Here is a 576716-nt window from a genome sequence, read left to right as displayed (position 1 = left end):
TGGGTCCCCAGTCACTTTTTAAGGCCTTTAAAGTGTGCCTGTAAAGTAGCACATCTGTGTGATGCGTTTTATAGTCCCGCTTTAAAATTACATTTCTAAAGGAAAAAAATCGAATTTGAAACTTGCTCGCAGCTGTAATGTATTGCTGGCTCCCGGTAATATAGATAAAAATCAAGGAATCCCTCCCCCCCCCCAGTTCATACCAGGCCCTTTGGGTCTGGTAGGGATTTTAAGGGGAACTCCATGACAAAATGTAAAAAAAAAAAATTGGCGTGGGGGGGATCCATACCAGACCCTTATCCGAGCATGCAGCCTGGGGGGGGGGAGAGAGAGAGCACCCCCCCAAACCATACCAGGCCCCATGCCCCTTAAAATCCATGGGGACAAGGGCCTCATCCCACAACCCTTGTGGTTGTGGAGGTTTGCAGGTGGGGGGCTTATCAGAATCATCCCCTCCCCCCATGTGAATGGGTATCGGGTACATTGTACCCCTACCCATTCACCAAAAAAAGTGTCAAAAAGTAAAAAACCCAAAAGATAGTTTTTGACAAATCCTTCTTCAATCACGGCGCCGGCGGACCAAAAAAGTAGAAAGAAAAAAAAGCTCTGCCTCGATAGGAGGCGTCCCACCGACTGCTGTCTTTTCATGGTGACCCCACCCACTCTGATGGCATATGCCGTCAGAAGAGGCAGGGTCACTGCGCCTTGATTGAAGAAGGATGGACATTGTGGGACACTTTTTTTTTCTTTTTTAAGAAGTTCCAACTTACCAACCAGCCAGCGACCAACAGAATTGACTTGTCCAACAATATGCAATATGCGTTAAGAACATGTAGTTGCACATATTTGCAAATACATGTGTAAACTGCAGGCCCTGCCAAGGCACCCTGTTTCCTGCATTTCCTAACTACTGAAAGTGTCCACCTTGGAAGCACATGCATTTATAATGGATAGATAGGGGACAGGTGAGCCTGGAAGGAGCCACCCTCATTAAAGCTACAGGGTCACACTGAACACCCAGCACATAGCACTATGGCAGCAAGGGCGTCAGTGCATTTCCTGTCCAATATATATACAACAATATAGGTTGCTTTCTTGGATAAGGGTCTGGTATGGATTTTGGGGGGATCCCCCCACGAAATTTTTTAATAATTCTGGCGCGGAGTTCTCCTTAAAATCTATACTAGACCTGAAGGGTCAATCTATCTCCGTTCACACACTATACATTGCCACTGTGTAAGCAGCTTTATATAGTGTGGGGCGTGGACTTAGTCCCCCTGAGCCATGATTGGCCACAGCCAAAGCACGCCGTGATTGGCCAGAGCATGCAGGTCAGGTGCATGCTTTGGCCAATCATTAGACCTCAATGCACTGCAATCTCACAGTGCATTATAGGGTGTTCCGCGGCGCACAAATTTCCTGTGAATGCCCCATATGTTCGGTTAGGTTGCAAGCAAACGAACACCCAAACTTACGTTTGACACAAACCACAGGCTCATCCCTACTCCTGGCACTGCACTGTTTATCCTCCCCTTGCCTTGTTCACATGATGCCTTCTTCTCAGAAAAAACATTCACAAAATCCAGACTTCTGTGAATAGGCAAGTGGAGAGAGGGGCTAACCAACAACGCTGGCTTTCCTATATGAGAGCTGTAAATCTAATAGCCTTTTTTGCTATACTTCTGGCCTCAATGAAGGTGTAAACAGGGCTCAAGTCCTGCGGGAACGCATGGGAACGGAGTTCCTGTACTTTTTCCACAACAGGAACTCAGTTCCCATTAGCAGCCTCATCCTGCAAGACTTTGAAGTATGCGAGCTGTGTGGCAGGTGCAACACCAGCAACTGCTGACACAGCTCGCAATAGTAAGTGCCGCACACCTGACCATTCAGGCATTGCCAGTGGGGGGCCCCATGACAGCTTTCGCTTCAATCAACCTGTCAATCACAGCTAGCTGATGGGTAGATCAGCTATTCTGCTCACAGGACATGCAGGGAGAGAGGTGAGCTGAGGGAGGAACATCAGTTTGGGATGGTAAGCTGAGCACAATACCCGGCAAAGTTTAATGCCAGGAGGGAAGTTTATGTGGAAATATGTGAAGGGTTGGAATAGCAGCGAGTGTGTGTTGGAGCCCTGCAGAGTTTGCAGCCCCCCAAGCTAACATACATCTCCTAAGCAGGAACACATTACTATCTCCCCAAGCATTCTGTACAGATAATATGCAGTTAATTTATGACCTTTCCGTTTAACCCTGTGTTATCCAAACTCTGTTCAATGAAAAGTGTAAACTCACCACATAAACACTCTATATACAAAATAACATTCCCCAGTAAAGATCAGAACATGATGTTCACATTTGCATGGAAGCACAACTGAATGAATGCTGATTATTCAGAGAATTACCGTATTTATGTTTATTGAGGATTGTTTTTTTTATGTACTAACAGTTAAGCTTCATACACACAATACGAAAATTGGATGAAAAATACCACTTTTGAAGCGTTCGTGCATATGAGCGTATCATTTTTATTTTTTTTAGTGGGGGAGTGGATCTTGGGTAGGAGTTCCCACACTTTTTTCACCGGGACTTGACCCCTGGGTGTAAATATTACAGACATGACAAGCATACCTCAAGAGGCATACACCCCCTAAGGTTTGTATTTACAAAATTAAAGGAGAAGTATGGCCTAAGATATTTTGGCTATATTTATCCTGTAAGTCACAGGAGTGTGGTTCACTCTGCACTCCTGTGACCCATTTTCAGCAGACAGTGGGCTTTAGCTGGTCCAGGCTCAGGAAAGAACACAACTTTACAGTCAGGATCCACCCCGATGCTGGATTGAATAAAGATTGGATCGATGCTGCATCCACCTAGGTGAGGATAAATTAATTTTTTCTGAAACCTGAACTTCTCTTTTTACATAGTTACATAGTTAGTCTGGTTGAAAAAAAGACACAAGTCCATCTAGATCAACCAATAAAAGGGAATAAATTGTTTTACAATCCTATATACATAATCTTAAACCCACAGTTGATCCAGAGGAAGGCAAAAAAAAAAAAAAACAGCAAAGTATGAATCAATTTGCTCCAGCAGGGGAATGAATCCTTCCTGATCCCCAAGAAGCAATTGAATATTCCTTGGATCAACTTTACCTATATATATTAGTATCCATTAATATTATGTACCTTTAGGAAAGGTTCCAGGTCTTTTTTAAAGCAATCTACTGAGCTGGATAGAACCAGCTCTTGAGGGAGTCTATACCACATACCACACAGCTCTTACTGTGAATAAGCCTTTCTGTATTTGGAGATTAAATCTCTTTTCCTCCAGGCATAAAAACGTGCCCCCTTGTCCTCTGTGATGGCCTTAAGGTGAATAAATCAACATCAAGTTCACTATATGGACCACATATGTATTTGTACAAGTTGATCATATCCCCCCTTAATCTCCTCTTCTCAAGAGAGAACACATTTAGTTCCTCTAACCTTTCCTCATAGCTGAGCTCCTCCATGCCTCTTATCAGTTTGGTTGCCCTTCTCTGCACTTTCTCCAGTTCCCCGATATCCTTTTTGAGAACTGGTGCCCAAACTGAACTGCATATTCGATATGAGTTCTTAATAATGATTTGAATAGGGGCAAAATGATATCTCTCTCTCTGGAGTCCATACCTCTCTTAATACAAGAAAGGACTTTGCTCGCTTTGGAAACCGCAGCTTGGCATTGCATGCAATTATTAAGCTTATGATCTACCAGAACACAGATCCTCCCCACCATTGATTCCCCCAGTTGTACTCCCCCCTAGTACAGTGCCCTGAAAAAATATTCATACCCCTTGAAATGTTTCTAATTTTGTCATGTTACAACCAAAAATGTAAATGTATTTTATTGGGATTTTATGTGATAGACCACAACACAAAGTGGCACATAATTGTGAAGTAGAAGGAAAATGATAAACGGTTTTCAACATTTTTTACAAATAAATATCTGAAAAGTGTGGCGTACATTTGTATTCCGCCCTCTTTATTCTGATACCCCTAACTAAAATCTAGTGGCACCAATTGCCTTGAAAAGTCCACCTGTGTGTGGTTTAAGCTCAGTATACAGTGGGCATAAAAAGTCCACACACCCCTCTTAAAATGTCAGGTTTCTGTGATGTAAAAAAATGAGACAAACAAAATATATTTCAGGACTTTTTCCACCTTTAATGTGACCTATAAACTGTACAAAGCAATCACATTCAAGTGTTAAAGCGGTTCTCCACCCTAAAGGGGAAGTTCCGCTAATCAGATCCCTCCCCCCCTCCGGTTCCACAATCGGCACCTTTCAGGGGGGAGGGGGGTGCAGTTACCTGGATAATCCAGGTATCTGCACCCACTTCCAGGACAGACCGCCGCAGACCCCCGCAGATGCCCCCCCCCCCCCCATTGTGTTCTGGGAAACACACAGTTCCCGGGACACAGCTGGGACCAGAAGAGACGCGCAGCGCGACTCGCGCATGCGCAGTAGGTAACCGGGCAGTGAAGCCGCAACGCTTCACTTCCCGATTCCCTGACAGAGGATGGCAGCGGGGGCAGCAGAGAGACGAGCGATCGCTCGTCATCTGCCACCGACATCGCTGGACCCTGGGACAGGTAAGTGTCCATTTATTAAAAGTCAGCAGTTGCAATATTAGTAGCTGCTGGCTTTTAATATATTTTTTTTAGGTGCAGAACCGCTTTAAATAAGAGTCAGTACACACCTGCCATCATTTAAAGTGCCTCTGATTAACCCCAAATAAAGTTCAACTGTTCTAGTAGGTATTTTCTGACATTTTCTTAGTCACATCCTACAGTAAAAGATCTACAGAGAGCTTCCAAAGCATCAGAGGGATCTCACTGTTAAAAGGTATCAGTCAGGAGAAGGGTACAAAAGAATTTCCAAGGCATTATCTATACACTGAAACACAGTGAAGCCATCAGCAACATTAAAGAAGCTGCAGGAATATCTGGCAAGTACTGGCTGTGTGGTACATGTGGCAACATCTATTCTTCATATGTCTGGGCTGTGGGGTAGAGTGGCAAGTCAGAAGCCTTTTCTTATGAAGAAAAACATCCAAGCCCTGCTACATTTTGCAAAAACACATCTCAAGTCTCCCAAAAGCATGTGGGAAAATGTATTATGGTCTGATGAAACCAAGGTTGAACTTTTTGGCCATATTTCTAAAAGATATGTTTGGCGCAAAAACAACACCTGCACATCACCCAAAGAACACCACACCCACAGTGAAGCATGGTGGTGGCAGCATCATGCTTTGGAGCTGTTTTTCATTAGCTGGAACAGGGGCCTTAGTCAATGTGGAGGAAAGTATGAACAGTTTCAAATACCAGTCAATATCGGCACAAAACCTTCAGGCTTCTGCTAGAAAGCTGAACATGAAGAGGAACTTCATCTTTCAGCATGACAACAACCAAAAGCATACATCCAAAGCAACAAAGCAATGGCTTCACCAGAAGAAGAATAATGTTTTGGAATGGCCCAGCTAGAGCCCAGACTGTGATTTCTGTGAAGCCCTCAGAGGTTTGTTAGAGAACCTTAGTGAACAAACAGCATTATGAAGGCCAAGAAACACACCAGACAGGTCAGGAATAAAGTTGTGGAGAAGTTTAAAGCAGGGTTAGGTTATAAAAAAATATCCCAAGCCTTGAAGCCACGGAGCACTGCTCGATCCTTCAATTCATCATCCGAAAATGAAAAGAGTATGGCACAACCAGTGGCGTCACTAGGTTTGGTGTCACCTGGTGCGGAAAACCATGACGGCCCAGCTACTATACATATATATATTATAGCTGTGTCCAGCAGCACTCCCCCCTTATCAGACCAGCTCAGGGGGGGGGGCAGCTCAGCTACTATGTACAGTATATATATATATATATATATATATATATATATATATATATATATGTGTGTGTGTGTGTGTGTGTATTTATATATATATATATATATATATATATATATATATATATATATATATATATATAAATATAGCTGTGTCCAACAGCAACCCCCAGATTAGCAGATTAGCTCAGGGTGGGCAGCTCAACTACTATATAAATATAAAATATAGTTGTGTTTAGTTGCGATCACCTACCCCCCCCCCCCCCCGATCACCCACCCCCACTTATCACAGCAGCTCACCTCAAGTTTGGGCAGCAGAGGACACCCCCATTGCAATCCATCACCCCCCTGCCCGTTACACCAGTTCATGGCCAGGTGTAACAGGTGGAGAATAGATGTGTGACAGTCTCAGGCTCAGCAGTGCAGTACCGAGGAATGCACAGAAGGCTAGGTACAGTGGCGGCGCCAAAGGGGGGTTCCAGCTAGAAAAAAAAACTGCCACAGGAAGCCAGGGCCACCCTTGTTATGGTATCCCCGCTCTGGCGGTTGTCACCCGGGTACGAACCGCACCCCCTGCACCCCCCTAGCAACGCCACTGGGCACAACTGCAAACCTAACAAGACACGGCCGTCCACCTAAACTGAAAGACTTGGCAAGGAGAGCATTCATCAAGCAGCCAAGAGGCCCATGGTAACTCTGGAGGAGCTGCAGAGATCCACAGCTTAGGTAGGAGAATTTGTCCACAGGACAACTGTTAGTTGTGCACTCCACAAATCTGGCCTTTATGGAAGAGTGGTAAGGAGAAAGCCATTGTTGAAAGAAAGCCATAAGAAGTCTCGTTTGCAGTTTGCGAGAAGCCATGTGGGGGACACAGCAAACATTTGGAAGAAGAGGCTCTGGTCAGATGACTAAACTTTTTGGCCTAAAAGTAAAATGCTATTTGAGGCGGAAAACCAACACTGCACATCACCCCGAACACACCATCCCCACCATGAAACGTGGTGGTGGCAGCATCATTATGTGGAAATGCTCTTCTTCAGCAGGGAAAGGGAAGCTGGTCAGAGTTGATGGGAAGATGGATGGAGCCAAATACAGGGCAATCTTAGAAGAAAACCTATTAGAGTCTGTGAAAGACTTGAGACTGGGGTGGAGGTTCACGTTCAAGCAGGACAATGACCCCAGAAATACAGCAAGAGCTACAATTGAATGGTTTCAATCAAAGCATATTCATGTGTTAGAATGGCATAGTCAAAGTCCAGACCTAAATCCAATTGAGAACCTGTGGCAAGACTTGGAAATTGCTGTTCACAGACACTCTCCATCCAATCTGACAGAGCTTGAGCTATTTTGCAAAGAAGAATGGGCAAAAATGTCATTATCTAGATGTGCAAAGCTGGTAGAAACATCCCCAAAAAGACTTGCAGCTGTAATTGCAGTGAAAGGTGGTTCTATACAAACATTTACTGTACAAAGTAAGGTCCATTGGCATGGACCATAGAGTGAGTACATGGATTGAAAAGTGGCTACAGGGATGAGTTCAGAGAGTGGTGATAAATGGGGAGTACTTGGAATGGTCCGGGTGCATTCTGTCCTATGACCAATCCTTTTTAATTTATTCATAAACAACCTGGAAGATGGGATAAACAGCTCAATCTCTATATTTGTGGACGATACTAAGCTAAGCAGGGCAATAACTTCCCCGCAGGATGTGGACACCTGGCAAGAAGGTTTGAACAAATTATTTGTCAGGAAAGTTTGGGCAACTTCATGAAAAATGAGGTTCAATGTAGAAAAATGTAAAATAATGCATTTGGGTGGCAAAAATATGAATGCAATCAACTCACTAGGGGAGAAACCTCTGGCGGAATCTAAGATGGAAAATTACCTGGGGGTCCTAGTAGATGATAGGCTCAGCAATAGCATGCAATGCCAAGCTGCTGCAAGCAAAGCAAACAGAATATTGGCATGCATTAAAAAGGGTATTAAGATAGAGATCAAATGATAATTCTCCCACTCTACAAGACTCTGGTCCGGCCGCACCTGGAGTAGGCTGTCCAGTTCTGGGCACCAGTCCTCAGGAAGAATGTGCTGGAACTGGAGAAAGTCCAGAGAAGGGCAACAAAACTAATAAAGGGACTGAAGGACCTTAATTATGATGAAAGGTTAAGAACACTGAACTTCTAGAGAACCTCTAGAGAGAGGAGATTCTTGAGAGGGGATATTATTTCAATGTACAAATACCGTACTGGTGACCCCACAATAGGGATAAAACTTTTCCGCGAAAGGGAGTTTAACAAGACTGGTGGCCACTCATTAAAATTACAAGAAAAGATGTTTAACCTTGAACTGTGTAGGGTTCTTTACTGTCAGAGTGGTTAGAATATTTAATTCTCTTCCACAGGTAGTGGTTTCATCGGGGAGCATCAATAATTTCAAACAACTATTAGATAAGCACCTGAACGACCACAACATACAGGGATATACAATGTAATACTGACATATAATCACACACACAGGTTGGACTTGACAGACTTCTGTCTTTTTTCAACCTCGTCTACTATGTAACTACAAAGTATTGACTCAGGGGGGCTGAATACAAATGCATGCCACACTTTTCACATATTTATTTGTAAAAAAATGTGAAAACAATTTATCATTTTCCTTCCACTTCCAATTATGTGCCACTTTGTGTTGGTCTATCCAGGGCCGTCTTTAGTGCAGGGCAAATGGGGCACCTGCCCTGGGCCCAATGTTTGTAGGGGGGCCCACACTGCTACCCGCGAATTGGAGCCCCAATGAAGGTTTTGCAGAGTGCACAGAGGACACGGCAGGCTGTATTCCCGTGCTAGCCAGCTGAGAGGGGGCGGGGGCGGGAGCTCCACTGACGCTCTGACCCCGCCCACCTGCAGCCTGTTTTCTCGGAACAGAGCGGCTGTAGTGAGAGCCAGTGATCGGAGTGGGAGCATCAGTGGAGCTCCCGGCCCCACCCCCGGACCTCTGTATTCCCCAGCCAGTATAGAGGGGGCGGGGCCGGGAGCTCCAATGACGCTCCCACTCCGATCACTGGCTCTCACTACAGCCGCTCTCTTCTGAGCATACAGGCTGCACAGGGCGGGGTCAGAGCGTCAGTGGAGCTCCCGGTGCCGCCCCCTCTCAGCTGGCTAGTGCGGGAATACAGCCTCCCGTGTCCTCTGTGCACTCTGCAAAACTTTCATCGGGGCCCCAATTCACGGGTAACGGGGCCCCCCTACAAAGCATCAGTGGAGCTCCCGGCTGTTGTAGTGAGATCAGAGAATGGAAGCCCCGCCCACATACCTCTAAATGTATGTAGTGAGTTTGGCTGCCCAGGAATGTCCTTGCACCCATAAAATGCCTGACTGCTTAAACCCTGAGCTGTGTTATTCAACTGTCAAGCTGTGCGTTGCTGAAAGTTCTCTGACCATCACCTGTAGCATGTCCGCAGACTGATTGTCTCCTGCAGTATGTCCGCAGTCTCTGATTGTCTCCTGCAGTATGTCCGCAGTCTCTTATTGTCTCCTGCAGTATGTCCGCAGTCTCTGATTGGCTCCTGCAGTATGTCCGCAGTCTTTGATTGTCTCCTGCAGTATGTCTGCAGTCTCTGGTTGTCTCCTGCACTATGTCTGCAGTCTCTGATTGTCTCCTGCAGTATGTCTGCAGTCTCTGATTGTCTCCTGCAGTATGTCCGCAGTCTCTGATTGTCTCCTGCAGTATGTCCGCAGTCTCTGATTGTCTCCTGCAGTATGTCCGCAGTCTCTGATTGTCTCCTGCAGTATGTCCGCAGTCTCTGATTGTCTCCTGCAGTATGCTCGCAGTCTCTGATTGTATCCTGCAGTATGTTCGCAGTCTCTGATTGTCTCCTGCAGTATGTCCCCAGTCTTTGGTAATCTCCTGCAGTATGTCCGCAGTCTCTGCTTGTCTCCTGTAGTATGTCCCCAGTCTCTGATTGTCTCCTGCAGTATGTCCCCAGTCTTTGGTAATCTCCTGCAGTATGTCCGCAGTCTCTGATTGTCTCCTGCAGTATGTCCCCAGTCTCTGATTGTCTCCTGCAGTATGTCCGCTGTCTCTGATTGTCTCCTGTAGTATGTCTGCAGTCTCTGAACCTCTCCTGTAGTATGTCTGCACTCTCTGCCACTCTCCTGTAGTATGTGTATTAATGTGCCCCTTTACTTGCTCAATTATTTAGGATTGCTCCACTGCTCAGTGAGAGGTAATGATGTGCATTAACCTGTAGCAACCATTCAGCGAACAGTAGTGATCTGCTTTAATCTCTAGCAGCCAATCAGTAAGTGGTAATGATGTGCATTAACCTCTAGCAACCAATCGGCAAGCAGAAATTATGTGTTGTAACCTCTAGCAACCAGCGTGCAGTAAGGATAGGCTGTAACCTCTGGCAAACAATTGCAATCACTGCGTCATCTGCTGCAGTAAACTGATTTTGTATGTCTCAGAATGGAGGGGGGGGGGGAGAAAATGTTTGCCCAGGGCCCAATCAAAATTAAAGATGGCCATGGGTCTATCACATAAAATCCCAATAAAATACATTTACATTTTTGGATGTAACATGGCAAAAAGTGGAAAATTCCAAGGTGTATGAATACCTTTTCAAGGCACTGTATGTATATATATATATATATATATATATATATATATATATATATATATATATATATATATATGTGTGTGTGTATATATGTAATGCCTGCATATTCTTTACATTTATCAACATTAAACCTCATTTGCCACACGGTTGCCCAATTAAACAGTGCATTTAGGTTGGCTTGTAAATTGGAGCCAGGACGTTATTCCACTGCATAGCTTGGAGTCATCTGCAAAGACCGAAATGGTACTTTTAATCCAAAACTCTATATCATTTATAAAGATATTAAAAAGTAAGGGTCTCAACACTGAACTACACTTCGACCATTCAGCATATGAATAATTTTCCACTACCAGTGGTGTATTTAGGTTTTGTGCTGTCCTAGGCCTGACTAAACTTGTGCACCCCCTAATTTAAATGTGACCCACCCCTTCCTCTTAAGGCAAACCCCTTCCTGTTTAAGACCCACCCTGTCATCTTTGTGGGATGTCCCCCCTCCCAGTTATTGTGTCCACCTCCACTGTAAACAATACACAGACCTCAGAACAGCAGAGCGACTCTTGCAGTTCACTCATGTCCCTCCTCTGTGGCTCCTCCTCCTCATGGCTGTGTACACAAGAACATTGGAGCTGAGGAAAGGAGTCCTTAGTGAGCTGTGCGTGCCTGTTAGTGGGAAGAGAGGTGTCAGCTGCCACAGAAAGGTGATCACTGTGTGTGGGACCCCGGGCCACAGATGTCCCACGTGGCCACGCTAGCACGCCCCTGGTTAGGCCAGTTCCCAGAGCTCAGTGCCAGAACTTGTTGTGGCTCTGGGCTCCGAGATTCAGCCCGAGTACCCTAATAGCTGGTGCGGCCCCGGTTGGGACCCGAGCCCCCTGCATGGCGCCGAGACTTGGGGGGGAGGGGGCTTTTTTGCTGCCCCCCCATAAAGTACCACCCTAGGCCTGGGCCTTATCTGCCTAGGCTAGGATACAGCGCTGACCACTACTCTCTGAATACGGCCTTTTAGCCACTTTTTTTATCCATTCACAAGAGGATTTTTCTAAGCCTGTAGATTTTACCTTACATATTAGCCGTGTGTGGGGAACTGTGTCAAACACTTTTGCAAAATCCAAGTACACCACGTCCACAGGCACTCCTTTGTCTAAGGTTTTACTTACCTCCTCATAAAAAGAAATCAGATTTGTCGTTTAAAAAAAAAATGGCATTAAATGGTATGTAGTACTTAATTATTATCTGTAGATGGCTCCATAGCCTTTAAAGCGGTAGTAAACCCGCATTTTTTTTTTTTTTTTTTTTTAAACCTGCAAAGCAAAAGGCATAATGAGCTAGTATGCACCGCATACTAGCTCATTATGAAATACTTACCTTAGAACGAGGCCCCGACATCTCGCCCGATCCACGCCGAGGAAGCCGACATGCTCCCTCGGCGTCTCTTCCGGGTATCGCGGCTCCGGCGCTGTGAGTGGCCGGAGCCGCGATATCGTCACTCCCGCGCATGCGCGCGGGAGATTTAAATCCGGCCGGACGAGCACTGCCGGATTTTCGCGGAGAGAACCCCCTTGTGCGCATGCGCCGCTGCAGTCAGCGGCGCATACCGAGGGGAATATCTCCTAAACCGTACAGGTTTAGGAGATATTTTTTTTACCTACAGGTAAGCCTTATTATAGGCTTTCCTGTAGGTAAAAGTTAAAAAAGTGGGTTTACTTCCACTTTAACTACAGCAAGTCCTGAGACCAAGAGATAATTAAAACAGCAGCACAAATATGAGACTGTTTGGAATTTGCTTACAAAGGACCAATATAACGGTCTGTCTAATAAATTGCAGATTATACCAGATTATACCATATTATTTTTGAACAGTCAAAGTACAAGCGGTAACATTTTGCAGTGGATTTGCTGAGTAATGATGATATAAAAATATGATTCTTACCAGTTAGGCATGTAAGATGTTCTAAAAGAATAAAATTTACAATCAAAAGCACTTCCATTGATGAACAACTGGTATGTAAGTTTTCATAATAACCAGGATTACTTGTGTCAGTAGCAGTTGGAGGTAAGACTATGACTGTAACAATAGGTGATAATATGAAACTGAATAGAGTAAGGAAAGGGTTATTTCCTTACTCTTTTGTGTCATCTGTGTCCCATTTGGAAATCCTATCCCAAAGCCACAACAGAAAGTGAACATGAATCCCTCAAAAGTGAGAAAAATTCTTGGTTGTCACCAGAAACAGTGGTTCTATTCAAAGATTTCCCTTCTATTACTATGCTGGTAACCACTCAAAATGTGGGATTTGCTTTAACTTTCAGTGATAATGGTAAACAGGACAAATGGAGAGGGTGTCCCTAACAGGAGAACCTGTTTATTGTAATGGAGTTTATATACAGCTCATGTTAATTTAGTTAACCCTGACGATTCTGCTCTGGAATTCAATAGCAAGGCTCACTAATTATAGTAACTATAGCATAGGCTAGAGCTAGGTGAGGCATCCGATGGACACCTCTGGTAGTTAAAGATCCAGTTGCAAGTAAGGTTAGAAACTACTAGGGACCAGGGCTTTTTTTTCTCAGAAAAATAGGTGCAGGAACTCAACCACGACCCCCCCCCCCCCCTCCACAACAACCAACCTTCCCCCCACACATGCCCCAAACCGCATCAAATAGTAGGTGTGGTCAAATTTCACTAATAGTGGAAGGGTATTAAAGGGGCATAAAAAATACTAGGAGTGCATTACGTACAGAGTGCAGAGTTTGGGGGGAGGGGGATGTTACACACAGAGTTCCACATTCCAGGGTGTGCTACATACAGAGTGCAGAGTTCAGGGGTGCACTACACACAGTGCAAAGTTCAGAGGTGCACTACACACAGAGTGCAGAGTTCCAGGGTGTGCTGCATTCAGAGTTTGCAGTTGCGCTATGTACACAGTGCAGGGTTCAGGAGTGTGCTGAATACAGTGTGCAAAGTTAAGGGGTGCACAACACAGAGTCACCCCTCTTCATCTCTGACCTCTGCATGCAACCCCCCTTCCACTGCCCCATCTTCTCCCTCCTTAAAAGCTCCACCATTTTCCACATAACTTACTTGTGTTTCTGTATTAAACTGAAACACCCTGTTGGCTCTAGTATCTCCCCACACACTGTAGGTGGCTCCTTTCTCACTTGTAGGGAGATGATCCAGTGGGGGAGTTGGGATCTGCTCTGCACTTGCATCCTTCTTGTCCACTTAGGAGATCAGATCTTTGGGAGCCATTGAGAGTCAAGCTGTCCCTTGTAAACACAGAAGCCCTACTCCAGGCATGTCCAAAGTCCGGCCCGCGGGCCAATCGCGGCCCGCAGTCCGGTTTTGAACGGCCCGCCTGGTGTGCTGCGGGATCAGGGCTGTCAAATGAGCCGATCCCCGGCACTGTGTGAAGCTCCGTCGGCTTCAAAAGTGAAAGTAAAGTGCAGAGGAGTGTGCTGTGCTCTCTGCTTCCCCCTACAGTGCAGTACCCGGCTGAATGAGGAAATGGAATGGAAAGGTACTGTACTACAAGCTAGATTCGTTTTAAAAAGGCTTTATTTATGTGTATGTGTGTATGTGTGTCTGTATGTATGTATGTGTGTGCATGTGTGTCTGTATGTGTGCATGTGTGTCTGTATGTATATGTGTGCATGTCTGTCTGTATGTATGTGCATGTCTGTCTGTATGTATGTGCATGTGTGTCTGTATGTATGTGCATGTGTGTCTGTATGTGTGTGTGTGCATGTCTGTATGTATGTATGTGTGTGCATGTCTGTCTGTATGCATGTGTGTGCATGTGTGTCTGTATGTATGTATGTATGTATGTGTGCATGTGTGTATGTGTGTGTGTGCATGTGTGTCTGTATGTATGTGTGTCTGTATGTATGTGTGTCTGTATGTATGTGTGTCTGTGCATGTGTGTGCATGTCTGTATGTATGTGTGTGCATGTGTGTCTATATGTGTGTGTGTGTGCATGTATGTATGTATGTGTGTGTGTGTGTGTGTATGTGTGTCTGTATGTGCATGTGTGTATGTGTGTCTGTATGTGCATGTGTGTCTGTGTGTGTGTGTGTGTGTGTGTCTGTGCATGTATGATTGCATGTGTGTGTGTGTCCATGTATGTCTGTATGTATGCGTATGTGCATGTGTGTCTGTATGTATGTGCGTGTATGTCTGTCTGTATGTGTGTGCATGTATGTGTGTTTGTATGTGTGTGCAGCATGTGTGTCTGTATGTATCTGTGTGCATGTATGTGTGTGTGTGTGTGTGTGTGTGTGTGTATGTATGTCTGTATGTATGTGCGTGTATGTATGTGCGTGTATGTCTGTATGTATGTATGTGTGTGCATGTGTCTGTATGTGTGTGTGTGCATGTGTCTGTATGTATGTAAGTATATGCATGTGTCTGTATGTGTATGCATGTGTCTGTATGTGTGTATGTCTGTGTGTATGTGTATGCATGTGTGTTACTTTTAATCCAGACCCCCCCCCCCATTCTTGTACCATCAGAACTGCTTTTGTGGTGCTTGTGTGTGTGATAGCAGCCAGGACTGCTGCTCCTCTGAAAAGCAATCCATATACAGATCGCTTTTCAGAGGTATTTGAAAGGTGGTAAAGAGGCATTATGTTGCCTCCTCACCACCTGTTTTAAGCCCGTAAATGTAGCATCACTATACCGCAACTGTGCAGTCTACACAGTTGCGGGGTAGTTGCAGTGCAGGCCCATTCACCCTGAGCATACCTCCAGCTGCAGCCACAGCATGTGTACACCCCCAGCTGCTCCCTCTGCAGCTAAAGGGGGAGAAGTTGGGGGTGGTAAAAACAGCTTAACCATGTAGTTTTACTGCCCCTCCAATAAGCCCTTGGTTCACATCTGCATGGCTGCATGCTGTGTGTAGGGCAGCCCATGCATTTCAATGGGCTTCCATACCCACAAAAATGCAGGGAAAGAAGTCCCAGAGCTTTTTTTTTTTTTTTAATTGCGCTGCACCAAAAGCACCCCATGTTTCCAATGTGTGGGGTACCATTAAGACTTAACGGTACCCCTAAAGAACAGAGCATTCGTCTGTGTGTCAGGCAAACGAGCGCGACAAAGGCACGAGAATTTTTGTTGGGCCAGGTATGAGTGCTCGAATGACCGAATTTTAATGGTTCAAAGAATGTCGGGCAAAATGGTCGGCCCTCACACATGTTCACTTCATCGAATCTGGCCCTCTTTGAAAAAAGTTTGGACACCCCTGCCCTACTCCAATGTTTACAAGTAATAGTGGCAAGCAGGGAGCAGAGGGCCTGAGCCAAAGGTAGTGAAACTGAGTTCCACCAAGTTCCAGCTGAAAAAAAGCCCTGCTATATGTGAGAAGCTGTGTTTCAAGCTGGTTGGGCAACAGAATGAGGAGATCTGCTCATCAAAGCTGATCTTCACTTCAGGTCTCCAACACAAACATGGACACTGCATCCTGAGAATTCTCAGGGGCTCCTGCAACTGAACTTTTTTGCAACATTCATTTAGAGGTACTTACTGTACATAGGTGGGGCATTGTCACAGATGCAGTGTAGTAGTGGCTGGGGACCGTCTCACTGGGCAGCAGATACAATCAGGGTTTGTTGGAATTTTCAGTGTCTTCAAAGACCCTGGTTAGGAGCAATGACTGTTCTGTTAGTACATTGAATGTATTGTATGCATTGACTGCATCATTCTCTTATATTGTATGCCATTCTGTTTTGTTAAAGGCTACTATTGTCATTTTATTCTCCAAAACTGAGATTTTGTTGATTGGTTATGTTTTTATGAGGGATTATGAGGTCAGGGGTAATAGAGCCTCGGTATACTGCCTCAGTCATGTGTCTACTTATTTTGCCTTGGAGTCTCACCACACCATTTTGTGCAATGTGGCTCTAGAGAGAATGACGCTTTTTAGAACTGGCTACTTTGGTAGATAAATTGTAAGTAAAACAGAGATAACATTCCCCTTTTCCAATCGACAGTGTCTGTGCCTTGCAAATTGGCCACTCAGGTGCCAAGCACTGCATCATGGGAATAAGGTCACATACTTCCTCATACCCTAGAATATACAGGATTTCAAAGGACTCAAGCAAGCAGAACAGCAGGCAGCATGGGGAAGGTAGGTAGCAACAGGAGAGGATATCTAGTTAAAATGCACCTGGACCCCAAACATGAAGATTGACTATGTTATAGGGAAATTTAGAAGTGTTAATTGTGTGTAAAAAAAAATTTGCAGTGCACTTCTATTCCTGGTACAGAAGTGTGGCTGGCCACTCTTGTGCCTACAACCCCATGGCTGTATATCTGCAGAGTTCAATAATACACTGTTGCCACTAATCTGAGGAGATTATTGTGAGATTTTGTGATGTTACTACAGTACTGTCTCACTCTCTACCATTATGGCCATCTCCACATAGAGACCCAATGCAGGACAAGACATTGTAAATCAGCAACGGCAGGGAGAAAACTGCTGATGAGTCCTTTGCCCTTTGCCTGTCTTTTTTTGAGGTATAGCTTCCAGAGTTTAGCTTCTCTTTAAGAATGGGCAAGTGACGGTTTTCCTTTGTTACTTCTATTACTACTATGACATTTTTCTCCCAGAACTACAGTGGCTGTTTCTCCTTAAAGTGGTGTTGCCATTATACTGTAGCTGCTGACTTTTAATAATCGGACACTTACCTGTCCCAGGGTCCAGCGATGCGGAGGATCAAAGCCCCACTCCTCTCCCCCTCCGTTCGGCGGCGCCAGCATTGTAACTATGGCTTCACAGCCAGGCACCCACTGCGCAATCATCTGGGATCTGTCACGTGTCCCAGATGATTGACAAGAGGGAGGGGGCAGAGCTGCGCCCTTCCTGCGCTGAGGGGAAGTGATGTCACAAGCCCAGGCACCGAAGGAGGCAGACTACGAGGGACCCCCTAGCAACAGCCATTTAGAGGTGAGTAAAAAAATATAAAAAATTCAAACTTTTTATTTTTTTATTTATTTTGAGGAACATTCATGAATTATTATTTTTTTGGGTGAAACTCCACTTTAACAAATCAAGTTTAACTCTCTTGAGAAAACAAACATGCCAATACTCTTGCGTAATAGATAGTTCATGTGTTAGTTGTTTTGAAATGTTGAAATGAGTTACACAAGTATTTGGTATAAAGAAATAAAATCAGTTAACAGCAGGCAATCAACAGTATTAAGCTGTACATTGTTGTCTACAGTTGCTAGCTGTGTCCACCATTGATTCAGGGAAGTGGGGTCTCAGGAAAATAGCTGGGATTTTCTATGGGCTGAAAGCTTAGTTGGTACTTTTGTTTTTTTTGTTTTTTTTTGGAGGCTGTGTTTGGAAAAATAAAAATTATTACTGAATTATGTGAGTTCCTACATGTTTTATTCTGGAGTTCTTTACATGTTCTTTAAAAAGAGATTCTATATCTCTATATGCCCACATTCTAAAATATTATCCACAAAACAACATCTAGAATAGCACAGGATTTTCAAGGGCATATAGGAAATGTCACCACAAGAACAATATCGTAAAACCTATAATGTTTATTGTACAAAAAATATTTTTATTAACATATGTAACGCCATATCCAATATGATTAATATAAGGTTCTAAATATTTTCCACATGATTGCATAGCATGAAATAACATTTCACATGTCCGCTGAAGGTGTTTTGAAAAATCCCAATCATGTTAAAAACATGGAATATACACATGTATTGAAGAGTGGTTAAAAAAAGGCCTTTATTTACAGGAGGGGATCATGGAGAAACAGCAGAAGACTGTAGGAAACTCCATTATTATACAAGGGACACCCAAAGGAGCCACCAAGCCCATCCAACAGTCATTACAGTCTCAGAAAAGAAGGTAGTTCTTAAACCAGAATGGATTCACAGGGGAAGACTGTAAAAGGTCACAGGGTGTCATCAATCTGTAACTTCACATGATGTTCCAGCCTGCATGTCCAGTGATCTCCACTTGGAAATCCCTCCTTTGGACATCCCTTCTGTAATAATGGAGTTTCCTCCGATCATCTGCTGTTTCTATATGTTCCCTTCCTTGTAATGAAGTCTTATTTTAACCACTCTACAATGTTTACATTCCATGTTTTTAACATGATTGTGTTCAACTGCACGGATCTCATCCACCCATGCTCCTGATGAAGATGTAGGATTATTCGAAACACGTTCAGCTAACATGTGTATCATGTTATGTAATCATGTGGAAAATCTTGAGAATCCTATATTAATTATATTGGATATGCCATTACATGTTTTTTAAAGCATTTTTTGTACAATAAACTTTATAGGTTTTACAATTTTGTTGTTGTGGTGCCATTTCCTATATGCCTTTGAAAGTCCTGTGCTACTCTATACGTTGCTTTGTGGATAATTCTGACTATACCTGGCCATGTTTTAGGGCAATACAAGAAGTTTGTATAAACAATAATCAGCTACACAATAGAAAAGTGGGGACTGTTTTTTTTTTTTTTTTTGCTGTAGTCTCTCTGAGAAGGAGGGAGCAGCTTGCATGATCCAGAGTGGTCACTAGGGGGCACGCAGCTATAATGTTTAGCCCACTCTATAAATAGTAGGACAGAGGGGGATTTTTTTGTGGAGAATCCCCTCAACAGTTGCATGTGTAATGGGAAGTCATGCACTATTTAAAATAGGAGGAGTGCTGGTCTCAGTGCTGGTATGTACTAATAAAGGATAAGTTCGCCTTTGTAACATATTACATGTTGCACCTATATTTTGTGACAGCGAGCAGGGGATCCTCTCCCCGCACCTGCTGTTCCAAGTTAAAAACAGCATGGCTGTGTGAGGCTCTGCCCACGCGGCTGCATCATTTATTCGTAGAGTTCTGTGATTGAATGAACTACAAGTACTGTTAGCCGCAGCAGCAGATGGCTTGGAGTTCTCCATGAACTACAAGGGCACTGGTAAGCAGATATGGGCAGATGGCTAACTGAGAGTCTGCAGGAGCCTGGCATTGCAAGAGCCCGGCATTGCTCCCATGATCTGATGATTGCGGGTACAATGCTTTACAGGCTGCAGTGTAAAAAAAAAAAATGCAAATGTTTTTTACCTGCAAAAAAATGTGCAAATCGTTTTTATGTAACCTATCCTTTAAAGTCATACTAAATCCTAAAAGCTTTTTCCCTTAACCACTTGCTTACTGGGCACTTAAACCCCCCTCCTATCAAGAAGAATTTTCAGCTTTTTTGTTAACAAAATGTAAAAAGACAGAATTTTTATTTTGTTATAAAATTTTAAAACGGGTAATTTTTGCCCGTCATTGATGACGGGCTGATGAGGCGGCACTGATGGACACTGATCGGTTACACTGATAGGCAGCACTTCTAGGTGGCACTGATTGGCACCACTGGTGGGCATTGATAGGTGGCACTTGTGGGCACTGTCAGATGGCATAAATGAGGCATAATTGCTTCTTCCTCTTCGGGAATGATGTCCCTTTTAGATGAGCCGGTGATCGGCTTTTTTTTTCTCCTCCACTGTCAGCCTGAGATTCCCTCAATGAACTGTAGCTCCTCAGTGCTGGCAGCACTCATGCAGCCCCAGACCATGATACTCCCACCACCATGCTTGACTGTAGGAAAGACACACTTGTTTTTGTACTAATCACCTGGTGGCTGCCACACACGCTTCACACCATCTGAACCAAAAAAGTTTATCTTGGTCTCATCAGACCACAGGACATGGTTCCAGTAATCCATGTCCTTAGTATGCTTGTCTTCAGCAAACTGTTTGAGGACTTTTTTGTGCATCTTCTTTAGAAGAGGCTTCCTTCTGGGATGACAGCCATACAGATCAATTCAATGCAGTGTGCAACATATGGTCTGGGCACTGACAGGCTGAACCCCCACCCCTTCAACCTCTGCAGCAATGCTGGCAGCACTCAGGGCCGTCTTTAATATTGATTGGACCCTGGGCAAATCTTTTCTTGGGGGCCCCCCATGCAGTTTCGCTCTCCACCTGCTCTGAGACATACAATAAATAGCAGTTAGACTCAAAATCAGTTTATTGAATCAGATCAGGCAGCTATTGCGATTGGTTGCCAGAGGTTTCAGTGTATCATTACCACTCACTGACTGGTTGCTAGAGGTTACAGAACACATTACAGCTCACTGGTTAGTTGCTAGAGGTTACAGCACATGATTTCTGCTTGTTGATTGGTTGCTAGAGATTACTGTGGATATGACCACAGGGGGGCATGATATACATATCAATGCCGCCGGCCACCTCTATTTACATATGAATGCTGGTAATTTACATGTAAACACAGGGTCTCCAGGTGAGTCATCTGGGACACAGCACAGGACTAAAACCTCAAGGGGCGAGCAAATTTAAACCAGGATAGTTGGCAAGTATGAAGCAGCTGCTTTGGGCCCCACAACAATGACAAGGCCCAGGGCAGCTGCCCCTTTTGCCCTGCCTTAAAAATGGCCCTGGCAGCACTCATACATCTATTTCCCAAAGACAACCTCTAGATATGATGCTGAGCATGTGCACTCAACTTCGTTGGTCGACCATGGCCTGCTCTGAATGGAACCTGTACTGTTAAACTGCTGTATGGTCTTGGCCACAATTCTCTAGCTCATTTTCAGGGTCTTGGCAATCTTTTTATAGCCTAGGCCAGGGATATGCAATTAGTGGACCTCCAGCTGTTGCAAAACTACAAGGCCAATCATGCCTCTGCCTCTGGGTGCAATGCTTGTGGCTGTCAGAATCTTGCTATCCCGATGGGACTTGTAGTTCTGCAAAAGCTGGTGGTCCGCTAATTGCATATCCCTGGCTTAGGCCATCTTTATGTAGAGCAACAATTCTTTTTTTTTCAGATCCTCAGAGAGTTCTTTGCCATGATGCACTGTGTTGAACTTTCAGCGACCAGTATGAGAGAGTGAGAGCAATAACACCAAATTTAACACACCCGCTCCCCATTCACACCCGAGACCTTGTAACACTAATGAGCCACATGACACCGGGGAGGGAAAATGGCTAATTGGGCCCAACTTTCACATTTTCACTTAGGGGTGTACTCACTTTTGTTGCCAATGGTTTAGACATTAATGGCTGTGTGTTAAGCTTTGAGGGGACAGCAGATTTACACTGTTATACAAGCTGTACACTCACTACTTTACATTGTAGCAAAGTGTCATTTCTTCAGTGTTGTCACATGAAAATATATAACAAAATATTTACAAAAATGTGAGGGGTGTACTCACTTTTGTTAGATATGATATAGATATATATATATATATATATATATATATTGTGGCAGCATGCAGGTAAAGTCACCTGGTTGTATCCAGGATGGGAAATATGTGTGCCCTAGATTCAGGCTTTATGCAGACCTTTACAATTAAAGGGGAAGGGTTAATGAGCCCAGCTGAAGTAAGTGGGCTCATTAAGACCTCTACAAAAAAAAACAGCATGCTTAGGGAGATGCTCCATCCTGGAACCAGTTTTGTGTTGTATAGACTGGGGAGTGTGATATCTGTTCTGTGTGGTGAGTTAACGCCTGTGTGGCAAACCTCTACAACATAGACAGGGACTGGTGCAGCACAAGGCTGCACTCAGTTGTTAGACAGGGAATCTAAGTGTGTAGTTAGAGGTCAAGCTGACCAGGATTTATTTTCATGTTTTATTTTTTGTTTGGCTGTTATATGTATCACTGCATGTAGCATAAATAAACGGCATCTTTTGTTTTTTGCACCTACAACGCTGTCTGCTGTGCCTGATTTTGTGTTGTGAACCCATCCAGGGGGTCACACACACCCGCTGCCGAGCTAACCCCTCACAATATATATATATATATATATATATATATATATATATATATATATATATATATATATATATTACAACAATTTTAATATCACTTTAAGGACACTTGCATGCGTGTATCAAAATTTACTGATGTGTGTAAAAACCTGAGTAATGTTGAGTATACATGTGCAAAGATGCATAAGCGTATAGAGTAAAATTTCTTCTTCATTGCTAGTGTTGTAACATACTCATTTATACTCACTTAAACATACTTAGTGCCCTTTCTCACTGGGGCAGTTTTCAGGAGCTTTAGCGCTAAAAATAGCCTCTGCTAAGCGCCTGAAAACTGCCTCTCATTCATTCCAGTGGGCCTTTTCACACTGGGGTGGTACGCTTACAGGACGGGAGAAAAGTCCTGCAAGCAGCATCTTTGGGGCAAGTTGGAAGCGATGTATACAGTGCATTCCATTGGAATGAATGGGCAGCGCTTTCAAATCGCCTTAAAAGCACTTTGAAAGCGCAGGAAAACTGGAGTTTTTAACCCCTTTTTTGGGATTAAAAAGTGTCCCTTCACAGCCCCAGTATGAAAGGGGTCTTATAGATGCGTAAACTGCTGCACTCAAATGTAACATTTACCATTTTTGTTTTACAGCACTTGTTTGCATTGTTCCATAGAAAATAATGCATCTAATCTCAAATTGGTAAAAAAAATGTTTTTAGTCCCATGTGCAAGAGGCCATAGGGCATATAGAATGGCATAGGGGGACTTTGGAAAAATCTTCCTGAAGATGAACTTACACTTTAAAGAAAATGCACGTCATACAATAAGACACAAGTTTAAATTTTTGCTTATTAGAAGTATATACTGGAGTACTTAAGGACTCCCAAGACATAGTTTAAGGCCATAGATGTAACGTGTTTACTAATCTAATGTAATGGTATGTACACAGAATGGTGATAATTTACTAACAGATTCATATTCACTCTTAAAGTTTAAGCTAAATTATCCAGTGAGTGCAGTGAGCACAGGTCAGGGTGAAAATGAACCTTTTAGTAAAATCTGAGGAGCATTCTGTTTTTTTTTTCTAATAAGGACCATGTAAGATATATACATTGATGTGGTCCTAAATGCCAACTGCTCTACAGATCCTTTGTTGAATAATTAGATTAGTTAAGTTCAAAAAAGTCCAGCTAGTTCAACAAGTAGAAAAAAAAAAATAGAAAACCTCCATATACAGAACCCCATGTCAGTGTTTCTCAGCTGGGGTGCCGTTTGGGTTCCCTCAGAGTGTCACACTGGACCTAGTTTAAGATTAGTGAGTTGCCATGGAGTGAGCAGACCAGTCACCAGCACCATAACAAACAATGATGTTCTACTGCCAGGAAGCATTGTGTGATTTGCTGCTATGGCCAGCCTGCCCACACCATGGCAATACATGATGCTGACCCAGGGAAGGTGACATGCATGACCTCCCCCAACATTTAAGAGAAGATGTAAGTCTGCCTCCTTCAAACCTGCTCCACCTTCCGCCCTCTGCCATGCTGAAAGGTGTCATGTATAGGGGGGGCTCTAATGTAAAGGGGGACTGTGACGTGAAGGGGGGACCTCTGGCAAGATGGAGGGCCTCTGTTGTGAAGGGAGAATTCTATTGTGAAGGGGGACTCTGATGTGGGGGGGGGGGGTCTTCTGATGTCAAGTTAATTGCATCAAAGCAGTTGTGTGCATCACAGTTGTGTTGCCATTGAAGTAACATTTATGTTTTTTTACATTTAAAGTTATTGTAAATGATCACCTTGTAAAACAAGCCATTCAGTTTAAAATAGAAATAAAAGGAAAAACATTTTTGTATAGATAGAAAAAAAGGTATTTATATATATTTTTTCTAAGTGATCACATTCCATCTGTTCTCAGCTGCATAAGTGCGGGGTGGAGGTGAAGCAGCAGCACAATGAGCTTGCCAGTGAATGTCTGTGCAGCAGGGTCATGTCAGGACAAATCTTATCATTGAAGGAGAATAGGTTGTGTTCCCAGCATAGCTAGAGAACTGGCCACACTGCATTCTCCTGCTTAGTGTGGTCAGTTTTTAATAGGAAAGCAGAGGGACTGACAGATTCACCAGGGATTTCACACAAAGGAAGCAATACAAAGAGAACAGGATACTTTCTCATACCAGTACATGGTACAGCAGGCACCTATCAGGAATATGAAGTGTTGGGGTAACAAACACTTTAGGGTTCAGGTGCCTAATTTTTCAAGGGTGACGGTACTGAAAAAGGTCAAGAAACCTTTCCCTTTACCCACAGTTAATCCAGAGGAAAGTAAAAAAACCCTAGCTTGATCCAATTTGTTTCAGTGGGGGAAAATTAAACTCATCCTGATCCCTCAGGAGGCAACCAGATATTCCCTGGAACAACTACCTCTGGTGTTACTACCTATAAATGTCAGAATGCAGTTATATTTTGTGCATTAAGGAATGCATCAAGCTCTTTTTTTTAAATCTAGTGAGCTGGTTAGAGCTAGTTTTTAAAGGAAGTCTCTTCGAAATCTTGATAAAACACAAAGGCAATGTGTTTTGAGGGCAGTGCGGGAAACATGCATGGAGCAAGTCTGTCCCACAATGTGTTATGTGTGAACCAGCCCTAAAGCAAGACAGAATAGTAATTGTGGCATGTACAGTTTTGGACACTTGGTTCGCAAGGTCTCTTTTTCCTTTAAAAGCGATTTTATTTTTTTATTTAGTAATTCTTTAAAAAATAAAATAAAATACCGATCCTGATATAATCTGACGCTACAAACTTTGGACTGTTACTCAACAACCAAGAGCAACTAGGAAAGGATGCTAATTGATATTTATTAAGTAGATAAAAACTATAAAATGCTTCAAGTTTGCAATTTACGCTGTCATTTTATTGGAAAATGTGAAACTCAGAATGAGATCTATTTTAGAAACAATGGTTTCCAACCACTGGACCCCATCCTGGAGCTCGGCCTCAGTGTCCGTCCTGCCACACTGCAGCTGTCTGTATGTTCTGGCAGGTTCTGCTGTCATACCACATATGGAATGGAAAAGCACAACAGCTATAATAGTCTGTGGCTCATATAACAGAGAAATGCTTGTATGCTGGCTATAAAGGCAAACCTTCAATGGCGGTGAAGGACCTGCAAAAAGGTTCGTCTGACACAGGAGTAGTCTTGCATCATTCCATGGTGCAGCATTGCTTGTATCTGTATTTGCAACCTCATAACAAACCTCAACATCGGAGGTAGCTGCAGCATCTAGACAAGCCAGAGACTTTTTGCAAACAAGTGTTGTGCAATAATTAAGTAAAATTGAACACTTTGTCCACAATCACCAAAGATTTGTTTGGAGAAAAATTGGATAGGCATTTAATTAAAAAACACCTTGCCAACTGTTAAACATGAGGGAGGGATCCATTATGCTGTGTTTGTGTGGCAGCCAGTGGTGTGAGCAAAAAATTCCACCAAATGTTAAATTCCGGTTTCGAAATTTGAAACAGCTATGAAGCTGAAGCTAAAAAAGGGAAAAGCTATAGACAGGTTTATAGATGGGTTTTTAAGCTTGATGTAAATGTACAATGGGTAAAGCTCTCCATATATTAGTCAACACTATATGAAATACCTATAATAATATATTTATAATGGGCTTAGATATAATTTAAACATGCTGCACATGTCACACAACCCAAGAACATCTCAGAATTATTAGGGATCTGCAAAGAAGAGTAGTCAAGAATCCCTTCAAAAACACCTGAAGGACACTTTGCGGAGTACAAAACGTATGTACAAGCTGTGATCAGTCCACAATGGGATGTTATTGATTACTAGGGTTACATAGGTTGAAAAAAAGTCCATCTAGTTCAACCAATGGGAAAAAACAAGAAAAAAAAAATTGAAAACCACCATATACAGAACCCTTTTTGAAAGTTTGTAAAATAAAAATCTACCGTGCATTATCATTTAAACCCCATGGTGTCTTTTTTCCTTTTTTGCAATTTTGTTATATTTTGTTGATTTTGGTTTTTGATTTTTCGGAAGTTTTCTTGTATACTCTTGTGAAAACTTAATAATCATATCTTTAAAAAAAAAAGTAAAAATACATTATTTTGTACTGCACAAGTTGTGTGGTTGTTGTTTACTACTACTTTTGACTTACAAAATTAACTAAATACGTAATTTGGCCAGGGGTGCCTAAGCTTACATACATACAGCTGTGTGTGCATATATTTATGTATATATACAGAAGAATATATAAATAAGTAATGCACAGTTTAAAAAATGACATTTTGTAAATATATATATTACAAGATAAATGCTCAGTATCTTGATATCTTGAGTATGCCCCATTATGTGCACAGCAAGCAAGGACTATAGGAAACCTAAGATACTATAGATATTATTAGCCACCCAGTAAGTGGTATGCTTACTACAAGACAACATGCATGAAAGGAAAATATAGAAGCAGACACTAATATTGTGTAATATAAATTAAGTGATTTACCTTGTTGCTAAGAAATTCCATCTCCTTATTGGAAGCCTGTAGCAATTGCAACAGGTTGTGTACTTACTTCTCTGATGCTTCTGCCTAAAGAAGAACAAGGCACCTCATTATATAGATGGTGTTGTCTGTCTTTGTGCTTTAAGGACAGTGGTGCTTGATCTGTGTTTTTTTTTTTTTTCTATTTTGCTGTTCTGTCTAGAGGAGGTATAAAAAAAGGATACCATTTACAGAGCTCCTAAGAATAGATGGTGGACAATGGGAAGGGTTGCCTATAATTACATGGATATAATTTGGCCACAGATCATCTCCAGGATACTTGAAGAACATCTTATAGGACAAGGTGCACTTTTATTGTGAGGGTCTCTTATTAGACATTTTCTCAGTGTAACCAGGATTTAACAAGGATTTGATGGCATATGGAATGCAGAAGGTTTTAAGACACTCATTTGGGTGGATATAAAGTCCTAATGATTACACGAGATTTTTTCACCTATTTTGTGAGGTTTTTTTTTATTTTTTTTATTAAAAGTCTCTTTTGTCATATTATTGACCACACTAGTGGATGTACGGATATGACAACCTATTACACTAATGAGTATCGTTCCTGCAATATTGATTACAAGAGAAAGCTGCCCTGGGCAACAGTTGAATTGTCCTAACCAAATACCAACAGACCCAATCTTAATCAGATCATCCGTCATACTCGTCTTAGATGACGTTGGAATGCTTCTGTAGCCATTATATGAGACTATACAATGGTAACTGTGAGGAAATGTTAGTTTACCTTTCTATTCTTTTCTGCAGAAAGAAGGCTTGTACCTTTAAACTTAGCCTAGAATAATTGCAGGAACAATATGGTTGTTAGGTGCAACAGAAATCAGTATTGTGTCCTGACTTTTCAATGCACATGCCAATGTTTCCTATGGCCACTAACCAGAATCTCCATCATTTTCCATTTTCAGTACTGATCATCCACATTGGCCCTACAAGCTGGAATAGCTTTGGCCTTTTCAAATAAGTTTTTTCATTCCAGTTAGCTGCTAGCGACTGCTTTCCAATTTCTACAACTTATTTGTGGTGTGTCTTCTTGAATTCCTCATCTCCATCACCATTTAGGTTTCTCTTTGGGATATAGGCCCAATTAATAGAATGCTCTTGGTAGGATGTGATTTTTTTTCATTCAATTTTTAATGCTGTTGTGAATTTATATAACAGCGATGTTACCAAACAACTAAGCCCTTGTACACACGGTTGGAAATTCCGTGTTTTTGGATAATCCGACCGTGTGTGGGCTCCATCGGACTTTTTCCATTGGAATGTCCGACCAACAAAGTTTGAGAGCTGGATATAAAATTTTCCGACAAAATGATCCGATGCGCGTCAATTCCGAACGTGTTTAGCCTAGTCCGACGGACAAAGTACCATGCATGCTCAGAATAAATTCTGAGATGGAAGCGCTCGGTCAGGTAAAGCCGTTCGTAATCGATATTGCACATTCGTCATGCTGCAATGTTAAAAGTGGTTTAATGCAGTGCATTCTCTTTTTCTTTATAATGCTACAAGAATGAAGTTGTTTTGCTGCTCATATTCACACACACTTCTCCTAACCTTATTTCTTTATTCTTTTTCCTGATTTCATTAATACAATATTTAAATTCGTCAGATCTCCCCAATCATTTTAGATTTTTTTTTCTGTAAATTTTGTGGTTGGTTTTTTAATCAAGATTTGACATTTTGCTCATCTTCGTAATTTTTTTGGTGTTGGGTTTTGTGTGTCAACTTATTACCTATTTATTTTATTGTTTTCTTTTTTAATCTCCAGGTGTTATTAATTTGACTTTATATTTTTGAAATGTACTACTCACAAACAAACTGTCCTTTTTGAAGTAAAACACATAGGCAAGTATTTCTTGAACCAAAAAAAAACCTTTATTTAGGTGTCATAAACAAATAAAGAGGGAGGCAGCGCAGGAGAAACTGGGGAAATTAGCGAAGCCTTTGACCCCCAGGGCACATATCAACTATTTAAATGCAAAAATTGGTGGCCTGAGGAGTACATATCTGAGGGAGAACAGTCTGGTCCAAAAGTTCAAGAAACCCGGAACAGCAGCAGATGACAGGCTGTGGTCATACAAGAGCCTGCATCTTCTGTCAGATCAGACTGAACCCAGGTCATCACTCTCTGGTCTTCTTTCCACGCTGTGGCTGTGGTGCTGGAGGTGTGGAGGAGGAGGAGGAGCATGGTCCAAGTCACACAAGTGTGTTGTTTGTGTCATTTGGCCCTTCAACCCCTTATTCAGAGTTTGTATAATTAGCTCCTCACACATGAGGCATTATCCCTCCTCCATTTGCTGCAGTTTTCACGCAGCCAAGGCGGCAAAGGCCTCTTGATATGTGGGGGTGGCTTTGAGGGCTGCAGAAGCCTCCCCAATTAGCTTGAGCGCTGACTCCTCCACATTCCCCCCCTTTCTGGCCCTTTTGGGTGGAAGGTGGATGGGAGGGACTTGTGATTGTGTCAGGCTCCTAGGCCTGCCCACCTCTTGGCTGCCACTTACCCCTGCCTCCTCCTGGCTGCCACATTCCACAGCCACCTCCTGGCTGCCACATTCCACACCCTCCTCCTGGCTGAGGTCTTCCTGTGTATGAAAAAGGGACATAGTTTTAGTTTTTGGTTCATCAAACACACACAATTTTCAGCTCTTGACTGTTGCAAATTGTTAACAAATAGAAAAGACTCATTCTGAGCCCAGCATTTTTCATTCTTGGCCCAAATATTTTGGCCACTACTGTCTATTGATATGTGAAACCCTTTCTAAAATCAGCAATTAGTGAGCAAAAATCAAGTTAACATCATTAATTTTTACTCCAAAAATATGTACAACAATACTATACCTGGCTCAAATTGGGCTCCTCCACACCTTCCTGACTGGAAGGCCCAGGTTGGGCGTCAGAAGCTTCAGCAGGGGTGGAATGAAGCGTAGAAAGAAGCGTGGAAGGAAGAGTAGAGAAGGATTCCCTGACCTCAGCCTGGTCTGACAGAAAATGTATCCTCTCATGGTACCACAGCCTAGGGACATAAACTTCATCTGTTGCTGCTCCAGTTTTCATGGACTCCAGCACCTTCTTGCACTCCCTCAGAAATGTACTCCTCAGGCCACCAATTTTCATTCTTAAATAGGTGATGTCTGCCCTGGGGACCACTGGCTTAACAAACTCCAGCAGTTTCTCCATCACTGCCTGCCTCTTTAATTTGTTGCTGTAGTGGGGATGTTTAGCTTGCCACAGACAGGGCAGCTCCCTGTACTTGTCGATGAACTGGGGGAGAAAGCTGTGGTCGTTAAACCTATCCATATTATTATCTGCAAGACACAACACAAGACAAACACTAACGTCAGGCTAAACTCTCCTAATCTTGTCCCAATATAGGCCTCAATCTAGAAGCAGTATAGGCTAGTGATGTACCAAGTTTGTTTGAACGATTGGCGTGTCAGCTCCTCCCTCTGCTCACAGATATGTGTTGTGCATTATATATAGTGCGCATGCGTGAAACTCTGCCTGCTCCTGACGTTCTTTCTAGTCTATTCCCCGCCCCTTCTCTTTCGGTGCAGTGGGGAGAGAACATGGCGGAGACACAGCAGGTGCGCACAAAGCATACTAGTAACGAGGAGCAGGAGGACGAGGAAAGCCTGGAGCCAGAAACGTCCCGATCCCGGAGGAGGAGATTTAAGGCCTCAAATATGTCTTTTGGAGAGATGTTGGAGATGGTGGACATATTTAAGAGGAACGACTATGATGGGAAGTATGGACCTTACCCAAACCCAAATGTCAGAAAGGCCAAGATCATGACTAAAGTTGTGAAGAGTCTTCAGAAGAATTTTGGGGTACGACGATCCATGGATCAACTGAGAAAACGCTGGTCAGACCTGAAACTGAGGGAGCACGATCAGTACAGAAGGATCAAGAGAGTTCTTCAAAAAAAGTAAGTAGTTGTTGTGTTCATATTATTATTGTTTGCATACTGCTCCATGTGCTTTGATTTAATGTTGTGCAGTTTAAAATGGCCATTTTCATGTTCATGGGTTCAGTCCTTCGTAATAAACATTGTTCGTTAGCCCACTCCAAAGACAATGTTTTGGCAAGTTGCACTTGACTACATTTGTTCACACAACAGGTAAGTATTCCAGTTTTAGAAAGTGTCAAAAATAATGTTTTCAGCTTTAAACTCTGCCAAAAAACACAATTGTTCGACACTTCCAAGCAATGTTTCATATTCCTATTTCTGCCCTCAAATATCTGTGTGCTAAGTATTCCTTTTTTTACATTCTCATAGGGGAGAGAAGACTCGGGACGTCTGAGGACACCAGGGACCCCACACCTCCAAAAGAAGGGGAAATACCAACACCAGAAGCAGAGGAGGAAGGTGAGATTGTAGAGATTGGCGAAATTGGCACCACAACAGGTGAGTGTCTGAGACCACAGCTTCAGGTAAGCTAATCAATGTATGCCTGCATATTTGTAATACACAGTGGTTTTTTTTGGTTTATTTTTAGGTGATGTGGATGTTGTGGAAGAAGAATCACATTTCACCAGTGAAAGTGCCCAGATCCTCATCGGGGAGATAATGGGGTGCAATCGCGATTTAGATAATATCAAGAAAAACATCAATGATGTTCAACAAAAAATGAAGAACATCATTGATATTGTAGGGAGAATCTGAAACACCCAAAACTAGCTAGCATCCATTTTCATTTTTAAAAAACACTTTTATATTTTTAGAAAAGCCAAATTTGGAAGATGCACACAGTGTGTCAACATGTGCTATCTCCCATCATGGAGGATCAATGTACCTGTTTTGTGGATGCAACCCCTTCCTTGCTACTAAAGTGGCTGAGATGAAGGGGTTGCACCCCCTAAACACGTACATTGATATCCCATGATGGGCCACATGTTGGCATTAGGCATGGGATCAGGAGGAAAATGGCCACTTTTTGATTCACAATTTGTGTGTATCTTCCAAATTTGGCTTTTACAGGGGTGACACCCCATGTGATGAAGGCAATATCAATACAGTTTGTACATACTCATGTCTGATATTGTCTTCACTTTTCAAAGTTGAACTTTGTAAGTTCCTGTGTTCTGTATGTTATGCTTTGATACATGCCTGTTTACACAAAAACGCCAAGTTATATAAATGTTACCATAAATAATGTTTAATATACACCAAATGTTGGTTTGTTGTAAAACCCTTTTATAAACGCACATGTGAATGTGCTTTGAGTAAAAAGTTTAATTATCAACAATGTGTGGCTCCTTTTTCAATGCGCAAAAGCAGTATTTGTAGTAAAGTTGTTGTTTTCTGTGACAATGGGTGTTATTTACTAAAGGCAACTTCACTTTGCACTCCAAGTGCAGTTTCAGGTGCACTTTTGCAGTGCACTTGTAGTGCATAGTGGAGTTGCCTTTAGTAAATAACACCCACAGTGCTTTTTAAATTACTCCAATCATGCCATTTTCATGACCCCACACATTTCTGCCATGGTGCTGAAAAATTAGCAATATTTTTGTCAGTAATGCACTACATACATTAACAACAAAAATATGGTGTGTGTGTAGCAGACCCACAACATAATAATATTATCTGAAGAAGAGACTGTCACCTCATCTCACATAGAAATTCGGTTTGCACTGTTGTAGAAAAAGGCCCAAAAAAACACAAAAAACTTGGGAGACACCAAAAACAAACCCAAGTAGTAAATGAAAACAAAGATTATTGCAGTTTGGAAGAAAAATGTATTTAAAAAATGCCTCTCGGACATTGTCTGGCATATCAATGGCCCCCCTACCCACAAAGTACTCCATATATCTTGTTCTGACCTTGCGGGCGCTTTGGGGGGGGGGGAGCCAGTACATGCTAGCTTCAACGGCCGTCAGGTTGGCATGTTCAGGCAAGTCTGCATCAGGCCCAACTGAGGCCACATAGTTTGCTGAGTGTCTCTTAAAACAAATTGTGCAGAATGCAGCACGAAAGCACAATATGATTGAGTTTATATTCCGCCATGTGGATTGGAGTCAAAAATAGGCGGAACCGGCTGTCCATTATATCGAAAGTGTTCTCCACTACTCTTCTGGCTCTGGCCAGCCGGAAATAAAAAATCCTCTGGTCCGGCGTGAGGGTCCTCATCGGGAAAGGCCGCATCAGATGGTTTGCCAGAGCAAATGCCTCATCCGTGACAAAAACAAAGGGGAGTCCTTCCACATTCTCCTCTGGAGGTGGCAAGCCCAGACTGCCACTCTGGAGATGCCAGCAGAACTCCATCTGCTTGAACACTCCACCATCCGACATCCGGCCATTTTTCCACACGTCCACATACAGGAAGTCATATGTTGCTGACACCACCGCCAACATCACAATACTATTATACCCCTTGTAATTAAAATAGTAGGACCCAGAGTTGAGGGGTGGGACAATGCGGACATGTTTCCCATCAATTGCACCTCCACAATTGGGAAAGTCCCAAAGGGTGGCAAAGTGGGAGGCCACAGTCCGCCATTCCTGTGGCGCTGAAGGAAACTGTGGAGTCAAACAAGAAAAAAAATTAGTAATTTTGCACATCAAAATTGCAAGCAGATTAGACACAAACATTTCTGCCCAGGATCAGTATAACATTTTTGGAAATTAGTATTTAAAGCCAAAAGTATAAGGTCCCCTTATCAGATTCCTCAACCCCCCCCCCCCCCATTCGATGGCCCATTGCAAAAAATTAGAGGGGGGATGTTTTGGACAGGTAACCCTCTCCACTTTCTTGAGAGCTGAATGCCTAAATAATTGTGATACTTTGGCCAGCCCCTCCTTACTTACACTATCGGCAGCCCACTGGACAAGTAAGAAGTGTCATTGTCAGGTCACCTTGAGGTGAGGTGACAGATGCACACCGTAGGGATCAAGAGTGCACCGCAAGGTTTTGGACCCTAAGGCTGACTGCTGCGGACGGGAGACAGATCCCACCGAGGTTAGAGCGTAAGATTCCCTGGGGCGCGGAGTCTAAGAGCCAGCAGGTGTTCACCAGAGCCTCTAGTGGTGAGGATGGACTTGGCTGAAACTGGCTCCAGGTCGCGACCCCCAGGGTCCCCCAGCTCGCACCCACAGTAGGCAACAGGAGGATAGGGATAGTGAGGGATAAAGCCAAGGTCGGGGCCACAAGCAGACAGGAATAGTCAGGGACACGCCAATAGGTCAGGATCACAGGCAAACAGGGATAGTCAAGGACATGCCAAAGTCGATAACGGAATAACAGAAGAGCACACGGCAGGTAACAGGAAGCTAAACACACAAAGGAATACACAATGGTTGATCAGCAGGGTTGGCCTGCAGTGCACAGGTTAATATAGAGTTCTCTGATAGGAGCTAGGGTGGAGTCATGCCAGAGGATGGATTACAAAAGCAGTCAGGTGAGGGTCGGCTGGTCTCTAGAGATGAACACATGGAAACAGGTAAGCAGACAAACTCTATTGCATAACCATGACAGTACCCTCCCTCTTAATAGGCCTCCCCCTCCCCCGCCTGGGTCCAGGCTTAAAAGGAAACTCCAGATGGAACCTCCTCAGCAGACTAAGAGCAAAGACCTCAGATGCAGTGATCCAAGACCTCTCCTCAGGGCCAAACCCTTTCCAATGTACAAGGTACTGAAGAATGCCTTTACGGAGCCAGGAATCCAAAACTTGACTAACCTCGTATTTTAGATTATCCTCAGAGACTGGAACCGAGGTAGGGAGAGGACGAGAGGACTTGAGGACTAAAGGCTTTTTAGGAATGGGTAAGGGCATGAGAAGATCAGGAGCCTGAGCAGGGTCCCCCAGACCCTTAAAGATGAGCTGGGCATCCAGAACAGGACCACCAGAGTGGGCAGAGGTCAGTTGATCCCTGAGGTCAGGTTGGTTAGAAGGTGACATGTCACAAGAGTCAAGCTGGATAGCTGAAACACAAACAGAATGCAGAGAGCCCTGAGAAAAAGATTGAAAACCCCACCTGGCCGAATGAGGCAGTCTATCCAAAGGATGGATTGAGCCTCTTAAACGGGTTTGAACTGACATAGTAGAAGTAGTGTGAGGCCAGGTCACAGAAGGTCCTGAACAAGAAGCAGGAAGCTCATTGGACATGGGCTGGACTGGCATAACTGGTGCAGAGGCCGACTGAATAGTATTGTCAGGTGTAGCGACCATCTCAATTGCATCACAGGGCATAGCGACTGTGGAACTTGCAGACAAGTTAGCCTGGCTGTGCGTCCAAGGGAGATTAAGGACAGGCAAAGGTAAATGGTTATGCAAACTGGAGTGAATGATCAACTCAGGTTCATAGGTGGGCCCCTCATCCAGAGTACCACATGGCCTAGAGAGAGCAACAGTCCGACTATTGCAGGACACATCCCAGAGATCGCTATATACAGCGGGAAGAGCAGAAGATACTGGGATGGTGGTAACAGGAAGTTTCTCTTTTGGGGTACCCTTGAGTAGGCAGGAAGAGGAACAGGAGGAACCCCAAGCCAGGATCTGTCCAGCAGACCAGTCAACGTGTGGAGAATGGAGCCGTAACCAAGGAAGACCTAATATGATAGGAGATGACGCCTTAGGTAAGACAAGGAAGGATATCCACTCCTGGTGGAGTGTCCCTACTGACATCTTAACAGGAAGGGTCTGGAAGCGGATAGGGCCCCCTGGGAGAACAGTGCCATAAATCGCCAAGACCACCAATGGCGTTGTAAGGGGCAAAAAGGTAAGTCTTATGGAGGATGCAGTTTCCCAATCCATGAAATTGGCAGCAGCTCCGGAAGCCAGATGTGCTGAGACCGAACGAGAGGAAGCACCGACATGAAGCAACACAGAAAGGAGAAGACGAGAAGGTGAAGGTGATATTTCAGGGTCTAATACTCCACCTTCCAGATGTACAGTATTAGCCCTGAGCATTTTTCCGGACGAAGAGAACAAGTGTCACGGAAATGACCTTTGGCCCCACAATAGAGGCATAGGCCCAGAGTTCTGCGCCTAGTGCGTTCTTCGGGAGATAACTTTGTCCGGCCCAACTGCATAGGTTCCTCAGCAGGCAGGGGGTGCTCCTCGGATTGAAGAGAAGGTATTGGGAGCTCAGGCTGTCTAAAGAACAGGGAGTGCTGGCGTCTTTTTTTCAGGACCCTCTCCTGAAAGCGAATATCGATCTGGTTACACAAAGTGATGACACTGTCCAGATCAGCAGGAAGGGATCTTCCTGCTAATTCATCCTTCACTCTATCAGAGAGGCCATGTAAAAAGGTTGCAACTAGGGCCTCATTATTCCAGCTCAATTCAGCTGTAAGCATACGGAACTGAAGAGCATACTGTCCCACAGAAGCGGACTCTTGACGGAGACGTAAAAGAGCGCTAGCCGCTGAGGAGACACGACCCAGCTCCTCGAAGATATTCCGAAAAAGTTTCAAGAAATTAGACAGGCTAGAAACCACTGGATCATTCAGTTCCCACAGAGGGGCAGCGCAAGCTAGCGCCTCGCCGGACAGGAGGGATATAATATATGCTACTTTCGCCTGATCAGACAGGAAGTTTTGGGGCTGAAGTTCAAAATTAATTGTGCACTGGCTAAGGAACCCCCTGCAAGCCTTGGAGTCCCCAGAGAAATGAGCCGGAGCTGGTAGTTGTAATGAATGTGTGGCTGCGACTGATGTGACAGGTGCAGCGGCAGATAGCGGTTGAGGTTGTCGAACCGAGGATCCTAATGAGGCCTGAACCTGTTCAACATGGGATGCCAAATCCTGAAGGAATCGCATCACCTGGGTCTGATGCGATTCTTGGGCCTCAAGTCTGCAAACTAAGCCCTGCAATGGGTCATCTGCGAATAGAAGCACATCAGCTGGGTCCATGGCTGATCAAACTGTCAGGTCACCTTGAGGCGAGGTGACAGATGCACACCGTAGGGATCAGGAGTGCACTGCAAGGTTGTGGACCCTAAACCCGCGTACACACGGGCAGATTGTATGGCCTACTTAGTCCGTCATACAATCCGACGGACAGTCCGTCATACTTTCGAATGAACGGACTTGACCACACACGGATGCACAAACAGTCCGTCGAAAGCTTGCGCGATGACGTGTACAGCACGTACGACGGGACTAGAAATAGGAAGTCCAATACACAGCAATGCAACCTTTCGCCGTGTAAATCCTTTCTGAGCATGCGCCATTCTTAGTCTGTCGAACTAGCCTACTGACGAGCGGATTGTCCGCTGAAACCAAAGTATGACGGACAGTATTACGGAAATTCCGAAATACTTAGTACGCCAGACTGCACGCTGAAAAAGTCCGCTGAAGCCCACACACGAGCGGACTGTCCGCTGAAATGTGTTTCGACGGGCTAAGTTGGCCATACAGTCCGTCCCTGTGTACGCGGCTTTAGGCTGACTGCTGCAGACGGGAGACAGATCCCACCGAGATTAGAGCGTAAGATTCCCTGGGGCGCGGAGTCTAAGAGCCAGCAGGTGTTCACCAGAGCCTCTAGTGGTGAGGATGGACTTGGCTGCAACTGGCTCCAGGTCGCGACCCCCAGGGTTCCCCAGCTCACACCCACAGTAGGCAACAGGAGGATAGGGCTAGTGAGGGATAAAGCCAAGGTCGGGGCCACAAGCAGACAGGAATAGTCAGCGACACGCCAATAGGTCAGGATCACAGACAAATAGGGATAGTCAAGGACATGCCAAAGTCGGTAATGGAACAACAGAAGAGCACACGGCAGGTTACAGGACGCTAAACACACAATGGTTGATCAGCAGGGTTGGCCTGCAGTGCACAGGTTAATATAGAGTTCTCTGATAGGAGCTAGGGTGGAGTCATGCCAGAGGATGGATTACAAAAGCAGTCAGGTGAGGGTCGGCTGGTCTCTAGAGATGAACACATGGAAACAGGTAAGCAGACAAACTCTATTGCATAACCATGACAGTCATAATACAAAAAATTAAATAAAAAAATTAGCAAATCGAAGCACATTTTTACATTCTGCTATTACCTATCAAGATAATACGAGGAGAAAAAAAACTTTAAACAGTAGCATTTGAGTATTGAGGCAGGCCCTTGCACTACATGTTTTGGTGAATTCATCCATAAATATGACCACAAAAGAGGTAGGTATAGTGTGTAAAGGCAATGTCAGCAGATAGAGGATTGCTATCAGCTGAGCTAGCAGTTGGGGGGGGGGGGGGGGTTCCTAATGAGTTTGGCCCACCAAAAAAAATACCTCTGGCACTCCGCATGAATTTAAGCACACACATAACATTTGTACACATTTTAGGGGGTGTTTAGGGGAAAGCATTACTATGGAGCTGACAAAATACATTGCTAAGTGACTAGGCTATAGGTTTATGGGTCCAGAGGAGCATGCTGGGGAAGTTAGTGAAGGCAAATATGCATGAAGGACAAAAAAGGAACTTTAAAAGCTTCCAGCATGCATGAGGACAAAGGGGCACAGCATATCAATTACAGCATATTGCAATCATGGTAATTAGGGAATGAGGAAAGAAATACAATACATTAGCAAACATTAAATACATAGAATGTGATGTTAAAGGAGAAAACTTACCTTAATATAGTCCTTCTGCAGGACCTGTATGATGACAGAACAGGTCTCTGGAATAATGATTCCCAGAGCCTGGGGGGAGATGCCTGTCGAGAACTTGAGGTCCTGAAGACTTCTCCCTGTCGCCAAGTACCGCAAAGTGGCGATGAGCCTCTGCTCCAGAGTGATGGCTTGTCGCATTCAAGTATCCTGCCTGCTGATATAAGGGGACAGCAAAGCCAGCAGATGGTGAAAAACAGGGTCCGCCATCCGGAGATAATTCCTGAAATCATCAGGATTATTCTCCCGGATCTCACGAAACAAAGGCATGTGCGAGAACTGGTCACGCTGGAGCAACCAATTCTTGCTCCATGAACTCCTCCACACCCTGTTCATGGACTGGGTTTGTGTCAAAGCTAAAAGCCCAACACCAAGTCCCTGCACAGCAAAAACTCTACGACGATGGCTTTAAAGCGGTCGGCTGGTCAGAACGGACAACAGACAGCACAGATAAACAGCAAGGCCTGAAAGAATGAACTGAAAACCAGAAACGAGCGGACAATAAGCACTGAAAGTCAAAGTGTACTATACCAAGATATAGTCCGTAATGACCAACAAATGCGAACTGACTACACACACTGATAAGCAAATACGCACCCACAAGCACAAACTGAAGAGCAGTAACAATCTGAAGCACAAATCTGAAAAGCGTGAATCGTCTCTAACCAAACTTCTACTAACACGCGATAAACACGAGATCAGCGTAAGGAGCACAAAGGGTGCCACACGTAGTGCTGAACTTCCCTTTCCTAATCCCGTCGTATGCGGTTTACGCCACCGCATTCTTGTCGACCGGAAATTCTGACAACTTTGTCCGACCGTGTGTATGCAACACCAGTTCTGGACTAAATTCGTTGGAGATGTGTGTACAAGGGCTAACAGATCTCCTAGTTGGTTCTGAAACTCCCAGTTTTCTGCTTTAGATTCTGTACAAAACATTTTCAAGACTTTCTTCTTGAAGCAATTATGACATACTTCATCATGCTATGAGAGCACCCAGGTTTCAGTTTCATATGTTAGCACTGGCCAGATCAGAGTCTTCTAGCAAAGAACCTTGGTTTTTCTTTGTCGATACCTATGTGGGTAAAGGGATGTTGTAACCTTCCCTTCCAACAAGAATCAAAGCAAATGGATTTCATACCGGGCCCTTCAGCAAAATTCCGCCAAAATTCCCCAAAAAATTTACGTGGGGTCCCCCCCAAAATCCATTGCAGACCCTTATCCGAGCAAGCAGCCTGGAGGTCAGGAAAGGGGGGAGGAGCGAGTGCCCCCTTCCTGAACTATACCAGGCCACATGCCCTCAACATGAGGAGGGTGCTTTGGGGTCCAAAATAAAAATGAAAGGCATAGAAATTATGCTCCAGCATTTCACAATATAGTTAGAAGGGCCCTGCTCAAAAGAGCTTACATACATGTAGTTACATACATAGTAGAGGAGGTTGAAAAAAGACACAAGTCCATCAAGTCCAACCTATGTGTGTGATTATATGTCAGTATTACCCAGTATATCCCTGTATGTTGTGGTAGTTCAGGTGCTTATCTAATAGTGTTTTGAAACTATCGATGCCTCCCGCTGAGACCAGCGCCTGTGGAAGGGAATTCCACATCATTGCTGCTCTTACAGTAAAGAACCCTCTACGTAGTTTACGGTTAAACCTCTTTTCTTCTCATTTTAATGAGTGGCTATGTGTCTTACAATCTACAAGGGTAGGACACTAAAAATTAGACACATTAAACAAATCACATTATAAAAGCAGGGACCAATGGCGAAATGCTGCATCCCCTTATTCTGGAAGCAGACACAGCCACCGTCGTTAGCCATCTGGTTAAAGAAAGTAGCGGAAATTAATGCAATGGAGGACTTGGTGGTCTAAGTGAGAAATTTGGTTTTATTGGTACAAATTTGCCTACTCCAAGGAGTTTAGGAAGCTGGTAGCTTAGCTACGACTCTGGAGGCTCCCCAGAAGGAATTGGGGTGACTGGTTGGGGGTATTTTCTCTTACCCTCCCCCTTTTTTTTATTTTTTCCTCTCTTTCTCTTCTTCCTCCATCTTCTTCCCTCTGCTATTCCTCCAATGCATTTCTGAGATTGCTAGTTTGGTTTTGTCTTTACTTCTATTTACAAAAACGGTGATTGCTGTGAAATGTTTTTTTTTTTTAAAAGAATTAAAAAAAAAAACAGGGTCACAAATCAAGCTAATAACCATGACAAACCTTTGTGGTGATCAGAAGTCCTTGCCCAAAACCCCTAAAAAGGTAAATAGCAGGATTATCATAAGCAAAAACAGACAAAATGAATACAAAAGCCAAAAAGGAGCACACAAACTACATCGACACACACAGCAGGAATGAATTAGCAGGAACCTTCCTTTCCATCTAAACCATTACATAGCATTTCTAATGCCACGTACACACGACCAGACTTTCCATCAGAATAAACTCTGGCGGTTTTTCAGACCGAACGGACTTGCCTACACACGATCATACCAACGTCCATTCATTTTGAATGCAATGACATATGACTGGACTAGAAAAGGAAGTTCAATAGCCAGTAGCCAATAGCTGCCCTTGCATTGTATTTGGTCCGTCGGACTAGCATACAGACGAACGATTTTCCCGATAGGAATTAATTCTGTCGGAAAGATTTAACACATGTTCTATTTCGAGGTCCGTCAGAATTTTTGAAGAAAAAAGTCAGATGGAGCCCACACATGATCGGAATATCCGATTAATTTATTCCATCTGACCTTTTCTTCTGAAAAGTCCGGTCGTGTGTATGCGGCATAAGTCTAAGCCCTTGTTCCGATGGAAAATGTCCGATCGGACCGTGTTGTCAGATAATCCGACCGTGTGTGGGCTCCATCTGACTTTTTCCGTCGGAATGTCCGACCAACAAAGTTTGAGAGCTGGATATAAAATTTTCCGACAACATGATCCGATCAGACTTTGTCCGATCGTTTGTAGAGAATTCCGATTGGACAAAGTGCCATGCATTCTCAGAACAAATTATGAGACCAAAGCTATTGGCTACTAGCATGAACGTAGTCCCGTCGTAATGAACAAACGTCATCACCTTCCGAACGATCGGATTTTCCGACAACTTTGTCCGACCGTGTGTATGCAACACCAGTTTCGGACAAAATCCGTCTGAAAAAATCCAACGGATTTTGTAGTCAGAATGTCCGACGTGTGTACAAGGGCTTACATGTGAGATTTAGAAGCAATCATCAAACAACAGCCTTAGTGGGGTGTGGGTCAGGAACTATGCACAACCCCCCAAAAAACACAAACAAAATAAACATATCTATTTGTAACCCAATATACACACTGCAAAGAAAGATTCAGGCCAGTTCTTAGGCCAAACAAATGCAGACCTACTTGCCCACCAGACCAATTCTGACAGTTCTCTCTTACATGTAAAAATCATATTTTTTTTGCTAGAAAATTACACAGAACCCCCAAACATTATATATTTTTTTTAGCCGAAACCCTAGAGAATAAAATGTCGTCATTGCAACTTTTTATCTCACATGCTATTTGCACAGCAATTTTTCAAACGTGTTCTTTTTGGGGAAAAAAAAAACAGTTTCATGCATTAAAAAAAAAAAGAAAACAGTAAAGTTAGCCCAATTTTTTTGCATAATGTGAAAGATGATGTTACACAGAGTAAATAGATACCTAACAGGCAGATCACTGGGCAGACAAGCCTGGTGATCAACTTGTGGACCTAGAATCATCACAGAGGGGGAGTTAGACCTTCTGTCCAAAGATCTTTCATTTTGTCCTACAGCAAAATTTGATTGTTTTAAGTTTGAAATAGAATTGTTCAAGTTTGAAAGGGCACTAAAGATAAAACAAATTTTCCGTACGCAAGCAAAAACTGTAACTGGGTCTAAGGGCAAGCATTTAAGATGAAAAGTAAATACATGCCTCCTGGCCAATATCAATCTATAGAAAGTTATATTCGCACTCTGAAACATGATGTTTGCTCGAGTGCCTCCACTATGAAAAAATACACCAACTTGAGTCCAGCGAAATATAAGGCTTTGAAATCATTGAGGGACAATAAAAGTCTCATCCTTAAACCTGCCGACAAAGGCGGGGCCATTGCCGCAATGAATTACACAGACTATAGGGATGGCATGCTGCTGATGCTAGCAGATACACAAAGCAAAATCAATGCCCTGTCATCCCTTATTAATATTGGTCTCTCAAACGATTGGATCTCTAAAGAGACAGCTGAATTCCTGATGGATGAGCATCCTAGACTGCCCATTATATATGGGCTACCAAAGGTTCACAAGGGAACAACACCCTTGAAGTTTAGGCCGATAGTTTCAGGAACAGGATCGATTATGCAGCACTTGGCCCGGTTGATTGACTTTTATTTTCAGCCCCTGATAAAAAATTTGTCATCATACATCAGGGACACAAGTGATTTTTTTGGAGAAATTTAGAAGTTTCTTTACCTTTGATGCCAATTGGAAATTGGCAACCATAGGAATTTTGTCCTTGTACACAAGCATACCAAACAAAGCTAGCTTGATGGCAGTGAGATATTACTTATCCAAACTGATAGACCATAATCCCCTAGATGAATTTCTTATCGAAGGTTTACAGTTTGTTCTGGAGAGTAATTTTTTCTCGTTCAAAGGAACAAAGTTTGCCCAAATCCATGGTACGGCCATGGGCAGTTCAGCAGCCCCTTCATTTGCAAACTTGCTTATTGAATACATGGAGGAACATCACGTTTATCCTATGGCTCTTTTTTCTCAGCATGTCAAGTGTTGGTTAAGATACATTGATGATTTTTTTTTAATCTGGGATGGTGAAGTTTGCATTTTTCATGAGTTTTTGGGGCATTTGCATAGGATATGCCTGGGCATAATATTTAATCCAGAAATTTCCCAGGATAGTATTACCTATCTGGACATCAGAATTACCAATTAGTAGGGTACAGACATCACACCCAAAACAACAGCATGATAGCCTACCCATTTCTCAGTTTAAAAGGGTAATGCGTATCTGCTCTAATGAAAGTGAGAGGGATATACTATTAGAGGCCATGTATGGGAAATTCATTGAGCGAGGGTATCCCATTACGACACTTGACAAGCTCTTAGCAGAGCCACTTCAAATTTGGTTAAAACAAACAAAACAGCTGATAGAACTTTGTTCATACAGGGTTCTAACCAGGAATCAGATCGTATTAAGCAGACAACCACACGCAACATTAACATTTTGAGAGCTGATGGTACATTCACAGCCAATAGGCCTTTGTTTATACATGATTCTAACCAGGAATCAGATTGTATTAAGCAGGCGACCACACGCCACATTAACATTTTGAGAGCTGCCGGTACATTGACCGCAAGTATCAATAATCAACCATTACTAGTCCACAAACAAAGCAGGTCCTTGCATGACATATTGGTACAGGCAGACCCAAGATCTAAATATGTTAAGCCAAAGGTTAGAATCTCACAAAAAAGTGGTTATTACCAATGTTATAATTGTAGCGTTTGCAACTCTATGATTTGTGGTGAACATTTCACCCACCCACATAATGGCAGACAATATCGCATACAAGGATATATGAACTGTAACACAGAGTTTTGTGTCTACATTTTGAAATGTCCCTGCTCATTGGTGTATGTAGGGAAAACAGTTGGTCCTTTTAAAAGACAATTCCAGAAACATAGGAGTGATAAAAGAATAGTGCTGTAGAGGACCCTGAAAGGTGAAGCCCCCGATTTAAACAAACCTGTAGCAATACACTTTGTCGCTAAGAAGCATCAAGTACACAAATTAAGGGGCATGGTCATTGAACAAATATCACAAGCAGTGAGAGGAGGGAGACCGTGATTGTCTCCTCCTTCACCGGGAGGCATACTGGACATATTCCTTGGGCACAGTCCAGCCAGGGGGCCTTAATACCGCTCTATCCTATCTGTGTTTTCTTGAAGACAGATAATTTGGATTGTGATGTTGCTTTTGGTTGTAATGTATCAACAATTTTAATCTTTTATTCTATACTTTATCTGCGTGTAGCACTGACCCCCAAAGGAGCTGCTGGTTTGAATTGGACCTGTACTCTACCTAGAAACCCCACCAACTTGACTCAATCCCCTTGGCACAGCTGTGGTACAATACAACAAAGTACAATATAAAGCAATGCAAAGTAACTGTATGTACCCTCAGCATCCACTGGCTCCACCTGGTGGGGAAAAACAATACGCCACACAACTAGATACTTAACCAGAAATATTGTTTACTAGAAAATATTAAGACAGGTGGTTAGAGTAATTGTGCTGTCATCCCAACATAGGATGACAGCACAATATATTTCAATATAACAAAATATAAAATATGTATGTATTTATTTATTTATATAAACCTGGGAGCTCCCCTTGCTTTAAAGGCTAAACGCGAGGCCTTAAAGTACTTTAATCCAGGGTCTTCTTTTCTTCGCCAGCTAAATCACTCCTTTGTATTTCTAATCCAAAGTTCATGGAGGATTAAGCTGAAATGCTCCTGATGTAACTCCAGTAACTTATTTACAAATGCTTGAGGCGCCAAGGTAGATAGGCCTCAAGCCTGCTCAGTGTCAGTTGGTCTGCTGTGCCTCTGTGGAACTACAGGTTCCAGTGAGGCCTGTATATGAGTCTAACTGCTTGCAAAAGTTAACAAACGATGGGCTGCAACCCGCTCACCAACTGGATTAGGGTTCCGCGTGATCACTTTGGTCTGGTGACCGTAGCTTGCCTTTCCACCAGCTTGGCCAGATGCTCTGTATCGCTCCGCTGAATCGATCAAGTTCTCTGATTCTCTGCTGAGTGTCTTTGGACCTTCTCAATCCGGCTACCGTCTTTCAGGCTCCATCAGGTCACCTCCAAAAACAAACAGGCTCGTGATCTGCAATAGCTGTCAGCCGCTGTCTCTCGGGAAGCCTCTTCACAAATCCACACAGGCAGGCAGCGTGGTCCCAAGAAACCTAAAAATGGCCGCTCCAGTGCCTTTTATTCCCTACCCAGCATGCACTGTGTAAGAGAGTGTTCATGGGTAGGTCAAACGGACTCCTGGGTAACCAGGTCAACCTTCAGAATCCAACAAAACAATCACTTCCTGCCCAAGTCTTTAGATTGTTCTGAGGTAGTAATAAACAGGTGCGTTACCCATATTTGGTCACTAGATGGCTCTGGTATGAAACCACTAGGGATGGCCGAACGGTTCGCCCGGCGGTCGTTTCGCAGCGAATTTCGGCTGTTCGCGGTCCGCCCAATCGGCGGACTATTGCCGCCATTCGCCCGGCGGACTTCCGTGTTTACTGTGTAAAAGAACTTTGACCTATGATGACACATCCATCATGGGTAACAGGACAGCCAATTGAGACATTACAGCACATGGACACTTGGACATCCCCCCTAACTTATAAATAGACCCAATCCGGCGGCCATTTTACATTCTTTCGTATGTCACTATAGGGAGAGGTTGCTGTGTGGAGCAGGGAGAGACTGCAGTGACCCAAATCGCTAGCTATTAGGTCCACAAAAGTTATTTTCAGGACTGGTATGGTATAGGTGTTAGGTGTAGTTCAGGATATAGGTTTGAGGCACTGCTGTGCTAGTGATTGTTGCAGCAGCCTGTCTTTTGTCAGTGTAGAGAGAGGGACAGGACGCTGTGTGCAGCAGGGACAGTCAGTTTAATCATTAGCTGTTACTATTAGGTCCACAAAAGTCCTTTTCAGGACTGGTATGGTAAAGTAGTACAGGATATAGTTTTGAGTGCTATTCAAGTTATTGTTCCAGCAGCCTGTGTTTTGTCAGTTTAAATAGGGACAGGCAGGAAGCTGTGTGTGGCAGTGAGGGACAGTCAGTTTAATCAGTAGCTGTTACTATTAGGTCCACAAAGGTTCTTTTCAGGACTGGTATGGTAATAGGCTTGTACACGTATAATATTCTTTCTTCCAAATATGGAAAGAATATTATACTTGACTGCTGCCCTTCTGCTGCAGTAGTCCTTTATGAGTATAGGGACTGAGGTACAGTCTGCTAATCATTCACAACCTACTAGTTCCACAAAGGTCCTTATAAGGACTGGTAAGGTATAGGGTACTACAGTACATAGGGTTGAGTGAGGTACAGTCTGCTATTCCTTAAGGACTGGTATAGGTCCACAATATATAGGTTTGAGGTGCACCACTGCTGACTGCTGCCCTTCTGCTGCAGTAGTCCTTTATCAGTATAGGGACTGAGGTACAGTCCGCTAATCATTCACAACCTACTAGTTCCACAAAGGTCCTTATAAGGACTGGTAAGGTATAGGGTACTACAGTACATAGGGTTGAGTGAGGTACAGTCTGCTATTCCTTAAGGACTGGTATAGGTCCACAATATATAGGGTTGAGGTGCACTACTGCTGACTGTTGCCCTTCTGCTGCAGTAGTCCTTTATCAGTATAGGGACTGAGGTACAGTCTGCTAATCATTCACAACCTACTAGTTCCACAAAGGTCCTTATAAGGACTGGTAAGGTATAGGGTACTACATTACATAGGGTTGAGTGAGGTACAGTCTGCTATTCCTTAAGGACTGGTATAAGTCCACAATATATAGGGTTGAGGTGCACTACTGCTGACTGCTGCCCTATTCTGCAGCAGTCCTTTATCAGTATAGGGACTGAGAGTTTTGTCACAGGGTCATTTAAAAAATGACAGGCAGAGGAAGAGTCAGGCCCTTCCGCAGGGGTGGTAGGGGTAGGGCAGGAGCAACAGGCTTGAGCCAAAGTGGGAAGTTGCAGAAGGTGCGTTCAATTACTTTAAAGGATGCACCAGACTTGGTTGAGTGGCTCACTCAGCCTTACTCTTCTGCACCCTCCTCATCCTCTCGATCTGCACCCTCTTCTTCGCTCTCTGCTATGTGCACCCCCAAAGACACTACCACCAACAACAACACCACCACCACCACCACATACCTTCCGCTTGAGTCACAGGAATTATTTTCCGATCCATATCAAGACATTTCTGATGCACAGCCACTCTTGGCATTGGATCAGGAAGAGGAGGTAGCAACAACCGCCACTCAGCAGTCTGACGACAGTACCCAGATCAGCCAAAGGAGGAGGTTCGTCCCCGGTGTTGCTGCCTACTCCGAGATCTCTACTTATAGCGGTGGGGAAGGTGACGTCGATGATGACGTGTCTAGTGATGTCACGTGGGTGCCCACAAGAGAGGAAGAGGAGGGGAGTTTAGAGGGAGATATGGACCAGCAGATAGGGAGGAGAAGCAGGAAGAACTTACATTGCACAGGAGGGACAAAGCAGACTGCTAATGTATCAGGAGCGAGTCATCGACCATGTACGGTCACATCTGGCGCTCCCAGGACGCCGGCACATGGCTCCGCAGTGTGGGCTTTTTTTAACGTGTCCGCTGCCGACAATAGCGTTGCCATCTGCAATCTTTGCAGTCAATGCATTAGTTGCGGTAAGCCCAACACTCACCTAGGGGCGACCGCCTTAAGAAGGCACATGAGCAGCCATCACCAAACCCAGTGGGAGCAACGGAACACACAAAGCCACACTCCAGGCTCTCACCATCCAGCCTCATCTTCTACTTCTCTTCTCTCCTCACAATTGTCCTCCACTCCACCTTCCATCAAGCCAAGCTCACGTTTTTCTGCAAAAAGGCAGGCTTCCGTGGGCCTAATGGTCGAGCGTAAAAAAATGATGACGCCGGATAACCCTCTTGCCCAACGGTTGACAGCTGGCTTGTCAGAACTGGTAGCCCGCCAACTACTGCCATATAAACTGGTGGACTCGGAGGCCTTTCGAAAATTTGTGGCCATTGGAACACCACAATGGAAGGTCCCAGGAAGGAAGTATTTCGCAGAGAAGGGCATCCCAGAGCTATATGGCCATGTTCAGCGGCAAGTGAATGTATCTCTGGCACACAGTGTCGGTGCCAAGATACATCTGACCACAGACACGTGGTCTAGCAAACACGGGCATGGAAGGTATATCACTTTTACTGCCCACTGGGTGAACCTTCTGACGGCCGTCAAGCATGTAACCCGTGGCACCCGTGTAGATTTGGTTTTACCGCCACGGATTGCATGCAGGCCTGGCTCTTCTTCTCCTCCTCCTCCTACTCCATCCTCCTCCCTCTCCTCCTCGGCTGACTCCTCCTTTTCCGCTGCTAGCGTCTCTTCTGCTGCGCCGCCCAAGCTCCCCAGAACCTATTCGACATGCCAGGTGAGACGTTGCCATGCCGTGCTGCGTCTGTTGTGCCTGGAAGCCAAGAGCCACACTGGCCCGGCACTCCTTTCAGCTTTGCGTTCACAGGCAGATCAGTGGCTAACACCGCTCAATTTGACAGTTGGTAAAGTGGTGTGTGACAACGGTGCCAATCTGCTTAGCCCATTGAAACAGGGCAAAATGATGCACGTGCCATGCATGGCACACGTCTTAAACTTGGTCGTGCAGCGATTCGTTGTCAAATACCCTGGGGTCCAGGACATCTTGCGGCAGGCAAGGAAAATCTCGGCGCATTTCAGAAGATCTTACAAGGCCATGACTCGCCTTGCTGACATTCAGCGCCGACACAAGCTGCGGGTCAGACGTCTTATTTGCGATTGCCCGACGCGATGGAACTCAACCTTCTATATGCTTGATAGGCTGCTCCAGCAGAAACGGGCAGTTAACGTCTACCTGTATGAACTCTGCGGCAGAACAGGTTCTGGGGAGCTGGGTTTTTTTTCACCACGCCAGTGGCTGCTCATGCGTGACGCATGCAGACTTCTGCGCCCATTTGAGCAGATCACCAAACTGGTCAGTCGCAGCCATGGCGCCATCAGTGACATGGTACCTTATGCCTTCTTTATGGAGCGTGCATTGAGTCATGTCATTGATCAAGCTGTGGAGGAGCAGGAGCGGGACGATGAGGAAGTCGCAATGCTGGATGAATTCCCAGGGGGGGCTACTCTATCTGAGACAAGTGAACAACAGGAGTCTGAAGAGGAGTCAGAGGAGGATGGTGCCGGGGCGGATGAGGAGGAGCAAGAAGAGCTGCTTTAAACCTTTCTGGGATCCCTGTTGTGCGTGGATGGGGAGAGGAGAATGAAGAGGACGACATTATCCTGGATGATGAGCAGGAGCCAGGCCACCACACCGCTTCCAGTTGCAAATGGGGGCCTTCATGCTCCAGTGTTTTAATAGAGACCCCCGTATAAAAAGCATAAGGGCCAAGGACCAGTACTGGGTGGCAACGTACTTAGACCCCCGGCACAAACACAAAATGGCGGAAATGTTACCGCCGTCACAGAGGGCTGTCAGAAAGGGAGCACTTCCAGGCCTTGGTTCGAGAAATGCTGCATTCTGCTTTTGCGTGCGCTGGCAGAGGAGCAATTCCCACTCCCAGAGAAGGAGTTGCGGGTACCAATCCAACAGCGCCTGCATGAAGAGGCCGGTTTGAAGATGTGTTGGTGACTTCAGATATGAGGTCATTCTTTCAGCCAACCCATCGACAGGTGTCATCCGGATCCAGCATCAGGGAACGCCTAGACCGCCAGGTGTCCGACTACATCAGGTTAACGGCCGATGTGGACGCTCTGAGGAGTGATGAACCCCTGGACTACTGGGTGGGCAGGCTTGACCTCTGGCCAGAGCTTGCCCAATTTGCAATCGAACTATTGGCTTGCCCCTCGACCAGTGTCCTGTCCGAAAGGACGTTCAGCGCAGCGGGGGGGATCGTGACCGATAAGCGCACTCGCCTAGCTCACGACAGTGTTAACTACCTCACATTTCTAAAAATGAATGAGGCATGGATCTCGGAGGAATTCAACACATGTGACCAGTAGACCATGTATATGTCTATAAACAATTTTTTTAATCAAGCACACAGACCTTCTTTCTTCATTTGGCTCACTTCCTTGTCCAAAAAAAGCACACCGTACTATATGCCCGTACCCTCCTGTTTAAAGAGGTTGAGCGGTGTCATATTTCTACTGGTGCTGCTTATTATGAGGGGCTCCCACCATCCCTGTGCTGTGCTGACTTCCTCCTGGGGCTGCTTATTATGAGGGGCTCCCACCATCCCTGTGCTGTGCTGACTTCCTCCTGGGGCTGTATCTCTGCTGTGCATATTATGAGGGGCTCCCACCATCCCTGTGCTATGCTCATTATGAGGGGCTCCAACCATCCCTGTGCTGTGCTGACTTCCTCCTGGGACTGCTTATTATGAGGGGCTCCCACCATCCCTGTGCTGTGCTGACTTCCTCCTGGGGCTGTACCTCTGCTGTGCATACTATGAGGGGCTCCCACCATCCCTGTGCTATGCTCATTATGAGGGGTTCCTACCATCCCTGTGCTGTGCTGGGGCTGCTTATTATGAGGGGCTCCCACCATCCCTGTGCTATGCTGACATCCTCTTGGGGCTTCTTATTATGAGGGGCTCCCACCATCCCTGTGCTATGCTGACATCCTCCTGGGGCTGCTTATTATGAGGGGCTCCCACCATCCCTGTGCTGTGCTGACTTCCTCCTGGGGCTGTACCTCTGCTGTGCATATTATGAGGGGCTCCCACCATCCCTGTGCTATGCTCATTATGAGGGGCTCCCACCATCCCTGTGCTGTGCTGACTTCCTCCTGGGGCTGCTTATTATGAGGGGCTCCCACCATCCCTGTGCTATGCTGACATCCTCCTGGGGATGCTTATTATGGGGGGCTCCCACCATCCCTGTGCTGTGCTGACTTCCTCCTGGGGCTGTACCTCTGCTGTGCATTTTATGAGGGGCTCCCACCATCCCTGTGCTATGCTTATTATGAGGGGCTCCCACCATCCCTGTGCTATGCTGACTTCCTCCTGGGGCTGCTTACGGTGCAGGTGTCAGTGCTGTATATCACGGTGCTGGTGTCAGTGCTGTATATCACGGTGCTGGTGTCAGTGCTGTATATCACGCTGCTGATGTCAGTGCTCTCTATCACGGTGCTGGTGTCAGATCACTCTATCACGGTGCAGGTGTCATTGCTGTATGTCACGCTGCTGATGTCAGTGCTCTCTATCACGGTGCAGTTGATCATCTCCTGCACCCTCTTCTTTGCCTACCCTGACCTTCCCTCTCCTCCATTGCCTTCATGTGCTCCACAGTCCTGAATTGTCACAATTTCACATATAAAAAAAGAATGCTTGTAGTTGTCGATCCCAGATTCACCTCATACAAGTGTTATGTCATTGGCCATGTGGTGGGACTATGTTTGCACAGCTAGTAATTATTTTGTGGCTGCAAATTTGACCTGTAGGTTTGCAAAGTGCGCCTACCATTGAAGTCAATGGGGCCCGCCGCGAACGTTACGGTTCGCGAACTATCGGCCGCGTTTGCGGTCCACGTTCGCGAAACGTCTCGTCGGAAGTTCTTCCATCACTAGAAACCACATTAATGTCCATATATCTTACATTAAAGCATGCACAATCACATCAATATGCAAGGATGTCAGCTCTACATGAGCATCTATTTTGCAGCTATCCTGCTTCTTTGTCTATCATGGCAGCTGGCACAGGGAATTATTTTCTTTTTTTATATTTCTCATTTCTCATCTTTTATTATATTCTATTTCATTTTATTTTATTTTATTTCTTCTATATTTATTTTTATTTACATTTTTGATTTTTGTTTTTGTTTCCTTCTTATAACTTGTATATATATATTTTTTCTTATTTTTTTCTTTCTCTTTTCCATTATTTTCATATTTTATTTAAATTTTTGCCTTTTGTTCACTTTCCATATCTTCAAGGTGCAGCGGCCATGATTCTCTCTTAGCTCCAATGTGCTCCCTCTCTAATTGCAGACCGCCGCCATCTGCATTGATCCCCTAGGGCACATGTGCATAGCGTGTCACCAGATTGGAGTAGAAAGGAAAGCCCCTAATGGTCACCTAGAAATGGTAGGCACAATTAAGGAAAGGAACAGACACTATGATGAGGCTGCAATTACTGGTTAGTTCTCTGTTCAAATAGGATTCATTTTAGTATGAACAGAATACTAGTACACTGATCCACTCTGGCCAAAGTGGTTATGACAGCCTGATGGCTGTTTTATGTAAATAGGAAGCACACACACAGGTTTAAGGATGGGATATGATGTCATTAGATGACAGGGGCAGGCTGGGCATTATTTCCTCTTTGCACTGATTGGTGAATGGTTGTTTAACCAGTTCCCGACCGGCACACGCCGTTGTACGTCGGCAGAATGGCACGGGCAGGCATATTGATGTACAGGTACGTCCATTTTTATACGCTGCCCTGCCATCGTTCGGGGCGGCTGAACGGGGAGATGCCATTGTAAACAGCATCTCCTCGTTCTGCCTAGCAACAAGTGACACTAATCTCTGCTCCTTGTGATTGGAGCAGAGATCAGTGTTCACTAAAACAATGCCCAGCCCCCCACAGTTAGTAACACGCCCCTAGGAACACTTAACCCCTACACTGCCACCCCCTGGTTAACCCCTTCACTGCCAGTGTTATTTACACAGGAATCACTGCATTTGTATAGCTCTGATTGTGCCCCTGTTCTGGCTCTTCTGTCCGCAACCACGTGTGGCTGGGAGTCATCGGGTCCCCCACCATGCATGTTATGGCTGTTTAAAGGGCCAACGTACAGCTACGGCAATTTGCGGGAGAGAACCGACCTGCCTCAGTATAATGACGGCATCTGGTCGGCTAGTGGTTACATTTAAAAAAAATGTGTTGTTAATTTTAGTTTTATTTTTCTAGTTTAATGCTCTTTTTTTTAAATTCAATCTTATTTTATTGAGATAGAAAAAGCAAGATAGAAAAAATTACAAAATAAACATACACGTCTTACATTAATACGTAAATAGAAAAATCCAACTCTGCTACAGTGGTGTCATACTGTCACGTGGTTAAAATGATTTTTGAGCTTCAGTTGGTTTAGTATGGTATAAGAGCCTGTATACCTATAGTGTCTAGTCCAAGTTAATGTGGGTGTGTGCGCACCACTATCCACTCAACGATTGATGCCCACTCATTACAGGTAGGCTAGGGCTATTGTTCCTATTCTGGCCATGCTCTCTGAGAGGGAAGCTCTGTGTGTGCCACCATTCCAGTCTGATGAGACTAGAGGTTATGAATTAAATAATCGGGTAGTACTGCAACATGTAAAAAGAGGGTCAGGACAGTAAAGAGCTTAGGGATCAAGAGGTAGACATTCCACCCTGATTACACAGGTGCATCGGTAGAGTCCTCTGTGGCCCATGGGAGAAATTCTGAGGAATATCGAAACATAGACCACGAGGTCCAGGTGTTGAAGAATTGTTCCTCTTTACCCGTTTCTTGTGACAACATTCGTTCCAAACTATTAATTCGGTCCACTTAAGTTGCCCAATCCCCCAGGGAAGGCATGCTCATCGACTTCCAATGTCTGGGCAACACCGTTCTAGCAGCCACCAAAAAGTGACGCAGAACATCTTTCTTGACTGACTTAAGTGGTCCCAAGGGCAGAGATAACAGAACTACCTCAGGAGAGGGTGTGATTGAGGGCGCCATGAGTCTGCAGTACAAGTCGAGGATCTTTTACCAGAACTTCCTCACAGGGGGGCATTCCCACCAAATGTGAAGTAAGGTTCCCTTAGATGACAAGCAACGCCAGCAGGTATCCGGAAGCAACAAGTTTATCCGGTGCAAAGTCGAAGGACATCTGTATCAACGGGTAAACAGCTTGAACCCCTTTTCTTGAGCATTGGAGGCTAAGGACATTTGTGAGTCAGTATAAAGCACTTTTGCCAGTCTACATGCGAGATGACGTGGCCCAGGTCTTCCTTCCATGCCTGTGTGTATGGGGGAAGGTCAGGATTATAAGCCATATGTAAGAGAGAATATAATTGAGAGACTACATGTGTAGGGGGGGGGGGGGGTGGCCTGGAGTAGCATGCTCTCCAAGTCTGTTAAGTCAGTGAGTACATCAGGTAACAATGGGAAGGTGCGAATTAAGGAAATCACCTGTTGCCTCTGCAGCCAATGCGTCGAGGCGTGAGAAGATGGGTCGGAGGGAACGTCATGAGTCAGAGAGGAGTCTGAACGTAGGACTTGGGCAAGTCGTCTGTGGTCCTCCTTACACCAAGGTCCAAAACTCGCACACTGTAGGGCTGGTGGAAAAGCCGGAGTCCCAAACAATGGAGTCATGGGTCCCTTCAGGGGAGATAGGGTCTTGGAGGAATTCATTCGGGTCCAGATTTGTATGGTTTGTCGAGTGAGGTCGCTCAGGGGTATCTCTCCTTTCAGGAATTCAGTAGAACGGTAAAGCACAGAGATCTATTGGGTTAATAGGGCTCTCTATTTGTACCCACTATTTGGAAGAGGAATGATGGAACCAGTTAAGTATATGCGTGAGCACAGCTGCTCTATAGTATATGGTGGCATCTGGAGCTCCAGCTCCGACATGTATCTTAGGGAGCGATAGAGTCTCATAGCTTATCCGGGGACGAGCCCCTCCCCAAATAAAGGAGGAGAATAATTGGCGGAGCTTCTTAAAAAACCAAGAGGGTATGGAAATGGCAATTGTTTGGAACAGAGAAACCGAGGGAGGACGTCCATTTTTAGGGCATTCACTCTGCCTAGCCATGATAGGCATTTCTTTGTGTAGTTTGAGAGATCCGTCTTGGTTCTAAGCAGAAGGGGTGCATAGTTCAAAGAGAATAATTGGGATCTTTCCATGGGTATTTGGATTCTGAGGTAACAGATGGAGGTAGAGCCTGTTTTAAACGGGTACCTAGCAGAGACCTGGCAGAGGACCTCCTGGGACAGTGAGATGTTCAGGATTTCTGATTTAGTATGGTTTACTATGAAATTGCTCAGCATGCCAAACCTTGTGAATTCCTGCATTATATGCAGTAAAAATAGATGGGGTTGGTTTACAAACAATAGCAGGTCATCCACGAAGAGCGCCAGCTTAGAATGAGTGGGGCCTATCGATACACCTGAGATGTTGGGGTTATTGCGTAAGGCTATTGCCAGGTGTTCCATGGCAAGGACATAGAGAAGGGGAGATAGAGGACAGCCCTGTTGTGTCCCATTATGAATGGTAAATGTAGATGACAGTGAACCATTTACCCAAATTCTGAAGGTGAGGAGTAAAGGGACATAATTCAGGATAGCATTTTGGGACCCAGGCCTATCTGCTGCAGAGACATCCGAAGGAATTGCCAGTTGACCCAGTCGAATGCTTTTTCCGTATCGACCGTCAAAAGGCATAGAGGGATTTCATGGGTACGGGCATAGTCGGTAAGAAGCAGGATTTTCAGGGTGTTATCCCTTGCCTCACGGCCACTTACAAAACCCACCTGGTCCAGATGTATAAGACAGGGGAGCAGCGGTTGCATTCTAGTAGCTAATATTTTGGCATATATTTTCAGTTCCACTCCAATTAACAATATGGGCCTATAATTTGCGCACAAAGTAGGGTCCTTATCTGGTTTTGGGATAATGGTAATGTGGGCTTCGAGTGTTTGTGGAGGAAACGCTGAGCCTTTCAATAGGAATTTAAACACCTTAGCCAAAAAGGGGTCAGTAGGAGCAAATGTTTGTAGAATTTAGGGGTAAAAACGTTGGGTCCTGGGCTTTTACCGGATGGGATGGTCGCTATTGCTCCTACTACCTCATCCACTGTGATTACTTGCTCTAGCACTTCTACAGTATCGCCATCTAGTATAGGGAGCTCAGTTTCCTCAATATAGGACTGTCTGTCGGGCTCAGGAGTGTGGGATGGGCTAGAAGTGACGCCGGTCGGTAGGTTGTACAGTGTTTGGTAGAAATCTCAGAATGTTTGTGATATCTTGGAGGGCTCGCTAAGCATTTCTCCAGAAGGGGCCCGAATATGAGGTATAAATGTGGAAGACTTGTTTGGGTGAAGGGTGCGAGCCAACGGTCTACCGCATTTATCTCAGAATCGGTACTGATGTAAAGCAAGTCTGTCCGCATAAGTACGAGCTGAGGCCTTGTACAGGTCCTTGAGTTGGGATCGAGCCAATGAGACCTCTGCCAGAGTCACCAGCGTAGGGGCTCGTTTATGCTGGGTCTCAAGTCTCTAAGCTTTTGAGTTGCTGAGGTTATTGCAGCTCAACGAGTCTTTTTCAAGCGGGTCCCCACCTGAATAAAGATTCCTCACAGGACAGCTTTAAGCGCCTCCCATTGTAAGGGTAGCGAGGTGGTGTCCGAGGTATGATCTATTAAGAAATTAGAGATGGTTTCTGAAACCTTGTGAGAACATTCAGGGTTCGCGAGAAGGGAATCATTCAGCCTCCATGTCCTTTCCCTCACCGGTGTGGAAGGGATCGATAGTGTCCAATAAATAGGCGAGTGGTCAGACCAGACCATTAAGTCTATTTCACATTCAGGTGACCAATCTAAGCAGCTATGGTCAAGAAGTAAGTAGTCGCTACGACTATAAGAGTGATGGACCTGTGAGAAGTGGGTATAATTGCAATTTCTTGGAAACAGAACCCGCCAGCTATCAATTAAACGGAGGTCGTATATAGTCCGCTTAAAAGCCCTCAGCTTAGTAAAGGAGATGGATGAGCGAGAGGTTGACGAGTCCAAGAGTTGGTTTAGGAGGGCGTTAAAATCCCCGCCTATGATTAGTTTACCTTCTGCAAATTCTGACAAGATCTTCATGTATCGCAGAGCACTCAAGATTTGGTTAGTGTTTGGTAGGTAGAGGTTGGCTGTAGAGAATTTGGTGCCCCATAGGGAGAACTTTACGAACACATACCTTCCCTGGGGGTCAGCGAGCTGGTCTATCAGGTCAATTGGGAGCGTTCTGTGGAAAGCAATAGAAACGCCTTTAGTTTTCTGAGAGGGGTTTGTACTGTGGAACCATCTGTTAAAGTACCTGTTGGAGCAGGAAGGGGTGGAGTTTGTGTGGAAATGAGTTTCCTGTAACAGTAACATGTTGACCTGTTGTTTATGCATTTGGTAGAGGATTTGTCCTCTCTTGGATGCAATATTGAGGCCATTTACATTGTAAGAGCAATACTTCAGGTGAGGACAAGATAGTACTGCATGGGCCATAGTTAAGAAAATCAGATTATAGACAGTGGGTGGTGGGGGAGGGGGAACTTATAAGGTAGCAAAAAGTATACCAGGACAAAACTAAGGAAGGAGGACACCTAGGTAAGGAGCCTAGCAAATCTAAGGGTTCCACGAGAACGGGACACCACGTGAAAATTCACGTAAATAGGCACTATTCGTGCCTGGCCTATTGAGGGTGGAGGGTCGAAGTGGAGAACCTGAGCCGTGAGCCCAGTAGCATGACAGGCATGTATAACTTTACTGAGGCACATCAGTGTAACAAGACATTTAAACAGAGCACACATCAGATCCTCCATGAAGGAGGGCGGCGGTCCGCATGGGCAAATAGCTCCATATTAGCCCGGTCTCTCTCCTACACAGAGGAGATATCAGTCCGCGAGATACCTCACGGGAATGGAGAAAGCACATGTTATCTACATACCCCAACAGGGGGCCCCGAAAACAAATCCGTGTAATAATACTGAGAGCATGTTAGGGTGAAACTATCTGGCGTATAAGAAACCATGAGTAGACAACTATGGGAGCCCACGTGGATAGTGGTAAAAGACCATGGACCCAGTCGGTCCATCTGTCGCACCTCCACCGGTATCCAGGTGGGCCATTACTGCTAAAGACCTAGAGAGTAGACCTGTACAGTAAAGCATATTAGAAACTCAACATTTGCATAACTAAATCAAACAATAGCAACCTGCTGTTCCATTGCCTCTCCCGAACCCCAGCCAGGTACAGTACACTAGCAAAGGGCAGGGAGAAGGCCCGCCATTTTGGTGCACCAGGTGTCTTGAGGCATTGGGTATGTAGCCAACCACTCCATCTCCCATCGTGGCATATCCGGCAGAATATATGGAGGAACAAGTAAGATGAGAGGAGGGGAGAAACAACAAAAAATAAAAACTTCCCCAAGAAAGAAAAAATGCGGCCTGTCCAGGAGACAAGGCATAGGCATTATACTGAGAGGGTGCTAGTCATACGGTGAGCGTTGAGATAAGTCCAAAAAGTTGCTTGTATCTACTTTAATCTTCCGGACAGGTAGCGTGACGTGGTCCAGGATCAACAGAGTGTGATCCGTACCTCGGATGTCTGCGGCATTGTGGGAGAGGGTCACGTGTTTGTAGCCTAGCATGGTCGTCTGGCTGGTCCAGCCAGTTAGGTACATCAGTTGGATTTTGCTCCAAAAAGCTGAAAAAGGCTGGAAGTTTATCTGGATCAGAGAGGACAAATTTATGCTCGGCCCTGGTCACCTTGATGCTGAAGGGGTGCCCCCAAGTGTAGGTTGCTGCGGCTTGACGTATCAGGTCTAGCAGTGGGCGGACCATTCAGCGCATGTGGAGAGTGTCGTGAGAAAGGTCTGGGTATAGGTGGATAGCAGAACCGTCAAATTCCACAGGACCCAAACGCCATGCCTTGCGCATCATTTCTTCTTTAAGGGTGAAATAATGAATCCTGCATAGGCGTCACGTGGGCGGTCACTATGATCCCTCCTGGGCCCCCCCAATCTGTGCACCCAGTCTATCTCAATAGGGGACAAAGTCTCTCTTCCCAGGATTAGGTTGAGGATGGCAGAGACAGATGGTTTCAAGTCCGTACCCGCCGTGGCCTCCGGTGTGCCTTGTATATTATTCCTGTGGTTCCTATTCTCCCCGTCTTCTATGCGTAGTTGATGTTAACGAATACGATGCAGGTGTTCCTTGGAGGCCCGCTCAAGGGATATGTAATATGGGCTGCATGGTCAGATTGAGTGTCAGTTAGGGCAGAGATTGCGGTCTGATTAATGCAGACCTGCTGTTGGATGGCCCGGACGTCTTTGTGGAGTGAGGTCTCCATTTTGACCGCCCAGGACTCAAACTCCGCTCGGAAGGCCGCCAGAAAAGTCGAGGCTTCTGATCTAGGTAATTCTCCTGAGGTTTGAGGGGCCACAACTCCAGGGCCTGCGTCTGGAGGCGGGACAATAGAGGTGCCAGAGCTGGACGCTACATTTGGAAGGTCCGAGTGCTGGGTCGGGGGTTATCTGATTCCTCATCGCTATCTGTTGCCGGCTGAGTAGGGGGAGGAGGCTTGCTCTTCCCTGGGTTACGCATGCCATCTTGTCTTTGGGAGTGTGGGGATCGGGCTGAGATGTGCAAAGCAGGTATCGGTGGATTGTACCCTGTTGTAGATCCGCTGACTCAGTAGATCGAGAGCTGTGCGTGGACATGCTTTTCAGGGATGTGCAATGAATGAAGTATAGCCTGTCTGCTATGGGCGGTCATGGGACTGCTGGACTGATTTTGTGGCTGTGTAGGTAGAGATCCAGGCTCACAGGGATGAGGGAGCTCAGGAGTGTGTGTGCATAAAGCAGCTTGGGTGAAGATGGCCGCCTTTGCTGGTTTCTGGGACCGTATCAGCAGCCCACGTATTAATGGGGGGTAGATGCTTGAGGGTATCCCCATCGATGTCCACAGACCGCCAGGACAGGATTTCCCAGGGGGTTAGTGAGACTAGGATGGGGCTTAGAGGAGATGGAGGTGTAGCAAGATGGCCGCCACTCTAGGTCTCCGTAGCCAGCGCCCTGGCTGTAAATACAACCAGATAAAAGTGTATGCCCCCTTAATAACCCCTTTGGGGGTCTCTGCTGATCAGGCTAGCGTGCTCCTGGGGGTGAATGGGGGTGGATTGAGCCCAGGGAAGATAGAGAGGCCGCTGGGTGTACCAAAATGGCTGCCGTCACTTACCAGGACCCTTCTGGCTGATCCCAGGGTGACACAGGGAGGAATCCAGGCCCCAGGTGGCAAGCTGGCCATCCCCCGGAAATCGACAGGGAAAGAAAAACTGTCCCTGGGCTGTGTATTCTGCCGGAGCTCGGCCTCCAGGTGGAACAAGATAGCCACCGCTATCTGTCCCGCCGGGGGGGGGCGGAGCTCCTCAAACAGTGCGCCCGCTCTGAATGTGTGCCCCAGCGTCCTGTGTAATGCCCAGGGCCTCCAGTGGGGTTTGGTCCACTCTGGTGGACGAGAAGGCTCTGGGTGTGTGCTCTATTAGCCGGAACTCACCCCAGGCACGTCCACTTGGGTCTTCCGCTTGGCCACACCCCTAATGCTCTTTTTTTTTATGACTTTTATTCCTATTACAAGGAATGTAAACATCCCCTGTAATAGGAATAGTGAGTGACAGGTCCTCTTTACAGTGACATCTTGATGCATAGTAGTCCATTATGTTTTGCCTTTGCAGGGAATGAAAGAGGAAGTAAACCCATCAGGGTTTACTTTCTCTTTAATGGCATTGGGAAGCTTACACGCCTAATAAATGGTTGCTAGAGGTAGTACCAAAGGCTACTAAAAGAGTTGAACCTTTGTCCTCAATCTAATTTCTTTGATTCACATCTTCCCCTGCTTCAGCATCATAGAACTGTTTTCTTTTTTTGTTCCTTTTCCAGTTAGAGCAAACTCCACTAGAGCAGTACATCTTGGGCTTTTTGTCATCTGGCTCCTGTGTCTCAGATCTGTGCGACTGCAGCCTAGTCTTTTGTACATTCAGTATGTCTTATATAGGGATGAGCTTTGTGTTCGAGTCGAACATACGGTCGACTCGAACATCGGCTGTTCGCACGTTCGGTGAATACCGAACGTTATGGGCCGTTCGCGCCTAATTCGTGTGGCGCTCACGGCCCACAATGCACTGCGCCATCGCCTGTACCTTCAACACAGTATACACCGTTCGTTATTGGCCGATTTTGCGTTCTTGCTCTTCTGTAATTGAGCTTTTAGCAATCTGCAGGAGTTTGTGGGTGTTTTCTGCGTGCCCTGACCACAGTATACACCATTATATCCACCTATATAACTAGATATATTGCTCTTCTGTAATAGAGCTTGCAGTTAGTTGTAGGAGATTGTGCGTGTTGTCTGCGTGCCCTGACCGCTGTATACACCATTATATCCACCTATATAGCTAGCTATATTGCTCTTCTGTAATAGAGCTTGCAGTCAGTTGTAGGAGATTGTGCGTGTTGTCTGCGTGTCCTGACCGCAGTATACACCATTATATCCACCTATATAGCTAGCTATATTGCTCTTCTGTAATAGAGCTTGCAGTCAGTTGTAGGAGATTGTGCGTGTTGTCTGCGTGCCCTGACCGCAGTATACACCATTATATCCACCTATATAGCTAGCTATATTGCTCTTCTGTAATAGAGCTTGCAGTCAGTTGTAGGAGATTGTGCGTGTTGTCTGCGTGCCCTGACCGCAGTATACACCATTATATCTGTAATTGAGCTTTTAGCAATCTGCAGGAGTTTGTGGGTGTTTTCTGCGTGCCCTGACCACAGTATACACCATTATATCCACCTATATAACTAGATATATTGCTCTTCTGTAATAGAGCTTGCAGTTAGTTGTAGGAGATTGTGCGTGTTGTCTGCGTGCCCTGACCGCTGTATACACCATTATATCCACCTATATAGCTAGCTATATTGCTCTTCTGTAATAGAGCTTGCAGTCAGTTGTAGGAGATTGTGCGTGTTGTCTGCGTGCCCTGACCGCAGTATACACCATTATATCCACCTATATAGCTAGCTATATTGCTCTTCTGTAATAGAGCTTGCAGTCAGTTGTAGGAGATTGTGCGTGTTGTCTGCGTGCCCTGACCGCAGTATACACCATTATATCCACCTATATAGCTAGCTATATTGCTCTTCTGTAATAGAGCTTGCAGTCAGTTGTAGGAGATTGTGCGTGTTGTCTGCGTGCCCTGACCGCTGTATACACCATTATATCCACCTATATAGCTAGCTATATTGCTCTTCTGTAATAGAGCTTGCAGTCAGTTGTAGGAGATTGTGCGTGTTGTCTGCGTGCCCTGACCGCACTATACACCATTATATCCACCTATATAGCTAGCTATATTGCTCTTCTGTAATAGAGCTTGCAGTCAGTTGTAGGAGATTGTGCGTGTTGTCTGCGTGCCCTGACCGCACTATACACCATTATATCCACCTATATAGCTCTTCTCTAATTGAGCCATCTGCCATCTGCAGGAGTTAGTGGGTGTTGTGTGCGTCCAGCACAATATACACTACCCAATTGCTGGTTTTCCCATCTACCTTCAGGCCATTACCATGTCTGGAAGGCCAACAAGGAGAGGCAGACAGGCACGAGCTGATAAAAGAGAGCAAGCAGGCTCTGCATCTAGAGACAACAGTGCTGGTCGTGGACGCGGTGCATCGTCATCATCAGCACGTGGCCATGGGACACATTTGTCCTTGTTTTCGGCAGCTGGACGTGTTAAGCCGCATCATGCCGAAGACTTGGTAGAGTGGATGACCAAGCCCTCTTCATCCTCCTCATCCTCTCTCACCCAGGCTCAGGGTACTATCAAAGCAGCTGCCAACGCATCGTCTTCCCTCATCTCAATGTCATCATCAGTGACTCCTTCCCTAGACCCACCACGTCCTCCTGAGGGAGTTCCCTGAACTCTTTGAGCACAGTGTTGGGTACATGCTCCAGGAGGATGCCCAGTGTTTTGTAGGCTCTGATGATAATACTCAGCTAGAGGAAGGCAGTAGCGTGAGCGCAGAGAGAGGGGATGCTCAAGAAGGACAGCAATCTGGCAGTCATGTTCCACAAGCTGCAGCATACTGCCAGGTTTGCTCCAGCGATGAAGAGGGAGGGGATGATGAGGGCACTGATTCCACATGGGTGCCTGGTAGGAGAGAGGAGGAGGAGGAGGAGGCACATGTCCAACGAGGCAGGATGCCCTCCAGGGGCCAGCTTAGGGGCAGCACACTGACTGAATCCCAACGCAGAGCTCCGCCTGTGCAGGGCGTGTTATTCTAAAAGTTCTTTGGTGTGGGCCTTTTTTAAGACGAGTGCATCAGATCACACCGCTGCTATTTGCAACATATGTCTCAAGCGTATCTCGTGTGGCCAAAACATCAGCCGCTTGGGCACCACATGCTTGACCAGACATATGTTGACCTGCCATGCAGCTCGTTGGCAAGCGTACCTCAAAGACCCACACCAAAGAACAAAGCGGATCTCTCCTTGCTCCTGATCAGCTGGGATCTCCAACCACACTAGACCTTCAGTCCTCTCTGAAACCTGCTCTGAGAATGAAGGTGTAGAATTAGGTGTGTCACAGCCAAGTGCTTCCGGGCAATCTGCTAGCAGTACACCCACGTCCGATTATAGCAGGCAAATTTCCCTGCCCCAGCTGCTGGACCATCGAAAGAAGTTCACTCCCAGTCATCCACATGCCCAGCGGTTGAATGCTAGCTTGGCTAAATTGCTAGCACTTCAACTGCTGCCTTTTTAGTTGGTAGACTAAAACCCTTCCGTGAGTTTGTACAATGTGCGGTTCCTCAGTGGCAGGTCCCCAAACGCCACTTTTTCTCACAGAAGGCGATTCCGGCTCTCAACCGGCATGTGGAAGGCAATGTCCTTGCCTCGCTGGACAGGGCGGTCAGCGGTAAGGTGCATATTACCGCTGACTCATGGTCCAGCAGGCATGGACAGGGACGTTACCTGTCTTTCACGGCCCATTGGGTCACACTTCTGGCAGCTGGGAAGGATGCAGGAAAAGGGGCAGTAGTGTTGGAGGTTGTTCCGCCACCATGCCTCCAAAATGCTACTACTGGTTGTGACACACCTCTCTCCTCCACCCCCTTCTCTTCTTCTTCCTCCATGGCCTCTTCCAGTGCTCTGTCCTCAGAACCAACGGTGCTCCGTAGGTGTTCAAGGGGCTACGCAGGCAAAACTATGCCATGCCGTGCTTGCGCTGGTTTGTTTGGGGGACAGGAGCCACACTGGGGCAGATATTTTATCAGCTCTGCAGGGGCAGGCCGAGAGATGGTTGACGCCACGCCAGCTTAAGCCAGGAATGGTGGTTTGCGACAATGGCACCAACCTCCTCTCCGCCCTCCGACAGGGACAACTGACCCATGTGCCCTGTGTGGCTCACGTCCTTTTTTTTTTTAACTTCTTTATTTATTTATTTTTTTTCCCCTTTGTACAAAATATCATAACAAACAGCTTATATACACATCAATTAAGCTTATCCACTATATGTATTCACACTTCCTTTGGTGTCAATTTATCCCGCATTCTGTTACCCCCCCCCCCCTCTTTTCCTCCCATCCCACCTCCCCTACCCCATCCTCCCCCTCACCCTCCCTCTCCCAATGTCCCTCTTATCTGGATCTATCTTGTTATCTCTGTACTTATTTTTAAGCCTGTATTTCGTGGTTTTCAAGCTACTTTGTACCTCATTTACCCTTATCCTTCTTCTTTTCCTTCCTTCCTTTTCTTCCTTCCTTCTTTTCCTTCTACCACTATTGTTGGTTAGGTGGGTACCCTATTTCATTCAGCCACGGCCTCCAGATTTTCTCAAACCCTATGAGGTTTCCTCTACGTATATATACAGTTTTCTCCTTCCAAATTAAGTCATTGATAACTCGGGACCACTCACTCACAAGAGGTGCGCTCTCGGACTGCCATTTCTGTGCTATCAGTTTCCGTGCTTGATATAAGCAGCGTATAACTGCAAGCGTAGTGCTTTTCTGTTCGCCCGGTGCTTTCCTATGTCCTAGTATACAGGTTTTAGAATCGAGATCCAGATTAATCCCGAATGTTTTATTTATAGTTTCTGCTATTCCTTCCCAGTATCGAAACAGCTTTGGGCACTTCCACATCATATGTAGAAGGTCCCCGCAGCCTCGGCATCTAGGACAATTGGCGTCCGTCCTCCTTCCGAACAGAAACAATCTCTTGGGAGTATAGTAGGCCCTGTATAGCAGCATCAAGTGTGACACTTTCTGTGACGGAGAAACTGATAATAGAGGCCCCAGTTCTAATATTCTCTTCCACTGTTCCTCCGTGATCTCTCCTATGTCCTCTTCCCACTTCTTTTTTTGCTTGGCTAAGCCAGGTTCTATTTTTAGTCCCCTACCTAGTAGCCCGTAGAGGGTGGATATAACTCCCCTAGATTTATCTACCTTAATTATCTCCTGGGATAGGGATATCTTATCCCACTCAGGGATCTGTGGTCCAAACTGCGCTTTCAGAGCATGCCGGAGCTGTAGATATTGAAAGAATGTTTGTTGCGGTAAATCATATTCCTTTTTTAAATCCGTAAATGTTTTCAGTATTCTACCCTCATAAATTTGACCCAACCTGACTATTCCTTTCTTCTCCCATATATTAATTCTCCCCATTAACAATATTTCCTGCAAGTTCTTATTATCCCACAGGGGCGTATGTTCTGACCAGCCTGTACATCCCAGCATCTTTTTTACTGTTCTCCATACTTTACTTAGCATATTTATTATGGGATCCTTACGCTGAATGGAACTTGCTTCCAGTGCATCTACCAGTTTTTCATGTGGAGCTCCAATCAGCATTGCTCTGCCATTTGGGTTACCCTCCCCCTCCTGATTACATCCCACCAGATGTTGCAATTGCGCTGCTAAGTAATAATTCCTAGGGTTAGGCACGGCTAGTCCCCCCTTATCCATTGGCTGCTGTAACGCCTGGAGTCGAATTCTCGCTTGTCCCTTTTTCCAAATTAACTCCCGAAAGAGAGTTTCAAATTTTTTAAACCACTTTTTTCCTATCCACACCGGGGCGTTGTGCAGAACATACAACAATTGTGGCAGCCATATCATTTTTATCAAGCTGCAGCGACCCGCCACCGACAAGGGAAGTCGACTCCAGACGTCACAGCTTCGCTTGAATTTTCCCAATAGCGGAAGCATATTTTTATCAACGTATTGCTCTAAGTTTACTGTTAAGTATATACCTAGGTATTTCATTGAGTCTACCATTTTCAGTTGCGGTATCCCAGTCGCAATCACTGCGGCTGGGGTATCCACTTGGAGCAGTTCTGACTTCCCCCAGTTTATTGTCAAACCTGTGAAGCCTCCAAAGTCCTCAACAAGTTTAATTGCCTTTGCCAGAGAATGACCAGTGTCTCCTAGAAAGAGAAGAACATCATCTGCATAAAGTGCAATCCTCTCCTCTCTATCCTCTTCCCTTTGAAAACCAGATATCTCAGGGTCTGACCTAATAGCAATCGCCAACGGCTCCATTGCAATAGCGAAGAGCAGAGGGGAGAGAGGGCACCCCTGCCTTGTCCCCCTGCTCATCTCTATTCTTTCAGATTGTTCTTTATTTATTCTTACTTTTGCACTGGGGTCACTGTACATCATTTTAATCCATCCGATGAACGCGGGGCCGACCCCACACCCCTCCAGGACTCACCACAAGTATCCCCATTCTAGACTATCAAAAGCCTTTGTCATGTCCAGAGATAGGATGGCCCTCGAGCCCGCGTTCATCGGAGGGGTCTGAATGTTTAAAAATGCCCTTCTTATATTCATACTGGTTGATCGTCCGGCAATAAAACCTGTCTGATCTATGTGTATCAGTCTATTAATGACTTTATTTAGCCTATTTGATAATACCTTCGCCAAAATTTTAGCATCAGAACATAAAAGTGATATCGGCCTATATGAGGCTACCTCTTGAGGGTCTTTCCCTTCTTTAGGTATTACAATAATGGTCGCCTCCAGCATGGATACTGGCAGCTTCCCCTCTACCTTAGCCCCTTTCAAAGTCCTAAGTAGTTCTGGAAGTAAAATTTCACTGTATTTCTTGTATAGTTCCACCGGTAGGCCATCTGGCCCAGGGGACTTTTGGTTAGCCATACCAGTCACTGCCTGCTGTATCTCGCTAAGGGTTATAGGGGCTTCCAGATCATCCCTCTCCTCTTGAGTGAGGGTTGGAAATTTCACTTTTTCCAAAAATGCGCCCATGCCTTCTTCGTTCCTCTGGCCTCGAGTTCTATATAGTTCCTCATAGAAGACCCTAAAGGCCTCTACTATCTCCTTTTCACTTGTAAGAACTGTCCCGTTCATGGATTTAATCGCTGGGATTGTAGCTGAGGGGGAATTAGTTTTTACTAGCTGGGCTAATGTTCTCCCGACGCTCTCTCCCTCCCCAAAATAGCGTTGCTTCTGAAATAATCGCTTATTTTCTTCCCTTTTTATAATTGCCGACCTATACCCGTGCTGTTTGTTTAACCATATTCTTTGTTTTTCATAGGTGGGATCCTGGACATAGTTCTCCTCTGCCTCTATTACTTCCTTCCTAATTTTTTCCTCCCAGCTCCTAGATTTTTGTTTAATTTTAGTCACCTGGTGAATCAGAATACCTCTAGTGTATGCTTTTAATGTATCCCATATTGTGTTAGTTGGGGCAGTGTCTATATTGAATACTAAAAACTCTTTTAATCTTTTTGGAATTTCTTCTACATCTTTCATTAATTCAAGCCAGAACGGGCTTATTCTCCAATCCCCCGGTGTTTTTCTTTTTTCCCCTGTTCTCAGTACTATTTTCAAAAATGAGTGGTCAGATATTCCCCTAGGTAGATACTCTATATTTCTTACGTCTTGCAGCGCTTCCTCATTACCCAGGGCTAGGTCTATTCTGGATAGTGTTGAGTGAGAACTTGAAAAGCAGGAATATTGCCTTACATTCATATTCCTCGCCCTCCACATATCCAGTAGTCCTACTTCCTTCAGGAAGTGACTTAATCTTGTTAACCCCGTTTCTCCTGATTGAAGTTTACTGGGGAGCCTGTCAGCCCCTCTATCAAGCACTTCATTGAAGTCCCCCAGAACTATTACCGGTACCTCCTCTTTATCTGCCAAAAAGTCCATTAGTCTATACACCACCTCCATCTTAAACGGGGGTGGCACATAGACACACGCCAGAACACATGGCCTGTCCTCCAAAACACAATACAAGAAAATATAACGGCCCAGTTCATCTAAACTGGCCTGTCTGCAGATGAATCTAACCCCTGTTCCTATCATCACGCACACTCCCCTCGAGTAGGATGTGTGGGTGGAGTGGTATTGATTTTGATACCTCCTATTTTTAAATTGGGGAATAGTTAATTTTGTTAAATGTGTCTCCTGCAGACAGGCCAGGCCGATCGCATGTCTATCCAGCATCGAAAACACTGCTGCTCGTTTAATCGGGCTCCCCAAGCCTCTTACGTTCCAAGAGGCAACATTAAGTACCTTATCCAACATTATTCAACATATACCGGAACAAAATTAAAATAAATAAGCAAAAAGGGGGTGGAACTTCAAACTTTGTGAAAAATATCCTATAGTATCTCATTCTACCCATATTCCCCCCATATCCACCTAATTTACAAAATCCATACCAGTGTATCATCTTTATAATGGTAGCTTCCAATTGGGCCACTATTTGTGTGCAAAATATACAATATATAGCTTTCAACCTTCTGTGATCTTCTGTGTTCAAAATTTTTTTTTTTTGATCCCTTCTACCCTTTCTCCTTTTGCAGTCCCTCCCAGCTCCCCCCCCTCCCACCCCATCCCTCCAGCCCGCCCCCTCCCTCCCCATCCCCCCAACCCACCACCACCTATCTAGGTACTCCCTTACGGGGGTATACATGGCCCTTACACACTCCTCCCTTCCATCCTTCCCTCCCTTTGCATCCCCACACTTATTACACTCTACTTCCACCCTAGGGGAGACAGACACCACAAAAGTAAAACAGATAAGAAAAAAAAGAAATGAAACCTTAATCCCTATCTCCCCTATTATCATTGTTTCATACCTCATTTAAGTCTCCCGCAACTCTCTCCCTGTACTCCTAAAAAAGAATTATTCAAAAAGAAGAGACCCCTATTCCCCTCCCCCACCCCCTTAATGCGTCTGTAATGACTCCTTGTTAGCCTCGAGCCATAAGGTTACATCTCCCGGGGCGTCAAACACCCGTGTTCCCCCCAGTGTCGCTATTCGCAAGCGTGCTGGGTATAAGAGGGCATATGTAATCTTATGGGTTCTTAAGATACGTTTAACCTCTAAGAAATCGGCCCTTCGCCTCTGCAGTTCTGGTGAATAATCTGAATAGAAAGAAATCTTTACACCATCATACATAACACTCCCCATGTCTCTAGCCTTACGCATCAATGTCACTTTGTCATTGTAATTAAAAAATTTCAAAATCATTGGTCTAGGACGGCCTCCAGGAGGCGGGGCTTTAAAAGGGACCCGATGGGCCCTTTCTATTGAAAAGAAAGGTGAAAATTTTTCTCTGCCAAATAGTTCTATGAACCATGTCTCTAAAAATTTTATAGGGTCAGAGCCTTCGCATCTCTCAGGCAATCCTAGCACCCTAATGTTGTCTCTTCGAAGTCTATTTTCTACTTCATCCATTCTGGCAGTTTGGCTGGTTAATTGTTTTCTCAAACTGTTAACCTCCTGATGTAATGGGTGTAAAACATCTTCCATTTGGCTTATCCTTATTTCTAATGCTGCCGTTCTTTCCGCTGCGTTATGTATGTCCTGTCTAATCAATAGTAGCTCTTCCTTCATATTTTTAAATTGGCCGCATAGATCTCCCAGCGAGTTTTTGCATGCATTAACAGCTTGAAGGACCTCTCTTAATGTTGGTTCCTCTTCAATAGGGGGGTTACTTTTGGTACCTAATTCGGTCTCATTGTAGGTTATTCCTTGATGTTTGCTTGCATTCTTTGAGCTGGGTGCTGCTACAATTTTTGAGCCTGAAGGACCTTGGCTTTTTCTATCCACTGATCCCCCTTGTTGAATTTTTACTTGAATAGGCTGGGCTTGTTGTTCCGTTTGCTCCCCCTTCATTGGAGATTGACCCGATGTACGGGTATATCGCTCTAGTTTTGCTGCAGCTGATCGTGCAACCTGGGCGTTTTTTTCCTTTGAGGAGCGGAGGTGTTGTGCCCCTTCGTTCTCCTCCAGTGCCTGATCCTCTCCTCTTCTCCTTGACATCTTTAATATTCAGGTGTAATGCAAAGAATCTAGGCCTACCCCCAGAAAAAAGGCAAAAAAATAAAATAAAATAAAATAATAAATGGGGGGTAGTAATAGTAGTAGAGCAATAGCTCAAAGCAGCTCAAAACAGCTAAAAAATATAACAAGAGGGGGGGGGGGGGAGGGGTGAGTCCCTGTACTGAGTCAGCCAAATGTATATAGACCAGTCAGTTTTTCCCTTCAGCGAGAGCGTGCGTCAAGTATCTTGTTTATAGGACCGCACCTGCGGAGGGCTTATACCATTTGACCTTTAAGCAGCTGTCCTTTCAGAGTTCTTTTTGCCCAGGTATCAAAGCGCTGATTCACACAGTCATTATACCTCCCAGTCAGAATTACAAAGATATTAACCAGCCTGGGATATCCTTTAAGAGTCTCCTCAGATAGACAGCTTATTTCCACAAGTAAAAACAAAAGTTTTCCTACCAGGAGGGAGAGTGAGTGCTTACTCCAGTCCTGGTCCCAGCTGCTCAGCGCTTCTGCATTCCGTCAGGCCTCCCCCACCTCCACTTCACATACCTCGGGAGCCTTCTAGTTTCCTCCGGGCTCAGCTGCTGGGGCGTCTCTCAGAATGATATTCGACTGTGCCGCTTCTCGCTGTGTTCTCGCGGTCTTTGCGCTGCTCTCCGACAGTCCTCGGCTTCTCTCGGCGACCTTCGGCGTGCCTCGGCGATCTCCGGCTGCTTTCCGGATGCATGCAGGTACCTTCGGAAATCTCCGACCTCAGTAAATTCTCCGGAACTCCTCAAGCGTTCGTATATACGGCCGCCTCGCCGCTCTGCCTTCCCAGCCAGGGTGCACTAGACGTCGGAGCACAGAGAGAGAGCCCGTCGGCACGCCATTCACCTCACATCACCTCGCCGTCTCCACACCTCCCACACCTTCCACATCCGGCCACTCCCCCCCCGGGCTCACGTCCTTAACCTGGTGGTGCAGAGGTCCTTGGGCAGGTACCCAGGCTTACAGGATGTCCTGAAGCAGGCCAGGAAAGTCTGTGTGCATTTCCGCCGATCATTTAATGCCTGTGCTTGGCTGGCTGAGCTCCAAAAGGATTTGAACCTGCCCAAGAACCGCCTTATATGCGACATGCCCACCAGGTGGAACTCAACGTTGGCCATGCTGCAGCGGCTGCACACGCAGCAGAGGGCCATCAATGAGTACCTGTGTGACTACGGCACCAGGACAGGGTCAGGGGAGCTCGGTTTTTTCTCACCACGCCAGTGGGGCATGATCAGGGATGCACGCACTGTCCTGTCACCATTTGAGGAGGCCACAAGGATGGTGAGCAGCGACAGTGCATGCATCAGTGACACTGTACCTCTTGTCCACCTGTTGGAGCATACGCTGCGTGGAATAATGGACAGGGCACTTGAGGCAGAACAGAGGCAGGAAGAGGAGGACTTCCTTGCCTCTCAAGGCCCCCTTTATCCAGACAGTGTTCCTGCCGCCCCACCCATCACACAGGAAGAAGACGAGGAGGAGTAGGAGGAGGATGATTGTGTCAGCATGGAGGTGTAGGCTGGCACTCAGCATCAGCAGCAGCAGTCTTGTAGGGATGATTTACAGTCCCAAGAAACCCGTGGACTTGTACGTGGCTGGGAGGAGGTAGCTGCGGATCATGTTGTCCTTAGTGACCCAGAGGACTCCGGACCGAATGCCTCAGCTAACCTACGCTGAATTGCCTCCCTGATTCTGCAAAGCCTGCGGAAGGATCCTCGTATTCTTCGGAGGGACCATTACTGGCTGGCCACTCTCCTTGATCCACGGTACAAGGGTAAGGTTGCCGACCTTATCTTGCTGTTGCAGAGGGAGCAGAGGATGAAACATCTCCGGGAGGCCTTGCAGAAAGGTCTGTGCAACGCGTTCCCAGAGACTGGGAGGTTACAAACGAGGAGGAGCGGTGGAGAAGTTGGCCATCTGATCGATGCGTTCAGACAATTTTTTAGTCCGCAGCCCCAAGGTATGATCGGTTCCAGCAACCATCGCCAGCGTCTGATTTACATGGTGCAGGAATACCTAGGGGCAAGGTCAGACTTGGACACCTTTCTCACCGAAAATCCTCTGGCTTACTGGGTCTTGAGGATGGATCACTGGCCAGAGCTTGCACAGTATGCAATTGAGCTACTGGCCTGTCCTGCATCCAGCGCTCTTTCGGAACGCACCTTCAGTGCTGCTGGTGGCTTTGTTACCAATCACAGGGTGCGCCTGTCCACCGACTCGGTTGATCGACTGACCTTCATAAAGATGAATCAGTCGTGGATCACCCACAGCTACCAAGCACCTGAAGCTGATGTAACCGAATAATTTTTTTTTAAATATCACATCCCTTCAAGACTGCCTATGCTGATGCTGAGTGACTGTCCTGTTATGTTGATTGTCTATCCTCTTCCTCCTCCACTGATATGTTGGAAGAACATTTTTTGTTCTGGGTGATGCCACCAGCCCAATTTTTCAGTCCCTGTTTAACAGGGACGTTTAATTACAATTTTTGATGCAATGCTTTGCAGCAGGGCTCATCCCCGCACCACCACTAGAGTATATGGGAGAGGTTGCAGTGTCGTGGCACCAGCACCAGTGCCTAAGGCCCAATTTTTCAGCCCCTGTTTAACAGGGGCATTTAATTGCAATTTTTGATGCAATGCTTTGCAGCAGGGCTCATTCCTGCACCACAACTACAGTATATGGGAGAGGTTGCAGTGTCGTAGCACCAGTGCCAGCAGCCCAATTTTTCAGCCCCTGTTTAACAGGGGCGTTTAATTACAATTTTTGATGCAATGCTTTGCAGCAGGGCTCATTCCTGCACTACAACTAGAGTATATGTGTCAGAGAATCAACAGCAGGAGAAGGACTTTAGGACCCAGCATCTCTGGCAGGAGAAGGACTTTAGGACCCAGCATCTCTGGCAGGAGAAGGATTTTAGGACCCAGCATCTCTACCAGCAGGTCACATGGGTCTATATAAGGAAGTCTGCTAGAGTCTGCAGTTGCTGGTTTGTCTTCAGCTCACCCTGTGTTCCTGTGCCCTGTATTATCTGCTGATCTGATCTCCTGTGTACCGACCTGGCTTGTTTTGACCTGTTCTTCCCGATCCTCTGGCTTGACCCTTTGGCTTGCACCTGACTACTTCCTGCCTGCTCCCAGCATCTGATCCCGGCCTGGCTATTGGACTCTGCTTATCCTGCTCCCTGTACTAAGACGCCGCTGACCTTAGGTCATTCTGATCCTGGACTGTCTCTCTGTGAATGACCCCTGATCTGGCTCCCGGCTTCGCTATTCAGTTATTCCACTGGACTTTGTCTCCTGGACCTTCCAAGCACGCCTGTCCCCAGCATCCCAGCACCTGTGCTTCTGTGGGCACCACACCTGCTGTTCCACCTTCAGTGGTGTGCTGCGCTCAGCCGCAAGGGGAGCCCTCCCAGCATCTCGGCCTCCTACCAAGTTATTGACAGTACAAACCAGCCATGTCAGAGGCCGACAGAGGTGTCTCCCCGCTGGAAACCGCATGTCTACAGATCACGGCCCTCACTCAGGTCATCCAAAAACTTCAGGAAGGATACCTTCTGTTAGAGGACGACTTGCAGCACCTGTATGCAACACCTACCGCCACAGATCGAGGGTTGTCTGCAGCCAACCCTCTGGTAGTTACACCTACTGTGGTGATGCCCCCTCCGGAACCACAAGTACCAACACCAGAACGCTTCTCTGGTGATCGGAGGAAATTCCGATCCTTTAAGAACGCCTGTTACTTATACTTGGCCCTGCAACCACTGACTTTTTCCACTGAAACAGTGAAGGTGGGATTCATTATTTCTTTGTTGACTGATGAACCCCAAGTGTGGGCTCATGGCTTATTGGAGCAGGAGAGTCCTCTCATTAACTCTGTGGACCAGTTATTTGAAACCATGGCCCAATTATACGATGTCCCCCTGCGGGTGGCCACTGCTGAAGCTGCTCTGCATACGCTACGGCAGGGTCAGCGACCTGCGGAAGACTACATGGTGGAATTCCGTACCTGGTCCTCAGACACAGGTTGGTTGGAACGAGGCAGCGTTAAGTTATCAGTATCGGCTGGGGCTGTCCGAATCCCTCAAGGATGAACTGTCCAGAATCGAGACCCCCTCAACACTAGAAGGTCTCATCCTACTGACCATTCAACTCGATAGACGCTTACGGGAACGCCAGTCTGAGCGTATCCAAACCTTTCGGCAGCCCGAAGTCCCGCCTACATCCAACCCCATGAAGCTTGGCCGGGCCCCTACCAAACTAGACCTACGTGGAGCTTACAATCTTGTCCGTATCCGAGAGGGTGATGAGTGGAAAACCGCATTCAGAACCAGATTCGGGCACTTTGAATACTTAGTAATGCCGTTTGGACTATGCAACGTCCCGGCCACATTCCAACATTTCATAAATGATATTTTTCGGCAACACTTAGACCACTTCGTTATCGTCTACCTCGACGATATTCTCATATTTTCAGCTACTCTGGAGCTTCACAGAACGCATGTAAAAAATGTACTGGGCATCCTCAGAACACATGGATTGTATGTAAAAGTCGAGAAATGCGACTTTGAGAAGACGAGAATCCAATTCCTCGGACTCATCATTACCACTAATGGGGTAGCTATGGATCCTCAAAAGGTGAAGGCTATCCTTGAGTGGTTGACTCCATCTGATAAGAAGGGTGTTCAGAGGTTCATCGGCTTCGCAAATTTTTACAGGAGATTCATAAAAAACGTCTCTAGCATTGTAGTGCCTATCACCCAGATAACCCGCCAACATACCAGATTCCAGTGGTCCGTAGCAGCACAAACTGCCTTCGATCAACTGAAGCTCCTCTTTACCTACACACCTATCTTACAGCATCCTGATCCTACCTTACCCAATGTCCTGGAAGTTGATGCCTCCGAAGTAGCCATGGGGGCAGTTCTTTCCCAGCATCAGGGGCCCAAAGCCCTACTTCATCCTGTGGCCTTCTCTTCACGGAAGATGAGTCAGCCGGAGAAGAACTATGACGTGGGGGATCGGGAGCTCTTGGCGATTAAGACTGCACTGGAGGAATGGACATATCTCCTAGAGGGTGCCACCTACCCTATATTAATCCTTACAGACCAAAAGAACCTAGAATATCTCCGCACGGCCAAGCGACTGAGACCCCGGCAGGCTCGATGGGCTCTATTCTTTTCTAGGTTTAACTTCCATATCGCCCAGGGTCTAAGAATGGAAAAGCCGACGCCTTGTCCCGAATGTTCCCTGATACCCCAGAAGAGGTCACACCCAGTTCAATTCTGTCCCCTCAAAATGTCCTCTTGATCCAGCCTGATTTAAGGATTTCAATTGAACAGGCATCCACCCAGTGCACGGAGGCAGAAATCTCCTCTCTAAGAAGCCAGGGGAGGCTCCTTTGGCATCAAAACAAGATTTTTGTCCCACAGCAAGCCAGGCTTCAGGAACTTTTCATGACCACTAATTTGCTGCCCACTTTGGGGTCTGAAAAACAACAGAACTGGTCCAACGGTCTTTATGGTGGCCCACTCTGAGATCTGATTGTAAGGAGTATGTAAATTCTTGCACAACATGCCAGCGGAACAAGGGGTCCAACGCTAAATCCTGGGGCCTGTTAAGGCCTCTGCCAGTTCCGGAACAGCCTTGGAAGAACATTTCATTAGACTTTATAGTGGATTTACCCCCTTCAGAAGAATTCACAATTATCTTGGTAGTAGTAGACCGGCTATCCAAGATGGCACACTTTTTGCCAATGATGGGCACACCTTCCGCCATAGATACAGCAAACACTTTCATCAAAGAAATAGTCAGATTGCATGGTGTACCAGACAACATTGTGTCAGATAGAGGTGTTCAATTCACCTCTAGGTTCTGGAGGAACCTTTGCAAATTGCTGTCAATTGAAACATGTTTTCTCACAGCCTACCATCCCCAGAGCAATGGTCAAACGGAAAGGACTAACCAAACGCTAGAACAGTATCTAAGATGTTTTTGTTCCTTTTCTCAAGACGATTGGATTTCATTTTTGCCCTGTGCGGAATTCGCATACAATAACTCTGTGCACGCTGCTACCAACCAGTCGCCCTTCTGGGCGAATTATGGCTACCACCCCTAATTTCTACCCAATATCATCCCCGAATCTTCCACTGTCAGGGAATCAACAGCAGGAGAAGGACTTTAGGACTCAGCATCTCTGGCAGGAGAAGGACTTTAGGACCCAGCATCTCTGGCAGGAGAAGGGCTTTAGGACCCAGTATCTCTACCAGCAGGTCACATGGGCCTATATAAGGAAGTCTGCTAGAGTCTGCAGTTGCTGGTTTGTCTTCAGTTAACCCTGTGTTCCTGTGCCCTGTATTATCTGCTGATCTGATCTCCTGTGTACCGACCTGGCTTGTTTTGACCTGTTCTTCCCGATCCTCTGGCTTGACCCTTTGGCTTGCACCTGACTACTTCCTGCCTGCTCCTAGCATATGATCCCGGCCTGGCTATTGGACACTGCTTATCCTGCTCCCTGTACTAAGACGCAGCTGACCTTAGGTCATTCTGATCCTGGACTGTCTCTCTGTGAATGACCCCTGATCTGGCTCCCGGCTTCGCTATTCAGTTATTCCACTGGACTTTGTCTCCTAGACCTTCCAGGCACGCCTGTCTCCAGCATCCCGGAACCCGTGCTTCTGTGGGCACCACACCTTCTGTTCCACCTTCAGTGGTGTGCTGCGCTCAGCCGCAAGGGGAGCCCTCCCAGCATCTCAGCCTCCTACCAAGTTATTGACAATATGGGAGAGGTTGCAGTGTCGTAGCACCAGTGCCACCAGCCCAATTTTTCAGCCCCTGTTAACAGGGGCATTTGATTAAAATTTTTGATGCAATGCTTTGCAGCCGGGCTCATTCCTGCACTACAGCTAGAGTATATGGGAGAGGTTGCAGTGTCGTGGCACCAGCACCAGTGTCTAAGGCCCAATTTTTCAGCCCCTGTTTAACAGGGGCATGTAATTACAATTCTTGATTTAATATTTCACAGCAGGGCCCGTTCCTGTGCCCACCCAGAGTAACTGTGAGGACTTATAGTGTTGTGGCACCAGCACCAGCACCACAACCACCAAGGGCCCAATTTTTCTACCACTGTTCAACAATGGCATGTAATTACAATTCTTGATATAATCGTTCACAGCAGGGTGTTCCAGCGCCCACCAAGAGTCACTTTGAGGGCTTACAATGTTGTGGCAGCACCAACACCTTGTTCCGCCATTTCTGTAGAGCATATAGGGCAGGCCCCTACTTTCAAACATCCAACTTACAAACGTCTCCTACTTGCAAACGGAAGGAGACAACAGGAAGTGAGATGAAAAAAGACGTACGGCAAAAAAAATTATACAGGGGTGATAACCCTTCCCTATGTTTTCCAAAAAGCTTAAAAATAGATTTTTTGACTGGAGCTACACTTTAAAAATGTACCAGTTCAAAATTACAAACAGATTCTACTTAACACAACAAATCTACACAGTCCCTGTCTTGTTTGCACTGCCTGTATACTGCTGTTCTGAGTATATAGGGCCTGGGGGCTCCACGTCTTTCCTTTTTTTAATATGGGTACGGGGTTCCCCTTAATATCCGTACAAGACCCAAAGGGGCTGGTAATGGGCAGGGGGGCATTTTTCTTAATGATTTTCATCCATATTGCCGGAACCAGATATTACATTAAAAATGCAAGCAGTTTGAAATTAGTTTTTTTCCGTTAAATGTCATTTTGTGCAGGGACTGTTCTAAACACGGGAAACACGTGGCACTTCACAGGCATACTATAGACACCCCCCAGGCACGATATTTAAAGGAATATTTCACTTTTTTTCCACTTTAATCGTCATTAAAATCAGTGCTCCCGCCAAAACGGCCATTTTTAAAAACATTTTAGGCATTGACCCATGTCCCCTGGGGCAGGAGCCAGGTCCCCAAACCCTTTTTAGGACAGTATCTTGCATATTAGCCATTAAAATTAGCACTTTTTCACCTCTCTTCCTCCTGGAATTTGGAAGGGCTGCATTAGTTCTTCCCCTTTATTCTTTTTTTTTAGCTGCTTTCTCTCTCCCTCTCCTCATTATAACCTAATAAGTGAGTTAATATGTCGAGGCGACGAGGAGAGGAACCACCGCAGGACACTGTGGGGTCACAACAACTGCGCTCCTCTAAAGAAAAAAACACCCAGTCTGCAGCTGCTGCTGCGGCAAAGCTAGAGCGGTATGCTCATACACCCGGTCAAACTCCAACAAAGGCAGGACAGACAGTGCAATTAAAAAATTCACAGGGGGTCCCAGCTGATAGAAAAAGCCAAGGCCAGCCATCAACAATGGCTGTGGTAGCTGGTGGACCCAAGAGTAAAAGTAATAAAATTCAGGGGGACACCCAAAGCGATTCAGAACTTACACTTAGTACTAGTATATCCGCGGAGGAATCCCCAACACTGAAGGACGTTTTACAAGCAGTTAATGCATGTAAATCTGCACTAGGTGAAATGGCCGCTCAATTAACTAGAATGAAGGAGGAATTGGCAATGGTCCGCCAAGACATTCAAAAAGTAGTGGAGAGAACTACTGTTTTGGAAACAAGGATAAGCCAGCTGGAGGACGACGTTTACCCAATACAGTTAGAGATTAAGAGTATGGGAAAGCAACTGGGCAGTTATGCTCTCAAAATGGATGAAATAGAAAATAGATCCCAAAGAGATAATATTAGGATGATGGGGTTACCTGAGAAAAGCAAAGGCCCTGATCCAATAAAATTCTTGGAGGACTGGTTTATTGAACTCTTTGGTAGGGAAAGCTTCTCATCCTTTTTTTCGCTAGAACGGGCCCATCGGGTTCCCTTTAGAGCCCCGCCCCCAGGTGGCCGTCCTAGACCTATGCTGCTGAAGTTCTTCAACTATAAAGATAAGGTGACATTGATGTGTAAAGTGAGAGAGATGGGGGACATCTTCTAAAAAGGCATGAAGATCTCACTTTATCCAGATTACTCCCTTGAATTGCAGAGACGCAGGGCGGAATTTCGTGGAATTAAATCTACATTACAGATATATAGAGTACCATATGCACTTTTATATCCAGCGAGACTGCGGGTGACGATGCCGAATGGGACTCAGATATTTGATTCCCCAACTGGGGCATCACTATGGTTGGAAGCTAACAAGGAGACCCTGCAGAGAAATCATGGGGAAGGGGAGGGAAACCAGCGGGAGGAGGTAGGAAGGGGGGAGCGGGAGGGGAGAGGAGAGAGGGAGTAGGAGAAGAGGGGCAAAGATGGGTATAAGAAAAATAGGGAGGGGAACAGCGGCTTGATAAAGGAAATAATGGAATAAGGGAAAAAAAAGGAAAAAAAGAAAGAAGAAAAAAAGTGATAACGAAAAGTGGGAGGTAAATTTGAGAAATGTTGGTAGGTAGACAGCGGGGGCGGCACATGGGATTGGGAGGGAGAAGAGAGAAAACAAGAGAAGGTGTATGGAGGGTAAGGTCACGTATAATCCCCCTAGGGAGCACCTAGGTAGGTGGTGGAAGGGGAGGGTGGTAGGGTTGGGAGGGAATGGGGGGAGGTAGAGGTGGGGGGGGGGAATGGGGGGAGGGAGAGGTGGGGGGGAGGAGGGAGGGGTAAAATGTTTGTAAAAAATGAATATTACACGATAGATGATCAAAAAAATGAAATTAACACTAGTTCGCACATTGATAAAGATACACACCCAAGGGTTAAAGTTAATCTACAAGTAAATAGTGCACTGAAATGTCAGAAGGAGGAGAAAAGTATACGGGTGCACAGGGTTTTTTTTTCTTTTTCTTTTTTCTCCTTTCTTTCTCTTTTTATATATACTTGCCCTGCTTACCTGCTCCGCTACCTTCTCCTTGGGCCAGCCTTCTCCCTTTCGCTTTTTTTTTCTACTCTCTCCTTTACCTGATAGATGATACAGTTTAAAACACTTAATATCGGGTCATGGAATGTGAGGGGCCTGGGTAGTGTGATTAAGAAAGCGACTGTTTTTTCCATGTTAGAGAGGTTCAATGTTGGACTGGTCTGCCTGCAGGAGACACACTTGACAAAGTTGTCTATATCACAAATAAAAAACAGGAAATTTCAACAGCAGTATCATTCTGTATATACCTCTTATTCAAGAGGAGTGAGTGTGCTAATAAGAGACGGAGTGAGTTTCTCCTGCAGACAGGCCAGTATCGATGAAATGGGCCGGTATATTTTCCTATACTGCCTACTGGAGGGTAGATGTTGTATCTTGGCAAATATCTATATCCCTCCACCGTTTAAAATGGAGGTCATGTACAGATTAATGGAATTTATCGGGGACAAGGAAGATACCCCAATTATAGTGTTGGGTGACTTTAACGAGGTCCTTGATGAAGAGATAGACAGGTTTCCCCCCAGGATGAGATCTAGGAATACGGGAGTAACCAGGTTGAGTGGTTTTTTGAAGGAAATGGGACTAATGGATGTATGGAGAGAGAGAAACCAGAGAATTAAACAATACTCTTGTTTTTCAGGATCGTATCATACCCTCTCTAGAATAGACCTGGCCTTAGGAAACGCAGAATTAGTACAAAATATAAGGAACATAGCATATATGCCCAGAGGAGTCTCTGACCATTCATTGATGGTGGTGACCTTAAACACCGGGGAAAATACTACACAAGGAGGATGGAAAATCAGCCCATTCTGGCTTGAAATAATAAAAGATGTTGAGGAGATCTCGTTAAAAATGCAAGAGTTCATAGGGTTTAATACGGGTACTGCTCCAATTAGTGTAACATGGGATGCCCTAAAGGCCTTTCTTAGGGGCACCCTGATCCAGCAGGTAGCAAGAACCAAGCGAAAAGCAAGGGTCTGGGAGGAATGTATTAGGAAAGAATTGATAGAGGCCGAAAATAACGTATATGTAATAGACCCAACCCCAGAAAATCAAAAAATATGGTTAACCAAACAACAAGGGTATAAAATAGCAGTTACAAAAAAGGAAGAGAGTAAGCGTATATGTCAGAGGCAGCGTTATTTTGGGGAGGGGGAGGGGGTGGGTAGAATGTTGGCCAAGCTGGTGAAAACAAACTCACCGCCGTCAGTTGTCACCAGAATTAGAACTCGGATGGGGGTGTTGTCCCTAAGTGGTGAAGATATAGTGGAAACCTTTAGAGCCTACTATCAAGAATTGTATCAATCACAAGGGATGCGGGAGAAAAGGGAAATGGATAGCTTTTTGGAGGGAGTGGAACTGGTGACCCTTACCCAAGAGGAGAGGGAAGTCTTAGACGCCCCGATAACCCTTAGTGAATTACAACAAGCAGTGTCCGGGATGGCTAACCAAAAGGCCCCGGGACCTGACGGGCTACCGGGGTAGATTTATAGATACTATGGAGAAACGCTGCTCCCAGAATTGCATAGGACATTAAGGGGTGCCGCGGAGAAGGGTAAATTGCCTTCCTCGATGACAGAAGCTATCATTATTGTGATTCCTAAACCAGAAAAGGACCCATTAGAGGTAGCCTCTTATCGGCCGCTATCGTTATTGAATTCGGATGTCAAAATATTAGCTAAGGTTTTATCAAATAGACTGAATCAATTTATTATTAAACTGGTTCATTCAGGGAAGAACTACTGGTATGAATATTAGAAGGGCTTTTTTGAATATGCAGACTCCGTCAGAGAATATGGGGGCAAGAGCTATAATGTCATTGGATGTAACTAAGGCATTCGACAGCATAGAGTGGGAGTACTTATGGCGTGTATTGGAGAAAATAGGATTCGGGCCCTCCTTTATAGGATGGATCAAAATGATGTATTATGCCCCTAGTGCAAGAGTAAGGGTTAACAACAAGCTTTCCGAAAAGATTGAAATGAGCAGGGGGACAAGGCAAGGTTGTCCATTGTCCCCTCTGCTCTTTGCGCTTGCTATGGAGCCACTGGCAATAGCTGTTAGAGCAGATCCGGGGATAACAGGGTTCCAAATAAAGGGAGAGAGACAGGAAAAGATCGCTTTATATGCGGATGATGTCCTCCTCTTTTTGGGGGATACCAATCAATCCCTGGGCCAAGCAGTTAAATTAGTAGAAGGCTTCGGAAGGTTTACGGGGCTTGCTATAAACTGGGAGAAATCAGAACTGCTCCGAGTCGATCCCCTAGAAGATGTGATTGCGCCAGGGGCTCCCCAGGTGAAGGTGGTGGAAGCTATGAAATACCTAGGTATATACCTGACAGTAAATCCCGATCAGTATCTTAATAAAAATTTAATGCCGTTATTAAATAAATTCAAACAAAAGTGTGACGTCTGGAGCCGGCTTCCTTTATCGGTGGTGGGCCGGTGTAGCCTGATTAAAATTATATGGCTGCCTCAACTGCTGTACATTTTGCACAATGCTCCAGTATGGATATGTAAAAAATGGTTTAAGAAACTGGAAACCCTCTTTCGGGAACTTATCTGGAAGAAGGGCACAGCTAGGATCCGGCTTCAGACGTTACAGCTCCCAATAGATAGAGGGGGCTTAGCAGTGCCGCAGCCTAGGAACTATTATCTGGCAGCGCAGCTGCAGCATTTGGCAGGCTGCGACTTGGAAACTGGTAGCAACTTAGTAAGAGGGATTATGATGATAGGCGCCCCTCATAATACAGTGGCTGAGGTATTAGAGGCTGACTCCTTTCGACATAAAAATTCTGTAACTCTTATGATGGGTAAAGTGTGGAAAACTGTAAAAATATTAATGGGGTATATGGGTTTGTCAGAATCTACACCACTGTGGGATAATAAAAATCTCCCGCAATTAATTTCAATAGGAAAGATTAAAAATTGGGAAAGACAGGGTATAACGAGGCTGATCCAACTTTATGACGGTAATACCCTAAGGTCATTTACGGACCTAAGGGACGAATATAACTTACCACAACAATCCTTCTTTAGATACCTTCAGATGAGACACGCGCTGGCAGCCCAGTTTGGGGTACGTATGCCAGTATGGGATAAGATACCTATGCTTCAGGAGTTACCTACAATGGACAAGGCCAGCGGGTGTATATCGGCAATATATAAACAATTATGCTGAAACGTCAACCAGGAAGGGGACCACTTAAAACAGAAGAGAAGATGGGAAGAGGACCTGGGGGAAATATCAGATGAGCAGTGGAGGAGAATAATGGAATTAGGGCCAATGACATCAGTCTCCCCCTCACAAAAAATCTCGCATCTGATGTTGGTGCACAGGGCTTACTATACCCCTAAGAGATTATACCAATTCGGTAGGAGAGATGATGATAGATGCCCCAGATGCCAAAGACAGGGAGATCTCATGCACATGGTGTGGCGTTGCCCGAAGTTGTTTCGATATTGGCGGGGAGTGGTGGAAACTATAAATAAAATCTTTGAGGTAAAACTGGAAATGGACCCGATAATCTGCGTGCTTGGATATAGGGAGGCGCGGGGAGAACAGAAATGCACTACGGTGGCAGTTGTGCGCTGCCTATTCCAAACACGTAGAATAATAGCACAAAGGTGGCAAGCGCAGAGGCCTCCATTGGTGAGTGAATGGATCCAAGATATCTGTGAATTAATTTGGAAGGAGAAGACAATATATGTAAAAAGGGGGAACCTGAGAGAGTTTGAAAAAATATGGAGACCATGGGCTGATGAGATGGGATACCCCTTGGATTAGAAATGAGTCGGAGAATCAAGATCAAAATTAAGAAAGGGGAAGTAGACCTTAATTTATGTTATGAGTAAACCGCCTAAAAAGTAATATAAAGACGAGGTAATGGTGAGGGTAGTAGGAAGTTGGGAAGGGAGGGAAAGAGGGGAGGTGGGGGGATGGTGAGTTGGAGAGGAGGGGGAGGAGAGGAGGGGAAGAGGAGGGAAAAAGAAAGAGAAGACTGCAGTAGCCTAGTAATGTTAAAGGGAAAGGGAGAGGAGGGATAGGTTAATGATTAAAAGGATGCTAATTTACTTATAGAAGATAAGGATAACAGTAGACTATGTGAAATTAATCTTGTAATAGTGATATATTATTGTTTTTTTTTTAAAGTGCTTACGTACACTAAGAGAAGATAAGGGAGAAAAAAAAAAAAAATTAATAAAGATCATTAAATGTAAAAATTAAAAATAATGCTACAATGATGTGAAGACGAGGAAGATGCAAATGAACGTAAAGTTGATTGGGGCCTCGTGGAAAAAAATCGCTGACGTAGCAAAAAAAATTAAAATAAATAAAAAAAAAAAAAAAAAAAATTAGCACTTTTTATTTCGAACGTTCGAGTCCCATAGACTTCAATGGGGTTCTAAAGTTCGTACGAATTTTCGGTCCGTTCGAAAATTCTGGTGCGAACCGAACCAGGGGGTGTTCGGCTCATCCCTAGTCTTATATGGTCAATGTATCTGCTTCAACAGATGATGGTTTAGGTCAAAATGTTCTGCAGGTGGCTGTTTAATGCTCTTGGTTTCCTCTTGTTTATCTGTGTTTGGTGCGCTCTCCCCTCCCTTTGGACTGTTTTGGACATCCCTACATTGCTTAATTATCATCAAGCTGTGTCCCTCATTGGCTCTGAGCAAAGGATTTTACAATTTTAATTACAGCTACAAAAATATTGCCCATAGCCTACCAATTAAAGCTGAATTATATGTAAGGGTTTGCATAATTACACTGGTACAGCCTGTAAGTATGCATATGCAATACCTGTGGGATCCCTGTGCAAGATTACGTTAGTAGCCACGGCTACTACAGAGATCACTGCTGTCTTCCCGGGATCAATGCTGAGCAGCTAATAAAAGCAAAAGTGATCTCGCGTAATGTAAGAACAATCACCTAAAAATATGAAATATAATTCTCTGATGCATAAAACATGGTGAATAAAATAATAGTGCAGCAATAACTAGTGCAATGATATTGAAGTGAATAAAGTGTCCGAATGCAGATAATGGATGAAGTACCAGTAAATTAAGTGACAATGCAAACAATGATATAAAAATATATCATAAAAGTGTCTCCATCAAAAAGTGGAGAAAAATAAATTAAAAGTAAATATTGAAGAAAAAACAACAATAAAAAATCAAGTGCTCAAATAGTCCAAATATTTAAACGTGATGGGTTAATAGTCTATAAAAAGTGTATAAAAAAGTCCTCCAAATCAAAGTAATAAATTTGAAGGGAATTCCAAATATGTGACTTGGTGTTATTGTTAGAATTGGTGAATAGTATTGTCCATATAGAATTCCATAAATTCTCTCCTAGACTGTGGTCTCACAGAACTCTCACCTTATAATTATGTAGTGTCTCGCATCAACAAATATGTATTATCCACATTCTTCTATCAGGGTCCTATTAAGTTGATATATACTGCAGGTAGTGCCATAGCTATTTCTCCCTTTCAAAATCCTCCACAAATATATCCGGGATCACATGATCTGCTAAATCTAGGGTGGGCCAATGAGCGGCTGCCCTGCTACATGGTAACCACAGGGGTCATTCAGCATGGGCACAATTCACAGAATGTTTTGCATTTTTCTCAAAGAATACAAGGCGTTCTCTGATTGGACAATGTGGAGATTATGGCATCCCGCCCCTCTCCTCCACCACAGAGAATGTTTTGCTTTCATTCAGAAAAATTTCCAAGTGGTTATTTCCTCTGTGGTTACTACGAAGCAGGGCAGTCGCTTGGCATGGAACTGAAAGACAGTGGTGCTCACTGTAGTAGCAGCGACTACTACAGTGAATTCCAGCTTCCACAGGTATCACACAGGTATTTCATGTGCATAGGTCAACGCTAGACCAATGTAACTATACTATAAAATACATAACAGCGATTCATCTTTAAGCCTCCTAAGCTGTCGTGATAAATCGGTAGCTGAAATCAAGTTGACTACAAGTTTTAAAATGTAACTTTTCCCTATTTTTTTACAATATCAGCATTTTGACTGCCATGTCGCTACTCATTTCGAGTTGTCAGTAAACACGTTTTCATAAAAACTACAGTAGACAGCAAAGAGTTGTGTTATGTGCTTGTTAAACTGAGATGTGATTGTGCAGATATATCTGTAAAAGCTGAATAGACTAGGAAGGTGTGAAAGCATACAGAAGTGAAAATAATATGAAGGTGTGAGCAATGAATTGGTGTGGCTAACATCAGAAGCCTCAAACTAGAAGACACAAACCAAGAGCGGCTGCAATTCTAGAATAAATCTGAAAAAAGCTGTATTGCAGGGAACATGTAACTAACTAAAATAAGGACATTTTACCCCAAGATTGTTTTTTGAATTTTATATTTTCCATCTATGCAATTTTTAAAAACGTATATCCTGTTTAGCTGATAAAGTACCGGTACTTCATTATTTGCAACTCGTCCCTTCATTCCTAATTACCAAATGTACATTCATGTGAAAAGGTAGGTACACTCCATGGAAATTGTTGACTTTTTCAGTGCTTACACATAAAGGTTATATAAGAAAAAAATGCCTTTTCAATCAGTTAATCAATAACAATATCAATAGATGATAATGGTGTACTGTGGAAATCGCAAGTACACCCTTGGTATCAAAAACTGGTATTGTCCCCTGTAGCAGTCAATAATGACTTCTTATAGACATTTTGTATAACTGCCCCACCAGTCGCTGACACTGAATATTTAAACAAATCTCCATGCAAAATTCCTTCAGCTGCAAAATGTTGTGGGCTTTCTGCCTGTTTTCAAAATCCCTCTACAAAATTTAAATGAGAATCAAATTAGGATCTTGGTTAGGACAGCCCATTTGGTTAGGACAGACCCAAACCCTCATTTTCGAGCCATTCTTTCATGGATTTGCTAGTGCACCTCGGCTTGGTATCACATTGAAAGACTTATTTCCATTTCAGCTTCAACATTGGCCTCACATTTTCGTCTATCACATTTTGGTATGATGCAGAATTCGTAGCTGACATAATAACTACAAACTATCCAAACCTAAACCAGAACATTTCCGCCACCATGTCTCACAGTTATACAATTTTTTCCCCCCCCTGTTACTGTGACCAAAAAAAACTAATCTTTTATTGATAAGTATTTAGTATATCCTAAAGGCCTGGTCTTTGCCTATATATTCAATAGCAAGCTGTAATCTTGTTATAAAGGTTTTTGAACCACAAAGACTTTTTCTTAACCACCTCAATACAGTGCACTTATACACCCTTCCTGCCCAGATCAATTTTCAGCTTTCAGTGCTCTCACAGTTTGAATGAATATTACTCAGTCATGCACAACTGTACCCATATGAAACTTGCGTAATTTTTTCACACAAATAGAGCTTTCTTTTGGTGGTATTTAATCACTAGTGGGTTTTTTATTTTTTGTGTTGTAAATAAAAAAAGACCGTAAATTTTGTGAAAAAAAATGCTTTTTTCTTTGTTTCTGTCATAAAATTTTGCTAATTAGTATTTTTTTTTTTCATAAATTTTGGCCAAAATTTATACTGCTACATATCTTTGGTAAAAATAACTCAAATTAGTGTATATTATTTTGTCTTTGTGAAAGTTATAGAGTCTACAAAACTATGGTGCCAATCACTGAAAATGAATCACATCTAATCAGGCTTTCAGTACATCAGGTGTATCTCATTTCTTGAGACACTAACAAGTCAGTAAAGTACAAATACCCCCCAAATTACCCTTTTTTTAGAAAGTAGACATTCCAAGGTATTAAGTAAGTAGCATGGTGAGTTTTTTTAAGTTGTACTTTTTTCCAACAATCCTTTGCAAAATGAAGATTTCTTTTTTATTATTATTATTATTTTTTTTTTACAAAATTATCAAATTATCAGGTTATTTCTCACACACAGCATATGCATACAACAAATTACACCCCAAAATACATTCTGTTACTCTTCCCGAGTATGGCAATACCACATGTGTGAGACTTTTACACAGCCTGGCTACATACAAAAGCCCAACATTGAAGTGGCACCTTCAGGCGTTCTACGAGCATAAATGACACATCTCATTTCACAGCCACCTATTACATTTTTGAAGGCCCTGGAGTACCAGGACAATGGAATTGCCCACAAAATGACCCCATTTTGGAAAGCAAATATCCCAACGTATAATCTATGGGGCATAATGAGTCTTTTGAACAGTTCATTTTTTCCAGAAGTTTTTGGAAAATGTGGAAAAAAAATGAAAACACATTTTCTTGATCATACATCACGGGACACAGGAGCTCATTACATAGTGGGTTATATAGGCACCTCTGGTGATTGGACACTGGTTAACCCCAATTAAGGAGAATTCCTCCCCTATATAACCCCTCCCATATGGGAGGCACCTCAGTTTTTTCGCCAGTGTCTATGGTGGTTGGCCACGTAAAACATGTGCTATGAAGAAAGCTCTGTGCAGGTCCCTGCGGGGGCCTAAGGGCTACAACAAACCGGATCCATATCTCGGGCCGATATTTGACTCCCAAGATGGTATGGTACCCGGGCCTCGTCATCCGAAGAAACGAGGTTTGGCCTGTAAGTCCTCTCCTATTGGAAGACTGGGCTCTGGGAAAACCAGACTTGGTGTACTATTTACATAGTGGCACGAAAGTTTCTGGCAGAGTCTTTTACAAGGTCCAGGTAGGAGGTTCTTCTGAGAAAGAACCCCAAAAAAACCTGAAGGTTGGCACAACTCTGCCCGCCGTGATGGATGAAGGCTGGAATCTGTCTGTTTTCAGCAATTCCTGCGGCGAGGATAGGTAAGGGAAGTTAATCCTATATATAATTATATTATGGATTTCTTCATTTGAGTAGTATGTCTTACCTGGTTTCCACCACTAGAGGGAGTAAGAGCAGCCTGATGCATACTTACATGCCTTTCAGTACACACGCTCAGTGAAGCCTGGTTCTCCAGAGGTCTCACGTCTCCACTGCAATCCCTGCCACAATAAAGGTAATACAGGGGTCCCACATAGTCTGGGGGTCCCACGCAGCTCTGATGGAGATTCCCTTTCCCCCCTGGATTCCGGCGGTCCTCGTGCACGCGCACGCGCACGCTCCCGGGCTAATGGAGGAGGAGGGAGTGTGGTTGTGAGCCGTGCACGTTGGTGTGCACGGCGCTGTACTGCGCAGGCGCCAGGCGGCAGTTTTTAAAAGCCCAGAGCGTCAGGGGGCTGTAAGTGTGAGACACAGGAGCTGTAGGCAGTAAGCATCCCAAGGGATTGGATCCAGGCAAACCTTAGACACCTACTCAGAATCAGGTTGTGCAGTTTTAAGCATATATATTTATTGTGAGACTTTAACCACTTTCAGACCGGACCATTTTGCTGGTCAATGACCAGAGGTCTTTTTACAATTTGGCACTGCGCTGCTTTAACTGGTAATTGCGCGGTCATGCAATGTTGTACTCAAACAAAATTTGCGTCCTTTTCTTCCCACAAATAGAGCTTTCTTTTGATGGTATTTGATTGCCTCTGCGATTTTTATTTTTTGCGATATAAACGTAAAAAGACCGCAAATTTTGAAAAAAAATGATATTTTCTACTTTTTGTTATTAGAAAAATCCAATAAACTCAATTTTAGTCATACATTTAGGCCAAAATGTATTCAGCTACATGTCTTTGGTAAAAAAAAAGTCAATAACTGTATATTTATTGGTTTGCGCAAAAGTTGTCACATCTACAAACTAAGGTACGTTTTCTGGAATTTACGCAGCTTTTAGTTTACGACTGCCTATCTCATTTCTTGAGGTGCTAAAATGGCAGGGCAGTACAAAACCCCCCCAAATGACCCCATTTTGGAAAGTAGACCCCCTAAGGAAATTGATAAGTGGCATGTTGAGCCCATTGAATATTTTATTTTTTTGCCTCAAGCGATTGAATAATGACAAAAAAAAATTTTTTTTTTTTTTTTTTTTACACAAAGTTGTCACTAAATGATATATTGCTCACACATGCTATGGGCATATGTGAAATGACACCCCAAAATAAATTCTGCTGCTTCTCCTGAGTACGGGGATACCACATATGTGGGACTTTTTGGGAGCCTAGCCGCGTACGGGGCCCCGAAAACCAAGCACCGCCTTCAGGCTTTCTAAGGGCGTAAATTTTTGATTTCACTTCTCACTACCTATTACAGTTTTGAAGGCCATAAAATGCCAAGATGGCACAAAACCCCCACAAATTACCCCATTTTAGAAAGTAGACACCCCAAGCTATTTGCTGAGAGGCATGTTGAGTCCATGGAATATTTTATATTTTGCCACAAGTTGCGGGAAAATTACAAACTTTTTTATTTTATTTTATTTTTTCACAAAGTTGTCACTAAATGATATATTGCTCACGCATGCCATGGGCATATGCGAAATGACACCCCAAAATAAATTCTGCTGCTTCTCCTGAGTACGGGGATACCACATATGTGGGACTTTTTGGGAGCCTAGCCGCGTACGGGGCCCGAAATCCAAGCACCGCCTTCAGGCTTTCTAAGGGCGTTACAGTTTTGAAGGCCATAAAATGCCAAGATGGCACAAACCCCCCCAAATGACCCCATTTTGGAAAGTAGACACCCCTAAATTTAGGGGTACACTAGTGAGACTAGGTAATAAATGGCGGGTGCCCTGAAACTATAAAAAAATAACTAACCAACCAGCGTCACCTGTAACAGTTATATGGTGATCACTGGTGAAAGGGTTAACTAGGGGGCAATCAGGGGGCTTTATGCGGTAGTATATGGGGGTCCCTGGCGCTATAAAAAGCTGCGGCGAACCTAAATACCTACCTGCCTAACTAGCGTCACCTGTGACACTAATACAGCGATCAGAAAAACGATCGCTTACTAGGCTGGGTTCACACTGGAGCGATGCAGGAACGCCACAAATCCGCGGCGGGTTCCCGCATCGCATGCCTCCTGGCGGCAGTTCACACTGCCCTATGCGAACTGCTGGGAGTGTCAGTGAAATGTTAATGACACCCCCAGATCAGTTCGCATATCGCAGTGCGATCTGCAAACTCGGATCGCATGGTGTGAACACCCATGCGATCCGATTCTGCTGCGGACCAAAAAAAGGGTCCCGTGCGAGTTTGCGGCGGGTGCGGCGGGTGCGACACGAATTCAGCCATACTATCTGTATGGCTGAACTCGAATCGCACAGAGATCGGATGTGATTTGCACTGCAGTGCGGTGTGAATCACATCCGTTCTCATAAACCGCTGCAATGTGAACCCAGCCTTAGTGACACTGGCGACGGGGGGTGATCACGGGGTTAAACCTTTATTGGGGGGGTTAGGGGGGTACCTTAGAACTAAAGGGGGCTAACCCTAACTGCCCTAACAGTTATTACAGTCACAAATGATACCAATGCAAAAAAAAAAATGCAATTGGTGTCACTGTGACTGGGGGGGCAGGGGTAATTGGGGGGGTGATCGGGGGTGAAGGGGGGGTGTGAGTGTACCTGGCATGTTCTACTGTGTAGTGTCGTGTTGGTGCAACTCACCGATCCTCTCTCCTCGGTGCCGGAACGAAAAATACCGACATGGAGGAGAGATTACATCACTTCCTCTCCTGTGTTTACATTACAGGAGAGGAAGTGATGTCACGGAGCATTTCCATTCGTCGGGAGCGATCGTGAGGGGGTGGCCATGAATGAATGGCCGCCCCCTCATCCCGGATCGCTCCCGAACGAATACCGACCGCCGCAGGCACTGGGGGGGGGCCCGATCGGGCCCCCCACCCGCGGGAAGGCAGGGACATATATATACGCCCATATGCCTGCCCGTGCCATTCTGTCGACGTATATCGTCGTGCGGCGGTCGGCAAGTGGTTAAGCACAACAGTGATTGCACTTTGTTCTAGTACCTCTGCTTTGTAGCTTAGGACTATGTCTCCTCGTAAGAGGGTCTCAGGGGGAGGTAACAAGGGCACTGGTAAATCACCACCTAGGTCCAGGGGTTCTAAAAATGCCTGTAAGCTACTATCCCCCCCTGCAAGACTGGAGCCAGCCTCACAGGATAAGTCAGTGCCCCTGTCAGGTTTTGCAGCCTCTCCTAATGTCTCAGCCCCGGTATACGTCACTGAGGACTCCCGTAGGGCTACATTGGAGGGTTTTGAAGGGAGAATCATGAATTTTATTTCTGCTTCCCTGAAAGATAGCAGGAAAAGGGGTAGATCCCCTCCCTCTGCTGAGATTCCTCTTTCAGGCGATTCTTCTGACAATGAGGAGAGATCCCTATCTTGGGACAGGGAACTTGAGCAGTCGGAGGAATCAGAGGAAGAGGAGAGAGTCCCCTCCTTCCAGGCGCTCAGAAAACAGGTGCAGTATTATACTGAATTGGTGCGTACCACATTCAGAATGCCTGCTGCTGAAGTCGCGACGTCCTCTGTTTCTTCCCTGGGAGTCAGGAAAGTCCCACAGACTGCTTTTTCCTTTCCGATTCATCCCTTAATGGATAAATTGATGTATGAGGATTGGGGACATCCCGATAAACTGTGTGCTCCTCCTAAAAGGTTTTCTATGCATTATCCTCTGGAGGAAAGTTTCACCAAGAAATGGGGGGTCCCATCTGTTAATGCGGCTGTTTCTTGCGTGAATAAAAACCCGACCTGTCCGTTGGATAATGCTCAGGTATTTAAAGATCCAACTGATAAGAAGTTGGAAACATTATTAAAAGCCTCCTTTTCCATGACTGGCGCTGTAGTGCAACCTACAGTCGCAGCCGTGGGGTTGTGTCAGTTCCTCAAGGAACAGGTTAAGCAGATGCTTGGCCTCCTTCCCAGTGAGGAAGTGGAGAATTATGCAGAAATACCTCAAATTCTGTGTTTCATGATTGATGCGATTTTGGATTCTGTCCAACAAGCATCTCGTTTGTCTCTCCTTTCGGTACACATGCGAAGGGCCCTATAGCTAAAGAATTGGGCAGCTGAGCTATCATGCAACAAGCATTTGATTGGGTTCCCGTTTAAAGGGGAACGTTTGTTTGGAGAAGAATTATGCCGCGTACACACGACAGGACTTAAGTCCGGCAGACTTTCGACGGAGTTCTGACAGAGTTCTGACAGACTTTCCGAATGAACGGACTTGGCCACACACAATCACACCAAAGTCCGACGGATTCGAACGTGATGACGTATGACTGGACTAGAATAAGGAAGTTCATAGCCAGTAGCCAATAGCTGCCCTAGCATCGGTTTTAGTCCGTCAGACTAGCACACACACGAGCGGATTTCTGGGTCCGGCAGAGTTCTGTCGGAAAAATTTGAAACATGTTCCATTTCTAAAGTCTGTCAGACTTTTGCAAATCAAAAGTCCGCTGCAGCCCACACACGTTCGAATAGTCTGCCGGAATCATTCCGTCAGACTTTTGATGTTAAAAAGTCTGGTCGTGTGTACGGGGCATTAGACAAATTCGTCCAAAAAATTTCAGGGGGTAAATCTACTCTCCTTCCAGTCAAAAGGAGCAAACGTTCATCATTTAGGCGTTCTTTCTCTCCCGGAGCATCAAGCTCTAAGCAGTGGCGACGGCCTTCTCAACTCTCCTCTACAGGAAAGGCTCAGGGCCGGGCCCAGGGGCAGAAAAAGACTTGGGGGCAAAAGCCTGCCAAGCAGAGCCCAAAAGCTTCCTTGTGAAGGGGCGCCCCCGCTCGGCCGAGTGGGGGGAAGGCTTCTGCAGAAGCCTGGCGGGAAGAGATCCGGGACAAGTGGGTGATCTCTTCGGTATCTCTGGGCTACAAGCTAGAGTTTCAGGAGATTCCACCTTCTCGCTTTCTAAGGTCAAGGATCCCCAGGGGCCCAGTAAAGCAAAAAACGCTATTTCTGGCCTTAGATCACTTACTATCCCAGGGTGTGATAGTAGAAGTGGACCCAAAAGAACAGGGTTCAGGGTTTTACTCAAATCTCTTCACCGTTCCGAAGCCAAATGGAAGTGTCAGACCTATCCTGGATCTGAAGGATCTGAACCGGTTTTTACGCATCCGGTCCTTCCAAATGCAGTCAATTCGCACTGTGGTCTCCTCCCTGCAAGGGGGAGAGTTTATGGCATCAATAGATATCAAGGATGCATATCTCCATATGACAATTTTTCCCGCACACCAAAAGTATCTAAGGTTTGCGGTAGAGCGGCGCCATTTTCAATTTGTGGCCTTGCCGTTTGGGCTCACTACGGCCCCTCGAGTCTTCACAAAGATTCTGGACCCTCTCTTGGCAAACCTAAGAGCTCAGGGTATTGCCGTCATGGCTTATCTAGACGACTTGCTTCTCATGGAGAAAACAGTAGCGTTCCTGAACCACAGTGTTTCCAGAACGCCTAGGTTGGATTATAAACCTAAAAAAGTCGTCCCTACAGCCTGCTACCAGGTTGGAATACCTGGGTATGTTTATTAACACCGCTCAGGGCAAGATGTTTCTTCCAAGGCCAAAAGCCTTGGCCATCAGGGATCTGGTGCGCCTAATTCTGGGCAGGAGATCTTCCCCCATTCGGTTGTGCATGAGACTGTTAGGGAAAATGGTCGCCTCCTTCGAGGCCGTTCCATTCGCCCAGTTCCACTCAAGGCCTCTGCAAAGATGCATCCTTGCGGCTTGGAACAGGCAGCCCCAATCCTTGGATCTTCCTATGCATCTATCCCCAGGGACACGCAAGAGTCTCGTCTGGTGGTTACAAACTGAGAATTTGCTGAAAGGCAAAACTTTTCTTCCTCTTCCATGGAAGGTTATTACGACAGATGCCAGCCTGACAGGCTGGGGAGCAGTGTTAGAGGAGACATGCTCGCAGGGGAAATGGTCTGCGATTGAGAAGCTATTGCCCATAAATGTCTTGGAGATCCAGGCAGTTTATATGGCTCTCATAAAGTGGTCTTCCAGACTACGGGGTCTCCCTGTTCGGGTTCAGTCCGACAATACCATAGCAGTGGCCTATATCAATCATAAGGGCGGTACCAGGAGTCTGGTTGCGCAAAAAGAGGTGAATCGCATACTTGTCTGGGCAGAAAAGCATGTTCCATGCCTTTCTGCAGTCTTCATTCCAGGAGTGGAAAATTGGCAGGCGGATTTTCTGTGCCGCCAGCAGTTGTGCCCAGGAGAATGGGCTCTGCCCCCCGACGTGTTTTTGGACATATGTCGCAGGTGGTGTACTCCAGACGTAGATCTGTTTGCGTCCAGGTTCAACAGAAAACTGGACAAATTTGTGTCAAGAACAAGAGATACACTTGCTCAGGGGTCAGATGCTCTGACAGTTCCCTGGGATCAGTACAATCTGATTTATGCCTTCCCCCCGTGCCCGCTTCTGTCGCGGTTCCTGGGAAGAGTCAAGAGGGAGACAAAATCGGTTCTTTTGGTAGCCCCGGCTTGGCCCAGGCGACCAGGGTACGTAGAGATCATGAAGTTGGCAGTAGGCAGGCCATGGATCCTCCCTCTCCAGCCAGATCTGCTCTCACAGGGTCCAATTTACCATCCTGCTTTACACAGTCTGAATTTGACGGTTTGGCTGCTGAGACCCACATTCTGAGAGACCGTGGGCTTTCGGGGCCAGTCATTTCTACTCTGGTTAATGCCAGAAAGCCGGCCTCCAGGCTTATTTACTACAAAATCTGGAGGGCATATGTTTCCTGGTGTGAACTCAGGGAATAGCATCCTAGAAAGTATGTCATTAGCAGGATCTTGGCCTTCCTCCAGTCAGGCCTAGAAATGAATTTGGCCGTAAGCACTATCAAGGTGCAGATTTCAGCCTTGTCAGTGTTTTTTCAGAAGCCACTTGCATCGCATTCCCTGGTGCGGGCTTTCATCCAGGGGGCTATGTGGATAAGGCTGCCAGTCAAACCTCCGGTATGCCCATGGGATCTGAATTTGGTTTTCTCGGCTTTGCAGGGGCAACCTTTTGAACCTTTGCATCTGGCTTCATTAGTTCTTTTGACCAAAAAATTGGTTCTCTTGGTAGCCATATCCACGGCTAGAAGAGTGTCAGAACTAGCAGCTCTCTCCAGCAAAGAGCCGTATCTAACAGGTCCTTTCTACCTAAGGTGGTTTCGGGATTCCATTTGAATCAAGATGTAATCCTACCATCCTTTTTTCCGGACCCACAGTCCGCAGAAGAAGAATCTTTGCACACTTTGGATGTGGTTAGGGCAATCAGTATCTATCTTCAAGCAACTGCTCAGATAAGGAAAACTGATTGCTTATTTATTTTGCCGGAAGGCCCTAGGAAGGGCCAGGCGGCATCAAAATACACTCTCTCAAGGTGGATTAGACAGATTATTTCTCAGGCCTATAGTGTTAAAGGGAAAATCCCTCCTTTTCAAGTGAAAGCGCACTCTACTAGGGCTGTAAGTGATTCTTGGGCAGTGCATCACCAGGCCTCCCTGGCTCAGATCTGTAAGGCTACAACTTGGTCATCAGTCCACACATTCACCAGATTCTATCAGGTGAATGTCAGAGGGCAGGCTGCAGTTTAGGTCCTCCGGTCCATGGCGGTCTATAATTATGATCTGTGTCTCCCTCCCCTCAATCTGAGCATTGCTTTGGGACATCCCACTATGTAATGAGATCCTGTGTCCCATGATGAATGATCAAGAAAATAGGATTTTTATATACAGCTTACCTGTAAAATCCCTTTCTTGAGAGTACATCACGGGACACAGGGCTCCCGCCCCTCGTGGGTTTTACGTGGTTTCCTATTGCTTTGCTCCAAAACTGAGGTGCCTCCCATATGGGAGGGGTTATATAGGGGAGGAATTCTCCTTAATTGGGGTTAACCAGTGTCCAATCACCAGAGGTGCCTATATAACCCACTATGTAATGAGCTCCTGTGTCCCGTGATGTACTTTCAAGAAAAGGATTTTACAGGTAAGCTGTATATAAAAATCCTATTTTTTTTTTTTTTTTTACACAAAGTTGTCACTTTATAAGATAGTTCTAACACATAGCATGTATATAGCAAAAATGACACCCCAAAATACATTCTGCTACTCTTTCCGGGTATGACGATACCACATGTGAGACTTTTACACAGCCTGGCCATATACAGAGGTCCAACATTGAAGTAGTACCTTCAGGCGTTCTAGGAGCATAAATTACACCTCATTTCATTCCTACCTATCACACTTTTGAAGGTCCTTGACCCAGGACAGTTGAATTACCCACAAAATGACCCCACTTTGTAAAGCAAACACCCCAATGTATATTCTATGAGGCATGGGCTGCAGATAGGTACTCGGGTACTCTGATGGGCTGAAGACAGGTACTCAGGTAACTTGATGAGCTGCAGACAGGTACACGGGTAACTTGATAAGCTGCACACAGGTACTCGGGTAACTTGATGAGCTGCACACAGGTACTCAGGTACTCTGATGGGCTGGTGACAGGTACTCAGTTACTCTGATGGGCTGGTGACAGGTACTCAGTTACTCTGATGGGCTGGTGACAGGTACTTGGGTACTCTGATGGGCTGGTGACAGGTACTCTGATGGGCGGATGACAGTAACTCAGGTACTCTGATGGCCTGGTGAAGGGTACTCGGGCACTCTGATGGCCTGGTGAAGGGTACTCGGGTACTCTGATGGGCTGGTGACTAGTATTCGGGTACTATGAAGGGCGGAGATAGGCACTCAGGTACATGGTACTCAGATGAACTGTGACAGGTACTCAGGTACTCAAATGGACTGTGACAGGTACTCGGGTACTCACATGGACTGTGACAGGTACTCGGGTACTCACATGGACTGTGACAGGTACTCGGGTACTCACATGGACTGTGACAGGTACTCGGGTACTCACATGGACTGTGACAGGTACATGGGTACTCACATGGACTGTGGCAGGTACTCGGGTACTCACATGGACTGTGACAGGTACTCGGGTACTCACATGGACTGTGACAGGTACTTGGGTACTCTGATGGACTGTGACAGTACCCGGGTACTCTGATGGACTGTGAAAGGTACTCGGGTACTCTGATGGACTGTGACTAGTACTCAGGTACTCAGATGGACTGTGACAGGTACTTAGATGGACTGTGACAGGTACTCGGGTACTCTGATGGACTATGACAAGTACTCGGGTACTCAGATGGAGTGTGACAAGTACTCAGATGGACTGCGACAGGTACTCAGGTACTCACATGGACTGTGACGGGTACTCGAGTACTCTAATGGACTGTGACAGGTACTCGGGTACTCTAATGGACTGTGACTGGTACTCGGGTACTCTGATGGACTGTGACGGTACCCGGGTACTCTGATGGACTGTGACGGTACCCGGGTACTCTGATGGACTGTGGCGGTACCCGGGTACTCTGATGGACTGTGACGGTACCCGGGTACTTTGTTGGACTGTGACGGTACCCGGGTACTCTGATGGACTGTGACGGTACCCGGGTACTCTGATGGACTGTGACGGTACCCGGGTACTCAGATGGACTGTGACAGGTACTCGGGTACTCAGATGGACTGTGACAGGTACTCGGGTACTTAGATGGACTGTGACAAGTACTCGGGTACTCAGATGGACTGTGACAAGTACTTGGGTACTCAGATGGACTGTGACAGGTACTTGGGTACTCTGATGGACTGCGACAGGTACTCGGGTACTCAGATGGACTGTGACAGGTACTCGGGTACTCTGGTGGACTGTGACAGGTACTCGGGTACTCTGGTGGACTGTGACAGGTACTCGGGTACTCTGGTGGACTGTGACAGGTACCCGGGTACTCTGGTGGACTGTGACAGGTACCCGGGTACTCTGGTGGACTGTGACAGGTACCCGGGTACTAAGATGGACTGTGACAGGTACCTGGGTACTAAGATGGACTGTGACAGGTACCCGGGTACTAAGATGGACTGTGACAGGTACTCGGGTACTCAGATGGACAGTGACAGGTACTCTGATGGACTGTGACAGGTACTCGGGTGCTCAGATGGACTGCTACAGGTACTCGGGTGGACTGTGACAGATACTCAGATGAACTGTGACAGGTACTTTGATGGGTGGTGGCAGGTCCTCTTTATTGAGGGGGGTAAAATTAGTGTGATTGGTGTACACTGCAGGCAGTAACAAGATGTTACTGCAATCTCCTCCTCACTCACGATCGGTGTGTGAGGAGGAGAACCCGGTAACATCTCCGCGGTTTGTTGACATTTAGTGATCGGCTGTGAAAGGATCACAGCCGAGCACGTGGTAAACAGCCCCCAGCCAATGGCTGTTTACCAGCGTCTGTGACGAGCAGTGTTTCTGGGAACACGCCACCACTGACGTGCACGCACAGCGTGCTCCCATTCGCCCATGCACTGTGCATAGTGGGGCAGTACCACCTGTGATCGGCCGTGACTTCATCATGGCCGATCACGTGGCAAACAGCCATGCCCAATGGCTGTTCACCCCCCTCAGTGGCGAGCGGTCTCTCTCCATGACACACCGCCATCGAAGGAACAGGGATGCACGTGCACGTTCACGCACATTCCCTGCTTAAATGGAGGGACATCATATGACACCCTCCCAGAATGAGAGCTGCACCGTCTGCCGTCATATGACAGCTGGTGGGCGGCTAGCGGTTAAAGTGATACTAAACACACACTGTTTAATTTACACTGTCCATTCTATTTATGTATATGGATGATGGCACTGTAATTATTTTATTTAAAGAAAAAATTTAGTTTTTCCTAATAACATAGTGTGGGTGGATTTCTTCTGTGCCATGCCTCTCCAGCCTGCATCTTACAGGGAGGTGAAGCCTTGAAGCCTTCATCAATCTACATGTAACATCCCGCCACTATTGTGTTATGCTGGTTAGTGGGCATGGAGGAGGGGGGAGGGAGTTGACTGTCATTTACCACTGTGTATACGCCCACATGTGTGACTCTATAGTCACATGGGCTACTCAGATGTGATAGGGAGGAAATTCTAAGCATATGAATTCACTGAAAATCTGAGTATGTGTAGAGCTGCCAACACTGCTCTGCAAAATCCCTAGCTGCACTGGGAACTTGGACGGGGGGGGGGCAGAGAAAAGCAGGATGAACCAGAGTACAGAAAATGAATCTCATAGTGCCTGAGTGAGTATGAACAGCATGTAACACAGCATTTATTGATATTTTGTTTATGATGTGGGTTTAATGACACTCGACGCTTCTCTAATGTGTGTTGATTTGGTGCTTTTGTTTATTATAGATGCATGCATTGACACTAACTGCTGCAATAGTTGAACACCCCACAATGACAATTTGGGGTTCTTCAAGAATTCTTTTAGCATAAAACTGACATCATTTGGGGTGAATTTGCTGGGCTGGCTATTCCTGGACAAACTAGCAGTTTTTTTTTAAATGTATGATACTGTATGTATGAAACGTATAATTGCAGATTATTTTCCTTACATCCCTTGCCAGACTCCTAGACATCCACAACTTTCTTTCTCATTGCCTTAAGCCGGCCAAAGATTGATCAAACCTTGGCCGGTCCCTGCTGAACTGTCCATCTATGGGCAGGCTGGTTGTACCCAAGTTGATCCATTGATCAACTTGGGTACAACCAGCCTGTTGTATTTTTATACATATGATTATTACCAGCAACTTTAGCTGCTAGCAATAATCCTGTTCTGCTGGCTGGGTAGGCTCCCCACACCTTCCCTTCCCCACTGGCAGAACACAATAGTGCTGATTCCCCCATCAACACTCCAAAGACATGCTGTTAGGTTAATTGGATCCTGTCTAAATTGTCCCTAGTATATATGAATGTGAGTTAGGGACCTTAGATTGTAAGCTCCTTGAGGGTAGGGACTGATGTGAATGTACAATGTATATGTAAAGCACTGCGTAAATTGATGGCGCTATATAATGCAGGCCATACACGGTCGAATTTCGAACGAATTTTCTTTTCAAAATCAGAAAATTCGTTTTTTTTGTGATCCGATGATGCCACCATTGATTTTCGAAATTCGGCCGACCAAGCCTTCAATTTCACCTCATGTTGCTACAGAAAAGAATTTTCTTGGCTGGGAATCTTCTTTTCTCTCCGTACATTTTCTTTTATCTCCGTACATTTTCTTTTATCTCCGTACATTTTCTTACGTTTCTCGCACGATTCTCCCATCATTGATCAGAAAATCGTTCGTTTTTCTAAAAATTTCCAACATGTCCGATTCCTCAAATTTTATTTCCGCACGAAAATCGGCTGTTGCTGCAGCCCACTAATGGTGCGAAATTCATACGAAAATTCTTAGATACGATTTTCGAAAGAAAATTCTTTCGAAATTCGAACCGTGTATGGCCGGCATTAGTAACTGAAATAAAATCAACACTGACAGTGTTGATGGGGGAGTTAAGTGATTTTCTTTTTTTCCAGCTGTGGTGGAAGGAAATAAAATTGCATCATCTATGGCCTGGTTTACAGAGCTTAGTTGATCTTGACATGATGACACCACATGTCTGGCAAAGAAAACACCAGAACCTAGATTGTCCGAGGTTCAAATGCAGTTCCATCTGCATACTCCCTAAGGAGGATTTAATCATAAACACTCAAGCTGGAATACCCAGTTCTAATTTCATAGTTTTAAAGTGGTAGTATATATAGGGGTATAGGTAATACCAAGTCCAAAAAAAATCATAGAAAAGACAACAGAGGTAATAATCAAGAACAGAATAACAGAACTCATGGAGGTGTAGGAAACAAACCATGTTAGTAAACTAGCTAGTGTGCCCAAGTTAGGGAAGAGTCAATGCTAGTGTCTGCAGTCCCTGCTTTTTTCAGGCTCTGCCTCTCTCTCTGTGCTGTTATAAAAGGGAGGAAGGCTTTGTTCACACAGGTTTTGCATGGGAAGAACACCAAGACAAGTCATAAAAATGTCATCTCCAGCTACTTTACAGAGAGGGCTCTATTCTAGTTCCAGCTACATTAGAACCAAAGCCATATGTCAGAAACCATGAATCAGACTGAGACAGAAAATGCAGTAAAAATCACACCTTTTAATATAATGGTAAAAATAGTACAGAACAATAAACGTAGTCAGGGTTCGAAAGGTAAAGCGGATAGTCAGACAAGCCAGTAAATCAGGAAACCAGAGATAAGCATAGTTAGTAGCAGCAGAACAGATTAAGGAATCAGAAGGGAAGTCAGCTAGGCAAAGTCTTCAACAGGAACACAGCAGATAATCTCCAGATATGTTGACCAAGGAGAAGGCAGGGGAGGAAGGCTGTAGGTGGGACTGAGGAGCAGGTAATGATAACCAGGTGAGCAACTGGAGGATCAATGATTGCTGACAATTCTCCGACAGCTGAGCAGCCTGAGTATTGAAAAGGGAGCTGCCAAAAGCCCACCCCTGACACCAGAGTCTCAATGAAGATGTAACTCTTTACAGTCAGCAGCCACCCAGGAGCTCCCTGGGGCTCCCCTGCCCCAGTATGGATTTGTACCAAGTAATGGACTTTCACCTTTGCAAGTTATGCCTGGGCATTCACGCTCTAGAGCAGCAAGTTAGGGATGGATGCATCAAATTGTGTGCACTTTACCTGTTATGCTGCAGAAATTTCAGTAAAGTTTGTTAACTGTTTCCTGTGCCTGGTCTAAATTCACTAAAGGAGTGCAGGAGTGTCCAATGACAGATACACACTACACTACTTGGGGTCAGTAAAAAACATATGGTGTATGAAGCAAGTCAGTTGTAAGGGGTTAACTCTTGGGTACAACCAGCCTGTATTTTTATACATACGATTACTGCCAGCTTCTTTATCTGCTAGCAATAATACTGTTCTGCTGGCTGAGTAGGCTCCCTGCACCCCCCTCCCCACTATGTACCAGCTACGTGCATGGCGGGACTCCATTCTGTTATTGGTAATGAGCTAATAGAGGTATGCTGGGCTGGTGGAGTGGGTGCAGGCTCAGCACATCCCTCCTAAATGCAAGCATACAAGTTAGAGTGTGTAGTGACATAAGACAAGTCACATTTCAGATTGCTGCACACAAACTCCGCTCCCCATTGAAGCCCAAACTATGGGTGTTCCTGTGGTAGGGAACAGAGCCCCACCCCCTCTCTAAGCTGAGTGTTCTGTCGCTAATATTAATGACCGATCAGTGCTGCTTCTTAATTAATAATGAGTAAAAGATCATTCAGAGCTATGCTCTGTGTAAAGTATCTGCCCTGTTTGTGTACAGTACAAGCAGCTGCAGATACATTACACAGAGCCGCACCTCCAAACGATCTTTTACTATTATGAATGAAGAAGCACCTCTGATTGCTCATCCGAAATAGTGACAGATCACCCCATTTGTGTCATCAGTGGCTTCTTTTCCTCACCTTTGCTCTGCCAGTGGATCACAGAGCACTGCAGCACTGTGTGTGAGCTTTTAACATTTATGAATGAGCAATCATCGTGCGTAACACAGCCCAATATTGCTGATCACGCATTCATAAAACTGAAAGCTCACAGTCACGTACCTGGTGATGGAGCCTGATATCCAGAGGACGGCCTCTCTTACAACTCTGACTTGGAGCCCCTGATAGAGCTGACAGGAAGCACTGAGATGTAGAGTCGCACGAGTACCTGGCGGGATCGCTGAACCTGGAGCTGGATCAGAGCACTCGGCCGGGCTGTAGAGGTGTCTGTAGGAATCCCAGAGCAGTGGCAGGCAGGTAGCTGGAACAAGTAGACAACCGGTCCCCACAGGCAGGAGTGCAGATGCAGCAGAAGGGATGGTGGCACCCTCAAGGCTGAAGAGAAGGCAGGTACAGGCAGGACGGGTCATACACAACGGGCGCGTCAGGAACAGGGGCTGAAGCAGAAGCGGAATCAGATTACAGGCCGGGTTGTCAACAGGCTGGCAGCAGAGTGGCAGAAGCAGCAGGCAGGTGTGGAGTGGGGGACAAGCCGGGGTCGGATGCAGGCAGGAAACAGGAACGTCAGGAAGCAAGCCGGGTCACAACAGGAACAGAAGGCCGGTAAGTAATTGCAGGTTACACAGGGAACGCTGTAGAGCAGACAGCACTGAGTCTGGAAACTGGCTGAGTTTAAATAGCCTTTTTGGGCAGCAAAAGCTGTCACATGGTGCGTGTGCACCAATGGCATCCTGACAGGGGCAGAGGTAACAAGTCATCTTCTTCTGCAGCCATCTTGGGTGCTGGCATGCCCTTCCTGACATGAAGAGGTAACAGGTTGTCTTCTTTGGTAGCCATCTTGGGTGCTGGTATGCCCTTCCTGACACTCACACAGCGCTGCAGCACTGTTCATCCATTGGCTGGGCTATTAAAGTGTTACTAAACCCAGGACCCTGCCTTCACTATATCTGGTCTTCCACAGTACACAGAATATGGGAATGCAATTATTTTAGTAAATATAAACTGCTAAATACCTTTTCTCATCAGCAGTGTATAGCAGTCTTGTGACTTCAATCAGTTCCTGGTTAAAGCTTGTAGGAAGAATTTTCATACTGCACTGATCTGTCCTATTAGGATTCCTCTGACCCTCTGTCTGGACAGTGCTGATCACATGCACCCTCCCAAGAAAAAAATTCTCTAGCAATACACACCAAACTGAACATGTGCAGCCTGACTCCAGTGTCTTATCTGGACCTGTTTTGGAGTCAGTGAAAAAGAGGAGGATCTGTGCATACAGGATCAAACAGCCTTTTTACACAATGCTGAGGATTAATCCCTTAGGTTCCACGGTGAGTATAACAAGCATACTTTACTGCATATACACACTGATTTTACTATTGTGGGTTTAGTAACACTTTAAGCAGCCCTGATAGACATGTAGCTTTGTAATCATTTTTTGTAATTGGCAGAACCGGTCTGTGGAGCGGCCCTTGCTGCCAGAGATGAGAGTTGTCCAACACAAATCTGTCTTCCTTTCTAGCAGTGTTGTTAAATGAGGGGGGTGGTGGGACGTGTCTGACCATGCTGCTTAGAAAGTAAGGCACAGATTTGAACAAGAACTGCATGCTGTATGTACCTGGTCCCCTAAAGAGTTAAAAACAACAATAAAACATTTGTCACAACAGAGCTTCTCTAAAGTTTAAAGTGGGGTTCCACCCTAAAGTGGAACTTCCGCTCATCGGAACCCCCCCCCCCCCCTCCAATGCCACAGTTGGCACCTTTCAGGGGGGTGAAGGGAGCAGATACCTGTCTAAGACAGGTATTTGCATCCACTTCCATGGGAGTCTATGCCTCTTCCTGTCCCGGAGTGCTGTCTGCTGGGACACACACGGGTCCCAGAGACAGCGCAGACCATTCCTTTTGCACTGCGTGACTTACGCATGAGCAGTGGGGAATGGGGAAGTGAAGACGCAATGCTTCACTTCCTGATTCCCTCACCTAGAATGGCGGCGGCAGCAGCCGAGAGCCGAGCGATCGATCGGCCTCGGCTGCCGACATTGCTGGATCCTGGAACAGGTGAGTGTCCATTTATTAAAAGTCAGCAGCTGCAGTATTTGTAGCTGCTAGCTTTTAATATTTTTTTTTTTTTTTACAGTGAAATCCCTCTTTAAATACAGGCAAAGGTTTTTTTCAGTTTTTTTGGATAGAGTGGAGAGGGATTAGAACAACTGACAGTTTTTATTGCTTTCTGTGCCCCAATTAGGGAGATTTCAACCTCTCTTTTCAGTTTACTATTATCACGGAAACTGAAAGTGAAAGAAAATCCCACATTTTTGGTTTGATACCAGAACAGCGGATATCTTCCAATGGGGACACTAGTTTGGTGACACCAAGGGATTCCTTTTGAAGGAATTTCTTTTCACTTCCTGTTTTGGCTATGAGACAGAAATAGTCCCTTGTGTTCCATAGGGAAGATTATCTCCCACTCTTAAGTGGGGTACACACTATAAGAAAATCGGGCAAATGTTCGTCTGATTTTTTTCCATGTTTCACATCAAAAACTAAAATTTGTACGCAAATTCTCACGAAAATTCTCATATGACAAAGGCTATTTTTTGTTTATTGTTTTTGATCATGCGCAGTTTTTCTTTTCTGAATTTTTCTGAAAATCGTACAAAAACGATACATATTAAATGAAAATCGTTCGTTCTGTTCCCGTATGAGGAAAATTTTGGAGTTTGTCCCTTCGGGTATTTTCAGATGAAAATTTGTAATCGGCTGTTGAAAAGTTGTGTACACACAATACGAAAATCATACGAAAATTCTTTGGACGAAAATGTTTGCTCGATTTTTCTTATAGTGTGTACAAGCCTTTACTCTATCCAAAGTGAAAAAAAAAAAGTTTATCCATTAGTTTTACTTTAAGGCTCTCACTGAAAAGAGAAATGTGACTGGTGGATAAGGGTGGGGCATTTGTGATTTTAGATAAAGGCAACTATGTCACCTTCAGGTCTCGTATGGATTTTAAGAAACCCCCATGCAAAGAAGGAAACCTTGGGGTCTCCCTTAACCCCTGAAATCTATACCAGACCCTTAGCCGAGCATGTAGCCTGGCTGTCCAGGCAAGAGCAACAAGCATGCGGCTTCCCCCTCCTGACCCATACAAGGCCACAAGCCCACATCATGGGGGATACATTGCCATGGGGAACCCTGGTCTGCGAGCATTTTGGAACCCCCGTTAAAAATATTGGATCCCCACACACTGTAAATGAGTAAAAGATACATAGTACAAATACAGTACTCATCCACAAAATTGTCAATAGCAAATAAACACACATACACAGTTTGTTACAAGTCCTTTAATAATAATAGAATTTTCCAAAAAAAGTCCTAGGATGTATATCTACCATTGATCCCATCATCTAGCGATGCAGATCCAGGTCAACCATAATGCCCAATGGCTCCTGTCCTGCTAAAAGAAAAAAAAATGTCCACAGCCATCACTTTACTCCCCTTGAATGATACATCTCATGGTCCAGCCACCAATGTAAGCAAAAGGGTGGGGGCTCCCAGATGACATCATTGACCCTATATAGACATGGTTTTTGGTCAATGCCGTCACTTGGATCCCTGTGACATTGTTGTGACGTTGAAGCCTGCTAAAGTAAACATCATGTTACATGTTATACCCTAAACAAGGGTGTAACATGAAAAATGCAGTGAAAGGTGGACTTAACCACTTAAGACCCGGACCATTTTGCTGGTCAAAGACCAGACCACTTTTTGCGATTCGGCACTGCGTCGCTTTAACTGAGAATTGCGCGGTCATGCGACGTGGCTCCCAAACAAAATTGACATCCTTTTTTTCCCACAAATAGAGCTTTCTTTTGGTGGTATTTGATCACCCCTGCGGTTTTTATTTTTTGCGCTATAAACAAACATAGAGCGACAATTTTGAAAAAAAACGCATTATTTTTTACTTTTTGTTATAATAAATATCCCCCAAAAATATATATAAAAAAACATTTTTTTCCCTCAGTTTAGGCCGATACGTATTCTTCTACATATTTTTGCTAAAAAAATCGCAATAAGCGATTATTGATTGGTTTGCGCAAAAGTTATAGCGTTTACAAAATAGGGGATAGTTTTATGGCATTTTTATTAATAATTTTTTCTTTACTAGTAATGGCGGCGATCAGCGATTTTTATTGTGACTGCGACATTATGACGGACACATCGGACATTTTTGACACATTTTTGGGACCATTGTCATTTATACAGCAATCACTGCTATATAAATGCAGTGATTCCTGTGTAAATGACACTGGCAATGAAGGGGTTAACCAGTGGGTGGCAGTGTAGGGGTTAAGAGCTCCTAGGGGTTTGTTACTAACTGTGGGGGGCCGGGCTTTCATTTAGTGAACACTGATCTCTGCTCCAATCACATGGAGCAGAGATCAGCGTGACTAGTTGCTAGGCAGAATGGGGAAATGCTGTTTACAAAGTCATTTCTCCATTCAGCCGCCCCGTGAGACGATCGCGGGTATCCCCGCAGCGATCGAGTCCACGGGACCCGCGACCAGACTCACGGGGTCCTGACCGGCGCGCCCGTGATGGCAGGGCGGCAAATTTAAAGGGACGTACAGGTATGCCCATTTGCCTGCCCGTGCCATTCTGCCGACGTACATCAGCGTGCGCGGGTCGGGAACCAGTTAAAGAGGAAGTAAAGTGAAAGGATAATGGGCTAGTATACATCGCTTTTTATTTTTTGCGCTATAAACAGAAAAAGGCCAACAATTTTGAAAAAACAATATTTTTGTACTTTCTGCTATAACACATATCCAATAAAAAAAGTAAAAAAAAAACAGATTTCTTCAAAAATTTAGGCCAATATGTATTCTGCTACATGTTTATGGTAAACGAAAAAAATCCCAATAAGTGTATATTGATTGGTTTGTGCAAAAGTTATAGCTTCTACAAACTATGGGATATATACTGGATTTTTTTTTTTCTTAGGCCGCGTACACACGGGCGGACTGTTGGCTCAACTTTGTCCGCTGAACAGTGTTTCAGCAGACAGTCCGCTCGTGTGTGGGGCTTCAGCGGACAGTTTCAGCGGACAGTTTGACGAACAAAGTTTTTCGGAAATTCCGAAAAACTGTCCGCTGAAACTTGGTTTGAGCGAACAGTCCGCCCGTGTGTAGGCCACTTTCGAAATGAGCAAACTGTTCCCGCTCGGAGGGAAGTCTGCTCATTTCGAGCGCGTGTGCAGGTAGGCGGGGGCCCGCGACGGAGACGTCGCGGGCTCCGCCGCCTGGAATGGACTTAAAGGGGAACCCCAACGCCGAAAAAAATCGGCGTGGGGGTCCCCCCAAAGTCCACAACAGACCCTTGTCCGAGCACGCTACCCGGCCGGCCAGGAAAGGGGGGCGAGCGAGTGCGCCCCCCCTCCTGAGCCGTACCAGGCCGCGTGCCCTCAACATGGGGGGTGCCTTGGGGAAGGGGGGGCCGCGCGGCCCCCCCACCCCAAAGCACCTTGTCCCCATGTTGATGAGGACAAGGGCCTCTTCCCGACAACCCTGGCCGTTGGTTGTCGGGGTCTGCGGGCGGGGGGCTTATCGGAATCCGGGAGCCCCCTTTAATAAGGGGGCCCCTGGATACCGGCCCCCCACCCTATGTGAATGAGTATGGGGTACAATGTACCCCTACCCATTCACCTGTAAAATAAAAGTACCCAAAAAAAAACACAACACACGAGATAAAATATTTTATTGCACAGCTCCGGGGGTCTTCCGTCTTCGGGGGTCTTCTCGCCGGACTCCTCCGCTATCTTCTTGTAGCTCTTTTGCTAGCGGAGGAGTCCGGCTTTCTTCCTCCCCGCCGCCGGCTTCTTCTCCCGACTTCGGGGGTCTTGTCCCCCTCTTCGGTTCTTCTGCCGGGCCACCGCGCCTTCTTATAGCTCTTTTGCAGGCGGTGGCCCGGTCTTCTGTCGCCGCCTTCCGTTCTTCTGTCGCCGCCTTCCGTTCTTCTGCCGGGCCACCGCGCCTTCTTATAGCTCCCTTACGATGTCATAGTCCCCATGTGACATCAACCCATGTGACCAACCCATGTGACATATACCATGTGACACCGCCCCATTGTCACTATATAAGTGGCCGCACAGCGCGGCTCTGGCATTCCGGCCGGAGAGAGCGACGTGTCAACATCTCCTGGAGAAGGACAAGAAGAACAAGAAGAAGAACAAGAACGGAAGGCGGCGGCGACAGCGGCGACAGAAGACCGGGCCACCGCCTGCAAAAGAGCTATAAGAAGGCGCGGTGGCCCGGCAGAAGAACCGAAGAGGGGGACAAGACCCCCGAAGTCGGGAGAAGAGGCCGGCGGTGGGGAGGAAGAAAGCCGGACTCCTCCGCTAGCAAAAGAGCTACAAGAAGATAGCGGAGGAGTCCGGCGAGAAGACCCCCGAAGACGGAAGACCCCCGGAGCTGTGCAATAAAATATTTTATCTCGTGTGTTGTGTTTTTTTTTGGGTACTTTTATTTTACAGGTGAATGGGTAGGGGTACATTGTACCCCATACTCATTCACATAGGGTGGGGGGCCGGTATCCGGGGGCCCCCTTATTAAAGGGGGCTCCCGGATTCCGATAAGCCCCCCGCCCGCAGACCCCGACAACCAACGGCCAGGGTTGTCGGGAAGAGGCCCTTGTCCTCATCAACATGGGGACAAGGTGCTTTGGGGTGGGGGGGCCGCGCGGCCCCCCCCTTCCCCAAGGCACCCCCCATGTTGAGGGCACGCGGCCTGGTACGGCTCAGGAGGGGGGGCGCGCTCGCTCGCCCCCCTTTCCTGGCCGGCCGGGTAGCGTGCTCGGACAAGGGTCTGTTGTGGACTTTGGGAGGACCCCCACGCCGATTTTTTTTGGCGTTGGGGTTCCCCTTTAAGTCCATTCCAGGCGGCGGAGCCCGCGACGTCTCTGTCGCGGGCCCCGCCTACCTGCACACGCGCTCAAAATGAGCGGACTGTTGCCTCGTGTGTGGGCGAGTCCGCTCATTTCAAAAGTTGCGCGGACTTAGTACGACGAACAAAGTTTGCCGTATTTGTCCGCTCAAAAAGTGCCGTGTGTGGGCGTGTTCGTTCATTCAAAAGTTTGAGCGGACTGTTTGACGAACTTAGTTTCGGCAGACAGTCCCCGCGTGTGTACGCCGCCTTACTAGTAATGGCAGTGATCAGCTACTTACAGCTAGACTGCAATATTGCGGCGGACTTTCGGACACTGACACTTTTTGGGAATCAGTGACACTAATACAGTGATCAGTGCAAAAAATATGCACTGATATGCGCTTGTACCTACCCTGTTTCCCCGAAAATAAGACCTAGCGTGATTGTCGGTGATGGCTGCAATATAAGCCCTACCCTCCACATAAGTCCTGCCCTGTTTCCCCTAAAATAAGCCCTACCCTGAAAATAAGACCTACAAGGACTTTAACTAGGGCTTATTTGGGGGGTAGGACTTATATTGCAGCCATCACCGACAATCACGCTAGGTCTTATTTTCGGGGAAACAGGGTAGTACATGATCTGGCACAGGAGAGCTGCCTTGCTGCCGTATATATATGTTGGCAAGTGGTTAACTTTTAAGCAGTGATGTCAGCCCTGCACAGTTCTCCCCTTCCATATTACAAAACTCCTCCCCCCTCTCCTCATCCCTACAATATATGGGGTAAGGGTTCTGTTAAAAATAGTTGGGGACTGCTTAGCAGCCAGCAGCTATTGAGACCATAAATACTTTGGTAAAGAGTATGTAATGTACAACATAGTGTATAGAGTACAGTGGTCAGGAGTATTTAACATACAACACATAGAGTACAGACCTGTCAAGTTACCTGATATTTAGGGGTCTCCCAGGGAAGTTTAATCTTCCCAAGTCTCTTGCCCTCTGCATTTCACCCAGCACTTTCACCGCCTCCCAATTATCTTGCTGAATTCAGCTGAATTCAGCTGTTATTTATATAAGCCTTCTATCCTCACTGCTTCTGTTTCTGAACATCATGTCACATAAGGCAGACAGAAATCTGGGCATAGATTGTGTAGTGTAAGTAATGCCCATTATAGGGTAGTATAACTCATCATTCTAAGCAGGACCTTTTTGTTAGAGAATAGATGCAAATACTCACACTTGGGTCCCTGGAGGAGACTAATAAAGCAGAGAGTGCTGGGCTCTGGCCCAAATGGTGGGTATGGCCAAATTGCAGTACCAGTGGGAGGCAGTGCCGGATTAAACTCTGTGGAGGCACCTAGACAGTTGAAACCCCTTGCAGGTTTTTAGAGGTTTCTTGTGCATGCGTTCTAGTGGGCTAACATTGGACTAAGTAGTGTGCATGTCAGCCGCTAGATGGACATGACCATCACTACTCTACATTACATGTACATAGATTGCACCAAGAAGATGAGCTTTTAACGCGGGAGTCCGCCGGGACTCCGCGTTTTTTTTTTTTTTTTAAAAGCCAGCAGCTACAAATACTGCAGCTGCTGACTTTTAAAATAGTGACACTTACCTGTCCAGCGCGCCCGCGATGTCGGCACCCGAAGCCGATCTCTCGATCGTCTCTCGGGTGCTGCCGCCGCCATCTTGGGTATGGGAATCAGGAAGTGGAGCCTTTCGGCTTCATTTCCCGGTTCCCTACTGCGCATGCGCAAGTCACGCTGCGCAATAAGGATGGACCCGCTGCCTCTGGGATCTGTGTGTTTCCCAGCAGGCAGCGGGGGACTTTCAGAAAGGGGCGTAATCTACGCCCCTTTCCGCAGAGAGCTATCCCGGAAGTGGGTGCAGATACCTGTACTGTACAGGTACCTGCACCCCCCTCCCCCCTGAAAGGTGCCAATTGTGGCGCCGGAGGGGGGGGGGGGGTTCCGATGAGCGTTTAGGGTGGACCTCCGCTTTAAGAAACAAAATGTGTACCTGAGTTATGTACCTTAAGTTAGTATTTAGGACATTACACTAATTCAGTATTTTCTCTTTAACGTCTTTAATTTAAACTTTAATTTCTTTAAGTTGATTAATTTGTAAACTATTTAAGAAAACTTCATTGTAATTTTCAGGATCAAATCAATATTATTTTGTTCCGTTGTCACGGTGGCTCTTTAACGGTGTGAGGCCCATAGGCCGGTGCCTACTCTACCTATTTGGTAAGGCGGCACTGGTAGGAGGGACATAAAGGGGCAGGTTGAACAAATGAATGGCGGGGTCTCACTAAGGAGGTGTAGCTCAGGATGCTGGAGTTATTTATTTATTAAAATGCTTGACCTATGTAATGTTACCCGAAGGCCTCAATGTGCAAAAAACAGAAGGACATTGACATTAACTAGTAGCTGACCGCCGGCCGTCAAATGACGGCCAGGCGGCGCACCTATTGTGGCGGGAGGCCGTCATATGACGGCCTCCTGTTTAAACAGGGATGCGCGCGATCGTGCGCGCACATCCCTGTTTCTTCGGTGGCGGCGTGTCACGGAGACACCACTCGCCACCGAAGGGGGTGAACAGCCATTCGTTATGGCTGTTTACCACGTGATCGGCGGTGATGAAGTCACGGCCGATCACAGATGGTCACACCCCGAACGTGCACGGCGCATGCGCGCGATCGCGAGCGCGCTGCGCGTGCACGTCGGTGGCGGCGTGTTCCCCGGGAACACTGCTCGTCACCGACGCTGGTAAACAGCCATTGGCCGGCTGTTTACCCACGTGATCGGCTGTGATCCATTCACAGCCGATCACTAAAATGTAAACAAACCGCGGTAACGGGATGTTACCGGGTTCTCCTCCTCACACACCGATCGCATGTGAGGAGGAGATTGCGGTAACATCTCGTTACCGCATACAGTGTACACCAAACATACTGATTGCCCCCCCCCCAATAAAGAGGACCTGTCACCACCCCTCATAGTACCTGTCAATCACAGTCCATCAGAGTACCTGTCACAGTCCATCAGAGTATTTGAGTACCTGTCACAGCCCATCAGAGTACCCGAGTACCTGTCCCAGCCCATCAGAGTACCCGAGTACCTGTCCCAGCCCATCAGAGTACCCGAGTACCTGTCCCAGCCCATCAGAGTACCCGAGTACCTGTCACAGTTCATCTGAGTACCCGAGTACCTGTCCCAGCCCATCAGAGTACCCGAGTACCTGTCCCGGCCCATCAGAGTACCCGAGTACCTGTCACGGCACATCAGAGTACCCGAGTACCTGTCACGACACATCAGAGTACCTGTCACGGCACATCAGAGTACCCGAGTACCTGTCACGGCACATCAGGGTACCCTAGTACCTGTCACGGCCCATCAGGGTACCCGAGTACCTGTCACGGCCCATCAGGGTACCCGAGTACCTGTCACGGCCCATCAGGGTACCCGAGTACCTGTCACAGTCCATCAGGGTACCCGAGTACCTGTCACAGTCCATTAGAGTACCGAGTACCTGTCACAGTCCATTAGAGTACCGAGTACCTGTCACAGTCCATTAGAGTACCGAGTACCTGTCACAGCCCATCTGAGTACCTGTCACAGTCCATCTGAGTACCCGAGTACCTGTCACAGTTCATCTGAGTACCCGAGTACCTGTCACAGTCCATATGAGTACCTGTCACCGCCCTTCAGAGTACCCAAATACCAGTCACCAAACCATCAGAGTACCTGTCACCAGGCCATCAGAGTACCCGAGTACCTGTCACCAGGCCATCAGAGTACCCGAGTACCTGTCACCAGGCCATCAGAGTACCCGAGTACCTGTCACCAGGCCATCAGAGTACCCGAGTACCTGTCACCAGTCCATCAGAGTACCCGAGTACCTGTCACCAGGCCATCAGAGTACTCGAGTACCTGTCACCAGGCCATCAGAGTACCCGAGTACCTGTCACCAGGCCATCAGAGTACCTGAGTACTTGTCACCAGGCCATCAGAGTACCTGAGTACTTGTCACCAGGCCATCAGAGTACCTGAGTACTTGTCACCAGGCCATCAGAGTACCTGAGTACCTGTCACCAGGCCATCAGAGTAACCGAGTACCTGTCACCAGGCCATCAGAGTACCCGAGTACCTGTCACCAGGCCATCAGAGTACCCGAGTACCTATCTCCAGCCCATCAGAGTACCCGAGTACCTATCTCCAGCCCATCAGAGTACCCGAGTACCTATCTCCAGCCCATCAGAGTACCCGAGTACCTATTTGCAGCCCATGTCTCATAGAATATACGTTAGGGTGTTTACTTTCCAAAATGGGGTCATTTTGTGGGTAATTGCACTGTCCTGGTGCTCCAGGACCTTCAAAAGTGTGATGGGTAGGAATGAAATGAGATGTGTGATTTATGCTCCTAGAACGCCTGAACATACTACTTCAATGTTTGGCCTCTCTATGTGGCCAGGCTGTGTAAAAGTCCTACACATGTGGTATCGCCATACTCGGGAGGAGTAGCAGAATGTATTTTGGGGTGTAATTTTTGCTATATACATGTTATGTGTTAGAAATATCTTATAAATTGACAATTTTGTGTAAAAAAAAAATGCGTTTTAATTTTTTTCCACATATTCCAAAAACTTCTGGAAAAAAATGAACCGTTCAAAAGACTCATTATGCCTCACAGATTATACGTTGGGGTGTTTGCTTTCCAAAATGGGGTAATTTTATGGGAAATTCCATTGTGCTGGTACTCCAGGGCCTTCAAAAGTGTAATAGGTGGTTGAGAAATGAGATGCGTCATTTTTGCTCATAGAACGTCTGAAGGTATTACATCAATGTTAGTGCTCTGTATGTGGCCAGGCTGTGTAAAAGTCTCACACATGTGGTATCGCCGTACTCGGGAAGAGTAGCAGAATGTATTTTTGGGTGTAAATTTTGCTATATACATGCTATGTGTTAGAAATATCTTATAAATTGACAATTTTGTGTAAAAAAAAATGCGTTTTAATTTTTTTCCACATATTTCAAAAACTTCTGGAAAAAAATTAACCATTCAAAAGACTCATTATGCCTCACAGATTATACGTTGGGGTGTTTGCTTTCCAAAATGGGGTCATTTTATGGGAAATTCCATTGTCCTGGTACTCCAGGGCCTTCAAAAGTGTAATAGGTGGTTGAGAAATGAGATGCGTCATTTTTGCTCGTAGAACGTCTGAAGGTACTACATCAATGTTGGTGCTCTGTATGTGGCCAGGCTGTGTAAAAGTCTCACACATGTGGTATCACCGTACTCGGGAAGAGTAGCAGAATGTATTTTGGGGTGTAATTTGTTGTATGAATATGCTGTGTGTGAGAAATAACCTGATAATATGACAATTTAGTAAAAAAAAATAAAAAATCTTCATTTTGCAAAGAATTGTGGGAAAAAATGACAACTTAAAAAAACTCACCATGCTACTTACTTAATACCTTGGGATGTCTACTTTGTAAAAATGGGTCATTTGGGGGGTATTTGTACTTTCCTGACTAGTTAGAGTCTCAAGAAATGAGGTACACCTGATGTACTGAAGGCCTGATCAGAAGTGATTAATTTTCAGTGATTGGCACCATAGATTGTAGACTCTATAACTTTCACAAAGACCAAATAATATATACTAATGTGGGTTATTTTTACCAAAGATATGTAGCAGTATAAATTTTGGGCAAAATTTATGAAGAAAAATTACTAATTAGCAAAAATTTATGACAGAAACGAAGAAAAAGGATTTTTTTTCACAAAATTTACGTTTTATTTTATTTATAGCACAAAAAATAAAAAACCCACTAGTGATTAAATACCACTAAAAGAAAGCTCTATTTGTGTGAAAAAAAGGACGCACGTTTCATATGGATACAGTGTTGGATGACTGAGTAATTGTCATTCAAAGTGTGAGAGCGCTGAAAGCTGAAAATTGGTCTGGTCAGGAAGGGGGTGTAACTGCACTGTATTGAGGTGGTTAAAAAACCTTAAGAGAACAAACAAACCAGCATAGCAAGATACAGAATAAAAGCCAGGAAGTCTGTGCATCACACCTCAATTAAAAATTAGGTGACTTCAAACGCTTGTACAAAAACTACACTTTTCAATTTCTTTTGAAATTTCAAAAAGTCGTTCTCAAATGCCAATGCAGGGCCCTAAGGGATGAAGTGATGTGGTCACGGCGACCAACACCTGTCAGTAACCTTGCTGCGGCATTCTGAATAAACTGGAGCTTGTGGATGGTACAAGCAGGCAAACCCAAATACAGGGCATTACAGTAGTCCAATCGACTGCTGATAATGGTATTGACCATGGCGATCTTATCAGAGTCTGCGATATAGCGAAAAGTTGACCTCAGGAGTCTCAGGTAGAAGTGGCATGAACTCACCACCTGATTTACCAGAGGGTGCAGGTTCAACCTAGAGTCAAAGATGACACCCAGGTCCCTGACCTGAGTGGCCGGAATCGGTTGATAAATGACCATAGGATATTAGTAGTTCTGCATTCAGGACCAGTGCCAGTTGAAGGTGGTAGTACCAGTGTCAGAGTTACTGGTACTGAGTACTGGTGCGTTTTGGCTGAAAAAAAGTTGTGAATGTAAGTATTATAGAGGGAACCTATGGGATTCCTTGTCACAATACAACCTCATGTTACTAACAGGACATTCGTTTTATGTACTCATAAATAGGTTATTCTGATTGGCTATAAATGAGCACTTTTTGAACCAGGTTCCTACAGATCAGCACATCTAAGTGAATGAATTTAAATGACATAACGCTCCTGCTTAATTGTTATCCCTAGTGATGATTTTAGAAGGATAGAGAAAAGTGTTATACAGCAGCTGGTTTCCTTTTTCCACTGTCTGATGTTGAATTTTAACAGTTTCCTGAAAAACAAGAACCTTTCAGGAGTGATAAGAGAGGCCACTTATGGCTAGAAGTGCTGGGTGTCATGCTGACCCTCTGGTTTTATTACCTTTCAGTCACTAATCGGTGAAAAGCATGCAGATAATGACTTCTGATTTTTGCCAATTTTTCTGATGTGCATTCTTGTTACAGCTCACAGAATCAGAAAGCATTAAAGCTAGTGAGTTAGAAAAATCAGCCACGAAACTAATACTCATATTAGTATCATTATAATATTGTCAGAAGACAATCAGCACGCAGTGTACAGGGACCCTGTACACCGAAGAACTGAATCAATCATTGCTGCTAGGGTTGCTGCCTTTTCATGAAGCCAAATCCAAACTCTTTAGCAGCACAGGGACAATTTATTCCGTAGTATAAATTATACTTGGATTATAAAATAACTTTGTGTGCTGCAGTGAACAGTGGGTGTGGCCAAACTGCTTTTGACATCATCGCCCTGCCCCCAGTGATGTCAAACTGGCAACATATTGGAGTGCAACTATCTCAGTTACTTGGGGAGCCACAGCCCAGTCTGAATAATGTGTCCGGGTTTCAGGCAGACTGAAACCCAAACTGTCTGGGTAAATCCTGGACAGGTGGCAACCCTAATTCCTGCAGAGGCAGTGAATTCCTCTCTCAGGAAGATATTATGTGGATATATTTTGGATAAGTCAGTGTGTGAATGAAACCTAATGAAAAGATGAGGGGATGTTGCTTAGACATATACGCAAAACAAAAGAAATGTTTAGTTTAGTTTTAGATAGATTCGTTAGGTTACTGATTTTGTGTTGTTGATTTGTTTTAGAATTTGTTTGGTTTCCTCTGGTTTATTCATTTTCTAAAGAATTACACATTTTCAGAACAGTTTTTTTGTGATGGTCTGGGGAGGCATATCTATAGAGGAACACACAGACCTCCACAGGCTAGACAGTGGCACCCTGACTTCCATTAGGTATGTGGATGAAATCCTTGGATCCATTGTCAGACCCTATGCAAGTGCAGTGGGTCCTGGGTTCCTCCTGGTGCAAGACAATGCCCGGCCTCATGTGGCAAGAGTATGCAGCCAGTTCCTGGAGGATGAAGGAATTGATAACATTGAATGGCCCCCACTCTCGCCTGATCTAAATCCAATAGAACACCTCTGGGACATTATGTTTCAGTCCATCCGATGCCACCAGGTTGCACCTCAGTCTGTTCAGGAGTTCAGTGATGCCCTGGTCTAGATCTGAGAGGAAAGTCCTTTAGGACACCATCCATCATCTCATTAGGAGCATGCCCTGACGTGAGGCATGCATACAAGCCTGTGGGGACCATAAAATGTACCATTCTGAGTTGCTGCAATGAATTTTCAGCAAAATGGACTAGCCTAATGCATGATTTTTTCACTTAGATTTTTGGGATGTCTTTGAATTCAGCCCTCTCTGTAGGTAGATAATTTTCATTTCCATCAAACAATGTGGCATCCTTTCATTTCTAACACTTTACCCAGTCCATATCAGTATAGATATCCAGCCTGAGCTTTTTCCCCATTGGGATCTGATGTTTTCAACGTGTTCCTTTAATTTTTTTGAGCAGTGTATATAATATTTGGGGGGTATAAGCAATTTTCTAGCAGAAAATTGTGATTTTAACCATTTGCCGACCGCTTCACGATGATATACTTCGGCAGAAGGGCTCGCACAGGCAGAATCGCATACCTGTACGTTGCCCTTCAAGAGGAGGCCAGCGGGCACGCGTGCCTGTGACAAGCTCCGTGAGTCGGGTCACGGGTCCCGCAGACTCGATTGCCGCGGGGATACCCACGATCGCCTCACGGGGAGGAAGAACGGGCAGATGCTAATGTAAACAAGCATCTCCCTGTTCTGCCTAGTGACAGTGTCACTGATCTCTGCTCCCTGTGATCTCAGCAGAGATCAGTGACATGTCACACACAGCCACGCCCCCTAATGTTAGAAACACGCCCCTAGGACACACTTAACCCCCACACTGCCACCTAGTGATTAACCCCTTCACTTGCAGTGTCATATACACAGGAATCAGTGCATTTGTATAGCACTGATTGCGGTATAAATGACAATGGTCCCAAAAATGCGTCAAAAATGTCCGATGTGTCCGCCAAAATGTCACAGTCATGATAAAAACCAATGATCGCCGCCATTTAAAAAAAAAAAAATATATATATATATATATGTTAATAAAAATGCCATAAAACTATCCCCTATTTTGTAAACGCTATAACTTTTGCACAAACCAATCAATAATCGCTTATTGAATACGTATCGGCCTAAACTGAGGAAAAATTTGTTTTTTTATATATTTTTTGAGGGATATTTATTATAGCAAAATGTAAAAAAAAAATGTGTTTTTTTCAAAATCGTTGCTCTTTTATGTTTATAGCGCAAAAAATAAAAACTGCAGGGGTGATCAAATACCACCAAAAGAAAGCTCTATTTGTGGGAAAAAAAGGACGTCAACTTTGTTTGGGAGCCATGTCGCACGACCACCCAATTGTCACTTAAAGCGTCGCAGTGGCGAATCGCAAAAAGTGCTCTGGTCAGGAAGGGGGTAAATGCTTCCAGGGCTGAAGTGGTTAATGTGTTTGAAAAATACAGAAACTGACCCGGGCGCGAAGTGGTTAAAGTGAAAGGAAAACTGGTCTTCAGCTTTGAGCACGAAGTGTACTAACCAGAGGGGAGTGCTGTTTACAATTTGTGACAGTAGGAGATGCTGTCAAGGTAAAATTGATCGTTTGGGGGGCACAGGGTATGCACATTTGCTTGGTGCAAGGCTACAGAGCATAAATGTGGACTGGAGAAAACTGCTTTTGCAGCTTTCTTCAGGTTTTGGTATTCAGTCATGGGGCTCTGTAGTTTGGAGATTCCATAATGTGCTGGGTGGGATGGGATCTCCAACCTTGTGTTCAGACTTTGTAGATTACCAGAAGGGTGTGTGCTCAGGTGAGCACAGCACTTATAATGAGGGTATGGGAATGCCTCAGGGCTCCCAATTGGAGACTGCTCCACACCCAGAGAGACAGGAGGTCTCCAGGAGTCAGAGGGGCTGCAGGAGGCAGCCAGAACATGTGACTGCAAGAGGCAGTGCAGCGACCTGAGGACTAAGGCCAGAGCGGAGATGTGGGCAGAGGTACTGCTAAAGAGAGTTAGGTGGGCTAGCATTTTCTGTTGTGTTTATTTGCTGGAGAAGAACCCCTGTGTGGGAAACCTTTATGTTACAGGCTTTTATTTGCCTTTTTAATAAAAATGGGCTACCACGCTCTTAAATATAGTTCCTGACTGGCTTGAATCACTGACAAACGCATCTGCCACGAGAGCTAATGGTCCCCGATATTACAACTTGCTAACTGTCCCCAGATTGGGGAATTTGGGACTCTTATGATAATTGGGGATCTCGCTGGCCAATTCTAGGGAACACACAATAGACATGTACTAATCAGCGATACCTCAAATAGAAAGTGATTAGAAATAAAAAATATTTTGCTTAAAGCAGTTGTATACCCTTTTTTTTTAATTTTTACCTACAGGTTATCCTATAATAAAGCTTAACTATAGGTAAATATATATTTCCTAAACTTGTACGGTTTAGGAGATATGCACTTTGCATGCAGCTGCTGACGCCAGCGGCGCATGCGCTGTGAAGGCCTGACTGAAAATCTGGCAGATGCTGCCGGACTTTGCTCGGAAGAAGACTTCCGCGCACATGCGCAGGATCGATGCTCTGGCCACTCACAGAGCTGGAGCCACGAACCCGGAAAAAACGCTGAGGGCAAAACATTCCCACAAATGTGTATGCAGTGCATACTAGCTCATTATGCCTTTGCCTTACAGGGTCTTTTTTTTTTTTTTTTTTCATGTGGGGGTATACAATCGCTTTAAGTTGCATAGAAACAGAATTTTGGGGGAAATCGTGCAATGCAGACAACTGTTCTGTTGGCAAAAAAATTGATCCTGGGAGTGGGAATATTAATGGTGCCTAAACTCATAAATCAGGGGAGGTGTATCCAACAAAATATACTAGAATTACACACCACAAAGGATATAACACCTACAATAGGCTACCAAAACAATGTATTAACAATATTAGAGATCATCATATATCTTCGAGTGAAAATGCCAAAACCCCCAGGGTGTAAATCCTCCCCTCTCACCCCACTCCCTCAGCCCAAATGCCCACCCAAAACCTACTCCACCCACTAAAAACCCCTGCACCCCCTCAGATGTTGAAGCTCCAACAGTCCCAATTGACCCACTATGGTGAATGACCACCATCAATTAATCACAATGTGTAAGAGGAAGTCTCTTTTTTTTTTGGACAAAGAGCAAGATGATGGACGCCCCCTTAAAGCTCAGAGTCCTTCTGGAGTCCTGCGCAGGTATGACCAGCTGGCCATGATATAGTACAACACACTGCTGCGGCTGGATGCACTGGTGCCTATTGCCTAGCCACCACTGACAACACTCACAGGGATTTTCGAAAGGAGGACTTTAGCTACAGCAAGATGTGGTGAGATACTGTGTATATATAATACAAGGGGGTTACAACACAGAAAGTGTTATACCTAAAGGGTTTCACATGTACTGCCACTTTAAGGCTGGCTCCACCCAGGAGTGATGCCAAGGGTCAAGGGGTATAGTAGCCATCTTGGACACATGTAAGCAGCCTAATAAGATGTACTGTCCTGAGATGCATGTTGCAGTGTACAGTGAGTACTGGAAATAAACTTCCATTGTTCCAGACCAGAGTCTTGTGTCTCTCACAACACAGAGGATATAACAGTGGCGACGAGGATGGGATTTACAAAGTGTCTATCAGTCTGAGAGAGAGACAAAGACATTGTGGATTGTTACCTGGATAAAAGCAATCACAGATCCCAGCAGGAAAATGTCATTGATCGGGACATTAAGTGAATTTGATGGAGAACCGACATCCTGGAGTTCCTGGGTGGAGAGACCGGAACAGTATTTCAGTGCAAATGCCATCCCAGGTGAAAGGCAAGTAGCAGTATTTCTGACAGTGGTCGGTGCTCAGACATATGACACTCTCAGGGATCTCCTTTCCCCTGTAAAACCAGCAACTAAGACATTGGCAGAGCTCCTGACACTGTTAGAGGGTCACTTCCAGCCTAAACCACTAGAGATTGCAGAAAGATTTCGTTTTTATCAGAGGCAGCAGCAGCCAGGTGAAGAAATTAAAGCTTATGTGCTCGCCCTTCGCAGACTAGCCTCTACCTGTTCTTTTGGGGAGTACCTACCTACTGCACTGAGAGATAAGTTTGTCATGGGACTGAATTGTGACTCTAGCCAAAAGAGACTGTTAACAGAGAAAGACCTTACCCTTGCAAAGGCAATTGATATAGCTTCAATGATGGAAATGGCTGTGAAAGATACAGAGGAATTGAACTCTCAGGGCAGAAGAGAAGAGGTGAAACAGGAAGTTTTCAGAACAGCAGTCAAGCCCACAGTCACAAACTGGAAATACAGACCTCCACCAAGCCGGGGGTCAGCTTGCTACCGTTGTGGGAATACAGACCATGATCACAAAGTCTGCAGGTTTAAGGATCAGACCTGTCATAATTGTGGTAAAACATCACATCTGAAACGAGTTTGCCGGAGCAAGAAGGTGCGAGATAAACAACCTCTGAACCCCAAGACAAAGACATATATGGTGGGAAGATATACATCATCATCTGAGTCAGAGGATGAGGAAGTGCTCCACAGTTTAGACATACATCATATGCATTCAGCACCCTCTGCAATGACTGTAGAGGTAACCATTGAGGGAAAGAAGCTAAAGATGGATGTAGACACAGGAGCAGCAGTTTCAGTTATCACTCAGAAACAATGGAGACAACTTCAGACCCGAACAACTGTCCGCCCAACGCCAATCAAACTGCAGACATACTCAAAGCAGATACTCCACCCACTGGGTTATGCAAAAGTGCAGGTATTGTACAAGGGTCAGACAAAGAGACTGCCATTATATATACTAGAGAATGGGGGACCCCCTCTCTTTGGGAGAGACTGGATTGCTCACTTTGGTATGCCAGACATCGCCATAAATCAATGTAACACTGTGACAATTCCATTAGGAGATAATGAGGGATGGGTGGTGTCCCTGAAGCAGCGGTTCCCAAAGATCTTTGATGACCAGTTGGGAAAAATAAAGCATGACTGTGTGAGACTTAAGCTGAAACCCAACGCCCAGCCTAAGTTCTTCAAAGCTCGCACAGTACCTTTCGCACTCCGAGCAGGAGTGGAAGCAGAACTGAGTCGGCTGGAGGAACAAGGTGTCATCTCAAAGGTAGAGCACAGCGAGTGGGCATCACCTGTTGTACCAGTGAAGAAAGTGAATGGGGACTTGTGCATTTGTGGCGATTTCCGCATGGCACTGAACTCCCAACTGGAAATAGACCAGTATCCTCTACCCAGAGTAGATGACATTTTTGCCTCTCTTGCAGGGGGTCAAAAGTTCACCAAGCTTGATCTCAAACAAGCATATTTACAGTTTGAGGTCCATCCTTCTTCCCGCAAGTTTCTGACCATCAACACCCACAAGGGACGGTATGAGTACAATCGGATGGTGTTTGGTGTAGCCTCTGCCCCAGCCATTTGGCAACGGAAGATGGATGAGATTTTGGCGGACATTCCTTTCACTCAGTGCCTGTTAGATGACATGCTCATCACGGGACGGACAGACCAGGAACACAAGCAAAACGTGGAGCTTGTGTTGGAAAGACTCCAAGAGCAGGGTCTGAAAGTGAACTTAGCAAAATGCCAATTCATGGTGCCGAAATTGGAGTTTTGTGGCCACCTTGTGGATGCAGACGGTATACACACCACAGAAGCCAAGGTTAATGCCTTAGTCAAAGCTCCTGCCCCAACCAATGTCCAGCAGCTGCGATCATACCTTGGCTTGCTGAACTATTACCACAAATTTCTGCCAGATCTGGCACACACCTTGTTTCCGTTGAACAAGCTTTTGGAGAAACACTCCAGATGGGACTGGTCGGCTGCATGCCAACGCGCTTTTGAAGTCTCTAAGCGGAAGCTGTTGGCGTCACGCATGCTTGTTCACTATGACCTCCAGAAGCCTCTGACCTTGGCTTGTGATGCCTCACCCTATGGTCTGGGGGCTGTACTGTCTCACATCTTACCTGATGGGTCAGAAAAACCAGTGGCATTTGCCTCCAGGTCTTTGACAAAAGCAGAAAGCAATTACTCTCACATTGACAAAGAGGCTCTTGCGCTGATATGGGCTATTAAGAAGTTTCATCTTTACCTGTATGGTAGGGAATTCGCCATACTGACAGACCATAAACCACTCCTTCAGATCTTTAGCCCTGACAAAGGCATCTCTCAGACTACTGCGGCCCGCCTCCAACGCTATGCCCTGTTCTTGGGAGCGTACAGATATAAAATCCAGTATCGCGGTCATGATGCCAATGCTAATGCGGACGCAATGTCCCGACTGACAGGGAGGTCAATGGACTCCTCTCCACCGGTCAAGAGTTGTCGTTACACCAGCCTGTCCTTCTTGTCTTCTGGGGAGATAGCAGCCCATACAGCCAAGGATACCTTTCTGAAAACAATACTCTCCTGGGTACGGTCCGGTTGGCCTGCAACCGTCACACAGGATTATGAACCTTATTTCCGTAGGCGTATGGAATTAACTGTGGCTGGTAACTGTGTTTTATGGGGAGACCGAGTGATCATTCCACAGACCCTCCGGAGACACATTCTGGACTTGCTACATACTGGTCATCCCGGGGGCACACGTATGAAACAAAAGGCCCGAGGCTATGTGTGGTGGCCAAACTTAGACTCGGATATCACAACATATGTGAATGCTTGTGCTGGATGTGCACAAACTGCAAGAGACCCTCCTCAAGGGTGTGTCCAGCCCTGGACTTGGCCCACGGTTCCTTGGTTTCGACTACACTTGTACTTTGCAGGTCCGATCAGAGGACACACCTTCTTGATCATAGTGGACGCCCATTCAAAGTGGCCTGAGGTCATTCCTGTTACTCAGCCAACAACTAAGGCAACAGTTTCCATACTGTTACATCTCGCTGCTACATTTGGATACCCCAGAGAAATCATCACAGACAACGGTGCACAATTCTCCAGTCAGGAGTTTCAGCGTTTCTTGACTGCCCACAACATCAAGCACAAGTTGACCGCACCTTACCACCCAGCTACAAATGGTCAAGCAGAGCGGTTTGTGCAGACTTTTAAACGCTATTTCAAAGCTACAGTGGCTACAAGTAAACAGCAGTCCCTGTCACCCCAGCAGCTGGACTCCTTCCTTTCTGCTTACAGAAACACACCACATGCAACCACCGGGAAAACTCCAGCAGAACTCCTTCTGGGTCGGCAGCCATGGACTGTTTTGGACATGCTCCGCCCACAAACAGTCCAGGAACATGTACTGCAGTCCCAAGACAAGATGGTCAAACACCATGAGATCCCCCGATTCACAGCCCAACAAAAGGTATGGGCCCGATCTTATGGGGCTTCCAACACCCGTTGGCTTCCTGCTGTCATTGCAGAGACTTTGGGACCCAAGATGTATAGGGTCTGCCTGGAAGATGGTTCCATTTGCAGAAGGCATGCGGACCAACTGCGCCCTCGTTTTCAACTGCATGAATCCCTGACGCCGGCTGAACCACCAGTGTTGCAAGGAACTGCTCCCAGCGGATCAGGATGCATGGGAACTGATGATTGGGGGGACTCTGATCTTTTGAACTCAGCTCCAACAGAGCCCTCCAGCCCTGGTCCGGAGGTTGGTTCACCCACTGAGCTGGGGGCAGAGGCGTAACTAGAAACCTCAGGGCCCCGATGCAAGAAATCAGGAAGGGCCCCCCCCCCCCGAAAAGCATGATTTTGATACTATATTTTTTTCCACTGTAGAACAAAGTAAAACATTTCTGTGCAGCCTGTGTCCCAAGTGAAACCTGTGTCACCAGTGCAGTGGTGGTACTGGAGGGGGGTGGCGGTGGTACTGGAGGGGGATGGTGGTCCTGGAGAGGGGTGGTGGTCCTGGAGGTGGGTGGCGGTGGTGGTACTGGAGGGGGATGGTGGTCCTGGAGAGGGGTGGCAGTGGTACTGGAGGTGGTGGTACTGGAGGTGGGTGGTGGTGGTGGTACTGGAGGGGGGCTGGTGGTGGCACTGGAGGTGGGTGGCGGTGGTGGTACTGGAGGGGGATAGTGGTCCTGGAGAGGGGTGGCGGTGGTACTGGAGGGGGATGGTGGTCCTGGAGAGGGGTGGCGGTGGTACTGGAGGTGGGTGGCGGTGGTGGTACTGAAGGGGGGTGGCGGTCCTGGAGAGGGGTGGCGGTGGTACCGGAGGTACTGGAGGGTGGGTGGTGGTACTGGAGGAGGGTGGCGATGGTACTGGAGAGGCATGGTGGTCCTGGAGAGGGGTGGCGGTGGTACTGGAGGTGGGTGACATGGTGGTGGTACTGGAAAGGGGGTGGCGGTGGTACTGGAGGGGGGGTGGCAGTGGTCCTGGAGGTGGGTGGTGGTGGCACAGTCTGGAGGGGGGGATGGTGGCATTGGAGGGAGGGGTGGTGGCAGTCTGGAGGGAGGGTGGTGGGCTGGTGGCACTGGAGGGGGGATGGTGGCATTGGAGGGAGGGGTGGCACTGGAGGGCGGTGGTGGAACAGTCTGGAGGGGGGGTGGTGGAACAGTCTGGAGGGGGGGTGGTGGTGGCACAGTCTGGAGGAGTGGTGGTGGTGGCACAGTCTGGAGGAGTGGTGGTGGTGGCACAGTCTGGAGGGGGGGTGGTGGTGGCACAGTCTGGAGGGGGGGTGGTGGTGGCACAGTCTGGAGGGGGGTGGTGGTGGCACAGTCTGGAGGGGGGGGGTGGTGGCATTGGAGGGAGGGGTGGCGGCAGTCTGGAGGGGTGGTGGCACAGTCTGGAGGGGTGGTGGTGGTGGCAGTCTGGAGGGGTGGTGGTGGTGGCGGCACAGTCTGGAGGGGTCTGGAGGGGTGGTGGCACAGTCTGGAGGGGTGGTGGTGGCACTCGAGGGGTGGTGGTGGCACTAGAGGGGGCTGGTGGCACAGTCTGGAGGGGGGATGGTGGCATTGGAGGGAGGGGTGGCACTGGAGGGCAGTGGTGGCAGTCTGGAGGGGTGGTGGCACAGGCTGGAGGGGTGATGGTGATGGCACAGTCTGGAGGGGTGGTGGTGGTGGCACAGTCTGGAGGGGGGGGTGGCACTGGAGGGGGGGGTGGAGGGCTGGTGGCACTGGAGGGCGGGTGGTGGCACTGGAGGGGTGGTGGCACAGTCTGAAGGGGTGGTGGTGGCACTGGAGGGGGGGTGGTGGGCTAGTGGCACTCGAGGGGTGGTGGTGGCACTAGAGGGGGCTGGTGGCACAGTCTGGAGGGGTGGTGAAGGCACTAGGGGGGGGTGGTGGTGGCACTGGCACAGTCCGGGGGGGTGGTGGCAGTCTGGAGGGGGGGCGGTGGGCTGGTGGTACTGGAGGGGGGGTGGTGGCACTGGAGAGGGGATGGTGGCATTGGAGGGAGGGGTGGCACTGGAGGGCGGTGGTGGCAGTCTGGAGGGGGAATGGTGGTGGCACAGTCTGGAGGGGGGGTGGTGGCACTGGAGGGGGGATGGTGGCATTGGAGGGAGGGGTGGCACTGGAGGGTGGGTGGTGGCAGTCTGGAGGGGTGGTGGTGGTGGCACAGTCTGGAGGGGTGGTGGTGGCACTGGAGGGGGGGTGGTACGCTAGTGGCACTCGAGGGGTGGTGGTGGCACTAGAGGGGGCTGGTGGCACAGTCTGGAGGGGTGGTGAGGCACTAGAGGGGGGGTGGTGGTGGCACTGGAGGGGTGATGGCACAGTCCGGGGGGTGGTGGCACAGTCTGGAGGGGTGGTGGTGGGCTGGTGGTACTGGAGGGGGGGTGGTGGCACTGGAGGGGGGATGGTGGCATTGGAGGGAGGTGGTGGCAGTCTGGAGGGGTGGTGGTGGCACAGTCTGGAGGGGTGGTGGTGGCACAGTCTGGAGGGGTGGTGGTGGGCTGGTGGCACTGGAGGGCGGGTGGTGGCATTGGAAGGGTGGTGGCACTGGAGGGGGGTGGCGGTGGCACTGGAGGGGGGTGGTGGGCTAGTAGCACTCGAGGGGTGGTGGTGGCACAGTCTGGAGGGGGGGTGGTGGCACTGGAGGGAGGTGGGGGTAGCGGCACTGGAGGGGGATGGTGGTGGCACTGGAGGGGGATGGTGGTGGCACTGGAGGGGGGGTGGTGGGGGCACTGGAGGGGGGGGTGGCACAGTCTGGAGGGGTGGGCTGGTGGCACTATGGTGGCACTGGAGGGGTGGTGGTGGCATTGGAGGGAGGGGTGGCACTGGAGGGGCGGTGGTGGCAGTCTGGAGGGGAAGTGGTGGAACAGTCCGGAGGGGGGTGGTGGAACAGTCTGGAGGGGTGGTGGTGGCACTGGAGGGGGTGGTGGGCTGGTGGCACTGGAGGGGTGGTGGTGGCACTGGAGGGAGGTGGTGGCACAGTCTGGAGGGGGATGGGGTGGAACAGTCTGGAGGGGGATGGGGGTGGAACAGTCTGGGGAGGGGGGGATGGGGTGGAACAGTCTGGGGGGGTGGGGTGGAACAGCCTGGGGGGGGATGGGGTGGAACAGCCTGGGGGGGGATGGGGTGGAACAGTCTGGGGGGGGGATGGGGTGGAACAGTCTGGGGGGGGGATGGGGTGGAACAGTCTGGGGGGGGATGGGGTGGAACAGTCTGGGGGGGGGGATGGGGTGGAACAGTCTGGGGGGGGGGATGGGGTGGAACAGTCTGGGGGGGGATGGGGTGGAACAGTCTGGGGGGGGATGGGGTGGAACAGTCTGGGGGGGGGGATGGGGTGGAACAGTCTGGGGGGGTGGTGGGCTGCTGGCACTGGAGGGGTGGTGGTGGCACTGGAGGGCAGGTGGTGCCGTGGTGGCACTGGAGGGGGGTGGCGGGCTGGCACAATCTGGAGGGGGGATGGCGACTTACCGCCAATCAATCGATGATGATCGATTCCCCCTCCTCAGAATCCTGCAGAGTGACACAAAGTTCCTCCACGAAGCGTGCCTCCGCTCCTCCAGGAAAGCCTTGCTTCAGAGAGCTCCTCCCCCGCCTTCACTAAATTGGCTGTTTTTTTTGTGTTCGCCCCGCCTCCCTTACAGTCGCTCTGGATAGGCGGGGGCGGAGCCAACGGAGCACTTCTCTCACGCTGGTGAAGGAAGCCCCCCCCCCCCCTCTCACCACGGCATGACAAGCGACAATGAGTAACACCACACACGCACACCCCCGGCCGGACAGTCAGGTGGGCCCCTCGGGCGGCGGGCGGGCTGCCGGTGGGCCCCCTGAAGTGGCAGAGAATTACAGGGCCCAGTCGCACTTGCGACTGTTGCGACCCTGATAATTCCGCCACTGGCTGGGGGATCCCTTCTTGGCACCGCCAGTGCCCATTCCAGTCGACCCTGTTTCCTCCGATCCCGAGTCGATGGGTGCCCGCCCTCAACGACACTGTCGCCCTCCTGACCGGTTTCAGCTTCAAGACCGGTTACGAGACTTTCGACGGGGCCACCGAAAGTGATCCAATGACATTGTATCCCCGCAACTGTCCCTGGAATCTTGCTCTCACATCTGGATGCAGGAAAAGTCCTGTGCATCTCCTGTGTTTGGAGGACTGTTATTGGACAGTTATTAGTTAATGTTTTGTGCCTTTTCTCGTTTTGTTTTTTTTTTTTTTTTTTTTTTTAGGGATGGATGGAAGGTGTTATACCTAAAGGGTTTCACATGTACTGCCACTTTAAGGCTGGCTCCAACCAGGAGTGATGCCAAGGGTCAAGGGGTATAGTAGCCATCTTGGACACATGTAAGCAGCCTAATAAGATGTACTGTCCTGAGATGCATGTTGCAGTGTACAGTGAGTACTGGAAATAAACTTCCATTGTTCCAGACCAGAGTCTTGTGTCTCTCACAACACAGAGGATATAACAGAAAGCATAGCTTATATCTGCATCAAACTGCACAGTGCAGGTCAGTAATTAAAAGGGCAGGGATGTCTAAAGTTGTTGTATTTCTAACCATGTATTGCAATATATAAAAACTAAGAATCCCCTTCTTTTTTTTTTTTTTTTATAAGTGTAGTGCCGGTACTCCTGGAGAGTATGCGCTATGTCTGTAAATTTAGCTTTTTGCCAAGACTATAGTTGAGTCTTGGGGTTAATTGTTCTAAATTGTGGTTTTGGCATCAGTTTGGCTGGGCTGTACTAATTTTCTGCCTGGTCATAGGTGTAGTTAGCACCTTTTACAGGCATTGAAACGCAGTCTGGTTGGACGCATTGGGTACCAATCTCTCTCTCTCTGAGCCAATCAGTGGGTGCGTTGTCTCTCTGTGAATTCTGGGAGAGGGTACTTAAAGTGCTGAAGTCACATGGTTCTGGGTTTTGGTCCAGAAGTATGTTTTGACTCCATGGTCCTGGTCCTCCTGACCAGCCCCCAGAGGCCCTCATGGCCTGGGGTGCGGATTTCTGAGTCTCGGAACTGGCTAGTCCGAGGCACAGTAACTGGAAGGATTCTTTTTTTTTTTTTATATTAATCTTTATTAAATTTTCACAGTATACAGACCACATCTTAAGATAACATTACCTAAATTTCAATACATATTCCTTCCTTTCAGAGGCCTGAGTTTTAAAGTTCTAGGAAGGGGGGGAGATGAAAAAAAACATCCATACATCACATCTACTTAGCAAAATTAAAACAATATCTAGTCAATACCATAATCCCCTTTATCCTTCCTCGAGTATTTTTGCAGTTCCTACATTTTTCCTAGTGATATACCTCGCCCCCCTCCCTCCCACCCTTTCTATCAATACAAACCCCCCCCCCCTCCCCTCCAGTATATATCTTTTGTGCTTTTATCCTACCATGTGTCGTGAATATGTTATAATGCTTCCCATACCTTTAATGTCCTCTACCCAGCTCCCTCCCACTACCCATCCCCCCACCCTGCTCTCTCCCAGTACCCATCCCCCCTCCCCCTCTCTTCTTCCTTTTCCTATCGTGATTTAAACTGGGGTGTGCATCTCTTCTATCCAATCTCTCCAATTTCTATTGAACTCTTAAGTTATTTCGTTTTGCGTATACTGCTCTCTCCTTATATAAATATTCATTTACAGCACTCATCCAATCCTCTACTGTGGGGGCTAGATTTGATTGCCATCTCCTAGCAATCATTCTTCTGGCTTGGAATAGACATCTTAAAATTACCGTTGTTACTCCCTTTCTCTCTACTTCCTCATTTCTATATCCTAAAATACACACTATGGGGTTTAATTCTATCACAGTCCCAAAGGCCCTACTTATTGTCTCTGCCACTCCTTCCCAGTATCTGAATAATTTAGGACATTTCCAGAGCATATGTATTAAATTCCCTGACCCCCCACACCTGGGGCAACGGTCATCCGTTCTCTTGCCAAATCTAAATAATTTCTGGGGAGTATAATATGCTCTGTTAATTACCATCAGATGGGAAATCCTCTGGGGAGGAGAAACCGAGACCTTTGGGCATGCTGATAGGATATTTTTCCACTGTGCCCTTGTTATATTGCCTAGATCATGCTCCCATTTCCCCTTCTCAACCCTCCCTTTCCTCTCGCTGTTAGTCTGTTCACTCAGCTGGGCATAGAGTTTAGATATTAATCCTTTAGTGGGTCCTACTTGTGCTACTGGATATAGCAAGGGCAGTTCTTCCCATGTTAATGATACATTTCCAAACTGGGTCTTTAAGGCATGCCTCACTTGTATATAAGCATAGAATGAATTTTGTGATATCTTAAATTCTTTTTGCAGTTGATCAAAAGATTTGATACCCCTGCCGCCATATAAATGGCTAAGCCTTACAATACCACATTTTTCCCATTCTAAAATTTTTCCAACCCGCCATATTTCCTGTAGCTTCTTATTGTTCCAAAGAGGTGTATACTTTGTTATTTTACTATATCCCATTTTTTTTTAAACTATATCCCATAGCTTTAACATCATTTTTACTGTGGGACATCTACACTGGAATGAGTCCGCTTCCAGGGTCTCAATCAGCTTGCTATGTGGGGAGCCTGTTAATACTAATCTCCCATTTGGGGTTCCTCCGTTCATCTCATCAATCCCCCCTAGCTGTTGTAATTGGGACGCCCAGAAGTAGCACTCCGGATAGGGGACTGCGAATCCTCCTTCCTCTCCCGGTAGCTGGAGCATCGGCAACCTCAATCTAGCCTGTCCTCCCTTCCATATTAACTCCCTAAACAACATCTCGATTTTATTAAACCAACTTCTATTGATCCATGTTGGGGCATTATGCAATATATATAAAAGTTGGGGCATCCATATCATTTTTATCAGGTTACATCTACCAGCCACCGAGAGAGGCATTCGCTTCCATATAGCAATTTTTTGTTTGAACTTAACCAATAATGGAACTAAATTATAACTTATAAATTGCTTAGGATCCCTTGTCAAGGTTACTCCCAGGTATTTCAACTTGTCCACTATTGGCATTTGGGGGGTTCCCAGGGCCGTTTGCTGATCAGTTGGGTCCAGAGGGAGACATTCCGACTTTTCCCAACTAATCTCCAGCCCTGAGAAGCCTCCAAACCTTTGCACTAATCCCATTGCCCTTGGTAATGAGTACCTCATATCCCCCAGAAACAATAGGATATCATCTGCATAAAGTGAGATTTTTTCCTCTCCAGTTTTCCTTACAAAACCGACTATCTCCCGGTTTGCTCTAATTGCACATGCCAAGGGCTCTATAGCCAACGCAAAGAGCAGGGGCGATAATGGACACCCCTGCCTAGTCCCTCTCCCCAGCTCTATTTTCCCGGATAACTCATTGTTAATTTTTAGTCTCGCACTAGGTTTATCATATAACATCCTAATCCAACCTATGAAGGAAGGACCCATGCCAAATTTCTCCAAGACTTTCCATATGTATCCCCATTCTACGCTATCAAATGCTTTCCTTACATCTAATGCCACTACTGCACCCGGAGTATCATTATCCATTGGGATCTGCAGATTCAAAAAAGCTCTTCTAATATTTATACTCGTTGACCTGTTAGCTATGAACCCTGTTTGGTCCATATGGACTAATCTTGCTATAACTCGACTAAGCCTATTCGCTAATACCTTAGCCAGTATCTTTGTATCGGTACACAAGAGAGAGATTGGTCTATACGCTGCAACATCTAGGGCGTCCTTTCCTTCTTTATACAACAGGATTATAACCGCCTCCATCATTGATGGTGGCAATTTACCCTCCCCACATGCTCCTCTTAACATCTCAAGGAGTTCAGGAAGCAGTATCTCGCCAAAATTTTTATAAACTTCAATCGGTAGCCCATCCGGCCCTGGCGACTTCTGGTTTGGCATACTCGCAACTGCTTCCTGAAGTTCTTTTAAAGTTATTGGGGCTTCCAGTTCTTCTCTTTCTTCTTGTTTCAAACATGGTACCTCTAATTGACCTAGAAATGTTTCCATTTGCTCCTCCATCCCCACTTTCTGTGCAGTATATGATTTTTTATAATATTCTTCAAATACTTGGCATATACTCTCTGTTTCCGTTGTAACCTCACCCTCAGGAATCCTAATCGCCGATATTGAGGAGGAACCCGTGTTATTCTTCACCAGTTGTGCTAGCATTTTCCCCACGCTTTCCCCCTCAGCAAAGGAGGCTTGCCGTTGGAACATATGTTGTATCTCTGCTTTCTTCAGGGTTATTAGCCTAAGTTCTTCTTGTTTATCTACCCAGATTTTTTCTTTGCCCTGGATGGGGTCACTAATAAAATCTCTTTCAGCCTCTAACACTTCTCTCCCTTTTTGTACCTCCTGCTCCCTAGACTTTCTATTTATTTTTGCTATTGATTGGATCAGGAGACCCCTCACAAAAGCTTTCAGGGTATCCCATAGGATCCCTGACGTTACTGTGCCCCGGTTATATTTTAGAAATTCTTTTAGTTCCCAATGAATTCTCTCAGGGCGTTCTTCTGTCTCTTTTTTTATCAGTTCCAACCAGAGCGGGTTCACTTTCCACATCCTTTGAACCTTTCGTTCTCTCATTTTTAATACTGCTGTTACTGGGGAATGATCTGAGATCCCCCTGGGCTGGTATTCAATCTTTTCCACCATTTGTAAGGCCAGGTCATTCCCCAGTATCATATCAATCCTGGATAGTGTAGCATGCGTGACCGAGTGACAACTATACTGCCGGGCTCCCGGGTTCCCAGTTCTCCATAAATCCAGTAATCCTACTTCTTCCAGGTACTGACCCATCCTCCCCTGCCCAGCTGGTTCTGCCAGTATTTTTTCTGGGAATCTATCAATTTTAATATCCAGGACCGTGTTGAAGTCCCCTACTATTATTATAGGAACCCCATCTATCCCCACTAAGAATTCCTGTAACTTAAAGAGCACTTCCATTTTAAATGGTGGAGGGATGTAGATATTTGCCAACATACATTCTCTATTTTCTATTAGGCAATGTAAGAAAATATATCTGCCCTTTTCATCCAGGCTGACCCGTTTACATACAAAATTCACCCCCGTTTTTACCAAGACACTCACCCCTCTACTATATGTCGAATAAACAGAGTGGTATTGAAATTGATATTTTCTACACTGCAACCGGTATATTGTATCTCTATTTAAGTGGGTCTCCTGCAGGCAGAACAACTCTACTCCATATCCCTCCAACATAGATAACACAGCTTTTTGTTTCACCTGCGTCCCCAGGCCCCTCACGTTCCAGGAACCTATCTTAATTTTTCCATCCTGCATAACCATAAACAAATAAAGACAAACAATAGAGCAGGTAAAAAAGAGAGCAGGATAACCAATCTGCTGAGGATACTATTGAGATCCACTTGTCTCCCAGTGCCCCCCACCTCCCCCTTACCTTCTTTTATTAACTTCTCGTATATTATGTGTCTCTTAGTGTAAATTATTCTATATAACTGTTTAATACCATTTACCCCCTTGTACTTAATAAGTTTTCCTTGTTTTTTACCACCCCAAGTTTTACCACCCCATATTTTGTGTCCTTTCTTAATTTGAGTTATTTCCTGCACCCCATTCATTAGTGCGAACATATTTTTTTTCCCCTTCAACCTCCCCCATATTTTCCCCCCCTCCCCCCCCCCGTTCCACCTCCCTCCCACCCCTCCCCCACCTTCCTAGGTGTTACCCTAGGGGCTATTAGTGACCTTATACCACTCTCTTCACGACCTATTCGACACCCACACCTGTTACACGCGCCGTGTATTACCTCCCTCCCGCCCCCCTCCCATACTACACACACACAAAAAAAAAAAAAAAAAAAAAAAAAAAAAAAAAACACACATACTTCATCCCCCCAACTCATTCTAACCTCCTGACCCTCTTACTACCGAGAACCCCAACGTCTAAAATTTTTCTTTATTTTCTTCTATCCATTTTTCCACTTCCATTGGGGAACCAAAAACCTGGGTATACCCCAATGCATTAATCCGTAACTTTGCAGGATAAAGAAGAGCGTACGTCAATCTAAGTTTCTGTAGCCTACGCTTCACCTCAAAAAACTCCGCCCTTTTTCTCTGAAGTTCTGGGGAAAAATCGGCATATAGTGAGATTCTAACCCCCTTATACAACATATTCCCCATTTCCCTTGCTTTCCGTAACAACACCACTTTATCTTTATAATTTAATAATTTCATCAATAATGGCCTAGGGCGACTTCCCTCAGGTGGAGCTCTAAAAGGCACTCTGTGCGCCCTTTCTATAGAGAACATTGTTGAGAATGTGTCCCTTCCAAACATATCAATTAGTAAGTGTTCCATGAACTCAGCAGGATTTACACCCTCGCTTTTTTCAGGGAGACCCACTACACGCACATTGTCCCTCCGAAGTCTGTTTTCCATATCGTCCATTTTTATTGTGTATCCTGTAAACTGCTCCTTCATAGTTTCTAGCTCTTTAGTTAGGAAGGTTGTATCATCTTCTAACCTACTGGTCCTTGTTTCAAGTTCTACCGTCCTCTCCACCACTTTCTGTAAATCTTGCCTTACCACCAGCAGGTCATCCTTCACTCCCTTCATTTGAGTACACAATTCTTTTAGTGAGATGTTGCATGCATTTACGGCAATTAACACATCCTTAATAGTAGGCTCTTTTTCCAACGGAAGGGGGTCACCTGTTATAGTCTCTAAATTTTCTAAATTCATTTCCCCTGCACCCGGATTCTTATTAACTGAACATTTTGCCACTACACCTGCCTGCGTGCTAACATTGGTATTAACATGTCCCGTGCTTTTCCTTTCAGGCAGTATCCCTTGTTGTCCCTTAGTCTGCCCCTTTTTTGGAGGGGTCTGAGATGATTGTGCAGGGTTATGAGTGAATTGTTCCAATTTAGCTGCCGTGGCAGACTGTTGCATGTTTTTTTCCCCCCTCTCCTTGGCCGAGCGCAGGTGTTGCATCTTTCTTTCTTTCCTTTTCCCCCTTCTCGCCACTTTCCTCCCCCCTCTCTTTGGGTATTCCTTCTCTATTTATCTTATTCCCATCCGATCTTCAAATCAGTCCTGAATATTGCTTTTAACACTTTCTTAACCTTGTGACACAGCCGTCCTCCACCATCACTCATTCAGAGGTTTAATACAGTGTTAGCGATATCTTATACCCAGCTCTCCAGCGTACACTTCATGAATCACATTTAAATCCCTGCTTTTTTACTTCACAGCTGGTGTTGTGTTTTTTTTTTGTTTTTTTTTTCACATGCACTAATTCAGAAAATCAGTTAGTTTTTCAGGACTGCCACCATCCCTTAATAAATCACTTAGTGCACCCGCGGTCTTGCCTTATAGCCATTCCATAGTTATTCAACTCCAGCGTCACAGTTTTCCTGGCTTCACTAGCCACCAACTCTTGCCTTTACAGCAGGTAATTAATTGCATACACCTCTTGATTACCATTCGTTCAACTTGGTAGGCAATACGTCCTGGTGAGCAATACAGGGTGATACAAAGCAATGTACTCCAGAGAGGGGAGGGGAGAGGAAAAAAAAAAGAAAAACGCTCAGGGACCTCCTCACCCCCAGCCAGCACTTCTCCTGTTAACTTTTGCCTGGTTTCAGACACCACAATGTCTACTATGTCCGCAGCGTTGTTTTGCCACACCTCATTCCTCTATCTTCTTCTCCCCCCCGCACACCACCGCTTACCTCCCTCCTTCTGTCTCGGCTTACGGGCGGGCGGGGAGAGCCACTTGTTGTCAACTGTATGTAGCGTTGTTCAGCGAGAGTCAGCAAGGTTCGGTGGCTCTGATGCGGTCGGCGCTGGGGGGTGCTCGTGTGTCCTCGTGTGTCCTCGGTCGTTTCCGTCAGGGACTCGGGACCCGGAAGTGAACGCTGCTCCCCGAGGGCTCGGCTTAGCTCGGCTCCGTAATGCGGACGTATGTCATCATCTCTCCTCCCGTCCGGCTTCAACAGGTAACTCCGACCCTCCTCACCGTGCGTCCAGCCACAGCATCAAACACGCCACACTCTCCTCATGGGGCTCGGGAGGAGGTAACACACGGCGTCTCACATCCCTCACTCCACCTTACACCTTACACATCCTGTCACGCCCCACTGCAGCCGGAAGGATTCTAAAGTGGTCCGGTGCCGTCTCGGTTTTGGAGAGGCCCAGCAACTTGTCATGCAACCAGGGGAGGACTTTTTGGAAGAGGGCCACGCGCGAGGCTGGCTGCTCGGTAAGAGCCTGGATGTTGAGCTGTATGGACACTAATTGAATCCAAATTTCTTACGGTATCGCCGGACCGGCTGCAAGATACTGGTACCGCAAGAAGGTTCCTATTTCTATCCTTCTGTTACAACTAATTTCCTGTGAGAGACTTTCTGTGTTCATCTAAAAGTTTGCAACCAAGTCTGTGGCAGAGACTTCGCTAAGTTTGATTCATGTGTCGGCTGCTCCCATCCCGTGGTGGTGGAAAGAGCCAGGCTAACGGGCTTAGAGCTTACCTCCTACCTCAGAGTGTGTGGATCCTGGGAGCACAATTAAAAGAACCCCGGTCCAGGAGGGAAGGAAGTTTAGCTCCCCTGATCAGAGGGGGAGACCGGGGAGGGTTGGATGTGATTCCCCCCCCCCCCCCCCCCGGTACAGGGCCAAGGAGTGACAGGCTTTGGAAAGGGTATTGCAGCACATGGAAATGGGCAAATACCTCTGAGCCCAAAGCAGAGCTGTACAACCCTGGAAAGGGATCTCCCAGGAGAAGGGAGAGACACCTCGGTTTATGCCGGTGCAATGGAGGGTCCGGAGGGGAAGTGTATTGGAGGGGACCGAGTCTTCAGGAGGTGGAAGGTATCCTAGGATGGATGGTTGAACCCCCGGAAGTTGAAAGTCGTTTTACTACAAAACCCAACAGTGAATCAGCAAAAATCAGTATGTTAACCCTTTGTATGGTGATCTTAATAATGAACTAATTGCATCTCAGTCAGAGTTAATAGAGGATTGGGATTTAAGAGAACATTTGAGAGTACTTTCTACAAAGAAAGACATTCAGTTATTTATAACTGCTGTTGAATCATCCTGCAAACAGGCTGTGGAGGGGTCAAGAGAGGAATAAGGGCACTGGGACTGTCAGGAAAGGCTGGCTGGGGACAGTGGTCCGTCACCTGTCTGTGTGCGCCTGCGGGTGCCTGTGTTCGCGGTCGCGCGGGTGCGTGCGCACGTTCGCGTGCGGGCGCACGGTTACCGGCGCCAGGCGGGCTATTTGAACCCAGTTCTCCCTTCTGATTTTGCTGCTTGATCTACAGCGTTCCTGAGACTATTACCTGAATCTGATCTGTTTGTGTATTGACCCGGCCTGACCTGTGACCTTCCCTGCCTTCTGCCTGCCTCTGACCTCCGGCTTGTCTACGACTCTACACCTGTCTCATCCTCTGGTCCATCCGTGCTCATCCATTACCGACCCGGCCTGTTCCACGTTCCTGCTTCTGCCTGCTGCATCTGTTCCTGTACTGACTGTCTGGTTTGACCCGGCTTGCCTGACTCTTCTGCGTGCCTGCCCCTGAGTTATCCACCTGTTCCTGTTGGTCTCCTGCTGTCTACTGGTTCCTGTCTGCTGCCACTGGGGCCTGCTTGTCCAGCTACAGTTCCTGAAGTCAGCCTGATCCATCCACCGGCTGTTGATCCTGCCAGGCACTCATGCTACCTTTGACTCCCGTGCCTTCTGTCACCATCATCAGGGGCCATGAGTCGGGGACGCAAGAGAGGTCTCCTTCTGCATTCCGGGCTTACCACTAGGTACGTGACAGTATCAAGCAGCCATGACTGAGCCCGGGCAGGGAGCCTCTCCTTTGGATGAACTGTGTTTGCATTTGGCGGGTTTGACCCAGGCAGTTAAAGGTCTTCAAGAAAGCTATTCCCGTTTGGAGGAACGTGTTCAAGCCCTCTCTCCGCCAGCTACTACCCAGGGGTCACCATCTGCCTCTGCCTGCATACCTGCTCCACCAGCAGTGGTGATGTTACCCCCTGAACATCGAGTGCCCACGCCTGAAAGATTTTCTGGTGAACGCAGCAAATTCAGGGCCTTTTGCAACTTCTCCGAGCTATATTTTGTTCTTCAGTCACTGACATTTTCTTTGGAAGCCACCAAAGTGGGCTTTGTGATCTCCTCCTTGCTCCAGAACGAACCCCAGATATGGGCACATCGCCTTCTTGAACAAAAGGCTGATGAACTTTCCAACCTGACCACCTTTTTTGACGCGATGGCCCGAAACTATGAGGACCCTCAGCTCTCAGCAACAGCTGAAGCCGCTCTCCATGCATTACAGCAGGGTCGCAGGGCCGCAGAGGACTACGTTGCAGAGTTCAAGCGTTGGAGTGCAGACACCAACTGGAACGATGCTGCTCTCCGCTACCAGTTCCGGTTGGGTCTGTCTGATCCCCTTAAAGATGAACTTGCCCGTGTAGGGGTTCCTCAGACTCTGGATGAATTAATCAATCTATCCATACAGATTGACAGGCGGGTACGTGAACGCAGGTTGGAGAGAGCCGCAGGTCCATCAAGGCCCACCTAGATGTTGCCGAAAGTGCCCAGTTACTCAAGTACTATGCCACCAGCTCAGTCTACTCCTACTACTGATGTGCCGGAGCCTATGCAGCTGGGTTTTCTACGACCAACGCTCACACCTGAAGAACGTCAGCGTCGCCGCATGAATGATCTGTGCATGTATTGTGGGGAGCCTGGGCACTACGTGAGGTCCTGCCCAACCAAGATCTGTAAGTGGTTTCCTCCTTCTGCTGATCAAGTCCTTGCAATCACCAATGCTTCCCCTCATCTTGCTCTTTCCGTTTTGTTGCAGCTCCCCGGAAAGAACATCCAGGTTCCCGCTATCGTTGACTCGGGAGCATGCAACTGCTTTATGGCCTCTGCTTTTGCAGCGAAACACCACATACCACTACGCTCCAAGACCCAAGGACTACTGATACATCTTGCCGATGGATCTGCCATCCGGTCTGGTCCTGTCACCCAGGAAACCATCCCCATCTCTGCCAGCATATCCAATCTTCACCATGAACTTTTATGTCTTGACATCATCACTTCACCCTTGTTTCCTGTTATCCTGGGAATGCCCTGGCTCCAGGCCCACAACCCTTGCATTGACTGGACTACCAGAGATGTTACCTTTCCTTCACCTTATTGCTTCCAACATTGTCTACCAAGGACTTCCAACCAGCCCACAGCTCTGATGTGCCTGGATACGGAAGCTCGCCAATTAGTTCCAGAGGCATACCATGACTTCATGGATGTCTTCAGCAAGAAAGGTGCAGAGACTCTTCCCCCTCACCGGGTCTATGACTGTCCTATCGAGCTCCTCCCTGGGGCCGAAGTACCATTTGGAAGAATTTTTCCTTTAACTGAACTGGAACTGGCAGCACTTAAGGACTATATTGACGAAAATCTTAAAGGATTCATCCGCTCTTCCACATCCCCTGCAGGAGCTGGCATTTTCTTTGTGGAAAAGAAGGACCATACCCTTCGGCCATGTGTCAATTACTGGGAACTAAATAAGGTGACTAGGGATGAGCTTCGTGTTCGAGTCGAACGTCCGAACATTTTGGTCAGTTCGCGTCAAATTCGTGTGGCGCTCACGGCCCACAATGCACTGCGATGGCGCAGTGCATTGCTGGCTCATGATTGGCCAAGCATGCACTGTGACCCCGCATGCTTGGCCAATCGCAGCGCCAGCAGCGAGGAGAGCCATGATTGGCCACAGGCAGGATGCCTGTGGCCAATCATAGCTCAGGCTGTGTAGTGCACGCCCCACACTATATAAGGCCGCCAGCGCGGCGGCCTCGTGTAGTGTGTTGGCGTCTGAAGCAGTGTGTGTTCTGTGTACCTTCAACACAGTACACACCGATCGTTTTCGGACGATTTTCGATCTTGCTGTTGTGTAGTGGTTATTGTCTGCGTGCCCTGACCGCAGTATACACCGCTATATTCACCTCACCTAGACCTAGTGATCTATCTTTTATAATAGAGCTTGCAGTCAGTAGTGTTAGGAGCTAGTGCGTGCTGTCTGCGTGCTCTGTACCCAGTAGTGTTAGGAGATAGTGCGTGCTCTGTACCCAGTACATACCGCTATATCCACCTACATAGCTGTTCTCTATTTGAGACCACTTGCCATCTGCAGGAGTTATTGGAAGTTGTGTGTGCCTCCAGCACAGCACAGTATACATCTGTATATACCCCTTTATCTCTGGTGTTCTATAATAAAGGCATCTGCAGGAGTTAGTGGGTGTTGTGTGCCTCTAGCACAATATACACTACCCAACTGCTTTTTTACCCAACTCCCTTCAGGCCATTACCATGTCTGGAAGGCCAGCAAGGAGAGGCAGACAGGCGCGAGCCGATAAAAGAGGGCAAGCAGGCTCTGTGTCTAGAGACAACAGTGCTGGTCGTGGACGCGGTGCATTGTCATCAGCACGTGGCCATGGGACACGCTTGTCCTTTTCGGCAGCTGGACATGTTGAACCGCAACATGCCAACGACTTGGTAGAGTGGATGACCAAGCCCTCTTCATCCTCCTCATCCTCTCTCACCCAGTCTCAGGGTAGTAGCAAAGCAGCTGCCAACGCATCGTCTTCCCTCCTCTCAATGTCATCATCAGTGACTCCTTCCCTAGACCCACCACGTCCTCCTGAGGAGTCTCCTGAACTCTTTGAGCACAGTGTTGGGTACATGCTCCAGGAGGATGCCCAGTGTTTTGTGGGCTCTGATGATGACACTCAGCTAGAGGAAGGCAGTAGCGTGAGCGCAGAGAGAGGGGATGCTCAAGAAGGACAGCAATCTGGCAGTCATGTTCCACAAGCTGCAGCATACTGCCAGGTTTGCTACAGCGATGAAGAGGGAGGGGATGATGAGGGCACTGACTCCACGTGGGTGCCTGGAGGGAGGAGGAGGAGGAGGCACATGTCCAACGAGGCAGGATGCCCTCCGGGGGCCAGCTTAGGGGCAGCACACCGACTGAATCACACCGCAGAGCTCCGCCTGTGCAGAGCGCTGCCTCTGTGCGTTATTCTAAAAGTTCTTTGGTGTGGGCCTTTTTTGAGACGAGTGCATCAGATTGCACCGCTGCTATTTGCAACATATGTCTCAAGCGTATCTCGCGTGGCCAAAACATCAGCCGCTTGGGCACCACATGCTTGACCAGACATATGTTGACCTGCCATGCAGCTCGTTGGCAAGTGTACCTCAAAGACCCACACCAAAGAACAAAGCGGACCTCTCCTTGCTCATCAGCTGGCATCTCCAACCCCACTAGACCTTCAGTCCTCTCTGAAACCTGCTCTGAGAGGAATGAAGGTGTAGAATTGGGTGTGTCACAGCCAAGTGCTTCCGGGAACTCTGCTAGCGGTACACCCACGTCCGATTATAGCAGGCAAATGTCCCTGCCCCAGCTGCTGGACCGGCGGAAGAAGTTCACTCCCAACCATCCACATGCCCAGCGGTTGAATGCTAGCTTGGCTAAATTGCTAGCACTTCAACTGCTGCCTTTTCAGTTGGTAGACTCGGCCCCCTTCCGTGAGTTTGTACAATGTGCGGTTCCTCAGTGGCAGGTCCCCAAACGCCACTTTTTCTCACGGAAGGCGATTCCGGCTCTCTACCGGCATGTGAAAGGCAATGTCCTTGCCTCGCTGGACAGGGCGGTCAGCGGTAAGGTGCATATTACCGCTGACTCATGGTCCAGCAGGCATGGACAGGGACGTTACCTGTCTTTCACGGCCCATTGGGTCACTCTTCTGGCAGCTGGGAAGGATGCAGGACAAGGTGCAGTAGTGTTGGAGGTTGTTCCGCCACCACGCCTCCAAAATGCTACTATTGGTTGTGACACACCTCTCTCCTCCACCCCCTCCTCTTCTTCTTCCTCCATGGCCTCTTCCAGTGCTCTGTCCTCAGAACCAGCGGTGCTCCGTAGGCGTTCCAGGGGCTACGCAAGTACGCAGGCAAAACTATGCCATGCCGTGCTTGCGCTGGTTTGTTTGGGGGACAGGAGCCACACTGGGGCGGATGTTTTGTCAGCTCTGCAGGGGCAGGCCGAGAGGTGGTTGACGCCACGCCAGCTTAAGCCAGGAATGGTGGTTTGCGACAATGGCACCAACCTCCTCTCCGCCCTCCGACAGGGACAACTGACCCATGTGCCCTGTGTAGCTCACGTCCTTAACCTGGTGGTGCAGCGGTTCTTGGGCAGGTACCCCGGCTTACAGGATGTCCTGAAGCAGGCCAGGAAAGTCTGTGTGCATTTCCGCCGATCATTTAATGCCTGTGCTCGGCTGGCTGAGCTCCAAAAGGAGTTGAACCTGCCCAAGAACCGCCTTATATGTGACATGCCCACCAGATGGAACTCAACATTGGCCATGCTGCAGCGGCTGCACACGCAGCAGAGGGCCATCAATGAGTACCTGTGCGACTACGGCACCAGGACAGGGTCAGGGGAGCTCGGTTTTTTCTCACCACGCCAGTGGGGCATGATCAGGGATGCATGCACTGTCCTGTCACCGTTTGAGGAGGCCACAAGGATGGTGACAGTGCATGCATCAGTGACACTGTACCTCTTGTCCACCTCTTGGAGCATACGCTGCGTGGAATAATGGACAGGGCACTTGAGGCAGAACAGAGGCAGGAAGAGGAGGACTTCCTTGCCTCTCAAGGCCCCCTTTATTCAGACAGTGTTCCTGCTCTGCCACCCATCACACAGGAAGAGGATGAGGAGGAGGAGGATGATTGTGTCAGCATGGAGGTGGAGGCTGGCACTCAGCATCAGCAGCAGCAGCAGCAGTCTTGTAGGGATGATTTACAGTCCCAAGAAACACGTGGACTTGTACGTGGCTGGGAGGAGGTAGCTGCGGATCATGTTGTCCTTAGTGACCCAGAGGACTCCGGACCGAATGCCTCAGCTAACCTACGCTGCATGGCCTCCCTGATCCTGCAAAGCCTGCGGAAGGATCCTCGTATTCTTCGGATCAAGGAGAGGGACCATTACTGGCTGGCCACTCTCCTTGATCCACGGTACAAGGGTAAGGTTGCCGACCTTATCTTGCTATCGCAGAGGGAGCAGAGAATGAGACATCTCCGGGAGGCCTTGCAGAAAGGTCTGTGCAATGCGTTCCCAGAGACTGGGAGGTTACAAACTCCTGGTCCTGGACAACGTGTTGCTGAGGCATCGGTCAGAAGGAGCGGTGGAGAAGGTGGCCGTCTGACTGATGCTTTCAGACAATTTTTTAGTCCGCAGCCCCAAGGTATGATCGGTTCCAGCACCCATCGCCAGCGTCTGATTTACATGGTGCAGGAATACCTAGGGGCAAGGTCAGACTTGGATACCTTTCCCACCGAAAATCCTCTGGCTTACTGGGTCTTGAGGATGGATCACTGGCCAGAGCTTGCACAGTATGCAATTGAGCTACTGGCCTGTCCTGCATCCAGCGTTCTTTCGGAACGCACCTTCAGTGCTGCTGGTGGCTTTGTTACCGATCACAGGGTGCGCCTGTCCACCGAATCAGTTGATCGACTGACCTTCATCAAGATGAATCAGTCTTGGATCACCCACAGCTACCAAGCACCTGAAGCTGATGCAACAGAATATTTTTTTTTTGAAATATCACATCCCTTCAAGACTGCCTATGCTGATGCTGAGTGACTGTCCTGTTATGTTGATTGTCTATCCTCTTCCTCCTCCGCTGATATGTTGGAAGAACATTTCTGGTTCTGGTTGATGCCATCAGCCCAATTTTTCTGCCCCTGTTTAACAGGGGCGTTTAATTACAATTTTTTATGCAATGCTTTGCAGCAGGGCTAATTCCTGCAATCAAACAAGAGTATATGGGAGAGGTTGCAGTGTGGTGGCACCAGCAGCAGTGCCTAAGGCCCAATTTTTCTGCCCCTGTTTAACAGGGACATGTAATTACAATTCTTGATATAATATTTCACAGGAGGGCCCCTTCCTGTGCCCACCCAGAGTAACGGTGAGGACTTATAGTGTTGTGGCACCAGCACCACAACCACCAAAGGTCAATTTTTCTACCACTGTTCAACAATGGCATGTAATTACAATTCTTGATATAATCGTTCACAGCAGGGCGCTCCAGCGCCCACCAAGAGTCACTTTGAGGGCTTACAATGTTGTGGCAAAACCAACACCTTGTTCCGCCATTTCTGCAGAGCATATAGGGCAGGCCCCTACTTTCAAACATCCAACTTACAAACATCTCCTACTTGCAAATGGAAGGAGACAACAGCAAGTGAGATGAAAAAAGATGGACGACAAAACAAATTATACAGGGGTGATAACCCTTCCCTATGTTTTCCAAAAAGCTTAAAAATAGTTTTTTTGACTGGAGCTACACTTTAAAAATGTACCAGTTGAAAATTACAAACAGATTCAACTTAACACAACAAACCTACACAGTCCCTGTCTTGTTTGCACCGCCTGTATACTGCTGTTCTGAGTATATAGGGCCTGGGGGCCACACGCATTTCCTTTTTTTTAATATGGGTACGGGGTTCCCCTAATATGCGTACAAGACCTAAAGGGGCTGGTAATGGGCAGGGAGGGCTACCCATGCCATTTTTCTCAATGATTTTCAACCATATTGCAGGAACCAGATATAACATTAAAACCGCAAGCAGTTTTAAATGGTGTCATTTCCGTTTAATGTCATTTTGTGTGGGGACTGTTCTAAACACGGGAAACACGTGGCACTTCACAGGCATACTGCAGACACCCCCCAGGCACCATATTTAAAGGAATATTTCACTTTTTTTTTCACTTTAATTGTCATTAAAATCAGTGCTCCTGCCAAAACGGCCATTTTTAAAAACATTTTAGGCATTGACCCATGTCCCCTGGGGCAGGAGCCAGGTCCCCAAACCCTTTTTAGGACAGTATCTTGCATATTAGCACTTTTCATTTCGAACGTTCGAGTCCCATAGACTTCAATGGGGTTCTAACGTTCGTACGAATTTGGGGTCCGTTCGAAAGTTCTGGTGCGAACCGAACCGGGGGGTGTTCGGCTCATCCCTAAAGGTGACCATTAAAAACCGATATCCTCTCCCTTTGGTGCCGGAACTTTTCCAGAGACTGGGGGCAGCAGTAATTTTTTACTAAATTAGACCTACGGGGGGCCTATAATCTGGTCCGCATAAGGGAGGGTGACGAATGGAAGACAGCTTTTCGCACCCGATTCGGACATTTCGAATATCTAGTTATGCCTTTTGGGCTCTGCAACGCCCCTGCCACCTTCCAGCATTTTATAAATGACATCTTCAGAGACTTCCTGAACCTATTCGTCATCATCTACCTGGATGACATTTTGATCTTTTCTGCCTCCATCAGTAGCCATCGTCAACATGTCAAGTGTGTGTTAGAGCGACTCCATCAGCATGGCCTTTATGCAAAACCTGAGAAATGTGAATTTGAACAACAGAGCATACAGTTTCTGGGACTAATCATTTCTGTTGAGGGCATTAAAATGGACCCTAAAAAAATTTCCGCTATCCTTGAGTGGCCTGCTCCTGTGGATAAAAAGGGTGTTCAGTGGTTTGTGGGCTTTTCGAACTTTTATCGGAAATTTATTAAAGGATTCTCAGCCATCATCTCACCTATTACCCAGCTGACCAAGCAGGGAGTTCGATTTCATTGGACTCCCGAAGCCCAAACTGCTTTTGACACCCTTAAGAGACTTTTTACCTCCGCTTCTGTACTGAAACACCCTGACCCGGCTCTCCCGTTTGTTCTGGAGGTTGATGCATCCGAAGTCGCCGTTGGGGCAGTACTCTCACAACGACAAGGCCCCAAGTCTCTTCTGTTCTGTTGGCTTCTTTTCACGCAAGCTTTCTGCTCCTGAAAGAAACTATGATGTGGGAGACAGAGAACTATTAGCAATAAAAGCGGCTTTGGAGGAGTGGCGGTACCTTCTGGAAGGAGCAGCTCACCCGATCCTGATCTATACGGATCACAAAAACCTGGGGGAACCTGAAATCTGCTAGAAGGTTGAAGCCGCGTCAAGCCAGGTGGGCGCTGTTCTTTTCCAGGTTTGCCTTCCATGTCACCTACAGACCGGGTTAAAAAAATACCAAACCGGACGCATTGTCCCGCATGTTCAATGATCCCAAAGTACCTACCTCTCCGGATACTATTCTGTCGGCGGAAAACGTTCTCCTTATTCAGGAAGATCTTTTAAGTCGAATTAAGCAAGCTTCCAGTGAAGACCCCCCTCCTGCAGAAGCAAGGCTGCTTGCGAAAGACGGTCTGTTCTGGCTTGAGGACAAAATCTTCATTCCAGAAAATCTTTGGGCCACCATTCTCGGGCTCTGCCACGACCATGTACTAGCCGGCCACTTTGGTGTCTCCAAGACATCTGACCTCGTGCAACGCACGTTCTGGTGGCCGCAAGTTGCAAAGGACTGCAAAAGATACGTGGAGTCTTCTACCATCTGTAATCGCAACAAGGGTAATAAGGCCAAGGCTTGGGGCCTGCTCAAACCTCTACCTGCTCCAGAGAGCAGGTAGAGGTGGAGCTGGAAATTAAGCTGGAAATTAATCTCCATGGACTTTATTGTTGAACTCCCCCCTTCAGAAGGCCATACGGCCATCTTTGTGGTAGTGGATCGGCTGTCCAAGATGGCACACTTCATCCCCTTGAAAGGAATACCATCGGCACCGGAAACTGCACAAGTTTTTATCAGGGAAGTCATCAGACTTCATGGAGTTCCAGCCAACATCATATCAGATAGGGGGGTGCAGTTTACCTCTCGTTTCTGGAAAGCACTATGCAGTTCCCTTGGCATCGAGCTATCTTTTTCTTCTGCATACCACCCTCAGACAAATGGGCAGACAGAGAGAACTAACCAGACTTTTGAGCAGTATCTTCGCTGCTTTTTTCTCCTTTTCTCAGGACGACTGGTTCTCTCTGTTGCCACTGGCCGAGTTTGCTTATAATGATTCCATCCATTCTACCATCAAGCAGACCCCGTTTTTTGCCAATTATGGTTACAACCCATCATTTCTACCTAACTCTGTTCCTGAATGTTTTGTGCCAGCCGTTCTCAAGACTGTGGATTTTTTCAGTACCAACAATAAACTGTTGCAGGAAACCATGACCAGAGCACAAGCGCTAAACAAAGAGACTTTTGATAAAAACAGACGGGGGGAACTGATTCTGAAACCTGGAGACCAGGTTTGGCTGTCTACAGTTAATCTCCGACTCTCTTGCCCTTCAAAGAAATTGGGCCCTAAGTTTCTGGGTCCCTTCACAGTCAAGAGGAGAATCAATGAGGTGGCCTACGAACTGGAACTGCCAGAATCACTTCGGGTACACCCCGTTTTTCATGTTTCTCTCCTGAAACCCGCCATCTCTAATCCTTTCCCAGGACGAGCCACAGATCCCCTTGCTCCTATTTTGATCAATGGTGAAGAGGAGTTCGAAGTGGAGGCAATAATGGATTGCAGGAAGAGAAATAACTGTGTCCAATTTCTCATTAAATGGAAGGGGTAAGTTTCTGAGGAAAACTCATGGGAGCCTGAAAGCAACATACATGCCAAGCATCTGATACAAGCCTTCAAGAGATCCCATCCTGAGAAAATGGCCGGTTGGGCATCCAGAGGCTGCCCCTTGGGAGGGGGCAATGTCAGGAAAGGCTGGCTGGGGACAGTGGTCCGTCACCTGTCTGTGCGCGCCTGCGGGTGCCTGGTGCGCGTGTTTGCGCGCGATCGTGGGTGTGCGTGTGTGCGGGCGGGTGCGCCCGTTCGCGCGCACGGTTACCGGCGCCAGGCGGGCTATTTGAACCCAGTTCTCCCTTCTGATCTTGCTGCTTGATCTACAGTGTTCCTGAGACTATTACCTGAATCTGATCTGTTTGTGTATCGACCCGGCCTGACCTGTGACCTTCCCTGCCTTCTGTCTGCCTCTGACCTCCGGCTTGTCTACGACTCTGCACCTGTCTCATCCTCTGGTCCATCCGTGCTCATCCGTTACCGACCCGGCCTGTTCCACGTTCCTGCTTCTGCCTGCTGCATCTGTTCCTGTACTGACTGTCTGGTTTGACCCGGCTTGCCTGACTCTTCTGCGTGCCTGCCCCTGAGTTATCCACCTGTTCCTGTTGGTCTCCTGCTGTCTACTGGTTCCTGTCTGTTGCCTCTGGGGCCTGCTTGTCCAGCTACAGTTCCTGAAGTCAGCCTGATCCATCCACCGGCTGTTGATCCTGCCAGGCACTCGTGCTACCTTTGACTCCCGTGCCTCCTGTCACCATCATCAGGGGCCGTGAGTCGGGGATGCAAGAGAGGTCTCCTTCTGCATTCCGGGCTCACCACTAGGTACGTGACAGGGACACAGAGTAGAGGAAATGGAGATGGGCCAGGATGATATTAGGCAAGGAGTGTCTGATATCCAAGATATGACAAAACATCGTGAGGAAGTGTTGAATTCTCTGTTAGATCAAATGGATAATCAAGAAAATAGAGATAGTAGGCAAAATATATGTATAAGGGGCCTGCCTGAAATAAAACAACATTTTGAATTGCTTCCAAAGGTGATCAGTCTGTTCCAGGTAATTCTGGGGCCATCATGCAGGAAAACCAAGAGATTACATTTGTAAACTACATAGATATCCAGTGAAAGAAGCCATCATGAAAGCAGCCCGTCATGAATCCATGGTTGAATTTGAAGGTGCACAAATAGCCTTATTTCCAGATTTATCACATAGAACTCTTTTATGCAAGGCAGAATGATTAAACCCTTGCTGGAAGTTCTACAAGCAGCTGATGTTAAATATCATTGGGGATACCCCTTTAAGGTTGTAGTAACCTGGAATGGGAAAACAGCAATACAAAAGAGGATTTGCAACACTTCACAGAGGTGCTGGAGCTCCCCCTGGTGGACTTTCCGGATTGGAGCTTGAATAACTACAAACCATCACTACAACAACCAGTATGATGGCAACAAGTGCCAGTTAACCACTTAAGGACCGGGCCTCTTTTTCAGACTCGGTGTTTACAAGTTCAAAACTTTTTTTTTTGCTAGAAAATGACTTAGAACTCCCAAACATTTTTTTCTAACACCCTAGAGAATAAAATGGAGGTTGTTGCAATACTTTCTGCCACACCGTATTTGTGCAGCGGTCTTACAATCGCACTTTAAAAAAAAAAAAAAAAACTTTTTTGAATTAAAAAATAAAACAACAGTAAAGTAAGCCCACTTTTTTTATATTGTGAAAGATACTTTTATGCCAAGTAATTGATACCCAACATGTCATGCTTCAAAACTGTGCCCACTTGTGGAATGTCGACAAACGTTTATCCTTAAAAATCTCCATAGGCGACATTGAAAAAATTCTACCGGTTGCATGTCTAGGGCTAGAATTATTGCGCTCGCTCTACCGATCGCGGCTATACCTCACATGTGTGGTTTGAACACCGTTTTCATATGTGGGCGCCACTCACACATGCTTTCGTTTCTGAACACGAGCTCGGCGGGACGGAGTACTTTTAAAAAAATAAATAATTCTTATTTTACCTTTTTATTTTTACATTGTTTTAAAAAAAAATTGTGTCCCTTTTATTCCTATTACAAGGAATGTAAAAATCCCTTGTAATAGAAAAAAGCATGGCATGACCTCTTAAATATGAGATCTGGGGTCAAAAAGACCTCAGATCTCATATTTGGACTTAAATGCCCAAAAAATAAAAAAGTTTTTGGCATTTTGAACAAATGACATAAAAAAAATGGGCCTTTAAGAAGAATGGGCGGAAGTGACGTTTTGACTTCGCTTCCGCCCTGCTATGGTATGGAGATGGGTGAGGGACATCTTCCCCTCACTCGCCTTCATACCTAGCCACGACAAGGACGCGATCGCCTCCGCCGCCGGCTCCGGTAAGCGCCACTGATAAAAGTGATCTTGCGGCGAATCCATCACAGAGACCACTTTTATCCTGTAGCCGTCCGCCGGCTGAACACGGGGATACCGGGTTTATGGCAGCTAGCTGCTGCCATAACGATATCTGTCCCCAAAGTAGGGACGTACATCGGCGTGCGGCAGTCGGCGAGTGGTTAAAGGTCAACAGACAATTGATGTGGATAAGACAGGACTATAATCCGGTCATAGAAAGATATGCCTGAATAATGGTGTAAAGTGAAAAAGGCTAATGTCGCGTACACACAAACGGAATTTCGGCCAGCAAAAGACTGATGAGAGCTTTTCATCGGAAAATGCTCTATGCGTGTATGCTCCATCACAATTTAGCTGGCTGAATTCCCGCCAGCAAAAATTTGAGAGCATGTTCTCAATTTTTCCCACGATCAGAAATTACTATCGTGTGTATGCAATTCCGACGCACAAAAACACAAAACCCACAGGACATCTCGGCGGCGCCATTTTTAAAAATAAAAGCTGACAACGATTCACAAGGCTGCAATGATGGACAGGCTGCAATGACGGACAGGCTGCATGACAAGGCTGCAATGACGGACAGGCTGCATGACAAGGCTGCAATGACGGACAGGCTGCATGACTAGGCTGCAATGATGGACAGGCTGCTTGACAAGGCTGCAAATGACACTGACGAGGCTTCAGATGGACACTGATAAGGCTGCATTGATGGGCATTTAAATGTAAGGTTTTTTTTTTTCCTTAAAATTCCCTCCTAAACTTGGTGCGTGTTATATGCCGATAAATACGGTACATAAACTTAAAATTAAACATAAGGCCCATTTAAAACCTGGGGACATGCAGAGACTGGAGGAACTGTGGGCAGACTTAAAGTGATATCAAAAACTGATGGTTATCAAGTTCAATCCGCCCACACTTGAAGTTCCATCACCGCGCCTCATAAATAAAAAAAATGTTTTCAAATTAGTAGAGCTGCCACTTTTAATAATATATAATGTGAATGGTATTTTACCCCTTATCAACTTTGAAGTGAGAAAAATAGTTGTTCTTAAATCACAACAATATAATTCATACATAAATGCTCAATACAGCAAAAATGAATATGAAAAAATGAGATATATATATATATATATATATATATATATATATATATATATATATATAAAAAATCAAATTAATTGTTTTAGTGTAGTATCTTCCTAATCATCCACCACACCAGTGTTCAAGTGATTCAGCTCCCTTCAGAAAACGCACTCACCGAACGAATATGCCTTACACTCTCCTGTTTGGCTCAAATGCTTTAAACCACACAGAAAAGGATAAGAAAATATCCAATATCCAGCCATGTTATATAAGGGATCTCTCCACATGTAAGTAATAAAAGGTGCTCCAATAGTGTAATAACATAAAACCAGTTTAATAAAACACTCAAAACATCTTCAACCTTTACACTGACATTAAATCAATTCAAAGGAAGCAGAAATACCACACTGGGGGTTAGTTATGAAAGGAAAATCCACTTTGTACTGAACGTGCACTTGGAAGTGCAGTCGCTCTAAATCTAAGGGATAAATCTGAAATGAGTGGAAGCTCTGCTGATGTTATCATCCAATCATGTGCAAGCTAAAATGCTATTTTTTATTTTCCTTGCATACCCCCCTCAGATCTACAATGACTACTTCCAAATGCACTTTCAAGTGCACTTGCAGTGCAAAGTGGATTTTCCTTTAGTAAATAACCACCAGTAAGTCCCGAGGACCGGACCCGAGGTGTGCAGGTGTACTCACTCTCACCCACTCCACAGATTCGGACCTCCACTTCCTGGTTCGGCATATCGCGTCAAACGTTAGTGATAATGGTTGCCATACAGCCACGCCCCAACATGTTTCATCATACAGACTTAATCATGGGATTGGCTGTAGGGCGTGGCAACCCTCCCTCTTATACCCTCACGTCAATCATGGACGGAAATGTGCAAACTGTGCCTGCGAACACCTCTTGTCCCTGTGCCCGCAATGCCCCGACTGCTACATCGATTCAAGGCGGTTAAGGGGATAGCATACAATAATGCATCATATGCGTAAACTGATTTCTCATGCTTTATACATTCCTTAACTAGTTGAGCATATCGGTAGCTGAGGATCACACTATATAAGTGTCCTTAAGGTGCACATCTCCATATACCTGTCAAAAATGTCAGACAATCTAAAAATCAAATGTCATAAAATACAATAAACAAATATTTTGGAGAAGTGGCTGAAATTCTACACATGCATCAATGTAATTGTCTACACGTAATTCCCAATTTTCAGGGGGACAAAAAATGTAATATAATGAGAAGATCATACTATATAAAGCCAAGGTGAGGTGGCTAATAGAGATGGCCGAACTGTTCGCCCGGCGGTCGGTTCGCGGCAAATTTTGCGTGTTCGCGATTCGCCCAATTGGCGGACTATTGCCGCTGCTCGCCCGGCGGACATATGTGTTTATAGTGTGAAAGAACTTTGACCCATGATGACACATCCATCATGGGGTACAGGACAGCCAATTGAGACATTTCAGCACATGGACAATTGGACATTCCCCCTACCTTATAAATAGACCTGATCTGGTGGTCATTTTACATTCTGTCTTATGTCAGTGTAGGGACAGGACGCTGTGTGGAGCAGGGAGAGACTGTAGTGACACACATCGTTAGCTATTAGGTCCACAAAAGTCCTTTTAAGGACTGGTATAGGTGTAGTACAGTATATAGGGTTCAGTGCACTGCTGTGCTGGTGATTGCAGCTGTCTTTTGTCAGTGTAGGGACAGGACGCTGTGTGGAGCAGGGACAGTCAGTTTAATCACTAGCTAGTGTCATGTATCAGATAAGACCAGAACTGTGTGGACTGCAACAGAGGAAACCCAAACGTGTATAAGTGAAATATAATGATTTATTAAGGAAAGTGAATAATATAAATACAACCACACAGTGCAATAAATCAACCAACAGAGACCCCCAAATAACAGACAGATATGTACAATAAATGGGAAATACCAAGATCATAAACGATAGGCAGGCCAGGGTCCTGCACAGAGGATAAGTAGATAAACACAGGGCAGTCTAGAATCAGAGACACAAGCCAGGCCAAGGTCATACATGGGGAGATGAGCAGATGGGGTAAGGAACACAGGACAGGGAGAGGATGGACGGATCAGACTGCAGGGCAGGGATTATGGTAACAGGTGGGACAGGGTAGGGACCAGGACAGGGAAACAGGATCAGAAACACGGGTCACAGGTTCAGGGCACAGGAACAGGTTCAGAATCAGGCTCAGGATCACAAGCAGCAGGTCAGGGCACAAGGACAATACCAAGGCAAACATATTTTCACATTTTCTAATTGCAGCTACAACTGCATGGGGCTGTTACCCCCATTAGGACACAAGGTTTTACAGTTTGCCCCAGTTCAGAGGGCCAGTTAATAGGTGCCCTGTTGGCATGAGTCTCCTGAAAGACTCTCGGCGCGAGGCTGGGAGGGTGGATTCCACGCCAGCCTTGCGCGGGTTTGTTGCTTGTTCCTGGCAGTCCAGTTCAAATCAAGTTTTGTTGCCCACAGTGACCTCATTGCCACGTTTTGCCCCCAACCCAACGTCCGCCTGTTGTCGTCAAAGACAGACATTGCTACAACTTTCTGGCCGCATCCACAGCCGGGCAATTAGCTTCCTAGCACTGAATAACGTTTCTTGAATGAAAACAGCACTCGAGGGGTCCGCCGGGACGTCCAGCTCCAGGCCTACTAAACAAGTTTTGGGGTCCACCTGAAGGGGGGAGCCCATATGATCGTGGAGAAATTGAACCACCTGCAGCCAGAAGGCCTGGACGTCCGGACAAGACCACACCAAATGATAAAAGGAGCACGGGAGACTCCCACAATGTGGACACCCCGGTTCCAGGGAGGGTTTGTATTTGCAAATTCTGGCCGGGGTAAGATAGGATTTATGTAGGATGTACAGTTGAGTCAGTCTGTCGGTTATCCTAGGGGAAGCTAGCTTAACCTTATCTAAGATCTCCTCCCATTCCTCACTCTCAATCGGGCCCACATCCTCCTCCCACCTATATCTTGCTACCTCTGCAAGTCTGGCTACAGCACGTCTCCTAAGGGAGTCATATAGAGTAGAAATTTGTTTCGTGGGCTCCTCACCAACTATAACACCCACTACTGACAGTTCTTGAGGATCAGGGAATCCCCCCTCTAATTGAGCCCGAAGGGCATGGGATAACTGCGCAAAACGAAAGACCATATGCGGGGGGATCTCAAACTCTCTCTGCAGCGCCTGGAAGCTGCGTACCCCCAGTGGGGTGACGACCTGATACAGGTACATCACCCCTCTGGAGGCCCAGAGACTCGCACCCGGCAGCCCTCGAAGCTCCCTCAGCTGGGAATTGTACCACAGGGGTGTATGGGAGTGCACCCAATCCGCCCCCAACATCTTTTGTGCGATTCCCCATACCCGCCTATGTTGAATCAGCAATGGGGCATGACTCTTCACATTCCTGTTGGGCTCCCTCCCCCTAAACAGAACCTGAAGGGGGGAGTGGGCATGGCTATTAGGCATTCCGCATAGCAGTGCTTGGTACCTGGAAGCGTCTGCTTTGTGTAGGTGAAAGAAGTGGGAGAGCTGGGCAGCAATGTAATAGGCGTGGAAGTCTGGGAGTGCAGCTCCCCCCATATTGGTAGGATTCTTAAGTGTATTCCAAGCCAACTTGTGTCTGCCAGAGCCCATGATAAAGGAATTAAGGATAGTATCTATGGTTTTAAAACATTTAAGGGGGATAAGAGTAGACGCTTGCCAGAATTTGTATAGGAACTTGGGCAGGAGAATCATTTTGATTAACCACTTGCCGCCCGCCCTATAGGCAATTGACGGTGGCAAAGTGGTTTCATAATCCTGACTGGACATCATATGACGTGATCAGGATTATGAGCCACTGCGCGCCCCCGGGGGCGCGCATCGCGGCGATCGTTGTTGCGGGGTGTCTGTCTGACACCCGGCAACTACGATCTCGGTAAAGAGTCTCCGACGGAGACTCTTTACCATGTGATCAGCTGTGTCCAATCACGGCTGATCACAGTGTAAATGGGAAGAGCCGGTGATCGGCTTTCCCTCACTCGCGTCTGTCAGACGCGAGTAGAGGAGAGCCAATCGGCTGCTCCTCTGACAGGGGGGGTCTGTGTTGATCGATTATCAGCACAGCCCCCCCCCCCCGAGGATGCCCACACTGGACCACCAGGGACGCCACCAGACCACCAGGGAAAAGGTAATAAAGGTCATAATCCTCCCTAGACCACCAGGGATGCCAGTCAGCACAATGGATGCCAATCAGTGCCCATAATGGATGCCAATCAGTGCCCACAATGGGCATCACTGATTGGCATGCATTATTGTTTGGCACTGATTGGCATCCATTACTATAGTATAACACCTGTGCCGCCTATGAGTGCCCACCTGTGACGCCTATCCATGCCCACCTGTGCCGCCTATCCATGCCCATCCGTGCCGCCCATCCGTGCCAGCTATCAGTGCCAATTTGTGCCACCTATCAGTGTCCGTCCGTGTCGCCCATCAATGCCGCCCATCAGTGCCACTTCATTGGTGCCCATCAGTGCCGCCTTATCAGTGCCCATCAGTGTAGCCCCATCAGTGCCCATCAGTGAAGGAGAAAACGTACTTGTTTACAAAGTTTTGAAACTGAAACAAAAAAAAACATTTTTTTTTTTTCAAAATTTTCGGTATTTTTTTATTTGTAGCGCAAAAAATAAAAACCGTAGAGGTGATCAAATACCACCAAAAGAAAGCTCTATTTGTGGGAAAAAAATGATAAAAATTTCATTTGGGTACAGTGTAGCATGACTGCGCAATTGTCATTCAAAGTGCGACAGCGCTGAAAGCTCAAAATTGGTCTGGGCAGGAAGGTGTTTAAGTGCCCTGTATTGAAGTGGTTAAGTTTATCCTTCCCATTACACCGAGGGGGAGTCTAGCCCAGGATTGAGTTTTATTTTTCAAATACGAAATCAGAGGTTCAATATTATGAACTATGTAATCAGAGGGTTCCCTAGTAATCTGGACTCCCAAATACTGAATGGAAGACACCCTGCACAATGGGAGGGAGGCCGCGTCACGCTCCGGCGGAGATAGGTCAATGGGGAGAATTAGCGACTTTGCCCAGTTAATAGTAAGGCCCGGGTGTTTACCAAAGTCTTCGATGGTACTAAGAGCAGCTCTCAATCCTCAAGATATAGGAGCATATCATCTGCGTACATGCTCACCGTCTCCGTTATGGACCCCGCTCTAAGGCCCTTAATAAGGGTGTTGGACCTGAGGGATATAGCCACCGGTCCCACCGCCAGGGCGTATAAAAGCGGGAATAGTGGGCACCCCTGTCTGGTCCCCCGTCCCAAGGGAAGAGGACCAGACAGGCAACCGTTTACCGCCACACGCGCCTCCGGAGAAAAGTATAGGATTTTGACCCATTTTAAAAAATTAGGCCCAAACCCAAATCGTCTAAGGCATTCCCACAGATACCCCCATTCCACTGAATCAAATGCCTTAGCCGCGTCCAATGCCACCACGGCCCTAGTACCCCCATTGTCGTGGGAAGCTTGCAAGTTCATGTGGAGTCTGCGGATGTTCATCGCCGTGTTTTTACCGGGCATGAAACCTGTCTGATCTGGGTGGATAAGGGACAAGATATGGGGGCACAACCGGGATGCTAATATTTTGGCTAAAATTTTTATGTCCACCTGCAACAGTGAAATCGGGCGATACGAATCGGGGCGGTGCGGATCTTTACCTGGTTTTGGAATGACTATAATTGTCGCTTGTCGTAAGGTGTCTGGTAGGGAGTCGGATTCAAAAAGGTAAGTATACAGATTTAGTAGCTCGGGGGCCAATACCTCAGAATATGCAGCATAGAAATCTAACGGTAGACCATCATGCCCTGGGGCCTTGGACACTGCCAAGGACGAGAGTGCCAGCTCAATTTCCTCAAGTGTAATCGGAGCCTCCAGGTCTGTGATCTGGGCTACCGAAAGTTGAGGAAATAAAACATCCTGTAGAAAGTCCCGGGTCTCCTGTGGCGTGACCTCCACACGAGAGGTGTAGAGGTCAGCGTAGTAAGATCGGAACATCTCAGCAACGCTCCCCGGGTCAGAGACAAGAGCTCCACGCTCATCTACTAGAGACACCACTACCGGCGGCCTCGCATCCTGGTGAGCGAGGTACGCCAACAGTTTACCCGCTCTCTCACCCTGCTCAAATATCCGCTGTCGCGTAAAAAAATGTTTTCGCCTGGCCTGTTCGAATTGCAATTTGGTCTAAAACACGTGTTTGGAGCTTGAGAGCCGAGACGTTCACCGCACTGGGGTGCATTACGAACTCCCGGGTGACAACCTCCAACTGCTCCTCCGCCTGACTGATTAGCAGTTTAGAGGAACTTTTCAATCTGTTGATTCGCCTTATCAGAGTGGATCGTGCATGAATCTTGAATGCTTCCCAGACACTACCACCCGTTGTTGTCCCCCTATTAACTGCAAAAAAGCGACTCCACTCCTCAGACAGGTCATCCCGCTCCCCCAGCGCCTTCAGCCAAAAGGGATTGAGGTGCCAGACCCGAGGTCCAGTCTGCTGTGCCAGCATAAAGGTAGCCCAGCAGGGAGCGTGATCTGATAAGGATCTCGCATAGAACCCCGCATCCTCCAACTGGGGGAGGAGGACGTTTGACGCCAAAATATAATCAATGCGGGACATAGTAGAGTGTGTGGCTGAGAAGCATGAAAATGCCTGGGTCGTGGGGTACCTGTGTCTCCATACATCAGTCAGCGAAAACTCCCTAAGGGTGCGGCATAGTCTAGATCCTATCTGGGCCGTAGGAGCGGAACCACTCTGCAGCCTATCCATGTTTGGGTTGAGGGCAATGTGTAAAGACAAACCGGCCCTGGGGATCTGTCCGCAAGTTAAGCAGATGAAATTGTAATGTTTTAGCTATTAACAAGGATACGCCCCGAGAATAGGGGGTGTGGGTTGCGTGGTACGCCCAGCCAACCCACGGCCTCCTAAGTGCCAACTGGAGCCGGCCCGTAACATGAGTTTCTACAAGTACTATAACATCTGCTCTGTAAGATTTAAGGCAAGTGAAAATGGCCGTACTTTTGAGCTTATCCCTGATACCCCGGACGTTCCACGTCAGAAATTTAACCGGAGCCATATGACAGTAGTGTTCAGTCTATGCATCTGGCTGGGCGGACCGATCCCCAGTGCGGGATCCATCCCACTCCCCCCCATCCACCAACCACCAGCCCATCCGTGAATATAGGAGCACATTGCTTTGTACCATAAACTCAGAAATTAACCAAAAAAACAAATACAAACCCATACCCCAATCTCAACCACCCTCCCCCCACCCAGCTCTCAGCCCCCCCAACTGGGCCGGAGCATACATCCCCAACTTGCCAAACTTTCGCCCGCACCCCCTGCATCGAAGGCGTCCAGCGTAGCCTCCTCCCACCGCCTGGATTATTCGATTCCACAAGGGGACAGACTAGGCATTTAACTATACACGGGGCGGTCACTCGCTGCATAAGGCTCAGAGAATAGCCCACCGGGCTAAGCCGTAAAACAAGGGTCGCGGCCTCCGCCCCCGGTATCAATGAAAGAAACATTCCAAGCAAAGTACGGTTAACAGCTATGACAATAATAAGGTTAAGAAGAGGAAGAGATGAGAGAAAGAAAAAGGGAACAAAAGAATTAAGAGAAGAGAAGGAGAGCATATGCCTGAATAAAGTGTACTCATAATGCAAGATCAGTCAGCCATGGGGAGGCAAGGAGACACAGCACAGGAACTACTAGACCCACGCAGACAGTCACAGAGGAAAGATAGTGGTCAGGCTTTAGATCATCAAACCGCGCTGGGACAGTCTCAGTTTATATGGTGAGGCCTGGCACACATGGTGAGGTTGCAGGTAGAGATGCATAAAGCCAAAAGTGCCAGCAGACATCAGCAGGCCAGTGCGTGGTAGTAAGTAAAATAGCCCAACCAATAGTCGGTAAAATCCTACCCCCGGCGGTGAGTACACAGTGATGGGAAGGGATCCCCAGGAGCAGTGGCATAGAGCAGAACATCTTACCAGCACGAGGCGGAAGGGCAATCCATCCGTTAGGCCCGACGATTCCTGTCAGCCTCCCTCCTCTCCAGCCATTCCACTGCCTGCGCCGGGTCATCGAAGAAGTGTGCTCGGTCTTCTCCCAGGACACGGAGTCTCGCCGGGTACATCATGGCATATTTGATGTGGTTGATTCGCAGCCGTCTCTTGACCTCGGCGAAGCGAGCCCGTTGCTTCTGAACTTCTGCGGAGAAATCCGGGAAGGCCATGATGTGACCTGCCTGATAGGGGACGTTGCCCTTTTCTCTGCTCAGGCGCAAAACGGTGTCTCTGTCCCGGTAATTGAGCAACTTGGCAATGAATGTGCGGGGCGGTGCGCCTTCGGGCGGGCGCCTCGCAGGCATACGGTGCGCCCGCTTCACTATAAAGGTGGTGGAGAATGCTTCCCTTCCGTAGGTTTTTACCAGAAGATTCTCAAGAAAGGTAGGTGGATCGGAGCCCTCTGCACCCTCCGGCAGGCCTATAAAACGAAGGTTCGACCTGCGTGATCTATTTTCAAGATCGTCCTGTTTTTGGGCAAGGAGATGAAGCTGGCGCCTCACCTCCTCGTGGGAGTGCTGGAGCGGATGTAGCACATCTTCCGCCCGGCCGATCCTATCCTCCGTCTCCTTTACCCGGTCTTTAAGTTTAGACATGTCCTGTCTGATGAGGGATATGTCGACTCTGATCTCCTCAATTTTGGTAGTAAGGGAGGACTGGCAGGTGGATATAGCCTCCAGCACTTTATCAGTATCATTCGCCGCTGGTTGAGCTGTTGAGGGCGAGGAGGCGCCATCTTGAGCCGACTCCCTATCTTGCCTGCGGTACTTATCCAGGGAGGCCACTGCCGCGCCATGCTTTTTCGTAGGAGACATCTCGGGATAAGTGGCAGGGTCTCAATCCACCGATTCCCTTCAGTTTTTGGCTGTTACCGAAGCACAGGATAGCTGTTCAGGATAAACCGGGAGCGGAGCACAACTCACTTGCGACCTACTCCATCGCCGTCCAGGCCACGCCCCATAGTGACCGAGTTTAAATATTTGGGAGTCCATATTTCCCCTAGGCTGACAGACTTGTGCAAAATAAATGTATATCCCATGCTGACTCGCTTTAGAGACAAAATAAATGTGTGGACCTAGCTTAAAATGTCTCTGGAGGGAAAATCAAACCTTATTAAGATGATATTGATGCCGCAGTTCCTGTACCTACTGCATAATACACCAGTGGTCATACCACTGAAGATATTCAGAGTGGTGAATTCACTCTTTAGACTGTTGATATGGCATACTAAACCCCTAGAATCAAACTCGAGCAGTTGCAATACCCAAAAGAGAGGGGGGAATCAAACTCGAGCAGTTGCAATACCCAAAATAGAGGGGGGGACTTGCCCTACCTAACCCCTGGATATACTATTTGGCAGCGCAGCTACAGCACTTGATAGGAGCTATGGCTTCCTCGCCGGGGGGCTCATCCAGTAGACAAATGCAAATTGGTTCGGGGGCGGGGTCCATACCTGAGGGCCTAGAAGCACAAAAATTTCAAAAACCCAACAACCCCATGCCAACCTACGCACTCCTTCAGAAGGTGTGGAATAAAGTCAGGCAGCTACAAAATGTAATGGGGTTTACAGCGTTTAGCCCAATATAGGGAAACAAAACATATGTAGAACTAGCCAAAATCCAACAAGGATCTAGATGGATTCCCCTGGGTGTAACCCATTTGTGGCAGATTTTTCATAACGGGGCTTTGCTCCCTTTTAAAAACCTACAATCCAAATATGGCTTAGCACACAACATGCTCTTTTATTATGCACAACTTCAACACGCAGTTAGGGCTCATGGGGAGGCCATGGAATGGACCCTGTCGCCCACTCTGATCTTCCACATGCTACAAGACGCAGTAGAATCTAAGGGCATGATCTCCCAATGTTATAACATGCTCCTGTCATCATTCCTAGAGGGGCACCCCATGAAGGCAGCAACGCAATGGGAGGTGGATTTAGGGCCTATTGAAGGGGAATTATGGGAGGAGGCCCTGCAGGTGGTTAACAAGTGCTTGCTGAATGTAGCGCAGAAGGTATCCCAATTATATATCCTGCTAAGAGCTCATTACACTCCAGTGAAACTACATAGAATGGGCAGGAGGCCCGACCCACTGTGTGACAGGTGCGGGACAGCGCCTGGGGATATGATTCACCTCCTCTGGCGCTGTCCAAAACTTCATAGATACTGGGCGGGGGTCTTGGTCATTAGGGATGAGCCGCACACCCCGCGGTTTGGTTCGCACCAGAACTTTCGAACGGACCCCAAATTTGTACGAACGTTAGAACCCCATTGAAGTCTATGGGACTCGAACGTTCGAAATTAAAAGTGCTAATTTTAACGGCTAATATGCAAGATACTGTCCTAAAAAGGGTTTGGGGACCTGGCTCCTGCCCCAGGGGACATGGGTCAATGCCTAAAATGTTTTTAAAAATGGCCGTTTTGGCGGGAGCACTGATTTTAATGACGATTAAAGTGAAAAAGTGAAATATTCCTTTAAATATCATGCCTGGGGGGTGTCTATAGTATGCCTGTGAAGTGCCACATGTTTCCCGTGTTTAGAACAGTCCCTGCACAAAATGACATTTAACGGAAATAACGTCATTTAAAACTGCTTGCGGTTTTAATGTTATATCTGGTTCCTGCAATATGATTGAAAATCATTGAGAAAAATGGCATGGGTAGCCCTCCCTGCCCATTACCAGCCCCTTTGGGTCTTGTACGAATATTAAGGGGAACCCCGTACCCATATTAAAAAAAGGAAATACGTGTGGCCCCCAGGCCCTATATACTCAGAACAGCAGTATACAGGCGGTGCAAACAAGACAGGGACTGTGTAGATTTGTTGTGTTAAGTTGAATCTGTTTGTAATTTTCAACTGGTACATTTTTAACGTATAGCTCCAGTCAAAAAATCTATTTTTAAGCTTTTTGGAAAACATAGGGAAGGGTTATCACCCCTGTATAATTTGTTTTGCCATCCGTCTTTTTTCATCTCACTTGCTGTTGTCTCCTTCCGTTTGCAAGTAGGAGATGTTTGTAAGTTGGATGTTTGAAAGTAGGGGCCTGCCCTATATGCTCTGCAGAAATGGCGGAACAAGGTGTTGGTTTTGCCACAACATTGTAAGCCCTCAAAGTGACTCTTGGTGGGCGCTGGAGCGCCCTGCTGTGAACGATTATATCAAGAATTGTAATTACATGCCATTGTTGAACAGTGGTAGAAAAATTGACCTTTGGTGGTTGTGGTGCTAGTGCCACAACACTATAAGTCCTCACAGTTACTCTGGGTGGGCACAGGAACGGGCCCTCCTGTGAAATATTATATCAAGAATTGTAATTACATGCCCCTGTTAAACAGGGGCTGAAAAATTGGGCTGCTGGCACTGATGCCACGACACTGCAACCTCTCCCATATACTCTAGTTGTAGTGCAGGAATGAGCCCTGCTGCAAAGCATTGCATCAAAAATTGTAATTAAACGCCCCTGTTAAACAGGGGCAGAAAAATTGGGCCTTAGGCACTGGTGCTGGTGCCACGACACTGCAACCTCTCCCATATACTCTAGTTGTAGTGCAGGAATGAGCCCTGCTGCAAAGCATTGCATCAAAAATTGTAATTAAACGCCCCTGTTAAACAGGGGTAGAAAAATTGGGCTGGTGGCATCACCCAGAACCAAAAATGTTGCTCCAACATATCAGCGGAGGAGGAAGAGGATAGACAATCAACATAACAGGACAGTCACTCAGCATCAGCATAGGCAGTCTTGAAGGGATGTGATATTTAAAAAAAAATTATTCGGTTACATCAGCTTCAGGTGCTTGGTAGCTGTGGGTGATCCAAGACCGATTCATCTTGATTAAGGTCAGTCGATCAACTGAGTCGGTGGACAGGCACACCCTGTGATTGGTAACAAAGCCAACAGCAGCACTGAAGGTGCGTTCCGAAAGAACGCTGGATGCAGGACAGGCCAGTAGCTCAATTGCATACTGTGCAAGCTCTGGCCAGTGATCCATCCTCAAGACCCAGTAAGCCAGAGGATTTTCGGTGGGAAAGGTGTCCAAGTCTGACCTTGCCCCTAGGTATTCCTGCACCATGTAAATCAGACGCTGGCGATGGTTGCTGGAACCGATCATACTTTGGGGCTGCGGACTAAAAAATTGTCTGAAAGCATCGGTCAGATGGCCACCTTCTTTACCGCTCCTTCTGACCGATGCCTCAGCAACACGTTGTCCAGGACAAGGAGTTTGTAACCTCCCAGTCTCTGGGAACGCGTTGCACAGACCTTTCTGCAAGGCCTCCCGGAGATGTCTCATCCTCTGCTCCCTCTGCGATGGCAAGATAAGGTTGGCAACCTTACCCTTGTACCGTGGATCAAGGAGAGTGGCCAGCCAGTAATGGTCCCTCTCCTTGATCTGAAGAATACGAGGATCCTTCCGCAGGCTTTGCAGGATCAGGGAGGCTATGCAGCGTAGGTTAGCTGAGGCATTCGGTCCGGAGTCCTCTGGGTCACTAAGGACAACATGATCCGCAGCTACCTCCTCCCAGCCATGTACAAGTCCACCGGTTTCTTGGGACTGTAAGGCCTCTTTCACACTGATGTCCCGTTCAGGCCCGCCTGTCAGTTTTTCAGGCGGACCTGAACGGGTGCTCCATAGAGGTCTATGGAGCGTCGGATGTCAGCGGTGACATGTCCGCTGACATCCGACCCGCTCCGATCCGAAAAAGTGTAACGGAGGAAAAAGCTATTTTTCCATCCGTCTGCGGATCGGATCGGATGACGACGGGCACTGCGGTCCGTCGTCATCCGATCTCCCATAGGGGAGAGCGGCGCTGTGACAGGTCCGTCCCTGCGCAGTGTGCAGAGACGGAGCTGTCATCTCCCTGCTCAGCGGGGATCGGCGGAGTGATCCCCGCTGAGCAAACGGATATCCACGGGGCGGATCAGAACTGATCCGCCCCGTGTGAAAGGACCCTAAATCATCCCTACAAGACTGCTGCTGCTGCTGATGCTGAATGCCAGCCTCCACCTCCATTCTGACACAATCATCATCATCCTCCTCCTCCTCCTCCTCCTCCTCCTCTTCCTGTGTGATGGGTGGCACAGCAGGAACACTGTCTGAATAAAGGGGGCCTTGAGAGGCAAGGAAGTCCTCCTCTTCCTGCCTCTGTTCTACCTCAAGTGCCCTGTCCATTATTCCAAGCAGCGTATGCTCCAAAGAGGTGGACAAGAGGTACAGTGTCACTGATGCATGCACTGTCACTGCTCACCATCCTTGTGGCCTCCTCAAACGGTGACAGGACAGTGCATGCATCCCTGATCATGCCCCACTGGCGTGGTGAGAAAAAACCGAGCTCCCCTGACCCTGTCCTGGTGCCGTAGTCACACAGGTACTCATTGATGGCCCTCTGCTGCGTGTGCAGCCGCTGCAGCATGGCCAACGTTGAGTTCCACCTGGTGGGCATGTCACATATAAGGCGGTTCTTGGGCAGGTTCAACTCCTTTTGGAGCTCAGCCAGCCGAGCACAGGCATTAAATGATCGGCGGAAATGCACACAGACTTTCCTGGCCTGCTTCAGGACATCCTGTAAGCCCGGGTACCTGCCCAAGAACCGCTGCACCACCAGGTTAAGGACGTGAGCCACACAAGTCACATGGGTCAGTTGTCCCTGTCGGAGGGCGGAGAAGAGGTTGGTGCCATTGTCGCAAACCACCATTCCTGGCTTAAGCTGGCGTGGCGTCAACCACCTCTCGACCTGCCCCTGCAGAGCTGACAAAACATCCGCCCCAGTGTGGCTCCTGTCCCCCAAACAAACCAGCGCAAGCACGGCATGGCATCGCTTTGCCTGCGTACTTGCGTAGCCCCTAGAACGCCTACGGAGCACCGCTGGTTCTGAGGACAGAGCACTGGAAGAGGCTATGGAGGAAGAAGTGGAGGGGGTGGAGGAGAGAGCTGTGTCACAACCAATAGTAGCATTTTGGAGGCGTGGTGGTGGAACAACCTCCAACACTACTGCACCTTGTCCTGCATCCTTCCCAGCTGCCAGAAGAGTGACCCAATGGGTCGTGAAAGACGGGTAACATCCCTGTCCATGCCTGCTGGACCATGAGTCAGCGGTAATATGCACCTTACCACTGACCGCCCTGTCCAGCGAGGCAAGGACATTGCCTTCCACATGCCGGTAGAGAGCCGGAATCACCTTTCGTGAGAAAAAGTAGCGTTTGGGGAACTGCCACTGAGGAATTGCACATTGTACAAACTCACGGAAGGGGGCCGAGTCTACCAACTGAACAGGCAGCAGTTGAAGTGCTAGCAATTTTGCCAAGCTAGCATTCAACCGCTGGGCATGTGGATGGCTGGGAGTGAACTTCTTTCGCCGGTCCAGCAGCTGGGGCAGGGACATTTGCCTGCTATAATCGGACGTGGGTGTACTGCTAGCAGAGTGCCCGGAAGCACTTGGCTGTGACACACCTAATTCTACACCTTCATTCCTCTCAGAGCAGGTTTCAGAGAGGACTGAAGGTCTAGTGGGGTTGGAGATCCCAGCTGATGAGGAGCAAGGAGAGGTCCGCTTTGTTCTTTGGTGTGGGTCTTTGAGGTACGCTTGCCAACGAGCTGCATGGCAGGTCAACATATGTCTGGTCATGCATGTGGTGCCCAAGCGGCTGATGTTTTGGCCACGCGAGATACGCTTGAGACATATGTTGCAAATAGCAGCGGTGCGATCTGATGCACTTGTCTCAAAAAAGGCCCACACCAAATAACTTTTAGAATAACGCGCAGAGGCAGCGCCCTGCACAGGTGGAGCTCTGTGGTGTGATTCAGTCGGTGTGCTGCCCCTAAGCTGGCCCCCAGAGGGCATCCTGCCTCATTGGACATGTGCCTCCTCCTCCTCTCTCCTACCAGGCACCCACGTGGAGTCAGTGCCCTCATCATCCCCTCCCTCTTCATCGCTGGAGCAAACCTGGCAGTATGCTGCAGCTTGTGGAACATGACTGCCAGATTGCTGTCCTTCTTGAGCATCCACTCTCTCTGCATTCACGCTACTGCCTTCCTCTAGCTGAGTATCATCATCAGAGCCTACAAAACACTGGGCATCCTCCTGGAGCATGTACCCAACACTGTGCTCAAAGAGTTCAGGAGACTCCTCAGGAGGACGTGGTGGGTCTAGGGAAGGAGTCACTGATGATGACATTGAGAGGAGGGAAGACGATGCGTTGACAGCTGCTTTGCTAGTACCCAGAGCCTAGGTGAGAGAGGATGAGGAGGATGAAGAGGGCTTGGTCATCCACTCTACCAGGTCGTTGGCATGTTGCGGCTCAACATGTCCAGCTGCCGAAAAGAAGGACAAGCGTGTCCCATGGCCACGTGACGATGCACCGCTTCCACGACCAGCACTGTTGTCTCTAGACACAGAGCCTGCTTGCCCTCTTTTATCGGCTCGCGCCTGTCTGCCTCTCCTTGCTGGCCTTCCAGACATGGTAATGGCCTGAAGGAAGTTGGGAAAACCAGCAATTGGGTAGTGTATATTGTGCTGGAGGCACACACAACATCCAATAACTCCTGCAGATGGCAGATGGCTCAATTAGAGAAGAGCTATGTAGGTGGATATAACGGTGTATACTGGGTTCAGAGCACGCAGACAGCACACACAATCTCCTACAACTGACTGCAAGCTCTATTTAAAAAGAGCAAGATAGTTAGCTATATAGGTGGATATAGCGGTGTATACTGGGTTCAGAGCACGCAGACAGCACGCACAATCTCCTACAACTGACTGCAAGCTCTATTTAAAACGAGCAAGATAGCTAGCTATATAGATGGATATAGCGGTGTATACTGGGTTCAGAGCATGCAGACAGCACGCACAATCTCCTACAACTGACTGCAAGCTCTATTTAAAACGAGCAAGATAGCTAGCTATATAGATGTATATAGCGGTGTATACTGGGTTCAGAGCACGCAGACAGTGCGCACAATCTCCTACAACTGACTGCAAGCTGTATTTAAAGAGCAAGATAACTCGCGTATTGATCATGTGTTTCTCGCCTCGGGACTATTGCCTAAATTGACTGCAGCCAAAATTGTATCTACACCTTGGTCGGACCATGACCCAGTAGTATTACTGTTTTCGGATCTAACGTTTAAATTAGCGAAGTCCCACTGGAGGCTAAATGAATCTGTCCTCTGCAATGAATCTCACTGTATAGAGATTATAGCCCACCTAAAAGCATATTTTGCGGTTAACAGAGCAGAGGACACCAACCCTGCTAATAATTGGGCGGCGCATAAAGCCTCCATACGGGGTTCCCTGATTCAATTGGCATCCAGACTTAATAAAGCTAACAACACACTGATCTTGACCAAAACTAAGGAATATGAAACCCTAGCTGCCCAACATAAACGACTCCCTCATCCGGACTTATTACTTAAACTTGAACAGGCCTGCACCGAACTTAATATATGCCTTACTACGAGGGCCGAAAAATGTCTTTGTTGGGCCAACCATAGGTTCTTTACATGGCGCGATCGTCCGGGTTCGTTATTAGTGCGCAAACTTACCCCTAAACACACGCATACGGCTCTTCCTAAAATTAGAATTTCAGGGGGTAACCTTTCTCAAAATCCTCAAAGTGTCCATAACGAATTCCAGAATTTTTATACTACACTATATGCTCCAACTGATGACAGTACGTCTGTTTCTATCAATAATTTTTTGAGCACTTTATCGCTACCGTCCCTTACGGAATCTCATAGAGAAATTATGGACCAACCTATCACTTGTGAAGAGATGAGCCAAACCATTAAATTATTGTCTCTGCATAAATCGCCTGGCCCTGATGGCCTCCCTAATAGTTATTATAAAAAAAATTCTGAATATCTGGTCCCTCATATGGCTCTCTATTTTAATTCCTTACGGGACGGCGGCGAAGTACCTCTAGACGAAAACAGGGCCCACATTAGTGTTATACCTAAACCAAACAAAGATACTACAGATATTCTTAATTATCGCCCTATATCATTGATTAATTGTGATCTCAAAATCCTTACGAAATTATTAGCGTTACGATTAGGCGCTTTTTTACCGCAATATATACATAAAGACCAATCCGGCTTTATAAACCAACGCCAAACTTTAGACCAAATTCGCCGATCTATAGCGTTGATCTCTGCAGTTCGCTCTCAATGGGATGCTCCTGGATCTCGGGAACTGCTACTGCTGTCATTGGACCTCCATAAGGCCTTTGATAGCCTTAATTGGGACTATTTATTTACTACTCTCTGGGCCTTTGGTTTCGGTCCTGTTTTTATTTCACTATTACAAAAACTTTATAGCAAACCGTCGGCCCAGGTCGCTATCCGGGGTTATAGATCATCCTCATTTCCCATTAGACGTGGCACAAGGCAGGGCTGTCCACTTTCCCCATTACTTTTTGCGCTAGCAATTGAGCCTTTAGCTGTCGCGATTCGATCCCATCCCCGAATCCATGGAATATGCTGTGGGCAGCAGGAACATAAATGTTCCCTGTTTGCCGATGACGTTCTTATGTATGTTACCAACCCTACAGTTACCCTACCTACTTTGTTGTCCCTATTTCATCAGTTTTCCCAGCTTTCAGGACTCACTTTAAACACTCAAAAAACGATGGCCCTTAACGTCTCTTTGCCCCCCTTAGTAGAACAACAGTTGCGACATGATTATAATTTCCAATGGACCTCAACCTCTATTCCATAATTAGGCATCCAACTGACATCCTCGATTGGCACTTTATACAAAGCTAATTATCCCCCACTTTTTCGCCGACTGCGGGAGGATCTTCGGTGTTGGGCAGATTATCCCTTTTCTTGGTTTGGTAAAATTAATTCCGTCAAAATGACGTTTCTCCCCAGACTACTCTATTACTTTAGGACCTTACCCATTGCAGTCCCGAGGAGAGAATTACAACATTTACAAGGAGATGTTCTCCGCTTTATTTGGGGTAATAGGAAACCTCGCATGAATAAATTAACGTTACATACCTCAAAATCATGCGGTGGGCTTGGCCTCCCTAATCTGCAAGCTTATTATCAAGCGGCTCAAATAACACAGCTTTCATATACCACGGCAAGGGGGCCTCAGCCCCTTTGGGTGTCTATTGAAGCTCTTTCGTGCCACCCTTTTGCTATTGGCTCCTTGATGTGGCTGCCAAGTCGCCTTCGCCCTCCCATCTTATGCCCCACCCTGTCTCACTCCCTAGAGGTCTGGGACAGGGTGCGACATCGTAAACCGTTGGTGTCTTCGCATACTCCATTGGCCCCGGTGTTCTGTAACCCAGAATTTCCACCTGGCTTGACTCCACACGCATTCCAGTGGTGGCTCAATAAAGGCCTCCTACGGATAGGTGACTATCTAGAAGGGGACCGACCTCATTCATTGCAGTACTTTATGGAGACAATACAGATGCCCTCTAGTGAACTGTTTCAGTATAATCAAATTGTATCCTTTATACGTTCTAAACTCGGTTTGCTAGATAGACCGTTTACACTTACGAACTTTGAATTATCTTGCCAATCAAAGGACCTATTACGGGGACGTATATCTACTATTTATGCCGCTATTACGGACCCAATTACCAAACTCCCCTATATGACCCATTGGGAACGGGACTTGAATCTTACTTTTGACCTGACTGACTGGCAAGACATAGCTTATGCTTTATCTAAAGTATCTGTTAATACTACACTGATTGAGGCAAATTACAAAACTCTACTACGATGGTGCCAACCAGGATAGCTAAGATGCATCCATCTGCATCCCCCATGTGCTTTAGACGGTGTGGTCAGGTAAGTACAATGTGCCACATTTGGTGGCAATGCCCAACAATAGTTACATTTTGGATTCGTATATTTAACCTTATATACACGGTTACTGGGGTCAATATTCGTAGAGCCCCGGAGGTAGCGCTTTTTCAAAAGCTCCCTGCTGGGGTTCCCAAAAAATCTTCAAAACTGATAACATATATAATTTTGGCCGCTAGGATAACTATAGCTAGATATTGGAAGCAGTCGATGGTTCCTCTTGACTCTGTGAAACTTAAGCTTAACTGGATCATGGTTAATGATAGACTCACCTGGACCCTCCGTAATAATTCCAAGAAATTTGATATGATTTGGGATCCGTGGATCAAATATGTCTCTCCCTTGTGATCTGCCGCTGGTTGACCCTCTCCTTATTTTTTCTTTTTTCTTTTTTTCTCTCTTCTTCCTCTTTTTCTTTCTTCTCTTTCTTTCCTTTCTGTCTTTTCCTTTTCTTCTCTATATTTGCTGTCTAACAAGACATTTTTTATAACATTTTTTATAACCTGGAAAAGGTCAGGCGTAACTCCATGAGGTCGTTACTTGTGGTAGGGGGGTGTAGGGGAGTTCCCCCCTCCCTGCTTTTTTTTCTTTTTCTTTTTTTTCCTCCCCCTTTACCCTGCTCTGTTTTCTACACTGTTATTACTCATGACAATGTAGACATAAAAGGTTCTCTGGACGAGATCTAAATGGGCCTAACAGAGTATGGGGCATGCTTGTAAATCTGATTTGCGAAACACCATACTCTTCTGGGTTACTCTGTAATGTGCAGCCTATCAATATTTTGATTATGTTTAGTTTATCTTTGACTTATGGTTTTAAGAGGCTACACTCCCAAGTTTTACTGTTGGAGGACCTGGCTAATGTTTAGGTTGGGGGTCATATTCTCCAGATTTTGATTGTTCACTGATCGTACTATTTGTGATATTTTCTTGCTGTCTTACCTTGCATTATAAATAAAAACATATTGAAAGTAAAAAAAGCAAGATAGTTAGCTATATAGGTAGATATAGCGGTTTATACTGGGTTCAGTGCACGCAGACAGCACGCACAATCTCCTACAACTGGCTGCAAGCTCTATTTAAAAAGAGCAAGATAGTTCGCTATATAGGTGGAAATTTTTATTAAAATAAAACTGCTACTGATTTACATAATCAAGAACTTAAGAAAGACTCATACTTGAGCAAAAAAAGAACAAAAGAACAACTTGTACAAATGCTTTTAGATAGACAGGATCTATTCAAACTGCCCATAACGCCCATATCGGACGACCCCTAGTCCCATGATCATCTGGACAAAAAAAAAAAACCTATTCCAACCATTATCCTAACTATATACATTTATATTACATACCCCCTATAGGCAGGAATGTAACGAAACTGACGGTGCATACCATGTTTTTAAAATTAAGTTGCCAAAAAGCTAAAAAAAAAAGGGGGGTGAAAGGACAGACAGACCTCCACCTAAGGAAAAGAAGGGGGAGATCATCAAGGTGGCCGGAAAGAGAACCCTCTCCACAACCTAGCACACCTTTCCCTACCCATTCTTTCCCCCTCAAGAAACCTCACCTTACCCAATTCCCGAACGATATCACCCGCCACCTCATGCATGGGCAGGAACTTGCCCCTAGTGGACACTAAACACTGAGCGTGCCAAGTGTAGTAAAGGCATATGACACTAACTAAATACAGTGATGATAACACAAAACCCCTCCGGGCTCTGAAGTCACCGTACACCCTCTCAGGATAGGCAAGGGCCCGGAGACGGGGATAGCCAATGGCATCTCCAACCTCCCCCAGAACCCCCAAGTTGAAGGGGCACTCGACCAAAAAGTGGTCCATGGTCTCTAGCACCCCACCACACTCAGGGCGAGGACAGCCTCTGTCCTCTGGGCTCCGGTACTTCAAGTTCGATCTCACATAGAGTCGTCCGTGGAACGCCCTCCATGCGAGATCCCAGAACTTGGCAGGAATTCTCTTGGAATTCAGGAGGGCTAGTCCCTCCCTGAGAACCCTGTCTGGACAGTCCCTTAAGGCCAGTGGTCTCAAAACGTCCGAGGCCATGACCCTCTGGTACAACTCACGCCGGCCCAGGGAGCCTACCTCTAAGGCCGTTATCCTCCACCGCCTTAGTACCTTCAGGGCGGTTGGGACATAGGCGGGGAGGTACCCGTGGGACCTCCGAAGGTCACCCGGGCGACCGCCCCCTCCCACCTGCTCAGGAACACTAGGAACCAATTCTTGCACGAACGTTCCCACAGAGAGGGTTCGTCCACAAAAATGGATTGCAGATTGAACTTCAGGAACACCACAGTGAAAAAAACCGTGGGGTTGATCATGTCCAAACCGCCCTCCCCTCTCCGCCGATACGTGACCTCCCTTTTTATCAGGTTCAGTCTGTTTCCCCACAAAAGTAGAAAAAACAGACCGCAGACCCGCGCATAGAGTGATTCTGGCAACAGACATGCGTAGCTGACATAGAGGAACTCGGGAAGCAAATAGGTTTTAACCAGGCTCACCCTTTTCCCTCAACGACAGCTTCCAGCCTTTCCAGGCGTTAACTTTCTGGGTGGCACTTACCAGCCTGCGCTCCCAATTTAGCTTGGGATAATCACCCTGGCCGAAATAAATGCCTAAGATTTTAACCTCTGGTCGGGGCAGGGGAAAAACGTCCGGGAGGTCGAACTGCTCACCCTCCCTTCCCAACCAGAGAGCTTCACTCTTGTCCCAGTTGACCAACGAACCAGACACCTCGGAATAGCCTCCAATCTGTGTTTCCACAAACTGGGCCTCCTCTCGGCTAGCCACTACCACCGAGACGTCGTCCGCGTAGGCCACCACCTTCACCGCTTTATCTGGGCCACTGCCGGGCTCCATCAGGACCCCCCTCAGCTGCCCACAGTCTAGCCTTCTTACGAAGGGGTCGACTGCAAAGACATAGAGCAGGGGACTCAGGCAGGGCTGTCCGCTAACACCAGAGTCCACCGGAAAGGTAGGACCCACCCAACCATTGACCAGAGGGAAGCTCTCGGCCCCTCTGTACAAAATCCTGAGCCAATCAATAAATCAATCAGGCAGGCCGTATCTACCCAGGAGAAGCCAGAGGTACTCGTGGTCTACCCGATCAAAAGCTTTCGCCTGATCTAATGCCAGCAGATACCGCCCATCACCTGTTGCCCTGCACCTCTCCACAGCCTCCCGGACGTTGAGGACTGCACTAAAGGTGCTACGGCCGGGAACTGTGCAGTGCTGGGAGGCAGACAGCAGCTTGCCTGCAACAGCAGACATACGCGTAAACAAAATCTTTGCCAGAATCTTTCTATCCGTGGACAGAAGGGCGATAGGACGCCAATTCTCAACCACGGACGGATCTTTCCCCTTGGACAGAAGGATCAAGGCCGACCTTCTCATCGAGGGAGGGAGCAGGCCAGATGCCAAACACTCACTGAACACCTCCCTCAGACGAGGAGCCAAAAGGCTCTTAAAGGCTTTATAAAATTCTGCCGTGAACCCATCAGGCCCCGGCGACTTCTTTAGAGACAACGAGTCAATAGCCTGCTCAATTTCGGCCACTGAGATCTCTTCCACCAAGGAGTCTAGGGGGTCAGACCCCACCTCAAGTGGAGTCCCGTCAAGAAATTCCTTGGCTCTCCTCAGATCCAACGGCTTCTTCCGAAGGATGTCTGAAAAATGGTCTCTGATGATCCCCAGGATGCCTGGCTTGGACCTTACCAGGGAACCCGAGGGATCTCTCAGTCCATGTATGACCTTCCCACTCACCGCGTCCCCACAGCTTTTGTAGGGATCCGGGTTGGTGAACTTCCCGTAATCCCTCTCCAGCATCAGGGAGGCGAGACGCTCATACTGACACTCCCTCATCTGGAGCTTCAGATCCGAGATCTGGTCCTGAGGGCCACCATCAGAAACCAAGCGATCTAGCTGCCTGCGTAACTTCTGGTAGGCCTTATACCGGGATGCTGCCCAACGGCCCGAGACTTCCCGGAAGAAGCCCTCCGACCTCTTCTTCACCACTTCCCACCATTCCTGGCGGGAGCAGCCGCTCTCAAGGAGCGAGGCTTGTTCTAAAAAGAAGTCCTCATAGGCCAATCTGATTTCAGGCTCCTCAAGTAGCGACCCGTTTAGTCGCCACAGGCCCCTTCCTTTCTGAGGGGTGTCCGCCACATTCAGAGTGACCGACACCATACGGTGATCAGAGAACTCAACCGCATGCAGCGCAGGAGCTGCAAAGGATGAGTCCCCCTTCAAAAAAAAACCTATCTAACCTACTCCTACAACTACCTCTGGAATATGTGAAACCAGTGAGGTTGGGGAAGTGGCGAACGTGCACATCCACCAACCCAGCTTCCCTCACTATTCTATTCAAGAAGATACTATCATATCCCAGAGGGCCTGAGGTGCCTGCCAGGTCCTTTGACCTGGTGACCATGTTAAAGTCACCACCAAAGACCACCTGCTGGGATGTAAACAGGTATGGTTTCAGCAGCGTAAGGTCATTCCTCCCCCTCTGGGACTGAGGTCCATAAAAATTGATAAGGCGGAGGGATTCTCCTCTCACGACTGTATCCACAATCAAACACCTACCGATTTCTAATTCAATCACTCATCGACAAGCCACGAACCAGTCTTAAAAAGGACCGCAACACCACTGCAGGGCTCAGCCGCAAGAGACCAGAGGGAGGGCCCATGTCTCCACTCCCTCTCTGCTAGGTGCATCTCTGCCACAGAAGCCAGCCAGGTCTCTTGCAAAAACAAAATGTCGGCTTCAACCCGGCCGAGAAAATCAAAGGCTGAAAATCTAGCCGCCGCAGAACGCACACTTGCGACATTAATGGTCGCAAGGCGTATTGGAGCAGGTACTGCCATCCTTAGTGATTGAATTTTACGTTCCTCTCTATTTTACATTTCTAAAAGAATCAATCCTCCTCGGAGTCCGAGGAGGAAAGGATCCCGTATCTGTTCCATAGGGCCAGTGAGGAGCCCCCCCCTGCCCCTGAACTCGTACTGGGCTGGGGGTCCTCACCACCCTCCTTCCCCGAAACCTTCCTCTTCCTCTTTTTTTTGGTTTTCTTCTCCCATTCCACTTTGGGAGGTTCCCTCCCACTCTCTTCATCGGACCTCCCACTGGAGATCTCCTTAATTCTCTTATTAACCCCCTTACCGGCCCCTGAGATGTCCATCGGGGTCACCCCTCCTGCACCAGCTTGCCGACCACTCACGACCACCGAAGAGGCCGGAGGGGGCATTAGTATAGCCGCCTGATCCAGGGGTGGGTGCAGTTTAGGGGGGGGAAGGGGGCAAAGGAGAAGAAGGGGAAGCTGGGAGGGGAGAGACCAGGGGGGGGAGAGGGGAAGGGGGGCAGGGGAAAGGGAGGAGGACGGGGGGGAAACAGGGGGAGGGTGATTTTTGGGCGAGGGCTTTTTCGCCTTGGCCGGCTTCCCAGGTGTTTTTGTTGCCGTTGCCCCATCTGACACAGGGTCAGACGGGGCCGGAGAACTCGCCGGCTCCCTCACTACGCCAGTTCCTGTCCTTGATCCGCGCCTGGGGGGTCTGACCCTTTGAGGGAGGGTGGAACCCTCCCTCTGTGACCCTGAGGGGTTGGGATCCCCACTTCGTCTAGGGACCCCCTCACCCTCCGGGCCTGGGGCACCCCCCTCAGCCTGGTACTCCCTGAACGCCTTGGGGCACCGACTAAAGGGGTGTCCCATTTCCCCACAGAGGTTGCAGACAATGAGCCTGCAACCCTCAGGTGAGTGGCCGAAGCCATTACACCTCACACAGTGGGCCATTGTGCAGTCCGCGCTGAGGTGCGCGGGACTGCCGCATTTGAAACAGCGACGGGGCTGTCCAGGGTAGAAGACCAGGATCCGGTCTCTACCTATGAAGGCGCTGCCAGGTACATGCGCCACGGTATTGTTGTGGCGCTTGAGCCGGATCCTGACCAACCACGCACCTGTCCAGACCCCACGCTCATCCAAACTTTTCCTCAGCCCTGTCTGGAGCTGCCCGTACCGCGCCAGCCAGGTCGCGATGTCCTCAGGTGGGAGGGACTCATTCCTGACTAGTACAGTGACATTCTTTACCTCCTCCTGCCTCGAAAGAGGTATCACCCGGAAACTTTTCCATGGATCTGACTTCCTGACGAGCTCGTACAGTGTCAGGAAAAGCTCCATGGAGACCAAGGAGACGAAACTTACATCAAACTCCTTCGAGTTTGTGGGATGTATGACTGCAAATCAGAAACTTTAAAGCGCAGCCCCAGCAGATAGTCGATGACCTGACCCCTGCTGGGACATGCAGACATCCCTTCCCACCTGAGCTGCACCACATTCCGTCTGCGCCTCTCAGGGCCCCCCGTACCCCTCGTCCAGGCCTGCGCACCCTGGGGCTGATCCCCAGGGGGAGCCCGGAAATTCTGGGCGCCAAACTGGCCGTACAGGGGACCCAGGGGGACAGAGGAACCTGCCACCTGTGCAAACGAGCGCCCAGCCTTCAGGGCACCTAAGAGGTTTGCCTCCTCCTGTGTGCCCAAGATGAAAACTGGGTCTGTGGGGGAAGGGCCAGACCCCTGACGGACCGGACTCCCTGGCTCAGTTCCACTACCCACCGCATCCCCACCAACCGGCATCTCACTCCTTACCGCGGAGGAAGGAGCAGTACCCCCTATAGCAATATGATCCTGGGGGGGAGCCACCTCCATTTCTTCAGAACCCCGCTCCTGTGACCCCTCCAAACCCCGTATGAAATTCAGGGCCGAGCACTCGCTCCCCAAATCCCCCATCGGGGACTCACCCCAGCTTACTTGTCTTGCTGGAAAGAAACCCCCAGAGGACGCTAAAGCTGTCATCTCCAGGGAGGTCTCCGACACCACCGCCACCCCTCCCCCAACGAGCGACACCAACGGCCCCTCTAGTTGAACCCCAGGTGTCCCCATTTCCGTTTTAGGCCCTCCCGGGACTTCCGGGGTCACCGCTGACATCACTTCCGGTTCCCGGAAGTCGATCAGGTCACTTCCTGTCTTGTCACCCGCAACAGGAAGTGACGCACCCGACCCCATCCCACCACTCCTCCCAGTGTCAGCAGAAGATGCTTGTCCACATTGTCTATCCGAGACCGCACATGTGTCCGTTCCCATCAGCACCTCCCCCTCTCTCCATGCGGCCGCAGCGGGGGCCGCCATTATGGCCGGTTTTCCTCGCACCGCTATGGGTCTGGCGGGAGTCATCAAGGTCACCGGGGGGGCCCCGGAGGGGGGTCGGACTGCACTATCTGCTGGGGACCTCTGACCATTGGCCTTCACTGGCCCCTCCGACGGCTCTCTGGTGAGGACCACCATCAGTTTTTTGTTCCGCTGACTGTGACTTGCAATTCCACCGGAGCTTTTACGTGCTTCATCGGGTACCCTACCCGGATCCTCCTGGACTGCGGCCATAGGCATAGCAGGTGTTAACACAGGAATCCGGGGACCCTCCGCACTGACAGCTCCAGGGGTCATACTTTCCTGACAGGCCATGGATTGGTTGTCACCGGAAAACGCTGCTTCCACTGGGGTCTGTGGCACTGTTGCTTCAGGTGAGAGTTTCAGAGGGGACTTCAGCCTCGTCTCACCGCCTGGGTTCCTTCCTGGCTGGCCTTTAGAAGTTCTTTCTTCACCTCTGTCAAAAACCTTCTCTCACCCTTTCCACGTTTGCAGAGACCGCCCAGCAGCCACCAGAGGTCCCTGCATTCATGCTTCAGGCCATCTATGGTCTCCCTATATTCACCACGCTTGCTGCTGGCTGAGCGGTCCCTGCGATTTCGTAGGTCGGCCAGTCGCTCCGAGCGCTGTACATAAGCTGCCGCGGCCTTCTGTATTAGGGTTTTTACCCTCTCTCTCCTCTTCTGGAGCTTGCTTGGGCCCTCTCCCGGCTGGGCCCAGGTCCAGTCCATTAGCTCAGACTGTGTGACCAGGAACAACTTTTCCTCCCTGGAGAGGTCCCTCACCCCAGGGGGGGGTTGTCTGAGACCCAGGCTGGGGAAGAGGCCCCGGGCCTGGGCTGGCCGATGCCATGAGGCCGGATGTCCAGGACAGCCGTGGTTCTCCACAGAGCTCCTCCACGCACGTCTGCTCTCTTGGAAAGCCTCTCCAGGTGTGTGCTGGGTTCAGGGCACGCACAATATCCTACAACTGACTGCAAGCTCTATTTAAAACGAGCAAGATAGCTAGCTATATAGGTGGATATAGCAGTGTATACTGGGTTCAGAGCACGCAGACAGCACGCACAATCTCCTACAACTGACTGCAAGCTCTATTTAATAAGAGCAAGATAGTTAGCTATATAGGTGGATATAGCGGTGTATACTGGGTTCAGGGCACGCAGACAGCACGCACAATCTCCTACAACTGACTGCAAGCTCTATTAAAAAAGAGAAATATAGCTAGCTATATAGGTTGATATAGCGGTGTATACTGCGGTCAGGGCACGCAGGGAACAACCACTACAGAAGAGCAAGAACACAAAATCGGCCGATAACGATCGGTGTATACTGTGTTGAAGGTACACAGAACACCCACTAACTCCTACAGACGCCAACACACTACACAAGGCCGCCGCGCTGGCGGCCTTATATAGTGTGGGGCGTGTACTACACAGCCTGTGGCCAATCATGGCTCTCCTCGCTGCCGGCGCTGTGATTGGCCAAGCATGCGGGGTCACAGTGCATGCTTAGCTAATCATGAGCCAGCAATGCACTGCGATGGCGCAGTGCATTGTGGGCCGTGAGCGCCACACGAATTTGGCGCGAACCGCCCATAACGTTCGGAATTTTCCGGGCGAACAGCCGATGTTCGAGTCGAACACGAAGCTCATCCCTATTGGCCATAGATCCACTACAATGTTTGCTGGGAGTACTGGAGGATGTAATAGAAGAGGAAAGGAAGAGGACCGTATTTGCTAGAGCACTGTTTCAGGCCAGAAAAACAATTTTATTGAATTGGAAATCCGTAACACCACCAACAACTAAAACCTGGATGCAGCACATGGGTAAAACACTCATAATAGAGAAGTACATCTATCAACATAAGGGGAACCCTGACAAGTTTGACAGACTGTGGGGTGCATGGCTTGACACTCCGGGACTTAGCCCTGTGGAGTTGGTGCAAATGAGACTGATCAGTGGGCTGTAGGTGATGAGGGCACTATATTCTCAGGTAGCAGGCAAAGATGGGGAAAAATTAGAGGAATTATGTAATAGATGGTGAGGGGGATGATCATGAGGGTGGCTCAAATGGGGGGGAAATAATGTCTGTAATTTCCATGTATGGTGGGTGAAAACTGGTAATGAATATGAGCACTTGTACCCAAAGATGGATATGTGAAACACTGAAGACTGTCTGTGAATTGAGTTTTCATTCTGTTATGTAATGTTTATTGAGTGAGCAATAAAAACCTTTTTGATTGAAAAAAAACATCCACTGGTAAGTAGTAACTTGTAACTCATCTCATCTCTCTCCTCTGTTTCCCTATAAATTAACTATTACTCTTACTAAAATATATATTCCTTAAAAGTTGCATGTAAAGACTGCCTATTACATGCATGCAGCCATTCTACAACACCTACTTTTTATAATCCTACTACAGAGAGTCTAATTGAGCCTCATCATGAGCACCAATTATATTCATTGGACATTAAAAATGATTGATAAAGCAATTAGGATCTACCGCAATTTTCAACCCTCTAAGAAAAAGCCAATTCAACAAAAAAAATCCACGAGTTTGAGCCAGGATGGGTATACACAGTCAATCCCACAAAATTGTAATAAAGATGGATCCTGACCATGTTTTTCTTTAAAGTGCAGGGACACACTGTGATGTTTGAAACCCTTTTTAATTTTTGCTAAGTGTTCTGCAATCCGGACTTTTAGGAGTCTTTTCGTTCTCCCCACATAGAACAATCCACAGGGGCACCACAATAGGTACACTACATGTGAAGAGTTGTATGTAAGAAATTCCTTTATTTCAAAGGTTTCATTATCAATATTTGTAACCCTAGACACAGTGGCGTAACTAGAACCTTCAGGGCCCCGATGCAGGAAACCTTGGAGGGCCCCCCCCCCCCCCGACCTCCGGACAGGGCTCTTTTCTCCGAGCCCGATGGTGGAACACCAGGGCCCAGTCCCAAGTGGGTGGCCGCATATAAAGGAACCGATTTAAAAAACATAAATTGAAGCCACTGTGCCCATCAAGCGCCACCACTGTACCATCAAGCGCCACCACTGTACCATCAAACTCTGCCACTGTGCCCATCAAATGCCGCCACTGTGCCCATCAAATGCCGCCACTGTGAATCCCCACCACCCGCTCGCTGTCTGCCCGCCACTTACCCTGTCTTGGTGGGGCAGTGGGTAACGGCCATGAGCGGGGTCCTCCATGCATCTCCTGCCATCCTCCTCTCCTGATAGGCGTCCAATAGGTGCGCCTATCGTTTCAGCCAATCAGGTGATGGGTAGCAGACCCGCACACCTGATTGGTGGAGAGGCGGTTCAGTGTTAGGAAAGTGAATATTAATTCACTTTTCTAACACACCTGGGTAGACTGTGAGCGTCAAGCATGGCGCTCGCAGTTCACCTATTTTGAAGCCTATTAGAGCCCATGGCTCTAATCAGGTGCTGCAAAAACACCCCCCGTCGCTGTAATTCAGGCGCCTGACACCTCAAAAGGGACCAGACACCTAAATATGGGGGTGCTAGCGGTGGCCATGGATAGATTCATGCTATGCTATGCATGAATCTATCCATTGGTCATAGAGGGTGTGGCTGGAGAGAGGGGGTGGCACCTGTGCACCCTTTTGGATGCACCGCCACTGATAAACACATGCACATTCACATACATACATATGCATACATGCACACTCACATACATGCTCACACACATACATGCTCACACACACATATACATGCATGCACACACACATGCATACACACACACACAAGCATACTCACACACACACACACACACACACATGCATGCTCACACACACACACACATGCATGCTCACACACACACACACACACATACATGCATGCTCACACACACGCACATACAAGCATGCTCACACACACACATACAAGCATGCTCACACACACACATACAAGCATGCTCACACACACACACACACACATGCATGCTCACACACACACATACATGCATGCTCACACGCACACATACATGCATGCTCACACGCACACATACAAGCATGCTCACACACACACATACAAGCATGCTCACACACACACACGCACATACAAGCATACACACACACACATACAAGCATGCTCACACACACACACATACAAGCATGCTCACACGCGCACATACAAGCATGCTCACACGCACACATACAAGCATGCTCACACGCACACATACAAGCATGCTCACACACACACACACATACAAGCATGCTCACACACACACGCACATACAAGCATGCTCACACACACACATATAAACACAAATGCAGTAGCTAGTTTTATAAAAAAAAAAACGGCAGACATTTACAGTACCTTGGCTCTTCCTGCCGGGTACTGCACTGTAGGGGGAGACAAAGAGCACACACTTTACCCTAATGTGAGGAGCTCCCGCACAGAGCCGATTTCAGTTCGGCTGATGATTGAGAAGCTCCTCTCAGCCTCCCCTCCTACGCAAGAGTACAGGGGGCCTGAGGGCCCCCTGCAGCAAGGGTCCCGGTCGCCATGGCGATCTTGGCGACCCCTATAATTCCGCCACTGCCTAGACATGCCTCTATTGTTCACCTTCAACGTTCTACAACAAATGCACCTTTTAAATCAAACACTCTTGAGAAGTGAGAAATCAGTTTGCGCATATGATGCATTGCTGTATGACATCCCCTTAACTCGTTGTAGCAATCGGGGCATTGTGGGCATAGGGACACGAGGTATGCGCAGGCGCAGTTTGCACATTTCCGTCCGTGATTGACGTGAGGGTATAAGAGGGAGGTTTGCGGCGCCATACAGCCAATCCCATGATTAAGTCTGTATGATGAAACATGTTGGGGTGTGGCTGTATGGCAACCATTATTACTAACGTTTGATGCGATATGCCGAACCAGGTAGTGGAGGTCCGAATCTGAGGAGTGGGTGAGAGTGAGAGTACACCTGCACACCTCGGGTCCGTCGTGACCACAGTATACCTCTTTAGATGTTTATGGAAGTCTTGATGTGGTATTCCTGCTTGCTTTGAATTAATTTAATGTGAGTGTAAAGGTTTAAGATGTTTTGAGTGTTTTATTAAACTGGTTTTACTTTATTAAACTATTGGAGCACCTTTTCTTATTTACATGTGGAGAGATCCCTTATATATCATGGATGGATATCAGATATTTTCTTAACCCCTTCTGTGTGGTTTAAAGCATTTGAGCCAAGCACGAGAGTGTAAAGCGTATTCATTCGGTGAGTGCGTTTTCTGAATGGAGCGGAATCACTTGCACACTGGTGTGGTGGATGAATAGGAAGATACAACACTAAAACAATTCATTGGATTTTTTTTTTCATGGACTCTTTATTATAAGATTTGTTTATTATTTATTATTCACTTGTCACAGGGTGATTTATATATATATATATATATATATATATATATATATATATATATATATATATATATATATATATATATAGAGAGAGAGAGAGATCATTTTTTTCACATTCAATTTTGCTGTATTGAGCATTTATGTATGATTATATTGTTGTGATTTAGGGGGCCACTATTTTTCTAACTTTTCAAAGTTGATAAGGGTAAAATACCATTCACAGACTTAAAATGATACTAAAGGATTTTGTATTTTTTTTTAAATAACAAACATGTCATACTTGCCTCCACTGTGCAGCTCGTTTTGCACAGAGTGGCCCCGAACATCCATTTCTGGGGTCCCTCGGTGGCTCTTGCGACTCCATCCCGCATTAGTTAATTCCTTCAAGAAGCGTTATCCCGAGGAGGCTACCTTGTGGGTTCGTTCCCTAATCCAGCATTCGGTGTCCATAGAGGCCGAATACAGGACTCGGCACCCCCCCCCCCCCCCGTTGACCGTGTCATATTTGATTGACAGCAGCGGGAGCCAATGGCTGCGCTGCTATCAATCTATCCAACCAAGAGCAGGGAACAGGTGGAGAGAGGGATGGCGGGGATGCGCCAATGGAAATTCGGGGCTCAGGTAAATAAAACGGGGGGGACTACTGACTGCAAGGTGAGAAAACACGAGCCTTCACAACCCCTTTAAAAAAGCTTCTAGATCAAAAAGTTCAAAATAAACATAGACTTTGCCCACCGATTCTATGAACAGGGGAATAAGGGTGGGAGACTATTGGCTAGACAACTAAAGAATCAAGATTCATGCCATGTTCACACTATAAAGCGATACGCAGATAGTGGACTCTCAAGCAATAGCAGATGAATTTCATCACTTTTATGCTTCTTTATATAACATAGACTCAGTTCCTGTGGGGGCGAAGGAGGCTGGACGTTTTTATAGAATATTTTGAGGCCCCAGGGCTACAGGTCATTCCATCTGCAGCCTTGGAGGAAATGGAAAAAGCAATCTCCATTGATGAGCTGGGCGGAGCGATTACTGTTTTGCCATTAGGTAAAAGCCCAGGACCTGATGGTTTCGCAAATATGTATTATAAAAAGTTTTCCTCAATCCTGTTGATTCCTCTTTGCAGATACCTTAAGGCTCGGTTCACACAGGGGGCGATGCGAGGCGACACAACTTGCCGCGCCGCGACCTCAGCGGCGACTTGCAAATGACTTCTGTATAGAAGTCAATGCAAGTCGCCCGAGGTCGCCCAAAAGTAGTACAGGAACCTTTTTTCTAAGTCGGAGCAACTCGAGTCGCTCCTTTTAGAACGGTTCCGTAGTACAGAACGGGGGCGACTTGTAAGGTCGCGGCACGGCAAGTCATGTCGCCTCGCGTCGCCCCCTGTGTGAACCGAGCCTAACTCTATCTCGGTCTCTAACCCACTGCCTCCAGAGGCATTGTTGGCTTATGTGACGGTTCTCCCGAAGGTAGGGAAAGACGGTCAGTCCTGTGCCAGCTACAGACCCATCTCACTCTCTAACTCTGACACTAAGCTCCTGGCTAAAATTATGGCCCTAAGTTTACAATAACATATAGTTAAATTGATTCATCCAAATCAAACAGGGTTTATGAAGGGTCGAGAGGCTAGAGATAATACTGTTTGGGCCCTGCATATATTGCATTGGATGCATAATTGACTGAACCAGACCCTGAGTGTAGTAATTTCAACGGATGCTGAAAATGTATGCGATAGTGTGGGGTGGAAGTTTATGGTCAGAGTTTTGAAGGAGATGGGTCTGGGAGAGTGGATGATGGGATTGGTAAGGGTATGCAGACCCTAGAGTAAGGGTTAAAGTTAATGGTAGACTATCAGATTATTTTGAGATACAGAATGGGACTAGGCATGGATGCCCACTGTCCCCATTGTTATTTGCTATGGTGCTGCATCCCTTTCTGTGAACGATTAGGGGAAATAGGAAGATCAAGGGGATTTGTATTGGATCAATGGAACATAAGATCTCAGCTTACACAGATGATCTACTGTTGTAACTCTCCACTCCTCAAGAGTGTTTGACAGAACTGATGTTGGAAATAGACAGGTTTGGCCTTATATCTAATTTTAAAGTAAATATTGAGAAATCAGTGTTGATGCCGAACCAAGTGTCTTTGAGGATGAGGACAACCTTGCAACAATTTTCTTTTTGTTTGGCGCCTTGATACTATATTTTATTTAGTGATCTATATCTCTTCAGATATAAAGCACCTATATGAAGTAAACTATGGACCCTTGATGGTATCCATAATAAAAGATTTGCAAAAGTGGAGAAGTCATACTCTGACATGGTTTGGCAGGGTAAACGCACTTAAAATGAGTGTAATTGCGGGCGTGGCTTGGACATAGCTGAGTGAGGAAGCAGAACTCCAGAGGTCCTCACATACAGCAGCTAAAACAGCCTGTTCCTGGCGGACACCTTGCTCTTACACAGATCACACAGCTATGTTCCAGCACCGGAGAGCCTCCTCAAGGAACAGGGGCACTTCACAGCACGACCCCAGCTCCATAGGAGCATATTTCGGCGGCTGAGGGCAGCCGTGTGGCGGGACACCTAAAATGGCGGCCGGGATGGGTTGCGGGACAGACGCTATGGCGGGGACCCGAGTACAGCCACAACCAGCTATGTCCCCCATCCAGACTTTGCAAATGGTAAGTGATACTGCCACCCCTGCTTCCCCTGGCTCCGCAGCCTCACTAGGCCAGGGCTCGGACTCCTCAGAGTTGGTGGGGGACAGAGACTTAAAAAAGCACATATGGTCTCTCCCCACTAGAGAGGAACTGGACCGTTTTGCTACCAGGGTAGAAAAAGCCTTTAAAAAAGACATAGAGCAGCTAAAAGAGGATACCACTCAGGTAGGCAACAGGCTGGAAACACTAGAAAAGACAGAGGAGGAAAAATTGCCTGCCATCACACAGCTAAGGGACAAATGCACATCACAGGACCATCAAATGGAGGCTCTAATCTCACAGCTTGATGATTATGAGAACCGTAGCCGCAGGTCCAACATACGCATAAGGGGGTTACCAGAGGCAACAGGAGCTAAGGACACATTGCAAGGAGCTCCTAGGCCTCCCTCCTAATGCAACAGTGGAGATTGACAGGGCACACAGAGCCCTCCGACCCCCCTTGTAAGATGCAGATAACTCACGTGACAATTTGAAAACTGCATAAATACACAGTAAAGGATCAAATTATGCAGCTCGTCCCTACTTTGACTTCAATGGAGCCCGCTTGTTCTTCTACCAGGACTTATCCCAGTGCACTCTGATGCAGCGCAGAGCACTACAACCTCTCCTGGAATCACTACCGACAGCAGGCATCACCTACAGGTGGGGTTCCCTTTCAGCCTACATGCAGGAAAAGATGGAAAATCTGCCACCCTGCGCACTAAGGATGACCTCCCAAGTTTCCTGTCGCAACTGAACCTGGAACATGTAGACTTGCCTGATTGGATACTTTCCACAGATATTCAGACGGTGCCAGCACCCCAGCCCTGGGTGCAGGCTCAATCCAAACGAAACCCACGAAACCGCAAATGCTCTTCCTCTACAACTGCGAGGCAAGAGCCCCTCGCAGAGAACTGAAAGTGCCACATGCACCACCACATTTTCAGGGATACACCTTTGGCAGCCTCTAGTCGTACCCACTGACTGCACGCAGCAGGAACGTGTGACCCAGTTACCTCATTTGAAGCCCCTTTTTGTCTCTGTTAGCCCTACGTTAAAGGGCAAATAGCCAATGAGGCTGTTGAATGACACTACAATTTTAGCGCATTACTAAGTATTCAGATTTTTTTGGGGACCTAGCCGAACATTGATCCCCCGGACAATTACCGCCTTTACTTCAGTGGGGAGCAGGAACTTCCTGTCTTCCCATGTGCGATCACGACCCCCACATAGGATTAAGCGTATTAGGTATTAGCCCAGACATGGGCATTTTGCCACACTCAGGTGACTCCCCTATTAGGGATGAGCCGAACCCCCGCCCCCCCACCCCGGTTCGGTTCGCACCAGAGCCTTCAAACAGACCGAAAATTCGGACGAACTTTAGAACCCTATTAAAGTCTATGGGACTGGAACGTTTAAAATCAAAAGTGCTAATTTTAAAGGCTAATATGCAAGAGACAACACCAGCAATAAGGGGTATCTTCAGGTGTATACTGTGCTGGAGGCACACAACACCCACTTTAACTGCTGCAGATGTCTGTATTAGAGAACACCAGCAATAAAGGGTAGATACAGGTGTATACTGTGCTGTGCTGGAGGCACACAACACCCACTAACTCCTGCAGATGCCTATATTAGAGAACACCAGCAAAAAAGCTTAGAGACAGGTGTATACTGTGCTGGAGGAACACAACACCCACTAACTCCTGCAGATGCCTGAGAAAAGAACACACTGTCCCTGCCTATCTAGCTCTTTCCCTGCACGCCAGAACACACTACACAAGGCTGTCACGCTGATGGCCTTATATACTGTGGGCCGTGTACTAAACTCCCTGAGCTATAATTGGCCACAGGCATCCTGCCTGTGGCCAATTATGGCTCTCCTCGCTGCCGGCGCTGTGATTGGCCAAGCATGCGGGTCACAGTGCATGCTTGGCCAATCATGAGCCAGCAATGCACTGCAATGGCGTAGTGCATTGTGGGCCGCTCGTGCCACACAAATTTGGTGCAAACGGTCCACAAAGTTCTGAATTCGCCAAACAGGTGAACGGCCCGTATTCGAGTCGAACACCGAGCTCATCCCTATCCCCCATATTATCCCCTATATTAGGGGGGCTACAGGAGTCGGGGAAACAGCTTAGGGTAAACCCACACAGAGCCTTTGAGGCATTAGTGGACCCATACTGCAAAATGTTATGTGCATTTTATGTTATGCTAACTCTCTCTCTTTTTCTCTTTCCCCCTCTCTTTCTATTCTCCCACTCCCCATCCTACCTCTTTGTCTATTATCTAGAAGCAGGATCCACACTTACCCTCACCAGATTTTACAGACCCGAGAAGGTCGCCTGGACAAACCCCTCTGATGCAACATGGCTACAATTAAGGTAGCGCCATACAATGTACGTGGTGTGTGCTCTCCTAACAAACAAAAAATAGGCTGTGGTTAGAACTGAGAAGACTGGTGTTGTTTTGCAGGAGACCCATTTCAGGGATTCTTCACTCCTCAAATTACCCACCCACTTATATCTACAATGGTACATGAGTAACTCCCCAAAACCTAAATCCAGGGGTACGGCCATAGCTATACACAAAAATTGCCATTTCCAGACATCAAATCACAGAATAGACTCTCAGGGTCGCTACGTGTTCCTGAAGGGCACCATAATGGGACAAACATACACATTTGCTACTTTATACGCCCCTAATACCCAACAACTCACATTCATAGACCAAGTTCTCTCTAAGCTGGCAGACTTTCGAGAGGGTAGATTAATCCTGGATGGGGTCTTCAACGTCAGCCCTGACCCTTCATTGGATACCTTGGCAAATAGATCAACACACTCTCACGTCTTCTTGTGACATTTCCGGAGGACCCTCCAAGGATATACATTGGTGGACTGCTGGAGAGCATTACATGCTTCCGAAAGGGACTATAGCTACTACTCTAGTGTAGAATTGATCTATTACTAGCAGACCAAGGTTCCCTTGACTTAATATTAGGTGCAACCATAGACCAGATAACAATTTCTGACCATGCCCGGTGACACTCACACTCTCAATATCCCAGGCCCTGACCAAAGCAAGGACCTGGAAACTGAACAAGAACTTGCTAGATGACCTGGGAGTGGTGACAGGGGTACAGGAGACTCTGACACACTATTTTGCAGAAAATACAGATGGGGAGGTCAATGACGGCACTCTCTGGGAAGGCCACAAAGCATTAGTCCGTGGCTCCTTCATTACCCTGGGAGCAAAACTTAATAGGGAGAGGCAGGTGGACTTCCAGAGGGTACTGCAGGCATTACAGCGAGCCGAGCTCAGCCATAAGTGAACGTCGGATCCTGTAGAATTCCAACGCCTGAGTGAGCCACAACAGCTTATCTCTAAACTGCTAGACTGCAAAATAAACCGCAAACTACGCTACCTGGACCACACCTACCATGAGCATGGTAACAAGTGCGGCAGGCTACTGGCACAAGCTCTCCATAAAAAAAGACTCCTAGCTCACGTGCATAAGCTTCACTCCCCTACGGGAGAACCTACACAACACACAACTAAAATAGCATCTATGTTTCGCGACTACTATGCGACCTTGTACAATCTGGCCTCTCCAGCAGATATAGCTCTTAAACAGTTCTGCATAAAAACATACCGTTCTTCAATAGGGCTCCCCACCCTATCACCACAACAGGCGACTGACTTAGAATGCCCAATTACTACAGCTGAATTACTAGCCATCATTAAATCTCTGCCTACCGGCAAAAGCCCTGGGCCTGACGGCTTCACTAGGGCCTATTAGCTAAAGTTCTTTGACAAATTACAGGCCCCTCTCTGTACCCTCTTTAACTCCCTTGCTACCAATGAATTCCTACCACAGGAGACTTCACTGGCGCACATTACAGTGCTCCCAAAAGAGGGAAAAGATCCCACCCTACCACAAAGTTATCACCCAGTCTCCCTACTAAACATGGACCTTAAAATCTTCTCTAAAATTATAGCCAACCGCTTGAAAAATGTATTACCCGCATTGATACAGGCAGGCCAGATGGGTTTTATAATGGGAAGGGAAGCTAGAGACAACTCCTACAGAGCCCTCCAGCATATCCACTGGGCACGTACACACGATCGGATGCCTCCATACCTGATTCTGTCCACAAATGCGGAGAAGGCATTCGATTGCGTAGAATGGGACTTCCTGGGCACTGTGCTTAGGGGCACCGGTTTGGGCCCACACATGCTGCAATGGATTTCGACACTATACGTGTCTCCCACTGCCCAGGTTAAGGTGAATGGTGGCCTCTCCTCAACATTCCCCACCCAGAACGGTATAAAACAGGGATGTCCTCTTTCGCCCCTTGTATTTGCACTGGCCCTAGAACCGTTGCTGCAGAAGGTCAGAGCTAACCCAAACATCAAGGGGATACAGGTGGGCTCCCTCAAGCACAAACTCTCTGCCTATGCAGATGACATATTATTCCACATAGTAGACCCACATGTCTCATTGCCGAACCTGGTGGAAGAACTGACAGCCTATGGAGAGGTATCCAATTTTCGGATAAATTACACAAGTCGGAAATATCGCCGATCACTATTCCACCAACCATGTTGGCCTCCCTGAAGGGATCTTTCCCTTTCACGTGGGCCAACCCCTCCATGAAATATTTAGGCGTCCAGCTCACGGACCAACCAGACTCCCTGTATACACACAAATACATACCCCTACTTAAGAGGATCTCGCATGATTTAAAGACATGGGACAAGACACTCTTTACTTGGGTTGGATGAACGAACATTTTAAAAATGACAATACTGCCCCTTATCCTTTTCCTTTTACAAATGATGCCAATACAAATACCAAAACGCTTCTTTACGGACCTACGCAGCCTCTTTATTAAGTTTCTGTGGGGCGGCAAGAAAACACGTCTCGCTATGGCAACGCTACAAAGAACTAAGCTGGAGGGGGGACTGGACATACCCAACATATTCCAATATTACCAGGCGATTGCCCTACAGCGCATTTTGAACTGGAAGTTCCACAAACCCTTTAAGCCAGGGGTGCCCAACCTTTTGAAGCAGGAGGGCCACTTAAGTGACTTGGTAACGGACCACAATGAGCAGAGCAGGCAGATGGCAGGTCCGTGTCCGCTCTGCATAGACACAGCCCACTAAACTCTTTATTTTTTTAGCAGATCGGATTGGAGGTAGGACACAAGTCGGTTTACATCTGCCACTCCATAGAGGTGAATGGAGAGTCCTATTGGGTCACACTGACTGTGTGAAAGAGGCCTAAGGCTGCTTTCACACTGATCCACTACGGTTTTCCAGCACTGCGGGTGCAACACAGTGTACCTTTGGCTTTCCTGCACTTTCCTGCACTGCGGCTTTCCTGCACTATATTCTGTAGGTTTGGTGCACTCTCAGAAAGTTCACTAAACTCACAGGTAATAACAGAAGTCTATGGCTCAGTGCAGGTAACCCCCGCAAGTTCATTGCTCTGCATCTGCGGATCAGTTTGAAAGCAGCCCAGGACCACCGCAGAACAGATATGCCTGTATATACACTGTGATTTTAGTAATAAACTGAGCTTTAATAACAGTATTCTATTCTATCTCAGAGCAGGAGGTCGCTGGCCACATCAGAGTGCTCCGCAGGCCACATGTGGCCCCCGGGCCACTGGTTTGGCACCCCTGCTTTAAGCTATGGGTTCCCCTGGAGAAAACGATGGTGGGCAGAGACCTATCATATGCACCCTGGGTCCCCGCAGGGGATAGGGGGCTTTCTGACTGGGTATCCCCACTGACAGTTCACTCCCTGGAAATATGGGACAGAATAAACGCACACTTAGGTCTGACACCAGAGACATCCTCACTGTCACCAGTGAGCAGGTACCCATGGTTTCCTCTGGGAGAACAGGTAGCCTCGCTCGGTACATAAATGAGTGATAGGATTGTTAGCCTGGCAAGATTTGTGGAAGGGGGCTTGGTGACGTCACTCTCCATCCTGCGAGAGCGATACGGTAGCTACCCATTTGACTTTTGGAGACACCGCCAACTAGAGACCTTCAAATTAAAACCACGCTGACAGAATTGGAAATATGTGGGCATCTACAGATCCACTGCCCCATGTGATCTCAGCACTATACAGGATGCTAGAGACGGCTACACCCAGCTCCAAACCCCTCTATGTTAAAGAGTGGGAAAAAGATCTCCAACACAAATTCACAGAGGATAAGCTCCATCACCTGTACCGCCTTACTCACTCGAGCTCAATAGACTCTAAGACCCAAGAAAATAACTACAAAATCTTGTCGCGATGGTACGGGGTGCCCACTACATTGGCTAGAATTTTCCCCACTGCTTCCGTTAGGTGTTGGAGGGGGTGTGAAATGAAAGGCACATTCCTCTACATTTGGTGGAAGTGCCTTGTGTTAATGGTTGGCAAACACATTTCAGATAGCCTGGGAATAGACATCCCGATTCTATCAAAAAATGTTCTGCTCCATCCCGCCCATGCCCCTGTCTCGATATAAACAAAGTGCTCCCCCCCACGTCCTCAATGCAGTAACACTGGAAGAGCATGCATATTCCAAGCAGGACTGGTTGGGGGAGGTGGCGGAGATCATGGAGACAAAGAGTTGGCTAGCCACTTGTAGAGACACCCTTGAATGATTTGAACTAACATGGGCAGCCTGGAGAACCCACGTACATGACACAACTATGGCCTCATCTAGTCTAGATGTTGCACTTCTTGCTTTAGTGGATTCATCCTTTTGGAGGTCCAGGCGAACCTTCCGACAACAACTAAAGGCACTACTAAAAGTAGACATCCGCAAATCTGGTGAGACTCATTACACATGCTTCTTCCTCCTCCCCTAGCTTTCCCTCCCTACTACTCTCCCCTCTTTCTTATTGGTAATGTGTTGTTTTTTGCTGTTACAACCCTAGGATACCCAGTATCCACCTTTTGAGTTACCTGGACGGTCACCAGGTTTTGGACCGATCCAGGTACTCCGAGTTACAAGCATCCTACTCCCTTCCAGTTTGGAGGGGAGGCCTGTCCATATAGATCGAATGTCTGGGACAGGATAGGTGTCCTTCTGGTTACCTCAGGTAGATATGCCTCCCAGTTGAGACAGTTGTCTGCAATCGGACCATGTTAAATGGACCCCCCCATTAATGTTACCTTATTGTGATGTTACTCTGTGCAAAATTTGAAAATGAGTGTAATTCCCAGGCTTATTTTCATTTTACATACTGTATCCATAACACTCCCATAGATATTCTTTAAACAAATATAAAGGGCTTTTATGACTTTCGTATGGGGAGATAAACATCCCAGATTGGCACATGAGATTTTGAGGAGACCAAAACGGGAGGGTGGGACTCCCGGATATAGTGCTTTATTACAGAGCAACGCCCCTGGTTTGTATAATGAGCTGGTGCCATGACTCTGCTGGTAAAATTTGATGAAGGCAACATTATCCATTTGGGATAGAATGAACTGTAGGGGAGAGTTTGCCCCCCCCACAATATCCCCTATAACACCATTGGAAGGATTTCCCTGGTTTTCCCCGGGGAAGAGAAAGGGAGTTTAGATCGCTGGGGAATGGGCGGGAAGGGTAATTGCGCTGGCGTGGCCCCACAGGGTAAACTGCTTCCATTGGTGGATTTGGTTTGAATACTGTGGGAAGTACCCATGGCTCTATGGAAATATTGTCAACTGACAGACTTGTTCAACAAGTGGAAGTACCAGATCAGGCCAGTGAACCCACTTACTACTTTTGAGGCATGGTGTTAACTTATCAGAGCCGAATCATATGTTGTCTCAAATGTATAGGCTGGTTCTGAGTTCCCAAAATATGACAACTCCCAATTTCATTTGAGAATGGGAGAGAGAACTGGGTTTATAATTTTACATCAGAGACACACCATACTTCAATAAGTTCCCATATACAAGAAATGTCTTACAAGTTCCTGACAAGATGGTATCGTACACCAGCTCGATTGGCTCAGATAAACCCATCGGCAGATGTTAACTGCTGGAGGGGATGTAACCAAAGGGGTTCATTTCTGCATTTATGGTGGCATTGCCCAAAGATTAAAGTTTTCTGGGAGGAGATAGCCCCTTGGATTAAGAAAATGACACTAAGACCCATAGAATTCTCTCCATTACATTTTATTTTTCATGGGATGCCATCATCTTCTAGGTTTTATAAGCGTTACTCTCCATTTGCAAAATGCAGCCAAAATATTGATACCTAGATTTTGGAAACAGTCTTGATGACCCACTATAATGGTTTGGAAAAGGGAAGTAGAAAAAATAATGGAAGCAGAGAGATGGAAGGTACATGGGCAGGATGGCTGTATTACTCCTCAGAAATAGGGGTGGATTAAACCCTTTTGGTGGTAATGTGTTATGGATCAGATAGTTTATAGTCTATGGCAGGGATATGCAATTACCGGACCTCCAGCTGTTGCTAAACTACAAGTCCCATCATGCCTCTGCCTCTAGCTGTCATGCTTGTGGCTCTAAGAGTCTTGCTATGCCTCATGGGAATTGTAGTTCTTCAACAGCTGGAGGTCCGCTAATTGCATATCCCTGGTCTATGGGATGTGTCTGGTGGGGGGGGGGGGGGAGAAGTTGGGGGGTTCCTTTTTTGTTTTTGTTTTTTTTTGTGTTTTTTTCTTTTTTCTTCCTCTGGGAGGCACAGTGGAGAGATGACTGATGTCCTTAAAGATTAAATGACTGGTGTCATTATAATAATAAATTATTCACGGGATGGACAACACGTAATGGAATCACATAAAGCAATGATAGGTGGACAGGTATAAAAATTAAATAGTAGAGATTATATTGAATTAAAACACTAAGTAGGACACGAAAATAGTAATTCAAAATTATTCACTTTTTTTTATTTATTGTATTGTTGGTTGGTTGGTTGTTTGACACATGTAATAGGGTGCTGTAAAGCCCCCTTCTTTTTTTTTCCTCTTTATTTCTCTCTTTTGAAGAGGACATGATTGTGGACCTGGCATGGTTTCTTGGGGTGGGGGTATTAGTGTGGTGTATGTTAATGAACATATTTATATATTGTGCAATGTGTATTTTTATGTTGTATGTTGGAACTTCTCTTAATAAAGGAAAAGTGATTATAAAAAAAAACTATAAGTTAGGCTTACTCTCCTGTAACCCTACTGCAGATGATATCCCTACCATCCTGGCAGCCTTTTTGGATGACAGAAGCTTACAGGTGTACCTGATATTAAGGTGTAGAAAGCCAAGAGTCAGCTGAAGTGAATATAACCAAACTTGTGGATGCTATTGCAGTTGTGCGTTTATTTACAGCCCATTACGGATGTTCTGTAATATGGTGATGGCAGTAAAACTAATTGTGCCACGTTTATTTTTGGATCAGAATGGTGAGACATCATGAAATCCTTGTTTACCAAATGTGCACATTCATGCTCAGGTTAGTTCTCCATAACAGACTTAACCTTGGAGCAACTATCCTCTTTCTTCTGCCTAAAGAAACAATATACAGTATCTCACAAAAGTGAGTACACCCCTCACATTTTAATAAATATTTTATTATATCTTTTCATGTAACAACACTGAAATTGCTACAATTGAACGTAGTGAGTGTACAGCTTGTATAACATTGTAAATTTGCTGTCCCCTTAACACACAGCCATTATTGTCTAAACCGCTGGCAACAAACGTGAGTACACCCCTAAGTGAAAATGTCCAAATTGGGCCCAAAATATTTTGTGTGGCCACCATTATTTTCCAGCACTTCCTTAATCCTCTTGGGCATGGAGTTCACCAGAGCGTCACAGGTTGCCACTGGAGTCCTCTTCCACACCTCCATGATGACATCACAGAGCTGGTGGATGTTAGAGACCTTGCGCTCCATAGTTACATAGTTACATAGTTAGTCAGGTTGAAAAAAGACACAAGTCCATCCAGTTCAACCTTAAAAACAAATAAATAAAATAAAAAATAATCGTACAATCCAGATACCCAATTTTATGCCCACAATTGACTCCACCACCTTCCATTTGAGGATGCCCCACAGATGCTCAATAGGGTTTAGGTCTGGAGACATACTTGGCCAGTCCTTTACCCTCAGCTTCTTTAGCAAGGCAGAGGAATTTAAGAAAAAGTTGGACAGCCGCAATTCGTTGTAAAAACTTTCTTAAAGACGATAAAATCCATATGGTTACAGAGACATCAGAGGCATAGGGACAAAAGCGCTAACGCAATTCACACCACTGTAGGGTGCTTAATCATAGCTGCCAAAAGATGGGCGGACTGTTCATATATATGGGGTTAGAGAAAATCAATCAATTAGAAGAACCCAATGTAAGGAGTCACCCACACGGGAATGTCAGTCCAAATTCCGAACCATGTGGGAAACACCTGAGGTAATGCAGGTGATGGGATATTCAATCTAAATTAGACACACAATCCTAATGCAAAACTATCAGGATTCCCATACAGCTCAAAAAAAATACACATAAAACAAAACAAAGGACATTTAAAAATACATAAACATACAGAGGCCAAAACAAAGTCCATATATATATAAATGTAAATGTATCAATAAAAACATTACAACACAATGATCTTTTTCTTGTATTCATTCATTGTAACACAGGGTTATCAGAGAAAAATTGCACAATTAACGCTAAAATATAGTAATGGTATTATAACCATATACCTACAACTATATACCCTATGCCAGGCATGTCCAAAGTCCGGCCCGCGGGCCAATCGCGGCCCGCGGTCCGGTTTTGAACGGCCACCTGGTAATCTAAACATATATATCTTTTGTGGCCCCCGACGATCTCCCAGCGCCGGGGCCACAAAAGATATATAGTCTGGCTGCATTGGAGATAGGAGGCTGTACGAGCGCTGTGCACACAGGAGTATTTCCTGTTTACACTGCAGCCTCTGTAATAGGAAGTCCCATTTCCGCCATTGGACGACTGTTCTGTGCATCAAAGGAGGCGGGACTTTCTCTTAAAGAGGCCGCTGTGAAAACAGATTCTCCTGTTCTTTGGCGCTAGTCCAGCCCCCTCCATGTCCCCTCCAAGGCTGCACTGATGGCAATGGTAAGTACATTCCTGGCTAATAGTGAGTGAAATCCTGGCAATGGTGGCTGCATTCCTGGCAATAGTAAGTGAAATCCTGGCAATGGTGGGTGCATTTCTGGCAATAGTATGTGAAATCCTGGCAATGGTGGCTGCATTCCTGGCAATAGTGAGTGAAATCCTGGCAATGGTGGCTGCATTCCTGGCAATAGTATGTGAAATCCTGGCAATGGTGGCTGCATTCCTGGCAATAGTATGTGAAATCCTGGCAATGGTGGCTGCATTCCTGGCAATAGTGAGTGAAATCCTGGCAATGGTGGCTGCATTCCTGGCAATAGTGAGTGAAATCCTGGCAATGGTGGCTAAATTTCTGGCAATAGTATGTGAAATCCTGGCAATGGTGGCTGCATTCCTGGCAATAGTGAGTCAAATCCTGGCAATGGTGGGTGCATTCCTGGCAATAGTAAGTGAAATCCTGGCAATGGTGGCTGCATTCCTGGCAATAGTATGTGAAATCCTGGCAATGGTGGCTGCATTCCTGGCAATAGTGAGTGAAATCCTGGCAATGGTGACTGCATTCCTGGCAATAGTATGTGAAATCCTGGCAATGGTGGCTGCATTCCTGGCAATAGTATGTGAAATCCTGGCAATGGTGGCTGCATTTCTGGCAATAGTATGTGAAATCCTGGCAATGGTGGCTGCATTCCTGGCAATAGTGAGTGAAATCCTGGCAATGGTGGCTGCATTCCTGGCAATAGTATGTGAAATCCTGGCAATGGTGGGTGCATTCCTGGCAATAGTAAGTGAAATCCTGGCAATGGTGGCTGCATTCCTGGCAATAGTATGTGAAATCCTGGCAATGGTGGCTGCATTTCTGGCAATAGTGAGTGAAATCCTGGCAATGGTGGCTGCATTCCTGGCAATAGTGAGTGAAATCCTGGCAATGGTGGCTGCATTCCTGGCTAATAGTGAGTGAAATCCTGGCAATGGTGGCTGCATTCCTGGCAATAGTGAGTGAAATCCTGGCTAATGGTGGCTGCATTTCTGGCAATAGTATGTGAAATCCTGGCAATGGTGGCTGCATTCCTGGCAATAGTATGTGAAATCCTGGCAATGGTGGCTGCATTCCTGGCAATAGTATGTGAAATCCTGGCAATGGTGGCTGCATTTCTGGCAATAGTATGTGAAATCCTGGCAATGGTGGCTGCATTCCTGGCAGTAGTGAGTGAAATCCTGGCAATGGTGGCTGCATTCCTGGCAATAGTATGTGAAATCCTGGCAATGGTGGCTGCATTCCTGGCAATAGTAAGTGAAATCCTGGCAATGGTGGCTGCATTCCTGGCTAATAGTGAGTGAAATCCTGGCAATGGTGGCTGCATTCCTGGCTAATATTGAGTGAAATCCTGGCAATGGTGGCTGCATTCCTGGCAATAGTATGTGAAATCCTGGCAATGGTGGCTGCATTCCTGGCTAATAGTGAGTGAAATCCTGGCAATGGTGGCTGCATTCCTGGCAATAGTGAGTGAAATCCTGGCAATGGTGGCTGCATTCCTGGCAATAGTGAGTGAAATCCTGGCTAATGGTGGCTGCATTCCTGGCTAATAGTGAGTGAAATCCTGGCAATGGTGGCTGCATTCCTGGCTAATGGTGGCTGAAATCCTGGCTAATGGTGGCTGCATTCCTGGCTAATGGTGGCTGCATTCCTGGCTAATGGTGGCTGCATTCCTGGCTAATGGTGGCTGAAATCCTGGCTAATGGTGGCTGCATTCCTGGCTAATGGTGGGTGCATTCCTGGCAATGGTGGGTGTATTCCTGGCAATGGTGGGAGCGCAGATGGGCACTGACCCTTATTTTGCTTCAGAGTTTATTATTTAAAATTGTAAGGTTTTTTTTCCTGAAACTTCCCTCTTATTCGCCAATAAATACGGTATATCCAAATAACACGCCCGAGCTCATCTCTTCAACACACACAGCCACAAAGGCAAGAGAATTCTTGTTGGGCCGTGTATTAGTGTTTGAACGAACACACTTAGACCGATTTTTAATGGTTCAAAGAATGTCAGGCAAAATGGTCGGCCCTCGTGCATGTTCACTTCATCAAATCTGGCTCTATTTGAAAAAAGTTTGGACACCCCTGCCCTATGTGAACAAAGGACCATGGATAAGACATCTCAATCTCAAGTAAGAGAAAATATTGAACTCAAATCTGCACATGGATAGATGAGTGTGAAAACTCCCTAAATAATGCAGACGGGGCACGGGAAAATAAAGGATGCCGGGGACACAAATTAAACAAAAATAAAACTGAAATAAAAATAAAGCAAAGCAATTGTTGTTGTTGTTCTAATTTTAAATTTTATTTATGACTCTGGTTCTCATATACCATCTTTTAATCTACCCGATTAAATATAGTACAGTAATGAATTAAATAAATTATTCTATGTCACTTTCATTAATCAAAATTAATTCAATTCATTATCATAGTGCGTTAATTCGTTTATAAAAAGTTCATAAAAATACAATTATATATTGGATGGTAATTGATATGAATTTAAACTTTAATCATACCAAAACTATAACTATAGTACAGGACAAAAATGAAATATAATTAAACACACTGAAAGGTTCCCATATATAACTGTCATGTCCAAAAAGGACAAAAAATTATTGTGAATGGATGCGATTGCTCTAGGCTGTTATTATAATATTGTGAGTGCAGTGCTTGTGCAAAAATATATACACTGCACATAAAGATTTTTATCCTGCAAGGCGCAATTTGTTTAAGTATATTAAATTTATCTACTTAAATACTACACTATGGGAGCCCATTTGTGTTTATGTTTTTGAGTGACATGGCACTAGCAGCTCCAGACATCTACACAGGTCTTTGGGAGACTGAATTCCATGTGCTTGGTGAGACCGCCTTGGTGGTCAATTAAGTCAGTAAGGAGATTACATACTAACGCGGGTGTAAAGCAATCTGGAGGAGGGATTTCTCTTCACAACTTTTCCTTGACATCTTGTTTCTACACCTGTATGAAAACCTACCGGTTAACCCTTTATCACATGAATAACCATTTGGGACCGTGCTCCAGTTTCTCGATTTCCATTCTTTGGAACTCTGCCTTTGTATTTGAGAATTTTTATTATTTTTATATGGTGTTAGTTTATTTTTTATACACTCATGAATACTCTCTACAGGTTTTTCAGTATTCAATACTCATTTGTTATTTCATTAGAGCACGTTATTGGTTAATGCATTTTATGTGTTTCCCATCTTATTTGGTTGTAGTTTTACACTTCCACGCATTTGAACTCTACCTTAGTTTTTTTTTTCAGACTTTTTTCACCATTATCTGAATTACATTTTTTTGCCTTTTTCAAGGTATTGGGAATATATTTTTGTGCTTCACCCACATTTTTTCCACTTATTTAAGTTTTGCATTTAAAGCGGAGTTCCAGTCCCCCAAACTTTTTTTTTTTTTTAAGGACAGCTCTGGAATTGTCATAACATGTAGATGAGGGGCGTGGTTTCACTATGCAGCAGTGAAGACGTGTTGTCTCTGAGCTCCGACCCTGACCCCGTTTTCAACGCACTTTCTCGCCGCATGAACACCGCCACACGCCTGGGAACGATGGGCAGGAGAACCGGCAAGTCCTTGCCGAAAAAGGGCGCTCCCGATGGCTCGATTAAGCGCTTCTTAGCGGAGCCGGACGAGGTAGGAGATATGGATGGCCTAGGCCGCTCTCCGTTGAACTCGAGCGGGATGGTAGGTCCCGCCCCCCGCCTCAGGCCTGAACACAGATCTCAATCCCCGGCCTCGTCGGCGGGCTCTGACGGGGAAGAGTGTGGACCACGGCACTCGGAAGTGGCAGCACTGGTGAGCGGACTCCCCAGCAAGTCTGAGCTGGCCTCCATGCTCTTAGGGCTCAAGAAATCTATTAAGCGGGAGGTGTCCGCTGTCCGCTCGGACCTTGCACAAGTTTTGGATCGGGTGGAAGAGACGGAGCTACGGCTGGACAGGCATGCAAACGGCATTAGGTCCTTACAAACGACCACCCGCTCGCTTGCCATAGCTCACCGGTCGGCCCTCTACAAGATCGAGGACCAGGAAAATCGTAATTGACGAAATAACATCCGTATCCGTGGACTACCGGAGGCGACCGGTGATGAGGATCTACTCTCTACGGTCAGGGGTATTTTTAACGGTCTCTTGGGGAATGCAGCGGATCACCCTCTAAAAATTGACCGCGTCCATAGGGCCCTTCGGCCGCGTAACATGGCAATGGAGAATCCGCGGGACGTGATCTGCAGGGTGCACTATTTTGAAGAAAAGGACCACATCATGAAAAAACTCAAGGGGACGCAAGTCTTGAACTTCGATGGGGCATCGCTTTCCTTTTTCCCCGATCTAGCCAGAGAGACTCTGGAGCGACGCAGGGCACTGCGGCCTCTAACTGAAAAGCTGCGCTCAGCCTCCATCAACTATCGTTGGAGTTTCCCTGCCGCCCTAATCGCACACAGAGATGGGAAGACGGCGATTCTGCGATTCCCAGAGGATCTGGAGAAATTCTGTTCAGATGTCAACATTTCCCCACCGGAGCTACCGGGCTGGCAGGAAGGTATTCCGCCTCTGGAGAACACCCCTGAGGAGACATGGCAGAAAGTAGCCCGTAAGCAACGTGTCCCCTCTTTCAGCCCGCCTGCTAGCCACCCATAGAAGGCACTCCTGCTGATACTCTTCTGACAGTTTTTTCGTTCTGCTGACCTGTCGTTCCTGGTTCCGCAAGTACAAAATATTGCTTATATAATTTTTTCATGTTGCTTTTTGTTCCGGTTTTTCTACCCATACTCTCAAAGATGCCTACGGCGTGCCGATCTTAAGGAAACTTGGTTCCCGGGCTCTTTCGGTTAGATACGCCTTTGAGATACGTAGACTATGAACATGTTCATGTATGACTTATGACAAGGGGTTCCCTTATTATAATTATGGGTGGTTAGTGTTCTCAATTTTAGTTTTTCCTTTGTTTTTATTTTTATTCTCTATGTGTGGCTAATTTGTCCTATGTGAGGTGTCTTTTACCTGAGTGCGATTATGTGTTTGGTATTTGGGGGTTGGGGTCGGGGCTGCGGCCTGCGATGTCTGTCTTAGACGGATGCGGGTTGCTGCTGGCCGGCCCCTCGTTTTACCCAGATGGGGGGCGTCGGGTGGGTCCCGGCCTCCAGGCCCCCGCCGGATTGTCGGCGTGGGGCCTGGGGGTGGGGTCCCGGTAGACTGCCCCTGTACTACATTACAGGCGGCTGCATGACCATGCTGCCCGCGGCCCGACTGGGGCTTTGCCTCCTGTGCCGCAGGGGTTGTTGATACTGTTAATGCTGACCTGTACTCTTTACCTTATCATTATTTTCCTTTTTCTTTTCTGTCTTCTTCTTTTCACCCCCTCTCTCACCCTCCTGTCTCTCTGCCCCTCTGCCTTTGGTCCTGTCTCGTTGTATCAGTTTATATGTGATGGGCTCTGACGGAACCCCATGGCCATGATAGAATTAATATCGTTTAATGTGCGGGGTCTCCACGCCCCTGGTAAACGCCATAACCTATACCGGGAACTGGGTCGCCTGCAGGGAGACGTTGTCTTTCTGCAGGAGACCCATCTCACTCACACCACTTTGGTGAAGTTGTTCTCCCCGCAATACCCAACCTGGTATCACAGCCTATCTGATGTGCACAAGGCGAAGGGTGTGGCCATTGGGTTCCGCAGGGGTACCCCCTTTAATTTGGTGGACATGAAGAGTGACCCTCACGGATGTTTTCTGTTCCTCAGGGGTAGTCTGGGTGGGATGCAGTGCACGCTGGCGACCCTCTATGCGCCTAATCGAGATCAGGCCACCTTTATAGCATCCACGCTGAGGAAGCTGAGGGACTTTGCTAGCGGATGTGTTGTCCTAGCTGGGGATTTTAATACCCTGTTGGAACCTGTACTAGATACCTCCCTGGGGAAGTCCTCGGTTCCCCATAAGCGTCTCGCATTTATACGTAAATGCCTGTTTGACGCCCAGTTGCTAGACGCGTGGAGGACGATGCATCCGCGGGCGAGGGACTACTCATATTTCTCGAGCGTTCACCAATCTTATTCTAGGATTGATTTTTTCTTTCTTGACCACCATCACCTTTCCCTTCTGACAAATTCAAGTATTGCTTCATCACCCATCTTAGACCATGCCCCCATTCTGCTTACCCTTAATATTTCGTCGCTGCCCCATAAATCCACCAATTGGAAATTGAACGAGAACCTTATTAGTGAGGAGGCAGACATAATATCCATGCGAGAGGAACTCACACAATATTTCATTGACAACGCCCACCCGGAAATTTCCCCGGGCGTACTTTGGGAGGCCCACAAGGCCCACATACGGGGTAAATTCATGGAATTGGGGTCCAGGAGGAAAAGGGAAGTCGCACAGATCCAATCTAAACTATTGTCAGATATCGCTGCCCTTGAGTCACAACACAAGGCCAGCCTCGCACAAGCTTCTCTTCACTCTTTGACAGTAAAGCGGGAGGAGTTGAAAACTTTATTTCATGAGCAATGGAAACGGGAGGCCCGTAGAGTGTCCCAAAAATTTCATGAATGGGGTAACAAACCGGGGAGGCTCTTGGCGCATTCCCCACGACAGGCTAAAACTAGGGCGTTTATCGAGAAAATTAAAACACCTTCTGACACCCTCACGTATGAGACCACTAAAATAGCTAAGGAGTTCCATGCATTTTATCAAAGCCTATATCGTGTCCCATCAGCTGTGCCGGACTTGGAGACTAAGAGAACCCTAATCCGGGATTATTTACAACAAGCTAATTTACCCAGACTGGACTCAGAGGTCCTCGCTATATTAGATGGGGAGTTCTCTGTCCAGGAATTCAGTGTGGCACTGAAGGCTATGGCGAGTGGCAAGGCCCCTGGACCAGATGGCTTTACCGCCTTGTATTATAAGACCTTTGCGGGGACTTTGCTGCCGCGCCTTGCCTCATATGCTAATACGATCTCGCGGGGAGGGACTTTTCACCCAGAAACTTTGCATGCACATATCTCGGTGATTCCTAAACCGGAGAAGGACCCTAGTCTCTGCGGGAGTTATCGTCCCATATCCCTCCTGAATTTGGACGCCAAACTATACGCCAAAGTCATTGCAAATAGATTGCTTCCTCTTCTTCCGAGCTGGGTCTCTAGTGATCAGACTGGGTTTATTCCGGGTAGGGACGCACGCGATAATGCCCTTCGCACCCTTTTCCTGATGGACTACGTGCGGAAGACCTCCCAGTCCACCCTGTTACTTTCCACGGATGCTGAAAAAGCGTTTGACAGGGTGGACTGGGAGTATCTGATGGCTACCCTATCTCATTTGGGAATTGGCCGCACTCTCCTAACTCACATCTCAGCATTGTATCATTCCCCAACGGCTCAAATTCGTATTAATGGTTCCCTAAGTGACTCTTTTACACTCCATAATGGCACGCGTCAGGGTTGCCCCCTCTCTCCGATTCTCTTCGCTCTCTCCCTGGAACCCTTTCTCTCTACAATTAGAAACAATCCGAACATCCATGGAGTCACAGTTGCTGCCACCGAACATAAATATGCTGCGTATGCAGATGACATTCTGTTTTACATACAACAACCCCTGATTTCCCTCCCTAATTTGATTTATGCCTTCTCACAGTTCGGTCTTATATCTAATTTTAAAATTAACATGTCCAAATCTGAAATTTTGAATGTCACTGTTCCCGTGGAAACTGTTCATCTCCTTAAAGCTTCCTTTCCATTTAGCTGGCAAGAACACAAAATGAAATATTTAGGCATCTATCTCACATCCAAACCCCAGGCCCTTTTTAGTGCTAATTACATACCCCTTATTAATGCCATTAGATTAGACTTACAACGGTGGTCCCAAGTTGCTCATTCGTGGTTAGGTAAGATTGGTGTGATTAAGATGAATGTCCTGCCCAGGGTGCTGTTTCTGCTTCAGATGATCCCAGTGGGTATCCCGGCGAGTTTTTTCACGCTCATGGATTCTCTGATAGGCAAATACATATGGAACAGAAGACGTCTGAGATTGTCCAGAACCCTTTTATTCAGGCCCAAACGGCTGGGGGGCTTGGCTTTACCGAACACTAAACTTTATTTTTTGGCAGCTGTTCTAAGCAGGATATTGGATTGGAAATACCACAAACACTCAAAACTTTGGGTTGCCCTCAACCGGGCGCTCAGCGGCACAGATTTATACACTCAAATTTGGATCCCTCGGAAATATAGGTCGCTGGCACCCACCATCTCCCCCCTCACCCACTCTACTCTACAGAACTGGGACTTGATATGTAAAAAACACAAGTGGCTATACAACTCCCCCATTATGCCTCTGACTGGCCATAACTACTTCCCTCCGGGAAACATTGATCCCAGAATATATTCTTGGAAACTGGACAACACACCCCTTTTACACCACGTCGCCAATCAAGCTGGCATTTCGCCCCTATCTCACCTTATACCCCCTTTGCAGGTAACTCCCATGGATCACTGGACTTACCGACAACTGGTGGACTTTGTACACTCCCTTCCGAAACCACTTCGCTCCTCAGCTGACTTAACACCAATTGAATCTGCTTTCTTGGAAGACCAACCGATGGAGAGGCCTTTGTCCTTTTTTTATCACACCCTACAGCTTCTATTGATTGAAAGGCAACCCCACCTTTTTGTCCAATTGGGAGCAAGATCTGCACAGCATGGTTTCGGAGGCACAAAAATCGACTATGTTATCCATGGCTCATTTATCTTCTACGGCCTCTAAAACGGCAGAAGTGAACTATAAGTTGTTGACGAGATGGCATTATACCCCTGTTGTTCTAAATAAATTCTTCCCGCAAACATCACCTCTCTGTTGGAGGGGATGTGGGGAATATGCCTCACACGCCCATATTTGGTGGTACTGCCCCTTTATCCGACCTTATTGGTTAACTGTCTTACACTGGATGAAAATCATTCTGGGTTATGAGATACCAAATGATCCATGGGTCATATTGTTTCACTGCACAGGCTCCCCAGCAGGATCCTATAAAAAGTATGTGACCCCACACTTGCTTAACGCTGCAAAGGCGCTTATCCCACGTCATTGGAAGCAACCTACAGTCCCATCTATACGTCAATGGTTCATGGAGGTTGACCGCACATATCACTTGGAGGATCTTACTTACTCCCTCCGGAAAAAGGCAGATCTGGGGAAACGGATTTGGTCCTGCTGGGTAGCCTTTAACCACTTGCCGCCCGCCCTATTACAAAATGACGGCGGCAAAGTGGTTTCATAATCCTGACCGGACGTCATATGACGCCCCCGGTCTGACACCCGGCAACTACGATCTCGGTAAAGAGTCTCTTTACCACGTGATCAGCCGTGTCCAATCACGGCTGATCACAGTGTAAATAGGAATAGGAAGAGCCGGTGATCGGCTTTTCCTCACTCGCGTCTGTCACTCGCTATTGTCAGCACAGCCCCCCCGAGGATGCCCACACTGGACCACCAGGGACGCCACCAGACCACCAGGGATGCCCAGGATAAGGTATGCCACCCTAGACCACCAGGGATTCCAGTCAGTGCCACAATGGATGCCAATCAGTGCCCATAATGGATGCCAATCAGTGCCCACAATGGGCATCACTGATTGGCATGCATTATTGCTTGGCACTGATTGGCATCCATTAGTACAGTATAATAATACAATGGCGCCTATCAGTTCCCATCCGTGCCGCCTATCAGTGCCCATCCATGCCCACCTGTGCCGCCTACCCATGCCCACCTGTGCCGCCTACCCATGCCCACCTGTGCCGCCTATACATGCCCATCCATGCCACCCATCCATGCCCATCCATGCCAGCTATCAGTGCAAATTTGTGCCACCTATCAGTGCCCATCCGTGTCGCCCATCAGTGCCACCCATCAGTGCCGCCTATCAGTGCCCATCAGTGCTGCCTATCAGTGCCACTTCATTGGTGCCACCTCATCGGTGCCCATCAGTGCCGCCTTATCATTGCCCATCAGTGTATCCCCATCAGTGCCCATCAGTGAAGGAGAAAATGTACTTATTTACAAAGTTTGGAAACTGAAACAAAAAAAACCTTTTTTTTTTCAAAATTTTCGTTATTTTTTTATTTGTTTAGCAAAAAATAAAAACCGCAGAGGTGATCAAATACCACCAAAAGAAAGCTCTATTTGTGGGAAAAAAATGATAAAAATTCCATTTGGGTACAGTGTACAATGACCGCGCAATTGTCATTCAAAGTGCGACAGCGCTGAAAGCTCAAAATTGGTCTGGGCAGGAAGGTGTTTAAGTGCCCGGTATTGAAGTGGTTAAATATACTTCAGATTATGCAGAGGTTATGGCACAAAATGGTTAAGTTCTTGTGACTTTCTGTGTTTTATTTCTAGGACGGAGGCAGGACCGGGCAGATCCCTACTATTCCTCCCCCTTCCCCCCTCCCTTTCCCCTTTTTTCTATCTTTGACTTTCTCCTCTTTTCCCTCTTTTACTATCGTCTTTTTTCTCTCTCTTCCTTTTTAGTGACTTGGTTTATTGCGTTCAGAGTGGTACACCAGAGGTTATATGGTTATGCATTTACAATCCCAATCTTTGGTTGGGGAATAATTCTGTCATATAGAATGGGCGGGCTTCACATATCCTCAGGAGTTTATTATTAGTGTTGTGCTGTTAGCGACTTACTGTCACATGCCTCGACCTATGTCTTCTGTAACCCTGGTTTCAATTTGTATTGTATATTGTATGTAACGCGCTGTCTGTTACTATTTATTTCTACTTCCTTCTTCAATAAACACAAATTAAACAAAAAATAACATGTAGATGAACAATTCTAATATGTCATATTTTTTTCACTTTTACTTTCTTTAAAAAAAGTAAATTACTCACTGGTCTCGGAAGCAGTGGGCATCTGAAGCCCTCCTGTGTTAACTTCCTGTATTTCTGTGCAGCTGATTACCCAGCATGCACCTCTAAATCCCACACCTATTCTTCCTGATAGGTTGCTATAGCAACGTCAGCATCGCCGCAAGTTTCTGCCCCATTGCTATAGCAACCTGTCAATCAAAGGACAGGAGAGGAAGTTTACAAGTCTCTCCAGCTGCCGCCAAGTGTACTGTGTACCGCAGGCTGTAAGAATGTTAACCCCGGTCTTCCCCCTCCTCCTCCCATTCTCCTATCAACAGAGAAGAGAGTGCGGCTCTCTCAGGTTTGCCGCTCCAGTTTTCTGCAGGATATTTTTTTCCCTCCCCATTGCCTACAACTCCCAGCATGCACTCAGCTGGGCTAACTCCCATTCGTGTAAAATGTCCATTGTGAAAAGTGCTGCATGTCCTTAGCTCATACAAAGTAAAAAAAAATGGGTGGAACTCCGCTTTAAGACTTTTGGTGCTGGCTGCTTTTTATTTACTTTATTCATCTTTTTTTTCATATCTATTTCTAGCACAGCGTTAACCTTTGTTTTATTTTTACAATGTGTTTTTATAATATTGTCACCATAACATAAAAAATGTGAAAAAATGTAGATCTTTTGCTTATTCATAGAAATGGGATACATCCCAATTTAAAATTTAAACCTGTCGGCTTTCTGGTGTTCAAATTGAATATCCAGAACACCTCTCGTTTACACAGTAACCTAAATTTATCCACCCCTTAGTGGCATAGTAATCTGTTCCATACCCTGAATGACTAGACTAGATACATCTTTCTGATGGTGTTCGTTGCAGTGTCTCGCTATATTGGTGGATTTTATAGGTCATGTAGGCGGTCTCTTAACCTACGTGTCGTATGGCCTACATATTGTATTGGACATAGTGTACTTGTAATCACATATACTAAAAAACGTGTATTACAGTTAATAAAAGATGACATTTTAAAGGGTTTGCCTGTACTTACTGAGAACACCTCCTCCCCTCTTTTTATGAATGGACAATAAGAGCAGGTTTTGACTCCACATGCAAAAGTGCCCTTAACTGTAGCCAATGTGTAGCTCAATTGCGGCTAGTGTATAGATTTGGAGACAAAAATCTAAGCAGGGTCGGAGCTCTCCTAGACACTGTTTGTATACCACTTAACAGAATGTTGGAATATATTTGGCCATTAGATAGAACGGGAAGATATTTGGTTACAATTTTGTGGTTTTTATTAACCACTTCCCGACCGCCTCACGCAGATATACTGCGGCAGAAGGGCACGTACAGGCAGAATCACGCACCTGTATGTTGGCCTTTAAGAGGCAGCTGCACGCATGCCGCGGGCTTTGTGAGCGTGATCGCGGTCTCTATGTCTGGTGGGATACCCCCGATCTTCTCATGGAGAGGAAGAACGGGGAAATGCTAATGTAAACAAGCATTTCCCTGTTTTGCCTAGTGACACTGTCACTGATCACAGCTCCCTGTAAATTGAAAACAGTGATCAGTGTTGTGTCACACGTAGCCCCTCCCCCCACAGTTAGAATCACTCCCTAGGACACACTTAACCCCTACAGTGCCACCTAGTGGTTAACCCCGTCACTGCCAGTCACATTTACACAGTAATCAATGCATCTTTAATTTCACTGATTGCTGTATAAATGGTCCCAAAATCATGCCAAATGTGTCCGATGTGTCGGCCATAATGTCGCAGTCACAATAAAAATCACTGATCGCTGCCATTACTAATAAAAAAAATATATTAATAAAAATGCCATAAAGCTATCCCCTATTTTGTAAACGCTATAATTTTTGCGCAAACCAATCACACGGTTATTGCGATTTATTTTTTTTACCAAAAATATATAGAAGAATACGTATTGGCCTAAACTGAGGAAAATAAATGTTTTTTTATATTTTTTGGGGGATATTTATTATAGCAAAAAGTAAAAAAAATTAGTTTTTTTCAAAATTGTCGCTATTTTTTTTTGTTTATAGCTCAAAAAATAAAAACCGCAGAGGTGATCAAATATAAAAAATATAAGTACGCTAATATCATATATGACATTGTGCCAAAATGAATAAATAGAATAAATAAAAATCCGTGTACACAAACAAACCATAAATACTTCACAATACATGCTCCGTGAATAAATATAAATATAAATAAGAATATGAGCAGACTAAAGTTCCCAATCACTGTGTTCACCGGGCAGCTGCAGAAGGGATGGATGGATGGATCACAGATATTATCAATTATATGACCGCGGAATTGTCAGTTAAACCGACGCAGTGCTGAATTGCAAAATATGCTCTGGTCTTTGGCCAGCCAAATGGTTCAAGGCTTAAGTGGTTAACTTCCACACTACATGGAGTTGAGAAAACGGGAGCATTTGAGTACTGGGGAGACCTGGAATCACGTAAATGATTTTGAAGTTCTTTCAGTTAGTAAATTCATTTGTGGCATGTTCTTCACGATATTGAGGGCCCTATTGATGGTGGATCCAGGGTAACCTCTCTCCTCAAATCTCAATGCCATATCTGTGGCTTATTTCCTCAAATCTGAATCTTTGCTTCTTATCAGTTTTAACCCTAAAAATGTACCTACTGGTATACTTTTGATGGTGGGTTTTGGATGGCTAGAATCCGCTCTTGGCAAAATATTACCCGCAGAAGGCTTTCTATAAACACTATATGCTATCTCATTGCAAACGCCAATCAATAGAACATCCAAAAATTCTATCTGTTCAAAACAACAGTGACCATTGAACCGTAGGTTCAAATCATTGTCATTCAAGTAATACAACCAATTCTCCAATTCTTTGTCCTTCCATGACACCACAAACAGCAAATCATCTACGTTGCGACAGTAAAACATAGTGTCTTTCCTCCGGGGGCTACCATGTCCAAAAATGCGGGACCTCTCCCACCATCCCATATAGAGATTCGTTAGGGATGGTGAAAATTTGGCTTCCATGGAGGCCCCGCACTTTTGGAGATAGTCCCCACCAAACAGGAAAAAGTTGTAGGTGAGTAAATATTCCAGACACATAAAATAAATTCTTGAAGGGCAAGAGAGAACCGGCCTGATTTGGCCAAAAAGAAAGAAACAGCTTGTAGAACTAAAGTGTGTGGGATAGAAGAATAAAGGCTACCGACATTACATGTAATCCATCTATATCCCTGCTTCTATTCAAAATGTTGTAGTTTATTCAGAAGTTGTTTGGTATTCCAAAGAAACCCCGGCAATTCAACCACTAATGGCTGTAATTGCTGGTCTACCCATTGACCCAAACTTTCATTCAGGCAATCGATACCTGTCACTCTCAGTCTACCTGTTAAGGGACTTAACACTTTATGTATTTTTGTGGAGGTGATGGAATACAGGCATTACTGGAAATTTGAGGATAAAAATGTCCCTCTTTGTGAAAAAAAAAAAAAAAAGTCTATTGCTACTGCCCTATTCAATAGGTTCCCAAGTTCTGTTTTAAAGGATGTAGTGGGGTCACCCCTGAGTTTAAGATAGGTTACTGTGTCAGACAATTGGCGTATAGCTTCTCCTTTGCACATAACAGAATCAAGGACCACTACAGATCCCCCTTTATCTGCATTCTTTAGCAAGGCAGTGCTCGTCTTGTTTGGGATCATTATGTTGGAATACTGCCCTGCGTCCCAGTCTCCAAAGAGAGGGGCTCATGCTCTTCTTTAGTATGTCACAGTACATGTTGGCATTCATGGTTCCCTCAAACTGTAACTCCCCAGTGGCGGCATCACTCATGCAGCCACAGGCCATGACACTCCCATCACCACCATGCTTAACTGTAGGCAAGACAACCTTGTCTTTGTACTCCTCACCTGGATGCCGCTCAACATGCTTGACAGCATCTGAACCTCTGCAGCAATGCTGGTAGGACTCATACGTCTATTTCCCAAGGGCAACTACTGGATATGATGAGGATCACATGCACTCAACCTCTTTGGTTGACCATGGCAAGGCCTGTTCTGAGTGAAACCTGTCCTGTTAAATCGCTGTATGGTCTTGGCCATCATGATGCAGCTCAGTTTCAGGGTCATGACGATCTTCTTATAGCCTAGGCCATCTTTATGTAGAGCAACAATTCTTATTTTCAGATCCTCAGAGAGTTTGCCATGAGGTGCATTGTTGAACTTCCAGTGACCAGTATGAGAGAGTGAGAACACCAAATTTAACAGAAAAAACAAAGCAACGGGTGCCTCCTAGTAAGACTGAAATTTAATAGCCAAATGCATTAAAACACTCACATGTAAGCATATGTTATGAGGCACAGGGGAGTCCAGTGAAGTCACATTTGATCTCTGCAGTCAGGATGGTAGTAGGCACCTGTTACTTTGTTTTTTCTCTTTACATATTTGGAGAGGCTTCAACTCCCTTCACAAGGCTGCCCTTCAATACAGACTGGACATCTTCACATAGAGCTGTTTATACTCAAAGGACTACTGTATGAACTTGCATTGCTTACTATCATACTATAACCTGAGCCGCTATCCATTGTTTTTTCACCAAATTTAACAGACCTGCTCCTCATTCACACCTGAGACCTTGTAACATTAACAAGTCAGCGGTTTAGACCTCAATGCTCGTGTGTTGAGTTATTTTGAGGGGACAGCAAATTTACACTGTTATACAAGCTGTACACTCACTACTTTACATGAAATGGATAATGTGTGTGTAATATCTATAATTCTAATCATCATTCAGTATGTGCTCTAAGGCCTCATGCACACTGGATGTTTTTACAGCTGCTGTTTTTGGCTGCAGACGTTTTTTTTCTACAGTCAATAAAATCCCCATCATGTTATCCTATGTGTCCATGCACACATAGGCTGTTATCAACTGTTTTTGATTGGCAAAAAAACCCCCCAAAACTAGTGGGTTCTGAGAGGCGTTTTACAGCTGTAAAAATGCTCTAACGTCAAGAAAAACCTAAAAACCCAGATAAACGCTCAAAAATGCAGCTCACCAGCGTTTAAAAATTTTCATCCATTGATAAAAAAAAATTAAAAATAAATAAAAACGCTAATGCTGGGAATTATTGCAAAAACTTTGAAAAACGTTGAAACACTCATTGCAAAGCTACTGTCATTTTTATAACATTAATACAACGTCCAGTGTGCATGAGGCAGTGTCAACATATGTTAGTAAAACAAAGGCCGAGTTCTCAATGCAAAAACACTTCCACCACCATCATGAGATCAAAACAAGTGTCTTTATTCTAGGAGTGTTCTCATACACTACAGAGATAGGGGCATGGGGAAGGTGACCAGAGGTAGCAATACACTCGTTCCCCCCCCCCCCCCCAACCCAAATTTTCACTGCGTTTGGGAAGGTGCAGACTGAGGGGAAGTGAGGCTGGTTCTGTAATGCACAAAAATAAAGCTGTATGTCTTCATATAGACATCTGCCCTTCGAATTCGCTCAGTCATCCTTCAAAAGTCAACGGGTTGGCTTTAGTGGAAATGTTCCATAGAGGTGTGGTCAAGAGATGGAGATAATGGAGGTCCTAACATTTACCCTGTAGTTGTGCGAAAAAAACTGGAACACACTGCATGGCATAGTTCTGAAGAGGGCTTTGCCATGCAAGGGGTTAAGTTCTATGCTGGCATCAGAATGCATCTTCAAGAGCCAGTGCTCCCCCCACTTTCGGTCTCAGGGATGGGTTCCAGGGCCCCTCGTGGCCTAAATACATCCAGGGAGGGGGAGTGGGAGCTGTCCCGGCTTATCCCGCAGGATTGCCCTGCATGGTGGATCTGCCTGACGTGGTCCACAGCTTCATTCTTGGCATGCTTGAGGAGGTCAGCCTGACCCTGTGGGATAAGAAAGAACAACAGTGAGACAACTCTGTGTGAAGATTGTAGCAAAGTGATTAAAGAAACCCACAACAAAAAGAGAAAATGACATTTAGGATCATAGACATGTCAACTATCTGACAAGCAGCCAGCTTTCTTAATTTTATGTATTTTCAGGAAAATGAATGTAAGCAGCTTAATGAATATACTATCCAGATATCACAAGTCATTTTTATATTCATTGGCATTTCAGCAACTACAGGTGCATCTCATAAAATTAGAATATCATCAAAAAAGTTAATTTATTTCAGTAATTCAAATAAAAAAGTCAAACTCATATTTTATACAGATGCGTTACACACAGAGTGATATATTTCAAGCATTTATTTCTTTTCATTTTGATGATTATGGCTTACAGTTAGTGAAAACCTAAAATTCAATATCTCAGAAAATTTGATTACACAAGACCAATAAAAAAGCAAAAAAAAAAAAAAAAGGATTTTTAATACAGAAATGTTGGCTTACTTAAAAAGTATGTTCATGTACAGTATAGTATGCATTCAATACTTGGTCGGCCGGAGCTCCTTTTGCATGAATTACTGCATTATTACGGTGTGGCATGGAGGCAACCAGCCTGTGGCACTGCTGGGATGTTATGGAAGCCCAGGTTGCTTTGATATCGGCTTTCAGCTCATCTGCATTGTTGGATCTGGTGTCTCATCTTCTCTTGACAATACCCCACAAATTCTCTATGGGGTTTAGGTCAGGCAAGTTTGCTGGGCAATCAAGTACAGTGATACCATGATCATTAAACCAGGTATTGATACTTTTGGTAGTGTGGGCAGGTGCCAAGACCTGCCGGAAAATGAAATAAGCATGTCCATGAAGCTGGTCAGCAGAAGGAAGCATGAAGTGCTCTAGAATTCCCTGCTAGAGGGCTGCGCTGACTTTGGACTTGAGAAAACACAGTGGACCAACACCAGCAGATGACATGGACCCCTAAATACTCACAAACTGTGGAGAGGAACAGATTCCAAGTTGCATGAGGTCCACTGTGAAGATGCCACATTCTGTGATGATTTGGTGAGCCATGTCATCTGCTGGTGTTGGTCTACTGTGTTTTATCAAGTCCAAAGTCAGCACAGCCCTCTTTTAGGAAATTCTAGAGCACTCCATGCTTTCCTCTGCTGGCCAGAGATGAGATGTTGATTTCATTTTCCAGCAGGACCTGCCAAAAGTACCAATACCTGGTTTAATGATCATATCACTGTGTTTGATTGGTCAGCCATCTCACCTGACCAAAACACGATAGAGAATATGCACTGTCACTGTACTAATGACACTGGGCAGGAAGGGGTTAACGTCCAGGGTAAGCAATGGGTTAAATGTGTGCCTAACAAGTTTTTATGTGTGTACTGTGTGCTGCTTGCACTGGGGATCTTGTTGTTTTCATTCCCTGCTTAGTAGGGAATGAAGAAACAGATCTGTGTTGTTTACATTCACAGAGCTGTGTTCAGGGAAGCTCAGAGCTGATCACTGGGTGCTGGAAGTCAATCAATAGCCAGGACCCGATTGGCATGTGCTGTGATGAATCCCCCTACCCAGAAATACAGAATCACGTATATACAGTATCTCACAAAAGATCCCTATCATTTTTGTAAATGTTTTATTATAGAATTTCCTGTGACAACACTGAAGAAATGACACTTTGCTACAATGTAAAGTAGTGAGTGAACAGCTTGTATAACCGTGTAAATTTACTATCCCCTCAAAATAACTCAACACACAGCCATTAATGTCTAAACCGCTGGAAACAAAAGTGAGTACACCCCTAAGTGAAAATGTCCAAATTGGGCCCACAGTGTGAATATTTTGTGTGGCCACCATTATATTCCAGCACTGCCTTAACCCTCTTGGGTATGGAGTTCACCAGAGCTTCACAGGTTACCACTGGAGTCCTCTTCCACTCCTCCATGATGACAACACGGAGCTGGTGGAAGTTAGAGACCTTGTTCTCCTCCACCTTCTGTTTGAGGATGACTCAGAGATGCTCAATAGGGTTTAAGTCTGGAGACATGCTTGGCCAGTCCATCACCTTTACCCTCAGCTTCTTTAGCAAGGCAGTTGTCATCATATTGGAATACTGCCCTGCGGCCCAGTTTTGTGAAGGGAGGGGATCATGCTCTGCTTCAGTATGTCACAGTATATGTTGGCATTCATGGTTCCCCCAATGAACTGTAGCTTCCCAGTGCTGGTAGCACTCATGTAGCCTCAGACCATGACACTTCCACTACCATGCTTGACTGTAGGCAAGACACGCTTGTCTTTGTACTAATCACCTGGTTGCCGTGACACATGCTTGACATCATCTGAACAAAATACGTTTATCTTGGTCTCCTCACACCACAGGACCTGGTTCCACTAATCCATGTCCTTAGTCTGCTTGTCTTTAGAAAACTGCTTGCGGACTTTCTTGTGCATTATCTTTAGAAGAGGCTCCCTTCTGGGACGACAGCCATGCAGACCAATTTGATGCAGTGGGGTGTCCAACCCTTCAACTTCTGCAGAAATACGTCTATTTCCCCAAAACAACCTCTGCATATAACACTAAGCTCGTGCACGCAACCTCTTTGGCTGACCATGGGGAGGCCTGTTCTAAGTGGAACCTGTCTTGTTAAACAGCTGTATGGTCTTGGCCACTGTGCTGCAGCTCAGTTTCAGGCTCCTGCCAATCTTCTTATAGCCTAGGCCATCTTTATGTAGAGCAACAATTCTTTTTTTCAGAAAGTTCTTTGCCATGAGGTGTCATGTTGAACTTCAAGTGACCAGTATGAAAGAGTGAGAGCGATAACACCAAAATGTAACACACCGCTTCCCCATTCACACCTGAGACCTGGTAACACTGAGTCACACAATACCGGGGAGGGAAAATGGCTAGTTGGGCCCAATTTGGACATTTTCACTTAGGGGTGTACTCCCTTTTGTTGCCAGCAGTTTACTGTTCTGTTCACTGATAGGGGTAAAAAGCAGCTCATATCACACACATTACATATTGTTAGGCACGCATTTAACCCCTTGATCAACCTAGATGTTAACCCCTTCCTACCCGGAGATATTAGTACAGTGATCGTGCATATTATTAGCACTGATCAATGTATTAATATAACTGGTGATGACAGTGGCAGTTCCATTATAAGTCGCTGATTACTGTCGTCAGTAGTATAAAAAATGAATAAATAAAAATTCCAATATATATATCCCATAGTTTGTAGATGCTATAACTGTCACACAAACCAATCAATATACACTTATTGGGATTTTATTTAAACCAAAGACATAGCAGAATACATTTTTCTAAAATTTATAAAGAAATTTGATGTTTTTTTTTTTTTTTTTTTTACTGGATATGTATTATAGAAGAAATAAATTATTGTTTTCTTTTGAAAACTGTCTTTTTTCGTTTAGATCACAAAAAAAAAAAAAAAAAAAAAAAAAAAAACAACCCAGTGGTGATCAAGTACGACCAAAAAGTGAAAAGTATTTGTGTAAAATGATAAAAAAATGTTTTGGGTACAGTGCTGCATGACCACATAATGACGTGGCACTGATATGTCAGTTAATGATGGGGAAAGGACAGACAGTATGTGATGGTCAGCGATGTACACAGCAGTCTCCAGCTGTCTGCAGCATATCCCCTTCTCCAGTCCATGCACTCTACCTGGTACAGGCCGACGCACACTGCCCACATTCCTCAGCATAGAAGCGCCTGGCGCATGTCTCCCATCATCTGCCACTATCACTGGGTCCTAGTGCCGCCCGGTGGCACATAAAAGCTCAGAGGCACAGCAGGGATCATACTGATCACTACCAACACCATCATCGCAGACATATTACTACTGCTGATAGCGAAGGTGCAGTTGAATGCCCCCCCCCCCCGGCACTCCTCTCAATAAAGTGCCCGGGGCACATCCTAGTTTTGGCCCTGCAAGTAGGGCAGACAGAACCACTTTAATAAATCTGCCCTTTGTTTATATTTATTATTTAACTACAGTATATATGTGCATGGAAGCATCTATATATGACCTGAACCAATGCATCTTGTGCTGGCTTCCTGTTTTTCTTAAGTGTTGAAGAAGATCAACTCACAAAATTAGAGGTTCTAGTCCAATTTTTGGCAGATTACAAATTTGGTCCACAGAGAGTTGCATAATCCAAGCAAATGAGAATTCTTTAATTGCATGACAATGCGAGGCCAACTAGAAAATGCTCTATTTGCTGAAAAAAATTTGGTTGAATCTTCACTGACAGGTCACATATATATATTTTTTTATTAAAAAAAAAATATATATAGTATGGTACATACAAAAAATAAAGGGTATCGAAATGAAAACATATGTTTGTCTCAGTTTAAGTTCTTATACATAGTAACAATATGCACTTTACAAAAATAAGTACATCAGTACATAGTATTTGAATTATTATCAGAGCCATACAAACAACTCCATGGGTCTACCCACCCCCCACTCACCCCATCCCACCAACTCCCGGCTCTTCTCCATATACTTAACCAGAGTATAGAACAATACCCATCTAAAATCAATCTATTATGTGCATGTTGCAGAGTTCTTGAGCCATCTGTCCCAAACCTTCTCATATTTGGAGGGGCATCCCCTATGGGTGTATATACGTTTCTTATACAGCAAGACATTATTAATCTCTCCGAACCATTGTGAGACCGTTGGAGGATCAGGTCTCATCCAGACTCTGGCAATAACTTTCCGTGCAGAAAATAGCATTTCATGCAAGAATATTTTAGTATATTTATTTGAGTCAGGACGGCATCGGCTGAAGTGTTATGGGGGAGCCCATCGTGTCGTGTAGGAACCTCACCACCTGCAACCAATACGTTTGAATTTTAGGGCATTCCCACAGGAGATGAAAAAAAGTACCAGGTACTTGTGTACACATGCAGCAAGTACTAGAATAGGTGTGTTTGTATTTTGAGATTGTAAGCGGTGTGAGGTATGCTCTATGTGTTATGAAAACTTGGGTCAGTCGGTCAGAGAGTTTGGGCGATGCTAGTTTACAGGTGTCCAATGCATCACTCCATTGGTCATCTGTAATAGGCCCCAACTCTCTCTCCCATCTATTATTTAGTGCGTAGCCAGCCACGGTCATGGAAGGAAGCGACAACATAACATAAAACTGTGAGATGAGTTTTTTGGGATCTGGGTTCTTAATCGCTGCCATCAGAGGATTTTGGGCTAGGGATAGATCATCTAGGGGAATTTGAGCACGATATGCATGACAAAGTTGTATGTATCTATAATAAAAGTGATTCGGGAGCCCATACTCAGACTGCAAGTCATGAAAAGATTTTAGTTTACCACCAGAGATTATGTGAGACAAATAAAAAATGCCCCTTCCGCTCCACATTCCACTACCCATGATCCGTCTAAACTCTGGGATAGTCCCGTTACTCCATATGGGGGTATATTCATGCAAGGGTGGCAGGCACAGTCTCGCAGAAGCTATGTTCCATACCTTCCTATACTGGTATAAAAGAGATGTAGTGGTGTCTTCCTGCCCTCCCTCTCCGTCCCTCCAACAATCGCCACCATAGGGTCTAATGTTAGTTTAGTCCATGTCGGGCATAGAAAATGTAGAAACCTGTCTTTGTCTGTTTTGTCTATGTGGAAAATTTGTGATAGCTGAGCTGCTAGATAATACAAATTAAAGTCTGGCAGTGCCAGTCCCGCTAGGTCTGTGGGTTGTTTAAGTTTCTGCCATGGGAGTTTGTGCCTAGTATTGCCCCATACAAAGGGTTTTAGAAGGGTTTCTATCACCTTAAAGTGTTTGAGGACCAGGTAGACAGGAGAGTGCCAGAGCATATACAAGATTTTCTGAAGAAGGACCATTTTAATCAAGTTTGTACGACCCATTACCCCCAATGGGAGACGTGCCCATAGCAGCGTCTTCTGCTTGATCATGTCAATTAGAGCAGTTATGTTAAGTGGGATATAGTCTGACGGGGTTCTAGTCGTCCTAATACCAAGATATTTAATGGTATCCACCCTCTGTAAAGGAAACAGGGCACTGTCTCTGGGAGGTGGAAAACTGTCCAGGGGAGAATTTCGGACTTGTCCCAGTTGATTTTTAGACCAGAAAACGTGCCAAATTCTTCTATCAGTGCTAGAGCTAGGGGGAGTGATTGGTCTGAGTCATTTAGATAAAGTAGAGTATCATCTGCATATGTGCTGATCTTCTCCGTGATCCCACCCCTGCGCAAACCCACTATTCCCGTATGCGCATGGATCGCCATGGCTAGTGGCTCCGCTGCCAGAGCGTAAAGCAAAGGTGATAAGGGGCACCCCTGTCTAGTGCCTCTAGAGAGGGGGAACTGCTCTGAGGGCCAGCCATTTGCCAGTACCTTGGCAACTGGATTCTGATAGAGTAATTGGATCCACTTAATAAATTTGGGCCCCAGGCCGAACTTGGCCAAGCAGGTCCATAAGTACTGCCACTCAACGGAATCAAACGCTTTGGCGGTGTCCAAGGCAACTATTATCCTAGTACCGGCATCCTGTTTCTGTAGGATTTGATTCACTTGGTGCTGCATGGCCTCCGACGAGATCTGCAGGGGGGGGGGGGGGGGGGGAGTCCTCTACATTGCCCAGGCGGGTCTCAGCCTCTGTAACCCTCTCTCTTAATTTCTGAAAATCTTGCCTAACCAGCGATATGTCTACTTTTACCTCTTCAATCCTGGCTGCGAGTTTGGTTTGGCAATTCGTGACAGCTTCTTGACATGCTGTGATAACATCCAGGAGTCTCGCTGTGTCTGTGTTCCGCGCACTCACCTCCCCCAGCATGGCGGCGCCATCTTGGTCTGCTGGGTCTGCTTTATCATGCCGGAATTGGGACAGTCTAGCAGCCGCTGTAGTGTTCCTTTTTGTCAGCGACATGTGCCCAGAGGTTGCCCGGTCAGGGGAGAAAATTGCAGTCTGTGTCTCAGGATGTGCGAGCAGGTTATTCGGCCGGCGGAGCTCAGCTCACTTGCGTCCTATCTCATGCCGCTCCAGGCCACACCCCCGTGGTCACATATATTTAATTAATGCAAGTCATCGCTGTTTCCACCAGGACTTTTGTAAGGCCACTTTCAAGGACAAGCATCATTTTTTTTGAGCCATACGCTCCAATTTGTGTGTCTTGTGACATTCCATTTATTTCTGCTTTTCTAAGCAATGTAGTACAAGGTCATACTAAATAAACAGCATACATCAGTTTAATGGAAAGTTGAGTAATAAAGAGTTGGAATTATCAGTAGAAAACTCCTGGAGTCCTGGTGTATGTGCATGAATGGAGGCGGAAAAGTGTTCATATCAGCCTGAGCTTAGATAGGCAAGTTCACACCACAATTTCAGAGCAAGCACCAAAAGACCTAGCCATAATTTTTTTGTTGTGATCACCTGCTACTCTACAGCAAATACAACACGTATGTAGTATATCTTCCTTTACTTGATTGATCACAGAACTAATCTGACTAGTGCATTTTGACAACTGTGGCTTTTAAACACTTTAGCCCCTAAATGACCAGGCCATTTTTTGTGACACGCACTGCGTCGCTTTAGCCGACAAACAAAATTGATGTCCTCTTTTCCCCACAAATAGAGCTTTTTTTTTTTTCCTTTTGGTGGTATTTGATCACATCTGCGATATTTATTTTTTTGCACTATAAACAAAAAAAGACCGAAATTTAGAAAAAATAAATATTTGTTACTTTGTTACAGAAAATATATAAAAAAAAGTATTCATCAGTTTAGGCCAATATGTATTCTGCTACATATTTTTGGTAAAAAAAAATTGCAATCAACATATATTGATTGGTTTGCTCTAAATTTGTAGCGTCTACAAAAAAGGGGAAAGATTTAGGGATTTTTTTTATTTGATCACTGTATAAATGGCACTGGCAGAGAAGGGGTTAACACTAGTGGTGATCAAAGGGTTAAGTGTTCCCTAGGGAGGCATTTCTAACTGTCAGGGGGGATGGGCTCATTGATCACTAGGAACAGCTGATCTCTCTAACTCCTCTCCTGTCAGAATGGGGATCTGCCCTGTTTACTATGGGTGTTTAAATTATTCGTAGCATTGATGCATCACGATTCGACCACCCACAATGCAGCATTGATGCTACAACTTGCATATTGTATCGATTAACGTCACCCGCGTGCCGCTATATGCCCCGCCGATGAACTGAAAGGAGCTGTGGGCGTTAGTCACACCTCTTTTCCCACCCCCCACTGATGGCACCCCCAGCCGCCCGGCGTCAACGTGCGAGACACGAGGAGCAAGTGTCCCCCAACTTCCGTCAAGTCATGACCCGGTCTCGGCTCCCCAGAGCCTTCCTCCTTGGCTCACCTCACACTGTGTGCAGTGTGCACACACACAGCCTGCCTCCATCCTCCTTACAATAGGCTGCTGTGGCAGACCGGAGATGCCAGATGGCCGTGGTTGTCCTCCATTCCCCCTCACAGGCTGCTCAAGAGTCGTCATCATCAGGTACTTACTTGGGGGATACACATTGCCAGCATTTGATGGGGCACAGTAGCGGCATTTGATGGCACAGTGGTGGCAATTTATGGGTACAGTGACTGCATTTGATGGGCACAGTGGTGGCATTTGATGGCACAGTGGCTGCGTTTGATGGGCACAGTGGTGGCAATTGATGGCACAGTGGTTGCCTTTGATTGGCACAGTGGTTGCTTTTGATGGGCACAGTGGCTGCGTTTGATGGGGGTTTTTTTTCAGTTTGTTTGCGATTGATGATTTTTGATTTTGCTCATCTCTGCCCCACACATGCAGCCATGCAATGCATGTGTGGGGCAGTAATGTACAAAAACCATAAATCATACAAAAAAAAAAAAGGTATCAATGAAGTTGTGATGCGAATCAATCACTAAGACAATAAGACATACATAAACCATAATTTATGAAATGGCATACATTGTCGTTTGGGGGGATGTTATGGGGACATTGTCCGCAGTCCCTGAGCCTCTCTTGTATTATGTCTGCAGTCTCTGACCCTCTCTAGTATCATATCTGCAATCTCTGATCCTCTCTAGTATCATGTCTGCAGTCTCTGACCCTCTCTTGTAGTATTTTGGTGTCAGTCTGGAGCTCCTCTTTAAGTTGTCTGCTGTGTTTATACTTTGCTACATGCAGGGTTTTTTTTTTTTTTTATAAAAAAATTGAGTTCTTCTGACTGCTTGAATTATTTGGATGAAAACTGTGTGCAGTATATGTGCGGTGGGTGGTCCGGAAGTAGTTAAAAACTGATCCTGGCATTGGTTGCTAGACGTGTGCAGAATGAAAAACATTTTTTTTGTTTTGTTTAGATTCATTATTTAGATAAAATTGTTTAGTTAAATTTGTTTAACCCATTTTAATCGTTTTCGGAATTTGTTTTGTTTGTTCATATTCCAATTGTTTTGAATTCGAATAGTTTTCGAATTTCCAAAGAGAATCTTCCTATTGTAATCAATTTTTTTCTATTCTGTTCAAATTTCAAAAAATACCCTTTTGACACTTTTTGAGAACCAGTGACATTATTACAGTGATCAGTGTGAAAAAAAAGAACTGTCACTGTACTAATGACACTGGCTGGGAAGGAGTTAGCATCAGGGGCCATCAAAGGGTTAACTGTGTGCCTAGCCAGTGATTTTGTGTAGTGTGGGAGGTGCTTTTACTAAGTGAAGGCATGCATCCATGTCCCTTGCAGAAACACAGGATCAATGCCTTTCTTACTGACAGAACGCTGATCTGCCCTGTTTACATGCCCTGTTGCCTTCTGCCCTCGTACTGAACAATTGGCGGGTGATGGTGGACACAGAGTCCCCGGTACCCTCCGCTGGGTTCCCACTGTGTGTAAACACAGAGGCACGCATGTACGCACCCTACCCTGAAGAGCCAGATCACGTATATATATATATATATATATATAAATATATACGTGATCCGGCGCACAGGGGCCGTCCTTTAGCAGTAAAACTACTATTGGGCGGACCCGAAGAGGTTAAATGCATGCCTAACAAGTGTTTATGTGTGTAATGCTTTTATTGGGGATCTAGTTGTACAATTCCTTGCTTAGCAGGGAATGAAAAAACAACTAGATCCCCTGTCACTGAACCCCACCCTATGCTGTTTATACTCACTGTTCTGTGAATCTTAAGAGCCGATGACATTGATGGTCAATCACTGACCGGGGCACAGTGATCAACATGTGCTGTGACTAATCACAGCACAGCCGGGACTGTGAGCTCCCTACCCAAAAATGCGGAATCACGCATTATATATATATATATATATATATATATATATATATATATACACATATACACGCATATGTAATATATATATATACATATATACACATATAAACACACCTGATTCTGTGCAGCCGGCCCACACTGTTGCATGTACAGTCTGCGGCCCGCAAGTGGTTACAGCTGATCTCCAGCTTTTAGTAAAGTTTATATTGTGTTTGGACCAAGCTGGTATAAACTATTACCTTCACTAAGAGATGCAGCGGCTGGAAGTGCTGTGTAAGCTGTATGTAGCCTCAGCAAAATATGAGGGTTCTTCAAAAAGTTTTCACACTTTTTGGGCAGCCTTTTTCACCACAGCGAGACAACTCTGTTATTATTATTATTATACAGGATTTATATAGCGCCAACAGTTAATGCAGCGCTTTAAAATATACAGTACAGTTACAGTACAATATAATACAAGAGGGTTAAGAGGGTCCTGCTCATAAGAGCATACAATCTAAGAGGGTGGGACAAGTGGTATAAAAGGTTAGAACTGTAGGGGATGAGCTGATGGAGGTGGTAAAAGATTAGTTGGAGACGCGATGGGCTTCCATGAAGAGATGAGTTTTCAGGGATCGCCTGAACGTAGCAAGAGTAGGGGATAGCCGGACAAATTGAGGTAGAGAGTTCCAGAGGATAAGAGAGGCTCTGGAAAAGTCCTAGAGAGGAGCATGGGAGATTGAGAACAGGAGGAGGAGACAAGTAAGCTAGAGAGTAGGAGGTCTTGACAAGAGCGGAGAGGACGGTTTGGGTGATATTTGGAGAAGGTTGGTGATGTAACTTGGGGCAGAGTTGTGAATGGCTTTGTATGTTGTAGTTAGTACTTTGAATTGAATTCGCTGGGTGATGGGAAGCCAGTGTTAAAAAGGGGTGAATTTTAGAGATGTTTGTTATGATGTTGGATATCAGTTATATCAGAATAACTTCAAGAAAAAATATGATAGACGCCCTTCTAGAAATAATCAGGGCCATGTTTTACTTGTGTAGTGCTATATGTATGAATCTGGCTGTGTATTTATAGTACATTTGCCATCTAATTTGTCTCCTACTCCTGTGTTGCAAGGCCTTGCAGTGAGACAATGTTGATGAACCTTTCCCAATGTTTCTATAGTAAGGGGATGGGATGGGTTCCACATGGGCATGCATGAAGATAGTTCCACCCATAGAAGCCTAACATCTTATACATCAACTAATTACTGTACATTTCCCCTCTGAAATCTCAAATGCCAGACTAATGAATATAGAATATCATAATTTATGTACTGCTAACCGTTCCACAGCGAGACGCCAGCAGGCAAATCTCTTGATATTTAATCACGCAAGATTTTAAACACACTGTTTGTTCAAGCAGCTTAATGACTAATTTAGATGACCCAGACAGGATTTCCATAAGCAAGGTCTAAATAAAGCCATTTTCCTGGATATGCACATTAGAACAACAATGTTTTTAAGAGAACAGATCTATGTATTATTTAGATAATTGAAGGACTTCATTTCAAACAAAAACACTCCAAGTTCCTTAATGCGGTGTTCCGCCCCCCCCCCCCAAAAAATTTTTTTACACATACTGCAGCTGCTGGCTTTTAACAATAGGACACGTACCTGTCCTGGAGTCCACTGATCTCGGCACCGCAGTTGATGCTTCCATCAGCTGTTGGGTGCTGCTGCCACTGTGGGTGAAGCCTTACGGCTTCACACCGGGAACCCCACTGCGCATGTGTGAGGCCCCGCTCCTCTCTCCTACTGGCCTGGTGACAGGGAGAGGAGGAGGTAGCCCCGCGGTGATGTCACGGGCTGTGGCCCAGACATCCTGTCCCTCCTCCCCCCATCGAAAGGTGCCAATTGTGGCACCGGAGGGGGAGAGGAGGAAAATTAGCGGAAGTTCCACTTTTGGGTGGAACTCCGCTTTAAGGCCTCATGTACACTGCTGCTGCTGGTAAACGGATGTTTAGGAGCAGTTGGGCTTTTTTTTCAACTGCTCCTGAACTCTTCTCTATGTTATCTTATCAGTACATGTATACAGGGGCGTTTAGTTTATAGTTATTTCCAGGCAGTTCAGTTTAGAGGCTATTTTTGGAACGCAAAAAAATGGGTCCAGAAGCTGAGTTTAGAGGCATTTCAAGTGCCAATGTTTCTAAACGCGGTAACTTTACAGGTATTTTTTTTTTTAACGCTTCTAAATGCAAATGTGGCAAAATGCAGCAAAACTGTTTTAAACGTATCTGTCAAGATAAATCGTTCAGGAGAAGTTGTAAAAACATTCCATGTACATGAAGCCTAAGACAGCTGAAATCTTCTGACTACCAGCAGAGGCACTTTAGGGGGAAAACCACTGACCTATACAGAGCAAAGGCTAGAGTGCTTATCAGTGGTTTCACCAAAGTTCACTTTATGCATGATCTGAAGATTTGGAAAAATGTCTCAGACCGTTCTTCATACAGATTTGCAAAATCTATTTGGAATCCTTTGATTATTTTTGTCCCAGAAAAGAGCAGTTCTTTTGCACTTGGAAATCCCCAGAATCACAGCATTTCAGTCCCAGGAAATGTCACCATTGCAGCCTTGTTATGTCATGTCACCTGTCACTGCAATGCATTGTAGACACCAGCATCGGCTGACTCTTCATTCACTTTATTTCAAGATACTGCTTATGGCTGCACCACAGTCTCAAGATATATAATGCAGAACTGGAACCACAGGATATTTCTTTGCAGGCGGCCTTTTTTTTTTTTTCATATATATTACGATGTTGGACCCCCTTACCTTGCCTCCTCAATAGCTCAGTATTTTTCTTAATGGGACCTAGACTAAAAATTTAGATCCACAAAAAAAAAAAAGAAAAATTATAATGACAAAATATATAGGCTGCCATTGTTGACCTCTCTTTTTGAATATTACCTGGCTTTGAATAATTCTTAGCCGCCTACAGGGAAATCAGTACACCAAACGTCAGTTGTGGCCTCCCTCTGAATTTTTTTGTGACATGTTTGTGTAGCAGGTTAGTGACCAAACGTATGACAGCCATTGGCACAGAAAGCTAGGAAACCAACAATTGCATAAGGAGATCAGCAATGGCAGAATACATAAGCCATCCCCTTCAAATCGTTCTCTGCAGCTATTAAGCTATCTACGAGCCGGGCCCTCCCATACCTTTTGTATTGAACTGTACTGTAATTGCGATGGCCCCCTATACATTGTAAAGCAATGCGTAAACTGTTGGCGCTATATAAATCATGTATAATAATAAGTCTCTCAGTACGTTTCCTTTAAAAATCACAATACTCGTTGAAAACACAAGAGTTTGTAAGGGTTTCATATAATGGAGAGCATTAGTAGAAGCTACTGCTCTCCAGTATATGAAACCCTTACAAATTTTGCAAGCATACCAAGTAAAAAATTAGATTTTTGTACTCATCATAAAATCCATTTCTCTAAGTTCATCGACAGACAGAGCACCTCCTTAATCTTGACCATTAGGTTATAGAACCTCCGCAGGAGTAGGACTAGGCAGAACAAAAAACACCTGGCTACGCCCATGGGCTGTCCTCAGTCAGTATATAACCACCTCCCTGCTCTAGATATTCAGTTTAGTAGCAAGCTGTAATAGAAATATCAAAAACTCCATAGAGGGGTGGGTGCTTTGTCCTTCAATGAACTCAGAGAAATGGATTTTACGGCGGGTACAAAAATCCCATTATTTTTTAATATATGACTTTGTATATGTGAATTTAGGAGCCACCGCTCCTACTTGGTATGCTTGCAAAATTTGCAATGGATTTTACAGTGAGTACAAAAATTCCTTTTTCTCTTTCGTTCATGGACGGACACAGTGCCTCCTTAACCACTTGCCGACCAGTGCACACTGATATATGTCGGCACAATGGCAGCGGTAGGCAAATGGGCGTACCTGTACGTTCCCTTTGAGAGACGGAGATAGCAGGCGCGTGCCCGTCGCTTACACGGAGCCGCAGAACGGGGAAGTGCCTATGTAAACAAGGCATTTCCCCGTTCTGTCATCGGGAGCAGTGATCACTATCATGTGACTTGAAGCTCACTCCCCCCCTAGTTAGAATCACTTCCTAGGACACACTTAACCCCTTAATAACCCTCAGTAATCCGTGCGTTTTTATAGCTCTGATCGCTGTATAAATGACAATGGTCCCAAAATAGTGTTAAAAGTGTCCGATGTGTCCGCCATAATGTCACAGTCTCGATAAAAATTGCAGATCGCCGCCATTACTAAGGCCGCGTACACACGGGCGGACTGTATGGCGTACTTAGTCCGTCAAAACACATTTCAGCGGACAGTCCGCTCGTGTGTGGGCTTCAGCGGACTTTTTCAGCGTGCAGTCCGGCGTACTAAGTATTTCGGATTTTTCGAAATTCTGTCCGTCGTACTTTGGTTTCAGCGGACAATCCGCTCGTCAGTAGGCTAGTTCGACGGACTAAGAATGGCGCATGCTCAGTAAGGATTTACATGGCGGAAGGGTGCTTTGCTGTGTATTGGACTTCCTATTTCTAGTCCCGTCGTACGTGCTGTACACGTCATCGCGCAAGCTTTCGACTGACTGTTTGTGCATCCGTGTGTGGTCAAGTCCGTTCAGTCGAAAGTATGACGGACTGTCCGTCGGATTGTATGACGGACTAAGTACGCCATACAGTCCACTCGTGTGTACGCGGCATAATAAAAACAAAAAATAATAAAAATGCCATAAAACTATCCTCTCTTTTGTAGACCCTATACCTTTTGAGCAATCCAATCAATATACGCTTATTGTGTTTTTTTAACCAAAAATATGTAGAAGAATACATATTGGCCTAAACTGAAGAAAAGAAAAAAATAGTTTATACATTTTTGGGGGATATTTATTATACCAAAAAGTTAAAAAGAATGCGTTTTTTTCAAAATTTACACTTTTTGTTTATAGCGCAAAAAATAAAAAACGCAGAGGTGATCAAATACCACCAAAAGAAAGCTCTATTTGTGGAAAAAAAGGACGTCAATTTTGTTTGGGTGCAACATTGCACAACCGTGCAATTGTCAGTTAAATCGACACCGTGCCGAATCGCAAAGAGTGCTCTGGTCAGGAAGGGCTAAAATCTTCCAGGGCTGAAGCGGTTAATCTTGACCATTGGGACGTCCAAAAGAAGTGCCAAGGGGTGGGCAAAATAACCCAAGGCTAACCACAAGAGCCCTAACCAGGACACAGGAGCTTTAACCGGATCACAGGGAAAGGGGGAACCCAACCCTGGTAGAATAGGCCTGAGTCACAATCTATCTTATCCATCTGGAGATGGTAGCCGAGGAAACTGCCAGCCCTTTCCTTGGTCCCTTGTGTAACCAAAAAAAGTGAGTCTGACCTCCAGAAGGACTCAGTGACTGCCAGATACACCCGAATCGCTACATCCTAGTATGTAAAGCAAATTCCTTGGGATGAATCGGCTTGGGACACAAGGAAAGCAACACAATGTCCTCATTCAAATGGAAGTCAGAGACAACCTTGGGTAGAAATGACGGACAGGGACAAAGAACCACTTTATCTCTATGGAGTACTAAATAGGGACTACAACAGGATAATGCCGCCAACTCTGAAACCATGCGGGAGGGGGGAAGCCCAGTTTATCCAAGGGACTTCAGGAAGGTCCGACCATCCCTGGAGGGTACTCGTTTCCACCCCAAACCGCACAATGGGGGAAAGGGGGACTTTACTTACCAATCCACGGTACAGGGTACCCTCCAGATAGAACTCCTCACCACCAAAAGAGGGGGCTGTTGACCAAGAGGCCGCTGCCTCTCGCACCAGAGCCCGTTCGTTTTCGACCCTGGGAGAAGTTTACCTCGCGGACCAGCCTCCGTCCATTGAGGCTATGTCGCAGCCGACCTATTGCGTAGCTGTGGTCTGTACATGCTCGCTGGCTGGACTGGGGAGACCACTGGATCTAGATTATCCAGCCCGTAAACCAGCCTGAAAGTTGATTGCAGATCTTCCAGGAGAAAATGCACGGAAGAAAGACAAAAGGTAAAATTTGCTAGGACCAAAAGATCCCAGTAAGGAGCTAGGTCCTTACTCCTGATTAGACAGAAATAAACTGAATGCCTAGAGCAGGGAGGGGGTTATATATTGACTGAGGACAGCCCATGGAGGTAGTCAGGTGTTTTTTTGTTCTGCCTAGTCCTACTCCTGCAGAGGCGATATAACCCAATGGTCAAGATTAAGGAGGCGCTGTGTCCGTCGATGAACTCAGAGAAATTAACATTTAAAGTGATACTTGTTACAGGTAAATATTCTAACATTACAACTCAAAGTTGCCATGATCCTTTGTATTAAAAAAAAATGGCCTCCTGACATCGAAATACCAGGTTTAGTTTAAAGTGGTTGTATACTCATTTTTTTTACTTTTACCTACAGGAAAGCCTATAATAAGGCTTACCTGTAGGTAAAAAAAAATATCTCCTAAACCTGTACGGTTTAGGAGATATTCCTCTCGGTATGCGCCGCTGACTGCAGCGGTGCATGCGCACAAGGGGATTCTCGGCTGAAAGCCCGGCAGGATGAAATCTCCCGCGCGCATGTGCGTGAGTGACGATATCGCGGCTCCGGCCACTCACAGCGCCGGAGCCGCGATACACGGAAGAAACGCAGAGGGAGCATGTCAGCTCCCTCGGCGTGGATCGGACCAGATGTCGGGGCCTCGTTCTAAGGTAAGTATTTTATAATGAGCTAGTATGCGGTGCATACTAGCTCATTATGCCTTTTCCTTTGCAGGTAGAAAAAAAAAAAAACATCTGCGGGTTTACTCCCGCTTTAATGAATCGTGTTTCCTATAGGGTTTCTATAGATGCCATACCACTCGCTAAGGAAGCAAGACATTTGGCTACAGGCTTGTTCAATTTGCAAGAAGACAGATAGCAAGTGATTAATGCAGTCAGTGGAACGAAAATGAGACTACCAACCCAAGTCAGTTGCTAAGATGCAGAGAGCTGAATTTAGAGCAACTAACTTGGTTAGAGCCTAGAGAGAGGTTAGAGTTTAGAGCACTAATTTGGTACAAACTACTCCCACAAAAGAAGACACGGTATACACTCCTCTCCAATGACCATTGTCGCCTACCTCCCATCCCTTCTAGCACCATGACCCCAGTAAGCCTTTTTGGCACTCAAAACTTCAAGGAGTGTAGGATGCATGATTTCCCTGCTTAGGCTATGGTTCCTTCCTCCTTCTCCTGACCCATACATAGTAACATAGTCAGGTTGAAAATAGTCCATCTAGTTCATCCATTAGAAAAAAAAAAAAAAAAAAGCTGAAAATCTCCATATACACAATCCTATACACGCCGTTTATCCAGAAGGCGGCAAAATCCCCCATTATGCAATGGGATATTCCCTGGATTAACTATCCCTGGTGTTATTACCTATAGATGTTAGTATCCAGTCATATTTTGTGCATTTAGGAATGCATTGTGCATTTAGTTATGGACCCCAGAGAGAGATATCATTATGCCCATGTACAAATCATTAGTAAGACCTCATCTGGAATATGCAGTTCAGTTTTGGACACCAGTTCTCAAAAAGGATATCGTGGGAACTGGAGAACGTGCAGAGAAGGGCAACCAAACTGATAAGAGGCATGGAGGAGCTCCGCTATGAGGAAAGATTGGAGGAACTGAATTTATTCTCTCTTGAGAAGAGGAGATTAAAGAGGTTTTTAAACCCTCGTGTTTTTTCACCTTAATGCATCCTATGCATTAAGGTGAAAAAACACCTGGCAGTCACCGGCCCCCCGTTTTACTTACCTGAGCCCCTTCATCGCTTCGTCAGGAACGCACTGTCCCTCTCTCCCCAGGGTCCCGGCTCTTGATTGGATAGATTCATAGCAGCGCAGCCATTGGCTCCTGCTGCTGTCAATCTAATTCAATGACGTGGGTGCGGGGGGCCGGGGCCAAGTCCGGCATTCATGTCTGTGGAAGTAAATGCTGGACTCGGGAGCACGCCCGCAAGGTAACGGCCAGGATTGTCGGGAAGAGGCCCTTGTCCTCATGAACATGGGGACAAGGTGCTTTGGGGTGGGGGGGCCCGCGCCCCCCCTTCCCCAAAGCACACCCCCATGTTGAGGGCACGGGGCCTGGTACGGCTCAGGAGGGGGGGGGGGGCGCTCGCTTGTCCCCACCCCCTTTCCTGGCCGGCCAGGTAGCGTTCTCGTATAAGGGTCTGATATGGACCTGGGGGGGACCCCCATGCCATTTTTTTGGCGTAGGGATTCCCCTTTAAGTCCATACCAGATGACAGGGCCAGCGACGCCTCCTTCGCTGGTCCCGGCTACCTGGAGCTGCGCTCAAAATGAGCGGACTTTTCTCTGGGCGGGAAAAGTCCATTCATTTCAAAAGTATGGCAAACTAGCACACACATGGCCCTATTGTCCGCCGGACTAGCACACACGGCCGTATTGTCCGCCAAAAAGCGAGTCCGGTGGACAGATTGATGTGCAAAACTACTTTCTTAGTCCGCCGGACTTTTGGGTAAAAAAAAGTCTGCCGGAGCCCACACACCGGATTGTTTGATCGTGTGTGCACGGCTTTATACGTACACAGATGGATCAGCTATACACTGCTCATACTAGTAAAAAAAGTGAGTCTTTTTACAAAAAAAATAAAAATCTGATCTTTGGGAGACTTTAACCACTTCAGCCCTGAAAGGATTTGCCCCCTTAATGACCAGACAATTTTTTTTCAATATGGCACTGCTTCGCTTCAACTGACAATTGTGCTGTTGTGCGATGTTGTACCCAAACAAAATGTATGTCCTTTTGTCCCCACAAATACTGCTTTCTTTTAGTGGTATTTGATTACCTCTGCTTTTTTTTCTTTTTTGCGCTATAAAAAAAAAAAAAAAAAAAGACACTTTTGAAAAAAAACACAATATTTTGTACTTTTTGCTATAATTTCTATCCAAAAAAAAAGTAAAAAAAAAATGTATTCATCAGTTTAGGCTGATATGTATTATTCCACATATTTTTGGTAAAAATTAATTGCAATAAGCATATATTGATTGGTTTGCGCAAAAAGTTATAGCATCTAAAAAATAGGGGATATATTTATGGCATTTTTATTATTATTATTATTTTTACTAGTAATGGTGGCGATCTGCAATTTTTATCTGGACTGCAACATTGCGGCGGGCAGATCAGACACTTTTGACACTTTTTTGGGACCAGTGAAATTTATACAGCGATCAGAGCAAAAGTAGCCACTGATTACTGTATAAATATTACTGGCATGGAAGGGGTTAACACTAGGGGGCGATCAGGGGACTAAATGCGTTCCCTCACTGTGTGTTCTGTGGGGGGATTGGACTGACTGGGCGAGTAGGAACACACAATCTGTCTCTACTCTCCTGACAGAACTGATTTGCGCAGCTGTGCCAACCTGCTGCAGTAAGACTGCGGCAGCTGGTCAGGAAGTAGATAAAAAAGCTTGAAATATTCTCTGGAAGAGTAAATCATTGTAAAATGTTGAAAGTCCCTTTAAACATGACAAGGTAAATATTACAATCTTAACTTAAAATATGTACACACTGAAAATGCACTTTAGTGGATTGAAACAGACAAGTCAAAAGCTTGATTGCACTTTCATATTTAATCAGTAGATGGCAGAAATCATCCACAGAGTGGAAGACAGGCGCGTCTGTACATACCTTTAGCACAGTAATGTTCCAGGCAAAGCTTTCCATGGCTTTCTGAAGCTTTCTACCCTTAAGTCCTTCTTTGGCACCAATCCGATGGAGGTCTTCATGAAAACCCATCCCTAAAGAACAAGAAAAGATGTTTACAATATATTCTTTATATGTATTTTATAAAAAGAACATTAAAGAAACTCTCAGTTCATTTTTTAAGACTTATGACAGGATAAGCATCCTTCAAGAAATAAAACCTCCAAACTTGCCCCTTGATTCCTGGCGAAGACCTGGCAAATGACACTGCACTGTAGGAGAGCTCATGCCTGGCAACAATGATACAAAAGATCTTCACCATTGTGTGACTGTTATTCAGGTCCTAGGAGTAAACCCATTGCAAAGACTACACACACTACTCAGCCCCACACCAAACTTATGCCAGGATAGACAACATTTTTCTGCAGGCATCCACCATCCCTTTAGTCACTTCCTCTAAAATCCATGACACCTATCTTTTGGACCACTCCATAATGTCCTTAACTATGGACCGCCCCCACAAACGGCATCTTAACAAGTCTTTCCTGAGTGACCCATTGCAATGCACTACTGGAGTACTCTGCTGAAAATGATAATGGTACAGTCTCACCTACCACTCTGTGGGTGCCCACAAGTTGGTGATGAGAGGGAAACGTATCCAGCGGGCCTCTCAGTTGAAACGGGAATGCAGAGCAGACATCCAGAAACTGACAAAGGAATTTCTCCTCATAAGCAAATCCCACAAATGGAATCCCACACCCGACACTCTGACCAAGTTGGAGACAGCCCAAGTACACTGTACCTAGCACTCACCACTGCAGCAGAAAAACACCTTAGATGGACGGGCGCAACATTTTATTCTCAGAAAGACAGAATTGGCTCTAAATTTGCAGCAAAATGAAACCCTAAAGCACGCACTCTTGTCTTTCCCCAAAATCCGCACAGCTTCAGGTGACTTGACCCAAAATCCCATTCGGATTATGGAATACGTCTACTGAAGATTAGATTTCTAGTCAAAATTATATACGAAACAGGACTCCCCCCTCCCCCTCCTCCAGTAAACTAGCACTAAACTTTCTTGGGGAAATAACCCTTCCACAGATCACTAGACCGCATAAGGAAATCCTAGATTAACCTATTACAGCGGAATAGATCCTGGAAATGATTAAAACTTCTCAGAATGCTATTATAATAAATTCGGACCTTCCCTGGCCCCCTATATGGCACGGTGTTTTAATTCTCTCCCCTGGATAAAGACCTTAACACAGCCTTTGTTATTCCCAAACCAGGGAAAGACGGGAGTGATGTCTGTAACTACCGCCCGATATCGCTCATTAAAAATGATCTCAAAATCATGATGAAAATCCTGGCATCTAGACTTTCTAGTTTTATTGCATATTATATCCATAAGGACCAGGTGGGCTTTATCCCAGGGAGACTGCCCTGATCAGGTCAGGAAAGCCATTGACATAATATTCTTACTGCAATCACAATGGGACGGAGGGGTACCCCAAAAAGTTTTTTTGATCTCGATTGATCTACAGAAGGCCTTAGACTCCGTCTCATGGTCCTATCTATTCGAAATTGTGGAGAGTTGGGGCTTCGGCCCTGAATTTCTAGGAATTATACATTCACTATATTCTACTCCTAGTCACAAAATCGTTTGATGGGTCACTACGCCAAAGCTTTTCACATCAGAAAAGGCACAAGGTGTGGTCTGTTTTCCCTGGGCAAGATTAATGCAGTCAAGAAGATACTACTCCCTCAATTACTCTATATTTTTAGATACCTCCCCATACCTATCAAAAAAAATGACTATCGCCAAATTTCAATCTAAAGTTATTAGTTTTATCCGGGGGAAAAAGGGACATCGTTGCTCTAAAGAAAGGAGGGCTAGGCCTCCCCAACATATGGCGGTACTACTAAGCAGCCCAACTAGCCCAAATTTACGCATTATATTCCAGGGGCCCCAAACCCGTTTGGATAGCTATAGAGAGACAGGCAGTCCCCCACAACACCATTGACTACCTTCTGTGGTGCCCCACACAAATTAGACCCCCTGTACTTTATCCCACTACCTAGCACTCTGCAACATCTTCCACAAACAGACCGCTGTCCAACATAAGGCCCCTCTCACATTTATTCCACAATCTGCATTTTCAGCCAGGGATGAACATCCTCGCCTTCTGATGGTGGCTGAACAAAGGACTATTCAAAATAGGACACTTCTTTACAACATCAGGCCCTATTTCCGTCGGTCACCGCATCAGTAAACTAAACATGCTAAATATCGAGTAATTCAGATTCATCAAATCACGTATTTCTTACACACAATATGGACAGACAAACCACAACCCTCCAAGCCAACTATATATGAACAATAGTGTTCCGACATTAGGGATCATAAGGGAAGCATCTCCATTATATACGCCTCTTTAGCGGAGAGGTCTACAAAACCTATCTATGCCCGTGCCTGGGAGTCTGAATTGGAGACCCACCTGGATCCTGAAAAATGGTACCAGCTCTTTCAATGCTCCTACAAAGGTATTATGAACATTGCGCTAATTGAAGCGAACACCAAAATCCTCACTAGATGGTACTATGTTCCCCTTCAGTTAGCCAAAATCTCTCCAGATGCCTCCAATATATGTTACAGAGGCTGCAATCAGGTTGGTTCTATGTACCATATCTGGTGGGCCTGCCCTTGCATTAGAAATTTTTGGAACAAATTCTTTCACATAGTCAGAAAGGTCACCAGAGTAGTGGTGCCCCAGAACTCCAGGATCGCTCTATTGAACCAGAGAGTTGGAATGACTCCTAAACACACCCAAATTTTGATCTTCTTTATGTTCCCGAGAGACAAAATTACCTTGGCAGGGGCTTGAACGAAACCCAGGGTTTCGATCCTAGCATCTAAGCGCAAGATCTCCTGGATCATGACCCAGGAACAACTGGTAGCTAAACTCTTGGACAAATTACCTAAATTTGAAGCTATCTGGGAACCCTGGGCACACTACATTAAAATACCACTTTACCCAGAACAAGCAATTCTCTAGGGGAAATATCCTGGATACCTTGCTCCCCTTCTCCCATTCCTCTCCTCAACTTATCTCTGCCTTTCTCCTCTCTAATGCCGTGTACACACGTTCAGAATTATGGTTGGAAAAAGGTCTGATGGTTTTTGGTTTTTCCGACGGAATTCCGCTCAAGCTGTCTTGCCTACACATGGTCACACCAAATTCTGACCGCCAAGAACGCGGTGACATACAAAACGTACGAAGGGACTAGAAAAAGGAAGATCAGTAGCCAATAGCTTCCATATCGTAGTTGAATCTGAGCATGCGTGAGTTTTTGCGCATCGGAATTGCATACACACCATCAGAATTTCCGATAGAAAGTTTTTCTGTTGGGAAAATTGAGAATATGCTCTCAAATTTTTGCTAGCGGGAATTCAGCCAGCTAAATTCCGATGAAGCATACACACTGTCGCATTTTCCGATGAAAAGCTCTCATCGGTCTTTTGCTGGCCAAAATTCTGATCGTGTGTACGTGGCCTAACTTTACCTTTTGCTCTCTCTTTCCCTAAGTTAATCACAGTGCTTTAGTGTTGTATCTTAAGTTAGTTCTTTGGTTCACACTCTGGAGCTCTAAGGTTCATTAGTAGTTAATTCAAACCCAGGTCCTATTCCGCAGGAACGAACACCTATTATATAGTAGTGACACTTGCAGAGCAACATGAAATGTCTCCAGAACCTGAAATGGAAACAAGGAGGACATCTTGGTTGATGGCTCTTGCCAGCCATAGGAGACCCTTATGGGCCATAAGGGTGGCCTGTGGGGTCTCCTGGGGAGCTGGACAGAACCCTGAAAGCCACAGTACTCTGTTATGCCTTCCCCCACCTCTACGGTCTATCATACGCATTGGTAGGATAGCGCTACATCTTTTCTAGGCTGGGTTTGGTAGAACTGAAACGCTCATCATAGAAAAGTTAGCCAAGCTCTATTTCTGAACCGTTCTGTTAATTACCTAACCTGTATATGTTTCCTTATTGTTGGCTGCCCTTGCAGACCTTCATAAAATGTCTGTATTGTTATTATACTTTCTGACTTTACACTCTCAATAAATATTTTGAAGAGCAAGGCCCACTTAAGCGACTTGGCAACCAGTCACAGACCATGAGTGGAGCTCTATTCTAGGGGCCCTCCCATCCAATCTGACCAGATGGAAGGGGACAGATGCCCTTCTGTTTTTTTTAGTGGATGGGATTGGAGATAGGTGGGTGTAAAACAGACACAAGTCCAACATAGAGGTGAATGGAGGGTTCCGATTGGGTCCACCTGAAAAACGGACAGGCGGACAACATTGGGTCAATCATGTGAAAGGGGCCTAAGGATGCTTTCACACTGATGCGCTGAGGTTTACCCACACCACGGGTGCAGCACAGTGCCCATATGGCTTTCCTGTGGGTTAGCTGCACTTTACTGTAGAGTTGTGTTATATCCTGCAGGTGTGGTGCTCTAAAACTCCTCCATTCAACCTGCAGGTAATAACAGAAGACTATGGCTCAGTGCAGGTAACATACAGGTGAACTGCGCTGCATCTATGGATCAGTTTTAAATCAACCCAGTGTAACCAGTGCAGAACTAGAACAGATATGCCCATTGCTATGTAACTTTATAAAAAAAAAAATAACCTACTTTTAAACACAATTTTCACTTCAGGAATCTTGCAGATATTGCTGGCTGTTGCTGCATTTGGTATCACTCAACCAGTGACAGGAGACGGCGCTATACAGGAAGCATAAGCTCTGCTCTCTACTGCAGCCGCATGCTACCTCTACCGCTGGCTCCATTCTCAACACTGATGCTCTGGTATAGTGGGTCGGGAACCCTCAATCTGAGCTTGCTGACCAGCCATCCTAGAGCAGAAGGTTGTGTGCCACATCAGAGGGCTTTGCGGGCCACATGTGGCCCACAGGCCAGTGGTTTGGCACCTCTGCCTTAAAGCATAGGCAAGAGCAGTTTTCCACAAGTAAAGCAAATATCTATATACCGGGTAGAGGCGGCTTATCCTGCTTCATACCAGTATTCTAATACCAAGACTTAGTGAGAACACGTATGTATCACATATATATAATGTACAGTCTACAGAACACAAAATATAGATGTAAACATTTAAAAAATAACTTCCAGGTATTGTTGCTGAAACTATGCCCATTATTTGCTAATTATTAAACATACTAGCCAAGCTACATTATAAAGCCAGTTATGACAATTATTTTTCCATTTGAAATGATGCCCATCAATTACCATCACTTGGAAAAAGCCACAGTGGCATTAACAAACAAGTGTCAGTAATGCAGTGAAGAAAGGATCTTGGGTACTGTGAGTGACGGTCACTGAAAACCAGGGCAAGCCTTAAAAACCCAACTATCACTTGATATCACAGACAATTGACAAGTATTCTGTTCAGCAAAAGATCTTATAATATTTTACGTAATGGCAGGGCCGTCTTTAAGGCAGGGCAAAAGGGGCAGCTGCCCTGGGCCCTGTCATTGTTGTGGGGCCCAAAGCAGCTGCCTCATACTTGCCAACTATCCCAGTTTACATTCCCTTGTCCCTTGAAGTTTTAGTCCTGTGCTGCTACTAATGCTGCCCAGCTCTCCCTATTGTTGTGTACAGATGACTCACCTGCAGACCTCTGTTTACATGTAAATACTGCCATTCATATGTAAATAGCAGTGACATGCATATGTAAATAGCTGAGGCCAACGGCATTGATATGTAAATAATGGCAGCATTCATAGGTATATCATGCCCCCCTGCAGTGAGGAGAAGATGTGCTGTAACCTATAGCAACCAGTGAGCAGTATTACTGTACAGTAATCTCTAGCAACCAATCAATAAGCAGAAATGTGTGCTGTAACCTCTAGTAACCAGCCAGTAAGCAGTAATGATATGCTGTAACCTCTGGCAACCAATTGCAATCGCTGCCTGATCTGATACAGCATCTTGATACAACTGATTTTAAGTCTAGCTGCTATTTATTGTTTGTCTCAGAGAAGGCACAGAGCAAAATTGCATGGGGGGAGGGGGGCCCTAAGAAAAATTTTGCCCAGGGTCCAATCAATATTAAAGACGGCCCTGCGTAATGGTGTAGCCTTTTAGAACACAACAGAACATTCAACTTGTTTTCTAGCCCATTATGATGTAATTTATCAAATGCAGATTTTTTTTATTCTTTCCTACTAATGTATTATTGTCTCTCCTGGGTGTATATATTGGGTACACATTTACAATGTTATAAGATTAATTTCTAGCTGCTTGATAGCATTTGTAGGAGTGGGTACTCAGTTAAAGCTAAACACCAGCAAGATATAAAACACATTTAATGCAGCTCTAATCATGATCACACCCTTAAAGCGGAGTTCCACCCAAAAAAACTCCGCTCATTTGTCTCCTCTCCTCCTCCGGTGCCACAATTGGCAACTTTCAGGGGAAGGAGGGGACAGGATAGCTGTTGACAGCTATCCTGTTCCCACTTCTGGGAGTCTGGGTCGTGGGCCGTGACATCCCCGCGGGGCTCCCTCCTCCTCTCCCTGTTGCCAGGCTGGTAGGAGAGAGAAGCGGGGCCTCGTGAATGCACAGTAGGGTTCCCAGCGTGAAGTGAATGGTGGCAGCAGCACCTGACAGCTGATGGAAACATCAGCTGCGGTGTCGACATCGCTGGACTCCAGGACAGGTAAGTGTCCTATTGTTAGAAGCCAGCAGCTGCAGTATGTGTAGCTTTAAGCCTAGTACACACTACTCGTTTTTTTTTTGTTCAATCCGGCAGGGCTGAACGAAAAAAACTGACAGGAGGTGCTGCTGTACTTACTATGTGATCTTAGTAAAGCAATCTCCCCTGCTGTGCTCTTGTGTTCTGACAAGGGGATGGCCCCCACCAGAACAATTTAGTCATTGGAAGCCAATCGGCAGACCTTTTTCGGTCATGTCCCTTTGACAGAAGCCGGCATAATGGCGACTTCAGTAGGACCGGTTACAGTATACATGGGCCGAATTATGGCCAGTTTCTATTTAACTGGCCGATGCTGCCCAACGTTCGGCCCATGTTTATTAGGCTTTAAAGAGGTTCGACAGCCTAAAAATGTCATACTTTTTGCGATTCTGCACTGCGTCGCTTTAACTGACAATTGCGTCCTGGCTCCGAAACAATTGACGTCCTTTTTTTGCCACAAATAGAGCTTTCTTTTGGTGGTATTTGATCACCCCTGCAGTTGTTTTTTTTTTTTTGCGCTATAAACAAAAAAGTGCGACAATTTTGAAAAAAAACACATTATTTTTTACATTTTGCTATAATAAATATCCCCCAAAAATATATAAAAAAACTTTTCCTCAGTTTAGGCCGATATGTATTCTTCTACATATTTTTGGTAAAAAAAAATCGTAATAAGCGTATATTGATTGGTTTGCACAAAAGTTCTAGCGTCTACAAAATAGGGTATAGTTTTATGGCATTTTTATTAACTTTTTTTTTTTACTAGTAATGGCGGCGATCAGCGATTTTTATTGTGACTGCGACATTATGGCAGACACGTCGGACAATACTGACACATTTTTGGGACCATTGGCATTAATACAGCAATCAGTGCAATTAAAAATGCACTGATTGCTGTAAAAATGTCTCTGGCAGTGAAGGGGTTAACCACTAGGGGGCAGTGTAGGGGCTAAGTGTGTGTGTTTTTTTAACTGTAGGGGGGAGTGGCTTGGCGTCGCTACCCACGGTTGGGCACTTAAAGGGTAACGTACCTGTACGTGCTTGTGCCCAGCCGTGCCATCCTGCCAACGTACATTGGTGTGAGGCGGTCCTTAAGCAGTTAATGCATTCTCTGCATTAAAGTGGTTCTAAAGGCTCATGGTTTTTTACCTGCATAAAGGTACAAAACCTTCCGTGTGCAGCCCGTAATACTTACCTGAGCCTCATGTCAATCCAGCAATGTGCACAAGATCCTCGGCTCTGCAGGGACTCTCCCTCCTCATTGGCTGAAGCAGCAGTGGGAGCCAGTGAGACAATCAGTAGAGGAAAGGGTGGGGCCGAGCCTTGGCTGTGTGTGTGAATGGACACGCAGAGCCGTGGCTCCAGAGAGAGCCTGCTTGGGTGCCCCCACACCAAAGCAGGTATATATCCATTTATCTTGAGTTCAGATTTAATTACTAGCCAGGCTAATGGTATATAGTAGCAACCACACCTTGCCCTGGCACAAACTTTGGAAAGGAGAAGGTAACTGTTATACTGGCTCAACAATGATATCCAGCAGGTGGCCAGGGATGAAGAGTTGTAGAAAGCTATGGAGGTATGCATGCCATTCCCAGGCTCTGCGGGATTTCTGGTGTTCGTGTCGTTCACAGGTTTTTTTGATCTATAGAAAATCTCAGAGTACAATTTTGAAAACAAATCTAGTTTAATAAAATGCAATTGCTCCATGCAAGCTGTCATATTCAATGTGTATAGCTAGTCAATGCAACCTTGCATAACAAGAGTGCCTTATATATTCCTTGACTGGTCTAATAATTCTAATACCTTTGGACACAGCCTGAAGATTCATTGGCAGCATCTGTCAGAATGTTACCCCCCCAAGTCTTTTTGTCCGAATTGTATTCCAGTACCTGGTCATGTGACCAAAAGCATCTCAGAAGAGCAGTTCTTACAGGTAAGGTAACTCCCAAGTTCTATTACAACCTATCAGTATATGCAGCAAGACTGGTAATACAGGTTATGTTTTTTTTTTTTTTTTTAGTAGACAGGTCTGCTTTAAGCACACCTACTAGAGCAGTGGTCCCCAACCTTTTTGGTACGGGGACCGGCTGCATGAAATTGTGCCAAGGTTGAGATGGTGTCAGGATGATTGAGGGGCATTATTTCTATTATTACACTGTAGTAATAAATGGAATAGTTCAACTCACCATAATGCAGAATCAGTGGGAGCCCTGAGCGTGTCACTTGCCACTGTCACCAAATGCGGAATGTCACTTGCCACATCCCCTGCCTTGTTGCCTGTCACCAGATGCAGAATGTCCCTTGCCACGTCACCTGCCACGCTGCCTGTCAACAGATGCGGCATGTCACCTGCCACGTTGCCTTTCACCAGATGCGGAATGTCACTTGCCACGTCGCCTTTCACCAGATACAGAATGTCACTTGCCATGCTGCCAGCCACAAGATGTGAATTGTCACTTGCCATGTTACCTGCCACACTGCCTGTCACCAGATGCGGAATGTCACTTGCCATGTTGCCTGTCACCAGAAGCGGAATGTTACTTGCCACGCTGCCTGCCACCACTGCACTGGTGGCAGCACTGGTCCATTTAGCACAAAGGCAGGCCTCTGTGCAGTGGTGGGTTCCGTATGAAAGCAGGAGAGCAGTGATGCAGGGTAGGCAATGAGAGATGATGTCATCTCTCTGCTCCCCACCGCACCTCCAACATTGAGGCTGACAGAACACCGGCTGTGAGGGCGGAAGAGCGGTGATGCGGGGGCGGAGAGAGATGATGTAATCTCTGCTTGCCCGCCAGCTTCTTCCATCCAGCTCTCATATGCCCACCACTCGGCTGTCACATGCCGCCCGCCCACACCCATGGCTTGGCTGCAGAGAGGCCACGGCCCCGGGGTTGATGACCCCTGTACTAGAGAATGCTTAGGATTTGATGGAAACAGTAATTCCCCGACTCGCATGCTGCATACTAGTTCAAGAATATGTACTCATTGAATAGACAGTTCCAGAACTAGTATAAGATAAATAAGTTAAAGTGGAACGTTATCTAGAATTAAAACATCTGCAAACAGGCAGACATTTTTATTTCAGAAGAGACATACTATGTTTCTTCTGTAATAATATAATCCTATCTGTCTACTTGCAATAATCTTTACAATAGACAGTGAGCCAATCAAGATGGCTGAAGATTCACAGCCCAGAGGAGGACTGGGTGAAGACAAAGGTGCTGAAGACACTACATTATTGGAGGGAAGGTGACTATAGTACCATTTTAAGGAAGTTTACATTCATCACACCTTAAAGCAAACATGCTCCGCCATGCAAAATAGGATTATCCACTGTACTTTTTATTAACCACTTGCTTACTGGGCACTTAAACCCCCCTCCTGCCCAGACCAATTTTCAGCTTTCAGCGCTGATGCACTTTGAATGACAATTGCGCGGGCATACAACACTGTACCCAAATGAAATTTTTATCATTTTTTTCCCACAAATAGAGCTTTCTTTTGGTGGCATTTAATTACAGCTGGGAGTTTTATTTTTTGCTAAACAAACAAAAAAATGCAAAAAAAAAAAAATCATGTTTAATAGTTTGTTATAAAATTTTGCAAACAGGTCATTTTTCTCCTTCATTGAAGTGCACTGATGAGGCGGCACTGATGGGCTGCACTGGTGGGCACTGATAGGCACAGATAAGGCGGCACCGATGGGCACAGATAAGGCGGCACTGATGGGCACAGATAAGGCGGCACTGATGGGCAAAGATGGGCACAGATAAGATGGCACGAATGGGTGGCACGGATGGGTGGCACTGATAGGTACCACTGATAGATGGGACTGATGGGCACTGATAGGTGGCTCTGATAGGTGGCACTGCTGGGCACTGATGGGCGGCACTGATGGGCACTGGTAGATGACACTGATGGGCACGGATATGTGGCACTGGGGTGCAGCACCTTTGTTGAGGCAGATTGTGGGCACTGCTGGGTGGCACTGTGGGCACTGCTGGGTGGCACTGTGGGCACTGCTGGGTGGCACTATGGGCACTGCTGGGTGGCACTATGGGCACTGCTGGGTGGCACTGACGGGGGGCACTTATTTTTTATTGAGGTGGCACTGGCAGGGGGCAGGTGGGCACTGGCAGGAGGCAGGTGGGCACTGGCAGGGCTGGCCGTGATCGGGACTGATGTCCCGATCACGGCCGCCGGTGATCGGCTCTTTTTTTTCTCCTCGCGCTGGAATAATAGCCGATTACCGGCTTCGTTGTATCACATGATCAGCTGTCATTGGCTGACAGCTGATCACATGATAAGGGGTCAGGATCGACCCCTTGCTCGGATCAGTGATCAGGCGAGTCTCAGGGGGCGCGCAGGCCGATCGTGCACGGGACGCCGTCAATAGACGTAGTCCCGGCAAAGGAGGTCCGCGCTGTAGCCGTCATTCGGCTATAGCGCGGGTCTCAAGTGGTTAAAGGCATGGGGCCGGGGGCCTAAAATATTTAATGTTTAGTTTAATGTGAATTGTGTATCATTTCAGTATAGGATTGAATGGCAAACTGCCATCAGGCAGAACCTTGTCAAAAGGTGGAAGTTGTAGAACCAGGAAAGATTAATTGCAGCAAGAAAAACTATATTTTTTTAACAATACCTTCCATGAGAAATGGCAATAAGCACCAGGAAGGAAGCATTCAGAGGAGGGTAACCTCACAATGTGGCTAATAATGGCTGTCTCAGGGGAATAAGGAGGAAGTGTAGAAACGCCAAAAGACAGAATGGGCAAGCCTAGAAGACAATAGTCTCCAGACAATGCCACAGTAAAGACTGGACAGCCTTGCTAGACTTATTATATGCAATCCTAGAAGGTGAATAGTGAGGAAATTAAAATATATTTCAAAGAACAAGAGATATTGCCTTCTAGCTTCATGGCTTGTACCCAAAGGTATTGTTTTTCTGTGTTTAAAATGCACATCAAATTCAGGTCAATAGAATACCCTACACTTTAATGGTGCAATGTGGGTGCAGTTTGTGTCGAAGGCAAAGCATACTAAACTAGCCTTTTGCTGCAATTTACATTCACTCATACATGGCTTCCTCAGTGGAAAGTGGCATGCAATTTAAAAGAATCTCCAGCAGGAACAATATACAATCCATACTATTTATTTTACCATGCTATCCTTGTCTGAAGAAGACCCATGACCTTGTGGCAAACTACATAGGGGAGGGGCTTGCTGATGTCATAATGCACTGAGAGACGAGGATAGTGTGTAAAACGAACACTGTGCATTGTATATTTTTCCGGTTGGAGATTTATATAAATTGCATGCTGATATTGAGTGGGTGTTTTTAAGTCAAAGTGTGTATAATAAAAAAAAGTTATTTAAAAAAAAATAAAGCACTATGTATAGTGTTCTTTTTCTATAATGCATTGGCTTAGCGGAGGAGTATTTAAGAAGGAAGTTGGTATAACCTTCATATTAAAGCTATTTGGAAATTAAAGAGGATCCCTTGTGTGAATCAGAGGCGCAGTTAGACCACACCAGTGGTCATATATTCCAGGTGAGGGCACATCTGGTGAAGGGAACCTCATGCTGTATGATATAAATCAGTACACATGGTGGTGTAATACGAAGAGGATTATTATTACTGCTCTTATTTAGTTTGTGACTGCACAAGTGGATATTTTTTTATATATTTATATCTGTATTTTTAAAAAATGTTTAATGCAAAAAATCTTTTTTGCACGTATATGTGATTGAATATATATATATCATTTGTTGTATTTTGATATACAGTATCTCACAAAAGCGAGTATAACGCTCACATTTTTGTAAATTTTTTATTATTTATTTTCATGTGACAACACTGAAGAAATTACACTTTGCTGCTAAGTAAAGTAGTGAGTGTACAGCTTGTATAACAGTCTAAATTTGCTGTCCCCTCAAAATAACTCAACACACAGTCATTAATGTCTAAACCACTGGTAACAAAAGTGAGTACACTCCTAAGTGAAAATGTCCAAATTGGGCCCAAAGTGTCAATATTGTGTGTGGCCACCATTATTTCCCAGCACTGCCTTAACCCTCTTGGGCATGGAGTTCACCAGCGCTTCACAAGTTGCCACTGCAGTCCTCTTCCACTCCTCCATGACGACTTCACTGAGTTGATGGATGTTAGAGACCTAGCGCTCCTCTGCCCTCCATTTGAGGATGCCACTCAGATGCTCAATAGGGTTTAGGTCTGGAGACATGCTTGGCCAGTCCATCACCTTTAACCTCAGCTTCTTTAGCAAGGCAGTGGTCATCTTGGAGGCGTGTTTGGGGTAGTTATGTTGGAATACTGCCCTGCAGCCTAGTCTCCGAAGGGAGGGGATCATGCTCTGCTTTAGTATGTCATAGTACATGTTGGCATTCATGGTTCCCTCAATGAACTGTAGCTCCTCAGTGCCAGCAGCACCCATGCAGCCCCAGATTATGACACTCCAAGCACCATGCTTGACTGCAGGCTAATTAAACACACCTGCTCCCCATTCACACCTGAGACCTTGTAACACTAACGATTCACAGGACATCGGGGAGGGAAATGGTTAATTTGGCCCAATTTGGACATTTTCACTTGGGGTGTACTCACTTTTGTTGCCAGCAGTTTAGGCATTAATGGCTGTGTGTGGAGTTATTTTGAGGGGACATCAAATTCACGCTGTTATACAAGCTGTAAACTCACTACTTTACATTGTAGCAAAGTATCAATTCTTCAGTTTTGTCGCATGAAAAGATACAATAAAATATTTACAAAAATGTGAAGGGTGTACTCACTTTTGTGAGATACTGTATATACGCCCATATATTTTTTTTCCAAAGGTAATATAAGATTGCACAAGAGGATATGTTTAAAGTGAGAGTACTCACATTTTGATAATATTGTTAATTTTCTTATATATTATTTAGGCCCCTTTCACACTGTGGCGGTGCGGGCGTCGGCGGTAAAGCAGTGCTATTTTTAGCGGCACTTTACCGTCGTATTAGCAGCTGTATTCGGTCGCTAACGGGGCGGTTTTAACCCCCGCTAGTGGCCGAAAAAGGGTTAAAACCACCCGCAGAGCTGCTGCAGCGGCGCTTTGCCGGCGGTATAGCCACGCTGCCCCATTGATTTCAATGGGTAGGAGTGGTTTAGGAGCGGTGAATACACCGCTCCAAAGATGCTGCTGGCAGGACTTTTTTTACCGTCCTGCCAGTGCACCGGTCCAGTGTGAAAGCCCTCAGGGCTTTCAAATTGGAGTGAAAGGAGCCGCTTTTTTCAGGCGCTATACAGCCGTTATTTTTATGTAGCACCTGAAAATCGCCTCAGTGTGGAGCGTGGCATCATTGGTTGGATATAGCTTGTTCAATTAATCTTAGCCAGAATCTTACCTAGAAGCTAATTGGTTACTATGCATAGCAACAACCGATTTTGTTGCACCAGTTTTTAGAAATCTCTCCCTATGTTTTAACTATATAACTGTTAGACACAGCAGACTATTTAGGGCCATGCATAATGTAATATTACTTGGGTTGTCCATTATTGCTGCTATTATCCCTCCATCTATAACCATTATCAAACATAATAAAGATCATTAATAAATAACAAAGCCCACGCTGACCTGCTATTACCTTCTTCATTAAATAAGCTAAAACTTTACCTAAAAAAAAAAACAACAAAAAAAAAAAACCTGCCCCTTTGTTTGCTATAACAAAACTCCATAAAAGATAACATTTAAGTACAAAGAAAGTATTTTCCAAGATGGAAGCATCCCTTACAGGCACAAGCAATGACAGATTTCTTTATATTTTATGTATAACAGCAGGATTACAAAGGAAAGATGGATGTGGTCTGCTGAGTTATTGTAAACAGCCACATAACAAAGGTCCATTTTACTTAGAAAGGTTTGAAGTCAAGACTTCAAACTAGGGTTCCACTTAACCACTTCGTTCTGCTGCTAATCATCTGAACTTTCTGGAGGTCCAGTATCTTGACAATGAAACAGATATATTGTACTTTGGCACAGTATTGCAGCAGCAGTGGTATCCGAAAGGTGGAACTTACCTCTAGGCCTAGAAAAGTTGGTTTCTTTCTGTAACACAGCAGTAGTGGAATGATCATAGTCAAGTCTGGTACACACTAACCACTCTGGTCAGAGCCGTTATGCTAACCATCCGACATACAGCAATCTCTGTCTGTTGTGTTCTGACAGGGGGACCAGAATATATTCGATCAGCGCTCTTTGCCATTGGCCAAGAGTGCTGATCGGTAGTCGGCCGGCTGCTGGTTTTCCAGCATGCCCATCCGACAGAAGCCAGGCAGACATACACACACACTGGCCAAATGTCGGCTGTTTTTCTTTTTTTTTTTTTAACCTGCAAATGTCTCCAGACATTCGGCCCGTGTGTACGGGGCTCTATTACTCACTGGAGGCTTCCACCCCCATAACGATGTGCGATGGGTTTGTGTGTATAGTAAGTGATTTTATTGTAGATACTCATTAAATATTGAAAACCGTTTACTCACATCTCGAATGAAGGTCTATTTAATAATCGACTTATAAAGTTACATGTTTCCGAGACAAATCTGCGCTTAGCAAATATGATTCCAGAACAGTGGAATAGGGTAAAGAAAATAGATTTTTGCCTTGTATTTTGGCTGTATCAGTACAATGAGACTTCACATGGAGGAAAAAAAATGTTACAAGTCTGTGGGAACTGCAAGTATCTGCACTAAAAATAGATGGAGGTATGTGATTAACGGGTAGAGACAAGGGGGGCGTTTGCAGATTCTTAACCCCTGGCCAGCAGGGATGTTGCAGCGGAAGGTTCATAACACCCTACTTCTCTCTGGGTTAGTGAAGTGTCTATCACAGGGGAAGACTGACACACATCTTCCCATAGCTCCGTGTCTCCTCATGTACAGATAGAGAAAACTTTTTCACAGATTAGCAAGATGTAGTAATATATGTTCTTGTCACATCAAAGGCTGAATGCTGCAACAGCTGCCAGAATTATCTGCATAGTCTTTTTCTGGAAATCTCATCATAGCTAGTGCACTGGGTCTGCCACAAAAATTGTATTTACACAATTGCTTCAAAAAAAGGTCACACACCAGTGTAGACCCCTCAGTATAGAACCCCAACCCCCCCCAAGCACAGACCCCTGTGGACTTTCAGCAATCCTCCCCAGTACAGACATCTCCCACCCAGTACAGACCCCTCAGAACAGTCATCATACTCCCAGTACAGACCTCTGAGGATTGTCCCCTTCCCAGTATAGACCTCTGAGGACTGTCACTCTTCAGGAAGGACAGACCCCCTTCTCCAGAGTAGACCCCTATGGACAGTTACGCCCGAGTACAGACCCCCCTTCCCCAATACAGACTCAAGTGCAGAGACACCACTACTCCCCCTTCGCAATACAGACCTCTAGGAGAGGACTCCCCTCTCCCTTAACTTACTAGACCAGATGCATTGGCAGCTTAGAGTGAGGAAAATCCTCCTGTTGGCCCTGTAATATGACTGGGGCAGGGAATGAGACACCCCTCACTCTGAAGTGCCGCTATTGTCAGGGAAGCACCGGGGGTCAACTAGCTGCGGGTGCTGTGTCCATCCGACATTTTTTTGCATGGCAACACAAGATCAAAATGTCAGGCAGAGATAGCACCCCCAGCAATTCAGGACCCAATGCAGACTGTACATTCCCACCATCCAGTATGCCACTGGTAGGAGCATTGATTTGTAAAGGGACTAGATTGCTCTCTAGTAACATGCTTCCACAATCAGTCTCTGTCCTGCAGAATGTCTCCAATTTCCAAGTACACCTGTAGCATGCCCACAGTCCCATCAGACAGAGCTCCTCGATGACGTTATGTCCCAGTTATATCCCACAATTTAGGCTTCCTAAACCTTGTAAATTGGCCATCACAGACCTCCTCTGAAGATAACTTCAGACACCAAATCCGACAAAATTATTGAACAGCTGCATGCATCCTGGTGTGTCACAAAAGGTGTCAGGGTTCACAAATGCATTTACCACAGAGGAATGTCTTCTTTGTAGTGGACTACATGCTTGGTATAATCTAACTGATAAGAATCCATGAGTATAATCTTTAGATATAATATTACATCACCATCTGCAAAAATGTACAACGTTATATAGTTTAACTATAGATTTTGCAAAGGAATGCATTACAATGATCTTCTGACGAGGACAGTCAAGTTTCCTGCTGCTTCTCCTTTCTGTATTCGTCACACAGACATATTAATTTGCTGGCTATTATAAGTAATGTATCAAATATTCATCATAGCAAAGGAAAGTAATCTACCCCATAACGCATGCTTCCTGCCATTGCTGCATGAGCAATTCTAAGACACGGAATCTACATTCAAGGCAAGCAGAGCAGGCCGAAAAATGGATTTAAATTCATGTTGCCCATGCTAAGTAAAAAGCAATGAAATAATGTCAGTTCCCTACCTTTTATTAAAGTAAACTTCCACTTTAATTAAAAAAGCATATCAGGTATAACATTTTTTACACATGCCAATTTCTTATTAAAATCTTATTGAAATCGCTCTATTTCAATAGGCAGCCAGCTGTGATTTTCTAAAGCTGAGAAAAAGAAAGAGAAATGTTTGTTTCCTTGTAAATGTGGCAGCCATGACAACTCTGGAACATTGTGAGCTCGGTTTGTTTACCTGCTCACTGTGTCTTTCACCATCTTACTCTCAACTGGGACTCATTATGTAAGTTAAGTAGACCCTTCCACTTAGCACTCAGGAAGTAGCATGGGATACATGAAATCCATGTGTCAATTTCAGCAAAACAGAAAAAAAAAACCTTTACAATGAAGTCTGCTAAAATCCTCGCAATGTATTTCACTGTCCGGTGAAGGATTTTTGTTTTTAGTCTTTTTAAATTTACAACATATTGGCTGGCAGTAAAGAGTCACTGCGCCTCTGTGCCTGAACAATGCGGAGAAAGAGCACCGCCTACTTCCTTATTAAATATGAATTATTTCGATACCGACTTCGGAAACAAACACAGTGCCTATAAAAAGAATTCCAGGATAAACATTGTTTTCCCCCTAATAAACAGGAATATACTTTTCTTTTGTCAAAGTGGAAACAGAAATCTGGAAAAATACATAAATAATTACAATGAAAAACAACCAAAAGAAATAACTGACAGCATCACCGCACATACTGCAAAAGTCAGTATTGAGTAGATGCACTTTCTACAGCAATTACAGACTTGGGTCTCTATCAGCATTACTATGCAGACATTAAAGTGAAGTTCCACCCAAAAATTGAACTTCTGCTTTAAGCACTCCTCGCCCCCTTACATGCCACGTTTGGCATGTCATTTTTTGGGGGGGTGGTAGGGGCTTCATTAGGAGGGGGGCTTCCTGTCCCACTTCCTCCTTCCGCCCAGGGACCAATTAGGTGACTCCTCCTTACGCCTCCCTCTAGACGATCTCCTGGGACACGTAACAGGTCTCAGGAGATCGCCTGTCCACTCCGGGAGCACATCGCGACTTGCGCATGCGCAGTGCGTGCCCGGCCGTGAAGCCGAAAGCTGTCATGGCTGGGTAGCCAGAGTGGCAATGGAGGCACCGGCAGAGAGGAGGGGGAGAGGAGTGACACCCCGTTCGGCCGCATCGCTGGACCGTGGAACAGGTAAGTGTCTGTTTATTAAAAGTCAGCAACTACTCTTTTTTTAGCTACTGACTTTTAATAAACATAAAAAGCCTGGAACTCCCCTTTAATATTTTCCTTATTCCTCTCTGTAAAACTGTCCAAGCTCTTCAAGAATGTATGGGGATTGAGTCAAGAGCCTGTCCAGCCACACATTCTCTTTTTTCCATTCCTGGATATAAACACTGTTCTAAGCCATTTCTGTATAGAATTGGCTTCTTCCTTGTGGGTCATGGTCTTGCTGGAAGACAATGACCCTAGCTCAGCTTTTTTTGAGACTGCATCTGGTTTTGTCAGAGGTTTTCCCTATTTGGTTGTATTTATTCTACCCTCATAAATCTGCTGCAGAGAAATATTCCCACGGCATGATGCAACCACCATGCTTCACGGTGGGGATGGTGCACTTATAATTGCATTGCAAAGCTGGGGCTACACTGCTACAAACCTTTATTAAGATAACATGTTATAAAGATGAAATTATATGGAATATATTGCAAAGGTAACATGTAAGAAATTTGAGGGCTGTATTGAACTACTGAAAGTTTATTTATTTTTTTAACCACTTCGGTATAGGGCACTTTTATCCCCTTCCTGCCCAGGCCAATTTTCAACATTCAGCGCTATTGCACAAAACAATTGTGTGGTCATGCAACACTATGCATAAGAAATTTTTATCATTTTTTTTTCAGACAAATGGAGCTTTCTTTTGGGGGTATTTAATCAGCACTGGGGTTTTTATTTTTTTGCAAAATTTATGAAAAAAGACCAAGAATTAAAAAAAAAAAAAAAAAAAAAGCTTTTCTTAATTTCTGTTATAAAATCTTGCAAATAATCTTTCCTTCATGCATTTAGGTCAAAATGTATTCTGCTATATTAATTTGGTGAAAATAACCCAAATCAGTGATTATTTAGTCTGTAGGAAAGTTATATTGTCCACATATATATGGTATATATGGTGCCTTAAAAAAGTATTCATACCCCTTGAAATTGTTCACATTTTGTCATGTTACAACCAAAAACATAAATGTATTTTATTGGGACTTTATGTAATAGACCAACATAAAGTAGAACATAATTGTGAAGTGGAAGGAAAATGATGAATGATTTTCAAACTTTTTTACAAATAAATATGTGAAAAATGTAGCGTGCATTTGTATTCAGCCCTCCTGAGTCAAATACTTTGTAGAGCCACCTTTTGCTGCAATTACAGCTAAAAGTCTTTTTTGGGGATGTCTCTACCAGCTTTGCACATCTAGAGAGTGACATTCTTCTTTGCAAAATAGCCCAAGCTGTCAGATTGGATGTAAACCGTCTGCGAACAGCAATTTTCAAGGTCTTGCCACAGATTCTCAGTTGGATTTAGGTCTGGATTTTAACTGGGCCATTCTAACACATGAATATGCTTTGATCTAAACCATTCCATTGTAGCTCTGGCTATATGTTTAGGGTTGTTGTCCTGCAGAAAGGTGAACCTCCACCCCAGTCTCAAGTCTTTTGCAGACTTTAACAGAGTTTCTTCTAAGATTGTCCTGTATTTGGCTCCATCCATTTTCCCATCAACTCTGACCAGCTTCCCTGTTCCCGCTGAAGAAGAGCATCACCACAACATGATGCTGCCACCATGGTGGAGATGGTGTGTCGGGGTGATGTGTAGTGTTAGTTTTCTGCCATACATAGCATTTTGCTTTTAGGCCAAAAAGTTCAATTTTGGTTTCATCTGACAAGGGCACTTTCTTCCACGTGTTTGCTGTGTCCCCCACATGGCTTTTCGCAAACTGCAAACGGTACTTCATAATAGTTGTCCTGCCAAAAGATTCTCCCACCTGAGCTGTGCATCACTGCAGCTCCTCCAGAGTAACCATGGGCCTCTTGGCGGCTTATCTGATTAATGCTCTTCTTGCCTGGCCCGTCAGTTTAGGTGGACGGCCATGTCTTTGTGGGTTTGCAGTAGTGCCATCTCTTTCCATTTTCGGATGATGGATTGAACAATGCTCTGTGAGATGTTCAAAGCTTGGGATATATTTTTATAACCTAACCCTACTTTAACCTTCTCCACAACTTTATCTCTGACCTGTCCGGTGTGTTCCTTGGCCTTCATTATATGCTGTTTGTTCACAAAGGTTCTCTAACAAACCTCTTCACAGGGCTTGCAGTGATTAGCTGTGATTGGCCAAAGCTAACCACATGGCACAGATGGGCTGTGATTGGCCCTGTCTGTACCATGTGATTACTATGGCAATCACAGCTAGCAACACAACTGTATACAGTGGATGGCATGAAAGTAAAAAATCCATTGTTTAAAACTGTCATGTGATCTGCTGCAATTGGTCACAGCGACCACATGGTACTGCCAGTGGCCGTTACAGTGACCAGTCATTGTCCTGTGGACACGGCTGGTGACAGATTGTGCTGCTGCGGGCACTGCAGCTGAGTGAGAAGCGCATTCTGGGGTGACATCATATGACGTCTTCCCAGAACAACAGTGCTCCCCCCCGGCCATCATTTTACTATACGCTGGGCAGGAAGGCGTTAACTTACATAGGACATTCAAATTACACATATTGATTGAGTAACTCTTCCGCTATAGTAAATCATTGTCTTCTTCATTGAGGCTAAATAATGGTTTCCAAGCAGAAGCAAACTGTCATCATTCAGTTTTTGAAGAAGGGGTACAGGCATTCCAACAGCCACAGAAGGCTACAGAATGCTTACAGAGATAACACCTTTGACAAGAGCAATGTCTTGTTACTAGTGACTCTTGAAATGGTGTCATCTCCCTAAACATTATGTAGCCTTCTGTAGATGTCTGTCAGCTTTCACCCCTCCTTTGTCAAGAACTCAATAACTGCATGTTGCTTCTGCTTAGAATTCATAATTTACCGGCAATGAAAAAGAAGAAGAGTTACTCTACTTGCGTTACACTTAATTTTAACAACCTATGTAGGCCAATAAAAAGGCCCACTTTTCTATTACAGCCCTTGCATGTTGTAACACAGCCTGTTAGGTGTCCCTGACAATTTTTCACATGGACAACAGACCACATTATGTATATAAGATTAGGAAATTAATTGACAAGCGAACAAGGTTAAGCCCCAAACATGGATAAGTGGAGAACCCAGTAGGAGGGAGTAACATGACTGCTCAGGCTTAAAGCGGGAGTCCGCCGGGAGTTCCGCCGTTTTTTTTTTTTAAAAAGCCAGCAGCTACAAATACTGCAGCTGCTGACTTTTAAAATAAGGACACTTACCCGCCCAGCGCGCCTGCGATGTCGGCACCCGAAGCCGATCTCTCGATCGTCTCTCGGGTGCTACCGCCGCCATCTTGGGTATGGGAATCAGGAAGTGGAGCCTTTTGGCTTAATTTCCCGGTTCCCTACTGCGCATGCGCGAGTCGCGCTGCGCAATAAGGATGGTCCCGCTGCCTCTGGGATCCGTGTGTTTCCCAGCAGGCAGCGGGGGACTTTCGGAAAGGGGCGTAATCTACGCCCCTTTCCGCAGATAGCTATGCCGGAAGTGGGTGCAGATACCTGTACTGTACAGGTACCTGCACCCCCCCTCCCCCATGAAAGGTGACAATTGTGGCGCCGGAGGGGGGGAGGATTCCAATGAGCGTAAGGTCCACTTTAGGGTGGACCTCCGCTTTAAGTCAATCATTATAGCAGGGACATAGGAGAAGTTGGTGGGTATGCAACCAACCAGGATTTATCAAAAAGAGATACATGCAAATTAATTGAAAACATAACCAATGGCCAAAAGAATATGAGAACCCAATATTTGTTGATGTGTAACCTCCACAAGGTCAATGGACTGATGTTCTCAGAACCCTGACCAAGATGTATCTAAATGCTGCTGGAAATTCAGATAGTATGGATCTGAATTCCTGACCGAAGGCAGTAAACCTCTAGCAATGACAACTGTCTACGGTACTCACTTGGGTAATCGCTAGGTCTTACATTCAAGGATGTATCATCTACTTAGTAATAGACTTACAGATCATTACTAACTCACTGGCAGTAGCTGGAGTTTATTTCTTGCCTCTCAAGTCTGCAAGAACATACAGAGTTCTTATGTTCACTTAATACATCCATTCTCTGCACACGCACAGTAATTAGGATAATCAGCATAATTATTGGCTGGCGTGAGAAGAGCGCTTGCTGCAGTGTCAGCGGCAAAGAAGAAGAAAAGAAATGAAGACAGGGAAAGAGTAATTGCCTAATGACAGGCGACCTATTAATGGGTAGATGTATATCGATGGGTTTCTATAAACATCTACACCTTTCACACAGCTATGTATAAGTATAAATATTCATAATAAAGGGGGACACAAATGAAGGAACAGAGGGATAGAAGACACATTTTAAAGAAAAAACTGGACAAAGGAGTTAAAATTAAAGAAGTATTATTTAGAGCAGCCTTTTTCAACCAGGGTGTGCTTGGCAAAATGCCTAAAAATTGTCCCAAATTAGCCAAAAATTGTCAACAAGCCAGTGGGCAGATCAAGCCTAGCGCTTCAACGTGCCTTTTAATGTGTTTTTGATGCTTCAGTGGTGCTTCGGTGATGCTTTTTTGAAGCTTTAATGAAGCTTGGCAGATGCCCTGTGTGTGTGTTGATATATCATACCTGCAATACCTCAAAAACAAAGTGAAGCTAAAGCTGAATAAAAGCCCCTCAAAAGCTGCAGGTGCTTAAAGGGAGCTTTGTCATACACTTCTATGGAGTCTTTGAAGATGCTTTGAAGCACCACTAAAGTGACATGGGGGAGAATTTTTGAAGCAAGTTATTTTTGTGCAGCATTACAACCATTTTTTTCCCACTGACATCCAACAGATTGGATTTAGCAGGAGTTCTCTGAGCCCTGAAAAATCATTTTCCTCTGAGGTAAAAAGATTAAAGTGGATGTCATAATGTAGAGTATAAGATTTCCTATCACTTGAGCCCAGTCTTGCCACAAAGAGTTAATCCATCTCCGAGCAATCATCTGTTATTGTTCAGTCAGATAAATCTTGACAAACAGAGAAAAATTTTGTCAAATTCTCCCCCTTGCTGTGAGTGACAGATGATTTACATATCTCGTGCACTAGCCTAATGCCCCGTACACACGAGCGGACTTTTCGACATCCAAACTCCGACGGACTGAGTCCGTCAGACTATCCGATCGTGTGTGGGCTGCAACGGACTTTAGCTTCGCTAAAGTCTGACGGACTTTAGAAATGAAGCATGCTTCAAATTTTCCCGACGGAACTCCGCCGGACCCGGTCCCCTTCGAATAATTCGCTCGTGTGTGTGCTACTCCGACGGACTAAAACCGACGCTAGGGCAGCTATTGGCTACTGTCTATGAACTTCCTACGTCGAATCCAGTCGTACGTCATCACGTTCGACTCTGTCGGAGTTTGGTGTGATGGTGTGTGGTCAAGTCCGTTCGGTCGAAAAGTCCGCCAGAACTCCGTCGGAACTCCGGCGGAACTCCTTTGGAGGTCTGTCAGACTTAATCCCTCTCGTGTGTATGGGGCATTAGGCTTTCACACTGGGGCGGTGCGGCCATCGTTTTAGCGGCAGTCTGCGGGCGCTAGTGGGGTGGTTTCTAACCCCCGCTAGCAGCCGAAAAAAGGGTTAAAACCGCCCGCAAAGCGCCGCTGCAGCGGCGCTTTGCTGGCGGTATAGCTGCACTGTCCCATTGATTTCAATGGGTAGGAGTGGTTTAGGAGCGGTGAATATACCGCTCCAAAGTTGCGGCTAGCAGGACTTTTTTCACCGTCCTGCTAGCGCACCGCTCCAGTGTGAAAGCCCCTCCAGCTTTTACACTGGAGTGAAAGGGGCCGGTTTTTTCAGGCGCTACACATGCGCTATTTTTAGCGCTGTAGCGCCTGAAAACCGCCCCAGTGTGAAAGGGGCCTAAGAGACATGCATTATTTTTTAATTCTCTCCCACTCCTTTCTTCTGCTGCTCTGCCAGATTTGGATGTTCCACACCTCAGCATGATTGGGGCATGCTGAAGTCATGTGGTTACTTTCCTGTCTTTTCACTGGATGTTAGAGATCATAGCAGAAGTTCAGTGTAAGAAATACACAGGAAAATCTGCATATTGACAAGGGGAGTGTAGAGGTGGGTGGGGAGTCTACTGACATCACGACTCCACCCACCGAGCTCCAGACAACAGACCCACCCACAGAATATGCAGTTTTTCAGGTCTAATAGCAGACAGAGGGGAGACATTTGACAGGTAAAGATACATGCAGGAGGACTGTATATACTTCTAGATAACCCTTATGGCAGTAGTTTAGAAAGGGTGACATTGGGTTTACATCCACTTTAAAAGCCAAGATCACCTTTTGTATAAAAAATAAAATAAAAGCACATAATTTTTTGGGTAAAAAAAAAATGTGCATTTATATATATTTTACACTGTAGCCAGCGATCAGCTGCTCATGGGTGCAATGTCAGGCTTCTGTAGACACTCAGTACAGTTATTAAAGTACAGGAAGTGTCAATGAACTTTGAGAGCACTCACCAGCACCCTTGGAGCATCTTGAGAACTACAAGCCTTCTGCAAGGGGAGAGAGGGGACCAGGGGACGCAGACAGGGGCTTTAAATATGGTTGTAACATGTAACAGAAGCCATCCCCACTGGGAGAACGCAGTGATTATTGCTGGCGGCTATAACAACTGCTAGCAATAATTGCATGTAAAATCAATCGATCAACTTGGATACATTCAGAATGCCCATTCATGGTTCGGAACTCAGGCTGGTTCCTGCTAAACTGACCGAGATCCGAACCGTCTATGTCTGGCTTAAAACAATAATAAATAAAAGAACTGAATGACAGTATGAGAGTGCAGAAATAGATGAACAAATGGCAAGTACAATATGAATGTAACAAGGATAAAGGAGCTAAATAGCATACTAATGAAAAAATAAAAAATAAATAAGGAAGATGCTTTTTAAGTATCTATTTTATCAAATGTGAAATGGTATTTGGTAAATGGTATTTGCTCCAGGCAAATTATAGTGACAGACATCTACCGTTGTCTATGGATTTCTTGCAAAAATACCATAAGCTTCAGGATGATGGTACCTATACCCTTACTAAACCTTTTTTGGGGCTAATTTTCTTTCTTACTGTTCCCTTTTGGCAGAAAAAAATCTAAAATCAAATATTTCCCATGCTTCAAATGCCTCTACAAGAAAAAGAGAAGAAATACAATGTGCTGCCTACAGTATCCAATCTTTTGGAATGCTATAGACCATCTATAATTCTGTACAACTTTAGTTTAATAAGTAATAAACATGGCTTTACATTTAAGTAGACAGATGGTGGGAATGTAAAGAATGTGAAATATAGAATCATACATTTTCTTCCTATAAATGAATTACAGCAAATGTTTAAATTGTCAGGACATGGTGTAAATGGGGTTTATCCCTCTGTATAAATAAGCCCTTTGGGCAGGAGTCTGATTCTAATTCCACAGCCTGGTGGTAGCTTCAGACTCTGAGTCACTACTACATTTAAATAGGATGTTTCAAAGCCTTTGCTCTCAATCTGCGTTACAGTTTAATTGTAGAGTGCTGCTAAACACACGAAGGGCTTAAACCAAATCCACAGAAACGAAATGTGTAACTGTCGAAATACGGAATTGTTAAATCACATTGACGCTCTAATCAATCTTCAAAAGTCTCTTTGCGGAGATGACAGCGGATTAGAATAGTGCACCAGTGAATATAATTCCTTTCCCTTTTCATGACAGGTTATAGCTGACATAAATTTATGTGCCTATGCGATACTCCGGAGACAAACGCTTTAAAAAGGAAAAACATAATCTGAGGGAGGCCTTTTTATGCATACAGAGTAGATGCCTGCCAAAAGTTTAGAGGACTGACCTATAGATTGACGGTATATACTACAGATTATGGTCTGTCATATGCAAAATCAGGCAGGTATATGTTTCTATGAGATTTACACCTCCAGTATATAGTATTTACACTGACCGCGAGGAACAGGGCATCTGTTATATATACTATAGAAAGAGATAAAATACAGGTTAGGGAAAAGATTGAAACTTGACAAAGAAATATCTTGGCATCTTTTCTGTCTAGTTTTCCCAAGCCCCCATCCATTTACTCAATCTCACACCAGTAACAGGGCCAGTTATACCAAATTCTTCCACAACCTAAACGCCTAACAATGTCACAATAGCAAGTTAACAGGGAGGAAGAATTTAGCATGGCTGGGGATCAAAAAGAATGTTATGTAAGCAAAACTACAGCAAAACAGGACCGATTGCAGGCTGGGAAGCTGATTTGCCTATGTTTAGGGAGCATTCGGGGAGCATGTGATGTGCCCATAAACAGGCCCACTCTACAGTCATTTGTCAGTGGCTCCTGTCTTTTTCTTTTTTGGGCAGGAACGGGGGACAACTGGGCGGTGCTTTTTCGGCACCACTGCGTCACTTCCAGTTTTCCGACTGGCTCATTCTGTTGTGGAAAATGACTGACTCTGACCAGGACCTGGGACCAGGATGCGAGGTGGGGAGCAGATCACTAATGAGGCAGATGGGCACGGAGCTGGCAGTGCTGAGCCTGAGCGCAGTGTACTGGTGAGTACGTGGATCGGAGGTGATCTCTCCGCAACAGCTGAAGAGTGTACCTGCACTGTTCTCTCTCTCTCTCTCTCCAGGTTCAAAGGAAAAAAAATAAAACATTTCTTGCACATACACACAGTTACATGCTGAAGTCAAGAGTAATAAATGCACAGGGTGCCTCCCAAGCAAAACCACCTCCAGCATAATACATTTCCTCAATTCTTGAATTGTATTCAACAGCCTCTGTGCTGTATACTCTGTCCTGTGATTCTGGGGCTGTATACTCCTGTCCTGTGATCCTGGGGCTGCATACTCCTGTCCTGTGATGCTGGGGCTGCATACTCCTGTTCTGTGATGCTGGGGCTGCATACTCCTGTTCTGTGATGCTGGGGCTGCATACTCCTGTCCTGTGATGCTGGCGCTGCATACTCCTGTCCTGTGATGCTGGGGCTGCATACTCCTGTCCTGTGATGCTGGGGCTGCATACTCCTGTCCTGTGATGCTGGGGCTGCATACTCCTGTCCTGTGATGCTGGGGCTGCATACTCCTGTCCTGTGATGCTGGGGCTGCATACTCCTGTCCTGTGATGCTGGGGCTGCATACTCCTGTCCTGTGATGCTGGGGCTGCATACTCTGTCCTGTGATGCTTAAATACGAAGTTAAATACTACTGACACTATAGGTCAGCCCTCAAATTTTCCACTCTCCTAGTGGAAAATGAGGTCTGGCGAGGAGCTGGGCTGCCTGGGAGCACGGCAGTGGGGTTGGAGGGTCGAGCACCGCCATCAGGGGGGGATGAATGGGAGCCATTCTCCCAGGGAAAGAGAGAGAGTGTGGAGAAACAGAGAGGGCAGCTGGATCATTATAGCGGAAGAGAGCATGGAGGAAGAGGAGATCCGTCTTGATCACAGAGCGGGGTTTGCATGCTGTAACAGTTTACATTACAATTGCAGTGCATGCGACGTCACACGCAGCCCCACCCTCCTGACCCCACACCTGTGACAGAACGTCAGTCCAATGCCAGGGCACGTTCTGCACAGGTGAGGCTGCAATGATGGACTCAGGTGAGGCTGCAATGATGGACACAGGTGAGGCTGCACTGGTGCATGAGGGACACAGGTGAGGCTGAATGAAGGACACAGGTGAGGCTGCAATGATGGACACAGGTGAGGCTGCACTGGTGAGGCTGCAATAATGGACACGGGTGAGGCTGCAATGATGGACACGGGTGAGGCTGCAATGATGGACACGGGTGAGGCTGCAATGATGGACACGGGTGAGGCTGCATGAGTGAAGCTGCAATGATGGACACAGGTGAGGCTGAACGGATCAGGCTGAAATGATGGACACAGGTGAAACTGCACTGGTGAGCTTCTCGCTTTCTCTTAAGCAGCTTCAATTGGCTTTTGCTTTTTATTGACTTGTATGGGGAGAAAAGCAGATCCAATGCCTTATACTAAATGTATATCAGTGAAACAACTGGTTAAAGTGACGCTGTACTGTACCTACGCAAAGGAAAAGGTAATTTAACTAAATAATAATACTGCATTAAATGCCACATGTGCATCTGATTTTGCAGAGACTGGATCATATGACCAGCTTTTCCGCTGAGTGTCTGCAAGGAGGTTAAAAATACATTGCACCCAAACTAAAACAGATTTTTTCTGTAACAGGCAGATGAGTCTGCTGCTAATTGATGTCTACTACCAAACAAACCTTGCAATAATTCTGCAATCTGTTGACATAGTGTCCCAATGGAGACTCTTGTGATTTCCCTCTCTGGGAAGTGATTAGTGTCATTGCCTGAACACAAGGCCTATTTATGGTACTCCAATCTGTCCAGTAGCAAGTTTGCTTCTTTACATCTATTTCCTGTATAAGAATAATTATAACAACCCTTGAAGTTATAATTTATTACCGGAATTAATTTTCGGTTATAACATAAAAAATATAAGATTTCCAAGAGCCAAGTTACATAAGTGGCCCCCTCCTTTTCCTAACCAGCCTCTTAAAATCTACAATTACAGCTGGCCAGGGCTGTACACATGCCACGGCTACGATGCTATGCTTTGTGGCGATTTTAAAGTCCTACTAAACCCACAACAGTAAAATGTGTCTGTAAATGCAGCATATTATGCTTGTAATACTCACTGTGGAACTTAAGGTGTTAATCCTCTGCATTGTGTAAAAATGCTGTTTTATCCTGTATGCACAGATCCTCCCCTCCGTACACTGTATCTGGGGAAGCCAGCTAACACAGGCAAAGTTGCCAACCTGCACATGCTCAGTAGCGTCTTTTATGCTGGAGAGAATAATTACTTGTTGATCAGAGCTAGCCAGGTCACATGATAATGACATCACACGTGGGAGTGTATACAGGCTGCAGTGGAAATCTCCACCTTCCTGAACTCTCAGCAATAGAGAAACTGTGCAGTTTATCACTGACCATGGTATACAGATCAGCCAAAAAGGTATATAGTGGCAATATTTTAATGTAGAAAGAAGATTTACAAGCTGTGGGCGCTGTGGGCGCTGTGGGCACTGTGGGGGGGGGGGGGGGCAGATGAACTATTTTCATATTACTGAGTTTAGTAACACTTTAAGGGCTCGTGTAAACACAGACTAGGTTGACTGCCAGCCATGGGAAAACTCAAAATGCGTTTTGCGGCCGGCGGTCCAAACGGTCCAATCCTGAAAGTGTTTTTTCCGCATTCAGGAGAGGGAAGCAGCAGCTTCTAAACTCTTGTAAAGGCCTATGTGTACATGGACACATAGGCTTTTATGGAGTTGAGTTTAGGAGCTGTAGTGTACATGAGTCCTAACAGCCTGGTACAGTTTGACAGGTGAATGTCAGACATGCTCATTAAACCTAATGGGAGTGCAACTAGGGTTGCAACAATGCAACAAGACAGAGAGAGAAAGCGGGGGGGGGGGGGGGGGGGGGTTGGGGGGAAGACATAATTTTGCCCCTATACATAGTATCATTAGTAAGACCTCATCTGGAATATTCAGTTCAATTTTGGGCACCAGTTCACAAAAAGGATATCGGGGAATTGGAGAAAATGCAGAGAAAGGCAACCAAACTGATAAGAGGCATGGAGGAGATCAGCTATGAAGAAAGATTGGAGGAACTGAATTTATTCTCTCTTGGGAAGAGGAGATCAAGGGGAATATGATCAACATATATACAGTGCCTTGAAAAGTATTCATACCCCTTGACATTTTCCACATTTTGTTATAACCAAAAAGGTTGTTTTTTTGTTTTTATTTTATTGGGATTTTATGTGCTAGACCAGCCCTAAGAGGCACATAATTGTGAAGTGGAAGGAAAATGATAAATGGTTTTAAACATTTTTTTACAAATAAATATCTGAAAGTGTGGCATGCATTTGTATTCAGCCCCCTTTCCTTTGATATCCCTAACTAAAATCTAGTGAAACCAAGTGCCTTCAAACGTCACCTAATTAGTAAATAGAGTCCACCTGTGTGTAATTTAATCTCAGTTTAAATACAGCTGTTCTGTGAAGCCCTCTGAGGTTTCTTAGAGAACTTTAGTGAACAAACAGCATCATGAAGGCCAGGGAACACACTTGACAGGTCAGGGATAAAGATGAGAAGTTTAAAGCAGGGTTGGGTTATCAAAAAATATCCCAAGCTTTGAACATCTCACGGAGAACTGTTCAATTCATCATCCAAAAATAGAAAGAGTATGGCACAACTGCAAACCTACCAAGACATGTCTGTCCACCTAAACTGACAGGCCGAGCAAGGAAAGCATTAACTTCATGTCAAATCACATACCTGTATGTCATTTGGTTGAAGTGGTTGTAAACAACAAGTGTCAGAACTAGGCTTGGTCCAGAAGTGGTTATTCAGAGAAGCAGCCAAGAGGCCCATCGTAACTCTGGAGGAGCTGCAGAGGTCCACAGCTCAGGTGGGATAATCTGTCCACAGGACAACTATTAGTCATGCACTCTATAAATAAATACATTTCACATGGTCCTAAGTATTCAGACCCTTTGCTGTGACACTCATACATTTAACTCCGGTGCTGTCAATTTTTTCTGATCATCCTTGAGATGGTTCTACACCTTCATTTGAGTCCAGCTGTGTTTGATTATACTGATTGGACTTGGTTAGGAAAGCCACACACCTGTCTATATAAGATCTTACAGCTCACAGTGCATGTCGGAGCAAATGAGAATCATGAGGTCAAAGGAACTGCCTGAACAGCTCAGAGAAATATTTGTGGCAAGGCAAGGTTACAAAAAAAAATTCTGCTGCACTTAAAGCGGTTGTATAGTTACATTTTGCCCCTTATTATAGGCTTACCTGTAGGTAAAAAGAATATCTCCTAAACCTGTACGGTTTAGGAGATATTCCCCTCGCAATGAGCTGCTGACTTCAGCGGGGAATGCACACAGGGGATTCTCGGCTGAAAGGCCGGCAGACGCCGGACCTTGCCGGGAAGAGAACTCTTGTGCGCATGCGTGGGAGTGACGACATCGAGGCTCCAGCCACTCACAGCCCCGGAGCCGTGATACCTGGAAGTCTGGAGGGTCAATTTAGGCTTGGTATAGATGTCTTTATGATGGTATGCGGAAAGCCAGGTCAGCAGATCCAGGGTTCCTCAATGAAGAGTTTAAGCAAAATAGACATGTACCCAGAAGTAAAGAAAGGGGGAACTAATAGTGAAGTACCATCAAAACCGATTTATTTGAACAAAAGATGGGTACTTACAAAACGAAGGGATTACCAAGCATCAAGCATGGAACAGATCGTATGAAACCATCATTAGTAGCATGCGTCCCAAACAATCGGAACGGACATCAATGTTCCCAGAAACAGCGTCAGCGTTTCGCCCTCCCACAGGGCAAAACGTTGATGCTGGATGATGCTCTGTAGGAGGGCGAAACGTTGATGCTGTTTCTGGGAACACTGACGTCAGTTCCGGTCGTTTGGAATGCATGCTACTAACGATGGTTTCATATGATCTGTTCCATGCTTGATGCTTGTTTATTTTTTAATAAATCTGCAAAAATGTCAACAATTCTGTGTTTTCTGTCAATATGGGGTGTTGTGTGTACATTAACCACTTGCAGACCGGACCATTTTGCTGGTCAAAGACCAGACCACTTTTTGCGATTCGGCACTGCGTTGCTTTAACTGACAATTGCGCGGTCGTGCGACGTGGCTCCCAAACAAAATTGACGTCTTTTTTTTCCCACAAATAGAGATTTCTTTTGGTGGTATTTGATCACCCCTGCGGTTTTTATTTTTTGCGCTATAACCAAAAATAGAGCGACAATTTTGAAAAAAAACTCATTATTTTTTACTTTTTGTTATAATAAATATCCCCCAAAAATTTATAAAAAAACATTTTTTTCCCTCAGTTTAGGCCGATACGTATTCTTCTACATATTTTTGGTAAAAAAAAATCACAATAAGCGATTATTGATTGGTTTGCGCAAAAGTTATAGCGTTTACAAAATAGGGATAGTTTTATAGCATTTTTATTATTAATTTTTTATTATTATTTTTTTTACTAGTAATGGCGACGATCAGCGATTTTTATTGTGACTGTGACATTGTGGGGGACCCATTGGACATTTTTGACACATTTTTGGGACCATTGTCATTTATACAGTAATCACTGCTATATAAATGCAGTGATTCCTGTGTAAATGACACTGGCAGTGAAAGGGTTAACCAGTAGGTGGCAGTGTAGGGGTTAAGTGTTCCTAGGGGTGTGTTACTAACTGTGGGGGGGGTTGGGCTTTCATTTAGTGAACACTGATCTCTGCTCCAATCACATGGAGCAGAGATCAGCGTCACTAGTTACTAGGCAGAATGGAGAAATGTTGTTTACACAGCATTTCCTCCATTCGGCCACTCCGTGAGGTCCCGCGGGTTCGATCAGCAGGAAGTCATTGAGGTAGTGGATGACTACTGGTACTGTACTTGGTGAGTTAGGATCCAGGTGGGTGACAGAGAACATATTGGAGAGCCAAGGACTGCCCTTAGAGCTAAAGATCAGTTTAGTGGTGAAGTAATATGAGCCTTCTATTTGATGCCGTGCCATTGCCACAAGAAGGTTCGATGGGTAACAGTTTGAAGGCATGCAAAATGTCTGAATTGGACAGCCGTGTGTCCATGCCTATGCTGATGATGCTTTGTATGGCTAGGTCGGGGATGTGGAGCAGATGGTATTGGCTGTACGAGGGGGATGCGTCGTTTAAATTGTTGCAAATCTGTGCATTCCCCAGCGACTGGACAGGCTGCCCTGATTTGTCCACCTGTGAATGCCAAGCAGTGGTAGGCATGCTGTGGGCAGTACGGGAGGTGGAGGGGATGGTCGGGGGATATCTGGAATCTGCATTGGAACACCCATTCGCAGTATGTGTGAAGGATTGGCAGATGGGGCAGAGCATGAAAAATAAGCCCACAAGTGGTCGGCAGAAAAGTTTGGTGTCCAAGATGCACCTATTGGAGCCGACTTGGAACTGAGAGTGTTTGGCTGCAGCTGCATGTGCGAATGACTGATGGTAATCGTAGAAAGTGAAGCCTCCAACCCCTCAGAGACTGAGCGCTGCCATGCTTTGTATCCACGGGGGGGTGTCGGAGGGGAGGAGGCAAGATCTATGCTGTCGGCCCGTGACACAGATGGGTCAAGCTGAACCCAGCTGACCTGAGAGGGAAAAGACAGACATGTAAATGAGTGGCTGCGAACGTGTGCCATCGGTAGATAAGTGGGCGTAACCATGCCACTGGTAGACGAGTTGCAATGGCATGCTGCCTCGAACCTTGTGAGGGAGGCAGAGAACAAAAGAAAGTAGAGAAACTGAAGCGTGGGGAGGAACCATGGACCATGCTAGTCGTGTATCATGATCGTATGTTGGTAAATGAGAACAGAACGTGCCGACTAGTGTCGGAACTGCAAACTGGAGCATCATATGAGCAGCGAGTGTTTGCAAATGCACGAATGAGTGGCATGAGTATCGACTGGGTGCTTGTCACAAGTGTCTCGAGGGAGAGGCGGAAGCTTGTGATGTGTGTAAAAGAAAAACGCGTCGTCTTGAGCCATGGATTTGAAACGCTGTGCCGCCGGTGCGACTGGGATTCGAATTGGGCTGACATGGAGTTTGTATGTTTAAGAAGAGTTGGAAAGGTAAAAACAGAAGAGGAGAGACGGAGTAGGTAAACATAGATAAGAAAAATGTGAAGATAAACAAAGGAAGGACGGGTGCAGTGAAGAAGCCGTTTTGCGTTTTGAAGCGCCGAACGCTGTTGAGTGGATATTTAGAAAACTCAAAAGAACACGTGGCAACCGAGGTGAGCCAGGAGGTGACAGGCCAGGTAACCGATACTTGGGTGGCCATCTGCGCTAAGCACAAACCTGTAGACCAGAGCCCCAGGGGCGAGAAGCTGAGGTCTAGTATGGCCTAAGTAGGAATGTTGCATTCTGCAGTTCATGAAGTATGTTCGGCCTGCCAACACTTGCACTGTCTACAAGCCCGATGTTTAGCGGCCTTGTCAGCGTAGATGAAGGGTCGCCCTTCGAAAACAGAATGTAGTGCAAATAAACATGTGACAGTAGCAAACACCTGATGAGCAGCCCAAATCATGTATGAGAAGTGAACGTGGTGAAAAGGGTGCTGCATAATGATGTGAGGGTGGAACCCTCATACTACACACCTGACTTAACGCCCTATTTGCAAAGTCCTGGTTGATCCTGAGAAACCCAGTCAACCGAGAACCTGTGGAAAAGGTGACATAAAGAATCCAGGTTTTAACCTGGCATGGCATTAATCCTGACCCTCCCCCTCATATGTGACTGACCTTTTTTTTTCCTAGAAAACGACGTCCAACCTGGTGCAAGATTAAGAACCTGAACTCGACTGACCTAAAAATGTGAGTGGCCGGGTTGAGTGCCACTGGAGACGAGCACTCCAGTGGCACTTGTAGAGTGTTAGGGTGCCAACCCCTCCTCCAAAATCGAATACATACCAACCACTCAGCCCCGAGGCTAATCAAAGTGCAGACATGGCACCAGGTGGGTCTAATTACCACCTCAATCAGCCACAGAACCCGTGCAATCAATACATGCTAATCTCCAAATGGATGAGACAGCAATCCCATGGACTGTGAATCCTATAACCAGCGAAGCCTGTGTCAAGTGATATCGGACAACGACCGACAGCAGCTCGAAGGCTTGGATCTACCAACAAATCGCATCTTTGTGGATGGGATGAGAAACAAGGCAGAGGGAACCTACGAATATACTACGCCTGTGCCAAATGATGTTGGGACATGACTGACGAAGACTCAGAGGTAACCAACTACGAAAGGGATGCAGCCTAGGAAACATAATGAATTGCAACATTGTGTATGATACAAAAAAGTTTTGAATCCTACCTGCAAAAGCGAGCAAGAACTGCCGACGAAGACCACAACGGAGAAGCCGCAACACTCTTATAATCGAACACACAGACTCACGAACACGAAGTGAGCTGGGAAGAGTCAGCCTAGTGACATGTAGTATCACACACTGGAACCGACAAGGCATACAGGTGAGTGGGCTGCTTATATACCCCTCCCGGCTTTTCCCATAAATTCAGGCCACCATACTGGCCTATATATATATATATATATATATATATATATATATATATATATATATATATAGAGAGAGAGAGAGAGAGAGAGAGAGAGAGAGAGAGAGAGAGAGAGAGAGAGAGAGAGAGAGAGAGAGAGAGAGAGAGAGAGAGAGAATACGTGTATACATAATCTGTTTTAAACTATACCTTGTTTGCCTTGAAAAAGTTGTGTATTTTTTATCATGTGGGTGTTTTTTCTATCAGAAGTCATTTTTTATGTCAGCGCTGTCTGTATATTCCATGTTTCCTAAGCCAACACAGTTCCCTGTAACACTCACCCCCACAACACAGCAGAACATAATGACTAAAAGTTAATTAAACTGACACTTGTGTTTGTACCAATTAATCCCAGAGAGCCCTCTCTCTCACATTGAGCAGCTATGGTAACTACGGTACTCTTCAGCCACCACTTAGGAGCTCTAACACATTAAAGGATTAGTATTATCAGGAAAGAGCAAGGCTGCCTATTTTGTCCCTAACTTCAATTACTCAGCTGTCTGGAAATGCATCTGTGGATATACACATCTAAGACTACTATATATACTGAACATACTGGGATTTGAAGGTAGTTACTTGTTTTCTGCCAATACTAGGTCTCTGCACATTGCGTATATTTCAGGTCTGGGTGGTATATTCTCATCACTAGTGTAGCAGGTTGTAATGCATTTTCTCCTTTAGGCCACAAGATGGAGACAGAGAGATGCTATCTGGTCCTTCCAGAAAAACTCAGAGACACAGAGCATACTGGGAAAAATGGGAGTTTCAGGAAGTGTTGAGAGGTGCCAGAGTGAGGAGAGAGAGACAAACGCTGACACCAGGGACTATGTGCCCCAACAGAGAAGGAGGGATATCCTAAAGCATAGGAAAAGGATAGATGTGAGGAGAGCGAGAGGGGATATGATTTTAATATACAAATATCATACTGGTGACCTTACAATAAGAATAAAACTTTTTCGCAGAAGGGAGTTTAACAACTCGTGGTCACTCATTAAAATTAGAAGAAAAGAGATTTAACCTTAAACTACGTAGAGGGTTCTTTACTGTAAGAGCAGCAAGGATGTGGAATTCCCTTCCACAGGTGGTGGTCTCAGAGGGGGGGCATTGATAGCTTCAAGAAACTATTAGATAAGCACCTGAACGACTGCAACATAGGGATATACAATGTAATACTGACATATAATCACAAACATGGGTTGGACTTGTGTCTTTTTTCAACCTTGCCTGCTATGTAACATTGTAACTATGTGAGAGAAAAACGCTGGGATTTTTGGAGCTGAGGGGAGAGAGAGACACACATTGACACCAGAGAGAGTGTGACCTATTATAAAGGAGGGATAGCTGTCTGAGGAGAATGGGCTGAGGTACCAGCATCAGGCTAAAGGAGAGAAAGCCACACACTGACACCAGAGAGTGTATGACCTATTATAGAGAGAGAGAAAGCCAAGCCTTTCCAGAGACGGTCAAGAGAGAGATAGAGTGTGGTGAGGTGACCAGACTGTGTGGTGGAACTCCACCAGAGAGAGAGAGAGAGAGACGTTTTTCCTGAGACAACCAGGAGAGCGCTGCAAGAATATAGAGGGGAGCCAGGATTGGTGTCACCCACACAATCCACCACCGTTAAGCTCAGGAACCCTGATTGGTGACCCAAGCAGCACCCAGCTCAGCGGAGATGACCCACGTCGTTTCAGCGATCGAAATATCTATCTAGGTATCAGGTCGGCTGCTGCCTCTTCACCTTGTGAGTTTTGCTACCAGTCATCTCGGTCGGCCCTCAGAAGGGGATCCATTGCCTTACAAACTCGCTAGGAACAGAGGATTGGTGAGAGGGTGCAAACCCAACATCCTTCTTGACACCATACTGACACTGCATGCAGACACCAATTTCCCTTTTCAGTGTCAAGGGATGCTTGTTTGGAGCTACCATTTCTAGTAGTTTGAGCTTTTAAATTTCTATGGAACATTCTAGAGGATTACTGCTCCATGCAAGCTTATTTAAACCTACTCTTTCAAACAAGGGCCCCACCGTTTGCTAGCAGAAGACACTAGTATTCTTCACCTCAGGACCTGCAACATTACAGAACTGTGCTTACTGTACCCCTTTTTTTTGTTGTTGTGTTTGCCTCTTAAAGGTGTTTGTGGCCCAGAAGGAGCTGAGAAGACAAGTCTTCTCTTCCTCACAGCGCTTGTGTTAAGGGCATATAGATTACTGCTCTTTCTATACCTGCAGTTGCTAAATATTGGAGGTTGTCTTTTCTAATGTATTAGTTATTTGTAGCAAGGTTTAACAGTGTTGTAAGTTTCCACATGCTTTAAACCGTGACAATATATTCAACTTGTTTATCACTACCAGGTGTGTGTCTATTTTTGGCGATAATCCACAGCCAGGATAACAGTATTTACTGCATGCGTCCTTAAATGTGTTTGCAATAATTTTAAGCAGGTGTGTCTTAGTGGGGCTGAGGTCATTTTTGGAATTGAGGCGGAGATCAGAGAATCCAAATTCACCAAACGGCTCCTTCGGGGGTGGTGCTAAACTAGGTATCGCACATGATCCAGTATTGTACCAGCTCCTCAAAGAACTTAAAGTGGTTGTACACCCAAACATGAAATATGAACAAAGCATATCCATCTATAGCGGGAATATGCAATTAGCGGACCTTCAGCTTTTGCAGAACTACAAGTTCCATGAGGCATAGAAGGACTCTGACAGCCACAAGCATGACACCCAGAGTCAGAGGAATGATGTGATTTGTAGTTTTGCAACAGCTGGAGGTCCGCTAATTGCAGATCGCATATTGCATATAGATTGCTACTTTGTTCCTCTGCTATCAGCATGAGTCACTTCTGACAAGTTTTCCTGACACCAAGAGAAAAATGGTGGCAGGGAAGGGAACTTAAGCTGATTGATAGCCTAGGCTCTGCTCCTGTGTGCTGTGAGAATGGGGTGTGTCTCTTCCCTCCAATAAGCTCTCACAACTCTCTTCACTGAGCTCTGCAGATGTAAGTTAAGCTCTCCATCCTCTTTTTTCTGAACTCTCAGACAAGCTTATACATGCTTCACTTTGAAGGGGTGTAGAGAAGAGAATACTGCAGATAAACAGGTACAATTTATGTAGGAGCATTTGTTTCATCTCTGTATCACCCAAGGCCAGTCACAGGGTATATGGAAACACCCAAAACAAAAATCTTCCCTGGCAGTGAGGTTGCCCCCACTCATGTTCCCTCCAAGTTGTAAGATCAGCATCTGCAACCCCTCCCCCCTATGCTTAACAGATGCATACCATCTGACATCAAGTACAATGCAGAGCTCTTGTCTAGGGTACTGGAAAAAGTCATTTCACTTATCCTCTGCTGCACAGGAAGCCAGATTTCACCTCATCCCCCCTCCACATCAGCTTGTGGACTGCCCTCGGTGTCCATAAACAATTCATATTCCTGATGTGAGCCTGCTGTACCACTTACTTGTATAAAAAAAGTGTCCTGCTATTTCTGTATGGTTTCCTGTATGTTAAAGAGGAAGTAAACCCTGATGGGTTTACTTCCTCTTTCATTCCCTGTAAAGGCAAAGCATAATGGACTACTATGCATCGCATAGTAGTCCATTATGTGTCACTTACCTGACACAGGAGCCAGCGATGTCACCGCTGTCCCCTCTAGTTCCGAGCGTCCATCTTCTTGGTGGGTCTCGCTGCTCCGGCTCTGTGATTCGCCGGAGCAGCGATGACGTCACTCCCGCGCATGCGCACGGGAGCTGAGACTCGCGGCATTGCGTCATCGACGATGCCCCGCTCAGGGCGCCTGCGTGCCGCTGTCTACGGCGCATGCGCCGTAGATAGCGGTGCCCGTCTTCGGGCAAAAATCTCCTAAACCGTATAGGTTTGAGAGATATTTCTTGGACCTACAGGTAAGCCTTAATCTAGGCTTACCTGTAGGTCAAAGTGGTTTGTAAGGGTTTACAACCACTTTAAATCCCTGGTGTTCCTCCTAGTTCCCTTGCTATCCTATTAAAAACTGACCACACTAAGCAGGAGAGCACACTGTGGTCAGTTCTCTAGCTATGCTGGAAACTCAGTGTACTCACCTCCAATGATCAGACTTGTCTTGACATGCCCCTGCTGCACAGCCATTCACTGGGAAGCTCAGTGTACTGTTGCTTCTCCTCCCTCCAGCTCTCATGCAGCTGAGAACAGAGGGAATGCGATTATTTATAAAAAAAGGGAAAAATATTATTTGCAGTGGTTTTTTTTTTCTTTTTTTTAATCTTTACACAAATGTTTTGACTTTCATTTCTATTTTAAATTGAATGGATTGTTTTATAAGGTGATCGTTTAAAATCACTTAAAGACCCCTTTCACACTGGGGCACTCTTCAGGCGTTTTAGCGCTAAAAATAGCACCTGTAAAGCACCTCTCAAGTCATTCCAGCGTGAAAGCCTGAGTGTTTTCACACTGGGGCGGTACGCTTGCAGGATGGGAAAAAAAGTCCTGCAAGCAGCAACTTTGGGGCAGTGCGGGAGCGGTTTATACAGTGCTTCCAAACGCCCTGCCCACTAAACGCCCTTCCCACAACATAAGCGCCATTAACCCTTTCTTATGTCGCATGGGGGGGTTAAAAGTGCCCTGCTATGTGCCGAAAAGCCCCCCTATAACGGAGGCAAAGCACCGATAAAACTAGCTTTACCGCTAATGCCTGCACTGCCCCAGTGTGAAAGGGGTCCGAGCCCAGGCCTTGCATTGTACTACAGTGGATATAAAAAGTCTACATACCCGTTAAAATGTCAGGTTTCTGTGATGTAAAAGATTGAGACAAAGATAAATCATTTCAGAACTTTTTCCACCTTGAAGCTGCTTTCACACTGAGGCACTTTACAGGTGCTATAGCACTAAAAATAGTGCCTGTAAAGAGACTCTCCTCTCACTCCAGTGTGAAAGCCTGAGTGCTTTCACACTGGAGCGGTGTGCTTGCAGCACGGTAAAAAAAGTCCTGCAAGCAGCATCTTTGCGGCACTTTGCAGGCGGTTTTAGCCCTCTTTTTTCAGCTGCTAGCGGGGGTTAAAAGCGGCCTGCTAATGGCTGAATAGCACTGCTAAAACGACGGTAAAGCGCGGCTATTAGCGGCACTGGCACTTTACCGCCGACATCCCCAACGCCCCAGTGTGAAAGCACCCTTAATGTGAGCTGTACAACTCAGTTGGAATCTTTTACGGGGAAGAAGTAAAAATAAGAAACTAAAATAACGTGGTATCATAACTGTGCAACACCCTTTTATAACTGGGGACGTAGCTGTGTTCAGAGATAAGCAATCACATTCAAACTCATCTTACAGTCAGTACACACCTGCCATCATTTAAAGATTTGATTAACCCCAAATAACGTTCAGCTGTTCTAGTAGGTCTTTCTTAACATCTTAGTCGCATATTACAGCAAAAGCCATGGTCCGCAGAGAGGTTCCAAAGCATCAGAGGGATCTCATTGTTAAAAGGTATCAGTCAGGAGAAGGGTACAAAAGAATTTCCAAGGCATTGGATATACCATGGAATACAGTGAAGACATTATCAAGTGGAGAAAATATGGCACAACAGTGACATTACCAAGAACTGGACATCCCTCCTAAATTGATGAAAAGACAAGAAGAAAACTGGTCATGGAGGCTTCCAAGAGGCCTACAGCAACATTAAAGGAGCTGCAGGAATATCTGGCATGTACTGGCTGTATGACAACAATCTCCCGTATTCTTCATATGTCTGGACTGTGGGGTAGAGTAGCAAAATGAAAGCCTTTTCTTACGAAGAAAAATATCCAAACCTGGCTAAATATTGCAGTCTCCTGAAAGTGTGGGAAAATGTGTTATGGTCTGATGAAACCAAGGTTGAACTTTTCGGCCATAATTCTAAAAAATATGTTTGGTGCAAAAACAACACCTGCACATTACCAAAAGAACACCATACCCACTGTGAAGCATGGTGATGGCAGCATCAGGCTTTGGGGCTATTTTTCTTCAGGGGCCTTAGTCAATGTAGAGGGAATTATGAACAGTTCCAATTACCCATCAATTTTGGCACAAAACCTTCAGGCTTCTGCTAGAAAGCTGAACATGAAGCGGAACTTCATCTTTCAGCATGACAAAAACCCAAAGCATACATCCAAATCAACAAAGGAATGGCTTCACCAGAAGAAGATTCAGGTTTTGGAATGGCCCAGCCAGAGTCCAGACCTGAATCAGTTTCAAAATCTGTGGGGTGATTTTAAGAGGGCTATGCACAGGAGATGCCCTCGCAATCTGACAGATTTGGAGTGTTTTTGCAAAGAACATTGGGCAAATTTTGCCAAGTCAAGATGTGCCATGCTGATAGAATCATACCCCAAAAGACTGAGTGCTCTAATAAAATCAAAAGGTCAACAAAGTATTAGTTTAAGGTGTGCACACTTACTGTATATAACCATATTATTATTATTATTTTTTTTAATTACCTCCACCTAAAAGATTTCTATTTGCTTTTGAACCGAGTTGTACAGTTTATAGGTCATATTAGGTGGAAAAAGTTCTGAAATTAGTCATCTTTGCCTCATTTTTTTTCCATCACAGAAACCTGACATTTTAACAGGGATGTGTAGATGTCAGATAGCCACTGTAGATGTCAGAGAGCATGTGGCTCCTGAAGCATAGGGGAGATGAGGCTGCAGGCACCGATCTTACAGCCTGAAGGAAGCTGAGGAACAGGTGGGAAAGCGTGATTTTTCCAGTACCTTAGACATAACTGAGCCTCGCTGTTGATACTTTTAAAGGATAGGTTCACTTTAGACTGGCCCGCACAACTCCTGGATCTGACAGCCAGCGGGATCCTCAACTTCATTGAACATCAATTTGGTTTTAAGTCTTGACATGATCAGGCACCACTGTTGCGGTTTCTGTAAAGCCGGGTACAGACTATTTGTTTTTTGTTCAACTGTCAGTTCTGGTCGGAGGCGCTGTACTAACCATGCAAGGTTAGTTCATCAATCACCCCCGCTGAACTGTTGTATTCTGACAGGGGGGCGCCCCCCCCCACCGCCAGAACACTCCAATATGCCATTGGCTGAGAACGCTGATCAGGAGTCGGTTGGCTGCTTATTTTCCAGTTTGGACAGACTGTCATACACCTGGGCCGAATGTCAGACTTTTATTTTTAAACAAGCCTTTGTCTCTCGACAATCAGGCCTTGTGTACCCGGCTTAAGGGTTGTCATTTTCTACAAGCCTGTAGTGATTGCTAACTCTATCACAGCATAGGCTTGCTACAGAAGGAAAAGAAACACTTATTAATTGGTTAACCACCAGTATATTTTTGGGTTGTGGAAAGGAGCCAGATTACCTGCTTCAGGTAGCCTCCACAGTAACCTACACAAACATAAGAACATCATACAAAATACACCTACACAAGCACAAGTACATAATACAATACTGCAATAATAGCCGAGAAACGGGTAAAAAAAAAACAAAAAAACACAAGAATGACGCAAACACAAAAAATACTAAAAATAATATAGGCATTGCTTTCCCTTTACTAGCTAGGTCCACTACTGTCGCAACTAAACTTTAACTAAGTTGGGCTAAGAAAAAACAAAAGTGGTTTGTGTTCACAACTGAGGCTAGAAATTTAATCTATTTTATATTCACAATATACCCAAAACACATCTTACTTTGCTAGCATGTTTTCCTGTTTTTTTTGTAATCCCTTTTCCCATCATATTAATAAAAAAAACAAGCAGTCAGCTGTACATCTTGTGCAAAGCATTCACTCTTGTGATAGATGTAGAATGGTCAGCTCCTGGTTTCTTATGAAAGAGGCACATGCGTTCATGTTCTGGGTCTAGTAGCTTGACTGGGTATCCAAAAAAGAGGAGACCATGGGTTCTACACACCCCTGTTAAAATGTGAAAAATCTCCGGGCCCTGCTACAAGATCGAGCTCTTACAGGAACCCATGAGCTACCCTTTTTGGATACCCAGTCGGGGTACTAAACCCAGAACATGAACTCTGATAAGAGGACTCCTCTTGATTGGGTGAGACGCCCACTGACTGTTGGAAGTTTTCTGCTGTTTGCTGTATGGGAAACGTTAACAGATGCAAGCTTTGTATTATGATTGAGCCATCTACATATCAGTGATTGAAGAGTGAAGAGTGTGATCCCCTGGAAAGTTGTTTTGCCTGCTTTATGCTGATTTCTGGTAAGCAGATTGGATTCTCACGTGGTGTGGTGTGCTTCTTTCTACAAATTGAATACTGGTGAAGGGATTACATCTCTCATCCTTTTCAAGAACTTAAAGCAGGGTGCCCATTTAAAAAAAAAAAAAAAAGTTAGCGGCTACAAATACTGCAGCTGCTGACTTTTAATAATTGGACACTTACCTGTTACAGGGTCCAGCGATGTGGGGGATCGAAGCCCCACTCGCCCCCCCCTCCGTTGGGCAGCGCCGGCATTGTAGGTGTGGGCACCCGGCTGTGGCTTCACAGCCGGGCACCCACCGCACATGCGTGAGTGGCCGCGCAATCATCTGGTACAGGAGGGAGGGGGCAGAGCTGAGCCCTTCCTGCGCCAAGGGGAAGTGAGATCACTGGCCCAGGCACTGGAGGAGGCAGACTATGAGGGGACCCCCTAGCAACAGCCATTTAGAGGTGAGTTTATAAAAATATCCAAATGTAAAAAAAAAATTTTTTAGGAATATTAATGATTTTTTTTTTTTTTGTGCAACCCCACTTTAAAGACTGTTGGTTTTATATGTTAGCGCCACATGTGGACTTTTCAACAGTTTATACCAATCACTTTGCATTGATACAAAAGTAATCAAAGATGCAAGGACTAGGCTAGGACTGTTTTAGGGATGGTTCACACCAGAATTCTGTGTGATTCATTGTGGTATGATTTTCGATTTTCATTTGAATACTCTGAAATCGCATTGGTTGTCACCAAGAGTATTTATTGCAAAATGTACTGCAAACGGATCGCATGGTACTGCAGTTTCATGTGATCCAGTGCAGGCAGTCACACTGTGTTTTTGATATGCATTTGGGATGTCGTTAGGAATACACTGACACATGCAGAATATTGCACACCCAATGCGCTCTGACCGCCGTGTGTCAAATGCGCACAGAACATGGGTTTCCTGCACCGCGTTTTGGTGTAAACACACAATGGGGGAGATTTACTAAAGCTGGTGTGCCCAGAATCTGATGCAGCTGTGCATTGTAGCCAATCAGCTTCTAATTTCAGCTTGTTCGATGAAGCTTTGGCAATGGAACCTGGAAGCCGATTGGTTCCTATACAGAGTTCCACCAGATTTTGCACTCTCCAGCTATAGTAAATAACCTCCATAATCCTTATGTTTAGCCATACATATAAATCACACACATAAGCAAAAAACCATCATCAAGCAAAAGAAAGAAAGAGCAGTCAGAGTCAGAAGGAGAAAATAAAAGAAATACACATAAAAGAAAAGAAGTGGGTGATAGGTGGCAGGAATCAATGAGAAGAAAGGAAAGAGTAGTTATTAAAGACTATGAGAAAAAAAAAAAATAAGTGAATGCAGCACACAGCGAAACCCAGTCATAGGGCACGGAGAAAAGGAAAAAAGGAAGGGAAAATTAGAGGTGACAGGCAGCAAAAAAAAAAATAATAATTTCATGTTTTAAGCCTACAGCAAAGGAAGTGAGGGTTAATCTCTCTAATTAGACACAGATGGCAAAAGGAAAAAATTGATTCCCTCACATACTGTATATGCATCCCTTACTCAGAAGGAATGAACACATCAGACATGACCTACGTTTCTCCTTGAACTTACGCTCACTCTTTTCCCCATTATTTCCATTTTGCCAAAACTTTAAATTTAAGGATCCTTCATTGCACCATCTGATGAATTTCTTTATGTCACTCATAGAAAAATATAACGTGTAACATGGTTTTTACTTTCAGGAGTTCGATTTTTTGATGATATCATTGTTACATGGACTCTCCTTGTTACACGTAGATGCCACAAACTGTTGTATTCTGACCAACTTATAACACTAACCTACCAAGTTTAATAAACATGCTGCTGCGCACCTGTTACTATGCTAATACACCTCACTAATTGATCCGTGACTGCCGCCCCTCTCTGTCAATCCCTTCACTGGCTTCCCTTACCCCACTGTGTAAAATTCAAAATGCTAACCATAACATACAAGGCCATTCACAACCTCGTCCCCATCTACATCACCAACCTCATCTGCAGATATCGCCCAAATCGTCCCCTCCGCTCCTCCCAGGGCCTCCTGCTCTCTAGCTCCCTTGTTACCTCCTCCCATGCTCGCCTTCAAGACTTCTCCAGAGCCTCTCCTATCCTCTCAAACTCCCTGCCCCAGTATATCCGATCAGCCCCTAACCTGTACACCTTTAGGAGATCCCTGAAAACTCATTTATTCAGGGAAGCCTACACCACACCCACCTAACTGTCCCCGAGCCACCCCCATCACATCATTCTCTGCAGCTATTACCTTTTATACCACCACCCCCTCCCTTTAGAATGTAAGCTCTACGAGCCGGGCCCTCCTGTACCTTTTGTATTGAACTGCACTGTAATTGTGTTGTCCCCCCCCCCCATACATTGTAAAGCGCTGTGTAAACTGTCGTTTATAATAATAACGCCCTCAAAGTATTTATAAGTCATTTCATAAGAGCTCTTTCAAATCTAAGAATGAGTTATACCAAAAGGATTGTGAGAACATCTACTAAATTACTTTAAAGTAGTAAAGGAGTAAAAGTTAAAGTGTATGTCAAGGCAAAGAAAATGTTAAAACATAAAACCAATGCCGTACAGCTCTGCAATACAGCATATTTCCCCCCTATTTTGGCATTGATCCCTTTCACTGCTAAAACATTTTTTGGACACATAAAATAATAATTTTAGACCTGAAGATTGGTAAGAAAGAAAAAAAAGTTGTTTTTTTTTTTCTGAAAGGAGTGACCCTGGTGAATAAAAATTGTGTTTTTTCATACTTTTTGTGTCACATGATATTAGTGCAACCATTTATCGAATGCAAATTTTCAGTTAAAAAAAAATAAAAAATACACTAAAGTTAAAGTGGATCTAAACCCATTTTTTTTTTTTGATGTCATGATGTAGAGTATAAGATTTTCTGTCATTTGAGCTCAGTCTTGTTAATCCAGCTCTGAGCAATCCTCATATCTTTTTTCAGTGAAATAAAACAGACAAACTGTGAAATCTTTGTCTGTTCTGCCCCTTTGCTGTGATTGACCAGCGATTTACATATCTCGTGCACTAGCCTAAGGCATGCATTCTTTTTTAATTCCCTCCCCCACTCCTTTGTTCTGCTGCTCTGCAAGGATTGGCTGTTCCACACCTCAGCATGATTTGGCATGCTGAAGTCATGTGGGGACTTTCTGGGTTTTGACTGGATGTTAGTGATCATAGCAGAAGTTCAGTGTAAGAAATACACAGGAGAAAATGCATGTTGATAAGGGGAGTGTAGAGGTGGGCAGGGAGTCTACTGACATTACGACTCCACCCACTGAGCCCTGGAAAACCGACCCACCCACAGAATCTGCAGTTTTTCAGGTCTCCTAGCAGACAGAGAGGAGACATTTGACAGATAAGTATACATGCAGGAGGCATGTATATCCTTCTAGATAACCAATATTGCAGTAGTTTAGAAAGGATGAGAGTGGGTTTACATCCACTTTAACTGTAGCATGTGCAAAGAAAATATATTACCCAATGTTTTGGTAAAATATAACAGATAAGGTTGCACCGAGCAAATAGATACCCACCTTGTCAAGCCTTAAAACTGTGTGTGCCCGTAAAACGGCAACAAACTTTTATACCAAAAATTGTCCATAGGAGCTGCTTTAAAGAAGAACTCTGGGCAAAATTTTTATTTTCCCCTTGGAGTGGGACTGTGCCGGAACTGCATGGGTTAACTGCTCGATTTTGTCCAGGGGCACAAGGAAAAGCAATACTTACCCAAACCTTGAGTTCTTCTTTAAAAGCTCTTGCATCATTCAGAGATAACCATGAATCCTAGAACAATTGCTCTCATTTCTCACTCCACAAAATGTAGTGTAATCAATGTTTTTGTACATAGACGCCCTAGATATATACATTTACATATGTTTTTGCATGTACACGGGGGTGGGTCAACAAAGATTTTGGGGGGGGGAGGCGCGCATGTGAGTAAGTGCTTCAGTGTACCTCAGCATATCTACAGTGACAGGTTCTGTTTAATGAGGCATCAGGGGTATAGACCCCTGATATCTTCCCTGCCCTCCAACGAAATGGAGCAAAGATCCATTAAATTTTTCCCTGGTCACAACAACCAGAGAAAGTGGAAACTAACAGATCACTTCTATCTGAAAGGCAACAGTCACCTTGTGAGATGTACATGCATGCATGACATATGCTATTGGCAGCAAAAGAGTTAAAGACCACGCACATACAGAAAAGTAGCCTGCATATTTGACATAAATGCACAGTGTTCCTACTTTCTAATGACAGAAAACATTTTTCTAAGCTAAATGGTGTCAGTCCTCATCCCTACAACAGTAACCACTTAAGCCCCAGAGGATTTGGCTGGCCAAAGACCAGAGCACTTTTTGCGATTCGGCACTGCGCCGCTTTAACTGGCAATTGCGCGGTCGTGCGACGTAGCTCCCAAACAAAATTTATGTCCTTTTTTTCCCACAAATAGAACTTTCTTTTAGTGGTATTTGATCACCTCTGTGGTTTTTATTTTTATAAACTATAAACAAAAAAATAGCAACAATTTTGAAAAAAATGCAAGGTCACTAGGCAGAACAGGGAGATGCTTGTTTACATTAGCATCTCCCCATTCTTCCTCTCCGTGATCGAGTATCCCCGCGGCGATCGAGTCCGCGGGAGCCGTGATCCGACTCACGGAGCTAGCGGCGGGCACGCGCCTGCTATGCAAGCCCCATGAGATCACGTAGTATAATGTGATTTTGCACAGCGGAGCCAACCTGCCACAGTAAAACTGCGGCAACAGGTCCACAAGCGATTAAAGTAGTTATAAAGGCTCAAGGTTTTTTATACATTCTATGCATGAAGGTAAAAAAGCATGTACAGGACAGCTCTGAATGTTTACACAATTAATGGTATTTTTTGCACCTATTGAACATACATAACAAATTGCTTTCGATGATTTTAGACCCAAGGGGATTAAATGGGAGAAGTTTAGAAGAGTTTACATAAAATTTTACGAGGTCTAAAAAAAAAAAGTTTTTTTCCCCCCTTGCTAGAGAATTACTGTTGTAAAGAAAAACCAAGTCTAAATCTGATAAGATTTATTTTCATGGGAACTACAGGCTACTTTCAGGCAATATAAAATAGGTGGAAGGGGAACAGACTCAACTGATATTGGCAGTGGTAAGCCATGCACAAGATAAGTACACCCAGGAACAGTCCAAGCAGATTTGTTCTACGCTTTTATGCAGGAAGGCCACAATCAAACACAGTACCATAAAAAAAAAAACTGCCTAGGGGTCCACCTTACACCTACCATTCAAACCTTATATAAGGCCAATTTCCCTCAGCTTTACACAGATATTAGGGCCTCCCTCGCATAACCCATAAAACCCTAAAGCTGTCCCTATTTGGCTGTCTAGCGACCATTAAGATAGCGATCCTATCCAATCTCCTCTATCTTTTCGAGACACTTCCCATCCCAATCCCAGCTGCACACCTTAGGACACTCCAAGGAGAGCTGATAAAAATCCTTCTGGAACTATAAGAGGCATTGGATCACTTGATCCATACTATACGCCCCCCCGGAACCAAGGAGGACTCACCTTCTCCAATATAGCCAAATACTATTTAGCAGCCCAACTGCGTCCAATTGCCTCTTGGTGCACACTTCATGCCTACAATCGGTGGATCCAAATTGAAAAGCTATGGCTAGCCCCTACCCACCCAAACTCTATGCTATTGAGTACTGATATAAACCTTGGAGGGTCCCAGCTGCTAGGACCAATAGCACTTGTACGAAAGTTGTGGTGTCGTGCTAAATTAGTGCATCCACTCACCTCCACAGCATCCCTGGTCACTTCTTTTCTGTTTACTCCCAATGCCCCAGACAGCTTGACATCACAGATGTCTCAACACTGGATCAATAGGGCCCTGTTTCGGTATGGTCAGCTGGTAGACACTAGGACCAGAACAGGTCATTTCAAGAACTGAAAGATACTTTCAATCTGCCCAGACAAGCTTTCTTTAGCTACCTACAAATCCGACACTTTGCACAATCTTTTACGCCGAACCTACAATTCTCCCCCTTAACCGAGTTCGAGAAAATATGCTTGGAGGGATCGTCCCCCAAGGGTAGGATATCGCGCACCTACCAAATTTTGGTAACAGACATGTTGCCAACAGGACCACGGCATACCTATATGGACAAATGGGAGCGGGATTTGGGGGAGGCCGAACCTCTGAAGACATGGCAGCTCATTTGGTCACAAGCCTCTAATAGCTCCATATGCACCCTATACAAAGAGAATCAATATAAGATTCTACTTCATTGGTACCAAACCCCTGACTGGCTCCACTCTATATCCCCATCAGCTGATCCCTGCTGTTGGCAATGTCGCGGAGAGGTGGGCACGCTATACCATAACTATTTGACATGCCCGCAGATCATCCCTTTCTGGGAAACAGTCCAATCCCTCCTACAAGCTGTTTTTGATGTGGGAGTGCCACTTGACCCTAAAATGTTCCTACTGGCCCTCCCTCCTACCTCATTCTCAAAATCATCCAAAAAACTCCTAGCCCAGATGCTGATGGCCGGGCAATGCTTATTAGCCCTGAAATGGAAAAAGAGGGAACCCCCTCACTGGTTGAACTACACACCAGGATAAGGGACATCAAACGGATGGAATACTTGAAAGCCTCCCTGAATAATACTCTTGCTAAACATAACAGGATATGGGAACTATGGGATAGGATGGAGGCTCCCAAACCCAGCTGACCCAGGATCGATCCCCCTCCCCCCCCCAGGCGGTGGTCGGGTAGGCGTCCTCTTCTCTCTTGCCCTTTATCACTTATCCTTTTCTCTTCTCTTGCCTTTGTCTCAGCTAGCTCTTCTCTACCCCCCCCCCCCCCCTCCCGGTTATCTCAGTCACATAATCAAAACAATGTTTGGAAGAGTGGTTATATATTGACTTTAATTCTCCCCTTTAACATTCTTATATGGATATGTAATGTTTTTTTCTTTCCTATATTCCTATTTCGTATTCCACGGGCTCCTGCAGCCCAGATGGCATTTCTTTACAGGTGAAATGATGTATAGGCGGACTGTTGGTTGTATACCACTAACCACGCTGTGAGACTTTATAAGTGACATCCTTTTACTACCATTTGTTTCCTTTTATTTCCTTGTACTCTTGTTGGAAAATTTGAAACTCAATAAAATGTCAGTTTTCAAAAAAACAAACAAAACATCCTCTTGCCCAAGCCATTAAATAAAATCTGGTCATTCCTGTCTAACATGGTGCCCCAATTGGTTCTGCAAAAAAACTGGTAGCACTTGTCCTTTTTTAGTATTCTGTCAGCACTCTGCCTTTTCACAGAGCTACAACTGACTCCCACAGCAAAGAGAGCAAGTAAGAGCACTGAGCATTAATGAGCTTGCATATTTAAAAGGCCGTGGACAGTTGAGATTAATAATGAGGTTTGGCTACCAGATAAATGCTCTACAAAGTCTCCAGAACCAAACATATTAGGATTCTGAGAAAACAAAGTTTGTTTTCCCCATATCAGACATAGCCCCACACCATGTTAACATGAGAAACCTAGTTGATACCTTTACACCATCCACAAACATGCCCACCAGTTCGTGTGTAAGTCTCAGTTTCCTTGAAATATGTACATTAAAGTGGAAGTAAACCCACTTTTTTAACTTTTACCTACAGGAAAGCCTATAATAAGGCTTACCTGTAGGTAAAAAAAATATCTCCTAAACCTGTACGGTTTAGGAGATATTCCCCTCGGTATGCGCCGCTGACTGCAGCGGCGCATGCGCACAAGGGGGTTCTCTCCGCGAAAATCCGCGCAGTACGGAGCGGACACATATGGATGGCCGGACTCCATTAGGCAGAACACCGGATTTAAATCTCCCGCGCGCATGCGCGGGAGTGACGATATCGCGGCTCCGGCCACTCACAGCGCCGGAGCCGCGATACCCGGAAGAGACGCCGAGGGAGCATGTCGGCTTCCTCGGCGTGGATCGGGCGAGATGTCGGGGCCTCGTTCTAAGGTAAGTATTTCATAATGAGCTAGTATGCGGTGCATACTAGCTCATTATGCCTTTTGCTTTGCAGGTTTAAAAAAAAAAAAAAAAAAAAATGCGGGTTTACTACCGCTTTAAAGGATGCAATCTGTCCAATCAGGGTAGATTTTAAAATACCCTAGCACTAAACAACAATTTTTGCAGACCCCCTTTTAGGGCACCACCATCTGATTACATTGTGGTAATTGCAAAAAGGGCAGTCTATTTGCCTTTAGTAAATCAACCCCAATCTGTCTCAGAATGAAGGCTACAATGTAGATAGAAGAAGCATCAAAGGGAAGGGATTTGCCTGCTTGTAAAACCAGACCAGCTCTGACTAAGCTATCGGGGAAGACTGTGACAGCGTGTAAACTGTATGCCTACATATAAAAAGTAAAGATAAACATTTCAATATGCTTGCTGAGGTTTATTATGCAGCACTTCACCTAAGTGACATTGTTGAAGTTCAAACATTTCCACAAACTGATAAAAGCACAAGAAGAAATTAAGGAATTATTATGGATAATTGTGCGCTGCAGGAACCCACTGGGACATTAAAATGATAGATAATAGCCCAGATACTATTTAGTAGCAAATCAGCATCCATAATAAAACGTAATACCTGAGTTACAAAAGGGGCTACAAAAGTCTCAGGTTTTGTATATTGGAAATGTGTATTGTTAAAGCACACCTGTAGCGTCACAATTTCAATGTGTATTACTGTATCCAGTTGCCGACTGCTGTGGACACTGCAGACGGGAGGCACCCACAGGCTAAGCCAGCCATACACTGTTAGCTTTTATTTTGTTCAGTCACAAGGCTGCACAAAAACAAAAACAGATCCATACACACAAACAATGTGATTGGATCCCCTCCCCCCATCTGAGACATTTATTCTAATAGTGGGACCAGCCACTATCAGAATACATTGATCATCGGCTGTAGCAGCTGATCAAAAAAAGTTTCCTAGCATGTCCCTTTGACTTCTGTCAAGTGGGGACACAATATTCAGGCATCCGGACCCTTTTTGGATGCCGGGCATCTGAATTCCAATGTGGCTGCATTTTATGGGCCCAAGTGGCAGCATATGATGGGGCACAAGTGGCAGCATATGATGGGGCACAAGTGGTGGCATATGATGGGGCACAAGTGGTGGCATATGATGGGGCACAAGTGGTGGCATATGATGGGGCACAAGTGGTGGCATATGATGGGGCACAAGTGGCTGCCTTTGATGGGCACAAGTGGCTCTATTTGATGGTGCACAAGTGGCTGCATTTGATGTTTTGTTTTTCAGTATTTTTCACTTTGTTTGTGCCCCCCCAAATATTATGAGCACCACCTGCCACTGCTTGTAACCTGCCACAAAGGCCCATGTTTAGACACTTCCTGCTACAGGTGACAACTCTTTCAGCTGTGGTCCTGTGTTGTCGCCCTTTCACGTGTGCTTGTTGTGAAGACAACAAGCAGCCTTTGACACACTTTTGTTAGGCTACACTGTTTTAACCATCAGGAAGCTGATGCTGATCAATAATGTGCATATGGTGCTGGAGCATGTTTATGGAGACAGGAAGTATATGAAAGAGAAAAAAAATGGCTCCAATTTTTTTTTTTTTGAACATGCCAATTGTTTTGAGCACACAATGCTTTAGCAAACTAAATGTCATCTACCCTGTTTCCCCGAAAATAAGACCTATTGTGATTCTCTGTGATGGCTGCAATATAAGCCCTACCAGTCCCCAAATAAGTGCTAGTTAAAGTCCTTGTAGGTCTTATTTTCAGGGTAGGGCTTATTTTCGGGGAAACAGGGTAGGGCTTATTTGGTGGGTAGGAGTTATATTGCAGCCATCACCGACAATCGCGCTAGGTCTTATTTTCGGGGAAACAGGGTAGTAAGGATTTAAATCTACATTAGAATATATTAGAATATGTAACAGATTCAGATCTTTTTATTTTAACTATTTGTCTGATGCCTGGCTTTAAAAGGTGTTAATTGGTGCCACTTGTTTAGAAGAAAATGCATCTTTTAATTGCAAAGCTTACCCAACATCCATAAGGCAGGGTTACATATCCAATTTAATGTTCTCCAAAGCTATGTACATAATTATATATTTAGAGAGAGATAAATAGGATTGCATCATTCTCCCTGACATTTCCTTGAACCCACCAAAATATGTGTATTTGCAATTCTCGATGAATTACTTCAGCCGTAACACTAAAAATAATACACAGTGCATGTACTGAGAACCGAAGAGCTGAATGTGCGGCTTTATTCATCATCAACTCCATATTAACAGGTACAATAGAATCCATAACAATATTTAATTCATATTAACACTCAGAAAAAGAGGCCTGTTCTGTTCTGTTTGGTAAATGTGGATTTCTATAAATGTATTTTTATTTCATTTTTTTACCCTCAATACTAAAGTAAAAAGACCTGAATGACTCAGAGGAGAGACACCCCTTCTTGCAGAGATGACAATGTCTTAAGACAATGCTTTAGTAGATTAGTTGAGTTACCAATGTTGCTGCAATTAAGTGCTTTTAAAATGGTAATTATTCACTAACACAGGGAAAAATGTCTTTGTATGATGTAAGCTACACAAATAGCAGCAATTAATTGTGGACCATTCTAGAATGCTGCAACTGTAGAAGATCAGTCTCCATTACATACTAACTTGTGCACTTTACTCCAAATGCAGCCATTCATTTTATCAGTTGGCAACTGATTGTTGTTCTTAGGAACTATTCCCAGGAAACTTTAGTAACATGATATAATGCAACTGCTAAAACTCTGCAATTTCGCTTAGACCTTGGCTAGTGAGTACAGTCAGCATTGGTTACTTTTGGAATACATATTATGTAAAAATAATTTAAAAATTCAATAAAAAAAAAAAAAAAAAAAAAAAGAAGATTGAAATCTTTCAAATCAATGTAAAATATAATTGTCCAAAACATATTAAAAACACATTAAAAAAAAAGCCAACCCAGGTAGCAGTCCTTGCTTGTGGCGAAAGAGCCCTCTAAGCCCTTGTACACACGGTCAGACATTCTGACAACCAAATCCGTTGGATTTTGTCAGACGGATTTTGTCCGAAACTGTTGCATACACACGGTCGGACAAAGTTGTCGGAAAATCCGATTGTACATAACGTGATGACGTTATTTCGTTACGATGGGACTACGTTCAGGCTAGTAGCCAATAGCTTTGGTCTAGGAATTTTATCTGAGCATGCGTGGCACTTTGTCCGTCGGAGTAGGCTACACATGATCGGAGTATGTCCGATCGGAGCATATTGTCGGAAAATTTTATGGACAAGTTGGAAAACTTGGTCCGTCGGATACTCCGACGGAAATAGTCCGATGGAGACCACACACAGTCGGATTATCCGACAAAACGGTCCGATCGGACACATTCCGTCAGAATCTCCGACCATGTGTACAAGGGCTAACTCTGGAAAAATGTATTAGCCTAGTAGCTTAGAGTTAGGACATATCATTTATCTCTAGGAAATACTAATTCTGTTGGTTTCAATTCAAGCAAATCACTGGCTGGATGACAGACCATATAATATGGATCTTGTAGTCTCCCCAGTTTTATCCAAAGAGCCAATGTCATTATTTACAAAAGGAAGCAGCATTCCTTTTGTACTGTCTCAGCGGGTAATGAGGAGTCAGATATGGGGTAAAGGCCTGGTTTCCTTGTGAGTAGCATGTGGCATTCTTACCCAGCCTGTCAGAGGCACATATGTGCCAAACAGTCAGACACGGTATTCCCTTACAGGCTAGCAGCACCTCAGCTTTGGTTGGTGGCACCCTGCCAATGTCTTAAATGAAGGATGGGGAGTGTGGACAGGGCTTTGCTTGTAAGTTGGAAAGTTGGGGGGGGGGTTTCCCTTTCCAGTATGCCCCCACACCACTTCCCTACCCCTTCCCTCCTGTTTTTCTTATGGGGGTATAATAATGTTTCGGTGGTCCCTCAAAAGGGGTTAGCCCTTCAAAGCTCTATTGGAGGTGCACTGGCTCTTTAAGGAATTCTGCAGATCTTGCCATAGATCTCCTGCATGAAGGGAATCAAAGTTTACAGTATTCAAAGCACCTTTCTCTAGGCAGTTTGGCTACAAGCTCTCAAGCCAACCTTTGTTGAAGGATTCCACCCTCAGTAGAGCAGCAAATGAAGAAAGGCCGCAGAGGAAGAAGTGGCCCTGCAGTGTACAAGCTAGCCAAAGGCTCTACAGCAAGCTGCCCCTCTTGCCTTGTCAGCTAAAACCAGGGCTGTAAGTGCCGCGGAGGGTCCGGCTAAGTGCCGGGGTGGGTCCAGCTTCCATTGGAGCTTGCGGAACAGAATTTTTTTTTTGGCCCATAATGTTGTTTGGCGACGCAGTGGGCAGTAGGGTACATATTTTATAATGCAGAGCATCACCAGCAGTATACCCTCCCCCATACTCTGGTTCCCCATTTCCAGCCTCAGGTATTCTGAGGTCATCCATATATTTGGGCTTTCTGCCATCTATTTTCTAAGGTTTTGTGTCTCAGGTAAAACTCACTTTTTTCATCCACAGTGAGGTAAGAAATGGCCACCTCTGCCCTCTGTGCCCTGAGAGGACTCCAAGGAGGAGTCTTTATAGGTAGTGGTCACGGTCTCAGCAGGTAATGAGGCGTCAACCAGGAGATAAGGGGTCAACCTCCTCGAGGAATGACAAAGCATCCACATCGATTTTGCAACAGAAGTAGTTAGTGTTGGTGCTAATTAAGGTGGACAATGATATACTTTAGATGGTATATTGCCCCACTGTGGAGTCCAATGCGTCAGTATCTTTTGGAGGACATAAGAGAGCTGAAGAGCTCCATTAAAGTTTTTCCACGGTCACCTTTTTTTTTTTTTTACACGTTTTTCCTGTGAAGAGTGATTGATGTGGGTGTTTTGTTTTTTCACAGTGGGGTTGATTTACTAAAACTGGAGAGTGCAAAATCTATTGCAGCTGTGCATGGTAGCCAATTGGCTTCTGATTTCAGCTTGTTCAATTAGGATTTGACAACAAAAAACCTGGAAGCCGATTGGCTTCTATGCATAGCTGCACCAGATTTTGCACTCTCTAATTTTAGTAAATCCACCCCAGTGCTTTTCGGTGCATTAACCCTTTAAGGAAGAATTTGCTAAAAGGTAGGCTTCTTCGTCTGTGTTAAGTCCTGATTAAACAAGGATACAGTAAATCGAGTGTAGGTTACTCCTAAAGATCCTACAGATAGGAAGGAGAAAACAGTCCCTAGATTTGTTCATGGTTACAGGTCTATTCCATTACTGCACTGGGTTTTAGCACAGATGTTTGTTTCAAAAACCTTGAAGTGGAACTAAAAACCCACTTTAAAAAACTGAATTGGCACCCATGCCACATGGCACGGTCCAGCTGTCTACGCCTTTTTTGGCAATACCTTGTCTATTAAACTCAATTGTATCCAAGCATCACAAACTGAAAACGCTAATTTAAAGAGGAACTGCAGCCCGCTCACATAATTTGTAATAAAAATATCTTTGCCATTATGAAGCTTCCCTCCAACTTTGCATATTATTTTATATATACTGTACTTGCCATATGTGTTGCAGAAATCTCCCTCCACTGAGTCTGGCTGCAACCATTTTAACTGTGGGCAGCTGAAGCTCACTTCCTGGATTTACATTCCTGGATTGACACAGAGGCAAACCTCCAGCTATGCAGATCTCGTTGGCCCTCTTATGACTCATCCCCCCTCCCTTCATGGTAAACTCTCACGAGTGTGAGAGAGAGAGCTGTGCGTGATGTCATAAGCCTAGGCCAAGAAAGGGGAAGTGGGCTGTATAAGGTATTTACTGCCAGAAAAAAAATGTTTTAGTAAACAAAGTTAAAACAACAAGGGCAGGAGATTTCATAGACGGAAAGATGAAAAAATGACTGAAGTTCCGCTTTAACTAATTTTAATTATCAAAGCAAACTCAACCATCCAGGTCTTCATTCTTTATTTTGTTAAGAATCACTTAGAAAAACACCTACCTAGCCATAACCATCTTGAGTAAGGGAAGATGATTCATGTAATGCCTACTTCCTGGAATTCATCTGCGCTTACCTCAGGCATACAGACAGGAGGGTGTGCTTAGCTGAAAAAGCCCCTCCTTCCAATAATAGAAAAACAGAGCCCATAAAGACACCTGGGATGTATGACATCTTTTTTGTCTAGGCTGGAAACCAGGAAGAAACAATAAATGCAAAAAAGAAAAAAAAGACTTTAAACAGCCAAATATAATATACCTTCTTATCTGTAGGATTAAAGTGGTTGTATAGTCAAATGTTTACCTTTTACCTACAGGAAAGCTTATAATAAGTCTTACCTCTAGGTAAAAAAAAAAATATCTCCTCAACCTGTACGTTTGAGGAGATATTCCCCTTGCAATGAGCCGCTGACTGCAGCAGCGCATGCGCACAGAGGATTCTCGACTAAAAGCCCGGAAGATGCTGGGCCTTGCCGTAAAGTAGTCTCCCGCGCGCATGAGTGACAACACTGTGGCTCTGGCCACTCTCAGCGCTGGAGCTGTGATACTCAGGAAGACACGCCGAGGCAACGGGTCAGCTACCTTGGCGTGGATCAGGTGAGATACCGATGCCTCGTTCTAAGGTAAGTATTTCATAATGAGCTAGTATGCGATGCATACTAGCTCATTATGCCTTTTGCCTTACAGGGGTATAAAAGACAAAAAAGTGTCAGCGGGTTTACTACCGCTTTAAAAATAGTTAACATTGATAGAGAGAGTTTAGTTCAGTTGTAAAGCCCCCCTATTGACATTCGATTTTGAGTTCTTCATTTTTGGACTTTATTCAGGATCCTGTGGACCCCCCACAAACCAAATTCAGGCACATTTGTTTATCCCAAATTTTGAGGGAAAGTGATGGCCAGTGGTACAGTGACTTACCTTTTAATTACTATAGTATGCTGGACAATACCAGGATTTTCACATCAGACTGAAGAGTGAAAACAGTGGGAAAACACATCTTACCTGTTTTTTGCACTTGAATTATTTTGTTGTAAACGGCATCTGAAGTCTCTATTAATGTCCGACTTGCTTGTATAAACTAAAAGATAAAGAAGCCAGAGTTAGTTCTAGCAACGCTGTGTTTTTCATACAGGCTTTAGGCATCTGTCTAAAGCAGTAGGCTAATGCCCTGTACACATGACCGGACTTTCCGGCAGAAAACATCTGACGGGATCATTCTGTCGGACATTCCGATCTTGTGTGGGCTTCATCTGACTTTTTCTTTCTAAAATTCTGATGAACCTAGAAATAGAACATGTTTCCATTCTTTCCGCCGGAACTCCCATGGAACCAATTCCTATTGAGAAAACCGTTCGTCTGTGTGCTGTTCCGACGGACCAAAAATGACGCAAGGGCAAGCTATTGGCTACTGGCTATTCAACTTCCTTTTTTAGTTCTGTCTTACATCATCACGTTCAAAACGAACGGACTTTCGAATGGACGTTCGTGTGTGGTCAAGTCCGTTAGTTCGGAAAAAGTCCATCGGAACTCCGCCGAAAGTCCGTTGGGAAAACCATCGGACCTAGTCTGCTGGAAAGTCCAGTCGTGTGTACGCAGCATTAAAGTTGTTATCAATCAAATGTGTATATGCTCTTCAGCACAGTTATTGTGCTTTAGTATTCCTTATAGGTCTGCAAATTTGTGGATAGACCTGTGATCATAGACTTAAGTGAATACAATATACATGGTACATAGTTACATAGTTAGGTTGAAAAAGGACACAATCCTTCACCCACAGTTGATGCAGAGGAAGGGGAAAAACCCTAGCAAAGCATTCTCCAATTTGCTGCAGCAGGGGAAAAAAATTCCTTCCTGATCACCCTAAAGGCAATCAGATTTTTCCTGCATCAACTTTACCTATGTATGTTAGTACCCAGGTATATTATGTACATTTAGGAATGAATCCAGGCCTTGCCAGCTTGCCAGAACCACCTCTGCAGGGAGTCTATTCCACATTTTTACAGCTCTTAATGTTAAGAAACCTTTCCGTATTTGGAGATGATTTTTTTTCCCTCTAGACGTAAAATTTGCTCCCTTGTCCTCTGCAATGACCTTAAAGTGAATAACTCAACACCAAGTTCACTATATGAACCACATATGTATTTGTACATGTTGATCATATCCCCCTTAATCTCCTCTACTCAAGAGGGAATAGATACAGTTCCTCTAATCTTTCCTCATAGCCGAGTTCCTCCATGCCTCTTATCAGTTTGGTTGCCCTTCTCTGCACTTTCTCCAGTTTTCTGATATCCTTTTTGAGAACTGGTTCCCAAAACTGAACTGCATATTCCAGATACTAATGATTTGTACAGGGGGGAAATTATATCCCTCTCTCTGGAGTCCATACCTCTCTTAATACAAAGAAGGTCTTTGCTCGCTTTGGAAACCGCAGCTTGGTATTGCATGATATTATTGAGCTTATGATCTACCAAAACCCCCAGATCCTTCTCCACCATGGATTCCCAATTGCACTCCCCCTAGTATGTATGATGCATGAATATTCTTAGCTCCCAAGTGCATAACTTTACATTTATCAACATTAGATGCCCTAAAGGATAGAGTAAGTTCAACTTTCATAACATGTTACATGATACACCCATATTCAGGGTGTAATATGTAACATGTTATGAATGCATTGGCTCCCGTGCCCCCCCCCCCCCCCATTCCCACTGTGACAGCAGAACTGGCATCTTCTACCCATGTCTGCTGCCACAATTTAAAAAAGACATGGCCCCGCCCACTTGGTTGCATCCCTCTTTCACAGTCCTTTGTGAAGGGAAAGCTACAATGTTCAGCAGCCTTTGCGGCTAGTTCATTGAGTCTGTCAGAATGTAAGGGCTTTCTTGTACGAGGAACGAGCAAGCCGATACACCGACAGATCTGCAGGAGACCTGCATGACATCAGCGTTTCAAGCTAAAAATATTTTCAGCAAGTAAAAGGAAACACCTGTTGATTTTTGTCAGAAATGCAGTATCCCCATCACTTCTGGTGAACTTAAAGTGGATCTTGCATACAAAAAGCAAAGTCCGCCGTTTAGACTTGCCCCACCTCCTCCTAGCAGAGCTTGCAATGAGTATTTTTGTTCCGTACCCACCTACAATTTCAGGGAACAGATCACTGGTATTTTTATGATCAGTGGTCTACAAATGATGGCCCTTGGCTTGCCTTTAACTGGCCTTTGGGGGCACTGTTCCTCCAGCTGACACCAATGATGGGGCACCGTTCCACCCACTGATTCCTCTCACTAAACAAATGATGGGGCATTGCTTACTGCCACTTGCCACACCTAAAGCATGAAGGACAGTAAACTGGCCCTTTTTCTTTAGAAAGTTTGAAGACTCCAGCTTTAGTTGGATCCAATGCCTGTGTTTTAACTTCTGGGTCCCCTATTTTCAGAGGATCACCCTCAAAAAAGTTCTATAGTTCTGCTATCTGTGCCTTAGAATTGTTCAATTGTCTAATTGGCCTTTTATAACAACGTCTGACTTGTGCCATTCTGTGTAAAATTAAGCACAGGTTCTGCTGACAAATTTTCAGATTTTACCATTTTCTCTGACTCTGAGCATTTACAGTCTGCTTTTACAAAGCCTGTTTATTTTACATCTGGAATGCCTTTGATAGGCACACAGTTGTTTTCAATTTAACGGAAGCCATGCACTGTGCTATCCTTTGAGAGGAACAACTTGCTGTACTAGGTAAAGGGTCTTGGTTATTTCAAAATACCTTCTTTACCTCTTCTTTTCAAAACCAGTTCCTCTGAGGATCAGGGTTGCACCATTTTGTTTGTGTGCTGAGGCATTTTTCGCTAAAATGCAAATTTCTTGAGTTTAATAAAAAAAAAAAAACATGTCTCAGTGGACCACATCCTCGTTCATGCACATTGAACACCTTAGCTTTGTCCTGGGATGTAGAAATATGCTCAAACTTCCTGGTTCCCTATTTGGTCTCCTGCTTCAATGCGGACTAATTGTAATAGGAACAGAAGAAACTTAAAGTGTTAGTAAACCCATGACCCTGCATTCACTATATCCAATGTTCCACACAGAACATGGAAATGCAATTATTTTACTAAATATAAACTGCTAAATACCTTTTCTCATCAGCAGTATATAGCGGTCTTGTGACTTCTATCAGTGTCTGGCCAAGACCTGGTTAATTTAGACAGTCCTATGTGGCTGCCTAACCCCTGACCCTCTGTCTGGACAGCACTGATTGGCCCTGTGCTGATCACATGCAACCTCCAAAAAAATGGTTTGGGGACTATGGAAAACAGAGAGGTTCACAGAAAACAGGTTCAAACATTCTTTTCCCACAATACAGAGGATTAACTGTTCCACAGTGAGTATAAAAAGCATGCTTTACTGCATACACAGACTGATTTTAGTGTGGGTTTAGTAACACTTTCATTTTCATCCACTACAGCTATGCTACCTTGGCACTGAGAGTTTAGAAATCAGTAGCCTTCTGTTTGAGGATACGCCCCCATTTTTATTGGCGACTATTGATTCTTTACTTTATGGTCTCTTGAAAAGTAACTTTATTTTGATTTATATACTCAGGTTTAATGTAGCTCTCAATCTACACCCTAAAACTGAGCATCTTGTTCTTTTTTCCCTTCTAGTATCACTGCACCTCAGACCAGACAGAGACTATTCGAACCATATGTGGGCACAGGTTGCAGGAAAGAAATTTGCACAATTCCCCCATCAACACAAACAGTGATGACAGGGCAATCAGTAATTATCTTCTCGCTATGTGTGTCGCTGGAAAATAAAATGTGTCATACTTAAGGCGTGACCTCTCCTACACTGTGCATTTGAGAGCTGGTAACTTTTCTCATGTGAGAAGGTTTCAGAACTCCACTTGTGACACTGGGTGAATTTCTTCCTCAGGTGGTCTCCCTGCTGTATGAGATTCATGACCACACCTATTCCATAGTGTCTAGGCATTATTTCTATTCCCTCAACTGACTATATATCCCTATTCAGTGAGAGATTATCTAGTGTATGTCACACTTTTTTCCACAGGAGAAGCATATTTCTGTTACCGTTCTATGGGTCTCCATCAGGTTAAGGGTAGTATCGGAGGCCCTTTGTGGTATCTACAGTGTAAATATTGTTTCTTCTAATAGTCTATCTGTAATCATTGATGAATATAGCTTAGTTTATTCCACCCCTTTGCTCCTCAGTGGAGGACCTATTCTCTTTTGGGAATACTCCAGAAAATTCTGGGATCTCACTGTTTCGCCAAAGACAGGTTTCTGGTAGACTACCATGTGCCCCAACACACTGAGATATTGTTTTTTTTTTTTTTTTTTTTTACACAGGGGTTGTTGATATACCTATTCTTTCCCTATAAAGGATTCCTGGATAGTACTCTGGAAGTTTTTCTTGCCTGCTCGGCTACTTTTTGCCATAGTATTTACTCTCCTTAAAATCAGAGGTCAGGATTATTCTATTAAGCCTTAGCAGCTTTACTTATAATATGAATATTAGCTAAGTGTACAAAATAGAAAAAAAAAGCATCTGCATATGACTGGGTGTTCAAACTGAACAGAAGTTGGAATTTTTTAATGTATTTTTTTACATAAAGGATAAGTGAATATTCACACTTTTTTGTAAGTAAAAAAAATCTAAGCTCCTTTAGTAAATCAGCTCCAGATGTGCCTATTTGTCAAATTTGTCAATTTCTGTCAGCCCTTCTAAGTGTGTAATTGTTTTCTTATGATGACTAAAGCTGGCTACACTCTGTTAGTTTTTTCATTCAGCCAACAGGCTCAAATGAGATAGGTGGAAGAATCCCCCCGGCCAAGACATTGTATTCTAACAGCAACACCCAAGAATAATTTTCAAACATGTCTGTTTTGATTGACTTTCATCAAGGGGGGACGGTCACAGAGTGATCAAAATGTGTCCGGTCTGTGCTAAACTGTATATGGAGGGGAAAACACTGCGCTATACTAAACACAAGCTGGAAACTTCAAAACTGCTGCCAACACTTCAAACAAACAAAGTTCAATAAATATCAAGTAACAAATAGTGTGGCGCTGGATATATATAGCAAGACCATACATAAAAGAATTATGTGGTTGTGAAAAACAGCATGTGAAAATACAAAAAATACAACATGGAAACTGTAGGGAAAAAATATTGATGACTAAATAGTGAGTCCCAGTGAACAAGTCCACATATATTGGATGGTGCACAAATGTTGTGATAGATATTCCTCACGGGGAACTCAGGAAAATCCACAAATCAGGTGAAACCAAGGGTATCAACTTGTCTGAAGTGATTTCAAAAATTGGATAAAATACTCTTACCAGAGGAGATGGACTCATCTGTCTTACGACGGTTGAGTCAACAGCGCTTGGGGTCCAGACATGGAACCAAATGATGGATTGAAGATAGTCCGAATGGATGCTGGGGAGGCTTCAGATGTTACAAGACCGTGGTGAGCGTCTCTCAAAGCGTCTCTCACAATATCAGGATCGAATGTATCGCATTTGGGGTAGATTTAAAATAAAAAGCAATGTGGGGTGCCAGATGCAAGACCGACGCGTTTCAACAAAGTATGTCGACATACTTTGTCGAAACGCGTCGGGCTTGCATCTGGCACCCCACATTGCTTTTTATTTTAAATATTTTTTCCTTGTGATCACATGTCATAATTTTGTTCATTTTTTATGGCTTTTTAAATAAAACCTAATGGTTACTCTCTGACCTGCACCATTTGGAGCTTTCTTTTTCCTTTACATTTTTTGTGGACCCCTTCCACATTTGGGGTTGGTACCCCAAATGCGATACATTCGATCCTGATATTGTGAGAGACGCTTTGAGAGACGCTCACCACGGTCTTGTAACATCTGAAGCCTCCCCAGCATCCATTCGGACTATCTTCAATCCATCATTTGGTTCCATGTCTGGACCCCAAGCGCTGTTGACTCAACCGTCGTAAGACAGATGAGTCCATCTCCTCTGGTAAGAGTATTTTATCCAATTTTTTAAATCACTTCAGACAAGTTGATACCCTTGGTTTCACCTGATTTGTGGATTTTCCTGAGTTCCCCGTGAGGAATATCTATCACAACATTTGTGCACCATCCAATATATGTGGACTTGTTCACTGGGACTCACTATTTAGTCATCAATATTTTTTCCCTACAGTTTCCATGTTGTATTTTTTGTATTTTCACATGCTGTTTTTCACAACCACATAATTCTTTTATGTATGGTCTTGCTATATATATCCAGCGCCACACTATTTGTTACTTGATATTTATTGAACTGTGCTAAACTGGCCAAATTTTGAATTAGCTCCCTAAGTCAGTCATTCTCAACCAGGGTTCCTCAAACGGTGGCTAAATCCCCTTCCATTTGATGATGCTTGCATAGTCCATGGCCAGTGGCACTTGTTTGAGCCAGCTACATGACACCAATGATCTTTTTAGGTATATGTAGGGACGGCTTTTTGCTTGCCATTGTAAGGGGGCTTTTTTCCCACTAGCCACCAAGGTAAGGTGTTTTTTACTCGCTGACACAAAAAAATTATTTTAAGGGTTCCTCTGGGGTAAAAAAGGTTGAGAAAGGCTAAGAATTTTGATTCACGTCTTTGTTATGTAACATAACGGGTCTTTATTCCACATTTACATGTAATATTTATGTAAACTCATTATGAGTTTCAGGTTTTCCTAATCAGAAATGTTACTCTAATCCTAAGTACAAGTTTACGTCCAGCTGACCACACACACACACATATGGAGACCGTTAAACACCAAAATTTCTCTTTACTGCTGTCTGCTAATTAGATTGTCCTAAAACTGTGGCCCGCTCATGTCCCCCCAAGGACCCAGATGGACAGAACTGACCTATGGCATAATACGTTTTTATTTATTAAGGCAATCTTATACAATGTCCAACAGCCATAATTAGCATTGAAAAGCAAAGACTGCATAAACAGCCAGATGTGGCATTTAAAGAGGTACTCCAGTCAAAAGAAATGTAATTACAAAACAAATTGTCTATTGCCTTTCCATACTGTAAGTGTATTGTTCAACATTTATATAGGCTATATATTATTTGGTCTGTTTGTTAATACATACTGTTGTAACGTGAATTTCTTACGTGTATGAAGCCTGACACCACAGTCTATCAACTCATGCGTTTCTGGGGTGCCACATCCTTCCTGTCCTCCAGGGCTACACAGAGCCAGTACATCCAACACACCATTACAGTTCTAGGCACCTAACCATGTTTTAGCAAACCGAAGACAAATCCCAGCTGCTAAGCCTTTATTGAATCCTTTACAACAATCATTGATTAGGATGGATTACCCCCAAATAGAAAGTCATCTAAGTACCTGTTTATGTACACCCCCAAAGGGCATTTGCTACCCATTTAAAGTAAAACAGTAGATTGCATTATATGTTAAATATGACCAAAATGTGAAATATTATTTCAAGTTCTATGGAAATGCCAAGAGGTATCTTATTTTACCTGCAGAAGCTCCACTGCTGAAGCCAATCCCAGGCCATACCTATCTACAAAACTCTATCACTTTCTAATAGTGTTAAAGCCTGCCTATCCACCCCTAACCCAGTCTTATCGGTCTACCAATAGAAGGGACGAATTATTAGCTTATAGGAAAGTTTAGGAGACTGAAAAAGACACACAAGCTTCCACACTATCAAAAAAGTGCTAGAGCTTTGCCTGTCAGACCTTCCAGGGATTGGTTCATAATTACAGGATACTAGAGGATGCTGCAGGTTTTACTATTAACCAAAGAGTTGCTTTACCACACATAAAAATAGCATATTGTAAAAGTAGTACAATGTGTGGTAGTACTTCAATTGAAATTATTACTGAGAGAATATAGGGTAGCGATTCTCAATCAGGGTTCCTCTAGAGGTTGCTAGGGGTTCCTTGAGCTGTGGCTAATTGATCTGCCATTTGATGGTGTCTGCAAAGATGCAGGGCCAATGTCATGTGTAAAAGTCAAAGGCATGACACCAATGATCTTTTTAGCTATTGGCAAGTATGGCATTCTGACCACCATGGTAAGGGGGCATTCTTCATGCTGACCACCGTTGAATTTGTTTTAGCAGGGGTTTCCTAAGGCCGTTAAGGTAAAAAGGTTGAGAAAGGATGATATAATAGAGACTACCATTACTCATCCTTTCTGTTGATGCTAGTTGCACGGTTGTCATACTGTTCAAATAGCTTAAATACTGACAATGCTCTGGAATAGTCAGTATAGGTAACTAAGTATAAAATAAAATATTGAAGACAGAGACAGGCAACTCGTATTCTTAGAAAGAGGTCAGCAATGTCTGCCCCCTTCGATTAAGTGGTTTTAGTGTTGCGCAAATGGGGGAATTCAAGAAAGGAGGGGAGGGGGGGGGGGGAGGAAAGGGGGGAGAAAGAGAGGGAAGGAGAAAAGAAAAAGGGGAAGGGGAAGAAAGGGCAGGGAGGGGGAAGGGGAACAGATGAGTATGCAGGTAAAGGATAAAAGGGTAAAGGTCAAAAAGTGCTAGTGTAAAATTATATGTGTCTGGGTGTGCACAAATCCTTGTTCGGTACGTGCTAAACTAGAATAAATGTTAGAGAGTGGCAATCAAATATAGATTCTGATAGAGTGCCATACAAATAAAAACTCACAGTAATGGATGAATGCCTGAAACAATAGACATACAAATCGTGGGTGCTGTGCAAAACTGCAATAAAATATGCTGACAATAAATGAATATATAACTTAAGGTGATAGTCCAAAATATATGACTAAAAGTGTACAGTGAGAATAATCACATAAGCACAATCCCATGTGACATGCCAAGTGGGAAAAAACACAGATATCAATCAATCCAATATAACAAAATGCATGTTCCATGCGGTGTTTATAAAGTGCCAAGTGAAAAAATACAGATAACAATCAATCCAATATAACAAAATGCATGTTCCATGCGGCGTTTATAAAGTGCAAATAGTGCTAGCAGCAAAAAAACTTTACAACACAGGTGAAATGATAAACACATAAAAATAAGGTGCTGGTAATCAGTCTGGGATATTCAGTCCTGTGGACGTGCTGTGTTCTAAGGGGAAGCACTAGCTTTGAACTTCAGTGATCCATGCAGGCATACATGTGCAGTGACTTAATCCTCCTATTTATCCAATACGTGGATGGATGTGCCCTTACCTCACGGCTGTGAGGTTACAGCCTTAATAGTATAGGTGGGTAACTGGCTCCTGTTCCTGGGATAGGTATGCCTCACGGATGTGAGGTTACAGCCTTAATAGTATAGGTGGGTAACTGGCTCCTGTTCCTGGGATAGGTATGCCTCACAAGATAAAGAGATAATGTCCCATAGTGTAGTAGTTTCAATCAATTGAATTTTATTTAAAGCGGGAGTCCACCGGGACTCCGCGTTTTTTTTTTTTTTTTTAAAAGCCAGCAGCTACAAATACTGCAGCTGCTGACTTTTAAATAGTGACACTTACCTGTCCAGCGCGCCCGCGATGTCGGCACCCGAAGCCGATCGCTCGCTCGGCTGCCGGGTCCCGCCGCCATCTTGGGTATGGGAATCAGGAAATGGAGCCTTTCGGCTTCATTTCCCGGTTCCCTACTGCGCATGCGCGAGCCGCGCGGCGCAATCCGGACGGTCCCCGCTGCCTCTGGGAGCTGTGTGTTTCCCAGCAGGCAGCGGGGCACTTGCTGAAGGGGCGCTGCGGAACGTACGCCCCGTTCCGCAGAGAGCTAGCCCGGAAGTGGGTGCAGTTACCTGGATTATCCAGGTAACTGCACCCCCCTCCCCCCTGAAAGGTGCCGATTGTAGCGCCGGAGGGGGGGGGGATTCCGATGAGCGGAGGTCCATTTTAGGGTGGACCTCCGCTTTAAGTATAGTGACAGGGTACTCACATTCTGAGTGAATAAAAACTGCAGTAATAGAGCAACAAGCAGAGTAACGAACGGTGCGTTCCAATGTCCTTCCTAGTGTCTCTCTCACTTCCTTCCTTGCGCATTCGTCACCGTCACGTGACTTCTTCAGGGAAATGAATGGAGAGAAAGGAGTTGTGTTTTTATGCTGATCGTTCGTACTTATGGTGGCCATTTTCTTGTAGACCGGAAGAGGAAGTTCCATGGCGGCCATTTTTGGTAAGGTTTGTCGCCGGAAATATACCAGCATTCATTGAATTGGAGGTATATCAAGCCAAAATCCACCAAGCTCAGGTTAGAGGGAGAGTGACACCAGGGGACTACTCAGCACCTTGAAATATATCGCTGGGCTCATATAAAGTGCAGTGAAATACAATATTATATAAAAATACCCTTTAAATATGTGGAAATGAAAAATATAAAAAATAGTATGCCGCACCAAGGTATATATAAAAACTATAAAATATAATGAGAGAGGAAAAAGTATATTTGTATCGATATGCGTGCCTAAAAATTAGAAATATATTAAAATATAGAAGCTATATTAAATAAAAACTAGATTTGTGTATGTAAAATAGAGCATAGGAATAATATAACGCGCCAGGGTAAATTGAGAGAGGAGAGTATAAATAAATTTACGTCAATGTGCACTTATATAAATATAAAATCTGTCGGTTATGTTAGGGGGAGAGAGTGTAAATGTGTTTGTACATCGGTGTACACATAATTAAAGGAGGAGAGGTTTATCCGAATTAATTATTACTTATAAAAATATTAATAAATATAAAAATGTAAAAAATATATAATGACTTTAAAAATTAGATAAAGCACTCATAAGAGGCAAAAATGATTACAATTTAGTGGGAGGAGTCTAATGAAAAAACATGTATGTATTAAAAATCGCTGATGAAACAGTTCAGGTCAAACTCTATATTTAACCCTTGAGGGGCAAAAGTGTCTAAGGTAAAAATCCACTTCGATTCCAATTGGCTTAATGTTCTGACTTTGTGTCCTCCGCGCCAATGTTTGGTGTAAGGTTCTATGCCCCAAAATTTTAGTTGGGATGGGTCTTTGTTGTGGACAGCAGCAAAGTGCCTGGATACACTGTGCTTGTCGAAGCCTTTTGAGATGTTCTTTACATGTTCCTTCAGACAAACTCTAAGGGGTCTTTTTGTGCGGCCCACGTACTGGAGGCCGCAATTGCACTCCAGTGCGTAGACCGCTCCCTCAGTGTTGAAACCTTATAAAATCTCTTATCTCATATGTGTTTCCAGTAGTTGTAGATGTGAACTCCTTTCGTTTCTTATTCTGGAATCCCGTTTTTAAACAAGCATAACATCTTCTACAAGGAAAGAAACCTTTTCCAGTAAAGAATGAAAAGTTATTTTTAGGGGGATCTGGGACATTTTTTACTAGCTTGTCTCGAATAGTCGGAGCCCGCCTATATATAAATTTGGGTTTTGAAGGGAGTATCTGTTGTAGCTGTTGGTCTGCTAGTAAGATATTCCAATTTCGTCTGATGATTTTCTCCACTTCTTTAAATTGGGAACTATAGTCGAGGATAATTGGTACTACATCGTCTTTAGGTATATGTTTCGGTTTATCTTCTAGTAGTGTTTTTCGGTCTATCTCCGCAACTTCCATGATCTTTTTATTGATAAATTTATTGTCATATCCTTTTTCCAAGAATTTATCTCTCAGGGTTTCTGCTTGTACTTTGAAAATTTGATCGTCAGTGCAGTTCCGCTTTATTCGCATTAATTGTCCTTTGGGTATATTGAACAGCCAGTTGTTATGATGGCAACTTCCTATTGGAAGGTAGCTGTTCCTGTCTACCTCTTTAAAGTGTGTTTGGGAGGAAATTTTGTTGTCCTTCTGTATAATTTCTAAATCTAGACATTTGATATTCTTATCGCTGATCTCCCATGTTAATTGGATATTTCTGTTATTGGTATTCAGGCCTACTAGGAAGTTGATGAGTGATTCCTTCTTACCCTTCCATATTATTATTATGTCATCAATATACCTCTCGTATAGATGTAAGTCTTCTGGGATGTTTTTTAGTGCCTCTTCTTCTTCCCATTGCGCCATAAATAGGCCCGCCACACTAGGGGCAAATTTGGCTCCCATAGCCACCCCTGTTTTTTGGAAAAAGTAATTGCGGTTGTACCAAAAATAGCTATTTTTTAAAGTAAAATCCAGGCATTTTATTATATATTTCCTCTGACTACATGGTAAGGTTGTATATTTCCTCAGTCCCCATTTTACTGCCTCACATGCCTGGTGATGTAAAATTACTGTGTATAAAGAAGCTACATCTGCTGTGGCCAAAAGCCACGGTTCTTCATTGACAGGGAGATTGTCTAGTATTTGTAGAATTTGTTTAGTGTCCCTTAAATATGCTTGTGTCTTCTGGACTGCGGGTTGTAAATAAAAGTCGATGTATTGTCCCATGCGTGATGTTAATGAATCTATCCCATTGACTATTGGTCTTGGTGGGGGATTACTCTGGTCTTTATGTATTTTCGGGACTGTATATATAATGGAAGTACGACACGATTCCGGTATGAGATATTTTGCTTCTTTCTTAGTCAAGATTTCCCTTTTAAGACCCAAGTGGACTACTTGTTCTAGTGCCTTTCTGCATCTGAACATAGGGTTACTTGGTAGACGTGTGTATGTGTTTTCATCTTCTAATAATTTTTCCATACTTAAATTATATTGTTCCTTGGAGAGGATCACAATTCCTCCCCCATTATCCGCTGGTCGGATTACCAGGTCTTTTCTTTTTGTTAGTTTCCGAATTCCACTCTTGATGTGTTTGGGGGTCTTCTTTCTTTCTGATTTTTAGAGACTTTAATTCATCTGTTACAATTCTCTTAAACACATCGATGTGTTTATTATCTTTTGCTGGTGGATTGAAGGTAGATTTATTCCTCAAGGTACTATGTAGGGTATTGTCATTGGTGTGGGATATTTTGGTTTTGCAAGGGTTACTGATAATGTATTTCTTGATGTTGAGTTTCCTTATATACTTCTGAATGCCTATATATGTCTGAAATTTATCTAAATTTTTTATGGGGCCATATTTGAGACCCTTGTCTAATGTACCAATTTCCTCATGTGTAAGTTGTTTCCCACTAAGATTAAAAATGCCTCCTCCTTTCACTCTCTTTTTCTTTTGTACTCTCTTCCCTCCTCTTCGTCCTCTCTTCTTTCTGGGGTGCGTCTTGCGTATCTCATTTCTTCGGCATTTCTTACCGGGTGGTTTTTCCTGCCCCGTTCCAAAAAAGACCTGTCATGTTCTGTGTCTGAGTGTTGTCGTCTGTCGGGTCTATCTTCCTCTGGTCTGTTTAATAGGGGCGCATAATATTTATAGGTTCGGATTGGACTCCTCTCGTGCGGTCTATATGAACTATGTGGTTGTGGACCTCTGCTGTCTCCATCTCTTCGCTCATAATTGTGCGTTCGGGTTGGGCTCCTCTCATATGGTCTGTACAGCCCTTGTGTTTGTGGTCCTCTGCCATCTCCATCTCTTCTATCATATTGGTGTTGGTATTCTGGGCGTCTCGCTCTTAGTCTATTTGTATCTTGTGGGCGATCCCTGTTGTGATAGGGTGTCCCCCTGTACGTTTGTGGGTATCTTCTTTCATCTCTCTGTTCGTATGGGGGCCTCTGTTCGTATACAGGTTTTTGTTTATAATTATTCTTCCTAATGTTTTTCCAAAATGGCTTTTTCCAGCCATTTCTTGGGGTCCGTTCCTGTTGGTATCTTCTTTCGTTATTATACGGTGTATATTGTTGGTAAGTGATATGTCTTTCGTCATATCTTTGATGTTCTGTGGTTTCCCCTCTGTGATTTTGATGGTCATCTTGAGGTAGATGTTGTGTGTCATTTCTGCTTGGTTGGGGGGGTTAACTCTCACTGTTTTCTCTGGTGTTGAGTACGTAGATATTGGGTCTGCTTGGTTATGCTGGTTCTGCCATTTAAAAGTATGATCCGTTTTAAAATCATTTATGTCCCTGATGTATTTTTTGCTTTTTTTCTGTTGGACTTCTTTATCCCTTTTAGTGAGATCCTTGTTCAATTGTGATGTGAGAGTAAGGAATTCAGCCTTATCCTTCCAAGGTTCCAGGTCCCTTTTAAATTTGAGAGATCAATTCCTCTATTAGTCTCAATTTCTTCTTTTTTCTTTCTAATAGGAAGGCAAGTAATTCTAAGCCTTTCTCATTGAAGAACTTGAACCATTCATTGATGGATTCCTGATTATAGGACATAACCCCTAATGATGGACTCATGGATCAGGAATCCATCAATGAATGGTTCAAGTTCTTCAATGAGAAAGGCTTAGAATTACTTGCCTTCCTATTAGAAAGAAAAAAGAAGAAATTGAGACTAATAGAGGAATTGATCTCTCAAATTTAAAAGGGACCTGGAACCCTGGAAGGATAAGGCTGAATTCCTTACTCTCACATCACAATTGAACAAGGATCTCACTAAAAGGGATAAAGAAGTCCAACAGAAAAAAAGCAAAAAATACATCAGGGACATAAATGATTTTAAAACGGATCATACTTTTAAATGGCAGAACCAGCATAACCAAGCAGACCCAATATCTACGTACTCAACACCAGAGAAAACAGTGAGAGTTAACCCCCCCCAACCAAGCAGAAATGACACACAACATCTACCTCAAGATGACCATCAAAATCACAGAGGGGAAACCACAGAACATCAAAGATATGACGAAAGACATATCACTTACCAACAATATACACCGTATAATAACGAACGAAGATACCAACAGGAACGGACCCCAAGAAATGGCTGGAAAAAGCCATTTTGGAAAAACTTTAGGAAGAATAATTATAAACAAAAACCTGTATACGAACAGAGGCCCCCATACAAACAGAGAGATGAAAGAAGATACCCACAAACGTACAGGGGGACACCCTATCACAACAGGGATCGCCCACAAGATACAAATAGACTAAGAGCGAGAAGCCCAGAATACCAACACCAATATGATAGAAGAGATGGAGATGGCAGAGGACCACAAACACAAGGGCTGTACAGACCATATGAGAGGAGCCCAACCCGAACGCACAATTATGAGAGAAGAGATGGAGACAGCAGAGGTCCACAGCCACATAGTTCATATAGACCGCACGAGAGGAGTCAAATCCGAACCTTTAACTATTATGCGCCCCTATTAAACAGACCAGAGGAAGATAGACCCGACAGACGACAACACTCAGACACAGAACATGACAGGTCTTTTTTGGAACGGGGCAGGGAAAACCACCCGGTAAGAAATGCCAAAGAAATGAGATACGTAAGACGCACCCCAGAAAGAAGAGAGGACGAAGAGGAGGGAAGAGAGTACAAAAGAAAAAGAGAGTGAAAGGAGGAGGCATTTTTAATCTTAGTGGGAAACAACTTACACATGAGGAAATTGGTACATTAGACAAGGGTCTCAAATATGCCCCCATAAAAAATTTAGATAAATTTCAGACATATATAGGCATTCAGAAGTATATAAGGAAACTCAACATCAAGAAATACATTGTCAGTAACCCTTGCAAAACCAAAATATCCCACACCAATGACAATACCCTACATAGTACCTTGAGGAATAAATCTACCTTCAATCCACCAGCAAAAGATAATAAACACATCGATGTGTTTAAGAGAATTGTAACAGATGAATTAAAGTCTCTAAAAATCAGAAAGAAAGAAGACCCCAAACACATCAAGAGTGGAATTCGGAAACTAACAAAAAGAAAAGACCTGGTAATCCGACCAGTGGATAAAGGGGGAGGAATTGTGATCCTCTCCAAGGAACAATATAATTTAAGTATGGAAAAATTATTAGAAGATGAAAACACATACACACGTCTACCAAGTAACCCTATGTTCAGATGCAGAAAGGCACTAGAACAAGTAGTCCACTTGGGTCTTAAAAGGGAAATCTTGACTAAGAAAGAAGCAAAATATCTCATACTGGAATCGTGTCGTACTCCCATTATATATACATTCCCGAAAATACATAAAGACCAGAGTAATCCCCCACCAGGACCAATAGTCAATGGGATAGATTCATTAACATCACGCATGGGACAATACATCGACTTTTATTTACAACCCGCAGTCCAGAAGACACAAGCATATTTAAGGGACACTAAACAAATTCTACAAATACTAGACAATCTCCCTGTCAATGAAGAACCGTGGCTTTTGGCCACAGCAGATGTAGCTTCTTTATACACAGTAATTTTACATCACCAGGCATGTGAGGCAGTAAAATGGGGACTGAGGAAATATACAACCTTACCATGTAGTCAGAGGAAATATATAATAAAATGCCTGGATTTTACTTTAAAAAATAGCTATTTTTGGTACAACCGCAATTACTTTTTCCAAAAAACAGGGGTGGCTATGGGAGCCAAATTTGCCCCGAGTGTGGCAGGCCTATTTATGGCGCAATGGGAAGAAGAAGAGGCACTAAAAAACATCCCAGAAGACTTACATCTATACAAGAGGTATATTGATGACATAATAATAATATGGAAGGGTAAGAAGGAACCACTCATCAACTTCCTAGTAGGCCTGAATACCAATAACAGAAATATCCAATTAACATGGGAGATCAGCGATAAGAATATCAAATTTCTAGATTTAGAAATTATACAGAAGGACAACAAAATTTCCTCCCAAACACACTTTAAAGAGGTAGACAGGAACAGCTACCTTCCAATAGGAAGTTGCCATCATAACAACTGGCTGTTCAATATACCCAAAGGACAATTAATGCGAATAAAGTGGAACTGCACTGACGATCAAATTTTCAAAGTACAAGCAGAAACCCTGAGGCCGCGTACACACGGGCGGACTGTTCGCCCAACTTTGTCCGCTGAACAGTGTTTGGGCGGACAGTCCGCTCGTGTGTGGGCTTTCAGCGGACAGTTTCAGCGGACAGTTTGACGAACAAGGTTTTACGGAATTTCCGAAAAACTGTCCGCTGAAACCTTGTTTCAGCGAACAGTCCGCCCGTGTGTAGGCTTGTTCGTCAAACTAAGTTCCGCGCATGCTCAGAAAGGATTTACACGCCGAAAGTTATAATGCAGTGTATAGGACGTCGTATTTTTCGTCCCGTCGTACGCGCCGTTCACGTCATCGCGCACGGTTTCAGCAAACTGTTCGTTCGTCGTGTGTGGCCATGTCCGTCCATGCTAATTTTGAGCGGACTGTTTGCCGAAACTGTTTGACGAACAAGGTTGGGCGAACAGTCCGCGCGTGTGTACGCGGCCTCAGAGATAAATTCTTGGAAAAAGGATATGACAATAAATTTATCAATAAAAAGATCATGGAAGTTGCAGAGATAGACCGAAAAACACTACTAGAAGATAAACCGAAACATATACCTAAAGACGATGTAGTACCAATTATCCTCGACTATAGTTCCCAATTTAAAGAAGTGGAGAAAATCATCAGACGAAATTGGAATATCTTACTAGCAGACCAACAGCTACAACAGATACTCCCTTCAAAACCCAAATTTATATATAGGCGAGCTCCGACTATTCGAGACAAGCTAGTAAAAAATGTCCCGGATCCCCCTAAAAATAACTTTTCATTCTTTACTGGAAAAGGTTTCTTTCCTTGTAGAAGATGTTATGCTTGTTTAAAAACGGGATGCCAGAATAAGAAACGAAAGGAGTTCACATCTACAACTACTGGAAACACATATGAGATAAGAGATTTTATAAGTTGCAACACTGAGGGAGCGGTCTACGCACTGGAGTGCAATTGCGGCCTCCAGTACGTGGGCCGCACAAAAAGACCCCTTAGAGTTCGTCTGAAGGAACATGTAAAGAACATCTCAAAAGGCTTCGACAAGCACAGTGTATCCAGGCACTTTGCTGCTGTCCACAACAAAGACCCATCCCAACTAAAATTTTGGGGCATAGAACCTTACACCAAACATTGGCGCGGAGGACACAAAGTCAGAACATTAAGCCAATTGGAATCGAAGTGGATTTTTACCTTAGACACTTTTGCCCCTCAAGGGTTAAATATAGAGTTTGACCTGAACTGTTTCATCAGCGATTTTTAATACATACATGTTTTTTCATTAGACTCCTCCCACTAAATTGTAATCATTTTTGCCTCTTATGAGTGCTTTATCTAATTTTTAAAGTCATTATATATTTTTTACATTTTTATATTTATTAATATTTTTATAAGTAATAATTAATTCGGATAAACCTCTCCTCCTTTAATTATGTGTACACCGATGTACAAACACATTTACACTCTCTCCCCCTAACATAACCGACAGATTTTATATTTATATAAGTGCACATTGACGTAAATTTATTTATACTCTCCTCTCTCAATTCACCCTGGCGTGTTATATTATTCCTATGCTCTATTTTACATACACAAATCTAGTTTTTATTTAATATAGCTTCTATATTTTAATATATTTCTAATTTTTAGGCACGCATATCGATACAAATATACTTTTTCCTCTCTCATTATATTTTATAGTTTTTATATATACCTTGGTGCGGCATACTATTTTTTATATTTTTCATTTCCACATATTTAAAAGGGTATTTTTATATAATATTGTATTTCACTGCACTTTATATGAGCCCAGCGATATATTTCAAGGTGCTGAGTAGTCCCCTGGTGTCACTCTCCCTCTAACCGGAGCTTGGTGTAATTTAGCTTGATATACCTCCAATTCAATGAATGCTGGTATATTTCCGGCGACAAACCTTACCAAAAATGGCCGCCATGGAACTTCCTCTTCCGGTCTACAAGAAAATGGCCACCATAAGTACGAACGATCAGCATAAAAACACAACTCATTTCTCTCTATTCATTTCCCTGAAGAAGTCACGTGACGGTGACGAATGCGCAAGGAAGGAAGTGAGAGAGACACTAGGAAGGACATTGGAACGCACCGTTCGTTACTCTGCTTGTTGCTCTATTACTGCAGTTTTTATTCACTCAGAATGTGAGTACCCTGTCACTATACTTAAATAAAATTCAATTGGTTGAAACTACTACACTATGGGACATTATCTCTTTATCTTGTGAGGCATACCTATCCCAGGAACAGGAGGCAGTTACCCACCTATACTATTAAGGCTGTAACCTCACATCCGTGAGGCATACCTATCCCAGGAACAGGAGCCAGTTACCCACCTATACTATTAAGGCTGTAACCTCACAGCCGTGAGGTAAGGGCACATCCATCCACGTATTGGATAAATAGGAGGATTAAGTCACTGCACATGTATGCCTGCATGGATCACTGAAGTTCAAAGCTAGTGCTTCCCCTTAGAACACAGCACGTCCACAGGACTGAATATCCCAGACTGATTACCAGCACCTTATTTTTATGTGTTTATCATTTCACCTGTGTTGTAACGTTTTTTTGCTGCTAGCACTATTTGCACTTTATAAACACCATAAGTGTCATAACATATCCTAAATGCATAAATCATTAAACAATTGTAACAGCATAAAATTATATAAAGTGCAAGGTGCTAGTGAATAAATTCTGGTAATTGTGACAAACCTATATAAATGAAAAGTAAAGCTTAGTATATAGAAGAAATATGTATACAAAATATATATATATAAATATAAAAATAAAAATAAAGAATCGATTTATCTGTTACACGTATCAAGTCCTCACGTAGTGTAACTGTGATGAAAGGTACATATTACATAAGTGGAAAGATACAAAAAGGTGAAAAAATGTGGTAAAATTTAGCAGTAAAAAAAGCAAAAAATGGAAATTCGAATGATAATTGAAAATATTAAAAAGTTTAAAAGTAGTAAAGAGTGTCCCTCAAAAAGGTGATTATAAATTAGTGGGGTGTCCACTGCGAGTGAAAGTGAAGTAAAGGGTGGAGGAAATTTCAGTTGTTGTTCCCGGTGCTCTGTGGCTATTTTTATGCAGTTGCTCTCACCAGAGTTAAGGCCCCTTCCGGGGTGGATCAACCTTCACAGTATCAGCCACTGTGTAGCTCTCTGGCTGGCCTCTGTTGCAGTTCCGGGAAACCTTCGTTCCTCCGTTCTTATGCCGTGTTAGGTTATATGTAATGAATAAGAGGCATATCCATGGTGCAGTACGTCTTATAAAACTTCGTATTTATTGTATAGGCAAAAATATTACTCACAAACATCCGTTCATATGCTTATATTGAGAAGGAAAGATTCCGTTCGGCTAGCACGCTTTCTGAGTTAGTAGTGTATGCTTCGTGGCCACGCCCTACGCGTTTCGTCATCAAAGACGTCCTCTGGAGCGGCCATTTGCATACACCTTTTCCCATTTATAGGGTGTAGTGTGTCACCACGCATGTGCGGATAATCCCGCGGCCATTTTAATTGAGGGAATGCCCTCTGTTGGTTTTATACTGAAAATTTAAACTGAAAATTTAAACCACGCATGTGCGGGTAATCCCGTGGCCATTTTACTTGAGGGGATGCCCTCTGAAGGTGTAAACATAAATGTAAAAGTATGTATTGCCGGGACACACTATTCCCTAATGTATAAGGGAAAATTAACATTCCAAATATTGCATATAGTTTAAAAACAAAAACAAAAAACAAAAACAAACTCCAATTATGTGAAATTAATTAAAACGAAGCGAGACCAATTTAAAATGTACATAATTTAAGTATAACAAAAAAACCTCAATGTTATGATACCGATATGTATTAAAATTATTAATATTAAAAATATTAGAGATATTCTACCAAAAGTGTGTGTTTGTTACTGGAGGAGGTTATGTGAATATTAAGATTGTGGGAGAAGAGTAAAAAATCTTTAATGGGCTAAAAATATTAGAACTGGAGAAAATAAGATATAATAGACTGGAAAAATATAATTGGTAAAAATTATAATTGGTAAAAAATATGAAAATATAATATCAAAAATATATATATATAAAATATATATAAAAAGAGTATAAAAAAGAGGGAAATGTATGTGATAATAATAATAATAGTAATACTGTATTAAGAAGTAGGTTAAAAAGTAGGTTAGGAGAAAATATTGAAAGGAACCAAACACCAAAATGGTGTGTACTTAGTACTTATTTGTTACGTTAAGGGGATAGTTTGAAGAGAAGGAGGATGGACTATGCTTTTGTGGATTATTTTTTATTCTTTATTGGGAACTTTGAATGAATAACATTCGACCCGTTTGTAAAGTGGATGAAATAGGTCCAGGGTGGGGGTAAACTTAAAGATGGATATAGTGGGAATGAATATACCTTTAGTAAAATTAACAGTTAAAAAATGCAGGTGTTCTAAGATTTATGGTTGAATGTATTACATTCGACCTGTATAGAAAATCAAGTAATTAAACATTAAAAATTAGTTAAAAAGCAATTAAGATCTAAATCGATATTCATTCCTGCAGGATGTAAAGTTTCCATGTTAAAAATCCATCTAGTTTCATTCTGTGAGACTTTTATAGTTTTGTCTTCACCCCTCCAATGACCTTTGATTTTGTCGATTGCGTAAAAAATCATTTGTCTGGGATCCTTATTGTGATAGTCTCTGAAATGCCGTGAGACACTATGTTTGTCAAATCCATTCTTAATGTTAGTAATGTGTTCCCTAATTCTTTCGTGTAGTTCTCGCGTGGTTCTTCCCACATATTGCTTGCGGCAGGGGCATTCTATAACATATGTGACGTGGGTGCTTCTGCAGGAAATAAGTTCTTTTATGGGGAAAGTCCTACCATTGGTGGTAGAGGTGAAAGTGGTGGTTTTCCTATTAGTTTTTCTACTTTTACAGAGGGGAAACATTGACCGCACTTGAAAAATCCTTTCAAGTGTTTTGCAATCTTTATTTCTCTTGGTGGGTCAATTGTGTTTTTGACCAGTTTATTTCTTAAGTTAGGAGCTTTTCTGTAGATAAAAGAGGGATTATTGGGTAAAAATTGTTTCAGAGTGTCGTCTACTTTCAAAATGGGCCAGTGTTTTTTTATTATTCTTTCTACTTCCTTGTGTTGTTATACTTAAATTATGTACATTTTAAATTGGTCTCGCTTCGTTTTAATTAATTTCACATAATTGGAGTTTGTTTTTGTTTTTTGTTTTTGTTTTTAAACTATATGCAATATTTGGAATGTTAATTTTCCCTTATACATTAGGGAATAGTGTGTCCCGGCAATACATACTTTTACATTTATGTTTACACCTTCAGAGGGCATCCCCTCAAGTAAAATGGCCACGGGATTACCCGCACATGCGTGGTTTAAATTTTCAGTTTAAATTTTCAGTATAAAACCAACAAAGGGCATTCCCTCAATTAAAATGGCCGCGGGATTATCCGCACATGCGTGGTGACACACTACACCCTATAAATGGGAAAAGGTGTATGCAAATGGCCGCTCCAGAGGACGTCTTTGATGACGAAACGCGTAGGGCGTGGCCACGAAGCATACACTACTAACTCAGAAAGCGTGCTAGCCGAACGGAATCTTTCCTTCTCAATATAAGCATATGAACGGATGTTTGTGAGTAATATTTTTGCCTATACAATAAATACGAAGTTTTATAAGACGTACTGCACCATGGATATGCCTCTTATTCATTACATATAACCTAACACGGCATAAGAACGGAGGAACGAAGGTTTCCCGGAACTGCAACAGAGGCCAGCCAGAGAGCTACACAGTGGCTGATACTGTGAAGGTTGATCCACCCCGGAAGGGGCCTTAACTCTGGTGAGAGCAACTGCATAAAAATAGCCACAGAGCACCGGGAACAACAACTGAAATTTCCTCCACCCTTTACTTCACTTTCACTCGCAGTGGACACCCCACTAATTTATAATCACCTTTTTGAGGGACACTCTTTACTACTTTTAAACTTTTTAATATTTTCAATTATCATTCGAATTTCCATTTTTTGCTTTTTTTACTGCTAAATTTTACCACATTTTTTCACCTTTTTGTATCTTTCCACTTATGTAATATGTACCTTTCATCACAGTTACACTACGTGAGGACTTGATACGTGTAACAGATAAATCGATTCTTTATTTTTATTTTTATATTTATATATATATATTTTGTATACATATTTCTTCTATATACTAAGCTTTACTTTTCATTTATATAGGTTTGTCACAATTACCAGAATTTATTCACTAGCACCTTGCACTTTATATAATTTTATGCTGTTACAATTGTTTAATGATTTATGCATTTAGGATATGTTATGACACTTATGGTCTCTAAAGGACACAATAATTGTTGACACTTATTAACACATACATCTATTTTACTTTTATTTTATTATCCAGCCTGCTGGAAATTTCTTGCTAATTGTATACCTTAGTCTCCAACCTTTAAAGGGTATAGCGCCAATCCTATTTCCCCCCCCCCTCCCTATTTCATTTTATTCCTTCCCTTACTGGGTAGGAATTTAAATAGGGGCTGCTCTTACCCAAACCACTATCCATAGCGCGACCTACAAACCCCCTTACTTTATAAACACCGCATGGAACATGCATTTTGTTATATTGGATTGATTGTTATCTGTATTTTTTCACTTGGCACTTTATAAACACCGCATGGAACATGCATTTTGTTATATTGGATTGATTGATATCTGTGTTTTTTCCCACTTGGCATGTCACATGGGATTGTGCTTATGTGATTATTCTCACTGTACACTTTTAGTCATATATTTTGGACTATCACCTTAAGTTATATATTCATTTATTGTCAGCATATTTTATTGCAGTTTTGCACAGCACCCACGATTTGTATGTCTATTGTTTCAGGCATTCATCCATTACTGTGAGTTTTTATTTGTATGGCACTCTATCAGAATCTATATTTGATTGCCACTCTCTAACATTTATTCTAGTTTAGCACGTACCGAACAAGGATTTGTGCACACCCAGACACATATAATTTTACACTAGCACTTTTTGACCTTTACCCTTTTATCCTTTACCTGCATACTCATCTGTTCCCCTTCCCCCCTCCCTGCCCTTTCTTCCCCTTCCCCTTTTTCTTTTCTCCTTCCCTCTCTTTCTCCCCCCTTTCCTCCCCCCCCCTCTCCCCTCCTTTCTTGTATTCCCCCATTTGCGCAACACTAAAACCACTTAATCGATATTGCTTAGGGAGTAGGTGAAGCTCCCTTCAGTGTTTGCAGCATCCCTCTATTCCCCTTGTCAAGGTGGTTGGCGCAGAGGTACTTTATACACTAAATGTCTGCCCCCTTATTTCTCTCATCAAGCTTCCACTAAATCTCTGCAGTCTACCAGTTATGTAATTCCGAATAAAAATACAGCTGAACATGCCTGCACTCTTATGTATATTAGGAATGAGTCATGAAACTTATTTTCTTCTTTGCATTTTTCTCTAATCTGCAATTGGGACGCTTCAGAAAAAGAGCAGTAATGTGTGAGGATCCATATGGCGGTGGAGGAAATACCTTCACAGGACGACCAACAGCCAAACTAGCCCACACATCAACCTAACCATCAGGGGGACAGTTACTATTCAAACTGAATTCAAAGAAAAAAGGAGTTTAAGCAGTAAAAGGTCTGCTGCCTGAGAAGAAAAGTCTATATTTATTGGAATGCATATTGGTTTAATTTCAGTATTTCTAATAATTGTTTGCTTGGTTTAGTCTGAAGAATCAGTCCACATATATACAATTACGTCTTTGTGGGCCACAATCTCCCTGGTGCCCAACTTGCCGTCCAAGGGTCAGATGTAGCCCCCTTGGTACTACTTATCGTGCAGTTCTGGGATTCTATAAGCCAGCAGTGGAAGCTGCAGAGGGGCTGCAATGACAATTGGTCTCTAGCACTTCTACATAACATGTCCCCAGTCTTTAATTGTCTCCTGCTGTATATCTTTAGTATACAGCCACATCAATAGCATGTCCAGAGTTTAGACCATCACTTGCAGTATGTTAGCAATTCTGAAAAGGTCCAATATTATTACATATACTGAACACTATGCACGGCTCCCTTGGAATGGCAGGGGGCATAGTCCTCTTTCTAGCAAACTGGTCCCTACTGCTCTATCCTATACATGTGCCTCAACTCTGAAATACCAGCTAAACAGTCTCACACAGCTTCATGCAATGCTTAAAGTGGTTGTAACCCTGTTCCCTTAAAGCAGGATATACAGCATAGTGTTTGTGCTATGTAATTTGTCCCTCTCTAAGCTGTAAAATGCCTGGTTGATCCTGCCTGTTCCTGTGTTCGCCCTAAAGCCGGGTACACATTGGCAAAATGTCGGGAGATATTTGCCAGTTCAAAAGGAAAACGGCCCATGTGCATGTTGGTCTGTCCGACAGAAGCCGGGGGGTTGGCCGGCTTCTGTTGGACGAGCATTCTGTAAAACCAGCATCGACTCTCAAACCAGGGAGCTCAGCCAATGGAGGAGAGCGCTGATCGGATTGTTCTGGTGGTGGGGCCATCCTACTCTTAGAACACAACAGCTCAGTGGGGGAGATCGCTGCACTTACTTTGCATAGTGAGTACAGCAGCTCCTAACAGAGCTGACAGTTTTTTTTTTCTATTTAACCTGCTTAAGCTAGTACTGTGTACTAGGCTTAAGCGGGTGTTTCCCAGGCAGACTTTCTGCCTGGGAAACACAGACAAAGCTGGTTTGTGAAGAGCAAAAGGAGCCCTATTGAAATGGTATACTGACATCTGGTGGATGGTGATTTCATCGCACAGGGTGATCCTTGGTGGAAGCTTTTCATCACAGCGATAAAACGCATCTTTCTTATCAGTTCATATCTTTTATATTGGACAGTGTTTGGGAAGCGCTGCTGCAGTATTATAAAAGGACTTTGAGGTTTTTTTTTAAGATATTGCCATTTTTACATGTTGTTTTAAAAACATTTAGACTTTAGAACCGCTTCTTGTTTCCAGAGTTCAGCTTTAACAATAAGGAAGATACTAGGAAATAGTTTAAAAAATATATATGCTTAGTAACATTTTATCGTTCTCTTTATTCTTGCTTTCTCTTGGAGCGCTTTACTAATTCCAGCCATAGATGGTTCAAATATTGACCGGTTGAGCAGGGACCAGGCAAAATTCGAACTATGTATGGCCAGGATGAATGTACCCAAGTTGATTGATCGATCAACTTGGGTACAACCAGCATGTCTGATTTTACATGCTACTATTGGTAGTGGCTATTGTGGCTAGCAGTAATCAATGTGTTCTCCTGGCAGGGATGGCTTCCCCCATGAACACTACCCGTGGTTGCAGAAAATAAAATTACTCCATCTACGGCCGGCTGAAGTCAGAATTAATTTCTCAGTGATCTGACTTCAGCAAAGGGAAAATTGTTTGGTCGCTTTGTGCACATCAGCTGTTTTCAGTACACATACTGTTCTCAGTGTAGTGTGCCACTGTTGGAGGCCATACTCTATTCCTGCTAGATAGGAATTGGCAAAAAGCTCAGTTCTTCCATGTAGCTTCAGGTCAGGCATTGTAATGTTATGACGACCCCAATTACCTCTTTTAGTAGAAGCAAAGAAAGTGTTTAGAACAGGAATAGACAGAACTCCCACACACACACAGTCTGCTAATTTTATACTAGTATGCTGTGTTCAAGGCAGTCTGTGCATTGCCATGAATGTATGACTCTCTTAGCATCATACAATGTATGTTCCGTGTGTTAGGAGGGCAGTGAAGTGTTTTATTTATCACAACGCATTGGCTATGGCAGTCCCTCCACCCCTATTCATATACAAAGCGACCTTCATTGGGAAGAGATGTTTGCTGTGCTTTCAAACTAATAAATACGATGCATTCTTTTGTGAAGAATGTAAAGAGCAAAGTACATACTGTGTGCCAGAAGACAAAAGGCTGTTTTCACAAAATCAATATGTAGCACATCAAAGGGTGAGCTGTATCCCACGTATCCACAATGTACATAGAGTGTGAGAGGCATCCGAATGTTGTGTGTATACACTGTCCACGCTGAGCCTGGGCACTTCATATCCCATCCTTAGTTATTCGGAAACATACAATGTGGGGTAACCCAGTACAACTGGGGGAATCGATGGTGGAGAAGGATCTGGGTGTTCTGCTAGAGCATACATTTAATAATAGCATGCAATGCCAAGCTGCGGTTTCTAAAGCAAGCAAAATCCTTTGTATTGAAGAGGTTGCATAGTCCGGAAAAAAAAAACACCCTGCAAGACAAAGGCATAATGAGCTAGTATGCATTGCATACTAGCTCATAATGTAATACCCCGCACACCACTTTCCCAGAGTTACCTTCGGATTCGCGGGCTCCGGCACTGTGATTGGCAGGAGCTGTGGTGACGTCACTCACGGGGCTTGGAAGGAACAGCACCCATGTCACTGGCTGCATGTAATGTAAATATCTCCTAAATGGTGCACATTTAGGATACATTTTCACTACCTATAGGTAAGCTTCAACAGAGGACACTTCCAATTTAAGAGAGGTATGGACTACAGAGAGAGAAATATAATTTTGCCCCTGTACAAATCATTAGTAAGACCTCATCTGGAATATGCAGTTCAGTTTTGGGCACCAGTTTACAAAAAGGATATCGGGGAACTGTAGAAAGTGCAGAGAAGGTCAACCAAACTGATAAGAGGCATGGAGGAGCTCAGGTATAAGGAAAGATTTAAGGAACTGAATTTATTTTCTCTTGAGGAGAGATTAAGAGGGATATGATCAGCATGTACAAATACATAATTGGTCCATATGGTGAACTAGGTGTAGAGTTATTCACTTTAAGGTCATCACAGAGGAAAAGGGGGAGGGGGGCACTCTTTACATGCGGAGGAAAAGAATTTAAACCTCCACATATGGAAAGGCTTCTTTACAGTAGGAGCTGTAAAAATGGAATAGACTCCCTTAAGAACTAGTTCTCACCAGCTCAGCAGATTGTTTTAAAAAAGCTGAATCTATTCCTAAGTACACAAAATATAACTGGATATTAACATACTGTATATGGGTAATAACAGACTGTTGATCCAGTGATTATCATCTTGCTTTTTGGAGTATCAGGCAGAAATTCATCTTTTCTCCCACTGAAATAAATTGGACCATGTTTTATAGGGTTTTTGTCTTCCTCGTGATTACCTGTGTGAGTATAGAGTTCTATTTGGGGTTTCTATTGGTTGAACGAGATGGAATTTTTTTCAACCTGACTAACTATGTAACTATATCAACCCAATCAGAAATTGTCTCTCTTTATCATGACGTTTCTGAAGAGATAACAAGAAGGAAGGGAAAAAAGTGCAAACTTCATTGCGTAGCATGTATTGAAAAGAGATTTATTAAAAAGGTAATGTATACACTCACAATTGGTGAAGCTAAGTGAGACAGACTAGGGGGCCTCATGACTAGGAACACCCAGAATGGCAGCCAGGAACCCCTTCCTTGACCACCGGCATGCGGATGAGGAGCACTGTTAGGACTGGATGCCACTGTTACTGGTGTGCAACAATTTGATGGAGACTGGAACCCGGGACAGAAAGCCACCTGACATCACTGGTAAGCACAAGAGCTCAAACAGAAACATGTTTCAAAGCAACCTTGCTTCTTCTTCAGAGGCTAAATAAGAAGCAAGGTTGCCCTCGCTCTTTAAAAGTTTGAGCACCCCTGATTTAATAAGGCTCTAACTTCTGAATATCAACCTACTTTGTGATGCCATAATGGCATTTATTTTCTTCCCTACAGTTAATCTGAAGAGTCTCTGTTAGGCCTTGGAGCAGCTGCAAGACTTTTTATGGGTAACCTCCTTATAATGTAGGGCTAAAATGAAGCACGTCAATTAGCCAGCATATTCCAGCAAGCATGTAAAAAAGAGGGACTGCACAGCCATTACATTTGTCCAACAACTGACGTTTGCCTCCTGCACAGCACACTGGCTTCAAGTAGTGGGGAGAGGGAGAGGAGTACAGTTTCCGACCCCCAGTACCAGAGCAACCCAAAAAGTATGCTGGTTTCATATGTAAGCCCAAAGAGAAAACCTAGGTTGTGGCATCATCGTTTCTCTCCCATGCCATGGCATTTTTCATCTAAGCAAGTATTACAGCATGGAAAGCTGCATTGTGCATGTCTTTTTATATTTTAATCCTCAAAGACATTATTAAGCAATGACAGTTGATTTTATGGCGCTTGAAGTTTTAGCTTTCAATAGACCCTGGCACCAGACCTCCAATTTAATTTCAAACACTTTCAGCAGGAGGTAATAATAATCCCTTTGCATATTTCTTCTGTCAATCTTTCAAACATTTTTCTTTCTTTTCTATTCTGAACAATGCCATTTTCTGAAGGATCCAACACTTCCAGGAATGTTAAATAAATCACACACAAGAAATGTGGAAAAGTCCATTTTATACTGCCCCAGGATTCCAAGACCCTCAAGGATGCTGTAAAATTGTGTCATAAACCTTGATAAAGCATACTAAGAGCAGGCACGCTTGCCCTGGACAGACGTGAATTTGAGGGAACATTGAATGTGATTTGAGCTGGCTGTAAATGGCTTGAACTTTGGCAGATACAGATAGCATTTCAGTTACCAAATCAGGAGTGAAAATATCATAATCCTGGTATTTCCAGGGATGTCAAACAGTAGAACATAGGCAAGCCAAACAAAAAAACTATTGTCAGATGACATACCTGAATTACCATGGCACAAACCTGCCATGAAATATCTGAATACATATTGGGGTCGATTTACTAAAACTGGAGAGTGCAAAATCGGGTGCAGTTATGCATTGTAGCCAATCGTTTTTAAGTTTTTTTTTGTAAAAGCTTAATGGAACAAGCTGAAGCTATAAGCTGTTTGGCTACCTATTCTCCAGTTTTAGTAAATCGATCATGTTGCTACAGATTCCAGGCAATCATTTAGATAAGTTAGAACCATTAGTGTTGCCTTTAAGTTTGTTATCTAAGATTATAATTATATAATGCATTATGTGCTACAATGTGCATAGACTAATTAGAGATCCCCCTCGGGTCTACACAAGGATGGTACCCCAATAGTGCACAATAGTTTTTTGGATGCCAAAAATTATATTGTGAAATAAATTAGGTTTTAGTCGTTATATATATATATATATATATATATATATCATCATATCTTCAAAATATACCATTATTTGCCATTGGTAAAAAAGCACACTACATTTTCATAGCCGCTGGTATTCTACCAATTTTCTGGAATAAAAATGAACCAGTAGTAAAAAAACATATATATTATATTTACAAAAGGTGGGTTTCTTAAAAATGTGCACACCTACCACTTCATAAGATGTAAGGACTTTCTTTAAGAGATCAGGAACTGGTCCATGAGCCTCTAGAAGTGGGTATTGCGATCGGAGGTTGAGCGTCACATTGAGAGGGCTTTCACTGTTTAGTAACCATGCAGACACAGTAAGGATACACTGTTTCATGTTGGCAGTTGAAGTTAAGCCACATAGTTCCTTGAAAGATACTAAAGCGTTCTGGAACAAGAGAAAATGAAAATAAATGTAGAATTCAGGTTATGACTAATCTTAAAAAAAAAATTAAGGGGGATTCAACAGGCTGCACATATCATTTTAAGGGAAAAGCAAACAAAAATGATAATATATTGCAGTTTACCACCCCTTAGATGTAGTGGCTACATACTTTTTCTTTTTTCAAGCTAGTGAAGGATTGTATTTCCAGCAAGTACAGTAAGCAGAAAAATATACATTTTTTGTTTTGGGGTTTAGATATAGTTAATGCCAGTATTGAACAAGGAGTACAGTGTAAATAGGCTTTAGCAAAACCAGAACATCATGATTCGGACAGCTATTATCCCTAGCATGTAATGCAGTCTGATAAAGAGTTCTGATATAGATCTAAACACAGAATGAACAAGTTTCACTGGATCTGATCAGAAAACTGCTTACTGCTGTATCCTATAATCTCCTTTTCCCATCGTGAATTTAGTAAAAAGGTTGCTGGCGACTACACAGATCAAATGATTTGTCAGTTATTGAGAACACTATAAAACCAGGCACTATTTACAATTCTAAACAAAATGTCAAAGACACCCAGTCTTGGGCTCCTGAACTAGTAATATGCAGCTAGAATAAAAGGTGATCATATAAAAAGCTTTCCTAATCACTAGGGTTTCCCAGCTAGCAAGCCAATGGCTCCCTTGTAACCTTTAATACAATCTTTATTGTAAAAGAAGAATGCAATGAGTAAAATGTTTTGTTTTTTTTAGCCATTAATTCAGATTGATATGGAGAGTGCATGTTCAACATAACAACATAGAAGGTCCAATAGTTTTGGAGAGTGGAGTGATAAATAGTGGATTGCATCAGATAAAACATTCACCTTGAAAGTAAAATAAAGAATAAATGGATGGGTTCCCTAGTAATGGAGGTAGTAGCAGATTCAGTGTTTGGATTTCCTCTGCCCTTTAGCCCAGAAGTGTGCACCTCTTCTACCTTTTCCCCCAGAAACATACAAAACTTACACAGAACTCCCAGGAGAGGTCTGACTGGTCTCTACAGTTTGCACTGGGGAGAATGTCATGTCACCAGAGGGAGGAAGAAGAATGCAGAGAACAACAAACTCAATGCTAAGCTTCTGCTCCTCTTTGTATATCCCTGAAAAGATGACAAAGGGGAGGCAGAGGTGACGTGGGGAGTAGTGGTGGACTGGCAGAAGTGCTAGCTGGCATAAACACAGTGTCAGGGGTGCTGAGAGGCAGAGAGGTGCATTGTCAGCTGCAGACTGCCAAGGCTTCTGGATTCTTCATAGGTCTAAATGCAAAAGGTAGCTAATAACATTGTGCTGCTACAACACATGCACAGTAGCAACAACAATGTAGACCAGCACCATGGACAACATCCACACCCAACATGAAGCACATCTAGACTGGTCTCTGTAGCAGGTGACTGTGTTGCAATAGGATGTAGACTTTCTGGTCCAATCAGCTCACACCACCTCTCTAACCCCTGGCTTCTGCTGCAGCTTACATAGGCATTTTAATCTACAGCTTGGCAGCCCACATAACTACCACTTCTAGCCAGGAGGACTGCATCTGGTACTATAGCTGACAGCTCATCCTGGAAGCACAACTCACCACAATCAAGCCAGCACCCTCCCTCCACATCACCACATCAGCCATTTTAACCACCATGCCTGGAAACCCCTCACCCACCACTACTACTCTTTTACGACAACCCCCCTGCACGCTCACCACTGCAGATGCCCCCCCTCCTACACACTAACCCCCCACTCACCCTACCCCCGCTTGTCACCACCCAGTCTTACATGCCCCCACACACCCACCACTACACCAACTCCTGCCCCTGCCCTCACTGTCTCTACAAGCCTAATGCTGCGTACACACACGATCGGACATTCCAACAACAAAATCCTGGGATTTATTTCTGACGGATGTTGGCTCAAGCTTGTCTTGCATACACACGGTCACACAAATGTCAGAAATTTCGACCGTCAAGAACGCGCTGACATACAACACGTACGACGGCACTATAAAGAGGAAGTTCAATAGCCAGTGCGCCACTCTTTGGGCTCCTTCTGCTAATCTCATGTTTATCTCGTGTTAGTAGAAGTTTGGTGAGAGACAATTTGCGATTTTCAGCCTCATGCATCTGCTTTTTAGTGCGTATTTTTATATTACGTATTTGATTTTCAGTGCGTTCTTGTCCGCTCGTCTCTGAATTTCAGCTCACTCTTCTCAGGCGTTTCTGATTTTCCGTGCATACTGTTAGTTCGTTCTGACCAGCTGACCGTTTTGAAGCCATGTTGCAGGTACGTCATCGTAGTGTTCGTGCTGTGCAGGGGCTTGGTGTTGGGGTTCTTACTTTGACCCAAGCCCAGTCCATGAACAGGGCAAGGATAAGTTTATGGATAAAGAATTTGTTGCTCTAGTGTGACCAATTCTCACACATGCCTTTGTTGTGGGAGATCCGTGAGAATAATCCTGATGATTTCAGGAATTATCTCCGGAGGACGGGCCTGTTTTTCACCGTCTGTTGGCTTTGCTGTCGCCTTATATTACGAAGCAGGAGACCTGCATGCAGCAAGCCATCCCTCCCGACTAGAGGCTAGTCGCCACTTTGCGGTATTTGGCGATGAGGAGAAGTCTGCAGGGCATCAAGTTCTCTGCAGGCATCTCCCCCAGGCTCTAGGAATCATTATTCCAGAGACCTGTTCTGCCATCATTCAAATCCAGCAGAAGTACTATATTAGTGTAAGTTTTATCATTTAACATCACATTATATGTTTTTAAATAAATTTGTATTTTAAACTGAAAAAATATTTTCTTTAATTTACTGCTTGTGTTTCTTTTAGCTGTCTCCTAGGTTCTCCAATGTGCTTTTTTTTTGGCCATTTTCTTTAATAGTGCAAACGTAATTTCTTGGATACATGAGGTGACAATCTCTTCTTCAGCTAACTATTATGTTGTGGGTCTGCTACACACACACCTTGTTTTTGTTGTTAATGTATGTAATGCATTAATGATACTAATATTCATCATTTTCAGCACCCTGAATTCATTTTTTGGAGTGAAGAAAATGGCCTGATTGATGCAAATTATAAAGCACTGTGGCTGTTATTTAATAAAGGAAAATCCACTTTGCACTATAAGTGCACTGCAAAAGTGCACTTGAAAGTGCACTTGTAGTGCAAAGTGGATTTACCTTTAGGAAATAACCCCCACTGTCACTGTATACACCAACTTAAGCAAAAAACTGCTATTGAGCATTGAAATAAGAAGCCACACATTGTTGAATAGAAAATGTTTTACTCTGTGCACATTCACATGTGCGCTTAGAAAAGGGTTTTTGAACAAACCAACATATTTTTTTGAATAACATTTTTTTTTTTTTTTGGACAGTAGAAATATCCTCTTTAGTGGTAAACAGGCATGTTTTTAAAAGCATAAAATACACAACTCAGGAACTTACAAAGTTCAACTTTGATAAATTGAAGGCAATATCAGACATTAGTATGTCCAAACTGTGTTGATCTTGCCTTCAACAGAGGGGGTGATGTCACCCCTGTGAAAGCCAAATTGTGAAGATGCACACAAATTGAGAGTCAAAATGGGGATGCCATGCCTAATGTCAATATGTGCTAGCACCCATCATGGGGGATCAATAGATGTGTTTCGGGGGTGCAACCCCTTCCTCTCAACTACTTTAGTTGTGAGGAAGGGGTTGCACCCACAAAAGGCATACCTTGATATCCCGTGATGGCAGATAGAACTTGTTGACACATTGTGTGCATCTTCAAAATTTGGCTTTCAACATTTTTTAGAAAAGTTATAATAAAAGTAAAAAAATTCAAAAGTGTTGGTGTGTTTTATATTTTGCCTAAAACATCAATGATGTTTTTGAGTCTTTTTTTCCCACATCATTGATTTCTTCCTTGATCTTCTATAACTAATGATTGCACACCATGATCTCCCCTATGAGGACTTGTGCACTTGCACTTGTGAAATGAAAGTCTTCTTCCACAACATACAAATCAACTAAAATAAATAAAATACACCATGTATTAGAAATATGCGGCATACATCTATTACCCAAAGCTGTGGTCTCAGACACTCACCTGTTGTGCTCACTATTTCGCCCAATTCATAAACCTCTCCTTCCTCCACATCCTGAGGGTAGAAAGAGAAATATCACCACTCCAGATAGGTCAAGGGACAGTGCAAACCTTCTCATCCAGCTTGGAAGCCCAGGTGCCGGCAATGCTTATAGCAATCAAAAACAGGAAGAAGATCTGGACAGCCACACTCAAAAAACTTTTTTTTGCCTCTTATTTAAAAATTCTTGTGAACAAAAATACAAGCCACAGCAGGGACAGACAGACACTAACGCGTTTCACTCTTCAATGTAGTGTTTAGTCATAGCTATGACTAAGCACTACATTGAAGTGTGGAACGCGTTAGTTCCTGTCTGTCCCTGCTGTGGCTTGTATTTTCTCCACATCCTGAGGTTGTGGTTTTGGGATTTCCCCTTCTTCTTTAGGAGGTTGTGGGTCCCTGGTGTCCTCTGACGTCCCGATTCTTTTCTCCCCTATGTGAATAAAAAAAGGTATACTTAGCACACAGATATTTGAGGCAAGAAATAAGAATATGAAACATTGCTTGGAAGTGTCGTACAATTGTCTGTTTTGGCAGAGTTCAAAGCTGATGACATGATTTTTTTCCCTTTCTTAATGCTGGAATACTTACCTTTTCCTTTCTGCCATTTGGGTAAGGTCCATGCTTCCCGTCATAGTCGGCCCTCTTCAAGATGTCCACCATCTCCACCACCTCTGCAAAGGACATATTAGAGGCCTTAAATCTCCTCCAGGATCGGGACGGGCTTTTGTCGTTGCTGCTGTCTTCATTCACTTGTTCTTTCTCCGCCATCTGCTCTCCCACTGCATCGAAAGAGAAGAGGCAGGGAATATACTATAAAGAAGGTCAGGGGCAGGCGGAGTTTCACGCATGTGCAGTGTATATAAAGCGTAACACGCGTGCGTCGTACGTACGATCTGTGAGCGGAGGACAGAGTAGCGGAAGCGCTGATCGTTCTAACGAAGGTACAATTTTAACTTGGGGCATCAGTGGCCTATACTGCTTATAGATTGAGGCCTATATTGGGACAAGATTATGCACGTTTAGCCTGTCATTAGGGTTTGTCTTGTGTTGTGTCTTGCAGATAAAATGGATCGATTCAACGATCATGATTTCTTCCCCCAATTCATTGATTTGTACAGAGAGCTGCCCTGTCTGTGGCAGACAAAACACCCCTTTTATACAAATCGACCAAAGAGGAAGGCAGCACTGGATAAATTGCTGGAATTTGTGAAGTCGCAGATCCCCACGGCAGACATCAACTATTTGAAGTGCAAATTTGGTGGCCCGAGGAGCACATATAATAGGCAGCGCAAGAAGGTCCAGGATTCCCAGAGATCAGGAGCAGCAACAACAGATGACGTTCATGTCTCCAGGCTGTGGTACTATGACAGACTGTGAATTCTGTCAGACCAGACTGAAATCAGGCCATCACCCTCAATCCTTCCTTCCATTCTTCCTTCCACCCTAGCTGAGGCGTCCGAAGTCCAACCTGGTCCTTCCACCCAGGAAGAAGATGTGGAGGAGCCCAGCTTGAGTCAGGTATAGCATTGTTCAACATATTTCTCAAAATTGTGTGTGATTGATGAACAATAAACTAAAACTATGTCCCTTTTTCATACACAGGAAATCCTCAGCCAGGAGGAAGCTGTAGAAAGTGGCAGCCAGGAGGTGGCAGGGGAAAGTGGCACACAAAACCTGACACACAAAACGAGAAAATATTATGGAGATCACTAGAAAAAAAAAAAAAAAGATCTTGATTAAAAAAAAAAAAAAAATTATAAACATTCTGGAGAGCTGGCGAAAAAATAAAAACTATCAATAGCAATCAATAGTCCCTGCAACCTGATGCTCTAGGTCATGAATGTCCATTTGGCCTGCTCTCTGTTGTCCATCACCAGCCTTACCTAAAGCAATATCCTAAGAGTGTTTTATAATTAGCCTATACTGCACCTTTAGGATTTGTGCAGGGAGGACAGAATGAGGTTGAATCAAGCAACATAAAGTATGTACCACAACTCCAGCAATGTATTTCAGTCCAATGCTGCCCTAGTACACATGCCATGAATAAACATGATTGTACATGCATGTATAATTACTTGCTGCAAGAGATACAATGTACATTTCAAATGTTTTTTTTCTCACCAAATATCTCAAAAAGAGATAGGGAAAAATAAGTAGCAAGGGGCATATGACTGGGTGTCGAAAGCTAATAGAGCCCAATTGAGCTATGCAAGCTTTCTCCTCATTTAGTAAATCGGCCGCTTTAGATAAGCAGTGTGTTGCTAAGTAGTATAAGTCGAATTTTAGCTGTCTTCTACAATAAAAGTATCCCCATTAATCATCATTGAGAGTGAAAGTAAAAGAAAATCCCAAATTTTGGGTTGTCACCAGAGCAGGAATAGAAGGGACATCTTTCAATGGGGACACTAGTTCTGATGACCCTGGTGATAACCAGGGATTCCCTCATTTTGGAAGGATATCCTCCCACTTCCTTGGCTATGGGACAAGAAGTGAAGGAAAATCTCCCCAGTAGGGCACAGATGGCAAAACACTGACAGGGGCTATAACACTCCCTAAAGACCCATACACACAATACGAAAAGTGGAAGTAATATTTCATCCAACAAATGATCTACCAATTTTCGGATCGTTAGTATAGTGCTTTCGACAGCCAATTCCAATTTTTTTTATACGACAAAACCTGGATGTGCAGACTATAAAATTTTTGTCAGATGTAAACAAAACGTCTGATTTTCGATGAATTAGTACTGTTTTGCCTGAAAAAAAATCATAAGAGCAACACTACGCATGCTCAGAAAAGAAAGAATACATACAAAACTATTCAACGCATTACGTCACTTCTGAAGTTGAATTCTGTCGTAAGAGAATTTTTTTTATGGTGAGTAACCTCTTCACCTTCGATATGAGACTAACATGCAACAAAAAAACGGACGAAGGTTCGTCCAAAAATCTGATTGTGTGTACGAGGCTTTACTCTATAAAAAAAAAAAAAAAAGAAGTGCAAAAAGTTTTGCCTTTAAACCAAGCTCTCATTCATCTCTGTATCAATAAGCATTATGAAGAAATTATTTTCAACGTGGCACTGTGTTTTTCTAAGAGCAGATCTTGACAGCCTGCCAACTTTCTGATGTAAACTAACAGCAGTTACTCTGCATTAAAATCAGCTAGGAAGGTCAGGGATGGTTTGTTTTAACAGTTTAATGTCCAAAGACTTGGTACATGTGTAACTGATAAACCATAAAAACATTTCTTCTTCTAAATGGATCAATTCCACAAACCTAAAAAATACAAATTATGTTTTACTATTATTAGAGAGGGTTAAAAAGCTAAAAACAGAAAACTAAAATTTAGCATAAATCAAAATGTTGTATAACAGAAGATGATCTAATCGCAGAGAACGGGATAATAAAACATTGATTTGGTTTCGACTAACATAATCCATTTGTATAGGGAGTGAAGTTGAAGTCTAAATGTTAGCCATGCTATGCCATGTGAGATCTGTTATATGTTCTTTATACTGTCGGATACAGATGAGAAGGTAGAAGAACTAGCAATGTACTTCACTAGTACAAAGATTGTTGTTGTATCTAACATGTCAAGATATCTGGGTATGGATTCTGGTTTAACAACTGCTTTACTGAAGACTTCAAAGCAGAACAGAGATTAAACTGCATTTAAAAGAATACAGGGGGAAACAAGCAAATAACGGCCTACAAGTAGTTTTAAGTTTTTGGCCTTCTGCAATAATAAAAAAAAAAAGCGAGTCTCCATCTTGTTTTCTTACACAGCTTGGATCTTTCTAATCCAAATATAACAAAAGCTGCTAAAAAAGAAAGATGTCTTTATTTTTTTTTTAATATTGCTTTTCCAAGTCAGTTAAACCTTTTTTAACCACTTCAGCCCCGGAAGGATTTACCCCCTTCCAGACCAGAGCACTTTTTACAATTTGGCACTGCGTCGCTTTAACTGTTAATTGCTCGGCCATGCAATACTGTACCCAAACAAAATTTGCGTTCCTTTTTCAGAAAAATAGAGCTTTATTTTGATGGTATTTGATTGCCTCTACGGTTTTTATTTTTTGCAATATAAATGGAAAATTTGGGAAAATTATATTTTCTACTTTTTGTTATACAAAATTCCAATAAACTCAATTTTAGTCATACATTTAGGCCAAAATGTATTCAGCCACATGTCTTTGGTAAAAAAAAATGTCAATAAGCGTATATTTATTGGTTTGCGCAAAAGTTATAGCGTCTACAAACTAGGGCACATTTTCTGGATTTTACACAGCTTTTAGTTTATGACTGCCTATTTCCTGAGGTGCTAAAATGGCAGGGCAGTACAACCCCCCCCCATGACCCCATTTTGAAAAGTAGACACCCCAAGGAAATTGCTGAGAGGCCATTGAACATTTAATTTTTTGTCCCAAGTGATTGAATAATGACAAAAAAAAAATTTACAAAAAGTTGTCACTAAATTTTTTTTGCAAGAAAATTGCTTTGAACACCCAAACATTATATATATTTTTTAAAGCAAAGGCCCTACAGATTAAAATGGTGGGTGTTTCATAGTTTTTTTTTTTTTCCACAGTATTTGCACAGCGATTTTTCAAATGCATTTTTTTTTTAGAAAAACACACTTTTTTAATTTTAATGCACTAAAACACACTATATTGCCCAAATGTTTGATGAAATAAAAAAGATTATCTTAGGCCAAGCACATGGATACCAAACACGACATGCTTTAAAACTGCACACAAACATGCAGTGACGACAAACTACATACATTTTTAAAAGCCTGTAGAGGTTACCACTTTAGATTTACAGAGGAGGTCTACTGCTAAAATTACTGCCCTCAAACTGACCTTCGCGGTGATACCTCACCATGCATGGTGCAATTGCTGTTTATATTTGACGGCAGACCAAAGCTTGCGTTCACCATTACGCGAGAGCAGGGGGGGCAGGGGTGCTTTTTTGTTTTTTTTTTTGCTTTTTTATCTTATTTTTAAACTGTTCCTTTCTTTCTTTATTTTTTTATCATTTTTATCTCAGGGAATGTAAATATCCCCTATAATAGCAATAAGTAGTGACAGGTACACTTTAAAAAAAAAAAATGGGGTCCATTAGACCCTAGATCTCTTATCGGTGTGATAAAATGCTTTTCCAATGGCACTGTTTACATCCGGCGAAATCTAAGTCATAAAATGCTCGCAGCTTTCCGGTTTCTTAGGCCATAGAGATGATTGGAGCCATTCTGGTTTCTGAACAGCTCTATGATCAGCTGGCAGAACCACCGGCTGCATTTCTGGGTCCCCTATTGGGACAGGAGAGCCAGAGAAAAACACAGAAGACAGTTGGGGGGGGGGGGGACATTCCCTCCCACTGGTTGTAAAAGCAGTCTAGAGGCTAATTAGCCACTAGTATTGTTTTTACATGAAAGCTGACCACTGGCTGAAAAGAATGATACCAAGATGATACCTAAAGCTGCAGGCATCATTCTGGTATAACCACTCAAAGTCCAGAAACATACCAGTACGTTGCTGGTCCTTGTTGGGAATATATTGTAATCTTTTTTTCATGCAGCCTGTGGGCTGAAGGAAAAAAAAAAAAGAGATTGATCAGTGGGTATACCCACCATTAGAATACCTTCCTTCATCCACCCACTTCTAATGATGGGCATACATGCACCATTTATTTATGCCGAAGCATGGGGGCACCCGCCCGCAAAAGTTAGGAGCAAATCGCTCCTCCACCCCTGCTGCCCCCATGCTTCGGCATATATGCTCTTTATTTTAACTGTGGTGGTGAAATCAACTCCGACAGCACTGATGGTTAACAATAAAACAAAGTTACATTACAGTATAACAATAAGACATACTATACCTGCAAATGCAAAAAAAAACATAGTAAAAAATAAAACATTTTTTAACGCAATCTGTGCCTAAAATATATATATGCCGAAGCATGGGAGCATCCTCCCCAAAAAGTAGGAGCAAATCGCTCCTCCACCCCTGCTGCCCCCCATGCTTCGGCATATATTCGCTTTTTTTTTTTTTTTTTTACTGTGGTGGTGAAATCACCTCCGGCAGCACTGGAGTCATGGCTTTATGTATAGTGGGAGCAAACACTGTTGCTGTCAAGATAAATAAATCCGCGCTGCAGCTGAATGGCGTACCTGAAAACAAAAAAATGGTTAACAATAAAACACAGTAAACAGTAAAGTATAAAAAAAGGACATAAGGGCATAAGGAAAAATGCCTCTCATGCAGCTGGCTTACTGCATTTGGTTGGGGATGGTAAGGTGGAGCACCATCTGGAAACAGAAGGGCTCTGATAATCTCTTCCTGGAATTTAAGGAAGGATCCAGTACGTCCTGAAGCGCTGTATAGCACGAGTGTTCAGCAAAGCCAATTGAAATACATAAACAGACACAGGTACCGCGCCAACAACTGGTCATTGAGGACCACCCCTCCCATGTTAAGGTTATATTCGTGGACACAGAGGGGTTTCTCCACCAGTCGCCGTAGTAATTTGGACCTTTGTGTCTGCATGAAGGGAGGTAAGAACGAAAACATTCTTATTATCCCTCCACTTCATAGCGAGCAAGTTATTACACTTCAAGCAGGCTCTCTCCCCCAGCCTAAGACAGTAATCTACAAGCCGCTGGGGAAAGCGGTGCCATATGCTCCAATCTGATGATCAAAGAAGTGACTAAAAAGTGGAAAACTCGTGTAATAATTGTCCACGTACAAGTGGTACCCCTTTCCGAATAAGGGTAATACCAAGTCCCACACAATCTTGCCAGCGCTTCCTATGTAGCCAGGGCAGATTGTCGGCTCTACGTGACAATCTCTTCCCTCATAAACCATAAAACTACATGTATAGCCTGTGGCCCTGTCACAGAGCTTATACATCCTGACCCCATATCTGGCACGCTTGCTGGGAAGGTACTGTTTGAATGACAAGCAGCCAGAAAACGTAATCAGGGACTCATCAAACGCAGACAACTTGATGGGGAGTAAACAAGTCTGCAAAACATTGGTTGAAGTGGTTTATGAGGAACTGAATTTTGTAGAGCTGATCATATTCAGGGTCTCCACGAGGACGACATAGTTCATTGTTGTTGAAATGTATGAACCGCAAAATCTGCTCGTATCATGCCCTGGTCATGGAGGCAGAAAACACGGGCATATGGTGAATTGGGTCAGTGGACCAATATGACTGCAACTCACTCTTTTTAGTTATGCCCATGAGGAGGGAAAGGCCCAGCAAGAGCTTAAATTCAGAAACCGTAATTGGTTTCCAATCTCTGGCAAGGGAGGACTGGGGAATAGTGGCGATGTGTTGACCAGCATACAAATTGTTTTGGTCCACAATAGATCTATAGAGATCTTCGGTGAAAAAGAGCAAATAAAAAATAAAGTGACGTAAAATCAACTGTTTCCATCTGAATGCCGGGTTGGCCAGTGAATGGGGGAAGTACGGGTGCTGCAGAAGTGGTGGGTTCCCAATTATGATTGGCGAATGCAGCAGGAAGGGCACTATGGGCACAACGGGCCTGTGTTTGTCTTGTTCTTGGTGGCAGCGGGACACTACTTGTGCTTACCACCTCACCAACTTGAACTGCACTTATGGGACTCGCCATGTCACCACGTGATACTGCAGTGCTGGTTTGACTACGACCAGGTTGTACTAGGCCGCTGGTGTTTGCCAGTTCACCAGGAGGAGCGGCATTAGTAATTCTCTGCTCCATATGAGGGACCTGCAGTTCTTGCACCTCAATGACAGAAGAAGAAGACGATCAGAGTCTGGTATGCCTGACCTTGGCAGGGACCACAACTCCATCATCAGAGCTATCCGTCATGGAGTCGCTGTGGTCATCAGGATCGTATTCCAAGCCTGAACCCGACAGATGAGTGACTTCCTCTTCACTATCTGTCATGTTCAGAAACGTGTAGGCGTCTTCAGTAGTGTACCTTCGATTTGCCATTTTGGGCTCTAAATTTAGTGGTACACTAGTGAGACTCACAGGTAAAAAAGCTCCTAGGGTGTCAGCGACTGTATCAAAGCGCTACAAAAAAAAACTGTAATGCCGCGTACACACGACCGGACTTTTCGCGGGACTAAGTCCGACGGACTTTCGGCGGAGTTCTGACTGACTTTCCGAATGAACAGACTTGGCCACACACAATCACACCAAAGCCCAACGGATTCGAACGTGATGACGTATGACCGGACTAGAATAAGGAAGTTCATAGCCAGTAGCCAATAGCTGCCCTCGTGTCGGTTTTTGTCCGTCGGACTAGCATACACACGAGCGGATTTCTCGGTAGGAACTGGTTTCCGACGGAGTTCCGGTGGAAACATTTAAAACATGTTCTATTTCTAAAGTCCGCCAGATTTTAGGCAAGCAAAGGTCCGATGGAGCCCACACAAGATCAAATTGTCCGACGGACTCGTTCCGTCGGACCTCTACTGTCAAAAAGTCCGGTTGTGTGTACGTGGCATTAGCGATCGCATGGATTAGGCCTGACTCTGCGAACGCTGCAGTTATGTGTTTAGTGTTTTGTAAGTGACAATGATCGGTCGATACTGCATTTGGGTGGGTGGGGGGGGGCAAAATGCAGGTGCTAGCAGGTATCTGGGCTGATCCCACTAACACTGCGTTTTTGGGAACCCTAAACGGCTGGGAATGCTAGTATAGATTTGATCAGATATTGATCCATTCAGATACTATACCACTAAGGGAGGTGTATGCTGTATGCGTGAGTGTTAGCGGTACTGGCACTAACCTGACACTGCCTGGGGCGACTCAGACCCTATCTGACCCTAAAACCTAACTTATATCACCCTCTGGGCAATCAGGGGGTTAAACCTTTATTAGGTAATAAACGGCGGGTGCCCTGACACTATAAAAAACAAACTAACCAGCGCCACCCGTAACAGTTATACGGTGATCACTGGTGAAAGGGTTAACTAGGGGGCAATCAGGGGGTTAAAACCTTTACTAGGTAGTATATGGGGGTACTTTACGCTATAAAAAGCTGACGGTGAACCTAAATACTTACCTGCCTAACTAGCTTCACCTGTGACACTAAAACAGCGATCAGAAAAAAAGATTGCTTAGTGACACTGGTGATGGGGGGTGATCAAGGGGGTTAAACCTTTATCAGGGGGTACCCTAGACCCAAAAGGTGCCTAACAATAACTGCCTTACCATTTATAACAGTCACAAATGACACCAATGCAGTAATTAGTAAAGAAATAAAAACTGATATTGGTGTCACGGTGACAGGGGGTGCAGGGGGGGTGAAAAGTGTGCCTGCGTGTTCTACTGTTAGTGTAGTGTTTGGTGTGCTTACTTGATGTCTTCTCCCCTCGGCGCCGGAATGACAAAACTGACATGAGGGGAGATGACATCACTTCCTCTGCCTCTGTTTACATTACAGGAGCAGAGGAGGGATTCCATTCGCCGGGAGCGATCGTGAGGGGTAGCCATGAATCAGTGGTCTCGCCTTCAGCATGGATCGCTCCCGGAGCGATGCCAACCTCCTCGGGCAAGTAACGTACCCATACCTTACTTTGCCTACGCGTGCCATTCTGCCACAGTATATCTGCGTTAGGCGGCCGGCAAATCGTGAGAGAGGTTCAGTTATCTTTAAGAGGACTAAATAGATCATCGCCCTCAAGCACCAGTTAAGCACTAAGACATGGACATTTCGCTCAACTATATGTTCACATTTAGCAAAGCCAGATCTAGCATGTCTGATGTGGAGGTGCAGTAATAAATGTCAGGGGGCAGAGAATGAGGAGGTCAACAGGACAGTAGTCAGGAGTCAGTAGGGCAGTGTACAGAGGCTACTAGTTTGTAGGTCAGTATACAGTGGGTTAGTAGGGCAATGCACAGGGATCAGCAGGGCAGTGTACAGGAGTCAGCAAGGCAAAAGAACAGGGGTCTGAGGGGTGCAGAACAGGAGCAGGCAGGGCAGAGAACAGGGGTCAGTAGGGCACAGGTCTTGTACACTGCACCAATTCCAAAAAAGTCTACATAATACAAGAATGCAATGATTTGCAAATCTAATAAACCCATATTTTATTCACAATAAAAAAATAGAACACATATAAAATGTTAAAGCTGAGAGAATGTCCCATTTTCAGAAAAAAATTTGGTAATTTTGAAATTGATGGCAACATCACGCCTCAAAGAAGTTGGGGCATGGCAACATAAAGCTGGTAAGTGATACTTAAAAGGAAGAGCTAGAAAAACATTTTGAAACAAATTAGATTAATTGGATGTTTTTGGAATTGGGGTTGTACTATTCAGTAGGAAACCCGGGGTCTTGTGTTTGGGGAATGTAGAAAGGGCATGCTCCATTCCCTCAATGGAGTGCCTGAAAGTCCCCCTCAAATGATTATAAAGCAATGTATACAAAAGCTGCAAAAATATAAATATATATATATATATATATATATATATATATATATATATATATATTTTTTTTTTTTTTTTAAGCCCCACAAATTCCTGTCAAACCTGTATGTACTGCAGAGGCCACTGATGTTCACATGGTTGCATGTGCATCTCTTTGCGTCAAAACTGACCTGTTGTGTCACCTGTTGTGACCTGATGTTTGGCAGGCTTTACAACTCTATACCTGCTTCCGTTAATGTCAACATAAACATGTCACAAATGCCTCTACGGTGTTTACAGCGCATTTGAGATGTGTTTAGAAAGCATTACTAGCAGAGATGATGGCACATTAATCCATAAAATAGAAAACCAACACAGAACAGGTGTCTGGAAAACGATATTTAAACGCAACCCAAACACGTTACAAATGTATCACACACATCAAAAATGCAACATTAACACAATAGGTGCATTATTGGGCATTCAGACTTCAAAGCACAACTAAATGAGGCCTTAACCATTTAAGGACCAGGCCTCTTTCTGAGATTTGTTGTTTACAAGTTAAAAACAGGTTGTTTTGCTAGAAAATTACTTAGAACCCCCAAACATTATACATTTTTTTTTCTAACACCCTAGAGAATAAAGCGGCGGTCGTTGCAATACTTTCTGTCACACCGTATTTGAGCAGTGGTCTTACAAGCGCACTTTTTACACTTGTTTGAATTAAAAAATAAGACAACAGTAAAAGGCAACGTTTAAAACATTCTACAGCTTGAATGTTTTAGGTTACAGAGAAGGTCTAGGGCAATTCCTCTTGCTCTAGCGTTCCTGGCAATACCTCCCATGTGTAGTTTGAACACTGTTTTCATATGTGGATGCACGCAAGCTCGTTGGGATGGGGCGTGTTTAACCACTTAAGCCCCGGACCATTTTCCAGCTAAAGGACCAAGCCCCTTTTTGTGATTCGGCACTGCGTCGCTTTAACTGACAATTGCGTGGTTGTGCGACGTTGTACCCAAACAAAATTGACTCCTTTTTTTCCCACAAACAGAGCTTTCTTTTGGTGTTATTTGATCACCTCTGCAGTTTTTATTTTTTGCGCCATAAAGAAAAAAAGAGCGACAATTTTGAAAAAAACGCATTATTTTTTACATTTTGCTATAATAAATATCCCCCAAAAAATAGAAAAAAACTTTTTTTTCCCTCAGTTTAGGCCGATATGTATTCTTCTACATATTTTTGGTAAAAAAAAAATCGCAATAAGCGTCTATTGATTGGTTTGCGCAAAAGTTATAGCGTCTACAAAATAGGAGATAGTTTTATGACAATCTTAATAATTTAAGAAAAAAAGCACGACAGAACCTCTTAAATATGAGATCTGGGGTAAAAAAAAAGTAAAAAAAAATAGTTTTGTCATTTAAAAAGAAAAAAAAATGCCCTTTAAGAGCTATTGGCAGAAGTGACGTTTTGACATCGCTTCTGCCCTGCAATGATATGGAGACAGGTGGAGGCCATCTTCCCCTCACTCATCTCCATGTCAGGCCACAGGAAGGACCCGATTGCCTCCGGTAAGCGGCGGAGGGCACTGGATCGCGGCGGGGTGGCCCTCTCCCGCTGCTGACAAAAGCGATCTCGTGGTGAATCTGCTGTAAAGACCACTTTTATCTTAAACCGATCCGCTCACTGAAGAAGAGGATACCGGTGTTAACAATGATATCCTCCTTCAAAGTACAGATGTATATCGACGGTGGCTGGTCCGGAAGTGGTTAAAGAATAACTCCACTTTTGTTTAGAAAAAAATTCCCCTCTGGGTGATCTAAGTACATTACAAGAATTTTACCAAACTTTGTTGCAGATTCCTACCTTTTGTATTTCAGAAGAAATCCCTGTGCGTTTGTCTGTGTCCATGTGGGAAATTGAAGTGCACCTGCAGGGCTCTAATGAGGAAAGCTGCTGGGTCTGCATCCCTTTAGACGTGATTTCCTATTGGGAGTATCTCACCAAAAATGTAATTTTTGTTGCAGGAATTGCCTAAAATCTGACTTGTATCTTAGTGTAGACTTCTGGGAAAATCAATGAGCCAATCACATAAGCAGGAAATAATGTTTCTGAGGGGGCATTCTGTGTACAGGACACCTCCAGGTAGCCATATTGCATTGCATTTTACAGAAAATTACAGAGCTGCAGATTGAAAGGGAATGGTCATTTTTAATGACATTCAATAACAATATGCAATTTTATAAGCAATATTATTGTTTTTTGCTATTTCTTTTCCCATGAAAGTGGAGTTACTCTTTGAGTGCCGGTTCACACAGGGGCAACACAACTTACAGCGCGACTTTGCAAGGCGACTTCAGCGTGACTTTGAGCGACTTACAACGCGATTTCGAGTCGCCTCCAGGACAGGCAATTTTGCCTGTGACCAACCAGAGCCAACCAGACCTATTTGTCATATTTTTTTTGCTAGAGAAAGTCTTTTTCAGCCCCATATTTTGTAGCATTGACCCTAGAGACTAAAATGGCAAACATTGCTATTTAGCTGAATTGGTTGTTATCTACAGTACCTAATGCCGACCATCCACTCTAATCAATGTTACTGGGGTGATCTGTGAACTTGCATGCATCACCCCGGCAGAACCCCTTCAATTAAAGGTCTCATATTTGCATATTGTAGGCTAAAATTGTTTAATGTGTGCGTGTAGCAACCAATGGCTGATATTTCTTATTTTCAATATAGTAAATTACCTTCTTTATTCATTTTAAAGTTTTGACGAATTGCTTCGTCTGGTTTACATCCATCTGGAGCGACAGAATACATCATATAGGAGGAGTATCTAACCTACTGAAAGACTGATTATTACACTAAGGTAAACTATCTATTTTTTGATGCACATTAGTATTATATTTGCAACATTATGGCAAAGTCCAGTCTGAGCTAATTTGTCTGGGCTTTTCCAACAGGTCACATGAGTGCAATTCTTTTGTAGCACACAAACATCCATAAATTTTTTCAGTCAGCAGCTCTAATCTCGGGGAGGGGAGAGAACCGAGTCATCGACGAGGTTTGTTGACTCAGTTCTGTGTGAAGAACTGACAGTGGACAGATGTAGCATCGGCGCAAGGCTGCATCCACCTAGGTAAGTATGCTTATTCCAAAAAAAAAAAAAAACATACCATTGAATAAATATTGCAAAATGTAGCAAACAAACATCCATAAATTTTTGAAAAACAGAAAAAATTTTAATATTATAGTATATATAAGAAATATATCTCAAACAGAAACTTTTTTTTTTTTAATTTACAATTGTTCGTAAACTGGTTTGTAGCCGGAGGTTGCAGAGCTGATTGAAGGCCTTGGGAATGGTGTTGGTGGAAAATTGTTGAAATTATGACTGAATGGTTGGTACCCTGGTGCGCCAATTGTGGATGGAATTGGAGATGGATAGAGGATTGGTGGATGGGCAGGATTCATTGCATTGCCATACTCAGCAGAGTATGGATGAAAGCGAGGGGGATAGTAGGGGTGGGTTCTGGACAGTTGAGGGTTTGGGTATGTATAGTAGGGACCGGATGGTGGTGGTGGTCCAAACATGGGTGAAGAAGCAATTGATGGCTCATTGCACATACTGGCTTCAAGGAGGTCCATCACAGCCTTCTTAACATTATGCTTCTGCTCCTGGAGAATTTTGTTTTAGCAATAGCCTGTGACCATTAAACCAAATCCATGATGTTCGGACTGTAGATAGTCTAATTTTTGGGTCATATGTTCCACAAAGTCTGCAAATCTGTTGATATTCTGACCGTGCCTTCCCCTTGGTGGTCTTCTCCTACGCTGGCTTCTGAGCTGGATAGGCTCAGCCGGCTGCTGTATGTTTAATGAAGCCTCTCCTTGGTTGCTCTCCTGTGCTGCTTCAGATTCTTCCAGTAAAGAATGATCCTGTGACAGTGACCCTCCTGTTTCTTGGGATGCTGCTTCTTGAGATGCAGCTTCTTGCGATGCCTCCTGCCCTTCTTCGCGTACTTCAAAACTGGATTGTGTTCTGCATTAAACATATAATACAGTTACGGCACAGATAAGGCATCCCCTTCTTTATAGAATTGTATAGTATCACTTTACAAATATGAAATATGTTAGCTTTTAGATCCATGAAAGGCCTCAAAAACACCAGTTTCTCTGCGTGTACATAGGGTGCCGCATTTTTTGTTCCAGATCCACTCTTAGCCTCATAAATTTTTCTGAGGTACCGCTTGAAGCAATCTTGCAATCCCTTCCATCGATTTTGTAATATCGATACTGCAAAACATAAATAGGAACATAATCAATTATGTATTTTGTCTTTCAGATACCTGGCAACTGGTCATTCCCTAGTTAGCCTACATTATGAGTTCAAGGTAGGCAGGTCAACAATTAGCTACATCATCCAAGAAACCTGCCAAATCTTATAGGATGTGCTTAACACCATAGTTATGAAGAGGCCTACACAAGAGAATTGGCGGGATATTGCAAAACTATTTTGGAGTCGGTGCAATTTCCCCAATTGCATTGGCGCTATAGATGGGAAGCATGTGCGTGTCATTAAGCCTGTTGGTAGTGGAAGTATGTTCTTCAATTGCAAAAAATATTGCTCCTTTGTACTGCTTGCCATGGCCGATGCAAACTACTGCTTCACCTATATAGATATAAGATCCTATGGTAGTAGCTGCGATTCATGTATTTTTTTTTAATTCCTTCTTTGGTGAAAGGCTACGAGATAATCGGCTAGATATTCCTGATAACTGTCCTCTTCCTGGCACAACTGCACCCCCAGTACCCTATGTGTTCATCGCAGATGAGGCTTTTGCCTTGGGGGAACACTTAATGAGGCCTTACTTCAATAGGAACCTGACAACTCCTAAGAAAGTATTTAACTATCGTCCAACAAGGGCAATAAGGGTGGTTGAGTGCAGTTTTGGAATTCTTGCCAATAAATGGCGTTTGTTACATATGCCTATTGCAGTAAAAATTGAAAATGCAATTACTGCTGTCACAGAAACTTGCGTGCTGCACAATTATGTCTAGCTACGTGACGGGTACCATTTCGAGGATTCCCTTATGCATGACATGGAAAGTGCACACCTCAGTGCTACAAGGGGATCCAGCGATGGTGCCACTGTTCGAGAGCAATTTGCTTCTTACTTCCTTTCATTAGAATGGCCAATGCATGCCATTTCCTAACTGCATTGCTCACTTCTTTAAATATATATTTTGCTGCTGTTGCTTTTCCTGTAAAGTTTTATAAAGCCTGCAGTTATTGAGTTTCTAATTTTTTCATGCTATGTTATACTGTCGTTAATGTTTTAAATAATATTTTTTGGTTACCTTTTACATAAACTGTGATAATAAAGCAATCATTATTTTGGCTAATATTGATCATTCATTATCTACATATATTAACAATAGTAGTAGACATCAGTGATAAACTGGACCAGGGTTCTCCATACTCTGGTCCTTCAGTTGTTCCAGAACTACAATTCCCATCATGAGTAGTCAAGTATGTCAGTGCCTGGGATGTTTATTTCACAACACATGGATAACAGACATAAATTAAATAAAAGGTTAAACTTACATTTGTCACTACGTTCGGTCGGCAACAATGTTTCCCAATTCTCAATAGTCAGTCGACAGATCTCCAGCCAGGCACTGTACCTCTTATATTGATCCTTGTAGTTTGCATCAGTCTTGTCATAAATACAAGGATGCTGCTTCATGAGCCTTATTAGGAACTCATTGTCAATCTGCTCTCTGTGACGGACTTCCCTGTGGGCTCTGGTCGACACTGTGCATACATGTTGTTCACTAGTATACAGAGATAACGGCATACAGGAAGTACTCTGTGGGAAGCAGGGGGCTGCCTGTTTACTGGGGAGTAAAGGATGGGGTAATATGGCGCTCCCTGGGATTTTGAAAAAAAAAAAATGTATTGTTTATTGTTATTTATTGTTTACTGGGGAGTACCTGGGTAAATTATTTTCTTCTTCCTGTTAAGTCGCTTCACTATAGACGACCATCTGACTTGTAGGCAACTTCCACTGAAATCTATGGGTACAAGTCGCCTAGAAGTCGCCTTGAAGTAGTACAGGAACCTTTTCTGAAGTCGGAGCAACTTCAGTAGTGTACATAAATACATGAATCATAAAGATATTTGTATTTCATAGAGTCTGGGTGTTAAAATGCCTCATAATATGATCATGAATAGTTTGCAGGATGATTGTCATAATAGATTATTGATAAAGTGTAGGGTCTGCACACTGGTTTTGTCAAAAATGCAATTTCTCACTGCTCTCTCATTTTCTAGTATAGGATCCAATCTGAATAAAACAAAAATTTTCAGCAACTGAAGATCAGGTCTATTATACCTGAAAACAAATCAATCTGTTCTGAAGCTCAGAAGGTAAAATACAAATTGAAAATTAATAAATTGATATAAAACAAATGCATAAATCTTGTGTAAAAACATTTATAAACAGACCCCTAAATCTTCATACCTAATTTTTTAACCTTGGAAATTTTTTTTTCCAGAAACTGAAAGAAGAAATACTAGAAAAAAAATGGTTAATAAACGTGAGGATGATTTACTAAATGATGGGAGATTGTTTATGTGTGTGAAGCTTTAATTATCCAATCGTAAAAGGAAAATCCCTGATTACTTATTTAATCTGCACGATTGGATAATTGCAATGACTATTCACACAATTTATTGTGTGAATGTTGTTAAATGAATCAGCATTAGTGGCTATACAATAGAAGAAACAGACTTGTTTATTAGATAAAAACTGATTCTGCATAAAAGATTGCCGGTTAGGTAAAAAAAAAATTAACAGCAGCAAAGTGGTTTAACATCAAATTTCATCTTAAATTATATTGTTATCCATAAATATGAGTATTGTCATATCATCTCGTATCGCCTTTATCATTCTATTTAATATGTTTCTACTAATTTATATGCATGTAAAGTATATATAAACATAAGAACTAAAGTGCAACTTACCAGTCTTTTGTTTCTGTTTTTTCTTTAAAGTGGAACTTCATTCTCTCTCATTCTCTCAATCAACATTGACTATTTTAATCCTTATGGGGCTAGCATTAATAAATAGCTATACAAGTATATCATTTACTTTTTTTTTTTTACATTTCTTCAGTTACCTAGTTTTAATGCCTAGGGAAATGATGTCATACATCCCAGGAGTCTTCAGGAGGAGAGGGGTTCTTGGCTAAGCACACCTACCTGCCTGCATGCCTGAGCAAAGGATAGAAGGATTCCAGAAAATAAATTCTACATGAATCATTTTCCTTTAGGCTGCTTTCACACTGGGGCGGTATTCAGGCGTTACAGCGCTATAAATAGCGCCTGTGTAACGCCTGAAAAAAACCGGCCCCTTTAACTCCAGTGTGAAAGCCGGAGGGCTTTCACACTGGAGCGATGCGCTGGCAGGACGGTGAAAAAAGTCCTGCCAGCCGCATCTTTGCAGCGGTGAAGGAGCGGTGTATTCACCGCTCCTATACCGCTGCTACCCATTGAAATCAATGGGACACCGCGGCAATACCGCCGGCAAAGCGCCGCTGCAGCGGCGCTTTGCGGGCGGGTTTAACCCCTTTTCGGCCGCTAGCGGGGGTTAAAACCACCCCGCTAGCGCCCGCACACCGCCGCTAAAACGACGGTAAAGCGCCGCTAAAAATAGCGGCGCTTTACCGCCGACGCTGCTCTCGCCCCAGTGTGAAAGCAGCCTTAGTGAAGATGACCAAGGCCAGAAATGCTAGTGTTTTTAGTTTGTGCTACTCAGATACAGTTTTGTTCCACTTTAACCACTTCCTCTCTGGAAGGTTTCACCACCTTCATCACCAGAGCATGTTTTGCAATTTTGCACTGCGCTATTTTATCTGGTAACTGCACGGTCCTGCAACAAAATTGATTTTCTTTTTCTCCTACAAATAGAGCTTTCTTTTGGTGGTTTTTGATCACCACTGAGATTTTTATTTTTTGTGATATAAATGAAAAAAGACCGAAAATCGTAAAAAAATATATTTTCTACTTTTTGTTATAAAAAATAATCAATAAATTAAATTTCTGTCATACATTTAGGCCAAAATGTATTCAGCTACGTGTCTTTGGTAAAAAAAAAACTCTTTTAATAAGCATATATTTCTTGGTTTGCACAAAAAGTATAGCATCTACAAACTAGGGTACATTTACTGGAATTTACTCAGTTTTTACTTTCTGACTGCCTACCTCATTTCTTGAGGTGCTAAAATGGCAGGAAAGTACAAGCCCCCCCCCCTCAAATTACCCCTTTTTGGACAGTAGACACCCCAGTGAATTTGTTACGAGGCATGTTGAGCCCATTGAATAATTCATATTCCTGTCACAAGTGTTTGAAAATGACAAGAAAAAATAAATATGTGGAATTACACCCCAAAATACATTCTGCTGCTTCTCCTGAGTAGGGGGATACCACATGTGTGAGACTTTTTGGGAGCCTAGCCGTGTACAGGACCCCAAAAACCAATCACCGCCTTCAAGTTTTTTAAGAGCGTAAATTGCTCTTTTCACTTCCACACTACCTATCACAATTTTGGATGCCCTGAAATGTCAAGAAAGCAAACCCCCCCCCCCCAAATGACAGCTTTTCAGTAAGCAGACACCCCAAACTATTTGCTGAAAGGTATGTTGAGTATTTTGCAGATCCTGCTTTTTGTCACAAAGTTTTGAAAACTGAAAAAAGAAAAGCAGAAATACAATTTTTCCCAAAAATTTTTTGCAACAAATGAGATATAATAAGATATAGCATAATGAGATATAGCAAAATATTCACCATGCCTCTTAGAAAATACCTTTTTCCTAGAAAATTACTTTGAACCCCCAAACATTATATATATTTATACATTTTAAAGCAGAGGCCCTACAGAACAAAATGGTGAACTTTTTTTTGTCATGCAGTATTTGTGCAGCAATTTTCTTGGGGGAAAAAAAAAACTTTTTTTAATTTGAATGCATAAAAACACAATATATTGCGCAATTGTTTTTAAATCATAAAAGGTGATCTTTTGCCAAGTACATAGATACCAAACACAACATGATATAAAATTGCACACGCCTGTGCAGCAGTGACAAATTACGCACATTTTTAAAAGCTTTTACAGGTTACCACTTTAGATTTACAGATGAGGTCTACTGCTAGAATTACTGCCCTCGATCTGATATTTGCGGCGATACCTCACATGCACTTTTATTGTTATCACAGGGAATGTAAATATCCCCTATGATAGCAACAGGTAGCGACAGGTAATCTTTCCTTGAAAAATGTGGGGTCTATTAGACTCTAGATCTCTCCTCTGACCACACCAAGATCGGTGTGATAAGATGCTTTCCCAATTCAAAAACGGCGCTGCTGGTAAAAGCAGTCTAGCGGCTAATTAGGATTGCTTTTACATGAAAGCGCCAGCTGAAAAAAACAATACCAAGGTGATGCCTGTAGGCATCATCCCGGTATAACCTGTCAAAGCCAACGTATACCAGTACGTTGCTGGTCCTTGTTGGGCATATATTGTAATGCTCTTTTTTTGTTCATGCAGTCTGTGGGCTTGCCCTAGACTGTGCCATGCTGTACCCTATACTAATAATCCACTAGTGTGTGGCAGCGACTGAAACAGTCCTGGATGCAGAGACCAGGTTGGGCAGGACAGGATAGATAAAAAATAGCGGGTGTCACACCTATATCCACGTTTGCTACAGACGCTGCATCTTTTTTGGGGTGCTCTTTGGGTAGAGATACCAGGGAGGACATCTGGAAAATGCCTCTCATGCAGCCGACTCACTGCATCTGGATTGGGAAATAGGGCCACAGCGCCTTCTGGATACAAAAGGCTGCGATGATCTCTTCCATTACATTTTTGGAAGGATCCACTTTTATGATGCTTTGTATAGTACATAAGCTTTGAACAGAGACAATTGGAATAAATATACGGACACCTTCTTGTGTCTGGACTTACGGGCAACTAAGTACGGCCCCATCATCTGGTCGTTAAAGTCCACCCCTCCCATTTTAAGGTTGTAGTCATGGACACAGAGGATTCCCAACAACATTAGTCCCCTTTGCAGTTTGAACTGTCGTATCTGTGTGAATGGAAGACAGAATGAAAACGCTCCATTTGTACATCCACCTCACTGCAAGCAATTTATTACTTCTTAAGCAGACTCTCTCCCTCCGTCTAAGGCGGGTATTTACCAGCCCTTGGGGGAAGCCCCGGCAATTAAATTGCATGGTGCCACATGCACCAATACCAAATTCAAAAAGGTTCCTAAAAAGTGTCACGTTTGTGTAATAATTGTCCATGTACAAGTGGTACCCCTTTCCAAATAAGGGTGACACCAAGTCCCAAACAATCGGACTCATCTACACAGACAGCTTGTTGGGGCATATACAAGGTTGCAAATCTATACAAATATTCAGTGAAAAACAGCTAAAAAAAAAAAAGGAGTGTTAAATTTGCTATTTCCACCTGAATTCCAGGTTGGCCGGAAGTCTGTGGGCTGCCAATCAGGATTTGCAAGCACATCAGGAAGGGCACTATGGGTCTGGGGTTGAATTCTTGGTGGCTGTGGGACACTACTTGTGTTAGCCACCGCATCAGCTTGAACTGCACTTATGGGACTCGCCACATCACCAAGTGTTACTGCAGTGCTTGTTTGTCTATGACCAGGATGTATTAGGCTGCTGGTAGAGCACTAGTACTGGCACTCTGCTGCATACGAGATTGTAGCACCTCAGCAACCTGGGAACGGGGTCAGATTATCAGGGACTTCTAATCCATTGTCAGAGCTATCTGTTAGGGTGCCGCTGCTCTCTATTTCGTATTCTGAGCCAGATTCTGACAGTGAGGACTCCCCATCGCTCTCATCTGTCATGCTCAGTATCCTGTAGGCCTCTTCACTAGTGTACCTTTCGTTCTACATTTTAGATAATAAATTTATAGGTACCTAGTATGACTCACAGGGGAAAAAGCACCTGGTTTGGACCGCTACAAAAAATGTAACTGCTAGCACTAGCAGAGACAAGCCTGACTCTGCTAATGCTGCGGTTTTTGTGTGCTGAGTATCAGAAGTGACAGTGATCTACCAACACTGCACTTGTTGGGAGAGGGGTGGAGGGGCTAAACACAGGTGCTGGCATGTGTCGGGCTGATCCTGCGAACGCTGTGTTTTTGGGAAAACTATACTATTGGGGATGCGAGTATAGTTCTGATCTGATCAAAGATATTGATCCGTTCAAACTATACTAGTAATGGAGGTGTATGGTGTGTGTATTAGTGTTACTGGCAATCAAAGGGTTAAAACATATTCATGAATATGTGGCGGACAATCTGACGCTGTCTGCTAACTGGCATCACCCGTGACACTAATACAGTGATCAGAAAAAATGATCTGTACACTGTACTAATGATACTGTGACAGGGCAGTGAAAGGGTTAATTGGGGGTTAAAACTTTAGGGAATAAATGGTTGGTACCCTGACCCTATCTGGGACTGACGTTAACGCTATCTAGTGACATTAATACAGTGATTAGAAAAAAAATATGACACCGTGACAGGGAGTGAAAGGGTTAACGGGGGGAGGCTCAAGGGGTTAAATGATGTGTTCTGGTGTCAGTGTAGTGCTTGTACTCACTGTAGATGCTCTTCTCTCATGCTGGAACCAAAAAGGACTCTAGGAGAGAAGATTGCATAATTTCCTGTGCCTGTGTTTACATTACACATAAATCAGTGGCCTGGACCTGATGATTGGTCGGTTCTGAATCAAATCCGATCACCGCCGGGTCGGTGGGCGCAAATCACATACGTGTATGTGATTTCCTGCAGATGAGCCACCCTGCTGCAGTAAATGTAGGTGGGGCAGTCCAGAAGAGGTTAAGGTTTTGTGGTTATGAAGCTAATACATTTTTCACCCTAATGCATTCCTTGAATACCCACTACTTGTATTGTTCCTTAACCTCCCTAAACACTTACCCGAGTCCTATCTTGTTTCAATGATGTGCCCCGTCTGCAGCAGCACTGGTCTGGACGGAGCGGGGGGTGAGGCTGAGTCATGCTGTGTGTGCAAGCGGCTTGCTATGGGGGCAAACATGAAGGTGCAGACAGTGCCAGTGAGGGACCCCAGAAGAGGTAGTTCAGGGCCACTCTGTGTAATACTTGCATAGAGCAGGTAAAAATTCAGTAGGCAGGTAAGCTCTAGAACTAGCCCCCCACCACCACCCCCTCCGGTTGACTCTCAGATAAAGTTCTCACATTAGTTGACAAAAGTCCTTATTTATGAAAATGGGGAGTACTCTACAAGGTGTACAGTTCTTTGGCCTCTACTAAACAAGGGAAGTGTTGAAAACAGCATCTTATTCCTTTAAAACTAAAAGGTGCATAAAGGGAAAATGAGGATCCAGCATCTGCATATGTGACAGGTGCTTTTTAAATGTCACTCAATGATGTGCATCACTCAGCCCGATCTCACTGGATGCTGCAGCCAAGGTTACCTTAGGACAGGTTTGAGTTTCACTTGCAGAATAATCCAGTGTTAGCATGTTCTAATTACAGAACAGTATTTCAAAAACTCTGCATTAGACTCAGAGAGCACAGCAAGATTTTAATACCCATTCAGCTTATGCTTAATTAAAAGGTAGGAGCAAGAAAGGAAAAATGTAGCACATACAGGTTATATGAATCTAGTGGAAGAAAAACGCAGCGGAAGGGATCATTTAATCTTGATGTATACAGAGCCATAAAAGCTCTAATTTTACCCAGAAGATGTTTTAAAAAGCTTTTGAAAAAGGGAGTAAACGCAAAGATATATGTAAGTGAATTACCTGAACATTTTCTCGAAGATCAGTGGCCTCTCGAAGGGAAGGAGTAGCCGTTCTAAACACCTCATCAATTGCTTTGATGCCTGTAGTCTTTGTGGATGTATATTCACGAATCTTCTTGCCTTTTCGTACAGAGAGCCCCCTCTTGTGTGCTTTTCCTCCTCCTCTTCGGTTAGTGATAGCAATGTGGACAAACAATGTGGTATTTTGGAGGAACTCGCCTGTTAAAGACTGTAAAGGAACATGCCTAAAGCCAGTCTGCAGGCACTCAAATGGGATGGTATACTGGGCTATAAACTCATCTCCAATGAAGTCATCATCTAGTACTACAAACCGCAGTATAGCCAACTCTGGAAGGTTTATGTGAAACTCAAAGCTGTCATCAAATATTGGGTTGTCACCATTTTGTGTTACTGTTTTTGTCCGGTGTTCTGCACAATCGGCGGGTATCCCATGTATCTCTACGTAAACATATGGTTCAACCACATCTCCCTTTGCTCCTGATCCTTTAGGTTTAGGGAGGTTTTGACCACTAATAATTTTTAGGTGAAGCAGCTGAGCCGACACACCAGGCAAAGAGTCCTTTGCATTGGCGCTAAAATAGGATACTTCTTCCCTCATTATTGAGGGTCGAAGGACATAGCCACAGTTTCCATTCTGTCTAAACCATCCTGTATTAAGATCCATCATAAGACCTGGGGTTTGGTAGTTCATGGACACAATCTGGCAACCACATTTCCAGAAGTCTTGAGGGTTCATATTGCTAGAATCTATTCGCATTGAACTTGGGTAGATCCTCGAGAGGAATCTTTTGTTGTATTTCACAAACTCTTCAGGATATTCATTGGCAAAGTGACTAGCAGTAACCTCATTAAAGGAACATATGTGCCAGTATTTTTGGTTTCTTTTAGAGTTTTCAAAGTCCCTAAACCTTACGGACTGGCAGAGAGTTACCTGGTCGGAGAGTTCTCTACAGAGTCGCAGCTTTCTGTTGGCAGCCCCATTAAGATGTTCACGATCATCGTGACCCAATCTCCTAGCAATCTCCATGCCTTCATCCTCATCTGTTACATCTCCCTCTGAGTCAGAATTATCTGAAGGCAGCTTCTTACCTTTTATTAGAATCTTGCCTTTCAGTTGCTCTGGAGAAGGCAAGTAGTTTTCATCATGGCATGCTGGATCTAGGTAAAGTTTGTCACCAAGGATCTTTTTTAAGCACTGGGCCATGAAACGCTGTTGTCGAACAGAGCAATGAACTACCAAACAAAGGATTAATGGGTACTCTGATGCTTCAAATGCATACTTGTCTATTACACTTATTACACTTCGGAAAGCCACCTGTGAAACCACAGACACGCCAAGGTAGATAAGAGGCTCATTATCTGGGCCATCCCAAACAACAAGCTCAATGCTACGACATCCCATCTTAAGGGCTTGTATATAGCCACTAATATCGGATGTGCCCCAGTAGTGGTCTTCTAGATGGCATGCATTGTGAGCAGAGTTGATGTAGTAGTGTGATAATGGCCTTGTCATATCCTGACAGACCACTTTTTTGTGAGGATCAAATATATAACAGTCTAATGAAAGAAGATATCGGGTGAACCCATCAATTGTGAGGTATCCTTTTTCACGTCCTTCTTTGGAAGGCTCATATTTCTTGATGATTTCCAGCGCTATAATTTCATTTACCTCTTCCATACCTTGCTCCACTTCCATGAAGATCATCAGATCTTTTAGGTCCAAATACTCTTTATTGCTAGAAAACTGAACCAGTAAAAAGAATACCTCTGGTCTGGTACACAGTTCACAGTAGGCCTCTACAAAAACATCACAAGTAATATTACTGCCATATTTATCACTAACTTTCTGCAATTCCTTGAATTTTAGCTCTACTGTTGAAGTCTTCATACCAGGGTTAAGTCCCTTGATAAGCTGAATGGCTCTAGACAATGGAATCTGTCCTTTTTTTTCTATATCAGCAATCTCAAACAAAGATGAGATCCACAGTGTTCTTAAACTTGTTTGATTAGCTCCTACAACATCCGGAGTGTGCTTTCCATAAGATACCAAGTACCTGAGACCCATCACCCAAGTGTTGACAATATCAGCAGTACTGGCAACAAGGTCCAACGATTCATAGTTTTCCCCATAAATGATAGAAAAGGCACATTCTTCTGGGAACTGATCAGACAGGCCATTACTTCTCAAAACTGGAGTTTTCTTTCCAACACGCACCTCACGAATCGATTTAATTTCCAGTTTAGCTTTCTCTGAATCCTTCTTGGAAGGCTCCCATCGTAGAAAACGCATATCTGGATCTAAAAGGAAAAAACGATTGTACATCCTGGAGTTAGAGCGCACTTTCTTCATCTCGCACCCCTCCATCATGAAGGAGATGCAAGCAGCTGTGCTGTTGATCTTTCGATTGTTGGGCATTGTGCTGAAGGACACCGTTTTCTTTTGTTTTTGACGGGATCCATCCTAAGAGGAAAAAACATTAAAAAAAAAGGTAAGTGAAGTGAAAAGAAAAACAAAACAATGCTACATGATAAGTCCTTTGTGGGTTACAACAATACCCTTTCTTTTATGGGTTAATTTGGCAATAAATGCACCCAGATCAACAGGTTCCAAGATATCACATCAAAAGTCAACTGGCTGGTTTTGTACTTCTGATATCTCTAATGTTTACATAAGACCAGTCTACTGCCATTATAAGGCCCCTTTCACATTGGGGCGGTGCGGGCGTCGGAGGTAAAGCGGCGCTATTTTTAGTGCCGCTTTACCGTCGTTTTAGCGGCGGTATTTGGTTGCTAGGGGGCGTTAGTGGACGAAAAAGGGTTACAACTACCCACAAAGCGCCACTGCAGGGCGCTTTGCCAGCGGTATAGCTGCGCTGCCCCACTGATTTGCCCTATTGATTTGCTGCTAGCAGGACTTTTTTTTACCGTCCTGCTAGCGCACCGCTCCAGTGTGAAAGCCCTCCGTGATGACATACGACGGGACTAGAAAAGGAAGTTCAATAGACAGTAGCCAATAGCTGCCCTTGTGTCGGATTTGAAACATGTTCTATATCTAGGTCAGTTTTGAAGAAAAAAATCTGATGAAGCCCACACACAATCGTAATATCCGACGGAATGATTCCGTCTGACCTTTTCTGCCGGAAAGTTTGTCGTGTGTACACAGCATAAGGGAGGATTATAACCAGTCAGCTTTTTTTTCCTTTCTTTTGTGTCCCATAGGAAAGATTTCCCTTTACTTCCTGTCCCATAACCAAAATGGGAAGCGAGAGGAAATCCCTCCAAAGTGAGGGAATCCCAAGGTGTCACCAGGGTCATCAGAATTTGTAAATGTTCCAAATTCCCCATTGGAAGATTTACCATCTGTTCCTTTTCATTTTGGTGCCAAACCCAAAATGTGGAATTTTCTTTTACTTTCACTTTAAATGATAACAATAAACAGGACAAATAGTGAGGGTGAATCAGCAATAAAAACGGAGAGATGTTCTATCTGAACTCTATCCAAAACTTAAGTCACACTTTAAATATTCATTTCACAAATACTGTACAACAAGCAATATTCCTTTTACTATTTATTTATTTTGAAAACAGAGTATGTATTTAAAAATGAAGAGCAAAAGAAGAGGAACTTCATGTTAGAATAATGAATACAAAACAGAGCTGATAAAGCTGAATATACAGGCAAATCTTCATTTCCCTGTGAAAGGATGTGCCTGTCCACAGAACTTCTCAACTGGTCAAGGAGATCACATGACATTAACCACTTCAGCCCCGGAAGATTTGGCTGCGATACGCCACTGTGTCGCTTTAACTGACAATTGCACGGCCATGCGACATTGTACCCAAACAAAAATTTTTCTCACACATAGAGCTTTCTTTTGGTGGCATTTGATCACCTCTGCGTTTTTTATTTTTTGAGCTATAAACAGAAGAAGAGCGACAATTTTGAAAAAAAACACAATATCTTTAACTTTTTGCTATAATAAACATCCCACATTTTTTATCAAAAAAAAAAAAAGTTTTTTTCCTGTTTAGGTCGATATATATACTGTACAAATGTCACTGGCAGGGAAGGGGTTAACACTAGGGGGGATCAAGGGGTTAACTGTGTTCCCTATGTGTGTTCTAACTGTAGGGGGGGGGGGTGGAACTGTCTAGGAGGAGAGAGGGATCAGTCTTCATACATAGTATGAACACACGATCTGTCTCCACTTCCCTGAGAGAACCGGGATCTGTGTGTTTACATGCACAGATCATGGTTCTCGCTCTGTCACGAGCAATTGCCCTAGTGGCCAAAAGGTGAAGTGACATAAGGTTTCGCCCAGCCCTGCTATTCTGCCGCAGAAAAACTGCGGCGGCTGGTCCACAAGCGGTTAAAGGACCAGCAGGGCATTTTGGGAAGCAACAGGACCTGGACGAGCTTAAATTTTACACTTGCATGTCTGGATCCTCTTTGGCATGCCGTTTTCCTTGAAGACTTGTTTATGCATCTGTTCATCAATTTAAAATGCCCAGTATTGTGACGAGTTTAAAGAGTGGAGCTGATTTATTAAGGCTGAGTTCACACTCATGTCACATGAGGTGTGAAAATCAATGTTTCCCTAAGGGAGCTATCTTAACTGGTCCGACTTTGAAAATGCTCCCTGCACTACTTTGGTCTGACTTTGATTCTACTTCAGCCCACTGAATATCATTGAAGTCGGATGAAAGTCGGATCGCCATCTTGAATGATCCGACTTTGGCATACGACTTGTGCTCTGATGATCTTAAGGGGGAACTCCATACCAAATTTTAAATAAAAAACCGGTGTAGGTTCCCCCTCCAAGAGCATACCAGGCCCTTTGGTCTGATATAGATTTTAAGGGTAACCCCCTATGCCGAAATAAACGGCATGAGGGTTCCCCCAAAATCCATACCAGACCTTTCCCCGAGCACAGATCCCGGATCGTCAGAAAAGGGGGCTGGGACAAGTAAGTGTCCCCACGAACCATACCAGGCCGCATGCCCTCAACATGGGGGGGTGGGTGCTTAGGGGCAGGGGGGCTCACTGCGGCCCGCCACCCCAAAGCACCTTGTCCCCATGTTGATGAGGACAAGGGCCTCTTCCCGACAACCCTGGCCATTGGTTGTTGGGGTCTCGGGTGGGGGGCTTATGGGAATCCGGGAGCCCCCTTTAATAAGGGGCCCCAAGATCCTATGTGAATGAGTATGGGGTATATCGTACCCCTACCCATTCACCTGGGGGGGAAAAAAGTGTAAAAAAACACACTAAACAGGTTTTTAAAGTAATTTATTAGGCAGCTCTGGGAGTCTCTTCCGACTTCTCTCTGGCCTCTTCTCCTGCCGGGCTTCTCCGCTATCTTCTGCTCTTTTGCCGTTCTTTTGCTAGCATTGGCCTGATCTTCTCCGTTGTCTTCTTCCCTCGTCTCTTCTTCCAATGTTGACACTACGCTCTCTCCCGCTGTAATGCCGTGTGCGGGGTGCGCATCGACTTATATAGGCATGGGGTGTGGTCACTGAGTAATGTCATCCGGTGACCAAGCCCCTTATGACATCACCGCCCCATCAGGTCGCCGTTGACATCACCCGGTGACCACACCCCATGCCTATATAAGTCGTTGCGCACGCGGCATTAAATCGGGAGAGAGCGTTGTGTCAACATCGGAAGAAGACCAGAGGGAAGAAGACGATGGAGAAAATCGGGCCAACGCCAGAAAAAGAGCAGGCAAAAGAGCAGAAGATAGCGGAGGAGCTTGGCAGAAGAGAGCAGGAGAAGAACCGGAGACCGGGAGAAGAGGCTGGAGAGCGGGAGAGGAGGCCGGAGAGTGGAAAGAGACTTACAGAGCTGCCTAATAAATTACTTTAAAAACCGGTCTAGTGTGTTTTTTTTATTGACATTTTTTTTCCCCCAGGTGAATGGGTAGGGGTATGATGTACCCCATACTCATTCGCATAGGGCGGGGGGCCGGGATCTGGGGGCCCCCTTATTCTGATAAGCCTCCCCACCTGCAGACCCTGACAACCAACGTCCAGGGTTGTCAGGAAGAGGCCCTTGGAGGGGGAACCCGTGCCGGTTTTTAATTTAAAATTTGGCATAGAGTTCCCCCTCAAGATTCATACCAAACACAGTGCCTGGTATTGGAGGGAATCCAAGTCAGATCCCCGTTCATTGAAGTCAGACGCATCTCTGACTTCAAGTCACAGGGCAAAGTCGGATCCAAAGTAGGACGAGTGTCGTGTTGCATCAGTGAGAACCCGGCCTAAAACTGGATAGCGCAAAATCTGGTGCAGCTGTGCATGGTAGCCAATCAGCTTCTAACATGACAAAAAAAAAAAAACTGGAAGCGGATTGGTTTCTATGCAGAGCTGCACCAGACTTTACACTCTATAGTTTTAGGAAATTAACCCCAGTATCTCCACTTTTGGTGGGAAAAAAAAGCAATTTCCTCTGGGTGATCAACATACACTTCGGGGATGTAAGACTGACCATACATTATACAATTTTCTTGTACAATTTTCCTTTTAGATTTACCAAAACCATATAATATGAGGTCAAACCTAAACACTTTCAAGTTGTATGCAATCAGGCAGGCCCTTGCACTACATAGTTGGAAATAAATCTAAAGAAATTGAATAAGATTGTATAATGTATGGCCAGCCTTAAACTTTGTAGCAGTTTCTTACCGGTTTCTCTGAAGAAATAGATGTTTGTTTGACCATGCCCTTTGCAGACTCAATGTCAATGGGGGGGGCTGGTTCATTTTAATCACCTGGTGCACTCTTATGCCCTGTACACCTGGTCGGATTTTCCGATGGAAAATCTTCGATGGAAGCTTTTTTCGGAAATTCTTACCATATGTAGGCACCATCTGACATTTTCCATCGGAATTTCCAACACACAAGATTTGAGATCTGGATCTCAAATTTTCCAAAAACAAAATCTGTTGTCGGAAAGTCCGATCGTGTGTACACAATTCCGATGCACAAAGTTCCAAGCATGCTCGGAATCAAGATCAAGCAGAAGAACCGCACTGGCTATTGAACTTCTTGACATTCGCAATTTCCGACCAACTTTCTGTGACCGTGTGTATGCAAGACAAGTTTGAGCCAACATCAGTCGGAAAAAAAAACATGGATTTTGTTCTCAAAACGTCTGATCAATGTCTGATCGTGTGTACGAGGCATTACACTCCATTCACACTTGTGCTTGGACATCAAAGTCGCATGACAAGTCATACCCCATGTTTTCCAATGATATCCATTCATATATATGCAACTTAAAGTCACAGCACTACTTCAAAGTAGTTCATGTGCAACTTTGCACAGAGAATGAAGAAAAGAGAGCGCATCGGCCTTGTGCATGATCACAAGCAAACAAATTAAAGATCAGTCCTGAAACCAACAGTCTCCAGATGGTGATAGAGAGGATATCAGGGCCACTACTGCCTCATGCATTTCGAAGGAGTACCTTTTTCTTCAAAACCTACTCGGAGTACTCCTTAGAGACACATCAGACAGCAGTGGCCCTGATATCCTCTCTATCACCATCTGGAGACTGTGAGGGCCACAGACTTCAACGTTAACCCTCAAAGGTTGCATGAAAGTTGTACCTGAATGTTTTACATCCAACAGTGGTAAAAAGGTGGGTCCAACTTTGCAGAGAGACAACAAACCACAGCCAAGTCGCACCCATCCAAAGTTGCTTCAAAGTCTGCATTCCATTAGACGTAATTAACCCTTAGGAAGTATCTCACCAAACTGCAGTGGATGCCAACAATTTGACGTAGATCTTAATGCAGACTTCTTAGCCCTTGTACACACGGTCGGAGAATCTGTCGGAATGTGTCCTATCAGACTGTGTCGTCGGATAATCCGACTGTGTGTGGTATGCATCGGACTGATTCCGTCGGAATATCCATCTGACCCAATTTTCCAACATGTTGGAAATATTTCCCGACCAACTGGGCCGATCGGACATACTCCGATCATGTGTAGAGAATTTTGATCGGACCAAGTGCCACGCATGCTCAGATCAAATTCCTACATCAAAGCTATTGGCTACTAGCCTGAATGTAGTCCCATCGTAATGAAATTACGTCATCACGTTCTGAAAGATCAGATTTTTCGCCAACTTTGTCCGACCGTGTGTGTGCAACAGTTTCGGACAAGATCCGACGGACAAAATCGACGGGCAAAATCCGACGGATTTGGTTGTGGAAATCTCCGACCGTGTGTACAGGGGCTAAGAATATCATTGAGTCAGTGAGACAATCACGAAAAAATATTTCGGGGGTGTTCTATACAAAAACTGTGTACAGAAAGCCTACAAGGTTTTTGTTTTTTTTCCTTTTCACAAAAGGTTGAAAAGAAGTGGTGGGAAATCAAAAAGAAGAGAAGAACAAGCAGCTGGTGGGCCTGTCATTGGAGTTATTTGGCTGCTTTACCAAGCATATCCAAAGGCATGGCCAAGAGGTAGTTTCTAGAGGTCGACCGATATATCGGCCGGTCGATATATCGGCCGATATTTGCCGTTTTTTAAATAATCGGCATCGGCCGAGTTGTGCTCATAAAAAGCCGATTTAGAACTACAGCGGGACTTTGAAATGACTTCTGTATAGAAGTCAGTCTAAGTTGACTGAGTCGTCATAGCAACACTTTCCTCCACTCTGGGCAGGCTGCCAAGAAAAGAACAGAAAGATACAATGTTTACACTTGAATGAATTAAGTCATCTCTGTGTGTAGAAGTTCTCAGTTTAACCATTTAAAGACTAAATCTTTTCTGACACTTGTTGCTTACAAGTAAAAATCCTGTATTTTCTGCCAGAAAATCACTTAGACCCCCCCAAAAATGATATATATTTTTTTAGCAGAGATCCTAGGGAATAAAATAGCGGTTGTTGCAATATTTTATGTCACACGGCATTTGCACAGAGGTCTTTCAAATGCATTTTTTTGGGAAAAAAAATACACCATTTAAAAAATAAAAATAAAATAAAAACAGTAAAGTTAGCCCATTTTTTTTTTTTGTCCAAAAGTTTTGACTACCTGTTTTTATTTAATATATATATATATATATATATATATATATATATATATATATATATATATATATTTTTTTTTTATCTAAATCATACATACAAGTAAACTGATTGGAGGTTTGTTTTGTTTAATAAATGTTTAAGTGTAAGAAATTTTCTGTATCATGTATGAAGGCCGCTTTCACACTGGAGCGCAAGTTTTAGCGGCTCTTTTCCATCATTTTAGCGGTGCTATTTGGCTGCTAGTGGGGCACATATAACCCAGCTAGCGGCCAAGGAAGAGGTTAAATGCGCCCATGAAGCACCGCTGCCAAATCGCATTGCATGCGCTTCGGCAGTGGTGCCCTTCATATAAATGGGCAGGAGTGGTGGAGGAGCGGTATACACCACTCCACACGTGCTGCTTGCAGGACTTTTTTTTTAAGATCCTGCCAGCGCATCGCCTCAGTGTGAAAGCACTCTGTCTTTCACACAGACTGCAGGGGAGCCATTTTACAGGCACTTTACAGGCGCTATTTTTAGCCCAAAAGCGCCTTAAAACGCCCCAGTGGGAAAGGTGTGTTAGATCAAGGGGGATTAAAAATAAATAAATAAATAAAATAAAATCGGCCTAACATATCGGCCCAAAAAAATCGGCATCATATATCGGCTATCGGCCGCCATGATATCGGCATCTGCATCGGCCAGAGAAAAACCCATATCGGTCGACCTCTAGTAGTTTCCCTTTTTACATTTTGCCATTTGATACCAATTTCTTGACATTAGATAGTGCTTATGGTGTTCAGAGTGATCACATTTTCAAAAGCTGTCTTTTAAACAGCGGATGTATAAAAATTTAATTTTTCCACAACGTAATAAACTTCGTACCCTAATAAGCTCCCTTTAAATTCCTCTTCCAGCTTTTAAGAGTTGCATTCACTGGATCTCAGCAAACTGTTAAATACGTGCAAGGTTAACGTTGTTTTAGTCTTCAATTTCAAGCCACATATTTATTTCATCAGCCAATTAATGTACATTGCTCTAGGGTAAAACAGTAAGCCACTCTTTGGATATTGATATTTTCAGCAGACAATGATGAGCAGGGTTATTGTTGCATTTTAAATTTCAGGGTAGCAGTGTCAGGCCGCTTTATTCTGTTTTCATGTGTCTTTATACCTGAAGCCATATTTCTTCTTCAGAACAGCTATTTTACAGAAGACGCTATGAGTCATCGCCACGCTCTTCTGACTGAATCAAGTATTGGTTTTCCCCACAAAAAATTGTTAGAATAAATGGTCTAAAAGTTCAACAGTCATGAAATTCATTCCCCTAAAATCAGATGCTGCATGAAAATGGTTGCAAGTTCTGCTCATCAGGGAACCCCCACCCTCCAGATTAACCCCTTCCCGCCGAGCGTACGCAGATGTACGTACTCGGCTTCCGGGGGTTATACCGGGATGATGCCCGCACCTGCAGGCATCATCCCGGTACCTTTTTTTTACAGCAGGCGATTGGCTATCCAGCCATAACAACGGAAGCGGCTAAAAGCTGCTCGGCTGTTATGCCGGAGGAGCGGGAGGGGACATCCCCCCCTCCCGCCGCTGTTACCGATGATCCCACTCGATCGGGAGCACCGATTCACAATCTGATGCCTCCAGCTGCTGTGGCGGAAAACTGGAATGACGCCGTAATCTGCGTCATTCCAGTCTCCTAATAGTAAACACGGAAGCGACGTCATGACGTCACTTCCCGTTTACTCGGCTGCCAATGGCGCCGGTTTTAAAAAATTATACAGTATTCAGAATCGCAGTTTTCGGCGATCTGAATACATTGAAGTGTAAAGGAGGGATCGGGGGTCTTTTAGACCCCCGATCCCTCCATAAAGAGTACCTGTCACCACCTATTACTGTCACAAGGGGTGTTTACATTCCTTGTGACAGCAATAAAAGTGATCAAAATGTATTTATTTTTTAAAAACTATTTATTCATTTTAAAATAAATAAAAAAATAAAAATACATTTTTAAAGCGCAAGCCGTCCCCGCGAGCTCGCAAAGCAAAGAAAACGCATATGGAAGTCGCGTCCGCATATGTAAACGGTGTTCAAATCACACATGTGTGGTATCGCCCCGATCGTCAGAGCGAGAGCAATAATTCTACCACTAGACCTCCTCTGTAACGCTAACCTGGTAACCGTAAAAATGTTTTAAAGTGTCGCCTATTGAGATTTTTAGGTACTGTACTTTGTCATCATTCCACGAGTGCATGTGATTATAAAGTGTGACATGTTTGGTATCTATTTACTCGGCGTAACATTATCTTTCACATTATGCAAAAAAATTGGGCTAATTTTACTGTTTTGTTTTTTTTAAATTCATGAAAGTCTCCCTTTTCCCAAAAGGTGCGTTTAAAACACTGCTGCGCAAATACCGTGTGACATAAAATATTGCAACAATCACCGTTTTATTCTCTAGAGTCTCTGCTAAAAAAAAAAAAATATATATATATATATATATATATATATATATATATAATGTTTGGGGGTTCCAAGTAATTTTCTAGCAAAAAATATGGATTTTAACTTGTAAACACCAAATTCCAAAAATAGGCTTAGTCATGAAAGGGTTAAAAAAAGGTTGCTGAATGCAAAAATGTAAAAAATGCTTCCTGACTTCCAGCTCACTCACCTAGATGTCGGTGACATCACTCGGCCTTCTCCCAGGACCCTGGAAATGCCGAGAATGCCAAACCCCAGGAAAGCGCATCCTCACATTATTTAGGATCCTCACCTCAAACTCAGGAAAAGGGCCAGTGATATCACCAGCACCTATATGAAATGGTTGGAAGCTGGAGTATATGGTATGATCAGTGTTAGCACTTTTACCTATTTATGAATGATATAAGGTCTGGGATTAAAAGTACCATTTCTGTGTTTGCAGATGACTCCAAGCTATGCAGTGGAATAACATCCTTACATGTTGTCTCCAATTTACAAGCTGACCTCAATGCACTGTTTATTTGGCCAACTATATGGCAAATGAGATGTAATGTTCATAAATGTAAAGTTATGCAATTGGGGGCTAAGAATATTCATGCATCATAAATACTAGGGGGAGTACAACTTTGGCAATCAATGGTGGAGAAGGATCTTGGGGGTTTTGGTAGATCATAAGCTTAATAATAGCATACAATGCCAAGCTGCAGTTTCCAAAGCTAGCAAAGACCTTTCTTGCATTAACCACTTAACCGGCCCATAGCCGAATGATGGCTACAGGTCGGTTGGATAACTCTGGGATTTCATACATTGATGTCCTCCTAGAATCGCGTTTCTGCGGCCGTTTACCACGTGATCGCTCTGTCAAATGACAGAGTGATCACGTGTAAACAAACCAGCGTGATATTCAATTCCTCTTTCCCCTCTCCATCTAGTGTGAACGGAGAGGGAAGAGATCGGATGCAGCAGCTCTGTGGGCTGGATGTGTAGTGTCCACAGCGCTGCTCAGTGACACTGACAACTGCAGCCTCTGCCATACCTCCACCATACTCTGCATCCTACCATCCCTCCAACATTCTCTGACATCCTGCCACCCCTCCACCATACTCTGCCATCCCTCCACCATACGCTGCATCCTGCCATCCCTCTACCATACTCTGCCATCCCATCCACCCTCAGCCATTCTCGGTGATACACAGCCGTACCCGGCTGTACACAGCCATACTCAGCCATATCCCACCATACTCGACAGAGGTGATTAAATACCACCAAAAGAAAGCTCTATTTGTGGGAAAAAAGGACGCAAATTTCATATGGATACAGTGTTGCATGACTGAGTAATTGTCATTCAAATTGTGAGAGCACCGAAAGCTTAAAAATGTGTCTGGTTAGGAAGGGTTTAATTGCCCAGTGGTCAAGAGGTTAAGAGAGGTATGGACTCCAGAGAGAGAGATATCCTTTTACCCCTGTACAAATCGTTAGTAAGACCTCATCTAGAATATGCAGTTCAGTTTTGGGCCCCAGTTCACAAAAAAGGATATCGGGTAACTGGAGAAAGTGCAGAGAAGGGCAACCAAACTGATAAGAGGCATGAAGGAGCTCAGATATAAGGAAAGATACGAGAGAATAAATTCAGTTCCTCTAGATAAAAGGAGATTAGGGGGGGGGGGGGATATGATCAACATGTATAACTTCATAAGGGCCCATATAGTGAACTTTGTGTTGAGTCATTCCCTGTAGCCTCCCTGGCGGTATTCCCAAGTCTGGCTTGGGGTGAGATTTAATTACCATAAGCGGTATTCCCGAGCCAGACTCGGGATCGCATCGCTGGATCTATGTAAGTGTTACTTACCTTGTCCCCTGGATCAAGCGATGTCTCCCCGAGCCGCCATGTCTCACTCGATCTGTGACAGTGCCGAGCTCCGTTCCCTGTGAGCGTTGCGACGCACGGTGACAGAGTTTGGCGCCAAATTCAAAAAGTTAAAAACACAGTATAGATACAGTACTTTATCAAATAATTACACATCACCTTTGTCCCTAGTGGTTTCTCCAGTGTCCTGCATGCAGTTTTATATTATAAATACTGTTCTTTATGCCAGGAAACTGGAGATTGTCCATAGCAACCAAAAAATGTCCGTTTACATCAAAAGTGGTTATAGACCAGCTAGAAAACAGCGATAATAAATTAGAATCACTCGCACAATTGAGCGATAGTAATTTGTGGGGGAATTCGTCATCAACCACTAAAAGTAATGACAGTGACAATTCTGCAACTCAGTATATTTCAGTGTTTTTGATTTGATGACATTATTGAATCATTTTTAATATTATTATATTATAATTATTTATAGTTATTTATTTTAATATATATATATATATATATTATAATTTATGATTTCATATTTCAAATTTTATCATACCTGGGATGTCTATTATGCCGTGTACACACTATCAAATAATCCGGTGGAAAAGTCCGGCGGACAGTCTGCCCGTGTGTAGGCTTCGGCTGACTTTTTTTAACCAAAAGTTCGGCGGACTAAGATTGGAGTTTTGCACATCAATCTGTCCACCGGACTCGCATTTCAGCGGACAGTACGGCCATGTGTGTGCCAGTCCGCCGTACTTTTGAAATGAACGGACTTTTCCTGCCTGGAGAAAAGTCTGCTCATTTTGAGCGCGGCTGCAGGTAGCCGGGACCAGCGAAGGAAGCGTCGCTGGCCCCATCACCTGGTATGGACTTAAAGGGGAATCCCTACGGCGGAAAAACTGCGTGGGGGTCCCCCCCAGGTCCATATCAAACCCTTATCCGAGCACGCTACCCAGCCGGCCAGGAAAGCACCTTGTCCCCATGTTGAGGAGGACAAGGGCCTCTTCCCGACAACCCTGGCCGTTGGTTGTCGGGGTCTGCGGGCGGGGGGCTTATCGGAATCCGTGAGCCCCTGGATCCTGGCCCCCCGCCCTATGTGAATGAGTATGGGGTACAATGTACCCCTACCCATTCACCTGTGAAAAAAGACATCACCGGATGATCTCCCCGCCCATTATGATGTCATGAACAGAAGATGGCGGCAGCGGCGACAGAAGACCGGGCCACCGCTTGTAAAAGAGAGCTGTTACCTTTCTTCACTCACTTCCTTCAGTCAGGTGTCTAGGTCTTAGAGTATGACATAGGGGGATACAGTGTTGACCATATCTACAGAAGAAAAAAAGGTTTGGCTATATTCCAACAGGTATTGAATATGGAAAGTTATATGTAATTATGTAAAAAATGCAAATAAATTCTTCTTTAACTCAAAAAAGTAAGGTCTCAGCCTCCTCCAGATTCTTTTTTTTTCTGGCTGCTGTGACCCAACTTCCTGTTAGATGGTGGCTACTTCCCCATGATGGCACTGTATGTAGGAATGTAGCCACCTTCTCTTGCTCACTCTTGAGAATATGGATAATGGGATTTGTAGTGCACATAGAGCAGTGCATGTGACCACAACTAACATGCACTGCTTGTTCCAAACAAGTGGATGTGAACGGGGAAAGGAGAACATTATGAAAGGCAGGAAAACACAGAGATGATTTGATGAAAAATAGATTGTATGATAAAAGCTGGCACTCAGACGGGGACTGCAGAAAGCCACGAGCTATAATTAAGGCCCCTTTTGGCTGAAAAAGTATGTATGGATCTTTTACCTTGTTTGTAATAAAGATCATGTCTTCTGTCCCTGTCTGAGTGCTGGCTTTTATCATACAGTTGGACTTTGATGGCTTGCAGGAGCTTAAAGTGGATGTAAACCCTCCATACACCCAGTGAAGTGAACAGCCCCAGCTGATACACAGAGACGAAACAAATCTCCCTATATACGTTTTACATCCATATCTGCTGTCTTCACATTTATATACTGTTTAGAAAGTTCAGATCATGTTCTATTCCTGTTTAACACAGAGTGTGATGTCTGGCCATATAGCCAAGATATACAGTATCTCACAAAAGTAAGTAAACCTCTCACATTTTTAAATATTGTATATGTTTTCATGTGACAACTCTAAAGAAATTACACTTTGCTACAATGTAAAGTAGTGAGTGTACAGCTTGTATAACAGTGTAAATTTGCTATCCCCTCAAATAACTCGACACACAGTCATTAATGTCTAAACCACTGGCAACAAAAGTGAGTACACCCCTAAGTAAAAAAAAAAAAAAAATGCCAAATTGGGCCCAAAGTTTCAATATTTTGTGTAACCACCATTATTTTCCAGCACTGCCTTAACCCTCTTGGGCATGGCGTTCACCAGAGCTTCACAGGTTGCCACTGGAGTCCGCTTCCACTCCTCCATGATGACATCACGGAGCTGGTTGATGTTAGAGACCTTTCACTCCTCCACCTTCCATTTGAGGATGCCCCACAGATGCTCAATAGAGTTTAGATCTGGAGACATACTTGACCAGTCCATCAACTTTACCCTCAGCTTCTTTGGCAAGGCAGTGGTCGTCTTATGCCCCGTACACACGAGCGGACTTTTCAACATCCAAAGTCCGAAGGACCGAGTCCGTCAGACTATCCGATCGTGTGTGGGTTGCAACGGACTTTTGATTCGCCAAAGTCTGACGGACTTTAGAAATGAAGCATGCTTCAAATTTTCCCGAAGGAACTCCGCCGGACCCGGTCCCCTTCGAAAACTCCGCTCGTGTGTATGCTACTCCGACGGACTAAAACCGACGCTAGGGCAGCTATTGGCTACTGGCTATGAACTTCCTTATTCGAGTCGGGTCGTACGTCATCACGTTCGAATCCGTCGGAGTTTAGTGTGATCGTGTGTGGCCAAGTCCGTTCGGCCGAAAAGTCTGTCAGAACTCTGTCGGAACTCCGTCGGAACTCCGGCGGAACTCCTTTGGAAGTCTGTCGGACATAAGTCCTCTGGTGTGTACGGGGCATTAGAGGTGTGTTTGGGGTCGTTATCATGTTGGGATACTGCCCTGTGGCCCAGTCTCTGAAGGGAGGGGATTATGCTTAGCTTCAGTATGTCACAGTACATGTTGGAATTCATGGTTCCCTCAATGAACTGTAGCTCCCCAGTGCCGGCAGCACTCATGCAGCCCAAGACCATGACTCTCCCACCACCATGCTTGACTGTAGGCAAGACACGCTTGTCTTTGTGCTTGACACTATCTGAACCAAATATGTTTATCTTGGTCTCATCAGACCCCAGGACATGGTTTCAGTAATCCATGTCCTTAGTCTGCTTGTCTTTAGCAAACTGTTTGCAGGCTTTCTTGTGCATCATCTTTAGAAGAGGCTTCCTTCTGGGATGACAGCCATACAGACCAATTTAATGCAGTCTACGGCGTATAGTCTGAGCACTGACAGGCTGAACCCCCACCCCTTCAACCTCTGCAGGAATGCTGGCAGCTCTCATACGTCCCCCTCGGATCTACAGTGACTGCACTTCCAAGTGCACTTTTAGTGTAATTTCAAGTGCACTTTGCAGTTGTAGTTTGCACTTGTAGTGCAAAATGGATTTGCCTTTAGTAAATAACCCCCAATGTCTCTGTTTGGGGAAGGAGCTGTTCCACAGAGAACTTTTTTTTCTTGCCGACATGTAAGGGATACAGAACTAGGGTTCGAGTCCTGCGGGAATGCATGGGAATGGCGTCCCCGCACTTTTTTCACAGCAGGAACGCCGTTCCCTTTGCAGAACTAGAGCTGCCCGAGCCGATCCTTCACTATGTGGCGATGCCCAGCATCGCCGCATAGTGAAGGACAGCATCCTCCCTTCCCTCAGTCCTCCTCCTCCTCCTGCAGCTGTGGCTATATTATACAGGACCGTGCCTGCCAATCTGCAGCGCTAGTTCCCCGCTGCAATACTGTCTTTGGCTGCTAGAACCGCCATTGTCCTAATAACCAATGACATCACCTGTGCTCCCCGCCCTCATCAGTAAGTTCCTCTGCCTGGCTTTTGCCCCCCTGCAGCATGCTCCTTCGTCAAGCGCTTATCCAGGTACACGTTTGTGATGGCTCAGTCACAACTCTGATGGGGAACTCTGGGGACACTCTGATGGGGGAGCTATCTGATGGGGGGCACTATGATGGGAACACCTGCTCTCTGGTGAAAGGAATAGTCCCCCATCATTGGTGTCAGTGGGAGGAATTGTGCCCCATCATCATCATTGGTGTTAGTGGGAGGAATAATGCCCCATCATTGGTGTCATAGGGAGGAAAAGTGCCTCATCATTGGTGTCAGTAGGAGGAATAGTGTCCCATCATTGGTGTCAGTGGGAGGATTAGTGCCCCATCATTGGTGTCATAGGGAGGAATAGTGCCTCATCATTAGTGTCAGTGCGGGGGGGGGGGGAATAATGCCCCACCATTGGTGTCATAGGGAGGAATAGTGCCTAATCATTGTTGTCAGTGGGAGGATTAGTGCCCCATCATTGGTGTCAGTGGGAGGATTAGTGCCCCATCATTGGTGTCAGTGGGAGGATTAGTGCCCCATCATTGGTGTCAGTGGGAGGATTAGTGTCCCATCATTGGTGTCAATGGGAGGATTAGTGCCCCATCATTGGTGTCCTAGGGAGGAATAGTGCCTCATCATTGGTGTCAGTGGGAGGGATAGTGCCCCATCATCGGTGTCAGTGGGAGGGATAGTGCCTCATCATTGGTGTCAGTGGGAGGGATAGTGCCCCATCATTGGTGTCAGTGGGAGGATTAGTGCCCCATCATTGGTGTCAGTGGGAGGATTAGTGCCCCATCATTGGTGTCAGTGGGAGGATTAGTGCCCCATCATTGGTGTCAGTGGGAGGATTAGTGCCCCATCATTGGTGTCAGTGGTAGGATTAGTGCCCCATCATTGGTGTCAATGGGAGGATTAGTGCCCCATCATTGGTGTCCTAGGGAGGAATAGTGCCCCATCATTGGTGTCAGTGGGAGGGATAGTGCCCTATCATTGGTGTCAGTGGGAGGGATAGTGCCCCATCATTGGTATCAGTGGGAGGATTAGTGCCCCATCATTGGTGTCATAGGGAGGAATAGTGCCTCATCATTGGTGTCAGTGGGAGGATTAGTGCCCCATCATTGGTGTCAGTGGGAGGATTAGTGCCTCATCATTGGTGTCAGTGGGAGGATTAGTGCCCCATCATTGGTGTCATAGGGAGGAATAGTGCCTCATCATTGGTGTCAGTGGGAGGATTAGTGCCCCATCATTGGTGTCATAGGGAGGAATAGTGCCTCATCATTGGTGTCAGTGGGAGGATTAGTGCCCCATCATTGGTGTCATAGGGAGGAATAGTACCTCATCATTGGTGTCAGTGGGAGGATTAGTGCCTGATTAGGATCAATACCCATTGTGGCGATTAGACAAGTTAACTTATTTTGTTTTTGTAAACTGGCACTTTACAATAAATGTTGCACTGTATTTTCTGTGAAATAAATATGTATTATTTTATTTTTTGGTGGGGGAGTGGATCTTGGGTGGGAGTCCCACACTTTTTTCCCCAGGACTTGGCCCCTGCACAGAACCCAGCCAAATGTTATTTCCCTGCAGCTGCCACACATTGCCAGTTCACATCCACCATATGTATTTTTAAGGACTAAAAAATCAAATGTCATATGTTCAATTCCTTAATTTAAATATTACAATGACAGCTGCTCAAGTTGAAACTGTCCCTTTTTTTGTAACATAACCCTTTTAAACAAACAATGTCCCCACTTCAAATACGTCTGTTTGTACCTGCAAATCCGATACGGAGACCCACAGAACTGTCCCTCGTCTCTGTGCCACTTAATCCCAGTGCCTATGTGACGTGCATATCTAGCACCCCCTGTGCCTCATTAAATCCCACAGATTAAGCAGAACTAATGAGCCCGTTTACAGCAAGATAAGCAGAGATTGCTAGTTAATGATCCGCTCTGGAATAAACAAGCAGGACTGCTTGGAGACTTCATTCCCATTAACCCGTTTCATGGTGAGAGGGGTATTCTGGTTCAATACATAGGCAAACCATTTCATCACAAGAGCAGGTAAATGGTGAGTCTGACATAAATCTTTCACATGTACTGAAATCAAACATCATAATGGATTACAAATACATGACGAGTAGGGCGCAGTCCTGTCATCAGATTGATGGTGTCGTTTAACATACGCATGGCTACCAACTTTTTGAGATGGCAATGAGGGAAGCAGCAATGTAGGTAGGACCCACCCACAGATACGTGCTTCTCTTTAACCACTTCAGCCCCGGAAGATTTTACCCCCTTCCTGACCAGAGTACTTTTTGCAATACAGCACTTTGTTGCTTTAGCTGACAATTGCGCGGTCATGTGATGTTGTACCCAAACAAAACCGACTTCCTTTTTCTCCCACAAATAGAGCTTTCTTTTCGTGGTATTTGATCACCTCTGCGGTTTTTATTTTTTGTGCTATACAAAAAAATAGCAACAATTTTGAAAAAAAAAGGCAATATTTTTTACTTTTTGCTATAATAAATATAATATATATATAATATAATAAATATCCCCAAAAAACGTATAAAAAAAAATTCTCAGTTTAGGCCGATATGTATTCTTCTACATATTTTTGGTTAAAAAAAAAAAAATTGCAATAAGCGTATATTGATTGGTTTGCGCAAAAGTTATTGCGTTTACAAAATAGGGGATAGATTTATGGCATTTTTATTACAATTTTTTTTATTAGTAATTTTGGCGATCTGAGATCTTTATCGTGACTGCGACATTATGGCGGACACATCAGACACTTTTGACACTATTTTGGGACCATTGTCATTTATACAGCAATCAGTGCTCTAAATATGCACAGATTCCTGTGTAAATGACACTGGCAGGGAAGGGGTTAAACACCAGGGGGCGATCAAGGGGTTAAGTGTGTCCTAGGGAGTGATTCTAACTGTGGGGGGGGGGGGGGTGGGGTGGGCTACCACTCACATGACAGCGATCACTGCTCTCGATTACAGGGAGCAGTAGATCTCTGTCATGTCACTAGGCAGAACAGGGAAATGCCTGGTTTACAAAGTCATCTCCTTGTTATGCTTCTCCTCACCGCAATTGCGGGCCACAGGCAAACATCGAGTTCCCGGGACCCGCTGGCACGACAGGCAGCAAATTCAAAGGGACTTACAGGTACGCCCATTTGCCTGCCTGTGCCATTGCTTGCGGTCAGCAAGCGCTTAAAGACTCCTTTTCCTTTATACTGGCTTTTCAAAATAATAAATTCAATCATTTAGAAAGGGATGTAAAACTCAATTTCATAGCGTATCAGCATTATGGTTAACCACTTACCGACCGCCGCATGTATGTCCCTTTTTTGAAGAGGGATATCTCTGTAACGCCAGCAGGTGCTGCCACTACTGAGATATTCATCTCTTCACGTGGCAGTTCGGTAAACAATAATGGTGTTCTCTGCGGTGGATTCGCTGCAAGATCAACATTATCGGTGGCGGGAGAGGTGCCACACCCCCTCCCACCACTCTCCCGCGCCCTCTGCCGTTTACCGGAGCCGTTGGCAGCGGTGGAGGCGATCGGGTCCTGTGACTTCCTTGGTATGGAGACGAGTGAGGCTAAGATGGCCCCCACCCGTCTCCATACCATAGCAGGGCAGAAGCACCGTCAAAACGTCAATTCTGCCCATACCTCTTAAAAGGCACATTTTTTCAATGTCATTTTTTTTATTGCATTTAAGTCCAAATATGAGATCTAAGGTCATTTTGATACCAGATCTCATATTTATGAGGACCTGTCATGCTTTTTTTCTATTACAAGGAATGTTTACCTTTTCCTTGTAAAAGGAATAAAAGTGACCCAAATTATTATTATTTTTTTTAAACAGGGTAAAAATAAATAAAACAAAATAAATAAGAAAAAAAAAAACATTTTTAAAGCATCCCGTCGAGCTCGCACGTAGAAGCAAACACATACATGAGTAGCGCCCGCATATGAAAACGGTGTTAAAACCACACGTGAGGTATTACCGCGATCGCTAGAGTGAGAGCAATAATTCTAGTCCTAGACCTACTCTGCAACACAACACATGCAACCTGTAGAATTTTTTTAAACATTGCCTATGGAGATTTTTAAGGGTAAAAGTTTGACGCCATTCCATGAGCAGGCGCAATTTTGAAGCATGACATGTTGGTTATTAATTTAATCAGCGTAACATTATCTTTCATAATATAAAAAAAAAATTGGGCTAATTTTACTGTCTTATTTATTTTTTATTCAAACAAGTGAATTTTTTCCCAAAAAAAGTGCGCTTGTAAGACCGCTGTGCAAATACAGTGTGACAAAAAGAATTGCAATGACCGCCATTTTAATCTCTAGGGTGTTAGAAAAAAAAAAGTATATTGTTTGGGGGTTCTAAGTAATTTTCGAGCAAAACATGTTTTTAACTTGTAAACACCAAGTCTGAAAAGGAGGCCCGGTCCTTAAAGAGGAAGTAAACCCTGATGGGTTTACTTCCTCTTTGTCTCCCTGCAAAAGGTAAAGCATAAAGGCAAAAGGTAAAGCATAATGGACTACTATGCATCGCATAGTAGCCCATTATGTGTCACTTACCTGACACAGGAGCCAGCGATGTCACCGCTGTCCCCTGTAGTCCGGAGCGTCCATCTTCTTCTGGGTATCGCTGCTCCGGCCACTCACAGCGCTGGAGCATCGATGACATCACTCCCGCGCATGTGCACGGGAGCCGCCACTAACTGCATATCGCCGTTAGCTAACGGCGATAGTGCACCTGCGCGCTTCTGTCTACGGCGCATGCCCATAGATAACAGGACCACACTAAATACAATCTAAAACATTAAAGGTTGCGCTCTAAACTATAGCATAAAAATAAATCGTGAATAAATAAATGTTGTGATCCAAAGATAGCACTTTCCTTTAAAAAATGGTTATCCAATAGACATCAATAATACTAATTAATGTCCAAAAATTATCCGAACAGTGTCCAGTATCTGTGCAATATAAAGTGACACTATGTGAAGAAATCCACAAACAAAGTGACTTTGCTGAACAAATCCCACCACTGTATGAAGTATGCGCTTACCAGACGTAAGGGCCTTTTTCTCAGTTGGTATCTGGAAACGATCCAGTCGTCACATCTATGGAGGGATCCCCCGGCCACAGCTGTATCCACATATGAAACCTCCACTGGCAACCGTTGATGTTGCAAAAAATTGTTTGGGTGCAAATACGCTCAAAGAAAGAAAGATAGGATGGCCATGGGTAAAACCGGTAGGGTATTTATTGGTATAAAAAAACAAATGCTAAATGCGCATAAAAACAAAAACATAAAAACTTGCGGCAGGCCGGCTGCAGTACGAACGCCCGTGCTTGCAAACATCGGGACGTAGCGCGCAGTGACCAAACGTTGGTAGGATTTGTTCAGCAAAGTCACTTCATTGGTGGATTTCTTCACATAGTGTCACTTTATATTGTACAGATACTGGACACTGTTCAGATAATTTTTGGACATTTATTTAGTGTTATTGATGTCTATTTGATAACCGTTTTTTAAAGGAAAGTGCTATCTTTTGAGACTTTGATATTACAACATTTATTCTCTGATTATTTTTATGTTCTAGTTTACAGCGCAACCTGTAATGTTTTAGATGTTCGGATCGTAGTCAGAACCAAACTGCCCAATCCCGCCAGGAAGTGGTCACCTGTGCTGGACTAATCATAAGCAGCCAGGGCATTCCCTGCCCTGTAGCCACACAAATACAAGGGACCTGTATACATGCGGCTGCAGGGCAGAGAACTGGCAGCTTATGACTGGCATAGTACAGTGACAGAAATCTGGTGGGATTACTAAAGTGGGCTTGGATTAGGAATTTGCCTGAGCTCATCCCTATTGCTGACCCATTGACAACATTGTGACCAGAACAATAAAATGTAGGAAAATTGGGGCAGAAACAGTAAGCAACTAGCTTTCCCCTGGATGTAAAAAGACCAAAATGTAATTACTAATGAATCCCCAATACCCCAAATAATCTCTTCAGGCATCCTGTGTGTGTTTCCCACACAACACAGTAATGTCTAAACTACCTGCTACCAGCTTCAGCTGCCATCTTTTAATGTCTACGCTACTCATCTTCCTGGAACATAAGGTCTGCTCAACACTAAAGCATTTTCTGCCCAAAGCAGAGATGGTTGGAAAGAGAAGCCTAAAGCTGGCTAAAGACGTTTTTTTGGGGGGTTTTTTTGATGAACGAGAAACCAACTAACAGATTCCTCCATCCACACAATCTAACTGAATGAAGAAATCCCCAACCCCCTAGAGGACATGTATTCTGACATTGTGGCAGCTGTCAGACTATAATGATCGGCAGCCAGCTGATCGACAATAGTTTACCAACAAGCCCTTTGGACAGAAGATGATCAAACAAGCAACTTCTATCAAGCAGGGACAACCATACGCTGATCAAAATTCAGCCATTCCCTGCTTAACGGGCTGAATTTCGATCTATAGCCAGCTTTATGCCACGTACACACGATCGGAATTCTCATCGGGAAAACCATCAGAGCTTTTTCCGATGGAATTCGGCTCAAGCTGTCTTGCCTACACACGGTCACACCAAATTCCAATCGTTTATAACGCGGGGACGTACAACACGTATGACGCGACTAGAAAAAGGAAGTTCAACAGCCAGTAGCCAATAGCTTCTTTCTCGTAGTTGAATCTGAGCATGCGTGATTTTTGGTGTGTCGGAATTGCATACACACGATCGGAATTACCGATAGAAAGTTTTTCAGTCGGGAAAATTTAGAACATGCTATCAATTCTTGGCTGGCGGGAATTCGGACTGCTAAATTCCGATGGAGCATACACACGGTCGCATTTTCCGATGAAAAGCTCTCATCGGTCTTTTTATGGCCGGAATTTCGATCGTGTGTACACGGCATTACAGTGGAACTGCTCCACCAACGTTCTGGAGCTCTCTGTCAGCATGGCACACTAAAGCCTTCATTTCAATATATCAGTAACGACAGGAATAAAAGATTCACACGATGATTTAATGTGAAAGTCATTTAGTTAATAACGCTTCTCTTTTCTTCTCTTTGATTACCATCAAACAGATGTTTTAATATGCAAAATGAGAATGAGGAAAAATAAATATATTTTGAGCAAACACCAAAATTGTTTCTAGATCATACAATTGAAATAAAAATGAAGCTGATTAATGCAAAATTGCCCCACTTGTAACAGTCTTTTCTTGTCCCCTTGACCCAATTCCAGAGAAGAAAAAATATATAAATTCATCCCTTTTTCACTTTCATGGTCATAAAACCTTTGAAGTAAGCCCACCCACTCCGCTTCTAAAGAAAAAACCTTGAAGATCTCATTTGATCTTCAAGCCTGGATTTGGCCTGTATATATTACTGTACATTGCATATAATTTAATGTCAGATGTTTTCTGAATCGAATGGATGGCCATACAACCAGAATGAAGGGACAAATTATAGCATTCAGAGCAACAAATCAGAATTCAGATTTCTGCAGATCCAGCTACAGTACTCACTTTTAATTGGTAAAGGCAGCTTAATGCAATTAACTCTCCTTTACAGAATAACCTAGTCAGAATTTAGAAGATTGCAACGCACCTAATAACATAGATGTGTTTCAGCCCAAGGGAGCCATATACAGGGGCTTGTGAACATCGTATCTGACATGTACATTGTCAATTCTACAGAGGAATACATGCAGAATAAATGTAACTACCAAATTGGTAGAAAATTTGATTTATTTTTTCGATGATGTTCTAATCCATCCAATCAATATCTCTTTCAGTTGATAATAATATGTTACAATTGCTTTATACCAATACATGATCAGACTTTAGTACAATTATGTGCAAACTGTTTTTCACATTAGATGTTTCCACAGAAGAGAACATTTAAAACAGTCTTTCTTAACCAGGGTTCTGTGACACCCTTGGGCTCCTCAAGAGTAAGGTGACCAGATTTTTAAAATGAAATCCGAGAACGTTAAACTTGCAGTAACGCACTAAAATATAATGCATTAAATGTGACGTAACGCACTGAAATATACTGCGTTAAACTCACAGTAACACTCTGAAATATACAGCGTTAATCTTGCAGTAACCCACAGAAATCTACTGCATTAAATGTCAAGTAACACATTGAAATATCTGGCATTAAAATTGCAGTAACACAATGAAATATACAGTGTTAAACGGTCACTATACATTGACACTAATGTAAAGATGAATAGTAACATTACACTCACATTGAACTATCCCAACATTCACACTGAACTGATATTCTACACTGACAATATAATCAGAATAGCACCCTATAGCACACTAAACACCTAATAGTACTTAACAAAGCCCTGTTCTATCTCTCTCCACGCCGATATCACACTAAAAATGGCCACTATTGAAAGAATAATTTTTTAGTGTGGGGCGGGACTAACAGCAACAAGCCATGATTGGATAGAGTCATCATGACAGCGTCCAATCATGGCTCTGACAGTGCTCTGTGCCATGACTAGGCAACGTTTTCATTGCTTTAGCCAATCAGGGCTTTTAATGCACTGTGTGGCGGCGCAGTGCATTGTGGTCGTTCGGCGGTCGAAAGCCCTGATAATTCAGTTGTTGGGGGGAATGTGAGAATAGCCAGTGTTCGGCCCGAACTCATGCTTGGGCCGAACCGTTCCCCATCCCGAATGACCATCATAATACAATACAACCCATCATGAACCATGGGAGGTCGTCGTACCATCACACAAAAGAAGAAAAGAAAGAAGCATGCTAGAGAAGTTACTGAAGTATTTATCATAAAGGACCATTGCGCTTTACAGTTGCCTTTCCATAAACTCGTTTACCTCATACCACATTATTGTTAAAGCCACACTTTTATTTTAATTTTGGATGGAATTGGAATGTCTATCAGGACAAGGAAAGAAGGGAGCAGTTGTCACCAGGGGAGGAAGTCACAGACAGTAATAATAACCTAAACAAAGGATCTCATCCTTCCCAATTTTATTTTATTTTATTTTATTTAATGAGGCCAGTTTGAGGGAAGCAGGTTAAATAAAGTGCATGTATCTTTTTCAGTAAATGTTACATGATTTGTATTCCTTAGGTTTGTGATTGTATTAAATAGAGAGATTTTTAGCTACGCTGCTACTGAAATGGTGCAAAAGGTAAATTGTAAATAGTTGGGAGAAAAAGCTCTGCTATATTTTAATCTCTGTCATATTCCTGTGTGTGTCTATGAATACACACAGCCTGGCTTGGGGAAGTACCCACAGGAAGGAGAAGTACACAGCGCCGAGGGCTGGGGGGGTTAAGAGAGGAGGCAAGCCACTGCTTTGTGCAAAATCCTTACACAGAGAAGGTAAGCACATCTTTTTTTTATTTTAATAGAAAAAAATACGTTTTACTATCACTTTAAGGTGGCACTAAATTATATTCTTATTCTCCAAATATGATCTATATGCACCCAATACTTAATACTACTGTAATCTATTTCTCATATAGTTGAACTATATGGACTTGTGTCTTTTATTCAACCTATGTAAAAACGTTTCTGCCTCCTTGTAACATCCTCCTTGAGCTCCCAATCCTCAGCTTTTCCCACTCATGTCTGTTTTTTTGGAATTAGCAGTACACACCAATTGCGGTCATGTGCACTGCTCTATGCACACTACTAATCCCATAGTCCATACTCAGGAGTGAGCAAGAGAGGATGGTTACAGTCCTACAACTGATTGATTACATGGGAGAGAGAAAGTGAAGCCCTCCAAATGTTCTTTAACCGCTTGCCGCCTAACGTCTGTCCATTTAAACAGGGCATGTGTGTGCAGCCCTATACCTTTGGTGGCGGTATGTCACAGAGACAACGCTCGCCTTCGAGGGGCTGTTTACCACGTCGTGGCTGATCACAGATGGTACCACCCCCATTTTGCACAGCGCATGCACACGATCGCGAGCGTACACGTCGGTGGCAGTGTGTTCCTGGGAACACTGCTCGTCACTGACGCTGGTAAACAGCCATTGGCCATTCAGCTGTTTACCGCGTGATTGGCTGTGATCCTTTCACAGCCGATCACTAAATGTAACCATAGAGTGGTAACGCGATGTTACCGGGTTCTCATCCTCACACACGATCGTTATGGTCGTTACCACTTACAGTGTACACCAACACACACCGATTGCCCCCCTTCCAATAAAGAGGACCTGTCACCACCCATCAAAGTACCTGTCACAGTTCATCTGAGTACCTGTCACACATGGTCCATCTGAGTGCATGTCACAGTTCATCCAAGTACCTGTCACAGTTCATCTAAGTACCCGAGTACCTGTCAGTCCAAATGAGTACCCGAGTACCTGTCACAGTCCATATGAGTACCCGAGTACCTGCCACAGACCATCTGAGTACCCGAGTACCTGTCACAGTTCTTCTGAATGTACTGAGTACCTGTCACAGTTCATATGAGTACCTGCCACCACCCTTCAGAGTACCCAAGTACCTATCACCAGCCCATAAAAGTCCCTGAGTACCTGTCACCAGCCCATCAGAGTACCCGATTATCTGGTCTGGTCCGAGATCTGCAGCCCATGCCTCATAGAACAAACATTGGGGTGTTTGCTTTCCAAAATGGGGTAATTTTGAGGGGAAATTCCACTGTCCTGGTGCTCAAGGACCTTCAAAAGTGTGATAGGTAGGAATTAAATGAGATGTGTAATTTATGGTTCTAGAAAGCCTGACGGTACTACTTCAATGTTGGACCACTGTACGAGGCCAGGCTGTGTAAAAGTCTCACACATGTGGTATCGCCATACTTGGGAAGAGTAGCAGAATGTATTTTGGGGTTTCAATTTTGCTATATACATGCTATGTGTTAGAAATATCTTATAAATTGACAACTTTATGTAAGAAAAATGCGTTTTCATTTTTTCCCCAAATTTTACCAAAAATTTCTGGGGAAAAATGAACCGTTTAAAAGACTCATTATGCTTCACAGATTATACATTGGGGTGTTTGCTTTGCAAAATGGGGTCATTTTGTGGGCAAATCTATTGTCCTGGTGCTCCAGGACCTTAAAAAGTGTAAAGCCCCATACACACCATCAGATTTTCTGCTGATTTTTGTCTTCAGATTTACCAAAACCATGTAGTGCAAGGACCTGCCTGATTGCATACACATTGAAATTCCTAAGGTCTGACCTCATATTATATGGTTTTGAATCTGAAGGAAAAAAATCAACAGAAAACCTGATAGTGTGTATGGGGCTTAATAGGTGGTTGAGAAATGAGATGTGTCATTTATGCTTGTAGAACGCCTGAAGGTGCTACTTCAATGTTGGGCCTTTGTTTGTGGCCAGGCTGTGTAAAAGTCTCATGCATATGATTTTGCCATACTCGGGAAGAGTAACAGAATGTATTTTGGGGTGTAATTTGTGGCATGCATATGCTGTGTGAGAAATAACCTAATAATTTGACAATTTTGTTAAAAAAAAATAATAATAATTTTGCAAAAAATTGTGGGAAAAAATTACAACTTAAAAAAAACTCACCATGCTACTTAATATCTTGGAATGTCTACTTTCTAAAAAGGGGTCATTTGGGGGGTATTTGTACTTTCCTGACTTGTTAGAGTCTCAAGAAATGAGATACACCTGATGTACTGAAGGCCTTGATTAGATGTGATCAATTTTCAGTGATTGACACCATAGATCAGTGATTCTCAACTAGGGTTCCTCCAGAGGTTACTAGGGGTTCCTTCAGCATTGGGCAATTTCTGCCTCTTAGATAAGTTCCCACTCACACCATTGATCTTTTTAGCTATCTGTAAGGAGGTAATTCTTCTTAATGACCACAAGTGTAAGGACCATTCTTCCCACTGACCATCACATTAATGTATCATGAGTTGTGGATTTCTAATTTTTAGAAGGGAAATCCCGAGACCAGAGAACTATTTCAAGGGTTCCTCTGTGTTGAAAAGGTTGAGAAAGGCTACCATAGATTGTAGACTCTATAACTTTCACAAAGACCAAATAATATACACAAATCTGGGTTGTTTTTACCAAAGATTTGTAACAGTATAAATTTTGTCCAAAAATTATGAAGAAAAATCACTAATTTGCAAAATTTTATGACAGAAACAAAGAAAAGGACATTTTTTTCACAAATTTTTCTTTATTTATAGCACAAAAAATAAAAAACCCACTAGTGATTAAATACCACCAAAAGAGAGCTCTATTTGTGTCAAAAAAGGACGCAAATTTCATATGGTTACAGTGTTGCATGACTGAGTAATTGTCATTCAAAGTGTGAGAGCGCTGAAAATTGGTCTGGGCAGGAAGGGGGTGTAAGTCCACTGTATTGAGGTGGCGAAGTCTACCCATTTTACAGAAAAGGATCAAAAGTCACTGAATTCTCTTTGAACTAAACTAGGTATATTTTCATGTGCACATAACAGCTATCCACACGTACATTTAGCCACAACTTCCTTCAACTTGGCTTTCAGCAGGAACAGAAAATGAAACAACACTATATGAGGTCATGTAAAAAAAAAAAACAACTGTCCTTTTATCCGCTATGTGCAGAAACAATGCTCAAGAGTATAATAAAAACCTCGCTAGTGACCGAAAAAGGGTTAAAACTTCCCACAAAGAGCCACTGCAGTGGCAGTTTGCTGGCCGTGCCCCATTGTTTTAATGGGCAGGGGCACTTTAACAGTGGTATATACACTGCTCCTACAGCACTACAAAGATGCGGCTTGCAGGACTTTTTTTACTGTCCTGCAAGTGCACCGCTAGTATGAAAGCACTCGGGCTTTCCCACTGGAGTGAGAGGAGCGGCTCTTTACAGACACTATGCAGGTGCTATTTTTATCGCTGTAAGCACCTCAGTGTGAAAGGGCTCTAAGTGAAAATGTCCAAATTGGCCCCAATTAGCCATTTTCCCTCCACGGTGTCATGTAACTCGTCAGTGTTACAAGGATTCAGGTGTGAACGGGGAGCAGATGCTCTCTGAGGAAAAACTAAACAGCTTACAACGCAGTGCCATATCACAAGAAAATGGCCTGGTCATGAAGGGGGTAAAACCTTCCGGAGCTGAAGTGGTTAAAAAAGAAGTGATTGACCCTTTCCAAAAACGAAGAGACACAAAAATCCATTGATGTGAACGTGTTCCACAAGAACTCATGTTAAAAACAATGTCCTGCGTTTCTGCAAAAGCAATAAAACACGCATTGGTGTAATGCAGCTAAACTCCCAGAGCCGCACCATTGGGAATTATTATCTGCACTTGTATCTGAAACACTTATAAGGGCAGGTTTGGCAGTGCCCATGTGAATGAGGCCTTAGTGAGTGGGGGTGGGGTGCTGATTTCTAGCGACAGCCAAAATACAAGCCGGGATTTTGACAATGAGTGTTGGGTCTGAGATGTGCTGACCTCCTGAGCACACATCCTTATGTCAGGGCCTCTTCCTGACAACTGCAGGATAAATACAATGGTAGAAAATGGAAACCGGAATACTAGACGGGTCACATCTGCTAATCATAGAAAGTTTACAGGTCAGCAAGAAGGCACGTGTGTACTTATGTGTACATCTGTGTGTACATCTGTGTGTACATCTGTGTGTACATCTGTGCGTACATCTGTGTGTACTTATGTGTACATCTGTGTGTACTTGTGTGTGTACAACTATATGTACTTCTGTGTGTGTGTACATCTGTGTGTGTGTACATCTGTGTGTACAACTGTGCGTACTTCTGTGTACATCTGTGTGCACTTGTGCGTGCACTTCTGTGTGTACATCTGTGTGCAGACACAGGAATTTAAGAATGTCAGCATCCTGCAATTCATACTGCAACAGGGAACAGGAAACCGGCTAAAGGAATAGAAAGAGTACAGAACAGGATTCAATGCTTAGAGTTTTTAAACGTAACACATTATAAACATTCCCCAGCAAACTACTAATTCTAATTCTTACCCCAGCACTTGCAGTCTACAGTTTTTAAAGCTGCTGGCTCCTGCTATCTCAGTGCTGCTTCCCTGAACGTCTGGTCTTCACAATAAAGAGAAAGGGAGGGTTTTAAACATTTTCAGCTGCTGATTTTGAGCGGTAGTAAATCGCTTAAAAAAAAATTATTAAAAAAAATTGGGCAGTTTCACTTGCTTACTGAGCACTTAATCCCCCCTCCTGCCCAGACCAATATTCAGCATGCAGCGCCGTCACCCTTTGAATGACAATTGCACAGTCATGATACAGTTTACTCAAATTAAATTTTTATCATTTTTTTTTTCACACAGATAGAGTTTTCTTTGGTGGTATTTAATTGCTGCTGGGTTTTTTATTTTGTGCTAAATAAAACAAACAAGAACCTAAAATAATGAAAAAAATAAAAAAATAACTGTTTCATAGTTTGTTATAAAAATGTTCTCCTTCACTGTTGGGCACTGATAGGCTGCGCTGATATGAGGCACTGATAGGTGGCACTGATAAGCACTGATAATGATGTGTTACAATTGCTTTATACCAATACATGATCAGACTTTAGTACAATTATGTGCAAACTGTTTTTCAGATTGACTGTTTTCTTCTGTGGAAACATCTATTCTTAACCAGGGTTCTGTGACACCCTTGGGCTCCTCAAGGGTAAGGTGACCAGATTTTTAAAATGAAATCCGGGAACGTTAAACTTGCAGTAACGTACTAAAATATACTGCATTAAATGTGCAGTATTGCACAGAAATGTACTGCGTTAAACGACACGTAACGCACTGAAATATACGGCGCTAAACTTGCAGTAACACACTGAAATATACGGCGTTACGCATGCAGTGACCCAAAGAAATCTACTGCATTAAATGTCAAGTAACGCATTGAAATATACGGCATTAAAATTGCAGTAACACAATGAAATATACAGTGTTAAACGGTCACTACACTCACACTGACTGAACTATCCCTACATTGACACTAATGTAAAGATGAATGGTAACATTACACTCACATTGAACTAGCACCCTATAGCACATTAAACATCTAATAGCACTTAACAGAGCCCTGTTCTATCTCTCTCCACGCCGATCTCACACTAAAAATGGCCACTATTGAAAGAATACTTTTTTAGTGTAGGGCGGGACTAACAGCAACGAGTAAAAATAAGTTCTACTATCATTTTAAGGTGACGCTAAATGATATCCTTGTTCTCCAAATATGATGTATACGCACCCAATAATACTACTGTAATTTATTTTTCATAAAAAATGATTTTTGGTTTTGGTTGAACTTGATAGACTTGTGTCTTTTTTCAACCTGACTAACTATGTAAAAACGTTTCCTGACGAATCATGGCAGCACACACTGGTTGTGACTCCGTCCCCACAACCTGACAGGATTGGTTAGCTATAAATTTGAATGAGAGGCACCCCACTTCATTCTCTTTTTTTTTCCTCATCCGACAAGATTGAAAAGACAAGCTTCTGCACCCTTACGGTATTCGCCCCAACAGGTTAGCCTCTCCTGGCTGGAAGTCTCTCCTGTTCAGCCTCTAAAGGAGTCTTTATGGAGAGAGTCCCACTCTGATGGTCTCAGGAGCAAGGATTTCTGCCACATACAAGCTTTAAAGAAGCTTAGAAATCGCAGTGGCTTCCTACCTGTCTCCACTCCTGTAAGTGTGTCATTTCTTTCACTTTTGTGTGTTTTAAAGTTCTGCTGGGCTCCATAGTGCCACAGGCAAGGGGAGTCTCCAAGATGGTGGCCGTGTCCTCCTCAGCTCTCTGCACAGGCACCGGAGGAAGTGAGGTCATACTGCTGGTACTTTTTCCCTTCTCCAAGATGGGGCCCAGGACTACACAGCGCTACTGCACATGCGCGGTGTCAATTTCCGCCGCGATGGCAGCAGGGAATTTAAAAAGCCTTGTAATCTGTCAGGTTTTTCTGATGGTTACAGGTATATTACAAGAGGATTTTCCTTGGCATTTTTGTTGCCCTCAGTCTTAGGTAAGTCCACATCTCTTTTGCGTGTGTTAATAAGTAATCTTTTTATGTCTGTGACCATTTGTGCATTGCTATACTGTATGCTTTCTAGATACTGTCTTCCTGTGCACTGTCTTCATGGAAGCCACTGCCCAAGCAGACCATCCTCATCATATGAGGTAAGAGGTGCCAGCATTTATGGTAGGTATGAAGCAGAGAACAGAGTGCGCATATTCTGTAATTATGCAATTTATGGTAGCACTTCCAGATCTAAATTTGCCAACTCCAAGCATCACGGATTCTCCAGTCATACTTTGAGTCATGGGAGAGGACAGGAGAAGTCACTCAAGATCTTCATCTCACCATCAACACTCTGGTCACAGCCAATCTCATTATAGTCGCTCATATAGAAAGTCATCTTCTCCTCATCACGAAAGGAGCTATCACACCCGCCCTGCAGCAAACACTTGCTGGGTGTGCGGAACTCCAGCTTTGCCAGACAAATTGGCCTGCCAGGCATGCTTCAATGAAGCAACCGGAGAAAAGGAGTCTGATGTAAGAGAGGTGACTGACCTCATCAGAGAGTCTGTACTGGAGACTATCTTGGAGACATCCCTTCCTGAGCAAGAAAAGGCCGGCCCGAGCATATCTTCTGTAGCTCAGAATCCGCCCATAGATTCGGATTCAGATTCCGATAATGTTGATGCGGAGACCACTACTGGATTTGACTTTATTCTAGTGGAGCCCCTCATAAATTCAGTGAAGGAAGCCATAGGATGGGAGTAGGCGAAAGAGACCCCTTGCAAAGTTCGGAAGTACTTCCCTAATCTAAAGAGGGAACCAAAGTCCTTTCCCTTTATCGAAGAACTGGAAGATCTTATCAAGGATGAGTGGGAGTGAATGGACAAGAGAGCTAATCTGAATAGATTTACTAAACTGCATCCTTTGAAAGAACAAAAGGTGAATTCGCTATCCCAACCACCGGTGGTCGATGCTTCCTTGATCCGACTTGCGAGACACGTTACTTTACCCATAGAGGATGCAGTAACTTTCCGGGACGTGCTGGATCGAAAAAAAATGTAATAAGACATGAAAAAAGCATATTGTACAGCAGGTGGCACATGTAAACCTGCGATAGCATCAGCCGCAGTAGGAAAAGCGATTTCTGGTTGGTCTGCCAATATAGAGAAATCTGTTTGTGAGGGGGCTGACCAGAAGAAGATAATCAGTTCTCTTCAAGAATTGAAACTGGCAGGTTATTTCGTGGCAGAAGCTGCAGTGGATGCAATTCGTTCCTCTGCCAGAGCTATGCTGGCATAGTCTCTAAAGTAAGGGGTGGAAAGTGGGGCCTGATTCCTTCTGACCGGCGTCCCAAACCACAGAAGGGTACTACCTTCAAACACAATCTCCCGGAGAGATACAGGGAGGCGAAGACATACAGACCAGGTAGAGAATTCAAAAGGAATTGGAAGAATCCACAATCATCCTTTTTGAGACTTCCGAAGTCTAAGACCACCTCGTCGGGGAACAACCAGAAGTCTTTTTGGAGGGTGCGCCCATCCTACCTGGGAGAGTGGGAGCCAGATTTAAAAAATTCGAGCAGGTATGGACAGAACACATAAAGGACACATGGACACTGTCCACAGTAAAGTATGGTCACAGATAGAAGTTTATAGAAGAAACACCCAAAAAACATTTTCAGTCAACCAGACTGCCATCATCTCCACTCAAGAGGAGATTACTGCTCAAGTATGTGGCGGAGCTAGTGATGTATGGGGCAATATTGGAAGTTCCAATGTCTCAAAGGGGAAGGGGGTATTACTCCCCTCTGTTCCTGGTAAGGAAAAAGACAGGCGACTTACGGCCTGTTATGGACCTATAGGAACTCAACAGAAGCATTCAAGTAGAAGCTTTCAAAATGGAAAGCCTCCAATCAATTTTGTTAGCTGTAAACTTAGGAGATTGGATGCTTTCCGTAGATTTATTGGATGCTTATCTACACATGCCCATACACCACGCTTTTCCAAAGTATCTGCGATTCTTGGTCAACCATCAACATTTCCAGTTTCAGTGTCTTCCGTTCGGTATCTCCTCCGCTCCCAGGACATTTACCAAGACTCTTCTTCCTGTGATCGCGTTCCTAAGAGAGAAAGGCCTGCGGCTCCATCATTATTTGGATGATCACCTCGGATGCCAGCCAATCAGGTTGGGGAGCCCATTATCGGAACCAGGCGGTTCAAGCACAGTGGCAATTCCAAGCGAGCGATCTGGTGTCGAATGTCCTAGAGCTCAGAGCAGCCTTCCAGGCCCTTCTAGCCTTTGGCCCATCCTTGAAGGGGAAGAGTGTTCTAGTCTGGATGGACAACAAGGTGGCAGTAACATATATACAGAGACAAGGAGGTACCAGAAGCAGTACATTGCTGGAGGAAGTCCATCCCATCCTAGAATGGGCTCAAATATTTCGATTAGATCTGCAAGCAGTATATGTCCCAGCAGCTCAGAACCTGCTAGCCGACTGTTTGAGCAGGGAGTTCTTATCAAACAACGAATGGTCCCTGAACCTTCAATCTCCTGACCCGAACTTGGGGAATTCCGGAAATCGATCTGGCAGCAACACCCTCAAACACTAAGTGCCAGAGGTTCCTATGTAAAGCGGCATACCCACCTGCATTCTCCATCAGTGGAACTTCCAATTGGGGAACATATTTCCATCAACGCCTTTGATTGCGAGGTTCCTATCGAAGCTCAGGAGATCAGTGATAGCGATCATTCCCTTTTGGCCCTGGAGGCCTTGGTTTACGACTCTGCTACAGCTCAGTCTGGGGGACCTACTACCTCTTCCATTATCTCAAGATCTTCTTGACCAAGGTCAGTTCCTCCATCCAGCCCCGGAGAAGGTCCATCTGATGGCCTGGATGTGGAAAGGATTAGGTTTCTAGAGCAAGGTTGCTCACAGGAAGTTGTCTCAAAGTTACTTCAGGCTAGGGAATACACAATTAATGTCACTTATGATAGAATATGGGACAGGTTCACGTCTATGGCTCAGCAGAATGGTTGGGACCCTTTATCTCCAGAAGTGCCGCAAGTTTTGAAATTCCTTCAAGCAGGTTTATCCAGAGGGCTCAATTCAAGTACACTCAAAGTACAGGTTTCAGCTCTTTCAGCTAAGACGGGTGTCAAGTGGGCCAATCACCCTCTTATACAACTTATAAGAGCGTGTGTCAAGATCAGGCCTCCAATAAGACCGACTTTTCCAGCATGGGATTTATCAATAGTCCTGAAAACCCTATCAGACTCTCCTTCCCATCCAGCTGATTCAATTACACTATGGAACTTAACGTTAAAACTAACATTTCTTATAGCTATCACTTCTGCTAAAAGAGTTTTGGAAATACAGGCGTTAATAATTTCAGAGCCATACATGGTCTTTTACCCAGACAGGGTGGTCATGAAACCCTCAGACCAATTCACTCCAAAGGTGTCATCATCCTTCCATTGCAATCAGGAATTCAATCTTCCATCATTTACAGATGATCAAGGTCAACCACACGCTTTGGATGTTAAGACTACTATTAGAAGTTATCTATAGCTACAGTCTCTTTCAGGAAGACTGAAAGTCTATTAGTGATTCCCCATGGGGGAGAAGAGGCCAGATGGCATCATCTCGCACTATTGCATATTGGTTGGTCAAGACAATCAAGAAAGCTTACGACATTCAGAATTTTCCGGTACCCGGAGGCATCAGGGCTCATTCAACAAGGGCAGTGGCAGCTTCCTGGGCAGCGTATTGCAGAGTGTCTCCCGAGACAATTTGCAGGGCAGCAACCTGGTCCTCCAGGCATACTTTCATGTCCCACTATAGAGTGGACTCGGCTCAGTTATCAACAGTAGATTTTGGAAGAGCCATTTTTCGAGCCAATTCTTCAGCTATATAATAAACACTATTAGTTTAACTTGCACCCACCCGACTGGTGAGTTATTTCCCAGTGTGTGATACCATGATGCGTCAGGAAAACGTAAAATTGTATACTCACCTTTGCGTAATTTTCCTTTTCTGACGCATCTCCATGGCAGTACACAGAATCCCACCCCTTCTTTAGGATGATAGTTACAGAGAATGAAGTGGGGTGCCTCTCCTTCAAATTTACGGATAACCAATCAGGTTGTGGGGGCAGAGACACAACCCTGTGTGTGCTGCAATGGAGATGCGTCAGGAAACGAAAACTACGGAAAGGTGATTATACAATTTTCTGCTTTTTGCCGCCTTGTAACATCCTCCTTGAGCTCCCAAACCTCTCCTTTTCCCACTCTTGTCTGTTTTTTTGGAATTAGCAGCACACATCAATTGCGGTCATGTGCACTGCTCTATGCACACTACTAATCCCATAGTCCATACTCAGGAGAGAGCAAGAGGTTACAGCCCTACAACTGATGGACTACATGGAAGAGAGAAAGTGAAGCCCTCCAAATGTTCTTTAATCGCTTGCCTCCTGACGTCCATCCATTTAAACAGGGCATGCACGCGATCGTGTGCGTGCAGCCCTGTACATTTGGTGGCAGTGTGTCATGGAGACACAGCTTGCCACGAGGGGGGTGAACAGCCATTGGGCATGGGTGTTTATCACGTGATCAGCCGTGATGAAGTCACGGCCGATCACAGATGGCACCACCCCCACTCCCCAATGTGTGTGCACGTCGGTGGCAGTGTGTTCCTGGGAACACTGCCTGTAACCGACGCTGGTAAACAGCCATTGGCCATTCGGCTGTTTGCCGTGTGATCACTAAATGTAAACATAAAGCGGTAACGAGATGTTACTGGGTTCATCTCCTCATGCACCGATCGTGTGTGAGAAGTAGATTGTTGTTGTTACCGCAACACAAATTGATTGCCCCCCTAATAAAGAGGACCTGTCACCACCCATCAAAGTACCTGTCACAGTTCATCTGAGTATCTGTCACACACAGTCCATCTGAGTACCTGTCACAGTTCATCCGAGTACCCGAGTACCTGTCACAGTTCATCCGAGTACCTGTCACAGTTCATCAGAGTACCCGAGTACCTGTCACAGTTCATCCGAGTACCCGAGCATCTGTCACAGTTCAACCGAGTACTCGAGTACCTGTCACAGTCCATCTGAGTACCCAAGTACCTGCCACAGTCCATCAGAGTACCCGTGTACCTGTCACAGTCCATCAGAGTACCTGTCACAGTTCATCTGAGTACATGTCACCGCCCTTCAGAGTAACAGAGTACCTGTCACCAGCCAATCAGAGTCCCCGAGTACCTATCTGTAGCCCATCAGAGTACCCGTCCGCCGCCCATCAGAGTACCCAAGTACCTATCACCGGCCCATCAAAGTACCCAAGTACCTGTCACAAGCCCATAAGAGTACCCGAGTACCTATCTGTAGCCCATGCCTTATAGAATATATATTGGGGTGTTTGCTTTCCAAAATGGGGTCATTTTGTGGGTAATTCCACTGTCCTGGTGCTCAACGACTTTCAAAAGTGTGACAGGTAGGAATTAAATGAGATGTGTAATTTATGCTCCTAGAATGCCTGAAGGTACTATTTCAATGTTAGGCCTCAGTATGTGGCCAGGCTGTGTAAAAGTCTCACACGTGGTATCACCATACTCGGAAAGAGTAGCAGAATGTATTTTGAGGTGTAATTGTTGCTATATACATGCTATGTGTTAGAAATATCTTATAAATTGACAACTTTTGTGTAAAAAAATATGTGGTTTCATTTTTTTTACACACTTTGATGAGGTGCTACTTCAATGTTGGGCCTTTGTATGTGACCAGGCTGTGTAAAAGTCTCATGCATATGGTATTGTCATACTCGAGAAGACTAGCAGAATGTATTTTGGGGTGTAATTTGTGGTATAAGACAATTTTGTAAAAAAAAAAAAATCTTAATTTTGCAAAGAATTGTGGGGAAAAATTACAGCTTAAAGAGGGATTCCACCAAAAAAAAAAAAAATATTAAAAGCCAGCAGCTATAAATACTACAGCTGCTGACTTTTAATAAATGGACACTCACCTGTCCCGGGTTCCAGCGATGCCGGCAACCGAGGCCGATCGATCACTCGGCCCTCGGCTGCTGCCGCCACCATTCTAGGTGAGGGAATCAGGAAGTGAAGCGAATCGGCTTCACTTCCCGGTTCCCTACTGCGCATGCGTGAGTCGCGCAGCGCAATAGGAATTCTCCGTGCTGTCTCTGAGACCCGTGTGTGTCCCAGCAGACAGCGCGGCAGGACAGGAAATGGCGTAGACTCCCACGGGAGTCTATGCCCGGAAGTGGGTGTAAATACCTGTCTTTGACAGGTATCTCCACCCCCCTCCCCCCTGAAAGGTGCCAATTGTGACACCGGAGGGGGGGAGGGATCCGATCAGCGGAGGTTCCACTTTAGGGTGGAACCCCGCTTTAAAAAAAACTCCTCATGCTACTTAATACCTTGGAATGTCTACTTTCTAACAAGGGGTCATTTGGGGGGTATTTGTACTTTACTGACTTGTTAGTGTCTCAAGAAATGAGATACACCTGATGTACTGAAGGCCTGATCAGATGTGATAGATTTTTAGTGATTGACACCATAGTTTGTAGACTTTATAACTTTCACAAAGACCAAATAATATACACTAATTTGGGTTGTTTTTACCAAAGATATGTAGCAGTATAAATTTTGGCCAAAATTTATGAAGAAAAATTACCAATTAGCAAAATTTTATGACAGAGACAAAGAAAAAGGCATTTTTTTTAAACAAAATTTACGGTCTTTCTTTATTTAAAGCACAAAAAAACACTAGTGAATAAATACCACCAAAAGAAATCTCTATTTGTGTGAAAAAAAAGGACACACATTTCATATGGGTACAGTGTTGCCTGAGTAATTGTCATTCAAAGTGTGAGAGTGCTGAAAATTGGTCTGGGCAGGAAGTGGGTGTAAGTCCACTGTATTGAGGTGGTTACCCATTTTACAGAAAAGGATCAAAAGTCACTGAATTCTCTTTGAACTAAACTAGGTATATTTTTATGTGCACATAACAGCTATCCACACGTACATTTAGGGCCGGTTCACACTATTGCGATGCGAGAACAACTGTGGGTTCCCACATCGCACCCAGCATGCACGGCAGTTCACACTGCTATATGCGAACTGCTGTGGAGTGTCATTATATGTTAAAGGCACCCCCATTTCAGCTCGCATATCGCACTGCGAACTGACAGTTCGGACATGAATTGGATCGCATGTGTGTTCACCCATTCTGGTCAGAACAGAAAAAAGGGTCCTGTGCGTGTTTGGACCGAATGCGGTGCGATATCAGCCATACCATCTGTATGGCTGACATCGCACCCACACAGACATTGCATGTAATATGAACAGCAGTGCGCTGCGAATTACAAGCGATGTCTGCCATCGCAGTAGTGTGAACCGGCCCTTAGCCACAAGTTCCTTCAACTTGTCTTTCAGCAGGTCCAAATTGGGCCCAATTAGCCATTTTCCCTCCATGGTGTCATGTAACTCGTTAGTGTTACAAGGATTCAGGTGTGAATGGGTAGCAGATGCTCTCTGAGGAAAAACGAAACTATCTCACGAGCATACTCACCACCTCTATACTTACACTGTGGGGTAATATTTTTATTCATTTTTTATTCATTGATTTCCTTTTTATTCCAATTTATTATTTCCTTCCCTTTTTTTACAGCTTACTTGTTTTAATTTTTCCTTTGCTAACATTTCTCCTCTCCCTTACTTCTTTTCTCACTACATTTTCACTCCTTTTACATTTCCCTTTTTTTCCCCTCACATTATCTTTCTTCCCCCATGTTCTGCAGGGCTATTATGTTATGTTGTTGTACTTGTGAATTTGTCACCTATGTTGATGCCTTGTACTGGGTGAGAGCTAAAACACTCTAATAAACTGTTACTTTTTTATACTTTTACATCTTATTTACCTGTGATCATGGACACTTCATTTAAAGTCCCCTGGGCGAATTTTTGTTTCCTCAGGAAAAACTAAACAGCTTACAACGCAGTGCCGTATCACAAGCAAATGGCCTGGTCATGAAGGGGGTAAAACCTTCCAGGGCTGAAGTGGTTAAAATAGAAGTGACTGACCCTTTCCATAAACGCAGAGACACAAAAATGCATTGATGTGAACGTGTTCCACAAGAATGTTAAAAACAATGTCCTGCGTTTCTGCAAAAAGCATGAAAACACGCATTGGTGTAATGCAGCTAAACTCCCAGAGCCGCACCATTGGGAATTATTATCTGCACTTGTACCTGAAACACTTATAAGGGCAGGTTTGGCAGTGGCCATGTGAATGAGGCCTTAGTGAGTGGGGGTGGGGTGTTGATTTCTAGCGACAGCTAAAATACAAGCCGGGATTTTGACAATGAGTGTTGGGTCTGAGATGTGCTGACCTCCTGAGCACACATCCTTATGTCAGGGCCTCTTCCTGACAACTGCAGGATAAATACAATGGTAGAAAAATGGAAACTGGATGGGTCACATCTGCTGCTCATAGAAAGTTTACAGGTCAGCAAGAAGGCACGTGCGTACTTCTGTGTGTACATCTGTGCGTACTTCTGTGTTTACATATGTGTTTACATCTGTGCGTACATCTGTGCGTACATCTCTGCGTACATCTCTGCGTACATCTCTGCGTACAACTGTGCGTACAACTGTACGTACATCTCTGCGTACAACTGTGCGTACAACTGTGCGTACAACTGTGCGTACAACTGTGTGTAGACACAAGAATGTAAGAATGTCAGCATCCTGCAATTCATACTGCAACAGGGAACAGGAAACCAGCTAAAGGAATAGAAAGAGTACAGAACAGAACAGAATCCAATCCTTAGAGTTTTTATGAGTAACACATTATAAACATTCCCCAGCAAACTACTAATTCAAATGGGAATGTAGACAGAAATAATAATCCATCAATAAAATAAAAACAAAATAGCGGAGTAAACTTGGCCGCGGCCTTTATTATTAGTATTCAATTTAATTTGTAAAACATGAAAACGTTCATAGTTAGATAAATGTATTCACAAAAGAACTTATTTACTCAACAAACTTCCAGTAAGTAACCCAGCCACTACGACTTTTCATCGGAAACTGCGACCGAGGTGGGTGGCTTGAGGAACTGGCAGCCACAATGCCTTTTGCACTGCCTTACATAGCCTTTGACCAATTTAGAACATTCCAGAAGATCATGTGACTTAAACTTCTAGAAAGTTCCTAAAGGTCAGTTGACCTCCAGTGGTCAGCTGACCTAGGTTATATTATTCTCTATTGGTCCCCTAACTATACCTTAACCTGATTGTTAGAAAAGGAACAGGCCCGGCCCATATACTAACTGACCTAAACCCTGCTGGGGGGGGGACGACTTGAAACTCCTATTCTGTCACAATCCTATGCGTCGCTTACCCCAACACTTGCAGTCTACAGTTTTCAAAGCTGCTGGCTCCTGCTATCTCAGTGCTGCTTCCCTGAACTTCTGGTCTTCACAAGAGAAAAGGATGGTTTTAAACACTTTCAGCTGCTGATTTAGAGCGGTAGTAAAATTGGGCAGTTTAACCACTTGCTTACTGGGCACTTAAACCTCCCTCCTGCCCAGACCAATTTTCAGCATGTAGCGCCGTCACAATTGCACAGTCATTTCTTTTGGTCGTATTTAATTGCTGCTGTTTTTTTTTATTTTTTGCCAAATAAAAAAAAAATATTGAAAAACAAAACAAAACTGTTTCATAGTTTGTTATAAACATTTTCTCCTTCACTGATGGGCTGCGCTGATATGAGGCACTGATGGGCACTGATGGGCTCTGGTAGGTGACACCAATAGACAGCACTGTTCTGTGGCACCAATTATGAGACATTGATGGGCAATGATTGGCATCACTGGTGAGTATTGATGGGTGGCACTGTGGGCACTGTTAGGTGGCACTGGTGGGTACTGATAGGTGACACAGCGGGCACTGGCAGATGAAACTGGTGGGCACAGAAAGTGCAGCCACGGCTTTTTGTGTGAGGGACCGATGTCCCTCTGACAGAAGCCGGTGATTTGATATTTTTCCCCCTCATGTTGACAGCGTGAGGAAAAATAAAATACCAATTACCGGCTCTGCTTACATCATGTGATTAGCTATCATTGGCTGACCGCTGATCATGTGGTTAGGGGCTGGGATTGACCCCTTACTCCGATCTGTGATCAGCCGAGTCTCATAGACTTGCTGATCACAGAGTGCACCACGTGACCCACAGGGTCGCTCAGATAACGCTTGCTCGGGAGGACGTCCATGGACACCCTCCTGGCAATTAAGGGCCGTGCTGAAGCCATCTTTTGGCTATAGCGCGGGCGGCAAGTAGTTAAGTCATAATATGCATCGTATACTAGCACATTATGACAGACTTACCTGAAAACAAAGCCCTCCAGTGGCACGATGTCACTGCTGAAGGAGCTTCCATCTTCACCTAGTCTCCCTTCTGGGTTCACAGGCTTCGGCAATATGAATGACCGAGCCGGCGATGGCCCCACTCCCGCACATGCTCACGGGAGACGCCGTTTACGGCACGGCTCTGAAGGAATGGCATGGATCCTCCAGAGCACATGCGCCTGTGATGTCCACTGCTTACTCTTTCCTGTGACCGACCACCAGAAGCTCAGGGAACATTGAATCCAAAAAGTCTGCACGAATCTGTGCACTGTATTGGTAAAAATGAGGCATGTGCCATTTTCTGTGCATTTTTAAGCTCCGTGGTATGTGCTACCAAGAACATAAAAAAACAGACATTTATAGATGTGAATCCTACCTTACTGGGAGATGTTTATTTTATTGTGCTCAATGTGCCAAGCTAAAAAGCTTGGGGGTTTCATATGACTTCAACAATCTCCAGCCAGTCTGTTAGCTTGGACAAGGAAGACGAGGGAGGAGCAGGGAAGTGCCTTGGAATTCTAGGTTATTGGCTGTGTGTTTCTATTAATGCACACAGTGTAGAGAGATATGACTCCATATGATGCTGCAAGAGAAAGGAGACACCCTGAGAAACCTGGGGCTACGGTCATGGCATCAGCTTAACTGCTTGCTGACCGCATCACAAGGATGTAAGATGGCAGATTCATCACAGCATGGTGATCGACTCTGAGCTTCCCCGAACACAGCTCTGGAAATGTAAACACAGAGATGTGCTCAGTGACAGGGTATCTAATTGTTTTTTTTAATTCTCTGCTAAGCAAGGAATGAAAACCAACTAGATCCCCAGTAAAAACAGCACATAATACACACACACTAAAACACTTATTAGGCACATATTTAAGCCCTTGATCACCCTTGATGTTACCCCCTTCCTGCCCAGTGTCATTAGTACAGTGATGGTGCATATTATTAGCACTGGTTTTTGTAACAGATGCAGTAACCCCCCCCCCCCCAATCTCAGTTGGTGTCAGATTTCCAATCGCACTGTCCCATTCACAGTCCCATTATAGATCACTGAGTACACCCCTAGATGAAAATGTCCATATTGGGCCCAATTAGCCATTTTTCCTCCAAATGCCATGTGACTCATTAGTGTTACAAGGTCTTAGGTGTGAATGGGGAGCAGGTGTGTTAAATTTGGTGTTATCGCTCTCACTCTCTCAAACTGGTCACTGGAAGTTCAACATGGCACTTCATGGCAAAGAACTCTCTGAGTATCTGAAAAAAATCTGAAAAAAATTAATAATTGATCAAAATAAAGATGGCATAGGCTATAAGAAGATTCCCAAGACCCTGAAACTGAGCTGCAGCCCGGTGGTCAAGACTATACAGCAGTTTAACAGGGGAGGTTCCACTCAGTACAAGCCTCGCCATGGTCTACCAAAGAAGTTGAGTGCACGTGCTCAGTGCCATATCCAGAGGTTGTCTTTGGTAAATAGAGGTATGAGTGCTGCCAGCATTGCTGCACAGGTTAAAGGGGTGGGGGTCAGCCTGCCTGTTCTCAGACCATACGCCACACCCTGGATCAAATTGGTCTGCATAGCTGTCGACCCAGAAAGAAGCCTCTTCTAAAAATGATGTTTAAGAAAGCTCGCAAACAGTTTGCTGAAGACTTCAGTCTGGTATGGATTTTGAGGGGAACCCCCATGCAAAAAAAAAAGCATGGGGTCCCTCCCCCCAAATCCATACCAGACCCTTATTCTAGCATGCAGCCCGGCAGGTTAGGAAAAGGGGAGGGAGACGAGTGAGCATGCCCCCCCCCGACCATACCAGGCTACATGCCCTCAGTGTCGTTACCGCCCGGGGCATGCTGGGGAGGTGACATCATAAGGGGGCGAGGTCTCCGGATGGCATCACTGGATGGCTATGCCCCATGGTTATATAAGTAATGGCACACACCAGACCTAACACAACAGTGGAGGCAGCAGAAGAATCAGAGGAAGAACACAACGGAGGGAGAAGAACCTGAGAGGGAAGAAGACCTCAGTGGAGAAGGGAGAAGAACCCGAGAGGGGGGGGGAAGACATCAGCGGAGGAGAGAGAAGAACCAGAGGGGGAAAACATATCAGTGGAGAAGGGAGAATAACTGGGAGGGGAGAAGACATCAACGGAGGGGGAGAAAAACTGGGAGAGGGAAGAAGACATTAGTGGAGGAGGGGAGAAGACATTAGCGGAGGAGGGGAGAAGAACCAGAGGGGAGAAGACATTAGTGGAGGAGGGGAGAAAAAAACAGAGAAGAACCAGAGGGGAGGAGACCGGAAGGAGAAGACACGTTGGAGCGGACTGTCGAAAACCTGTGCACTGTTTTTATTTATTTTTGATACTTTTTTGGGTGAATGAAGGGAGGTACAATGTACCCCTTACTCATTCAGGTAGGGTGGGCAGCCAGAATCTGGGGGCCTCCTTCTTAAAAGGGGGCTTCTAGATTCCGATAAGCCCCTCCGCCCACAGACTCTGACAACCATAGTTACATGGTTAGTAAGGTTGAATAAAAACACCAGTCCATCCAGTTCAACCTGAGTGAGTGTGCGTGTCTACAATTATCCCTATCCCTGTACATTGCATATCTATTACCGTATATACTCGAGTATAAGCCGAGATTTTCAGCCTCTTTTTTGAGGCTGAAAGTGCCCCCTCGGCTTATACTCGAGTCGCCGCTGTCTGACTGCTCGATCAGCGTATCGAGCAGACAGACGGCGGACATTAATTTTCAAAAGCCGCGCCTCCTTCTCCGCCTCCGCCTGTGATAGGCGGAACACTGAATTTCCCAGCAGTCAGTGTTCCGCCTATCACGGACATCCGCTCATTCTCATACTACGGACGAGTATGAGAGGATGTCCGTGATAGGTGGAACACAGGCTGCTGGGAAATTGAGTGTTCCGCCTATCACAGGCGGAGGCGGAATTTTGAATTGTAGAATGGCCGCCGAGAAGAGCGGCGATCCATCGGCACGGGACGGAGGAGGCACGGGACGGAGGAGGCACGGCACGGCACGGGACGGAGGAGACACGGGACGGAGGAGGCACGGCACGGGACGGAGGAGGCACGGCACGGGACGGAGGAGGCTCGGGACGACGGCGGCTCGGGACGGAGGCTTGGGACACAGGTAGGCTGGACACACACACAAGGCTGCACGGACACACACACACACACACACACACACACACACACACACACACACACACACACAGGGATGGATGGATGGATGGATGGATACACACACACACACACACACACAGGGATGGATGGATGGATACACACACACACACACACACACAGGGATGGATGGATGGATGGATGGATACACACACACACACACACACACACACACAGGGATGGATGGATGGATGGATACACACACAGTGATGGATGGATGGATGGACACACACACAGGGATGGATGGACGGACACACACACAGGGATGGACGGACACACAGGGATGGACAGCCATGTCTCACCCTCGGCTTATACACGAGTCAATAAGTTTTCCAGTTTTTTGGGGGTAAATTGGGGGCCTCGGCTTATACTCGGGTCGGCCTATACTCGAGTATATACGGTATATTATTATTTATTTAAAAGGTACCCATATAGCGCCATCAATTTACACATACACCACACACTCACATCGGTCCCTACCCTCAAGGAGCCCACAATTTAAGGTCCCCAAATCACATTCATATACTAGCCAATTAACCTACCAGCATGTCTTTGGAGTGTGGAAGGAAACCTAATTATCTGGAGGAAACCCATGCAGGCACAGGGAGTACATCCAAACTCCAGGCAGGTAGTGTCGTGGTTGGGATTCGAACCAGCGACCCTTTTTTTACTGCTAGGTGAGAGTGCTAACCACTACACCCCTGTGCCACCCTCAACCATAGCCCAGAGTTGTCGGGAAGAGGCCCTTGTCCCCATCAACATGGGGCACACCGCCCCCATGTTGAGGGTGTTTGCTCTGGTATGGTCCAGGGGAGGGGCGGTGCTCGCAAGTCCCCCCCCCCCCCCTTTCCTGACCTGTATGCTCATATAAGGGTCTGGTTTGGTCTTGGTGGGGGGGCCCACGCCGTTTTTTTTTTTTCCCCCATTTTGGCGAGGGGTTTGCTTTAAGATCCTCAGAGCACAAGTCGAATCATCATGATTCCACTTGGATGCGACTTCTATTCAAGTCAACGGGCTGAAAAATGGATCAGTTAAGACAACTCTCATCGGGAACCACTGATTTTGAATAGAGGCAGAGAAATGCTGCTAAATCTAGCGCAGCTAAGCGTGCATTAACGCCAATGCAAAAAGCTGCTGAAAGCACATTTTTACAGCCGCTTTTTCCTGCCGCTGGTAGTGGCTTTGCGGCTCATTTTTTCTAAGGCCATGTGTGTATGAGGCCTTAAAGATAAAGAAGCTGTATACTCAGTAAGTGATTACATCGGTTGCTCAAAGTGCTTTAAAAAACAAAGTGTGACCGAGGTGAACGGTCTATTGTGCACATTGTAAGCACAGTGCAGCTGACATGTACTATAAGGGCTCATGCATACAGGAGGTTTTTACAGATTCTGTTAGGGGCATCTGCCGCTAAACTCCCCTCCATGTTAGCCTATGTGTGCATGCACACAGAAATTTCAGAGGCGTTTATAGGCAAAAGCGTTTAGGGACAGTAGAAAAAAACGACAGCCTGTGCGTCCAGGAGCCGGGGCTGTTAAGCTGTAAGAATGAAAAGCGCCAAAAAACCCGCTAAACGCTGTAACAAGCTTTTAGCCATGTTCATGTTTGGCGCTTTTAGGCATTTTTATATTATAGGGAGTGTTTTTACTGAACAAATGCCAAAAAATGATGAAAAACGCCCATAAACACTATTCAAAAACAGCACGTTTTTAATGCTGCTTTTTCCTGGCAGCAGCTCTGGCGGTTTTTTTAAACGTCATCTGTACATGAGGCCTAAGGATGTAAGAGAAATGTACACTCGGCATAGAACTTCCATACATGGAACTGCCGCTAAATATGTCATCGGTCATTGTTCCTATCCCAGAAGTCATTTTCGTGATTTTCTTCAGAATAGCAATGCAGTGAACTGAATCATTATCGTGACTCATGACTGAAATGTCAGTAAATGAAATGAGAACGATAGAATTATTTCCCACACACACAGGGCTTCAGATCGTGCAGGGGATTTCTGAAGCATTAACAAAGCCATGCATGATGTTCCTTTACACTATAATTGAATATATATTATAACCAAATTGCCAACATTCAGATATTTTTAGCTAAGCATAACCTGAACCAGCTGTTTTACTTGAATAGCCAAGCATTGCATCCATAAGTACTATTAAATCAGCCTTCCACCCATCTCACGACACAATTTATACTGGATCTATTACTGGCCATACATATAAAGACGAAATCCTTTGGCACAGCGAGGAACATTATCATTCACAAAGTGGTCATAACCTATATTTGAAGCCCAACTAAAATCAGAATTAAAAAACACAAATTAACCACTCCTGGCCCGCTCAGGGGTCAGGGAGTATCAGTGATCATGACACCACTGTGACTGGTGTGGCCTGCAGTTGTGCCCCCATAGGAAGCAGCTTGCTATGGTGGCACCATGAGAAGGTGATGAGTCTTGTGCTGCCCCAAGGGTCATAGAATTTATATAGATTGTTCCTTAACCATTTTTTATGGACTTTTATATTTAGTTCACATGCTGCCATCTATTGACCTTTTGTGGTAATGCACTTGTTTCTTATGTTCTTTTTCCGTATGTTATGACACACTTCCTTTTATATGTAATGCTCCACCCTTCTTCCTGTGTTTGTACTTCCTGTGTCATGGATGCAGCTACAAGCTACATGTAGCAGGGCACATGTATTCTGCATTGTAAGCTACAGACAATATCATCTTTTGACCACATAAATACTACAACCTATCCATCTGTTTGTATCCTGTCTTCTGCTGTAACCCGATGTTCAGAAAAAAAGCATCTTGTGGATGGAATCGGTATTTGGTGAGTTCAAACTATCTGATAAGGATTGTCCTCAGTGATTATATCTTATACAGACCAGGCATAGAGGTCTCACAAGGGATAGTTGCTTCACAACAATCGGAGTCAGAATAGTCAAAATGTGTGTAGAATTTTACAGCCTGCTGTGTATATGTGTGCGCCTGATCTGCAATCAAGCTCAGTACCACCCGCCATCTTGTGAAGCAAATGGCCACACAAGTTTACTGCACCTCATGTGCATGTTAAAAACAGTTTCTCTACTTTGAACTGCATTAACCCACCTGTCTAAGCTGCTGTACGTCTTCTTAAAGAGACAGTACCAATCTGAGTCAGATGTGAAAAATGTCTAGATGAGACTCTGAGCACCTGTCAGGAAAGGCTGGCTGAGGACAGTGGTCCATCGCCTGTCTGTGAGTGTCTGCGTGTGCCTGGGCGGGTGCGCGTGCACAGTTACCGGCGCCAGGCAGGCTATTTAAACCCAGTTCTCCCTTTAGATCTTGCTGCTTGATCTACAGCGTTCCTGAGTCTATTGCCTGAATCTGATCTGTTTGTGTATTGACCTGGCCTGACCTGTGACTTTCCTTTCCTTCTGCCTGCCTCTGACCTCCGGCTCCTGCACCTGTCTTATCCTCTGGTCCAACCGTGCTCATCCGTTACCAACCCGGCCTGCTCCTGCCTCTGCCTGCTGCATCTGTCCCTGTACGGACTGTCTGGTTTGACCCAGCTTGCCCGACTCTTCTGCGTGCCTGCTCCTGAGTGATCTACCTGTTCCTGTTGGTCTCCTGCTGTTTACTGGTTCCTGTCCGCTGCCACTGAGGCCTGCGTGTCCAGCTACAGCTCCTGAAGTCAGCCTGATCCATCCTCGGGCTGTTGTTCCTGCCAGGCACTCGTGCTACCTTTGACTCCCGTGCCTCCTGTCACCACCATCAGGGGCCGTAAGTCGGGGACACAAAAGAGGTCTCGGATCTGCATTCCGGGCTCACCACTAGGTACGAGACAGCATCCTTTTGTGGCTGAACCAACGCAGATTCATCATGCCTCTAAACCCGTAGATGTATTGTACAGGGAGCAGATCCTGCATATATTGCCGAACAGAGTGTAAGACCCAAACGTACAATAAGACCTACACAGAAACTCAGAGAAAACCATGTAACCGATAGAGATAAATTATCCAGCAATCTGTCAGACTTATGGGACAGAACTTCTCACTGCATGTCAGTTTTGTCACACTTGAATGATCAACCAGCTGAACTAAGAGACTGTATAGATCGCTTATCTGCCGCGTACGAACGCTACCAGTGGCTGTTTGCAAAATACACAGCTTTCTTACAGGGCTGTAATATAGAGGACTCTTCAGCAGAACTGACCAGGGCTGATGCACTAAAACAACAAAGGGATCTCTTAGTGCAAAATGCCCAGCATAAGACAGAACTCAGCATTGCTCAACTGCAGGAGACCAGATCTCACAGATCCACATCAACCAAGCACACTACGCGTTCTTCTAGATCCTCTCGCTGCAGAAGTTCAACATTAAGCGATAAGATAATAGAGGCCCGTGCGGAATAAAAAAAGCAGAACTAGAAACACAAAAGGCAAAGATGGAAGCTCAAGAAGCAGAAATAGAAACACAAAAGGCAAAGATGAAAGCTCAACAAGCAGAGGCAGATTCCCAATTAAAGATTCTGCAAATGGAAAGGGAGGAAGCAGCTGCCCTGGCAAGGCTGAGAGTCCTCGAACAAGAGATGTTAGAAAGTGCTAACTCAGACTGGTCCATCCCAGAGGAAGAGGGCATACCCCTACCAACATTAGTTGAGTGTGACCAGATACCAGACAAAAGGGAAGAAATTCCAAAGGCTGCATATCACCATTCTCACTTGAGGCACCTTGTTAGTGAAATTCCTACAATGGACATGAATGCTGAAATCTTGATCTTGCTAGGAAGAGACATTCTCAGAGTACACAAAGTACGCAAGCAGTGCAATGGACCTCATGATGCCCCTTACGCACAAAAACTCAATCTAGGCTGGGTAATCGTGGGCGACGTATGCTTGGATAGGATGCCTATGTCATCTGAGACCCACTCCTTCATAAACTTACATGTTAGGAAACAGACGTGCATCCCACTTCAAACAGTGCCCTCGCCATTACGAAGTAAAGGAGAAGCCTCTTGGCATCAAACAAGCACCTGATGTCACTCCTAACCTTTGTGATGACAACCTAGGTACCACAAGCGATGACAACAAAATAGCCTTGTCAGTTGAAGACAGAGATTTCCTCAAAATAATGGACAAAGAATTGTTCCAGGATGAGTCTAACAGCTGGGTTGCACCATTACCACTTCGTGCTGCAAGGGCTAAATTCCCAACCAATCGTGAACAGGCTCTAGCCAGATTCTACTCACTTCAACGAACAATAAAGAACAGGCCTGAAATGAAGGACTATTTCATCGCCTTTATGAAAAGGATCTTTGACAATGATCATGCCGAATCAGTCCCACCACTTCAAAGACACGATGAGTGCTGGTACCTGCCTTTCTTCAGAGTGTATCATCCACGTAAGCCAAAGCAAATCGGGGTAGTATTTGATTCCAGTGCCAAGCATCAAGGCGTATCCTTGAACTATGTTCTTCTCACTGGTCCGAACCTAACCAACAACCTTGTAGGTGTACTTATGAGGTTTAGAAGAGAGCCAGTTGCCATAACTGCTGACATTGAACAAAAATGTTTCATTGCTTCATTGTGTGTGAAGACCATTGGAACCTTCTAAGGTTTCTGTAGCACCAATATGAACAATGAGATGATTGAATACTGCATGAAGGTACATGTTTTCGGAAATAGTCCCTCACCCACTGTTTCAATGTAAGGTTTACAAAGGACTGCCCTTGATGGGGAAAAGGAGTATGGCATGGATGCTCGACACTTCGTCAAGAGAGACTTCTATGTAGACGACGGATTTAAATCTTTACCAACAGACAAAGAAGCCATAGACCTGCTCCAAAGGATACAAGGTATGCTTTCCGAGGCTAACCTCAGACTACACAAGATTGCCTCAAATAGTTTTACTGTTATGAAAGCCTTTCAACCTGGCGATCATGCCACAGGGTTTAAAGACTTGAATCTGGGAATGGACATACCACCTGTACAGAGAAGTCTGGGCCTACAGTGGGACTTATTAAAAGACTCCTTCGGTTTTCAAGTCAGCTCTGCAGACAAGCCATTTACCAAATGTGGTGTTCTGTCAGTAGTGAACAACCTATACGATCCATTGGGATTCATAGCTCCCATCACCATATAAGGTAAATCCTTACTTAGTTCTCAGAGACTATTAAAGTTTGGGATGCTCTACTACCGATAGACCAGCTTTCAAAGTGGGAGTCCTGGAAACAATCTCTACATGCCTTTGATGGAATCCATATACCACACTGCTACACCTCTGCCTCCCTTGCTACAAGTCAGATGAAAGAGCTTCACATCTTCTCAGATGCATCTACTGAGGCTATAGCAGTTGTCACTTACCTCAAGGTAAGAGATTCTTCTAATCAAGCCCACATAGGGTTTCTGTTTGGGAAAGCCAAGTTAGCACCTAAGCCCGAACACACAATTCTTAGGCTAGAACTTTGTAAAACTGTGCTAGCTGTAGAAATAGCAGATTTCATACTGCGTGAGCTAGACATTCAGATAGATGAGTTGAAAAGGCTTGTACGCACCACCGCAAGGTTAGCTCATATTGCAGATTGCTTCCACAAAAAGCCTACAGATGCTCACTGTCAAGGTTGGCACGTGTGCCAAAAGCTTCTTTCTGCAAGAGACATTGCTGAAGGTGAACTGATCATAATATGCAGTGTCTTTGGCTCAGAAATTGAATGTACCCATCCCAAGAGGGACATTGCAAAAAACAGTCCAATTGCCAACCTGAATCCTTTCATTGACGTTGATGGCATGTTAAGGATTGACGGACATTTAAACAAGGCTCAGTTGAGTGAGCAAGAACAGAATCCTCTCATTATACTTGCTCGCCATCATATCACTACTTTGCTCATACGGCACTACCATGAAAGGGTTAAGCACCAAGGTAGACACTTCACAGAGGGTGCCATAAGAGCGGCAGGCCTTTGGAATTATAAGAGCAAAAAGACAGATCACACCTACACTGCACAGCTGTGTTCAAACAGAGGGAAACACCAGCAAATGTCAGATTTGCCAACTGACAGGTTAAGTACCGACCCACCTTTCACTCATGTGGGTTTGGATGTCTTTGGGCCAGTGGATGGTAACAGCCCGCAGAACTCGAGGTGGCCAAGCAAATGGCAAACGATGGGCAGTGCTGTTCACTTGCATGAGTGTGCGTGCAGTACACATTGAAGCAATAGAATCTATGGATGCTTCCAGTTTCATCAATGCTCTAAGACGATTCCTAGCCATCAGAGGACCAGTCAAGACACTAAGATCTGACTGTGGAACTAATTTCGTTGGAGCCTGTCGAGAGTTACAGCCCAACTCTAGGCCAATCCAAGACTTTTTAGCTGAAAAAGGCTGTACGTGGATTTTCATTCCTCCTCATTCTTCCCACATGGGTGGCTCATGGGAGAGAATGATAGGCATCATACGTAAAAATATTGGACTCTATGCTTATGGACTTTAATTCCACAAGACATACCCACGAGATTTTAACCACCTTCCTAGCAGAGTGATAATCAATTCAAGACCACTTGATCCAGTGTCCAAAGATCCGGAGACCCCAGCTATCCTTACCCCAGCTACTCTTCTTACCCAGAAGATAGGGTCTGTTCTTGTTCCACCTGGAAACTTTAAAACAGGAAATCTGTGCTATGAGCAGTGGAAGCGAGTACAACACCTCGCCAACTGTTTCTGGAATCGTTGGTAGATGGAGTATCTTTCTACTCTGCAAGGACGCAGGAGATGGCAACGGCTAAACCCTCACATACAAGTTGGAGATCTTGTTCTGCTTAAGGACCAGCAAGCCGAAAGAACTGAATGGCCCATGAGACTTATTGTAAAGAGCTAGTGATGGCAGTAAGGTACGTAAGGTGGAGGTGAAGGGGGAGCGTGGCCTGGAAGGGCATGTGAACGGTCACACTGAACGAAGCTCCCACTACTGATCCTCCATTGATCCTGATCCTACCACAGATCCGGATTAAAACCCGACCTGGAAACACAGCCTTACCCTGCAGGCAGCCGCCTAGAGACGACCGGTACTCACAGGAGCCCATGATGACCCGAAAGGGAGGAAAAGACTCCGTGGACGTGGCAGCCATGGAGGGCCAAGATGGCCCCAGCCCCCCTCAGCCTCAACGAACGGCGCGTGGCACTGACAGAGCACAGGAGACGGGAGGTAAGTCGCACAAGACTCCAAAACAACAGGGGACAGAGCAGCCCAGAGACATGCTGTATTAAGCACAGAAGATGCAGGGACTAAAGAGCTCTCTTCCCCCACCGCTACAGTCACTGGCACAAGGGCCTGACAGACAAAATGACGACACACTAACACGCGCACTTGATGAGACACTGCCATTAGAAAGCTCCGCAGTATCCACCCCTGACCTGTTTCAGATAATGCAGGAAGGGACACAACAGCCCACATTAAATGAAATCCTGCGTGCTGTGCAGCAATGCACAGCATCTGTAGATGGGCTAAAAGTGCAGTTTGGAGGCCTCACTGAAACCGTTTCACTTATGAGACAGGATCTGCAGAAAATTAGGGAGAGGAACACAGCGGTGAAGGGCAGGATTAGCGAGGTGGAGGATTTGCTACCCCCCCCCCCCCCACACCAGAGATGCCAGAACTACACTACAACAATCAGCACAGGCCAACGCTAAAACTGACGACATTGAGAAGTGTCTCAGACGGAACAATGTCCGCATTGTCGGGCTTCCAGAGAAAGTTGAGGGCAGGGGTCCCACGTTCTTTAAAGAACCCATGGCTCCAGGATATATTTTGCACACTGTTTGCGGTTGAACTGGCACACCGCACTTCGCCAAGACCCCACCCCCCTGGTAACCCACCAAGATCCATGCTGGCCAGGCTCTTGAACTATAAGGACAGGGAGATCATACTTAGACTGGCTAGAGAGAGGTGCAGTACATTACAATGGGACTAAAGTGTAGTTTTACCCTGACTTCTTGGCAGAGGTGCAACGTAAAAGGGCCAAGTTTTGCCGAGGTGAAGAAACGGATGCAGAGAATTCAAGTCACATATGCAATGTTGTACCAGGCTAAATTACGCATTACAACCAGAGGGCAATCAACTTTTTTTGAATCTGCTTCAGATGCATCCGCATGGCTGGACTGCAATGAACAGGACCTCAGGAGGCACCAAGAGGCTGACAGGGGAGACTGATATCTTACAGTGTGGGATAATGTTCACTTTTTCAAAGCTAGAGCTTGACAAGAGCTTTGACAGAATACGTTTTTTGAAAAAGATGAAACCTGAGTCAAAGTGGGGAGGACATGCCCACGGGGGACTCACGAATTTACACTGTGCCCCAGTTAATGAGGAAGTAAACCCTGATGAGTTTACTTCCTCTTTCATTCCCTGCAAAGGCAAAGCATAATGGACTACTATGCATCGCATAGTAGTCCATTATGTGTCACTTACCTGACACGGGAGCCAGCGATGTCACCGCTATCCCCTGTAGTCCGGCGCATCCATCTTCTCGGTGGGGTCTCGCTGCTCCACCGATGTCATTCGGTGAAGCCGCGATGACGTCATTCCCGCGCATGCGCACGGGAGCCGACACGCGCGGCATCTTCGTCGTTGAGGATGCCGCGCTCAGTGCACCTGCGCGCCGTAGACAGCAGTGCCTGTCTTTCGGCAAATATCTCCTAAACAGTGAAGGTTTAGGAGATATTTCTTGGACCTACAGGTAAGCCTTAATCTAGGCTTACCTGTAGGTCAAAGTGTGTTGTAAGGGTTTACAACCACTTTAAGAGGGCGGGTTATTTGGTGCCCAGTTGGCACGAGTTCACTGAACGACCCTTGGCATGAGGTTGGAAGGAGGGAGTTTACCCCCACCTCATGCGGGTATGCTGAATGCATCCGACAGACCAGTTTAGGACAGTTCCTTGTATTTTCACTGGTCACACTGATGCACTGTGCTCTGATCTCTCATTCCTCGGCTGCTGCCGCCACATGTTGCCATGTCAAACTGAAGCCAACTACCGGTGGACAGAACTATGTACCCATAACACAATTGCTGCCTTACTGTTTCCCAGGACTGAGGTGCTGGGGCACATAGGCCCTGGACACATTACTTTATCACGTACAGCATGGCTACCACCCCGATCGTAGCCTGGAATTTCTGGGGCGTTCATGATCCACTGAAACATACCATGATAAGCACCTGTTTGAAAAAGTTCCATCCTGCCATGGTGAGCCTCCAGGAGACTCGCCTCACAAAAGACACAATTGTTTTTTTGCAATATTCCTGGGTGGGCAAGGCATACCACGCCACCCACACTGCATATTCACGCGGGGTGAGTGTTTTGGTACACAAATCCTTGGCCTACCAGGAATTGGACGCAGTTACAGACCCTCTGGGTAGATATGTATTTTTGTATTGCAAAGTGTTTACCTTAACAGTGATATTTGCCTTTGTGTACATAACCCCCCCCCCCCATTCTCTAGAGAGATATTGCAGCTTCTCCTGTCTTACTTGGTAGATAAGCCTGATGTCCCTACGCTGATCATGGGTGACTTTAATGGTTACCTGGATCCCAGACTGGATAGACATCCCCCAACCCAGCCCCCGTCAGGGGACAGGCACTATTCTGAGCCATCTGCTGATAGAGGTAAGCTAGACGGATGTATGGATGGAGGGCATAACATCCAACTACTAAACAGTTCTCATGCTTTTCTAAAACGCATGGGTCACTATCCTGTACTGACCTCTGCGTGTGGTCCCCCCAATTACTGACCATGATCTCCAGGGTGGAGTATTTCCCTCAGGGGGTATCTGACCATTCCCCATTGGCCGCACACCTTGTCACCCGTCCTCTGGCCACTCTGCCAAGGGCCCAATGGAAGCTGAACGCCTTTTGGCTAAAACTTTTTACCTCACATGAGCGGATGGTAAAACAGATAGAGCAATACTTTTTTGACAACCAATTGCACAGCAATTTGATGCTGAGATGGGACGCCTTCAAGTCATGCTTGAGAGGTACATTCATAGCTGAAATTGCGGCCATCAAACATAACTCATCTGCCCTACTGCAGCAGGTTGAAGACCGGGTGAGACAACTGGAGCTTGCATATGTTCTAGACCTGTCAGACTTCGCGAGGGAGGCATGGATCTCAGGCCAGGATTCCCTGAACTGGGTGAGATCCTCCGCCTCGGGATGCAAAAGGTTTTTTACCAAACAAGCATTGTATGAAGAGGGGGAAAAAACGGGCAGACTATTGGTCAGGATTGCCAGATCTCAGCATTCCTCCTGTCAGGTCACCTTGAGGCGAGGTGACAGGTGCACACCGTAGGGATCCGGAGTGCACCGCAAGGTTGTGGACCCTACGGCTGACTGCTGCAGACAGGGGACAGATCCCACTGGGGATAGAGCGTGAGATTCCCTGGGGCGCGGAGTCTAAGAGCCAGCAGGTGTTCACCAGAGCCTCCAGTGGTGAGGATGGACTTGGCTGCAACTGGCTCCAGGTAGCGACTCCCAGGGTCCCCCAGCTCACACCCACAGTAGGCAACAGGAGGATAGGGATGAGGGACAAAGCCAAGGTCGGGGCCACAAGCAGACAAGAATAGTCGGGTACACGCCAAAAGGTCAGGATCACAGGCAAACAAGGATAGTCAAGACACGCCAAAGTCGGTAACGGAAAACAGTAGCAGAGCACACGGCAGGAAACAGGAAGCTAACACAGAAAGAATACACAATGGTTGATCAGCACTGAGGCCTGCAGTGCACAGGTTAATATAGGGCTCCCTGATAGGGCCTGGGGTGGAGCAATGCTTAGAGGAGAGGTTATAAAAACCACCAGGTGGAAGTGGCTAGCTTCTTAGTCTGAAGACATGGGGGAAGGTAAGCAAACACAGGAAGATCACTGCATAACCATGACACCTCCCCTGCCATAGGAGCGATACGCAGCTCCTCGGGATGACTGGTTAATGACCCTGAACAAATAAAAGCTGAATTAGCATCTTTTTATGTAGCATTATACAAACCATGTGACAATTACACTGACAAAGACATGCAAAATGATATGGGTGAGATGACTCTTCTAACTCTAACCCGAAGGGAGCGAATGGAGTTGGAGGCACCATTTACACTGGACGAGCTGAGTGAGGCTGCTGCTTCTTTTCCTACATGCAAGGCCCCCGGGGGATTACGGGATCCCCATGAAGGTCTATACCCAATATGAAGAAGTGATTCTACCCAAATTACTTGAGGTCTTTAACTCTTCGTTTAAATCAGGGAAACTACCTACTACTATGACAAGGGCCAATATTATATTACTACTTAAAGCAGGCAAAGACCCATTAGATCCTGGCTCTTACAGGCCTATTTCATTGTTACAGAGCGACGTTAAAATATTGGCCAAGGTACTGGCCATGAGGGTCAATAAAATAATCCAATCTATTGTCCACCCAGACCAGGCAGGATTCATGCCCCGAACATCTACTGCGACCAATCTCAGACGACATTACTTAAACATGCAGACTCCCTCGGATGCTGCCGGCCACAGAGCACTATTGTCTCTAGATGCCAACAAGGTATTCAACAGTGTAGCCTGGTGGTACCTGTGGGCAGTACTGACTAGGTTCGGGTTTGGACCCAGGTTCATCAGATGGGTGAGTCTGCTGTATGACACACCACAGGCACCCATGCGCTTATCGGACAGGCTATCACATGCTTTTGCACTGGGCAGGGGGACCAGGCAGATATACCCCCTGTCCCCCCGCTCTTTGCTCTGGCTATCGAACCCCTCACGGCTCAGGTGAGAAACTGCCCACAGATTAGGGGATTCCACTATGGCGAACTGTATGAAAAAAATCATGCTTTATGCCGATGATATGCTTTTCTTTCTGGAAGATGCAGATGACTCACTGAATAAGGTAATGTCCCTTATCACGGAATTTGGCCATTTTTCAGGCCTTATCATAAATTGGTCCAAATCAGCCTTAATGTTTATCGATGATACACCCAGGCCAGGTGAGGGGCCCACTTGCCCTGTACCCATAGTGACCACCTTCAAATAGCTAGGCATACACATCTCCCCTAAACCAACAGAATTTTGCAAATTGAACATATACTCCATGCTAACTCGCTTTAGAGATAAAAATAAATATATGAAACAAACTTAAAATGTCACTGGCAGGAAAGACAAACCTCATCAAGATTATTCTGATGCCACTGTTCCTTTATATGCTACATAACACACCGGTAGTCATTACACTTAAGATATTCAGAGTAGTTAATGCCCTGTTTAGGTTGCTGTTGTGGCACACCAAACCCCCTAGAATTAAACTAGAGCAACTGCAATAGCCGAAGGAGGGTGGGGCCCTGCCCTACCCAGCCCTTGGATATATTGCCTGGCCCCACAGCTACAGCACTTGATAGGGGCCATGGCCCCCTCACTGGTGGACTCATCGGCTAGACTCATGCTAGTTGTCTCGGGGGCAGAATCTATACTCAAGGGTCTAGAAGCGCAACAATTTTAAAGGCCAAACTAATGCCCACGTATACACTCCTTCAGAAGGTGTGGAACAAAACTAAACAACTACAAAACGTAACAGGGTTCACGGCTTACAGCCCAATATGGGGAAACAAAACATATGCAGAATTTGCCAAGATTAAACAGGGACCTAGGGGGCGCCCCATGGGTGTAACTCATCTGAGGCACATCTTTCACAATGGGACCTTGCTCTCTTTTAAGGACCTAGAATCTAAATATGCATTGCCCTCCAACATGCCATTTTACTATATACAACTACAACAAACCGTTAGGGCACAGGGAGATGCTATGCAGTGGAGTCAGTCCCCCACTCCGGTCTTTCATATGCTGCAGGATGCGTCCGACACAATAGGTATAATTTTCCAATGCTATAATATGCTACTTTTGTCATTCCTAGAAGGGCACCCCATGAAGGCAGTGACACAATGGGAGGCGGACCTGGGGCCCATTGCAGGGGAACTGTGGGAAGAGGCCCTATAGGCAGTTAACACATGTTCACTAAATGTGACACAAAAGGTTTCCCAACTATACATACTACTGAGAGTACACTATACACCCGTAAAGTTACACTAAATAGGCAGAATACCTGACCCTCTGTGCGGTAGGTGTAGAACGGTGCCTGAGGATCTGATTCACCTTCTCTGCTTCATAGATACTGGACTAAGGTTCTGGCTACACTGAATCTGGTGTTCCAGACCAATGTACCCCTTGACCCACTAAGCTGCTGGCTGGGAGTTCTGGAAGGGGTGATAGCAGAGGAAGGGACAAGAGTTGCCTTTGCCAGAGCACTGTTCCAGGCTAGGGAAACAATCCTTATGAGCTGGAAATCAGCTGCACTGCCAAAGACTAAAACATGGATACATCACATGGGTAAAACACTCATAATGGAGAAATGCATATATCAGCATAGGGGAAACCCTGGTAAATTTGACAAACTGTGGGACGTTTGGCTCGATAAACCAGTAATAAGCCCCACGGAGCTAGTACAAATGACTGATCAGAGGGGTATAGGTACAAAATGAACAAGACATACAGATGGATATTGAACCACTTTTAGGGACAAGGGAACAGGTAGCGTGGAAGAGACAGTAAAGGGTATCTATATGGCCAGAATGTGATAAATTTAATGGTTTACATAAGAAGGTTCTACGAGCGGAAGCCAACCAAAATGCGTTGACAAATGTAACCATGGATTGTATGTTGGAGAATCCGAGATCTGAACAACGTGTATTGAGTTTCATGTCTGTATGCACCGTTTGTTTTTTGAGCAATAAAAACCTTTTTGATTAAAAAAAAGGTGGAGGTGAAGGTTTCAAGACAAGGGACTGTAAAGACTTTCATGAGACCTATCACGGAACTGATTCTGCTCTTGCCCTTTGGAGAATGAACTTGTTTGCCTATGCTGCTGGATCCTACTTGTGATTTCAAGAAGAAAGCGTCTTGAACTTTAGTTGACGTAACTTGAATCCTTGAATTAAGAGTTATTGTTATTGCATTATATGCATGTTCTTTTTATGTCTTTCAGGTTTAGAAAATTACACGGTTTGTTATTTGCAGTTGCATAACTACCATTCTGATGTATATAGTGGCATTTACCATGCTAGACGGCGAGTGTGCTGCCCCAACAGGGCATAGAATTTATATAGATTGTTCCTTAACCATTTTCTATGCACATTTATATTTAGTTCACATGCTGCCATCTAGTGACCTTTTGTGGTAATGCACTTGTTTCTTATGTTCTTTTTCCCTTATGTTATGACACACTTCCTTTTATATGTAATGCTCCACCCTTTATCCTGTGATTGTACTTCCTGTGTCATGGATACAGCTACAAGCCACATGTAGTAGGGCACATGTATTCTGCATTGTAAGCTACAGCCAATATCATCTTTTAACAGCAAAAATACTACAACCTATCCATCTGTTTGTATCCTGTCATCTGCTGTAACCTGATGTTCAGAATAAAAGCATCTTGTGGATGGAATTGATATTTGGCGAGTTCAAACTATCTGATGAGGCTTGCCCTCAGCGATTATATCTTATACAGGCCAGGCATAGAGGTCTCACAAGGGATAGTCGCCTCACAACAATCGGAGTCAGAATAAGTCTGGAGCACCGGTGTGAGACCACAGAAGAGGAGGATCGGGGCCGCAGGTAAGTATAACACGTTTGTAATTTTTAAAGAAAAAAGTCAACTGCGAATACTTACCCCGGCTGCATAAAAAAAAAAAAAAAAAAACAATGATGTCTTTATTATTCCAGAGCTATTTGCGTTTATTGTTATCTGTCTGGAGTTCAGTTCAAACGAGGAAAGATATATTCCATTTATGCAGCGAATTACACTTGGGATGTTCTATATTCAATAACGGTTTCATGGAACAAATGTTGTTGGGAATATTTATTTTAAAGCTTCTTATAACCTGAAGGGGAAGCTGGAAAAATTGTCTTGAGACATGTTCATGTCTCTTTTTGTATTGCTAGAAGGTCTAGTGAAGTCAGTGCGGTTACCATGGATAACACCCCTAGCCCCATTCTACGGAGGTAAGGCTCATTATCAAAAATCCATTAGTTCCAGCTAAATATGGAGGTGGCCTGTGCTTTCTCTAATGGATTTGACACAAGTGCCATGTCAACTTAAAGGTGACCTATCCCTCTGCAGAGGCATTAAAGCATTTAGAAAAAACAACTGGAAGGTTTTTCTTTAACCACTTCAGTCCTGGAAGCTTTTACCCCCTTCCTGAGCAGGCCATTTTTTGTGATACGGCACTGCGTTACTTTAGCTGACAATTGCGTGGTCGTGTGATGTTGTACCCAAATAAAATAGATGTCCTTTTTTTCCCCCATTTGATCACCTCTGCATTTATTTATTTTTTGCGCAAAAAAAAAAAAATTTACATTTGGAAAAAAAAAAACAATATTTTTTGTTTTCTGCTATAAAACATACGTAATAAATAAATGTAAAAAAAAAATACCAATTTTTTCATCGATTTAGGCCAATATGTATTCTGCTACATATTTATGGCAAAAAAAAACCCCAATAAGTGTATATTAATTGGTTTGCGCAAAAGTTATTGCGTCTACAAAATAGGGGATAGATTTATGGCATTTTTATTTATTTATTTTTACCAGTAATTGTGGCGATCAGTGATCTTAGTTCAACCTGATTTTATTGAGGAAAAACACAATTACAGGTATATAGAACAGTCAGGTATCATGAAGTATAGAGAAGTTCACTGTCTACAATTCACAGTGTGTCACACAGAGTTAGAAAATAGTGACTATATATAGTGCATGTAGATAAAACGCGGGACTGCGACACTGCATTGGACAGATCGGACACCTAACTGACATTTTTGACACTTTTTTGGGAACCAGTGACATTATTACAAGTAATCCATGCTAAAAATATGCACTGACATTGTACTAATGACACTGGCAGGGAAGGGGTTAACATTAGGGGCGATCAAGGGGTTAACTGTGTTCCCTGGGTATGTTTACTAACTGTATGGGGGATGGGCTGCCTGATAACATGGAGATCCATCTTCCTGAATAGCAGAAAACCAGGATCATAGCGTAATTCCCTGATAGAATTGGCAGATCCCCATTCTGTCTGCTAGAAACAATCAAGGACACCTTGCTTATTGCCTCCCCTGCTGGCCAGTCGTCACACGTGCCCACAGAAGCTAGCGCATGAACCACCGTATGGCGATTTGTGCAGCCGAGCCACCTTGCCGCAGTTTAACTGAGGCGGGTGGTCAGCAAGTGGTTAAAGAGTAAACCTGGCCATAGACAAAGCGTTTTTCTTTCCTGCAACAAAGGATTTCAGAAAAGAAAATTGCTCAATTACCTCCTACTGAGCCATTGTGTTCTCCCAGTTGAGCCATCCCTGCTGAGACAACACAGCGATTACTAATAAAGCAGCTATAATAATCACATTTAAAATGCAACAGGCTGGTTGTACCCAATTTGACCAGTCATCTTGGGTACTTTTTCAGCCTGCCCAATGCCCATACTAGTTTTGAATCTCGTCCTCCATTCCCTGCAGCACCGGCCGAGATTCAAACTGTCTATGGCCAGCTTTACTCCACTCTTGTTGAGAAAAAAAAAAAAAAACTTTAACCTCTGGGTGATCTATGTACATTGCAGGGGTTTTAACAGACATTGTTGCAGATTCCTACCTTCTGAAGAAATAGCTGTTTGTCTGTATCCAAGTGAATCTGTATGGGAGGGATTTTATAATTATCAATCAGGTGCTTCACCTGCTGGAGTCTGAGGAAAGTGGCAAGGTCTGCATCCCTTTAGACGTGATTTCCCTTTGGAAGTAGGTCACCAAAAATGACATTTTTGTTGCAAGGGAAGCCAAAAATCTGACTTAATGTAAATGTAGCTTAATGTAAACTTCTGGGAAAATCAGTGAGCCAATCACACAAGCAGGAAATTACATTTTATGGGGGGCGTTTTGTACACATTGTGAGTACAGAACGCCTCCAGGTAGCCATATTGCATTGCATTTTACGGAAAATTACAGCGCTGCAGATTATAAAGGAAAGGTCATTTTTAATAACACTAAATTAGAATATGACTTGAGTCGCAATTGTATACACTATTTTTTTTACTTGCTATTTTTCTTTCCTATGAAAGTGGAGTTACCCTTTAATGGAAACAGAGGAGATTATTACAATTTTACAGTAAAATGGATTAGACATTAGGGAGGACATTAAGGAGTATTACTGATTTTTATGGACAGCCTAGTTGTTGAATGTCTGTTCGAAAATCTTTTTTACAAGCAAATGTGCATTTTTTCCATGCTAACTAGGAACTTACTCACTCTAGGCAATCCATACCATACTCAAGCATGACACATTATAAGCCTGGGAAATTTAACAGGCAAGCGGATGACATCTTCCGCTTTCCCGTAGAATGCTCAGTGAGGATTTGAACTTGAATCGGGAGGACTTGGAGGCGGCCCCAGTTCTAATGCAACCACCTCCAAGTAGAACTCTGCAGGGTGGAGACCTGCAGAGGTCTATACCCTTGAGAAGTGGACCCTGGTTTAGCAAAGGGATCCCAACCTCAACCAGGTACAGCTCAAGCCCCAAGAAAATATTGCAATATTGTGCATCAACAAGCCCGCATTCCCAGAGCAATGGGACATTCTACAAATTGAGGTCCCCCAGTCACACATTCTGCAGGTCTGTTAAGCAATGCGCGCTTCTAATGGACATTTTTAGGCAGATCATACTGAAGCCCTCGTCAGAGATATTTATTTTGCCCATGACAAGCGGAGTGGGTGCAACGGGCTTGCCAGGAGTGCACCGTACATAAAGCTCCTTCATAAAAGATGCCACGATAACTAATCACCACCTCTGAACCCTTTGAGCTGGTGACATTGGACTTCCTTACAGTTTCCAGTTTTCCCTATGGATTTTGTTATGCCCTAGTCTTTGGAGATCACTTCACCAAATTTGCTGTGGTAGTGCACACCAAGAACCAGAAAGCCGCAACCACAGCCAAGCTATTTTGGGAACATTTAGTTAAGCTAAATGGATGCCCCAAACACATATTTTTGGACCAGGGCCTGAACTTCAAGTCACAAATACTGTCTGAGCTCTGCAGGATAAGTTGTATTCAGAAGTCTCATACCACGCCTTACCACTCTCAGGGTAATGGGGTCTGTGAAAATTTCAACCGTAGCTTGCTGGGAAAGTTGCGGACCGGTAGCCATGGTCCCATTATTTTGATAGTTCCGAGGTGTCTCTTAAGCCGCGTACACACGTAGTCGTCTGTCCGACGTACTTAGTCTGGCGGACTTCCCGCCAGACTGTCCGTCGGACTTTCCGAACGGGCTACTTGCCCACACTCGGCCCTTTTTCAGCAGACTAATACGGCGTACTAAGTCCGCCGTACTATCCGCCCTACTTTTGAAATGAACAGACTCGCCCACACACGCGGAGGAAAGTCCGCTCATTTCGAGCGCGTCTCCAGGTGGGCGGTGCCCGCGAAGGAGACGTCGCTGGCCCCGCTGCCTGGTATGGACTTAAAGGGGAACCCCAACGCCGAAAAAAATCGGCGTGGGGGTCCCCCAAAGTCCACAACAGACCCTTGTCCGAGCACGCTACCCGGCCGGCCGCACGCCCCCTCCTGAGCCGCACCAGGCCGCGTGCCCTCAACATGGGGGGTGCCTTGGGGAAGGGAGGGCCGCGCGGCCCCCCCACCCCAAAGCACCTTGTCCCCATGTTGATGAGGACAAGGGCCTCTTCCCGACAACCCTGACCGTTGGTTGTCGGGGTCTGCGGGCGGGGGGCTTATCGGAATCCGGGAGCCCCCTTTAATAAGGGGGCCCCTGGATACCGGCCCCCCACCCTATGTGAATGAGTATGGGGTACAATGTACCCCTACCCATTCACCTGTAATATAAAAGTACAAAAAAAACACAACACACGAGATAAAATACTTTATTGCACAGCTCCGGGGGTCTTCCGTCTTCGGGGGTCTTCTCGCCGGACTCCTCCGCTATCTTCTTGTAGCTCTTTTACTAGCGGAGGAGTCCGGCTTTCTTCCTCGCCGCCGGCCTCTTCTTCCGACTTCGGGGGTCTTGTCCCCCTCTTCGGTTCTTCTGCCGGGCCACCGCGCCTTCTTATAGCTCTTTTACAGGCGGTGGCCCGGTCTTCTGTCGCCGCCGCCGCCTTCCGTTCTTCTGTTCTTCTCTTCTTCTTCAGATGTTGCCTCGCCGAGTCCTCCGCTCACAATGACAGGGAACGGGCACACGGCGACTTATATAGGGACAAGGGGCGGGGTCTTCGGTGGATGTCACATGGGTTCATGTCACATGGGTTGATGTCACATGGCGACAGTCCCAGCATCCTCTGAGACTGTGACATCGTAAGGGGGCGGGGTCACCATGTGACATGAACCCATGTGACATCCACCGAAGACCCCGCCCCTTGTCCCTATATAAGTCGCCGCGTGCCCGTTCCCTGTCATTGTGAGCGGAGGACTTGGCGAGGCAACATCTGAAGAAGAAGAAGAGAAGAACAGAAGAACGGAAGGCGGAAGAATGTAAAAGAGCTATAAGAAGGCGCGGTGGCCCGGCAGAAGAACCCGAAGGGTGGGACAAGACCCCCGAAGTCGGAAGAAGAGGCCGGCGGCGAGGAAGAACTCCTCCACTAGTAAAAGAGCTACAAGAAGATAGCGGAGGAGTCCGGCGAGAAGACCCCCGAAGACGGAAGGAAGACTCCCGGAGCTGTGCAATAAAGTATTTTATCTCGTGTGTTGTGTTTTTTTTGTACTTTTATTTTACAGGTGAATGGGTAGGGGTACATTGTACCCCATACTCATTCACATAGGGTGGGGGGCCGGTATCCGGGGGCCCCCTTATTAAAAGGGGCTCCCGGATTCCGATAAGCCCCCCGCCCGCAGACCCCGACAACCAACGGCCAGGGTTGTCGGGAAGAGGCCCTTGTCCTCATCAACATGGGGACAAGGTGCTTTGGGGTGGGGGGGCCGCGCGGCCCTCCCTTCCCCAAGGCACCCCCCATGTTGAGGGCACGCGGCCTGGTACGGCTCAGGAGGGGGGGCGCTCGCTCGCCCCCCTTTCCTGGCCGGCCGGGTAGCGTGCTCGGACAAGGGTCTGTTGTGGACTTTGGGGGGACCCCCACACCGATTTTTTTCGGCGTTGGGGCTCCCCTTTAAGTCCATACCAGGTGGCGGGGCCGGCGGCGTCTCCTTCGCGGGCCCCGCCTACCTGGAGACCCGCTCGAAATGAGCGGACTTTTCTCCGGGCGGGAAAAGTCTGCTCATTTCAAAAGTACGGCGGACTGGCATACACACGGGCGGATTGTCCGACGAAATGCGAGTCCGGCGGGAAGATTGGAGTGTAACACGGCATTCTAAGTCCGCCGTACTTTCGGGTCAAAAAAGTACGCCGGAGGCTACACACGGGGGGATTGTCCGGCGGACTTGAGTTTGCCGGACGTTTCCACCCGCTTGCTTGATCGTGTGTACGCGGCATTAGAAGCCAGGAGTGGCTGGAATTAAATTTTGTGAGGAGCCAAGGCAGCAGGCAGAGGATGTGTAGATGGTGGACAATGAAGAAAGCCAGGGGGACCGAGGCCATTTCTCAGTATCCTACAATAAGAGTAAGCAGTGTCATTTGTGACTACCTTGCTCATATACATTTGCTGATCCTAAGGCCATGACCAGTAGAATTTATGCAGCAATGATCTTATTCATGAAGCAGAACAAAGCTGGTCTCAAAATGTTGTGCCTGCCATGCCCATATGCAAGGTCGTGGCTAGTGTCGGAATCTGCTACTAAGCACCAATGCCCGCACATTCCTACTGGTCCTGTACTATGATGGCCAGCCTTCCTAGCAAATAGAAAAGCACTAGACACATGACAGGGTAAGCTAGCTTCAGTGCCATCAATAACTATCAGAACAGCCTGAAAAATCAGCCATGACAAGAAAGCTCAGGAGGTTGCGGCAGGAATGTATGGCTCCAGGTAGCTGCATTTCATACCTGCAGCAGTTTGCCCCTTTCCTCCAGAGAAAGAGGCTTTTTAACAACATGTAACTAAGCTTGGCATGCAGAAGACAGCTCCATGGCACACTAGAGGACCTTGTCCTGGTACAGCTTGCATGATCCACTCCCTCTCCCCCCATTTTCTTTTTTTTCTATCTTCATCTTAGCATATGATTTATAATACCTAAGCATCAAATGCAGCTAAAGTACCCCATAGCCCAATGATGTCTTGAGTACATAATTAATTAATAATCTGCAGTCTCGAAAGCTGGTTACCTCAGAACACCGTCATGTCCTACTTCCAATCTAAAACAATTACCCACCCATATATTCAAACACAGGAATATATATATTTGCGTTAAGCAAGAAATGAAATAAATGGGCAATTATAGGCTAGATTCCTATTAAACCTTAATATTCAGTGACCATTTGAGTGTAAAACTAAGATATGGTGTTGAGCTTTTGTGATTATAATAGCGCTGCTTGCTGGAGTGTATAATCATGTTTCATGTGTCCTCCCCACTGCTACTCATGAGGCTCTCTGCGTGTCTGGCCTGTGTAAGTAATTCTCTAATGTCCATGCAAAGATGCACAAATCAAACTGCATTATACACACACAGATCTGAACCGACAGAAATAGCCTCACTGACGTGAGTTGTTGTTCCCATAAGCCATTCGGGGAGATAGGTCCCCAGCCCTCCTTGGAATTCCGCAAAGAAGAGATTTACAAGACTGATGCTGCTAGGGATCCCATATTGTCAAGGTAAATAAAAAGCACAGTGGCAATCTGTAATGCCCAAACCACTACCTGGTCAAAGAAAAACTTTGTTTTTATACATGTATGATTGCTAATCTGACCCAGAGGATCTGGTCTGCATATACCACCATACAAAGAATGTACCTTTTCCCACATATCCTTCATTATAGAACAAGAGTAAACGCCAATTATAAATCAAAAGACAAGATCAATGCCAAGCTGCTGTTTCCAAAGCGAGCAAAGTCCTTTCTTGTATTAAGAGAGGTATGGACTCCAGAGAGAGAGAGATATCATTTTGCCCCTGTTCAAATCATTAGTAAGACCTCATCTGGAATATGCAGTTCAGTTTTGGGCTCCAGTTCTCAAAAAGGATATCGGGGAACTGGAGAAAGTGCAGAGAAGGGCAACCAAACTGATAAGAGGCATGGAGGAGCTCAGCTATGAGGAAAGATTAGAGGAACTGAATTTATTCACTCTTGAGAAGAGGAGAATAAGGGGGGATATGATCAACATGTTCAAATATATAAGGGGTCCATATAGGGAACTTGGTGTTGAGTTATTCTCTGTACGATCAACCCAGAGGACACGGGGGCACTCTTTACGTCTAGAGGAAAAGAGATTTCATCTTCAAATACGGAAAGGTTTCTTCACAGTAAGAGCTGTGAAAATGTGGAATAGACTCCCGCCAGAGGTGGTTCTGGCCAGCTCAGTAGATTGCTTTAAGAAAGCCCTGGATACTTTCCTGAATGTACGTAATATAACTGGGTACTAACATTTATAGGTAAAGTTGATCCAGGGAAAATCCGATTGCCTCTCGGGGGATCAGGAAGGAATTTATTTCCCCTGCTATAGCAAATTGGAGCTGGCTCTGCTGTTTTTTATTTTTTTGCCTTCCTCTGGATCAATTGTGGACATAAAATTGGGTATATTGGATTGTACGATTATTTTTTATTTTATTTATTTGTTTTTAAGGTTGAACTGGATGGACTTGTGTCTTTTTTCAACCTGACTAACTATGTAATTATGTAACTATGTAACTATCAAGACAATGGCAGATCAGCGATAAATACACTAAAGGTAATTTTAGGGAAAACATGCAATATATTACATATTTTTGTAACATTAAGAAAGGTGAGGTTGTGCGCTTACAGGTCATCAGTATAGAGTTAAAGTTGAATAATGGCCGTAGAATTATTACTCTGGCATGCCCAGCTATACGCAACTTGTGTATCTCATGCAATGTTTTTGTACATGGGCGCCCCCATCAGGTGCCCACGAGAGGGGGTGGGGAAGGCTAGAAATTTTCTTGGGGAGGTTAAGTTAATGGGTGTTACTATTTTTGACTTTTAGTAGCACTTTATTTATATCACATATGGGACAAATGTGGCGGGAGGGTATAGAGTGGCACGTGGAAAGTGATATGGCAGCCGTTCAGTTGCTGGGTCACTTTCCTTACTGAGCTGACAGTCGACTTGTAGAGTGTACACACACTCCCAGTGGCTGCAGACACCAGGTGTGTGTGTCAGTGTAAGGAATAAACTTGCTAGAAGATCTTCCAATTCCAGGAGAGTCATATCGCTAGCATTGCCCTACCCTCCTAGACCATTATAGCCCTCTCCTCTCCTGGCTGTGTCTAATTACTGTCTGTGTTGGCCCATCTTCTCCTCCCTTCCATTCAAAACCTTTCATATACCAACCAAGGGAAAGGGAATGCAGCCTTTAAAGCAGCCTTTATCAACATTTTAACCCTTGAAATAACATTCCAGGCTCAGGGAACCCTGACTAATAATTACTATATTTACAGCTCTTGATATATTAGTTCAGTCTTTTTCAACCAGGGTGCCTTGAGGTTCCTTGGGAAAAATTCCTGAAAATTGCCCCAAAATTGTATACAAGCCTTCCCTTTAGTTATGCAGAGCCACACGTTTTGATTGTACACCATTACAACCATCTACAACCATCTAGCTGACAACCTCCTAATGACCAATGGCATCATCAGTTAATAAGGAGGATCTCAGTTGCCTTCATATCATCCTTGTTTGACCCTCCCTTGCCTCTCTCCATCAGCTTTGGGGTCTCATTAGCTAAAAGATGGAAAACAACTGAGGGAGAAGGGAAACATTGGAATACTAGTCAGCACCAGTTTGTATAAGTGTATTTGCTTTGGAAGAATAACTCACCTAAAACGTTGGGTGTCCTACGTGTATTGATGTTACTGAATTATATAAAACAATTAGAATAATTTTTACATTTTAGAATGAGGTGCCTTAAGACTGTCCGTAATTTTGAAAGGGTGCCTTGAGATTTTTCATATTTTTAAAGGGTGCCTTGACTGGAAAAAGGCTGAGAAACACTGCATTCGTATGATGATCAGTAGGAGGAATGCTCCTTATATTTGTGGTCAGTAGCAAGCATCCCTGTTACAGATAATGAAAAAGAACACTGGTGGCAAGTGGTCACTCATCTCAAAGGCAGAAGTACCCTAGGGTTCCTCTGAAACCTTGTTGAGAAAAGCTGCTATAAAGTGTCAATTACTGTAGGTGACAGCTCTATGTCTACTGAGGTTGCTAAATTCACATCCAAGATGGCAGCACATTTTGGTCAACAGCAGCCTCTATGTTTGGATATTTATGCATGCGAGGCATTTGCAGTTAAATAAAATGCATAACACACATTAAATGCTCTTATAATGTTATGGGAAGAGCTTTGCCAAAATTAATAGCATGGTCACAAGGTCTCTTTAATGGGTTTGGCTAAAGCGATAGGCATAATAGCATGGGACAATTTTTATTGTGTTGTTTGCATTCTTTCCCAAAGTCTTCTTTGTATTCTTATGTTGCCTTTGGTGTGGGCATCAGGGGAGACTCTGTTTCCTGGAGGCATGCAAGGAATGGCAGATATCTCTCTGCCTTTACTAATAAAGGTGATAATGTGCCTAGATATGGCCATGTAAAGTGAGGCAGACCTGACCTGCATACTCCATGCAGATCACCAATTCAAAATCTAGCAGAACTGAACAGCAAGGGTACGTTTTCAGAAGGAGGCTAACAATGACAGGTTTACTTTAAGCTAGCCTTACATGGTACAATCTGATTGATTGAATTGTAACCAGACAGGCTGTTGTCCTATGTAGTTGTTGGTATATGTAACGGTACAATCAGATGGTAATGTGTATGGCCTTTCTTGAGGAGGCTTTAGAAAATGTTTGCAGCGCCCCATGGTTCCTTGAGTGCCATCTACACTTGTGAACTTTAAGGATGGGTAGATCCGACTCTCAGTGCTAGTCACTGGTGATAGGTTGGCCATGGGAAGTCAAAGATAAGGCTCTTTAAAAAAACAAAAACAGGAAGACAGTAGACAAAACAAAGAAAAGGGTCTGTTAATAACAAACAGCACTCTAATGGGAAACATTTGAAAATTGAACGTCAGCATTCAAAGAGGGTTCTGAAAACATGTCTATAGCCAAGAGGATGGGTCCTGCATAGGGTAAACAAGCTTATAAAAAGGCAGGGCTTGCAGTATGTTGCAAAGCACAATTTTGTACAAGTCAATAGGAAATGGCAGTCCATTTAAAAGAAAGACTGTCAACATGCCTCAAAAGGATGAAAAAGTATAGCCTGCATCAATTGTAGCACAATGCTCTGAGCATATGCGATGTGCTTTATATACAATCCTTCAATCCTTGACATGTGTTTCAGCACCTTGGTGATGTGTATTGTGGTGCAATTCATTTTCCATTACAAAACACCACATCTGAAGTGGGTTATTATGCCTTTCTGGTAATGGGTGTTTAGGTGCTTTGTGTTTCAATGGAAACCACACCAGACTGCACTGGTTTGGTTGTATACACAATTCATGGTAGTGCATTGGCAAAATGAGTTGAGGATGCAAAAGTGTAAATAGGACCTTAGTATCTCAGACTTAAAAGTACTGATGGTCCACCCAAGGCACAGAGAGAGTACAATGGTTCTAACATGTGGCACTGGGGCAGAATAGGGCTCAGCAGTATTTTTATGAATTGCCAGGACTGTCCCCTGGGTGGTTGGGAGATCTGCAATGTGAAAAAGTCATACCAGAAGATTGCCCTCCTGTGACCTGGGACCTATGAACATCACAGTGGTTTTGCAGCAGAGCTGGAATTTAAAAAATAAATTTAAATTTAGAAATTGCCTCATTGTTTACGATGGTGCACATGCAATGCCTCTGCTCCTTCTGTCATTATGTGGAAAGCATAGGCAAAAGGCATAGAGCCTCTCCAATCAGCACTGTAGAACTGCTTACGTTGGAAAGCCAACCCCTTCCTCTCACAATGGAGAAAGGGAAAGGAAGTGGATTGAATTAACTAATTAATTAAATTTACCGCATCTCAAGTCTATGATTCAAGGTGAAAAGGTTTAAGGGACCACTAACCAGCAATTTAGTGGCATTGTTTTGGTGGCGGTGGTTAAAGTGCCAGTGACCACCAATGATAGGCAAGGGGGTGGGGTTTTGTAAAAAAAAAAATACCACTGACCTGGTCCAAAAATCACTTACTCTGTCCCTGCACAGCTCCACTGCATCAGTTATCACCCTGCTCTATCCCCAGACCAGACACAAACTTCTCCCTGAACAACACTCCAGCAGCCTATATTCTCACTTGCTCTTTCATCAACTGTTCCAGTTTTCCCACATTGCACTTCCTGGAACTGTTGCTTCACCATAAGATTTTGCTGCAAGTTTTACCATGACTTTGACACGACTTGAAGCAATGCTTATGTAATCTTGAGGTCAACTCACATCAAAGTCAGACCAAAGTAGCACAGGGACTACTTTGAAGTGGCTGCGACTTGAAGTGGCACAGATATGAATGGTTCTCATCGGAAATCATGGGTTATGATACTTGTCATGCGACTTTGCAGTCCCAAGTCACAGAACAAGTCACACAAGTGTAAAAGGGGCCTTAGCACATCTGTTTACACTCCCATCCAGGGGTGCCATCGCACCCTCACCCACTCCAACACCTGTTCCCCACACAAACCTACCAAGCGACTCAGTACATTACACCCACACTTCCATTGTCCACCTTACCCTATTTCCTACACTGATACTACATATTCCTTTACTGGAACCCCACTTGCACCTTAATATCACCCTCCTATCACCTACACTTATCCATACAGCAGGGAAATAATTATTTGATCCCCTGCAGATTTTGTAAGTTTCCCCACCTACAAGGAAATCAGGGAATTTTTATCATAGGTGTATTTTAGATGATAGAGAGCATATCAACCAAAAATACAGAAAAGAAACACGATACAAATGTTATAAATTGAGTTGCCGTTCAATGAGTAAAATAAGGATTTGATCCCCTACCAATGAACAATTCTGGCTCCCACAGACTGGATATAGTATGTCCTCATGTGGTACACAGATTAGTCCTCTCAATTTAAGAATGTTCTCCTAACAACAACTCGTTATGTTTTTAATAGACACCTGTCCACAGAATTTCTTTCTTCCATTCAAACCTCACCATCATGGCCAAGACAAAAAGAGCTATCAAAGGACATCAGGGACAAGACTGTAGACCTGCACATGGCTGGAATGTGCTACAAGACCATCAGCAAGAAGCTTGGTGAGAAGGAGACAACTGTTGAAACCATTATTTGCAAATGGAAGAAACACAAAATGAACATCAATCGCCCTCAGTCTGGAGTTCCATGCCAGATTTTGCCTCATGGGGTAAGGATGATCATGAGAAAAGTGAGGGATCAGCCCAGAACTACACGGGAGGAGCTTGTGAATGATCTCAAGGAAGTTGGGATCACAGTTACCAAGCACCCCTATTGATGACTGTGAATGACTATGAATGGAGGAGGGGGCACATAATCAGCACTCTTGATGAGTGCTTAAGACAGGTCCAACAGCTTTATTAACCCCCCACAGTAAGACTGAAGATTTTAACTGCAGCCAACAGCTGCTGAATTGTAACTAAACTTAAGTCGGTCATAGACAGGTTGATAGATCGAATAACTTGGGTACAACCAGCCTGTGTGATTTTACATGCAATTATTGCTAGAGGCTATTATAATCCCTAGCAGTTATCACTGTTCTCCCGGAGGGGAGAGATTCCCCCGTCAACACTGACCTGTGGTTGCAGGAAAGAAAATTGCTTCATCTAAGGCCAGCTTTAGGCTTTAAATGTTGGAGGGTTCTGACTTTGACTGGGAGATAAAGATGCAAGCTAGACCCAGCCATTCTCAACTAGAGTTCTGTGGAACCCTAGGGTTCCTCCAGGGGTAGCTAGAGGTTCCTCGAGCTGTGGTTAACGGACCTCCTATCTGATGGTGCCTGCAGATTTCCAGGTCCAACATCACTTGGCAGAGCCAGCAGTGTGACTGCAAGGGTGTCAGTCTGGCCACCACTGTAATGGGGGCATTCTTCCCATCCACAACCATCAATGTAAGGGGCATTTTCCCATAACCCCCAATGGACCCATCTTACTAGGAGTTCGCTGAAACCAGCTAATTATTTCAAGGGTTCCTCTGGAAATAAAAGGTTGAGAAAGGCTAAGAATTTGGATGCACATCCTTTTTATGTGAAGCAGCAGGGCTTTATTCTACATTTCCGTGTAATATTTGCCTAGAAGTATTTTTATATGAGAGGCAAGAAAAGCACCATTACAGAGAGCCGTGTGATGAGTGAGAACAGATGTCTTGGATAATGCATAGCATGAAAGGTAGTTTTCTGTGTTGCGGTTTGGTGCACAGAGAATATATTTCATGAAGATACTGATTACAATTGAAGTGCTTTACATCAAGCTTTGCCTTGGAAATGTGCTCATCATACAGAAGAGTTAACTGTATGAAAATTCCATATTATTAGAAATGTTCCCATACTGTTCTGAAACCAGTGCAAATCTATATATAAAAAAATCTATGTATACACTGTATACATACTACTGGTATTTTTTGGTTAATTATCATTTCTGCTAAGGGATACATCTGTAGGGTCCTATGTAACAGTTACCACTCTCCCTGTTTATCATTTTATTTGGATCCTGCAGGGCCCTGAGACCATAGAGGTGGAATGGTTACTTTTTATTCTATAAGCCAAAGTGAATATTTGGGCAGTAAGGAAAAAAGGGTGTTTGCTTGTTATTGGAGGGAGGATATTTCAGCTATTTCAGAGGGTAGGGACTGATGTGAATGTACAATGTATATGTAAAGTGTTGTGTAAATAGACGGCGCTATACAAGTACCTTAACCACTTAAGGACCGCCGCATGGCAATGTACGTCGGCAGAATGGCACCGACAGGCACAAGCACGTACATGCTTGCCTTCCAGTGGGTGGGGGGTCCGATCGGACCCCCTCCCGCTGGATGCGGCGGTCCGTTTCACTTCAGGAGCAATCCGGGATGAGGGGATGGCCATTGGTTTCTGGCCATCCCCTCTCGATCGCTCCTGGCGAAATGAGAAGCTTCCCCTGCCTGTGTAGTGTAAACACAGGCAGGGAGAAAGTCACAGTGTCACTGATTGCAGTGATCATTTATTTACTGATCACTGCATTTAGTGTCAGTAAAAACTGTCAGGGCAGTTAGTGTTAGGTCCAGGGTAGCCCCCTACCCCCCCAATAAAGGTTTAACCCCCTGATTGCCCCTAGAGTTAACCCTTTCACCCCCTTTTGCCAGTGTCACTAAGCGATCGTTTTTCTGATCGCTGCATTAGTGTCACTGGTGCCGCTAGGTAGCTAGTTATTTTTTTTAGGTTCACCGCCAGGTTTTTATAGCGCTAGGTACCCCGATATACTACCCAATAATGGTTTTAACCCCCTGATTGCCCTAGTTAACCCTTTCACCAGCGATCACTGTATAAGTGCCACTGGTGACGCCGGTTAGCCAGTTAGTTATTTAGGTTCCCTGTCAGGTTTTTATATAGCGTCAGAGACCCCCATATACTACCTAATAAAGATTTTAACCCCCTGATTGCCCCTAGTTAACCCTTTCACCAGTGATCACCGTATAAGTGTTACGGGTGACTCTGGTTAGTTAGTTTGCTTTTTATAGCATCAGGGCACCCACCATTTATTACCCAATAAAGGTTTAACCCTCTGATCACCCGGCGGTTGATATCAATTAGGTTTTAGGGTCAGGGTCTGCGTCGCCCCAGGCAGCGCCAGGTTAGTGCCAGTACCGCTAACATCCACGTGCAAAGCATACACCTCCCGTAGTGGTATAGTATCTGAACAGATCAATATCTTATCAGATCTATACTAGCGTCCCCAGCAGTTTAGGGTTCCAAAAAAACGCATTGTTAGCGGGATCAGCCCAGATACCTGCTAGCACCTGCGTTTTGCCCCTCCGCCCAGCCCACCCAAGTGCAGTATCGATCGATCACTGTCACTTACAAAACACTAAACACATAACTGCAGCGATCGCAGAGTCAGGCCTGATCCCTGCGATCGCTAACAGTTTTTTTTGGTAGCATTTTATATTTAAATCCTGAAGGCAGTGATTGGTTTTCGGGGTCCCGTACGTGGCTAGGCTCCCAAAAAGTCCCCCACATGTGGTATCGCCGTACTCGGGAGAAGCAGCAGAATTTATTTTGGGGTGTAATTTCACTTATGCCCATAGCATGTGTGAGCAATATATCATTTAGTGACAACTTTGTGCAAAAAAAATAAAATAAATTTTAATATTCCTGCAACTTGTGGCAAAATATAAAATATTTCATGGACTCAACATGTCTCTCAGTAAATAGCTTGGGGTGTCTACTTTCCAAAATGGGTTCATTTGGGGGGTTTTCTGCTATTTTGGCATTTTATGGCCTTCGAAACTGTGATAGGTAGTGAGGAGTGAAATCAAAAATTTGCACCCTTAGAAATCCTGAAGGCGGTGATTAGTTTTCGGGGTGCCGTACGCGGCTAGACTCCCAAAAAGTCCCACATATGTGGTATCCCGGTACTCAGGAGAAGCAGCAGAATATATTTTGGGGTGCAATTCCACATATAACTATGGCATGTGTGAGCAATATATCATTTAGTGCCAACTTTTGTAAACTTTTTTTTTTTGTGTGTCATTATTCAATCATGTGGGACAAAAAAAAAATATTCAATGAGCTCAACATGCCCCTCAGCAATTTCCTTGGGGTGTCTACTTTCCAAAATGGGGTCATTTGGGGGGGTTTGTACTGCCCTGCCATTTTAGCACCTCAAAGCTGTGTAAATTCCAGAAAATGTACTCTAGTTTGTAGACGCTATAACTTTTGCGCAAACCAATAAATATACGCTTATTGACATTTTTTTTACTAAAGACATGTGGCTGAATACATTTTGGCCTAAATGTATGACTAAAATTTAGTTCATTCGATTTTTCTTATAACAAAAAGTAGAAAATATCTTTTTTTTTTTTTTAATTTTCAGTCTTTTTTCTTTAATAGCGTAAAAAATAAATATCACAGAGGAAATCAAATACCATCAAAAGAAAGCTCTATTTGTGGGAAGAAAAGGAGGCAAATTTCGTTTGGGTACAACATTGCATGACCGCGCAATTACCAGTTAAAGCAGTGCAGTGCGAAATTGTAAAAAGACCTCTGGTCCTTAGGCTGACAACTGGTCCGGGGCTGAAGTGGTTAAATAATAATTTCCTATACTGGTTTGTTTTGCACAAAGTCCACCATTTACAAAAACATTATAAATATACATATATTTGCAGCAAAACCATGTGAATACATTTTTTTTTTTTTATTGCAACTGCTATTGGCGTTTTCAATGCCAAGCTCCTGGAAACTCTCATCCAGCTCTATAACGTGCTTTGAAAAAGTATTTATACCCCTTAATGTTACACAATTTGTCATGTTACAACTAGAAACGTAAATATATTTTATTTGGATTTTGTGATAGACCAACACAAAGTGACACGGAATTGTGAAGTGAAAAGACAATGATAAATGGTTTTACAAATTTTTTACAAATAAATATGTGAAAAGTGTGGTGTGTATTTGTATTCAGCCCCCCTGAGTTAATATTTTTTAGAACCTTCTTTCCCTGCAATTACAGCTGCAAGTCTTTTTGGGAAGTCTCTAACAGCTTTGCACATCTAGAGAGTTGCAGAATAGCTCAAGCTCTGTCAGATTGGATGGAGAGCATCGGCGAACAGCAATTTTCAAGTCTTGCCACAGCTTCTCAATTGGATTTAGGTCTGGACTTTGACTGGGCCAATCTAAAACATGAATATGCTTTGATCTAAAGCATTCCATTGTAACTCTGGCTGTATGTTTAGGGTCATTGTCCTGCTGGAAGGTGAGCCTCCGCCCGTCTCAAGTCTTTTGCAGACGCCAACATGTTTTCTTCTAAGATTGCCCTGTATTTGGCTCTATCCATCTTCCCATAAACTCTGACCAGCTTCCCTGTCCCTGCTGAAGAAAATCATCCCCACAACATGATGCTGCCACCACCATGTTTCACGGTGGGGATGGTGTGTTCAGGGTGATGTGCAGTGTTACTTTTCCGCCACACATAGTGTTTTACTTTCAGGCCAAAAAGTTCAATCTTGGTCCTTCCACATGTTTGCTGTGTCCCCCACGGCTTCTTGTAAATTGCAAACGGGACTTCTTATGGCTTTCTTTCTACAATGGCTTTCTTCTTTCCACTCTTCCATAAATGCCAGATTTGTGGAGTACACAACTAAGGCCTAATGCACGTTAGCTGTAGAGAGAGTTTTTCAGCATCTTTGTAGTAGCGTTTTTTTAGCAAAATTATACTCCCATAAAAGCGTATGGCTCAAAAACGCTGGTGAACACTGAATAGCTGTGTTTTAAGCTGTTTTCAGCTTGGTCTTCATGCTGTTTGTTCACGAAGGTGCTCTAACAAACCTCTGAGGGCTTCACAGAGCAGCTGTATTTATGCTGACATTAAATTACACACAGGTGGACTCTATTTACTGATTAGGTGACTTCTGCAGGCAATTGGTTCCACTAGATTTGAGTTAGGGGAGTAAAGGGGGTTAAATACAAATTTACACCACACTTTTCACATATTTATTTGTAAAAAAAATTATGAAAACCATTTATCAATTTTTCTTCCACAATTATGTGCCACTTTGCGTTGGTCTATCACATAAAATTCTAACAAAATACTTTTATGTTTTTGGTTGTAATATCACAAAAGGAGTATGAATACTTTTTCAAGGCATTGTATCTGCAACGAGGTACAGACTTTCAGTTAAAAGTAAGTATCAATAGACCACGAGTGCAGTGATTGCCGTTTCATTGAGCACTACAAGCCTGTCTGCTGCTGGTGGCTGATGGGACTTGTAGTTCATTGATTCAAAGATCTCTGAATGACACAACTGTGCAGGCAGAGCCCCACACAGTCACGCAACTTTCAAAAGTGTCAGTGGCTTTGGGTGAGAAGAACCATGGCATACTTCATGTTACACCCTAAAGACATGTAGGCAGGTGCAGGTAGCTAGTCTGCCACTAGGTGGCTCTGTGCCAGAACACTGTCTGGTTACAGACAATGTCATCAGATGCTAGGCTCCTTTTAGTTACAGCCCTGCTGCTGTAATGTGATGTGAGTGCCCAGTTATGAGCTAGCTTGGTAGGTGCCCCGGGCACTTGGGGCATGAGAGCCAAGCACCCAAACCAGCACAAATTTAACCAGAAAGTGGATGTCCTATACAGGGCAGGAGGCCAGGAAGGAGTAGACCTGCACCCAGGTTCGGGGTGTAGACTTTCTGACCCTTAGGAGATGGGGTCTAGGGCTGATTGCAAAAGGCCTTTTAGGTAATGCCTAGCATTCCCAGAGGAAGGCTATTCCCCTGGAGGGTCCCACGAGAGGTGTACCTACGGATGCGCAGTGATGTCTTTAGCGTCTTTTATAAAATGAGAGGAGTCTAGGACTCAGTGGCCGGAGAACAGGGCACATGAGCCAGTAAAGGAGGTCAGTGACAGGCAGTACCAGCATCCAGTGACCACACAGAGTCCTAGACTCCTCTCATTTTATAAATCACCCTTACAGTGCATGGGGAAACTATGGGGACCCCAACGTAAAGGGGAACTCTGTGGAGTCTGATATTAACCACTTACTTACTGGGCACGTAGCCTACCTGGCAGTATGATTATGTCTGATTTTTGCGCCTCAAAGCTATACAATTGTTTTGCATAGAAATTTGGTGTTTTATATTGTAGGCCTGTAATTCTTAACAACACACTTAAATCTGTCCAAACAAGAGTCTAGAAGATATCCCGGGTATGATAAAGGTTGAAACACAAAATCATAAATTATAATATAATAAAGAACTATAAATAATTATAAAAAATAATATAATAATTAAACAAATTTCCCCATGATTCACTATCGCTCAATTCTAATTTACTATTACTGTTTTCTAGCTGGTCTAAAACCACTTTTGACGTAAAGGGACACTTTTTGGTTGCTATGGACAATCTCCAGTTTCCAGGCAGAAAGAACAGTATATATAAGATAAAACTGCATGCAGGACATTGGACAAAACACTAAGGACAAAAGGGAGGTGAAATGATTTTATACAGTAATGTAATCTGTAAGATTACAGTGTATTGTATGTGTTATGAATCTTGTACTTTTTGAATTGCTCTGCCCCTGTGCGTCGCAACGCTCAAAGGGAACGGAGACTGGCACACAGAGACATCATCAGTGGCGTAACTAGAACCTTCAGGGCCCAGATGCAAGAAACCATGAAGGGCCCCCCTGAACCCCAGCCAGGGCCCTTTCCTCCGAGTCCAGCGTTGGAACTCCAGGGCGTGGTCACAGGTATGACCTTTGTGAGCCCTGTAGTTCCACCACTGGCATCAGTAGTTTTTTTTTTATTATTTTTTTATTTTTTTAGGTGCCCCATTGGGGGACTGTCCCTAGTCAGGATGGGGCACCCGTCCCCAGAAGAGATGAGGTGCTTTTCTCCAGGGCAGATGAAGTTACTGCCCCCAGGTGAGAAGGGGTCCCTGTCCCCAGGGGAGATGGGGGTCCCTGTCCCCACGTGAGAAGGGGCCCCTGTCCCCAGGGGGAGATGGAGGGGGTATGTAATGGTGTGTGGGGGATGGGGTCCTCTCACTCACCATTACCAAGCTGCAGGCCGCGCACTCAGCCATGTTGGCCTGGGCTCCATCCAGTGTGCTGGACGGGTGATCAGCATATCTCCCAGAAAGACCTTTCATCATCTGTGTATGACGGGGGAGGAGGGGGGCTGGCAGACAAGCCTGCAGTGTCCTCCGGGGGGCTCTCATAGGGCTGCACTGCATCTGTGTGCTTAAAGTTTGTTTACCCGGGAGAAGTATGCAGTGCAGTGTGGGCCGGACTCGGGTGGGGGGGGCGGGACTCTGAACAGACATCGGACTGAGCGGCAATGCATGGAGCAGGAGAGAGGTACTCTGAGGAGCCAGCCAAGGACACAGGTCATGCGAGGGATGCACAACTAAAGACCAGCCAGTGCGATAGTCAAGCATGGAGTTCTGCTAGTCACCCTCCACCTCCAGACACCCGTGTGCATGGTGCACTGGTACCCCCAGCTGCCTATGCTGCTGCCAGCCATATGTAGAGGGGGCTGCATGGGCCCCCTGCAGCACAGGGCCCAGTTGCGGTCACGATTGCTGCACCCCCTATAGTTACGCCCCTGGACATCAGGCAGAAGACGCAGCCCGCAGACACAGCAGGGGACATCGCAGGATCCTGGGGACAAGGTAAGTACACTGAACCAGGATCCTGCAATGCAATCCCAAGTATGGCTCATGGTTACCGCTAATTGTACTGAAATTTAACCCAGAGCCACGCTCAGGAATACCACCAGTTAGGTTAAACCCCCTTCCTGCTCAGGCTAATTTTCAGCTTTCATGGCTCTCACACTGACAATTGCGTGGTCATGCAACACTGTACCCATATTACATTTTTATAATTTTTTTCACACAAAAAAAGACCTACAATTTTGGGAAAAAACTGTTTCATAGTTTGCTATAAAATTTTGAAAACGGGTAATTTTTCTTCTTCATTGATGTGCGCTGATGAGGCAGCACTGATGGGCATTGTTAGGCGGCACTGGGAGGTGGCACTAATGGGCAGAATTGAAGGGCACTGATAGGCGGCACCGATGGGCACCAATAGGCGACACTGACAGGTGGCACTGATATGCACGTGTGGGTGGCATTGGTGGACACTGGAGGGCACTGTAGGCAGTAGTGCCTTTCCCTGTTTGGGACTAATGTCCCTCTGTCAGAATCCGGTGATCGGCTTTTTTGCCCCCTCACACTGTTAGCCTAGAGGTGAGATCTGGGGACTTATTGACCCCATATCTAATTGTAAAGAGGACCTGTCAAGCACTATTCCTATTTGTTTACATTCCTTGAAATAGGAATAAAAGTGATTAAAAAAAGATTGTAAAAATAAAGTGTCAAAATAGAAAAATAAAAGTAAATTTAACAATCAAAAAAAAAAAAAGATAAGAAAAGTAAAGCTCCTCTGTCCCCACGTGCTCACTCGCAGAAGCGAACACATACGTAATTCTCTGCCATCTATGTAAACGGCATTCAAACCACACATGTGAGGTATTGCTGTGAAAGTTAGAGTGAGAGCAATAATTCTAGCCCTAGACCTCCTCTGTAACTCAAAACATGTAACCTGTAAAAAAAAAATGTAAAGCGTCGCCAATGGGAATTTTAAGTACTGAAGTTTAGCGCCATTCCATGAGTGTGTGCAATTTTGAAGCATGACATGTTGGGTATCTATTTACTCGGCGTAACATCATCTTTCACATTATACTATTTTATACTATTTTTTTTTGGCATCCCGTTAGTAAATTTCACTAGGAGGGGTTGGCAACACTGCCGTACACCATCTGTGTACAGAATGCCTCCAGGTTACCATATTGCATTTTACAGAAAAAAAACAGTGGCTGCAGATTAAGAGGAAAAGGTAATTTGTAATAACATTAATAATTTAATTACAATATGACTTGTGTAGAAATTATACTGGATATGCCACATTATTATTTTTTTAATCTGCTATTTTTCCCCATAAAAGTGGAGTTGCAATACACATGAGCAAGTCAGCAATGTTGGGTGCCATGGATTGGGGGAAAAATGTTCAGATGTATTTAAAGTAAAGATATAGAAGACACAAAATGAATGCAGCTCTGTACTCATTAATAAATAGTTAAATATATTTTTTCAAATGCAATGAATGTTAAGTACCTGAATTTGATCTGGTAGCAGCCTCTTGCAAACTCCTGCACAGCAGATCTCAGTAGGAGCAGCACAAGGAACCAATCAGTTGTTCCTCAGTGGTCATGTGCAAACAATAGTGACAGGAGGAGAGAGCAGAGTGACAGGTGAGCTCATCAGTCGGAGGTTTCTCCTTCCAGGTATTCCTAGCCTGTGGTGTATGACAGAGCTGTGCAAATCTCACAACTTGACTGACACAAATACAAACCCTTTGGCAGGTCCCACAAATCCCATATAGGCATTTCATCTTTGTATTTCCATTTTAAAAAGAATGTAAAGACAAACTTTTTTTTCACATCTGCTAGTTGGAAATGGCTACAGCTTAAACTGTAAGATTTAAAATGCCTTTTATTTTGATGCACCTGGAGTGTATCTAGGCAGTTTAAACTAGAAGTTCAATTAAGGAAAACTTAAATGTTAACTGTAAAACCAAAAAGGGCCATTTGCCGTGAATGCTTTGTTCATTACATTCAAATAAAGCACAAAATGAAAGCTAAAATGCAGAAAAGGCATGGAAGCAGAAAAATAAAGCATGGCATACTAATTTATTGATGGCTCTGCTCTCAGTAGGCGCTTTCATATTGTTCACTGGAACTAAGTAAATTTCACAGTAGGATGTATCAAACTGACAACCTGAATAGCGAGGATGTGAGACTGGGGGGAGCAGAGAATACTACGCACTTCCTGTTTTATACCACACTTCCTGTTTTATACCACACTTCCTGTTCCACAGGAACCACATCTACTGCAAGAAGAACACCCCCACTTCTATATTTAGGACAGGACAGGATGTGTGCCTGGGTCTGTGTCTGGGAGCAGTACTGCTTTATAACAAATTAGGTCCAGTCAGAATTATTTTGCTATACCTAACAGACCACACAGAAACATTTGCAGCTCTATGCATTTCAACTGGTGTGTCTCAAGGCCTCATTCACATATATGCTTTTATTATTCAATGTACATATTCACACATGTGAATGGCTGCACACTAGATGTACAGAGGTATACACCGTGCTTGCGTTAACTTGAGCACAGACGTAAATCTCTGGACGCACAAAGGCCATGCTCAAGGTTTTATGCTTGTGTACATTCACTACTATGGGCAGCTGTCTCTCTCAAGTCTCAGGCCTGAAAGTGTCTGTGTGCATTAGGCCTAGTGATCTTCAATCGTCTACATACTAATAGCCTGATCGTTCAAATGCACTATCAAGGGTTAAAGGGGCCCTTTTTTTTGCCTGTATGAACAGATACTGAAAATGACACCAATAATAGGAGACATGCAGAATAAGAACATTTCAGTAAATGCTGTTGTGGCGTTGTGGGTTAAAACAGGAGGTGACAAGGAAACATATCACCTCCTCCCTGCCTGTCAAATGCCAATAGGGCAATACTAGCCACAAGTATGAATGAACCCTTAGACACGGTGGCTCTTATCTCCTCATACAGCCTAATATTACATAACTAACAAGTTCAGGTATCACTTACCCCGGCTGCTGTGGTCTGGGAAGAAGCTAATGGCACACAATCTGTGCCCCATTAGCTTCGGCGGAGGGCAGGGAGACATCAGAAGTCTAGCAGACTGTCACAGCAAAATGCTATCACATAGGGGGCTATTGGACCCTTATGTGATAGCAATAAAGTGGGAAACTGGCCATCTAGTAATACAAACTCACCCCTCTTTTTTTTTTCTAGGTATTTGCTAGCCCCGTGTATGAGTACCAACCTGCATGCCAGCAGCTTCTCAAAATCTATGACAGGGTAATTTTGAATCAGGGCATACGTCCCTGTACACATACAGCCACAAAAGCAAGTACCACTCGGCACAGCATTCATCTGCCACATATTTCAAATTGTCATGGATTTTACAGGCTGCTAGCAGGGAGGCAGGGTACTGCATCTGTGCCTCCTGGGGGCTCAAAAATGCTGGGGTTTTTTTTTACCCAAACTGCCCAACTGCCTACATGCAAATGTTTGTTGTCTAGCTGTCATATTGAGCAAAAGACCTAAATAGTTCAAAATGTCAATTTGCATTACGCAAAGAGTTAACGATGGGTAAAATCTTAACCACTTCCGGACCGCAGCACGCCGATATACATCCCAAATTTGAAGAGCTTTGCTATGGCAGCAGCTAGCTCTCCTCCTCTTCTTCAGCCAGCAGTCCGGTTTCCGATAATAGTGGTTTCTGCGGTGGATTCACCGCAAGATCACTTTTATCAGCGGCGGGAGAAGGGCCCCCCCTCCTGCCGCTCTCTGGTGCCACTTAAGCCCCATACACACTATCAGTTTTTCTGCTGAGTTTGTCCTTCAGGTTTACCAAAACCATGTAGTGCAAGGGCCTGCCTGATTGCATACCAATTGAAACTCCTAAGGTTTGACCTCATATTATATGGTCTTGGTAAATCTGAAGGAAAAACTCAGCAGAAAAACTGATAGTGTGTATGGGGCTTTACTGGTGCCGTCAGCAGCGGCAGAGGTGATCGGATCCCTCTCTTTCCTGGGTATGGAGACAAGTGAGGGAAAGGAGGCCCCCACCCGTCTCCATACCATTGCAAGGCAGAAGCAACGTCAAAACGTCACTTCCCCCATAGCGCTTAAAGCTCTTATTGCATTTTATTGCAAATTTGAGATCTGAGGTCTTATTGAGTCCAGATCTCATATTTAGGAGGTCCTGACATGCTTTTTTTCTATTACAAGGGATGTTTACATTCCTTGTAATAGGAATAAAAATGACACAATTTATTTTTCTTTTTTAAAGAACAATGTAAAAATAAAAAATGAAAAGGTAAAATAAATAAGAAAAAAAAAAAGCAAACGCAGACGTGAGTAGCGCCCGCATATGAAAACGGTGTTCAAACCACACATGTGAGGTATCACTGCGATCGGCAGAGCGAGAGCAATAATAGCCCTAGACCTCCTCTGTAACTCAAAACATGCAACCTGTAGAATTTTTAAACGTCTCCTTTGGAGATTTTTAAGGGTAAAAGTTTGTCGCCATTCCACGAGCGGCAGCAATTTTAAAGCGCGACATGTTGGGTATCAATTTACTCCATGTAATATCTTTCATAATATAAAAAAAAAAAAAAAAAATAGGATTTTTGTACTCACCGTAAAATCCTTTTCTCTGAAGTTCATTGACGGACACAGCATCTTCAAGCTTGACCTTAGGGTTATATCACCACCTTCAGGAAAGGACTAGGCAGAACATGTAAAAACAGCAAAACTGCACAGTACCGCCCAGGGGGGGTCCTACTGGCTATAACCCCTCACACTGCTTCCAGCAGCTCAGCTCGCCAAAAAGCAGTACAAACATAAATAGGAGGGGTGGGTGCTGTGTCCGTCAATGAACTTCAGAGAAAAGGATTTTACGGTGAGGACAAAAATCCTATTTTCTCTTTCGTTCATTGACAGACACAGCAGCTTCAATCTTGACCTTAGGGACGTCCCCAAGCAGTGTAAAAAAAAAACGAGGGGTGGGAACAGCAAGAAAATAACTCCACCCATAACAACCAGAGCTCCTCAAGGGAGGAGTTGCAACCTTAAGCAGTCGCCTGCAAAACCTTGCGGCCGAATGCAAGCATCCAAAGATGCGCTCAAATCAACCTTGTAAAATTTAGTGTGAACGGACGACCTGGTCGCCGCCTTACACACCTGGGAAATGGACGCTTGATGTCAGAAAGCCCAGGAGGCACCAATTGCCCTGGTGAAATGCGCTGTGACAGGAAAGGAGGGCGCCCACCCCCTTAAGGCATAAGCTTGAACCACGATCTGTCTGATCCACCTAGAAATGGTGGCTGACAAGACCGCCAGGCATTTCTTCAGACCAGCCATGATACAAACAGTGAGTCCGACCTCTGAAAAGGAGCTGTAGCAGATACACCCGCAGAGCCCGGACCACATCCAAGGAATGCAAAGCAACCTCTTTGAGGTGTGATGGTCGAGGACATAAGAACGAACAACCTTTGGAAGAAATGAAGGCTGCGAGCGCAGCACTGCCTTATCCTTGTGGAGGACCAAGAAGGGAGACTTGCATGAAAGGGCCGCCGACTCAGAAACCTACCTGGCAGATGTAATATCTACTAGAAAGACTACTTTCTGAGAGAGTGTCAATAAGGGAATCTCCCTAATGTTTTCAAATGGCGGTTTCTGAAGCACCGAGAGCACCAGATTCAAATCCCATGGAGGCAGCTGTGGTCGAACTGGAGCGGCCACATGTAGAACCCCCTGCACAATCACACTCACAAATGAATGAATCTGCAAAGGTCGCTGAAAAAAGACAGCCAAAGCTGATACCTGCCCCTTAATGGTGCTTAATGCAAGTTTCTCATCTACCCCTCGCTGCAAAAACAGCAGGATCCTGGAAACTGAATATGTACGCGGATGCCACCCCATCTCCTCACACATGGAGATGTAGGCCTTCCACATACGGTGATAAATCATTCCCGAGAAGATGACTTCCATGCCCTCAGCATAGTGGAGATTACCGAATCCTACAGACCTCATTCCCTTAGCACCTGGCTTTCAAGAGCCATGCCGTTAAAGCCAGCGACAGTAAAGCAGGATTAAGTATTGGACCTTGCAACAGAAGGTCCTCTCGCATCGAAAGCCACCAAGGAACATCCACCACCATTCGTACTATGTCGGCGTACCAAGGATGCCGAGGCCAATCAGAATCACTGGAATCCCCTCGGCCTCCACTCTGCGAAGCAGACATGGTAGAAGTTTGAGTAGTGGGAAGGCATAAATCGGCTGATAATGTCCCTATGGAGCCACCAACGCATCTGCCGCGTCTGCCCAGGGATCTTTTGACCAGGCCACAAACCTCTGTACCTTCCGATTGAGTTGAGAAGCCAAGAGATCCACATCTGGTGTGCCCCACCTTAGGCAAAGGAGCAAAAATACATCCGGATGCAGGGACCATTCCCCTTGGTTCAGCATCTGAGGACTTCTGCCTTCCAGTTTTCTACGGCCCGAATGTACATGCGCCACTCTGCCCACCGCAGGATGTGAGCGACCTCTAGTGCTGCAGTCGAGCTCCTTGTTCCTCCTTGATGGTTGACATATGCCACCGCCGTGGTGTTGTCCGACTGGACCCTGCAGCCTCTGTGACCACGTGGAGAGGCACCACCTGATCAACCGAAGCTCCAGCACATTGATCGGCAGGCGAGATTCTTCTTGAGTCCAGCGACCCTGGGCCAACTGTACACCCCAAACTTGCCCCCAACCGGTCAGGCTGGCGTCCGTTGTGATCACCGTCCAATGAAGAGGAAGGAACAACTTCCCGTCCCAAAGGGCCAGAGACCTCAGCCACCAGAGGAGGGAATCCCTGACTAGCTGGTTCACCCGAATTTGACAATCCAGAGATAACGGAGATTTGTCCCATTTGAATTGTCATTAGAGCATATGGTACCGCCTCGATAGTGGCTACCATGAGGCCCAGGACTCGCATGCAAAAAACGCAGGGATGACCACCTGTGGGACACCAACAACTTCACCGCAGCTTCAAGAGTCTGCAGCTTGTCCAAAGGAAGAAAGACTCTCGCCTCTGAGGAGTCCAGAAGCAAGCCCAGGTACTCCAGACGTTGAGTCGGCACCAACATCGACTTCTGGAGGTTCAGTACCCAACCAAATTCCTGAAGAGTTTGCATGGTGATCGCCATATCCTCCCTTAATTCTGAGGCGGAAGCTGCTCTCAGAAGGAGGTCATCCAGGTAACCCACAATTGTGATCCCTCATTGCCTTAGCAATGCCAGAATTGGGGCTAGCACCTTGGTGAAGACCCTTAGTTAAGACGCTAGGCCAAAAGGAAGAGCTTCAAATTGGTAGTGCTTGTCCCCGACCCCAAATCACAGAAACCTCTGATGCCTGACACAAATGGGGACATGCAAGTATGCGTCCTTGATGTCCAGGGATGCCAGGAAATCCCCCCGATGGAGTGCAGCGACCACGGAGCGAACTGATTCCATCCTGAACCTTTGTACTTTCACAAAGCTGTTGAGGGCCTTGAGATCCAGGACTGGACAGACCCCTTCCTTCTTTGGGACTACAAACAGATTGGAGTATAATCCCTGAAACCTTTCTGGTGCTGGCACAGGCACTATCACTCCGCGCAGCAGCAGGTCCTGTACTGCCCCAAACAGGGCTTCCCGACGAGCCGGAAGAAGATGAAGGTTGGAGGGAAAAAATCTGTTTGGCGGACAAGAAAAAAACTCTATCTTGTATCCTGATGAAACCAGTTTGCAGACCCACTGGTCGGAAAGTAGGGAGGTCCACCGAGCTGCAAACTCCCGAAGGTGACCCCCCACCCGAGAGTCGGGGGGGGGCGAACCTTCATGCGGCAATAGATTTGCTCGCAGGTTTGTTTGGGTTGCGAAACCAGGGACGCTTTTGTCCCTCAGCGGGCAACTTGTTGGACTGGGAACGCTTACCTGCCGAACGAAAAATCCGCTTCTGTCGGCAGGGTCTTTGAAAGCAAGGGTCCCTTCCACCGGAATCGTGGTTACCTTGTTTAACCTGGATACCAGGGGTCAACAATCAGAGATGTCCATTTCTTTAGGAAACTCTCCTCAAAGGGGTAATGGGCCGCAATCCGTCTCAGGACCGAAAAGGCCTGCTGCGGGCTTCCCCACTCCTTGTAAATAAACTTATCAAAATAAGTTAGGTAGGGAAAAACCTCAGCCGTGCAGGCTGTCTTGTGGAACAAAAAAGGGACTAACACCTCTGTAGATGCTCCCGCCGTATCCTTCATCTTTAGGGTATTCCACACCGCTGTGATAAGTTCTCCTACAATGCTTTTTCCTGCACTGACCCGGAGTCATTCTCACTGTCCGAACGGTCCTGGTCTGCATCCTCTGAAACTTCAGTACAGGGGCCGCCAGCCACAGCGGGACCCGAGTCTGAATAAGTGCTTTTCCCAGAAGATGGCGGGGGAGGGGAGTTTTTTACCCCCCTTATGCCGCACGCCGCTTCCACCCTGGTAACAAAGGACTCCAGGACCACCGACAGAGCATTCATAGGCACCGCAGGTACAGGGGAACCAGTTGCCATAGCCGGGATGTCTGGGGAAGAAGCGCCAGCTTCTGACGCCATGCTGACCTACACTAGTCTGTCACCACTTAGGGACCTAAGGCAAGTCACACAAAATGCCCAACCTCCTAGCTGCCACAGACTGAGGGGCCCCCCACAGGACTCACCACCCTGAACCCAGGAACTGCGCTGTGCTGCCGCGGTCCGCTCTCCCGTGTCAGCCACGAGGTGTTCTGTGTAATTTTTGCGCTGTTCCAGAAAGAACCAGTCACCCAGCGCTAGAGGTAAAACAAGCTGAGGCTACTAGAAAATGGCTGAGGGTGCCAGGAAAATAGCCGCCGGACTTCCAGAAAAATCGGACTGTGGCTGCAGAAAAATGGCGGCCTCCCCACATGGCGCACACACTAAATAACCTACCATGACCCAAGAAACAGGAAAAAGGACCAGTGGACCATCAACACCCAGCGCAGCACCCTGCCAGGACTTGGAGCCTCCCCCCCCCGGAAGACCCCTGGCCAGGTAAGTGCACCATTCCCCCTATGCCCAGTCACACAGCGGCCCATAGCATGGGGAGGAGGGAAAGGGACAGGGAGAGAAGAAAAGGAGAGGGAGAGATCCCCTACTCAACCTCACAGGGAATGCCCAGCTGCCCCTCTTGCAGGGACTGCTGGACGCATTCCACGGACAGACCCATCACCTGAGTAGTACGGGGTGGCTGATGGCCACGGCACACTGTGACACGGACAGCAGTAGCCCGGTCATACGTGTGCCCTGGAGCATGTAGGTCACTGGCCTCCCCTGGATCAGATGGGGCATGTCACGGCCGACCCAGAGCGTAGCTAAGGTCTGTTCACGCTCGATGGCAGGCTGGGGAGACTACCAGGATCTATATTATCCCGCTTGCCACCCAGCCCAGCTGTTGATTGTAGATCACAGGAATCAAAAATACAGAAAAAAGAAAAAATTCCCAGGACAAATGGTCCCCACCGGGAGCCAGGTCCTTCTCCTACACTAGGCAGAAAAAAAACTGAGCTGCTGGAAGCAGTGTGAGGGGTTATAACCAGTAGGACCACCCCCTGGGCGGTACTGTGCAGTTTTGCTGTTTTTACATGTTCTGCCTAGTCCTCTCCTGAAGGTGGCGATATAACCCTAAGGTCAAGATTGAAGATGCTGTGTCCGTCAATGAACGGAAGAGAATAAAACGTTTTCAACTTGTAAACAACAAATCTCCTCTTTAAGTGGTTAATAATACCGTGTTTCCCCGATAGTAAGACACCCCCGATTGTAAGACGTATCGGGAGTTTCATAGGGGTCGGCTAATATAAGCCGTACCCCGAAAGTAAGACGTATGTCTTACTTTCGGGGAAACACGGGGGTATTGCCGCCTCCAGTGACGTACGGTACTAAGAGTGGGGCGGGGGGTGCGGGCCGCACCCTGGGGGGGGTGCCAGGCCAGCGCCCTCCCCCTCCGACTGAAGAGACAGCGCCGTTTTGATCAGTCTCGGCCGAGCAGAGTGAAGCCGCCTCCCCCTCCTCTTGTATGGCTACACAGTGCTGTGTATGGAGGAGGAGGAGGGGGAGGCGGCTTCAGTGAAGCCGCCTCCCCCTCCTTCTCCTTCATGGACAGCACTGTGTAGCCATACAAGAGGAGGGGGAGGCGGCTTCACTCTGCTCGGCTGTGAGTGACAGCCGCTGCCCAAGACTGATCAGAACGGCGCGACGCAGGTGTCACTGGCTCTGTGCCCTCCCGGAAAAAGGTCAGTGCATACAGAGAGAGACCAAGGAGGGGGAGGGGGAGGGGGAGGGGGGGTGTGAAGAGATTCTCTGCAGCTCTTGTAACCGCAAGATGCAGCTGAGGAGGACTACAAGTCCCAACATACCGGGCTGTGTGTGCTTACAGTTCTCCTCTGCTGAGCATAGCAGCTTTGTATGCTTGGACTTGTAGTCCTCCATAGGTTAAAACAAAAAATTCGACACTTTTTATTCCAATATAAGACATACCCCGAAAGTAAGACATAGTGGGGCTTTTGGGGATAAAAAGAAAGTAAGACACTGTCTTACTTTCGGGGAAACACGGTAACAATCATCCAAAATTCTAAAATAGAATCAGGGATGTGGTGAGTCTCATACCAAATTGCATCTTTATGGGATTAAACGATCTTTCAAACAATTACTCTTCCAGCCTGGAGAAACGTCATTCTAAATTCACTGCCGACTCACAAACAAAACCACCTCTTACATTTTTAGCACTCATCATTACTATATAGCGGGGGGGGGGGGCAAACAAACTGAAAAATACTGAAACCCCCCATCAATTGCAGCCTCACTGTGCCCATCATACGCAGCCACTTGTGCTCCATTAAATGCAGCCACTTGTACTCAGTATATGCAGCCACTTGTGCCCATCAAATGCAGCCAGGCACATCCCACGGCTCGGCTGTCACTAACCCCCCCACGTGGCCGGTCCAGCAGCACTTACTGTTCATGTGGAGGGGCTCTGCTCCTCTCCTGGAGTGATGGGGCTTCATCCTCCTCTCCTGTAGTGGCGGGAAGCGGCAGCTGTGGCTCCTGTGTCCGCTCAGCTCCTCAGGCTTCCTCCGCCGTGTCTCCTCTCCTGCCAAAGCGCTAGGCATCCAATAGGATCGCCTAATGCTTTGGCCAATCGGGAGACAGGTCTCACTTCCTGAAAGGGGCCGGGCACATGAACAGGGAGGACGGCGGAGGTTTAGGGGGATGCCACCCAAAATGCATGGGCCGCCACTGCTATATAGGTAGAAAACAATTAAAGTAGGGCTGAAACAACTAATCGATTAATCGACAACTAATCGATTATGAAATTAATCGATTACTATTTTCATAATCGATTAATCGGCCAGTAACATAATGGGGTTAAAAAAATATAAAATGAACCCTTTATAGTACAAAAAGAGCAAATAATCGCTACTGTAAATATTACTTTCACAGTTCTACAGTAAAAAAAAATGAACCCCCTTACAGTAGTGATCCTCTTTTTTTTTTTTTGTACTATAAAGAGCTAATTTTAGTTTTTTTTAACCCCATTACGTTACTAAACATTTTAGACCTGGTTCACATCTATGTATTTTTTGCAGAAACTGCACTATAGTTTATTTACTTGATTTCCTATGGGACACGTTCACGCAAAACTGTGCTTTTTTTTGGCTCAATATACTTCAATAGAGAAGCTGCAGAGAAGAACGTAATGTGTTTTTGCAGCAATTTATGTTTTTTATTCTGCCCAACAACAAATTGGGCAAAAAAATATGCAAAATCATGCGTGCAAAAATCAAAACGCATAGCAAAAAGCACAACAGAAACAGATCAAAACACAAACTGCACAGGTGTGTACCAAGCCTTATGTTGGCCACACTGATCAATTTTCAGGTGAGAATATTCAGACGAAAAATCTTTGTACAGTCGCTGAATGAAAGAATGTTTGAAATTCTGACTTGTTTTTAACATTCTGTTTTTAAAATGAATGTCATTTTTGAATGATAACCACATACACCGTGTGAAAATTTCTTTGACCAAGCAGTTTTCTATTTCCAAATTTTCCCATCACTGTGGTTGAAAATGGACGTCAATTTGACCCCAATAACGATTAAAAAAAAAAAGACTTTTTTTTTTTTTTTTGAAGGAAGACTTTGTTTTTAATTATAAAAAATTGATCTCTGAGTCTGATGATATTTACCAGATTCACCCTCTAATAGTATATACAGTATATCTTCTCTAATAATATATACAGTATATCTCTTCTAATTGTATATGCAGTATAATGTCCTCTAATAGTAGATACAGTATATCTCTTCTGTCTGTTATTCTCAGAGTGGATTAGATATTTTGCTCCCTAACCATATAGTTGGTTATTTATATTTACCACTGCATAGAGACATTTAAGAATAAAGTACCTTTTTTTAAAACTTGACATAATAACTAAATTATACACCACACTTTTTTTCTTTTTTTTAAGGTTATTAACCGATTAATCTAAACAATAATCAGCCAACTAATCGATTATGAAAATAATCGTTAGTTGCAGCCTTAGATTAAAGGCAGTGGAGCATAGTAAATTAGTTAATTTGTGGCACATTTAACCACTTGAGATCCGCGCTATAGCCGAATGACGGCTACAGTGCGGACCTCCTTTGCCGGGACGACGTCTATTGACGTCGTTCCATGCACGAGCGGCCTGCGCGCCCCCTGAGGGGCGCGCGCGGCGTGCTCTGTGATCGGCGAGTCTATGAGACTCGCCTGATCACTGATCCGAGCAAGGGGTCGATCCCGACCCCTTATCACGTGATCAGCTGTCAGCCAATGACAGCTGATCATGTGATGCAACGGAGCCGGTAATCGGCTATTATTCCTCCTCGCGCTGACAGCGCGAGGAGAAAAAAAAAGAGCCGATCCCCGGCGGTTGTGATCGGGACATCAGTCCCGATCACGGCCAGCCCTGCCAGTGCCCACCTGCCCCCTGCCAGTGCCACCTTAATAAAACATAAGTGCCCCAGTCAGTGCCACCCAGCAGTGCCCACAGTGCCACCCAGCAGTGCCCAGTGTCACCCAGCAGTGCCACCCACAGTGCCCACAATCTGCCTCAACAACGGTGCTGCACCCCAGTGCCACATATCCGTGCCCATCAGTGTCATCTACCAGTGCCCATCAGTGCCGCCCATCAGTGCCCAGCAGTGCCACCTATCAGAGCCACCTATCAGTGCCACCCATCAGTGCTCATCAGTCCCATCTATCAGTGCTACCTATCAGTGCCCCTTAGTGCCACCCATCTGTGCCACCCATCCGTGCCACCCATCTTTGCCCATCAGTGCCGCCTTATCTGTGCCCATCAGTACTGCCTTATCTGTGCCTATCGGTGCTACCTTATCTGTGCCTATTAGTGCCGCCTTAACTATGCCTATCAGTGCCCACCAATGAAGCCTATCAGTGCCCACCAGTGCAGCCTATCAGTGCCGCCTCATCAGCGCACTTCAATGAAGGAGAAAAATGACCTGTTTGCAAAATTTTATAACAAACTATTAAACCTGATTTTTTATTTTTTTGCAACTTTTTTTGTTTGTTTAGCAAAAAATAAAACTCCGAGCTGTAATTAAATACCACCAAAAGAAAGCTCTATTTGTGGGAAAAAAATGATAAAAATGTAATTTGGGTACAGTGTTGTATGCCCGCGCAATTGTCATTCAAAGTGCATCAGCGCTGAAAGCTGAAAATTGGTCTGGGACTGAGGGGGGTTTAAGTGCCCAGTAAGCAAGTGGTTAATAAAGACATACAAACCATCACCACGCTGCAAGCAGGAGGACAACGAATGATGCATGGCACAGCAGAGAACATAGAATGGCCCTCGTTTCTTCAAATGGAATTCAGGCCGTTTCCTATCAAAAAGTTGTTATAGATAATTCTGCTAATAAATTGTTGTCGCCAAGCAATGCATGTATATACTGTAGCGTGACAAAAGGAGTCAAGATTGCTCATAAATATCCTCTGCAGATAGGAGAATTTGGGACTATTGCAATTTAAATAAATGACTGCCAGGCTGAGCCCTAGTACATAAGAGAATACATAAAAAGGCTCCAGGCAGCTCGATATTGACAATAATATGGAGGCATGAACTTATCACAAGGTAACTTTGCCCTAAAAATGTTCCAACGAAAAACTAGACGGTACAGTTTAGTGTGGTCGGTAGCAGGAAATTTAGACATGTTTTGCACGCTATGGAAGATTTAGCTGGAAATTGCACCAATTGTACGGCAAGCAGGATTTCTTGTACAGAACCGCACAAAAACACATACACATCAAAGCATTAAAGGGACCCAGTTGCCAGACTATAACTTCAACAAACTTCCCTTAAAGCGGAGGTCCACCCTAAAGTGGACCTTCCGCTCATCGGAACCCTCCCCCCCCTCCGGCGCCACAATTGGCACCTTTCAGGGGGGAGGGGGGTGCAGATACCTGTACAGTACAGGTATCTGCACCCACTTCCGGGATAGCTCTCTGCGGAAAGGGGTGTAGATTACGCCCCTTTCCGCAAGTGCCCCGCTGCCTGCTGGGAAACACACAGATCCCAGAGGCAGTGGGGACTGTCCTTATTGTGCAGTAGGGAACCGGGAAATGAAGCCGAAAGGCTCCATTTCCTGATTCCCATACCCAAGATGGCGGCGGCAGCACCCGAGAGTCGATCTAGAGATCGGCTTCGGGTGCCAACATCGCGGGCGCGCTGGACAGGTAAGTGTCACTATTTTAAAAGTCAGCAGCTGCAGTATTTGTAGCTGCTGGCTTTAAAAAAAAAAAAAAAAAAAAAAAATGCGGACTCCCGCTTTAAGATTATATGTGCATACAATATATTTTCTGCATTTTATTTTATCTGTAAAATTCAGTTGTAGATATTCAGAAGCCTTAAAATTTGCTGCTGGGGGTCACCATCTTGAATGTGATGTCAGCAGCCCCAGCACACTCAGAGCTGTCACTTGATTGACACTCCAAGTCCCCTTTCACACGAGCCAGATCAGCTGAGTGGAGCGGACGGATGCCAGGTCCATGCCCACTCCGTTTATGCAGAGCAAACACGGACACAGTCAGTGCCCCATACACTTGATATGAAAATCAGGAGGGGATTGTCGTTTGACAGGCTGTTGTCCATTAGTACGCTCCTTTCAACAATTATTTTCCAATTTTGGGCCAACAAATGTTAGATGACAGGCTAGTAAATTTTTGTCAAACAACAGCTCCACGTCAGATTTTCAGATGGTCCATACACAAATGTCGAAAGTAAAAAACACACATTATCGGAATCGATGCTCACCGAACACGAAATTAACAGAAGGGGCCCAAAGGGTGGCACTCAAGAGCTGAAATTCCTTGTAATACGTCACTATATTTGTGTTTGTGGCACGATAATTTGTGTAACGTTAGTATGCAAGACAAAATCTTGGCACATGCCGTTTTGACAAAAATCAGATGCTCAGTTGTCCAACAATCATACCGTGTGTACGAGGCTTTAGTTTTGAGATGCAATTCTTCTGCTACACAGAAATGAATGAGTCATTTCTGACTCAACAGATGCTGCGTAGCACTGGCTTTTTTGTTAATGGAGAACAGCAACCACAAGACAAAGGAGAGAAAATAAGGACAATCACGAAATGGAAATAGAAATACAGAAAACCTGTAGCTGCTGAAATCTGATCAGTGATGAGGAGTAGCAGCGTCTGCATGCTCCTTCACGTTCTTCCCATTCCTTCTCTAATGCTCCAGCTGCCCCTTACCCAATGACAGGTGATAGGAGCACATGGGCGCTTCTTTGATGCTTCCTGTTCACCATGGAAGAGGAGACCATTTCACAAGATTTGCATTGCGATAAAGTGCACCACTGACTGCCAGGTTTGTTATCACCCTGTAAAGGGGAGCAATTGCTTGAAAATACAAAGTCATGCCCATTCACACTTCCTTGATCCTTACTGCTTCGTGTTGGGGACACCAGTGATAATTTCATGGACTAAAATATTTCCGTTAACAAAATGAACAGTCAATTAAAATAGGACTAAAACAATTCAGATGACTAAAATACAACTAAAACAAAAACAATTCAGATTACCAAAATACAAATAAAACTGCATTTTAGTCAAACGACTATGACTAAAACGTAATCAAAATTTGATGTCAAAATAAACACTGGGGGACACAGACAACAATAAAAAACTTTATAGGGGGTTCTGTCTCCTCCCCAGTTGTTCTAAAATATAAATAAAAGTTTTGGTTGGAGTTTAACTTGAAAGGGTAAGTATACCCTTTCATGAAATATGAAGAGGTGAACTAACTCCAAACAGCCAGGCCACCCCTTTGGACGCCACTGCACATAGTGGACATGATGCCCTATGCTGTCAGTGTAGCGGCCTATAAACCTTACAATGTGCCACACTCCAAAGACATGCTGGTAGGTTAATTGGCTCATGGATAAATTGGCCCTAGTACAGTATGTGTATGTATGAATGAGAGTTAGGGACCTTAGATTGTAAGCTCCTTGAGGGTAGGGACTGGTGTGAATGCACAATATATATGTAAAGCGCTGTGTAAAATTGACAGTGCTATATAAGTACCTGTATGAAATAAAATAAAATTATACATCCCTGAAGCTCGCAATGGCAAGCATTCATTGGTCAATGCAGCCATGTGACTGCGCTAACCAGTAACAAGTGTTTCTGAGGCAGCTTCTTTAACTAATATGTTCCAGAGGGAAGAAGCTCTTCTCATTGGTCAGCAAGAGCATGTGGCTGTGTACATGGGACAGCAGGCCGGAATTTTTTTTCCATAACTTTTGAAATAAGACAAGAAGACAAGTGTTTGGATAATAATGGCCGCGGTTGTTTATTATTGGTTTCAAAATGTTGTACACAACTCATCAAAACTCATCCAATAAACTTAAAGCTAGCCCAGTCACTACGGCTCAGGCAGCAACACAAAATCCCCAAAAGGGGCATGTAGTACATATCTCAACCAAACTCATCCAATAAACTTAAAGCTAACCTAGTCACTACGGCTCAGGTAGCACATATTTGAACACTATAATTAAAAGTCTTAATAACTTGTCCCCCTTTGCTGTTATAATTCAGTATTATTATTATTAAATATTTTTTATTTTATTATTATTATTTTTATTTTATTTTTTATTTTATTTTTGCAAAGGTGACTTACCACATAACAACAACCGCGACAGAATAAATTAACATAACCATACAGAATTAAAATACAATTAAATACAAATTTATTTTATAGGGAGGGAGGGAGGGGAGAGAACACCACAGCTTTTCTTCTGAGGCGAATGAGCCCCCTCAGCGGAACCCCTTTTTTATAACCCCAAGAAAACTGGTTTAAACCAGTTCTTCCCAGGCTTTTCACATGTCATGAAGAGAGGTCACCTGTACCCCTTCTCAAAACATGTGACTAACAGCTGTTTCCCCGCTGGCCACAGGCTCTGCGGGGGAACTTGAAACTGCTGATCCAGTCGCTCTCCCATGAGGAAAAGGGGGGGCAAGAAACTGCCCTCTCCCTTTTCCTGTCATGGGACAGCAGGCCGGAATTTTTTTTCCATAACTTTTGAAATAAGACAAGAAGACAAGTGTTTGGATAATAATGGCCGCGGTTGTTTATTATTGGTTTCAAAATGTTGTACATAACTCATCAAAACTCATCCAATAAACTTAAAGCTAGCCCAGTCACTACGGCTCAGGCAGCAACACAAAATCCCCAAAAGGGCAGGAGGACCTAAGGCCAACTGCCCACAGAACCCCAACCCGCGGCCATCTCAACACAGTAACTTAAATTTACATTGAAAATATCCAAGCCAATATCAGACAGATGGATGCCATCCTGCCTGAAAAGGCCAGGGATACCCCCTTCCAGCTCAGTGTGCCTAAAGGATAGCATTCCCAATCTTGATAGCAACTTGGATACTGCCCTATTCACTCTCCTCCTGATTTTTTCAAAAGGACGTACAGAAGGATGAGAAAGCCAACTTATCCTCTGCACAATTTCTGAAAAAAAAAAACACTACTGAATTGGGAAATGACAACTGTATCCTAAATGATAACTGTATCTTCTGTAGATCATCCCTAATCCGAAAATTAAGGTCCAAAGTTTTATGGTAACCAATATCATTACCACTTATATGAATAATTAAGATATCCAGAGAGGGAAAATGAAGAAGAAGCTGTGAAATAAAAGAAATTAGGTCTGACCATAACATTCCATCTTTCCACACCAAAAAATCTTAAATTTAGAAGCATCCAATCCTAACCAAAAAATCTTAAATTTAGAAGCATCCAATCCTAAATTGCTAATATAAACTCGTTGCTGAGCTCTCAAATTCGCCCAATAGATGAAGGAGTGTCCAATCATCCATACAATGCGAGTGTTACCTGAAATAAATCATAGTATTGCGTTAGTACGAATATAAAGCAAATACCTATCCGACTTCCATCTATCAAACTGTTTAATAGATCTAACATCAAAACCCAATCTAGTGGCCTCTGTTGCTGCTCCAATCCGAAAAGAATGCATCGATAAATGTTCCTGATCTAAATTTAAGGTCTTCAAACATCTCCTGAAAACACTTAAGAACTGGTATTTAGTAGGGGGTAACCCTGATTCATGAATGAAAAACTTAGAAAACCCCCAAAGGCCTAATTGATGAATATTGACGTATTAGAGCTACCGGGCAAATGCTAGTACTCATACACATATCTAATGTTTTCGTTTCCGTTTTAATGATCCGTTTTGGATCTGCTAATTACATTTTTTTATGAACTTTCAAAAATAACAACTTCAGACATGTGTATTTGAACCAGCTCAGATACCCTAAGCGCTGCAAAAAAACATAACTGAAAAAACCGCCCAAAAAAGAACCGATTCAAAATGAGAATTTTTTTATTTATTTTTTATCCATCACGGAGCAAAGCTCACCCAGTACTAGAGGAGTGATGGGCTTCCTTGAATCAGGCCTAAAAATAATCCTTTTGTAAACTTTTAAAGCTTGTTTTATAGAAAAATACTGCATGCAAGATGGCATGTTATTTAATTTCAAGAAAAAATAAATTCCTGACAGGGTTTCATGTATGTACGACCAAGAAATAATTCTGCTCAAACAAAGAACCAACAAACTTCAATAACAGCAATTCAGACATGGAACCCAACGGTTCACCTAATATGTTTAAAAATTCTTGATACATAAACCAAGCAGATTGATAACCTGCCCAAGTAGAAGGTGCCAAAGAATGAGATAATGTTCAAAATAAGGAAAATAAAAATAAAAATTGTAGCTGTCGTGAAGCAAAGCAGAACCAAGAAACTTTAATAAACAGTAACAAACTTAAAGCTAGCCCAGCCACCACGGCTCAGGCAGCAACAACAAATAAACTTAAAGCTAGCCCAGCCACCACGGCTCAGGCAGCAACAACAACTCAGACAAGGAACCCAACGGTTCACCTATCATATTCAAAATTATTATTATTATTATTATTTTTTATATACAGAAACCAGGCAGAATTGATAATATAAATAGAAATAGGCCTTAAACCAGGTCCCATAAATTGATTGGACAGGAGTGTCCCACACGATCCGCCTCCAGAAGTAGCTTGAAAAAACGCTCCACCTGTGAACGAGACAACTCATCTGCCAAATCATTGTCCTTACCTGGTACATGTAAAGCCTTTAACCAATATGTTCAAACGTAAGCATTTAAAAATCAGGTATCTTATAAGGACAATGACTGGCGGAGACTTGGATGTTAGACAATTAATAGCGTACATTACTCCTTTATTATCTGTACGTATCAAAATTATTTTATTTTGGAAGAAAGAACAAAGCTCAAATTCAACAATGATAGGAAATAATTCCAATAAGACTATGTTTTTAATGTAACACTTTACTAATCAAAAAACATGCCAACGTTCAGCGCACCAATGCTTCTGCCAAATTCCGTCAAAAAGCCATGTGACCCTGCTTCATCAGTGAAGAGAAGGAAATCCGAATCTAGAATGAAATCCCCCTGCCATAAGGCCCTACCATTGTTAAATGTGAAAGAAATTGCAACCAAACCAGCAAATACTCCTTCACATCACTGCTTTTTTTTTTTTTTATTATTATTAACTTGAACAATAAAGAGGCTATTTTCTCAATTTTTTCTTCTGATAACCTAAACTCCATTAACCAGTATGAATAATGATATCTAGAAATTCCAGACAAGTTGAAGGCCAAATAGTCCTCTACTGAGCCAATGGGATACCAAAATGGTCGCAAACCTCAAAAATTTTCTGTAATAAATTAATACAAAGGAAAGAATCGGGAGGGCCTAAAAACAAAATCATCTAGATAATGAATTAAAAATTGTGAACCGGAAATGGCAAAAACTACCCACTCTAAAATGAAGAGAAAGACTCAAAATAAAAGCAAGACAAGGAACAACCCATAGGTAAACATTTATCAAAATAAAAATCATCAGTAAAGAAAAAACCCAAGGGAATTAAAAGATAAAGGATTAATGGGAAGTAAGCGAAAAGCTGACTTGACATCCGCCTTTGCTAAAATAGCTCCCTTCCCCAACATTCTTTACTTTACTAGAACACCTCCAAAAGAAGCATATGAAACGGATGACATACTCTCATCAATTTGGTCATTAAGGGAATTGCCTTTGGGAAAAGATAAGTGATGAATTAATCTAAAATAATTATTTTCCTTTTTTTTTTTTTTTTTTTGGAACTACACCTAAAGTAGAAATCCTGAAATTTGAAAACTGAGGGAAAGAAAAGGGGAATTTGAAAACGGAGGGAAAGAAAAGTTGCCACCCTTCCTTCTGAAATTTCAAAATTAACCTTATCTAAAACTACTTGAAGAAATTCAGATACTGACTTGAATTATTAACTATGGTACAACCCTGACCTTGAAATATAGGCAATAAAAAACCATCCCTAAAACCTACAATGAGAAGATGGGCCTTCAACTTGTCTGGAAACACCTGAAGCCATGGGAGCATGTTTGCTAATATCACTGGTGTGTGTGCTGTTTGAAAAATCTCCAGATTACAAATTTGTTGCTGTTTTTTTTTTTTTTTTTTTTACTTCAGACGAAATGCCTCATCAAAATTAAACCATGCCACTTAATGTCTAAGTGTTTAAATAAACCCGTACTTTTTTTAGGTGATATTTCACATAAAACACCCGCAAAAATACAAAACGCCTGTAACCAGTTATTAAAAAAAATAAATACATTTTTGATACAGGTCTACGTCTGTCGTCATCCTCTTATTTTTTTTTTAATAGTAAAATCTTTAGCGGAAGGAAAAATGAAAGAATATCTAAAAAATTCCCCCCGCCAAATTTTTCCTTAACAACCTGACACAAATGAAATCCCAACGGAAAAATATCACAGGACATGGACTCCTTTAAACAAATTTCCAGCAAGTTTTGTGATTTAGCATTACTATAATACACATTGATATTCTGTTCTAAATGAATTGGCAAAGCTGGAGTGCCATTAGCAGAGATGCCACTAGGTGGCGACCAAACTTCCATAGCTGAAACGTCAGAGGCTAAAACATTACTTATAGCTGGCTGACAAAACGATTTCTGAATAGCTAATTCTTTAGACACTTTAGATCAGAGGTCTCAAACTGGTGGCCCTCCAGCTGTTGAAAAACTACAAGTCCCATGAGGCATTGCAAGGCTGACAGTTAAGAGCAAGACTCCCAAAGGCAATGGCATGATGGGACTTGTAGTTTCACAACATCTGGAGGGCCACCTGTTTGAGACCCCTGCTTTAGATAATAGTACCATTTAATAATTCATTAACAGAAGGTTCATACATACCTGCACTCCCTTGATGTAAAGCAGGCCCACTATCAAGCCCTGCTTCAGTGAAAGGCAGCATGGTCGGTTGCCTAGGTGATACCTGACGCTGTGGAGGGGGAGCCCACTCTCTCAGAGAGGTTGCTCCGCCTTCCGTACCACTTCTGGCCCCAACCACCGCTTCAGAAGTGGATGCTCTTCCGCTCAGCTGGCCGCTCTGCCTGCCCGCTCCAAGCCTTCCCCCGCCCACCTGCCCTCTGGTACGGTCCTGAGAAGGACCAGCTTTTCTGAATAGCAGGGCGCGGAGGGTAGGCGAATAGCTTCGGCGGGGGTTGCGCTTCTTTTTCGCCGCCCCATCCGACCGAACCAGGGGCGGCGCTTTCTTGCTGACGCGCTGGCTCCTCCTCCACGTCTTCGGGATCCGCTTCTTCCTGACGCAGCGACGGCTCCCGGGCTTCCACCGCTGACCACTCTCCTCTTCTTTCCTCCGGACCAGGATGGCTGACAGGCGGTGTAGCTCCCACCGGAGCCTCTTGACACGACGGGCGGGTAGGTCTAGGCATTGGCGAATCCAGGCTTCCCTCTCCTCTCATCTTCCTGCCTCAGAAGAGACTGTTTGTTCAGGGCAGAACCCAGAGAGAACACCACAGCTTTTCTTCTGAGGCGAATGAGCCCCCTCAGCGGAACCCCTTTTTTATAACCCCAAGAAAACTGGTTTAAACCAGTTCTTCCCAGGCTTTTCACATGTCATGAAGAGAGGTCACCTGTACCCCTTCTCAAAACATGTGACTAACAGCTGTTTCCCCGCTGGCCACAGGCTCTGCGGGGGAACTTGAAACTGCTGATCCAGTCGCTCTCCCATGAGGAAAAGGGGGGGCAAGAAACTGCCCTCTCCCTTTTCCTGTCATTCCACTAAAAAGGCAGTACAGGGCATCATAGTTTGCCTCTTCATTTTTCCTGGAAAGGTGAACTTACCCTTTAAAGCTGATGAGCAATAAAGAGCAATACTGAATACAATGGCTTGGTATCAACCCCCTGGCAGGTAGAACTGGGTTAGCAATCCCAAAGAACCCAAGCCATGCCCAACACTAGGAGCATCATTTCTCATTATAAAGGCCTCTACTAGCCACCTTAAAAGTGAAACTCCTGCCAAAACAATTTTCTGCTTCTGGTCACAGCAGAGTAGGGTCAGAACCTCTGGGGGGGGGGGGGGGGGGGGGGTTTCTAAGGTGTTTACCTGCCACTTACACTGTTAGTGACTATTGTCACCAGGACAGAAACAAAGAAGGGGAATCCTCCCAATGGAAGCTGTTCCAGTAATTCATTTTGAGGACTCACTGTTGAGTCCCCCAGTACTGGAAGGGGACAGAAATCTCCCAGTTGGGGACATACACAACCAAAAAAAAAAAAAAACTTGAAAAATGAAACTTAAAAAAAAAAAAAAAAAAGTTGTGGCTGGAGCTCCACTGTGGGACTGAACTCTAGCATTATTACTACCCCCCCCCCCCCCTGCCCCCTCCAAAAAAAGAATCTGAATCTCCTGTTACTTTTTTTGTGGAATTCAGCTCCAACTATCTTTCCATTGGCACTATGAGGAGGTGGCCACCCTTGAGAGATACTTAAAGGAGAACTTTACCCCAAAGGGTTAGTTTAGCTTCATGTCCTTCTTCCCCCACCCCCTCCTCTTCTTTTCTCACATTTGGCACATACATTTTTTTTTCTTTTTTTAAGGGAATGTGAACACCTACTTTTGATAGGTACCCACTCGGATCACCTAGGTGATTAAAATGGCTGCACCCTTCTGTGACACATCACAAGTTCCAGAAGGCTGCCCGACCATTCTCAAAGCAGCACTCTGCTCATGCATGCACGGTAGGAAGCTGGCTGTGAAGCTGTAAGAAGTCAGTTGGCTTCCCACAGTAAACATGCCGGCGCCGGGGGAGCGGAATAACTGGTGAAGAACTGGCAAGGATGAGGATGATGCTGGATCCCTGGACAGGTAGGTGTCTATTTTATAAAAGTCAGCATCTATAATATTTGTAATGTTTTTTCTTTCTAGGGTGAAGATCCTAATCCTATCCTACTTACATTATTATAGTGAGTATACTTTGACTTTCACATGGGTAATGTATTCAGAGAACACACAAGGCCAGACCCTCACATGTTGTGCAAATACAAACTGGTGATAAGTGCTTTCAGTCATTCTTGCTCACAGTTAGACTTTGCCTTGGCCTTGTGCAGCACCCACCATATTATTGCAAGGTCTTCACTATTATATCATTATAGTGGATTTAACCACTTAAGGACTGCCTCGCACCTATGTACGTCGGCAGAATAGCACGGCTGGGCACAAGCACGTACCTGTACATTGCTTTTTAATTGCCCAGCTATGAGTTGGGAGCGCACCGCCGCGGTCCCAACCCGGTCCTATTCTCCGTGACCGTGGCCGCGGGACCAGCGGACCCGATCGCCGCTGGTGTCCCGCGATCGGGTCACAGAGCTGAAGAACGAGGAGAGGTCTGTGTAAACAAACCTCTCCCCGTGCTTCCCTGTGTGGTTGTCACCGATTGTCTGTTCCCTTTTATAGGGAAGGATGAACAGTGACATCACATGCCAGGCCACGCCCCCCTACAATAAAAAACACACATAATGTCATACTTAACACTACACTATCCCCTAGTGGTTAACTCCTTCACTGCCAGTGTCATTTACACAGGAATCGGTGCATTTAAATAGCACTGATTGCTGTATAAATGACAATGGTTCCAAAAATGTGTCAAAAATGTCCGATGTACTAGTAAAAAAAAAAAAAATAATAATAAAAATGCTATAAAACTATCCCCTATGTTGTAAACGCTATAACTTTTGCACAAACCAATCAATAATCGCTAATTGCGATTTTTTTTTTACCAAAATATGTAGAAGAATACGTATCGGCCTAAACTGAGGAAAAAACTTTTTTTTATATCTTTTTGGGGGATATTATAGCAAAAAGTAAAAAATATTGTATTTTTTTCAAAATTGACACTTATTTATAGCGTAAAAAATGAAAAACCGCAGAGGTGATCAAATACCACCAAAAAAAAGCTCTATTTGTGGGGAAAAAAAGGACACCAATTTTGTTTGGGAGCCAGGTCGCACGACCGCGCAATTGTCAGTTAAAGCGACGCAGTGCCGAATCGCAAAAAGGGGCCTGGTCCTTTGGCTGCAAATTGGTCCAGGGCTTAAGTGGTTAAATAACCTAAGATGGTGAAGCTCGTCTTTTTTTGATGTTTTGTGAAAATATTTTAGTAAAGGAACAGGTTTATGTTGCTTGTGTTAACAATGAAACACATGCTGGGCCTTTGAAGATTTCCCTGAGTATCTGCCTTATCAGAGCCAACATACAAGGAGATGTTTATGCCAAACAAATATGGTGAGTTTGGAGCTTTGTAAGTCACATAAGCATTTAAGTATAGTGTTAATAAGTCAGAATATAGGTGTAGGTATAGTTGATAGAATATAGGTGGCTGTGAGCTAAAAAGCTAAAAGCATTAAAGAGACCCTGTCGTCAGGCCGTTCATTTTTAACAGAAATCTTTTCATAAGATTAAGGTGGTTGTAAACCTCAGGCATGAAATATGAACAAAGCATGTCTATTTTGGGAGCTTGTCTCAAATGAGAGCACTTATGCCACGTACACACGACAGCAAAGGTCCGGTGGAACAAATCCGTCAGACAGTTAGATCGTGTGTGGGCTTTATCGGACCTTTGCTGTCCAAAAATCTGACCGAGTTTAGAAATAGAACATGTTTCAAATTTTTCCGCCGGACCCAGTTCCCAACGAGAAATCCGCTCGTGTGTATGCTAGTCCGACGGACAAAAACCAACACTAGGGCAGCTATTGGCTACTGGCTATGAACATCCTTATTCTAGTCCGGTCGTACGTCATCACGTTTGAATCCGTCAGACTTTGGAGTGATTGTGTGTGGCTAAGTCCGTTCATTCGGAAAGTCAGTTAGAACTCCGCCGAAAGTCCGTTGAGAAGACCATCGGACCTAGTTCGTCGAAAAGTCCAGTCGTGTTTACGCGGCATAAGTGTCATTTCTGTCTGCTGCTTTCTTCCTCTGCATGAGTCACTTCTGACAAGTTTTCCAGACACCAAGAGAAAAATGGTGACAACCTAGGCTGTTCATGTGTGCTGTGTGGATGAGGTGGGGGGGGGGGGGGGGAGGCTTGGGGGGTGTCCTCCCTTCCCTCCAACCAGCTCTCAGCACTCTCCTCACTGAGCCCTACAGAGTGTACTTCAGCTCTCTCTGGCCCCTTTTTCTGAACTCTCAGACAAACCTAAAAATCCAACCCTTTCTACAAATGTAGAGAAGAAATGTTAGCTGGATACAACTTATGTAAGAGAATTTGACCTGAGGCCAGTCACTTCACTGGGTATATGTAAGGATTTACAACCACTTTAACTGTTCTTTTAACAGATTTTAGCATGTCAGATGAAGGAAAACCTTAAATGTGCTCAATAGCTTTGGTGGGGCAGCAACTATACAGCAAAGCTTCCGCTGATGGGCACCCAACAGTAGCACAAACCACAGAAATATAGAAACGAGAGCCAAACCAAAACCAGTTGAAGGAGTCAAAGGTCATTTTAATTGTTGCTAAAAAAAAAAAAAAAAAAAAAAGATATAAAAACATCTAATAAGTTTCGGGGGCAACATCACTCCACCTTCATCAGGGCACAATACAGAATAAAATTTAGATGCTCCATTGTTGCTCAGCAACTGCTGTCAACTTGTTACTCCATGTGGAGAGCTCAATAATGGTTCTAATATACTGTACATCTGTGAAGTCCCTGTTTTCAATCCATCCAAGTATTATCCTGTGTTGAGCCCTGATGAAAGAGGAGTGGTGTCTCTCCCGAAACACATTGGATGTTTTTTTATTTGCCTTATTCACCAAAAATGAAAACTATCTTGGATGACTTCTTATTGGTTTTGGTCTGGATGTCCTGTCTGCATTTCTATGGTTTCTCCTATCCAGGTGATAGGGCACCACAGGGTAGAAAGTGATGGGCAACAAAAATACATCACTCATTTTCCTCTCCTGGTGTCACAAGGGGAAAATGTAACAGAAAATCTCACCAGTGGGGACACAGATAACAACAAAAACCTGACGGGTTCTAATTGGTCATTGCACTATTGAAAAAAAAAAACATGGTAGGAGTTGGACTTTAATATGGCATAAATGATAATTACCACCTGCGTTATTCTCCTTTAAAAAAAAAAAGTCTTCAAACCCTAGTAAGAATATAATATATTGAAGATTATCAGTCGCTGGATGTGATAGCGTCAGTGGTTTTGTTTATTCAACCTAAAAATATTTTCACCAAGCATAAAAATACTTGGATTTTCCAGAATTACAGTGTCCTTGTCACTTTTCGGTGAGGAAAAGAAGAAAAGCAACAGCGCTCTCTGCAGGGACAACTCAATCCATACACCAGGTCCACTCACAGGTGCCGAGGCTCAATGTGTCCCAACACACTCCAATGCAGTAGTAGTAAGAAGAGCCGGCAACACTGTAATCCTTGAAGTGTCGTTTATTGGTACATCAGAGCGACAGTAAAACAATAAAGCTGACGTGTTTCGGCAAAAGCCTGAGGCTGGGTTCACACTGAAGCGATGCGGGAACGCCGCGAATCCGCGGCGGGTTCCCGCATCGCATGCCTCCTGCCGGCAGTTCACACTGCCCTATGCGGACTGCTGGGAGTGTCAGTGAAACCTTAATGGCACCCCCAGATCAGTTCGCATATCGCAGTGCGATCTGCAAACTCGGACAGGAATCGGATCGCATGGTGTGAACACCCATGCGATCCGATTCTGCTGCGGACCAAAAAAAGGGTCCTGTGCGAGTTTGGAGCGGGTGCGATGCGAATTCAGCCATACTATCTGTATGGCTGAACTCGCATCGCACAGAGATCGGATGTGATTTGCACTGCAGTGCGGTGCGAATCACATCCGGGTCTCCTAGCCGCAGCAGTGTAAACCCAGCCTTAGTCGTAGCCACTTTTCGGTGAGCAGAAAAGACACCTGAAACATTGTAATCTTTCTTTTGTAGACTAACAGTCCCCTCAGTCCTCCATGTAATGGAGATAAACAAAGACCAACATGTGTGAAGTCCAGCCAATGTCCACAGACAACATGAAGAAGTGAGTGTAGACACTTATGCCGGACTTTGACAGACTGAATTCTGTCGGACTTTTCGACAGACTTTCGGCAGACTTTCATCGAATCGGACTTGTCTACACACAATGACACCAAAGTCCGACAGATTCGACTGTGATGACGTACGACTGGACTAGAATAAGGAAGTTCATAGCCAGTAGCCAATAGCTGCCCTAGCGTCAGTTTTCATCCGTCGGACTAGCATACAGACAAACTGATTTTTCAATCGGACTCGAGTCCGTCGGAAAGATTTGAAACATGTTCTACATCTAAAGTCTGTCTGATTTTTCGACAGCAAAGGTCCGATGAAGCCCACACACGATCGAATTGTCCGATGGATTCGTTCCGTCTGACCTTTGCTGTCGAAAAAATTCCGGCCGTGTGTACACGGCATTAGGGGTCTATGTATAAAACATTCACTGTAAGAAACTGACAAATATTTGCAAAGGGAAAAATCCCCAAATTTTCTATAATATATCCTATATCAACAGCAAAATTGAATTGCCCCAATGTGCTTTTTACCTGATTGGGGGATTTCAGGGGGAAAAAAAATGTATGAACTAGACGTATTACAGAAAATACAGGAATTCTTCCTTCTGACTGTGAAGATGTTTTCACATTTGTAGCTTATTTAAGGTCTGGTAAACTGCATTATATATATGTCATAACTTTATAATCACACACCTAATATTAAGTAGGTCCTGCTTTTGCCACCAAAACAGCCCTGACCTATCAAGCTATGGACACCACTAGACCTCTGAAGGTATGTTGTGGTATCTGCACAAAGCTGTCAGTAGCAGATCCTAAGTTGTGAAGTGGGGCCTCCATGGATTGGACTTTTTTTCCAGCACATCCCACAGATGCTTGATTGCATTAGGCGCTGGAGAATTTGGAGGCCATATCAACACCGTGAAAACACATTGGGGATTATTGACTAAAGGCTCTCACTACAAGTGCACTTGGAAGTGCAGTCGCTGTAGACCTGAGGAGAAGATCTGAAATGAGTGGAAGCTCTGCTGATTTTATTATCCAATCATGTGGAAGCTAAAATGCTGTTTTTTTATTTTCCTTGCATGTCCCCATCGGATCTACAGCGACTTTACTTCCAAGTGCACTTTCAAGAGCACTCGCAGTGCAAAGTGGATTTTCCTTTAGTAAATAACCCCCACTGTGTTCCTCAAGCCACTCTTGAGCCATTTTTGGAGAGTAGCAGGGTGCATTATCTTGCTGAAAGAGACAACTGTCATCAGGGAATACGGTTTCCATTATGGCATGTACTTGGTCAGTACCAATGTTTAGGTAGGTGGTACATGTAAAGTAACATCCACATGAATGGCAGGACCCAAGGTTTCCCAGCAGATCCTTGCCAAAATCACCACACTGCCTCACCCCAGGTAGGTGATGCACATGCACCCGGCCATCCACATGACCTAAAAGAAAAAGGCGATTCATCAGACCAGGCCTCCTTCTTCCAGTGCCCTGTGGTCCACTTCTGATGCTCACATGCTCATTGGAGGTGCTTTTGGCTGTGGACAGCCTGACTGGTCTGTGACTACGCAGCCCTATATACAACAAACCGCTGTGCCCATTTTTCTGCTTTTAACACATGAACTTCAGGAACAACCGGTCAATGGTCGTAATGTTTTGGCTGATTGGTGTACATCTGGTTACTAAAAGAATAGACTTTGACATTTGAAGAGTTGGTACTCATCACATAATACTGTAGGCAAGCCTTTATATAGGTCACTGATGTTACACAGGTTGAAAAAAAGACACCAATCCATCTATTTCAACCAATAAAAAATAAATGAGTATAAGGAATAAAACTCAATTTACAGAATAATACACATGGCATGATTAAAGCATGATTTCATTTGTTCCAGCAAGGGAAAAATGTATTCCCTCCTGATCCCCCATAAGACAATCAGATATTCCCTGGGTCATCTATATATCCAGGGCCGCTGATAAGCCGAGGCTGCAGAGAAAAAATTGAGGCATCTGTGTCCTCAATCTCTTTTCTCTGTCTCAAAGGCAAGACAGCCCCTACAGGGCTGTTAAAATGTAAAATAAAAACCCAAAATTGTAAAAAATATAATAAAAAAAAAAAACATAATTAAGGGCTCACTCTGACAAGTATTCAGGTTGCATGAAGGAGTGGTTTGTTAGGCTTGGTTCACTGTTCTGTCAGATTTCTAACAGCAGCTGTGGATGTACCCAAATTGAATAGCGGGATGTCCTCAACTAGAGCCTTACTAAGGCTGCTTTCACACTGGGGCGGTATTCAGGCGTTACAGCGCTAAAAATAGCGCCTGTGTAGCGTCTGAAAAAAACCGGCCCCTTTCACTCTAGTGTGAAAGCCGGAGGGCTTTCACACTGGAGCGATGCGCTGGCAGGACGGTGAAAAAAGTCCTGCTAGCCGCATCTTTGGAGCGGTGAAGGAGCTGTGTATTCACTGCTCCTAAACCGCTCCTACCCATTGAAATCAATGGGACACCGCGCGAATACCGCCGGCAAAGCGCCGCTGCAGCGGCGCTTTGCGGGCGGGTTTAACCCTTTTTCGGCCGCTAGCGGGGGTTAAAACCACCCCGCTAGCGCCCGCAGACCGCCGCTAAAACGACGGTAAAGCGCCGCTAAAAATAGCGGCACTTTACCGCCGACGCCGCTCCCGCCGCAGCCTTAGGATTTGCACACACTTAGCTCCAAAGTTCAGGGGCTGCCAGAATTCTGAAAGTCATAGCTGTGTTGCCTAACCATAGTGACCTCTACCCTACTCTACATCTAAACCACTGAACTGAACTCTCATAGAGATAGTGTATAGAGAAGGAATTGGAAGAAGTGGAAATGTTGCTCTCATGTTAGAAAGTGAAAAGAAAACGTCTCGTTAGCTAGGACAAGCAATAACTCCACCTTTCCTTCTTTTTGCTTTTATAAATGGAATCCAAATTAAATTATTTAAAACCTAATTACTCTGCTTGTCCCAGCTGGGTCTCCAGACATAGCACCATCAGTAAGTCTAATAATAGATTTTCCGGCCTAGTTACACTTCATTGGCCTTCCGACTTATTACCACTTCATATACCTAGCAGTGATGCACTGGAGATCACCGGGTGTGCGTAGAGGTGAAAGAATAAAATAGAAAACACGATAACCTGTGTACAGCAGGCAAATGTGAAAGATTCTGTAGTCCAAACTGGGTAATCAAATTGAGAGAGAGCCAAATAATCCACAATCCATGGTGATTGGCTGCTTGCAACAGTGAGTCCTTTTGGGCAGCCATATACACCAACATTCACGAGACGTCATATGATCATTGGTCATGAAACCCATACACACAGCGATTTGTAACAGATCCACCATAGAATCAACTGCCATTATATCATTTAAGCTTAACAGAGATGAAATACACAATTTTCAAGCATTGCACTTGAATTTGACTTGGTATTTGCATTTTGCGGGCCTCTGAGCCAAGCTCAGAATGGGAGAGGAAGAAGCAACACAAGGAGCCAGCCAGATGTTCTGCAGTGGTTGTGTGCTAACATGCTGATAGGAGAAGAGAGCAGAGCGACGGATTATTTTCCTTTCATTGTCCAGTAGTAGGCTGGGGAAGGCACAGGGCTGTGCTCTGTGCCTGGGTTAGGTAAATCTTAGCATTAGATGGACAGAAATACAAATCCTTTGGCAGATAAAATAGCTTCCATATATGATTTTCATTTGTGTAGTTAGCAGTTTGCCTGGAGTTCAGATTTAAGGCCCATTCACAACTTTACAAAGTGGTGTCTTGGAGAAGCACACGTTAATGCACTCTAGTGCCATTCAATTTCAACGGCATTCCAATGCACAAGCGTAGCAGACCAGAATGCATTATCATGTGTTCTAGTGCACTTTTAAATGAAAGTGCTGCAGCAATGCAATGCACATAAACGCACATGCTTTAACACTATAAACCAGGATGTACCAGGTTTAAGTTGGTTCATATACATACCTAGGTGATCAATTTTCAAAATCATACCTCTGACACCAACAATGGGGCACTATTCCTTCCACTTACACCAATGATGAGGCACTACTCCCACTGATGTTGTGGCATTTTCTACCCCAACTGTCCAAAAAGATTGAAGGACAGAAAACTGACCTTTTGTTTAACCTCTAGGTAGCCAAGCCTGCTTGTTTTGTTTCCTGGGTTGGCAGAAATCCAGGGAGAGCTGGATGACTCACAGACAAAATCTCTAAGGCCTCACGCTTATTTCCAGACTGTATTGGAACCTTCTGGAAAGATAGGAGGAGAGGTGAGGTGGAGCTGCCTGGGAGTATTCCGAGTGCCCTTTTCACTTCCCAGGGGACAGGTCTCCCCAAATATTCAGGGTCAGCCCAGCTGGGGAGGAGTTGTTCAGGTGGAAGCTCGAGAAGGCGTGTTAGGCTGTTGTGGTCTTTGATGGAGCTCCTCAGTCTGAGTGGTGGGGGTGACCTTGGCTCTGGGCTTGGGTGTGGATGGAACCTTCCTATAACCAATGGTGGTGTCCTGGACTGGAGGCATGGGAGCAAGGAAAGGACAGCAGAAGGACACTGCTAGGCAAGTCTCGAGGAGGAACAACAAGGTGCAGCCAAGAGGGCTGTGAGTGACAAACAGTCAGAAGGACTGGGAGGAGTGCCTGAGAGGACTGGGAGAAAGCAGTCTGGGATGGGTGCAGAGCCAGTAAGGACTGTGGTGGCATGGGCAGTTAAACAGGTAGCTGCAGCCAGGAGGGCTGGCAGTGCCTGAAGAGGTGGTACTGGGATCAGTAGCCACATGGGATAGCTAGCACCAGGACTACCATATTTATGCTACACCATAGTAGCCCACAGTCCCTGCCTGCAAAGAGCATTATGCTTTGGGCCTGGCTGAGCCAGTGTCAGGCCTACAATTCAATGCTAGCTAATCCCAGGGAGTGATAGTCTGCAATCAAGTGAATGTGCTGGAGGAAGAGGGGAAGTTGTATATACAGGAGGTGTATATAGTTCTCAGTCCCTATACTGCTTTTCAATCAAGTGGGCATCCCATATTTACTCTACCCCCATCCAAAATACAAGGACCCTTTCTTGATCACTATATGCCTGAAGATTTGTGTGCCTTGCTCTGCAGGGTGAGAAACGGGCCACAACTAACAGCCCCTACTGGGTTTAAAAAAAAAAAAAACACACATACACACACACACACACACACACACACACACACACACACATATATATATATATATATATATATATATATATATATATATATATATATATAAAATGTGTGTTTTTTTTTTTTTTTTACACGCACGCACACCATAGTTTGTAGATGCTATAACTTTTACACAAACCAAATCAATATACACTTATTGGGATTTATTTTTATTTTTTTACCAAAGATATGTAGCAGAATATCACTTGGCCAATATTTATAAAGAAATTCGATTTCTCTTTTTTTTTTTTTTCTTTCTTTTTTTTTTTATTGGATAGGTTTCATAACAGAAAGTAAAAAAGTTTTCTTTTTAAATGTTCTGCCTTTTTTTCGTTTAAATAATAATAAAAAAAAAAATCCATTGGTGATCCAATGCCACCAAAACACCTTGATTGCCCTAGATGGTATTCCCTTCCAAGCCATTGTCATCAGTACAGTAACAGTGTACATTATTATCATTGATCCCTCGTGATGTCAGTGGCAGTTAGTCAGGACCCCCCTCAGTATCAGTTAGTGTCATATTTCTATGATTTAAATTGGATTTTTTTGATTTTTATCATTTTTTTTTTTTTTTATAAAATGCTTATGGAGCAAAATTTATCTCCTATTTAAGATACAATAATAATTTAGTTTATTCGTCATGCAATGGAGCTTAGTTATGTAGCAAGGAGGCTGAATATTCTGCAATATTTACATTTTTGGTAAACTCATCCATTGAACCCAAAAGCTCTGCCAGCTGAGATTACATGCACTGCATTGATGCATTCACACAATTTCACAGTAACAATGAGATAAAACAACGTTCAGAAATATTTCTTTATTCCATTGTTTTGCGAATCTATGTACACTACAAACTGTATGATTGAATTGGTTCTGATATTGCTGTTTTACTAACCTGAAAACTTATTATTCTAAATAGGAAACCTTCATTTTGTTTGCAAATATTAAAGATTCTAACTACCACATGACGAGGGGATGTGCTTATTTGTGAGGCTCTTCTATAACCACTTATACTCTATATTACTTATCTACCAAATGACCAGACGACACATTATCTTCTTTGGAGTCGAATGGCGTTAGCAGCCCTTTTTTATTACAAACATATGAAAAATACAAAAATACTCTGAAACATAACTTAAATGCATATAAATCCATTTTCAACAAACATTATAAACCAAATATATACATCCAGCATTAACCCATTTTTGATCTAGAGGTCTTTGAAGGTAAATTAGAATTTGAACCCACCAGTTGTATCGGTAAACCATAAACAGGCCCCCCGTCGTGTAATTACGCAAGCTCAGGGGCAAACCAGCAACTTCCTTCCAGATACAACCTCCTCCATTCCATTATTAACATTTTAAGGGAGAAAAGTACACCCATACCTCCATCTGTGCCCAACCCCCTTAAACCTCCATTATTTTTCCAGCACCACCTTCAAAGACTCCATAGACCTAACAATGCTACGACAACTAATTCCCCGTAACCTACCCGAATTACCTACAAATTAAGCAATCCACCACCCCAAAACAAGAAAAAACACCCCGCATACCACTATACCTTGACCCACTGAAAACCACAAGTAGGGAGGGAGGGTGGGAAAAAAACTCTCCTCCTGCTTCCTGCTCCACTCCCTTTTCACGTCATCCCGCCGCCCAAAGGCCCGCCTCCTAACTCCCTAAACTACATGCAGCCGATCCTCACTGCCCCCACCCTCGTTATGTCGGTCCTCCCCCTAATTTTAGTGTATGGGACGTTTCTTTACATTTAAAGAGCACCTGTCAATTTAGATCCATCATGGTAGCACCTGTCAGCGGGAAGCCACTCACCTGCTGCCGCCACGTCCCTCACCTTTGTGTCACTGCTGCATCCCCAGCCGTCCCATTAAAGTGAATGAGACTGTCGGTGATCCAACAGCAGGTCAGAGGAGCTGCTGCAGGACAGAGATGACAGTTGCTCTTTAAAAATTATGATTGAAATCAAGTTGACTTAAAATCAAGCCTTTTTACTAGCAATTTAAATCAACTTGATTTGAATCAAATCCACCCTGGCTGAAGTGGTTAAAAATGTGGAGACCTCTTTTTGTAGAACAATGTATCTAATGCGCTCTTATATTCATCACAGTAGGCTGTCATGTTCTATTAGGGTGACATCTCCCGGGCTTCCCTTTCCTGTATCCAGTGGCTGCCTCCGTATCACCCTGTAGCACGTCTAATCCATGTCTGTTGCTCGTTCACGCCACAGATAATAAAGTATAAAACTGAGATCACCTATTTCCAGAAAGTACAAACTGCTTCTTAAACTAGTAGTATAAAAGAATGACAGTATGTTTTCAGTCCCTCTCCAGTATAGCCCAATGTTAACAGACACAATTACACAATTATGTCAGGTTATGTGCGCACTTTATTGCTCATTTTATTGCTAACACAATTGACTCTCACATTTTTTGGCAGAGATTCTGACTTTTCTTCTGCTGCTTAATTGCTCAAAATCAGCAAAATTTCCAGCGACATTTTCTGTGTGCAAATTTCAATAGACGAAGATGTCCTTTGAAATGAAAGGCAGTTGGCAACAATAGGTAGCCATGTACCTACACCCCCACCTGTTTCAGGTTACACTAGTATAAGGTTTGGAAATATAATGGACCTACCACTTAATTAGCCCCGTTTAAATGTTGTTGAACAAAGTCCAGCGCTAAGAGTGTCCGCCATTGCCAGCAGACCTGGACTTCTTCACTGTCAAGAGGGATAATATTGATCTTCCTCCTTCAAACCGATGTTTCATATTTTTCTAAACTGTTTACGAAGGGATTTGTACTTCAAAAGGACCGGAGGGTGTAATGTTAGAGCTGAGATCCACCAGACACCTCGCACTCTTCTGCTTCCTATTAAGTGGATGCAGCATGACAGAAGGCCTATACTGGGAACCAGAAGTCAAATAGCTATACACAGCTTGATTTTCTTTCACATAACCCATGGACTGAATGAAGGAAAGTCAATTCATTGCCCCATCACAGTGCGGATGGAGGAATCTTTATCGTTTTAGGAAGCCACAGCTGTCTGAATACAATTGTATTGCAAAACTTCATCCAGGGCTGTGGATAAGGAGGTACCACCAGTCTTCCTGTATAGGGGTCCAGGTCAGCAGGGCAGCAAAGGCAGCTGGGTAAATCAGATGTGGGCAGGGAGGGTGATTAGGATTAGGCAAGGTGGGGGAGTCAAATACTGGAACCAATTTCCTGTATGGCTCTCAGCTGCTGCAGAGTGAGCCATACAGGGGATTAGTTCCAATAGTTTCCTCCCTGTCACACCCATCACCCTCCCTGTGCATCATACAGTGCCCCCCCCCCCCCCATTCCCACATTACCCCTGAGGAAGTGAAAGTAACGACACGCATTGGGCGGAGCCAGGTGACCAACAGCGAAAAGCGGAAGTGACACACGAGCCATGGCTACCACTGTTTCTTACGTGCAATTTATGCTTTTAACTGATGTAAGTTCATTATGATTTTAATTCAATTGATTTTAAGAAGCTTTCTGCACTATGGGGATCCCTTCTGCTTTATGAGTCCACTGCAGGAAGGAACCATGATCTTTTAAAAGGGCCATATACCTTTTTAAAAGTGGATGTGGTGTATAGTATCTAAAGTGGAGAAAGAGAGAAAGCCACCGCTCCAGGATAGCCCTCCAAGGCGGATGTCCTTCTTCCTAACGAGGAGCCCCAGGTGCTGGCTAATACATATGCAATAGGCAGGCAATGGCAAAAAACTCTGGATAGCCGCACACTGGAAAAGGGCTTAAAATCCTGTGTTTTTATTAAAAATCAGTATGCGTAAGCACTGATTCCAGTGGAAAACGCAATCCCCGATTTTTAATAAAAACACAGAATTTTAAGCCTTTTCCGGGTGTGTGACTATCCAGCGTTTTTTGCCATTGCCTGCCTATCTAAAGTGGAGACTGGAGGGGAAAATTGAAGTGTGAATACAATCTAGCGGGATTTACAACAATCTCGAGAAGAGGTCCACTACAAGAGGTGAACAGTGGTGGGATTCACAGCACATATATCTTTGTTGAATCACCAGAGGTGGAAGGTAAGAAGAATTCAATTTATTTGTTTTATATTCAATTTCATTTATTTGGACACAGAACTTTCAAATGTTTGATGATTATTGTCGTGTAGCATTATAAGTTGTTATATATATATATATATATATATATATATACAGTGGTGTGAAAAAGTGTTTGCCCCCTTCCTCATTTCCTGTTCCTTTGCATGTTTGTCACACTTAAGTGTTTCGGAACATCAAACCAATTTAAACAATAGTCAAGGACAACACAAGTAAACACAAAATGCAATTTGTAAATGAAGGTGTTTATTATTAAAGGTGAAAAAAAATCCAAACCATCATGGCCCTGTGTGAAAAAGTGATTGCCCCCTAAACCTAATAACTGGTTGGGCCACCCTTAGCAGCAACAACTGCAACCAAGCATTTGCGATAACGTGCAATGAGGCTTTTACAGCGTCCTGGAGGAATTTTGGCCCACTCATCTTTGCAGAATTGTCCTAATTCAGTTACATTAGAGGGTTTTCGAGCATGAACGGCCTTTTTAAGGTCATACCACAACATCTCAATAGGATTCAGGTCAGGACTTTGGCTAGGCCACTCCAAAGTCTTCATTTTGTTTTTCTTCAGCCATTCGGTGGTGGACTTGCTGGTGTGTTTAGGATCATTGTCCTGCTGCAGAACCCAAGTTCGTTTCAGCTTGAGTACACGAACAGATGGTCGGACATTCTCCTTCAGGATCTCTTGGTAGACAGCAGAATTCATAGTTTCTTTTATCACGGCAAGTCTTCCAGGTCCTGAAGCAGCAAAACAGCCCCAGACCATCACACTACCACCACCATATTTTACTGTTGGTATAATGTTCTTTTTATGAAATGCAGTGTTCCTTCTACGCCAGATATACTTGGACACACACCTTCCAAAGAGTTCCACTTTTGTCTCATCGGTCCACAGAATGTTGTCCCAAAAGTCTTGGGGATCATCAAGATGTGTTGTGGAGAAATTGAGACGAGCTTTGATGTTCTTTTTGCTCAGCAGTGGTTTTCTCCTTGGAACTCTGCCATGCAGGCCATTTTTGCCCAGTCTTTTCCTGATGGTGGAGGCATGAACGCTGACCTTAACTGAGGCAAGTAAGGCCTGCAGTTCCTTGGACGTTGTTGTGGGGTCTTTTGTGACCTCTTGGATGAGTCGTCGCTGCGCTCTTGGGGTAATTTTGGGCGGCCGGCCACTCCTGGGAAGGTTCACCACTGTTCCATGTCTTCGCCATTTGTGGATAATGGCTCTCACTGTGGTTCGCTGGATTCCCAAAGCTTTGGAAATGGCTTTATAACCCTTTCCAGACTGATAGATCTCAATTACTTTCTTTCTCAATTGTTCCTGAATTTCTTTGGGTCTCGGCATGATGTGTAGCTTTTAAGGATCTTCTGGTGGACCTTACTGTGTCAAGCAGCTCCTATTTAAGTGATGCCTTGATTGTGAACAGGTGTGGCAATAATCAGGCCTGGGTGTGGCTAGAGAAATTGAACTCAGGTGTGGACAACCACAGTTATAGTATGTTTTAACAAAGGGGGGCAATCACTTTTTCACACAGGGCCATGATGGTTTGGATTTTTTTTCACCTTTAATAATAAACACCTTCATTTACAAATTGCATTTTGTGTTTACTTGTGTTATCCTTGACTATTGTTTAAATTGGTTTGATGTTCCGAAACACTTAAGTGTGACAAACATGCAAAGGAACAGGAAATGAGGAAGGGGGCAAACACTTTTTCACACCACTGTATATATATATATATATATATAAAACAACTTATAATGCTACACGACAATAATCATCAAACATTTAAAAATGTTTAACAGGTTGCAGTGCACTTAGTGGAAATTAGTAAATATCTAATTATAGAGGTATCAAGAAGGCGCAGCAGTGTCATATTTATTCTATCCCCACACTGCTGCTGGCTTCCCTCTTTTTCTTCCCACTGGCAGCTGCAAGCACACAATAGGATCCTTCAGGATGGAGAGTGGGGGGAAGGGTCCGGTAAATGTCACATTTACCAGCCCCTTCTTTTCCTAAATAAACACAATGAGTGACCGGTACTGATCACTCACTTTGTTCATTCATAACTAGCATAGTAAACTGTTGTTTTTTTTTGGATGCATGGGGCCCCCGTGGTTTCTAACAGCAGCCCTGGTTGCATCTCATAGGTTACAGTCACTGTCCAGTCAAATAATTTGAACTTCCTTTTTCTAGTCTCGTACGTCGCAGTGTTCTTGACGGATGGAATTTGGTGTGACCGTGTGTATGCAAGACAGCTTGAGCGAAATCCCATTGGAAAACCATCAGAGCTTTTTCTGACCAAAAGTCCGATTGTGTGTATGCAGCATTAGAGCTTTCAAACAGCTCTGGTCAAGGAAATAGAACCTCAAGCACAGTTAGTGCTTGATTTGGTTAAAGAACAACTCTACCTCTGCAATATCTGCCTCCTGCTGACCCCCCCCCCCCCCCCCCAACATCTGCCACACGCACAAATATTCTGCAGCTCTTTGTCAAGTATTCAGACACCTGCACCTGAGTAAGGCTGGGTTCACATTGCAGTGATGCGGGAACGTTGCGAATCCACGGCGGGTTCCCGCATCGCATGCCTCCCGGCGGCAGTTCACACTGCCCTATGCGACCTGCTGGAAGTGTCAGTGAAATGTTAATGACACCCCCAGATCAGTTCGCATATCGCAGTGCGATCTGCAAACTCGGACAGGAATCGGATCGCATGGTGTGAACACCCATGCAATCCGATTCTGCTGCGGACCAAAAAAAAGGGTCCTGTGCGAGTTTGGGGCGGGTGCGATGCGAATTCAGCCATACTATCTGTATGGCTGAACTCACATCGCATCAGAGATCGGATGTGATTCGCACCGCACTGCAGTGCAAATCACATCCGGTTCTCGACGCCGCAGCAGTGTGAACCCAGCCTAAAACACTGCCTCCTGGAATGTGATATAGCAATCTCAGGAGGCATCAGAACCTAGCCAAGGATTCAGGAATGGCTGTGCCAATATTGTTAAAAGACAAAACATTTGTCCAATGTAATAGGAAAGGGGAAGAAGGAACCAGAAGAGAAATAGATGTTGTAACGAAGGAAGATCTTCTTTAACCACTTCAGGACCGCCGTATTGCCAATGTACGTCAACACAATGGCACAGGCAGGCACAATCACGTAGATGTACGTGCCTGCCTTCCAGCGGGTGGGGGGTCCGATCGGACCCCCTCCCGCTGGTTACGGCGGTCCGGTTCGCTCCAGGAGAGCTCCGTGATGAGGGGATGGCCGTTGGTTTTCGGCCACCCCCTCTGGATCGCTCCTGGCCAATGAGAAGCTTCCTCCCACTGTGTATTGTTTACACAGGAAGGAGGAAGTGATGTCATTCTCCTCGGGACGGTCTTTTTGACCGGACTACGAGGAGAAGACTAATAGTAAGTGTGCACCAACACTACACTGACATGTAGGTACACACAGGCACACAAACCCCCCCCGATCGCCCCCTCCCCCCCCCAGTCACAGTGTCACTGATTGCATTGATCATTTCTTTACTGATCATTGCATTCAGTGTCAGTTGTGACAGTAAAAACTGTCAGGACAGTTAGTGTTAGGTCCAGGGTAGCCCCCTATCACCCCCCAATAAAGATTTAACCCCCTGATTGCCCCTAGAGTTAACCCTTTCACCCCCTTTTGCCAGTGTCACTAAGCAATCATTTTTCTGATCGCTGCATGTGTCGCTAGGTAGCTAGTTATTTTTTTAGGTTCACCGCCAGGTTTTTATATCGCTAGGTACCCCGATATACTACCCAATAATGGTTTTAACCCCCTGATTGCCGCTAGTTAACCCTTTCACCCCCTTTTGCCAGTGTCACTAAGCGATCGTTTTTCTGATCGCTGCATTAGTGTCGCTACAGTCGCTAGGTAGCTAGTTATTTTTTTAGGTTCACCGCCAGGTTTTTATAGCGCTAGGTACCCCTATATACTACCCAATAATGGTTTTAACCCCCTGATTGCCGCTAGTTAACCCTTTCACCCCCTTTTGCCAGTGTCACTAAGCGATAATTTTTCTGATCGCTGCATCAGTGTCGCTAGTGTCGCTAGGTAGCTAGTTATTTTTTTAGGTTCACCGCCAGGTTTTTATAGCACTAGGTACCCCGATATACTACCCAATAATGGTTTTAACCCCCTGATTGCTGCTAGTTAACCCTTTCACCCCCTTTCACCAGCGATCACAGTATAAGTGTCACTGGTGACGCTGGTTAGCCAGTTAGTTATTTAGGTTCCCCGTCAGGTTTTTATATAGCGCCAGGGACCCCCATATACTACCTAATAAAAATTTGAACCCCCTGATTGCCCCTAGTTAACCCTTTCACCACTGATCACCGTATAAGTGTTACGGGTGACTCTGGTTAGTTTGTTTTTTATAGCATCAGGGCACCCACCATTTATTACCCAATAAAGGTTTAACCCCCTGATCACCCGGCGGGTGATATCAATTAGGTTTTAGGGTCAGGGTCTGCGTCGCCCCAGGCAGCGCTAGGTTAGTGCCAGTACCGCTAACACCCACACGCAAAGCATACACCTCCCGTAGTGGTATAGAATCTGAACAGATCAATATCTGATCTGATCAGATCTATACTAGCGTCCCCAGCAGTTTAGGGTTCCAAAAAAACGCATTGTTAGCGGGATCAGCCCAAATACCTGCTAGCACCTGCGTTTTGCCCCTCTGCCCAGCCCACCCAAGTGCAGTATCGATCGATCACTGTCACTTACAAAACACTAAACACATAACTGCAGCGATCGCAGAGTCAGGCCTGATCCCTGCCATCGCTAACAGGTTTTTTTGGTAGCATTTTATATTCAAATCCGGAAGGCAGTGCTTGGTTTTCGGGGTCCCGTACGTGGCTAGGCTCCCAAAAAGTCCCCCACATGTGGTATCCCCGTACTCAGGAGAAGCAGCAGAATTTATTTTGGGGTGTAATTTGACTTCTGCCCATAGCATGTGTGAGCAATATAGCATTTAGTGACAACTTTGTGCAAAAAAAAAAAAGTTTGTAATATTCCCGCAACTTTTGGCAAAATATAAAATATTCCATGGACTCAACATGCCTCTCAGTAAATAGCTTGGGGTGTCTACTTTCCAAAATGGGGTCATTTGGGGGGGGGTTTTGTGCTATTTTGGCATTTTATGGCCTTCGAAACTGTGATAGGTAGTGAGGAGTTAAATCAAAAATTTGCACCCTTAGAAATCCTGAAGGTGGTGATTGGTTTTCGGGGTGCCGTGCGTGACTAGACTCCCAAAAAGTCCCACAAATGTGGTATCCCCGTACTCAGGAGAAGCAGCAGAATGTATTTTGGGGTGTCATTTCACATATGCCCATAGCATGTGTGAGCAATATATCATTTAGTGACAACTTTGTGCAAAAAAAAAAAAAGTTTGTAATATTCCCGCAACTTGTGGCAAAATATAAAATATTCCATGGACTCAACATGCCTCTCAGTAAATAGCTTGGGGTGTCTACTTTCCAAAATGGGGTCATTTTGGGGGGTTTTGTGCTATTTTGGCATTTTATGGCCTTCGAAACTGTGATAGGTAGTGAGGAGTTAAATCAAAAATTTGCACCCTTAGAAATCCTGAAGGTGGTGATTGGTTTTCGGGGTGCCGTGCACGACTAGACTCCCAAAAAGTCCCACACATGTGGTATCCCCATACTCGGGAGAAGTAGCGGAATATATTTTGGGGTGCAATTCCACATATAACCATGGCATGTGTGACAACTTTTTTTTTTTTTTTTTTTTTGTCATTATTCAATCCCTTAGGACAAAAAAAATAAATATTCAATGGGCTCAACATACCCATCAGCAATTTCCTTGGGGTGTCTACTTTCCAAAATGGGGTCATTTGGGGGGGATTTGTACTGCCCTGCCATTTTAGCACCTCAAGAAATGAGATCGGCAGTCATAAATTAAAAGCTGTGTAAATTCCAGAAAATGTACTCTAGTTTGTAGACGCTATAACTTTTGCGCAAACCAAAAAATATACGCTTATTGACATTTTTTTTACTAAAGACATGTGGCTGAATACATTTTGCCCTCAATGTATGACTAAAATTTAGTTTATTCGATTTTTCTTATAACAAAAAGAAGAAAATATCTTTTTTTTTCAAAATTTTCGCTCTTTTTCCATTTATATCGCAAAAAAAAAAAATCGCAGAGGCAATCAAATACCATCAAAAGAAAGCTCTATTTGTGGGAAGAAAAGGACGCAAATTTCGTTTGGGTGCAATATTGCATGACCGCGCAATTACCAGTTAAAGCAGCGCAGTGCGAAATTGCAAAAAGACCTCTGGTCCTTAAGGTGTTTATTGGTCCGGAGCTGAAGTGGTTAACCACCTCAATACAGTGCACTTACACCCCCTTCCTGACCAGACCAATTTTCAGCTTTCAGCGCTCACAGTTTGAATGACAATTACTCAGTCAAGCAACACTGTATCCATATGAAACTCGCATCCTTTTTTTCCACACAAATAGAGCTTTCTTTTAGTGGTATGTAATCACTAGTGGGTTTTTTATTTTTTGTGCTATAAATAAAAAAATAGGCATTTTTTCACAAAATTTACGTTTTTCTTTGTTTCCGTCATAAAATTTTGCCAATTAGTAATTTTTCTTCATAAATTTTGGCCAAAATGTATACTGCTACTTATCTTTGGTAAAAATAACCCACTTTAGTGTATATTATTTAATCTTTCTGAAAATTATAGAGTCTACAAACTATGGTGCCAATCACTGGAAATTGATCACATCTGATCAGGCCTTCAGTACATCAGGTGTATCTCATTTCTTTAGACTCTAATGCCAGCCATACACGGTTCGAATTTCAATTTTCGTGCGGAAATAAAATTTGAGGAATCGGACATGTTGGAAATTTTTTGAAAAACAAATGATTTTCTAATCAATGATGGGAGAATCGTCCGAGAAATGTAATAAGAAAAGAAAATTTACGGAGATAAAAGAAAATTTACGGAGAGAAAAGAAGATTCCCGGGCAAGAAAATTCTTTTCTGTAGCAAAATGAGGTGAAATTGAAGGCTTGGTCGGCCGAAAATCAATGGCGGCACTATCGGATCACAAAAAAAACGAATTTTCTGATTTTGAAAAGAAAATTTGTTCGAAATTCGACCATGTATGGCCTGCATTAGGCTGGGTTCACACTCCAGTGGTTTATGAGATCGGATGTGATTCGCACCGCACTGCAGTGCAAATCACATCCGATCTCTGTGCAATGCGAGTTCAGCCATACAGATAGTATGGCTGAATTCGCATCGCATCCGGTCCAAACTCGCACAAGACCCTTTTTTTGGTCCGCAGCAGAATCGGATCGCTTGGGTGTTCACACCATGCGATCCGATTCCTGTCCAAGTTTGCAGATCGCACTGCGATATGCGAACTGATCTGGGGGTGTCATTAATGTTTCACTGACACTCCCAGCAGTTCACATAGGGCAGTGTGAACTGCCGCCGGGAGGCATGCGATGCGGGGATTCGCTGCAATGTGAACCCAGCCTAAGAGCCGGTTCACACAGGGGCGACTCAGATCCGACTTCAGGTTGCCCCTAGTCGCCTTAAATCACGCTACATGTAAAAAATCAATGTAAGTGAGACCCCTTTCACACCAGGGCATTTTGCAGGTGCTATAGCGTTAGAAATAGCGCCTGCAAAACGCCCTAAAGAAGCTGCACCATTGTGTGTAGTGTGAAAGCCCCGAGGGCTTTCACACTACAGCGGTGCGTTGGCAGGACATCAGAAAAAAGTCCTTCCAGCAGCTTCTTTGGAGCGGTGAAGGAGTGGTGTGTTTACCGCTCCTCCACCGCTGCTCCCCATTGAAATCAATGGGGCAGCGCTGTAATACCGCCGGCAAAACGCTGCTATTGCGGCATATTGCCCCCGGTTTTAACCCTTTCGCGGCCGCTAGCGGGGGTAAAAGCGCCGCAAATCCGCCACAAATCCAGCGGTAAAACGCCGCTAAAAATAGCGGCGTTTTACCGCCCACGCTATCGGCGGTGTGGTGTGAAAGGGGTCTGAATGAGAGCCGTCTTAATGCACACTACTGAAGTCGCTCCGATTTCAGAAAAGGTTCCTGTGCTACTTCTATCCGCCTTGTAGGCGACTGGTACCCATTGATTTCAATGGAGGCCGCCTCCAAGTCGGATCTCCGTCTATACGGAGGCGACTCTCACAGAATTATCAGCTCTCAAAGGGGAACTCCACGCCAAATTTATTTTAAAAAATTGGCATGGAGTTCCCCCTCTGAGAGCCCTGTGCCCTCAACATGGGGGGGTGCCTTGGGAAAGGGGGGGGGCGTCGATCACGTGGTAAACAGCCATACCCAATGGCTGTTCACTCCCCTCGGTGGCAAACGGTGTCTCCGTTAAACGCCGCCACCCACGGAACAGGGATGCGCGCACATGATCACACTAATTCCCTGTTTAAACAGGAGGGCCTCATATGACGTAGAGGTGCGCCGCCTGGCCGTCATTTGACGGCCAGCGGTTGGTAATTGGTTAAAGCAGAGTTCCAGGCTTTTTTTTTTTATTAAAAGTCAGCAGCTTCAAAAAGTAGTATGAGCCAAAGTATGCGCCATTGCTTCAGTATGCATGTGCCGATGATGTCGGCACATGCAAATACAGGGGATATCTCCTAAACTGTGCAGGTTTAGGAGATATCCAGTGTACAGGTAAGCCTAGTACGCCTAATTATAGGCTTACCGTTAGGAAAAAGTGGTTGTAAAGGGTTTACAACCACTTTAAAGCGGTAGAAAACTTGGGCATTTAAAAAAAAATTATGAAATAGTTAACTTAGAACGAATCCCTCCAGCGCAGTGCTGACAGGGCTGTTTACATCGGCATCTCCCCATTCTTCCCCCCCCCGTGAGACGATCGCAGGTATCCCTGCAGCGATTGAGTCTGCGGGACCCGCGGTCAGAATCACAGAGGTCCCTGATGGCACGGCGGCAAATTCAAAGGGACGTACCTGTATGCCCATTTGCCTGTCTGTGACATCCTGCCGACGTACATCGACGTGCGCCGGTCGGGAAGCGGCTAATAGCCGCCTATGGCTTCTACTCCTCAGCTCACTCCTTCAGTCTCCTCGTGTATCACTAACTTACTAACAGGCATATCACCCTGCATGTCACACCACTTCCTCAAACTTAATCTATCCAAAGATTGTTCAACCCGGCAAACTGAAGAAAAAAAGAAAAAACAGAAGAGCTTGAGAGGAGCCGCTGTACTAACTAATGTTAGTACAGCGATCTTCCCTGCTGAGCTATTGTGTTCTGACAGGGGGATGGCCCGGTTGCCGTACACACGGACAGAATGCCACCCGACATTCGGCCCATGTCTACAAGGCTTTAGATAGATTCGGATGTGTGTTTTCCTGTTAAGAATGGACATTTCACAATGTGTACACATGTAAAGGAAAAAATAAATAAAAGACCCTGGCACAAAAGAGTTAAAGAAGCATCAGTCAGATTAAAAATGTGTCACACTACTGGTTGAACTGAGCCCTATGAGCCAGTCCACACCACAGTGCAAGCATTATGGGATCTGGGCTGAGACGTGTTAAAGTACATTTTTGTAACACATTCATACGCAATTCCGATGCGCTTGCGATGCATTTACTTATGGTTTGAGTGCTAAGCTGCGTTAGCTCACGGCGTGTTGTGTGCTTATTTCCGGTGACATCACTTCCTTCATGGTTGCTGATTGAGTGTAGTGTAGAAAAACAAAATGGTGGCAGAAAGGGGAAACAGTTTTTTTTTAACAAACTTTATTGTCTTACACTGTAAAATGTTGCTACAGCAATGTGGTGTGCAACATTGATGCATGCATCACTTTAGCACAATGCAAGGCAATGCAACGCATAGGTGTAAACAACACCAATGACAATATTGCAATGCTATGTCCATGGATGTTGTTATGGTTGTGCGACGCTGCCCAACGTACCACAACAGCTCAGGTGTGAACAGTCATTTTATGTGTACCAAATCCTTGGCTCTGGAAAGCAATATGGCTGCTTCAGCCTGAATAATGCAAGACCATTGCCTGACCTTGTAGTATAAATTACAACCCATCTGCTGAAGTATGCCTGAACTCTTTGCATGCCTAGGTATCTCCTCAAGAGACTGTCACAGCTGGTCCCTGCACGAGTCCTTGAGCTGCATTAGCAGTTACCATAGTTCTTCTATCCGCCTCCTCTCTCTTGCAGTGACCTGGTGGTACAACACAATCTCCGACTGTAATGAGGCCCCAATTCTAGACGCAGATCACTCCCACTGTGGAGGTCATTTATTTTATATATCTTACCCTTAGCTGACAGTGTGGAAATGACTCTTTACTAAGCCTGAGAAATGTTCCCTCTGTAGAGAAGGATGTGAAGATAGATAAATTAACAATATAAACAAAGTGAAGGCCGTGTCTGCTAGGACACTTTTCTCAGGCGATTTTGCTGCAGAAAGGAATGTGAAAAAAAAATCTGCGTGATTTTCCATGTTCAGACTTCTCCAAACCACCCAAAAAACATCTGCATGGGCGTCAACAGACACAGACATATTCACACATCTGGCCCTAGGTTCACACCAGAGAAACGCAGTCCCGATGCGTTTCTGCATGTGTGTTTTTGATGCACACTGGTGCCTTTTGACATCATGGGGCTGATGTGTTCCAGATGCATTTTTCCCTTTTTTTTTTTTTTTACAATTTTTCTTCATTTTTCTTTCCTTTTTGGTGTAATGCGTTCCTGTGTATTTTTGATGCATTCTGGTGTGTTTTTGAATGATTTTGCCATGTTTCATCACAGTTCCTTGCAGAAAAATGCAGCATGTTCTACTTTTGTTGACTTTCCTGGAACACACTGCAATGGTGTGAAGTTTGTTATTGAAATCCACGTAATCTACTGCCCATAGGTTTTTGATGCAGAAAAAAATAAATAAATACGCACTGGACTGCCTGAAATTCACACCAGAACATGGTACAAGAAAGGCACGCTCTGTGCACGTTTCCTGGACAATGTTCAAAATGCACTGCCTCTGCGATCTGCTGTAGATGCAAATATATTGTTAATGTCACCCTATGTGCAGATCGCAGACGCATTTCATTTTCAGGCACCAGATACATGCAATTTGGTGCAGTATGTTTTTCAGGAGTAGTAGATGCACTACATTGTATGCGATCCGGTGTGAATTCAGCTCTGAAAATGGCACTGCAGGAAGAGGCACAAGAACCCCCACTGCATTCCTGAGCAATTCTGATGTGAACCGGCCCAAAAGGGCTCATTGATTTTAATTTATTTTACAGGCATTCATAAAGCTCTGACAATCTATGCATCGCTTTACATATTGAACATTCACATCAGCACCTGCACTAATGGATAGGTTTGTTAATAAGCATGCTCCGGTTTGTTGTTCATGTGTTTATCTAGGTTTTCCATGTTTTCTACAAAAAAGGATATTTTGTCTGTAACTCCATTCATTAACCTCTTACCACCCACGTAATGCATTGCATATGTGTGGTGACAAAGAGTGGGCTTTGCTGCACATGTGCGTACATGGGTGGCAGAGCTTTCTGTGCGCTCCCAGCACAGTGATCAAGCTTGTCAAAAGGAAGCTTTCAGTCTCCATTATCATGTGACCACTGTGACAGTCAATCACATTTTTTAGCAACATGTTTTGCCACATTTACCAGGGGCACGCAAAACCCTGCATCTCTCATGCCATGTTTGAGATGCCAACAATAATAAATGCATTTTTTTTTTGCGCATTTCGTAAAAATGGGCTTCAGGAGTGTGAATGCAGCACAGTCCATCTGCTCTAGACACAATATAAACAGAGCACAGACTTCACAGACAAATGATTGCTTGCTATCAGCCCCTGACTGCAAAGAATGCTAAGCTTGGCTTACACATGGCAACATACACTGTGTCCTCCATGTGAATCCTATTTGCATTTCGATGAAACAGACCCCACCCGAGATCCCTAGTGAGTCGAGCCCATTAGTGTGCGTGTAGTCTGCTGATGTCAGAGGCTATGTCCTGGCCATATGTTAGAGATGGCAAGTCCCTGGTGTCACAAAAGGATTGGGACAACTGCCATTAAAAGATTCTCAGTTCTTCTTACACCGCACTTCAGCTTCTATATAGCTGGAGAAGGAAAAAAAAAATCAGAAGGCAGATGTTTGAAAATGCCTGAATAAGGATCTTGGCGTTGATCATTCCAAACAGATCCTCCCAAATAAAGCCAGATTATTGTCCTCCCAGCCCTACGCTGATGACAGCAGAAATCTGACTGAACTTCACCTCTGTATACATAACTGGGGATTTCCAGACCTACTCTGAGTAGAAGGCCGCTAAAAGGATATACACATGTAGGCCATCACTGCAAAGCATGAGGAAGAAAGTGCATTTTGAATGGCACCCCAATACGCCTAACCTAACACGCAGGTCCATTTTAATACAACCCAATGCACAGGTGTCAAACTGTGTGGTCTGGTGCACCCTGCAACCCTCTCAATCTGACCTAAAGCAGAATTTCTGCCAAAACCTGATTCAAGTTTTCGACAGACTGGAGAAGGGTTTGAACCCCTGTCATACTTAAAGCAGAACTTAAAGTGGTTGTAAACCTAGTTACACCACTTGTACCTCCAGTAAGGATGAGCTCAGGCGTGTTCACATATTCCACAAGCAGAGCCCACCAGGAAGTCGGCACAGCATGGCGCTAGTCACAGGCAGTGAGAAATTGCCCCAATGTGCAGCTGCATAGACAGGGCAAAGTCTCACTGTCTGTCATTAGCGCAGCGCTGAGCCGATTTCCTGGCGGGCTTTGCTCGTGGAGTATGCGAACACGCCTGAGTTCATCCTTAACCTTCAGGTAAGCCTATAATAAGACTTACCTGTAGGTACAGTAAATATCTCCTAAACCTGCACGGTTTAGGAGATATTTACTATATACACTTGCGCTGACATCATCAGCGCATGTGCACTGAAGAAACTGGCCATTCGTGCCGTTTCTTCAGCAGCAGTGCCATGACCAGCGGCTCCCATGCGCATGTGTGGGAATGACGTCACTGCGGCAATCACAGTGCCGGAGCCCGTAAACCCGGAAATAACTCTGGGAGATATGTCGCCGGGCACACCGGTATGCAGGATCTGAGATAAGAATTTCATAATGAGATAGCATACTTGCTCATTATGCTTTTGTCTTACAGGGTTGTTTTTTTTTTTTGTTTGGGTTTACAACCAGTATAACACCTAAGGGCCGGTTCACACTGCGGGCGATGCGAGGCGACACGACTCGCCGCAGTGTGACAAGTCGCCCCCGTTCTGTACAATGGAACCGTTCTGAGAGGAGCGACTCGAGTCGCTCCGACTCAGAAAAAAGGTTCCTGTACTACTTCTGGGCGACCTCGGGGCGACTTGCATTGACTTCTATACAGAAGTCATCTGCAAGTTGCCGCTGAGGTCGCGGCAGGTCGCGGCGAGGCAAGTCGGTGTCGCCTCGCCTGCAGTGTGAACCGGCCCTTAAAGGAAGTTAGTTCCATCTAAAAATCTGTTTAGTCTTGGCCACCACTGCCATTTTGGCTTGGGCCAGAATTATCTATTGAAAACAAACAAAGGTAGATGGTGAACCAGCCTGAAAATTGGACTGGCTGGAAGATCATTTCGCCGGTACATTTTTTGTACATTCATCCAGAATTATGTATCCCTAGTCCTGGGGCCTCCTGGGAGATCCAATCCTTCTCCCAGGAGGCTGCAGGATCAAGCACACAGATGAGCTGGGGGGATGGGCCTGATGGAGAACTCTGTACCTCATCATTAGCTCCCTGCCTGCTAAAGAGGACAAAGATGGCGGCACAGAACCTAGTTGTGTGTCACCGAATAGCGAACTTTAACAGGACGATACCAGATTCGCTGCACATGTGAGTTTGTTTTTTGAAACACTACTCACTACCACTACAGGTTAGAGGGAAAAAATAACTGGGGTGGGGTTGAATAATACTTTAAATTACCATTTGTATCCTCATGGAGAGATTACATTTTTCTAGTAGTCAAAAAAAGGACAGCGTTTTTATGAAGACCCTTGTTCTGGTAACAACCATGAGGGCGGCACCACAGAAAAGGAAATTTTCCACTCGCTTCCTTTCATGTGTCTTCAGATAAGAAATGAACAGCAATCTCCATGATAGGGACTTAGAAAGTATGTCAGAGGTTCTAACCGTCCCAACACTCCATCCAAAACAGAAGAAATATCATATGAAAAATATGGATACTAGTTGCCTGGATATGATAACATTTTGAGTCACTAACCCGGAACAATATATTATATATATATATATAAACGTCTGTGTCAGCATTTTATGTGTCAGAAAATTTCCATGCAAGGATTTCTGAAGCCGTCATTTTCTTCACATACCTCAAATAACATTTGATTTTCCAGCAAATTGAAAGATGGGTTGATTTACTAAAGGCAAAAAGTTGTCTTTTAATAAAATGATTAGTAAATTAGTCCAAATGTTCCAATTCACTCGAATATGTAACCTTGTTTGAGGTATTTGAGGAAAACGATGCCTTCAAATATCGTCTGTTTTAAGAGAGCATCGCATGGGTGTTTTGGTTGAGGACCATGTGGACCTTTTCAGAGGTTTTGTGTATAAAATGTCACAACTTTGTGGTGCCAAGAGTGCTCACTACTTGTGATTCAAAGTGACAGTAATTAGTGCTCGTCATTAATTGTTGACAGCTTTGTTCATGATTGGCCTGCAATTTACTGCTTAGCGTTAGTAATCCATAGAAGTCTTTAAAAAAAAAAAAAAAAATGAAGCTTACGGACAGAGTTGAAATATGCCTCAAGGAACAAAGATCTAGCCTTCCAGGGAAAAATTTGGAAATTCGGTTGGATGTAACTGAAAAGAGGTTACTGGAAGCTCTCCAGCAAGAGAGGAGACACTTCCTTGTCAAATTAGGAAGTCTGATTATTGACGACAACCCTGGAGCTAAAAATGGACAAACCTTTATGTGCCTGGGTTGATGCCAACTCCCTCAGTGCCAGGATGTTAAGGGCTCATTCACACTAATGATATGCAGCAATGCTATTCCTTGTGAGTACACCCTAAAGCAACTCCTAAACGCATGAGCACTGCAATGCAAGAAAAAACTGTGCTGCAATAAAACGTGGCCTGCCCAATTTTCATGTGCATTGCTGTTTGTTATGGCCAATGCCCATTTTGAATGGACTTTTTAGCACCACAACGCAGGACAAAGCACAGCGATGTGGTGTGAAAGGGCCCTAAACAGGAGCTACATCTATCTAATCCAGTTCTGGGGTGGCAGCATCTTCCAGAAGATTTGGTCACAAAATGCATGCTCCCTCTCTATCGCCTACACACAAGACTCCTTTTGGAGCTGCACTCTGGCTAGCCATACACTGCCCTTACAATATCATATTCCCCTGGCACATCTTGCTTTACACACCAGTGACTGTGTATGCGTATCAACTTGTATACTACAACAACTTTACACGGTAAAGCTGGGCATACACAGCCTGCAAACTTTAAACAAAATCTATACAGTGGTAAAGGACGAATTTCCCTCTGCGGCCATCATACTTTGACAGCCAGCCCCGCCAGCTGTCAAAATACCCAAACAGTGCCTGCATCCGATTGAATGCAGCCGCTGTTTGTCCAACCGTTTTCTACCTGGCTCCTTTAATTTTTCAGCTGGAGGGTGTTGGGCGGGAGGGTGTTGGGCGGGAGGGACCCAACAAGACCACCCTACTGCACGAAATTCTAAAGGTTCATCATGAACTGGTATAGATTCACGCAGTATACGGCCAGCTTCCTATATGCACATTTATTGGTACATCTAGAATTGCACACCACTCCAGAGCAGACACATGACATGTTCTTCATTACAGCTGAGCATGCAAAACATAAGAGTGCCAAGGCCATATCAAGTCATTTCTACAAGGTCACATTGTGGTAGGTAGAGAGGGACACAGAGACAGGCTACAGAACAGGCACCTTGCAAAGCTTAGCTAATTGATAAGCAACAAAGCCACAAAAAGGATGACACAGCATAGATAAATAAATAGATACCCCCTAACCTCAGAAATTCCCTCTTGGATTACACTGGTGCTTTCCCACGCTACAGGAAGCTCTCTATGAAGGATTTCCAATTATCTTTAATTGCCTTTAATACCACTGATGTCTCTATTACTGTACAGATTAAATCCATCTCATTAAGACACTCGCTACTTTATTTTGGGCCAGAAAAGCCCTGTTGTGCAAGAGATGGTCATCTCTGGAGGTCGATCGCTCTTCTTTGTATCCTGCGCTCAGATCCTGCTCTGCCATAAATAATTAACCAACCCTGCCTCCAAATGCAGGTCCTTGCATTGGTGATGAGTATGAAGTACATCTTGTCCTTTCTTCCATCTTGTACGATGGCACAGCATCTATAACAGCACTGGAAAATCTAACCTCCTTCTAGAATGCTGGTCTGATTTATCAAAGCCACCGGCCTAGCATCCAGAGGAGAAGAATACATTCCGTCCATTCAAAGCCATCTTGTGCTTTGTATTTCATCTTACCAGCAGCTCCACGCTCTGTTAAATGGCATCAGATCCCAGCTATGACGGAGGGATACATTGGCCGATGTAAAGTGTAGAACAAGAGTTTAGGCAGAGTCCCTGATTGCCTGGCTCTGCATGAACTACGATCAGTGCGATTAAAAATGCACTGATTACTGTGTAAATGTGACTGGCAGTGAAGGAGTTAACACTAGGTGGCGCTGTAGTGGTTAAGTGTGCCCTAGGGAGTGATTCTAACTGTGGGGGGGCTGGGCTGTGTGTGACACATCACTGATCAATGCTCCTTGTCACTAGACAGAACAGGGAGATGCTCGTTTACATTAGCATCTCCCCATTCTTCCTCTCTGTGAGGTGATCGTGGGTATGCCCGCAGACATCGAGTCCGCGGGACCTGCTATCGGACTACCAGAGCTTGCGGCGGGCATATGCTAGCCAGGCCTCGCGAGATCACGTACAATAACGTGATTTCGTGCAGCAGAGCCAGCCTGCTGCAGTAAAACTGTGGCAGCTGGTCTGCAAGCAGTTAAAGCCCCCTCGCATGTGCTTTCAGCTTGCTGGCGAGAACGACCCCTAAGGCAATACCATATTAAGTCCTATCAATAATTGTATAAAGATAAATATGGTAGCTGCTAATTTTGAAGAAATGTATACTTACCAGCTCATGGAGTCCATCGCTGTCTTCTATGCAGCTGATGCTTCTAAGGGAGCTTGTCCATATACACTGCCATCTTGGTTTCTGGAGCCAGCTGTCACTTCCCGGTGACTCACAGCCGGCTGCGCATGCTGGGATGAAGGCTGTGGGTGGGAGAGTTTAGCAGCAGTTTGCCAAGGCAAAGAATGAAGAACTGCACCACACTGGCTAAGCGCTCACAGCTTCCACCTAGCAGCGCTAGGGTCAACAGTTGGAATTCCAACCATGGCACTACCTGAACAGTTTGCATGTTACCTGTGTGGATTTCCTCTGGGTGCTCCGGTTTCCTCCCACACTCCAAAGATGGTAGAGTAATTGGTTTCTGTCTAAATTGGCCCTATTATATGTATGAATGTGAGTTAGGGACCTTAGAGGACAGGGACTGATGTAAATGTACAATATACTGCATTTATTGGCGTATAAATCGCACTTTTTCACCCTGAAAATCGGGTGCAAATAGTATGTGCATGTTATACGCCAATACTTCTGTCTATCATAGGAGATTCTCACTGTATGTAATCTGTCGGCGCTTGTCCCGCCACCCCTCCCTATTCCCTCTAGGCTGCAGATGGGCATCGATCAGCCTACACTGATGGCAATGGTGAGGCAGCTGCATTGATGACATTGGTGAGGCGGCTGCATTGATGGCAATGGTGAGGCGGCTGCATTGATGGCAATGGTGAGGCGGCTGCATTGATGGCAATGGTGAGGCGGCTGCATTGATGGCAATGGTGAGGCGGCTGCATTGTTGGCAATGGTGAGCCGGCTGCATTGATGGCAATGGTGAGGCTGCATTGATGTGGACTGATGGCAATGGTGAGGCTGCATTGACATGGACTGATGTGCTGCATTGATGGCAATGGTGAGGTTGCAGGTGGTCACTGACCCTTATTTTGCTTCAAAGTTCCTTATTTAAAGTTTTTTTTCCTGAAACCCTCTCTTAAAATGAATGTGTGTGTGTTATACGCCATATATAAAGCGCTGTATAAATTGACAGTGCTAGACAAGTACCTGTAATAAAAAAAAATTTGAAAAAAACTGGGAGCAGGCGCCACCAAAAAAAAAAAAAAGGTACTCTGTACTCTCTCCCTGGAAAAAAAAAAAAACATTTGCCATCTCCTTATAGGCTGGGGGAGAAAATATGAGACAAAGTAACCTCATTTTTTGGGTGAAACTCTACTTAAAAATATTTATTATTGATTGGACAAAAAAACTGATCAGGTTACCAGCGCTAGGCTCAAATACATCATAGGTCAATGGTACTGACCATTTTTCCATTTCTTTGTCTGACAATGCAATCTTTTACTTCCTTGGTATTCTCTAGAATTAGGCAGAAAGGGGCACAAATAAAGGTGTACATAGCAGGGTCTATAATAAATGACCAGAAGGGGCCGAAATATGTTCGGTGATATACTATGAGAGGATGCCTCCTTCCATTCTGAGAAGGCAAACTGTGCGATTAGGAGCTCCCATAACACAAATAGGAATAAGTGTGAGAGATTATAAAGGGGAGAAAGAAAGGGGTGAGAAATATGACACACACAGCGAAGACAAGAAATTGATGGATTGGTGTAAAAGTGTGGGCTGACTCTGACAGCAAAATAGACTCATTTAGATTTGGCACAGAATAAAAGAACTGTTTTTTTTTTAACTCATTGACGGGTAAGATGTGGATAACAAGGCGACGTTGCCTGTACTAAGGCTCGGTTCACACAGGGGCGACTGCGATCAGACTTCAGGTCGCCCCTAGTCGCCTCAGGTCGGACAACATTTAAAAATCAATGTAAGTGAATGAGAGCCGTCTTAATGCACGCTACTGAAGTCGCCTCCGACTTCAAAAGAAGTTCCTGCACTACTTCAATCCGACTTGTAGGCGACTTGTACCCATTGATTTCAATGGAGGTCGCCTCCAAGTCAGATCTCTGTCTATACGGAGGAGACTTTGACAGAATTATTAGCTCTGAAGGGGAACTTCACGGCAAATTTCTGAAAAAAAAATTGGCGTGGGTTCCCCCTCCGAGAGCATACCAGGCCCTTAGGTCTGGTATGGATTCCAAGGGGAACCCCCTACGCCGAAAAAACGGCGTGGGGGTCCCCCCCAGATCCACACCAGACCCTTATCCGAGCACGCTACCCGGCCGGCCAGGAAAGGGGGTGGGGACGAGTGGGCGCCCCCCCCCCTCCTGAGCCGTACCAGGCCCCCCCCACCCCAAAGCACCTTGTCCCCATGTTGATGAGGACAAGGGCCTCTTCCCGACAACCCTGGCCGTTGGTTGTCGGGGTCTGCGGGCGGGGGGCTTATCGGAATCCGGGAGCCCCCTTTAAAAAGGGGGCCCCGGATACCGGCCCCCCACCCTATGTGAATGAGTATGGGGTACAATGTACCCCTACCCATTCACCTGTGAAAAAAAGTACAAAAAAAACACAACACAGGGTTAAAATATTTTATTGCACAGCTCCGGGGGTCTTCCGTCTTCGGGGGTCTTCTCGCCGGACTCCTCCGCTATCTTCTTGTAGCTCTTTTGCTAGCGGAGGAGCCCAGCTTTCTTCCTCGCCGCCGGCCTCTTCTTCCGACTTCGGGGGTCTTGTCCCCCTCTTCGGTTCTTCTGCCGGGCCACCGCGCCTTCTTATAGCTCTTTTACAGGCGGTGGCCTGGTCTTCTGTCGCCGCCGCCGCCACCGCCGCCGCCTTCCGTTCTTCTTCTTCTTCTCCTGGAGATCTTGACTCAACGTTCTCTCCGGCCGCAATGCCAGGGACGCGCTGCGCTGCCACTTATATAGGGACAACGGGGCAGTGTCACATGGGTTGGTCACATGGGTTGATGTCACATGGTGACCCCGCCCCCTTACGATGTCACAGTCCCGGAGGATGCTGGGACTGTCGCCATGTGACATCAACCCATGTGACACTGCCCCATTGTCCCTATATAAGTGGCAGCGCAGCGCGTCCCTGGTTTGTAAGGGTTTAAAACCACTTTAAGGGACCAGGATCTGCATATTTATTTTTGTGTTAACAAACATTTTAAGCCTAATACACATGATGAGAATATTGGACGAATGATCGTCTTTGCATGCTAGACTCATATCAAAAATGAAGAGGTTACTAAAGCTACAAAATTTCTCGTAAGGCAGAATACAACTTCGGAAGTGATGTGATGTATTTTATTGTATTCTTTGGTTTCTGAGCATGCGCGGTCTTGGTCACTCAATTTTTTTTCAGGTGAACACTGTGCTGATTAAACTAAAATCGTTCTTTCTGGTACAATTTGCACCCAATGGGGTGAACAGGGTAATCTATATTTCATATACTCCTAACAATTAATACGTTTGAATTAGGTGGCTTTTTTGCTCTATATGTTTTTACTTTGTTATTACCCTACAAGTAATATATTATTATCAGTATACCAGCAAAAATATCTTTGTTATCTGTAGTCTGTTTTTCTTTTTTATGAATAAAAATCTTGAAAAGTAAATGTTCATGACACATGATGTGAAAATCGGACATAAAATAGAGTTTTTGATGTGATCATACGATAATCTGATTGTTAGTACACAGCTTTCCAAATCTGCAAAAATGTAAAAAGCACAAAAAATGCATAGATGTAAATCAGGCCTTATAGTCAGAGTACAGGTCTGGCTTAAAGGCCTTTTCTCTGTATTGATTGTGATTAGAGATACAGATAGGGTTGCCACCTCACCCCTTTAAAACCAAATACATAATAATTACACTAATTTAATGCAGGTAAGGCACAAAGTGAATTTAATTACCACCTTAACCATTTCAGCCCCGGAGGATTTTACCCCCTTCCTTACCAGAGCACTTTTTGCAATTTGGCACTGCATCGCTTTAACTGACAATTGCGCGGTCATGCGACATGGCACCCAAACAAAATAGAGCTTTATTTTGGTGGTATTTGATCACCTCTGTGGTTTTTACTTTTTGCGCTATAAACAAAAGAAGAACGACAATTTTGAAAAAAAACACAATATTTTTTACTTTTTGCTATAATAAATATCCCATTTAAAAAAAAAAAAATTTCCTCAGTTTAGGCCGATATGTATTCTTCTACATATTTTTGGTATAAAAAAAATAAAAATAAAATCGCAATAAGCGTATATTGATTGGTTTGTGCAAAAGTTATAGCATCTACAAAATAGGGGATAGATTTATGGCATTTTTCTTTTTTTTTTTTACTAGTTATGGCGGCGATCTGCGATTTTTTTTCGTGACTGCGACACTATGGCAGACACATCGGACACTTTTGACACATTTTTGGGACCATTCACATTTACACAGAGATCGGTGCTATAAAATTGCACTGATTACTGTGTAAATGTGACTGGCAGTGAAGGGGTTAACCCCAGGGGGTGCTGCAGGAGTTAATATGTTCCCTATGGGAGTGATTCTAACTATGGGGGGAGGGGACTCACAAGGGGAGGAGACCAATCGGTGTTTCTCTGTACTGAGAACACACCATCGGCCTCCTCTCCACTGACAGGACGTGGATCTGTTTACATACACAGATCCACGGTCCTGCTGTGTTCCCGGGCAATCGCAGGTGCCCGGCGGACATTGCGGCCCAGGGCATGCGCACCGGTCCCGAGCGATGCCGCGGGTGCGTGCGCGCACCTCCTAGACGGCTGGGAATGAGAGAACGTTATATATCTATGCGCCGGTGCTGAAGTGGTTAATCAGCCACAGAACCTGTGTAATTAATATGTGTTTGGTTTATAGGGATGAGGTGGCAACCCTAGATACAGTCTGCATTTTGGACTTTTTGAGTATCCTGTGCCCTAATCCCCCCCTTTACTGGTCCTATAACAAGCTCTGTTATTGTAGCGAAACTTTACCCTAAAGGGGAAGTTCCGCTTTGTGTCCTCCTCCCACCCCTCTTCTACTACATTTGGCACATTAAAACATTTTTGGGGGAGCGGGGACCTAGTTTTGATAGATTGCCTAGGAAGTAGCTCCGGGCATCTAAGTGGAAGTTTTGCCCCTTCTTTGCCCGCAGCCTTCTGGGACACTTAAAAGGTCCCAGAAGGCTGCTGGATCGATCATAAAGTGCAGCGTAGCTCGCACGTGCAGAGTGGGAAGCCAGTTGTAAAGGTACAGGAGTCACAGCTTTCCACAGCAAACAAGCCAGCTCCAGGGACCCACAGACTGGTGAAAAAACAGTGCTGGACAGGTAAGTGTCCTTTTATTAAGGCAGTACCTACAGATGTTAAATTTTTTCCTCTCAAGGTGAAGATCCTCTTTATTGTGTCTTAAAGTGGCTGGGACCCCCAAGAGTAAAGAATTCTGTTCTGAGATGAAATGCTAGTCCAGCAAGCCACCTTGGGGTCCCTTACCACCTTCAAGGGGTAAGGGGAAGGGGTGCTAAGTATGTAAAATAAAAATTCAAATAGCAAGCTTTTACAAAGTATTTGCAAAGCTTTCAAAGTAACTTTGGGCAGCACAATGGCTTTTATGGTTAGTACTGCCTTGCAGCACTAGGGTCCTTGGTTTAAATCTCATCAGGTCACTCCAGTCTCCTCTCAACTCCAAAGACAGTAGAAGGTTAATCGGCTCTCTCTAAATGGGCCCTAGTATGTGTATGTATGTTTGACAGGGACCTTAAATGATTAAGTTCCATTGGGGGGCTGATATGAATGTACAATATACAAAAGGTCTTCAAAACGTTTCCGCACTTTTATATTTTCGTTGGAAAGGCGGGAGCAGTAGTAATTGGTTGCGTCTGCGAGTGTCATGTGACTTGTCTGTCTGGCAACCCGGTGTTCTGCCGAGAACTGTCCCCCCATCGGATAGCATCCGAGGACAAGGAGATGCCGAAAGTCTCTGAAGATGAACGATGCCTTGTGCCCCGAGTCCAGGTTCAAGCCGCACCATGCAAGTGGACATACGGTAGATGATGTTAAACAGCACTAAGTAAGAGGGCCGCTCGCCACACTTCGGGCACGGCCTCGCTTCGCTCGCCAATTTTTTATTCTAACTCTATGTCCACTTGGATGGTGGGGCTTGAACCTGGACTCGCCGTTCATCTTTGGAGACCTTCGGCGTCTCCTTGTCCTCTGTACTGCGCAAGCGCAGTACAGGGTGGACACTATCCAATGGGGGACAGTATTCGACAAGACACCGGCAGAACTTGCAGTTTATTAAGAGTTGTCACACTGTGGTGAAGTGTGGAAACTTTTTAACCACTTGCCGACTGCTGCACAAATGGGCGTACCTGTACATCCCCCTTAAATGGCGGGGCTAGCGCACGCACCTGGTGCGTACAGCGTGACCGTGGGTCCCATGGACTCAATGTCCACCGGTGTTCTGGCAATCGTGTCACGGAGCAGCGGAATGGGGAGATGCCTATGTAAACACGGCATTTCCCCGTTCTGCCTAGTGCAGGGGTCTTAAACTGGCGGCCCTCCAGCTGTTGCAAAACTACAAGTCCCTTCATGCCTCTGCCTGTGGGAGTCATGCTTTTAACTGGCAGCCTTAAAATGCCTCATGGGACTTGTAATTTCACAACAGCTGAAGGGCCGTCAGTTTGGGGCCCCTGGCCTAGTGACATGACAGGGATCTACTGCTCCCTGTCATCGGGAGCAGTGATCGCTGTCATGTCAGTGGTAGCCCACCCCCCCCCCCCCCCACAGTTAGAATCACTTCCTAGGAAACACTTAACCCCTTGATCGCCCCCTAGTGTTTAACCCCTTCCCTGCCAGTGTCATTTACACAGTAATCAGTGAATTTTTATAGCACTGATCGCTGTATAAATGACAATGGTCCCAAAATAGTGTCAAAAGTGTCCGATGTGTCTGCCATAATTTTGCAGTCACGATAAAAATCGCAGATCACAACTACTAATATAAAAAAAAAATAATAATAAAAATGCCATAAAACGATTCCCTATTTTGTAGATGATTATATATATATATATATACACACATATACACACTTATTGCAATTTTTTTTTTGTTTTTACTAAAAATATGTAGAAGAATACATAAACTGAGGAAAAAAATGTGTTTTCTTTATATTTTTGGGGGTTATTTATTGTTCAAAAAGTAAAAAATATAGCTTTTTTTCAAAATTGTCGCTCTTTTTTTTGTTTATAGCGCAAAAAATGCCACCAAAAGCTCTATTTGTGGGGAAAAAAAGGACGGCAATTTTTTTATGGTGTAATGACGCAGTGCCAAATCGCAAAAAGTGCTCTGATCAGGCAGGGGGTAAAATCTTCTGGAGCTGCAGCGTTTAAAGAACCCTCGTACATGGTCAGCGCTGCTAAAAATAGCGCCGCTTTACCGCCGACACCCGCACTGCCTTAGTGTGAAAGAGGCCTTATAAATAACTCTGCTGAAGCCTTTAAAGCAAACTTCAGTTCCAAAATATTGGATTTTAAACATAGATCATAATAGGAGTGTTGAGTGTTGACTGTCCCTTTCAACAAGCTACAAGTAGTTCTAAGCTTACTGAAGTCTGCTAACAGCTGTTTAAAGTGACAGCTAGCACTACCTTTAGAATCTATCTTTAAATTTCCCAAGCTGGAGCTGAAATACGCTTTAAAGACTTCAATAAAGCATCTTCAAGCTTACTGAAAGCTTTGCAAATACTTTGTAAAATCCTGCTATATGTGCTACTCCTCTACAAGATGAAGCCTAAATCTAAAAGGCCAAATGATTCATTTAAGTCATTCATATAGTGCCAACACTTTAGAAAAAATCCTGAACCATTCCCATCAATCCTTGCCACAAAAGCAGCTTACAATCTATTGTCCTTACCAATGTCAAACACATGCTCACAGCAGGGACAATTTGGGTGGAAGGCAGTTCTAACCTACCATTAGGTATTTTTCATTGTGGGGGAGAGTGTAACCACAGAGATGATTGAGAAATAGTGGTTCTGGATATACGATTAGCCCAGGAGGATAAAGGAAGGATTTATACGGCTCTATCCACTATCCTAAAATAAGGAATTCTCCTCTTATTTTTTTATTTTGTAAAATAAGTGAGACACACAGGGGCCTTCTCCTTTGCTTACATTGTGGGAAGAAACAAAAGCACCCCAAGGAAACAGCAAAACAGAGAGAACATAGAATGGTACCCCCAACAAGATCCCACATTTTGGGTTATCCCCAAAAAAAAAAACAATAAAGGGGCAATCTTACAATGCAGACACCAGTTCTGGTGACGGATCTCCAAGAAATTCCCTTAATTTGCAGGGATTTCCTCTCACTTCCCATTTGGCTATGGGACAGGAAGTGAAGGGAAATCTCCACAATGGGACACAGATGGCAAGAAAAAAAATTGACAGGGGTTATAACCTTCCCTTACACTATCCAAAATGAAAAGAAAAAAATAAGTTTTGCCCATGGTTCTACCTTAATAAGAACATGCAATGCCAAGCTGCAGTTTCCAAAGCAAACAAAATCCTTTCTTGTATTAAAGTGGTTGTAAACCCTTACAACCAACTTTGACCTACAGGTAAGCCTAGATTAAGGCTTACCTGTAGGTCCAAGAAATATCTCCTAAACCTATACTGTTTAGGAGATGTTTACCCGAAGACAGCCACCGCGGTCTATGGCGCATGCACCGTAGACAGCGGCGCGCAGGCGCACTGGGCAGGCCACAGATCACGGCGATATGCCACGAGTGTTGGCTCCCGTGCGCATGCGCGGGAGTGGCGTCATCGCGAGACCCGGAAGTCGCTCCGGAATCCATGGCAGCAGTGAAGAGGAAGACGGAGGACCACTTCGGGGGCTTCGTTCTCAGGTAAGTTATTCATAATGAGCTAGTATGCTATGCATTATGCCTTTGCCTTACATGGTGTGCTTTTTTTTCTTTTTTTATTTGCCTTTACTTCCTCTTTAAAGCGGGAGTCCACCGGGACTCCGCGTTTTTTTTTTTTTTAAAAGCCAGCAGCTACAAATACTGCAGCTGCTGACTTTTAAAATAGTGACACTTACCTGTCCAGCGCGCCCGCGATGTCGGCACCCGAAGCCGATCTGTAGATCGTTTCTCGGGTCCTGCCGCCGCCATCTTGGGTATGGGAATCAGGAAATGGAGCCTTTCGGCTTCATTTCCCGGTTCCCTACTGCGCATGCGCGAATCGCGCTGCGCAATAAGGACGCTCCCCGCTGCCTCTGGGATCTGTGTGTTTCCCAGCAGGCAGCGGGGCACTTGCGGGAAGGGGCGGGCACTTGCGGAAAGGGGCGTAAGTTACGCCCCTTTCTGCAGAGAGCCATCTCGGAAGTGGGTGCAGTTACCTGGATTATCCAGGTAACTGCACCCCCCTCCCCCCTGAAAGGTGCCGATTGTGGCACCGGAGGGGGGGAGGGTTCCGATGAGCGGAAGGTCCACTTTAGGGTGGACCTCCGCTTTAAGAGGGGTATGGACTCCAGAGAGGGAGAGATAATTTTGCCCCTGTACAAATCATTAGTAAGAACTCATCTGGAATATGCAGTTCAGTTTTGGACACCAGTTCTCAAAAAGGATATCGGGGAACTGGAGTAAGTGCAGAGAAGGGCAACCAAACTGATAAAAGGCATGGAGGAACTCAGCTATGAGGAAAGATTAGAGGAACTGAATTTATTGTCTCTGGAGAAGAGAAGATTAAGGGGAAATATCAACATGTATAAATATGTTATAAGGGGTCCATATAGTGAACTTGGTGTTGAGTTATTCACTTTAAGGTCATTACAGAGGACAAGGGGGCACTCTTTACATCTACAGCATGGGTGCTCAACCTCTGGTCCTCCAGATGTTGCAGAACTATAAGTCCCATCATGCTTCTGCCTTTGGGAGTCATGCTTGCAACTGTCAACAGCTTGCAATGCGTCATGGGACTCGTAGTTCCACAACAGCTGGAGGGCCACAGGTTGAGCACTCATGGTCTACAAAGAAAAAATATTTAATCTCCAAATACGGAAAGGTTTCTTCACAATAAGAGCTGTGGAAATGTGAAATAGATTCCCTCAAGAGCGGATTCTGTCCAGCTCAGTAGATTGCTTTAAAAAAGGCCTGGATTCTTTCCGAAATGTTCAAAATATAACTGGATACTAAAATTTATAGGTAAAATTGATCCAGGGAACATCACACTCTCGGGGGATCAGGAAGGAATTTTTTCCCTTCTGCAGCAAATTGGATCACGCTTTTTTTGGGGGTATTTTGCCTTCTTCTGGAGTAACTGTGGGTATAGGATTGTGTACATAGTATTGTTTTTTTTGTTCCCCCTTTTATTGGTTGAACTAGATGGTCTTGTGTCTTTTTCCAACCAGACTATGTAACCAGCATTTGATCAGCGCTCGGAGCCTATGGCTGCCAACACTGATTTGTGTATTGTGAAGGGGGGAGTCCCCCTGTCAGAATACAATAGAACAGTGGGAGAGGTTGCCGCATCAATATCACTTGTGTTGATGCAAGGATCTTTCATGTTTTTTTTCTTTCCTTCCTTCAGCAAAATCTGTACATGTATTAGAGCTGCACGATTCTGGCTAAAATAAGAATCGCTATTTTTTTGCTTAGAAGATAGATCATGATTATCTTACGATTTTCACGGCATAACATCATCTTTCACATTAAAACAAAACAAATTGGGATAACTTTACTGTTTCTTTTTTTTTTTATTCATTGAAGTATATTTTTTTCCCAAAAAATTGCTTTTAACCACTTTTAGACCGGACCATTTTGCTGGTAAATGACCAGAGGTCTTTTTACACTTTGGCACTGCGCTGCTTTAACTGGTAATTGCGTGGTCATGCAATGTTGTACCCAAACGAAATTTGCGTCCTTTTCTTCCCACAAATAGAGCTTTCTTTTAAAGGTATTTGACTGACTCTGTGATTTTTATTTTTTGCGATATAAACGTAAAAAGACCGCAAATTTTGAAAAAAAATGATATTTTCTACTTTTTGTTATTAGAAAAATCCAATAAACTCAATTTTAGTCATACATTTAGGCCAAAATGTATTCAGCCACATGTCTTTGGTAAAAAAAAAGTCAATAATTGTATATTTATTGGTTTGCGCAAAAGTTGTCACATCTACAAACTAAGGTACGTTTTCTGGAATTTACGCAGCTTTTAGTTTACGACTGCCGATCTCATTTCTTGAGGTGCTAAAATGGCAGGGCAGTACAAAACCCCCCCAAATGACCCCATTTTGGAAAGTAGACCCCCTAAGGAAATTGATATGTGGCATGTTGAGCCCATTGAATGTTTTATTTTTTTGCCTCAAGCGATTGAATAATGACAAAAAAATATATATATTTTTTTTTCACACAAAGTTGTCATTAAATGATATATTGCTCACACATGCTATGGGCATATGTGAAATGACACCCCAAAATAAATTCTGCTGCTTCTCCTGAGTACGGGAATACCACATATGTGGTACTTTTTGGGAGCCTAGCCGCGTACGGGGCCCCGAAAACCAAGCACCGCCTTCAGGCTTTCTAAGGGCGTAAATTTTTGATTTCACTTCTCACTACCTATTACAGTTTTGAAGGCCATAAAATGCCAAGATGGCACAAAACCCCCACAAATGACCCCATTTTAGAAAGTAGACACCCCAAGCTACTTGCTGAGAGGCATGTTGAGTCCATGGAATATTTTATATTTTGCCACAAGTTGCGGGAATATTACAAACTTTTTTTTTTTTTTTTTTTACACAAAGTTGTCACTAAATGATATATTGCTCACGCATGCCATGGGCATATGTGAAATGACACCCCAAAATAAATTCTGCTGCTTCTCCTGAGTACGGGGATACCACATATGTGGGACTTTTTGGGAGCCTAGCCGCGTACGGGGCCCCGAAAACCAAGCACCGCCTTCAGGCTTTCTAAGGGCGTTACAGTTTTGAAGGCCATAAAATGCCAAGATGGCACAAACCCCCCCCAAATGACCCCATTTTGGAAAGTAGACACCCCTAAATTTACGGGTACACTAGTGAGACTAGGTAATAAATGGCGGGTGCCCTGAAACTATAAAAAAATAACTAACCAACCAGCGTCACCTGTAACAGTTATATGGTGATCACTGGTGAAAGGGTTAACTAGGGGGCAATCAGGGGGCTTTATGCGGTAGTATATGGGGGTCCCTGGCGCTATAAAAAGCTGCGGCGAACCTAAATACCTACCTGCCTAACTAGCGTCACCTGTGACACTAATACAGCGATCAGAAAAACGATCGCTTATTAGACTGGGTTCACACTGGAGCGATGCGGGAACGCCACGAATCCGCGGCGGGTTCCCGCATCGCATGCCTCCCAGCAGCAGTTCACACTGCCCTATGCGAACTGCTGGGAGTGTCAGTGAAATGTTAATGACACCCCCAGATCAGTTCGCATATCGCAGTGCGATCTGCAAACTCGGATCGCATGGTGTGAACACCCATGCGATCCGATTCTGCTGCGGACCAAAAAAAGGGTCCCGTGCGAGTTTGCGGCGGGTGCAACGCGAATTCAGCCATACTATCTGTATGGCTGAACTCGAATCGCACAGAGATCGGATGTGATTTGCACTGCAGTGCGGTGCGAATCACATCCGTTCTCATAAACCGCTGCAATGTGAACCCAGCCTTAGTGACACTGGCGACTGGGGGTGATCACGGGGTTAAACCTTTATTGGGGGGGTTAGGGGGGTACCTTAGAACTAAAGGGGGCTAACCCTAACTGCCCTAACAGTTATTAAAGTCACAAATGACACCCGCCGGGTGATCAGGGGGTTAAACCTTTATTAGGTAATAAATGGCGGGTGCCCTGAAACTATAAAAAAATAACTAACCAACCAGCGTCACCTGTAACAGTTATATGGTGATCACTGGTGAAAGGGTTAACTAGGGGGCAATCAGGGGGCTTTATGCGGTAGTATATGGGGGTCCCTGGCGCTATAAAAAGCTGCGGCGAACCTAAATACCTACCTGCCTAACTAGCGTCACCTGTGACACTAATACAGCGATCAGAAAAACGATCGCTTATTAGGCTGGGTTCACACTGGAGCGATGCGGGAACGCCACGAATCCGCGGCGGGTTCCCGCATCGCATGCCTCCCGGCGGCAGTTCACACTGCCCTATGCGAACTGCTGGGAGTGTCAGTGAAATGTTAATGACACCCCCAGATCAGTTCGCATATCGCAGTGCGATCTGCAAACTCGGATCGCATGGTGTGAACACCCATGCGATCCGATTCTGCTGCGGACCAAAAAAAGGGTCCCGTGCGAATTTGCGGCGGGTGCGGCGAATGGCTGAACTCAAATCGCAGAGATCGGATGTGATTTGCACTGCAGTGCGGTGCGAATCACATCCGTTCTCATAAACCGCTGCAATGTGAACCCAGCCTTAGTGACACTGGCGACGGGGGGTGATCACGGGGTTAAACCTTTATTGGGGAGGTTAGGGGGGTACATTAGAACTAAAGGGGGCTAACCCTAACTGCCCTAACAGTTATTACAGTCACAAATGACACCAATGCAAAAAAAATAAAAAATGCATTGGTGTCACTGTGACTGGGGGGGCAGGGGTAATTGGGGGGGTGATCGGGGGGTAAAGGGGGGGTGTGAGTGTGCCTGGCATGTTCTACTGTGAAGTGTCGTGTTGGTGCAACTCACCGATCCTCTCTCCTCGGTGCCGGAACGAAAAAAACCGACACGAGGAGAGATTACATCACTTCCTCTGCCTGTGTTTACATTACAGGAGAGGAAGTGATGTCACGAAGGATTTCCATTCGTCGGGAGCGATCGCGAGGGGGTGGCCATGAATGAATGGCCGCCCCCTCATCCCGGATCGCTCCCGAAAGAATACCGACCGCCGCAGGCACCGGGGGGGGCCCGATCGGGCCCCCCACCCGCGGGAAGGCAGGGACTTATATATACGCCCATATGCCTGCCCGTGCCATTCTGTCGACGTATATCGTCGTGCGGCGGTCGGCAAGTGGTTAAAGCTGCTGGGCAAATACAGTGTGACAATATTGCAGCAATTGACATTTTATTCCCTAGGGTCTCTTATATATAATGTTTGGGGGTTCCAAGTAATTTTCTGGCAAAAAATATTGCTTTTACCTTAAACAAGTGTCAGAAAAAGATTTAGACTTTAAGTGGTTAAACGTCCTGCATTTACGCATTGCTTAAAAACGCAGATTTTTTTCTTTACAAACAAAAGTTTCCCTTTGATCTAAGAAGAAAGTTATTTACAATGTTTCATTTTAAAAATGTGGCCGACTGCCCGGATGTTTTCTTTTGACAGCTGAGTGAGCAGGTAAGTCTCTCCACTTGTTATATAAAAGAATCAGCAAACTCTGCAATAGAGTGGGGTTGAATCGAGATCATGATTTTTTTTTTTTTTTTAACGATTAATTGTGCAGCTCTAACATGTATACCAAGCACAGTCTACTCCAACTTCTGTGAAGCAGACCTCTACATGGGATCAGGAGCACCTGGCAAAGTCACATTTTATAATACATTGTAACACTAATGTGGACACTGAAGCTTTTCAGAAGTTACAATGTGTCCAAGAGCATGCTTTCTCAAACCTGCGGTTGACTGGCACTGTGTTGCAGTGTGCACACTAACCTTACATAGTTACATAGTTAGTCAGGTTGAAAAAAGACACAAAGTCCATCGAGTTCAACCTTAAATCTCTATCTGAATAACCTAATCTAATAACCTTATGCTGTGGTGCTTCAATCTCCAGATCAAAAATTTGGCCTACACAAACCAGGGTTTTGGTACTGACCCCTCATTTTGCTGAAGTGGCCTATCTACGAATTGGATGCTCCACAGAGCTCATTATAACATAATGGTGGCAGCGATTTGCATACTAGAAATCATCTACTGCTAGCTCTAGGCTCCTCTGCTATCTACCCAATTCCCAGATCATGTCCAAGAGCATACTTGAGTATGGGTATCTTCTGTAGAAACTTCTCATCAGAACAAAGCTACATAGAGCCACCTCATAGGTTAGGATATGTAGAACCATTACACTGGTCTACACATTTTGGGAAAATATTGACCTCCAAGATAGAATGTGCTATTTTTCATATTTTGATTAGATGAAATAGAAAACAGATGATAAAAGGTGCTGGTTGGCTAACGTTTTCAAGATGGTGAGTATATTTGACTACAAGGGAGGGAGGTGTCCGACGATCATGATGCCTCGTAACTTCTAGACAAAGTACGGTAGAACAAAGGAAATTGCACCACATGGAAATTTACAAATTTATCTTCACCTTGAGACTAAAGATTATTACCTAACTGTAATTTATTGCAAGGTACATTTGTTTTGGTTAGATCTACGCATCGTACAGTTATATCTGGTGGCTTGTGAAAGAGTCATTGCCTAAAATTTCCCTCGGAAGCCAAGATGCCCTAAAAAACATGTAAAATTAGATAACTTCTGCTACATTTGCATCCGAAAAGTAGAGTTTGACAGCAGTGGTAAAAGAGGCATACCACTTATATTTTGGATTTTATCAGGACAAGAGTTGGGCCCCTCACTGTTGCACTACATGTGGAACTTATCTACGTCATTGTCTAAACAAGAAAAAGCCCATGCCTTTCACAGTCCCAATGGTGTGGAGGGAGCAGGAAAATGTTACATGAAAAAACAATAAGACTCCTTTCACATTGGGGCGGTTTTCAAGTGCTTTAGCGCTGGAAATAGCCTCTGCTAAGCGCCTGAAAACCATCTCTCATTGATTCAAGTGTGACTTTTCACACTCCGGCAGTGTGCTTGCAGGATGTTCTGAAAAGTCCTGCAAGCAGGATCTTTGGGGTGGGTTGGGGGAGCTGTATTTAGCGCTCCCAAAACGCCCTGCCCATTGCAATGAATGAGCAGCGCTACCAAAAGCGCCTTGGAAGACCCTGCAACATGGGATTTTTTTTAAAACCTTCTTTGGGGTTAAAAGTGCCCCGCTAGCGTCCGAAAAGTGATGCTTAAACAGCGGTACGGCACCACTAAAACAAGCTGCGTTTTACCACGAACGCGGCCCCAACGTGAAAGGGGTCTAAATGAATGGAAAGGTAGGTTATTGGTATCAATAAAAAGAAAAATGTATAATGATTGGTGTGGCACCGCCAATTTTGCAGAAAAGTTCTGGAGCATATTTGCACATCTCCCTTGTAATTTTGAATTGTTTTAATGCAATTTTGACCTAAAGCTGTATCTTGGAAACTGGGGCCAATTAATGCTCAACTTAAATTTTTCCTTTATTGGTGACCCGATTCTGGTAAAATTTAGCTTCTTTCATTTCTGAGGCTTTTTCCTTGTTAGACCAGTGTTATCATTCATCTGTAAAAAACCTGGCAAACATTTCAAATGTATCTAACTTTTAAACTGTGTCTGCATGGGTTTCTTCCGGTTACTCGCGTTTCTTCCGGTTACTCTGGTTTCCTCCCATACCCCAAAGACATGCTGGTAGGTGAATTGGCTCCTATCTAAATTGGCCCTAGTACAATATGTCTGTGTGTCTGTGTATGTGTATATGAATGTGAGTTAGGGACCTTTGACCGTAAGCTCCTTGAGGGTAGGGACTGATGTGAATGCACAATATATATATATATATATATATATATATATATATATATATATATATATATATATATATATATATATAATGTGTGTGTGTGTGTGTGTGTATGTATGTATGTATGTATATGTAAAGCACTCCATAAATTGACAGAGCTATATAACAACCTTTAACAAATAAATACACTTTTAGACCCCTTTCACACTGGGTGTTTTTCAGCCGCTTTAGCATTTAAAAAAAGCGCCTGTAAAGCGCTTGAAAGAAGCCGCAACTGCAATCCCAATGTAAAAGCCCGAGTGCTTTCACACTGAGGTGCTGCACTGGCAGGGCGTCAAAATAAGTTTTGCAAGCAGCTTCTTTGCAGCGCTTTTGGAGCAGTGAATACACCGCTCCTAAAGCGCCCCTTCCCTGCCTGCAAAACGCCTGAAAAGAGTTTTTGGCAGCAGCGTTTTGTGGGCACTTTTAACCCTTTATATGGCCACTATTAGGGGTTAAAAGTGCCCCAATAGCGCTTGAAAAACGCTGGTAAAGCGTTGCTAGTTTAAGTGGCGCTATACGAGCGTTTTTCGGGCGCTGACATTGTGAAAGGGCTCTTAAAGCACTTGGGATTTCACATTGGGACTGCAGATAAGGCTTCTTTCAAGTGCTTCACAGGCGCTTTTTTAAGGCTAAAGTGCCTGAAAAACGCCCCAGTGTGAAAGGGGTCTTATCTGGCTTATGTCACAAATTAGATAACCATGTTCTTACCATAGGCACACTCCTGCCTGCAGTAGCTTTAAAATATTACCAAAGCCTCCCACCTAAGAGTTATTAGTCACCATATGATATTCATCAGGACTATATGTCCCATCAGGCCCAGTGCAAGAGCATCTTTGCCTCTCATTTATAACATTTTACAGTTGTGAGGATGTTGCCCCTGCCAACGTGCACAGACAGCCCAGAGGGTGAAGTGTAGAAGACACGCCTCTGCTCCTCCTCCATCGGAAATGTTTCACAGCTGCTTGAGTGTTAGTGATGTCACTTCATCATCATAAGGAGTATGTCTTTGGTGTTTTTTTATTGTCTTAGGCTTCCTGTGTGTGTCAGGGCAGGCAGAGCTTACACAAGTCAACTTTTCGTCTGCCCACAAGGGAGGCTCCTGCAAACTCCACTGGGCCCCTACAAATGAAAGGAGGCAGCTGATTTGGGAGGAAAAAACAAAAGCTGTTGACTCAGAAGTTGGAAGCCAGGCAATTACCATTTAAAAAAAAAAAGACCAGCAATGGCAGTCTCTATATTTCCCTTGAAAACAGCTGTACATTATATAAGCCTCTATTTAAAAAAAAAAAAAAAAAGATTAAAAAGAAATAAATTAAAGGAACACTTTGAAGACACATCAGATCTCAATGGGGAAAAATATCAGGCTGGATATCTATACTGATATGGACTGGGTAAAGTGTTAGGAATGAAAGGATGCCACATTGTTTGATGGAAATGAAAATGATCAACCAGCAGAGGGCTGAATTCAAAGACATCCCAAAAATCAAAGTGAAAAAAATCATGCAGCAGGCTAGTCCATTTTGCTAAAATTTCATTGCAGCAACTCAAAATGGTACTCAGTAGCTTGTATGGCCCCCACATGTTTGTATGCATGCCTGACATCGGGGCATACTCCTAATGAGACGCTGGATGGTGTGCTGGGGCATTTCCTCCCAGATCTAGACCAGGGCATCACTGAGCTCCTGAACAGACTGAGGTGCAACTTGGTGGCGTCGGATGGACCGGAAGATAATGTCCCAGAGGTGTTCTATTGGATTTAGGTCAGGTGAGCGTAAGGGCCATTCAATGGTATCAATTCCTTCATCCTCTAGGAACTGGCTGCATACTTTCGCCACATAAGGCTAGGAATTTTCGTGCACCAGGAGGAACCCAGGACCCATTGCACCAGCGTAGGGTCTGACAATGGATCCAAGGATTTCATCCAGATACCTGATGGCAGTCAGGGTGTCATTGTCTAGCCTGTAGAGGTCTGTGCATTCCTCCATAAATATGCCTCTCCAGACCATCACTGACCCACCACCAAACCGGTCATGCTGAACGATCTTACAGGCAGCATAACGTTCTCCATGGCTTCTCCAGACCCTTTCACAAAACTTCTTGCTTTGTAGAGGGCACCAGTCTGTTCCATTACTTACTACCCTTCCCTCCACTGTAGCCAAATATACTAAGGAAATACTGACCATATCCTCTAGTCAATATTGGAACTTAGCTAACCCCTGCCCACTTAGGCCCTGCATTCTGAGAGGGTATAAAATGCCCAATGCTGGGAAGCAATGAAACTGTAGTACTTGAGGTGGTATTGAGAGATGATGGAAAAGGTACCAACGTTGGTGGGGTACAGATGATATGGTGCCTCATTCATCCATTCCCTTGAACATTATTAAACTAAAAGATATCAACTATAAAAACATACTATAAGCACGTGACAGAAAATTGAGGATGACAGAGCCATGTTTCTTGGCAACAGATCTGTTATAGCCTCTAGAAAAAAAAAAAAAAAAAAAAAAAACTTAGGATAGGATCCTGACTGGCTACTCCAGTAGCTGCCAAAGTTTGGTGTAAGTGGACAGTATGATGATATTTTAGCGTTGCTCTACATCAGCCAGTAAAGTTAAACTGACCTTGGCCTATATGTTTCCCTAAATTTTTTTTCAAAACGTTCAACATAGTTCCCTTTTTGGAAAAACAGTCATTGTTCATATTAAACCAGGCACAATTTTACTTGTATTTTCTCATATATTTCAGGAAAACCAATCTTTGCCCTGTTTGATTATCAACTGGGAAGGGTAAGCCATTAAAGCGGTAGCAAACTCTGAACATTTTTTTGAATTATACTCCCTGCAGGTTAATGCTATAATATGCTAGTATACACCTGTCGTAATGCCAGTGTAGAAATCGCCCTTTATTGGCTGTTGATGTAAAATTCCCCATTACAATGGTTGCCAGTGTAAATTCTTCATAACATTGGTGATCAGTGTACATTTCCCTTTACATTGGTGGCAAATGCAGAATTGCCTTTACACTGGTGGTCAGTGTAAATCCCCCCCAACATCGGTGGTCGGTGCAGAAGTGTCATCTTACATTGGTGGTCAGTACAAATCTCCTTGACAATGGTTGTCAGTGTAAATTCCCCCTTATATGGAGGTCATTGTATATTCCCCCTTACACTGGTGGTTGGTGTAAATGCTCTTATTACACTGGTGTCAGTGTAGAAATCTATTGGTGGGTGGCGTAAAAACCCCCATTACATAGTGGTCATGGACAAATTCCCCTTCAAATTGATGGTCAGTATAAATCCCCCTTCACATTGGTGGTCATTGTAAATTCCCCCTTACATTGGTAGAATCCCCCACTATATACTTGCCAAAGATTTCCAGCTTTGCTCTACATTCCAGATTCAGAATTTTCCACAGTGTACTGCCTCCTAACTAATCCCATCCCCCCACCCCTGCCACTGATCCCATCAACCCCCCAGCATTACCACTGATCCCAGGAGTTTTCTGTCTATTGATGGGTCCCCTCACCTCCCCAGTCCATGGTGTGCAGGCAGTGAGGAGATGAAGTGTTGTAACCTTTAGCAACCAGTGAGCAGTAGTGCTGTGCACTAACCTCTGGCAACCAATCATTGAGGAGTAAGGATATGCAGTAACCTCTAGGAACCAATCAGTGAGCAGTAATAATGTGCAGTAACCTCTAGCGACCAATTAGTGAGTGGTATAGATATCCAATAACCTCTAGCAATCAATCACTGAGCAGTATTGATGTAGAGTAATCTCTAGCAGCCAATCAACAAACAGAAGTCATGTGCTGTAACCTCTAGAAAATAAACAAACAGTGAGCTATAATGTGTGCTGTAACCTCTAGAAGCCAGTTGGTGAGCCTTAATGAGACACTGTAACCTCTGGCAACCAATAGCTGCCTGATCTGATTCAGTAAACTGAATTTGAGTCCAGCTGCTATTTATTGTATGTCTCAAATTATGCGGCAAGCTAAATTGCATGGAGAGGGGGCCAAGAAAATGTTTGCCCAGGGTCCAGTCAATATTAAAGATGGCCCTGGGCATAACAGTGACAATACCAAGAACTGGACGTCCCTCCTTAATTGATGAAAAGACTAGAAGAAAACTGGTCAGGGAGGCTGCCAAGATGCCTACAGCAACATTAAAGGAGCTGCAGGAATATCTGGCAAGTACTGGCTGTGTGGTAGAACTTTCTGATGATGGCCCTTGGATTGGCTGAAACGCATCAGGGTTTTACTGCGTCATCACAACACACTTCCGCCCAAACATACGCCCGGGAATTGAGCTGGACAATGAGAGTGGGGTCATTACTTTCCCTTAGTAAATCACCTGCTACACACGCCGGGTGCCAGGATGATAGGCACCTTAAAATGTGAGTGGATATTTTATATTGTTGTCAAATAAAAAAAATTGTTTAAAATGGCATTGCGCAATGGGGATTTTTTCTGTAATTTCCATCCATCTGCACAAGGGCTTTTTTCTACATGAGACGTTTTTCTACAGGAGGCGTCAGCCATCAGACTTTCACAGGGGTATCCCCACACGCTTGCAGTACCACACTAGAGAGACAGGTGGTCAACTCCTAGGGGTGAGTGCACATTCATGTGTAGTAACCAGTCTGAGCACATCTGCACACAGATTCGTTATTGGGCACAAGCACTTTACATCACCAATATTTGGGACTGTATAAAATATATGTGTGTAATCAATTTGTATAATATTATGATAACACTAAGCGCAGTGGACTGTTTTATATTGAGTGGTACATGTGGCAACAATCTCCCATATTCTTCATATGTCTGGGCTATTTTGTGACGTGCCCACCCTTATCTTATGAAGAAAAACATCCAAGCCTGGTTAAATTCTGCAAAAACACATCTGAGGTCTACCAAAAGCATGTGGGAAAATGTATTATGGTCTGATGAAACCAAGGTTGAACTTTTTGGCCAGAATTTCAAAAGATATGTTTGGCGCACAAACAACACTACAGAGAAGAACACCATACCCACAGTGAAGCATGGTGGTGGGAGCATCATGCTTTGAGGCTGTTTTTCTTCAGTTGGAACAGTTCCAAATACCAGTCAATATTGGCACAAAACATTCAGGCTTCTGCTACAAAGCTGAACATGAAGAGGAACTTCATCTTTCAGCATGACAACAACCTAAAGCATACATCCAAACCAACAAAAGGAATGGCTTCACCGGAAGAAGATTAAAGTTTTGGAATGGCCCAGCCAGAATCCAGACCTGAATCCCACTGAAAATCTGTGGGGTGATCTGAAGATGTGCACAGGAGACACCCTCGCAATCTGACAGATTTTGAGTGTTTTTGCAAAGAAGAGTGGTCAAATACTGCCAAGTCAAGATGTGCCATGCTGATAGACTCATACCCAAAAAGACTGAGTGCTCTAATAAAATAAAAAGTTGCTTCAACACATTATTATTTCAGTTTAAAGTGATTGTAAAGCTTCAGCTTTTTTTTAAAATAACAAACATGTCATACTTGCCTCCACTGTGCAGTTCGTTTTGCACAGAGCGGCCCCAATCCTTGACTTCTGGGGTCCCCTGGCGATGCTGGTAGCTCCTCCCCCGCATTGTATAACCCCCTAGGAGAGGCGCTCTCCCAGGGGGTTACCTTGGGGCGCGCTACGGAGTCCAGCATTTGTGTCCATAGATGCAGAATGCTGGACTGGGCCCCGCTCTCCAGTGCCTGTGTCATTGGATTTGATTGACAGCAGTGGGAGCCAATGGTTATGCCATCAATTTATCCAATCAAGAGCCAAGACAACGGGCAGAGGGGAAGAGCGCATCTCCGGCGTGGGAATTACGGGGCTCAGGTGAGAAAAAACGGGGGGGGGGGACTGGGGGGGCCAGTCAGTGAAAGAAGTTTTTTCACCTTAATGCATAGGATGCATTAAGGTGAAAAACATGATGGTTTACAACCCCTTTAAGGGTGTGCACACTAATGCAACCATATTATTTTAGTTTTCTATTTTTACTTCACCTAAAAAGATTTCAGTTTGTTGTTCAACTGAGTAAAAAGTTCTGAAGTGATTTATCTTTGTCTCATTTTTGTACATCACAGAAACTTGACATTTAAACAGGGGTGTGTAGACTTTTTCTATCCACTGTATCCCCTTTATCCGAATACAGGACCCCGATTGGTAAAGTGGATCTCAAATACCATGATGATAACAGTTTTGCTGATAACACCCCAGAAAAAAAAAAGACTTGACTGTGTATGGAGGACCACCTGGTACAAAAGTTCATTCCACATGAAGGACTTTTAGAAACATTTATTGTTTAAGATCATCAAATACAGCCAACGCATTTCGGATAAAAATGTTTTCCCTTCTTTGGGGCTTGAGCAGTTAATGTTATTAAAATCATGGTAGAATGTACTGTGTTAAGACTTGATGAAGACTGATGTCTCCCAATGGCACCAAGGGTGTCTGAGTGCCCTCAGGAGATGCTACTCCAAGCCAATAACACAGGTCCCTTAGTACATTCTGTTTGATATTACTAATCTTGAATGCTCAAGCCCTGAAGATGGAGGATTATTTTCCCCTGAAATGCGTTGACTGTATTTGATAATCTTAACCTGAAAGCACTAAAAGTGCCCGGCTGAGATGCTAGTCTCCATCAAGCCTTTGTGCATACTGTCATGATTTTATTAACATGCTCAAAGCCTGAAGAAAGTGGAGGCTTTTTCCCCCCAAAATGTGTTGGTTGCGTATGATGCTCTTAGCCATTAAATATTTCAAAAAGTTCTGTAGGTGAGATGAATTTTTGTACCATATGCTCCTTCGTACACAGCCAACAAATGACTGCCTGGCGAGTGTTCTCTTAATTGCTAACAGAAAGGCAGCAGCCTTGGACCAGAACAGGGAAATGTCACTTTACAGTATAACCATCAGAAACAATTTCCTCTTCTATCAGTCCAGCGCTATTATACTATTTGTTAATCTACAAGAGGATCTGCAGTGGATTCCAATAGGTTTAAGGTCTGGTTCACACCTATGCATTTTTTAATGCGTTTTCAGTTTTGCAGAAACACACTACAGTCCATTTCACATGGTTTCCTATGTTATGGGTCACGTTCACATCCACGCATTTTATGGAAAGGGCAAGGGACTTTTTTCTGGTTTGTGGTTCCATGTTCTTCAATAGATCAAAAATTTGCTTTGAAAAACGCAAAATGCACCTGGAATATGCGAACTGCAACCTGCATAGGTGTGAACCAGGCCAAAAGGTGCGCAACTCCGTGCATCAATGTTGATGAGACATCTGCTCCTCTGGGGCAGTATATACTGATGGCATTAAAGATTGCGTTTGGCATAAGGAACAGTGTTCTATCTATGAAGAATGCAGTTGCCATTCCAGAGAGGGGAATTCTAGAATAGATTATAAAGGGGGGGGGGGGGGTAGCATACAGCATGTGAATGTGACCACACAGAGAATGCCCATGCACCCAAGGGGGGGTTAAGTGGAAACTTTCACAAAAGCGGTTGGTGGCTGTAGTGGCAAGTGAATCAAATATCAAGCCACAGGAGGTCCGGCCAACACCATCTGGCTCAACAAGAGGAACAACATTGTCCAAACAGCGGTGGCAGCCAATCAACTGCAGTTGCTATCCAGGTATTCTGGTAGCCATGAGGTGTTGACTGTCAACATACAATAGCCATCTGCCAAATCTATAATTCTCTTCATAAAAATCTTTATCTGCATATCCAGCTTAACTAGGGATGCCTTTCGGAGCTTAATATCAAGAGAACCTTTGCCTAGTCCATAAAAGCAAGGTGTATGCCCCAGGGCTGGTCAGGGAGAAGGTGAAGGAGATCACTGTGTCACACCAACCAGTCTTACCTTTCCTAGAAGTGAGCAGTGCCCACGTCTACCCGACAGTGAGCAAGGTCAGAGTCCCTGCCCAAACCACAGGTTAAATAATTGTGCCCTTGGGTCCCACAAGGCACCCCATCCAGCTGTACATACAATATGTGCACCCCTGTCTTCTGCTCCCAGTTAGAGATGGAACTTGTATGCAAATGAGGACTTCGGACTGTCCTGATTTACATACAAGTTCCAGGCCAACGAAGCAAAGTATTGATTCAGCCTAACATCAAGCAATTTGTTTTTCCAGAAGCAGATCAACAACGGTAGTATTCTATTTCTTCTATGACCAGTCTACATAAAGTGGAACTCCAGGGATGATCTTTTATCCAGGAGGCTTACATTGAACCAGCTTGACCATCCATATCAAGTATCCAAAGGAGCACTGGGGAAATGATTGTAGTAGTCTGCACTGCATATAGTGATAGCCATGATCATCTGGTGGCTTCCCCTCTAAACACTGAACACAGGGGGCAACTCTCTTGGCACTGCCGCCATTCAGAGAATGACTTTGTTCAGTATGGAAAGGGAAAGTCACTGGAGCAGCTCCCAGAGATCCTGGCTATCACTATATGGAGCATAGACTACTACATTGATTTTCAGCATCCTCAGTGATCCTCGGATATCAGATATGGATACTTACAATGAGTCAAGCTGGATCAAAGCAAGAATGGAGAAAAGATCATTCCTGGAGTTCCCTTTAAAAACTTGGTGCAGACCTATCCAGCACTGACTGCTCAGCCATCCCCTTTCTTGGATTAGAAGTTGCTGTCAGCTGCTGTGAAGTGACTTGCAGCATTCATTGCAGGCACAGCTGTAGCTGACAACCGATAAGCCTAATACTATGCAGTGAGAAGGAGAATTCATGGTGGTCTTACCTTCATAATACCGGTAGTCTTTGGAGTCCCTTGTCCCCTTTCCCCAGAGTGCTCCCTGCTGCTCCTCCCAGACTGCGGACTGTCCTCTGAGCATCCTCCATTCAGCACCAAGTCCTCTGCTCCCCGGCTGGGCCCCCCAGGAGTCAGGCTACCCCCATCCTGCACCCCCAGAAGTCCCACCACTGCTGCAGCAGCAGCAGCACAAGCAGCCGAGTCCCGAACATCTGCCATCCTCAGCCTGGCATCATCCACACCATGTGAGATGTGAGCACACTCTTCCCTGGCTATGGCACTGCCCACAGGAGGAAACCGAGGGGACTTCACATTGTCCTTCAGCCTGTGTGCAAACAATAGGACCACCGATCAGCATGAATAATTACCTAGATCCATTGTGAGTGAGGAAACCCTGACTGCTGCCTGACCAGGTCCAGTGCAGGAAATCCTGTCTATGCTGGGTCACATCATCAAAGGGACCTGTGTCCTGGGGTCCAGGATAACAGGATCTGGGGTGTCCTGTGGTCCAGGATCACAGAATCTGGGGTCAGAGAATCTGGGGTGTTCTGGGCTCCAGGCTCACAGGATCTGGGGTCCAATGTCACAGAATCTGGGGACCTGGATAAGAGAATATGGGTGTTCTGGGGTCCAGGGTCAAGTCATCAAAGGGAACTTTATTCTGGGGGTCCAGAGTCTGGGGGTGTTAAAAGTCAATGAATGCGGGGGTATTCTGGGGTAATGTGTCACATCATCAAGGGAACGGTGTTCTGGGGTCCAGGATCAGTGAATCAGGGGATCTTTGCTTTTGGGTCCCTGAAATAGTTCTGTAGAATCAGTCCAATGTTGCCTGGATCCTGAGATGGGCCAGCGGTAATCCACTAAGAGATAGCACTGATCACTGTGTTCTGGGGTTCAGAGTCACTGGTTTAGGGAGGATTTTGAAGGTGTAAGACTGACACAGGGTGATTCTTTTGTTAGGGTTTTTGGGATGCTGGCTTACTTGTATTGGCGAGTATGGGGGGGCAGAGTCCTGGATCAGTGGGTGTGGGGGTGCAGAGTCCCAGATTGGTAGGTGTAGAGGTGCAGAGTCCCAGATCGGTGGGTATGGGGGTGCAGAGTCCTGGATCGTGGGTCTAGGGGTGCAGTGTCCCGGATCGGTGGGTCCAGGGGTGCAGAGTCCCAGAATCGGTCAAAGTCCCGGATCAGTAGGTCTGGGGGTGCAGAGTCCCGGAATCGGTGGGTCTAGGGGTGCAGAGTCCCGGATCAGTAGGTCTGGGGGTGCAGAGTCCCAGATCGATGGGTCTAGGGGTGCAGAGTCCCAGATCGGTGGGTCTAGGGGTGCAGAGTCCCAGATCGGTGGGTCTAGGGGTGCAGAGTCCCAGATCGGTGGGTCTAGGGGTGCAGAGTCCCAGATCGGTGGGTCTAGGGGTGCAGAGTCCCAGATCGGTGGGTCTAGGGGTGCAGAGTCCCAGATCGGTGGGTCTAGGGTAGCAGAGTCCCAGAATCGGTGGGTCTAGGGGTGCAGAGTCCCAGAATCGGTGGGTCTAGGGGTGCAGAGTCCCAGAATCGGTGGGTCTAGGGGTGCAGAGTCCCGGAATCGGTGGGTCTAGGGGTGCAGAGTCCCAGATCGGTAGGTGTAGAGGTGCAGAGTCCCAGATCAGTAGGTCTTGGGATGCAGAGTCCCAGATCAGTAGGTCTTGGGGTGCAGAGTCCCGGATCGGTGGGTCTAGGGGTGCAGAGTCCAGGATCGGTGGGTCTGGGGGTGCAGAGTCCCGGATCGGTAGGTCTGGGGGTGCAGAGTCCCGGATCGGTAGGTCTGGGGGTGCAGAGTCCCGGATCGGTAGGTCTAGGGGTGCAGAGTCCCGGATCGGTAGGTCTGGGGGTGCAGAGTCCCGGATCGGTAGGTCTGGGGGTGCAGAGTCCCGGTGTACAGCGGATCCCAGTATGTGCAGTAGAGGATGTCAGCGGTAGGACATTGGGTCGGTGCAATGAATCAGATCCATGCTAGGACTCCCATTGTGCGGCTCCCCGGCTCGCATTGTCCGCAGTGCCTCCAGTGTGGGATGGATGCCGGGCTCGGTGCTTTGTTGTGGGATGTCCGCTGTGCTCGGGGCCGGGACCCGTCCGCTCCTCTCTTCCCATCCGCTGTGTGTTTCCATCCTCCAATCTCCGAGGATCGCTCTCCCCTCCCCCCACCACCGACACAGCCGGGACTTCCTCACTCACACGTGCCGGAGGAGCCGCACCACCCGCCGGGGACCATTAACCTCTCTGTCCCCGCACACTGCACCACCTACCTACAGACTACCCACCTACAGAGCCAGGGGGGACCTACCTACAGACTATTGTACCTACAGAGCCAGGGGGACCTACCTACAGACTACCCACCTACAAAGCCAGGGGGACCTACCTACAGACTACCCACCTACAGAGCCTGGGGGGACCTACCTACAGACTATCCTACCTACAGAGCCAGGGGGGACCTACCTACAGACTATCCTACCTACAGAGCCAGGGGGGCCTACCTACAGACTATCCTACCTACAGAGCCAGGGGGGACCTACCTACAGACTATCCTACCTACAGAGCCAGGGGTCCTACCTACAGACTATCCTACCTACAGAGCCAGGGGGGACCTATCTACAGACTATCCTACCTAGAAAGCCAAGGGGGACCTACCTACAGACTATCCTACCTACAGAGCCTGGGGGGACCTACCTACAGATTATCCTACCTATAGTGCCTGAGGGGGCCTACCTACAGACTCACTATCCTACCTACAGAGTGGGGGGACCTACCTACAGATTATCCTACCTATCGAGCCTGAGGGGGCCAATTTACAGACTATCCTTCCTACACTAACCGGGAAACCTACCTACAGACTACCCAACCTACACAGACCAGGGAATACCTACACACTACCTAACCTACACTGACAAGGGGACCTACCTACCTACATACTATCCTACCTACAGAGCCAGGGGGGCCTACCTACAGACTACCCCACCTACACTGACAGGGATACCTACCTACAGACTTACCAACCTATACAACCCAGGAGCTCCTACCTACAGACTATGCAACCTACACAGGCTGAGGGGACCTAATTACAGACTACCTTATCCACAAAGCCTAGGGAGATCTACCTACAAGCTATTCCTAAATACATAGCCAGGAGAGACCTACATTCAGACTATCTTACCTACACAGCCTGGGGAACCCTAACTACAAACTACCCTTTCTACACAGCCTGGGGGTGCCCCCCCCCATAGACTATCCTATATACACAGCCTGGGGACCCCTAACTACAAACTACCCTATCTACACAACCTGGGGATGCCCCCCCCATAGACTATCCTATCTACCCAGCCCGGAGGGACCTACTTACAAACTATCCTAAGTGTGCAGCCTGAAGGACCTAACAATAGTATACAATATGCCCACAGTCTGGGGGACCTACCTCCAGTATATCCTAACTCAGAACTGCTGTTAGAAATCATGGGGCCCCATGCAGCCTACCTGACCCGCTCTCCATCATCAAGCGATTCCTCATACTCTGCAGCAGCCAGCAAGAGGGAGAGGAGAAGAAGGTGTCAGCACTGGCAGAGGAGCACACAGGGGGAAGACAATTATTTCCAGGAGAGATGATCGGTGTGGCGAGGGGCATTTATCAAAACAGATTCACTGTAGTTCTCCTCTCCCCGGCAGCTGCTTAAAACTGGTGGAAGGAGGAGGAGATCAAGCCAGCCTTCAGCTGCTGCAGAAAGAGCCATACAGGGGACTGGTTCCTGGAATTTCCCCCGACCGGTCACCCCCTCCTCTCTGTGATCCCATTCCTGCTGTGGCCCGGGCCCCCATTGCTGAACTGATGGGGCCTGTGTCCCATACTGGAGGACTGGTTATACTCCCCAGTATCCACACAGCCTGGGGGTGCTGCCTATAGTTATCCATGCGTACACAGTCTGGGGTACTTACCCACAGACTGTCCTATTTACACAGCCTGGGGGAATCTACCAATAGGCTACCTTATCACTGCCTGTGGGAACCTACATACAGATTACTTTATAACTGCCTGGGAGAACCTTCTTACAGGCTACTCTGTTGCTGCATGGGAGAATCTAACTACAGGCTACCTTATTACCGCCTGGGAGAATCTAACTACAGGCTACCTTATTACCGCCTGGGAGAATCTAACTACAGGCTACCTTATTACCTCCTGGGAGAACCCAACTACAGGCTACCTTATTACCGCCTGGGAGAATCTAACTACAGGCTACCTTATTACCTCCTGGGAGAACCCATCTACAGGCCACTTTATTACCGCCTGGGAGAACCTATCTACAGGCTACCTTATTACCGCCTGGGAGAACCCATCTACAGACTACCTTATTACCACCTGGGCGAACCCATCTACAGGCTACCTTATTACCGCCTGGGAGAACCCATCTACAGCCTACCTTATTACCGCCTGGGAGAACCCATCTACAGACTACCTTATTTCACCTGGGAGGACCCATCTACAGGATACCTTTTTACCGCCTAGGAGAACCCATCTACAGGCTACCTTATTACCGCCTGGGAGAACCCATCTACAGGTTACCTTATTACCGCCTGGGAGAACCCATCTACAGGCTACCTTATTACCACCTGGGAGAACCCATCTACAGGCTACCTTATTACCGCCTGGGAGAACCCATCTACAGGCTACCTTATTACCGCCTGGGAGAACCCATCTACAGGCTACCTTATTACCGCCTGGGAGAACCCATCTACAGGCTACCTTATTACCGCCTGGGAGAATCCATCTACATACTAACTTATTACCGCCTGGGAGAACCCATCTACAGGCTACCTTATTACCGCCTGGGAGAACCCATCTACAGGCTACCTTATTAACGCCTGGGAGAACCCATCTACAGGCTACCTTATTAACGCCTGGGAGAACCCATCTACAGGATACCTTATTACCGCCTGGGAGAACCCATCTACAGGCCACCTTATTACCGCCTGGGAGAACCCATCTACAGGCCACCTTATTACCGCCTGGGAGAACCCATCTACAGGCCACCTTATTACCGCCTGGGAGAACCCATCTACAGGCTACCTTATTACCGCCTGGGAGAACCCATCTACAGGCTACCTTATTACCGCCTGGGTGAACCCATCTACAGGCTACCTTATTACCGCCTGGGAGAACCCATCTACAGGCTACCTTATTACCGCCTGCGTGAACACATTTACATGCTACCTTATTACCGCCTGTGAGAACCTACTTCGAATCCACCTTATTACAATCTGGGCTAATCTATCTACACAGCTTTATCAGAGCCTGGGCTAACATTCAGCTGCAATTGACCACGTTATAACATGGGCTAACCTATCTACACCAGCTGCCATATGACAGTTTATGAAAAGGCTAACCTGTCTACATCACATACTGGGGTAACCAACCCCTTTACATTTACTTCCTTACCTGAGCCTGGGCTAACCTACCTACAGCTGCAGGCTACTACAATACAGCCTGGTCTAAGCCATCTACACAATCTGCCTTATAGCCTGGACTAACCTACATAGAGCTACAGACTGGGGTAATGCTTTACAAGTTACATTATTGCAGCTGAGAATACCATACCTACAACTACAGGCTTCTGCATTAAACTACCTACACAAGCTGCCTTATTACAACCTGGATTAGCCTACCTATAGCTACAGATAAATTAATATAAAAAGTGTGGTGTTCTATAAATGAATTAATCTATATACAATATTACCTAATACATTAAAACACCCTTATGCAAATATACAAAATCTCATAAAAAAAAAAAAAAAACTGCCATTGTGTGGAATTTGTCCAATCATATACTGTACATAAATAAAAGGTCCACATTATGGTGTTTTCCGTGAATTCTTTCTTCATAAATAAAACATGACCAAGTGTGAGTGTGTTTGTGCTCCTTCACATCATACCATTCAATCTGTACCAAGTGATGATCCCATCAGAAACTCACTGACCCTTTATCCTAGACCTCTAATAATGTACAGTATATCTGTAAAGTGAGGTATGCATGTGAATCCAATAAACAGAGTAATGTTGCACATCCAAATCATCACTGACTGTGGAAACTTCACAGTGGACCTCATGCAACTTGGATTCTGTTCCACTGCACTCTTCCTACAAACTCTGGAACCCTGATTTCCAAATCAAATGCAATGTTTTCCACAGGCCGTGATGATTTGGTGAGCCATGTTATCTGCTGGTGTTGGTCCACTGTGTTTTATCAAGTCCAAAGACAGCACAGCCCTCAGCCAGGAAATTCTAGAGCACTTCATGCTTTCCTCTGCTGACCAGCTTTATGGAGTTGCCGATTTCATTTTCCAGCAGGACTTGGCACCTGCCCACGCTACCAATTCCCGGTTTAATGATAATGGTGTCACTGTGCTTGATTGGCCAGCAAACTTGCCTGACCTAAACCCCATGTCAAGAGGAAGATGAGAGACACCAGAGCCAATAATGCAGATGAGCTGAAAGCCACTATCAAAGAAACCTGGGCTTCCATAACTCCTCAGCAGTGCCACAGGCTGATCACCTCCATGCCATGCCACATTGATGCAGTAATTCATACAAAAGGAGCCCTGACCAAGTATGAGGTGCATACTATACTGTACATGGACATACTTTTCAGTAAGCCAACACCTCTGTTTTAAAAATCCTTTTTTTAATTGGTCTTATGTAATATTCACATTTTCTGAGATACTGAATTTTGGGTTTTCACTAGTTGTAAGCCATAGTCATTAAAATTAAAAGAAATTCTTGAAATATATCACTCTGTGTGTAACGCATCTGTATAAAATATATGAGTTTCACTTTTTGAATTGAATTAGTGAAATAAATTACCTTTTTGATGATATTATAGTTTTATGAGATGCACCTGTATATACTGTATATAAAAATTGAAAACTTACGAATAAGAATCATGTAATTCATGATGAGTTCCCTATTGTTGGTATCAGTGGAAAGAATGGTGCCCCATTGTTAGTATTCAAGGTAGAAATGGTGTCCCATCGTTGGTGTCTATAGGAGGAATAGTGCCCCATCATTGGTGTCTGTGGGAGAAATGGTGCCCAGTCATTGGTGTCTGTGGAAGGAATAATACCACACTCTTAGCCCTTGTACACACAGTCGGAGATTCTGATGGAATGTGTCCGATCGGACCGTTTTGTCGGATATTCTGACTGTGTGTGGTCTACATCGGACTGTTTCCTTCGGAGTATCCGATGAACCAAGTTTTCCAACTTGTTGGTAAAATTTACATACTCCGATCATGTGTAGAGAATTCCAATCGGACAAAGTGCCACGCATGCTCAGATCAAATTCCTACACCAAAGCTATTGGCTACTAGCCTGAACGTAGTCCCGTCGTAACGAAATAACGCCATCACGTCGGATTTTCCAACAACTTTGTCCGACCGTGTGTATGCAACAGTTTCGGACAAAATCCGACGGATTTGGTTGTCGGAATCTCTGACCGTGTGTACAAGGGCTTAGAATGCCTAGTTTATAAATTGCCTAAGCTACTACCTCAACGATAACCTTCTTGTGCCCTTTCATTCTGGATTTCAACCACAACACTCCACAAAGACTGCTCTCCAAAAACTCACTAACAACTTACTGATGACTAAAACCAATAGACACTATTCTATACACTTACATATCCACCGCTTCAATCCATCATGAATGCTGCTGCCATACTAATCCACATTACTAACAATAACATCATACAAAGCCATTCAAACTTTGCCCCTGTTACATGACTAGCCTCGGCTTAAAATACTAAACCATTCCCTCGAACTCTTTGCTCCTCTCTAGCTCCCTTGTCACCTATTCCCGTGCTCCTTTCCAAGACTTTACAGAGATTCTCCCATCCTCTGGAACCTCTTTACTCCACTCTGTCCGACTGTCTCCTACTCTATCCACCTTTAGGCGATCCCTGAAAGCCCATCTCTTCGGAGACACCAATCCTGCCTCTAATAAACTATACATTTACTTCCTCCATAAGCTCATCTCCAGCAGTTATTAGCATTTGTATTACTTGACCCTTCACTTTAGTAAGCTTTGTAAGCTCTAATGAGCAGGACCTTCTGATTCCTCTTGTGTTAAACATATTGTAACAGTACTGTACTGTCTTTCTCCTGTTCAGCTAGATTGTCCTGTCTGTGACATCAGTCTTATGGGTTACATCAGATTTCATCAGTTGTAGTGTTGGAAGCAATAGGAGCAAGGAAGTAGTTGATATGGGGAGTGCAAAATGATCTTGATCAAATAGATTTTAGGATACCTACAGCTACAGGCTTTATTTATACAGCTTGGGCTAACCCATCTACAGAAGGTGCCTTTTTACAGCCTGGATAACCTACCTACAGGCCACCACATTACTACCTTGGCTAACACACCTACACTAGCTGCCTGCCTGATAGCCTGGACTATACTTCTACTTAAGATTCCTTAGCAAATGTGCTGACCTACCTTCAGCTGTAGACTTCCGATTAGTAGGTCTAGGATAGCTTGTCTTCTGCTACAGGCTGCCTTAGTCTTACCTGGGCAAACCTGCCTGTAGCTATATGAAACCTTATTACAGCCTAGGGTAACCCATTTACTCCAGCTGCGTTAGGCGTAGATGATTGAAACCTCGGATGGTTCAGCAGGATATACAATAACTCACAAAAGTGAGTACACCCCTCACATTTTTGTGAATTTATTATATCTTTTCATGAGACAACACTGAAGAAATTACACTTTGCTACAATGTAAATTAGTGAATATGCAGCTTGTATAACAGTGTAAATTTGCTGTCCCCTCAAAATAACTCAATACACAGCCATTAATGTCTAAACTGCTGGCAACAAAAGTGAGTACACCCCTAAGTGAAAATATCCAAATTGGGCCCAATTAGCCATTTTCCCTCCCCGGTGTCATGTAACTCGTTAGTGTTACAAGGTCTCAGGTGTGAATGGGGAGCAGGTGTGTTAAATTTGGTGTTATTGCTCTCACTCTCATACTGGTCACTGGGAGTTCAACATGGCACCTCATGGCAAAGAAAACTCTCTGAGGGTCTGAAAAAAATAATAGTTACATATTATTACAACAAAGGAGAGGAATACAAATTGGGGACTTTAAATGAGGAAATGGCCTGGTAGGGTCAAGTACCTCCACCCCTAGGGAAAAAAGGGGGAGAGGGAGAGAAAGGAAATCAGGACTTTAATTGAAACATGTGGGTGCAGAATAAATAATTGTAATTAATTGAGTAAAATTGATATTTAATAATTCATAACCAGGGTATAGTATGGTAATAATACATCAGAACCCAATTTGATTCATACATACATGGTAATTATACAAAATAGAATGATTGATGTGCATGATTGAACATATATAAAAGACAATTAGCCAATATAATCTGGAGCCTCTCCTAATCCCCAATAGGGATGAGTCGAACACCCCCCGGTTCGGATCGCACAAGAACTTTCGAACGGACCCCAAATTCGTACGAACGTTAGAACCCCATTGAAGTCTATGGGACTCGAACGTTCGAAATTAAAAGTGCTAATTTTAATGGCTAATATGCAAGATACTGTCCTAAAAAGGGTTTGGGGACCTGGCTCCTGCCCCAGGGGACATGGGTCAATGCCTAAAATGTTTTTAAAAATGGCAGTTTTGGCGGGAGCACTGATTTTAATGACGATTAAAGTGGAAAAAAAAGTTAAATATTCCTTTAAATATGGTGCCTGGGGGGTGTCTGTAGTATGCCTGTGAAGTGCCACGTGTTTCCCGTGTTTAGAACAGTCCCTGCACAAAATGACATTTAACGAAAATAACGTCATTTAAAGCTGCTTGCGGTTTTAATGTTATATCTGGTTCCTGCAATATGGTTGAAAATCATTGAGAAAAATGGCATGGGTAGCCCTCCCTGCCCATTACCAGCCCCTTTGGGTCTTGTACGGATATTAAGGGGAACCCCGTACCCATATTAAAAAAAGGAAATGCGTGTGGCCCCCAAGCCCCATATACTCAGAACAGCAGTATACAGGCGGTGCAAACAAGACAGGGACTGTGTAGGTTTGTTGTGTTAAGTTGAATCTGTTTGTAATTTTCAACTGGTACATTTTTAAAGTGTGGCTCCAGTCAAAAAAACTATTTTTAAGCTTTTTGGAAAACATAGGGAAGGGTTATCACCCCTGTATAATTTGTTTTGTCGTCCATCTTTTTTCATCTCACTTGCTGTCTCCTTCCGTTTGCAAGTAGGAGATGTTTGTAAGTTGGATGTTTGAAAGTAGGGGTGTGCCTTATATGCTCTGCAGAAATGGCGGAACAAGGTGTTGGTTTTGCCACAACATTGTAAGCCCTGAAAATGACTCTTGGTGGGCGCTGGGGCGCCCTGCTGTGAACGATTATATCAAGAATTGTAATTACATGCCATTGTTGAACAGTGGTAGAAAAATTGACCTTTGGTGGTTGTGGTGCTGGTGCCACAACACTATAAGTCCTCACAGTTACTCTGGGTGGGCACAGGAACGGGCCCTCCTGTGAAATATTATATCAAGAATTGTAATTACATGTCCCTGTTAAACAGGGGCAGAAAAATTGGGCCTTAGGTGCTGGTGCCACCACACTGCAACCTCTCCCATATACTCTAGTTTTATTGCAGGAATTAGCCCTGCTGCAAAGCATTGCATCAAAAATTGTAATTAAACGCCCCTGTTAAACAGGGGCAGAAAAATTGGGCCTTAGGCACTGGTGCTGGTGCCACCACACTGCAACCTCTCCCATATACTCTAGTTTTATTGCAAGAATTAGCCCTGCTGCAAAGCATTGCATCAAAAATTGTAATTAAACGCCCCTGTTAAACAGGGGCAGAAAAACTGGGCCTTAGGCACTGGTGCATGTGCCACCACACTGCAACCTCTCCCATATACTCTATTTTTATTGCAGGAATTAGCCCTGCTGCAAAGCATTGCATCAAAAATTGTAATTAAATGCCCCTGTTAAACAGGGGCAGAAAAATTGGGCTGATGGCATCACCCAGAACCAGAAATGTTCTTCCAACATATCAGCGGAGGAGGAAGAGGATAGACAATCAACATAACAGGACAGTCACTCAGCATCAGCATAGGCAGTCTTGAAGGGATGTGATATTTCAAAAAAAATTATTCGGTTACATAAGCTTCAGGTGCTTGGTAGCTGTGGGTGATCCAAGACTGATTCATCTTGATGAAGGTCAGTCGATCAACTTATTCGGTGGACAGGCGCACCCTGTGATCAGTAACAAAGCCACCAGCAGCACTGAAGGTGCGTTCCGAAAGAACGCTGGATGCAGGACAGGCCAGTAGCTCAATTGCATACTGTGCAAGCTCTGGCCAGTGATCCATCCTCAAGACCCAGTAAGCCAGAGGATTTTCAGTGGGAAAGGTGTCCAAGTCTGACCTTGCCCCTAGGTATTCCTGCACCATGTAAATCAGACGCTGGCGATGGTTGCTGGAACCAATCATACCTTGGGGCTGCGGACTAAAAAATTGTCTGAAAGCATCAGTCAGACGGCCACCTTCTCCACAGCTCCTTCTGACCGATGCCTCAGCAACACGTTGTCCAGGACCAGGAGTTTGTAACCTCCCAGTCTCTGGGAACGCGTTGCACAGACCTTTCTGCAAGGCCTCCCGGAGATGTCTCATCCTCTGCTCCCTCTGCGATGGCAAGATAAGGTCGGCAACCTTACCCTTGTACCGTGGATCAAGGAGAGTGGCCAGCCAGTAATGGTCCCTCTCCTTGATCCGAAGAATACGAGGATCCTTCCGCAGGCTTTGCAGGATCAGGGAGGCCATGCAGCGTAGGTTAGCTGAGGCATTCGGTCCGGAGTCCTCTGGGTCACTAAGGACAACATGATCCGCAGCTACCTCCTCCCAGCCACGTACAAGTCCACGTGTTTCTTGGGACTGTAAATCATCCCTACAAGACTGCTGCTGCTGCTGCTGCTGATGCTGAGTGCCAGCCTCCACCTCCATGCTGACACAATCATCCTCCTCCTCATCCTCTTCCTGTGTGATGGGTGGCACAGCAGGAACACTGTCTGGATAAAGGGGGCCTTGAGAGGCAAGGAAGTCCTCCTCTTCCTGCCTCTGTTCTGCCTCAAGTGCCCTGTCCATTATTCTACGCAGCGTATGCTCCAAGAGGTGGACAAGAGGTACAGTGTCACTGATGCATGCACTGTCACTGCTCACCATCCTTGTGGCCTCCTCAAACGGTGACAGGACAGAGCATGCATCCCTGATCATGCCCCACTGGCATGGTGAGAAAAAAACCAAGCTCCCCTGACCCTGTCCTGGTGCCGTAGTCGCACAGGTACTCATTGATGGCCCTCTGCTGCATGTGCAGCCGCTGCAGCATGGCCAACGTTGAGTTCCACCTGGTGGGCATGTCACATATAAGGCAGTTCTTGGGCAGGTTCAACTCCTTTTGGAGCTCACCCAGCCGAGCACAGGCATTAAATGATCGGTGATAATGCACACAGACTTTCCTGGCCTGCTTCAGGACATCCTGTAAGCCAGGGTACCTGCCCAAGAACCGCTGCACCACCAGGTTAAGGACGTGAGCTACACAGGGCACATGGGTCAGTTGTCCCTGTCGGAGGGCGGAGAGGAGGTTGGTGCCATTGTCGCAAACCACCATTCCTGGCTTAAGCTGGCGTGGCATCAACCACCTCTCGGCGTGCCCCTGCAGAGTTGACAAAACATCCGCCCCAGTGTGGCTCCTGTCCCCCAAACAAACCAGCGCAAGCACGGCATGGCATCGTTTTGCCTGCGTACTTGCGTAGCCCCTGGAACGCCTACGGAGCACCGCTGGTTCTGAGGACAGAGCACTGGAAGAGGCCATGGAGGAAGAAGAAGAGGAGGGGGTGGAGGAGAGAGGTGTGTCACAACCAATAGTAGCATTTTGGAGGTGTGGTGGCGGAACAACCTCCAACACTACTGCACCTTGTCCTGCATCCTTCCCAGCTGCCAGAAGAGTGACCCAATGGGCCGTGAAAGACAGGTAACGTCCCTGTCCATGCCTGCTGGACCATGAGTCAGCGGTAATATGCACCTTACCGCTGACCGCCCTGTCCAGCGAGGCAAGGACATTGCCTTCCACATGCCAGTAGAGAGCCGGAATCGCCTTCCGTGAGAAAAAGTGGCGTTTGGGGACCTGCCACTGAGGAACCACACATTGTACAAACTCACGGAAGGGGGCCGAGTCTACCAACTGAAAAGGCAGCAGTTGAAGTGCTAGCAATTTAGCCAAGCTAGCATTCAACCGCTGGGCATGTGGATGGCTGGGAGTGAACTTCTTTCGCCGGTCCAGCAGCTGGGGCAGGGACATTTGCCTGCTATAATCGGACGTGGGTGTACTGCTAGCAGAGTGGCCGGAAGCACTTGGCTGTGACACACCTAATTCTACACCTTCATTCCTCTCAGAGCAGGTTTCAGAGAGGACTGAAGGTCTAGTGGGGTTGGAGATGCCAGCTGATGAGGAGCAAGGAGAGGTCCGCTTTGTTCTTTGGTGTGAGTCTTTGAGGTACGCTTGCCAACGAGCTGCATGGCAGGTCAACATATGTCTGGTCAAGCATGTGGTGCCCAAGCGGCTGATGTTTTGGCCACGCGAGATACGCTTGAGACATATGTTGCAAATAGCAGTGGTGCGATCTGATGCACTCGTCTCAAAAAAGGCCCACACCAAAGAACTTTTAGAATAACGCGCAGAGGCAGCGCCCTGCACAGGCGGAGTTCTGCGGTGTGATTCAGTCGGTGTGCTGCCCCTAAGCTGGCCCCCGGAGGGCATCCTGCCTCGTTGGACATGTGCCTCCTCCTCCTCCTCCTCTCTCCTACCAGGCACCCACGTGGAGTCAGTGCCCTCATCATCCCCTCCCTCTTCATCGCTGTAGCAAACCTGGCAATATGCTGCAGCTTGTGGAACATGACTGCCAGATTGCTGTCCTTCTTGAGCATCCCCTCTCTCTGCATTCACGCTACTGCCTTCCTCTAGCTGAGTGTCTTCATCAGAGGCTACAAAACACTGGGCATCCTCCTGGAGCATGTACCCTACACTGTGCTCAAAGAGTTCAGGAGACTCCTCAGGAGGACGTGGTGGGTCTAGGGAAGGAGTCACTGATGATGACATTGAGACGAGGGAAGACGATGCGTTGGCAGCTGCTTTGCTAGTACCCTGAGACTGGGTGAGAGAGGATGAAGAGGATGAAGAGGGCTTGGTCATCCACTCTACCAAGTCATTGGCATGTTGCGGTTCAACATGTCCAGCTGCCGAAAAGAAGGACAAGCGTGTCCCATGTCCACGTGCTGATGAAAATGCACCGCGTCCACGACCAGCACTGTTGTCTCTAGACACAGAGCCTGCTTGCCCTCTTTTATCGGCTCGCGCCTGTCTGCCTCTCCTTGCTGGCCTTCCAGGTAATGGCCTGAAGGGAGTTGGGTAAAACAGCAGTTGGGTAGTGTATATTGTGCTGGAGGCACACAACACCCACTAACTTCTGCAGATGCCTTTATTATAGAACACCAGAGATAAAGGGGTATACTGTAATGGAGTCACACAACACCCACTAAGCCCTGCAGATGGCTCTATTAGAGAACAGCAATAAAGGGTAGATACAGGTGTATATTGTGCTGGAGGCACAAAACAAAGGGGTATATACAGATGTATACTGTGCTGTGCTGGAGGCACACACAACTTCCAATAACTCCTGCAGATGGCAACTGGGCTCAAATAGAGAAGAGCTATGTAGGTGGATATAGCAGTGTGTACTGGGTACAGAGCATGCAGACAGCACGCACAAGCTCCTAACACTACTGACTGCAAGCTCTATTATTAAAGATAGATCACTAGCTATATAGGTGAGGTGAATATAGCGGTGTATACTGCGGTCAGGGCACGCAGACAACAACCACTACACAACAGCAAGATCGAAAATCGGCCGAATAACGATCGGTGTGTACTGTGTTGAAGGTACACAGAACACCCACTAACTGCTTCAGACGCCAACACACTACACAAGGCCGCCGCGCTGGCAGCCTTATATAGTGTGGGGCGTGTACTACACAGCCTGAGCTATGATTGGCCACAGGCATCCTGCCTGTGGCCAATCATGGCTCTCCTCGTTGCTGGCGCTGTGATTGGCCAAGCATGCGGGGTCACAGTGCATGCTTGGCCAATCATAAGCCAGCAATGCACTGCGATGACGCAGTGCATTGTGGGCCGTGAGCGCCACACGAATTTGGCGCGAACGGCCCATAACGTTCGGAATTCGCCGAACGGGCGAACAGCCGATATACGTTCGACTCGAACACGAAGCTCATCCCTAATCCCCAACATTGATGATAAATAAAGGTATACAGTAAAGTAATGCATAGTCCAATGGATCGTATACATACACACACAGTGATGCCCCATTGTGGGGCCTCATAGATCCCTATCATAGATATGTAGCGGTGACACTTTGGACAAAGTGTCATTCATGTACAAATTTTGTTTTTTGCGTCAGAACAGTAAAGGGGTTCTGAGGGTTAATTGTGTAGGTTTACTTTGACATCAGTTTGGCTGGGCTGTGTTACAGTTCTGCCTGGTCAGGTGTACAGTGAGGTGCACATGACAGGCTCAGAACCAGGCTTGGTTGGACTTTTTGGGTATCAGCTGCCCCGGAGCCAATCAGAGGGCGCTGAGGAGTATGGGGAAGGGTACTTAAGGTGTTGAGGTCACATGTTCCGGGTTCGTTCGTGCAGCCTTAGCGCTCTGTTCCTGATTCTGGACTGGGGTAGCCCCGCGAGGGGTCCCAGTCACAGGAGCGTTCGTCGCTCCGCAACATGCTTCGGTTGGTTAAGCCCAATAGACCCACCTGGTCTGGGGTAAGGATCCGTCTGTTCCCGAGTCTCGGAACTGGCTGGTCCGAGGCGCAGTAACTGAGGGAGCATTCAAAGCGTCCGGGTGTGCTCTCAGTTTGGAGGGGCACCGCAGCTCGTGTAAGTGACCGGGGGAGGACTCTCCTGAGGAGGGCCAACCAGCTGGCATCCTGAGAAGTGCCTGGTTGCTGAGTTGAGAAGGACACTGACGAATTCACGCTTTTTCCAGTGCTGTCAAGGAGACAGAGAGCGTTCCATGTACTGAGGAAAAAGGTTCCTGTTCACTTTCAGTTAAAACTTGTTCAAGGTCAGAGATTTCACAAGTTCTGAGTCAAAGCACTGACTGCCATAATCTCTGGTTAGAGATTTGTTCGGCCTTGAAGTGTGATATTTGCAGTTCAAGGTGCCTGAGTTCTTTCACCCTTGCCCTCTGTTCCCATATGAGACTGTGTTTGTTGGACATCACCCCTGCAAATAAAAACCTTTCAAAAGGACTTTATTGGTGTCAGCGTCCAAAGTTGTTGGGTGTCAACCCTGGGAACCCCTAGACGTGGAAGAACAAGCTAAGCGGAGGTAACCGGTAAGCCCAAAAGTTAAGGCCGCTACAGATACTAATTTGATTATCCCATGAGAAATTAACAAAGACACCCATGAAACCTATTATCTGAAGTTAAAAGAATAAAGTAGTAGCTCTATGCGTTTCATGGCTGAAGCCAATCTTCAGGAGTGAAGCACGTGAAATAGATCTATGGTAAAAAACTATCATTAGTTCCTAAAAAATTAGGCAATACTGAAAAATGGCAACAATGGGATGGATATGAATAATTCCCCTAGGGCATGTTACTTACAGGGTGTCTGTATAAAGATGGTATGGCACCGAAGGTCGCGAATCAGCCTAAGAAATTAATTTCCGGAAGCTGCGGTGGCACGCCAATAGATGTCGGCCAACGCAGTAAAGCAGTCAAGGTGGGTATAAATCAATGATAGGGGTTGGGCAGATAAGTGGGATCAATCAATAAGGGCCTCTGTGAAAGATAATATAATAAATTAAATTGTGTAAAACTATTGTCATGGTTATGCAGTAATGTTTGTCTGTCAGCTTACCTCTCCATGTGTTCAGATTAAGAGGCCAGACACTCTCACCTGGCTACTTAAGTAATCTTGTGTGTTTTAGCTTTTGTGTGCGGCTTGCTGTGTCTTCTACGTCTGATTCCAGTTACTGATCTTGGCTTGTTCTTGACTATCCTTACCTGCTTGTTACCCCGATCTTTGGCTTTCTCCTGACTATCCTTACCTGCTTGTTGCCACGACCTTTGACTATCTCCTGACTATCCTTTGTCACTGTCTGCTGCTTCCACTCTACCTCCCTGTAGTCTACCGTGAGCCGGGAGGCCCTAGGAATCAAAACCTGGAGCCAGACTGCAGCTAAATCCCTCCCTACCACTAGGGGCTTCTGGTGAACACGCTGGCGAATTAGACTCCACACCCTGGGAAATCTGACACTCTAGCTCCCAGTGTCATCCATGTAGGTACTACAGAGTAACTGCTCTCCTGTATATCCTAGAGCGGTCAGCCGTAGGGTCCACTGCCTTGCGGTGCACTCCAGACTCCAACGGGGTGCATCTGTTACCTGGACTCAGGTGACATGACAACAATATTGTACAGGATAGCCCAAACGCAAGATTAGGCAGTGATGATTATTCAACAGTGGCTTATTAAAAGCCCATCAAGTCCAACCTATGTTTATTGTTGCTCTACATAAAGATGGCCTAGGCTATAAGAAGATTGCCAAACACTGAAATTGAGCTGCAGCACCATGGCCAAGACCATACAGCGGTTTAACAGTACAGGTTCCACTCAGAACAGGCCTCGCCATGGTCGACCAAAGAAGTTGAGTGCACGTGCTCACCGTCATATCCAGAGGTTGTCCTCGGAAATAAACGTATGAGTGCTGCCAGCATTGCTACAGAGGTTAAAGGGGTGGGGGATGTGGCGGCCCATCCATAGGAGGCTCTCAGGCGCTGCCCCCGCCCATCTGTAAAAATTAAAAAAAAAATGGTCACTTTAAGAGTGACCGGGCATAGAACATGTGGCGATCTATGGGAAGCCGATTTGCCCATGTTTAGGGAGTGTCTGGGGCACAAGAGATGTGCCCGCAAACACTCTCCCATTCTGCAATGTCCAGTAAATTGTCATTGCATATCCTGTTCTTTTAATTTATTGGCTGAGACCGGGGACGGTGGGCGGTGCTTTTCGTGTCACTACCGGTCTCTCAGATCACTGTGTTTGGTGTGAGATAAGTGGAGGAGTGGACAGAGACAGAGATGGAGCCCGGCGCATGGTGTGATTGTGTGGAGTGAGCTTTGCTGGTGTGGCTTCTGGTATGTAAACCGCAGTGGGCTCTCTCTCTAAGGCCACGGCACACGAGCGGCAAGAACTTATTGCCACTCTGCTGCGCACACACTAATCACTGGAAGCCTGGCTGGACCCTTCATTACCCTCCCTGCGCTTCTCTGCAGTGCTCTGCCCCTCTGTCATTCTCTTCACTCAGTGAGTGACTGGGGGTCTGTGCTGATGATGGGGGGTGCAGACTGGGGGCGTGGTAATTGTGCAGGCCGGGTGGTAATTGTGCAGACGGGGAGTAATTGTGAAGACTGGGGGGGTGGTAATTGTGCAGACCCCCCCATCTGCACAGTTACCACCCCCTGTCTGCACAATTACCCCCGTATGCACAATTACCTCCCCCCCCGTCTGCACAGTAACCCAGGTTATTGTGCAGATGGGGGGTGGTAATTGTGCAGACGGGGGTGGTAATTGTGCAGATAGGGGTGGTAATTGTGCAGATAGGGGTAATTGTGCAGACTGGTGGGTAATTGTACAGACTGGAGGGGGTAATTGTACAGGATTTGTGGGACATGCTATATACCAGGCTTTGTGAGAAATGCTATATACCAGGCTTTGTGCAAAATGCTATATACCAGGCTTGTGCGAAATGATATATACCAGTCTTTGTGGGAAATGCTATATACCAGGATTGTGAGACATGCTATATACAAGGCTTTGTGCAAAATGATATACCAGGATTTGTGCAAAATGCTATATACCAGGCTTTGTGTGACATGCTATATACTAGGCTTTGTGAGACTTGCTGTATACCAGGCTTTGTGAGACATGCTGTATAACAGGCTTTGTGAGACATGCTATATACCAGGCTTTGTGAGACATGCTATATACCAGGCTTTGTGAGAAATGCCATATATCAGGCTTTGTGCGGAATGCCATATTCCAGGCTTTGTGCGAAAGGCTATATACCAGGCTTTGTGCGAAATGTTATATACCAGGCTTTGTGAGAAATGCTATATACCAGGCTTTGTGAGACATGCTATATACCAGGCTTTGTGAGACATGCTATATACCAGGGTTTGTGAGAAATGCTATATACCAGGCTTTGTGAGAAATGCTATATACCAGGCTTTGTGCGAAATGCTATATATCTAACTTTGTGCAAAATGCTATATACCAGGCTTTGTGAGACATGCTATGTACCAGGATTTGTGCAAAATGCTATATACCAGGATTTGTGGTCTGATTGGGCATAAAATGGGACTGATCTGAGGGGTGAAGGGACAGGAATTGTATTGATGGGCACAGTGGCTGCGTTTAATTCCACAGTGGCTGCATTTGGTGGCACAGTGGCTGTGTTTGATGGGCACAGTGGCGGTAATTGATGGGCACAGTGGCTGCATTTGATGGCACAGTGGCTGCGTTTAATGGTATAGTGGCGGCAATTGATGGGCACAGTGGCTGCATTTGATGGCACAGTAGCGGCAATTGATGGGCACAGTGGCTGCATTTTATGGCACAGTGGCTGCATTTTATGGTACAGTGGCTGCGTTTGATGGTATAGTGAGTCTGCAATTGATGGTTTTTATTTTCAGAATTTTTTAGTTTGTTTGCACCCCCCCTCCCCAAAAAATTTTTTTGAGCACCAGCCGCCACTGGGTGGGGGGTCAGGCTATCAGTGCTCAGACCATATACCGCACACTGCATCAAATTCATCTGTATGACTGTCATCCCAGAAAGAAGCCTCTTCTAAAGATGATGCACAAGAAAGTCCGCAAGCAGGGGGCGTGGCCAGCGCATGAGCTGAATGGAAGCTCTGTGAGAGAGCTCTGTGACACGAACGGGCATATTAGCGACAATTCACAGCGAATATCGGTAAAAAAGATACGAACAGACAACGGAAGAGTTCCTGAATCCGAAGGTGATGTCAAAAAAGCGGAAAGACGAACGGAAAATGAAAAAACTAACGACATTCTCCTCTCAGTCAGCGGGAGGGAGAAAAAAAGATGGCACAGATCCTCTCACAGCTGCTGTACCAGCAACAGCCTCCTCAGGGAGAGCGCAATACACTGACAGGCCTGATGCTGCTCTAGAGGAATCACCTCAGAAAACATATCTGGAATCTCCTCATGAGGAAGATTACCTCAGTCCTACATGTTAAAACTCGTATCAAACTGGATTTCACAGGCCAGGAGGTAAGCTATAAAATACCTCATATTAGTCAAGATAACACAGTCATAACTCCTATAGCTTCACCTATAGCCGCATTCCCCACTTATAACCAGCCTATTCTGGACACCCAATTAAAAGAAATGCTATTAACTTTACATACTTCGCTTCATACGGATATTTTACAACTCACAAATCAATTCTCCAAAGCAGTGAACTCCTTAGGTGAAAGAGTACACACTATTGAGAACTCTATGGGAGACATGACCAATACTATTAATGATTTAATAGATGCTCATGAAGAAAATAAAGCTGAAAAAGAGTGGCTTAAATTTAAAATCGCAGATTTAGAAGACCGCTCAAGGAAGAACAATCTCAAAATCAGGGGTATCCCTGAAAATATACAGCAGTCTGATCTTAAAAAATATGCCACTAACTTATTCTCCAACTTGCTGCCAGCTATACCAGCCTTAGAGCTCACAATTGATCGTATCCATCGGATTCCGAAACCGTCATTTCTCCCTCCACAGATACCACGTGATGTACTACTTAGAGTACACTTCTACCATGTTAAAGAACAAATCCTATATAAAGTGCGACATCTAGGACAACTTCCACAACCATATAATACAATCCAGATTTATGCTGACTTGTCTAAACATACTCTAGATATGAGAAGACAACTTTCCACAATTACAAAAGCTCTGCGTAATCATAAAATTGAATACCGTTGGAAACAACCATCTAAACTACTGATACAGAAGATCGACACCTACCATACAATCACTTCTGTGGAACAAGGCATTAAGTTACTTCACGCATGGGGTATTATCCCCGAACCAACTCCACCTATCGGAGCTAAGAAGAATCTGGAGAAACTTACGCCACAATGGCATTAGCTTTCATTGACTAGATCCGGTCAAAATACAATCCTATCTATAGGAAACCGATCTATCAGCTTGCCCGCCGTGCCGTGCGATACTAAATCTTTGGAACAGCTGACCTTTGAACTAATTCCCCATTCTAATGTTGCAGTATACATTGAAATGTTTACCACTGCAAGTTAAGTTTAATGTTTGGTTATATTTTTGTTTGTGCTTTTACTTTTATTTTTTTCTTCACAGTATCCTATACACAACTCATAGCATTCAAAGGGACAGGTATGTTGTGAACCTACAAAATTTGAATCAAAACTTTTCAGTCACTAAATTTTTGGACATTCATAGTCATTTCAGACTACAGATTGTTCACATGGAAGTAGAATTTAAAGCTATTATCAGGGTAGTATGTACTTACTTTTTCCATCTTATTAATATCCTTTTATGAGTATAAAGTTAATATCTTTAAATACTAATGGTCTTAACCATCCAGCAAAAAGAGCGTCGATGTGGCAAATGGCTAACACCCAGCGATGTCAAATATTGTGTATACAAGAAACCCATTTCAAAACAGGCGCTACTCCCACTTGCACCCATAAGAACTTTCCTCACATATTTACAGCATCAGGCCAACAGAAAAAAAGAGGAGTACTTATTGCCATACATCATTCAGTTAATTTTCAATTGCATGAATCTATTGTAGATACCAATGGACGATACCTCATATTAATATGTACCATTGATAATACACTTACTACATTGGTAAATGTGTATGCGCCTAATAAAAGGCAATCCCATTTTCTGAATGGCCTGATGAGAAAAATAGGTAAATGCCGAAAAGGTGCCTTAATAATTTGTGGAGACTTCAACACAATACATGAACAAGAACTAGACACTTCTAATCCCAAAACCAGAACCAACTGTGCACTTAAAACTTTTTTGAATAAAAGCGATCTCTATGATGTATGGAGATTCCATCATCCTGGAGATCGTGAATACACATATCATTCCCTGGTACATAATACCTATACTCGTATCGATTATATTTTTACGGATAAGTGGTTATTGCAGCGGGTGAGGGAGTCTGACATTGCACCCATCACTTTGACTGATCATGCCCCAATTAGTATGACTATTCTACCTAAACACTCTTAAACGACCCATTTTCTATGGAGAACAAATGCATATCTTATCAAAATGCCTACCTATGCTACAGCTATACAAAACCAGATAACTGAATTCTTTAAATATAATGTGGGATCGGTGTCAGACTCCGCCACCCTATGGGGTGCTCATAAAGCATTTAGTAGGGGAATCCTAATGCAACTGAATGCTCAATTCAGGAAAAATAAAACGAAACTCATTGAGAAACTTACTGCTGACATTAAAACATTAGATTCCCAAAACCAATCTCACCCATCACAACAACTGAAAACTAAACTACAAATATTACGACAGGAACTCAGAACGACTTTATTGGATACATTTGAAAAACATACTAGAAAACTTAAAGCTAAATATTACCATACTAGCAACAAAGCAGGAAAAAACATGGCACTTCGGATCAAAGGCAGATATTCCAAATCAAAGATTCCATATCTATACCACCCTATTACTAGAGAAAAATTGCAAGACCCCCAAGACATAGCGAATGCATTTAGCTGTTATTATAGCTCCCTTTACAATCTTAAAGATGATTCTCAAACTCCCACACCTACCCCAAAGATAATAAGTGATTTCTTAGATACTATTAGTCTCCCATCATTAACTACTGATCAAATCTCTGATCTTAACGTCCCATTTTCAGTGGAAGAAATTGCTAGAACTATAGACTCCCTGCCCAACAATAAATCTCCGGGCCCAGATGGAATGATAGGAGAATACTATAAATTACTTCGAGATATACTGGCTCCCCACTTATGCTCACTTTTTAATGAAGCGGCATCCAAATCAGAATTTCCGGCTGAGATGCTTCAGGCCTTGATCATAACACTGCCGAAACCAGGCAAAGATCCCAATGCTCCCCAAAATTTCAGACCGATTTCATTATTGAACATTGACATCAAAATATACGCCAAAGCAATAGCGAATCGACTGATGAACTACATACCAGACCTCATTCACAAAGATCAATCTGGCTTTACTAAAGGTCGACAATCTTCAGATGCAACAAGACGTCTGATTGATATTATACACTTCACTGAGAGACATCAAACGCCTTCTCTGCTCCTTTCTTTGGATGCAGAGAAGGCGTTTGATAGGGTCCATTGGGGCTATTTACAGTCAGTGCTTTTAAAATTTGGCTTTCGTGGAAATATTTTATCGGCAATTTTTGCACTGTATAAGGGCCCCTCAGCGAGAGTATACACAAATGATATGATGTCTAGGCCCTTTGGCATCTCGAATGGAACACGACAAGGTTGCCCCTTATCTCCTTTAATATTTAATTTAGCCATCGAACCTCTAGCAGAACGTATACGATCTGACACAAAACTATCTGGTATAAAAATTGGGCAAATAGATAATAAAATAAGTCTGTTCGCAGATGACATAGTGCTTATAGTGTCTGATCCTATTTCATCTCTCCCGAATCTCCAAAATATACTAACAACATTTGGAGCAGCATCATATTATAAAATCAATGAAACTAAGTCCAATATTTTAGACCTAGGATTAGATAACACAACCAGGCAGTTATTGTCTAATAAATACCCCTACCACTGGAAAGACGAGGGGATTTCTTACTTAGGAATCACTCTCACTAACAAAACAAAACAGTTATTTAAAACAAACTTTTTACCATTTAAGAAACATTTTGAAACAGATCTGACAACACTTAGTAAATTCGAATTTACATGGGCTGGTCGCCTGGCAGCTTTCAAAATGATGACCTTACCAAAATTATTATATCAACTCAGGTCCCTTCCAATATGTATCCCTAAATACTACTTTAAATCCTTACAAAGCAGTTTGGATAAATATCTATGGAATGGCAAAAAATCCCGTTGCGCATACCATATACTAATTAAACATAGAAATATAGGTGGTGCGACCGTACCTGATCTACAGGATTATTATGACGCAACTCTTTTGACCCAATTGCAAGAATGGTTCTTGCCTACTCCTAAAACTTTATGGGGACAAATTGAGAAAGACATCACACGACAGCCTAATATGCAATTCTGGTTACTTAGTAGGAAAATTAAGTCCACAATTACAGCTCAATACCCACCAACGGTGAAAGCGACGCTACACTCTTGGCAGAGAATCATCACATACAAATGGGATAAAACTCCAATCACGGTGTTAAACCCTCCTCTAACAATTATACCAACATTAATTCCTGGCGTACAAATACACGACTGGAATTTGGGTGGGGATATCAAACTTGGTTCCTTCTTCCAACAGGGCTCATTAAAGTCTTTTTCTCAGTTAAGTAATGAATTACAGCTTCCGAATTCTGAGCGATCTACATATATTCAAATAGAAAAGTGTCTGCTACACAATCCACAACTCAGAGCTTCAATCCCGGTTAAAATATGGTCTTTCCTCAATAACCATGCCACCTCACAGAAAGGAGTAGCTACAATATACCCAATTCTAGGGGAAAAAAACATACCCAGCAAACTACCTTCCTTCCTTAAATGGGAACAAGATTTGGGGCAAGACTTTTCAATTAAACAATGGATGGCTTCCCTACGAAGCATATATAGGGCCACTGCATGTGTTACACTATGGGAACTGGCACAAAAAATTGTTCAAAGACAATACCTGACTCCACATATCCTAGCAAAATTCAAGGGGAACTCGTCACCTAATTGCTGGAGAAATTGTACCCAATTGGGGACCCTATTTCATATTATGTGGGACTGCCCAAGCTTACATAACTACTGGCAGGCAATCTCCCATTTACTCACTTCCGTAACAGGTATTGTCCTTCAACTTTCACCAGAACTAGCCATTCTGAATATGAATTTACATACGATTCCCAAGCAATATCGTAAAGTAGTAACACATATACTTTTAGCTGCGAGATTATCCATAACTAGAAAATGGAAAACTGACTCTCTTCCTACTATGACAGAAGTTATAGAATTAACCCAACTCCACCACTCCTATGAATTGTTATTTCCTAATGACAAATCCCTATATATTAAGGAACAACAACTATGGGAACCTTGGAGTACATGGTACAAAAATTATACTTCCACAATTTAGATAATGCTGATTCTTTAATCATATAGAAGAAAGAACTCCTGTGCGTTTTAATATTTTTTTTTTGGATGGCTTTAAAAATAATTTCATAGCAAAGTGACAAATATATCACATATTTGTTTATCTGAATTAAGCTGCGGAGTAAGAATAGATCTTTATTTTCCTTCATAAAAGATAACTACTGTGTTTGAATTTCCTTTAGGATGTTGGCCTAGGTACTCCAAGACACAGATAGATCCCTGTGAGGGGTGTCTTGGGGTCCAGAAGTGGCCATTATCCATATCGCTATTTATAAATCTTACAATAATTATATTACAGACTTTATTATACAAATTTTAAGAGACTTACTCTTGTTCGAGTCCCTTTATGACTATGAATATTAGATACTTAGGAATACTACTTTATTCTTTATTGTGGATTATTTGTTTCTATGCTATATTATGCTGAGAAAACCCTGTCACTACATTATACTGTGTTATGTTACTTTTATTACTATATATTATTTTTTTTTTTGTTTTGTAACCCTTGTTGTAACTAACTCTGCTAAAAATCTCAATAAAAACATTTGAAAAGAAAGTCCGCAAGCAGTTTGCTGAAGACAAGAAGATTAAGGACATGGATTACTGAAACCATGTCCTGTGGTCTGATGAGACCAAGATAAACTTATTTATTTTAGATGGTGTCAAGTATGAGTGGCGGCAACCAGGTGAACAGTACAAAGACAAGTGTGTCTGTCTTGCCTACAATAAAGCATGGTGGTGGGAGTGTCATGGTTTGGTGCTGCTGACACTCGGAATCTACAGTTCATTGAGGGAACCATGAATGCCAACATGTATTGTGACATACTGAAGCAGAGCATTATCCCCTCCCTTCAGAGACTGGGCCGCAGGGCAGTATTTCAACATGATAACGACCCCCAAACAAACCTCCAAACAACCACTGTCTTGCTAAAGAAGCTGAGGGTAATGGTGATGGACTGGCCAAGCGTGTCTCCAGACCTAAACCATATTGAGGATGGTTGGAGGAGCGCAAGGTCTCTAGCTTCCACCAGCTCTCTGATGTCATCATGGAGGAGTGGAAGAGGACTCCAGTGGCAACCTGTGAAGCTCTGGTGAACTCCATGCCTAAGAGGGTTAAGGCAGTGCTGGAAAATAATGGTGGCCACACTAAATATTGACACTTTGGCCGCATTTGGACATTTTCACTTATATGTGTATTCACTTTTGTTGCCAGAGGTTTAGATATTAATGGCTGTGCGTTGAGTTATTTTGAGGGGACAGAAAATGTACATTGTTACTTTACATTGTAGCAAAGTGTAACTTCTTCAGTGTTGTCACATGAAAAGATATAATAAAATATTTACAAAAATGTGAGGGGTGTACTCACTTTTTTGAGATACTGTATATGGGCAGGCTAAGTGTAATCTACCTATAAGCTACAGGCCACCACATTACTACCTGTGCTAACCCATTTACACTAGCTGCCTGAATAGAATATGATCTAACCTTTCAAGTGCTATGTTTTATCTAGCCTAGGCTAACCTAGCTTCTTCTATAAGATGCCATTTTTAAGCCTGGACTATCCTTCTACATAAGATTTCTTAGGAGATGTGCTAACCAACCTTTAGCTGCAGACTAAAATTACTCAAGTCTAGGTTACTGTAACGGTGTAGTTGCCACTAATGACAAACATCCAACAAATCACCCCGCTGCCAGACCTTCATATATCACCTCAGAGACATTGAACAGTCATTTGCTTTGTTTTGTTTATTGGGGGATACAACTTGGTTGGAGAAAGGGGTCTATGGGATGCCCATAGATCAAATTGACTTTGCCATCATATTTATAGATTATAACTTCATTTGCGCCTGAAGAAATGATGAGCAGGTGTAACATCTACAGTTCTTTTCCCTGCATCACCATGAAGATTATTGCTCCTCCTCCTCTGCGTAACTCCTGCAGACTATGGCTCCCAGAAACTCCTCATCCATGACTGTGTAAAGGTGAAGCTCCCAAGAATCCTTCCCTCCTGCACAAACTTATCTTGTAGCACATTCATTTCTGATCACATCTTCTTCTATATGCAATAGATCCCACTCTGAATAGTCTGTAATGCTGACTCTGTTTAGGTGCTGCTACTAGGCCAGAGGTTTTTATCACCTCTTCCTGGAGGCCTAGTAGTTTAATCGCATGTGCTGAACGGTGGACTACTGTTCCCAGCTAGCCCAGCTTGCAAATCCTGCTCCCTCGGCCCACATCAATTGAACACTATTCCCTGAGGACTTCACCAATGACCATGTAAAGGCAAAGTTCCCTCACAGACTTCCTGGCATGTCTCCACATCTAGCCCTCCACTGTGGTATACTCACTGACCTTTCTCTGCCCCGAGTCCATGATGAAGAACTTAACCGGACCGTATGTTCCAACTGCTTCTCCTGCCCCTCTGCTCCAGGAATTCCTCATCAATGACAGTGTAATGAAGACTTCACCAATGACTGTGTAAAGGTGAAGTTCCCTCATAGCTCTCCTGGGTCTCCTCCCACAATCGGCGCACCCCACCTCCCAGATGGGGGTGCCCTCTTGCTGTTGTCTATTACTCCATTCTTCACCTCTCCTAGCTGACAACTCCCCCCAGTGGCTTGTTACCTCAGCTTATATGGGAGGCCTGCCCCCTGCCAATTCCAGTCTGGGATTGGTCAGGGCTCCTCACATGAGCTGCCTGCCACTCCAGTTCTAGGCCCTGCCCCTCTTCCAGAACATTCTCACTGAAAGCAGGGAAGGCACCTCAGAACCAAAGCACAGGTGGTCACACCCACTGCTACACTAACACTCCCTGCCCCCAGATCAAAACAAACAGGCCTAGTTTTCAGTATAGGCCTGCCTAAATTTACCTGTGTGTAGAGTTTCCCTAGCAAAAATCCTATGCTAGCACCTACCTATGGTAGAGGTTGCTACACTAGCTTGTCATGTGCTGCCTTATCACAGCCTAGGCTAACCTGCCTGCAGCTATATGGAACCTCATTACAGCCTGGGGGCAACCCATTTACTCAAGCTGCCTTAGGCTGGCTCGAATCGGGGTAACTCAGGGCCGGATTAAGAACATCATGGGCCTAGTACTGAGGATTATGATGGGCCTTTTTATTAAACAAATAAAATAAAATAATAATTGAAAAAGCAAATATTTTTTTTAATAACAAATTCAATTAAATAGAGAGGGAGGATGAGAGAGAGAGAGAGAGAGAGAGAGAGAGAAAGAGGATAAGAGAGGGGTGAGGGGTAAGGGAGGGAGGATGAGAGATAGAGGGGGGGATTAGAGAGAGAGAGAGGATGCAAATGAGCATGCGTGCAAGTAACGGCAACACAGCCCGGCCAAGGCAAGTGACCGAAGGCACAGAACCCGGAAAGAAGACAGGGTGGAGATGGAACAAAGATGTGCCCATTCTAGAGCTGGTAACAATAAAGATATTCAATATCATTTTAAAGAACTATTTGTGTATATAAGAAGCATAGAGGAGAAGTATGGATGGTATAAAAGTGGGAAGTATGTGCAGGTTAGGGAGAGGAATGAGGAGGGTATAACAGTGGGCACTATGTACAGGAGAGGAGTGTGCAGGGTATGATGGGGGCAGTATGTACAGGAGAGGAGTCTGAAAGGTATGATAGGGGCAGTATGTACAGGGGAGGAGTGTGGAAGGTATTATGAGGGTGGTATGTGCAGGAGAGGAGTGTGGAGCGTATGACAGTTGGCAGTATGCACAGGAGAGGAGTGTGGATGGTATGACAGTGGGCAGTATGTACAGAAGAGGAATGTGGAGGGTATGACAGTGAGCAGTATGTACAGAAGAGGAGTGTGGAGGGTATGTCACTGGGCAGTATGTACAGGAGAGAAGTGTGGAGGGTGTGTCAGTGGGCAGTATTTACAGGAGAGGAGTGTGGAGGGTATGATGGGGGCAGTATGTACAGGAGAGGAGTGTGGAGGGTATGATAGGGGCAGTATGTACAGGAGAGGAGTGTGGAAGGTATTATGAGGGTGGTATGTGGAGGAGAGGAGTGTGGAGAGAAAGATAGTTAGCAGTATGTACAGGAGAGGAGTGTGGATGGTATGACAGTGGGCAGTATGTGCAGAAGAGGAATGTGGAGGGTATGACAGTGGGCAGTATGTACAGGAGAGGAGTGTGGAGGGTATGTCAGTGGGCAGTATGTACAGGAGAGGAATGTGGTGGGTATGATGGGGGCAGTATGTACAGGAGAGGAGTATGTACAGGAGAGGAGTGTGGAAGGTATTATGAGGGTGGTATGTGCAGGAGAGGAGTGTGGAGAGAAAGATAGTTGGCAGTATGTACAGGAGAGGAGTGTGGAGGTTATGACAGTTGGCAGTATGTACAGGAGAGGAATGTGGAGGGTATGACAGTGAGCAGTATGTACAGGAGAGGAGTGTGGAGGGTATGATGGGGGCAGTATGTACAGGGAGGAGTGTGGGGGGTATAATAGGGGCAGTATGTACAGGAGAGGGGTGTGGAAGGTATTATGAGGGTGGTATGTGCAGGAGAGGAGTGTGGAGAGAAAGATAGTTGTCAGTATGTACAGGAGATGAGTGTGGAGGGTATGACAGTTGGCAGTATGTACAGGAGAGGAGTGTGGAGGTTATGACAGTGGCCAGTATGTACAGAAGAGGAATGTGGAGGGTATGACAGTGAGCAGTATGTACAGGAGAGGAGTGTGGAGGGTATGACAGTGGGCAGTATGTACAGGAGAGGAGTGTGGAGGGTATGTCAGTGGGCAGTATGTACAGGAGAGGAGTGTGGCAGGTATGATGGGGACAGTATGTACAGGAGAGGAGTGTGGAGGGTATGATAGGGGCAGTAGGTACAGGAGAGGAGTGTGTAAGGTTTTATGAGGGTGGTATGTACAGGAGAGGAGTGTGGAGAGAAAGATAGTTGGCAGTATGTACAGGAGAGGAGTGTGGAGGGTATGACAGTTGGCAGTATGTACAGGAGAAGAGTGTGGAGGGTATGACAGTTGGCAGTATGTACAGAAGAGGAATGTGGAGGGTATGACAGTGAGCAGTGTGTAAAGGAGAGGAGTGCGGAGAGTATGACAGTGGACAGTATGTACAGGAGAGGAGTGTGGAGGGTATGACCGTGGGCAGTATGTACAGCAGAGGCGTGTGGATGGTATGACAGTGAGCAGTATGTACAGGAGAGGAATGTGGAGGGTATGACAGTGAGCAGTATGTATAGGAGAGGAGTGTGGAGGGTATGACAGTGGGCACTATGTATAGGAGAGGAGTGTGGAGGGTATGACAGTAGGCACTATGTACAGGTGAGGCGGATGTAGGAATCTGGGAAGGAATAATGTAAAGGCTTGTGGAAGGATGTTTAGGAACTGCGTAGTGGTTAACTCCGCAGGTCAGCCTGTGCTTGTAGGAGGAGTCAGGCTGTATAAAGCCTGCCCTCCTCTGCCTCCTCCTCTCGTGGATGCAGGCTCTCGTGTCAGCGTAATTTCCGGCCGACGCTGACGTCACGTCCGGGTCTCGGATCAAGAGAAGGATGCTCTATGGCTCTGGCGCTCATGGATGGGCTCAGTCTCCATGAGGAAGCCTTGCCTGCTTCTCCTGGTGGGTCGCCGGGGAAAGGAGGGGGTTCATCCATCGGACAGCACCTCTGTCTTCACGAGGGGGCCACCCGCCCACTTCCCCCGGTGCTTCTCCGGGGGAGGAGGGGGGGTTTGGCCACCCACCAGCTCCACAGGATTGTTAGGTTTCGGCCGCCCACCTGCATCTCCCGGTGGTCCGCCGGGAGGGGGGGGTTGGCCACCCACCAGCTGTTTGGTTATATGATCCGCCCGCCCGGTTCTCCCAGTGCTTCGAGGGGGGGATTTGGTCACCCGCAAGCTGGTTGTTTTTATGATCCACCAGCCTGCTTCTCCCGGGCTTCGCCGGGGGAGGGGGGGGTCTGGTCACCCACCGGCTCCTCGGGATTGATGGTTCGGCCGCCCGCCCGTTTCTCCTGGTGGTCTGCTGGGAGGGGGGGGGTTGGCCACCCATCAGCTGCTTGTGGTATGATCGGCTGCCGCCTCCACTTCTCCCAGGGGCTCTCGCCGGGGGAGGGGGGGTTTTGGCCAACCACCGGCTCCGCTTGTTTGATAGTTCGGCCACCCGCCCGCTTCTCCCGGGGGTTTGGCCGCCTGACAGCTCCTCTGCCTGCACTAGGCTGCAGTGTCTGAGAGGCTTGCCAGGATTTTTCATTAGCTTTTTTTCCCCATTTTGCTTGTTTAATTCTGCCCAGAGAGACAGGTGGGCATATAGAGATACATCTACCCGTACGTTTGACAGGCTCTGCAGTAGTTCACATGTGAGCAATTACGGTCCTCAGGTTTTTTTTTTCCGGTTCTCATGCATTTTTTCACAGTTTTGTCATGCAATTATGTTTTCGTGTGATTGCGTCCTCGTGCGATTGTGTCCTTGTGCGATTGCGTCCTCGTGCGATTACGTTCTTGTGTGGTTATGTTCTCGTGCGATTCACGTTCTCATGCAATTATGTTCTCATGCAATTATGTTCTCATTTGATTTACGTTCTCATGCAATTATGTTCTCATTTGATTTACGTTCTCATGCATTATGCTCTCATGTGTGATTCACGTTCTCATGGGCAGTATATTTTCATGCAATGTACGTGTTCATGGAAATTATGGTTCTTATGCAATTTACGTTCCCATGTGATGTACGTTCTCACACGGTTAGGTTCTCATGTGGTGTACATACTCACAAGGTTACGTTCTTATGTGGGTTGTTCTCGTGCAATTCACGTTCTCGTGCAATTTACGGTTGTCATGCGATCTACATTTCGCAGGTTTTAAGTTTCTCATGTAATTTAAAGTTTCTTATGCAATTGACGCTTTCACATGCAATTGCCGTTTCTCATGTAATTTACGGTTTATGTAATTCACGGTTTTCATGTAGTTGAAGTTTTTCATGAAATTTACGGTTCTTACGCAATTTAGTTTTTTTCATGCGATTTGGGTCTCTAATGCAATTTGCTTCTCTTGAAGTTGGCGTTTCTCATGCAATTTACGTTTTTTCCATGCAATTTTTTTATGGTTTCTCATACAATCTACATTTCTCATGTGTTTTGCGTTTCGCACGTTTTTTAAACGATTTACAGTTCTTACGCAATTATGGTTCTCTTGAAATTTATGGTTCTCAGACATTTTACATTTCTCATGCGATTTACGCGTCGGATGTAATGTACGTGTCTGATGCAATTTACGTGTCTCATGCAACGTCTTACGTTTCCCATGTTTCTTATGTTTCCCATGTTTCTGACGTTTCCCCATGTTTTCTTGTGTTTTCTCATGTTTTCTTACATATTCCTGTATTTTTTACGTATTCCCCTGTTTCTGACGTTTCCCGTGTTTTCTGACGTTTCCCATGTTTTCTTGCGTTTTCTCATGTTTCTTACGTATTCCCATGTTTCCCGTGTTTCTCACGTTTTCCCCCATGTTTCTTTCGTTTTCCCACGTTTCTTTTGTTTTTCCCATGTTTCTTTCATTTTTTTCCCCATGTTTCTTTCGTTTTTTCCCATGTTTCTTTAGTTTTTCCCATGTTTCTTTCGTTTTTTCCCATGTTTCTTACGTATTCCCTTGTGTTGCGCATTTCATGTTATTGCCCTTCATTCGCTGCATTTCCATTAGCTGGTACTTACATCCAGGATCTGTCACATCTATAGGTCCATACGGGCTGAGGTTTCGTTGTTAATTGATTCTCCTACCACAATATTCTCGCCTGTAGTCCACACATCATACGTATACATTAACCACTACACCTTTTACTACTACCCACCACGGTCTGTGGGTACCTGAGCCCTGAGTGTTCGTTTTATTTTCCTGTCTTGGCGCTGCAGGTTGCTCATGCTCACTGCTGCATTCATTAGGGTGGTGTTGTCCTCAGGTTCACATTCATGCGCTGTTGGTCCTGTCATTTCAGCACCCACATCTTTATACTTATTAGGTCCCACATTCTTATACTTATCAGGTACCAGGGGGATTGTTGTGTCACAGGTTTTATTAGGTTTTCTGGTTGTTTCGCACAGCTGGGTTGTCCATGTTCGTCCACCGCGGGTTACCCATCACGCCTTTGGGTTTAACAGATTGAGGTGATAGTTTTTAATTGGCTTGTTCCGTGGCAAGTCTCCTCATCCGTTCTTACACAACTCACATTTTGTTTGTACTCACGTTTCTCAAGCAGTTAGTTTCTCATGCGGTTAGTTCTTATGCAGGTAAGTTTTTCATGCAATTCACGTATCTCTCGCTATGTTACGTTTCTCTCGCTATGCTACGTTTCTCTCGCAATAAGATGTTTCGTTTCTCATGCAAATGTTTAGTTTCTCGTGCAATGTTTCGTTTCTCATGCAATATTATGTTTCTCTTGTTTTCTAGGTTCTCTCGTTTTCCAGGTTCGTGTCCCCAGGTTTTCTCTTGTGTCCCAGGTTTCTTTCATGCCCCCAGGTTTTTTCTTGTGCCCCCAGGTTTTTCTCTCATCCCCCCAGGTTTTTCTCCCGTGCCCCCAGGTTTTTCTCTCGTGCACCCAGGTTTTCTCTCGTGGTTTCATCGATTCACGTTCTCATGTAACCTGTGTTTCTTATGCGGGAGGTGTTTTTCTTGCAGCCTCGGTTCTTATGCTGCTCATGTTTATCAGCTCACGCTACTCATGTTTCTCATTCAGTCACGTTTCCTTCTAGCAGGTTGCAGGCTTGTCACAGGTTTCTTTGTCTGCTCACGGTTCTCTCGTTAGTTGTGTTCCTAACCAGTTGGGTGTTGTTCCACACTACCTTTTTATTTCCTAGCTGCGTCCGGCCAGGAGTTGCGCAACGGTATGGAACTATTGGTTAGTCAGCCTATTGCAGCTCTGCAGCTGCTACTGGCTCAGGGGCTTTAATGGATCCCGGGTGCCTCTCAGGGACCGGACCGGTATCAGTAGGCTCGGGTCTCGGAAGCAGGTACCAGCATTGCACTTTCTCTTCAGTTCCAGTTTCGTGGTGGATTGATTTTCCATTTGGCTGACACAGCAGCCTTGATCTTTAGGTTTTGTTTTGAATACTAGGAAGGCTCATGACACTGCTTGGCTTGTTTTTCCAGGCTTTCCGGTCTAGGTTCCAGTCCTGATGGTTAACATCCAGTTCTTATTTTCTTTTTGTTTGTTTTTTGGCCTCTTCCTGCTCGTATCAGCCCACAAGCACTTTCAGGGCATATCGAGTCGAGTCTCAGCATTTCATGTTGGATGACCCGTCAGGTTCGTTATGTTCTGCATTTTCGATTGAAGCCATCCTCAGGGTGCCGGCAGTGCAGACCCCCTGATGTGCTCGGCTGACTTCCCATTATGGGTTTTATTACGTGTTGTATCTGACATACTCTCAGGTCTCCTTTTGCGTTGGTTGCCAGCTTGGGGCTCAAGGCAGTGCTAGCTGGCTTTTGTGGTTCTTTCGGCCAGGGGAGTGGTGCTTTGGGTCCAGGGTCTTGCTTTCTTTAGCCAATTAACTAGTTGGCACCCCGGCCTTCTCTGTTACATCTGTATGTTCTCGAGATGCAGCATTCGGGGGCGGCACTGTTTACAGGTTCTGGGGGCCTGGCAAGGTGTGGTGCTCGGGGTTGGTTTATGCCAGCTTGGTTAGTTGTTACATTTCTCAAACCCTGGGATGGTCCTCTACTGCCTTTTTGGGCGCTCCCCTTTCTGCAGCGAAGTACATACTTCATTGCCACCACCCCAGGTTACACGTTAATTCACTGTGTAATCTGGTTGTTAAGCTTTCATCCTACTGTGTTATTTTTGCCCCCTTTTAGGCATACTGACCACATGACCCCGACACACTTCAGGTCTATGTTCTTTGTTGCTCTTTGTTCCTTTCCATTCTATTCACAGATTGACTCAGTACAAGTGGGCCATACTTGAATTGAAATTATGCCAATTAAGCAGAGACCAGCTATAGTCGATCTATGTATGGGCTAGCTGGTTGTACACAAGTCAATCTATTAATAAACTTGAGTACAACCAGCCTGTCAGGTTTTTCCCCAAACAGTCAGTGCTGCCAGCTACAGTTAGCAACACTGATCATTGTATTGTGTGGGTTGGGAAGGCTCCCCACTGGCAGAACACAATAACGCTGTGGAAGTGATTTCCTTATCCACAGGTAAGCAGGTGAGAAGGTTTGTGGAAATAGGCTGGGGAGAGAGGTTTGTCAGCAGGGGGGTGTGAGGTGGTCATGGAGGGATATCAATCAGCGGGTGGGGGGAGTAACTGGGATTGATATCTTTTGGAGTAAGGTCTGTCATCTGCAGGTTGGGAAATGGTCACCTGTGATATAAGTTGAAGGGAGGCGGCTAACATGGAAAGTGGCTGAGGAGTGACCTGGTTGGTGGCGAGGTTGAAATGGAGGATGTGTTTCAAGTTTCTTTCACATTTGCAGTAATGCTTACTGCCCTCTGAAAAGTGATCTGTGGTTTATTGCTTTTCAACGAGTGGTATAGCAGCAGCTGACAGGCATTCATGAGGTGCTACTGCCGCCTCCTTTTTTTTTTTACATTGCTGAATGGCAGTTTTACATTGTTGGACTATGCTGCTACTGCGAGCGAGTTTGACAGGCGGTGCGGCCTATGAAACTCTGAAGGCTCCAAGGTATCTATTGAGCTCAGTGCTTCTGACAAGAAGTGAAGAGAGGCACTGTGAGCTCATACTCTCAGTCTGCTGCAAACAGAGTGTGCCAGATTGTATTTAAACTGGCCGCTACTGACTTCTGACAGACTGGGTAAGGAGCCCCGTATCTCCAGCACCATAGGTGATAGGAGTCCAAATTTTGACCAGTAGTGGGGTAGACCTCCAGCTACCTACCCCCTAAATTTGGGCTCTATGTGACCCCTGGTCACTGAGCCACGACCTTCGAAGTCAATAGTTTTTTTTGTGATTTTTTTTTTTTTTAAATGGGCCTATCTTAAGGTAAGGGGCCTGGAGCTGCAGTTCCAATAGCCCCTATGTTAATCTGGCCCTGAAGTAACTTTATCTAAGCCTGGACGATCATTCATTCATTTACATGCCACAAACAACTATAACTCAGCCTGACCTATCCCACTGTCAGTTACAGCCAGCAAGCAATATTATTCCAGCCTGACTTATCCTACCTTCAGTCATAGGCCACAAACAACTATATTCCAGTCTGACCTACTATATCCTACCTTCAGTCACAGGCAAGAAACAACTTTATCCCCGTCTGGGCTATCCTACCTTCAGTCACAGGCCACAAACAACTATATCCCAGCTTGATCTTAGCTAGTCAGATGTAGGCAGTCTGCCTACAAAAGTAATAGTTTTAGTGGCTAGCCCAGGCTAGGAGGGAAAGAGTTAATGTGTGTGCTGTAGTTCTCTTTTGGACTTTTTGGATCCATCCTACACATCGGTGGTATAAATATGGGGGGAAGCTGAGTTTGAGACTTCTGGAGGGCCACATCAAGCATAACATGCTGTAATTACAGTGGAGGAGGACTGTTGTTTTTCTGAAGGATGTTGGCTCAAACGTGTCTTGCATACACACGGTCACACAATTTCTTCCGAAATTCCGAATGTCAAGAACGCGGTGACATACAACACATACGCGGAGCCGAGAAAAATTAAGTTCAATAGCCAGTGCGGCTCTTCTACTTGATTCCAAGCATGTGTGGACTTTTGTGCGTCGGAATTGTGTAAAAAAGCTTGGAATTTCATTGTGCAAAAATTGAGAACCTGCTTCTCAAACATTTGTTGGCGGAAATTCCGACAACAAATTTTCTATGGAGCATACACACAGTTGGACTTTCAGACAACAAACTCACATCCAACATTTGCTGTTGGAAAATCCTATCGTGTATATGGCCTGTTAACGTGCTTCACTTTGTCAGACAGCTTCTATAGATGGGATTTCTTGATTCAGCATAGATCCAGGGGCAGGTTTGAACAGTCTTTTTCCTTTAATAAATGAAATAATAATTTAAAAACGGCATCTTGGATTTACTCGGGTTATCATTATGTAATAATAAAATGTGTTTGATGATCTGAATAATTTTAGTAGAGAAATATGCAAAAAGAAACAAATCAGGAAGGGGGCAAATACTTTTTCACAACACTGTATATAGAACGTACCAAACGAACACTTAAACTAAGAAGTGGGGAACATGTGGCGAATATCTTCCATTTCAGCCACGGAAGGTTTTACCCCCTTCCTGACCGGAGCACTTCTTACAATTTGGCACTGTGCTGCTTTAAAGTGGAGGGCCACCCTAAAAAAAAAAAAAGATCATTAATATTCTTAAATTTAAAAAAATAAAAAATAAAAAATAATATTTTTTTTTTACCTTGTCAGAAATCCCTGTTGCTAGGCAGTCTTCCTAATCTGCCTTCTTCCTGCTCCTCGGTGATCTTCGTCTTCCCATCCTCGTCGCATTGTCTTCTGGGTAATGGGGCACGCTGTGTTCTGGGAACTGTGTGTTCCCTAACACAGCGCATCCCATTCACAAAGCACCACGCGACTCGCACATGCGCAGTAGGAAACGGGAAGTGAAGCCGCAAGGCTCCACTGCCTGTTTCCCTTAGTGAGGATGGCAGCGCTGGGACCCGAGAGCCGAGGGACATGTCGGCCTCGGTGGCCGACATCGCGGGTGCCCTGGAAAGGTAAGTCTCCTTATTAAAAGTTAGCAGCTACTTTTTTTTTAGCTGCTGACTTTTAAAAAAAATTATTTTCAGCTGAAACACCGCTTTAACTGGTAATAGCGCAGCCATGCAATGCTATACCTAAACAAAATTTGCATCCTTTTTTCCCACAAATAGAGCTTTCTTTTGGTGATATTTGATCACTTCTGCGGTTGTTATTTTTTGCGATATAAACGAAAAAAGACTGAAAATTTTGAAATAAAATGATATTTCCTGGCCAGCCTCACGTCAGCACACAATGGGTTAACTCCTTCCTCCAGTCTCTCAGTACCACCTTCTCTTAGCTGATAAAAGGGAGCCCCTCCTCCCCTGCCCTTGTTCCTTTTTTTTGGTCGGACTCCAGGCCACCATGCTCATGGATTAGACTGCACCCCCCTACCGAACCTACACACCCAGGTTCAAGCCTCTCCTGGTATCGGAAGGTTCAGAACAATAAAGGTAGTTACTTTTATCACACTGGACACTCTATGTGCAGGAGCCATGCGGACATACTAAGGCTTAAAGAGCTTACCATTATAGGCTGTGGTGTTGCTGTAGTATTGTGCTTTCATTCCCTGCTTCCTAGGAGCTGCGCCGGCCGCATCCCCTGTGTTTTCTGTCGGTCGGTGATGACCTCACAGTGGGTGGAAGCTATGGGGCTATAAAGCCTGGAGAGCCAGAAGCTCCAGTGCTGTTTGCCACAGCTAGTGAGGGAGTGAGTTTTGAACCAAGTGCGACAAGAGGCCATCCCGCCAAAGGCCTCTGCTGGGCTCGTTCAGCACCATCCTCCCCTGAAAAGCTCTTGTGCGCAGAAAGCATAAGAGATGTAGCCACAGATAGAGAAACAGAGGCATGTTGGATAAAGGACTATATTCAGGAGGCGGTGACGGAGAGTATGCAGGCAGTCGCAGGCATAAGTGCCTTCGGGACTAAGCCTAGAGCCAAGAACGTATCTAAGCAGAAGTGAGACGCATCACCAGGGCTTGAAATATCTTCAGGAGATTCTTCAGACTCTGATGAACCGTCTGAATATTTGTTCGACTTCCAACTCATAGAGCAGTGTAGCAGTGAAGGAGTGGGACTGGGAACAAGACACTCAGCCTCCAGGAAAAAATTAAAAGATATTTCCCTAACTTGAAAAGGCAAGGGGCAACCTTCCCTTTCATGACAGAGATCCGTGAATTATGCGATGAGGAATAGGGAAAGCCGGAAAGGAAGAAGAACATACAAAATCGCTTTTTAAGATTATACCCATTTAACACCCCAGATGCTGGCTTTTGGGAGTCACCTCTAGGGGTAGATGCGGCCTTGCAGCGTCTAGCAAGGCAGGTGTCCCTGCCATTGCAGGATTCTACAACCTTCAGAGACCCAATGGACAGACGCACAGACACAGATCTAAAGAAGATCTATTTAACTGCTGGAGCAGCTTGTCGCCTGGCCATAGCCCTAACTTTGATCTCCATGGCTCTGAAGGTCTGGGTCACAAATGTGGAGACAGCCCTGAAGTCTGACGTAGAGACAGCCAGAATAATTTTAGCAATGGAGGAACTTTATTGGCGCCTTATTGGCAGATGCCTCTATAGACCTAGTAAAACTGCATGCAAGAATTATGACGTTTTCAGTAACGGCGAAAAGGGCCCTATGGTTACGCCATTGGGTGGCAGGCAGTACCTTGAAACAGGCACTTTGTAACATTCCATACAAGGGCAAGATGCTTTTCGGGGACACCCTGGAGGAAGCTATTAAACGAGCTACTGGAGGGAAGTCGGGTCTGCTACCACAGAGACCCAAAAGCAAACCGCTCGGTCAGGCCAATCAGAGTTCAGAAGGGCGCAGGAGGCCAGGTCATATAAACCAGGCTTTCTTTGGAACGTGAAGGCTAAGGCCACTCAGACCACTAAGAAACCGGAGAAGTTTTTTTGACGGGTTGGCCACCCATCACCCCCAGGTGGGTGCCAGGTTGGCATCCTTTTGGAAGGTATGGGCGGAGAACGTCAAGGACCAATGGGTCCAGAAAACAGTCAAGCGAGGGTACAAGATAATGTTTCGAGAAAAACCACCAGACATCTTTGTCCAGACAGAATGGCCACAAGATCAGAAGAAACAAAGGTGTTTGCAAGAATATGTGCCCGAATTACTTCAGAAATGGGCAATCTCGCTGTTTCCTCTAAAGCAGCAGGGAACAGGGGTTTACTCCCCAATTTTTCTGGTGCCCAAAGCGTCCGGAGGTCTTTGACTGGTCTTAGACATAGGATCTCTAAACCACTACATCGATCCCAAGACATTCAAGATGGAATCAATATTTACAATTATATCAATTCTGCAACCAGGGGACTGGCTAATATCAGTTGATTTAGCAGATGCCTACCTTCATGTCCCAATCAGCAGGCATCACCAAAGATACCTGAGATTCATGGTAGGGGAAGATCATTTCCAGTTCAAATGTCTTCCCTTCGGAATCAGCACAGCACCTCGAGTCTTTTCCAAGATCTTGCTAGCTACCATCACTGTTATACGTTTGAGGGGCATAACAATTTTCCACTATTTAGACGACATCTTGGTAGTAGCCCATGCAAGTGAAGAGTTAACAGCCCAAGGTGAGGTAGTGCTGAAAATTCTATCCGAATTCGGCTGGATTATCAACAAGCAGAAGAGCCAGTTGATTCCCTCCCAAGAGGTGGAGTACCTAGGGCTTGTTTTCAACACAAGCAAAGGGCAGGTCTCGCTTCCACATTGCAAGATAGCCGAGCTAGTAGCCTGCGTAAAAAGAGTGATGGAGTCCTCGTTGCTGTCGGCGAGGGACTGTATGATGCTTCTGGGAATGTTTACCGCAGCAATCCCAGCTGTTTCCTGGTCAAAATTCCATACAAGGGCATTCCAAACTTAATTTCTGAACCAGGGGGATGGCGTATCACTCCACCAAAAAATATTCATACCAAGACGGATCCGCCAGGCCTTGGCGTGGTGGATAGCGCCAGGAACTCTGAAGCGGGGCATGCCTCTCGGCCCTGGAGATTAGATCCAAATAACCTTGGATGCCAGTCTCCGGGGCTGGGGTGCTCACTGCCTCGGCAGATGGGTTCAAGGCAAATGGAGCAGGATGGAGACCAGGCACTCCAACCTTTTGCAGTTACAAGCAGCATACCTAGCCCTACTGGCATTCGAGAACCTGATTCAGGGAGCTCGGATTAAGCTTATGTTGGACAACTGGATGGCGGTCGCTTATATAACCAATCAATCTTGAAGGCAGTCTACATTCCGGGCAGTCAAAACTACATAGCAGACCATCTGAGTCAGGATTTTCCCAACAAAAACAAGTGGGCACTCAACAAGGACTATCTGAAAACAATCTTTTACAGGTGGGGTACACCCTCGGTAGATCTGATGGCAACCCCAGGGAATGCACAGGTACCCCAGTTTGTGTCAAGATTCCTCTGCAATGAAGCGCTAGCTCCAGATGCCTTCTCAATCCTGTGGGAATTTCCCCTAGTCTACGTTTTCCCACCGGTACCTCTGATAATGAAAACCCTATTAAAAATTGCGAGGGAGAACGTCCATGCAATTGCAATCCTACCCTTCTGGTCACAAAGGCCATGGTTCCCACTGCTCCTTCAGATGGCGGCAGTTCCCCCAATATGGCTGCCGCTGAAGAGGGACCTTCTACAGCAGGACCAATGGTGTCACCCCAACCCAGACAGATTGCAACTGACAGCATGGCTGTTGAATCAGCCAGACAGCAGTCTCAGGGCATCTCAGAGGAGGTAATCTCAACACTATTGAAGTCAAGAAGGGCCACAACTAATGCCACATTCACCAGGATTTGGAGACAGCATGAACAGCATACAGCTTACAGCATTCACTTTACAATAACATTTCTCCCCATTGTCCACAACCATTGCGCAGGTGCTGGAGTTTTTACAGTCAGCTTTAAGTATGGGCTTAGCATACAACACCATAAAGGTGCAGGTGTCAACCTCTTCTTGCTTCACAGGCCACAAATGGGCAGACGAGCCGCTAATAAAACAATTTCTTTGAGCGGCCATAAGAATAAGACCACCAAGGAAGTCCCTGTTCCCAGCTTGAGACTTGGGCACAGTGCTAAAAGCTTTGCTCCAACATCCATTCGTGCCTAAGGAGACACGCCCACTATGGTTCCTGACAGTCAAGCTGATTTTCCTCACAGCCATAACGTCAGCAAGGAGAGTTTCAGAGCTGGCAGCTCTATCTTGCAAAGATCCCTTTTGCATCATTCTCCCGGACAAAGTGATCCTAAGGCCCTCACCAGCCTCAACCCCTAAGGGGGTTTCCAAGTTCCATGTAAACCACCAAGACAAGTGGAGGTACTAGATCTCAGACCATTGGACATGGTCAACTTATTTTCAACCTACTTAAACCGCTCTATACAGATATGCAAATCAGATACCTTGTTCGTCTTGCTATCAGGACCTAGAAGAGGAGAAGCGGCATCAGCTAGAACCATAGCTACCTGGATCACCAAGGTGATAAGCCTCATGTATGAGAAACAGGGGCTGACGCCTCCAAGTTATTAGAGCTCATTCTACAAGAGGGGTGGCAGCCTCATGGGCAGCTTCTGCTAAAATATCAGTTGAAGACATATGCAGGATTAGTTGGAGCTCCTGTAAAACCTTCACAAGACATTACAGTTTAGATGTCACAGCGGCTAGTGCATCAAATTTTGGAAACACAGTGGTGTCAGCACCCTTCCAAGCAAAATAAAATATTCACTAAAGCAGTATTACCAGTTGTTTTTCAACTCTTTTTGTTATCCCACCCTTTATCAGCTAAATCAAATCCCATTGTGTGCTGGCGGGAGGCTGGCCAGGAAAAACTGAAAATTGTTACCAATACTTACTGAAATGTTCCTTTCCTGGCCTGCCCTCACGTCAGCACAATCTTTTTCCCCTCCCTACAAGCCTGTCGCCCGCTAGTAATAGAACAAGGGCAGGGGAGGAGGGGTCCCTTTTAACAGCTAAGAAAAGGTGGTACTGAGAGACTGGAGGAAGAGGTTAACCCATTGTGTGCTGAAGTGAGGGCAGGCCAGGAAAGGAAAATTACAGTAAGTATTGGTAACAATTTTCCGTTTTTCTACTATTTGTTATAAAAAAATACAATAAACTCAATTTTAGTCATACATTTTAGCCAAAAACTATTCAGCCACATGTCTCAGGTAAAATAAAAAATCAATAAGCGTCGATTACTGGTTTGCACAAAAGTAAGAGCGTTTACAAACTAAGGTACATTTTCTGGAATTTATGTAGCTTTTAGTTTATGACAGCATCTCATTTCTTGAGGTGCTAAAATGGCAGGGCAGTACAACCCCCCCCCCCCCCCCCCCAATGACCCCATTTTGGTAAGTAGACACCCCAAGGAATATGCTGAGAGGCATGTTGAGCATATTGAATATTTTTTATTTTGCCATAAGTGATTGAAAAATGACAACAAAAAAAAATGTACACAAAGTTGTCACTAAATTATATATTGCTCAAACATGCCATGGGCATATGTGAAATTACACCCCAAAATACATTCTGCTGCTTCTCCTGAGTACGGGGATACCACACGTGTGAGATTTTTTGGCAGTCTAGCTGCATACAGGACTCCGAAATCCAAGCACCGCATTCAGACTTTCTAAGGGCGTAAATTTTTGATTTCACTCCTCACTACCTATCACAGTTTCAGAGGCCATGAAATGCCCAGATAGCAGAAAACCCCTGCAAATAACCCCATTTTGGATAGTAGACACCCCAAGCTATTTGCTGAGAGCCATGTTGAGTCCATGGAATATTTTATATTTTGCCACAATTTTCGAGAAATTGACCATATATTTTTTCTGCTGCTTCTCCTGAGTACAGGGATACCCCATGTGTGGTACTTTTTGGCAGTCTAGCCGCATACAGGTCCTCAAAAACCAATCACCGCCTTCAGGCTTCCTAAGGGTTGAATTCTTGATCTCACTCCCCACTACCAATTTTTGGAGGCCATGAAATGCCCAGATAGCACAAAACCCCTCCAAATTACCCAATTTTGGAAAATAGACACCCCAAGCTATTTGCTGAGAGACATATTGAGTATTTTGCAGATCTCACTTTTTGTCACAAAGTTCTGAAAATTAAAAAAAAAAAAACATTTTCCTTTCCTTTCTTAATTTTCAAAAACAAATACTCACCATGCCTCTTAGCAAATACCTTGGGGTGTCTAATTTCCGAAATGGGGTCATTTGGGGGAGGTTGTGCAATCTTGACATTTCAGGGCCTCCGAAACTGTGATACTGTAGATACCAAACAGGACATGCTTTAAAAAGCCTTTAAAAGCCTTTACAAGTTTAGATTTACAGAGGAGATTTCCTGCTAAAATTACTGCCCTCAATCTGACGTTCGTGGTGATACCTCACATGCATGGTGCATTTGCTATTCACACGCTTGCGTTTGCAATTGCGCACAAGCATGGGGGGCAGGGGTGCTTTTTTTATTATTATTATTTATTTTGTTTTTTTTATTTCATTTTTGCACTGTTCCTTTCATTTATTTTTATTTTTTATCATTTTTATTGTTGTCACAGGGAATGTAAATATTCCCTATGATAGCCTATGATAGGTAATGACAGGTACTATTTAAAAAAATAAATGGGGTCTATTAGACTCTAGATCTCTCCTCTGCCCTCAAAGCATCTGACCACACCAATATTGGTGTGATAAAATGCTTTTCCAATTTCTCAATGGTGCTATTTATATCTGGCAAAAACCGAAGTCAGGAAATGCTCATAGCTTCCGATTTCTTAGGCTATAAAGATGATTGGAGCTGTTCTGGTCTTCTATCAGCTCTATGGTCAGCTGGCGGAGCCACCTGCTGAATTCTCATGTTTTATCATGGGACAGGAGAGCCTGAGAAAACCATGGAAGATGGCGGGGGGGGGGACATTCCCTCCCATTGCTTGTAAAAGCAATCTATCAGCTAATTAGTCCCTAGCATTGCTTTTACATGAATGCCGACCGCTGGCTGAAAAGAACGATACCAAGATGATACCTAAACCTGAAGGCATCATTCTGGTATAACCACTCAAAATCCAGCAACATACCAGTACGTTGCTTGTCCTTGTTGGGCATATATTGTAATGTTTTTTTTTCACGCAGCCTTTGGGCTGAACAAAAAATTGATTGGTGGGTAGGCCCACCATTAGAATACAGCCCTGCATCCACCCACTTCTAATGATGGGCATACATGCACCATTTTTTTATTTTTAACTGTGGTGGTGAAATCCCCACCTACAGAGCTGGAGTCGCTGATTTACGTATCATGAGAGCAAACGCTGTTGCTGTCAAGATAAATAAATCAGTGCTGCAGCTGAATGGCGTGCCTGAAAAGCAAACAATGGTAACAAAAAACATTAACTCATTAAAATAACAACAATCTGTGCCAAAAAAAAGTAAAAAATATATGCCAAAGCATGGGGGCAATCCACCCCTAATGTTAGGGGCAAATCGCCCCTCCACCCCTGCCTCCATGCATTGGCATATATGCTCTTTTATTTTAACTGTTGTGGTGAAATCACCTCCTACTTTGCTGGAGTCACTGCTTTACGTATAATGAGAGCAAACGCTGTTGCTGTCAAGATAAATAAATCAGTGCTGCAGCTGAATGGTGTAGTTGAAAATAAAATAATGGTTAAAAATAAAACACAGTGAACAGTAAAATATAAAATAATTACATACTTAAAAAGCAAACATGATAAAACATAGTAATAATAAAACATTGCAGTTAAAAAATACAGTAAAACAGAGCATAACAATAGAGAGAGAATAGAGTTAGAACAATAAAACGACAACTATTTTTGGCTTTTTTCGTTTATTTTTTTTGCTTTTTTACACTTTTACTTGTAACTGTAACGGTTCCAGGTTTGGGTCTCTCAAAATGCAATGGCATCTTTGGAGACCCTGTGAAAGCATGTCCTAGTCTGTGCAGTGCTGTACCCTACGCGAATACTCCACTAGTGTGTGGTAGCGTTCGAAACAGTCACTGATGCAAAGACCAGGTTGGCCTGGACAGGAGGAACAATAATAGTGGGTGCCATGCCTATATCCATGGTTTCCCCAGACGCGACATCTTCTTTGGGGTGATCGATTGCTAGGGGTATCAGGGAGGGCATACGGAAAATGCCTCTCATGCAGCCAGCTCACTGTATTTGCATTAGGAAATTGGGCCAAAGCACTGTCTGCAAACAGAAGGGCTGTGATGATTTCTTCCTGGAATTTAAGGAAGGATCCAGGTCATCCTGACGTTGTATAGCACCTAAGCTTTCAGCAGAGCCAAATGGAATAAGTATATAGACACTTTTTGGTACCAGCATCTGACCTTATGGGCAATTAAGTATGGCACCATGAACTGGTCTTTGAGGTCCACCCCTCCCATATTAAGGTTGTATTCCTGGACACAGAGGGTTTCTCCACAACACCAGTCGCCTTTGAAATTTGGACTGTCATATCTGCGGGAGGACAGAACGAAAACATTCAGATTATCCTTCCACTTTATTACTTCTCAAGCAGGCTCTCTCCCTCAGTCTAAATCGGGACTCTACAAGCCGCTGGGGTAAGCCCCGGTGATTAGATCACATAGTACCACATGCTCCAATTCCATGATCAAACAAGTGACTAAAAAGTGGCATGTGTAATAATTGTCCACGTACAAGTGGTACCCCTTTCTGAATAAGGGAGACACCAAGTCCCACACAATCTTACTATCAGAAACCATGAAACAGACTGAGACAGAAGTACAATCAAATCACACTTGTTTATTAATAAAAATAAAAAGGTAAATAGAAAAAAGTGTAGTCAAGCATAGCCAGAGTCCTGTAGCCAGATCAGGTAGTCAGCCAGTTCAAAGTTCATTAACCAGATTGGGTACTCAGTCAGGCCAGAACTCAGGGATCCAAGGAGAGCAACCGCAAGCAGGATAAGAAGCCAGGTGGGATGTCAGCAAGCCAGTCTTGAAACAAACAGCAGGAGATGGTTCCCTGTGATGTTAACAACGCGAAGGCAAATTAAAAAGTGAGCAGGAAGGCTTTAAATAGGCAGATCAGACGAGCATCATCAGGAACAGCTGGTAACTGTGGAAAGAGAAGAGAGCTGGCAATTGGCTGACAGCTGAGTGGCCAGTCCAGAGGAGGAAGGGCTAAGCCAGCCCTGACAGTACCCCCCCCTCAATGACCCCTCTCCCTCGGAGGGCCACCGGGCTTGAGGGAAAACCATCTATGGAACTCGCGGAGGAGAACAGGGGCATGTACGTCAGAGGATGAAACCCAGGAGCGTTCCTCCAGACCGTACCCCTTCCAATGCACCAGGTACTGTATGCGCCCACAGAACCTATGGGAGTAAACAATGGATTGTACCTCATACTCCTCATGGTTCTCAACCAGAATAGGGTGAGGACGTGGCACCGAGGGGGTAAATCGGTTACAGACCAACGGTTTCAATAAGGAGAGATGCACATACTGGGAGGAAGGTCCAACGCGTAAGCTACTGGGTTAATCTTGCGAAGGATACGGAGCGGCCCAATAAACCGAGGTACAAACTTCAGTGAGGGAACACGAAGCCGGAGGTTGCGAGATGACAGCCAGACCCTGTCCCCTACCTGGTAGGAAGGCGCAGGCAGGCGTCTGCGGTCAGCATGCAGTCTGTACCTATCATTAGCATGATGCAAAGCCTCCTGGACTTGTACCCAAGTGGAACGAAGACCACGGAGATGCTCCTCTAACGCAGGAATACTCATCGGAACAAACGAGTCAGGCAACATGGAAGGTTGGAAACCATAATTTGCCATAAATGGAGACGGGAGGCAGAATTCAAGGCACTGTTGTGAGCAAACTCTGCCCAAGGTAATAGGTCAGACCAGTTGTTATGATGGTCAGAAATATAGCAATGTAGGAATTGCTGCAAGAACTGATTGGCTCGTTCTGCGGCCCCATTAGACTGTGGGTGATACGTAGAAGAGAACGCAAGCTGGATTCCCAACTGTGCACAAAAGGCTCACCAAGAAAAGAGCCCATCGCGCCCTTCTGGGCGAGAGTCGCTTAGCCTCAGACAAGAATGTAAGATTCTTATGGTCAGTAAGAATAAGAACGGGCACAGTGATACTTTCAAGGAGATGTCTCCATTCTTTCAGGGCTAAAATGATCGCCAACAGCTCTCTGTCACCAATCTCATAATTGCACTCAGCAGGTGACGATTTCTTAGAAAAATAGCCACACGGATGCATAGCACTCTCAGAGTTAGGACGTTGAGACAGAAGGGCGCCAACTCCCGTCTCAGAAGCATTAACTTCTAGGATAAAAGGCATCAGGATGTGCCAACACAGGAGCAGAAACAAAGGCAGCTTTGAGAGTCTCAAAGGCCTTAATGGACTTCGGAGACCAACTCTGTGGGTTACTGTCTTTCCTGGTCATATCAATCAGAGGCTTGACCAGAGAGGAGAAGTTACGAATAAACTTCCGATAGTAGTTGACAAAGCCCAGGAAACGCTGCGGAGGACGTAAACCCATGGGTCGAGGCCACTGTAGGAATGCGGACAGTTTCTCTGGGTCCATCGAAAAACCAGTAGTGGAAATGACATAACCCAGGAATGTAACCTGTTCACGATGGAACTCGCACTTCTCCAGTTTACAACAGAGATTGTTCTCTCTTCGTTTCTGAAGTACACGACAGACATCTGTGTGGTGGTCCTCCAGGGAATCAATGGAATCGGGTAGGCATTTTTAATCGTGACACGATTGAGACCCCTATAATCTATACAAGGTCTCAGTTCACCGCTCTTCTTTTTCACAAAGAAGAAACCAGCACCAGCAGGAGACGAGGACTTGCGGATGAAACCTCGCGAAAGTGCGTCAGCAACATACTCCTCCATGGCCTTATCCTCCAAGACCGACAAAGGGTAAACCCGGCCACGAGGAGGTATGGCACCAGGTTGAAGGTCAATTGCGCAATCATAAGGCTGGTGTGGAGGCAAACTACCAGCTTGACCTTTATCAAAGACTTCGCCAAAATCACGGTACTCCTCCGGCAAGGAGGGGAGTGAAGCAGTGCACAGGACCTTGGCTACCTTCAGGAAGCATGTCTCACTGCATTGTGGTGACCAGGAGAGAACCTCAGCACGGAGCCAATCAAAAGAGGGGTTGTGCCTCTGTAACCAAGGATAACCAACAACCAGCGGAAATCTGGGTGAGGAAATAACTTGGAATTGGATTATCTCATGGTGAAGAGCCCCTACGGCCATGGACAATGGAATATGAGTCACATGGGCAGGCTGTAAAGGTCTCCCGTCAAAAGCCTCAATGGCAAGTGGAGTGTCACGCAGCTGCAGCGGAATCGAGTGCTGCGAAACAAATGCAGCATCAATGAACAGGCCTGCAGCCCCAAAGTCGATTAGAGCCTGTATACCCCGATGGACGACTCAGCCCAAGAAAGGGTGACCAAAACCAGGGGCTTATCCTTCTGGATAACTGGGGACGAAACAACAGGACCTAAGGTCTGTCCATGACAGGACCTCAAGGTTCGGGCTTTCCCTGGACGGGTAGGACAAGACTTCAAAAAGTGACCTGCCTGGCCACAATAAAGGTACAATCTCGCCCTCCTCTTAAAGGCTCTCTCATCTGCAGAGAGACGCGTGAAGCCCAGGTGCATGGGTTCATCTTCACTGACCAACTTGGTGCCAGGAGGCATGGGAGGTGAGGGAGGCATGGGTGAGACTACAAAGCTCGGAGGCAAACATACAGGAGGCTTCCGCAAGCGCTCCTTAAGAGAAAGTCTTTCTCTGAGTCTGGAGTCAATGAGGATGGCAAACGAAGATCAAGCTCTCCAGCTCAGTGGGTATATCTCGGGCTGCTATCTCATCCTTGATGGAATCCGAGAGACCATGAGAAAAAGCAGCCGCGAGGGCCTCATTGTTCCAAGCAACCTCTGCTGCCAGAGTACGGAATTCAATAGCGTAGTCGGCAACAGTTCTCCTACTCTTCTTATAGAGGTAATACTCGAGGCGGGTGCCTGCACAGAGACTGGCACAGCAGCAGGGATGGCTTGTGACTCCGGAGCAGCCACCGGGGGGGGATTCCAGGTGAGCCGTGCGATTCAGGAGCGTTTATAACGCCAAGGCAAACTGATCCATGCGGTGATCTTGCTCATCCAATCTGGAAAAAATATTACCAACAAGTGGATTGACTGTATCTTCTGAATTCATGGCCTTTGCGTACTGTCAGAAACCATGAAACAGACTGAGACAGAAGTACAATCAAATCACACTTGTTTATTAATAAAAATAAAAAGGTAAATAGAAAAAAGTGTAGTCAAGCATAGCCAGAGTCCTGTAGCCAGATCGGGTAGTCAGCCAGTCCAAAGTTCATTAACCAGATCGGGTACTCAGCCAGGCCAGAAATCAGGGATCCAAGGAGAGCAACCGCAAGCAGGATAAGAAGCCAGTTGGGATGTCAGCAAGCCAGTCTTGAAACAAACAGCAGGAGATGGTTCCCTGTGATGTGACCAACACGAAGGCAAATGAAAAAGTGAGCAGGAAGGCTTTAAATAGGCAGGTCAGACAAGCATCATCGGAAACAGCTGATAACTGTGGAAAGAGAAGAGAGCTGGCAATTAGCTGACAGCTGAGTGGCCAGCCCAGAAGAGGAAGGGCTAAGCCAGCCCTGACACTTACCAGCGCTCCTTATGTAGTTTGGGCTCCGTGCTGAGGTTCTCTCCTGGTCACCACAATGCAGTGAGACATGCTTCCTGAAGGTAGCCAAGGTCCTGTGCACTGCTTCACTCCCCTCCTTGCCGGAGGAGTACCGTGATTTTGGCGAAGTCTTTGATAAAGGTCAAGCTGGTAGTTTGCCTCCACACCGGCCTTATGATTGCGCAATTGACCTTATCCTTCTGGATAACTGGGGACGAAACAACAGGACCTAAGGTCTGTCCATGACAGGACCTCAAGGTTCGGGCTTTCCCTGGACGGGTAGGACAAGACTTCAAAAAGTGACCTGCCTGGCCACAATAAAGGTACAATCTCGCCCTCCTCTTAAAGGCTCTCTCATCTGCAGAGAGACGCGTGAAGCCCAGGTGCATGGGTTCATCTTCACTGACCAACTTGGTGCCAGGAGGCATGGGAGGTGAGGGAGGCATGGGTGAGACTACAAAGCTCGGAGGCAAACATACAGGAGGCTTCCGCAAGCGCTCCTTAAGAGAAAGTCTTTCTCTGAGTCTGGAGTCAATGAGGATGGCAAACGAAGATCAAGCTCTCCAGCTCAGTGGGTATATCTCGGGCTGCTATCTCATCCTTGATGGAATCCGAGAGACCATGAGAAAAAGCAGCCGCGAGGGCCTCATTGTTCCAAGCAACCTCTGCTGCCAGAGTACGGAATTCAATAGCGTAGTCGGCAACAGTTCTCCTACTCTTCTTATAGAGGTAATACTCGAGGCGGGTGCCTGCACAGAGACTGGCACAGCAGCAGGGATGGCTTGTGACTCCGGAGCAGCCACCGGGGGGGGATTCCAGGTGAGCCGTGCGATTCAGGAGCGTTTATAACGCCAAGGCAAACTGATCCATGCGGTGATCTTGCTCATCCAATCTGGAAAAAATATTACCAACAAGTGGATTGACTGTATCTTCTGAATTCATGGCCTTTGTGTACTGTCAGAAACCATGAAACAGACTGAGACAGAAGTACAATCAAATCACACTTGTTTATTAATAAAAATAAAAAGGTAAATAGAAAAAAGTGTAGTCAAGCATAGCCAGAGTCCTGTAGCCAGATCGGGTAGTCAGCCAGTCCAAAGTTCATTAACCAGATCGGGTACTCAGCCAGGCCAGAAATCAGGGATCCAAGGAGAGCAACCGCAAGCAGGATAAGAAGCCAGTTGGGATGTCAGCAAGCCAGTCTTGAAACAAACAGCAGGAGATGGTTCCCTGTGATGTGACCAACACGAAGGCAAATGAAAAAGTGAGCAGGAAGGCTTTAAATAGGCAGGTCAGACAAGCATCATCGGAAACAGCTGATAACTGTGGAAAGAGAAGAGAGCTGGCAATTAGCTGACAGCTGAGTGGCCAGCCCAGAAGAGGAAGGGCTAAGCCAGCCCTGACACTTACCAGCGCTCCTTATGTAGTTTGGGCAATTCTTGGGCTCCACGTGACTATCTTTTTCCCTCGTAAACCATAAAAATATATGTATAGCCTGTTGCCCTGTGACAGAGCATATACATCTTGATTCCATATCTTGCACGCTTGCTGGGAAGATACTGTTTAAATGACAAGCAGCCAAAAAACATAATCAGGGACTCAGCAACGCAGACAACTTGATGGGGATTAAACAAGGCTGCAAACTGTTGGTTAAAGTGGTTTACAAGGGGCCTAATTTTGTGAAGCCAATCGTATTCAGGGTCACCCCGAGGACGACAGTTCATTGTCATTAAAATGCAGGAACCGCAAGATCTACTTGTATTGTGTCCTGGTCATGGAGGCAGAGAACATGGGCATATGGTGAATTGGGATAGTGGACCATTATTACCGCAACTCCCTTTTATTAGTTATGCCCATGAGAAGGGATAGGCCCAGGAAGGTCTTAAATTTGGAACCTGTAATAGGTCTCCAATCTCTGGCAAGGGTCAACTGGGGATTAGCGACGATAAATTGACCAGCATACTAATTGATTTGTTCCACAATGGATCTATAGAGCTCTTCCGTGAAAAAAAACAGCGAATAAAAATCAAGTTTCCACCTGAATTCCGTGTTGGCCAGTGAATAGGGGAAGTACGGGTGCTGCAGAAGTGGTGAGGATTGTCAAATGCAGCAGGAAGGGCACTATGAGCTTGACGGACCTGTGTTTGTCTTCTTGGTGGCTGTGGGACACTACTTGTGCTAGCCACCGCACCAGCTTGAACTGCACTTATGGGACTCGCCACATCACCATGTGATACTGCAGTGCTGGATGTACGACCATGTACTAGGCCGCTGGTGCTTGCCAGTTCACCAAAAGGATGAGCGGCACTAGTACTGGCTCTCTGCTCCATACGAGAGCCCTGCGGTTCTTGCACCTCAACAACAGAAGAAGAAAGGGGTCGGGTATGCCTGACTTTAGCAGGGACCACTACTCCGTCATCAGAGCTATCTGTCATGGTGCCGCTGCTGTTTGCTGGTTTATATTCTGAGCCTGAATCTGGCATGCTCAGAAACGTGTAGTCCTCTTCACTAGTGTACCTCCGATTGGACATTTTGGCCTCCAAATTTACTGGTACAACTAGTGCAACTCACAAGCAAAAAGAGGACCTGATTGTCAGAGCCTGCTTCAATTGCTACCAAAAAAATCAGAGAGACTCCCCTCCAGGTCTCATTAGTGTACGCTCTTCCTGTATTTTTTTTATTGTTAAAAGATCATAAGAGGATCCCAGGGTAATGAAGACTTCTTAGGGGAGCATCTCTGTGTTTGAGTCGTTGCCATAGAAACGTGTAAAGGGGAGGGGTCTGTAAGATGACCATGCCCATTTGGGGGCGCCAGAAATATTTTTGCACCCAGGCGCCTGTGACCCTAGGATCGGCCCTGTGCATCGCCATCCCCGTGACAAAGTTGGAAGTAGGGATGAGCTTCGTGTTCGAGTCGAACATACGTTCGACTCGAACATCGGCTGCTCGTCCGTTCGGCGAATACCGAACGTTATGGGCCGTTCGCGCTAAATTCGTGTGGCGCTCACGGCCCACAATGCACTGCGCCATCGCAGTGCATTGCTTGCTCATGATTGGACAAGCATGCATTGTGACCACGCATACTTGGCCAATCACAGCGCCGGCAGCGAGGAGAGCCATGATTGGCCACAGGCAGGATGCCTGTGGCCAATCATAACTCAGGCTGTGTAGTACACGCCCCACACTATATAAGGCCGTCAGCGTGGCGGCCTTGTGAAGTGTGTTGGCGTCTGTAGGAGTTAGTGGGTGTTCTGTGTACCTTCAACACAGTATACACCGTTCAATATCGGCCAATTTTGCGTTCTTGCTCTTCTGTAGTGGTTGTCTGCGTGCCCTGACCGCAGTATACACCGTTATATCCACCTATATAGCTAGCTATCTTTCTCTTTTTTTAATAGAGCTTGCAGTCAGTTGTAGGAGATTGTGCATGCTGTCTGTGTTCCCTGACCTCAGTATACACCGTTATATCCACCTACATAGCTAGCTATCTTGCTCTTTTTAAATAGAGCTTGCAGTCAGTTGTGAGAGGTTGTGTGTGCTGTCTGCGTGCCCTGACCGCAGTATACACCGTTATATCCACCTATATAGCTAGCTATATTGCTCTTTTTAAATAGAGCTTGCAGTCAGTTGTAGGAGATTGTGCATGCTGTCTGCGTGCCCTGACCGCAGTATACACCGTTATATCCACCTATATAGCTAGCTATCTTGCTCTTTTTAAATAGAGCTTGCAGTCAGTTGTAGGAGATTGTGCGTGCTGTCTGCGTGCCCTTACCACAGTATACACCATTATATCCACCTATATAGCTAGCTATATTGCTCTTTTTTAATAGCGTATCTCGCATGGCCAAAACATCAGCCGCTTGGGCACCACATGCTTGACCAGACATATGTTGACCTGCCATGCAGCTCCTTGGCAAGCGTACCTCTAAAAACCCACACCAAAGAACAAAGCGGACCTCTTCTTGCTCCTCATCAGCTGGGATCTCCAACCCCACTAGACCTTCAGTCCTCTCTGAAACTTGCTCTGAGAGGAATGAAGGTGTAGAATTAGGTGTGTCACAGCCAAGTGCTTCCGGCCACTCTGCTAGCAGTACACCCACGTCCGATTATAGCAGGCAAATTTCCCTGCCCCAGCTGCTGGACCGTCGAAAGAAGTTCACTCCCAGCCATCCACATGCCCAGCGGTTGAATGCTAGCTTGGCTAAATTGCTAGCCTGGTGGTGCAGCAGTTCTTGGGCAGGTACCTGGGCTTACAGGATGTCCTGAAGCAGGCCAGGAAAGTCTGTGTGCATTTCCGCCAATCATTTAATGTCTGTGCTCGGCTGGCTGAGCTCCAAAAGGAGTTGAACCTGCCCAAGAACCGCCTTATATGTGACATGCCCACCAGGTAAAACTCAACGTTGGCCATGCTGCAGCGGCTGCACACGCAGCAGAGGGCCATCAATGAGTACCTGTGCGACTACGGCACCAGGAGAGGGTCAGGGGAGCTTGGTTTTTTCTCACCACGCCAGTGGGGCATGATCAGGGATGCATGCACTGTCCTGTCACCATTTGAGGAGGCCACAAGGATGGTGAGCAGTGACAGTGCATGCATCAGTGACACTGTACCTCTTGTCCACCTGTTGGAGCATATGCTGCGTGGAATAATGGACAGGGCACTTGAGGCAGAACAGAGGCAGGAAGAGGAGGACTTCCTTGCCTCTCAAGGCCCCCTTTATCCAGACAGTGTTCCTGCTGTGCCACCCATCACACAGGAAAAGGATGAGGAGGAGGAGGAGGAGGATGATTGTGTCAGCATGGAGGTGGAGGCTGGCACTCAGCATCAGCAGCAGTCTTGTAGGGATGATTTACAGTCCCAAGAAACCTGTGGACTTGTACATGGCTGGGAGGAGGTAGCTGTAGATCATGTTGTCCTTAGTGACCCAGAGGACTCCAGACCGAATGCCTCAGCTAACTTACGCTGCATGGCCTCCCTGATCCTGCAAAGCCTGCAGAAGGATCCTCGTATTCTTCGAATCAAGGAGAGGGACCATTACTGGCTGGCCACTATCCTTGATCCACGGTACAAGGGTAAGGTTGCCGACTTTATCTTGGTCCTGGACAACGTGTTGCTGAGGCATCGGTCAGAAGGAGCGGTGGAGAAGGTGGCCGTCTGACCGATGCGTTCAGACAATTTTTTAGTCCGCAGCCCCAAGGTATGATCGGTTCCAGCAACCATCACCAGCGTCTGATTTACATGGTGCAGGAATACCTAGGGGCAAGGTCAGACTTGGACACCTTTCCCACTGAAAATCCTCTGGCTTACTGGCTCTTGAGGATAGATCACTGGCCAGAGCTTGCACAGTATGCAATTGAGCTACTGGCCTGTCCTGCATCCAGCGTTCTTTCGGAACACACCTTCAGTGCTGCTGGTGGCTTTGTTACCGATCACAGGGTGCGCCTGTCCACCGACTCAGTTGATCAACTGACCTTCATCAAGATGAATCAGTCTTGGATCACCAGCAGCTACCAAGCACCTGAAGCTGATGTAACCGAATAATGTTTTTGGAAATATCACATCCCTTCAAGACTGCCTATGCTGATGCTGAGTGACTGTCCTGTTATGTTGATTGTCTATCCTCTTCCTCCTCCGCTGATATGTTGGAAGAACATTTTTGGTTCTGGGTGATGCCACCAGCCCAATTTTTCAGCCGCTGTTTAACAGGGGCGTTTAATTACAATTTTTGATGCAATGCTTTGCAGCAGGGCTCATTCCGGCACCTTAACTAGAGTATATGGGAGAGGTTGCAGTGTCGTGGCACCAGCACCAGTGCCAGTAGCCCAATTTTTCAGCCCCTGTTTAACAGGGGCGTTTAATTACAATTTTTGATGCAATGCTTTGCAGCAGGGCTCATTCCTGCACCACAACTAGAGTATATGGGAGAGGTTGCAGTGTCGTGGCACCAGCACCAGTGCCAGCAGCCCAATTTTTCTGCCCCTGTTTAACAGGGGCGTTTAATTACAATTTTTGATGCAATGCTTTGTAGCAGGGCTCATTCCTGCACCACAACTAGAGTATATGGGAGATGTTGCAGTGTCGTGGCACCAGCACCAGTGCCTAAGGCCCAATTTTTCTGTCCCTGTTTAACAGGGGCGTTTAATTACAATTTTTGATGCAGTGCTTTGCAGCAGGGCTCATTCCTGCATCACAACTAGAGTATATGGGAGAGGTTGCAGTGTCGTGGCACCAGCACCAGTGCCAGCAGCCCAATTTTTCAGCCCCTGTTTAACAGGGGCATGTAATTACAATTCTTGATATAATAGTTCACAGGAGGGCCCATTCTTGTGCCCACCCAGAGTAACTGTGAGTACTTATAGTGTTGTGGCATCAGCACCACAACCACCAAAGGTCAATTTTTCTACCACTGTTCAACAATGGCATGTAATTACAATTCTTGATATAATCGTTCACAGCAGGGTGCTCCAGCGCCCACCAAGAGTCCCTTTGAGGGCTTACAATGTTGTGGCAACACCAACACCTTGTTCCGCCATTTCTGCAGAGCATATAGAGCAGGCCCCTACTTTCAAACATCCAACTTACAAACGGCATAATTTCCTGCTGAAGCCTGCACTGTCTCCTGGGATCTCGTCCAAGTAATCCTAGGAGACATTGCGGCTAATGCACCCGGAATCTCGCGAGATTTCGGCTAATACACCCTAAATCTCGCGAGATTTCGGCTGTAATAGCCGAAATCACACGAGATTTAGGGTGTATTAGCCGAAATCTCGCGAGATTCCGGGTGCATTAGCCGCAATGTCTCCTTGGATTACTTGGACGAGATCCCAGGAGACAGTGCGGGCTTCAGCAGGAAATGATGCTGATCCCCGCAAGAGACCGCCCATCGCCGCAGGGGAGGAAAATAAAAAACTACGAATTACAAAAGGTAGATTAATAAAAAAAAAAAAAACATGTGGCATTATCAAATGTACGGTCTAGAGGCAACAGAATGGGCAAATGTATTATTATGAGTGCAGAACCCCTTTAAATTTCGTAGCTGGGGGATATCTATAGTATGCCTGTGAAGGGGCGCATGTTTCTGGTGCTTAGAACTGTCCCTGCACAAAGTGTCATTTGTGCAGGAAAAAAAGTCTTTTAAAATCACTTGCGGCTATTGTCGGGTCCCGTAATACAGAGAACACTCAATGAGTGTTCTCTGCATTAGCCGACAATTCATTAATTCATTGATAAAAAATAAATAAAAAAAAATAAAAAAAAGCGTGGGGGTTCCCCTAAATTCAATTACCAGGCCCTTCAGGTCTGACATGGATATTAAGGGGAACCCCGTGTCAAATTAAAAAAAAAATTGACGTGGGGTCCCCCTAAATATCCATAACCAGACCCTTCAGGTCTGATATGGATATGATGTAACGGAAACCTGCGTTACATCAGAGGGGGCGGGGTCACCCACACGTCACTGGGGAACCCCTGGCTTCCCTCTCCAGCGTCAGAGGGGCGGGGTCAGGTGACGGGTGGCCCCGCCCTCCTAATATAAGAAACGTCAGCGCTGGGATCTCTGCAGTGTCTCCGGAGTGGAGACAGAAGAAGGATGTATGGACAGCGCTGGACTGAGAGATCCCCCGTCGCTGGATATGATCATCCATCGCTGGACCCCGGAAACCCGTCGCTGGATAGCAAGAGTGGATTAGCACCGCTGGAATCTTTTTTTATTTTTTTTTATTTTTAATAAAGGAATTTTTCAAAAGTGTGTTTGTCTTATTTAACCATTTTGACACTTTCTTTGTGAAATGTTAGGGGTACTTTTGTACCCCCTTACCATTTCAAACAGGGGGGGGCCGGGATCTGGGGGTCCCCTTGTTAAAGGGGGCTTCCAGATTCTGATAAGCCCCCCGCCCGCAGACCCTCACAACCAACGGCCAGGGTTGTGAGGATGAGGCCCTTGTCCTCATCAACATGGGGACAAGGTGCTTTGAGGGGTCACAGACCCCCAAAGCATCCTCCCAATGTTGAGGGTATGAGGCCTGGTACGGTTCAGGAGGGAGGGGGGGCCGCTCTCTCGTCCCCCCTCTTTTCCTGCGGCCTGCCAGGTTGCGTGCTCGGATAAAGGGTCTGATATGGATTTTTAGGGGGACCCCCACATCAATTTTTTTTTAATTTGACACGGGGTTCCCCTTAATATCCATGTCAGACCTGAAGGGCCTGGTAATTGAATTTAGGGGGACCCCCACGCTTTTTTTTTTTATTATTTATTTATTTTTCATTTCATATTTTTTTTTTTCAATGAATGAATGAATTGTCGGCTAATGCAGAGAACACTCATTGAGTGTTCTCTGTATTACGGGACCCGACAATAGCCGCAAGTGATTTTAAAAGACTTTTTTTCCTGCACAAATGACACTTTGTGCAGGGACAGTTCTAAGCACCAGAAACATGCGCCCCTTCACAGGCATACTATAGATACCCCCCAGCTACGAAATTTAAAGGAATATTACACTTTTATTGTTTCACTTTAATCATTATTAAAATCACTGCTCCTGAAAAAACGGCAGTTTTTAAAACTTTTCTTTGCATTGATCCATGTCCCCTGGGGCAGGACCCGGGTCCCCAAACACTTTTTAGGACAGTAACCTGCATATTACCCTTTAAAATGAGCACTTTAGATTGTGAACGTTCGAGTCCCATAGACTTTAATAGGGTTCTAAAGTTCACACGAAGTTTAGGTCTGTTCGCAGGTTCTGGTGCGAACCGAACAGGGGGGTGTTCGGCTCATCCCTACGGGGGGTGTTCGGCTCATCCCTAGTTGGAAGTGACGGAAAGAGTGGGGAAGTGGCCACACGGCAACTGTATGCTGAGGCTGAGTAGGTGATCTGATGCCTAGCTAGTGAAGAAGCGATCACAGCACAGTGCCTGCTGGCATGTCTTGTATAATGTAACATGAAGGCTTGTCTTACTTGTATCTGATGTACGTGCAATATATCTTTTAATAAATATACCTTAAAGGGGTTCTGCACTCATAATAATATATTTGCCCATTCTGTTGCCTCTAGACTGTACATTTGATAATGCCACATGTTTTTTTTTTTTTTATTAATCTACCTTTTGTAATTCGTCGTTTTTTATTTTCCTCCCCTGCGGCGATGGGCGGTCTCTTGCGGGGATCAGCATAATTTCCTGCTGAAGCCTGCACTGTCTCCTGGGATCTCGTCCAAGTAATCCCAGGAGACATTGCGGCTAATGCACCCGGAATCTCGCGAGATTTCAGCTAATACACCCTAAATCTCGCGTGATTTCGGCTGTAATAGCCGAAATCACGCGTCTAGAGGCAACAGAATGGGTCTGTACGGTCTAGAGGCAACAGAATGGGTCTGTACGGTCTAGAGGCAACAGAATGGGGAAATATATTATTATGAGTGCAGAACCCCTTTAAGTGATTTTAACTATTGGAGGCTTTGTTTCTACTTTTATTCCCACATGTGGAGTTTAAAGTCAGGCAATTGAAACGGAGTGTGGCGTCTAACAGAAGCTCTTCAATTTCATTCCTGAGTGTATTTTGCCAAACACAAGAGTGAATGGCAACAGCATCTGGTGAGCCTGTTTCCTAAGGGAGTTGAACTCCCACTTATCATTGTGGTGTTATTATATCAGTTTTTTGCACTTTTTCAAGAGGACTGTCATTTATGTTTTGTGTGGAATTGCAAGATATTTTCTCA

General features: G+C 44.9%; 1 protein-coding gene across 1 annotated transcript; it reads right to left on the bottom strand.

Moving 5' to 3' along the window:
* Positions 1-214667: 214667 nt before the first annotated feature.
* Positions 214668-518317, bottom strand: LOC143935594 (inactive phospholipase C-like protein 2). The gene is made up of 6 exons (XM_077459578.1): positions 516039-518317; positions 352327-354807; positions 324666-324869; positions 294391-294466; positions 235322-235431; positions 214668-215284 (listed from the first exon to the last, which is right to left on the bottom strand). Exons 1-6 carry the CDS (start codon positions 516267-516269, stop codon positions 215096-215098), a joined length of 3291 nt encoding a protein of 1096 aa, XP_077315704.1. The 5' UTR covers positions 516270-518317; the 3' UTR covers positions 214668-215095.
* Positions 518318-576716: the final 58399 nt, after the last annotated feature.

This window comes from Lithobates pipiens, unplaced genomic scaffold (assembly GCF_037356315.1).
Source record: "Lithobates pipiens isolate NorthernLeopardFrog02 unplaced genomic scaffold, aLitPip1_a1.2 Scaffold_28, whole genome shotgun sequence".
Classification (NCBI taxonomy): domain Eukaryota; kingdom Metazoa; phylum Chordata; class Amphibia; order Anura; family Ranidae; genus Lithobates; species Lithobates pipiens.
Note: the sequence above shows the minus strand (reverse complement) of the source record. Positions and strands in the feature narration are given on the sequence as shown.

Bases quoted from the DNA above. Each gene is read 5' to 3' on its own strand.
- LOC143935594 (XM_077459578.1), bottom strand. From the start codon at position 516,269: ATGGCAGATGTTCGGGACTCGGCTGCTTGTGCTGCTGCTGCTGCAGCA. The intron at 354,808-516,038 runs GTAAGACCACCA...TTTTCCTCTTAG, and splicing joins AGACTACCGGTATTATGAAG to GATGGATCCCGTCAAAAACA. The intron at 215,285-235,321 runs GTATGTACAGAC...CTTATCCCACAG, and splicing joins GGAACATTACTGTGCTAAAG to GGTCAGGCTGACCTCCTCAA.